Here is a 576,716-nt window from a genome sequence, read left to right as displayed (position 1 = left end):
TGCTGGGCCTATTGCTGAGATGTTTGTATCATTGATAGTCACAAGTGAGGTGCCGGAAGACTGGAGGTTGGAAACGTGGTGCACTGTTTCAGAAGGGTGGTAAGGAAAAGCCAGGGAACTATAGCCTGGTGAGCCCGATGTCGATAGTGAGCAAGTTGTTGGAGGGAATCCTGAGGGTCAGAATTTACATGTATTTGGAAAGACAAGAACTGATTAGAGATAGTCAATATGGCTTTGTCTCACAAGTTTTTTGAAGAAGTCGCAAAGATGATTGATGAGGGCAGAGTGGTGGATGTGATCTATATGCACTTCATGATGTGGAGGTGCCAGTGTGGGTTGGGGTGGACAAAGTTAAAAATCACACACAGCAGGTTATAGTCAAATAGGTTTATTTGGAAACACTAGAACCTCCAAATAAACCTGTTGGATTACAAACTGCTGTTGTGTGATTTTTAACTCAGTGCGGACTTCAGTAAGGCGTTCGACAATGTTCCCCATGGGAGACTGGTTAGCAAGCTTAGATCTCATGGAATACAGGGAGAACTAGCCATTTGGATACAGAACTGGCTCGAAGTTGGAAGACAGAAGGTGGTGGAGGGTTGCCTTTCAGATTGGAGGCCTTTGACCAGTGGAGTACCACAACGATCGGTGCTGGGTCCTCTACTTTTCATCATTTATATAGATGATTTGGATGTGAACATTAGAAGTTTAGTTAGTAAGTTTGCAGGTGACACCAAAATGGGAGGTGTAGCGGACAGCAAAGACAGTTATCTCAGTACAGTGGGATCTTGATCAGAGGGGCTAACAGGCCAAGGAGTGGTAGATGGAGTTACTTTTGATAACTGTGACGTGCTGCATTTTGGAAGGGCAAATCAGAGCAGGACTTGTACACTTAATGGTAAGGACATAGAGAGTGTTGCTGAACAAAAAGACTTAGGAGTGTAAGTTCATAGTTCCTTGAAACTAGAGTCCAGGTCAACAGGATAGTGAAGAAGGTGTTTGGTATGCTTTCTGTTATTGGTCAGAGTATTGTAGTACAGGAGTTAGAAGGTCATGTTGCAGCTTTACAGGACAGTGGGTAGGCCACTTTTTGAATATTGCATGTGATTCTGGTCTCCTTCCTATCAGAAGGATGTTGTGAAACTTGAAAGGGTTCAGAAAAAATTGACAAGGATGTAGCCAGGGTTGGAAGATTTGAGTTATAGGTAGGTATGAATAGGCTAGGGGTGTGTTCCCTGGAGCATCAGAGGCTGAAAGGTGACCTTTTAGAGGTTCATAAAATCATGAGGGGCATGGATAGGATAAATGGACGAGATCTTTACCCTGGGTTGGGGAGTCCTCAACTAGAGGGCATAGGTTTAGGGTGGGAGGTGAAAAATTTAAAAGGGACCTCAGGGGTAACTTGATCACAGAGTGAAAAAGTGCGAGTGTGGAATGGGCTGCCAGAGAAAGTGTGATTACACATTAAAAGGCATCTGGATAGGTGTCTGAATAGTAAAGGTTTGGAGAGACATTTGCCAGGTGCTGGCCAATGGGATGAGATTAATTTAGGATATCTGGTTGGCATGGACGATTAGATTAGATTCCCTACAGTGTGGAAACTGGCCCTTTGGCCCAACCAGTCCACACCAACCCTCCGAAGAGTAACTCACCCAGATCCACTTCCCTCTGACTAATGGGCATTTTAGCATGGCTAATTCACCTGACTGGCACATCTTTGGATTATGGGAGGAAACCGGAGCACCTGGAGCAAACCCACACAGACACGGGGAGAATGTGCAAACTCCACACAGAGAGTCACCCGAATTGAACGTGATGCTGTGAGGCAGCAGTGCTAACCACTGAGCCACTGTGCTGCCGAACGGTCTGTTTCCATGTTGTATTTCTGTATGACTCTATGACTCGAAAATTAGGTTGTGTGCTGTTGTTTTACATTTTCCCACATGAAACCATGGGAGAAGCTTTAAGTTTGCAGATCACTGTCAGATTGTAATATATTGACAGAGTGGCAAGGAGAGAAGGTGAGGTGAAGCAATGGCTGCTGGGAAGGATAAGTTTTCCCGCTTTAAAAGGGACTTACCTTGGGAGTCGGGCCTCCATTTTGATAGAGCGGTGAGGAGAGAAGGTGAGGTGAAGTGAGGGCTGCCGGAAAAGTAGAGGCTTAATTTATATTTGGGCAGTGGCTAAACCCGAGATACTACGCGTGTAGTATCTCCCTCCCACCCCCCTCCTCTAACTGGAAGAAAGAGATCCTGTAAGGTAAGGCTTTTATTTCTTTCTTATCTTTCTTTTTCATATATTTAATGCATTGTTTGGTTTTAATTAGTTCATATGAAGCTAAGCTTACAATGGCAGGGGACCTCAGACCCATGGCATGTGCCTCTTGCTTGATGTGGGAGCTTCGGAACGTGTCTGACATTCCGTACTCTTACACTTGCAAGATGTGTGTCCAGCTGCAGCTCTTGTTTGACGGCATGACAGCTCTGGAGCTGCGGATGGACTCACTGTGGAGCATCCACGATGCTGAGGAGGTCGTGGACAGCACATTTAGTGAACTGGTCACACAGTAGGTTAGAATTGCTGAGGGAGGCAGTGAATGGGTGACCAAAAGACAGTAAAAGAGTAGGAAGGCAGTGGTCATCTCCCTCCAAAACAGGTATATCGATTTGGATACTGGTGGGGGGATGGCTCACCAGACGAGGGCAGCAGTTGTCAAGATCATGGCACCGTGGCAGGCACTGCTGTTCAGAAGGTCGTGAAAAAGACTTGTAGGGCCATAGTCATAGAGGATTCTATTGTGAGGGGAGTGGGTAGGTGGTTCTGTGGCTGAAAACAGGACTCCCGGATGGTATGTTGCCTCACAGGTCCTCAGGTGAGGGATGTCACCAATCGGCTGCAGAGCATTCTAAAAGGGGAGGGTGAACAGCCAGTTGTCTTGATGCATATAGGCACCAAAAGTATAAATAGAAAACGAGATGAGGTCCTGAAAGAAGAATTCAGGAAGTTGGAGAGAAGTTAAAGAGGAGGACCTCCAAAGGTAGTGATTTCGGGATGATTACCAGTGCCACGTGCTAGCCAGTGTAGAAATAAAAAAATAGGCAGAATGAACGTGTGGCTTGAGAGATGGTGTAGGAGGGAGGGGTTCAGATTTGTTGGACATTGGGACCAGTTATAGAGTCATAGAGATGTACAGCATGGAAACAGACCCTTCAGTCCAACCTGTCCATGCCGACCAGATATCCCAACCAAATCTAGTCCCACCTACCAGCAGCCAGCCCATATCCCTTCAAACCCTTCCTATTCATATACCCATCCAAATGCCTCTTAAATGTTGCAATTGTACCAGCCTCCACCACATCCTCTGGCAGCTCATTCCATACACGTACCACCCTCCAACTGAAAACGTTGCCCCGTAGGTTTCTTTTATATCTTTCCCCTCAAACCTAAACCTATGCCCTCTAGTTCTGGACTCCCTGACCCCAGGGAAAAGACTTTGTCTATTTATCCTATCCATGTACCTCATAATTTTGTAAACCTCTATAAGGTCACCCTTTAGCCTCTGACACTCCAGGGAAACAGCCCCAGCCTGTTCAGCCTCTCCCTATAGCTCAGATCCTCCAACCCTGGCAACATCCTTTTAAATCTTTTCTGAACCCTTTCAAGGAGACCAGAATTGCACGCAATATTCCAACAGTGGCCTCACCAATGTCCTGTACAGCCGCGACATGACCTCCCAGTTCCTGTACTCAGTACTCTGACCAATGAATGAAAGCATACCAAACACCTTCTTCACTATCCTATCTACCTGCGACTCCACTTTCAAGGAGCTATGAACCTACACTCCAAGGTCTCTTTGTTCAGCAACACTTCCTAGGACCTGACCATTAAGTGTATAAGTCCTGCTAAGATTTGCTTTCCCAAAATGCAGCACCTCACGTTTATTTAAATTAAACTCCATCTGCCACGTCTCAGCCCATTGGCCCATCTGGTCAAGATCCTGTTGTAATCTGAGGTAACCCTCTTTGCTGTCCTCTACACCTCCAATTTTGGTGTCATCTGCAAACTTACTAACTGTACCTCTTATGCTCGCATCCAAATCATTTATGTAAATGACAAAAAGTAGAGGGCCCAGCACCGATCCTTTTGACACTCCACTGGTCACAGGCCTCCAGTCTGAAAATCACCCTCCACCACCACCCTCTGTCTTCTATCTTTGAGCCAGTTCTGTATCCAAATGGCTCGTTCTCCCTGTATTCCATGAGATCTAACCTTGCTAATCAGTCTCCCATGGGGAACCTTGTTGAACGCCTTACTGAAGTCCATATAGATCACATCTACTGCTCTGCCCTCATCAATCTTCTTTGTTACTTCTTCAAAAAACTCAATCAAGTTTGTGAGACATGATTTCTCATGCACAAAGCCATGTTGACTATCCTGAATCAGTCCTTGCCTTTCCAAATACATGTACATCCTGTCCCTCAGGATTCCCTCCAACAACTTGCCCACCACGGAGGTCAGGCTCACCGGTCTATAGTTCCCTGGTTTGTCTTTACCGCCCTTCTTAAACAGTGGCATCACGTTTGCCAACCTCCAGTCTTCTGGCACCTCACCTGTGACTATCGATGATACAAATATCTTAGCAAGAGGCCCAGCAATCACTTCTCTAGCTTCCCACAGGGTTCTCAGGTACACCTGATCAGGTCCTGGGGATTTATCCACCTTTAACCGTTTCAAGACATCCAGCATTTCCTCCCCTGTAATCTGGACATTGTACAAGATGTCACCATCTATTTCCCTGCAGTCTATATCTTCCATATCCTTTTCCACAGTAAATACTGATGCAAAATATTCATTTAGTATCTCCCCCATTTTCTGTGGATCCACACAAAGGCCGCCTTGCTGATCTTTGAGGGGCCCTATTCTCTCCCTAGTTACCCTTTTGTCCTTAATGTATTTGTAAAAACCCTTTGGATTCTCCTTAATTCTATTTGCCAAAGCTATCTCATGTCCCCGTTTTGCCCTCCTGATTTCCCTGTTAAGTATACTCCTACTTTCTTTGTACTCTTTTAAGGATTCACTCCATCCTATCCTGTCTATACCTGACATACGCTTCCTTCTTTTTCTTAACCAAACCTTCAATTTCTTTAGTCATCCAGCATTCCCTATATCTACCAGCCTTCCCTTTCACCCTGACAGGAATATACTTTCTCTGGATTCTTGTTATCTCGTTTCTGAAGGCTTCCCATTTTCCAGCCCTCCCTTTAGCTGCAAACATCTGCCTCCAATCAGCTTTCGAAAGTTTTTGCCTAATACCGTCAAAATTGGCCTTTCTCCAATTTAGAACTTCAACTTTTAGATCTGGTCTATCCTTTTCCATCACTATTTTAAAATAAATAGAATTATGGTCGCTGGCCCCAAAGTGCTCCCCCACTGACACCTCAGTCACTCTTATTTCCCAAGAGTAGGTTCTGGAGAAGGTGGGACTATTACAAAATGGATGATCTACATCTGAACCAGACAGAACCAATGTTCTTGGGTGAATTTTTGCTACTGGGGAGGTTTTAAATAATATGGCAGGGGACTGGGAACCAGAAGAGAAAGTAAGTAGACAGTAAGGTGGAGACTGGAGACTGTAAGAATTATGAAGATAGCATTAATAAAGGGAAGAGTAGGCAGGGAGCAGATGAATGCAAAAGAACTGGTGGCCTGAAATGTATCTACTTTAATGCAAGGAGTATAGTGTGAAAGGCAGATGAACTTAGGGCTTGGATTGGTGCCTGGGAGTATGACGTTATTGCAATCACAGAGACTTGGTTGAAGGAAGGGCATGATGATTGGCAACTAAATGTTCCAGGATATAGACGCTTCAGACAGGACAGGGAGGGAAGTAAAAGGGCGGGGGGGTTGGTGGTGGAGTTGCACTGTTGGTCAGGGATGATATCACGGCTGTGCTAAAGGAGGACACTATGGAGGTCTTGGGTAGTGAGGCATTATGGGTGGAGCTGAGAAATAAGGGTGCAGTCACACTTTTGGGCCTGTATTACAGGCCTCCCAACAGTGAGCATGAGGTAGGAGAACAAATAGGTAAACAGATTATGAATAGATGGAGAGGCAATAGGGTAAAAGTGATGGGGGATTTTAATTTTCCCAACATGGACTGGGATACACTTAGTGTCAGAGGTCTGGATGGGGTAGAATGTGTAAGAAGCGTCCAGGAGAGTTTTCTAGAGTAGTATGTCAATTGTCTGACAAGGGAAGGGCATGTTGGACCTGGTACCGGGGAACGAGCCAGGCCAGGTGGTAAAAAATGTGGTGGGGGATTTCTTTGGGAACAGTGACCGCAATTTTGTAAGTTTTAGAATACTCGTAGATAAAGATGAGAGTGGTCCTAAGGGAAGAGTACTACACTGGGCCAAGGCCAATTATATCAAAATTAGGCAGGAGCTTGGAAATATGGATTGGACACAGCTATTTGAAGGGAAGTCCACATTTGACATGAGGGAAGCTTTCAAAGATAGGTTAAAGATAGTGCAGGATAGGCATGTCCCATTGAAGGCAAAGGATAGGAAGGGCAAGATTCATGAACTGTGGATGACAGGAGAAATTGTACGACTCACCAAGAGGAAAAGGGAAGCATACATAAGGTCCAGGCAGTTAAGAACAGAATGGGCCCTGGGGGAATATCGGAAGAGTAGGACAAGTCTTAAATGAGGAATCAAGCGAGTTAAAAGGGGTCATGAAATAGCTTTACCAAGCAGAATTAAGGAGAATCCCAAAGCATTTTATTCTTATATAAGAAGCAAGTGGGTAACTAGAGAAACAATTGGTCCACTAAAGGATAATGAAGGAAGGCTGTGTGTCGAACCTGAGAGAATGGGTGAGATTCTGAATGATTACTTTGCATCAGTGTTCACTGAGGAGAGGAACATGATGAATCTTGAGATTAGAGATAGAAGTTTGATTAGTCTGGATCACATTGGCATAAGTAGGGAAGGTGTGTTGGGTATGCTAGAGGTTATTAAGGTAGATAAATCCCCAGGACCAGATGGGATCTATCCCAGGTTGCTGAGGGAGGCGAGAGAAGAAGTAGCTGGAGCCCTGACAGATATCTTTGTTCTGGATCAGTGGTGCTGGAAGAGCACAGCAGTTCAGGCAGCATCCAAAGTGCAGCGAAATCGGCGTTTTGGGCAAAAGCCCTTCATCAGGAATAAAAAGATATCTTTGTGGCATCCTTAAATATAAGTGAGGTGCCAGAGGACTGGAAGGTTGCTCATGTTGTCCCCCTGTACAAGAAGGGTAGTAGAGATATTCTGAGTAATTACAGACCAGTGAGCCTGACGTCGGTGGTGGGAAAGTTGCTGGAGAGGGTACTGAAGGATAGGATCTATTTATATTAAGAAAAGAATGGGCTTATCAGTGATAGGCAACATGGTTTTGTGCAGGGGAGATCGTGCCTTACCAACTTAATAGGGTTCTTCGAGGAAGTGACCAAATTGATAGATGAAGGAAGGGCTGTTGATGTCATATACATGGACTTTAGTAAGGCATTTGATAAGGTTCCCCATTATAGACTACTGGAGAAGATGAAATCACATGGTGTGCATGGTGTTCTAGCTAGGTGGATAAAGAACTGGTTGAGCAACAGGAGACAGAGAGTAATAGTTGAAGAGAGTTTCTCAAAATGGAGAAAGGTGACCAGTGGTGTTCCACAGGGGTCAGTGTTGGGGCCCCTGTTGTTTGTAATATACATAAATGATCTGGACAAGGGCACTGTTGGTATGATCAGCAAGTTTGCAGATGATACAAAGATTGGCAGAGTAGCAGAAAGCATAAGGGACTGTCAAAGAATACAGGAGAATATAGATAGACTGGAGAGTTGGGCGGAAAAATGGCAGATGGATTTCAATCCAGACAAATGGGAGGTGATGCATTTAGGCAAGTCTAATTCTAGAGTGAATTATACAATGAATGGAAGAGCCTTGGGAAAAGTTGATGTGCAGAGAGATCAGGTCCATTGTAACCTGAAGGTTGCTGCACAGGTGGATAGAGTGGTCAAGAAGGCATATAGTATGCTTGCCTTCATTGGACGGGGTATTGAATATAAGAGCTGGCAAGTCATGTTAAATTTGTACAAGACATTGGTTCGGCCGAATTTAGAATATTGTGAACAGTTCTGGTCGCCACATTACCAAAAAGATGTGGACGCTTTGGAGAGGGTGCAGAGAAGGTTTACGAGGATGTTGCCTGGTATGGAAGGTGCTAGCTATGAGTAGGTTAGGTTTGTTTTCATTAGAGAAAAGGAGTTTGAGAGGGGACCTGATTGAGTTTTACAAAATCATGAAGGGTATAGACAGGGTGGATAGAGACAAGCTTTTTTCCTAGGGTGAAGGATTCAATAACGAGAGGTTACGCTTTCAAGGTGAGAGGTGGAAAGTTTAAGGAGGACACATGCAGCAAGTACTTCACAGAGGATGGTGGATGCCTGGAACATGTTGCCAGCAGAGGTGGTAGAGGCAGGCACGGTAGGTTCATTTAAGATGCATCTGGACAGATACATGAGTAGGTGGGGAGCAGAGGGCTACAGATGCTTAGGAATTGGGCGACAGGTTTAGACAGGGGATTTGGATCGGCTCAGGCTTGAAGGGTCAAACGGCCTGTTTCTGGGCTGTAAATTTTCTTTGTTCTTTCTTCATATCTTTCAACTTGATCGTGAACATGGCTCTCTATCGGCAATCATATAAATCACTTTAAAGCATTTGTCATTGGAAAACAAGTAGATATTTAATAAGAGACCTTTTAGCTGTTTATGCTGAAATTATAACCAAGGATATGGTCACCTAAACTTGGACTGGAAATGCTGGAGATACTCAACGTATGCACTGGCACCTGAAAATAAAAACGTGTTTAATGAGCCTGTTCATCAAAGCATCTTGCACTTAAGAAAATTGGGAAGGTAAAATAAATAATTCAAATTTGAAGAACAATGACTCTGCAGATTAAGAGTTTAACCTATTCTTTCTAATATATCATAGTGATAATATAGTAGGTAAGTGCAGATTTATGTCTATCAGCAGGACTGATGCCGACTACCCTTGCCCATTATATGGGCCATTCGTAGGATTCAAAGAAAACAGGTGCAGGAGTCAGTCACTCTGTACCACCATTCAATATGATCATGGCTGATCATGCAATTTCTGCCTCCCACTGCTGCTTTCTGTCCACACCCCTTGATCCCTTTAGTCGCAAGAGCCATGTCCAATTCCCTCTTGAATGTATCTGATGAACCCCTGTGGGAGAGTTTCCTGTGGGAGAGAATTCCACGGGTTCACATCTCTCTGAGTAAAGAAGTTCTTCAGTTCTGAATGACTTACCCCTTATTCTTAGACTGTAGCTCCTAGTTCTTGACTTACCCAACATTGGGAACATTCTTCCTGCATCTCGCCTGTCTGGTAAACCTTCGCTGAGCTCCCTCAATAGCAAGAATGTCCTTCCTCAGACTCTGAGATGAAAACTGCACACAATACTCTAGGTATGGCATTGCCAAGGCCTTGTATAACACCCGTGCTCCTATGAAGGCCTCCCTCTGTGAAGGTCAGCATGCCATTAGCTTTCCTCACCACCAGCTGCACTTGTCAGCCAACCTTCAGTGACTGTTCCACCATGACCTCCAGGTCTCATTAAACTAAACTGCCACCATACTAAACTGCCTTCTTGTTTTTCCTACCAAAGTGGATATTCTCACATTTGTGCGCAGTATATTGCATTTGCCTAGTGTGTGCCCACTAAGCCAGCTGTCTGTCACTCTGCAACCTCTTAGTATCCTCCTTAAAGCACACACTGCCACCCAACTTTAGTGTTGTCTGCAAATTTGGGGATATTTCATTCAATTCCTTTGTCCAAACTGTTCATGTATATTGTGAACAGCTAGGGTCCCAGCACTGACCCCTAATACCCCACTCTGAAAAGGACCCATTTATTCCAACTCTCTGCTTGCTGTCTGCCAACTAGATCTCTGTCCACATCAATACATTACCTCCAAGGCCATGGGCTTCAATTTTTTTTTGTAATCTATTGTGTGGGACCTTGTCAAAGTCTTTTGAAAGTCTATATACACAACATCCACTAATTCACTCTTGTCCACTCTCATCCTCAAAAGATTCCAGAAGATTTATCAAGCATGATTTTCCTGTTGTGAATCCATGCTGACTTGGGCTGATCCTGTCAACATTTTCCAAATGCTCAGTTTTTACATCCTTAATAACTGACTCCAGCCCCTCACCGATGTTAGGTTAACTGGCTTATAATTCCCCCTTTTCTCTCTTCCTCCTTTATTAAAAAGTGAAATTACCCTTAGTTATCTCCAGTCCATGGGAACTCTTCCAAAATCTTTGGAATACTGCAAAATGATCACCAATGCATCTAGTAATTCCAGGGCCAGTTTCTTAAGTATACACAGCATCAGCCCTCGAGGAGTATCAGGTTTTAGTCCCATCAATTTCCCTAATGCCATTTCCTGAGTAATTAGGATGTCCTTCAGTTCCTCATCCATGCTTGACCCTCTGTCCCCTAGCATTTCCTGAAGGATATTTGGGCCCTCCTTAGTGAAGACAGATCCGAAGTATTTGTTCAACTATTCTGCCATTTCTGTGTCGTCCATTATGAATTCACCTGATTCTAACTGTAAGAGACCTACATTGGTCTTTACGAGTCTTTTTCTCTTCTCGTACCTAAAGAAGCTTTTGCAGTCAGTTTCTATGTCTTTCACAAGCTTTCTCTCCTATTCTATTTTCCCCTTCCAAATTAAACCCTTTGTTCCTATCTGCTGAGTTTTAAATTTCTCCCAGTCCTTGGGTTTGCTGTGTTTTCTAGTCAATTTATATGCCTTCTCTTTGGCTTTACCACTATTCTTGATTTCCTTTGTTAGCTATGGTTGAACCACTTTCTGAGGAAGGGTCACCAGACCCAAAATGTTAAGTCTGATTTCTCACCACAGATGCTGCCAGACCTTCTGAGATTTTCCAGCAATTTCTGTGTTGTTTCTGATTTACAGCATCTGTAGTTCTCTCAGCTTTTGTTGAGCCACCTTTCCTGTTTTACTCTTACACAAGTCAGGGATGTACAATCATTGAAGTTCACCTCGGTGTTCTTTAAGTGTCTGTGATTGCCTATCCACCATCAACCACTTAAGTATCCTTGGCCAGCTTATTCTAGTCAATGCATACCTCATACCATCAAATTAGCTTTCTTTAAGTTCAGGACCCTAGTCTCAGATTGAACTGTGCCAAAGAACTCCACCATACTATAGTCACTCTTCCCCAAAGGATCTCACACCACAAGGTTGCTAACTAATCCTCTCCCATTACACATAAATTAAATCATCTCTGAGAGAAAGAGTAAACGCAAAATACTCTGGATGTTTGAAATCTGAAAGAACAACAAAAAATGTTGGAAAAGCTCAGCAGGTCAGGCAACATTGATGGAGAGGAATGATTTTTCTTGGTTGGAACATGTTGAAGCTGGAGACAGTTGCTGAGGAAGAAAGAAATACTCTAGAAGTGCAACTTTAAAAAAAAATTCTAAAGGTTCCTGACCAAGGTTGAGAAGCTGTAGTCAAAGCAAATAAGATTGTGTTAAGAGGACTAGCCAGTTCACAACAAAATACACCATTCTGTCCTTGTACAAGACCTTGGTGAAGTTATATTTTGAATACAGCTTGATCTCTATTCTCTTTTCAGGAACTGAAGCCTTGTGAATTATATTGTTTACTTTCTGAAAGAAAGTACATAATATAAAAATGACCATTTTAGCAAACAGATGCAGAATATTAGCCCTTAAGTATGCCACTCTCATTCCTATTAAATTGTCGGTCTTGCTCAGAGGAAGCATGTGCTCACTAGTGGAAACTGAACATTGCCATGACATGATTACAAATAATTGGGAGATAGCCTGAAACAGAAATTTGTGTTAGTTCTTTTTAATCCCTGATTCAAAATTTCACTGCATAGAGTCATAGAGATGTACAGCATGGAAACAGACCCTTCGGTCCAACCTGTCCATGCCAACCAGATATCCCAACCCAATCTAGTTCCACCTGCCAGTACCCGGCCCATATCCCTCCAACCCTTCCTCTTCATATACCCATCCAAATGCCTCTTAAATGTTGCAATTGTACCAGCTTCCACCACTTCCTCTGGCAGCTCATTCCATACACATACCACCCTCCGTGTGAAAAAGTTGCCCCTTAGGTCTCTTTTATATCTTTCCCCTCTCACCCTAAACCTATGCCCTATAGTTCTGGACTCCCAAACCCCAGGGAAAAGACTTTGTCTATTTATCTTATCTATGCCCCTCATCATTTTGTAAACCTCTCCAAGGTCACCCCTCAGCCTCCGATGCTTGAGGGAAAACAGCCCCAGCCTGTTTAGCCTCTCCCTATAGCTCAAATCCTCCAACCCTGGCAACATCCAAAAAAGTTCCAGAATACACGTCCAGGCCCATGAAGCTTCCTGACGCCAGTCTTTCACCATTTTATAGTATCACTGAACCTCGAAGACACAATTAACTGTAATTGCTATGGAATTATCTTTTATTTTCTGTTTTGTAGTTAATATTCCATATTAAAGGTGGTGTGATGACTCAGTGGTTAGCACTGTTGTATTCCAGCAGCTGGGACACAATTTTGATTCCACCTTGGAATTATTTGCATGGAGTTTGTACGTTCTCCCTGTGTCTGTGTGGATTTCCTCCAGGTATTCCGGTTTCTTCCCACCATCTAAAGATGTGCAGTTTAGGTGGACTGGCCATACTAAATTGCCCATTGTGTCCAGGGATGTGCAGGCTAGGTGGACTAGCCATGGGAAATACAGGGTTAGAAGGTAGGAGGTAGATCTGGATGGGATTTTCTTTGGAGGGTTGATGTGGACTCGATGGGCTGAATGATCTGTTTCCACATGGTAGGGTTTCTATGATTAAGCCTTTTTTAATTTATACCTTTGTAGAGGTGAACTTTTGTAGGTCATGCTGACAAGATTAGCCTTGCTGCTTCTCGTATTTATTATTACTTTTTTAATTTGGGGCTTCTTTTAATAGAGGAATGAAATGGTGGCCTAAATGGGTGTTGCACTCATAAAACACATTTGGTTCACATGCAATAGATGGTAGAAATGGGGGAGTGTGTGGTAAAAGGATTGACCTATAGGGAGCAACAGGAGCTGTGCCTTGTTCCCTGTTAATACTTGCCCCATTGTCTAGATGCTAATTGGGAAATGGCTGGGACAACACTTAGGGTCAGTTTGATGTGCAAATATGCAGGATGTATGTCACGTGGATGTTAGGACATTAAAGGGGCAAATACATAAAAGGTGAGTTTGCAAACTCCAGCTACATCTCTTATTCAATAATTTCATTGCCCTATTGCAATGCATTAGGGGTCAGTTAGCTCAGTTGGCAGGATCGCTAGTTTGTGATGCAGAGTGATGCTAAATGTGTGAGTTCAATTTGTGCACTGGCTGAGCACTCCCCTTCTCAACTTTCCCCACACTTGAGGTGTGGTGACCCTCAGGTTAAACCACCACCGGTCTTCTCTTTCCAAAGAGAAAGCACGCTTCTGGTCTGGTAAGACTATGGTGACCTTTTCATGTAGGGTGAGTGAGTTAAGCAAAAGTGAGGACTGCTGATGCTGGAAACCAGAGTCTTTGAGTAGATATCTGCTGAGTAGTCTGTTGTTCCAAGAATGGCATGTAGTAAGATGGGGCTAGAATTGGTGCCATAGGTTGGTACGTTGGTATTACTGGCATCAGGAGATAGGAGTTTAATGGAGCAAAAGCTTAATTAACTTAAAATAACATTGACATTTTGCCCATCTGTCCTTTCACATGTTAAAAATTCTATCAAGGATGGAGGATTTAGGACACTAAACATATAAAAAGGATAAGTATGATACTTATAAAATATATAGGATATCATCACAACCTGTAATGAAACTGCCATTAGCAAGAGACTTCAATAAAATTATAGTATTGGGCTTGAAGATGTGGGATAAGGAAAAAAATCAATTTTGACATGGCAACTGGATTTAGTCAATCCACAATAATAACTAGTAAAGAGAAAGCAAGAATAGTTGAATTGAATTAAATTGAATTTATTGTCACCTATACCGAGGCATAGTGAAAAGCTTTGTCTTGTGAGCAATACAGGCAGATCACATAGTTAAATGGCATAGATATGTAAATAATAGGGTATTCGTCATTATGGCTGAAAATGTGTTGCTGGAAAAACGCAGCAGGTCAGGCAGCATCCAAACAGCAGGAGAATCGACGTTTCGGGCATGAGCCCTTCTTCAGGAATGAGGGCATATTTGACATTGTGCAAGATTTTCTCAGCTGCCTGAGGAAGAAGAGATGTTGTTGGTCTTTATAACCAGTGCGTCCACATGAAGAATCTAAGAAAGCTTGTTGTGGATGACCACTCCCAGGAGCTTGACACTCTCCACTCGTTCCACTTTTGTGCTAATAATGTGAGGGGGGCATGAATAACATCCTGCTGAAAGTCAGTAATGAGTTCTTTGGTTTTGCCGGCACTGGGGCTTAGTTCGAGATCACTAAGTTTAGTAATCAGTCTTGAGAGGATGATAGTTGTGAAGGCTGAACGCATTGTGTAGTCAATAAGTAGGATTCTTACGTAGATGTTCTTGGTGTTAAGATGTTTTAGGGAGGAGTGAAGGGCAAGTAATTTGGCATCTGACGTGGATCTGTTGGTTCAATAGGCAAATTAATGTGGTTCAAGAGTAGTAGGGAGGCTGGAGATGATTAATGCGATGACCAGCCTTTCAAATCAAATGAACGAATAACTGGATAGGAACTAATCTGGGGCACTGACTAAACTTGTGACTGGCAATGGGGGGGGGATATTTCCCAATGATGTATTTAGGGATTTGAGTAAAAAATGAACATTATGATAATGAACACCACAGTAGAAAATCGCTTTACTAATGGACTGTGTGAAAGAGATCACGCAGTTACGAATGAGATGCTTCGTAAAAATCCTAACAGATTGACCAAACTGTAAAATAACATCTGCCATAACCTGGACAGTCCATATAATGAACTCACTGCACATCAGTGTCCTACCTGGGATTGGACTGCAGGAATGGAGCAAGTGACTGGCAGAGCAGAGATCAGATTCATGAGAGCAGAATAGGATTGAGGAGGTGGAAGAAAAGGGATTGGATCCTGGGAATGGAAAAGCAGAGAGTGAATCCCTAGAATTGCAGTATAGGGATTGGAGAACGGATCAGATTCTTTGAATAGAAGAACAGGGATCAGATTCCTGAGATCAGTTCCAGTGGTGGGGATGACTACTTAGGAAACTGTCTGTGTGGAGTTTGCACATTCTCCCCGTGTCTGCGTGGGTTTCCTCCAGGTGCTCCAGTTTCCTCCCACAGTCCAAAGATGAGCAGGTTAGGTGAATTGGCCATGCTAAATTGCCCATAGTGTTATGTGAAGGGGTAAATGTAGGAAATGGGTCTGGGTAGGTTGCTCTTTAAGGGTCGGTATGGACTTGTTGGGCCAAAGGGCCTGTTTCCACACTAAGTAATCTAATCTAATCTTCAAGTGAGTAAGAAAGCATCTGTGACCGTGACAGTAAGATAGTAAGTTGCTTGACTAGTAAATGCTTCATGTAAAATTCAGTGTGTTATCAGCTAATTTAGCATAGAGTTAAGGATGAAGAGAACTAGGTACTTCAACTTAAATAAAATTAAAACAAAACGTAAAATGAAATAGTTAAATAAATACCTAAGACACACATCTGTGTAATTAAGAAAAGTATAATTTTATAAATGGCACTAGAACTTGATAAGCACAACAAACTCTACTAACGTAGGAATTATTCTAAATTATCTAATCAAATCCAATTTAATTCAGAAACTATTAAAGTAAATTTAAATAAGTAACATGAGTAACAATGACACGTTTTATGCTGTAGCTGTGGATCTGGGAGCTCAAGGCAATCCAGAACAAACTGGTCTGTGAAAGTGTAAGCTGTTAAAGAATTCTGGATTAGAACAACTGAGTTGGAAACAGAAGGGCATACACTGTACAAACTCAAATGGGGGGGAGAGATTCCTTGATACTTCTCCAGAAAATGGTCATAGCTCTTCAAACAGAGCATGTGTTTTCATGAGCAGTGAGGGATAGGAGAATGCATCTGTGAGTGAGCCAGGTGAACAAATGAAGCAAACCATAATGGAAGTGATTCAGACTGTGCAATTGATTTGAGGTACTGTCTGACTGCGCAGACCAAAACGAGTTCTACAAGTGGATGAACAGACATGTCATGAGACCGTGATACTGGAAGACATTCAAGGTGTATGCATAAATGGATAATTTCCTGGTTGGCAATATGTAGCAAGTGGTAAGCCACAAGGATCAGTGCTTGGACCTCAATGCTTTAACAGTTTATAACAATGGTTTGGATGAAAGGACCGAAGACTGGGTTGCTCAAATTTTGTGGATGAGGCACAGGTAGCCAGGAAAGTATGTTTAAAGAGGGCACAAGGAAGATATGAAAAGGATATATATAGATTAGGTGAGTCAGTAAAGATGAGGCAAGTGGGATACAATGTGGGAAAATGTGATATTGTTCATTTTGGCAAGAAGAATGAAAAGAAAGCATATTATCCATTTGAGAGATTGCAGAGGTCTGAGGTACAGAAAAGGTTCGGTGCTCAAATTCCAGAATATTAATACACAAGTACAACAAGTAACTAGGAAAGTATATAGAAGAGTACGGCTTATTGTGAGGACAATTGAAGACAATAGATGGGATGTTATGCTTCAGTTAGACTGTGTATTGTAAGATCGTGTCTGACACATAGTATGCAGGATTGGTCTCGCGATATAAAGAAGGACCGAAATCGATTGCAGATAGTTAAGAGAAGGTTTGTTCAATTAATCCTTGGATTGGTCTGATTGTCTTATGAGGAAAGGCTGGATGGGCTACACTTGCATTAATGAGACTTTAAAGAAATAAGAGGCGACTTGAATGAAATATAGAAAGATCCTGAGGTGTGTAGATCCTGTGGAAAGAATATTTACACTGGTGGGAAGGTCTGGTAATTTAACAAAATAGGGTCACCCCTTTAAGACAGAGATAAGAAGAAATTATTTTTCTTGGAGGGTTGAGGTTTTTTGGAACTCTGCTTCTCAAAAGATGATGGATGCAGAATCTTTAAATATTGTTCATGCGGTGGAGAGGGTACACATTCTTGATAAACAATAGAGTGAAACGTTATTGATTTAGACAGGAAGGCGAATTTGAGGTCACAGTCAGATCAGACATGAACATATTGAATGGTGAACCAGATAGAAAAAAACTGACTGACCTGCTCCTACTCTGAATTCATATGTTCAAATGTGCATTTCACAAGAAAGGTGGCATCTCCAAGCAACTGTTGGAGATCTTCAAACAGGCAGGGATGGTTGTAAGAGGACCAATAAGGACATGATGAAAAATTTGGAAGCTGTGTGTGTGATTGGATGTATTCTAATTTTTCTTAGTTTGGAGTTAGAAAGGTTATTATGAAAATTTGTATTAGATGGGATCCGAAAAAAAGGTTGGTTTGTGTATTGTATATAAGCAAGAAATAGAGCAAGGAAAAATTATTTGATTATTTTCTTCATGATTGTTTGTTTGAAGCTAAGACAGCACTACGTTAACATAGTAAATAGTTCAGCAAGTGCTTGGATTTTGTCCAGTATTTAATTGACTGGGTGTATCTAAAGAAAGATCTGTGTTTTTGCGGCAGGGTGACAGTACTCCTACCTCTTGGTCCAGGAGTCTTAAGTTGAAGAGCAACCTGTTCCAGAAGGGTGTCATAACCTCCCTGAACAGGTTGATTAAAATAACTATATCTGGGGGGCTGTCATTGTTCAGGATTGAATGCTGATGTGCAAAAACACATTCTAAAGAGGGAACAGGTGGGATTGGTGTATGGAAAGAGCTATAAGACTGAATAGTTAATAAATACTATTCACAAAGATAGGTGTCCGGTTGTCTGTCTCAGTGATTGGCTTAGATCTGAATTGACCAGAAATATTATCTTAAATAGCCTAAGGCAATTCAGTCAGAGCAGCCAACATAGAATCATATAGGCACAGCACCAATAGTTGACTGCAGCATTAGTCAAGAAGACTGGTCATTGATGGATTTTGCCTATACACCTAGGCAGCTGCCAAATAGCAAGAATTTCCCCTGGGGTTCTGTATATGATAGATAATATCTGCATGGCTCCATCCTGAATTCTTCAATAATTAGTCTGCTATCTCATTCTTGATATGATCGGAGAATGATGTTGAATGAGAGTCTCTCTCTCTCTCACACTCCCACCTAAATGCATAATTCCAAACTAAAAAATTTATAAAAGCTGGCAAGATCACTTACATCAACTGGCACAACTCCCAAAAAGCTGACAACTCAGATCAACTCAAATGCAGCCCAATGTAAAAATATTTCCTGTACTCAAAATCTATTCCCATTGTTGATTTACCCAATTAAACCCCAGCATTTCTTAAAGCTAATTTTAATAAACTCACTATTTTTCCTTAATTTTGAATAAACCTCTTAACTTCAGAAGAAATTAACCATTTTGAAATTTGAGATTTAAAGAATGGCATTCATTTTTGTCACAGTGTTTTGGAAAGAAAGAAAGAATTTGTGTTTTGAAACATGTCCTTCAATTGACCGGATGGCTTTACAGCCAATAAATTAGTTTTTGAAATGTTGTCACTGTTATTAGGTAAACAAAGGTTCAGCACAAGTTGTAACATCCAATGAGTAGCAAATGAGATTTGATCAGTTGTTCCATTTGGTGTTAATTCAGGAATGAATGTTGACAGAATAACAAGAACTCACATATGCATCCACACTTGTACAGGTATTGGGAGTCTGGTTTCATGTCTCGTCTGAAAGGCATATGCCATTCTTCTCAGGAAGTACATATTGATGCTGTGGTTCTGCAGTGTATTTAGAACTCACAATTGATTTGATCCTTCAATCAAAGGGGCAATTTAGAAAAAGGCTATTGTTACCCTAAGGCTGGTACTAATCCTTTAATTGAACCTATCCACACTAATCATTTTCCATGTTCTTTGATTTGATTTACTGTTGTCACATGGGCCTAAGTACAATGAAAAGTGTTTGTTTTACACGCAGTACAGGCAGATTGTAGCATATAAAGATCACAGGGTGATTCTACAGAGCAAGGAATATAAGTTACGTCCGCAAAGAGGTCCACAAAAAGCAATATCAATATTAGATTTGAAATTTGAAAGGTCCATTCCGAAGTCTAATAACAATGGAGAAAAGGCTGTTCTTGTGCATGTTGGTATGTGTGTTTAAGCTTTAAGTTTCTGCTTTAAAGGTTGCCAGTTGATTGTGATGACATAATATTTTCTCCTTTTCCATTTGCAATTGCTTAAAATGGAGTACCAGGAATTAAACTAGTAATGAATTGTCACTTGATGTTAGATTTAGAGAGAGCACAGGTTATAATACATGTGTAATTTCTCTGATGGTCTTATGTTTAGGATTCAGCAATTCCACTGCCATGGTCCAGGTTTGATCCAGGTATAAAGACTTATTATAGGAGTTCCAAAGAAGGGACACTGGACCTGAAGTGTTAACTCTTTGGCTTCTTTACAGAGATGCTGCCAGATGTGCTCAATTTCTCCAGGAATTTGTGTTTTTGTTGCTTACTCTAGGCATCTTGTGGTGCAGTGGTTGTGTCCGTATTCTGGGCTACAAGGCTTGTTTTCAATTCCAGCCTACTCCAGAGCTATGTTCTAGCCAGAGTTCATAATGTGTCACAAGAAGTTGATCTAAAATATATCTGATCTTTTGTGCAATACTTTCAAGAATCAAAAGCCACAGAAGTTAATGTTTTCAAATGCAAGAAAATCTTGCTTTTACCAGAAATATTTAATGTAAAGAGAACATGATCATAGTTATTATTTAATTCAGTTCAATATGCATAGACATAATTATTAGGCTGTGTACAGCAAGGTTAAGTGTGCAATATTAAACCTGCTCGTTGCATTAGATTGTTGTATTCTTTAAAATATTCATTCATTTTATTTTGTTTAACAGCAATTACCTCCTTAATTGTTAAATTACTTCCAACATTTAATGGGATATTAAATGCTCAGGAAATTATATCATTGTAATGTTGACCACAGGAGAAGTGCAGACCAAAACAGTCAAATTCACCAAATAACTCCCAAATAAAGAATTTACCAATAAAATATCGCATTTTTGTAATTTTTCCTTTAACACTAATCAAAATCAATGTCGATTATACATGAATTAACAGGTAAATCACAGTCACCATACATGATAGAATAGGAGATCCTACAAAGGCATGAGGTTTCATAAGATTTCAAATATTAATGTCACTTCCCACAATAATATGGCACCATCCTGTAATCTCCTATCCTTTCCAACTTGATCTCCATTTTATTGGATCTCTTCATTTTCTTAGTCCAATGGATGTGGTCCTCCAGGCCCCTGCAACTATAGCTTCAGTCATTGTGAGTTCCCGAGAGACAGTTGTCATTGGAATAGTACACTCCTACAGAGCCACCTTCACTAGGTTCGCAACAGTTGCACTTGCATACATGTTGCATTTCCCTTTTGAGTTCAGCTAATGCAACAGAAGAATTCAATTTCTTACTCATGTGCTTCAGAGCGCCATATATGAACTATAACAAATCCAGAGGTTCATATGTTTCTGTAAAATTTGTTCACAAAAGTCTGCACAATCACAAAGACCCTCATTGAGTGTGCTGGAGTGATGTGCCAAAATAGGCCAAATGCAGCAGCAATGCTAATTTTTGTAATTAATTGTTGATGCGTGTAAGGATAGTGAGAATCACAAATACTATATGCCTTGTATATCAGCTTACGTCTGTGTGTTTCAGAAAACCATTTTGTGTCAAATTAGCACAACCAGAAAAAACTAGTGTTCTTTTGAAAAGATTTCAACAAAATGCTTGAGAACAATAAATTGCTGAACAGTGTTCAGTTACTCCTTTACAATTGCTTTGTTGTAAGATGGCAGGGCAGCTTGGGAACTCAGGGTTGTGTTATGTGGAGGGTGTTTTCATACCTGATGATGGAAAATAAAATCAAGTTGATAGGTAATGGCCTAGAGGTAGGCCACTGGTGCTGGATCTATATACACAAGGGACCTGCACTGAGGAATATGAGGGAGAAAAATACTAGGGATCATGACCTCACCCCCCCCCCCCAATAATTTAAATTTAAAATGTTCATCCTTCATTGCAAGATCTTTCTTTGCTGTCTCCCAGACTTGCAACCTCTCAAACTCCCTGTTTATTTGACTCCAACTTTTCATTCTCCCATTGCCACACCAATGATAGCTGCACCTTTGGCTTATATCTGGAATTTCACTTCCCAATCTCTCCATTTGTTCACCTCCCACTTCAGTTTAGAGACCCTCCTTAAAATCCACCTCACTGATCAATGTTTTGAATGATAGGAATAGGAGTTGCCCATTCAGCTCTTTTACAATACTTTTTGTCTCACAATGTTTCCAAATCTCATTATGTTATTGGAATCCAGAAATCTGTCACTCTCTGTCTTAAACATGCACAATGACTGAGCTTCCACAATCCCCTGGAATAGAGAATTCCAAAGATTCTCAACCCTCGGCATCAAAAATTCTTCTCATCTTACTCTACAGTGACTTCCCCGTGATTTTGCAATTGTATCTCTTGCTTCTATATTCACCACCTATCAGGTTGCATCTACTCTATGTATTTTGTAAGCTTCAATTGGCTCATAAAGTCATACAGTGCATAAAAGGCCTTTCAGCCTATAGAATCTGCACTGCCAAAAAAAAATCACTTTGATATTCCAGAGAATACAAGCCCACTTTTCTGAGAACAATTCTGTTGCATCTTTTGCTCCACTCCTTCTTTCGCAATAATCCTAAGTTACGAGGACCAAAACTGCACAATGTATTCAAGGTGTGGTCTCACCAAGTTTCTATATAGTTGAAGCAAGACTTCACTGTTCCTGCACTCAAATCCATTTGTGATAAAGGCTAACATTCTGTTCACTTTCCTAATAGCTTACACTCTGGGTTTCAGTGACATATTATGAAGGGCATCGGGTCCCTTTGTACATCAACACTTTCAAACCTCTTACCAGATAAACAACACCCTGCAAATGTGTTCTTCCTACCAAAGTGGGGTATCTTATATTTTTCCATTTTATATTTAATTTCATCTGCCATGCTATTGCCCATCCACTAATTCTGTCCAAATCTTCAAGCCACTTTCCATCTTCCTTACAGCGTACATTCCCACCTAAATTTGAATGAACGACAAATTTAGAATTATTACATTTAAGAGAACAGCTGGGGTCCAAGTACTGATCATGGTGGTGCCCTGTTCATCACAGCATGCCAACATGAAAATGGCACATCTATTCCGAAGTTAAAAACTATTTGTTGCATGTTAGCCTGTTATCCATTCCAGTACATCACTTCCTATGGGAGATTGTCATAGATCTTCTGAAAATCCAAGTGTGCTAAGTCGCCAATTGCCCTCTATCAAATCTACCAGTAACATCCTCAAAAACATTTCAACAGGAATGTCAGATATGATTGTCCATTCACAAATCCATGCTGGCCAAACAAATCAATGTCCATCCTTTAAAACATAATGCAGTATTTTCCCTACCACTGATCTTCGGCTAACAAATCTCTAGTTTTTCTGTTTCCCGTTTGTCATCTTTCGGAAATAGTGGGGTGACATTTGCTACTTTTAATCTGCTGGAACCATGTCAGAATATAGAGAATTTTGAAAATTAATCAACAATGCATCTACTATCAACATAGTTACATCTTTCAGTACCTGATATGTAGAATATCAAATCCTTAGCTTCAGTCCCAATAATTTCTTCTTCTGCTCCAGGTACACAATCCTTTATCCAAAATTCTGAAATCTGAAAAGCTCAAATTCGAAATTTGTTTCGTGGAGTATCGTTTTGGTGTGTGAACAGGTGATCTAACTCCAAACCCACTCAGATATGACATGGTGGTGTGGCCCAGCACTGGCAGGCATTAATTGTGTCTTAGTGCTCGTACGAGTCACACATGCGTCTGCTATTAAGTAATTTTTAAAATTTCATTGTGAAAATGTCACTTATTCCAAAATACGAAAAATTCCAAATTCTGAAAAACAATTGGCCCCAAGGATTTCTGATAAAGGATTGTGTTTCTGTACTAATTTCCATCCACTCCTCTCCATAATCTCATGGATTTCTCATTCTGGGAGATTTGTTGTATCTCACAGTGAGCTATCATGGCCAAAGTCAGGGGAATTCACTTTCACTCTCGTCCCATTATTCAAGTGGTCACAATATTAAATAAAAATACTTTTTCAAGTTATCAAGGTAAACAATTAAATATCTTAACAATATCATGTTTTAAACAATTACATGTTTAATATCAAAGTGTATTCAATAAGGACACAATAATTAGTTAACATATAATCAGAAATAATGTATTTATACAAATTAATCTGTAATAATTTAAAGTATACTAAGTATATATAAGTATATATGATTATTTAAAATATAGCTATATAATGAATATATATTTGATAACTACATAATATATTAATATACTTATCAATCTAAATCTCCCCACACCCAACAAAACACACCAAGGGGCAAACAAAAACCTTTCAGAGTCAGTCACTGCTCAAACCAACCTGGGCAGTGTTTGACAGTAAAGCAAGCTGTCATCATTCAGAAGGTGATTTCTGGGAAGCCTTGTTTTAAAAGCAATTCCAAAGTCTACAATGAACTTTCAATCACTTCTTTTTTTCAAAGAAACTACTGAAGGTATGTCCACAAAACATTAACTAAATTCCTTTTTTCCACAATCCATCGAAACCTAAATCATCCAAGCAATATTAAAAACAATTTGGTTTTGTAACAGAAGATAAACAATAATCATTTAGCTTTTCTGTGACTTATTTACTCCGCATTGTAAACTCTCCTGACTCTGCCTATAACAGACCCACATTTCTCTTTGCCAATTATTTCCTTTTTATGGGCCCCATCCTTTTTACATATCCGTCAAATCTTTCACACTATACTTTTGTGCTTTTAGATTACTTACAGTGTGGAAACAGACCCTTCAGCCCAGCAAGTCCACACTGACCCCTCAAAGCGCAACCCACCCAGACTCATTCCCCTACATTCACCTTTTCACCTAACACTACGGGCAATTTAGCATGGGCAATTCACCTAATCTGCACATTTTTGGGCTGTGAGAAGAAACCAGAGCACCCGAAGGAAACCCATGCAGACATGGAGAGAATGTGCAAACTCCACACAGTCAGTCGCCTGCTAGGTTGCTAGGATTGTTTTCATATTCAACTCTCCATTACTTAGTTTATTGGTTCTCATTTATATTCTAAAATCTTCATCATCTTTGGATTTATTACTATTTCTGGCAATTTCATAGGCCTTTTGGTGTTTTGTTCAAATCTACCTCAGCCAATTTGCCACTGAGGCCTTCGTAATTTCTTTTGTTCAAATTTAACATCTTGACTCCATTTCTCCATTGGTTTGATGCACAATTTTTCCTGCATGTGCCTCAGTGCAGTATATTGGGAATCTTTATTCTTACAGCAATGCAAGCTGTTTAACTGTAATGAAAAATGTAACATTGATGCTGAATGGAATGGTAATCAGTTAAACAAATATTGCCTTTTGAATTGGTATCCATCATTAACAAGCCACAGATAATAACACTGATCATTGTATTTGATTTACTGCATTCAGAAATGCTTTCAGTTTCTGTAGAATAACATAAATTAAGCACATAGACAACAGCAACAGCAAATTTACTGCCGAGGGTTGAGAAGGGTACGTATAGCCCATTAATTTATTCCTTTTTCTTTCTGGCTCCAGTTCGAAAGGATACTGATCTCTGCCCACAATTCATAGATCAAACTGCTCAAATGAGTGTGCAAAGCAGTTTGAATTCCACAAAATGGGTTAGAAAAATAAGTAGGCATTCATTTTTATAAATACCATACGCTTTAACAAGCAGTTAAAATTAATCATCGTTGCTAATATTTCCTGAGTAATGTGAAGGAGAGCTGAGTCCTGCATGATTTGCATTGCTTTACAGCTCTCTTCAAAATGACAGAACATAAGGTAGTCTCCAGCAATTTCATCCGCGTTTTCCTCATTCACTCTGCATTGTGTAATATACAACCAGCTGTAGACAGGCATCCAGAAATGTGATCTGTCATACTGAATTAAGTCACAGATGTTAATTCCCTTGTGATTCCCAACTAGTGAAGTATGTGTTTGCACCACATTTCAACGTCATCTTAATCAGTAGACATAATTAATTTTGTCAAACTGTAAATGATACATAGAATTTAACTCCCACTTTTGATCTCTTTTAAAAGAATTTTTTCAGGCAAACATATTTGAAATAACTCACTAGATGTACACTTAACATATGGGAAGTGAGATCTGAAGAATTTTTTTTCAACATTCTACTCTATATCTTTTTAGTGATAATGAAACCAGATTCATGTTTTGTGTTTACTGAAATATGAACTGCTGCGACCTTGCATTCCTTGTCCTTTCGCTACAAGAATATCACATAGCCGCAGCCATTTAGATAAGTACAATAGATGGATGCCAGCATACTAATTATATTGAAGCATCTGTCACATAAAATTCTATATAGGTCATGACAGGATCACTAAGTGAACAGTGTTTGTCGCTGCACTACTTCAGTACATTCGTTGCTTCACAATCAATTTATTAGTGAGTTCATCCAAGGACAATTGCTGATTTAAATGCACAAACCCCATCTGGATTAACAGTTCATTTTCTGGTTAAAGGACTTACTGGAGGATTTTAGAACACGTTGATGGCATTATGCGGGAAACTACTATTTTTCTTTCGCAAAGGAATGCTATAATTCTTAGAGATAAGGCAGACTGACCCTAGATGAACTGAAGGACAGTTTGAGTAAAAGATGAATACTGTAAAATAACATCAGCAATATATGGCAGTATTGACAGAATTAATTGAGATTAATAGGTTTGAATTAACTGAGATTAATAGGAGATAGCCTTTTGGCCTACACCAACCAGCATTTAGTAATGAAGTATCTATGGCTTTGAGTACAATATGTATGTTTATCCTCTGACCTTGAGGCAAAATACCAGTGTGTAGTTTCTTTCTCGTAAGTGATTCAATGTATATAACTCAAATAATGTAACTGGTAGAAGGATACACTGATAAAGCGAAATGAAGAGATGTGGTAGAAGGTTTATATAGAATGTGATACAGGTATTTCCATGTAAATGTTTTATCATGGTACAAGTAAGCTATTTCAATATTTACTTTGATTGTGATACATACCTCCCCCCTCACCTCCATCCAAGGGCCCAAAGGGTCCTCCCACATCTAGCAGTGATTCCCTGCACATCCAAACACCTCATCTGCTGTGTCAGTTGCTCTCAATGTGCTCCTCTACACTGGGGAGACAGGACACCAACTCTCAGAATGTTATAGAGAACACCTCTGGGATACATTCACCAAACAACCCCACCGCCCTGTGGCCAACCACTTCATCTCCCCAGCCCACTCCCCCAAGGACATGCAAGTCCTGGGCCTTCCTCACCACCAAATCCAAGTCATCCAATGCCTGAAGGAGGAATGGCTCATCTTCCACCTTGGGACCCTCCAACCACATGGCACCAATGTCGATTTCACTAGTTTCCTCATTTCCCCTTCCCCACATTGTTGGTCCAGCCCTCCAACCTGGCACTGCCCTCTTGAACTGTTCTACCTTCCTTCCCTCCTATCTGCTCCACCCTCCCCTCCAACCAATCACAATCACCTTTTACCTGCATTTACGTATTGCATTCCCAGCTACCTTCTCTCAGCCCACCCCCATCCTCCTACTTATCTCTCAACTCTTCCCCCAACTCCCCATTCCTGATGAAGAGCTTCCGCCTGACACACCAATTCTCCTGCTCCTCGGATGCTGCCTGATCTGCTGTGCTTTTCCAGTGCCACCCTTTTCAACTGTGATACAAAGCAAATTAGTTAAATTTGGGAAATATGTAGGAATGCATATAATGGCAAATGCTGCATATAAAATATTTCCAAATATATGCAACATAAAAGAATTGCATTTGTATTCATAGGTAACTGTTATACAATAAATAATAAATAAAGGGTCTAATTAATTAAAGATAATGGAATAAGCCCAGAGATCAGTTTATTTTAAACCAGTGATAGGAGCATGGTAAAATCTTTTTGCAAAGAGGCCAAAGAAAAACATCTAGAAATCAAAATTACAATAAAGCGTAGTCACAGCAGATTCCAAGAGAAAAAGTCATTTTGACTAACGTCAATTACTTCTTTAAAGAAGGAACAGAAAAAAAAAGATAAATTGGTTGTAATACTTTGGATTTTTGAAAGGCTTTTGCTAAGTTAGTAAATTCAAAGCTAAGCTCAGAATTAAGAAAATCAAGAGATAATTATATCAAACTCTTTGGTCAGAAAGGCACAACAAAGCCTCTTCTTCCTCAGGCCGTTTAGAAAATTTGGCATGTCCACAAGGACCCTCACCAACTTCTACAGATGCAACATTGAAAGCATGCTGTTCGGGTGCATAATGGCCTGGTACGGCAACTGCTCTGCCCAGTACTGCAAGGAACTACAGAAAATTGTGTGCATAGCCCAGACCATCATAGAAGCCAACCTCCCATCCATGGATTCCATTTACACTTTCCATTGCCACGGAAAGGCTACCAACAGCATCAAAGACCCCTTCCACTCCGCAAAGCTCTCTTCCAACCTCTTCCGTCAGGCAGAAGATGTAGAATCTTGACCGCCAACAGGTTCAAGAACAGCTTCTTCCCTGCTGTTATTAGACTGCTGAATAGACCTCTCTAACTTCATACACTGTTGATCTTTCTAGTGTTGATCTTGCTTTGTACAACTCCTTAAATGCCTCGTTGTGTCTAAGCATCCTATGGTCTGTATGTCCTTGTTTGCTATGACCTGGTTGTACTGCTCCCGAAACAAAGCTTTTCACTGTACTTAGGTACATGTGACAAGTAACTCAAATAATATCATACATTAATGGGAACAGATACAGTTAATAGAGAGAAATTATTTTCACTGGTTGGGAAATCAAGACTTGAGTAAATAGTCAATAAATTAGAGTCAGTTCTTCAAGGAGTGAAATTAGATAACATTTCTACATGCATTGAACAACTGAAATTTAAGAGGCTTTTGCTCAGGGTATTTGACACTCCGAATCGTTAATTTAATATCTGAGATTGATAGATTTTTGTTACCTGAAATATGATGGGATACAGATGGGATATTATGAAGAGGGCCTGAGAAAATAAGTCAGCAGCACTTTTGGGGAGCAGGCAGCAGAGCAGTGGGAATCAGCAGCAGCTAGATGAGCAGAGAGTCTGAATGGCCTAATTCATATGCCCATCCGGATGCCTTTTAAATGCTGTAATTGTACTGGCCTCCACCATTTCCTCTGGCAGTTCATACCATACATGCACCATCTTTTGTGCAAAAGCCTTGCCCCTTAGGTCCCTTTTATACCTTTTCCCTCTCACCCTAAACCTATCCCCTCTAGTTCCGGACTCCACACCCAGTGAAAAGACCTTGTCTATTTATCCTATCTATGCCCATCATTATTGAACAAACCTCAATAAGGTCACCCTTCAGAATCTGATGCTCTAGGAAAGCAATCCTAGAATATTCAGCCTCTCCCTTTAGCTCAGATTCTCCAATCTCCTTGTAAATCTTTTTTGAACCTTTTGAAGTTTCACAACATTCTTCCAGTAGGAAGGAGACCAGAATTGTGTGCAATATTTCAAACGTGGCCTAACCAACACCCTGTACAGCCACAACATGATCTCCCAACCTCTGCACTCAATACGTTGACCAATAAAGGGAAGGATACCAAATACCACTTTCACTATCCAGAACAACACAGCAAAACAGAATAAAATTGGCACAAGCAATTTGCTGCATGTTTGCATTTGATGCCCATTCAATTTTCCTACATGATAGCACACTATGACGCAAAACAAGAACTGTGTTGTAATCTGTTCAGTTGTAACATGGTTGAATAGAATGATAGCTCAATTCTTGAAAAGAGGCGAATGTTCAAGTCTTCCCAAATGAGCAAACACTGTGTGGGAGATAATCTCTTATTCAATTTGATAACGTAGTGGGGGATCAAGAGATAAAAACTGTAATCAGAGACTGTTTCCAGTTGGCTGGCAATGTCACAGGCAATTCAAAGAGATAGATGCATTGCACATACGTCTAATTGCGTAACCCTAGTGACTGTGAAATGCTATTTGCTTCACACTACTCCTAAGGAGATGTGGATTAGAACCTTCCATTGCGGAGTACAGGTGGAACCTCAAGCTTGCAAATGAGTATTACTCCTAAATAGGGTCAAGTCAGCTCCTCTTGGACAAACTACATGGTGGTCAGCTGAATATACAGGTATGTGGGAGGACTACAGCAAGGCTCAGAGCAGGGGGGGATCAGGATGGCATTCACCCACGGTCTAACGTTCTTATACCATATTTCAAGCATTCATGTCCTAACACTGCAACCTTCCTTAGTGGTGATTGGAACAATGTCAGCCGGGTAGACATCATAGAATATGAATTCCCTGATTGGGGCTGTTAACTTGGTCCAATCGGGGAGCCCCGGCTGACATAAGAGCAGTAGTGTCAGACAGCGTGTTCACTCAGAGCTGGCTTTGAGGGAGATGTAACAATGTCAAAGACCGTCCACGTGTAAATAAAGGGTGAGTTGGTGACAGGGTACCAGCCTCTGTTGAGTTATTTCAGTGGTGATGAGAAAAAAGCACACTCCTGAAGAAATTTGCTCGCAACAATTGTCTTTTAGTTGGGGTAAGCATTTCTGGTATCATGCCATTATTTTGGAAGCTTGAATTATTCGATTCTCCTGTCAAAGGCTGGACTCAGTATGTGGAAAAAATGCTTTATTTTTCTGGGCAAATGAAAATCAATATTTCCACTGCTTGTGGAGTTGCAACTTTGTTGGTTATTAGGAGCCTAACTTTCCCTGTGACACCAGTTACTAAAACCTTTCAAGTATTGATGGATTTAGTTAAGGAATATTATGACCACAAGCCTTCTCTAATTCTGAGATGCTAACAGTTTTACTTGGCAATTAAAGAACTCGGGGAATCTGTTTGGGATTTTTGACTAGGTTAAGACAACTGGCAGAGGCATGTGATTTTGGTTTATCCCTTTAATGAGGTGTTGAGAGACCATTTGGTATAGGGGATTAATGATGTAATCATGCAAAAGGGTCTACTAGCTGAAGCCCAGCCAGACTTCAAACAGGCATTACAACTGGCTTTACAACTAGAAAATGCAGCAAGTAGAGCATATGAGTTGCAGGGTATTCTGATTGAAGTCTCTCTGAGTTTAGGGAACACGACTTGAGTGAAGGCAATTGTGCAGCCCCACTCAGGACATATTCTGAGTAGAGGGACTCTCGGTCAGCCCACAATCAAAATCCAAAACAAAGCCAAACCTTGGCCAAACAGTTAACATTTTCTTCAGGATCTGGGTTGGCAAGCTTCTGCCAGTGTATCAACGTGAGACAGCAAAAGAGTCACACTCTCCCTAAACTGAGTAAGAAAACTCATAGGCTGGTATCCAGGAGAATGCACACCCTGGAAAGTGCACCTACAGCTGGCTTGGAACAGTTAAATCACTGAGCAACATCCAAATCAGATCCAATAAAAATAAGCATCTGGTTAAATGGTCAACTGGTTCTAATGGAGGTTAATAAAACACAGTGACAATCATAAACTTTCTTCAAAATATGAAACAATTTACAGGCTCCATTTTTACTCCATTGTTGCCATGTTGTTTGAATAGTATGTTTATTTTACTTCCACTCAAATGTTTTATTCTGTTTATCTATTCTGTGTATGCAACATTCTGCCACTTTTTGAGTGTAAAGGTTTATCAGTAGCTATGACATTTTTGTCCTCTCATTTTGAATTTGTTGCAAAGGCACAAATAGATTTCTTCCTCTTCCAAAGCAATTGGTACAAGTTGCATAACAGCAATACCAGCCTCTATCAAATAACCATTGAAGAGATAGGGAAAATAACTTGAAGACTATTACACTTTGTTAATGTAACTAGTTTTTTTTTGTTATGGCAACTTCTCATTTAAAAATGTTAATAGTTTGTTCTTGTGTACAACACTGCAAAGGTATGAAACAGCACAGTGACATAACTTTTCAATTCTACTCTGAAGAAAACAACAAAATCTCCCTCTGTATAACTATTTATAAGTGCCATAATCATTGTTACACTTTTCCACAGCACAACACTTTGTTGCTTAGAATACTTTAGCAAACACTTTCTCTTGGATAATGAGTTGTCGAATCTTTGAATTGTTTGAATTTTGTTGTATGGAACCTGAGTGCCACAATCCATCATGTACTCCTGCCTCAAGGACCAACAGCTGAGTTCAAGCTTGGATTTATTTCTCTCTCTCTCTCTCTGGCTTTTGACAATGATTTTTTTAAAATATTAAATTACTTACAGCCAATTTGCTGTCAATTGTGCCAGTAATGTTCAGTTCTCACCTCTCTGAGTCAGAAGTGGTTCCAGGCCCACTTGAGAGACTTACACAGATCTGGGCTGTCACTTCGATGTGAAACCAAGGGAGTGGTGCTTCATTAGCAGTCTTGCTTGTTGGGGGTGATGCTAAACCAAGGTCCAAGCTGAACCCTCAGATGAACATAGAATGTCACATGGTTCTACTTGGAAGAAGAGTGGAGAGTTATCTCCAGTGTACCAGGCAACACCTCTTACCAACATCACAGGCACACACTATCTGATCAGAATTGCATCCTTAACTATGAAGTGAAATAACTCCACAGAGGCAGCTATCCCATCACCAAGTCATCCTTTACTTACCCATGGAAAGTCCTTGACAGTGATCCAGCTGTCTGAGTGAACAGAATCTCTGACATTCCTGTTTATATCTGTCAGCCACGGCTCCCTGATTGAACCAGATTAAGAGCCCCAATTAGGGAACTCATATTATATGATGACCACCACTTGGCTGACCTCATGACAATCACTACATGAAGAACTTTGGAATGTTATGAAAGGTGCTACATCATAGTGCACACTCTGAGAGTTTATTTCTGATTTCCTGTCCCAGTTGAAGATGCAGACCGACTCTGAGCAGTAACTAAAATAAAACGCAAGTAATCAAAATTGGGAAGCAGCAAAGAATATACTTTGGGACCATTGAGATTGTGCTGTCCTGCCGTGTATCTGAACCTTCTCATCACTGTTCGACTTTTATTTTGTTCACTAACCTGTTCAGCGATGTTACGATGGAGCAAGTGGAACTTGGAACCCAGGCCACCTGCCTCAGAGATAGGGTCATAGCCTCTGTGCTACCAGAGCCATACTCATCAGGTTACAATACTATGACACATTCCACCCAGTTTCTGTAGGATCTGCTAATGTTATGAATGGTGGTCAGCCTTAGCACGCCAACAGTTACAGATTGTTAACATGCTGGTTCGCATGCACGTTACTATTAGAATTTCACAGATAAAACAGATTCAGTACCTTCATGTGGCTCTGACCCCTTTGTTTCCTTCCACAATAGTCTTCCATTTCAAAGTCCAGATAAAGGAAATGCCAAAGGAAACTTAATACTGGTCTAAGTTTGCTTCGAAGACCTTGTGTATCGAGATTGTGAATATCAAATGTCAATTGGCAATTTCACCAAAGTCTTGGGAAATTTGCAGCATTTCCTGTAGCATTTTAGATAAATTTCTCTTTATATTTCCAGTACATCACAAAATCCAGTTCCTTAGCATTGCTGATGGATGGAAGCTGAGACATAGACCCTCAGCAGACTAACAGCATTGTGGGATATCGCTATCAAATGGATTACAGCAGTTTTAGGCTCTAGCTCACCACCAGTGACTGAAGGGCAACTAAGGATGGGGTGGGACAATAAATGCAGGCCCAGCTAGAGATGCTGACATCCTAAGAATGAATATCTTCTTGAAAACTATCAGCGCCAGCTGATACATTTCAGTCCACAAGCAGCAGCGTGGAATTGGCTAGCATTTCCACATTGGAAAGCTCCATATGAAAATGCCAGATTGGAAACAGGCTCCTCCATGCTCCATGACTTGTGATAAGTGGGACTCTAGATTCCTGCCAAAATACCCAGCATTTTCAGGTACGCATCCATTGACCATGTTGCCTGTGCCAGCTCTTAGGAAGGCCTATAACAATTTATATTCATATCACACATTATAAGTGCTCATAGAGTCGGTGGGGAGTTCTGCCCCACTGACCTCCGCACAACTGTTCAATGCTCCAAGGAGAGTTAATTGGTTGGTAATGTGACCTTAATCCCCTGTCTGGGAGCAGGCCTTGCCTCTGGGATCTGCTGCCAACCTGATGGGTAGTGGTGCTGTGGTGCCAGCAGCATCAGTGGCAGCAGTGGCCAGCATTGAGACCCGCCTGTGCTCCCTTGACTCTAAATCTGAAGCCACGACCAGGTTATGTGTCATGGCATGGAGGTGAAGTAAGGCCTAAGGGGAGTGTGGAGAGTCAGGTGGAGTCTTGTTGAAGAGACCAGGGGTGGAAATGGTGCACCTGCTGGAGGCAGGACCTGTGGGGGTACCCAATATAAAAAGCAGGTCAACAAAGCAGGAAACCTTACCTATGTCTTGAACAGGGTGACCTTCCAGACTTTTTCCCAGCCTGAAGGCTGAGACCAGGCATGTGGCAGCCATTCAGCAGTAACTAATTGGATGCTGAAGTCCCTTAAATGGAGCAAGTAGCAGTAGGCCAGCCAAAAGGCCTCACTCCTGACACCATCAAACTGTAGACAGGTTCGAGTGGGAGGGAGGGCAGTTTCACAACCTAAACCCCAGTGGGGTGGCTTAAAATTCACCCCAAATGGTCTGATAGAAGTATATAAAATTATGGGAGGCATTGATAGGGCAGTTGGTCAGAGCCATTTTCCCAAGGTGGAAAATGTCAAATGTCAGATACTAAGGGGTATGTTTAAGGTGTGAAGGGGAAAGTTTAAAGGAGTTGTGCAAGGCAAGTTTTTTTTATGCAGAGGGTGGTAGCTGCCTGGAGCGCACTGTCTGAGGAGGTGATAGAAGGTGATAAGATAGCAACACTTAAGAGGCATTTAGAAAGACACATTAAGAGGCAGGGAATAGAATCTTGTACAGACAGATGGAATTAGTTTAGAATGGCACCATGGTTGCCACAGGCATGGTAGGCTGAAGGGCCTGTTTAGTACTATGTTCTAAATGACCATAAGCTTGGTCAATGAGATGTATTCTAAGGAGGAATTAGGTGCAGAGAATAAACTATGACCAGGTGATGAGAGGGGAATCGCCTTTCCACTTTTCAGCCCTCTCACTCATTCACAACAAATATCTGACTTATCTTTAGCATGCAGCTCTATCACACTCCGATTAAAACATTGGAATTAAGGAGCGAATTGCAAGATTTTCTTGAGTGAAAAGAAAAATAACTTCATACTTACTAACCCTGAGAAAAACAATAAAAAACAATATTCAACACACACACAAATAGGACAATTCTAGTGCAATAGGAAGATAAAGAATCTGTAATTTAAAGAATTTTTAATTGTTATAGTTGACACGGAGACCACAGCTGTATAGTTGATGGTTTGTTTCCTCAGCAGTAGTGAAATCTGTGTGTTCTCGCTGAAGAGATGTTTCTCCAATTTATTTTATGAGAGATGCTGGCCTTCAGTTTGAAAATAAAACAGAGATTCCTCCAGTTCTTGCTTTTACCAATCCATGTTCTTTCTCTGCTATCCTGGCAAGAATCTCCTGAAATATAGTTTGATTAGATTACTTACAGTGTGGAATCAGGCACTTTGGTCCATCAAGTCCACACCGACCCTCTGAAAAGCAACCCACCCAGACCCATTCCCCTACAATTACCATTGCCCCTAACACTACAGGCAATGAAGCATGGCCAATTCACCTAACCTGCACATTTTTGGACTGTGGGAGGAAACTGGAGCACCCGGAGGAAACCCACGCAGACACTGGGAGAATGTGCAAACTCCACACAGACAGTTGCCTGAGGTGGGAATTGAACCTGGGTCTCTGGCACCGTGAGGCAGCAGTGCTAACCATTGTGCCACCATACTGCCCCATTTGTATATTTCTGAGCACAACAGCCTTATTAGGCTTGGAGAGGGATGAATATAGTAAATTTCTCCTTCCTCAAATATATATTCAATTCCATTTGAAAATTTCTATTGAATCAGCTCCCACCACCTTTTCATGTTGTACATTCTAGATAATGGACATAGAGTCAGAGAGGTCTACAACACACAAAAATGTCCTTCAGCCCATTGAATCTGTGCTAGTCAAAAATAACATCCTAACTATTTTAAACCTTTTTTCTAGCACTTGGCATGTAGTCTTGTATGTCTTGGCATCACAAGTATATATCATTTTATCATGACTTTTCGAGTAAAAGAAAATCCTCATTCCTGTCTGGATTTTTTGCCAATTATTTAAAATCAGCATTTTTCTGTTTTTATTTTGAAAAAGTCTGTTCATTAGATGTGCCTGATGCCTGCAGTGCAACCATTTATTAATAATCCTGCTAATGAAAAGAGTTTTTCTTTGTTCATTCCCACGAAAACCCTTCATGATTTCAAACTTTCTTCTCTCATCTCTGAAAATGACTGAAGTCCAGTAACTCTCCTCTGAACCCTTTCTCATCCTTCCTAAAGTGTGGTGGCTCAACTAAACACAATGCTATATATGAGGACCAATTAATATTTTATCAACATTTCCTCTATAGTCTCAATTTTCATTCCTTGCTTTGTATTTATTACTGCTTGCTTTATCTGTCTCTTGTATAATTGAATTTGTTCAATTTAACCATGGAATTTTCGACTTTTATTCTTTCAATAAATAACTGAGTGTTCTTACAAAAATGTGGATCTCTGCTGTGGTCAGAATAACAAGGATTGAGTTGTTTATATTTGTACCTTTGCTGTCAGCTGCGCCCCTTCCACTCCTAAAGTATCTGGAATGGGGTCATGTTTTTGCAGATAAAGCTGACACTCTGCATCATCCGGCACTTCTTTCCCCCCCAACCCAACACCACCCCCCCACCTCCACCCTCTCAACCCTGCCAACAGCTACATTCATAGCCAAGGAAGGAATGAATGAACACAATGTGGAGTCAACTGAGAAAGAGAATAGACAGGCAGATTTGCAGCTGAATCATTGAATAATTTGATCTGTTTGCTTCTCAAAATTTGGGCTGCCCTTCATTCTGCTGGCCAGCACAGGGATGAAAATTTGAATCAGATCATTGTAAAAAGGCATTTCTAGTGAGTTTGGATTTCAATACCATCAGGAACATGCCCTGAAGCGAGATAGCAATGTAAACCATGGGAGATCACAGCCAATTCAACTCACTGTCTCTTGGTTTTAATATTCTGTGACAGTCATAATGCTAATGTATGGAAAGTCTCTCTCTCTCTCTCTCTCTCTTCGCCCCTCACCTCTACCCAATGTCTCATACAGAGGAAGGGATTCTACCAGTTTTGACCAGAATTGTCACTTGTTATTTTTGTCACTGTGAAATAAGTAAGGGAATAATGCTTTTTGGCTGATTGTAAAATTTTGGCACAGATCAAATGTGACAGAAAGTGAACATAAAGCTTCTTTTCATCAATGAATTCCAAAAGCAACTGACTGTGTGCAGGGACTGCCTGAGAAATGAAAACATTTAAAGTGCAGCAACTCGATGTCTGGAATTCTGCTAAGTTTGCCAACTCTGAGTTAGAGTCAAAGACGTTGAGGGTTTTTGACTGATTTACTTTAATAGTTACCCAGAAAAGGTCACAAAAATTTAAACCTACTCTACTTCTGGGGTAGTAAAATAATATATCAAGCTGCCTCCCCCCAAAAACTGTCGAATACCCCTCTGACTGCCCTCTTAGACCTGACCACTGCTACAATTCCAATGTCCCCCCACCCCCTACACTCCCAGTAAGACAGAAACCCCCATAACCCCCAATCTAAGCCTCGACTCCCTCACTTCACCTGACACTTCACGGACACAGGTCCTCTCTTTTGACCCAATCATCCCATGATTTAATCTGATCTAGCCCTCCCCCTCAACCTGACTCTCAATTCCACCCCCATCCTTTGATCCTTCAAGTTCACCCTGATTTGACGCACCTCAGAAGTCTCCAAATCTGCAATGTCCCTGACCTATCCAGCCCATTTATCTGCCACACTATTCTTTGTTCTTGTTCCTTGTTCTATTCACTGACTACTTTACCTCCCTATACTCCTCTCACCCAGCTTACCACCCTTCCTGCTTTAGCCACACTATGGATCTACCACTTTACCCACAGACTATCCTATTGGTATTTCCGGGAGATGGAATCAGCCCTTGTCCTTGAGATCATTGCCATTCCTTTCTTTGGTTCCTTTCCTGTACGTGTCCCATGTCACCAAATTGTGTCCCTCTGTTTGGGAATTTCCTCCAAGTTGGTTTGTTGTAAACGATGGTCGCCCACGCATTGACATCAATGTTGCGTTTCTTGAGGGAAGCCATCAGGGAGCCTTTGAAATGTTTCCATTGTCCTCATATCCACCTTCACCCCTTGAGGTGGATGAAGATTATTTGCTTTAGCAGCTGGAACTCAGGCACCCAGCAGAGTTGGTCTCGAATGGTCATGGTCTCGATGGTGGTATTATTGACTCCTTCAAGGACAATGATGTTCGCACCTACCCACAGACCATCCTATCCACCTACCATACCTACCACATCTTACCACAAAATTCACCTGCCCTTCGACCCACCCATCCACCTACAACCCTAACCCTCTCTCCACCTGCCACCCTACTCATCTTTCACCCTTAAATGTTAAAATAGGTAAGGAAAAGTAACTACTTTTAGAATTATTCAATAATGACAGGAATAATAGAGTCATGGAGTCATACTACATGGAATCAGACCCTTAGTCCAAGTCCACATTGACTATATTCCCAAAACAAAATGGTCCCACCCACCTGTGTTTGGCCCATAGTCCTCCAAACCTTTCCTCTTCATATATTTATCCAAATATCTTTTAAAAGTTGTAACTGTATATGCATCCATCACTTCCTCTGGCAATTCATTCCACACACAAATCACTTCCTGCGTAAAAACGTTGCCTCTCATGTTCTTTTCAAACCTTTCTCCTCTCACCTTACAAATACACCCTCTGGTTTGGAACTCCCCTACCTTAGGGAAAAGACCTTTGCTGTTCACCTTATCTATGTCCCTCATGATTTTATAAGGTCACCCCTTAACTTTCTGCACTACAGTGAAAAAAAAATTCCCAGCCTATCCCAGTCTGTTGTAATAACTCAAACCCTCCATTCCTAGCAACATCCTGGTAAATCTTTTCCGAATCCTGTCCAATTTAATAATACCCTTGTAATAACAAGGTGGCCAGAACTGCACAATAATGTACTTCTTTTGAATATCTACATTGACAATTCATCAGCTAAAAATACATGAAATCTTTAATAGAAACAGAAAACCAAATAAAAGCTTCGCATTTCATTAAAAAATGCGATAGACGTTTCATGACATTTATCTTTCAGTTAAATCTCCAAGTGTTTACTGTTTGCCTTTAAGGGGCGATCCCATATCCGCAGCATCATGGCGTTGCGTGGCTTTATTGATGCCTATTCAACAGCCTTTGATGGAGGCATCCAAGACGAGCAAGGTTTAGAAGCCTGTCCACAAAAAAAAACGGTATGTGGGCATTTTAAAAGTTAGATCACCACTGGATGGATCTGTTCCCCTGGTAATTGGATATTCTAAGCAAATAAAGCGGTGATAAGAGAGTGTGCTCTTGAATTGATTTGATTTGATTTTACTGATGTCACGTGTACCGAGATACTGTGAAAAGTATTGTTTTATATGCTAACCAGACAAAAGAAAGTTACAAAGAAGTGTGAATGCAGCCCAATCCATCTCACAAACCGCCTTCCTTCCATTGACTCTGTCTATGTTTCCCACTGCCTTGGGAAAGCAGCCGTTATAATTAAAGACCCCTCCCACCCTGGTTATACTCTCTTTCAGGCAAAAGTGAGGACTGCTGATTCTGGAAACCAGTGTTTAGATCAGAGTGGCGCTGGAAAAGCACAGCAGGTCGGGCAGCATCAGAGGAGCAGGAAAATCCAAGTTTGGGGCAAAAGCCTTTCATCAGCCTGATGAAGCCATTCCTGATGAAGGGCTTTTGCCTGAAACATTGATTTTCCTGCTCCTCGGGTGCTGCCTGATCTGCTGTGTTTTTCCAGCACCACTCTGATCTAAACTATACGCTCTTCCACCCTCTTCAATTGGGCAGAAGATATAAAGGTTTGAAAACATATACAGAGAGATTTAAGATCAGCTTTATCCCTGCCATTATCAGATTTGTGAACAGACCTCTCACATATTAAAATTAATCTTTCTCTCCACCTTCTCTGTAGTTCTAACACTATGTTCTGCACTCTGTTCTATGATCCTGATGCACTTATTTAAGGTATGACTTGTCTGGTTTGCACTGCAACGTAGTACATGTGACAATAATGAATCAAATCACGATCAAGAAATTATCTGACTGAAAAAATGTAAAATGCTGAGGAGTTTTGACAGAATGGATACTGAAAGGATAATTCCTGTTATCAGAGACACAAGAACTAGGTGACATGGTTTGAAAATAAGAGTTCTCCCATTTAAGATGGAAATTAAGAAATTTTCTTCTCTGAGGATTGTTAGTCTGCAGAATTCATTTTGCCAGAGAACATTGGAAGGTGTTACATTTGAATATTTTCGAGACTGAGTTAATTGGATTCTTCATTGGCAATGAATTCAAAGGCTATACAGGACAGACAGGAAAATAGTGCTGAGACCTCAAACCAATCAGACGCAAGTGACTGTGTGGCCCATTCCTGCTCCTAATTCATATGTTTGTATTCAAAATTAAAACATTCAGGAAGAAAGGATGCAATTCTAAAGGCATGTAAGAGCAAACAGACCTGGTACATAGGTACAATTCCTGATGATGTGTTTATGCCCGAAACGTCAATTCTGCTGCATCTCAGATGCTGCCTGACCTGCTGTGGTCTTCCAACGCTACACTTTCCAATTCTGATCTTCTGCACCTGCAGTCCTCACTTTCTCCTGGTGCATGGGTACTAAGTCCTTTAGAGTGACGTGACCGGTTAAGTACATAGTTGATTAAATTCACAGCATCCTAGCTGTTGTATTTCATGGAGCAGTGCTTGATGGCACCAATCCTCGGTGTGTTAATGCCATTCAATGTAAAGGGGTAATGATTAATTCACACTTTGTTAGAGATGATTATTGCCTGACATTGTGTGGCTCGAATATTACATAACGTTTGCCATCCCTGGATATTGGGTAAAAACAATGACTGCAGATGTGGAAACCAGATTCTGGAATAGAGTGGAGCTCCTTGGATGCTGCTTGAACTGCTGTGCTTTTCCAGCACCACTCTACTCCAGATCCCTGGATATTGCCCAGGTCTTTCTATATTTGGATATGGACAACTTTAGTATTTGAGGAGTCGCAAATGGTTCTGAACATTCTGCAATGATCAGTGAACATCCTCTTCTAAGCTTACATTGGAGGGAAGGCCATTGATGAAGCAGCTGAAGATAGTTGGGCTTAGGACACTATCTTGATGAACTCCTGCAGAGATGTCTATGACCTGGGATGACTGATCTCCAACAACCACAACCCTTTTAGCTTTCCTTCTGATTTCCGTTGACTCCAATTAATCTTGGACTCCTTGATGCCACACTTGGTCAAATACAGCCTTGATCTCAAGAGCTGTCACTCCCACCTCACCTCTGGAATTCAGTTCTTTTGTCCATGTTTGATCCAAGGCTGTCATGAGGTCAGGAGCTGGGTGGCCCTGACAGAACCCAAACTGAGCAGGTGCTGCTTGGATCTAAAGTGGCTGAAGATGTTATCCATCACTTTATTGATGATTGAGAGGGGATTACATAGTGTGGAAACAAGCCCTTCGGCCCAACAAGTCCACACCGACCCACCAAAGTGCAACCCACCCATCCCCTACATTTACCCCTTACCTAACACTACAGGCAATTTAGCATGGCCAATTCACCTGACCCCGCACATCTTTGGACTGTGGGAGGAAACCGGAGCACCCGGAGGAAACCCACTCAGACATGGGGAGAACGTGAAACTCCACACAGTCAGTTGCCTGAGGCAGGAATTGAACCCGGGTCTCTAGCACTGTGAGGCAGCAGTGCTAACCACTGTGCCACCGTGCCACCCACAGGATGTTGGCCCAGTTCTATTTGTCCTGCATTTTGTGTACAAGACACATCCTCAGTCCTGTGGCTGTCAAAGACAGATGCATCTGGGGCAGGTGGATTGTTGAGGAGGTCAAGGGTGTTTTTCCTTCTTGTTGCTTCTCTCACCACCCGCTGCAGACCAAGCTGGCAACATGTGTTGAAGGACAAAACCAGCTCAATCAGTAATAGTGTTTCTGAGCCACTTTTCATGGTACCACACAGGCACACACACAAGCAGCACTCAGTGTCTCCTTCAACTGCAAGGAGTACTGCTTCATCAGCTCGAATGTGATATTTAGCTGCAAGTTTCTTTGCCCATTTTTAACATGATGCCATGAAATGGTATGGAGTCCGGAGTTGATGTTGAGGACTCTTGGGGTAAGTCCTTACTGATTGGATGCCATTGTGCCACCACCTTTGCTGGGTCTGTCCAGCCAGTGGGACAGAAAGCTGTTGGTATTGTGAGAATATTTAAGGAGTATATTTTGTTCTGGATTTTTTCATAAACAAAGTTTGAGACAGAGGCAGCGAGCAGTCTGTTCCAAGCCAGGAAGTAAACAGCTTGTGAGACCTTGGGGCTTTTTGTTTCAAGTTGCAACAACAGAAGCAGCCTGTGGGGTCAAGCTCCCACAGAATCACAATTTTAGTTTAACGCTCAATCACTGTTGGGGTTTGGAAGCTGCCTATACATCTCTCCCTGCGACAGCAAAATGCTTAAGTTTCTCTCTCTGTCAGAGTCTTAATGTTCCTTCCTCCTGGACTGGAGAACTACATGTGAGACAATCTGTTTTTCTGAATTAGTCTTTGCCAAGGATTGTTCATAGGACTTTACTATACTAGAACAATTGTTGTTTAGTAGTTAAATAATATATTATTCTGTTAAGGTTACAGAGTCAAGCTATAGAGTCAATTGGGGTAAGTTATTCTAATTTTTTATTTATTTTGTTTGTATTTTAACTATAACATAAGAATAAAGTGTGTTTTGCTTCGAGCCTTGACCAATTGAATTGCATCCAGATGGCATTTGGTCTGGTCCATAATCCAGATAATGCTGGGACTTTATCTATAAGGTGTGATTTTGATTATGTGTTGTTGGAAAAGCGCAGCAGGTCAGGCAGAATCCAAGGAGCAGGAGAATCGACGTTTCGAGCATGAGCCCTTCTTCAGGAATCATTCCTGACGAAGGGCTCATGCCCGAAACATCGATTCTCCTGGTCCTTGGATGCTGCCTGACCTGCTGCGCTTTTCCAGCAACACATTTTCAACTCTGATCTCCAGCATCTGCAGTCTTCACTTTCTCCTAGTGATTTTGATTATAACTATGTCAGACCTCTGCTTGACTAGAGTATGAGTGGACCCTTATTCTGTAATCATGTCCTGTCATACTGGACTCTTTCCCACAAGATAAAATGACTTTTCTGTATCAACCTTGTCAAGTTCCCTAAGAATCTTATGTTTCAATGAGGTTGCCTCTCATTCTTCTAAACTCCAATGAGTACAGGCTCAACTTCTCATAAGGCGGAAGTGGGTACTGTAGATGCTGGAGATCAGAGACAAAATTAGAGTGGTGCTGGAAAAGCACAGCAGGTCAGGCAGAATCCGAGGAGCAGGAAAATCAATGTTTCAGGCAAAAGCCCTTGCTTATTCCTGATGAAGGGCTTTTACCCGAAACATCAATTTTCCTGCTCTTCGGATGATGCCTGACCTGCTGTGCTTTTCCAACACCACTCTAATCTTGACTTAACTTGTCATAAAGCAGTTCTTCTATACTTGGGATGAGCCAAGTGACCCTTCTCTGGACTGTCTCCAGTGCCAGTACATTACTCCATGAATAAAACTGGTCATAGTATTCCAGATATGGTCTGAATAGTGCCTTGTCTGGTTTTAGTACATCACCTGTATTTTTACGCTCGAGTCAGGGGAGGCATACTTGGGTTATCAGAAGATGATTAGGGGAGTGAGTAGCTGGGGCTTCAGAGGTACAGTATAGCTGGAGGTCAGAGTGATATTTAGGGAGTGTAAGAGAAATGTCAGGAATGGGAATTGAGGCCAGTGTGAGACAGTGGCAATTCAGTTGTATGGTGACTCAGGAATTAGTTGACAACGTTTCTATCCAGTGTTTCCTGGGTAACCATATCTGGTTGAGTACATCAGAACCATACAAAGTATTCAGTTTTACCTCAGGGCTGCTGGAAATTTTCTTGTAGTAACAGGGTAATTGCTGTTGGAAGATCAAACTTGTCTGGCAATTCCTGTCTGGGGCAATACATTGGACATTCTGCAGGATCATGATAGGCACTTTGGATTGTTCATCTGTCTCTGGCAATCTGGGCCAGTGCCTTCAGTGTAAAATCGGCTGCAACAATCTTAGATGTAATTTTATTTTTGAGTTAAGGAAAGGATGGAAAAGATTAATTGTGCCATATCAAGAAGATTAAAGGTGAAGAAACCATAAAGTTGTCCTCTGTCTTTACATCAATGCAGTTGTTATCTAATTAAAGCTTATTCCTACTGGGTGTAATTGGATCATTAATTTAGTTCAGCTAAATAATTCAAGCCAGCGCTGTGACAGGCCAGTTATTCGATAAATGAATTGGTTGGGAACTGATAGTCTGCTTTAGATATTCTATTATTACACAACATTCAGTTTAATGAAACAATAACATTTCCATCCATTTTTAAAGCTGGAAGTAGTCAATTTTGTCTGAGATTAGATTCCCTACAGTATGGAAACAGGCTCTTTCAGCTCAACAAATCCATACCAACCCTCTGAAGAGTAACCCACTCCCTTATATTTACTCCTGACTAATACACCTCACGCTATGGGCAATGTTAGCATGGCCAATTCACCTGACCTGCACATCTTTGGATTGTGGGAATAAACTGGACTACCTGGAGGAAACCCATATAACAGAGAGAATGTGGAAACTCCACACAGTCACCCAAGGCAGGAACTGAACCTGGTCCTTGGCACTGTGAGGCAGCAATGTTAACCACTGAGCCACTTTGCCACTCTATAGTTAGTTTCCTGCTCATTTCCTCTATATCTGCAGGAACAACATAACCCTGGCGCGTTATTGTTCAACGTGAAATTGCTCGGGTGCTTTTATCACAAAGAAGGTGAACTTGTGGCAGATTTATTCAGAAAAAAACAATTGCAATTAATTATATAGTCTTTTGATAAAACTGTTGCAGTGACAACAGAATTAGTATAACTAGGTAAAAGTTAATTTCAATTTTTTTGCAATACAGCTGTTAAAATCAGATGTAGACTCATAACAACAAGCAAGCCCCATTGAATTTTCACATTTTAGTTTGAAGCATTAAATTTCTATATGAACTATGGTGTTCACTTAAATCACAGAATATTACTTCTTACCAAAGAAGTGCTCAGGCCACTCAATTTCTGTTATCCTTCAGTTATTGTTTTATCAGCAATTTATTCCTATGGGCATAATGTAGCAGAGATTTGTTTTGCAGTGAAATCTTTGGTTTCTTTGGAGTTGTTGACATTGTCATTTGAGGTTGGGACAGCAAAGATGTTCATATGTGCAATGAAACCTGAATATATAGAAGTTTGAAAAGAATATGTTGAACAGTCAACTGATTTTCATGGGATTCATTCCAATCCTGTGTTGTTTCATGTGCAGAAAATCAACAACATTTATGATTTTGAGCACCAGTAGAAGGTGATTTTGCAAAATATAAGGAAAATCAACCCACAAAGATTCATGGATAGCATCTGATCTATAATTTACTTAAATCTGAAGCATATGTCAACTTTCAAATGAGACTTCTTGAAACCAATTTTTAAATATATGGTATAATTAGCATTACTGAAAGAACTATCCTGAGGGCCAGCTTTTTAGAGGGAAAAGTGCTTTGAAGATCAAAAATAATAAATTCAGCCATTTAATTTAATGTTAATTAAAGTACTTTATCTTTTTTATGGATCGCAGAGACTGGTAGAAAGAAACATTGGCCCACAAACTCCTGGAGCCATTGAATCACTGAATAGCAGAGGACAGCAGTTGACCTTTCAATCTACAATGTCAATGCTGCCTCTTTAAAGGACTCATTTAGAGCTAGATCCTCTGTCCCAAACAGTGGGTTTCAAGACTCTGTCACTGAACTCCTATTCGGCCATATTGGAGTACTGCATACAATTTTGTCACCCCGTGATTTAAGTGAACAGCAATAGGAAAGGTTATTAAACTGGAAAGGCTGCAATAAAGATTTACAAGGATGTTACTGTGATTAGAGTGTTTGAGGCTAGAGAGGCTGGGGCAAATCTCCTTGGGACGTAGGAGGCTTAGGGGTTGCCTTATCAAGGTTTATGGGAGAAAGCGAGGACTGCAGATGCTGGAGATTAGAGTTGAAAATGTGTTGCTGGAAAAGTGCAGCAGGTCAGGCAGCATCCAAGGAGCAGGACAGTCGATGTTTCGGGCATGAGCCCAAAGAAGGGCTCATGCCCGAAACGTCGACTCTCCTGCTCCTTGGATGCTGCCTGACCTGCTGCGCTTATCAAGGTTTATAAAAACATCCACTCCCGGCACCTTCCCCTGCAACCACAAGAAATGCAAAACTTGCGCCCACAAATCCCCCCTCACTTCCCTCCAAGGCCCCAAGGGATCCTTCCATATCTGTCACAAATTCACCTGCACCTCCACACACATCATTTACTGCATCCGCTGCACCCAATGTGACCTCCTCTACATTGGGGAGACAGGCCACCTACTTGTGGAACGTTTCATAGAACACTTCTGGGACACCCGGACCAACCAGCTTTCTCATTTCCCCTCCCCCCACCTTATCTCAGTCCCAACCCTTGGACTCAGCACCGCCTTCTTGACCTGCAATCTTCTTCCCAACCTCTCCGCCCCCACCCCTCTCCAGCCTATCACCCTCACCTTAACCTCCTTCCACCTATCACATTCCCAACACCCCTCCACCAAGTCCCTCCTCCCTACCTTTTATCTTAGCCTGCTTGGCACACCCTCCTCATTCCTGAAGAAGGGCTTATGCCTGAAACGCCGACTCTCCTGCTCCTTGGATGCTGCCTGACCTGCTGCGCTTATCAAGGTTTATAAAAACATCAGGGGCATAGGTAAGGTGAATAGCCAAGATCTTTTCCCCAGGGCAGAGAACACCAAACTAGGTTTTAAGGTGAGAGGGGAAAGATTTAAAAGGAACCTGAGGGGTGACTTTTTTACATAGACGATGATGGTAAAATTACAACATTTAAAAGAATAAGTACGTTGAAGGGAAAGGTTTAGAGGGATATGGGTGAAATGCAAGAAAATGGATCTTGTTTAGTTTAGAAAACCTGGTGAGCATGGATGAATTGGGCTAAAGTGTCTGTGTCTGTGCTGCATGACCCCATGACTCTATAGTCCTGATGAAGGGCTTTTGCCCAAAATGTCGAATTTCCTGCTCCTCGGATGCTGCGTGACCGGCTGTGCTTTTCCAGCACCACTCTAATCTAGACTCTGATTTCCAGCATCTACTGTCCTCACTTTTGTCTCGATGATTCTGTCATGAAGAGTGTGGCGCTGGAAAAGTGCAGTGGGTCAGGCAGCATCCATGGAGCAGGAGAATTGACATTTCAGGCAAAAGCCCTCCAGGAATTCGTGATGAATGGCTTTTGCTCAAAGCGTCAATTGTCCTGCTCCTCGGATGCTGCCTGACCTGCTGTGCTTTTCTAGCACCACTCTCTCGACCCTAATCTCCAGCATCTGCAGTCCTCACTTTTGCCTCGATGACTCTATAACCCAGTCCATTTAGTAGCTGTTACTCCAGCCGAACTGGGATTCCATTGTTGGAAGCTCCTCCATAAATGTGATTCACCAGGTCTTCTTTGACCAGCCCAGTCTCTGCTGGTATCCATTCTCCTAACACTCAGGCAGGTGAAACACATATCCCGCCAGTCTCTGACATTTCTGCTTCACAATATAATGTGAATCATCCAGGGTAGCACTCCTTTCCTCATTATTCCAAACATTTCCTTTTGTGGTTCTGCCATATTTTGTTTTATAATGCTCCTGTGAAGCATTTTGGGTCATCTCATCATATTTGAAAAAAACTGCGTAAATATAAAATGTGATTGTTGTTAATGCATGAGTATCAGTGCGATACCACTATCTGCAGTGGTGAGGTATTCCTTCAAGCACTGTCTTCTCCTCATAGCTCAGTTTTGAAGTGGCAACTACAGCCCCCTCTCTCCACCACCCTACCACCCCCACCTGCTAGTATCTCATTCTGCATCATTTTGAATTCAGTAGCCACCACATGAGTATTGGTTGCTGTTCTAACAAAGTGAGTTTTTCTTTCAGGGGCAAGTGTGGCTCCTCCCACTCATGAAACCCTGATTTCAGCAATGTAGGTGGGAAATCAGTGATATCGTCATTTTTCCTACTTTTGCGTGGGATGTGAGCATTGCTGGCAATGCCTACATTCAGACTCATGCACAATGACCTTTGATAAAGGGTGCTGAGCTCCATTCCTGAACTGGTGCTGTTCATGTGGCCTACAAACACTCAAAGTGCTGTAAGGAAGCCAATGCAACTTGAGCATAGCCACTAACATCACAGAGGACAAACAGCAGAACCCTCCCTATGACTGAGCGCATTCCTTATTAATTTGCATGCACACATTAAGGGCTGGACTAATCCCTTTATCCTCTGTAAAAGAGGAGGTGATTATTTGATTTATAAATAAATATACTCTATGACTCTATATAAGTAAATTTGTCATACAGGTAGTCCCAATCATGGAAGCGCCCATGGCCATAGGGGTCAGAAATCAGCTAGCTGCACGACACCCACTAATACTGCAACATCAACATTCAATTTATATACTACCTTGAATATCAAAACTCCCCCCTTCGCTTCCAGTCCAGGTAACATGCTTGTGAAAACAGCAAAGCAGATAAAATAAAAACAGCATGTGCTGGAAAAGCTCAGGAGGTCAGGCATCAGTACAAACAGTAACAATTAGAATGTTTCTTGTCCAATATGACTTCTTCAGAACCAAAGATGATAAAAGCTTGGCCAAACCTTGGTGTAAGAAAGGTCTGAAAGCAGGAGAAGTGGCAAAGAGGTCGGGAATCTAGAGCGATTCTTGACTGGACACCCAATGTAAGGTGATAGAATTATCACAGCACAGAAGGTGGCCATTCTGCCTGTCAAATCCATATTAGCTCCTGTGAAAATATCCATTAGCCTCCTTCCCTTTCTCCATTTCTGTATCCACCATCATTGTCAACGGTTAGTTCCTGGTCATGACCACTCACTGCAGAAAACAGTTTCGCCTTCCATCACGTGGCATCCCTTGCTTAACATTTTAAATCTGTGTTCTCTAGTCTGGGGATTTCTGAATTATTGCTTAATCAGACAGAGAAACATTGTAGGTATGAATTTGTCAATTGTCACTGCATTATAATATTATGGCTTCATGTTTTAAACTATTTTGTGAACATTCCCTTCTGTAGAAGGATAGTATGCACCATTTTTGTGTGCACAAGCCAGAGAACATAGGACTTTACATAATCCACAAGACATTTATATATTTGCAATCATTATACTTTCTGACAGCTTTGGCCCTGCTGTAAAATGAATATGTCTGCAAAATGAACAGTATGTTACGTTGTGTGTCAGAAAGGGTTGGGACTATTTTGCCCACCATCTTAACAGGACCCTTTGAGGCAAACTCGATTATCAGCAAGTAGTTGCTGACGGGAATATTAAACTCAATCCAAGCAAGAAAAGTTGCTAAGGTCAATATTGAATTATAAGGGGTCGCTTTTGAAAGATTGACTGGCAGAATCAGGTTTGCACATTTAATTTTAGCACGCAGACCAGTTTGTAACTGCATTTTGAAGTACGTTAGGTATCCTTTAAAGGCTATTAACATCATTTAATAAGATTGGAAAGTGAATGATATGACAGAGTGTGAAGTGCCATAAATGCTGGAGCATAATTTAGTGATGAGACACTTTTGGATCAGACATGTAAACAAGCAACCATTCCATAACAGGAAGAAATCATAAACAAGTTTGTGCCTTTTGGTGGGGTTTAGCACCTAAGAGCAACAGCCATTAACAGCTACTGACTGCTAAAATCAGATACTTCAGACATTCTCAATTTCATTTGTCCCCTTGGGTTGAATTTCAAAAGTAGAAAATAAATCACCCGATTGCTGACATTTTGGTGCTTTTACAGAAAATATATTTCACACCAATTGTACTGAACATTAGTCCAGATGTGTGAAAAGATGGGGGGTGGGGGATGGTACAAAAGTAGAGAGCCCCAGAAAACAGGCGCCGGGAACATGATGTGTGAATAATGCAGGCCCTGCCTGAATGATGCAGGCAGTAGGCCAATTTTGCCATGCCTGCTGATTTGAAGCAATGCTGTGTGCAGTCAGAACTAATCCCACTGCTCATTGACTGCACAAATCAGCAGGGGCTTGAAATTCAGCTCAAGTTAGTTTGTATGGCGTAGAACTACCTTGAACCTCTGAAAAGGGTGGTGCATTGTGGCTGGAGTCCGTGCAGGAAGGGAAGTAGTGCAGAATGCAGCGTTATAAGAAAGGGCAATCTCCAGGATTTTTAACACCACAGGTCTTGTTGGAAGAGGTGGGAAGCAGATGTTCTGAGAATACAGGGAAAGAGGAAGTGTATGAACATTAAGAGCAGGACATACAGCAAATCGAGCCTGGTCCACTGTGTAATACAATTGTAGCTGATCAAACACTTCAGTGTCTTTTATCCATCATAATCTCATAACCCTTTACAGCATTGACAATCAAGTGTCATTTAATCTCTACCTCAAAAATAATCAAAAACTGAGTTTTCACAGCCCTCCGGAGTAGTAAATTCCAAGATTCACGACTTTCTAAGTAAAAAAAACAAATTACTCACCTCCGTTCTAAGTGGCACCTCTCTTTTTTTTGTTGAAATTGTGCGCCCTGGGTCTTGACTAGTGCTGTACTCAAATCCTCTTGAGATAAAGGTTAACACTCCATCAGCCTTGCTAATAGCTTGCTGTATCTGCATTTTAGTCTTCAGTGATTTATTGACGAGGACGCTAAGATTCCTTTGTACATCTACTTTTTCAAACTTCTCACTATTTAAGAGATACTCTACATCTGTTCCTCCTGCCAAGGTGGATAACCTCCCACTTTGTTCACTTTAGATTCAATCGGCCATTTTCTTACCTATTCACTAAACTTGTTCAAATCCTCCAGAAGTCATTTTACATTTTCCTCATAATGCACATTCCCACTTACTTTCACATTTGAGGATAATAGAAAGCTATTATATTTGGTTGCCTCATCCAATGATTGGTGTATATTGTGAACAGCTGGGGCGCAAATACTGATCCTTGTGGTATCCCACCAATCACAGTCTGCCAACATGAGAATGACCCACTTGTTTCCACTGTTTCCTGTCTGTTAGCCAATCATTAATCTGGTAACTTACCTCTTATCCCAAGTTGTTTAATTTTACTCAACTCCTTTGGTGGATTTTATCAAAAGCCTTCTGAAAATCTAATAAAGCATGTCTACCAATTCTTCGTTATTAATGTTGTTCGTAATCTCCCCCCAAATACTCCAAGTTGATCAAACACAATTTCCCATTCGAAAATCCATGCTGGCTATACTCAATCAGGTATCTGCGTTGACTTCAGGAATTCATACCAGCTAGTTTGAAACACATGGTAAAATACAATCCCACTAATCCCAAAAATAATCTTTTACAGTACTCATACCAGAGAGAATTCCTTCTCCATTACATCTTAGGGAAAGGGAAGGAGACAAACAGGGAGAGAGGCAAGTATTTTAAAATTTCAATAAGTGCATTTAATGAGGACCTGAAAACAGAACTCACTAAAATAAACTGTCAAATTAGGTAGAGATTAGTCACCAGGGAAGCAATGACAAACATTTAAGTGAATATTTCAGAACTCAAAGAACAGATAGACAGTATTTCAATGAGTAAGAAAAAGGCATTCAAGAAAATGAGCCACCATCTGTAGTCAACTGAAAAATGTAAAGCGCTTTGAATTAGAATTAGGTTTATTGTCACATGTACTCACATGAATGCAATGAAATGTTTACAAAGTTGCCACTTACTGCACCATCTCGGGTACAGATGTACCCAGGTACAGGATCTTAGGAATAAATTAGAAAAATAAAAAAATGAAAAGCTCAACATTACAGTCCTTTGAACATCTTAGCTACAAGGTATCAAGGTACAAAATCTTAGGAACAAATTTGCTTAAAAACAAGTAAACGTTCAGCATTTTACGCACGTCCAGATCATGCCAAACTCACCCTGGGACTACTTGCTCTTGCTAACTCTGGCTGCCTGTTCCTGCTGCTGCCTCAGGACCTCACTCCCAGCTGCATTGGGCTCGTTCATCCTGCGATGGGTGAAATCCAGTGCACAGGACTCTTGGCTGCACAAACTCACTCTGTGCTCCATCCTGAGATCTGGAAACACAGGTCCAAGGTTTGTACAGAATTCAAAGTGCAGCCTGGGATCACTAAAGTATTAATAAGGAGGGGAATGTTGGCATATGAGAGAAAGCTGACTTGAGATATAAAAACAGATACTAAAAAATTCTATAGGTATTTTAAGAGGGAAAGAATGAACAAAATGAATATTGGTCCTATAGAATGTGAGTCTGGGCAACTGATAATGGAAAATAAAATGCCAAACGAGGATATGACTAGCATTCCAGAAATAGTTATAAATCAGACATGAAACATTGGAAGGAAGTAAAAAGATTACTATTATGCAAGGTTTGGTAATGACAGCTGCATATTGACATGCACCAGGTCCTTATGGATTTCATCCTTGGGTCTTGAAAGAAATTGCTAGTGAGATAATTGATGCATAACTTCTAATTTTCTGAAGTTCCTGAGATTCAAGGAAGAATCCATTTGATTGGAAGATAGGGAATATAAGTCCTTTATGGAGGGAGACAAAACATGGGAAACTTTAAGCTGTGGTGATTGGAATGAGGTCAGCCAGCTAGACCTCACAGAATATTCCTAGGGTTGTTCATCCAGCCTAATCAAGAAGACCTGGCTGACAAAGTTAAACAGGAGTGTCAGAGAACTGACTCTGAGGGAGCAGGATCAGTGACAAGGACTGTCCACATGGAAATAACGGGTGACGTGGTGACAGGATACTGGCCTCTGTGGAGTTATTTCACAGGCCACTTGACTCAGCATCTTTCATGGGAAACATGTTATAAGCTATTATTAAAGATTGGTCACTTACAAAAATTTCAAGGCAATCAGGCATAATGTTGTGTAAAGGGAATGTATAAATGTTTGACCAATTAACTTCAATCCTTTGAAGAATTAACATGCTCTGGGTAATGGTGGATGCAAGATATTTAGACTTTCAGACGGAATTTGATATGTTGGCATTTATTGTAGAAAACAAATGCTTATGGTGCAGGGGGTAACATATTGATATGGATAGATTTTGATAGCCCCCTATGAGATTTTGAGTAGAATTCTTTGCACCTTCATTCTCTTCCTTTTGTGGGTTTCACAGAGAAGTCGTTAATTCCAGCTTCAGTGAATGTCATTCTTTCCCCAGCATCTATGCACTAATGTTGGTGGTGTGAGAAAGGAGGATCAAGTACAGAAGTACAATTAATTGTCAACGACGAAGAGATCTGAAGGAGCTAGCCAATTAATTCCACACTTTTGTCATTTCCCCACAAATTTCACCTTTTCAGTTTTTGTTATGATCGCAGCTGATGTTATTGTTGGACAAGTCTGGACATATCTCCGCCTGAAATATGGTTTGATAGATCATACTTCTTTTTCTGGTTTTAACGAGGTTGGCTTTCATTGAAACGCAAACACACAATGATGTGGATTTGTTTTAACAGTAAAACAGAAGTTTATTTGGCATAAGAAAAGGAAATCAAAATAGAATAAAACAAATCATTTACATATAACACAAATGTGAATATTTTGAAACACATGGTAAAATACAATCACATTAATCCCAAAAAATAATCTTTTACAATACTCATACCAGAGATAATTCCTTCTCTGTTACATCTATATGGTTTAATTCAACTACAGTTTCAATTCACCATCTTAAGAAACTGATGGCACTTTCCTTGAGCATTCATACAACTGACTTGGAACTTACTCAGCTTCAGGAACTGTTTCAGTGTCTTAACCAAACACTTCTGGTCTGGAACTTTTAAGCTACTCTTCTTATGCTGAGACAACCTATTTCTTAACAGTCCTGAACTATCTCCCTTTCTTGGGAGCAACTGTTTTAAATGTCCATCTTCAAATAAGACTTCAGCAAACATGCCCAAACTGAAACCCAAAAATGTTTTCTTCAAGCTATGTGTTTCTCATTTACCTGATTTGATTTATTAATTGACGTGTATCTTATTAGAACATACAGTGAAAGGTGTTGCATAATTTTGTATAATTTAATCAAAAGAAAATACAATCTCCAAACATTTAAATTGAAAATCTAATGTGCAACAATTTGCCTTTGCTTGCTTTTAAAAACTCTCCCAATGTGAACATATTCTCATTAACCTCCATGCAATACCTCTCAGGTTATTTTAAAAAAGACATCACCATGGTGACACAAATGCTCACAAATTAGTTATTAAACACTGTCAGACACAAACCAAACCACACCAATCAAATCCAAACTCTAAAATGAATATTATTAAGTAATCACACATTACATCATACCGTCTTCAATGAAGATTGAAAATGTATCTTTGAGGCATTTTCATTATTTATTAAAACTATCTTAACACTATCGTTATGTTACATGAACAGTAACATATTGGCATTCGGCACTAAACAGCCATCAGACTCATCACTGGCATCAACAGCTTTTTAGAATGGTTTCTCATTATCTGATGCAGCTAAAACTGTTGTGGTTGTCAACACAGCTTTCAAGTTTTCAACCCTGTGGTATCCATTCAAATTTTGTGCCTTCAACAAATTTGTTACAATGCAATGACAAAGCTGAAATTCCGAACAAATTTGTGATAAAATGCACCAGTGCCAATATAATGCAAAATTTCCTATTTATGCTCGGCATGACAAAGTCCAAAATTATTATACAGGTACATAATCCTTGATCCGAAATTCCGAAATCATAAAAGCTTCAAAATCCGAAATTATTTGGCATGCGAACAGGTGACCCAACTCCACACCCACTCAAACCACGTCCCTCAGATGTGACGTGACAGCGTGGCCCAGCACTGGTAGGTGTCAATTGTGTCCCATTGCTCGTACTAGTCACACATACGTCTGCTGTTAGGTAATTTTTTTTCATTTCACTGTGAAAATGTAACTTATTCCAAAATCGGAAAAATTTTGAGTTCCTAAAAACAGCAGGCTCCAAGGATTTTGAATAAAGGATTGTGTACCTGCACTTGCATTTCTCTGGGTGTTCCTTGACCTTGTCCCACAATGTGACCTAAATACATCACCTTTGCTTTAGCAAATTCACTCAGCCAGCTATAAAACCGAATTAGCTTTTTGGAGCTGATTAAGTAGTTTAGTCAAGTAGTGGAAATGTTCTTCCTGGGTTTGGAAAACCATACCATATCATCAATGTCAACAATACAATCAATGATTTTATTATTTATTCTTTGAAGTGTTTCTGATCGTCTTATATCTGTATCCTCTGGTTAATATACTTGCCTTTTGGAAGTAGTTTCTCCTGATCCACTCTATTGAAAGCAAAGAAAAAGAGCAAACAACAATACAGCACAGGAGCAGGCCATTTAACCCTTCAAGCCTGCACCAACACATTTGCCCTTCCATGCCACAACTGTCTTCACCTACAGGATCCATATCTCTCTATTCTCCTCCTATTCATGTATTCATCCAGATACTTCTTGAATGCTACTACTGTGTCAACTTCCATCACCTTCTCTGGCAATGCGTTCCAGCTGTGAAAATTTTGCCTCACACATCTCTTTCGTAGTTCCCTCCTTGCACCTTGAACCTGTGTTTCCCAGTAACTGACCCACCCGCACTCGGAAAAAGCCTCGTACTTTTTTACTCGATCCATGCCATTCACAATTTAATAAACTTCTATTAGGTCGCCTCTCAACCTCCTGTATTCCAGTGAAAACAACCTCAGTCTCTCCAGCCTTTCTTCATAGCTAAAATTCCCCCATACCAGACAACATCCTGATAAACCTTTTCTGTACTCTCTCCAAAACCTCCACACCCTTCTGGTATTATGATGACCAGAACCAAAATTCCAAGTGTAGCCTAACTAAAGTAACATAAAGCTGCAGCATAACTTGTCTATCCTTATGCTCAATGTCCCTACCAATGAAGGCAAGCATAACATAAGCCTTATTTACTATCTTATCTGTTTGCACTGTTACCTTCAGTGATCTGTGGATCGGCACACCCAGATCCCTCTGAATATCAATACTCCTAAGTGTTCTGCAATTCATGGTATGATTTTCACCTCTACTTGACCTTTCAAAATGCATCACCTCACATTTATCAGGATTAAAATACACCTGCCATTTTTCTGCCCATGTCTCCAACTGATCTATATCCTGCTGTATCCTTTGATAATCCTCCTCACTATGTATTAAATAGATCAGCTACATATTCCTCCAAATAGTTTATATAGATCATGAACAGCAGAGGCCCCAGCACTGGTCCTTGTGTAACACCACTAGTCCCAGCCCTCCATTTCAAAATGCAAACTTCCACCACTACCCTCTGTCTCCTATGACTAAGCCAGTTCTGTATCCATCTTGCCAGCTCACCCTGATACCATGTGACTTCACTTTCTGTACCAATCTGCCATGTGGGATCTTGTCAAAGGCTTTACTGAAGTCCATATAGACAACATCAACCTCATCAATCATCTTTCTCACTTCTTCATAAAACTCAATCAAGTTTGTGATGCACAACCTGCCCCACACAAAGCCATGCTGTCTATCACTAATAAATCCATTTGCTTCTAAATGCATATAGATCTTGTCCCTGAGAATCTTTTCCAATAATTTCCCTACCACTGACATGAGACTCACAAGCCTGTAATTTCCTAGATTATCCCTGCTACCTGTCTTAAACAATATGACAACATTGGCTATTCTCCAGTTCTCTGAGATCTCACCTGTGGCCAAAGAGAATGCAAAGATGTCTGTCAATGCTCCAGCAATTTGTTCTGTTTCTTCACTCAATATTCTTGGGTAGATCCCATCAGGACCTGGGGATTTATCTACCTTAATATTTTTTATGAACCACAACACCTCTTCTTTTATAATAGCAGCTTGGCTTAGAAATTTGACACTCCCTTCCCTGAGATCATCCTTCACCAATTCCTTCTCTTTGGTGAATACCGACACAAAGTATTCGTTTAGGACTTCACCTACCTTTTCTGGCTCCACATGTAGATTCCCTCCTTTGTCCTTGAGTGGGCCAATCTTTTCCATGGCTTTCTTCTTGCCTTTTATGTGTGTATAAAAAGCCTTGGGATTTTCCTTAATCTTGTTTGTTAATGACTTTTTGTGACTCCTTTTAGCCCTTCTAATTCCTTGTTTAAGTTCTTTCCTACATTCTTTATATGCTTGAAGGGATTCGTCAGTTCCCATCCTCCTCGACCTTATGTATGCTTCCTTTTTATTTTTCACCAAGGTCATAATATCCCTGGTCATCCAGGGCTCACGTAACTTGCCACACCTATCCTTCATTCTTGCAGGAACATCCCGCTTCTGAACTCTTATCAATGCTGTTTGAAGTACTTCCACATGTCCGATGTAGATTTACCATCAAAATGCCATCTCCAATCAACATTCTCCCATTCCTGCCTAATATTGTTGTTATTTGCCTTTCCCCAATTTAACACCTTCACCCGAACACTGATGTTATCCCCATCCATGAGTATCTTAAAACTCATTGTATTATGGTCACTACTCCCGAAATGCTCCCCCACAGAAACTTCACTTGCCTGGCCAGCCTCATTTCCCAAGACTGTTTACATACTGTGTCAAGAACCCCTCTTGAATGGTCCTTACAAATTCTGCCCCATCCAACCTCCTAGCACGTAGTGAGTCCCAGTCAATATAGGGGAAGTTAAAAATCACCCACCACAACAACCCTGCTGTTTTAACATCTTTTCAAAATCTGTCGACATAATCTGTCCTTTATCTCCCGCTGGCTGTTGGGAGGCCTGTAACGTACCCCTAGCATTGTGATTTCATCTTTCTTATTCCTGAGTTCTACCCATATTGCCTCACTGCATGAGTCCTCTGATCTATCCTCCCTCAATACAGCTGTGAGCTACGACTTTACCAGTAATGCAACTACCCTGTGACATTCAGCTGCCAATCCTGTCCCTGTTTGAGTCAACTCTCCATAATTGAAATAATCTCATATTTCCAAGTACTAACCAAAGCTCTAAGTTCATCTACCTTTCCTGTTATACTTGTCACATTGAAACACGTGCATTTCAGAGACCACTTATCAACAGCTTTTCCCTGCACTTAATAACATTTGCTTTGGTTTCTGCCTCCCCATCAATTTCTGAATCTACTACCCTACTCCTCTGGTTCCCATCTCTCTGCCACGCTGGTTTAAACCACTCTACCAAGTACTCTCCTCCAAGAACATCAGTCCTGGTCCTGCCCAGGTGTTATTCAGTTTGTACAGTCTGCACCTTCCCCCGAACTGGTTCCAATGCCCCTTGAATCTGAAACCCTCCCCCTCACATCACCTTCTCAGCCGCATGTTCATCCTATTTATGCTGCTATTTCTACTCTGACCAGCTTGTGGCATGGGTAGTAATCATGAGAGAACTATGTTTGAGGTCCTACATCTTCCTAGTTCTCTATATTCTTCTTTAAGGGCCGCATTCCTTTTTTTTACCTTTGTGGTTAGGATGAACGAGGACCTCGACCGTTGGCTGTTCGCTGTCCCCTCCAGAATATCCTGCAACAGCTCCAAGATATCCGGGGCTCTAGCATCAGGAAAGCAATGCACCAACCTGAACTCTCATTTGCAGTCACGGTAATGCCTATCTATTCCCCTTACGATTGGATCCACTGTAACTATAGCATTACTTTCTCTATCTCTCCCTCCTTCTGCAGCAGAGCCAACCAGAGTGCCATGAATTGGGCTGCTGCTGTTGCTCCTTGAGAGGCCATTTCCCTCAACAGTGTCCAAAACAGTATATATCTGTTTTTGCAGGGGAATAGCCACAGGAGATTAAGCCTGCTTAACCCTCCTGGTCTGCCTGGTGATCACCCATTCCCTTCCTCCCTGTGAAGTATGAGTCTGCGGTGTGACCACCTCTCTATACATACAATCCACGGCACTTCTCTGCCTCACAAATGCTCCACAGTGTTCCCAGATGCCACTCCAACTCTGAAACTTGGGCTTCCAGGACCTGGAGACACTTAGAGTCATACAGGTGTACAGCACAGAAACAGACCCTTCAGTCCAACTTGTGCATGCTGATCAGATATCCTAACATAATCTAGTCCCATTTGCCAGCACTAACCCATCTATCTCTAAACCCTGCCTATTCATATATCCAACCAGAGACCTTTTAAGCCTTGTAACTGTGCTAGCCTCCACCACTTCCTCTAGCATCTCATTCCATACACGCACCACCCTCTGCGTGAAAATGTTGCCCCTGAGATCCCTTTTATATCTTTCCCCTCTCACCCTAAACTGATGGCCTCTAGTTCTGGATTCCCCCACCCTAAAAAAAAGACTTTGTCTATTTATCTTTTCCATGCCTCTCATGATTTTATCAATCTCTATAAGGTCACCCCTCAACCTCCAACACTCCAGGTAAAACAGCCCCAGCCAGTCTGACGCTGTGACAGGAGTTGGGAAGTAGATGCTATCAGACAGGAGTTGGGAAGTATAGGCTGGGAGCAATTGTTTCACAGAAAGGGCACAGCAGACATATGGAGACTATTTAAGGAGCAGTTGTTGCGAGTGATGTACAAATTTGTTCCTCTGAGGCAGGTAAGAAGATGTAAGATTAAGAAACATTGGATGATGAGAGCAGAGGAACTTCTCATCAAAAGGAAGAAGGCAGTTTATGGAAGATGGAGGAAGCAAGGATCTAGCACAGCTTTAGAGGATTACAGGCTTACTAGAAAGGAGCTCAGAAATGGACTGAGGAGAGCCAGGAGGAAGCACGAAAAAGGCTTGGCAAGAAGGATTAGGGAGAACCCAAAGGCATTTTACTCATACATGAGGAATAAGAGAATGATCAGGGAGAAGGTAGGGCCAATCAGGAATAGCGGAGGGAGCTTGTGCATGGAATCTGACCAGATAGGGGAAGCCCTGGATGAGTTTTTTGCTTTGCTTTTCACCAAGGAAAGGGAACTTGTTATAAATGAAAACTTAGAGGAGCTGGGATATAGACTTGACCGGATCAAGATTGATGAAGTTGATGTGCTAGAAATTTTGGGAAACATTAAGATTGATAAGTCTTTAGGGCCAGACCAGATTTATCCTAGGCTGCTCCAGGAAGTGAGAAAGGAGGTTGTTAAGCCGCTGGTGAGGGTATTTGCCTCCTCATTCTCCACGGGAGTTGTACCGGTGGATTGGAAGGAGGCAAATGTTGTTCCTCTTTTCAAGAAGGATAATAGGGAAATCTCTGGCAATTACAGACCAGTCAGTCTTACATCTGTGGTCAGCAAAGTTTTTGAAAGAATTCTGAGGGATAGGATTTATGACTATTTGACAAAGCATTGTGTGATTAAAGGCAGTTAGCATGGCTTTGTGAGGGGCAGGTCATGTTTCTCCAGTTCTTTCTCTCTCCTAGTTCTTTGGAGGGGACCTACACAATCAATTATAACCCGTGTGAAAGGATCTTCAAATGCAGGAATTGGAAACAAAGGTGCTGGTTTTATTACTGCCTGTGCCTTACCTACCATTTGGCATGTATGACACGTACAGCAAAAGCTAACCATATCCTTGTACATTTCAAGCCAATAAAAATGCTTTTGTACCTTAGCCTGTGTCTTTCGTACCCCTAGATGACCTCCTACAGTTAGTTCACGTACTACCTGTAACACCTCCTGCCTGTATGCTACAGGCAACACAATCTGGTGCACTTCAGCCCATTTTGCCTCTGCACTAACCTGCCATGGTCTCCATTTCCATTTTAGGATTCTGTCTTTCAGATAATAACCCTCCGCAATATTCTCTGTCTCCTTTTCGAAGTACGCATCCACATATACATCTGTTATTGTCTTGTCTTGATGTTGCAAGTCTCTTAGCCTATCAGGACTCTCTTGTCTGTTCATGCTTTTCCTGCACCATTACGTCAAACAGGGCGTCTGCTAACTGAACCTCAACTCCTTCATCTTTTTCTTTACTTTTTGCTTCATGCTGTGACTTATGATAGTGGGATCCCTGCCTGTATTCCTGATGAAGGGCTTTTGCCCGAAATGTCGATTTTGCTGCTCCTTGGATGCTGCCTGAACTGCTGTGCTCTTCCAGCACCACTGATCCAGAATCTGGTTTCCAGCATCTGCAGTCATTGTTTTTACCTCTCTGGTCACCACACAGTCTGGAAAAATACCAGGATATTTCTGTTTTAACCCCTCAGTCTCTTGGTCTTCCTTGGGCTTCTCCACAACAAGTGGTGTCACTCCCACCTTGGATCCTGCCAAACCATTTCCAAGAACAAACTGAATTCCTGGAACTGACACTCTGTCAATCACTCCCACTGTAACTTCCCCAGTCTTGAGTTGGCACTCCAATCAGATCTTACATAGGGGAATGTTAAACTTCTGTCCATCTTTCCTGCAAATTACCACACTCTCAGGTAACAGATCAGAAAGAGTGCATATTCACCCGTCCCTTACGAGCAGTGACTGGTTAGATCGTGTGTATCTCAAAATTATAACTTCTTGTCCTTCTCCCCTTGTTCTTTCTGAGTGAACGTTACCCGCAGAGGCGAATATTTTGTAGGGATCAGGTATTAACTCTATACTCAGACCCTGCCTAGGCTGTGCACTCCCCTGCAGATCCTCAGCTCTTCTTGGGTTCTCCTTTACTACTTATACTAATGCCACTGGCTCAGCTTCTTTTACCACATCTTTTCCCACAGTGCCTTTCTTTAACAACTAGCACTGTGACTTCACACGTCCCACTTTCTGGCAGTAAAAACACCTTCTCCCAGTGCCCTTCTGAAACCACCGGCCCTGTAATTTTCAGTGTCCCCCTCCGAGACAGTGAAAACACCTAAGGCCTTTCACGTCCTGGGATTCATTAACCTGTGGTAAAATCTTACCCCCCCAGTGTTCTCTACTCCTTCTTTTGTAGTGTAGGATCTTCCTTCCTCCCAACTTCTATCCCTCACAAGATGTAATTCTGGCCAGAAACTTGTCTTATACATCTGCTAATATGTATTCATCTGCTAATTCTGCTGCCCTTCTCACTTCCTGAACAGTCTGCTCCTCCATGTGAATTCTTACCATTTCTGGAAGTGAGTTAGAGTCATAGAGATGTACAGCATGGGAACAGACCCTTATGTCCAACCCGTCCATGCCAACCAGATATCACAACCCAATCTAGTCCCACCTGCCAGCACCCGGCCTATATCCCTCCAAAACCTTCCTATTCATACACCCATCCAAATGCCTCCTAAATGTTGCAATTGTACCAGCCTCTACCACATCCTCTGGCAGCTCATTCCATACACGTGAAAATGTTACTCCTTGGTTTCTTTTATATCTTTCTCCTCTCACCCTAAACCTATGTCCTCTAATTCTGGACTTCCCCACCCCAGGGAAAAGACTTTGTCTATTTACCCTATCCATGCCCCTCATAATTTGTAAACCTCTATAAGGTCACCCCTCAGCCTCCGACGCTCCAGGGAAAACAGCCCCAGCCTGTTCAGTCTCTCCCTGTAGCTCAAATCCTCTAACCTTGGCAACATCCTTATAGATCTTTTCTGAACCCTTTCAAGTTTCACAGCATCTTTCCGATAGGAACGAGATCAGAATTGCATGCAATATTCCAACAGCGGCCAGCCGCAACATGACCTCCCAACTCCTGTACTCAATGCTCTGACCAATAAAGGACAGTATACCAAATATTTTCTTCACTATCCTATCTACCTATGACTCCACGTTCAAGGAGCTATGAATCTGCACACCAAGGTCTCTTTGTTCAACAACACTTCCTAGGACCTTACCATTAAGTTCTGCTAAGATTGCTTTCACATTTATCCGAATTAACCTCCATCTGCCACTTCTCAGCCCATTGACCCATCTGATCAAGATCCTGTTGTAATCTGAGGTAACCTTCTTCGCTGTCCACTACACCTCCAATATTGGTGCTATCAGCAAACTTACCAACCATACCTCTTATGCTCGCATCCAAATCATTTATATAAATGATGAAAAGTAGAGGACCCAGCACCGATCTTTATGGCACTCTACTGGTCACAGGCCACCAGTCTGAAAAACAACTCTCCACCATCACCCTCTATCTTCTACCTTTGAGCCAGTTCTGTATCCAAATGGCTAGTTGTCCCTGTATTTCATGAGATCTAACCTTGCTAATCAGTCTCCCATGGGGAACCTTGTTGAACGCCTTACTGAAGTCCATATAGATCACATCTACCACTCTGCCCTCATCAATCTTCTTTGTTACTTCTTCAAAAAACTTAATCATGTTTGTGGGACATGATTTCCCATGCACAAAGCCACCTTTATGCATTTCAAGACATCCAGCACTTGCTCCTCTGTAATATGGACAGTTTTCAAGATGGAGAAAGTGAGGACTGCAGATGCTGGAGACCAGAGTTGAAAAATATGGTGCTGGAAAAACACAGCAGGCCAGGCAGCATCCGAGGAGCAGGAGAATCGACGTTTTGGGCATAAGCCCTTTTGTACTTAATGTATTTGTAAAAACCCTTTGGATTCTCCTTAATTCTATTTGCCAAAGCTATAATTGTCCACTTTTTGCCCTCCTGATTTCCCTCTTAAATATATTCCTACTGCCTTTATACTCTTAAGGATTCACTCAATCTATCCTGTCTATACCTGACATATGCTTCCTTCTTTTTCTGAACCAAACCCTCAATTTCTCTAGTCATCCAGCATTCCCTATACCTACCAGCCTTCCCTTTCACCCTGACAGGAATATCCTTTCTCTGGATTCTCGTTATCTCATTTCTGAAGGCTTCCCATTTTCCAGCGTCCCTTTACTTTCAAACATCTGCCCCCAATTAGCTTTTGAAAGTTCTTGCCTAATACCGTTAAAATTGCCTATCTCCGATTTAGAACTTCAACTTTTAGATCTGGTCTATCCTTTTCCATCACTACTTTAAAACTAATAGAATTACCGTCACTGGCCCCAAAGTGCTCCCCCACTGACACCTCAGTCACCTATCCTGCCTTACTTCCCAAGAGTAGGTCAAGCTTTGCACCTTCTCTAGAAGGTGCATCCACATACTGAATCAGAAAATTTTCTTGTACACACTTAAAGAATTCCTCTCCATTTAAACCATTTACACTATGGCAGTCCCAGGCTATTTGAAAATTTAAAATCTCCGACCATAACCACCCTATTATTCTTACAGATTAGCTGAGATCTCCTTACTAATTTGTTTCTCAATTTCCCTCTGACTATTAGGGGGTCTATAATACAATCCAATAAGGTGATCATCCCTTTCTTATTTTTCAGTTCCACCCAATTAACTTCCCTGGATGTATTTCCGGGAATATCCTTCTTCAGTACAGCTGTAACGCTAACTTATCAAAAACACCACTCCCCCTCCTCTCTTGCCTCCCTTTCTATCCTTCCTGTAGCATTTGTATCCTGGAACATTAAGCTGCCAGTCCTGTCCATCCCTGAGCCATGTTTATGTAATTGCTATGATATCCCCGTCCTACGTTCCTAACCAGTCCTGAGTTCATCTGCCTTCCCTGTTAGGCCCCTTGCATTAAAATAAATGCAGTTTAATTTATTAGTCCTACCTTGTCACTGCCTGGCCTGACTGTTTTACTCGCTTCTGTTCTCAACTGAAGATCGATCTCTTTCCTCACTATCTCCATGGGTTCCCCCCACCTTACTAGTTTAAATCCTCCTAAACAGCTGTAGCGAATGTCCCTGCCAGTATATTAGTCCCCTTCAAATTTAGGTGCAACCTGTCCTTCTTGTACAGGAATTTTAAAACTCCTCCCACAGAATAATCTCTCAGAGAGCCTCAAAGGTCTTATCTATTTTTAAAGTACACACCCATGTATCAAAATAACTGGTTTAATTCTTTTGAACTCAATATAAGTCTGACCTGGTTTCTTCTTTATGTTTCTGAACTGCTGTCTCAATGCTTATGGTACCAATTCATAAGCACTTAAAATAGCATGCTTGACCTCTTCATAATCACTTGACCCCTCATCTGAAAGCATGGCAAATACCTCACCAGCTCTGCCAATCAATTTAGACTGAAATGGCATTACCTATAAATCCTCAGACCACTCATCTGCCTTGCCAATTTTTCAAATTAAGTAAAGAAGGCAACAACATCTTTCTCATCAAAATGTGGCAGTTTTGACATATTTGTATATATTACTAACTTCTCTTTTAATCTCCATCCTGTTAACTTGATTTTGCCCACTAAGTCGCAACTTCTTACATTCAAATTCTCTCTCTGTCTCTCCTTTCTTCTCTCTCTCTCTCTCCTTGCTCAGCTAGCAACCTTTTATCTCTCTTTTTCCTCTCTTTCTCTTTCTTGCTCCCTTTGTTTATCTTTGAACTCCAAGTTCCTAATTTGTAATTTACATTTTTCTACCTCTACTGCACTGGCCTGTTTCTCTGATACACCTAAGTATTTGAGGAATCCCTTTATACTTTCAGCTTTACTTGTGGCCTCGGTTAAACCCAAATCTAACTTGTTTGCTAATTCTAAAGGTATGGCCTTTTTCTTTCCTTCTAAACATTTCTGGAAAATTTGAGAATCATCTTCAAATCCCAGAACCTCTTTAGCAATTTCAAGAGCCATTTCTCTCGCTTTTAATTTAATCAACCACCCAACAACAATTTTCCAAAACTAACCTGTTACTCACCAACAAGTTTCCAGAAACTGTTTAGGCTTATGCTCCTTTACCCACTGGTACCCTCGCTGCTGACCTTCCTCTCAGAATGCTCTGTCTCCTCTCCTCTGAACTTGTCTCTCTTTTACTTTGGTTAAAGGGGATCGGAGGGATGGAAACCCTCCAGTAATGTAATGTTTAGGGCTAACTGTTCCTGAACAGCAGGTTCTTCTACAATATCCTTCACGCTCACGCTGACTGAGCTCGTACTTATTTTATTTCCATGTGACTACAGTGATGATTCTATCCTACTCCTCATACTATGACTGCAAGCAGCAGGAATCTCTACTGACGATTAAAGAAAGCATTATTAATCAGGTTACAATAGCTGGCAGAAACCGGATAATGAGTCTTCAGGCTGAAATCATATGAGCGTAATAAGCAATCAGTCATATTTTTCTCTTTTCGCCCTATCATGTAAGTTGGTCTTCCTCACTAGAATTTGTGAATAAAATTTCACAATATTGACCAAATATATTGATGTCACCATTTTAAAAGTTCTTTAATATAAGCCATAGCTTTACATTTCTTGCCTGAAAACAGTAGATAGGTTTTCTTTTTGGTGGTGATGTAAATTTATTGAAATTAATTTGATTTTTTGATTCTTAAAATAAATTTACTGAAAGCTACATTCAGTGAAGTAAGTGTGATAAAACTTGCTTGTACTTTGTTGTATAATAATGTGTACATATTGTGGATACTTTTTCTGCATCTGATTTGTACAATTGGTCCATTACTTGTTTGTGGGATTTGACAATGCAGACGGATGGTTCTTGTAATTGTCAGCTTAAAATGACCCATTCTGACTAGCAAAGGACATAGGGTTCCTTATCTTCCCTTGCTGTTGCTTGGTCTATTGCAGAGCGGATGGAGGGTGCACATTACTGTGTTCAGGAAAATGCAAATGCATAAATGTTTAAGAGAACTGTTCATTAGATTGTTTCCCTATCTGCATTAATATTTAGGATCGCATTGATGTTTATTTTAAAATTTGTTGATATTTTGCATTTGTCCTTTCGTTACATCTCTTTAGGTTTTGGTAATGACTTGTGACGTTATGTTCATGTAATCAAAGATGGAAATTAATATAATTTGAGTATTTAAGTTCAATCACTGAAGATAATCGATTGCATAATAGAATTAATATATTCATTTCCAATTTTTGATGGTAATATTATGTGGAAATTGCAGCAAAAACCATTGTACAGCAAGAATGATATATCAGACATTAATGTTTTATAAGTTGTCCATGTTAGGTTGAATGGTGCAAATAATAGGAACATTTTCACATTTAAGTAATTGCAGCCACAAGTGCTGGATGGCTATCACAGGCTCACCATCAATTGCAGTTGAAAGAGATTTAATATGTATAAGTAAGGTTCTTCAATATACACTAACAAGAGTAGCAGCATCGATTGAGCTGATCAAATCTTAAAGGGCATTGCTGCTGGTCTGGATCTGCAGCAGGGGGTGAGGGAACCAACAAAAAGGAAAAGCATACTTGACCTTATCTTTACCAATCTGCCTGCCACAGATGCAATGTATCTATGTGTGACCACCACACAGTCCATGTGGAGATGAAGCCACATCTTTGTATTAAGGATACTCTCCAGCGTGTTGTGTGGTCCTGTCTCCACGCTCAATCAGAAGCATTTCAACAATAAAATGGTCATCCATGAGCTACTGTGGGCCATCAGCAGCAGCTGAATCATACTCTAACACAATCTGCAATCTCATAGCCTGCCATATCCCCCATTCAATCATTACCATCAAGTAAGGGGCCAACCTTGATTCAATGAAGCGGGCAAGAGGGCACACAGGCAGCAGCACCAAGTATACCAAAAAGTGAGGCATCAACCTGGTGACACCACAAAGCAAGAGAAATTGCATGCCAAACAGCGTAAGCAGCAAGTGATGGATAGAGCTTAGTGATTCCACAACTACTGGATCAGATCTAAGCTCTGCAGTCACACCACATTCAATGGTGGACACTGAAACAACTCACTGGAGAAAGAGATTCTACAAATATCCCCATCCTCAATGATGGATGAGCCCAGCACATCAGTGCAAAGGATAAGGCTGAAGTATTTGTAATAATCTTCAACCAGAAGTGCTGACTGAATGATCAATCTTGGGCTCCTCCAGCCATCCACCAGTCTTTGATTCACTCCAAGTGATAGCAAAAACAATTGAAGGCAATGGATACTGGAAAGGCTATGGGCCTTAACAACATTCCAGCAATTGTACTGAACATGTGTGCTCCCAAACTTGCTACTCACCGAGACAAACTGTTCCAGAATAGCTACAAAACTGGCCTCTACTGAACCATAAGTTTAAGGTGAGGGGGGAGGGGAGATTTAAAAGGGACCTTAGGGGCAACATTATCACAGAGAAGGTGGTGCATGTATGAGATGAGCTGGCAGAGGAATTGGTGGATGTGAGTACAATTACAACATTTAAGAGGCATTTAGATGGGTATATGAATAGGACATGTTTAGATGGATATGACCAAATGGGATTGGAGTAATTTAGGATTTCTCGTTGGCAAGGATGAGTTGAACAAAAGAGTCTATTTCCGTGCTGTGCATCTCTGTAACTCTATGACTCTATGTGGAAAATGGGTTGCAATTCCTGTGCACAAAAGCAGGACAAATTTAAATACATTTAAGTCGTCATTGGGCAAGTATATGGACGTACATGAAATAATGTAGGTTAGATGGGCTTCAGATTGGTATGACAGGTTGGCGCAACATCGAGGGCTGAAGGGCCTGCACTGCACTGTAATGTTCTATGTTCTAAATCTAACCCGGCCAGTTATCTCCGTGTCAGCCTACTCTTGACCATCAGCAAAGTGATGGAAAGTATCATTGACAGTGCTATCAAGCAGCACCTGCTCAGCAATAACCTGCTCAGTGACACCCAGTTTGGGTTCTGCCAGGGCCACTCAGCTCCTGACCTCATTACAGTATTGGTTCAAACTTGAACAAAAGAGCTGAATTCCAGAGGTGAGAGTGTAGTTAGCCACATCTGTATTCCATGAATTAATAAAAGAAAACTTAACCAAGGTTCGTCTAAACTGGAATGGTAAGGAGGAAACAATCTCTTCCAGCAGGAGAAAGAAGGAAAAAACTATTTTATTTTAATAAGAAGATATCGACACAAAACGCTCAAGAAGAAGCTTTCCTGGGCTAATTTTTTGAAGCTCATTTTGTTCTGAACATTTCTCTATTTTCCAGCAATCATTAATGTTAATTTTACCCGAGAGAAAGAACAGATTGCCTCAGTGATGAAAATATGTATCTCTCTCTCTCTCTCTCTCTCTGTCTCCCCCCCATTTGTGCCACATTTACAGCCACACATTGAGCAATTGAGGCTTTGTCTCCAAACCACTTGAACTCACTGGGCAGAATTCCCAGTGCCTGAATGACGTACGCTCAGCTGAGGCAGTTGGGAAAATGAGGTAAGACTGGCAAATCGAGATTTTCCACATAGGGAACAAAACTCGGATCTCCAACAAGTTTGAACAATGAAATTAGAGTTTCATTACTGAGCGGTGAGAGGTCTTTTATCGATCATTTGCGTGCATTAGCACATCGTTATTACTTATTCTCATCTCATTGATACGTAGTTTCCCATTTTCTCACCAATGGTTAGAAACTAGACAGCGACATTCCCTGACATGAAAATTGGAGCGTGGATCTGGCTATTTCAGCTCACTGCTTGTTCCTAGGGGCCTCTGTCTCAGACAGCAGTTACCAACAGCTGAGGGCACACTCTATTGTCAGAGACTGTGTGTACCCGCATTCCGTCCACCTCCTCACAATCCTTGGATGTTGCAATGGTACCAGCCTCACCACAGCTCCATGGCATATCACTAATCCACTTCCCATGCTGTTCTACACTTTAATGTTGCACTTCTGAGTGCACCAGCCTTTACATTGAACTTGGCTGCACCTTGGGACTCCTTGCTGACTCTCTTAGCGGTCGCTCACCTTGTGTCAAACTGGATGCTGAAAGCACCCCTGCCTTGCCTTCCCTTTTTGAGCTTTGCTACCTCAGCTAGAGCTTAAAGCCGTACAGCAAATCACAGTGCTCTTGCTGTTTACTGCAGCCACAAAGCTGGGAAGCTTGGCATTGGCCTGTCAGCAATCCCCCGTCAAAGTGGCTGGACATGTTACAGTACAGTAGCCAATTGCTTCACTCTCACACCAGTGTGATGTGTCTGCCGCAGATATAACAAAAAACATGCAAGGGCTTGAAATTAAATGGCCATGTCCCAAAATCTAAGAATATAAGAAGTGGGAGCAGGAGGCAACCATTCAGCAGCTCAAGCCTGCTCTGACACTCAACAAAATCATGGCTAATCTGCACGAGGCCTCAACTCCTCTTTAGTGCCAGCCCAGCAAAACCATCAAGTCGCTGTGGTTTCAAAAATCTCTTCAAATGTTTTCAGTGATCTTGCCTTCCCAACTCGCTGCAGTAGAGAATTCCGGTCATTCACTACCCATTGGGAAAGGAAGTTCCTTCACATCTCAGTTTTAAATCAGTGTCTCCTTACCATCCAATCATGTCCCCCAGTCCAAGATTCCCTCACTATGGAAACATCTTCTCAACATCTGCCCTACCAAACTCCTTCAGAATCTTATATGTCTCATTAACATCACTGCTCACTCTTCTAAACTGTAATGAATAAAGTCAAAACATGTGACGTTGGAAAAGCACTGAAATGAATAAAGGCCAGGCCTGTTTAGCCATTCCTGATAAGTCAACCCCTTCATTTCAGGCATCAGCCCCATGGATTTCTTTTGAACAGCATCCAAAGCCTGTACATCTTTTCTTAAATTCCTTGTGAAAACTACGTACAATACTCCAGATACAGCCTCAACAACACCCTGCACAGTTGTAACAAGACTTCCCCACTCTTAAGCTCAATTTCCCACGTAATAAAGGCTAAAATTTCATTCACCTTCTCTCACACATTCCTACATTAGACTCTCTCTGCCAGGTCTTTGCCCAACCACTCAACCAATCTATATCCCCTTGCAGATTCCTTATGTCCTCAGCACAATTAGTCACTGGCTCGTTGGCCTAGGGGAAATGATTCTCACTTCAGAGTTTCTGGTCAACTAGTATGTGACAGGTCTCAGGTTCATATCCCAGAAAAACCCTGATTTCCCCATATAATTACCCATAGTGACCAGGGATGTAGAAGTTAGGTGAGTTAGCCATGGGAAATGTAAGGTTAGAGGTAAAAGGTAAGGAGATGGATCTCAGTGGGATGCTCTTCGGAGGATCACTGTGGACTTGTTGGGGCAAATGGCCTGTTTCCACACAATAGGGATTCTGTGAGCATACCCAACCACTTAATTTTTTATTGCCAGCAAATTGAGAAACATTACAGTCTCTCTCCACCAAGTCATTTAATATTGATAACAAATCATTGAGGCCCTCACGCCAATTTTTCTGGTATGTCACTAGTCATATCTTTCCAAACTGAAAAAGACCGATTAATCTCAATTCTGACTTTGTGGGTTAATCGATCCTCAGTCCATGCTAATACATTTATTGCCAAAACCACGAGCAATTAATGATCTTGTGCAATTAATTTTTATGTGGCACCTTGTTGAATGCCTTCTGAAAATCCAAAAACAATACACCTGCTAATTCAATTTTATCAATCCTGCTTGTGGTGTCCTCAAAGAACTGGAGCAAATTAGTCACACCTGATTTCCCTTTTACAAAACCTTATTGACTTTGTTTGATTATGTCTAAATGGACTAATTCTCAGTCAAGTCAAGTGAGACAACCTTCAGTCAGGAAGTACTGGTCCAGTACATCAGGGCAATATGCAGTAACAAACCAGCGGCTTGGGAGCGGTTAGTCAGCATTTTAGGGCAGTCAGTGTCGGGGGGCCGTATTATAACAGTCTGGTAATATTCAGTCTTGTAAGTCTAGGGCAATTACTCTAGGGAGTCAGAATAAGTCTCCTGGGGAGTAGGGAGAAATCAGTCAGGGGTCTGGTCACTCATCAGTCAGGGCTGTCTATCCAAGTCAGTCAAGGGGCTAAGCCACAGCCAATACTGGGAATCTGTTGATGCGATTTATGTTGGCATGATCAGAGGCCACTGTCTTGGTGGGGAAACTGGGAAACCCACTTGTTCAGATTGGGTGCATGTTGGGAAGCAGAGGGGATAACAATGGTGTAGGGGGATAGCTCAAACTCATTCCTGATGAAGGGCCTATGCTCGAAATGTCGATAATCCTGCTCCTTGGATGCTGCCTGGCCTGCTGTGCATTTCCAGCACCACGCTCTCGACTCAGATATCCCAAACTATAAGGTGAGAGGAGAAGACTGTAGACCATGGGAGGGTTTAATACGTGGGCTGATCAAAGAGGAAGATCAAAGCCAGTGGGGTTGACAGGGAAGGAAACCAAAAAAGGAATATGAAGATTTGGGGGTCACCCAGATTGAGGTACTTAATTTGAGAAGCTTGACCACTGCTTCTTTCCATGGTCATCCAAGTAGCAAGTGTACAATGGAGATTAAATGGCTGCCAACACATGTTAATGTTTCATTCTGAGAGATGGAGGGAACTCCACTTTCAAGTGATGTGAGGCTCTTCAAGGTCAACAATGTTAAACAGGCACCCACAGAGACAAGATGAAAGATACCTGTGATCACAAGATGCTGCATGTGAACCTTCAACATTGACCTACAGTGTGTACTACAAATCCTGGCCTCAAGCACACCATTTAACATTAGCAGTCAACTCTACTAATGACTGTGACACAACAGCAATGCACTGTGGCTGGAAAGCTAAACCCTGATTGTCAAAGCAGCATCACCTTCCAAGGTGCCATCGCCTGCACATAGCGCTCACTTCACACCTTGGGCCAGAAACATAGTGTGGCTCTGAGCTTGGCTGGATTTATCTGTACATCAATCTTGTGGTTGCATCTAAAGTAAGTTTTGCTCACATCGCTGATGATGGTAAATGGGGAATGTCTTGTGGGGTCCCGTCTTGGCCGCTGAGGCGATGTGCAGATTCCTCAATGCCTGGAGACAAAAGAAATAATCTATCACAAAACAGAGTTAGACATTCAGGCATGGGGAGAGTGCAATGGCAGTGATTAGACAGCAGCACTGCAATGGCCAATGCTGCTTACTTGCCACCCTCGATACAGAGCTTCTGGCATTACCACATTGATGGTCATGACCCTCAGCAACTAGAACAAAGATTCTCACCTTGTTGGGACATCCATGAAGTGTCACTGCTCTCTCTATTTAATTGTAGGCTGTTTTCTTCTACAATGAGATGGCAGTGAATAGCACAGCTATTAGTACAGGAGCAGTGAGGGAAAGGTGGCAAGGTGACCTGAATGAGGGTGTGAGTTGCAGTGTGGAAGATGTGCAGGATTAGTGGGCAAGGGGAATCGTATGGCTGAGAAAGACACTGAAGGATAATGTTGCACATATTAGTGAGAGTGGTGGACCATGAGCCCCTTGATGGGAGTACCGCAAATTGTGATTATGAGGAAGCAGGGAGAGAAAATGGTGACGCTCACCCTGGTTGGAGCGGTGAACCTCCCTGATCTTCATGCAGTCTCCAGACTTAGACATCATTCTGACTTTGCTGACAACTTTGAAATGAGTGGTGGCATGGTCTCCAAAGCTGGTCCTCCTCTATACCATCCCATCTACCAGCACCACCAGGTGTTAATTATGATCTCATTGAATGGCACAGTAGACCCAATAGCTTAGAATAGCTTACAGATATTCCTGTGTTATGGAATTAGGGCACTAAGGCCATCTCTAGGGCAAGTTCAAAGGAACCATGCGGGCTAGTTCTGACAGAGTCTGACTGGGAGCACAACTGAATTTTAAATATGGACCCAGTGCCAAGAATCCTGGGAGGTTTTGGCAGTAGTGAGTAAGTGTGCCTGTGAAAAGAGGGAAGGTGGAGTGAGCAGGACACAATTGGAGCAGATAGTTAATGAAGCATGAGAAATCTCACTTGGGCTCTCTGAGAGAAAACCACCATGAAATCCATCAACATTCACACTCAGCTGATTCCTGGTCAAATTCAATCTACTATCTCATTCTCCTTTAGGAGCCTGTATAAAACCCATCCTTCTTCACCTCTCTTAATACTTCCTTTCATTTCTGTCCTGTTGGCTTCTATAGAGCAAACTGAGATATTCTTCTGTGCGAATTTAAATTTTATGCATCGATGATAATGTAGCATTTGAGTTTTGTTCAAACAAGGTTCTTCTTGTCAACATTTTTCAGCTTCCTAATAAACTAGCAGTCTCCTCTCAAACAGTATCAATGTTGGTTTTCCCCATGAATTGGTAATTTTGAGAATTGTCCTAATGAGTGTAAGATAAGCTTCAACAAATTAGTTTTTTTCTCAGCGATGCACATTTTTTCTAGGCATGGAGAATGTATGACAGCCAGAAAGCTTGTCATTCAGTGTTGTGCCAGGCTCCTGTTTTATAGGATGCTCAATGAATACAGCGATGATTACATTAACAAATGTAAGTACATGGCAGAAAATACTTTAATGATCTGCAGTTGGTTGAGTGCTGGGCCCCTTAACAGTGAGAGATGGTGAGATGTTGTCTTTTTCTTGCATATACGATGTTCACCAGAAACGACCGATATTTATGTTGTTTCTCTGTTTGTATATTTCTGGCTCCATCATTACAAGCCTTTACAAACCTTTACAAACCAGACTGAGAGACTAACATTATTATCGAAGAAGATTTTGTGCAGTAGCCTGCTGCTCTGCAAAATAAGACTATTGAGCTCAGTAGGTCAATTTTAGATCCTCTTAAGATAGAATAGGCATGTGCTGATGGAGCTCTGTTAGTAATGTTGATTGTCAGATATTTACAAGTTACCCTTCTCATGAGGGTGGTCCCATTTAACATTAATGAACACATTTCATTCTCGTGACTCATTTTGATTGTCGGATAGAGAAGGTGGAAGGCAACTTGTAACATCAAGCGAGCATCCTGAAATAGTACTGTTTTCGTTTTAATTTAGATAAAAATTCAGAGGAAGCTCGTACAGAGAAAGAATGTGGAGATCCTGATGGGGTTGGAAGGGGAGCAGAAAGATCACTGGATTGGGAGAGGAAGTATACTATTGTACAGTGTTTGATTCGGGGGAGTTGTCAGCGGACTGACAGAATGTGGGGAGTGAGGGAGGCAGCTTCTTCCTGAGGGATGAAACCTTGAAGTACAGAATCACACAGGTAAACCTGGAAAGGCACTGCAGTACTGCACCTGACAGTTTCTGCCTCCATCAGTAGTACTCAAATTTTTTTTCTAACTCTTGATAGAGTCAGAAAACCTGGGCAGGGATCCTGAGGAAAGTGAACAAACTGTAAGGAGGAGCTGAAGGATTGAGTTAGATGCATCTTTACTGATGAATTCCCATCCTGGGACTCATTGAATTCTGCCCGTACACCCCTGGTTTTTGTTTGCCACAATCTATATTTTATTTTTAATCACAATTTAAATAATCTCCCCACCCCTTCTCTTCCTCCTGTCATCTGCAGCAGGATAGCACGGCTCAAAAAGTTAAGAAACTTGTGATTAAAGTATGTTGCCACTGAACTGGGCTGTATGAGGATCACATGTGTCACTTGAGAAAGAGACGTTTTCTCCCATTGTGTTCTGCCTGAATGCTGGGTCTCACACATGAGATTCAGGAGCCAATGGCTAGCTGAGAAGTTTCCTCAGCGACTTCCTTCATATTTTATTATCAGAGAATCTCTCCAAGGCTTCAATGAAACTTACTCACCAGGGGCTGAGTCTAAATCTTTTGTGCAATATGGTCACAGAGCTATAACCCTCAGCCTAAATGGATGCAAGGAACATGTTGGATCACCATCAAATACATAGATACCATAATTTAGTCACAGTTCACCTGAAGAGCTTCCTTGGAATGCAGTTGGAAGCCATCAGCTACGACTCTGAAACATGAATGTCACCACTTAGATAAATGTTTGCCCCTGAAATTGCAGCTAGATATTCCAGGGAAATGTATCTTTTGCTCAATTAAATATGATAACATTTGTATGCAATCATCCTCCACTGTGTTAATACAATATTTATACATTAACGCATTTCATTTCATTTCCGAAGCTTTTTATAAATATTTAATAATACAATTGCAACAGGAAACAGCAACTGGACCCTTTTCTTTAAATCTGCAAATGATTATTCATACGCCGATGGAGAACAGGTCTGACTGGTATTGCAAAAATCATATCTTGCCATAAAATCACTAATGTAACACTGCCTCAAAATGTGGAGACAAGCCAGCATAAACATAAGGACTGTTTTAAAGACATAAATAGATACTTTAAAATCACATGTTAGGAGTAAACTAGTATTCATTAGAACTGAGAAATTTAATTGAGCACTTAGAAAATCCATGTAAATTGGAATGTGCCAAATTAGAATACACCAAAGATCAAGACCATATTTATAAAGCACATGGAGTCTGGGTTGTTTCGAGAACTCCTTACTCAATTTTTCAGTTAGTTTACTTCAACTACATCTCTCCTGACATTCAGTCAAAGGAGAATCTCTTTTGTTGAAAACATCTCCAAGTCAAGGCTCATATAGAAATCATGCTCTGTTGATTGACAGACAGTCCAAGTCGAACGATGAAATTGATTCAAGGCCACAAAGGTGAACATTTGACAATTTTCTTCAAAGTTTCTGTTCAATTCATATAGCACTGACAAATATAAAGCAGCCAGCCCAATCTATAGTGACCTAGATTTTGCGGTCAGTAACTAAGGGCAATACTCTCCACTGCCTGGAAGAAAGCTGCCCACAAAGATTTAGCAGATACTGGGAAATCAATTTCTCATATTATAATGTTAACCCTATTCTTGGGTTATCCGTAAGGAATAATGATCTTATCAAGCAGACTTAGCAGCCAATCTGATTGAAGAATTCTCAAAGATTGCACACAAGGATTTTGAAAAAAATAGCTCACTGTAATTTATTTTTTAATCATTAGTTTGGTATATCTCTTGGCATTTTGATCACTGACAAGGTTTTAGAAAGGTTGTACTCATCGATTGCAGACCCACTAATGGCTGATCAGGCCTATCTGGGACTAGCAGGTACAGCCACAACAGGGCAGATGTTGGCTACCGTTGGATTGGTCGTTCAGCTTGTCCTCTCATGATGAATCTTTGTTCAGTCTGAAAGGAGGCTATAGGACTCCAAATTCGAGATTTTTCTGTTTATTGACTGCAACTTTCATTATCTGCTATGGTGGAGTTTGAACTCACATCTACCAACATTAGATTGTGCTTCTGGGTTACTGGTCCAGTGACATTATCATTACACCACTTCCTCCCAGTGTATTGTGTTGTTTATAAGACCAAAAACATTGGAGCAGAAGCAGGCCATTCAGCCCATTAGGACCGAAGGGTCTGTTTCCATGCTGTACATCTCTATGTCAGCAGTGACATTCAAAGAGATCAGGACTGATCTGATAGTCCTCAACTCCAATTTCATGACTTTCCCCCTAAGCCTCATTCCTTTACTGATTAAAAATCCAAGTCTCAGCTTTAAGATAACTTAATGACCCAGCCTCTACAGCTTTCTGTGAGAAAGAATTCCACTGTTTTTTACTACCATCTGAGTGAAGGTATTCCTCCTCATCTTCCTTTTAAATATTTAACCCCTTATTTTCAGCTCAATTTTCTCTCGATTCCTCTCTCCACCAATGCTGGCAGGCTGGCTGAATTTCTCAAGCATTTCTGTTTGTATTTCAAAGTATTTGTTAGACCTCAGATGGAATATTGTGTATAGTGCCGGTCTCCACACTTCAGGACAGTGCCGAAGAGATTTACGAGAATGATTCCAGTAATGATAAACTTCAGTCTGGAGGACAGTTTGGAGAAGTTATGACTCTTTTAATTGGGGAGGAGAAGGCTAGAGGGGGAATCTGATAAAGACTTAAAAAAATCATGGAGAGTTCGGATAGAGTAGATAGGGACAAACTGTTTCTTTCATCAAAGAATGGAGAACAAGTGGGCACAGATTTAAAGTGATTTGCAATTGTCACAAGTACACTGTGAAGAGAAAAAAATTACACTCTGGTATTGGGTCTGGAATACACTGCCTGGAAATGTGATGGAGGCAGGTTGAATTGAGACATTCAGGAGGGCACTGAATGATTATTTGAAAAGCAACAATGTTTGAGAGTATGAGAATGGTAATAAGTCATAATGCTAATTAGATAGTCAGTGAAGAGACAATGGGCTGAATGGCCTCCTTCTGTTCCATAACCAACACTGAATCATTAACAAAGTTTGTGATTCAGACAGGTTTTCTCAAAAGTTTAAAAAGAACAACTGAATGTCTATTATTCAACAATTACACCTATTGCACAGTTATTTTTTAGATTGTCCCCACAATGGTTTCCGTCGCCTCAGCTATTATCTAAGAATGGGGTCCAATTATTATCCATTCACACACCTTCCTGATAAAATGATGTTTTCTCACATCTCCTCTCTGCATTTTTATTCCAGAGTTGGAAAATCTGCAAACATTATTGTGAAGAACAGTTTCTTTTTAATTATTTAGAGAAAGGCAGACATCAAGCACTTGAAGGATTGTTTGCATTTTAATAACTTCCAAAGATAGGTCCAGAAAGGTCTTTTGCATTTTAATTATTTCATCAAGACATGAGGATTAGCTCAACAATTCCATGTATATCTGCAGGAAAGAAAATGTTATCTGACCTCTGAAGCATATTTTGTTTTAAAGCATTTATTTCCAATGTATAGTTCAAACGTCCAGATTATCAGTGTTACAGAAGTCATGAATAATACTGAACACTCTGCTATCATCAACAAACATACCACTTCTGACCTTGTGATGGAAGCAAGGTCATTAATGAGGTAATGGGCCTACAGCACTACTCTGAGGAATTGAAGTCTCTTGTGGCACAGTAGTAGTGTCCCTCTGGGTTCAAGTCCCACCTGCTCTCAAGGTTCAAAGCTGCAATACAGCTCTGAACAGGTTGATTTAAAAAAAAACGAGGAACAATGGGCTTTTGTGGCACAGGCACAGTGGTAATGTCGCTCCATTGAACCAGGAGGTATGGGTTCAGGTCCCAAATGCTCCAAAGGTGTGCCATTGGACATCTCAACAGATTATCTCAAAAATATCTTTAGAAAGATATAATCTATCTATCCTTTGAGGTGCTCCTGTGGCACAGTGGTAGTATCCCTATTTCTGAACTAGGGGGCCTGGATTCAAGTCCCATCTGCTCCAGAGATGTGTCATAGTATTTGTGGATAGGTTGATTAGAATACTTACCCTGAAGAACTCCACTCATGATGTCCTGTGGCTGAGGTAATTGAGCGAGGTATGACTCCAACCAGTGGAGAGCTTTCCCCTGACTCCTGTTGACTCCAACTTCACTTGGCCTTCTCTCTTTGACACTTGGTCAAATCCTACCATGATGTCAAACATAGTCACTCTCCCCTGACTTCTGAAATTCAGCTCTTTTGTGGATAGAGTCATAGACATATACAGCTGGCTTTCTCTCCACATTCTCCCCCACCCCCAACTTCCATCCTCAGTCACTGGAGAGCAGTTCACGTTTGAAGGCCACATTGTTGACTTTCCCTCTTCCTGAAATTCAACTTTTGATCTCAATCCTGAACCCCTCTGGTGGTTTACTTGACAAAGTACAGTGTTACAAATTTCAGAATTGAAAGTTGGCCGTGTTTCATCCCATTTCCTCAGCCAAGTCTTTCCTCACAATTGAGAATCTGCCTAAAACTATATTGGGAAGTTGTTGGGCTATTCCTTTGGGATGTTAAAAGTGTAATTTAGATGCAAGCTGGTAATAACATGGATATATTAAATCAAGTGAAGCTATGATTGGAAGATGAGTGTCCATGTTTGGACAGAGACTACAATGATTCAGAAGCTAAGTTTCCTGGTGGGCCTAAACTGAGTTTTGGTGAGTAGGTTATTGCAGTGTAAGTGCTTCTTGATAGCAGTTTCAAAATCATGAGATGTTTGGATATAGTACATAGAGAGAATCTATTCCTGTCCATAAAAGGATGGAGAACCACAGGGTGCAGATTACAGTGATTTGTAATAATAACAAATGTGATGTGAGGGAAAAATAATATTCCGACACCTTCCATGTGTTTGCTGATGATTTGGAGTAGACAAATTGATTAATTGGTTGGATTAACCTGTACTACTTCTAATGGATAAGAAAAAACTCAAAGAATTTTCCACATTGCTGGAGGTGCCACTGTTACAACAGTACTGAACATCCAGGCAATGGGAGGTGGCTACTTTACACCATAACTTTAGACACTTTAAATTTAGGTTAAAGGTATGTATTTTCAGCATGTTCTGAATTCTCCACTTTAACAAGGTTGTACCAACCAGGAGCACTTTTTCTTCAGAACATCATTCATACCTGTACAATATTAATGGTTATAACTTCATTTCCTTTGAAATGAACGACTTCAGTTTAAAAATGGCACAAGAGACAGCTGTGGAAGACTTTTGTTTGAGCATTTGCTCTTCCAATAAAAGGAATTTAGCTCAGCTGAGGCTGCTGGTGAGAATAGATCATTAAGGAGGATACAGTTACATCCCTTATATTGTCCTCGGTCTGCCACTGTGTTCTGTCACTACTCTTTTCCTCCTTTTGACGTTTTGCATGTCCATTCCATTACACACTTGCTGACCTGAAAGCCATTACTTTTGTTCGCCCAAGCTGAGCATTTCTCCCAGACTCTTTGCAAGTTGGCCTTGAGCAAGGCCTCATTGATTCGTCACCACAAATTAATCCTTTGGCCTGTTTGTCTTAAAACAGTACAATACAGGAGAAAAACTCCAATCGACAGTTAAAAATGGAAAAAAAAATGGTCTTATGCCACTTTCTCGATTGATGTTTTGATTTGCACGCATCCATTTTTCTGTTAAGCTTAGTCCCTGAGGAAATAAAAGAAAAATACAGTCCATGAAATCCAAACAAAGGAAGCTCCATCTAATATGTGGCATATTGACGGTGAATTTGGGGCAATAATGTGCAAAGGCAGCAAGTTTTGAACACATAATTTGTTGACTTCTATATTCTTTACGTTTGCAGAAAACACCAATAGCTTATGAACGTAAGACTGAAGAGCAGGATATGCCATTCAATAAACTTTTGTTGTATGTAATAATGCCACATGATGTGTATCAGAAGCATAACAGACCAAATCTTAACAAGGAGAAAGAAATAGGAATAAGAGGGAAATCCGGCTAGAAACATTACAACATAGAGTCATTGAGATGTACAGCACAGAACCAGACCCTTCGGTCCAACTCATCCATGACAACCAGATATCTTAAATTAATATAATCTTATTTGCCAGCACTTGGCCCACATTCCTCTAAACCTTTCCTATTCATATACCCATCCAGATGCCTTTTAAATGCTGCAAATGCACCAGCCTCCACCACTTCCTCTGGCAGCTTATACCATACACGCAGTACCCTCTGCTTGAAAAAGTTGCCCCTTAGGTTCCTTTTAAATCTTTCCACTCTCAACAGGCAGACTTCTATCAACATTTTAGAGAAAAAAATGAACTAAAGTGAGTGTTGGTTCAACAGAAAGTGGGGCTGAAGAATTCATACTGGGAAATAAGACAATAACAATCTTCACTATAGAGGAATCAAGTAACGTCCCAGAAACAACAATAAAACAGAAGTGCAAGGGGGTTAGAATTCAGGAAAATCAGAGGAGTGATACAGAGTAACTTGTTGCAGCCGCAGGCTAACAAGAGCCTGGGACCTGATTAACTTCATCCTAGAGGCTTAAAAGAAGTGTCCAGTGAGATAGTTAAAGCATTGCTTTTCCTTTTCCATTAGATTGGAACGTGGCAAATTTTATCCACAAATGGATGGGTGAAGAGAGAAAGCGGGAAACTACAAACCAGGTAGGTAACACCTGTCAGAGGGAAAATGTTTGAAGCTATTAAGAAGTTAGAGTAGGGTATTTGAATAAGTTCAAGTTAATCAGGAAGAGTCAACATAGTTTTGTGAAAGGAAAGTCATGTTTTACCAGTCTATGGCGTTCGTTAAGAAGGTAAAATGCTGTGGTTAAAGGAAACCCAGTGGATAACTTGAATTTAGATTTCCAGAAAACATTTGATAAGGTGCCACATCAAAGGTTATTGCAAAAAAAAATGCTCAAAGTAGAGGGGGTAACATAATGGCATGGATAGAAGATTAGTTAGCAAACAAGAAACAGAGTAGGCATTTGTGGGTCACTTCACGTAGACAGCTGAAAATGTGTTGCTGGAAAAGCGCAGCAGGTCAGGCAGCATCCAAGGAACAGGAAATTCGACGTTTCGGGCATAAGCCCTTCATCAAGAATGAGGAAAGTGTGTCCAGCAGGCTAAGATAAAAGGTAGGGAGGCTACCTTTTATCTTAGCCTGCTGGACACACTTTCCTCATTCCTGATGAAGGGCTTATGCCCAAAACGTCGAACTTCCTGTTCCTTGGATGCTGCCTGACCTGCTGCGTTTTTCCAGCAACACATTTTCAGCTCTGATCTCCAGCATCTGCAGACGTCACTTTCTCCTCGAAGACTTCACGTTGACACTCTGATATTCCAATGTGTTTTTTCCATTTCTTTTCAAATTGTTCTAACCCCACCTGCACGGTGCTATTTACACCAGTGATGTGCAGCTCTGTGACATCACAGCAATGTTGTTCCAAACTCCAAATGCTTTCACACAGCAAATGGGATTATGGAAGATCTGGCTGTGTTCTCAACTCCATCTTCCTGTAGGCTGCTCCATAACCATGACCCCCTTGTCTCCTTGTCTATCAAAAATCTATCCAAATGTGTCTTGAATAAGTTCTGAGTTGAAGAATTTGACAGACTGTCAACACTCTGCATGGAAAAATTCCTCTTCATCTTCATTTTAAAAGAGAGACCTCTTATCCTTAAGCTGTGTCCTCAAGTTCTAGTCTCTCCACAACTCCCCCCTCCCCACCCCTCCAATAGGAAACATTTCTCAGTATTCATCCTATCAAGCTCCCTTGTGATCTTCGATATAGTCTGATTAATTTCTCCATCCACCACCATGGGCGTATAAGTTGAAATTGGTCTGTGAAAAGCATGTTACACTTTCCAGCTCTCTTTGTCAGAGAAATACTTGTCAGAGTTGATGAGTCGGGCAGGAGTTATAATTTGTTTTCCCATGAGTGTTATTACTCACAATCTAATAGCCAATAATACATCTAAGAGTGCATGCATTAGAGAACGTAATACAGGCAGCTCAGAGCAAGGATGTTTACACGCTGTACTCGCACATAATCTCTCCTCTCAATGTCAAATTTCACACCCTCGGAATTGAAACGATTTTTCAGAAGGGAGCCTTTAGTGAGCATGCAGTAAAAATAGAAAATGATGGAAATACAGCACAGTTCTAACCGAATTAATGTTTTAATAGTGCTGCATACCAATAGCTCAGCAAACATCTTTGATAAATACCCAAAATGCAAATTGCTGGAGAAGTTCAGCAGGTCTGGTAGTATTTGATGAAAACAGGGTTAATGTCTTGAGTGTGGTGACTTCTTCACAACTGGACTTGAAATGTTAACTCTATTTTCTAGCTACAGATGCTGCCAGATCTGTTGTGTTTCTCCAGCAATTTCTGTTCTTGTTTCAGATCTCCAACAACGGTAGTCCTTTATTTAACATTTGATAAATACTTGAGGATAATAGATACATAACTATGGGCAGACAATGGAGCTGGGATGGTGTAGGAATATTCTTGGTAAAGAACTTGACGTAAACAAAGGGCTTTTTAACATTATTCCATGGAATCTGGGTTTTGCTGCCAAGGCAAGTATTTGCTGGCCATAAATTGATTTGCAGGAGTAAAGTGTCAACCTCATATGGACATATGAAATGGGAGTAGAAGTAAACCATTTGGCCCCCTCAAGTCTGCTCCACCATTCAATGAGATCATGGCTGATCTGTTTGTGTTCTGAATTCCACATTCCCCGCCCCCCCATCCCCCACCCCAATCCCGTGACTCCAAAAACCCTTGATTCCCTTGACAAACAAGAATTTATCCATTTCCAACTCAAAGCGTTCAACAACCCCTTTCCACTGCCATTGGAGGCAGAAAGTTTCAAAGTTTCACAATACTCTGAGAAAAATAAACATTTCTCCTCATCCCTGTTCCGAAAGGCTAACACTTATAATTAACCACCTCCTGGTCCTGGACTGACTGTAAGAGTCAGAGAATCATAGAGTTGTAAAGCATGGAAACAGATACTTTGGTCCAACTCATCCATGCCAACCAGGTTTCCCAAACTAAACTAGTCTCATCTCCCTTTAAACTTTTCTTATTCATGTACCTGTCCAAATGTCTTTTAAATTTTGCAACTGTACCTGCATCTATCACTTCCCATGGCAGCTCATTCGATATATACACCACCCTCTGTGTGAAAAAGCAGCCCCTTAGGTCCTTTTTAAATCTTTCCCCTCCCACCTTCAACTTATGCCATCTAATTTTGGACTCCCCTACCCTAATGAAAAGATCTTTACTATTCGCCTTTATCTATGTCCCTCATGATTTTATAAACCTCTATACGGTATCCCTTTGAGTGAATCTATGTGGAAAATGGATTGGCTCATTTCCTTTCTTTGGTGGATGGATATTTGCCAAATTAACAGAGGGTGCACATCCTTTATTCTTTCGTAGTTCATAGAAGTCAGGGCCAAGGTCAGTATTTGATGCCCATGACTAATTGCACTTGAACTGAATGGCTCACTAGGCTATTTCAGAGAACAGCTCAAAATCAACCAAATTGCTCTGGGTCTGGAGTCACACACAGGCCAGGCCAGCTAATGATGGTAAATTTCCTTCCCGATGAGTTTTTACAACAATTGCTGCTCTGTTATTGATACTGCCTTTATATTCTCAATCTATTAATTGAATTGACTTCACATTCCACTAGCTGCCATCGAGAGGTTGTGAACATATGTCCCCACAGGCCTTCTGGATTACTGATCTATATATTATGGTATCCCCCCCAATTAGATCCCCACTCCCTTTGCCCACCCATCTAAAGTTTAAAGGCTGCACATGAACTGGGTTAAACTTAAACTAGTGCAAGGAAGTAGCTGGGAGGGGGTAGAGGAACAATGTAGATTTGGGAGGGAAGGTGGCATGATGAAGTGTCCATTGCCTTTCCCAACTCCTGTACATGGCCAATTAATATCTCATAAAAATTTGACATACTTCCTTTACCTTTGTACTTTACTCAAGCCAGGGATCCTGTCTGTTTTTTTTTTCCACAGCCCTCTCAACTTATTCTGCTACTATCAAAGATTTGAGACTGTAGTGCTGAAACACACAGCTGGCCAGATAGCATCCAAGAAGCAGGAGAATCGACGTTTCAGGCCTTATGCCTGAAACATTGACTGTCCTGCTCCTTGGATGCTGCCTGACCGGCTGTGCTTTTCCAGCACCACACTCTCGACTCTGATCTCCAGCATCTGCAGTCCCTACTTTCTCCTACCTTCAAAGATTTGTGTGCATGAACCTCATAACATTTAAGAAGTATTTGGATATCTATTTACAATGTCAACGCAAACAAGGGCTTGGACCGAGAATTGAATTGAATTGTATTGAATTTTTTGTCACCTGTACCGAGGCACAGTGAAAAGCTTTGTCTTGAGAGAAACACAGACAGGTCACAAAGTTAAGTACAGAGAATTCGACGTTTCGAGCATAAGCCCTTCATCAGGAATAAGAGAGAGAGAGCCAAGCAGGCTGAGATAAAAGGTAGGGAGGAGGGACTAGGGGGAGGGGCGATGGAGGTGGGATAGGTGGAAGGAGGTCAAGGTGAGGGTGATAGGCCGGAGTGGGGTGGGGGCGGAGAGGTCAGGAAGAGGATTGCAGGTTAGGAGGGCGGTGCTGAGTTGAGGGAACCGACTGAGACAAGGTGGGGGGAGGGGAAATGAGGAAGCTGGAGAAATCTGAATTCATACCTTGTGGTTGGAGGGTTCCCAGGCGGAAGATGAGGCGCTCCTCCTCCAACCGTCGTGTAGTTGTGTTCTGCCGGTGGAGGAGTCCAAGGACCTGCATGTCCTCGGTGGAGTGGGAGGGGGAGTTAAAGTGTTGAGCCACGGGGTGATTGGGTTGGTTGGTTCGGGCGGCCCAGAGGTGTTCTCTGAAGCGTTCCGCAAGTAAGCGGCCTGTCTCACCAATATAGAGGAGGCCACATCGGGTGCAGCGGATGCAATAGATGATGTGTGTGGAGGTACAGGTGAACTTGTGGCGGATATGGAAGGATCCCTTGGGGCCTTGGAGGGAAGTGAGTGTGGAGGTGTGGGCGCAAGTTTTACATTTCCTGCGGTTGCAGGGGAAGGTGCCGGGGGTGGAGGTTGGGGTGGTGGGGGGTGTGGATCTGACAAGGGAGTCACGAAGGGAGTGGTCCTTGCGGAACGCTGATAGGGGAGGGGAGGGAAATATATCCTTGGTGGTGGGGTCCGTTTGGAGGTGGCGGAAATGGCGGCGGATAATACGTTGTATGCGCAGGTTGGTGGGGTGGTAGGTGAGAACCAGTGGGGTTCTGTCTTGGTGGCGGTTGGAGGAGCGGGGCTCAAGGGCGGAGGAGCGGGAAGTGGAGGAGATGCGGTGGAGGGCATCGTCGATCACGTCTGGGGGGAATCTGCGGTCCTTGAAGAAGGAGGCCATCTGGGTTGTGCGGTGTTGGAATTGGTCCTCCTGGGAGCAGATGCGGCGGAGACGAAGGAATTGGGAATATGGGATGGCGTTTTTACAGGGGGCAGGGTGGGAGGAGGTGTAGTCCAGGTAGCTGTGGGAGTCAGTCGGTTTATAATAGATGTCTGTGTTGAGTCGGTCGCCCGAGATAGAAATGGAAAGGTCTAGGAAGGGGAGGGAGGAGTCTGAGACAGTCCAGGTGAATTTCAGGTCGGGATGGAAGGTGTTAGTAAAGTTGATGAACTGTTCAACCTCCTCGTGGGAGCACGAGGCAGCGCCGATACAGTCATCGATGTAGCGGAGGAAAAGGTGGGGGGTGGTGCCAGTGTAGTTGCGGAAGATGGACTGTTCCACATATCCTACGAAGAGGCAGGCATAGCTGGGGCCCATGCGGGTGCCCATGGCAACTCCTTTAGTTTGGAGGAAGTGGGAGGATTGAAAAGAGAAGTTATTCAGGGTGAGGACCAGTTCAGTCAGTCGAAGGAGGGTGTCAGTGGAAGGGTACTGGTTAGTGCGGCGGGAAAGGAAGAAGCGGAGGGCTTTGAGTCCTTCGTGATGGGGGATGGAGGTGTACAGGGACTGGATGTCCATAGTGAAAATAAGGCGTTGGGGACCGGGGAAGCGAAAATCCTGGAGGAGGTGGAGGGCGTGGGTGGTGTCCCGAACGTTCATCAACTTTACTAACACCTTCCATCCCGACCTGAAATTCACCTGGACTGTCTCAGACTCCTCCCTCCCCTTCCTAGACCTTTCCATTTCTATCTCGGGCGACCGACTCAACACAGACATCTATTATAAACCGACTGACTCCCACAGCTACCTGGACTACACCTCCTCCCACCCTGCCCCCTGTAAAAACGCCATCCCATATTCCCAATTCCTTCGTCTCCGCCGCATCTGCTCCCAGGAGGACCAATTCCAACACCGCACAACCCAGATGGCCTCCTTCTTCAAGGACCGCAGATTCCCCCCAGACGTGATCGACGATGCCCTCCACCGCATCTCCTCCACTTCCCGCTCCTCCGCCCTTGAGCCCCGCTCCTCCAACCGCCACCAAGACAGAACCCCACTGGTTCTCACCTACCACCCCACCAACCTGCGCATACAACGTATTATCCGCCGCCATTTCCGCCACCTCCAAACGGACCCCACCACCAAGGATATATTTCCCTCCCCTCCCCTATCAGCGTTCCGCAAGGACCACTCCCTTCGTGACTCCCTTGTCAGATCCACACCCCCCACCAACCCAACCTCCACCCCCGGCACCTTCCCCTGCAACCGCAGGAAATGTAAAACTTGCGCCCACACCTCCACACTCACTTCCCTCCAAGGCCCCAAGGGATCCTTCCATATCCGCCACAAGTTCACCTGTACCTCCACACACATCATCTATTGCATCCGCTGCACCCGATGTGGCCTCCTCTATATTGGTGAGACAGGCCGCTTACTTGCGGAACGCTTCAGAGAACACCTCTGGGCCGCCCGAACCAACCAACCCAATCACCCCGTGGCTCAACACTTTAACTCCCCCTCCCACTCCACCGAGGACATGCAGGTCCTTGGACTCCTCCACCGGCAGAACACAACTACACGACGGCTGGAGGAGGAGCGCCTCATCTTCCGCCTGGGAACCCTCCAACCACAAGGTATGAATTCAGATTTCTCCAGCTTCCTCATTTCCCCTCCCCCCCCCTGGTCTCAGTCGGTTCCCTCAACTCAGCACCGCCCTCCTAACCTGCAATCCTCTTCCTGACCTCTCCGCCCCCACCCCACTCCGGCCTATCACCCTCACCTTGACCTCCTTCCACCTATCCCACCTCCATCGCCCCTCCCCCTAGTCCCTCCTCCCTACCTTTTATCTCAGCCTGCTTGGCTCTCTCTCTCTTATTCCTGATGAAGGGCTTATGCTCGAAACGTCGAATTCTCTATTCCTGAGATGCTGCCTAACCTGCTGTGCTTTGACCAGCAACACATTTGCAGCTGTGATCTCCAGCATCTGCAGACCTCATTTTTTACACAAAGTTAAGTAGCATGGATAAGTAAATAATAGGGAAACAGCAGCAAAAACAAAAATGCAGGTACAGGTGAATGTTAAGAGTCTGTGACTCCATTCAGTATTCTAACAGCAGTAGAGTAGAAAGTGTTACAAAACCGGCTGGCGCGTGTATTCAGGCCTCTGTACCTTCTCCCCAGTGGTAGAGGTTGTAGAAAAGTATTGCCAGGGTGGGATGGATCTTTGAGAATGCTGGTGGCCTTTCCTTGACAGCGGGCCTGGTACATGGATTCACTAGATGGTAAGTTGGCCTTTGTGATTGTCCGGGCTGAGTTCACCACTCTCTGTAACCGTCTCCGATCTTGAATGGTACAATTGCCCTACCAGTTAGTGATACATCCAAACAGAATGCTCTTGATGGCGTACCAATAAAAGTTGGCAAGGGTATTCGCCATCATGCCAAATTTCCTCAGCTGCCTGAGGAAGAGGAGATGTTGTTGGGCCTTTGTAACCAGTGTGGCCACATGAAGAATCCATGTGTAGGGGAGGATAAGTAACATCCCGCCAAAAGTCAATAATGAGTTCCTTGGTTTTGCCGGCATTGAGAGCTAGGTTGTTCTCAGTGCACCGTTTTTCCAGGTCTTCCACGTCCTGTCTGTAATCTGTTTCATCACCATCTGAGATTTGACTGACTATGGTGGTGTCATCAGTGAATTTGTAAATGACATTAGTCTGGTATTTCGCAAAACAGTCAGGGGTATACAGTGAGTACAGTGGGGGGGTGAGTATGCACCCCTGGGGGAATTAGAATAGGTCGGCACTTGCTTATGACCAGCACAAGCTCAATGGTCCTCTGCTGTTGATCTCTGTAATTCAATGACTTTATGACTCTTTGACTGCTAGGTCTTTCTCCTCCTACAACCCTTTAAGATAGACTCCTTACTTTTATACCAATTTTGAATAGGTTAAGAATAAAAAGAGATAAAGGATATAACTGAAAGAGAGTCTATTTTTGTTCCACTGTCTCCACTGTGACTCCTGAGCCAGCTCACAACAATCCCTTCCCCAATGCTTTTCCACCATCTTCTCTGGACCCATCAACACAGGAGTCACCACTCTTCAGACCCCATCACTTCACTGCTGGACCCACCTCACTCCCTACCAAGTCCCATGCTGAACCCACACTCGCCCTGCCACTAGGGGTCCCTGGCTCTGCTGCCACCACTGCAGCCTTGCCCATACGAAGACTCCCTGCTTTCGGCCCCACTGCAACCAAGAGACCCTGGCTCTGCTAGGCCGCATGAATCCTGCTCCGGCTGCCTTCCTCTGAGATGCTGCCTTGCTGCTGCTGCCATTGGAGGATCATTGGAGGAGCTCAGCCTCAGCCTCTGGCCCCGAATAAGGACACTCTTGCTGCTGCTGTTCCTTCCAATCGCCTGGTCCCACAGCCAGGAGGCTGCTGCCACTCTATACATGGCCTCCTCTCGTTGCTGCACCATGCTGCTGACTAACTCGCCAAAGATTAGAAAAATGAAACAATAGAATGTCAGAAAAAGAGCAGAAGCAAAAGGAAAAAACACAAGGAAGAAAGCAGATGGGAGAGGACGAGCCCCAGGTAAGAGGCCATGCACAGTTCTGCTATTCCACCACCATCTTGGAACCGTCCAAGCAACACTTGGAGTACTGTGTACACTACACTTCTGGTTACCCTGCTACAGGAAGGATACATTAAACTATAATGTATACAAAAAGGATTTGACACTTTGAGTTATAGGGAGAGGCTGGATAGGCTGGGATGTTTTTCCCTGGATCATATGGGGCTGAGGGTTGACTTTATAGAGGCTTATAAAATCATGAGGGGAATGGATTGGGTCAATAGACAAGGTCTTTTCCCCAGGGTAAAGGAGTCTAAAAGCAGAGGGCATAGGTCTATGGTGAGAGGAGAAAGATTTAAAAGCAACCTGAAGGGCAGCTTTTTCACACAGAAGATGATGCGTTTGTGGAATGAGCTGCCGGAGGAAGTGGTAGAGGCGAGTACAATTACAACATTTAAAAGAGATTTGGATAGTTACATGAATAGGAAAGGTTCAGAGGATTATGTGCCAAGTAAGTTTAGGAAACCTGGTCTGCATGGACAAATTGGGCCGAAGGGTCTTCTTCTGTGCTGTATGACTCTCCTCTTTATTCCTAGAAATTTTACACTACCCTCCATTAAATTTCATCTGCAATTTCAGTTCCAATTTAACAAATCTGGTGGTGTTCTCCTAACACCCGTTCCTCCCCACCCTGTTGTTTTCTTTGCTCCTGAGTTTTATATTACCAGCGAACCTGGAAATGATGCTGTTATATTCAAGTCCACATTATTTACTATACATGTATCAAAAATGGCAGTATACCTCCCTCCTGTCTGACAACCTGGGAGGGTTAGTGGTACACTGCTAATGTGACTGGACCAGCAATCCAGAGGCCAAAGTTAATATTGATGAAAATTATAAATGTGTTCAAGTCCCACCCTTGCAGCTGGTGGGATTTAAATTCGATGAATAAGTCTGGAATTAAAGGCTTGTTTCATAACTTATTGTTGTAAAACCCCAGCTGTTTCTCTAATGACGTTTCAGCAGGGAAATCTGCTGGGGGAAATGGCTCAACTTTTCACTGTCCTCGGAAATGGCCCAAAAAGCCCACTCAGCTCAAGAATAATAGAATATGGGCAATAAATCCTGGCCTTGCCAGTGATATCCACACCCTGCAAACAAATAAGTTTTATAAAATCATTGTTTCTTCCTTGACTATTCATTGTTTCATTGTGCTTTTAGTTATACATAAAGGTGACAAGGCAGACATGGACAGCCACATCAGTCTTTTTTACACAGCTCTGCGTACAATGATAGAATTATTTTCTTAAAAAGTCTGCATTGATCCCACACTTCCTCAAGTTATTACATTTGATTATGTGGTGCAATCTGTGGGTAAGACGTCATTTTACCAGTTCTTTCTATGCAATTTGCAAAAGCCACATGCAGAAAAGCTGGAAAAGAATAGGTATCTTGACTCACTGGAACTTTCAAAGCTTTGACCTTTGGAAGTTGGAAAATGCAAACCTGCCTCAGATGCACATGCTAGCTTAGACTTGCCACGTTGAGGCTCATCTCTCCACACTTCCTCCACAATGAGATCGAACTAAACCTCAGTGGAACATTCCCTTTGGCAGCAGCATATAATTTTCATTTCCCACACCAGCCATGCCAATGACTTTTCACTGAAAGTAGTAATTAATGCCTTAGGATGAGAGGCTGCTGCTTTGGACTGGTCTCACCAGGAATCAAGCTGGAAACATCCCGAGTAATTTCAATTCTGACCTTCAAGTGAAGATTTTCATCACGTCAATTGGATTCCAGGCCAGACTCCTGAAATGATTGGATAGTTTCCCACAAAGTATTGTGGTGCTTTGTGGTTCATATCCTTACTGGATGTTCTACACTAAGTAACCTGTATGTTACCAGATAGATTCAATTGTTCTATAAAATGATGGCATTTGTGAAAATTATGGGTCAGAAAGCTCCAAACTGTCGAGTTGCCAGTATCTCAATATTCACAAGCTCAGTAAAGATATTTTGCAGCAATATAATTATATTTTACAACAGAAACAGAATTTCTAAGAGTCTTGTGACGTTTCTCGTTTTGTTCCAGTGCAAGAATGGTTTAAGAAAACGTCTCATTGTGGTTTGGATAATTATCCCTCAGCACAAGGCTGTCGTATTGTTGATTGAGCAAACATGACAGGTCATTCTTAAACCCAGCTTGAAGAAAGGCTCACATTTTAGGATGCCTTTTATTCTTTGCTTTTTATATCTTGGAAGGCAGTAAAATTTCAGAGTGATGTAATTGCAATGGCAACACTGTGTGCTGCTTGACACATCAAGTCAGGTTTCCAAAGATCATTCAAAAAAGCACCTGCAACGCGATTGATGACAGTACGTCAGCACAGGGATTACTAACCACTTTTGAAGATCAAAGGTCTAAATATTGATAGCCCAGATTTATTTTGAAAGGCAGTTATGGCAACATTTGCTGGATGTTACATGTGACTGAGCAATAACTAGTGTTCTCAGCCTGTGCACTTAGGTAAAGAATGAAATGGATTAGCAGCAAATGGTCCAAATCCTCAGTGATCATAGTGCTATGGGCACTTAGCGTTTTGCTGTTTAGTTCCACACTCCATCTTATTTTTGGTTGTCAGAGAATAATTCAGTCAACACCCACTAGTGATAAGCTGAGATTTTCCAGAAACAAGAAGCATGACTTTAACCTTGGGTGGGAAATGAGCATGAGGTCATTCCAGTAAGTAGCAGCAAGAGATAAGGCCTGTATCACTTCCACCCCCAGGACAATGTCCTTGGACTGGATCCAGCCTAAATATGGTGACAATAACATGGAGGCTGGTGGGCTGACCAATTCTGACATTGTGCCTGATTACAAGAAACATGAGAGTTAAAATTACAACTGGTTAGGGTTTGACATCAAGACAGAGAGATAGACCTGCCTCTGATTTATCCTCCTTCTGCACTGTATCCAGTGCATCTCCCCTATCTTCCTAAGATGTGACCCTTAGCAGATATAAATCATTCATTGATAGACAAAAAAAATCCCTGCCCGACTCTCTGTCACCACCATTTGTTCCCGTTAATAAGTGTTAGCTCATCCCCAGCTCAGTTTAATACTGAAGCCTGCAGATCAGATTGTTCCCGGTCTATTAACTGATGCCTGCTGAGTGAGTAGCTGAAGCACTTCAATGGGCATCACTGCTCCTGATTTCAAGTTGAAACAGATAAATCAATTTCTCATTGTTATCAAGCATTACCTACAGGAAAATATATATGGGGATTCAGGCAGGAGAAAAACCGGTTAGAATTCACAAAGCAGTGAAGTTTGGAATACTGCAATCTTGCCTTTATGCATCCAGTATTTAAAATTCATTCTTAGTGGTAACATTGTCAAGGAGACCTGCACTTGTTTCCCATCTCTATTTGCATTTTGTGAGGGTGGATAATCCACTCAGTACCTTTAGGTGACGATGTAAAGGCCTCAGTTTTGTCTTTTATGTTGATGTGCTATGCACATCCGTCTTTGAGCATGGGAATATTTGTGGAGCTACTCTCCTCCAGTTTGTTGTTTAATTGTTCACTCCTATTGCAGGACTAGATGTGGAAAGACTGCAGAATTTTGATCCAAACTGTTGTTTGTGGCCATCATGCCTTTGCAGTTGAATGTCTTGTTGGTACAGGCTGCTGAAGAACACAGATGGAGAAGATGGACTTGAGCAAAGTAGTGGACAGTAGGAGCCATCCCCTTTGGGATTGGAGGGAGGGAGGTGAAAGTACAAGCAATGATCCCTACAGACATTGCTTTGGTCATTTCCTTTTCCCACTCTCATTGTAAATCTACTTGCTATCAAGAAGCAGATTGGGTCTTTAAATTAGTGAGGAGACTGAGGAGGGAAGGTTTTGAATGACAGGTATGTGGTGATGGATGATATTAGTAACAGTAATAAATGGATGAAGCCACAGCAAGTGTAATGGGAAAGAGATTAGGAGAAATATTGGACGCTGTTCTATCTGTCTGAATCTGCATTAATCAAATTGGTCAAGGCACTGACCCGGTACTGAATAAATTGTTCTTAGTGCCAGTTAATCCAGCTGTAAGGTTTTACCATTGAAACTGTCAGATTCTAAATCCAGTTGTCCTGCAGCATGCTTTAATCATACAATGATACTTCATACAGAATGCTTCCCCCACCCCATATTATCTGGTCTTGGGAAAGTTAGCAACTGAAGATACAAAATGAGTATTTTTTAAATAACAAATGTTAGATGCTCTGGTAAGATGAGCAGTAGTACATGTTCCAGTCATCAGTACAACTGCTAAATAATTCAAATGCTCACGAAAGAACCGAGATGGAGCTCAAGTTCCTATTTACCTCTGGGCTGTTTTTAAGTAAATACAAAAAGGAAATGGCGAAAAGAAACATCCTGCCTAAGATATCACTGCACAAAGGGAGGTTGTAACAAAAACATGGTACTAACCAAAAGCTGCTGTTGCTTAATGTTTTATATTTCATAATTTTAAAACAATTAAAATCATTTGATCATTTAACTGTTGTGGTTAAAACACTAAAGAAAACCATGTGAGAGTAAAAGGGGGGACAGTTCAACGAAAGAGACATTTCTGTGCTGTCTGTATTCTACAGTACAAATCAGATTTAATTCTCTGTTTACATTTTTACTTCTTCTATAAATCATGAAATTATCTGAGGTAATTGAACCGAAACAAACTGGTTAGAACAACATTGGTGTAGTGTCTGATCCCCAGCTCCAGGAGATGAGACAGGCAGTGCAGGTTTGTGCTTCAAAACATCCATTCTCACAGACACAAAGACAGACCCTTGGGAGTGATGAATATTCACGATGGTGCTTTTCATCTCTTGGTAATCGCACAAATTAAAGGGCATATTATTAAAATAGCTCCACATTGTAAATCTGGTTTATTTAGCTTCTCTCAGTTAGCATAGGGAAAAAGGAACAGATTCAGCAGTGAGTCATTCCCTGAACGGGGTGAGGAGAGAAATTGCAGGGGAAATTGCCCCTCTGCTTCCTGCGTTTAGTCAGGATGAACAATTTGGATTTCAGCTCCTGTCCACCTGCGACTTGAACTTAATTCCAAGTTTCAGAGAAAGGCAGATAACAGAAGTTGGGGTGTGTCAGAGAAAGTGGCTCTGATCCAAAAGGCATAAAACATTGAGCCTAACAGCACAGAATGAGGCCATTTGGGGCATCATGCCTGTGCAAGCTCTCTGAAAGAGATTTCTTATCATACCCACTGCTCTCTCGAAAGCATTTTTTTTTGTTTTTATTTTGAAATACCTTTGAAAAGGAATTGTTGAATATGCTGCTACCATCCTGTCAGGCCAGACTTTCCAAAAAGTCACAGCTTTTAAAATAAACCTTCTCATCTCTTCATTGGCTTTTTTTGTCAGTTGTTTGAAATACATGTTCCTGGTTACTCACCCTCCTGCCATTGCAAACAGTTTTTACCTATTACTCTAAATCTCCTCCAAGCTTTCATGGCTCGAAGCAGAACAATCCTTCATTACGACTGAATCATGTCTGGCACCATTTGGAGAAATCTCCCCTCAACGCTTCCCAACGCCTTGATGATATTTCAGATTGTACCAAGCTTTAGATATTAAGAAATGTCAATTCTTAGATTCAAGTTGGTTTAATCCTTTTGGGAGGTACATAATTTATTTTATCTGTATGGGTATCACTGGGAAAGAGGAAGTTCAGGCAATAGAATTAATTTCTAACCTTGGCACGATAGCTTAGTAATTAGCACTGCTGTCTCACAGCACCAGGGACCCAGGTTCCATTCTACCTGTGGGTGTGGAGTTTGCACATTCTCTCTGTGTCTGTGTGGGTTTCCTCCGGGTGCTCCGGTTTCCTCTCGCAGTCCATACTAAATTGCCCATAGTGTCCAGGGATGTACATGTTAGATGTGTTAGCCATGGGAATTACGGGGTTACACAAATAGGGTTTTGGAGATTGGAAGGGCTTCTGAATGGGGTGCTCTTCAGTGAATTAGTGTGAATCGATAGGCTAAATGGCCAGTTTCTGTACTGTACGGATTCTATGATTGTCTAAAACCTGACTCTTCCTATTCTAGCAGGTAGTGAATACATTCAGACACTTACATCTGTGCATCTTCATGAAATTTGAACACAGCCTTCCCCTACCCCCACACGGACTCCAGGAGCTCAGATGGAAAAGTTATGCCTAACCTCTCAACACCCTTCATATTGTAGCTGATACTTATGTGAATTCTAAGAGGCATGAGGCATAGCAAGAAGATGCAACTCTTTAAAATCATCCGGCTGCACCTTCTCCCTTGTGGTTCAGCGCAGCCTGATTCTGTGATGGATTTCACTGAATTCTTGAAAGTTGGTTCAGTCTGATGGAGAGTTTTAATCATTTTTAATAAGTTTAGCATCAAGTGGTGGTGCTCTGGGGCTGAAGAGCTGTCAGCCATATTTTGATTGACTCAGCAGCTCCACCAGTCAGTCCTCACCTGGAAACCATGGCTTTGAGCTTCTCAAAGAATCACGCAACATAGTGGTGGCTTCAGAGACCAGCAGACGTGGAGCTGAGCCCAATGCTCCAGCCTCTGGAATGTTAAATTCACAATCCCTGTTACAAAACCCAACTGTGAAATATAGTTGTGTACATCATTTAATGTTTATGGACAAGACAACATTGACGCTAATCTGTATTTTTAATAAATATGTTTGAATGAATCAGATACCAATTGCCGTTGAGTTGATTGAGCCCTGGTTGGACCTAATTCTGTTTCCTTCAAATTCTCATTAAAGGCACAGCATTACATGTGTTAAATTAATTACACAACAAGCTGCTGCTGAAACTTAGGCATGTGCTGTTCAGTAATCTGTGATTTATTCAGTGCATCTGCATGCTCCAGAGATTGGCACAAGTGAATCTGTGAGCCTTTAAAGCTGCCGTCTTTAAAATTGAATAAAATACATTCATATGATTTTCATCGCTTTCACATTAGTCATCCTCTACTGAAATCTGTTTGTACGGCAGTTTCCTTTGCCTAACAAGCCAACCATGCTGAAAGGAAAATGCTCAGGTTGGGAAATATTTTTCCAAAATAGAATCTTCCTCCAACTTGATTATTGTGCGTATATTGATGTCGATGGCCAGTGCTCCTGGCTGCAGGAGCTTAAGGGAAATATTGAGATCTGTAATGCTGCCCAGGATTTTGCTTCCCACTCAGAAGAGATTCCTTCAGGGACAGGAGTGAGATTCCACCCAGTCAGACTAAGCACTGAGCTTTCTGAGCAGTTCTGACTGGAAGTGTGCATGCCACTGCAAAGGACGATAGGAAGGATGTTGTGAAACTTGAGAGGGTTCAGAATAGATTTACAAGGATGTTGCCAGGTTTGGAGAGTTTGAGCTCAAGGGAGAGGCTGAACAGACTGGGGCTGTTTTCCCTGGAGTGTCGGAGGCTGAGCGTTAACCTTATAGGGGTTTATAAAATCATGAGGGGCTTGGATAGGTTGAATAGCCAAGGCTATTTCCCCAGGGTAGAGGAGTCCAAAACTAGAGGGCATAGGTGAGAGGGGAAATCTTTAAAAGGGATCTTTTTTATGCACAGGTTGATGCATGTATGGAATGAGCTGCCAGAGGAAGTGGTGGAGGCTGGTACAATTGCAACATTTAAAAGGAATCTGGATGGGTATTTGAATAGGAGTGGTTTATAGGGATATGGACCAAATATCACTAGCAAATAGGACTAGATTAATTTAGGAAAACTGGGCAGTATGGACGAGTTAGACGGAAAGGTCTGTTTCCATGCTGTCCATCTCTGACTATGACCATGAAATGAAAGGTGTAATGTAACAGAACGAGTAATCTGTGCTGTATCATTCAATGATTCCATGACATGAGTGTATTGATTTTTGGTAGATTAGAAGGAGGATGAATGCTCTTCTCTTAATCTAACAATGACCTTCAACCTCTTTGGAATTGTCCTGTGCCACCTTCCAACTCCCCCCAGCCACCCCGGATCAGTGCGTGACTGGTCAGGAGTGGCTAAGCAATCACAATCAGACAAGGATGAATCTAGAATGGGAGTGGGTAACTCACATGTGCCAACAACCGGGCAGGATTATTTTTCGATCCTTTGCCCACCCATTTTGCCCTGTATCTGAAAATCAGTCAGCAAGGTCAGAAGAGTGTGTCCTCTGGCTATTTAACTGTGAAAGCCATCATATTTCAGCTGGGTTGTCCTCTCACTTTGAACATGTTCGTTTTTAATAAATGAGTTACTGCATTGTGATTCTGATAAGCCATCATAACCTTGCAATCACTCAGGTTTGCAAATCAATTTTATCAGTGCTGGTTGCCTTCGTTCCCTCATCCTGGACCTGCCTCTCTGATTCACATCTTTTTCTATTTTTCCTTCAAAACAGGCAATAATCTTTACCTTAATAACTCCCTGTGGCCAAGGATTCCTTATGCCAGCCTCTCTCCTTACTCTGCAGGAGAATTATAAATTAATGACCTCTCTTCCCTGAATCCCCAGAGGCAGTGAGCTTTTCTTACGGAAACCCCTTCATAATTTGAAAAATCTTGATTCAATCTCCTTTTGGTCTTCTCCAGTTTAAGTAGTCTGCTTTTTATTCTTGGGATGCTGGAGGCATTTGACTTGAGCTTGAGCAGACATTACCATTGCACAGACTGGAGATTAAATCGTGGTCCGGAGTATATGAGCCAGAGAGTTCATTTAGCCCCTGAAACTTCAGATCAGCCCTAACTTCTGACAGATATTGGCAGATATGTTTACACAAAAAGCAAACATAATGTTGAAGATTTGTAGTATTTAAAATATTGAAAACAGAATTAGTGAGCAGTGCTGAAAATGTAATTCACACAAAAGCAATCTGTACTTGTGTCATTGCTTTAGTGAATCAGAATTGATTTAGGTATAAAATAGAATTAAAAATATTCTGATGAAACACAGGGATAGGTCAATATTCAAACTTCAGGAAAGAAGTAGAAATGTCACTGATTAAAAATGGGATAAAGGTGTATGGGGAGCAGGCATGAAAGTGGAGTTGAGACCAAGAGAAGATCAGCCATCATCATATTAAATGATGGAGTGGGGTCGAAGGGCTAAACTGACTTCTGCTTCTATATCTCTGTTTCTAATATAATGTCATATGTAAACCCACAACATTATAAAAACACTTCACCTAATTATATGAAACAATATTGGAGTATGACCATCAATCATTCCTCAAGCTTCATTCCATTTTCACAATTTCTAGACCATTATGTCTTCAGGATCAAAGCAACTTTAGTTGGGTCGTCTATAAACCTACTGTTACTTAATGGTGACAATTACAATATGAGACTAAGAAGAAGGAGGTGCAGACTAAAGACTGAGGGGCAGTTTTTAGATGAGATTCCCTACAGTGTGGAAACAGGCCCTTTGGCCCAACAACTCCACACCGACCCTCCGAAGAGCAACCCACCCAGACTCGTTCCCCTACATTTACCCCTGACTAATGCACCTAACACTATGGGCAATTTAGCACAGCCAATTCACCTAACCTGCACGTCTTTGGACTGTGGGAGGAAACCGGAGCACCCGGTGGAAATCCATGCAGACACGGGGAGAATGTGCAAACTCCACACAGAAGTCGCCCGAGACGGGAATTGAACCCGGGTCCCTGCCGCTGTGAGGAGCTGTGCTAACCACTAACCTACCGTGCTGCCCCTTTTCAAGGAGCTTTGCACATATCCTTGTCAGGGAGGTCGGGAGGAAGAGGATGATGGCTGATCTTCTCTTGGTCTCAACTCAACTCTGGGTTGGGAGCCACAAAGTTGTCTGTTCTTTGTAACAGGAAGATTACAGTGTCATGAGTATCACCAGTTTAAAGCACCATGACTCCTTTGAAGTGCAGGAAAAAGTTTAACAACTTCATCAAAGCAAAGAAGATAAGCTAAATGCTCTCATTATATGAACAAAGTTGAAAATCACACAACAACAGGTTATAGTCCAACAGATTTATTTGGAAGCACTAGCTTTCAGAGTGCCACTCTTTCATCACCTGTTGTGTAATTTTTAACTTTGTCCACCCCGGTCCAACACCAGCACCTCCAAATCATTATGTGGGGCACTCTTTCATTTATTTCCCCCAGCAGCAAAGGCCATGTGTGAGAGTAGGATCTGAGGATTGATAACTGATACACCTCAGATGTTAATAATTGGGTCCTGACTCAGCAGATCTCCAGGGTTCAGCCTTCAGAAAGATGATAGATGAACATTACAGTCACATGGAGGCGAGGCTGACCTTAAGGACCTGAGGGAGCGATGCAGTTATGACAAAATCCAAAGCCATTTTTACTGCCAATTAGAAAAGAAAAGCTTTCATTTATACAGGGTCTTTCACAACCACCAGCTACCTTTAAGGTGATTTATAGCCAATGAAATCCTTTTAAAATTTATATTGTAGGGAATGCAGTAGCCAATTTAGACACTGCAAGCTTCTACAAACGGTAGTGTAATAAAAAAAAATTTGCTTTTGCAATAACGTCTGAGGGATAAATATTAGCCGGGGATAGGGATAGTTTTCTTCTTTGAAATGGTCCCATGGATATTTTCCATCCACCTGATAAAACAGATGGCCTTGGTTTAATATTCATCTAAATTGCACCTCTGCCAATGCAGCTGCCAGCATTCCCTCAGCATTGTATTGGAGTGTTAGCCTTGATTCTACTATTTGTATTTTAGAGTGAGACTTAAACTCTCAGCCTTGTAACTCAAAGGCAAGAGACACTGGCCACTGAGCCACAATTCATACCTGATATTGGGAAAGGGTTAATACCATTGACACTGCCATGGATTGGCTGGTATTCCTGATGAAGGGCTTTTGCTTGAAACGTCGATTTTCCTGCTCCTCGGATGCTGTCTGAACTGCTGTGCTTTTCCAGCACCACTCAAATCCAGAACCTGGTGGGTCCACAGACAAGTGTGCGTCTCGTTGACCTCCAGATAATGCTTTGACAATCAACAAAGAAGGCTTTTTGGATTGCTTGAAGAGGATGATGGAAAAGATCTTCCCAGAGTTTTAGGATCTAGAGGTTTTGACATCAATGTTCATTCAATCTCAGGAAGCTTGTGTGATCAGGCACTCGGGCCCTCAGACATCAGTGTGGTTCAGCCCCAAGCGGGATCTCAGGAAATATCAACCCTTGCTGCACATACCCATCTGTATAGTAAAATCAACCTTTTTGTTTCAAAGTATTGATGTTCATTTATCTTTTTGTGTGAGAAGGAATTTAAAAGTTAGTTGGATGTACAGTTCTTCTTGCACTTCATTTACTGAAGTATTGCTTCTGTGAGCAAAGTGTTTTTGAGGAAGCAGACGAGTCTATAGCCTCTTGTGACTTATTCATTTCTTCTCATCGGGCACAGCCTTACCTCTCACCCTTCCAGGCCTGTTTTATTCCATTCTCCTGCTTCTCCTGTTCTGCCCATTTTAAGGTTACATGGTGAAGCCTCTGACAGTGATGGTGGGGAGTGGCAAGGGAAAAAAAGAAGCATCCTTGAAAATACTGCTTGAAGAATCCTTTCTTAGTTACACAAATTAAGAAAAGACTTTTCCCGTTGCTTTGGCCACGCTGACATTTCAGATCAAATCTTTAACTACTCAGAGTATGAAAACTCAACCACTTCCCAGTTTGGCAAATTGTACAACTTGCTCCACTTTTCTACAGACATATCGCAATTTAAATGCAATTCTGATATAAATTCTATAAAGTTTGTGACAATAACATGAATCTTGAAATGTTAGCCTTTTTTGAAAGTAAGAAACAGAGGAGTTGCAAACCTGAAACATTATTTCTCTTTCTTTTGCCACAGATGTTGCCAGACCTCCTGAGTATTTGCACGATTTTCTGTTTGTTTGTTTCAGATTTCCAGCATCTGCAGTAGTTTTGTCGCAGTACGAGGTTGTTTACTATAGTAGGAGAAAGTGAGGACTGCAGATGCTGGAGATCAGAGTCGAGAGTTTTCCAGCAGCACACTCTCGACTCTGCTTACTGTAGTACAAAGACAAATGGTTCTTTTATGTGACGCCTGTACCATGGGATTGACATGAACTCGATTAAACATTCTAATGTCAAAATCATCAAGATCTGATTCCATAGCTCACTACTTTAGAAACTGCAGGTTTGAACTACAGATCACAATTCATGCAGTTTTTTTCAGTCCACAAAGCCAATTAGGAAAGTCATAGAGTAATCGAGATGTACAGCTCTGAAATAGACCATTCGGTCCAACTTATCCATGTCGACCAGATATCCCAACCCAATCTAGTCCTACCTGCCAGCACCTGGCCCATGTCCCTCCAAACTCTTCCTATTCATGTAACCGTCCAGATGCCTTTTAAATGTTGCAGTTGTACCAGCCTCCACCACTTCCTCTAGCAACTCATTCCATACACATACCACCCTCTGCATAAAAACATTGCCCCTCAGGTCTCTTCTATATCTTTCCCCTCTCACCCTAAACCTATGCCCTCTGGTTCTGCACTCCCCCACTCCAGGGAAAAGACTTTGTTTATTTATCCTATCCATGCCCCTCATGAATTTGTAAACCTCTATAAGGTCACCCCTCAGCCTCCGACGCTCCAGGGAAAACAACCCTAAACTATTCAACCTCTCCCTATAGCTCAAATCCTCCAACCCTGGCAACACTTTCGCAAATCTTTTCTGAACCCTTTCATGTTTCACAACATCCTTCTGATATGAAGGAGACCAGAATTGCACGCAATATTCCAACAGTGGCCTAACCAACATCCTGTACAGCCGCAACATGACCTCCCAATTCCTATACTCAATAGTCTGACCAATAAAGAAAAGCGTACCAAATACCTTCTTCACTATCCTATCTACCTGTGATTCTACTTTCAAGGAGCTTTGAACCTGCACTCCAAGGTCTCTTTGTTCAGCAACACTCCCTAGGACCTTACCATTAAGTGTATAAGTCCTGCTAAGATTTCCTTTCCCAAAATGCAGCACCTCGCATTTATCTGAATTAAACTTCATCTGCCACTTCTCAGCCCATTGGTCCATCTGATCCAGATCCTGTTGCAATCTGAGGTAACCCTCTTCACTGTCCACTACACCTCCAATTTTGGTGTCATCTGCAAACTTACTAACTGTACCTCTTATGCTCACATCCAAATCATTTATATATATGACAAAAAGTAGAGGGCCCAGCACCGATCCTTGTGGCACTCCACTGGTCACAGACCTCCAGTCTGAAAAACAACCCTTCACCACTACCCTCTTTCTCCTACCTTTGAGCCAGTTCTGTATCCAAATGGCTTGTTCTCCCTGTATTCCATGAGATTTAACCTTGCTAATCAGTCTCCCTTGGGGAACCTCAAAAAAGGAGCAACCTGTTACAGCCAGAATTCTTCCCTGTCCTCCATCTTCAGTAATGGCAGTCAAACTCAGCAGTTAATTTCAGAGTTGGTGGAGTTGTTGGAGCCAAGAGATTGATTATTATAAGAGATCCAGGCATCAGGAGATTAAATCTCTCAGGAAGCTCATTTCCTCCTTTGCAATGCCAATGCAAGAAGGATCTCCTTCCTCGACTTCCTCAAGGAAGCAAGCCACAAGAACTTTCCCAGCTCTCAGTGCATTGACTTGATACAAAAGGGAAACAGCAAACCTGCAATATCTAGGTCCAGGTTTAGGAACTCAAACCATTCCAGTATTCTAGAACAAAACTGTTCAAGATTTTACAGTTTATCTGAGATCAAATTATTACCACTTCTAAGCCATTGAAAGAAGTGAAAGCAAAAATAAAACATTTCAATAGCTGCAGGTCAAGATAGTTTAAAGTAATTTTATTTTCTTCAACAGAGCTGAGAAAGTTCAGGGTCGATGCAGTATACTGAACATAGACTATGGCAAGGTAGATTATGCCTAAAAGAATTCAACGTGAGCAAATGCGAGGTCTTGCACTTTGGCAAAAAGAATAAAAGCATAGACTACTTTCTAAACGGTGAGAAAATTCGTAAAGCCAAAGTACAAAGGGATCTGGGAGTGCTAGTCGAGGATTCTCTAAAGGTAAACATGCAGGTTTTGTCTGTGATTAAGAAAGCGAATGCAATGTTGTCACTTATCTCAAGAGGGTTGGAATATAAAAGCACCGTTGTGCTACTGAGACTTTATAAAGCTCTGATTAGGCCCCATTTGGAGTACTGTGTCCAGTTTTGGTCCCCACACCTCAGGAAGGACATACTGGCACTGGAACGTGTCTAGCGGAGATTCACACGGATGATCCCTGGAATGGTTGGTCTAACATATGAGGAATGGCTGAGGATCCTGGGATTGTATTCATTGGAGTTTAGAAGATTAAGGGGAGACTTAATAGAGACGTACAAGATAATACATGGCTTTGAAAGGGTGGACACTAGGAAATTGTTTCCGTTAGGCGAGGAGACTAGGACCCGTGGACACAGCCTTAAAATTAGAGGGGGTCAATTCAGAACAGAAATGCGGAGATATTTCTTCAGCCAGAGGGTGGTGGGCCTGTGGAATTCATTGCCGCAGAGTGCAGTGGAGGCCGGGACGCTAAATGTCTTCAAGGCCGAGATTGATAGATTCTTGTTGTCTCAAGGAATTAAGGGCTACGAGGAGAATGCGGGTAAGTGGAGTTGAAATGCCCATCAGCCATGATTGAATGGTGGAGTGGACTCGATGGGCCGAATGGCCTTACTTCCACTCCTATGTCTTATGGTCTTATGGAATAATGAGAAATAAGCAATTCCTTTCCCTTCAATTTTCCTTTCTCCATTTCATTTCCCAAAAACTATATCTAATGTAAAAATGCGTTCATCTTTGTACTGGAGTGAATAGCCTCATACACAATCAAAATTACAGCATAAAATCCTGGAAACACTCAACAGGTCTGGCAGCTCTGTGGTAAAAGAAACAGAGCTAATGTTTCGGGTTTGCAACCTTGCTGTTTCTAGTACACACCCTGCTGTGTTTTTTTTAATCTAGCCCTATTGGGCTTTGATTTTTATCCAGCAAAATGTTTAAGAGTTTGAAAAAAGTATCATTGCCTTCAGCTTTTGCTGGATGCATGTACAGGCATATTTTAAATGAAATTGTTCTACAAAGGCATTGTTCAGCAAAAAAAAGTACTTTTCATTTCTGTAAAACATGCATAAAAATTCCCCTCAATATTTATCAAACCTAATATTGATAAATGGCATTTCAGTGTGTTATTAATTTCTTCATAAAGCAGTGTAATGGTGTAAATGCTCGATTTCTTCTCAGTATTTATAAAATATTTTTGAGTTGTATCTTAAATGCTGACAGGCCAATAAGAACTATCTTGCAGAAGTTGGAAGCACTAGGGTCCTTAACATTCCATTCTATTCACATACTTGCGTTACAAACCAATTTTCAACTACATGTGCTATTGTCTGTATCTCGCCATGACCATTCTGCTTTCAATATCTGTCTCAGTTCACTGCTCAACTTTAATACTTTTGACCCACACATAGTTCTCCAGTCAGGGAACTAGTCTGGTTTTCTATTAGTAAAAACATAGATTTTATTTTACACATGACAGAGCCGGACAGCTCCAAGTGGCAGGCTTGACATTCCTTCAGTAACTGGCCCTCCTATTGTTCCTGAGGTATTTCAACTGTGTCCTTCTTAGGGCATAGAATTCATAGGGATCAAATTCCAAACTCGACTGGGGAGGTTGTGACCTAGGCAGGGAAGCTGATTTCTGTTGATGTCAAGCCTCAGCTTATCTTTCTCAAGAGCTTGAGATATCCTTGCAAAATCGTACCTCCTTTAGGAAGTCGAGACCGTGTCTAATGCCTGTACCCTATGGCACTGTATAACAAATCTAATTGAACTTACACTGGTATACTGCAGATATTGCTTTTGAAACTGCGGCCTTTTTAGAGTAATTCAGACATTGGTATTGAACTATACAGCTGATGTGAACCATACTTGCTCAGGCAAAGCATATCTTTAGGTATGTAATTTTATGTTCATGTGCCAGCTTTTAACATCTGCCTTCAAATGTTACTTATATTTTTGATGTTATCAAATGGCTTTTGCTAACTCTAGAGTGCAATTAGTTTTCAAGTTGTCTAGAAATCATATTGAATGCTCATAAATTGAAGCCAGGTTAAATTCACCGAAGTTATATGCAGATTTGGTATTAAATTGCATGAGTTTGATGTTGATTTGATGTAAAGTATGCCATAAAAATGGACAAGGAAACATTCAACATTCTATCCGCATCTTCAAGCTGTAAGCTTTTGTATTGGTAACAGTCCAAAAGGAGTAATTCCAGTTAGAGTAGAATTTTCCTTCATGTAATTGTGGTAGAGGATCGACCTTGAGCCTGTTGAATGTTGAAAGGGTCACACCAGCTCATCTTATTTCCCTTCTTATGTTCTAGATATATCCCTTTGAGACTCTGGTTGAAACATAAGTCTGGAGCAATTGTTACCACATTTGCACAAGAATGGAAGAGAGGGTTTACTGTTGGTTTTGATGGTATTCAATCTAAAACTGAACACAATGCATGACAACTGATGTGTGCAAATATCCTCAAGCAGATCTCATTTGCTGGTGTGCCCATTTTCCTTCTGTACCACTGAAAGAGCTCTGAGGAATAGGTGTTCACTCAATATGTAAATGTTTTAAAACGATAAGCACTTTCAGCTGTACAAATTGTAAGTTGGGCAACATCAGCCCAGCTATAAGACAGTGAAGAATGGTCTGCATTTTAATTTACTCTTTGTTTCACAGCACACTTAGAAGGAGAAATTTGTAGGGCTGGAGAAAGAACTGGTGAGTGGGATTAATTTTGACTCCACAGTGGGAGCCTGCATTGTATAATTCCATGAGATAATGGCCTTAGGACAGAGAAGTAAATACCAGCGAACACTATCCCTTTCAAATTGTTTCATTGCAGACCATATTGTGTAATACTTAGTTCAACCATTTATCAGCAAGAGCAAATTCCAATACCATTGCTTAGCTTGTGTGTGTGAAATAAGCTTTCTGTGTTCTTTGTCCTGATTATCAGCATTTGCTACAAATGGAAATAAATTTCAGATTTTACTTCACTCAGTAAAGAGTCAATTAGATTGGTCCAAGTCTTAAATCACATGTAGATCAGATTCAAGATTGGAGTGGTGCTGGAAAAGCACAGCAGGTCAGGCAGCATCCGAAGAGCAGGAGAATCGACATTTCGGGCAAAAGCCCTTCATCAGGAATGTCAATTTTCCTGTTCCTCAGACGCTGGCCAGCACCACTCTCATCTTGACTCTGATCTCCAGCATCTGCAGTACTCACTTTTGCCCTGTAGACCAGATTGTATAGGGCTAGCAAGTTTCCTTTTCTAAACACATTTAGGAACTTGCTGGATCTTTATTACAGATTGACAGCTTTGCAATCACTTTTAGTGACATTAGCTTTTTATTTCTGGACCTTTTAAACTCAGTTGACATTCTCAAACTGATGTAGTGTGATTTGAAGTCTTGTTCTTGGGATTACTAATCTAGGTCTCTGGATAAGTATCTTAGCAAAATAACCACAGTGCCATCATGCTCAATAGCACGCACCTCAAATCCAGCAAAATACCCAGACGTAGAGATAATCTACAGAACAGAAGGGAACCTGTTAAAGCTATGTCACATTGACTCCAAAACCAACCACTACAACCTTGGTCAGAAAGATGAGTGTGCATATGTGCGCGCTCATTTAGAAACTGACCTCTGGGTCACTGCTGCTTCCTTCCCCTCAGCATAAGAACATTTCTTTAAACACTAAAACCATCCGCCAACTGGTTTCCACAGCACAACATCCCTCCCTGTTGATTAAATTGATCACAAAATCCTAGAAAATGTGGACCATTTCCCATTTCGTAAGAGACTGCTCTTGATGAAAGTGGAACATAGAGGACAACATTCATTATTACCTTCAATGTACTAGCTCAACTGTCACAGAGTCATAAAGTCATATAGCACGGAAACAGCCACTTCAGTCTAACCAGTCCATGCCAAACATAATCCTAAACTAAACTAGTCCTACTTGCCTGCTCTTGGTTCATATCCGTCCAAACCTTTCCTATTCATGTAAGGAAATGGGAAAAAAAATCTTATTTTAGTTAACTGTAATAACTGTAAAAATACTGTAATAAATCTTTAACTAAGCCTGCAAACCCAGGAGAAGCTGCAAGATCTACTCTGCTCCTGCAGGAAGAAAGGTAATTGGGGAGCAGGATCTCAATCTGAGACTAAGTAGGCAGCAGTGATCCCTACATTCTCAAATGCTTCAAAAAGGTGAGCAACCTACAACAGACAACTCAAACCACTGGAGAGGTACCACCAGCACAGCCTTCACAAGATCCTCCAAGTCTAGCCACAAGTAAGGTGGTCCCCACAGCAGTCTCCTCTCCCAAGTCAACTTGCCCAAAATCAAGATGCTAATTACTTCAGAATAACTGGAGGTAATACAGTGGCTCACAGCACCAGGGACTCGGGTTCGATTCCCGCCTCGGGCAACTGTCTGTGTGAAGTTTGCACATTCTCCCTGTGTCTGCGTGGGTTTCCTCCCGGTGCTCTGGTTTCCTCCCACAATCCAAAGATTTGCAGGTCAGGTGAATTGGCCATGCTAAGTTGTCCATAGTGTTAGGTGCATTAGTCAGGGATAAATATGGGGAATGGGTCTGAGTGGGTTACTCTTCAGAGGATCAATGTGGACTTGTAGGGCCAAGGAGCCTGTATCCATACTATAGGGAATCTAATCTAATCTAACTTTAGTGGGCAGGAAATGAGATCCACATACCCCATACCTGCCTCCCCAAAGGAGCTATTCTATGTGAAGCTCAGTCATAATAGATTACCAGAAGACAGTGGAAACACATAAGGAGGTTAACCAATTCTTACAGAAAGGTTAGATATCTTTGGGAGGCCTTGGCTTCTGACCAACTGTAATGGAGAACATTGAATGGTTTTGTTGTGAGTTCTGAAGTGATGGAGTTGAGGCACTGGAAGGAGTGCACAAACCTCATCTACCAACTCCTAAAGCACCATCTATTCTGTAAATGGCTGGGTCTGCAGACCAGTCAATCATCTCAGAATGCATTGAATTGGGGTGCCAGCAAGTCATTCCTGTCCTCAAGGGAGTGCCTGAAAGAAAGTAAACAGAAACTATATCCTTCCACTCATGGCTCATTTCCAAATGGATGATGAGGTTTTGCTCTGTCAATTTTTTCCCATACTCATTTGAAAATGTTGGCTTATTCTTGTGATGTTATGAAGGTTGTGCTTCTTTGTCGAGAGGAGAATCCCAATATGGAGGGATGGTATTACGAGGAGAGGTTGAGTAACTTAGGTGTGTATGCAATGGAGTTTCCAAGAATGCAAGGCAACCTTATTGAAATATACAATACTGTTAGAGGAGTTTAGAGGATAGATGCAGAAAGGTGTTTCCCCTTGTGGTAGAGAATCTAGGACCAGAGGACATAATCTCAGAATCGGCGAAAGCAAGGACTGCAGATTCTGGAGATCAGAGCCGAGAGTGTGGTACTGGAAAAGTACAGCAGGCCAGGCAGCATCCGAGGAGCAGGAAATTCGACATTTCGAGCAAAAGTCCTTCATCAGGAATAAGTAAGTGGCACATTTAAGACAGAGATGAGAACAAACTTCTTTGCTCACAGGGTAGTGAATCTGTGGATTCTTAATCACGGAGAGTTGTGAAGACTGGCTCATGAACTATCAGCTATATTCAAGGCAAAGATAAACAGAATTTTAATCAGGAAGGGAATCATTGGTGATGGGGAAAAGGTAGGAAAGTGGAATTTAGGATTATCAGGTCAGCCATAACCTCACTGAATGGTGGAGCAGACTCAATGGGCTGATTGGCCTACTTCTGTTCTTATATCTTGTGTTTTATGTGGTAGAGTGGTTGTTGGACTACATGGCTCAGCGCTGGACAAAGAAGGGGACTTACCAAAATATTCAAATGACATAGTTGGTAAAGCTTGAACTTAACTACACTTGGGAGTTAGGTAGAAAATTTGCTGAAGTATTGGAGTACTGTGCCCAATTCTGCACATCTTACTTTCAGAAGGATCTGAAAGTGTGAAGGGGTGTTGGAAAATTGATGAGAATCATCCCAGGGATGCAAGACTTGAGTTACAGAAATAGTTTGGAGAAAAGAAGGTTGAGAAAAAAATTGTTAGAGATGATAAAAAGATATGAGGGACAGGAACAGCGGAGACTGGGAGAAATTGTTTCCATTGGCAGAAGCTCCAGTGGAAAACAATGCGAATGAATGGCTCAGGAATCAAAAACAACAAGAGGAAATTTTATTTTACACAGCGAGTGGTTCAGATCTAGAGCACATGGCCTAAGGGTGTGGTGGAGACAGATTCAGTCATGCTTTTCAAATGGGAATTTGATCATTTTCTGAATAGTAAACAGTTGCAGGACTATGGAGAGAAGGCTAGTGAGACGAGGTGTGATGCTTTTGCAGAGATCCAGCATGGACAACTGGGTCAAATGGCTTCCGTCTGTGCTGTAACCATTCTATGGTTCTGCGACTGATACATTGTTGGAGTGGCTTTTTATGGTTCACATTTCTTAGGCTCTCACTAATTCCATTGTAGCAAATGGATAATTTCGTATAACTAAAATGGAAGAAGTGTTTTTTTTAATATGAATATGATACTTGTCAGTTAAGTAGAAATGCAATTTGCTAAAGTAATACAGCTGTGTCGTTATCTTTTTAGAATTGGATATCCTTAGAATGCTTTTGATGCCTGAAAATGAGATATTAAATTGCTGTAATTGAACATACCGCACCACTCCAGTTTAGTCGAGTATTTAAGCAAGGCTTGTAAATAAAATGGGAGGAAATGATGTGCACTATTATAATAACAATCCATTGGTATGCCAGTGGAAATTCTCCAAGAGGCAGGCGTATGCAACTATTGTCTGAATACTAACTCCTGACTGAAGCCAGGGTGGGTGGAGGGAGTCTTTGTTCAGAGAAAGATTCTTTCCCCTATACATGAGCAAGCTCCCTATTATCAACAAGGGAATGCTATAAAGAACCGTGTAGTGATGTTATAAATGCCGGAGAGATTGAGTAAACATATATTTCAGATGAAATGCTGTAAAATATCATGACTAATTGGAAATATTTATCATTGCTTAATTTATATCCGTAATTATTTGAACATTATTGTAGAGAAATACAATGTATTTGCAAAATAAAATCACAATACCTAATGTTACAATACCCGCGTTACAATCTGGTAATAAACCACACTGCAACTGCGATATTGTTTCCCTATAAGCAGTATGCAATGTATCGGGAATATTAAAGTACTTCAGAAACGGTTTGTGCTACATAATGGTGAAGGACAGTCACAAATGTAAAGTTAGCTGAGGCAGTGGATCATATGGGCAGGAATTCGCGATTAAGCCGGACTTAGGTTTAGGTATAGAGAATCTGCTATTCTATTCTTCGCATTGACCTGCACATGATCTGCCATGCCTGCAGCACAAATCTCTCTGTTACAAGTTGCCGTGGTTACAAAAAAGCTCATGGTAAACCAATGAGCTTTCTGCAGCATTGCTGAAAAGCACCAGCCATTTTGGTTATGGGTGCTCACTGGAATAATGCTCTGCTTTATCCAGCAATAAAACCAGCTATTGAAGAGAGAGTCCCGCATTCCAGATGATCTTTGTCGCTCAGAATGTCACCGAGTTGCTCGACTGTCAGACTGTTCATTGCTGCCGCTGGACTGGATTGAAAGGAAATAATCTGCAGTGCAAATGTGGGGGCAGATCAAGCAAACACAGACAGTGTGCTGTGTGGTAAAAGAGCGTTGAGCTGTCACGTTACCTCAACTGTCTAACTGTTGTCTGCTATTGGTGACCAAGTAAGCAGGGTGTAGTCCCGCACTGACACTGTTTATGTACATTTCTGCTGCTTTATTTGGACAGACTCCCACTGAAGAAGCAGGTGTGTGATTTATCTGGGCTCCACACAGGCTGCAGCCTCTCTGGTGTTACATGCTGCTTTCAGCGAGGCTGCTGCATTTGGGACATCTGCTGGACGTGGAGACCGTTAAACCTGGTCAATCGCTGCTCAGCTGGTCTTCAGGTAAGCTCAAATTACAGTGTTGATTTCCCCCTTTTGAATGGGAAACTGGCAAGAAAAGACATGAGTAAACTACAATGCAGTTCTAATGGGGCATGTGCAACAATTCACCTTTGTTAGCACAGACCTTTTATACTTCGATATTAATTGGGTGTTGTTGTGTTCATTGTAATAGATGTTTACAATTTAACAAACCTTTTGTCTCCGATCTCAATTTCCTAATTTCGGGGGTCTTCCCACATCGATGCTCACAAATGATCCCGCAGTATAAAAGACAGGAGTTTCTAGTGGTCTTATTATACAAACCGATGTGCTCTACTCGCATGCTTCTCAGCCAATTGGAGTCAGCATCTATCAGAGTGTACGGTGATAACCTTTCCTAGAGAAAGGCAAGCCTTCCTTAAACATTGAATACTGTTTATTTCAAAATTAACCAGCTTGCACACATTTAGGGGTTTCCTTTGAATTATTACCTTTTTGTGTACAAAATAACAGAATCAAATGGTTTAAGAATACAAAGGCAGCAGTATTTGTATATAGTGGTTGATGGTTCATGTAAATAATCCAATGATCAGTCCGCGATTCAACTTGTATTATGATACTACAATGCTCAATATAACCCACTGTGTGAAGAGCTGAGAAATGGCTTTGACTATTTTGTTGGCTAAAACTCAAATTATATTTATTTCTCATTGCAAGCATCATTTACTGATTAAGAAATTTTTAATATTTAATCTCAGGTAAAAATGATTTCTTCAGCTAATTCCTTCCAATTAAAACCGTTCTAGTATTAAGATCATCTTGGTTAGCAAGTGGTTGCTAGAAGCATTCAGTAAATCTCATGGTGACAAAGAAAATATAGTTCAGCATGGCTCTTGTTCTGATACTGCTAGTGTTTCAGTAGTAGCTTGTAAATGTGATCCAATGTGTTTCCTTACTCTGGCATTAGAAAATAATTGCAAGTTTAAATTCTGCAATGTGAGCGTGGGTAAAGATCAGCTTTTTGACATCCCTTTCCATAAAGTATTAAACTATCTGAGCTGGCTCTTTAAAAAAAATCCCACAATTTATAAGCTATCATCAGTGGAGTAGAATAATTGAGTGTTTTTCCAAAGAATAATTATCCTGTTTTATGCTCAGTGCCCTCACATTTTGATCTGCTCGTACCCTGTACAAGTAATTTAGGGGCCCTGTTTTGTTTTGAAAGTGCTGTTGTTGCCATCGATGTTAAATTGGATTTTTGTGGCAGCTGTATGTTATATACTTGTGCATGATCCTGGGTTTGGGAGGGTAGTGAATGTCTGAGTCACTAACTTGTAGTCAGCAAAATAGATACTGTTCCAAGAGCTATGAAGATAGCTGGAGATTGTTACTTAGGAAAGAGCTTGACTTTCATAAAGGTATTTGCTGACAATAAAATTTAAGTCTTGAAATGTTTACAGTTTCCTCCTTAATAGAAGACTTCCTTGTCTCTGCAAAATCTATTTATGTATTGCCACAAGATACAATTTTCAGAGGATTTTGTTTTTGTTTTTTTGTTGCAGTTAGAGCAAGACAAATCATTGGCTATAACTTTTTAATTTTTTGGAGGCTTATAAGAAAGAAACAGTTTGATAAATCTACCAAATTAGTTTCTTTACAGATTAGTGGAAGATCAGCTTTTCTTGTGGCCCTGTTATCTCCTTGGAATTTGTTAAATTATCGCTTTTGATGAGACCCTTCTGTCACCCTGACAGATTAGATAAAAGCCAAAAAGAAGTTGCTGCCAAAAGATTCATGACCACATTTATCATAATTTCAGTCCATCTGTCCTTAAGGAGGTTATTGTCTATGTGCTGGACAATGATCTTTTATTTCACTACAAGATTGATATTTGAGTAATCCAAAACATATTCCTGGAATCTATTGGCTGCATGTTACAAAACCCATCTAAAATCCAAAAGTCTTTTTGCTCCCCTGTTTCATGTTATTCTCACTGCTAATACATCTATGAATGATATCCTTCTTACAGTGATGAGGCAGGGCAAAACCTCTGCTGGTTTGCTGCGTGCAGTGAAATTGTAAAAAACATTTATAAATATTTACCATTTCACAAGAGGCCAGATTAAAATTTCCTAATTGTATTTCATCTGCAATGAAAAAAACGTTATCTACCATCAGTCAAAGAGCCTTTCATGTTTTTAACACGCTACATTTTTTCATGTCGCTGGATCTGAAACATTAACTCTGCTTTCTCTCCACAGGTGCTGCCAGAACTGCTATGTTTTTTCCCCAGTAGTTTCTGTTTTGTTTCTGATTTCCAGCATCTATTTACAAGCTAGCATTACAGGAAAAATAAGCAGCAAAAATCTCCACCAGCATAAAAGCTATCATGGAGAGAAAGCTGTGTGCTCCACTTAAGTTTCAAGATCAAAAATGGGACATCTGATGTTCCATCTGCTGTTTGACTGTCAATAGGAGAGCAGATTTTCACATGAATTACTGCCAGCCTAAACTGTCAGGTACTCCAAAATAGAAACTTTTGTTTTCAAACTGTTCTCAGACTGTTTAGTTGTGCTGTGAGATACCTCTGGGGAGGTGGAAGTTGACCCAAGGCTTCTAGCCCAGAGGCAGGGACAATACTGCTGTGTCCCAAAACCCCTGAAGGTCACATGATGCATACTGGTTAAGTAGTTATCAAGCACACACTCTCAGTTGGTTAACAGACAGCTCTGGCATTACACTCTTCTCTAATTAGTAAATAACACAACGGTATCGTAAAATATACTGGTTACCTCCTTTTCATATTCCCTTTCTATGGTTGTACATTTAATTGCAGCAATTGTGGAAGGGGCTATTTAAGTTTCAAGTTGAGGCCCAATGCTCTCTTAGGAGTTGAAAAAGTGATTTGCCAAAATTTCTTTCAGTCCAGGAAAGAGCTCTTGGTTTCTCAATGAAGTGAGTAGTTTCACAGTTTTAGCTGTTGCTTGTGTAATGGAATACATGGGAGCCACCCATTTATCGTTATGGGTGCTGTCCTAATTATGATAATGGTCATACATACAAACTAGGAGCAGGAATAGGCCATTTCAGTAAGATCATGGCTGATTTGTTTGTGATCTCAAATGCACATTCAAACCTACCCCCAAGAATGTTTAACTCTTGTATTGGCCAATAATCTGTCTTCTTTTGCCTTACAAATAGTCAATGATCATGTCACTGAGAGACAGGTAGAGGGGTCGTATCTCCCTTGGAGGGTGGGTGGATGTCCTGCTCAACCCAAACTGGGTAGAGATCTTAGGATCAAGCTTTTCTCTCAATGGTGGTGGCTCAAAGATATTTGACTACTTTTCCTTGCTTTTTGCTTCAGAATTCGTCAGTCTTGAATGTGTGCCAAATGAGTTTTTTTTTATTCCAGTACTTTGGTCAAGGATACAACACGGCTGAAAAGTTAAAAATTATAACTCAACATGTCCTTTCTATGCCAAAGTCAACAGTTACTATTAATTATTTCTACCTGTTACAATGCTTTGTGCATTTGATGTGGTTAAAGCTTCTTAATAAAACGGGCTTTGCTTAAATGATAATCTACACTGAGAGGACATAGCATGCTCAAAATTTAAATTTTAAAAACATTGTATTTTAATTTCTACTTCTGAAGAACTAAAATAAATTGGTTTCAACTCTACTGGAAGATTGTAGGATGTCCAAATGATGGATTGAACCCTGAAGTTCAGTTTTGACTTATAAAGGCAAGTGATTTTAAGGACTGTCACCATGGGATGAGACAGAGGATCTTTTAAAGTTGATTGACTCAACTTGTCATCCTGTTCCAGCTGCAAGTTCTCACCAGTTTTTACTGTCCCTTTTGTTGAAGTGGTTGAAATGCCTGCCAGAGACCGACAGGTGCCGCATGAATGCAGGGCATGGAAATTGGTTCCCGCAGCTATAATTGGGGCCTCGGTGTGATTTAAGCTGGTCGGATAAAAGCTGTGCAGAGTGGCCACCCTACTGAGGAAATGCTTGTGTGATTGCACTGCCTGACTCACTGGAAACACTACTTAGATTAATTGGATCTGCGTATTGTGTTTGGTGCAGTTTGAAGTGATTTATTCAGTTTTGTGTTTTGCTTTTATCTGTTTTCTACTTTAATCAGCCTCATTGAGCATTTGTAGGTTGCTGAGGGTGCTAGTTCTGCTAGGAGCAGCAGCCTCAGCTATCAGGATAAGTAGCAGGCACACTGGAGTCAGACTGCTGCGAAGAAGGAGAATATTGTAGAGGAGAATAATGAGATACGAGATATTAGACCAGGAAAGGATCAAGGTTAGTATGGAAGGGGTGTTATCAATTCTAGAAGGAGTGAAAGTAGACAAGTTCCCTGGGTCGGATGGGATTTATCAGAGGATTCTCTTGGAAGCTAGGGAGGAGGTATCGGAGCCTTTGGCTTTGATCTTTGAGTTGTCATTGTCTACAGGTTTAGTACCAGAGGACTGGAGGATTGCAAATGTTGTGTCCTTGTTCAAGAAGAGCAGTAGAAAGGACCCAGGTAATTATAAACCAGTGAGTGTTATGTCTGTTGTAAGAAAAATTTTGGAAAGGATTATAAGAATTAGGATTTATAATCATGTAGCAAGCAACAATTTGATTGCAGATAGCCAACATGGTTTTGTCAAGGACAGGTCATGTCTCACAAAGCTCATTGAGAAGGTGACCAAGCATGTGGATGATGGTGGGGCAGTTGACGTGGAGTACATGAACTTGATAACTTGGTAGGCTTTGGAGAAAATGCAGAGGCATGGGATTGAGGATGATTTAGCAATTTGGATTATATACTGACTTTCTGAAAGAAGGCAGTGAGTGATGGTTGATGGAAAATCTTCAGCCTGGAGTCCAGTTATAAGTGGTGTGCCACAAGAATCTGTTTTGGGACCACTGTTGTTTGTTATTTTTAGAAATGACTTAGTTGCAGGCATAGGTGGATGGATTATTAAGTTTGTAAATGTCACTAAAGTCAGTGGAGTAGTGGACAGTGTGGAAGAATATTGCAGGTTGCAAGGGACTTGGAGTCAGGCTGGGAGGTGACAAATGGAGTTTAATGCAGCTAAATGTGAGGTGATGCACTTTGGGAAGAGTAACCGGAAGGCAGAATACAGAGTCAAAGAAAAGATTCTTGGTAGTGTGGATGTGCAGAGGGATCTTGGAGTCCATGTATATAGATCCCTGAAAGTTGCCACCCAGGTTGATAGTGCTGTTAAGAAGGCATATGGTGTGTAAAGGTTTCATTGGTAGACGGATTGCGTTCCGGAGTCGTGATGTCATGCTGCAACTGTACAAAACGCTAGTGCAGCCTCACTTGGAACTCAGCCACATTAGGGAGATTTAAACAATCCTTGGAAAAGCACAAAGATGATGAAGGGATAGTGTAGGGGGATGAACTTATTCACAGGTTATTCACAGATTATTTCACAGTTTGGCGCAACATCGAGGGCTGAAGGGCCTGTTCTGCACTGTATTGTTCTATGTTCTGTAAGAACATTAAAAATAGGAGTAGGAGTAAGCTATCTGGCCCATTGAGCCACCCCCTCTGGAGGTGCTGCTCATTAGCATTGTCCAACTCTTAGTAAAGATTAAGGGTGACCTTTCTGGCTAGGACTGAGCATAGACTGGAATAGATAGGCACGACCCCAATACTCTATTGAGCAGCAGTAAGAGGACGCTTACTGACTCTCCATTATCTCCAAACTGGTGATACTTGTTCATTACTGCTGCTTCTAGCACTGCCTGCCTCCAGGGAATTGCTCAGCTTTGCCTAGAATAGGCAATAGGGGATGAATTCCTTCCTCGGAACTCCAGTGGAGAGTTCCCAGTCAGGGAAGCACTCAGGCCTAAAGGGATCAACAGGAATTGAGAGAAGGAATAGGCTACTGAGTTGAACGATTAGCCATGATAATATCGAATGGTGAAGCTGGCTTGAAGGGCTGAATAGCCTAATCCTGCCCTTAATTTCTATGTTCTGTAGTGCTGAAGTCTGTACTTGCACAATTGTGTAACCAGCAAAACACTGCGCGGTAGCTGGAAGCTTTTTGTTCACGGGATGGGCTATCATTTCTGGGTGTTAATCCCCATTGGAGAATCATGTAAGTTTCTGCCTGTTTTAATGGAAGCTATCATAGTGGCTTTGTCAAATGCCATTTGTGCAGGGAACCTTGAGATGACAGTAGTGGAGACTCAGCAATGATCCTACAGCGTGTTAGCTGCTGTTGGGGCTTGTCTGGCCTGGAGAGCTTTCCATATTCATCAAGGAGATGGTGAAGAAGCAGGATTTCTGTCACTTTTACAGAGAGAGAGGGAAACATGCACTGCCCCTACTGTTGCAGCCATGGGACTCTGGTTTATCATTCCCAATGATCTATAGGAGAGCAGATTACAGGAGATGAGTGACTCCTGGCACAGTGGTGATGCTGTATGAGATGACAGGACAACAAGCTGTAAGGAGACTCCTTCATATTTTCACCCTTGGTGTTGAAACTCTCTGGCTGCCTTCCAAAGCCTCATATAACAGCTCATGTGTGGCAAGCAATTTTCTTTTCATAGCTCAAGTCCACATCTCTGCTGGCCTCAGCAAAGTTGGGAGAGTGTCTTGTCCTTTAGCAAGTCGTCTCTTAGACTGCCCTTGTCACCACATCCTGCTCACTTCTGCTAAGGGGGATTGCTATGTACAAACTCCTGCCATCTCTATAGCGAGGCAAAGCATATGCTGCCCCTACTGCTGCAGTAACTCTGCCAGGGTGCCACAGTTTTAGCTGCTGCATAGAAGGGATGGGTACACATGAAAGGGTACACCTACTGTTGTTCACTTAGAATAATTACCCCACTCCCATGATGCTACCCACTTAAGACTTTGACTGCTGAGAAAGGCCTCGAGAAATGGGAGGTGCACTGACATTAATCCCATTGACTTTGTAAGCAACTGAAGAAAGGTTACCCAAATAGCTTCTTTTCCAGGCATTTCTCTCCTAGAATCTTGGAATCCCCACAATGTGCAAGCAAGCCATTCAGCCCATCAAGCCCATATTGACCTTCTGGACAGCATCTCTCCCAGACCCACTCCCCACCCTACACCTGTATCCCTGTATTTCCCATGGCCATTCCACTTAACCTGCACATTTGTGGGAGGAAACCGGAGTACCTGGAGAAAACCCATGCAGACATTGGGAGAATGTACAAACTCCACACAGTCAGTCACTTGAGGCTGGGATTGAACCTGGGTCCCTGGCACCACAAGGCAGCAGTGCTAACCACCTAGCCTCTGTGCCACCCTCACGCCTGTTAACTCCTTCTGAAGTACAGTTCAGGAGTGTTGTGCATCTTCTGATACAGTGTCAGTATTCACATATGTGTCAAAAAACAATTCAGTCATGAAAGCCATCACTTCCAGCGAATTGCAGCCTGATCCTGACCCCACTGAGTTTTGCAAGCATGTATTTCCAGCAGGGTTTGTCCAGTGCTGATCAAAAGCAGGAACTGTTTTTGAATATTTCCCATTTAAACCCAGAGAAGCTGAGGCTAATTGGACCATTGCTTCTGCCATGCAGGCTAAGGTTAGCTAAGTAAGCTCAGAACTGAGAAATCCAACCTGGTCCCTTGACTAAATTGCTCCTTGATTCACTGAGGTGCACTGGTGGTGGAAGAACCTTGGTTATTAATCAGAAAATATTGAAGAATTGTAAAAGGAAAGGACAGCATTCTCTTTATAATGGGTAGCTAAATGGAAGTTACTATTATAAATCCTGCTTTGCCAGGATTGTTCTGTTGATTAGTCCAGAAACAATTAAAATGTGGTTTTGACAGATTCTTCCTGGAGAGCTACAAATGCTATGTGGGGTTGGAGTGTCATCAGAACTGAATAGTCTCTGTTCATGACATCAAAATAAAGCAAAGTAATTCAGGTCTGGGAGGTCTGAAATAAAAACAGAAAGTTCTGGAGAAACTCAGCAGGCCTGGCAGCATCTACGGAGAGAGAAACAGAATTAACATTTCCAATCTGAAGAAGTTATATCAGACTTGAAACATTCAGACTTGAAACGTTCACTCTTCTCAGTTGCTGCCAGACCTGCTGAGTTTCTCTGTTTTTATTTCAGTTTATGAGCTCTCATTATGGTACAGTGAATATTCTATTGAAAGGCTGCCTTGTGGTGTGGTTATTGTATTAGCCAGAAATCTCTGCGACAATTTGCTGAACACAGTAATGTTAATAAAATGTTGGTTTTTGTTTCAACAGAACATTGGGAGAGTAGTAGCCATTTAGCCACTTGAACATGCTTTTCAATGGGATATTTCACATCTGACTGTTTGCTTCAACATCATATTCCTTTAATATCTTTTTGGGTAGCAAAAATTGACCAAATGTCATGTGCAAATGGGAGTGTTGAGCTTCTATCATCCTTTGTGTTTAGAAATATTTCATAACTTCACTCCTACAAAGTCTAATTTTAGACCATATCATTTCGTGAAACTCCAGTTAATCGGTCGATAGAGAGAAACAGTTTCAGAACAAGAAAAGGCTTTTTAGACATTTTGTCATTGATTTTCTTCCTGGTTGACCATGTATCTCAATGCCACACTATCATTATTTCCCCTGATGCCATTAATGTTGTGTAACGACAAGAGGACCCTAGAGGAATGTTCCCTATAAGCTTTGTAGTTATGCAGCAGCTGAGAAAACCACCTGCGAAAACTTCTGCTCTGTTTTAAATATACCACACAAGGAACAACTAAAGTTAGAGAGAGTGTTGCCCTGGAGCAACCTTGCTGTGATGTCACAGAGCTGCACATCCCTGGGTATAAATGTCACAGTGTGGGTGGAGTTAGAACTATCTGGAAGGATCACCGTATAGGATAATAAGAGTGACATTCACTGCAAGATGCACAGAGACATGAACGTCAAGAAGATAGATCAGCAACTATCTAATATAATTTAAAATCATAGCCTCGTACAGATGACCATGTATGATAGTATTTAGAATGGAAGTATGAGAAATAGTGTTTCTGTGAAGAATAAGCTTAAAGCTAGTTCATGACTTTGCCATCTCTCCAACTAGTCTGTCTTGAACCCAAAAAAACTTATTGTGTAACGCAAAAAACACATTAACAAAAGAAACCTATTGATTTGAATGGCTGACCTTCCATTGCCCTCCAGGGGAAATAACTCTAAAGATTCATCCCCTCCTCATCTCGTTCCTAAATGGCCTATCCCTTATCCTGAGATTAGATCACCTGGTTTTAAACTCAGCATCCAAGGGTAACATCTCATTTACGTCCACATTTATACATCCTCTAAGAAATCTGTACCTTCACTTGGATCACTTCTCATTCTGTGAAACTCCAGCAAAGATATTGTCCTGTTTCCTCAAAAAAGCAATCCCACTATCTCCAGAGTTAGACTGGTGTTGCACTCCTCCTCTGGCAAGTCTATCCATCCTTCAAACAAGAGACCAAAACTGTACCCACTACTCCAGGGGCAATTTCACAAAGGCATGAACACCAGGCCAAGGAGACACAACCTTGAATGTTGAGTTAGGCTACTCGGGGTGCTGCTCGGGTGGAAATCTGCAACTGTTTCCCGAAAAGCAGTTGAAAGTATTCAGTTGAAAATTTCAAAATTAGGATTGAATAATTTTTTTGTTGTTGGTGGATAGTTATTAACAATTACAGCACAAGGGCAAATCGAGATGAGCTACGGATGAATCATATTTCAGTTCAATGGCAGGACACTGTTACAATTTTTAATGCCATACCAAACAGGGTCAGCCTTACTTTAAAATGTCAGCAACAAAGATTTCCATATTGTGATACTGAAAGTAAAGCTGTATCTATTTACTGAAGTCAAACATTTTGCTTTTATGATTTTAGGGTTTATTCTGTGGCCGCATTCCACATAATGTAAGAGGCAATTCTATCATTTTGTAGTTAACCACTTAGTAATGTGTGAATTGTCTTGAGAGCCCACTGACTGGGTGACCGTGTGCCTTTAATGTAACATTCATTGATAGACGACAACTGATTTCAGGCAAACGTTCCTAATGATATCAAAGCACAGCCGAATCTCTGTTGGCCTTGTCCAGCTGGAATGACTGCAGTGCTTGTTGGTGATGGTTCCTTTTTTTTATATATTTATCCCAGAAACACCATTGTGATTGTACTCTGTTGGCAACAATAGTGAAATAACTAGCTTATGAAACCTAGCAGCAACATAACCCTATTTTTTAGGCTGTGCTGCCTGTCGACTTACCTCTGCAACCCCTTGCAGTTGTCTCTCAGATCTTTTACTTTTAACGTATTTTCAACACTAGTTTACTATAATATGCAGCTTAATTCCCTTTCTGTATTGTTGCCTTATGCCAAACAGAATGTGTCCACCTTGTGAATACCTCCGATTCCTTTCAAGTCCACATACCTATGGGATATATATAAAAGCAGAAGAGGGGACATTCAAACTTAGCCCAGGGATTGCAGGCCTTTTAAAGAACTTGGTTGCATCTGTCAATCAGTGGTTTTTAAATAAGAAGCATGTCCCTGTCAGAATGAACACGGTCAGGGTGATTATGCTGACAGCTTTGCCACTTGAAACATGCATCAGTGACGTCTTTTGGCCGGCTGCACAGTCAATCAGACAAATTCCTTGTCACATCTTCCCTGCCCACCCTCACCCCCACCCCCCCCACCCCACTATTTACTTGGCGTCATGTGATACCTGATTTATTGGCCTCTTCCTGCCCTGGTGCAGTTCTTCCTGTGGTGAGTGGGGGAGGGAGTTCAGTTTGAAGGCCACCAGATCACACTCTATCGGTGGGAAGTGGGCCTCCTTTTACACAGCCCCTAGTTCCCATTTCATTCCCTGGAGCCTCCTACTCTGGACCCAGATGATAAACCCTCAACTCTCCCTCCCCACCCCCTTCCGACTGCAGCAAAGCTGTCCAGTGACGGGCAGCACAAGGAGATGGGAGACTCCCCTCAGATCTTTGAGCTAATTCATGTCTCTCTCAGCAGTAAATAACTCTGGGGAGGCTGCTAGGGAGGGCACAGTCATTATCCACGTTTTCAATGGGTTAGGGATGGTAAGTCAGAATCTGGATAATTTGTAAAGATTTTAAAGTGTCCATAAGCTCTGTATAAAATATATTCTATACTTTCTAAAGTAAATAACTTGTATTTATTATTCAAGCTCTTTAAACTATCACAATTGTGTCCCTTTCTCTATCTAATCACTTTTGTTCATACAAAAAGAAGCCAACTTTTGAGTCTTTTGTCATGAATTATACATATTGTTAACCCGAATGGAGAGTTAGTTGTTCACGCTTTTATTAATAGGGAAGGAAACTAAGAGACAAATTCTTTTTAATTTGCCTTCTGCATGTCGCAGTGGCTTGTTAAAGTATGTGTGCAGTTGAAAAGGGTCTAAGTGTGGCAGGGTGGAGGTCCTGAAATACCAGTGTTCATTTGTGGCCTTGTTTTAAAAATCCCTATCTGTAAAAGTTAAACTCTGCTTGTTAATGAGAGCACTGACGCTCCCAGTGTTATCTTGAACTCGGCCTTACCCCCTCTGAAGGCTGCACCTGTTCCATGCTCATGACTGACAGTTTTCCAAATGCTGCCTGTTTGGAGACCTGGTGTGAACAGGATATGAAGCTAAATTGTCCCCGCTGACAGGAAGCCAGATTTCACACATGGACTGGGCGCGAAAGCAGACCGAGTGAAGAGGTAATATTGCCAAGAGCCAGTGAGAGGAGGTCATCTGAGCTATGGTGGGTCCCAGCCCATAGGACAAGACAGACCAACTGTAGAGTGTTGTAAATTTTAATGTCAGGCTGTGCAACATTATCTTAAATTACCAAGAAAATAACAGTAAGCAAGTGGACTAGCAATTGAAGAGCAAGAATCTGGTGGACGTTCCAAATAATGTGTAAAATAATCAAATCTGTCAGAAGAACATTAGATTCCCTACAATGTAGAAATGGGCCCTTCGGCCCAACAAGTCCACACCAGCCTTCTGAAGAGTAACCCACCCAGACCCATTCTCCTACATTTACCTCTGACTAATGCACCAAACACTATGGCCAATTCACCTAAATTGCACATCTTTGGACTGTGGGAGGAAACCCATGCAGACACAGGGAGAATGTCTGTGTGGAGTTTGTACAGTTGCCCACAGCTAGAATTGAACCTGGGTCCCTGGTGCTGTGAGGCAGCAGTGCTAACCACTGAGCCACCGTGCCACTCCTGAAGTTTATGTCAGTTCACCCTTTGCACTGTCTGCTCTGATGCAGGGAAGTTATTTGGGTGGAACTGAGAAATAAGAAAGGGATGATAACTTTATTGGGATTGTATTAAAGACCCCCTAATAGTCAGAGGGAAATTGAGAAACAGACTTGTGAGGAGATCTCAGCTATCTGAAAGAATAATAGGGTGATTATGGTAGGGGATTTTAACTTTCCAAACATAGACTGGGACTGCCATAGTGTTAAAGGTTTAGGTGGAGAGGAATTTCTTAAATGCGTACAATATAATTATCTGATTCAGTATGTGGATGTACCTACTCGAGAAGATGCAAAACTTGACCTACTCTTGGCAGGGCAGGTGACTGAGGTGTCAGTGGGGGAGCACTTTGGGGCCAGATACCATAATTCTATCCGTTTTAAAATTGTGATGGAAAAGGATAGATCAGATCTAAAAGTTGAAGTTCTAAATTGGAGAAAGGCCAATTTTGATGGTATGAGGCAAGAACTTTCGAAAGCTGATTGGGGGCAGGTGTTTGCAGGTAAAGGGATGGCTGGAAAATGGGAAGTCTTCAGAAATTAGCTAATGAGAATCCAAAGAAAGTATATTCCTGTCAGGGTGAAAGGAAAGGTTGGTATGTATAGGGAATGCTGGATGACAAAAGAAATTGAAGGTTTGGCTAAGAAAAAGAAAGAAGCATATGTCAGGTATAGACAAGATAGATTGAGTGAATCCTTAGAGTATAAAGAAAGTAGGAGTATACTTATAAGAAGGAAATCAGGAGGGCAAAAAGGGTATATGAGATAGTCTTAGCAAATAGAATTCAGAAGAATCCAAGGGGTTTTTACAAATACATTAAGGACAGAACGGTAACTAGGGAGAGAGTAGGGCCCCTCAAAAATCAGCAAGGTGGCCTTTGTGTGGAGCCACAGAAAATGGGGGAGATGCTAAATGAGTATTTTGCATCAGTATTTGCTGTGGAAAAGGATATTAAAGATATAGAATGTCGGGAAATATATGCTGACATCTTGCAAAATGTCCAGATTACAGAGGAGGAAGTGCTGTATGTCTTGAAATGAGTAAAGGTGGATAAATCTCCAGGACCTGATCAGATGTACTCGATAATTTTATGGGAATCTAGAGAAGTGATTGCTGGGCCTCTTGCTGAGATATTTGTATCATCGATAGTCACAGGTGAGGTGCCGGAAGGCTGGAGGTTGGCAAATGTGGTGCCACTGTTTAAGAAGGGTGGTAGGGACAAGCCAGGGAACTGTAGATCAGTGAGCCTGACCTTGGTAGTGGGCAAGTTGTTGGAAGGAATCCTGAGGGACAGAATGTACATGTATTTGGAAAGGCAAGGACTGATTAGGGATAGTCAACATGGCTTTGTCCATGGGAAATCATGTTTCACAAACATGATTGAGTTTTTTGAAGGAATAACAAAGATGATTGATGAGGGCAGAGCACTGGATGTGATCTATATGGACTTCAGTAAGGCTTTTGACAATGTTCCCCATGGGAGACTGACTAGCAAGGTTAGATCTCATGGAATACAGGGAGGACTATTGGATATAGAACTGGCTCAAAGGTAGAAGACAGAGGGTGGTGGTGGTGGAGGGTTGTTTTTCAGACTGGAGGCCTGTGACCAGTGGAGTGCCACAAAGATCGGTGCTGGGCCCTCTACTTTTTGTCATTTATATAAATGATTTGGATGTGACCATAAGAGGTACAGTTAGTAAGTTTGCAGATGACACCAAAATTGGAAGTGTAGTGGACAGCGAAGAGGGTTACCTCCGATTACAACAGGATCTTGACCAGATGGGCCAATGGGCTGAGACGTGGCAGATGGAGTTCAATTCAGATAAATGCGAGGTGCTGCATTTTGTGAAAGCATACCTTAGCAGGACTTATACACTTAATGGTAAGGTCCTAGGGAGTGTTGCTGAACAAAGAGACCTTGGAGTGCAGGTTCATAGCTCCTTGAAAGTGGAGTCACAGGTAGATAGGATAGTGAAGAAGACATTTGGTATGCTTTCTGTTATTGGCCAGAGTATTGAGTACAGGAGTTGGGAGGTCATTTTGCGGCTGTACAAGACATTGGTAAAGCCACTGTTGAAATATTGCGTGCAATTCTGGTCTCCTTCCTATCGGAAAGATGTGTGAAACTTGAAAGGATTCAGAAAAGATTTACAAGGATGTTGCCAGGATTGGAAGATTTGAGCTCAAGGGAGAGGCTGAACAGGCTGAACTGTTTTCCCTGGAACGTCGGAGGCTGAGGGGTGACCTTATCGAGGTTTACAAAATTATGAGGGGCATGGATAGGGTAAATAGGCGAAGCCTTTTACCTGGGGTTGGGGATAGGTTTACGGTGAGAGGGGGAAGATATAAAAGAGACCTGAGGGGCAATGTTTTTCACTCAGAGGGCGGTATGGAATGAACTGCCAGAGGAAGTGGTGGAGGCTGGTACAATTGCAACATTTATGAGGCATTTGAATGGGTATATGAATAGGAAGGGTTTGGAGGGATATGGGCCGGGTGCTGGCAGGTGGGACTAGATTGGGTTGGGATATCTGGTCGGCATGAACGGGTTGGATTAAGGGGTCTGTTTCCATGCTGTACATCCCTATGACTCTATGATTGTATCTACTCCTGACTTTTATTTGACAAAGCTGCTTTCTGTGGATTTATCTGCATTCCTTTGACCATTCCATTTGGTCACTGCTAGCGTAAAATGAATGTTACGCTTAATGAGCTTTTTTTAAGATGTCCATCAGATGTTATTGTTCTATGGTTGTACTGCCCTTGCATTGCAAAATCAACTGTGTCTTATACCTCTAATCCTACCAATAAGCCTGTTGGCCAATTGGATTATAATTACTGTTCATTATTATATGTTTGTTCTCGCGTGGCGCTGCACATTGGTGCAATGCACCAACAGATATTTATATTATTGCCTCCTGTTTTATGGGTATCTGTTTCACTGTTCTGGTGTTGCAATGTAGGAATAGTGAGGATATGCTAACATCTTTACAATCGTGATGCACCTATTTTATTATCATCACCTTATGCATGACTACTTACCACCTATTCTACTTTTTGGCTTTTACAGTTTATTTTTTTCTGCGTGTGTATATAATGTGTGTAAAAACCCCAGCTTGAGGTTCTGTGCACATTGCGACTCACTTTGTTGTCACTGCATTCATTAGCTGCATTAGCAAGGAGAACTCCTTTCTGTATATCCAGTTTCAGAACCCAGCTTGCTGAAACATACAGAAGGGTGCATCCTCCCAGGTTTTGATGCCATCGCTGGGCGAGGGTGTCATGAAGCATCTTATGTTGATGCAAACAAACCTTTACTGCCACTAGTTAATCACAATCATCAGTCAAATCATGACCTGCAGAAAGTGCAGTGGTGTACACTGGGATGTCCATTCTATGAATAAATCACTGAAGCTATAATCCATTATCACTCCAATTATTTAGTCGGACAATTTGATGTGTGCTTGACAGGATACACAAAAGAAAATCCTTTTTACCAAGTCCTGCGGCAATGATCAGCGGATGGATTTGTAACAGATACGAGAATTAGTACAATAATGAGTATTCTATTTATATCTATGATGTATGAAGGCAACGAAGATCGCTAGTGGGAAATAGGTGATAAATTAATTGTTTTATTTGCTGAGGGAGTGGGAGTATCCCTGGCGACACCAGTGTTGTACCTATCCCTGAGTGCCCTTGAAGTTGCTAATAGTGAGGCACTTTCTTGAATCCTGGCAGCTTCCGTGGTGATGGTGCCTGTGTTCATGGATTCTGAGTTTGCAATGATGAATAAAATGGAGATAAAAACCACAAGAACTTCAGATGCTGGAAATCAGAAACAGGAACAGAAATTGCTGGAAAAGCTCAGCAGGTCTGGCAGCATCTGTGGAGAGAGATCAGAATTAACGTTTCAGGCCCAGTGACCCTTCTTCAGACCTGAGACCCTTCCAAGAGCTTTTCCAAGAAATGGAGATGTATTTCCACGTCAGGATATGTGATTTTGTACATATTTGTATAATTATTTAACATTTTACTTTGTGAAAGCAGTAGAGTTGTTTGTGGTTTTAGAAAATATGCATTGCTAACACAAACTAATGCAATGGACTTGTTCTAAATCTAATGAGCACATGCAACAGCAAACCCAATGTTTGAATGATGAATTGCACATTCACCTTTATATCCGAGGAAGCTTGGAATTTTGAACATAACAAATAGGAGCAGGAGTAGGTAATTCAACCCCTCAAACTTGCTCCACCATTCAGTACCGTCAAGACTGATCTTATCTTAGCCTGAACTCCACTCTCCTGTCGACTCTCCATAACCCTTCAACCCATTACTAATTAAAAATCTGTCTATCTTCTCCGTAAATTTACTCACTGTCCCAGCGTCCACCACACTGTGGGTAGTGAATTTCAGAGATTCATGACCCTTCGTGAGAAGCAATTTTTCCTCATCTCTGTTTTAATCTACAACCCATAATGCTACCTCTCATTCTTGATTGACCCATAAGGAGAAACATCCTGCCTATGTCTACTATTTTTCTTATCTTCCTTGGGTTTATCCTCTCTAGCCTGACTGTGTGATAGCTGAATGAATCTTTGGCCTTTCCAGACAGTTATTCTCTGTGTGAGGATGGAGAGCTGTACCACTGTGCTGTTCAACTGCAGAGATCATTATAAACAAGTCATAGGGACAGGAGTAGACCATTCAGTCCCTCCAGTCTGTTTTGCCATTCAGTGAGATCGTGGCTGATCTGTGGCCTAACTCCACATGGCCCCTAGCCCTTATAAGCTTCACTTGCAAAAAAATTATCCATCTCCAATTTAAAATTCACAAGTGATCCTGCATGCTGTGCCATTTGTGAAAGAGAGTTCCAAACTTCTGTCAGCCTTTGTTTGCTAAAGTGTTCAATTCTGGTTTCCCTCGTATAGGAAGGATGTTGTGAAAATTGAAAGGGTTCAGAAAAGATTTACAAGGATGTTGCCAGGGTTGGAGGATTTGAGCTACAGGGAGAGGCTGAATAGATTGGACTGCTTTCCCTGGAGCATTGAAAGCTGAGGGATGATCTTTATAGAGATTATTAAAATCATAAGGGGCATGAATAGGGTGAATAGCCAAGGTATTTTTCCCAGAGTAAGGGTGTCCAAAACGAGAGGACATAGGTTTAAAGTGAGAGGGAAAAGATTTAAAAGGGACCTAAGAGGCAACTTTTTCATACAGTGGGTGGTGCATTCATGGAGGTGGGTACAATTATAACATTTAAAAGGCACCTGGATGGATACATGAATACAGAGGGTTCAGAGGAATATGGGCCAAATGCTGACAAATGGGATTAGATTAATTTAGGATATCTGATCAGCATGGATGAGTTGGAACGAAGGGCCTGTTTCCTTGCTGTATGACGATAAGGAACTGGCATAGGCCATTCAGCCCCTCAAACCTGTTTTTGCCATTCAGATTGTGGCTGATCTGTGGCCTAACTCCACATGCCTGCCTTTGGCCCAAGGCCCTTAATACTTTCACTTAACAAAAATGTATCTATCTCAGATTTAAAATTCACAACTGAACTGCCATTTGTGGACAAGAGTTCCAAACACCTACCACCTTTTGTTTATGGAAGTGCTTCCTAACTATCTCTCCTGTCCCCAGTTCTCGAATCTCCAACCAGTGGAAATAGTTTATCTTTAACTACCTTTGTCTTTTCCTGTTAGTATCTTGATGGTTTGGATAAGATCACCCATTGACCTTTAAATTGTGGATAAAATAAGCTTAATTTATATAATCTCTCCTCATAACTAACCTCTGAAATCCAGGTATGAGTCAGTGCTGGCTTCACATGATGTACAAAATCCAGAAAGTCACTCTTTATACTGTTCAGCAGTGGACGTTTGATAGCAGTCAGCAGTAAAATGGTGGACAATTTTTAATCTTCCCATCTCCTGGCTCACTAAGTCTGACTGTGCCTCTCCACCACCAACCCCCACCCACACCCCCACTACTTCAGAGAATAGTTGAATATGCACACACCAGCAGCGAATCAGCAACCTTTCTGATCTTTGTGCAACCCCTCACTGTACAACTATGCCCCCCCCACCAAACCATCGCATTTCATACCAAAACTAATCCCTGAAACATCTGAGAACGATTATTATCAGTCATGCCAGCAAAGTTGTGCATAATCGAACCTATGCACGAACATTTTTGCAATAGGGGAAGAAAAGATCTTCTTTTGACATGGCAAAATGAGTTTCAGAAATAATTCATTTCCAAATATTGAATGAATATGAAAAGCTGGAAAATCAAAGCACTACTATCACATGACTAGCAAGAGCTTCTTGGCAGGACTCTTTTGAAGTTAAGTCCTGTTCACTCTAGTACAAGTAGTAGTGCTGTACAAAGGAATACATCAAAATTTTTTCAAACTCAGCACACTCCATTTATCTCCCTCCCTGGACACCAAAAATAGAAGTTTGTGCTGAAGTTAGATCCCTGACTTTCAGGAATAATCTATTAATTTGAATCCATATGGAGTTTAATGAATTGACTTTATTCTGGGCTAAGTTGGTTGAAAATCACAACTTGGGAACTCCAGTTACATGAGTGACTGAAATAGGAATATGGAGAATACTCTCACTTAACAAGACAGTGATAGAATCTTTGCCTAATAAATAGAGGTCATGTCATCAGTTGTTCTCTGCTAGGATGGGTGCTTTCAATTCAAGATCAGTTGGGACTCTGTGAAAGCTGATGGCCAATTCTCTGGGTGCATTTAAGCTCTTGGCTTCCATATGGACAATTGTGGGTGAACAGGAGCCACACTGGCCTCAGGTCATGGTGATGGACTGAGAGTAGAAATACACTGTTATCTCTTTCTCAAAATGGGGTAGATGTTTGTCTTTTGCACAGGTGGACTCCCAAGATGTGTCCTGTAGTTTGGTAGCTTATGAGCTTCGCTTCCAATACCCTTTTGACCCTGCAAGAGTCAAACCTGCAGGCCACCAACTGCCCTAGTCCCATCATGTGTCTTGAAGAATTTTGGTTCCTTATTCCTCTAAGAACAGTTTAAATATTGAATACAGGAGTTGGGAATTCATGTTGAAGGTGTAGAGGACATTGGTGAGGCCTCTTCTGGAGTACTGTCTCCAGTTCTGGTCACCCAGTTATAGGATGGATTTTATTAAGCTGGAGAGGGTTCAGAAAAGTTTAACTAGGATGTTGCTGGGAATGGAGGTTTGAGTTATAGGAAGAGGCTGGGACTTTTTTTCACAGGAGCATAGGAGGTTAAGGAGTGACCGTATTGAGCTTTATAAAATCATAAGGGGTAGGGATGAGGTTAATGGCAGGTGTCTTTTCCCTATGGTGGAGGATTTCAAGACTGAGGGCATTTTTTAAGGTGAGAGGAGAAAGATTTAAAAAGGACACGAGGGGCAACGTTTTTACACAGAGAATGGTTCATGTATGGAATGAACTTCCAGAGAAAGTATTGGATGTGGGTATGGTTACAATGATAAAAAGGCATTTGGATGTATATATGAATAGGAAAGATTTGGAAGGTTATGGGCCAAGCACAGGCAGCTGGGACTAATTTATAGTCAGCATGGACTGGCTGGGCTGAAGGTTTCTGTGCTATATGATTCTATGACGGTCTAAATCAGACCAATAGCCAGAAGAAGTTGTTCAATATGAATTTATCCATGATAATTATTCTGGAAGGAAGGAACAAGAAAGAGGAATGTTTATTTAATGGAATATTAATGTGTCTTGAGACATATATTGCTCTAACAAAAATTGTGGAAATTGAATAATCTTAACTCATATTTAAACTATAAAATACATTATTGATGCACTTAATGACACCTGTCATTCTTCTATTGATCCTTTTCTTGGTGTAAACCTGTTGGACACGGGTCTTGTGTAAAATCTCCTTTGGCTGAACATTCTGAAGCCCTGTTACAGTAAATTGACCTGGCATGAAATCAAATGGGCTGAATGGCTTCAGTCTACAGAACAACTTCAGTTATCCGAATATCAATTATCCAAATTTCAGATTATCCAGTTGAGATCTCAAGGTCCCGATGCTTTGGTAAACTGTGTTATCTGAACGTTTGCTTATCTGAACAAGGTACTCCCCACCTATGGCATTGGGGTAATTGTGGTTACCCTTTATATTGTAATGACTGTCACAACTGACATTAGAGGGTTGGAGGCATCGAGCTCATTCACCAGCCACTACACAAACAGGAGGTCTTTGGCAGCATGTGGAGAGAGTTAGCATTTTGTGTCCATTATAATCTTTCACTCGAACTAGAAAATCTTTGATTTTAAAAGCAGTTTTAAGCCAACACAGAGGCAGGTAATGTGGGAAACAAAGAAGAGAGGGAAGGCCTGTGATAGCATGCAAAAGAGATGATGGTAGAAAGGAAAATGAGTAATGTTAGCAAATTCAGAATAAGATACCGAGTACTGTATGGATCTTTGTAATGTTAGACCTTTTGTGGTTCAATGGAGTCTTAATTATCCTGCATTCCCATTACTCCTAATCCTTACACCTATCTCTTTGGCCATTTAATCTGTTTTTCTCCAGGGATGCTGCTTGCCATGCTGTGTGTCACTTGTAACTTCTGTTTTGATTTCAGATTTCCAGAACCTGCACTTTTGTACTTTGCTTTAAATACTGTGAAGGAAGTTGTACGTATGATGCTCGTTCCAGAGATTTCTCTGACTAGTTTTAGAAACAAAACAAAGCCTCAGAGAGGAGAAAGTGAGGACTGCAGATGCTGGAGATCAGAGCTGAAAATGTGTTGCTGGAAAAGTGCAGCAGCTCAGGCAGCATCCATCAGGAAGAGCGCCTCATCTTCCGCCTGGGAACCCTCCAACCACAAGGGATGAACTCAGATTTCTCCAGTTTCCTCATTTCCCCTCCCCCCACCTTGTCTCAGTCAAATCCCTCGAACTCAGCACCGCCTTCCTGACCTGCAATCTTCTTCCTGACCTCTCCGTCCCCACCCCACTCCGGCCTATCACCCTCACCTTGACCTCCTTCCACCTATCACATCTCCATCGCCCCTCCCCCAAGTCCCTCCTCCCTACCTTTTATCTTAGCCTGCTGGACAGATTTTCCTCATTCCTGAAGAAGGGCTTATGCCCGAAACATTGAATCTCCTGTTCCTTGGATGCTGCCTGACCTGCTGCGCTTTTCCAGCAACACATTTAAAGGCTCAGAGACACTTGTCATTTCCAAACGAAGCCCAGGTTATTGAATTCTCTGTGAAGACAGTCATTTGTAAACACCTGAAAGTGAAGAAGAATTTCTGCTGCCAAGATGTCCAATGTGTAGGAAGGAATTGAACTGCATGAAGCCTTTGCAATTCATCTTTGAAAAATCCCACACATTACTCCATTTCCAATGCAATTTAGACTGTTTCTCTGCAGAATATTGTTCCGGTTTCTTTGTGAATTTGCTGATGCTGAGCCTCCTGCATTTTCTTGCTGTGTAATTATTCTTCCATATAATCATGTAAAGCAGTTTCATTAAGATTCTAGTTGCATCATCAATGTATGAACAACAAAGATTTGCGAATGTAACCTTTGATGATATCTGCCTTTAAGAGGGAGGTGTCTGTCATGTTTCTCTCAAAGGGAGGTGTTGTCAAATTGGTGGTGAGGTAATTGCGCCATGGAAAGCAGAGTAATTAGCTTTGGGTTTTCTTTAAAAGGACCCAAATGAAGTATGAGTCTGGAGTCAGACTCAGGGTTTTGGGTTTTGTGCTCAGTTGCTGAAGTTCGGTTTTGAGGTTGAAGCTGCTAGATACAACTCTCTCTCTGTTGCTGCAAAAAATCTGAATTATCTCTCTGCTGCTAGATTCATTCAGCTGGTGTTCCTTCTCCTGTACTGGAGGAGATAGCAAGTAAGAGAAACTGTTTTGTAGCATGTACCTTTACAAAGGGTATGATTGTGGAATGCTGCTATATTGGAACAGTTGATAAGTAATAGTTAAATAATATTTTATTTTGTTAAGTATTTTGATGGAGTCAAAGTTATGCTGAATCTTCTTTTTTTTTTGTTTGCATTTCAACTGGTGTAAGAATTAAGTGTGTTTTGCTTCCTGCCATGGTAGATGGTGGAATTTGAATTCAATATAAAGAAAATCTGGAATTAAGAGTCTAACGATGTCCATGAATCCACTGTCAATTGTGGGAAAAACCCATCTGGTTCACTAATGGGAAGGAAGCTGCCATCCTTACCTGGTCTGGCCTACTTGCGACTCCTGACCCAACAATATGGTTGACTCTTAACTGCCCTTTGGGCAATTAGTGATGGGCAATAAATGCTGCCTAGCCAGCAATGCCCTCATTCTGTTAATGAATAAAGAAAGAAAGTTTTATTTTCTCTGTGATCTCTGTTGGTCCCTTGCACATGAGGATGACTCTCTTCCACTCTCAGGGTGAGTCTGTAGGGGGTTGTACAGACTGATTGTAGCTTTCACAGACTCTGCCACACTTGGGCAGAAGGTGGTTGTGGGAAGGGGTGGGTGGGGCATTGGTGTAGCAGTGCACTCCTTTTGCTGTTTTCGCCTGGCTTCCGCTTTTTCTCTGCAGCAAATCTCGAGGTGTTTGACACCTTCCCAGATACTCCTCCTCCACCTTGGACGGTCCTGGGTCAGTGATTCCCAGGTGTCTGTGGGAATGCCGCACTTCACCAGTGAGGCCTTAAGGGTATCACTGAAGTGCTTCTTCTGTTCACCTGGGACTTGCTGTGATCAACAAGGAGTCAATTAGCAAGGTCTTACTGAGTCGAAGAAAGAGAAAATTTTTAACTACTAAACTTGAGTAAAATAATAAAAACATGATGTCAAGTATACAGCCTTTGTACAGTCACTTGTACACACACCCATTGAAAAATAAAGGGGAATAGTATCCAATGTGAAGGAAGATAAAGGAATATACAATTTAGAGTTGTTTTGTTTGCCTTTGAGGCATAAGGTTTAAATCTGTGATCAATGGTGATGAACTGGTGTCTTGGATGCAGTCAGTCACATTGAATGTTCAGGTTATTGAAAATTCTTGGTTCATTGATTTTATTCTTTTCTCTGTAAATGTTTCTGTGGGAAAAAGGAGATACAGGTTCTTTCAATTATCTGCAAACATGCCTCAGAACCTCCCTTGAAAATATTCTTAGGCTGGGTCTGTCTGTGACAACGATTGTGTCAATGTCCAGTACTTTGCATTTGTTAATATGTTCCTGAGACCATGATATGTTTCACTGGGTGTAAACCTGGTTGGGGGTTAGTAGGTACTGAGTAGTTAGTTGGCCCATAATGGGGACAATTCATTTTGTGAAGAGGTTTGATGGTTCACTGTCAGAGTTCCCTGTTATTCTTTGATGGAAATAGGAGGAATTTCAATCCTCTTCGCTTTATGAGTTTTGGATTTAAATCTTTGTTCCAGTAATATCTGTAGTCATGACATGGTGGACATAATAGGGCAATAGGGGAGCAAATTTCAGCTGTTATTTGATGAGATTTTAAAGATCAATAGTCTGTATTTTATCAGCATGGCAATGCGATTTGATTTTCAAATTTGATACAAATGTGCGCAAGTACTACCCCCAATGTACTGAACGTCAGGCTATCATCATATTGTCAAGTGGTTGAACATCATCATGTAAATCATGCACCCCCCACAGTCTAGGTCCATCCAGAAATCCTAAAAGTAATGATGTGACAGCACAAACAGCAAGCAACCTCAAGGCAGAGTACTTGATGTACTGCCATGAGGCTCATTTTAGCTGCAAGGTTCTATTTCCATGGTCCTATAAGATCATACTCTTCCGAGTGTAATCCATGCTCACTTAATTAGCCAACATCAGGGGCTCCTGGTGTTAGTGTGACAAAGCAGATTCTCCGCGTTAATGATTGTGCGAGGGATGCAATGACACATTTCCAGAGGCGACCATAAACCATGTTTTCCTTCAAGAGCTTTTTCAGGCCAGAGAGGTTGTTTAGTGTCTGTGTGCATATGTACGTACTATGTACTCTGGCTAATGTGCTCCACTGTTAATCATTGTACTTTCCACTATCATCCTCTTACCAGCTTCTTGTTTGTACTTAAATCATGCTTGGGAGAATGCATGGCAAATTATATGATTTTTAAAATATTCTGTTATCTTGATTCCTACATTATTTTCCTGGGTTGGCTTTAGTTTATAAGTTACTTTGAATGTTTTTTTTGCCATGTGTACCTCAGATGGCTATTTTGGGTGTGCAGTGAGTCGCAATATCATGGAGAATGATTTCATTGCTCAGATATCTTGCTACTTCTGTCGTGTGTACAGGAAACAAATAAATAACAAGCTTCTTTATTTCAGTGGTCATGTGGTGTGATGTGGCCTGCCTTGTCTTTGGAAAAGAGCATTGATGTGGGATTTCACTTCAAAACCTGTTCATTAGATGGAAAAAGAGCAAGTGACAGTTAGAACAGCTTGTATTTAGTGACGAGATGGGATGATCAGGGTGTAGACATTTGACAGCTGGTGTAAAGACTACTAATGCTGGCATGGAATAAATTGGTAGGAGAAAGTGAGGACTGCAGGTACTGGAGATCAGAGCTGAAAATGTGTTGCTGGAAAAGCGCAGCAGGTCAGGCAACATCCAAGGAGCAGGAGAATCGACGTTTCGGGCATGAGCCCTTCTTCAGGAAGAAGGGCTCATGCCCGAAACGTCGATTCTCCTGCTCCTTGGATGCTGCCTGACCTGCTGCGCTTTTCCAGCAACACATTTTCAGCGATGAAATAAATTGGTGGTGTGCAAGAGTGGAGCATAATTTATTGAATCAGTGATTTAAGTTTAGTATCTTCACCAGTAGGTATGGTGTAATAAATACCATGTGATTGCTGAGTACAATGATTATCATGCTCCTAAGTTACCTTTTTTTTTGAAACTTGCCCATGGAAGTCTATGGTCTGCCGATAGGTCACCCTTTGATCTGTATGTTCTCACTGGCTATGATCTGCTTGTACTGCTCACAAAACAAAGCTTTTCATTGTACTTTGGTACATGTAACTACAATAAACCAAATCAACATCTCCCTCTGAGGGCTTCAGCAGATTCTTCTCTAACTGTACTCTGCTAGGAAACAAAACACATAATTGCCTGCTTCATTTTTGATTCAAATTCAATTTGAAATTAAAGTTTAAACAAAATGGTCTGAAAGTCTGGCAGTTTCCGACCTGTGAAGGAGGAGTGAGGGGCTGGAATGTGAAAAGGCAAGAGGTAGCTGCCTTCTGCAACTTTTAATGTATAACCCAGCAACATGTATAGGGGGAATGGAAATCTAGAACTCATTCTCCTGAAATGATCAGGTTTGACCTGGATAGAGGGCTAGGGAACTAAAGGTGAGGAAATTGAGTTGAAGTGGTGATCAGGCATTATCTAATACGTTAGTGGAACAGACTTTCAGGACTGAATGGCTTCCTCCTATTCCTCTGTTCCTAGCCAATAGTGAGTGAGCCAAAGTTGATTTAAGCACACAGGATTAGGTGGTCACAGAGGCAGACAGTTTCTGCTGAGAATCCATGTGGTGAGAATTTTGTACAATATGAACATCGTAACCGTAGGCTGCGTTGATCTCTTAAGTAGTGGCTAAATCTAACGTGAACCCAAGTAATTATCTCTGGCCAGGATGGTCAAAATTAATTGTAGCCAAGCAGTCTATTTCAAATTGCAGATGTTATTAATGTGTAATATTTTAAAAAATATTAATTTGTTCAGTACTGGTAGGAGGAGGACTGACCACTAACTGCTGATCGAAGGAGATTGGCCAGTGAATCACTTCAATACTTTTAACATTTCACAATTGTCAATGAATACTGCAGCATTTCCGTGCATTCATTAGAACACATTCACATTCAATGCATTTTTACTGGCAGCAAACATTTAATTGTTTACAATGAAAGTATCAAAATGATTTGGTTGGCTTCATAGAATTGTTATGGCACAGAGGAGACCATTCAGCCATTGTGCCTGCACCAACTCTTCGAATGAGCATTGTTACCAAGTGCTAATCTCTTTTTAATTTTCATTTAAAATTTATTTTGATAAAAACATCCTTTGTTCAAATCAAAAGTCAGTAAAATATGGTAACAGCTTGAAGTTTTTGGTGTTTTCCTTCTTTGTTTGATATCTGTTTCATGCAGTGTGCTTGACTGCAAAGGTTTGTCAGTAATGTATCTTCCTGCAGTCTCACTAGGTCTTCTCAGTGTCGCTCGGTCTCCTTTTCTCCCCATTCCTTTGCATATTGTTTTTACTCAAATAATCATCCAATGCCCTCTTGAATGTCTCAATTGAACCAGCCTCTATCACACTGCCAGGCAGTGCATTGCATTCTCAAACTGGCCATTGAGTGAAAAGGACTTCCTCACTTCACCTTTGCTTCTTTTTCACATCACTTTAACACATGCCTCATGTTCTTGTTCCTTTTATGAGCATGGATAGTTCTCCCTCTCTACTCTATCCAGCCCGCTAATGATTTTGGAAACTTTATCAGATCTCCTCTTAGCCACCTTCTCTCCAGAAGAACAGTTTCAGATTTTTAAAAATCTGTCCTCATGACTGAAGCTTCTCATCCCTGGAACCATGTTTTTGTAACTGCTTCTTCACTCTCTGGCATGTTGACATCCTTCCTATAATGTGGCATCCAGAACTGTACACACTACTCCAGCTGAACTCTAACAAGTGTCTTATACCTGTATATGTTTAATATCATCTCCCTGCTCTTGTATGCTATGCCCCTGTTAATGAAGCCATGGATACTGTATGCTTTACTTACCTCTCTCCACCTGAGCTGCCATTTTCAATGACCTACATACACACTTTTACACCCAGGTCCCTGTGCTTCACTTTTTTATTCACTCACAGGATGTGGGCAGCTCCGGCTATTTATTGCTCATCCCTAATTACCCAGAGGGCAGTTAAAGGGCAACTACATTGCTGTGGATCTAGAGTCACATGTAGGATGCCAGTTTACTTCCTCAAGGACATTAGTGAACCAGATGGGTTTTTCCAACAGTTGGCAATAGATTTGTGGTTATTATTAGACTCTTAATTTCAGACTTTTATTGAATTCATATTTCACCATTTGCCATGGCAGGATTTGAACCCAGGTTCCCAGAATATGCTGAGTTTTTGGATTAATAGACCAGCAGTAAGACCACCAGGCCTTTACCTCCTGCACCTCTTTTTGAATTGATTCCCCTGATTTTATATTGTCTTCTAATGTTCTTTGTACCAAAATACATCACTTCAACTTTGCACTGAACTTCAACTGTCCCCTAACAATCCACTACACCAACTTGTCACTGTCCTTCTGGAATACTACACTATCCTCCTTAGTTTACAATTCTTCCATGTTTAGTGTCTTCTACTAATTTTTAAGATTGCCTTCTCCATAACAACATATATATATCGAGCAAAGCATGGGTCCCAATACTGACGCCATGGAGAAGTCCACTCCAAACCTTCCTCCAACCTGAAAAATATCCACTAACCTGTCTGTTTCCCATTACTCAGCTAATTTTGTGGTCTATTTTGGTATTGACCCTTTTATACTGTGATCTGTAACTTTATACATTTGATCTATAACTTACTTCATAAGTCTGCTGTGAGGCTGTATATCAGATGCTTTCTGAAAATCTACGTATACTGCATCAACTATTCTGTTACCTCTTCAGAAAGCTCTAGTAAGTTAGTTCGACATCATTTCCCTTTTAGAAAGTCATGCTGACTCTTCCTAATCAACCTCCATTTGCTGTGTGACTTCCAATTTTATCCCTAACAATTACGTCCACTCTGAAGTTAAGCTAACAGGTCTGCAATTGCTGGGCTTACACTTGAAGCCTTTCTTGAAGACCATAATGTTTCAAATTTTTAGCCTACTCACACCTCTCCCATGTCCAAGAAAGACTGAAGATTGTGATCTTGGCTGTGCAATTTTACTGTCACTCTCTTCAAAATCCTTGGATGCATCTCATCCAATCCTGGTGCCTTGTCAACTTTGTCAACTTGCTGTTCTTTGTAAATGAATTTTAGTTCATCAACAGATATTACCACTTTCTCCTACACTAATTTAAACAGACTAATAAACTGAAATGGATCATTAGTAGTATTGCATGCCATATTTATCATCAAGCTCGTTCTTGGGGTGTGTCTAATGACTAATGCTGACATTTATTGCACAGCTAAGGTAGTGCTAGGCCCACCTGGATCTGCTGCCATCTAATGAAGTGGAGGTTCTGCCACAATGGCATTGGGGTACTGCCAGAGTTAACCCAATGATGGCAATGAAATGTTGATTATATCTCCCAGTCTGGATAGTGTTTAATTTGGAATAGAGGAATTAGTGGTCCATGCACTTTTTTAAAAAATTCAGTCATGGGATGTGGATCTTGTTGGCTAGGCCAACATTTATTGCCCATCCCTAGTTATCGTTGAGAAGATGGTGGTGAACTGCCATCTTGAACCGCTGTAGTCCATGTGCTGTTGGAAACCCCTAATGCTGTTTGGCACCAGTGGCAAGCCTATGTCATTCCAAGCATTGAAGGTTGTTAGGATTTGCTCCCAGTGCAGCCTTGATGAATTACTGCAGTGCACCCCATAGTCATGATAAGAAGGTATGCAGGTTTCGATTAGTTGGATATTTACTCAGTTTCATCCTGGATGCTATTCAGTTACTTTTATATTGCTACAGCAAAACCTCATTGGGCAAATAGAAAGAATTCTAACACACTCCTGACTTGCCATTGCTGGTAAGTGTTGTGAGTAAGGAATTGAGGCTGTCATCAGAAAATACCCAGTAGCAATGATGTTAGATGGCTGCTCCAGTTGGATTTTCTGTCAATGGAGACCTCCTTCTAAATGTGAATGATGGCATTTGATGACAATAATGCTGTTGAACATCACTGGGAGATGATTGGACTCTTTGTGAATGATAGCCATTTTTTGGTATGGTGTGAATGTTACATGCTACTTATCTGTTTGAGCCTGAATATAGCTGTACTGCCTTGTTATCTGAGGAATGATGAGTGATTATTGTGTACTTAACAGTGAGCTCTGTTCTTGACAATACTAAAGCCTAGGACATTATCACAATGAACCCATCCTATATCTCATGGCTGAGATGATTGGCTCTTCCATTTGTCAAGCATATGTCAGTTAACTTACATTTTGTAAAGGTTTCACACTTTGGTGTCACACTTTGCCCTGTGCTATCCTGATGTTGAGGGAAGTAACTCTTACCTCACTGTTTGGAATTCAGTTCTGTGTGAATGAAGATTATGCTAAGGTCCAATGGTGAACATTAATGGTGTCACCCTTGCTTTCAAATCTCACACCCCTCTCTGTCATTGTACCTCCAGCCCCTCCAAGATATTTGCACTCATTCTGGCCTTTTACAAATCCCCAATTTGTAAACATCAAGAAGGAAAAACATACTTGAACTCATCCTTTCCAATCTGCCAGTTGCAGATTCATCCGTCCACGATAGTATCAGTAAGAGTGTTCACTGCACAGTCCTTGTGGAGCCAAACTCCTGCCTTCACATTGAGAATATCTTCTGTTGTGTTATGTATCACTATTACAATGTGAAACGGGACAGACTTCAAACAGGTCTGGCAATCGAAGACTAGGCATCTAGAGATGCTGTGGATTGTCAATAGCAGCAAAATATTTATTCCAGCACAGTCTGCAACCTTATGGTCTGGCATATCCCCCACTCAACCATTACTATCAAGTCAGGGATCAACCCTAGTTCAATCAGGAGGCAATGGTCTCATGGTATAATGGTTGGACTCTCAATTCAGAGCCCAGGTAATGTTGTGAGGAACTGGGTTGAATTCCAACAACAGCAAAAGATGGAATTTGAATTTGAGTTGAAAAACAAATCTGGAATTAAGGATCTAATGATGACCACGAATCTGTTGGAAAAACCCATCTAGTTCACTAATGTCCTTTCGGGAAGGAAACTTCCATCCTTACCTGGTCAGGCCTACATGTGACTCCAGACCCACAGCAATGTGGTTGATTCTTAACTGCCTTCTGAACAATTAGGGATGGGCAATAAATGCTGACCCTAGAAAGTGATGCCCTTATCCTGTGAATGATTAAAAAAGAGAGGTGGTGAGTGTAGGAGGGCATGTTAGGAGCAGCACCAGACATACCTAAAAATAAGGTGTGAACCTGCTTTAGCTTCCAAACAGGATTACTTGTGCACCAAACAGTGTAAGTAGCAAGTGATAGACAGAGCTAAGTGATCCAACAGCTGACAGATCAGATCCAAGCTCTGCAGTCCTGCCACATCCAGTCGGTGGTGGTATACAATGAAACAACTCATGAGAGGAGGAGGTTGCACAAACTCAATGGTGAAAGAACTCAGATATTCCCAATAAGCTTTGGCCAGACATGCTGAGTGGATGGTCTGTCTCAGCTACCTGCAGAGGTCCCCCGCATAATCAGTTCAATTCACTTGATATGACATCGAGAAACAGTTGGAGGCATTGCAAAGGCGTTGGACCCTGACAACATAAAGCAGGGCAAATCCAACCTAGCCAACCACCAACCCATCAGTATACTCTCAATCATCACTAAAGTGACGGAAGGTGTAATCAGCCGTGCTATCAAGCAGCATCTGCTCAGCAATAATCTGCTCAGTGTTGCCCAGTTTGGGTTCTGCCAGGGCCACTCGGCTCCTGACCTCATTACAGACATCTTTACAGAATGGACAAAAGAGCTTGTTGAAGTTATACCTGGCACAAAGATATACAGTTCTGTTTGTTAAAGGTCTGTCATCTCAGCTCCAAGATGTCTGTGTAGGAGTTCCTCTGGGTAGTGTCCTAGGCCCAACCATCTTCAGCTGCTTCATCAATGACCTTCTCTCTATCTTAAGGTCAGAAATACTTAAGCCATGTTCAGTACCATTTGTGACTCCTCAGATACTGAAGCAGTCTACGTTGAAACTCAACAAGATCCAGACAATATTCAGGCCTAGGCTGGCAAGTTATAAGTAACGTTCATGTCACAAAAATGCCAAGTAATGTCAATCTCTGACAAGAGAAAATCTAACCATTGTCCCTTGTCTTACAATGACATTGCCATTACTGAATCTTCCACTCGCAATATCCTGGGATTTCCATTGACCACAAAGTGAACTGGACTACCATTTAAGTACAAAGTTACAACAGCAGGCTAGAGGCTCGGAATCCTGCAGCAAGTAACTTATTTCCTGACTGCCCAATCATGTTCACCAAGTATAAGACTCATGTCAGGAGTGTGATGCAATACTCCACATTTACCTGGATGAGTGCAGCTCCAACAACACTCCAGAAGCTTGACACTATCTAGGACAAAGAAGCCCATTTGATTAGCATGCATCCATTCCCTCAACCACCGATGCTTAGTATCAGCTGTGTATACCATCTACGAGGTGCACAAATTCACCAAAGGTCCTCAAAACAGCACCTACCAAACTCACGACCACTTTCACCTTGAAAGACAGGGCAGCAGATATATGGGAACACCACTGCCTACAAGTTCTCCTTCAAGCCACTCACTATCCTGATATTGAAGTATATCACTATTCCTTCATTGTTGCTGGTTCAAAATTCTGCAACTTGCTCCTAAACACCTTGTGGGTCAACCTATATCACATGGGCTGCAGCAATTCAAGAAGGCAGCTCACCACTCCTTCTCAAGAGCAGCTAGGGATGTGCAGTAAATTTTGGGCAGCCAGTAACACCCACATTCCATGAGTTATTGGTCCCATAACCAAGAAGTTCTAAAGTGGGCTTTGAACCCACTATCACTGCACCACAAGACTTCCATGTACACAACCATATTTTACAAAATAATAAGTGAGAGTCAGTGGAAAATTTACGACTGATTAGCAGCTATTGACTTTCTCTGTGCAGTAGAAAAATTATCAACTTAAATGAAAAACAAATACTGCACAATGACTGGTTTGTTTCAGTCAAGGGCATTGCACTGGAACACAAATACCTTTTCAGATTTAATTCTGTCAACATGTAGTGACAGAAATCAGTATCCATCAAACAGAGTTTGATTACATATTTGAGGACGAAACAATTTACAAACCCATGCTTACATATTTGTAATGCCGACATGACTAGGTCTGTGCAGCCCTGACTGATTGACAATGGTGTTTTTCATTCACTCTTGGTAAGTAGGGCAAATTGTTCATCAGAGGAATTGGGCACAGTTATATTTGGACTTAAAGGAACATCAAAAGGTTTACAAAAATTGCCGAGCTGATGGTGACATTTATGTCCAGTAAATAATGACCATATACCTTCAGTATTTGCTCCTTTGCATAGTTGTATTGTTAAATTGGGAACTTCTGCTTAGCTTGGCTGATGTTGATGGGTCAAAATTTGCAATACCAAAAGCTTTAAGCTATACACATTAAAAGTCATTTTTAATAGAATTAAAAAATCATATGCAATCCCAAATTAACTGCCACAAATCTGAGCAGAGCCTGTGCTGTAACAGGTCACCTGACAACTGGTATCTGAAGTATTTGTTTGTTATTACTTGTTCAAGTCTGCTGCAAAGATTGATTTTTATGTTGCAGTAAGGATGATGGGTTATGGTTAGCTTGCTCTTGAACCAGCGAAGTGAAGTGCTCGATTTTTAGGTTAAGCTTGGCCCACTGGTGAACTTCCTGGTTTATGTGTAATGCCCCATCCTCTCAGTGTGACTTAACTGTGTCGATTGACTGACTGATTCAATTTGAACTCGGTTGACTCCAGTTTTTACGAAATCCTTCAGTGGGATGTGGGTGTTGCTGGCAAAATTAGTAGTTATTGCTCATGCCTTGTTGTCCTTGGAATGGGTGGTTTGCTTGAACAGTTCAGAGGGAGGTAGAGAGTGAACCATCTTGCTTTGGGTCTGGACTCTCGCGTAAACCAGACAAGGAAAGTGTGGCAGACTACTTTCCCTAAAGGACATAAGTGAATGAGATGGGTTGTTACAACAATCAATAATAGAAATAGTCACTTGGCAGAACAGAACTTGAATAGATTCCATTTCTAACTTGCAGCTGTATGTAAGCATTTCCTTACACATCTTAATAGGCTCCATCCTGTGGTTAAATTCACCTTTTGACATGGAGCAGCCAAAATGACCCCCATTTTCTTGAATTCCTAGTTGAGAAATCAGTCAGGGTTCTCTAATACTGTCTACAACAAACATACCTTCATAAATGTTGGAATTTCTACAGTTCCATGGGCCATATGATGAGCTTTATTGGCAATCTTATAACTAGGTCCTAGACCATTGATTCACAGTATAAATTCAGTGCTGAAATAGGACACTCAAAAAGCCATCCTGTGGGATAGTGTCTACTCTGATCAAATTTCTCATTATGCCACATTAAAGCAAGAATGGGCCCTGGTGTGTTTTGCCAAAATGCATGAACTGAAAACTACATATATATTATACAGGGCCTATGCTTTACAGACAGAAAGAAAATATACACACACCACACATGTCACAATTCTGCATAATAGATAGCAGCATTTCTCTGATTCACTTCTCAGGACAATGACTCTGATTGATCAAGGCAACCTTCTGGTTAAAATTTACAAGTGTACAAGATGATTAGGGGTTTAGATAGGGTTGACAGTGAGAACCTTTTTCCGCTAATGGAGTCAGCTGTTACTAGGGGACACAGCTTTAAATTAAGGGGTGGTAGGTATAGGACAGATGTTAGGGGTAGATTCTTTACTCAGCAGGTTGTGAGTTCATGGAATGCCCTGCCAGTAGCAGTGGTGGACTCTCCCTCTTTATGGTCATTTAAACGGGCATTGGATAAGCACATGGAGGTTATTGGGCTAGTGTAGGTTAGGTAGGCTTCGTTCAGCGCAACATCGAGGGCCGAAGGGCCTGTACTGCGCTGTATTTTTCTCTGTTCTATGTTTTCTATGTTCTAAAACTCAGCCATTAAGGGTCACATCTGTTATGGCATTGGTAGATGCAATCAGAATCCACTTTTTAAACCAATCAGCACTCTCCTCTCATACAGTACAAATATATATAGTATAAATTCCTTTTATTTGTGTTATTTCTCATGAAATGTCCTGATGGCTGCAATTGAAATTTTCAAAAAAAATGCCTTTTGTTTTTCAGCAATATTTAAACTGCTGATAGCTATACAGTCATCATTTCCGAGACCTATCTTTTTATTAATTGAGTTTAAATTGCACCAGCTGCTGAAGTAGGATTTGAACCCATGTCCCCACCACATTAGTCTGGATCATTGGATTACCCAGTCCAGTGATGTCACTGGTAAGCTACTCCCTTTTCAACAGCATAGCTTGAATGGAGTATGCTTCATCTTGTCCATGAGTCAGAAAGTTGTTGGTTGAATCTCTACTGCAAACTAAATCATCAGGCTTTCACATCAATGGGTTAATGAGAGAGAGCATGAAATGTTGAGATAAGGTGCCAAAGGTTTCTTTAGGTGGGCATAAGGAGCCCAAGATAGTCTATGCCATCCTGTGGCCTGGTCAACATTTACAGATACCCTGCTTTCTACAGGGCAAGTGTTTACACTTTAGGTATGATTATTGGTGGTGATGCACTTTGAGGTATTCTAAATGCTATATAATCTGCACTAACTAAATAAACTTCTACAAGACTGGGACTGTTGACTTTCACCCAGCGTATCTGTCAATTATCACATTCTTGAGAAATTCTCATGTCAGTTCGAGCTTGAACATCTAAGTGGAATAAGAAATATGATGTGGTTTAAAATAGAAACATCAGCCTGCCCACTATTCTGATCGCCAGTTTAGCTGGTATTTTGGCAGCATCTCCACCCCTGACTGCCTCAGACAATCCCCCAAATACTTCAACCTTACAGTTGGGGATCATTCCCTTGGATCTGTTTAGTCGCTAGACAAGTGCTGACTACCATGCAGTCTGACTGCAGCACTCACTGTAGAGGTGGATATGAACCATGGAATTTCACGTGGTCGAAGCCTCAATACAGCAGGTTGAGGTCCCATTTTCTTACTGACCCTTGTGTATTTTTTCACAGTTCCACTTACTCAATGATAAAGAAATCACGAAAACTGAAAATCATCACTGGCAACAGTTAGTGGACAGCATCACTTCAAGCATAAATCAGAAATATGTTGCTATCTTTGCATATAATCCAGTGGGACTACTGGGAGAGGCAATGGTATGGTTTTAATGTCAATGGATTTGCAATTCCAAACCCAGACTACTATTCTGTGTCTTGTGGAGCAATGTAGAAGTTCTGACTTCATGTCCCACTTGCCCTGGAGATGTCTCATGTCCTATCTGGACAAGTTGATTAAAATAGCTATAATTTAATAGGAAGAGTTCATTACAACAACATGAAATGTTTGCCATGCATAAATATTGTAGGAACGCTGAACAACTTTGAAGAACAAAGTCCTTTCTGTCGATGAGTATTCAGTGATTAGAGTTATTTTGCTTGGTGATTATATCTTAATGGGAAAGATCCAATTTGTTTTCTAAAAAGAAAGGTAGATGCAGCCTTTTTCTATTTTCACCTAAATCGTACTGAAAGAGTCCTCCCGAAGGAGTTGTGGAATTCAGGGCCACTCTCAAATGTTGCTCTGTGTTCCTGAAGAACAAACAGTAATGGCATGTACAGCTCTGGCCAAGGTAACAGTGCGTCTTTGTCATTGCTCTGAATATAGTGTTAGATTTTGGTCGACAAGAAACAAACCCTGCAACCTTTGTTTACATAATTAGATTCTGAGAACCCAGTGAAAAATCTGTTTCTTTTTCCATGGGCGGGTGGCTTACATGGAACTTGATTCACTAAAAAGTATTACAAGGTGATGATATTATGCAAAAAGTACAGAATGTGCTTCTAAGCAAGTTTGAAGAGATCACATACTTTGCGACTTTAATGCTTTCTTGCAGAAATGCTTAATGAATCCACTTATCGGTCCTACTGTACAGCCAGCCTAAGCCCAATAATTAGCAGCAGCTGCAAGTAAGTTACAAAGCAAAAGCAGAATTGGTGCCCATTTGCGATGTGGTTTAATTGTGCATTCTTTCCATCATTTTCCTTTCCTTTTTGCCTGTGTTTTCCTGTTTCCACTTTCTGGTGTTTTTTTTTGTTGGAATTTTCACTTCCATTCTGTACAGCTGCGGTTTATACTGTGTTCTCCACTGCTGTTTTAGGAGTTTCAGTCTGATGCTAACCTGGTTACATTGCTTCGCTAGAATCCTTCGTGTTCCTGCTGCAGACAACCCCTGAGTATTTTTTTAAAAAGGTACCTGACATTACTTAATATGCTTTTCATCCATAAACTCAGAGACTATGTGGTGGGTCAGAATTGGACCCTGACTTTCAGTTTACACAATTTTAATGTTGCTGTGAAGTGGGAACTTTATTTTTGGTGATTATCGTAAATTTGGGGAACAATATCTTCACCAAAGAGTAGTGGGTACCTGGAACACGATGACTAGGAAGGTGGTAGTCTTGTGTTTTCATGTTCTATCATCACTATGTTTTCTGTTGTTGTCTGTTTTGTTTTCCTCTAACTGTCTTGATCTTTAGTTTTCTGTCCTTCCTATTTCCTTATCCCTGGCTTTTTTCAAAAACTGGAAGAGATTCACAAAACGTGTGTTAACAATTTAGAATCATTATTGTAATAAGGCTTCTTTTAGAAGACAGTATTTCTATTTATTTTTTCAACAAAGATTTCATCAGAATCAAAATTTCTCGCTATGAAAAACTTTCATGTATTTTTAAAAAAAGAGGCCCAGGCCTACAATATAAATTTCATCAAGAGTCTGGCTTTGTGACTTATTTCAAGCTAGAAGTCTAATTGGCAAGTACTTTCCCTGAGTTGAAAAAGGTAAGTTTACATCTGATGGGCTCAATGATCACAGGAATAAGTGCTGTGTTTGCTTAAAATCTCCCATTTTCATAATTTTCATAAAATGTCAGCATCTAACATTGCAGAGAGCCATCTCCTCACAACCAATCCTTTGTTCCATGACAAAGCTGTGCTACGAAACTTGAAAAATGAATTCAATGTTATTTCTACTTCTTGCTGGAGTCTATTAATTTTATACAAGGGCTTCCTGATCTGTGGGTCACATGTGAGACCAAATTCTGGGATAGGGAGCTCTGAGCTAGGAATGGCTGCGGTGGAACTCTGTCTGTCTTAACACTGATGAATGCCCTTTTATGACCATGTGATTTTTTTTAAAATGGTGGTCTTGGCCTAACAAAAAGGGATGTGCTGAGCCCTGATTCTTATTCCAAAGAAGTGAAAAGCTGGGTTGTTCAAACCCCCGAGATGGTAAACATATTTTACGATCTTCTCCTGCCCACACAGAACCGCTGCATCCCCCAGCTTCCCAGTTCTTGCTGCTCTCTCTATCCCTGTTCTTACAGCCCTATGACCCAATCCCACAGTTCTCACTAAAGGTCATAGCAAACTCCAGTGCAGTTCAGTGGGTAAGCCTTTTAGGAATCATTGTTTTATACAGCGACATGCCCACAGGAGTTAAACCCTGGAGGGTACAGACTACCATTATTTTCCTTGTTATAGCAACAATGCTGATGTATTCTTATAATTTGCCTGGCAGTATTTCTAAAAGGTTTCCACTCAGGTGCATCTTCAATCTTTTAGCAGAAAAATAGTTTTGGAATAAATTTGTATATAATTGTCCCCACCGTTTTGCCACAGCTGATTCCATAATTTCTCCAAAGTTCCCATGCCCTCTCCTCCCTCTCAATACCATGCCCATCCCATTCCTTCCATCTCTCCCTGTCATCCTCATGCCAGCCTTAGTAGAAATGCTGGCTTTATATTGTAAAATGACACTGAAGGTGTGCATCTAACATGCAGTGATATCCAGGAAGGCTCCCAGAAACCTCTCTACCTTTTTGGAGCAGCACCAATATAACAAAGAAATGGTTTAGTGGAAATAGCAATCCTCCTGTTCAGAGGAAGAAGCCAGGAAGAGGCCTTCCCTATGGAGTGTGAATTATGTGGGTGATTTCTCTCTGGAGCTGATTCCAGGTAACCCACTCAGAATATGGGATCTCCCCTTGAAATCAGACCTTCCTCACACAAATAGTTGGTTCAGCCCAAATACACATGGATTCAAATTTGACGTGAATAATAAATGTAGGTATAACACATGAAACAAAGCAGTCTAGTGTTTGACAGCAGTCAGCTGCTCTTGGCAAATGTTATGTGGGCAGACTGCTTTACAGTATATCTGTCTTTAATAAAGTTAGACAATGAGAATAACTGGGATTTAAATTAAAAAAATGAGAAGGAAGTATTTGCCAGTCTGGGGATTGGTGCTACACAGTGCATTTCTGTTGTATCTAATCACTGCCTATGTTATAACCTTTATTTGGTACGTACCAACATTCCATAGATAGATAACTGTGTTGTCTCAAGTGCTGGTTTATGATAAGAATAGCGAGGTGACTCTCAAACAGAGGAGTGCTGACAGTCCTAATGTTTTCTGTATTTGTACTCAGCAGTGTGGTGTAACATAGACGGATTAGTGAATGGTCTAAATTTGTTTAGCAACATTTTAGAATAGCCTGGATAGCAGTAATAATAATACTGGTACTAGGAGAATCTGATTGTCTTGGTTCACTCAAGCTGTGTATAGTGTAAAGTTGTGATTCACTGTGGTGTTGTTCGCAGAGATCCAGAGGCATTGGTTAGACAATAGGTCCATGGACAGGCTATAGATTGAGGGCTAGGAAGCTCCATCTTCATCCCAGTTAAAAACAACACTGAACAGTGAATATATGTTCCTCCATAAGGATATGTGCCTTGTACCCCATGGGCCACATTGGTTTAAAGTGACACCACTTTCATGAAGTTATTGTCCTCTGTGCTTAAACACTCATTTTCACGATGTGACTTAGTGGAGTTATTAATCTTGTGTCTGAGTAAGGAGTTCTGAGAAATGGCAGAGAAGCTATTGATCTTCAGGCACAAAGAGAGTTCTCTGAGGAGATAGATGCTTACTGGGAAGGTGAGAATAATTGGATACAATAATTTCAGGAGCTGCAAGACACAGAAGCTCAGTGTCTGGCCAAGTAAATTTAGAACTGATGACTAGCAGTATTTCTTCAGATAGTTTGTGAAGAATGTTTGGAGTAAGCGGTCAGAAAGGGTGTTTGGCTAGGACTCAATTATTTACAAAATATTTAGGAAGTGAGGATTGTTAAGCTGGAAGAGTAGGGCCTTCTTCATTTTGAGATCATATCCTGTCAAAACACGTTGGGTGAGAAATTCAGCTCCAATGTTTGGGCACTCTGTGCATGTCTTTTATATTTTCTTGTTGTCACCAAGAAAAGGAAAAAATAGCTTCCACTTCTTTTCGATCCCAACAGCAACTGCTGAAAGCTAAAACTGAAAATCCTGGTTCTGTGGTGATTGGTGACAATGTTGCAAACCATGTTCCATTTAAGAATGAACTTGGTTAGAGACAAATAACTGAAGATTCTGGAATCCAAATTAAAAGGGTTATACCTGAAATGTTGACTTCTGCACCTTTTGATGCTGCCTGGCTTGCTCTGTTCTTCCAGCCTCCTGCCTGTCCATTTAAGAATGAGCCAGGACATGTTTGACAGACAATATAGAGCTCCTGGTGTTCAATGGGAGCGTATGTTTAAGAACAGTGTTTCTGCAGTGCTCTCACGGATATGTTGGATTTTGATGGTTGTTTCCATTTTTTAGTTACTTGAAAAATGATGGTTCTTTTGGTTGCACATCAGGCCAATACTCCTGATCATTCTACGCCCAGTTCAAGGGGCATGGGAAAATCGGAGGGCTTGCTCCTGGCTAAAGCAGGTCTAGGCAATGGGCCATAGAGCATGACATAGTTCACAACTGTCTACCTCTCAATGCTGACTGTTGTATCTTGAAACATCCATTGAAAGACCTATGTATTTCTGGATTGGAACAAAAAAAAGCAACAAAACTTGACTAATTAGCCTGTCAACAGTTGATGATCCTTTTTAAGAAAAACACTAGGGAAGGGTCATTTCCACATGTGTTCTGCTTGGCAAGGTTCAATAGCTAGAGCATTGTAGTCACAATCAGCTTCCTCTGCGTACATCTAGTGGATGTTCAATGCAGAAATGCTAATGCCCTCAGCATCATGGAATGCATCACAATGTACCTCCCAATGTATGCATACACCACATCTTACATCATGTGACAAACTGTGACTTTGAAAGATGTATTTTGTCTATTTTTTTGAAGAGGGATTTTAAGACAGAGGTAGTGAATAGTCTACCAGAGCCACTACAGTAAACAGTTTGCGAAGCCTTGGGGAGGTTTTTTTTACTGGAACAATAGAAGCAGCCTGAATGGGTGTCGTCAAACTCCCAAAGAACCAGAATTTTTAGTTTTAGCTTTCAGCGGTTGCTGTTGGGATCTAAAAGAAGTGGAAGCTTTTTTTTCCCCCTTTTCTTGGTGACAGCAAAATGCTGGTGTTCACTTCCTGCTGTGGGATTGCATGTGAGACAATCTGTTTTCGATTGCCAAGGATGTGTTTATGGGATGTTACTGTATTGGAACCGGTAATTAGTAATAGTTACTGTTAGCTATTTATTATGTTAAGTTTTCCAATAGAGTTGAGTTATTACAATTTCTTCTTTCTTTTATTGTATTTTAACCATAATGGCTTAATACAATGAGTTTTGCTTGAAGTCTGGTAGTTTTAACAATTGAATTGCATTGGATTAACAACACCTTACATTTACCTTTAAAATAACAAAAAGGTGAGGTCTAGGCTATCTTCTTAATATATTCTAAAGGGGTTTGGTCTGGTCCATAACAATTATTAATTATCATTTTCAAGATTACCTATTTTCCACAGCTGTTTATTTCCACTTCTTACTTCAATGGAAAGATCAGATTATGCTTTCTCCTTCCTGAGCAACTGCAGAAAAGCCTTTGAATGATCTGCTGAAGAGGACATACCCATGAAAACCTTAATAAGCAATGGCATAGTGGTTAGCACTGTTGTCTCACAGCGCCAGAGACCCGGGTTCAATTCCCGCCTCAGGCGACTCTCTGTGTGGACTTTGCACATTCTCCCCGTGTTTATGTGGGTTTCCTCCGGTTTCCTCCCACAATCCAAAAATGTGCAGGTTAGGTAAATTGGCCATGCTAAATTGTCTGTAGTGTTAGGTGAAGGGGTAAATGTAGGGGAATGGGTCTGGGTGGGTTGCGCTTTGGCGGATTGGTGTGGACTTGTTGTGCCGAAGGGCCTGTTTCCACGCTGTAAGTAATCTAATGTAACGTCTGTCCATGACCTGGAAACAGCCCGAGTCTACTTGGATCTGTTCAATGTGTGAGATATCTGTGCTTCACAAAGAGCAATCTTACTAAATTCTGCCACCTCACAGCAGGACAGACAGCACATTTGCCAGTGACCTTGTTGATGAACTTCTTATGCATCTTGGTCCTTCAGGTATGGAGCATATGATATTTGTGACCCTTGGCCACATGATGGCAGAGCAAATGTGCAAGGAAGGCACATGAACTGGACCAAGCAGAGCATTGGTGTGCTGAAGCAATACTGCATGAGCAACTTTGGAAGTACTGTAGAAGCCCAGCAGAGTGAGTGCCAAGATTCACTGTGGTTGGCTGTCTGTTGGATGACCTCGCCAGCTTTTGCCAGTGACCAACTGAGGAGAAGGAGGAACAGGGACTGAAGAGGCAACCTGGAGAGCCCTGTTCTGCGTGTCCTGTCCATGAAGAACTCTTTGAGTATAATAATATTTAAAACCCATCCAACTACCTACTTCCTTCATAGTGCTGCACCTTCTCTTTATCACTACCCATCTTCCCATCCACTTGGTCACATTAAAGCAAACAAAGTAACTCTCCAAGCCACATTTACAACTGAAGTCATGAATTATTGTATACAGATGTCACTTTTGCCAGTTCTGTTTTGGTGCAGCATTTCCCTTTGCCTTTATATGTATTTGTGCAACCCAGTGGCTTCAGCATGGCTTCTGGGTGGTAGCTGACTACTGATGGTGCTGCTGGACATGCATCACTGTGGTATGGATGGCAACATGTCCTGAGGAAGGGTTACACCCCAAACATTGACTTCTGCACCTCCTGACGGCTCGCTGTGTTCTTCCAGCCTCCTGCCTGTCTACTTTGGATTCCAGCATCTGCAGTCTTTTGTCTAACTGGTAGCTGGCACTTTCTCATAGTGTCGCAGCAATCTGAGCAACATGTTGGAGGACAGATTGGTGGACATCTGTGATGCACTTTAAGCCCCGTAGCACACTAACTCACAGCTGTAAGACAGTGATTTGACTTAAATAGTTCGTGCCTATACTGCAGCACAGAGACATTTGGATGAAAGCTGATTATTATGCTAATTCAATAAGGTTATCACTGATCTGCTTCAAGCTTCATTAACACTTCCCTGCCTCCCCCTGACCTATGTCCCCATATAGCCATTGACTTCCTTGTAAATCCAGTATCTGTGTAAATTGGCCTTGTGTATATTCAGGCTCCACTACTCTCTAAGAATGAGAATCCCAAAGATTCCCATGTCCAATAAGTCTAGGCTCAAAATTTCTATACAAGACAACTCCTTCATCCAAGGGATAAACCTGATTGTTGTTGAACTCCTCCATACCCCCTGACCCTGGCCACCATACTTCACAATGCACAAAGATTTTTTTCTTGTTCTAATCCATCAAACGTCTTCAGTAATAAAAACAGAATGTGCAGGAGTAAAGGATCTGAATTCCAGAGATTCCACTGCATTATAGGAATTCCAGTTCCTCACTGTAGTATCCTAGGCTCAACCTTCTGCTGCTTCTTCAATGATCCTCCCTGCATCTTAAGGTCAAAATTGAGGATGGTCACCGATGATTGAGTGTGCAATTTCAGCACCATTCCCAACCTCTCAGAAACTGAAACAGTCCATATTTAAATGCAGCAAGACCAGAACAATATCCAGACTTCGGACTGACAAATAGCAAGCAACACTTGTACCACACAAGTGGAAGTGAATGACCATCTATAATAATGGAGAATCTAACCATCACTCCTTGACATTCAATGCCATTACCATAACAGACTCTCAGGCTGTCAACATCTTGGGGATTACCACAGACCAGAAACTGAACTGGACTTGTCATATAAAGAAGGTGACAGTAAGAGCAGAGCTAGGCCTCCTGCTTTGAGTGACACACTGCCTGACTTCCCAAAGCCTGGCCACCATCTAGGCACAAGTCAGGAATGTGATGGAATACTCCCCACTTGGCTGGATGAGTTTGGCTCCAACAATACTTGACACCATCTAAGATAATGTATTGATACCAGAACAACAAACCATCATTCTCTCCACCGCCAAGAGTCAGTTGCAGCAGCGTGCACCATCTCCAAGAGATATTGCAGAAATTCTTTAAGACTCATTAGGCAGCACCTTCCAAAACCTGCTATCATTATCATATTAAAGGACAAGAGCTATAGATACATAGGGACACCACGATCTTTAGGTTCCTCTCTGAGCCACTCATCACCCTGACTTGAAAATGCGGAGGTGGTAGCCTATTGTTATTATTGCCAAAACATTAATCCAGGGACTCAGGTAATGTTCTTGGCACCTGAATTTGAATCTTGTCATATGGCAGATGGCGGAATGTGAGTTCAATGAAAATGTGGAATTAAGAGTCTAATGATGACCATGAAACCATTGCCGATTGTCAGGACAAATCCATCTGGTTTAGATTAGATTAGATTAGATTTACAGTGTGGAAACAGGCCCTTCGGCCCAACAAGTCCACACCGACCCGCCGAAGCGAAGCCCACCCATACCCCTACATTTACCCCTTACCTAACACTGGGCAATTTAGCATGGCCAATTCACCTGACCCGCACATCTTTGGACTGTGGGAGGAAACCGGAGCACCCGGAGGAAACCCACGCTGACACGGGGAGAACGTGCAAACTCCACACTGTCAGTCGCCTGAGTCGGGAATTGAACCCGGGTCTCAGGCGCTGTGAGGCAACAGTGCTAACCACTGTTCTTTAGGGAAGATAATGCTGTCCTTACCTGGTCTGCCATATGTGTGATTTCAGACCCACAGAGATGTTGTGGACCCTTAATTGTCTCTGCGCAGTTAACGATGGGAAATAAATGCTGGTTCATCCACCAATGCCCATTGACCATATCTCAGTAAAGAATAAGAAGTACAAAGAGGAGAGCAATGATTAGTTGTGTTTTGTAGCTGTCTCATCTGTTCTGAGGGGCTATCCGATTTACTCAATCATTTTTATTATCTTCGCGTGACATCACAGTAAGAATTCCATATAGATTTCTTTACATTTGTTTGTGGGATATTGACATTTTTGGCAAAATCCACATTAGTTCCCATTTCAATTAATACTTAATAATCGAAGCACAAACAAAATTTCATGGCAAAACTTATAAACATATATTACTTGGGAGAAGAGTATTTTTTTATTACATTTGGATTTGAACTAGAAATCTGTTCTGCAGCCTAACATGGTAATATAGGAAACTTCAAAGGAATTAGTCAGTGATGGTACGTAAATGGAGAGCTGTTTGTCTTGCTTTGCTGAAATAATGTTGAAAATGCTTCTGATGGTCTTAATTTAAAGAGAACGCTTTGTTGTGTGTACTGTGCATTTTTAGGCTGTTCTAAATCATTTTAAATACGACTGTAATCTGTTATTTCAGGCTCCCATTTATTTTTGGATGGCACACAGAAAATAATGTTGATACACACAGCAAAGTGGGAAATGGTAGAGTGAAATGAAACCTGTATTTATCTTATTAAGATGTGGCAAAGGTAGCTTACTCTTGCATTTCACTGACTGTCGTATTTGAGCAGCTACCAGTGAATATTTGCTATAGAGAGAATCTATCATGTTCCACTTGTGATGATTTATGCCACTTGAACAAATGAAGGAGCTTCTGACCGATTTTAGACTTTAATACATGGACATCATAAAGCTTTCTCTTTTTCTAGTGTAACACATCCTCAGAACAGGGATTGTTGAGCATGGCCTTGCAGGAAAAACTTCCCCGTGAATGGTCTTGTATTTTTAGTAAATTGAGTTGTCAATAAACAGTTGGTGCTGTTGCATGACCCTGACACATGCAGTCATTAAGTATTGGCTTATTTACCTTGTTAAAGGTACTCGAGCAAAGGTGGGAGATTGCTATGTGTCTTGCATAGAGCATGTGCAGGCTTATTTGGCTTAACTGTGCAGACAAGAACTTGAAGCAAATACAACAAAACAGTATAAATTGGACAGCCGGTGGTCATGCTTTTCTGGAAGCCAGCATACATTAGTAGAGTTTAACTCCAGTCCTTGAACTGTACGTAAATGATCCAGGGGCCCTGGATATACTTTCCTGTAAATCTTTAAAGAAGATTTTAAAAAGCATTAGTCTAGACTGTAAAAGCTGGTGGCTGGATACCAGGCGTACTGAGTCCAGAATTAGCTATGACCTATTGCCTGTGACAACTCTGTAAAGGCTAATCACAGGTCAGAGGACTGGACTGGACAAAATTGTATTTTTTAAAAAAAGCAAAGAGTGGTGAGAAGAGTTCAAGGAGGAAGAAATTAGTGTACAAGAGAACCAGAAATGTAAAACAAATTGTACTAGTTTCTGAGGGTATTTTAAAAAGCAAAAGCATTAGTAAAGTATGCCTTTAGTGAGTGAGTCTGGGTAATTATAGAATCCCTACAGTGTGGAAACAGGCCTTCGGCCCAAGAAGTCCACACCAACCCCCCCGAAGAGTAACCCACCCAAGACACATTCTCCTAACCTATCATCTGATATTTACCCCTGACTAAATGCACCTAATCGCTGAACACTGAGCAGTTTAGCATCGCCAATTCACCTAACCTGCACATCTTTTGGATTGTGAGAGGAAACCAGGCCACCCAAAAGAAATCCACGTAGACACACGGAGAATATGCAAACTCCACACAGACAGTTGTCCCAGGTTGGATTGAATTTGGGTCCCTGACTCTGTGAGGTAGCAATGCTAACCACTGAGCCACCATGCTGCCCCCAATTAATAATGAATAATGAAATGCCAGATGAAGCAATTATTTTGCAACTATCTTTTCTATCCCAGAAACACTTGATTTTCCAAGCGTGAAAGGGAAAGAGGGAGGAACAAGGGGAAGGAAACTAAAAAATTATTAAAACTACAAGTTGACAATTCTCCACGTCCAGGTGCACCTCATCCTAGGATCTTCAAAGAAGTTCCTGCAGAATAATTTTTTGGGTTCTGGATAAGGTAGATTAGAATTTGATTCAGGAAAGGTCCAATCAGATTAGAAAACTAGTGAACATATCAAGAAAGAAGGGAGATCGAGCAGGAAACAACAAACTAGTTATTTTAACATTATCTGTCATTGAGAAAATGCTGGGATCTATTATTAAGGTGACATCAAGTCACTTAGAATCTCAAAATCTCTACAGTGTGGAACCAAACCCATCAAGTCTACACCAACCCTCTGAAGAGCACCCTACCTGGACCCATCCCATCCCTGTAACTCTGCATTTCCCATGGTTAATCTACCAAGACTGCACTTACTTGGAGTCCGTGGGCAATTTAGCATGGCCAATCCCCCTAACCTGCACATTAGATTAGATTAGATTCTCTACAGTGTGGAAACAGGCTCTTCGGTCCAACAAGTCCACACCGACTCTCCGAACAGCAACCCACCCAGACACATTCCCCTACATTCACCCCTGACTAATGCACCTAACACTAGGGGCAATTTAGCATGGCCAGTTCACCTAATCTGCACATCTTTGGACTGTGGGAGGATACTGGAGCACTCGGAGGAAATCCACGCAGACATGGGGAGAATGTGCAAACTCCACACAGACAGCTGCCTGAGGCTGGAATCGAACCTGGGTCCCTGCCATTGTGAGGCAGCGGTGCTAACCACTGAGCCACTGTGCCACCCATCTTTGGACTGTAGAAGGAAATCGGAGGTCTCAGAGGAAACCCATGCTGACAAACTCAGGGGAGAATGTGCAACCGGAGGAAACCTATGCAGACAAACCCAGGGGAGACTGTGCAAATTCCACACCTACAGTCGCCTGAGGCTGGAATTGAACCCAGGTTCTTGGCACTGTGAAGCAGCAGTGCAATTTAAGAGAATTATATGGTTTTGAGAAAGGAAAATGGTGCTTAATTTATTTCAATTGTTTGAAGAAGTAACAAGCAACATGGATAAAAAGAAACCATGGGACGTGTTGTATTTGGGTTTCCAGAAGGCACTTGTTGAGATTACCACATCAAAGGTATCCTTAAAAGTAGCTGATGGTGTAGGGGGCAACATGTCAGAATAGATAGAGGATTGGTTAGCTGACAGGCCACATAGCGAAGACATAAATGGGTCTCTTTCAGAGTGCAAGATGTCATGGGAATCAGTGCTAGGGCTTCAACTATTTATGATCTGTTTCTATTACTTCGAAGAAGGGATTGAATGTGTGGATGCTAAATTTGCTGATGGAGAAAAACGTAAGTAAGAAATTAAGTTGCTAAGAGGGCACCAGGAGTCTGCAAAGGTAGCTTCAGTTAATGTGGAAAATGTAGGCTTGTCAACTTTGGCAGAAAGATGAGACAAATCAAATTTTATTTAAATTGAAAGAGATTTCAGAACTGAGATACAAAGTGATTTGGGTGTGTAGATAGATGAATCGCAAAATATTAGAGTGTAGGGTCAGCAAGTGATGAAGAAGAGAAAGCTAATGTTATTGCACTTGAAATGGAATGTAACTGCAAGGATTTTTGCTACAGTTATGCAGTGCCTTGGTGACACCACACCTGGATACAGTGTACAGTTTTGGTTGTTTTTTTTAAAGAAAGGACATAATTATAGCAATGCAATGAATAGTGATACAACTGATTCATGGAATCAGGGAGTTATCTTTTGAGGAAAGCTTCAGCCGGGTCAGTCCAGAGCCATTGAAGTTTGGACAAAAGTGAGATAATCTTATTGAAACATGATAGATCCTGGAGGACTTTACATAGCAGGTACTGAAAGGCTGCTTCCTCTTATTGGGGAATTCAGAACTAGGGAATTAAAACTAAGGGGCCTCTGACGTAAGAGTGACATGAGGAGAAATGCTTTCTCTCAGAGAGTCTGAATCTGCAGAGCTCTCTTCTCCAGAGACTGAAGGAAGCTGAGTTATTGAGTATCTTAGGCATATAGATACTTGGCTTACAAGGGACTTGAGCTGGGCAAAATGGTACAGCAGTAATGGGGCATTTTAATATTCATATCGACTGGAAAGGACAGACAAATGAACAAACTAGCTGAAGGATTATTGGGACGTTTCTATTGGGATATTTGCTTAGAACTGCATTTCCTAGATCCTATCAAAAAGCATATTATGTGGCCCTGCTAATGGGCAATACGATGGAGTTAGGTATTGACCTGCTTAGCCAGGTGCCCCAAAGTTACAGCAATGATAATATATTGGAATTTTATATTTGAGGGAAAGAAGAGTGGGTCCAAGACCTTTTCTAAACTTAAATAAGTGGAATTTTGATGGCATGCAAACCGAGCTAGCTAAAGTGAATCAGCAAATCAGGTTAGGAGTTGGGTCAATGGAGAGAAAGACAAAGATATTTAAGGAGGTATTTGCAAACACACAGAATGGAGGCATTATAACTAGAAAGAAAAATTCCAAGCAGAGGGCTCACATATGTGATGAACCCCATTGTTTCTCAGGGAGCTATCCAGCGTTGCCTTAACATATTCAAGGATTCTACTTCCACCACTTTTTTCTGGTAAAGATAGTTCTAGTCACAAGGATAAATTGAAGCATTTCGGTCTGTTCTCCTTGGGGAGAAAAAGGCAAAGAGGAGACCTGAGAGAGGTTTTCAAAGTCATGAGCAGGCTGGATGGATTGGATAGGAAGAAAGTAGCCCAGTTTCTCAAAGAAACAAGAATGAGAAGACATAGATTTAAATTGATTTGCAAAAGTTTAAAATTCTGTGAGAAATTTCATTTGCACACTGAGTGGTTTAGATCTGGAATGCACTCCCTGAGGTTCAATTGAGACACTCAAGGGGGTATTAGATGGACATTTGGATAGAAATAATGTGCAAGAATATGGGAAAATGGATTGGACTAGGTAATAATGTGGAGAACCTGTGCAGACACAATGAGTCACAGTCTGCTCCCTAATGTGTCTGTGATTCAATATTGATCACTTTATTTAAGGAAGGCTGTTCACTACCTGGACAGAGCAGGTTGACCAGTGAGGGATGTTTGGATAGTCTAGGCTTGTTGTGAGAAAAGTTATAATATTTAGACAGAAATGTACTGAGCATATTAAGAGCGGGATATTTAATTTGCATATTTTGATTTTTTTTTTCCTTCTCTGATTGGATCCGCTTAAGTTTAAAGTTAGAAACAATTTGTTTAAAATGCACACGGCACAAAGAGCTCTTTACAGCCTGGATCTGAAGAGGATGCTTCTTCTTGTCTGGAATCTGTTTAAAAATAAAAGTTGCCTATTTAAGACAAAGATGGGGAGATATTATTTCTCATGGAGAGTCATGGCTCTTTGGAATTCTCTTCCAGAAAAAAGTGGTAGAAGTAGAATCCTTGAATATGTTAAGGCAGCGCTTGATAGCTCCCTGAGAAACAATGGGGTAGTGAAAGGTTGGGGGGGGTGGGTTGGTGGGGAAGGTGGGGGAAGGTGAAATTTGGAGTAATCATATCAGTCATGAGTAGGATTGAGGGCCTAAATGGCCTAATCCTAATTTATATGTTCGCATTTCATTATACTTTGTTCATTTTGAAGTCTGAAACAGGTTCAATTGTGAAATGAATCACATTTAAGCTAAGCAGAAGGATGCAGGATTCTCCAAGAGAGAACAGTGTTCCCGGATAACTTAAGAAATAAATCATCAGAATGTGTGATACAGACTTTTATTTAGTGCGAGTCTAGAATAACTACATCAATTAGCTCAAAAATGCCCACTCCCACTCCATTGACCCAGATATCCCCATACCCTCTTCAACTCTACAGTGATGACTTCACTGGGAGTTGATTTTGTATCAAAGCAATTTGCACATTTCCAATGAAGTTTGATTAAATATCTGCTTCCTTTAGACATAGTGAAAGTGACATTTTCTAATATCTCCTGACCTACATTTGTATTCTAGACTTGAGGGTAGGATTAAAACTGACATATATATGTTTATGGTCCACATCACCTGGCCACGTGCATGTTTATTATAGATTCTGTTGCAAGGAGGAGTCAGGCTTGCAAACATAACCACAGCTGCTCTGTTATGTTAAGAATCTGGCTGGAGACAAGGGTTTTTGGCATTGGATTCTTACACAACTGGTTACCAGCTTTATGTAAGCTGTAGCAAACACCAAGAATGCGAGAGAAACTCAGCGAGTCTGGTAGCATCTGGGGAGAGAGAGAAACAGAGTGAATGTTTCGAGTCTGGTATGACTTGTTCAGAGCTTCTTCCTTTGTTAAATGTAAGCAGTTCTGGATTGACTGAAACTAACAGCAGAAATATCAGTTTTTTCCAATCTGTCAGTCTTGGCGAATCCTGGCAAGTTTAGTTTCTAGCTGGTGGCTAGATGTGCAGAACTGTTGGAACTTTGAATGTGGGCCTTACACATTATAAAAACAGGCGAAAGTGAGGACTACAGATGTTGGAGGTCAGAGTTGATAGTGTGGTGCTGGAAAAGCACAGCAGGTCAGGCAGCATCAGGCTTCTGCCCGAAATGTTGATTCTCCTGCTCCTAGGATGCTGCCTGACTTGCTATGTTTTTTCAGCACCACACTCTCGACATTATAAAAACAGCTTATAATGTCGAATTCATTCCACATTCCGAATACACAGTCACATCCCTGCTGTACATGAGTCTGAGAAGAAATGTAACAATTGTTACCATATACTTTGCTTTGATAAAATTTCTTTCAGGCACAAGTTATTTTACAGCCAATGAAATTTCTTTGATGTTGTAATGAAAGGAAGACCACTAAGTATGTAGCTAATTTGTATGCAGCAATTCCCACTTACAGCACTGTGATAATGGGCAGGTAATCTGGTCAATTTTGATTGAAAAATAATTATTGGCACAATGCAATGAGAACATCCCTGTTGGCAGACAGGACCTCCAGAATCCCTCTTGTTTTAGTCATTCATGGGATGTAGATATTACTGCTAGACTAGCACTTATTGTCCGTCCCTAATTACCTTTTGAGAAGGTGGTATGAGATGGCTTCTTCAACTGCTTATGCTCTAAGGCAGGGATTTTGACCCACTGATAATGAAGGAAGAATATTTCTAAGTCAGGATGGTGAGTGGCTTGGATGGAAACACGCACGTGGTAGTGTTTCTATTGTATCTGCTGATTTGGGCTTGAGAATGAACTGGTGTGGGCTTGGGAGGTGCTGTCTAAGGATCCCTGGTGAATTTCTGCTGTGCATCTTGTAGATAGTACACACTGTTGCTGAATGGTGGAGGAAGTGGATGCAGTACTAATCAAGTGGGCTAATTTATCATAATTGGTATCAATTGGTATCAAGCTGACTGACTGACTGAAAATAAGGATAAATGGGTCATACACTCAATGGTGAACTGTAACTAGTGGGGTGCCACAGGATTCAGTTCTCTACCTCAATCGTGAAAGCAGGAACAGAGTGTAACATAGCAAAATTTGCAGATGATACGAAAATAGGTAGGAAAGCAGGCAGTGATGAATAAATGAAGAATTTACAGATAGATATTGAGAGACTAGGAAATTGGATCAGAATCTAGCTGATGGAGTTTAATGCAGATAAGTGCAATGTTACCCATTTTGGCTGGAAAATAAAAGGGCAAATTATTATTTAAATGGGAAGCAGATTCACAGTGCAGAGGGATCTGGGTGTCTTTGTGCATGATCACAGAAAGTGGGTATGCAGGTGCAGCAGGTAATAAGAAAGGTAAGAATCCTGACTTGAAAGTATATTGCCGTTCCTTCACTGTCGCTGGATCAAAATTCTGGACTTCCCTTCCTCAGAGCACTGTGGATCTCCCTTTAGTACGTGGTCTGCAGTGGTTCAAGAAGGCAACTTAGCAGCACCTTCTTAAGGGCAACTAAAGATGAGTAACAAATACTGACCAGCCAGCAGTGCCCATATTCTATGCGTGAAAAAAGATCACTATTAAATACATAATAATATGGAGCAAAATTTTAAATTCCCCATTTCTACTTTAATTTCCAAACTCAATTTATATTCTATTCATGAGCTGGTGACATATTTTGGAATAATTTCTTTCTAATTATTCTGTAAAACATACATGATTGGACTTTCACCAGTACTCCCTCCTGACCTAGATCATAGACAGATGTGGTGTTGAATCATATTGGGATAGAGATTTTATCCTTCTTGTATGGACCTCAGTCCTTTTCAATTTTACCTTGCAAATTGTCACATCTAACTTGGACCAGAATCATGCTGAACACAATATTAAATTACTTGTCTGGTTAAAAACAGATCATTTAACCTGTGTACTTCACAAGTCTGTTCTCCTTTTGATTGAAAGTGTCCACCCAATACTCTTCCCTTCTGAACTTGCCTATTTGATCAACTTTGATCAACACCTTGCATTTTGGGAAATTCAAAATAATGTTGACATTATCCAGAAAAACATTCCGATTTTCTGTAATCTTACCTAATAACTTCAATTCCTGATGCTCAGAATTATCTTTGCAGTATTCCTCTCCGTTCTCTAAGACCATCCAAACCATTCTGTAGAATTGGTGATTTCAACTGTATGCAACTTTCAGGTTTGTACAAACACCTCGTACATCAACATTCTAGCCTCTAAAGAGGTATGCATCAGTCCTCTGTTACTGCAATCTAATACTTCATTCAACTTTAGAATATCACAAATGATTTCACGCTAATCCTGTCTTGACTATTGTCGGACTAATGTTTTATTGCACAGTTAGGAGCATGTTCCAGTGAGAACATCAATATGAAGGGAGTCATGGTCAACAATGTAGTACAGTTTGGTTTGGTTTCCTTGTTTGTATACTTATTATTATTTAGTGTTCAATGTTTCTCTTAATCTGACAGAAATCTTACCTGAGTCTAAAGATCATGGCTTGGTAATGGGATGATGTTGGGAGACCCATCATTACTAATGTGACTTGGACAAGTAACAGTAGATGATTGTGTTCCTCTGACCTTGCTCCTTTTACTTTTGGTGATAGAGCTTGTGGCTTTCGGAGATGCTATGTTAGTGAGCTTGGACAAAGCTACCATACATATTGCACCAATCTGCTGCTGATGGAGAGAATGGCAGTGGTTTCTGGCAATGGACTATTCTGCGTTGTGTTGAGATGCTTGAGTGTCCATCCAGGTCAGTGGCGCATATTTGTTCCCACTGCTCACTCAAGTCCAGTTTCTGCTCTGTTGTCGTAGCTGCACTGTTGGTATTGTTAGTCCTGTTAAACTCCTTGTTATCCCCCTGAGATATTGATGATGGATGAACTATTCTATGTTGGGGGTACTTTTAAGTGTCATGGGGAGATGGCTGATCTTTCACATATGCAATATCAACAGCATCTGGTGCTATTGAGTAAAATGTCACTCGTTAGTGGAAATCCAACTGTTAGCTCCATGTTTCTGTGGACTACTCATTCTCAGAATAATGACCTGATTATATGGCCCTGAGTACTGTAGAATCATCCATTTGGAGGGTCTTCCCACAAATCTACTTTGGCTTCAGTTTTGCTGGAATATCTCCATGCCATACTCCACTGAATTCTGCCTTGAGGCCAAAGACAAATGCCCTAATTCTTTCAGACATTCCATTCTTGTATTGATAGAGTATCAGTGGGTTGTAACAGGTTATTAATTTAGGTGAAGTTAATGCTGATGCTATGATAGCATTGATTTGCCAAGGTATACTTGATCTCTTTTCTGTATTGTCAAACAAAATGTGACGGCTGCACCCCAATGATTTGACTAAGGAGCAGGTTCCACATCACTTCTTGACAAAGTTGCTACCATGACTGAATCACTCACTATCAACACATTGGTGTTATCACTGACCAGAACCTGAACTAAATTCACAATATAAATACAGATGCAGGTCAGAGGTTAGGAATACTGTAGGGAGCAACTCACCTCATGACTCCCTACAATCTGTCCACTATTTACATACACAAGTCAAGATTGTGATGGAACACTCTTCTCTTGCTTGAATGAGTGCAGCTCCAACAACAATCAAGTAGTTTGATAACTTCCAGGACAAAGCAGCCCACTTGATTGACATCATAAGTACCGCCTTAAACATTTTCTTCCTCACTACTGTGATAGAAGTGTGTATCATCTATGTGATGCACTGCAGCAAGTCACCAAGGCTCCTTCAACAGCGACCTACAAACTCGCTACCATCCAGAAGCACATGGGCAGCAGCTGCATGGGAACATCAACACCTTCAAGTTCCCCTCCAAGCCACATACCACCCTGACTTGGAAATACGTTTACCTATAGCACCTGAACAGCAGCGTTCAAGACAGAAGCTCCCCATCCACTTCTCCAGGATAATCGGGGATAGTAATAAATGTTGTCAGGCAGTGATGGTCTCATCCAGTGAACAAATAAACCAAAATAAAGCCACTTTATCATTACATTGCAGTCTGAACTGCAATCCTCAGCGTTAACACTTTCAGAACCAAATACCTTATTCACCTTTTGTGCATTTCCAATTATAACTTCTGCATCATTGGTGGTCATACCTTCAGTTGCCTTGGCCCCAATCTACAGAATTTCTCCTTCCACTATTGGCCTGTCTGCTATGCTTTAGTTCTTTAAAGCCACTGCTTGAAGCCTTTCACCAAGCTGTTGGTCACTAGACTCGATCGTCTCATGTGGCTCTGCTTTGTTTCATTAATCTCCTGCGTTGCACACTGTGGGGTTTCATTATATTAAAGGTGCTATACAAATATAAGTTGTTGATAAAACGACAGATGGTTAAATAGAAGACATCATGTGAATCTGGGTCTAACTTAAATGATGAAAGGAACTGACTATGTATCACATCATAAGCACAGGAGCAAATATTGTGTCTGCATAGATTCATTTGCATTGCACTAATGACAGAAAGTGAGAGATGGGAGAGGTGAGAGCAGCAAAGATGGATCATTTCAAATTGAAATTAAATAATAGTGGATAAAATTACTTAAGGAAGATTTCTTAATCAGTATTGTGGACTGTTTCAGCATTAATGATTGGACTAAAAAATTTTAATTAAAAGAAAACCAATAATTGCTGGCTCTAGGAGCTTGGAATGCCTGTTGAGCAGTCTGAAGGTTAATATGATAGTCTAAATGCATTAAAAATAAACGATACGGTAAAAGATTAATAGCGTAGCTGTAGTATGGTGGCTCTTTGCTTTTGAATTCTTGCTTTCATGAAACAAACTTTTTGACCAGTTGGCCTCCATTGATATTCACAGCCTCATTCATATGTTCGTTATGAGTAATTTTGAACCGTAGGTGTCATTGTTCTAAATTAGCCCATGGATATATTGATCTGTAGAACAAAATTCTACTCAGCAAGGGGTGACTTAGGAATCTTAAAATTGATGCTGCATCAACCAAAACAAAATTCTGGAAATAGATGGCAGATCTGAAAAGTGATGAGGCAGATTGTTGTTTTGAATGATCTTTGATTGGATCTCAGTTCTTACCTGCAACTATTTCCAGCTCTTTCAGAATTATTTCAGATTTCCAACATTTGCAGCTGCTGTCTACTTCTATTGGTGAATTTTCTTTTGACAGTGACTTTGAATTAATTCCTATATGTTTATATTGTTATTTTACAGATTTTTAAAATATTACATGAGTTTGGGCATGCTTTTGTCAAATTAATATCAATAATATAAATGTATCTTGATATCTGAAATTAAAATCAATGATGTAAATGTGTCTAAGTATTCAATTTAGAGCAATATTATCTTTCATTTATTATCATTTTATTTATAAACTAATATTAAATTGTGTTTTGAAATGCTGTAAACCACATGCCAGTGCTAAATTCTTTGCAACTTGCAAATATGTGCTTTCATCTCCTACGTTATAGCATAAGAAAAAGTGTTGCGATAAATTCATTATCTCCAATTAGACTCAAATGTTTCTTGGCTTGTCGCTGACTGGAATGCAGGCTCATGTGAGGGGAATTGTTTTCGGGGAATGCACTGGCACTGCAAATGTGGAGCACATACGCATGGTTGGTTAAACCTGTACATCGATTTCATTTCTGTGGAATGTCTTTTGCTCCTTCATTCAGTGACTCACTGGTCCCATTTCCTTCTATTATATCCTGCTGTGGAATAGGCTTCATTTGTAGTCATGCAGTAGTTCAGAAAATAAGCTGAAAAATTCTACAAGGTATTAAACCTTAGAAATATACTGTTAATACAGATATTTAATGAAAAGCATGAGCTTTTCAGACTCAATCATTCTGCAGTGTATAAGGGAAGAAATTTTGAGAACACACCAAGAGATTTTCACTGGTTTATTTTCTTTCATTAGCATTTCATAAATTGTGTCCATAACAATGGTAATATATATATATCTTTTTATTATTTAACTTATCTACCTTATTCCCTGCCTCAAATGTTCTCCTTTATTGTACTATAAAAGCCTTTGCATTTTTTATCTGTCCCTTTCTCAACGACACTGCTTGCTAATAACTTGTGACTAAAGATTTATTATAAATGCAAACAGTAGGAAAGCAGACCCTACAATGAGTGCAAATGTGTTCATTGTATTTTGTGTTCACAAATAGACAGGTTAAACCAAAAAGGAATTTATTTCCTGGCAGTGAAATGATAAGCAGCAATAAATTCAAATGCATTGACGTGTAGATGTTAAGAAATGCTAGCTTTTCAACTTTGTAGAAAAGCGTAACAATGATTGCATCAAATTGTATTCCACTTTTATCTAGCCTTCTTTATGATGATGTCCTTATTATTTAACTGTCATTTTAAAGTATTAATGTGCAAAACAGATGCATTTCTTTGCTAAAGAAGCAAGACTAGAAACCCCTTGTCACATTCCTCTTATGTGTTTGGCAAAAAGCTCACATTGGTTGAACAATTAAGATTCAAAGGATAGAGTAATTATTTCAGGGTAATTACCAAAAGAAAGAATGAGACCAGAGAGTACAAATGTTGCAATGTAGCCAGTGGCGAGGATCCGAAATGCACTACCTGTGACTTTGGTGGAGGCATGTTCAATCATCATTTTCAAAAGAGAGTTGGATAATTATCTGAATGGAAAAGATTTCCAAGGTTGCAGGGCAAACGAGAAGAAATGGTATGAGACGAATTGTTGCAGTGAGCTGACATGGACACAACAGATCAAATGGCCTCCCCTTTCTGTGCAGTAACCATCCTGTGATGCTACGAGCTGGTCCAGAAGTGAGGGATGATGCTTACTGTTTACTTTGAAGAAAGCTACCCACATAGATTTTTGGTGATTTTTCCAGAGCATAAATTCCCATGTTATGACACCATTTTGAATTTGGCATCTTCTGCAGGAATTCTGTAGCATCTATGAACTGGATATATAGCCAAAGCCACTGATCAGCCAGTCAAATTGATGTTTCTAATCTGAAACTGGTTTTCGTTAAGAGCTAGTTTGAAATGAAAAAGGCCCATAACCCCCTTAATTTCTTCCTAATGTCATCTATTCACTGGAAGGCATCCCCATAATGATGAGTGGTTAGTTTAAAAATAATAGATACAAGCTTAGGTTTCATATCTGAATATCTTAAGGTAAGGGCAGCATTAGCACACTGAACTCTGGAATGCATTTTAATCAAATCCATGCTGGAGGTGTTTAGATTACTTACAGTGTGGAAACAGGCCCTTCGGCCCAACAAGTCCACAACGACCCGCCGAAGCGCAACCCACCCATACCCGTACATTTACCCCTTACCTAACACTACGGGCAATTTAGCATGGCCAATTCACCTGACCCGCACATCTTTGGACTGTGGGAGGAAACCCACGCAGACACAGGGAGAACGTGCAAATTCCACACAGTCAGTCGCCTGAGTCAGGAATTGAAGCCGGATCTCAGGCGCTGTGAGACAGCAGTGCTAACCACTGTGCCACCGTGCTGCCCACGAGATCTGGGTGTTAAGGAACCGCCGACAATTCTGACTGGTCCTATTTTTGTCAGTGGGGGAAAACAACACAACTCATGCTGGTCGGGCTAATTCGCTCAGTTGGCTGGATTGCTGGTTTGTGATGCAGAGTGATGTCAATAACATAGATTCAATTTGCACTGAGGTTATCCTGAATGATTCTTCTTCTTAACCTCTCCCCTCACCTGAGGTGTGGTGACCCTCAGGTTAAACACCACAGGTTGTCTCTCTATCTTATGAGAGAGCTGCCCTATGATCTGATAGGACAATGATGACTTTACCATATAAGTGGGAAAAGTTCATACACACCATATGGGATGGACTCTGTCAAAACGGAGTTGGTGTGGGAGGTAAGAACTCAGCCTTTTTATTTAAGAACCTACTGCCTAATCATCAAATTAAATAACTAACTAGCACTGCCCATCAGGGGCAGTATGATAACTCAAAAAAAACAAAATCATGAGGAAAACAAATGGTGTTTGGAGCAGGGGTGATACATTCTAGTTCTCAGTGCCCTCCTCCCTCTGAAGGATTCAAGGGTGTTGGTGGACACTGCATTCTCCCTTTCAAAGGACACCCAGGCATGAACATAGACACAGAAGAGGAGCAGGCAGTTGGGAATTACACTTCCCTCCATGGCCTGTTGCCTGAACCCATTGGTGGCTACTTTAGCCAGGGCCAGGAGTAGCGCCACAGGAAGGCCCACTAACTTTCCCACCCCCTTTCACATCGGATGTCCAATGATCAGGAGCACAGAGCTCAAGTGCAATGAAAAAAACAGAAAATTTTCTGAAGACGTCCCAATATGTGGCCACTCAGGTGCCTGGTTGCTTACAAAAACCAGGTGTCTTTCCCATTAGCAGGGGGCAAGGGTGTCATGTATTATGACACTCACCAACAGTCCTTCAAGAAAAGCGTCTGGTCCTGACTTTTGAACTTGTACCGAAAATAAGAAACTCCACATAAAACTATCAAATCTGTTCAACTGCATCGGGAAAGAAGAGGACTGGGGCATTCATATTATTTGCAACTGTTCCATGTGCCTCCCGTTCTCATTGACGATGCTGACTGAGGTTTCCTGCTTGTTTTTCTCTTCTATTGTGTGTTACATGTTTCTAATGAATTTTGTGATCATCCTGAGGCATATGCTTTACACTTCCATGTGGGCATCATTGGCGGGGCCAGCATTTGTTGCTCATTCCTAAGTGCAATTTGAATGCTTTGTTAGGCCATTTCACAGGGAGGTTAAGAGTCAACCTGGAGTTTTCCATGTAGCTTTCGCCAGGTAAGGTTGGCAACTTTTCCAAAAGCATATTGGTGAACCAGATAGGGTTTATGACAATTGATAATAATGTTCATGGTCACCATTACTGAGACTAGCTCTATATCCAGATTTATTCATTAAATTCAAATTCTACTTATTTATTCATTGAATTCAAATTCTACTAACTGCTGTGATGGGATTTAAGTCCATGTCTCCACGGCGACAGCCTCAGCTTCTGTTTACTAGTCCAGTGGCACCAGCTTCACCAACCTCCTGACAAGGTGCATTTGATTATTTTTTGTGAGGCCAACTGGGAAGTGAAATGGCTGCTCATCTGTTTGGCCTGCCTCTGTTGATAAAGTGGCCAGATGGCCTTATTATGGATGGTTGGCTGAATGCAACCAGGACCAAAGCATTTAGCCCTGTAAGGAATGTTTACACAGCTGTGAAGGTCATGTGCTAGCCTTTTCTGTTTGACACTTTAATGAGTTGAAATAAGTTTGTATTTCCTTGAACTTTTTGGTCAATGCCTGTTTATTTATTTGGATAAATTCAGAGATTTTAAGGTGACTGTGGGTTTTCTTGTTGATATTGTGAATGGCTGTGTTTTACTGAAATTTGTATGAGGTTGTCAGAGGAGTAGCCTTTTGTAAATGAGATTTTCACTGCTTGAGTTGTCAGTTTCAGGAACATTTCAAAGACTTGCCCATTTATTATATGCTGATTTGTTTCTGCACAAATTGAGCTTTGAAAAAATGGGTGAAGTAGCTGTTTGGAGGGGGAGGGGTGTAATTCTAAGGACATTTAGGTATCATAAATGGCATATCTGATTGAGAATAGGTGGCCAAACTATCGTGTGCTGGACAAAAACAATGTCCCAGTAAGCTGGGATAGACCTAACCAGTCAGCATGTCCATCCACACACTCCTTCACTGTCTTGGCCTGCATCTGGACAGTAGCACTCACAGCTCAAGCTTGAACCCTGACTTCTGGAGAACTTTGAGTTCGCCAATTTTAAAAGTTGGGAGCACGATGTTGGCAAATGGCTGGAGTTGTGGCTTTTGACTCTGAGGGGAAAGTCTAGCCCAATGTCTTGGCTTTGGCAGAGGTATCCTCAGTGTTGTAGCTGAGCAGTGGAAAAGTGAACTAGAAACGTTTGGTCACTGTTTGATAATAAGACGAACCACTATCTGCACAATGGAAGGGATTGATTTGAGAGGAAAGGCTGTAGGTTGCTTCATCCAAGATTAACTGTTTCATTAATATTTCAAAAACATTTAGATTATACATCATAATGTCCTAATGAATTGAATGACTAAATACCTTACAACAATGACCATTTTTCACCACTAAAACCTGAGATAGAAGCAATGTATACAGATAGAGAAAGGAATGTGATACACTGTCAGTTATGAGCATTCCTGTGGAACTAACCTATTTTTTAATTTGTCAACATTGAGTGACTGTTGAAAGTCTGACTTGGAGAGGGCCAAGGGTACAAAAAGCATTGAATTCATTGGACTGGAAAAATGACAATGTTGCAGTATGGAAACAAGGTCAAAGTATTTTGTTAGGCAACATAGCCTTGCACTAAATTTGACCTATACTGTACCTGGCCTTTGAATGCTTCTGTGATGCAGTCACTAAATACCGTGTAGAAAAAATGTTCCAGTCTAAAAGACTGTGATGTTCCCTCCATTGTAAAAATAGTCTCTACATATGCTATTAAAAAAGAATCTTAATATGCATTAGTTTTGCAAATTGTCAAACAGAACAAAGATTCTATTCTAGTTCTTAAATGTAGTCATTATTTGGCAAATGAGAACTATTACTTTCTATTTATGTTAAATTTTCCCTGTTAAGGTAATGCAGAGAACTACATCTATATTTCTGTGTGATCTATAAATATTCCAGCCATTACTGGAGTTGTTTTATTGTAGGCCTGATGTATATATAGTCCCAGTCATACAGCAGTCCAACCAGTCCATGCTGACCATAATCCTGACTAAACTAGTCCTACCTGCCTGCACCTGGCCCATTTCCCTCCAAACATTTCTTACTTGTGTACTTCCTCTGGAAGTTCATTCCATACACAAACCATTCTCTGTGTAAAAAAAAATCACCCCAATGTCTTTTTTAAACCTTTCTGCCTCACCTTAAAAATATGCCTCTTAGAAATCCCACACCCTAGGGAAACAATACCTGCTATTGAGCTTATCTATACCACCCATGATTTGATAAACCTCTGTAAGGTCACCCCTCAACCCCCTACACTCCAGTGAAAAAGGTCATAGCCTATCCAGCTTCTCCATGTAACTCAAACTCTCCAGTCCCAGCAATATCCTAGTAAATCTTTTCTGAACCCTCTCCAGTTTAATTATTTGCTTCCTATAATAGGGTGACCAGACCTGGACACCATCCTCCAGAAGAGGCTCTTCACATTGCTCTTTCAAGAGCTTTTGAAAGATCTCTCGGGTATATAATAGCATAGAAACAAAAAAAGCAGCCCTCCCTAGTTCCTTTTTTTTTGATGACTTGTGGTCAGCACATTTGCTTCACATTTGCAAAGAGAGTTTCTTTAGATGAGGTGATCATTAACTGGCTAGCATTAACAATAACCGAGGTGAGTTGTGTTTGAATAAAAATGCCTGTCAGTTCTGTTCCCATTCCAGCAGCGTTGCCTAGAAACCAATTGCTCAGTAGCAATAGAATGTCAGTTGGTTTTCAGTACATTAAATTCACTTGTGAATTAAATAGTGATGAGTTTATTAGCATGAAGATCATTATGTTTCCATCTGGTGGAATGTATCTGGACCACTGCAGGCTTGCTCAATAGTTCAGGAGCCATAGAATGGTCATGAATGCTTCTGAGAGAAGGTATGTATAATACTGTAGTTACCACCCATTTCACAACAAAAACGGGCCATACCGCAGCTTTGTTATGTGAAGTCCAGCTAATTGATTATGAACAGAAGAACCATTGCAATAAATCAGTATTGTAGCTGCAGAGTAGATATAATACAAAGCAATACAATGGGCTATAAACAGTGATTGACCTCATTGCAGGGCACCAGACTGTGTTGTTCCCTTCAAGAAAATTGAATGTTTTTCAATGGTTTCCTCCTCTAATTTTCACGAAGACCTTTTATTCTAATTGACAAGATCTTTATACTCCTGTTAATTTGTGGATGGCTTCACTGTAAAAGGATCATTTTTTCTGCATCTCTTCTGTTCGCTGAAGCAAATTCTCTGACACACTAAGGTGACTCATCAGATTTATCTTGGTTCACAAGATGTCCAATTGCAAGGAATAAATCCAGTGATTTGTTTCTGCTGTCAGCTGAAATCCTTAACTAAATTAAGTTCCCCTTTGCGCTGTGGGGACTGAACAAGATCAATAATGCAACATTTTGATTATTCACATCAATCGTTATAAAAACGGATTCTTGCTAAATTTGTTAGAAATATTTGATATTTTCTGGTTGGCTGAAGGTTTGAAAGGCTGAATCAAGTTGCACTTTTTAATATAATATTTTGGATAAAGGCCATTCAGCCCATTGAGTCTGCATTGACCCTCTCAAGAACATCCCACCCTATCCCCATAACCCTGCATTTACTATGGTTCATCTACCTAGCCTGCACATCCCTAGATACCATGGGGAAATTTATCATGGCCAATTCACCTAACCTGCACATCTTTGGCCTGTGGGAGGAAACAAGATCACCCGGAGGAAACCCACGCAGACACGGGGAGGATGTGCAAGTTCCACACAATATTGTGAACAGCTATTGTGAATCACATTTTTATCGCAAATCAAAAGCTTTTTAAATGTATATGTTTGGTAAAAGAAGATATTACATTTCATCGGTGTCATTCACCCTGTCCCATTGTAATAGCATTTACTGCACTATGGATTTCTATGTTTGGCAGCAAATAGCAAGGGAAAATAGATTCACATACACTTCAGGATGGTGCTATTCATTGCGATCAGCTTACAGTGGCTCTATTAACTCATTTTAAAATTTATGATAAAATCATGCAGGCAGACTAGCATTTAAATGTTAACACAGTACTTTATTACAGTAAGTGTTTGCTAATGTTACACAATGGGCAATTTTACTATGATTTGACTGAAATCCTTGCCTCTCACTCACTGAAATGAAAATATTGTTGCCAACAATGAGGAGACTGAATTGTCAATAATGCAATGACAGACTATCTAAAATGTGCATGCCTCTGTTTGATACTGTGTGTTATCAATATGAGTGTGTGGTGGTAAAGAACTTTCAAGTACATCTTTAATTTTTCCTGTCATGATTCATGGGACTGAGTTCTGAAATGTATATGCATTCAACCCTTTTCCTCATTGCAACTTCTCATTCAAATATTATCTTGCCTTTGAACTTATCTGGAAATGCATTTAACATTTTGGATCCAATTCAATGATTTTATACTTTCGTAATTATGCAGTTGGTTTGCTGATGAGGCTTTGAACAATGGCGTTGGCGATTATTGTGCAAGCTTTTGAATTGGGTGGTTTAAAAACCTCCTAAAAGTTTCTCACTTCTCACAGTTTTATTATCCAAGATCAAAACTAAGAATCACTTAATTCCCATTAATCACCATAAAAAAATGTTTTAGAACTGGGTGTGTAAAAAGGATGGAAAGGAAACAAATGATCTTTATCGCATTTTAGCAAACATTGCTGGGAAGCTTTTTGCGGTTGAACCCTGTAAGGAATGTGTAATCCTTTTCTGTCACTTAAAGAGTTGCCTCAGTTGCCTTGTGCATGAAATAGGGCAGTGAAAGTACTGCAATCATTGGACCAATTATACAAGTCTTTAACAGATAAAAATTGGATGTAAGGTAAAAGTACCAGTTAGATCATACAACTATGTGTGAGTTCCTATGGTTTGGCTGAAGAAATTTGTCCCTTTCAATTCTCATTTCCTTCATAAATGAATACTCCACTGATATCTTAATAGATCAATTCAGCAATTGATTCATTACATCCTCCAAATGCACACAGTAAGTACAAGAAGCAATGTTTGGAAAATAAAGTTGCAACTCTGCATTCACCACCTAGATAGAAGCAGTGTTAAGCTGCTGTTAATAGCATAGTGTTTCTGTTGATATATACAAGTCCTGATGTCAAAGCGCATGCATGGTGTTTGTGGCCTGGAGCTTTCACGCTATCAATGTACCAACCAAGGGAAATCTCCAATCAGTGAAATATGTATTACATATGCTGTGAACGAGCCTGGCTGTGAATGCTAGTGCCATACCAGTCAGCTGTTGTGTCGCCTCAGGTCTGGTGCCTTGTAACACAATATTATAATCTGCCTTTCATTACAAGCATAATTTATGAACACATATTTTGTGTAACTCAGTAATTCTGCTTATGTGACAAAGATTTATCAGGACTTTAGATGTCGGACTTATTTACAAACTGCATTCTAACAGAGTATCACAGTTTTTTTTTAAATGTGCTAGCAAGACAGCTCTGTATTCATTTCTTTTTTAACCCACAGCGCACAAACTCTTCACACAGACAGAACATAAAAATCCCTTTGCCATGATGTTTCAAACATTGTGAAAGACAACAGAGATGTATAACACCTGCAGTATACCCCATAGTTTTCTGCAGTATCATGCCTCCATTCATCATGGACCAGCCAACATAGAGTCATAGTGACTACAGCATGGAAACAAATTTTTCAGTCCAACTCGCCTATGCTGACCAGAAACCCTAAATTAATCTAGTTCCCATTTGCCAACATTTGGCCCATATCCCTATGAACCCTTCCTATTCATATACTGAACCAGATGCCTTTTAGATGTTATAATTGTACCAGCCTCCACCACTTCTTCTGGAAGTTCATTCCATTTAGGCACCACCCTCTGCATGAAAACGTTGCCCCTAAGGTCCCTTCTAAGTCTTTCCTCACTCACCTTAAACCTACACCCCCTAGTTTGAGACTCCCCTATCCTGGGTAAGCGACCTTTGCTATTCACCCTATCTATGCCCCCCATGATATTATAAACCTCTATAAGGTCACCCGTCAGCCTCCAGTGCTCCTGGGAAAATACCCCCAACTATTCAGCCTCTTCCTATAGCTCAAACCCTCGAACCCTGGCAACATCTTTGTAAATTAAACTGACTACAAAAGGGTAACCTGACTTCTTTTTGGATTGAAAATGCTTCCTGGCTCAAGGAGCATTTTAGACTGATTTGAATCCTCAAGGATCCTTTCAAATTGAATGAATCATTTAAAAATAAAGTTATTGGCTGCCTCAAGGTCATTCAACCAGAATACATGATGTTGGAGTCACCCTTGGTTTGGGAAAAGGAATTTGAATTTTTGTCAGTCACATGTTGAAGTGGCCATTTTGTTGTCCACACTTATAATCAGCAAGCTATTGAAATAGCTGCAAGCTATTCAAGGAGCCAGGGTAATTAAAAGCAATGTCTTGCAAGCTGGAGATCCCAATAGAGAAGAGAATTTTCCCATTCTGTTCTAATTTCCAAGTTGACCTGAGAACCATCTTCCTGAAAATGTAACTGATACACCTCAAATCCTGCTATGAAGCCTTCTCATTATGAGACTATCATTTCAACCTCAAAGCGTCAAAACTACCTAAGAAACTGCAGGCCAGCCATGAAGGGAGTTTGAAATTTAAGCCAAAAACTGACAATAAACCAAATTTTAATTCTAAAACTGACTTAAACATGGGTTATAACACAAACAAATAATCTTTACTTTTAAACTTTCGGAGGTTTGCTGCTGGGTTATTTACTTAGGTCCCACCCTTTGAGGGTATGGAAAAATATATTTTCTTTCATCATTAAACATACTGATCATCAAAACGCATGCATTCAGTTCATGACAACAGCTAATGAAGATCTTTTTGAAGGAGATGTAGGAGATGTGGTCACCAATTTGTAGATAACAGACAACAAGACGTTAATTTGAGGGATAAAACATTGACCAGGACACCAGGGTTAAATTCCCTGCTCTTCTTCCAGACCTTTTGCAGCCATTTTAGAGAGCAGTCAGAACCTTGTTTGACTTCTCAATAAAAGATGGCAGTTTTGACTGTGTAGGACACCCACAGTGTAGCATTCAAATATCAATCCAAGACTCTGAGCTCAAATCACTGGTTTGCCATTAAGGCCAAAACCTTATGTCTCAGGAATGATAATAAACTGAGCCACTGTTAGCAATAATCTAAAAGCAATGAAGAGAGGGTTGAGTCAGATTGGATTATAACAATCTCAAGAGTTATGTGATATATCAGCATCGAATGTGATTCTCCCAGGAGAAGATGCCCACAAGTGACTCTGGTGGGTGAGGTAGGCATGGAGGGGGCTAAAAGATCAGCTTCCTCTGGCTCCATTAGTGTCAGTCCTGGGTTTAATGCAGAGCTGCTAGGCATGGTTCCTGACACCTGTACATGATATAAGATATAGACAATAAGCTGTAGGAACAGAATTACGTCATTTGGCCCATCATGTCTGCTCCACCATATTTGATAATGGCTATATGTGGAGGCTACGGAACAGGAGGCCTGTCCATCTTAATTAAAATAAAATTGAATGATATGATAGAGCTTAAGGAAAAGAGAGAAGGAAAAATAAGTATTGTGTACATAGAAATAATTTGTGTTTGTGGTTGGGAATTTGAGCTCATCTGGCTGCTTGATGATACAAAAAACAAATGTCCATAACCACATGATTGATTTTACTTTGCCACATGCTCAAGTAGAATACAATAGACAAAGCTATTTGCATGCTGTTTAAGCCGCAGAAAAAATGCATGGGAAGCAAATGGAATAGCATCACACACTAGCCTTGTAAAGAGTCGTCCAACGGCAATTAAAGGTGCTCATCAGGGGTTCTCCAGTTCATTTCCAAGTCCCTGCCGATGACAGGAGTCCGTTTACTCTCTGGAAGAAGCATCCCAAGATCAGTCCTGGGGACCAGCTCTACAAGGTCGCAACCCTTTCAGTAACACAGCACACTTCTGAAATAACTCCACAGGCTGGTACCCCACCACCAAGTCACCCTTTATTTTTTCTTGCATAGTACTTGACACTGATCCAGTTCCTCAGAGCCCAGCTGTCAGAGTGTCTGACAGTCCTGTTTATCTCTGTCAGTCAGGACTCCCTAATTAGATCAGGTAAACAGCCCCAATTAGGGAAGGTGGATTCTGAGTTCCACCTGGCTGACCTCATTACAATCACTGCAACTTCAATGAGACAAAATATTCCACTGCACACCCACTTTTTTTTCGGCCGAATTGATTGCTTATAAATGTCGCATTTATAATAGTTATAGACTTATTGGTGAAGTTTGCAACATAGTGCATATGTCAAGTTAAAGAAGGATCAAAAGCTTGATGTTTTATTCTCTCAAGCTCTTGGAAGTACTGAATGTGTTTGTTCACAAGAGATGGATCTTTCAACAGTAAGTAGTACCATCGCAGTGTTTACTGACTTCTCTCTGCAAGCGAGGTATTCAGATAAGAGCCAAGTGGTATTTCATAATTCATGATCTTCTAAAGGCCAGGCAGTTCTCGTTGAACTGTCTTGGACCAGTTCCTTCTTTTTTTTATCCCTTTGGGCTCATGCGCTTCACGAATTAGTAGAAAAATTGCTTCTTTTGACAAGAAACTTTACCACTCCTTCTTCAAGGATCAGTGGCTTAACTAAAATAAATTCCAAAAAAAATTCACTTCAAAATCCCTGCTAATATGGGAATGTTTCCAGCCAGGTTGATCAGTCCAACAGCTGTGTCAATTGTCCCCCCTCTTCTCATCCTGGAAATATGCAATCATTACGCATTCTTGTACTGAATGTCTTGGTCCTGCACATGTGCAAGGGGACTGTGTAACTGACAATACTGGACACCAAGGTGTGCGGACATGCTCGGTGCCCAAGTATCTCATGACCCAATTGTCCACCTGTCACAGGTGAAAACCAGTGGCTGAGAGGACCTCCCTGGCTGCCTATGCACAGCAACAGTCCCCCTAACCTGCTCCCAATGCCCCTTCTGTGACAACCTGGTCACAAAAGCTGCTTTATTATTTATCCTCTTAAAATATTACAGACAGGGCACCTCCATTATAAACCTGTGTCTTCCTGACTTACCTAATGTGCTCTCCTGCTGCTGATTTCAAGCTGGGAGCTGGAAGGACATACTCTTGAGTTGGAGTGCTGTTGTTCATCTTTGAACAGTGAGCCCACCCTCCAGTTTTAATGGGTTCACTCCAGGGACAATAATGACAAATGACTGACTGTGTTTCCCACATTGTGTGGGCTTCTGACCCACATGTGAGGGTTAGAACCCCACAAGAGAAATCCTGCCCCTCATCTCCAGACATAGCAACATTTAACGGATCGATACGTGATTCATGTGTTACGGATACTGTCAAGCTTTAACCTACATTTGAAACTTACAGATAAAATGAGTGCTCAATGCAACTTTCACATTGTCGGAAAAGGTCACGATGGAGCTTCCATTCTTGCAGGAATCTCAGTCTTTTTTTTGTTTAAAATATTCCTTAGTCTATTAAAGTATATACATGACAATTAAATCACCCAAACCTTGTCATAACAATGCTTTTGTCTTTGTTGATGTCTGGATGTTGACTGTTAGAGAATCTGTTCAGAAACAAATAGCTCCCCCTCACACTATATTCTTGGCTAGTTATTTCTGTGCCTTATCGATGATTGTCATAAGAACTAAAGACTTCAGCCATGAATTGGCTGACCATAGCCAATTTTAAATCGCATTGCCTTGTCTAAATATGATGATACTGAGCACCTGAAGATATATACTCTATTTTGTCATTCTACCCTCTTCCCAGGGAGAAGTGTTAGCTATTGGTGCCTTTGTTATTGCTGGTTAGAAGATCCACACATTGTCTGGTTTTGAAAGCGTGGTTGACAGGTTAAAGAAGCATTCCATGGGATAGGTTTTCCACTACGCGGGTTCCTCTTACGCATATCACTTAATCTTGCAGTTTATACTTATGGGATATGGTGTACTAGAGACACAAGATTCACGTTCTCGCACACATTGTAAAAACATTTCTTTGAACTGCTGCTGTGATGTTTGCGATGATGTAGCTCTGACCTCTGCTCTTTGAGTATAGTAAGTCTTGTGGGATTCTCCCTTGTATGACGTAGATGATACAAAAACAAATATTGCTGGAAAGTCTCAGCAGGTCTGGCAGCATCTGTGGAGAGAAAGCTGAATGACTTGGGTCCAGTGGCCCTTCCTCAGAACTGATGGTAGTTCGGAAAAACTGTTTTTTATGTAGAAGATGGGGTAAGGAGTAAACAATAGGTGGAGTTAGAGCCCAAAGAAAGAGAAGAACCGTTGGACAGACAAAAGAGTGAACAATGGTCAGCTGAGGAGATTTACTAGCTGCTAATGGGGACAACTAGTGGCTAACAATGGGTTGTGTATAATAGCAGACCATGTGATAACAAGACCTGGTATGTGGGAGTTGGGGTAGCGTCATGGGAGAAGATACCTCAAGCGCTAAAGTTTTTGAACTCAATATTTCGTCTAGAAGGCTGCAGAGTTTCCCAGCAGAAAATGAGATGCTCATCTTCCAGTTTGCACTGAGCTTCACTGGAGCACTGCAGCAAGCCTGAGACAGAGATGTTGGCCAAGGAACAGGGTGGTGTGTTGAAGTGGCAGGCAACTGGAAGCTCAGGAATAGCACCTCATGTTCTGCTTCCCAAATTAGACTCCATAATACTTGGTGTATATTTAAAAATTAACTAAGTGAGAAACCAAATTTAATAAAGGTTATTGTCCTTTGTGGTTCTTGATCCTGTATAACTGGAAGCTGTGCAAAATAAAAATTATTGTATAATTGTGTCATATGTTAAAATGCTTATATTGTGGATATTATCCTGATTTATCATGCTGTAATGTAGATTCAGAATTGTTATCTCTTGGGGCCAGTTACCTCAGGTTTAGTTCTGAAGAAGAATCATACTGAACTTGAAAAACTAAATCATTTCTTTCTCCAGAAATGCTGTCAGATCTGATGAGTTTCTCCAGCACATATTGTTCTTATTAACAATGCACTGGTCATTTGTTGAACGGCTTTCTCAATTCAACATTGGTAGGATGAGGGCCACTTTGGATGTCAACCCTGAAATTGCTTGGGGTTTTCCTGTTTTCTCTTGCACTATTTCATTCAATGAGTGAAATGCCCAGGAAAATAGTGCGTAGGTGCAGATTTACAGCAAGAAACCGACAGAATCTCTGTGGAATTTCAGAGTTGTCATGTTCAGTGATTTGATTCAAATTGTTTTGTGTTCCTTCCTGCAACCAATAATAGTGAAAACATTTTACATTATTTTTGAGATAATCAAATTTGATATTTCATCCATGAGATATGCCCAAATGCTCAGTGCCTTCCTGGCAGCATAATGACATGAACTAGCAGTTTCACTGTCTCAGTGTATAATGCTCTATATTTATTTCAATCATGTCTAAGATAGCGCTGCTGAGACCGACTGTGACCTACTTGTAATTGCTGGTGCAAGTTGAAAATCATAATGATATCACAAAACCTTCAAGCCAATATTTCTACCAACACAAACTAGCTTCCTATTTTCTTTAAGAAAAATGCACTTCAGGGCCAGAGCCATGATACATTTTACTTAACAAATATAGTTAACCATTTAGCACTGTAACTGAAGAATTCCCAGAAACGCATGATTCTTGAATCTGTATTTTCCTTACCAATACTGAGATAAACAGGGTATGTCTGTAATACAGAATTACTCAATGAAGAGCTTTTTAACAGGGATGAATACAACACAAATACAGTATTGCAGTAAGACTAACACACGGTTAAGCGTGCACTATCTCTACTTATACCACCAACAAAGCAGGCAGCAGGAAAAACAATGCAGCAAAGATAGTCCTGCAGCTGAGGGAAAGTTTGTGTAAAAACCCTGCCTTTTTTACACTCATGCTTTTTAAACTGTTTTAAAGCCTATGTTTTAGAGGATTGCTGCATGTTTTGAAAATCAAGTAATCTGATACGTGTGGCAAGCAGAAGGTGAAGTCTGGGGGGTCATGGATAAACTGGAAGTGAGAGCTTGTGTACAGATGTAGCTGGATGGAAAGAAGAAGTGTACTGATCTATGGACTAGTGACTAAATATCAATCGCAGATGTCTTTTGCCTGCCAACAGCCATATGATTGGTTCTCAGCTAACTGGACATCTTTGGGCTGGAAAGTAAATACGAGAGAAATGATTTGATCTCTGCCAGTCTCTCTGCAGTTAAAACTCATTTAAAGCCTTAAGAAAACTAGCTTATCTCACCTTCAGTTATTGTTTTAACTGATAAGCCAGAGATCTTTTATAAGCAAAAAGCCACTTTATCTCTTGCAAATCAGTGGAAGCATCTAGAGAAAGATGACTGTAAAGTGACATCTGACCAGTAAGAGGTCATCTTAGCAACCATGAATACGAACCGTGAACTGCCTTTGAATACTCCTCAGCCAAAATCTGTAGCTGGAGTCTAATTACCTGTAATAAGTTGTGATTCTTGTCAATTACATTATCCTAGTTCATGCTTTCTGTCAACCTGGGTCTGAAAACCCAGTAAATTGGAAAATTTTGTGTACTTCTATTAAAATCTTTAACTTCTGTGATGACTATGGAGAGAGGGGAGCTTGATTTCCTGTGTGTTGCCCCATTTGAGCTCCAATACGTGACATAGTAAGCTCCCTTGCCAATTTAAAAAGAAACAACATGACATGCATATAAATTCTTGGAATTATATGATTATACCAATGTTAATAGTACCTGCAAATCTTACAGGTATCAATATATATTTTGCTGCAATTCCAACAAACATATATGATCAATCTTGCCAAGTAATTTAATTCTTAAAAAATAAGTTTTCTCTTTAATATCAGTATGTCTTTGACAAAAATCATCACTTGACAAAAAGTTTTTAAAAAAGTACTTTGACTCTGCTTCTTCCTCCATTATTTCAATTAACGTATCTCACTTATTTCCCTTTACTGTTTGACTATCTCTTTTCAATTCCTTGAGCTTGATTCTGCTGTGAACATCTCTGACTGTATCAAACCTGAAATCTGACTTTGACTACAAAATCCACCTCATGGTTCATACATTGACATTGATTGTTTATTCTTAACATTTGCCTCTGAATTCACTTTGTTAAACTGATAGATTTCATGATACTGGGAAAATTCCAGTTTGATTTTGATTTTCACTTTCTTTCCAACGTTTGCTTTGGCCTGGAAGACAGATTTGGACAATGGAGTTGTTAAAATGGTCTCCTTTTTGTCATGATTCCTCTTTTAAACATCTACATGAAACTAATAGAGTCTCTCCTAATCTTTACTAAATATAAATATCTTGCTTCAAGTGTGGTTCCATCAAAGCTCTGTACAGCTGTAGTAAAATTTCCCTGTTTACATATTCCATGCCTCCTTCAAAACCAAAGCATTAAAATTTGCCTTCCTCATTACTTGCTATATCTACACATCAACTTTCTATGATCCAGGTACCAGGATAAACAAATCTTTTACAACAATTCTGCAAACTCACTGTATAATATTGATATCCCAGTCTTCTTTTTGCCAAAGTGAACAACTTCATATTATCCCACATTATATTCTGTCTTCAAATTCTTGCTCACTCACTTAATACTGTATATCTATTTCCCTCTGTAGGTTCAATATGTCCTGTTCACAACCAGCATTCATACCTATATTTGTGTTATTAGTGAATTAAGCAACTGTACATTTAGCCCCACATCTAATCATTTAGGGAGGTTGTAAATAATTGAGGCCCCAAAACTGATCCCTGTGGCACACGTTTTGCTAATCAGAAAGACTATGCCTATTTTCTGTTTCCTATTAGGTGGCTGATTTTCTACACATATAAATATGCCACCTCCTAAACCATCAACTTTTAATTTTTGCAATAACCTTTTGATGTGGCACTTTATCAAATACTTTCTGAAGATCTAAATATAATGCATCCATTGGATCCTCTTTAGCCCTAATATATGATTACTCCTTCAAAGAGTTCCAGTAAATTGGTTAAGTGTGATTTCCCTTTCACAAACCATGTTGACTCTGTCTGATTACCTTGAACCTTTCTAAACCTTGGTATGACAGGTCGGCGCAACATCGAGGGCTGAAGGGCCTGTAATGCGCTGTAATGTTCTATGTTAAATGCCCTGCTACAATGTCTTTCCCTATAGAAGACTGAATGCTAACTGGCATGTAGTTTTCTACTTTCTGACTTCCTCCTATATTAACTAAAGCAGCTACATTCATTTTAACAGCCTAATGGGACCTTCCCCGAATCTGGGGAGTCTTAGAAAATTAGATCTGGCAGACCAGCTATCACACTAGCCACTTATTTTAAAATCCCAGGACCTGTCTTCTTGTCAGTTTTCAGCTTCAGCAGTGTGCACAATACTGGTCCTCTGGTAACTGTAATTTTCTTGAGTTTCCCACTGCATTCCATTTCTTGATTTTCAGCAAAATTTGGGATGTTAATTAGAACCATAGAATCCCAGCAGTCAGATACAGGCTGAATGGTCTTTTGAGAAGGGAACCAAACCTCTGAAGAGCATCCCACCCAGCTCTACTCCTGTCACCCATCCCTCCTCCAATCACTCCAACCCCACATTTCCCTTGGTTAATCCACCTGGCCTACACATCCCTGGACACTATGGGCAATTTAACATGGCCAATCCACCAAACCTGTATGTCTTTGGATTGTGGGAGGAATCAGAGCACCTGGAGGAAACCCATGCAGCCACAGGGAGAACGTGTAAACTCCGCAGTAACCCAAAGCTTGATTCGAACCCGGCTGTGTGAGGCAGCAATACTAACTATTGAGCCACCATGCTGCCCCTACTTGTGTGACCTGTATTCTCTATAGTGAAAACCAATTCAAAGTATCTATTTAATTCATTTACTGTTTGCTTATTTTCCTTATAAGTTCCTGGATTTATATCCTATAAGATCAACACATACTTTATTAGCTAATTTTAAAATATCTATTGAAACTCTTATTATCTGTGTTTATATTTCTAGCTAGTTTTCTCTCATATTCTAATTTTTCCCTCATGGTTAATTTTTTTAGCCATTCTTTGATTTGTTTTTCTTATATTCTGTCCAACTATCTGACCTGCTACCAATCTTTACATTTAGTATTAGTTTTAACTTTTATTACTTAACCACATATGCTACATCCTCCCCTTAGTAGATTTATTTCTTGTTGGAAAGTATCTATGCTGTAATATGCCTGTAAATGTCTACCATTTTGTATGTATTGACTTATCCCTTTACTTAATATGCCAGTTCACTTCAGCTGGATCTGCTTTACCGCCCAGATTATCGGCCCTATTTTGACACACTCTTCTGTCTTCAGACTGAGTGTAGAATTCAGTCATATTATGATCATGGCTACATTGACTATCTGCACAATACCAGGTTTGTTATAGGAGCAAATTACTGCAGATGGTGGAACCTATACTCAAAGCAAAGGTGTGGGAAACTTCCTTGAAGGTCCTACTCACATCCAAACAGGCCGAAAGAACTTCAAACCTGTTTGACAATGACAGAGGCTGAGGCCTGTGTACTCCTTGAGGTTCCCTTACGTGCCTCAGCTGCAGCAACACTCCCCTGTCGCTTGCACTAATCCAATTGGATGGCCCTCCCCAATGGTGGGTGATTGTCTCCTAGTATAAAATATCCTGGTAACTTTGCCCTTCGCTGATGTGTCATAATGTCTGCAGCTTGACCTCCTGCTCAATGACTCTTCGACAAAGCACCTTGAGCTGCAGACACAAACCACAAGACCCAATTATCCTTCTTCCCTATTCCATGTTAGCCAACCAATCCATAATTCCCTGAGTTTTTAATTTTGTTCCGTAACCTTTGATTCCAGCGCTTTGAGAAATCCTTTCTCAAATTCTAAGTTTCCTTAATCCATGCCATGTGTTACTTTCTCAGAGAAGTCTCATAAAGTAGTCAAGAAGATTTCCCTTGCTTAAAACCATGTTGACCCTGCCTGATTACGCTGAGTTTATTAGTGCTTTGCGATTCCATCCCCCAAATAATAGATTACAGTATTTTCTCTGTGACAGCTGTTTGGTTAACTAGCCTGTAGTTTGTATCTTTTTGTCTCCTTCTTTTGAATTGATGCATTGCATTTGCTGTTTTCCAATAGAGCACAAAGCAGCACAGTACAGGAGCAGGCCCTTCAGCATACCATGTCTGTGCCAAATGTGGTGCCATTCTAAACTAATCCCATTTGTACATGAGTTCATATCCCTCTATTCCCTGCCTGTTCACGAGTCTGTCTAAATCCCCTTTTAAACATTCCTATTGTACCTGCTTTTGCCATCTCACCAGGTAACAATGTTCTAGCCTTCTACCACCCTCTGTGTAAAAAAAAACTCGCCTCACATATCTCCTTTAAACGTTTCCCCTTTCACCTTAAACCTGTGGCCCTTAATATTTGACAGTTCCACCCTGTGACAGACTGTGACTCTCCACCCTATCCATGCCTAGGCAAAAGTGAGGACTGCAGATGCTGGAAACCAGAGTTTAGATCAGAGTGGTGCTGGAAAAGTACAGCAGGTCAGGCAGCATCCGAGGAGCAAAAGCTCTCCATGCCTGTCAATTTTATATACTTCGATCAGCCCCTTTCTTAAACAGCATTAGTGAAACAGGTGTTTTTTGCTGACAATTGACAATGTATTCATGCTTATCACTGGACTCTCAATTCAGTTTTTTAAACTCTAATTCAAATTCCACCACGTGCCATGGGGGGATTTGAACTCTGGGCCCAGGGACATTATCTCGGTCTCTGGATTTGCAGTCCAGTAATAATACCATAAGGCCATCACCATCCCCAGCATCATTGGGGTGCTGTTTCACTCAGCTCCAATCCATCCCAAGTCATTTTCCTGGAGATGTGATTGACAAGTGGCAGGTACAACTGGAGGTGGCCAACTATCCTTGTGAAAGCAATCCTCAGAGGCAGACTGGGATTTACAGATCTGCCAGGAGGCTGGGGATAGAACAACTAGCTGCTGATGACCAGCCAGCAGTAAACTGGAGTGAGGTGGGCCCAGCACTCCAGGCAGATTGATGAGACTTTGCTGTCCACTTGGGTTCAGTTCCAGCTCAGGTTTGCACTGTCATGCATTCTGCTCAGTTTTCAGCTGCTCTCTTACTTGACATTGCTGCTATTTTCACAGTACATTGGCACTTCATTTTCAAAGAAGCGTGACTGCCATCTTTATTTAGACTAACTAATCGGCCAATTTGAGGAAAATCGCAAGCAACTGTTTCCTCACACGTGAACAGGTTCCTGGCTTTAACTTGAGACTGCCAGCAGGGTCTTGAAGCCGACAGGGGAGTCCTGCCGAGACCCATAGACGTACATTTTAAATCGAAAGATCCTGCTCACTGCTTTGCATACTTTATGTGAATTTTCCTTTCCCTGTGAGTTACTGTAATAAAGCCCTGTTTCTCCCCCATGAGTTCTGATAGCAGATTGATTAATAAAGAGACTGTTAAACAGCACAGTTGAGATCTATAAAGGGAAATGAGAGGGCAAAGAGAATATGTGAGAATAGATTAGCAGATAACATCAAAAGGAACACAAAGGCCTTTTATAATGCAATAAATAGTAAAAAGTTAGCTGAGGGAAGGGTGGAGATCATATGGTGTACAAAGGAGTTACTGTATTTATGTGTAGGCAGAAGGCATGGCTAAGTAGTTTATAGCTGTCTTCCTGGATGTAGGAGGTGGTAATGATATTAGATTGGATAACATACCTCAAAATAGAATAATCAAGTCTGGATGGGGTGGATCTGAACTTGCCGCAGGAAATAAGGGTCGAAATCAAATGCTCTGACTACAATCTAGAAGCTTCCAGTCCTTCTTGGGTATGAGGGGGTGTTGGATGTGAGTGCTCGAGGACCCAGCATTGCCAATGTCACACTCTTTAAGAAGAGAAACTGCTCTCGATCCAAAAGGCACACTTTGTGAGGAATCACCAGTTTTCATGTCCGTCTGGACTCTCTAATCCTTTGGAATATCATGCAGCAACAGACCATTTTTATATCCGTCATCCAAACAGGGTTGGAGAGCTCAAGTTAAACTTGTTAATTGAAGTGTTCCACTTTTTCAGTGTCAGATGGATGGACACCAACGTATCAACTGTCAGCATAAAGGCAGTGGGTGTGTAAGCAGAATGTTAGGAACGTTTTCTCCTTTTTAAAGAAAACTGACATTGACATCTGATATTTGCCAGCCTCTGAGGATACTCATGGCACATTTTCTCTGATCCACTTGTGGGACACAGAGGCAGCATAAACCTGCATCGCAGGACATTACTGGGAACCAGCACTGAAAGGCTGCTGCAGGGACACTTGTTTTGTTTGCAGCGATAGACACCAAATTCACAGATTGAACCAAGTCTGCTTGCCTGCTCTTTTAGCATTCACTCAGTTGGCGTCCACCTGTATGCACATGGCATCCTGAGTCCACATCCCCTCCCCAGCTGATGAGCAGCACTCCACCATGTTGAAAAATGCTTAGAGGAAACACTGAGGTTGCCAAGGGCACAGAAAGTCTTTTGGATGGAGGACTTCGATGCCTACCACCAAGAATGGCTATGGCAGCAGCACCACTGACCACTAAAGGACAGAGCTGCTATAGTGGACCTGCAGCAGGTGGTGAGGAGGCCAGAAAGTAGGGGAAAAAAAAGTTCTTGACCTCTCCTTGTTAACGTACCATCATGACCATCATACGGTCCTTACTGAGACGAAGTCCTAGCTTCACATTAAGGATATCCACTATCGTGTTATGCGTCCTGCTAAATGGGATAGAATCTGAACAGATCCAGCAACTTAAAACCCTTGTGATGAGGTGCTGTGGATCATTATCAGCAGAACTGTACTCCACCTCAACCTCCATCAGCAATCTCATGGCCTGGCATATTTCATATGATTATATTACCTTCGATCCAGGGAATCAACCCTGATCCATCCTTGATCCTGGACAGAGTAAATGCAGGAAAGATGACCCTGATGACCAGGGAATCCAGAAGCAGAGATCTTATTTTAAGGATGTAGCTTAGGCCATGAAGGACTGTGTTGAGGGAACATTCCTTCACCCAGAGAGTGGTAAGCCTGTACAATTCTCTGCCACAGAAAGTGGTTGACACCACTTGAAACTTTAATTTTAAGACTAAATGGATCAAGGGTATAAGGAGAAAGCGAGAACAGGTTACAAGGCCTTCATCCCCGGGATCATTCTTGTAAACCTCCTCTGGAAACCCTCCAAAATCTCTGGAGTTGGGACATGTCTGGGGAATGGTTGGGGTGGGCAGAGAATCCTTGTTGGTGATCTAACACTGAATGGAGGTGTTCACTGAAAATCAGCAGCTCAAGCTTATAAATATTCAGATTCCTGACCGCATGGGAGATTGACCACAAGTTGTTGTTGGTACCCTTCTAAATTTGGCTTGTGCACCACAACAGCCAGGGTCAAAGACTGGATGCAGTCCTCTGCTTTTATGTTCAAGGCATGGTATTTCAGCAAAGCCCCTGATAGTTGAATCAGCAGCTTTATCTCCTCCATCGTTCTAAGTATCCAAACTCCCCTGGATGATGTAGGGTAAACCTTCTACTAAAGCAAAGCACTGGGAATCTGAAATAAGAAAAGCAAATATTGGAAGTTTGCAGCAATTCTCTCAGCAGCTGTGGTGAAAGAAATATGTTTAATATTTTGGCTATGTGATCTTTTCAGCAGAACCAAATGTTTCCAGAACTTTCTATTTTTATTTAAGTATGACTCTCCGCCAGCATTGATTCAATCAGTGTGCTTATCTTAATGATTTCTAATTTTATTCAGGCATTTATTGTGAAGATTTGATGTCCTGTGAATAGCACCAAACTGGTTTGCATGCAATAATTTTGACAATACTTAAACCTTTCTTTGGTGTTCTAGGTGGTTAGATTTTATGATCTTGCTGTAGAATGCTGAATAAGGTTGAGAATTTAACTTGATTAGTACTTGAGGTTATGACTGGATAATGTCAGCTTGGCTCCTTCAGTAGCTGTCTTGCCTCTGGTTTTAGATTGAAGCACCACTGCAGAATTTGAACACGTTTTGAATTGGCACAGTATTGAGAGAGTGTTCAGTCATTGGATGGATGATCCTTTTGGATAGGATGTTAAAATGCCCCTGTATTGGCCAGAAATGAAACATGGAGGGCGCTGAAGGCAAATCAAGCAGCATCTGGAGAGATGTTTCTTCTTCTTGACTTTTCATTGGAAGAGTTCAGGAAAAGATGCTTTAAGCAAGTACTGCAAAGAAACATTGAGGGGGATCTGGAGAATACAGGTCTGTGATACAGGAGAATACTGAAGAGATTAAAAGACAAGACGGATGAATCAGGCAAAGGTGGGTGGTTATAGGACAAGTGGTGAAACACAAGATGATTTCAAAGGTACCCATGAATGTTAACAGCAGAATAATTATCATTAGTTACTATCTGGGTGATAAAATAGGAGTGGTTATGACCTGAAATGGTACAACTCCATGTTGAGTTCAGAAGTTCGACTCAAAAGCTGTCCCCTGAGCTCCCACTGAGTTTCACTGGGACACAGTTATAGACAGTTGACGGTGTGGACAGAACAGCACAGAGCATGAAAATAACAAATGATGAGAAGTTCAGAGTTACACTTTAGGCATGGAATGGGCACTGCTGGTTCTATTCATTCAGACATGGTAGACGCTGTGGCCCTGAGAATGAGAGGACCATTCTCCCAATATTTCAGCTTTCATTCATCTACCACTTTCACGGAAGGATGTTGTGAAACTTGAAAAAGTTCACAAAAGATTTACAAGATTGAGCTGAACGAAGAGGCTGATTAGGCGGGGGCAGTTTTCCCTGAAGCATCGGAGGCTGAGGGGTGACCTTAGAGGTTAATAAATTCATGAGGGGTATACGGATAGGGTAAATAGACAATGTCTTTTCCCTAGGGTGGGGGAGTCCAGAAATAGAGGGCAAAGGTTTAGGGTGAGAGGAGAAAGATATAAAAGGAACCTAAGGGGCAATGTTTTCACCCAGAGGGTAGTATGTGTTTGGAATGAGCTGCCAGAGGAAGTGGTGGAGGCTGGTACGATTACAGCATTTAAAAGGCATCTGGATGGGTATATGAATAGGAAGGGTTTGGAGGGATATGGGCCAAATGTTAGCAAATGGAACTAGATTTGGTTGGGATATCTCGTTGACATGGACGAGTTGGACTGAAAGGTCTGTTTCCGTGCTGAACTTCTCTATGGCTATGATTCTATTTCTCCTATTGTGTAAGATCCCAGAACACCAATGTGCAATAGCTGTGTTTGCTTATATCATCAGACTAACTATTTAGAGTATTGATAATTTTTAGATGCATTAATGTACTGAATAAAGTACTCACTTGTGTGGATGAGTGCATTTCCAACAACACTGAAGATGGATAAAGAACATCCAGGCCAAAGTAGTCTGCTTGATTGGCACCATATCCACAAACATCCACTCCCTCCATCACTGATACTCCGTACCAGCAGTGTTTAGTATCTCCAAGATGCCCTGCAAAAATTCACCAAGGCTCATGAGTCATCATTATCCAAATACATTACCGCTTCAATCTAGAAGGACAAGGGTAGCAGATACATGGGAGAACCACCACATGCAAGTTCCCCTCCAACCCACACACCATCCTGACTTGGAAATATATCGCCATTGTTTCAGTGTTGCTATGTAAAAATCCTGGAACTCCTTCCTTAGCAGCACTGTGGGTCTACCTGCAGCACATGGACTGCAGCAATTCAAAAAGGCAGAGTTCACGACTACCTTCTCAAGGTAAAAAAGGATGTGCAATAAATGCTAGCCTAACCAGCTTTGCCCACATCTCATGAATGAATAAAAAAAAGCACTAAGATGAAGTCTTCCATTATTTCTTGTTTCTATGTTTAGATTTTTTATTGTAGATCACAACTGGTGAACATTTCCAGAATGTTTTGCCAAACCCTGCTCACTTAAATTAAATCTATTTTATAAAAAAGTATTGTCTCTAATTTTTTTGGTTGATATCTTTTTGCATTGCACATTAGAATGTACCAAAGGGTGTTAAATCAAGGTGAAGCATATTGGTGAGAAATATCTAACTGTTCAGAGATAGTATTACACACCTTTGGAGCAGGTGGGACTTGAACTTGGGCCTCTTGCTCCGGAGGCAGGGACTTTACCATAAGAGTGCTCCAGGTGAAGCATATATACTTAAACTTATAGCACATTTTAATTGGACCCTCTTCGAACACAGTGGTACTGTCCTTAACCCTAGACTGAGAGACCCAGGTTTAAGTCCCAACTGCTCCAGTGATGTGCAATGACATCTATGAACCAGTTGATTAAGAAAATAGGTTAAATAAAAAATATATATTTTATTTGGGCCCTGTTGTGGCACACTGATAGTGTTCCTAGGCCCAAACAGGGAGGCCAGGGTTAAGTCCCACTGCTCCAGAGGTGTTTAATAACATCTCTGAACAGGTTGATTCGAAAAGTAGGCTTAAAAATAAAAAAAACATTTTAACTGAGTCTCACAAACCTCTCAATACTTCATGATGATGGATTACTTTGAAGCACAGCAACATGATAGACCATGCTAGTGTACATGATACGGTATAAGTTCAGAGAAAGAGTCAGTATTTGGCCTGTGCAACCATTTGATAAAATCAGGCTGTTGTCTTAACTCTACACTGGAGCAGGAGCAGACCACTCAGCCTGTTGTGCTCACCCTGCCATTCTTTTGGATCATGGTTGATCTTCTACCTCAATGCCACTTTCCCACATAGTCTCTTATCTCTTTATAAGACCATAACTTCATAAGAAATAGGAACAGGAGTAAGCTGCTCAGCAACTTGAGCCTGCTCCGCCATTCAATAGGGTCATGGCTGACTCCTCACACCCACTTTCCTGCCATTTTCCTGAAACCCTCGATTCCCCTGATATAGAATCTCAGCCTTAAATGTACATAAGAACTCTGCGCCCTTCAGCCTTGTTATTAAACTATGTCATTTGGCTCCAGAAATCTATTGATTTCTGCCTTAAACATGCTCAATGATTGAGCCTCTACAGCCTTCCATATTGAAAATCTACCCTCACCTCCTCTACCTCTCTGAATTCCCATCCACTTATTGTGTATTTCCTTGCTTTGTTTTCCCTCCTCTAACACATGACCTGACACTTCTGTGGGTTAAATTCCATTGTTACTATTCCACCCAACTCAACCAAACCACTGAAATCATCCTGCAGTCAACAACTGTCCTCTTCACTATCAACTCTATCCAATTTTTTGTGCCATTTGCAAATTTCCTAATCATGCCTCCCACAATTAAGTCTAAATCATTAATATACACCACAAACAGGAAGGGACCCAACACTCAGCCGTGTGGCACACCATCTGGATTTACATTCCCAAAAACAGTAATTGACTGTTATCTTCTGTTTCTATTCATTGAGTCAGTTTTTGATTGATCACACCATATTCCCTGTATCCCATGGACTTTAATTTTTCTAACCAGTCTGCCATGTAGGCCTGTGCCAAATACCTTATTAAAATCCATGTTGACAACATAGACACTAACCTCATCAATTCCCCTTGTTATTTCACCCAAAAATTCTATTAATTTAGACAGAAAGCTTGCCTCAGTGAAACCATCCTGTTTGTGCTGATTAATCCATGCATCTTGAAGTAACACATAATCCTATGTCTCTGTTTGGATCTAGTAATTTTCCCACCATTCAGGTCACACTGATTGGCTCATAGATATTTAGCCTGTCTCTCACACCCATTTTGAATAATGGTACAAATTTCACCAGCCTCGAGACCAGGTATCCAGTGAGAATTAGAAAATGAGCCTCAGAGCATCTGTGGTATTCTCTCTGATTTCATTTAACTGCTCAGGATCCAACCGTCCAGTCCTGGTGATTTACTTACCTATGAGAATGTCAGTTCCTTCAAACACTTCCTTTCTCATCCCTATTTTATCTAATCTTCCACACTCTCTTCTTTAAATTAAATCCCTGCATCATCTTCCTTCTTTGTGAGGACATACAAAAAGCTCATTAATAATTCTGACCACAACTTCTGCATTCGCATGCAAGTTACCACACACACCCTGGGTAGCCTTTCTCAGTCGTCTTCAATGTTTCCTGTATTCTTCTCGCACTTTATGTTCTCATCCATGTCATTAGCAATTTTGGAAATATTGCAGTTGGTTCTGATATCCAAATCATTTATGGGATGGTGAACAGTTGTGGACCTAGCACTCAGCCTTACTTTCCTGTCTATCTCTTTACCTTTTGATTCCCTTGTCAATCAAGAATCCATCTAACTCTGCCTTTAAAATATACAATTGCCATGCTCCCACTGCTCTCTGGGGAGGAGAACGCCACAGAATAATGACCCTCAGAGAAAATTGTTTCATACTCTTATCTTTCAATGTTTTTCCGAACAAAGTGCACAACCTCGCACTGAACTTCATTTGCCCCATATCTGCTCATTCCACCAATTGTCAGTGTTCTTTTGGACTTCCACACTGTTCTTTTATGATTTACAATCCCTTCAGGTTACCCATAAGGTGAAATATCCTTTTAGCATCAATCACATCAAGTCCCATCAGATCTTGTACATTTCAATAAAATCACCGCACTTTCTTCTAAGGTCCAATGGATGCAAGGCTGACTTGTTTCCTCACAAGACAATCCCTCTATCCCAAGAATCATTTGGGTGAACCTTCTCTGAACTGATTCCTTCCTTTCAATGAAAGCTAAACTGTACAGACTACTTCAGACCTGGTCTCACCAGTGCTTTGTACAACTTTGATAGAGGTAACCAACTTTTATATTCCATTCTTGCTTTATAAATGATAACTATACACTTGCCTTCCTAATCTTTTCATTGGTTTGAGGAATGTGGGTATTGCTGGCTTGCTGTACCTGCATAGTTTTTAGTTCACACACCACAACATCCAGATCCCTCTGTACTACAGACTTCTGAAACCTCTCTTCACTTTTATAATATTTTGCTTCTTTTAAGTTTCTCTTGCCAAATTTGGACAGTTTCACAGTTTCTCATATTAATGTCGATCTGCAAAATTATTGTTCATGTACATGTAGAAGGAATATGGCCATGAAAGAAAAATTGGGAAATCTCTTCATTAAGTTCTTAGTTGATCAATTAAGCACTTTATGATTAGTTCAATGTTTTTGGATGGGCTGCACAATGCTTAATTTAAAATCTGATTCAGTATCCTGTACACTGTTTTATATCCTGCAGACACCATGAACTAGATGGAAACCATTACATAGATAAATGTTGCATAAATGACAATAATAAATAAATTTGGCATTTAATATTTTGCAAAAAAAACCCAATGATACATTTTTATTGTTCAATCACAATTGAAGTTTCATCAAAAAAACACATTGTTGCAACTGTGAAATCATTATGTATTTACAAGTTGATTTTGTAATATTGTATTTTGATAAAGCATCACCTAACTTTAGCATTCCCTTTCTGGTGGCAGTTTCGATTCACAACCAGTGAACCAATGATTCATCAATCTATTTATAATAATGAAAGCCTCATAGATAGGAATTTACTATTCTTATGACCAGCTTGTGTAGTTATCTCGGTCTCTTCACATTTGCACGATCTAACCTGACATTTACTTCAAGTGCTGCAGCATTTGACTGTGACCTCATGATTGGCTCTAGTTTATCTTATCAGGATACTCACAGAATAAATTCTAGAGCTATTTAAAGTGCCTGAAGTCAGAGTAATCTGCTCTGCTGCACGCAACGAAAGGCCCTAATCTTAAAATATTACCAATAGGGGATAGCTTTTCATCTTGTTGCCTCTTGGGGAGCTCAGATGTCACCTATAAAACTGTAAATATATGAAGTGAAACTGACAATCACTGCCCTAAGAAGCTTAAAAGAAAAATGTATGGACAGGACCTCACACTGTTCAGTGATATCTTCAAATGTGCCCTGCCATTCTCAATTAGAGGAGCAAGAATACCTTCGGCGTGAGAAAGTGATGAAGTTGCTTCACATCCACAGATATTGCCCACCCCCTCTTTTGTCTTCTTCACTATCCTCCTCCGAAAGCTCACCTTTGATGAAGCTGAAGTTTTATCTCCAACTTCCCAGTCGGGAATACACCAAATCTGTGCCCATCTTCCATACAACTTCATGTTTAAATCACCGTAATCTGATTTCCACCACCATCATGAGACTGAAATGGCCCTAATTTAAGTTACAAAAAAAACATTTTATGATTCTGATGGATAGACAATAAAGGATTGCCTCCTTAAGCCGTACAGCTGCTTATTTTTAAAAGCTGTCTTTTATTAATACATTAAGGCCATCTTTAAATTTTTCAGTTTAAATAACTGAATGTAGTCCAAGAGGGAAAAAAATGCTCCCAAGCCCCTTTTTCTATTACCTTAGTTAACTGTTTAGATTAGATTACTTACAGATTAGATTAGATTACTTACAGTGTAGAAACAGGCCCTTCAGCCCAACAAGTCCACACCGACCCACCGAAGCGCAACCCACCCATACCCCTATTTTCACCCCTTACCTAACACTACGGGCAATTTAGCATGGCCAATTCACCTAGCCTGCACATCTTTGTATTGTGGGCGGAAACCGGAGCAAACCCACACAGACACGGGGAGAAAGTGCAAACTCCACACAGTCAGTCGCCTGAGGCGGGAATTGAACCCAGGTCTCTGGCGCTGTGAGGCAGCAGCGCTAACCACTGTGCCACCGTGACGCCCACAAGTTATTAAGTTGTATTAAGTTGAGCTGAACAAGTTTTCCTTGGAAACTTATTCAGTGAGTAGAGCTTTGTGTTTTCAATACAAAAAACTGTAGTATCATAAAAGTGGCATTGAGAAATAAGCATGCAAAAATCTGACCTTGGCACCTAAATACCGAAACATGTATTAATCAAAAATGGTATCTTCCTGCAGTAAATCATAGTGTTGGCTCTGCTAATTGGGATTGCTGAATGTTAATGATTGAAACACTGACCCGTATAACTTGTATCTTGTGAGAAATCGGTTTCCAAGCCTGGGCTAAATTGTAGTCGTTGCCTTTGGTAATCTGGCTTTCCTCCTGAGGAGGAAATACTGTTGTGGATTGTTAAATTGCCCTGAAAACCAGAATTGCTGGACATATTGAAATGCTGGAGGTATTCTTCTTTATTCCCTCCTCTGAGTGACATTCTTCTTTAAATTATTGATAGGCATCACAGTTCGTTAGACAAGCATCAACCGATTCTGTATTCAGCAGAGAGTACAGGAATATTGTGACCTATTCTGGAAAGCATAAGGTAGAACTGAAGCCAATCTTTGTACACTTTTCTATTTACTTATATAGTTGCACATCTCAAGACATGCCTCCTAAACCAACTACTGCACCTTTGGTCTGTGTCTACGTAGATTGGTTAGTTCACTTGAATCAATGTCCATACAATTACATACAACTAAAATTTTAGCACTAAGGCTGCAGAGGTAAGTTTGTGTGATTTATGTGCTAGCCAGGTTGATAGGCTAAATAGATTTGCTTTTCTTCCTGTCTTTGTATTCTACAAAAAAAATAAAATTTCGTGAAATCCTGTTTTGTTACATCCTTGGCTGAAATTTTTAGAGCTCAGATTGTCTCACCTGATTTTAGGTAAAAACAATGACTGCAGATGCTGAAAACCAGAGTCTAGATTAGAGTGGTGCTGGAAAAGCACAGCAGTTCAGGCAGCATCCGAGGAGCAGGAAAATCGATGTTTTGGGCAAAAACCCTTCATCAGGAATAGAGCCTTTTGCGTGAAACGTCAACTTTCCTGCTCCTCGGATGCTGCCTGAACTGCTGTGCTTTTCCAGCACCACTCTAATCTAGAATCTCACCTGATTTTGTAAACTCAGATATGCCTTTGCCAAACAATCCAATGTGAAATAATTATGGGTGATAATGCATGATGTTTGTTGCAACCATGAATGAGCCATCTCTGTCCTTTGCCACAGAATGTATTTGTTGTGTTTAATGGTGGAGAGTTCCAAAATCTAAAAGAGACTATTTTGAGTATTGCGTTGCATTTTATATTTATAATCAAATTAATTTTCCATATGTTCTATCCGGGAGGTGATAGCCTGGTGGCATTATCGCTAGATTATTAATCTGGGGGTCCAGGTTCAAATACTGCCTTAGCAGCTAAAAGTCTGGAATGATTGCTAGAAAAAATCCATTTGGTTCACTGATTCCTTTAGGAAAGATGTCTGCCATAGTTATCTGTTTCATATGTGACTCTAGGCCCACAGGAACTGTCCTCTTGTCAATTAGGGATGGGTTTGACAGCAATACATATATCCTGTGAATGAGTAAAAATAAGTTTGCAGATTTAGGTTATAGTGCCTCTACTCAACAAGCATACCCTAAAGCACTCCACAAACCACAGGAATGGACATTAAGCAAAAGAAGGTGAGGTTCGGAAAAGAAACAGTCAAAGTGGTGATTCTTAAAGGGCGAGAGTAAAGTGGAGAAAATTAGAAAATCAAACCTATTATTTTTAGATTAGAGGATCACACTAGAACGTACAGTTTCCATTTAATTACTTGTTCTGTTTAGCTAAAGGTGTGGCTGGATGATTTTGCTCTCTGTATATTTGATATGGGATACATTATCTTAATGCCTATGTGCACTTACTTGTTACTTTGAGGAAAGGCAGCTCAAACTCTGCCTACTTTTAAACTGGAGCGACCCTGTTTGTAAGTGTTCAAAATGCATTCATGTTTAGATCCGAGACCAGGTGTCTTTGTATTACTGCTTGCTGAATGTAATTAGTGAATATTTAGTAAACTTTTCAACAACAGTTCGTACTTTAATATTCATTGAGTTTGAGTTTGGTGACAGGTTTGATCTGAACATCAGTTTTTCTCAAGAACATTTCCATTAAACAAACAAGACTAGCAACTCAATGAATTAAATATCTGGAACTAGTCGTCTAATGTAATGCAAAATATATCAGCTTACCAAGGCTAGAGTGAAGATAGAATTACGCATGTAACTGTAAATGAATTACTTCATTTTTAAGTTCAAGATCCTGTCCAAGGTTAAAATGCTTCATGCATTGTGTAAGCGCTATTTAATATTCCAGGAAAACGATGCATTGTGACACCTCGGAAAAGTTGATGCATAAGTGAACATGTTTCCTTAATTAGCTTATCAGACACTAGTGTGGGTATTTTGTCTGAGTTTTGAGGAGAAGGTAAATGGAACTGAGTGCCATTGAAAGCCGGCATTTGCTGGACAAGCTTTATAAACCTCCATTGCCTTCCTGTAACTTCATAGACAAAAACTACATTTCAGTTCATTTGGAGTCTTTGGAAGAAGAAGGTACTAAATTGAAAAGGACATTTTTATGGTAAGTATTTCAGTTTGCTATTAGCTTAGCCTGTCTTTTTGTTTGCCACTTGTGCACAAGAAACTACTTGCCTTAATGTTAAGCTTTATGAGTTTCATTGAATTTATGCAGCAATAGTTCAGTTAAATGGACCAGATGTTCAATATCTGATTGGTACTGAGCTGACTAATCCTGCTAGCAGCGGTGGTAGTTTACCAAATTGACCCTCAATGTTCTGAGGCGAAGGAAGGATGAGTCCGGCAAGCTTGGAGGTTTCCATGTATTGTCAGCTGGTGAGGTCAAGCTCATCTGTGAAATGCTCATAGTTAAAACTGGCACTGTTGAGGCTTCCTCATTGTCAACACTCATCTTCAGTTGAGGTATACAGAAGTTCTCCTGACTGACTGGCTGTAGAAACTTCAATTGTAGATCTGCATAAAATTCAGAGAAAATGTGCAATCTCTACCATTTCTCTGGGGTTCGAGGTGGTCACTTAGGACACCTTCCCCACCAATTTTAATTCCAATATTTCTTAACTATATGTGACAAACATTTTAGACTCACTTTGTTGAATAACCCCTACCTTTATTTATGTGTAACATTTTTACCTGCTTACCCAGATCTTGTTGGAGCTTGGCTAAATTCGCAGCATCTTTCATGGAGTCCTATAGCACAGAAACGGACCCTTTGGCCCAATCCATCCATGCTGACCAGGTTTCTCAAACTAAACCCATCCCTTTGCCTGCGTTTGGCCCATACCCCTCTAAACCTTTCCCATCCATGTTCCTATCCAAATGTCTTTTAAATATTGTAATTGTACTTGCCTGTACCACTCCCTCTGGCAGCTTGTTCCATATATGTATGAAAAAGTTGCCCTCCAGTCCCTTTTAAATCTTTCCCTTCTCACCTTAAACCCATGCCCTCTAATTTTGGGTGCCCCCTACTCTAGAGAAAGACTTTGGCCATTTACCCTTCCATGCCCCTCATGATTTTGTAGACCTCTAAAAGATCACCCTTCAGCCTCCAATAGTCCAGGGAAAAAAATACACAAGGAAGTATTATAATGTGGTTTTGCTCTCATGACTAAGAAATACTGTAATCCCGTCTGCTGGTTCAAATGGACTGGTAAGATTCCATGGCAGTATTTGGAAATAAAACAGGTACATCTTCCAATGATTGAAGACTCATTGAGATAGGAATGTTGATCAATTACATGTTGCTTGTGGACATAGCTGCCATGCTTGTTAGATTAAATAAACCAAGAATGTAAAGGGTATGGATAAAATGAACTTAAAGCAAATCTTTGGCACATCCATAATTTAACTAGAGTCATGAACTTAAACTTTAAAAAGGAAGGCTGAACAGAGAGCGTAGTTTAATTATTTCTTCGAGGAGTTGGTGAATGCCTAGGGAGATAATGGTGGTATCAAATTTGGAAGCAAGAAGAATTTTGTTTTTGCAAAAGAAATAATTGAGAGAGATGAGACATATCCTGCTTTGCTTCAGACTTTCAGAAGGAGAGGGAGACCAACGTCTTTATCTACTACTATTTATAAATTCCTATGCAACCATTGGTGTTTTTAACAAACTGAGTACATTTGTAAGTTGAAGGAGCTATATTTATCCAATTCCATTCAATGGCTCCAACAATATAATGTGCCTTATTTTGAAGTTATTTGAAATATATCTTCCCATATGTATATGAGAAAATTCCTCTAGACTTTGAGCATGATAGAACTGTATCATACTCCCATCCATAAAAATATAGTTTTCATATCTTACATTATTCAATAGGGGTTGATATCTTGGTTGGCTGGAAATCTGGTCTGTAATGTCATGTAGTAGCAACAGCATTGGTTCAATTCCCATTCCAGGTAAGTTACAATGAAGGACTATCTTTCTCAATCTCTCACCTTGCCTAGGTGTGGTAATCCTTGGGTTAAACCACCACCAGTCGTCTCTCTCTAATGAGCAAGCAGACCTAGTCTGATAGATAACTTTACCTTTAACTTATTTATTCCTTTTAACATTATAAACCACAGCTTGTGCTCTTTATCTTCGAAAGACTACCCATATAACTTAAAAAATCCCATTCAGCCTTGTCAATCTTTTTTAAATTTCCTGTAGTGTTTCAATGACTTGTTGAGCATGGGCTTTTTGAAAGAATATTTCATAAAAGTGTACGAACCTAAAACAAATGGCATTGTCATTTAATGAAATGTCCTTGAAATGCAAGTCACACAACTTGGCATTTACTGGTTTTATAATCATAATCAAGTCCTTACGTGGTTTTCGAAGGACTTCCATTAGTAAGGTGTAGTCTATAACAATAACTTTCAAAGGCTCTAAATTATTTATTCATCCATTTAACTTTGTATACAGCCTTGTCAAAGCCATCCATCGTACCAATCATTGAGCCACATTATTTTATGCCAGCAGGTAATTTGAGATTAATACATAGACCCTGCTTGATGATTTTGAATAGTGTGAACAATAAATGAACCAAAATGAGCCCCTTGAGTGCTAAGTCAATATCTAATTCAGTTATTTTACTGATTTTCCACAATGCAAGTCAAGTTATTCTGTCAATTTGCCACAAAGTTTCAGTTACAGAAATTTAATTTCAAAGTCTATCTAAAAATTCAGGTAAATTCAATCCAATAGACAAGCTTCCTCCAGTTATATTCTCAATGAACTTCAGTAGATGAATATGGCACAACTTATTGATTCTAAAAGCTTGCTGACTGCACTTTCTAAAGCTCCTTCCATTCTGAAAATTGTTAATCATAGAGATATACAGCATGAAACAGGCTCTTTGATCCAACTCATCTATGCCGACCACATATCTTTAGCTATTCAAATCCCATTTGCCAGCACCTGGCCCATATCCCTCTAAACCCTTCCTAATCATATACCCATCCAGATGCGTTTTAAATGCTGTAATTGTACCAGCCTCCACCACTTCATCTGGCAGCTCATTCCATACAAGCACTGCCCTGTGTGTGAAAAAATTGCCTCTTGGGTCCCTTTTATATCTTTGCCCTCTCACCCTAACCCTATGCCTTCTAGTTCTGACTCCCCCACCCAAGAGAAAAACCACATTACAGATAGACATAATCTAAGTGTAAGTTAGGAAAATAAGAAATAAAGCTAAAAAATTAGACATTATCATCTTTCTGGATTAGAGTGGTGCTGGAAAAGCACAGCAGGTCAGGCAGCATCCGAGGAGCAGGAAAATCGACGTTTCAGGCAAAAGTCCTTCATCAGGAATAGAGGCAGGGTGCCTGCAGAGTGCAGAAATAAATGAGAGGAGGGTGGGGATGGGGAGAAAGTAGCATAGAGTACAATAGGTGAATAGGGGTGGGGATGGAGGTGATAGGTCAGGGAGGAGGGTGAGGGAAGGTAGCAAAGAGTACAATGTGTGAATGGGGGTGGGGATGGAGGTGATAGGTCAGAGAGGAAGGTGGAGTGGATAGGTGGAACGGAAGATAGACAGGTAGGACAGGTCATTAGGGTGGTGCTGAGCTAGAAGTTTGGAGCTGGGGTGAGGTGGGGGGAAGGGGAAATGAGGAAACTTGTGAGATCCACATTGATGCCATGGGGTTGAAGTGTTCCGAGGAGGAAGATGAGGTGTTATTCCTCCAGGCACTGGGTGGCGAGGGAGTGGCGGTGGCGGAGGCCCAGGACCTGCATGTCCTCGGCAGAGTGGGAGGGGGAGTTTAAATGTTGGGCCACAGGCCGTTCCCTCACCACTCTACGCCTGGAGGAAGAACACCACATCTTCCACCTCGGAACACTTCAACCTCATGGCATCAATGTGTATTTCACCAGTTTCCTCATTTCCACTTCCCCCACCTCACCCCAGCTCCAACCTTCCAGCTCAGCACCACTCTCATGACCTGTCCTACTTGCCTATCTTCCTTCCCACCTATCCACTCCACCCTCCTCTCTGACCTATCCCCTTCATCCCCAACCCCATTCACCCATTGTACTCTTTGCTACCTTCCCCCACCCTCTTCCCTGACCTATCACCTCCAAGCCCACCCCCATTCACCTATTGTACTCTATGCTACTTTCTCCCCACCCCCACCCCCCTCTCATTTATCTCTTCACCCTGCAGGCACCCTGCCTCTATTCCTGGTGAAGAGCTTTTGCCCGAAACATCGATTTTCCTGCTCCTCGGATGCTGCCTGACCTGCTGTGTTTTTCCAGCACCATTCTAATCTAAACTCTGGTTTCCAGCATCTGCAGCCCTTGTTTTTACCTTATTATAATCTTTCTGTAAGAGTTTCCACATGGTCTAACTGGGCTCCACTGGTTCCTATGGTCCTTTATGGGGAAGCGATAGCCTAGTGGTATTAACAGCTGGACTGTTAATCCAGAGACCTAGGTAATGTTCTGGGGCACGGGTTCAAATCCTGCCATGGCATATGGTGAAATTTGAACTCAATAAAAGTCTGGAATGAAGAGTCTGATGATGACCATGAAACCATTGCTGATTGTCAAGAAAAGCCCACCTGGTTCACTGATGTCTAATAGGGAAGGAAACTGCCATCCTTGCTGGTCTGGCCTACATGTGACTCCAGACCCACAGCTATGTTATTGATTCCTAACTTCCATTTGGGCAATTAGACATGGACAATAATGCTACCCAGCCAGCAATGCTGACATCCCGTGAATGAATTTTTTAAAAATCCTATTGCCAACAAGAATTCTGATGAGGATTCAGTGAACTTGAAACATTACATCTGTTTTTAACTTTACAGATATTGCCACACCTGCTGAGTTTCTCCAGCATTTTCTGTTTTTGGTTCAGGTTTCTTTGTATTTACCAAAAAGAGTACAAGGGTCTAGTGGTATTTTGGTAGTGTCCCTATATTTGAGCTAGGAGGCCTGGGTTCAAGTTCTACTTGTTTCAGAGGTGTATGTTAAAATGTCTGAACAGGCTGATTGATAAAATGTCTCCCTGCAAGAGTCTAGGAGTAGGGCTCATGAGGTGCAGTGGTAGTGTCCATTACTCTGAGTCAGGAGACTTGAGTTCAAGTCTGACCTGCTCCAGAAGTGTGTAATGACATCTCTAAAAAACCTAATTAGAAAGTATCCAGACAACAAGAATACAAGGTGATTGTAGTGTTGTTACCGCTGTGCTAAAAGGTCTGGGTTCAACTCCCACTCGCCCCAGATGTGTATCATAACATGTTTGAATGGGTTGATTAAAAATACCTGGCCAACAAGAGTGCCTAATGCTCACTGTTCATTTAATAACAAGAAATATAATTAGCTGTATCACAATTTCCAATTAGTTGCATGTGTTTTGTGGTTAATGTACTGGATAGCAGATGTTTAATATGTTTCTCCATCACTCAGTGCTAAAACTCATGAAGATTCACTTACATTAGCTAAGGATTTACATGCAGAACTTCACAGAGCAATCACTGCATTTTCTCAGACAGTATGGTGGCTAGCTCCTTTATAAGGAAGCCCGGGACAAATCTGTTCACAGGTATTTTAACTGCATCTGTCACTTGCCTGATATGATACATAGTGCTGTTATAATTCACAAAATGAATGCACTTCTGAGTAATTCATTGGCTTTGCAGTTTGGGACATTATGAGAGCACATGTCAGTATTTCCCTTTGTTAGGAATACAAAAAAATGGAGCAGCTTAGCTACTTCATGACCTTTTTCCTTCCCTGCTTTAGAATAACCTGGAGAAGAAGTATTAAAATAAGGGTAGAATCTACCGAGCTTATAACACAGAGGAAATTTGTATTTATTTAGATCACTTCTGCAGAGGCAGTTTGTGACCAGTGAGCATGAAAGGCCAAGACTAGGTTAATTGGTTATGAACATTGAGACTGGATTTATTTTCCAACTATAGTGACTCTGAAAAGGCCGAAGAGAATAATCCCCTTGAAGCAACGTGATCTGTACGGCAACTGTGCAGCAACGATGGTGTGGGGAATTTGTTGCATTTCACTCTGAGTTTCTCTTGTGTTTTTTTTCTCTGATGATATTAATAACTTTAATTTCCTTGGTCTTATTAGTTTATCTTGTTGTAAATATTTAGTTCATTGTTTATATTAATATTTTAAAGATAACATGTAGCACTGAGAAGATTAGTATCACAAAGATCATGACACTAAATGCTTTACTTTAATAATTGCAGGAATACTTGAAGATATTGAAGTTCTGGAGATAACTCAATCTGTTTAATAGTCTCAGAATAGAAGAGTTGGAGCTACAAAACAACAGGTAGACATATTTAGCTGGATACATTATAAATTAGGGATGGCTAAGTTAAGAGCTCAGCTTGAGGATGGTTCCAAAGCAAGCTATGTTGTCATGGCAATAGGTGGAGGTTAGGAGAGCTCTCTGATTTAAATTTATCTATGTTTGTCAGGAGAGATTTTCAGGTGTAATTTGTCCCTCTAATGGTTTTGCAGCTCACAGACAGTAGTTATGTAAAATTATTGACAGGCAAACTTGCATTGTGAACAGAAAGTAAAACCTAGATTTCATCATTGACTGCATGGAAGGTACATGAGGTTTAATCTTAATTTGAATTTGCTGAGGAACAAGGTTGTTTAGCTTGAGTGTCACGGAAGAATCTGCAGTATCATAATGCGAAACAAAGTAAATGGCAGAGGAGTTTGGAAATGTTGGAAATGTAATCAGATAAAGACTCTCCAGTCACAGTGGGTTATGTTTTACCTCCTGAAAATAGCTGGATCTGAGTCGAATTATCTTCGTCCTGGTGGCATACTTATAGGTGGTCACTACAGAAGTATGTAACTTTATAAGCTTGCTGTTTCTTTTAAGAAAATTCTTGGGAAAAGTGGGAAGTAAACCTGATTTTACTACATATAGTAACAAACCATGTTGTTAAGTCAGCAGTGCTTGTTTTTATTTCATCTTCTTATTTAAAATTTATTGCTGAAAAAGTAAATTTTGTCAAATCTTTTCATTTTGCAGTCATCAGGACAATTCCCAAGAAATACCAGCCCATGAAAAACATGTGTACTGCATGACAGGAGAATGCTAACTAGTTGCTAAGTGAAGTCTAATCAGTAGAGGTGTTGCCATGGAGAATGCACCAGACAATGATGATGGGCAGTTAACTATGACAAGCTTTTAAATTTCGTTTGTCTCTGATTGGTCAATGCATTGCCCCGAGAAATGAACTAAAGAATGGCTGTCACTTATTTTGTTACATTGAAACAGACGCATCGTGCACACATGTTCTTTCTGTCTGTGGAGTGCACTATATATTAATATATAGTTTCACATTGATACAAGAGTATATAGCAAGTCTAATGGACAATCCTAAGTTGACATCAACATAATTCTTTGCATACTCAGGATTATAAAGTAAATGTTATTCTATTGCCCATTCACATTCAGTGTTAAGACTTTGAGATGCTGGTGTTGGACTGGGCTGTACTAAGTTAAAAATCACTCAACACCAGATTATAGTCCAACAGGTTTATTTGGAAGCACCTGATGAAGGAACGGCGCTCTGAAAGATAGTGTTTCCAAATAAACCTGTTGGACTATAACCCGATGTTGTATGATTTTTAACTTTGTACACCTAATGTTGTAATCTATATTGTGGGGTTTACAAGTGATGTCTGTTTGGACAGTCAGTACCTTGCTTGTTTCAAAAGAACTAAAGACATATCCTGCCACCCAATCAGCACACTTCTCTCAGACAGGATGAATATAATTTTCCCTTTGGTTTGGTACTTGTGAATTGTCTTGTTGAGTGTATAAAATCGTGAGAGACATGGATAGGGTGAATAGCCAAGGTCTTTATTCCAGGAGAAAAGAGTCCAAAACCAGCAGGCATAGGTTTAAGATGAGAGGAGAAAGATATAAAATGGACCTAAGGGCAACATTTTCATGCAGAGGGTGGTGCGTGTATGGAATGAGGTGCCATACACGCACCATTAAAATTAAAAGACATCTGGATGATTACATGAATAGGAAAGGTATAGAGGGATATGAGCTAAATCCTGGTAAATGGGACTAGATTAACTTAGAATGTCTGTTCGTCATGGACTGGTTGGAGCAAAGGGTCTATATCTGTGCTGTGCACCTCTGTGATTCTGAGTGTGAGACAATAAGCTGAGACAAAAAGTGTCTTTCTTCAGAAACACTCAATTGGTGGACGCGTTTAATTTGTTCAAAAAGAAATTGAAATCTTGTGGCAGAGCTCTATTTGGTAAACACAATATTTCCTTTAGAATATTAACGCTAGTTCGAATGCAGAGATTTTCAGTACTGTTGTCAGCAGCTACAGTCTGTGCAATGTTCAGTGCCTTCAGTGGTTTCTTGACTATCACATGGAATGAATCAAACTGGTCAAATTCTGGGCTTTGGGCTGCTCATGAGCTCAAGGGGCAGCCAAGTATATCCGCCACGTGGCATTTCCAGCTGGAGGGGGATGAAAATACTTCAGCCTTGTTTTTTTGCACTGATAATCATTTGAGAATGGAGAATGTGGAGCCCTCACCTCCTGTTAGCTGTTCAATTGTCCACCAGCATTGGCAAATGGATGTAGCAGGATTGCAGATTTATTTATTCAAGCCTAGCCAGCTGCCCCCTTATACTCTATTCCTGATGAAGGACTTCTGCCCGAAACGTCGATTTTCCTGCTCCTCGGATACTGCCTGAACTGTTGTGCTTTTCCAACACCACTCTAATCAAGAATCTGGTTTCCAGCATCTGCAGTCCTTGTTTTTACCCTTGTACATATGTGACTAGTTTGAAGAATTTTGCTTGTAATTGGACAATGTCACTTTCAAACTTAACATGAAATTCAAATGTTTTATGATCACTACTCCCAAGTGGAGTTTTTGTTATGTCACCACTAATTCATATTGCTAGGTTTAAAATAACTTTATCCTATGTTTGTTCAACAAATACTGCTCCAGGTTAATGTTGCAAATCATTCTAAAAATGCATCTTGTAGAAAAACTTTGCCAATTTGATCTGTCCATTATATGTGAAGAAAGAAGTTCCACATAATAATTACATTATCATTGTTACACAATCTTCATGTTTAACACCGTCAAATAGTATATACTAATCAAACTGCATTTTCTCCTACTCCTATTCTGCATCCTGCATTTGCTTTTAGTTTTTGAGTCAAGACCATTTCTCACAAATCTATTTTCGTCATGCATTGCTATTAGAGACACTAGCTGAAAATGTGTTGCTGGTCAAAGCAGAGCAGGCCAGGCAGCAAGACACTACTCTTCCTTTGCTATTCAGCCTGTCACTTTGAAGTATTGTGCACCCTGGAATATTTATTTCTCAACTTTGGCCATTTTCTAACTTTTTTTTCTAACATAGCAGTTATTCTTAAAACATTTATGAAATGAGTCAATCCATCTTATTGAGGGTGATTGATGCATTCAGATGAAATTATTTCACTTTTAATTTTACTGCTGTTCCCTAAATGGATTTTATTTTCTGTAATATTACTTTGAAATTATCCCAATCTATCCATCTTGTTCCACACTGCTTGTGTTTATATATGTCAGTACATTGCCTCAACATTTATTTATGGATTTCTAAAGCGCCCGTCACGTAAATTTCCCTCTCAACTAGATTAAATCAAATTTTCTCCACTCATTCTTATGTTTGTACACATGGTCTCTTTCAGCCAGTATCATCACCTTTTATTCCTACCCTGCAGTATTACTTTGTCCTTTTCCCCCACAATTTAAAATGAAGTTATCTCTACAGCTCTAGTTATATAGTATGCCGGAACACTGACTTCAGCACTCTTCAGATGAAGATGCCCCAACAGCACAGGTTTCCTTATGTATCTTGCTATAACTGCAGAAGAATGGACCTTTTAAACTAAATAGTGGGAGTTCTTCAGTTGCATGGAAAGTTATCAAAAATGGTGGGGAGACCTCAGCAGAGGTTATTAAATTTTACAGAAGAAGTAATGGGTCAGATAGCGTGGAAAGGCTCAGTATTATAGACCAGTTCAGACCCCCTCAAAACTTTTCAAGGAAGTAGCCCAGACTGTAACTTTGCTAATAAGCAGGTGTAAGGCGGATATTCCAGGAGCGATGCAGCTGGTCAAACCACTTGTCTTCAAACAAAACAGAATTTGTTGACAAAATTACCAAATGAAACACAAACAAAAGACAACAGAATACCAAAAAACAATGTATCCAAAACCCCAACAGATGATGCCAACTTAATGATGCAGTTCCAAATACTTGCAACAATCCCCATAAACACCCCTTGGCACAAAAGGTAAAATCAAATCCAAAGTCATACAGGAGAGAAGCCTGAGGGACAGCAGGATCAATCTAGACCTGCTGCTTTGGTGGACAGCAGCTTTTTCAACTCCAGTGCTAAAACCAAACCAAACCAGAGAAAAGCTGAACTGGGAGAAAGGGACATTCCCCTTTCATCAAAGAAGTGTTTCTTTTAAACATAAAAGCCTTTTGCCTGAGGCACATCTGTTAGCTATAATCAAACTGGCCTAAAACCCTTTGACTTAGACCTTTTAGAGTCTGTGTCTGTTATGACCTCTCTGAAAAAATCAGCCAAAGACAACAGAACCTTGTTAAAGGAGCAGTATTGCCACATCCGCAATCTAATTTCAGGTTGAGCAGATAAGGGGACGACTATGAGAAGAGGGGCAGTAAACACAAGATGAGGGTGTTTCACTTAAATGTACTCAGTATACAAAACAACATAAATGGTGTTGTAGCACAGATTTGAAATTGGCAGGTACAATGTTGTGGGTATTACCGAGATATAGCTGCAAGGGGATTAGGATTTGGAACTGAATATCTAAGGACACGTTTCCTATCCTACACTAAAGGATCAGGCAGGTGGGGACAGAGGCAGGTTTAAATCAATAACATGAAGGAATATAGAGTAAGAAGGCAGAGAATTTATGTGGGTAGAATTGTGAAATTGCAAAGCAACAAAAAGACCCTGATGAGAGTTACATGCGGGCCCCCAGCAGTAAAAACCGAAAAAACTGCGGATGCTGTAAATCAAAGGCAAAAACAGAAATTGCTGGAAAACTTCAGGAGCTCTGGCAGCATCTGTGGAGAAAAGTCAGAATTCTGAGGAAGGGTCACACAACATGAAACATGAACTCAGAATTCTTTCCACAAATGCTGAGAGACCTGCTGAGCTTTTCCAGCAATTTCTGTTTTTGCCACCTGGCAGTAGTCAGAATGTGTGGCAGAAAATAAATCAGGATGGAAAAGGCATGTGAGAATAGAATAAAATAGCAATTTCTTGCCATGTGTATATAAAAAAATGCAAAAACTTGTTATGAGCCACCATTACACAGTACCTCAATTAATGATGGAAGTCATAGATAAGAACAAAAATAAGTCAAAGTTCATCAAAGTTCAATCAATGGCTCCTGGGTTTTCGGAAAACCAGGCCAAAGGTGCCATGCACAGCTTGTCTGAGACTGCCCCACCAAGATGAGATGGCCATACCAGGACTAGACCTCCACGCTGCTCGTTGGATGCTGCCTGAACTGCTGTGCTCTTCCAGCACCACTGATCCAGAACCAGGTCTGTACCTCCATTCCGGACTACTGGAAGCCACCTTGTCGCTGCACCTAGGCTAGGAGAAGATCCTTCTGCCAAAGTTGTTAAAAAAAGGTGAAGGTACCATAATAAATGGAAATATTTAAGTAAAGCATAGGAAAAAAAATGAAAGTTGATGGAATAGATGAGCTCCAGGCTCCTGGGCTGAGAAGTCAGCACATTATGCTGTTTCTCCACCATCATCTTGTAATTACAGTAATCATGGGGGACTTCAGTATTCAGGTGGACTGGGCAAATCAGGTAATAGGCGGATCCCAAGAAAAGGAATTTGCGGAATATCTACAAGATGGTTTTCTGGAGCATTATGTAGTGGAGCTCACTAGAGAGCAGGCAATTCTGGATTTGGTGATGTGTAATGAGGCAGCCTTGATTAGGGAGCTTAAGGTGAAGGAGCACCTAGGAGACAGTGACCACAATATGATGGAATTCACCCTGCAGGTGAATTCACCCTTGAGAGGGAGAAGCTGGAATCGGAGTAAAGGTAACTAGTGACATGAGGGAGGAGCTAGCAAGAGTTGATTGAAAGGGGAGTCTAACAGGGAAGATGGATAGGCAGCAATAACAAGAGTATCTGGGGGTAATTCAGGCGGCACAGCAGAAATTCAACCCAAGAAAGAAGAAACAGATTAAGTGGAGGACGAGGCAACCATGGTAGACAAGGAAGTCAGGGACAGCATAAAAGTGGAAGAAAAAGCATGCAATTTGGTGAAGAGTAGTGGGAAGCCAGAGGATTGTCTCTAGCTTTCAAAACCAACAGAGGACTGCTAAAGAAGAAATAAGGGGGCAGAAGTTGAAATAGGAAGGAAAGATAGCTTGTAATATAAATGAAGAATGCAAGAAATGTTTTAGGTATATAAAAGATAAAATAGGGGCATGAATGGACATTAGATCACTGAATAATGAGGCTGGAGATGTAGTAATGGGGAAAAAAGAAATGGCAGAGGAGTTGAATAGGTATTTTGCATCAGTTTTCACAGTAGCCGACATCAGTAGCAGACCAGAACTTCAAGAGAGTCAGGGAGCAGAGGTGGGTGTGTTGGTCATCACTAAGGAGAAGGTGAAAGGTCTGCAGATGGATAAATCACCTGAATCAAGTGGACTGCAACACAGAGTTCTGAAGGAGATAGCTGAGGAGATTGTAGAGGCATTGGTGGTGATCTTTCAGGAATCCCTGGAGTTAGGAGGATCCCAGAGGATTGGAAAATGGCCAATGTAACATCCCTGTTTAAAAAAAATGGACGGTGGCATTACAGACCAGCTAGCTTAACCTCAGTCATTGGTGAGATTTTAGAGTCAATTCTTAAAGAATGAGATTGTGGAGTTCTTAGAAGTACATGTCAAATTGGGCTGAGCCAGCATGGCTTCGGCAAGGGGAGGTCAGGTCTGTCCAATCTGTTAGAATTCTTTGAGCAAGTAATGAGCAAGTTTGGCAAAGGAGAGCCAGTGGATGTGGTCTATTTGTATTTCCAGAAGGCTTTTGACAAGGTGCTGCGGTGGTGGGTGGAGGAGGAGCTGCTAAGTAAGATAAGAGTCGTGTTAGGGGCAAGGTATTGGTATGGATTGAGCATTAGCTGACTGGCAAAAGGCAATGAGTTGGGATAAAGTGGTCTGTTTCAGGATGGTAGCTGGTGACTAGTCAAGTTCCGCAGGGGCCAGTTTTGGGACCACAACTGTTCACATTAAACATAGAAACATAGAAAATGGGTTCAGGAGTAGGCCATTCAGCCCTTGGAGGCCACACTACCATTTAATATGATCATGGCTAATCATGCAGTCTCAGTATCCCATTCCCAGTTTCTCCACACACCCCTTGATACCTTCAGTTGCAAGGGCCATTGTCCAGCTCCAACTCGAATATGTCTAATGAATTGGTCCCAACAGCTTCCTGTGGAAGAGAATTCCACACATTATAGATTAATGATCTGGGCAAAGGAACTATTGGTATCGTTGCTATGTTTTCAGATGACACAGAGATAGGTGGAGGGACAGGTAGTGTTGAGGAGGTTGGGAGGCTGCAGAGGACTTTGACAGGCTCGGAAAGAGGGCAAAATTCAGCAGATAGAATACAATGTGGGAAATGCGCAAAGTTACTCACTTTGACTGGAAGAACAGAGGTATAGACTACTTATAAATGGGGTAATAGCTTTAGAAATCTGAAGCACACTTTGGAGTCCTAGTTTAGGATTCTCTTAAGGTTAACATGCAGGTTCATTTGGCAGTTAGGAAGGCAATTGCATTGTGAGCATTCATTTCAAGAATGTGAGAATTACAAGTTTGGGGATGTCCTGCTGAATTGTATAAGGTTCTGGTCAGACAACATTTGAGCCTTGTATGTGAGGAAGCATTGGAGGGGTTCCAGAGGAAGTTTACAAGAATGATCCCAGGTATGGATGACTTGGTCTTATGAGGAGCAGCTGAGGGCTCTGGGTCTGTACTCGATGGAGTTGAGAAAGGTGAGGGGGGAAACTGATTGAAATTCACAGAAGACTGAAAGGCTTGGTTAGAGTGGACATGGAGAGCATCTTTCCACTAGTCAGAGAGACTATGACCCGAGGCACAGCCTCAGAATGAAGGAACAACCTTTAGAACTGAGATGAGGAGGAATTTCTCCAGCCAGAGTATGGTTAATCTGTGGACCACAGCCTTCTGTGGTAATAAGTAACTGAATGTATTTAAGACAAAGATAGGTTCTTGACTGGTAAGGGGATCAAGGGATACTGGGAGAAGGTGGGAGAATGGTGTTAAGAAACATATCAGCCATGATTAAATGACAGGACAGACCCGATGGGCCAAATGGCCCAATTTTGCAAAATTGGATCTCGCTGGCAGAAATAAAAATACTTAACCAGTTAAAAAATTTACGAGTCTGAAAATTTCAACAAGATAATGACTAAAGGACATTGCCCATGGAGACAGTTCTGAGATAGAAAAAGGTATCTCATACATAACCAAAACAATGCAGTCAGTGGGGTTTGGTTGGGTGTGAGGGATTCAGAATATGAAGAAAGCATTGGATTAAAAAGTGGGTATTTTAACAAAGCAACTGAAAACAATAACCATCAGTCCTATCATTTGGATTTGATCACAAGGAAAAGAGAACAAAACATTTTGTTGTAATAATGAAAGGTAGTCATCGTAATCAATTAAAATAATTTCACAATCCATTAAGTGAGAAACAAAAGCAGATGCAAGTCTAAATTCAGACATATTTCTAGAACAGGGTTTGTAATATATGCATTTCAGAAAAATGGCAACCAAAAAAAAATTCCCAAGACAAAAAAGGTATTTTCTAGAGTGGTAACGATCAACAGAAGTTCCACCAATTGCTGACTTAGGCACTGATAAGGCTCTCATCCCTGGGGACTCCCAAAATGGAGTGTGAACAATGATTTCCATGTAATTAGAACCTTAAATTACTGCTGTTGTGTCCATTAATCATTGTTATGGTGAACCTGCCTTAGACATCAGTCCTCATTGTTCAGCCAGTTTTGCCACTGCCTCCTTCATGTGGTTCTGACATTGATTTAAGTCCGTCCAAGTTAGGAAAAAGTCAAGTCTAGTTCCTCTCCTTTGGCAGAGGGAAATATTTGAAGAATGCTGGCAGTCTGCAGTTTAGGTATGTTCTCCAGTCTCTGAAAACATTCAAATTTTAAAATTGTACTGAGGCTTTATAGACGCCGATAAGTAGTAGAGAACTTGTCTAATTATAAATTAAGCATTAGTAGAAATAGCTTCTCGTTCCATGCCTTTTTCTAAAAAAAGGTAATCAACTGAGGTTTGGAAAAACGAAGAAGCAAGATATGTTTCAGCATTTTTCAATTAAGATACTGTAAATGGCCTCTCAGTGACGATATCTAAATTGCTTTGCATAATTGGAGTTCATTTTTGGAATGCAACTCTGTTAGTTCTTATAGTTCCTGCTTTATTACCATAGGTATAACGTGCTTATTATTAGGATGGAATCTTCTGGGTCTGCCTGCAGCAATTAGAAGGCTGGGCAGCAAAAAAAAACACTTGCCTGACATTAGGTTTAAAATTTTGCAAATTAAGTTTTCTGAACGCTTCAGGCAGGTCAACTTTCTCAACCTTCGTGGTTGGGAATCTGTTTTGCATTCATCAGCATGTCATGAGCAGTCATTAACCTCCCCCCGGTCCAGGGGAATTACATTCACATGCGCAATCTTGTGAACCTGTCTGTTCGCAAACACAATCATAAATGCTTGCCACATAGGGGGCGGCATGGTGGCTCGGTGGTTAGTACTGCTGCCTCACAGCACCAGGGTCCCAGGTTTGATTCCAGCCTCTGGTGACTGTCCGTGGCGTTTGCACATTCTCCCCGTGTCTGCGTGGGTTTCCTCCAGGTGCTCCAGTTTCCTCCCACAGTCCAAAGATGTGCAGGTCTGGTGAATTGGCCATGCTAAATTGCCCACAGTGTTAGATGCATTAGTCCACGGGAAATGGGTCTGGGTGGGTTACTCTTCGGAATGTCAGTGTGGACTGCTTGTACTGCAGGGCCTGTTTCCACACTGTAGGGAATCTAATCTCATCATACCTGGCAGAGAAGAGTTCTCCCTCCAAACTTTGGTGAGTACGACCTGGTCTATCTAAAAGTTGAAGTCCTAACTTTGAACTTATGGGACATTGGAAAGATCCTGGGAAATGGAGAGAGTCAGGTGGGATGTATTGGGGAAAGGAACACTAATAAGGGCAATAGAACAAGCAAGGTTGGAACCTGGGTATTAAGTATGAGCACACAGTTGGGTAATGAGGTGAGATAGGGAGGGAGGGTGAATGAGTGCATCTATAACTATGGAGTGAAGTGGATAGGAAAGGTTTAGAGGGCTATGGAACAAATGCAGGCAAATGGGACAAGTTCAGTTTCGGAAACCTGGTCTGCACGGGTGATTTGGGCCAAAGAATCTGTTTCTGTCCTGTATGACTGTATGGTTCCATGTGTATCCAGCAGATAATACGGGGTCCTCTGTTGGAACTGGCTTTCTGTGATGGCAGTCACCCTGTTTCTCGCACTAGTGTATTAGAAAGTGAGCAGACTCTTCTTCCCTTCACTCCAGTCTGTGCGTGAACTGTGACTCATAGGTGACTTAGGTTTAAATTACTGTTTGCAAATGTGTTGCTGGTCAAAGCACAGCAGGCCAGGCAGCATCTCAGGAATAGAGAATTCGACGTTTCGAGCATAAGCCCTTCATCAGGAATAAGAGAGAGAGAGCCAAGCAGGCTAAGATAAAAGGTAGGGAGGAGGGACTAGGGGGAGGGGCGATGGAGGTGGGATAGGTGGAAGGAGGTCAAGGTGAGGGTGATAGGCCGGAGTGGGGTGGGGGCGGAGAGGTCAGGAAGAGGATTGCAGGTTAGGAGGGCGGTGCTGAGTTGAGGGAACCGACTGAGACAAGGTGGGGGGAGGGGAAATGAGGAAGCTGGAGAAATCTGAATTCATACCTTGTGGTTGGAGGGTTCCCAGGCGGAAGATGAGGCGCTCCTCCTCCAGCCGTCGTGTAGTTGTGTTCTGCCGGTGGAGGAGTCCAAGGACCTGCATGTCCTCGGTGGAGTGGGAGGGGGAGTTAAAGTGTTGAGCCACGGGGTGATTGGGTTGGTTGGTTCGGGCGGCCCGGAAGTGTTCTCTGAAGCGTTCCGCAAGTAAGCGGCCTGTCTCACCAATATAGAGGAGGCCACATCGGGTGCAGCGGATGCAATAGATGATGTGTGTGGAGGTACAGGTGAACTTGTGGCGGATATGGAAGGATCCCTTGGGGCCTTGGAGGGAAGTGAGTGTGGAGGTGTGGGCGCAAGTTTTACATTTCCTGCGGTTGCAGGGGAAGGTGCCGGGGGTGGAGGTTGGGTTGGTGGGGGGTGTGGATCTGACGAGGGAGTCACGAAGGGAGTGGTCCTTGCGGAACGCTGATAGGGGAGGGGAGGGAAATATATCCTTGGTGGTGGGGTCCGTTTGGAGGTGGCGGAAATGGCGGCGGATGATACGTTGTATGCGGAGGTTGGTGGGGTGGTAGGTGAGAACCAGTGGGGTTCTGTCTTGGTGGCGGTTGGAGGAGCGGGGCTCAAGGGCGGAGGAGCGGGAAGTGGAGGAGATGCGGTGGAGGGCATCGTCGATCACGTCTGGGGGGAATCTGCGGTCCTTGAAGAAGGAGGCCATCTGGGCTGTGCGGTGTTGGAATTGATCCTCCTGGGAGCAGATGCGGCGGAGACGAAGGAATTGGGAATATGGGATGGCGTTTTTACAGGGGGCAGGGTGGGAGGAGGTGTAGTCCAGGTAGCTGTGGGAGTCAGTCGGTTTATAATAGATGTCTGTGTTGAGTCGGTCGCCCGAGATAGAAATGGAAAGGTCTAGGAAGGGGAGGGAGGAGTCTGAGACAGTCCAGGTGAATTTCAGGTCGGGATGGAAGGTGTTAGTAAAGTTGATGAACTGTTCAACCTCCTCGTGGGAGCACGAGGCAGCGCCGATACAGTCATCGATGTAGCGGAGGAAAAGGTGGGGGGTGGTGCCAGTGTAGTTGCGGAAGATGGACTGTTCCACATATCCTACGAAGAGGCAGGCATAGCTGGGGCCCATGCGGGTGCCCATGGCAACTCCTTTAGTTTGGAGGAAGTGTGAGGATTGAAAAGAGAAGTTATTCAAGGTGAGGACCAGTTCAGTCAGTCGAAGGAGGGTGTCAGTGGAAGGGTACTGGTTGGTGCGGCGGGAAAGGAAGAAGCGGAGGGCTTTGAGTCCTTCGTGATGGGGGATGGAGGTGTACAGGGACTGGATGTCCATAGTGAAAATAAGGCGTTGGGGACCGGGGAAGCGAAAATCCTGGAGGAGGTGGAGGGCGTGGGTGGTGTCCCGAACGTAGGTGGGGAGTTCTTGGACTAAAGGGGACAGGACCGTGTCGAGGTATTGGGAGATGAGTTCGGTGGGGCAGGAGCAGGCTGAGACAATGGGTCGGCCGGGGCAGGCAGGTTTGTGGATTTTGGGCAGGAGGTAGAAACGGGCGGTGCGGGGTTGTGGGACTATGAGGTTGGAGGCGGTGGATGGGAGATCCCCTGAGGTGATGAGGTCCTGGATGGTCTGGGAGATGATGGTTTGGTGGTGGGAGGTGGGGTCGTGGTCAAGGGGGCGATAAGAGGAGGCGTCCGCGAGCTGGCGTTTGGCTTCAGCGGTGTACAGGTCAGTGCGCCAAACTACCACCGCGCCTCCCTTGTCTGCGGGTTTGATGGTGAGGTTGGGATTGAAGATTTTAAATTACTGTTTGTCTGTTTTTTTAATGAGCCTTGACTATGGCTGACTCACGCTGCTCATGACCCTGTACTCCTATCGGACGAGCCCCATGACTGATTAACTGAGGTTCGACCGTGCTTAACTGAGGGCTACTGCCTTTTGGCTTTGAGACATGGCCATGTAGTTGATATACAGCGCTTTAGGTGTGACATTGAGAGAGGACAGTGCATTACAGCATATTGTTCGACCCTTTGACAGGTGACTGCTGACAATCACGTCAAGCTACCTTCACGTCAAGCTACCTGTCTGACTGTTTGCACTGTACAGCAAGGGAAGATCTGAGTGCCACAAGCCTTTAAGCTGAGACTGAGGAGGCATAGAGTGAAAAGGACAAACATGGATGCTGTGAGCATCATGGTGGGTGCAAAGTGAATGTGCACTAAGAGTGAGCAATCAACTTTGAGATAGGCCCTAGCCTAGTCCGTGAGCTGGGTGGCTGTCCCTGTGTACAAAATATCTTTGCAGTAGTGTTGCAATTAAAGGGAACGGGGCTGAGGCTTTCCATAGTGCTGAACTGAAGTGCAGAATCATATTGTAAGTGGATCGGAGATGGGCCATGAGGATGTGGTGAAGCTAGTGTGTGTCAGATGCCAATATCTTTAGATATGGGGGTGCATGTGATCATTGCCCATGGAACATGCCCTGCAATGTTGGCTTTGGCTATCCAAGAATGTAAAAACATAGGAATTAGGAGCAGGAGTAGGCCACCTGGCCCTTCGAGCCTGCTCCGCCATTCTATAAGATCATGACTGATCCTTTCATGGACTCAGCTCCACTTACCTGCCCATTCACCGTCTCCTTTAATTTCTTTATTGTTCAAAAAAAAACTACCTAGCTTTAAAAACGTTTACTGAAGTAGTGTCAACTACTTCACTGGGCAGGGAATTCCATAGATTCACAATCCTCTGGGCGAAGAAGTTTCTTTCCAATTCAATCCTAGATCTGCTCCCCCTAATTTTGAGGCAATGCCCTCTTGTTCCAGCTTCACCTTCCAGTGGAAACATATTCTCTACCTCTATCTTATCTATTCCCTTCGTAATTTTATATGTTTTTATACGACTCCCCCCCACCCCAGTTCTTCTAAATTCCAAAGAATATAGTCCCAGTCTATCAGTTTGCTCTCATAAGCCAACCCCCTCAAGGTCTGGAATCGACCTCATGAACCACATCTGCACCACCTCTAGTACCAGTACATCCTTTCTCAAGTAAGGAGACCAAAACTGCACACAGACCCCAGGTGTGGCTGCAACATAACATCTCTGCTCTTAAACTCAAGATGGATGTTGAGAAGAGCAAGCAATGAGCTGCAGATGTTAGGTCCCTGCTCAGATTTTCATACTATGAATTCTTGGTGTTTAGTCTCTATGCAGTAATTGGGAAAATGAGAGTCTGCATATTAAGATTAAGTAATGATGATATGTTAGTGAGCACTAATTGCCATTAATAGGCCTATTGTTGCACTTGTGAAAATCTCCTTTTGCCATCTGGGTGTTGGTTGGAAAATCAAACCTTTTGGTCTTGACATAGGGAAAGGCTTCACTTGACATACTCATCGTAATTATCCCAAATTTCCCATTGAAACATTTGTCATTCAGGACCTAAGAAGATTCTGCTCATGAAGGTGTGTTCATGCCGTGAGTCGCCACACTTGCCCAAGGTTTTATTGGACAAAGTCAGAAGTCACACGACACCAGGTTTGGTCCAACAGGTTGATTTGAAATCACAATCACCTGACGAAGGAACGAAGCTCTGAAAGCTGTGATTTCAAATAAACCTGTTGGACTATAACCTGGTGTGTCATGTGACTTCTGACTTTGTCCACCCTAGTCTAACACCTTGCACCTTCCAATCCAGGTTTATTGAGCTGTAGCTGCTTGAACGCTTTCTCAATAGATGACTGTAGCTGGCGGACCATCCTTCAGCTCAGGCACAGTCCCATTATTTGACAGTCAGCTCAACAGCCTGTCCCTGGAAGGGATGAAGACCCTTATTCCATGCATCTCCTTCCTGATGAAGGGCTTATGCTCGAAACGTTGAATTCCTTATTCCTGAGATGCTGCCTGGCCTGCTGTGCTTTGACCAGCAACACATTTTCATCCATGCATTAAGCACAATATTGTTGTTTGTGTACATTCTACTTCCACAGAAGGAGATAAGCACAAAGAGACATCAACATAGGGACATTAACTGCTTCCATGGATACTGATAGAGATGTCAATCCCTACAGCTCTGATTGTGTATTGCTTTTCAGAATTTCATGATGCAGGGGAAATTAGGAGTTAAATGATTTTGATTGAAAGATGGTTCAGTGTTTTGAAAGAGCTCGTGTTGCTGGAAATTAGCAAAGCATCATATGGTCTGTGTGTCTGATGATCCTGAGTGGTATTTATCCCAAAGCCTTAGTGGCAGTATCTTGTCTCATGCTAACCTTTGGTGAAAAGTTGCAGGTTCTCCTAATTGTAATGAGGGGTCAGTGAGCTGTCAGTGAATGAGCCACTAAGTGCTGTATCTCCTTTTTAGGTATGAGCTCTGGCAGGTGAGAGGCAGCGCCAATGTGGGGCCAGTCATTCTGTATCAGTAGCTGTAATGAAGTCTCAGATACTGATTGTTTGTGAGGTAACTGATGGAGATGCCTGGTGCACAGTTTCTGTGTAACAGTTCTCTGCAGTGGCACCCTTACAATGATAAACCTCACTCAAAGAGGCACAAAAGTTTGGGTAGGCTGTGGTACATAGCCTGGCACAACACTTCATCCTTTTTCAGTACTGGGTTTTCATGAGCTGGCCATGGATATTGATCTCCAAAGCTCCCCCTGTCTGCATCATTTGAGATGGCCTGTTGTCACCATCCTTGTGAAAAAGCACTTCCCTTTTCTGGTGTTCAGCATTCACAGGAACCTTCAGGAAATTATGGCATTTCCTTTTTTTTAACCAGGTCTGTGACAGCCCAAGGGTAGGCAGTGCAGCATGAGTGATGCTCCTGGCTTCCGACAGAGTGAAACGCTGCTTGGGCATCTTTTAATTGGAAGGTGAAGCCCAGAAGGTCCCAGTAGGGGACACAATTTCCTGCTTGATGACCACTGGTAGTTTACCTGTGTAGGCAAACACATTGAGATGAGAGGAAGTCTCTCTGACTGATGCTGAACAAGCCAGTCTGCTCCCGAGGGGAAGTACCTTGCGCTTCAGGCCTGCCTCCACGTTTATTCTCCAGAAAATAAGATTCTGTCCTCCATGTCAGATTTTCAAACTAGTTTTTAAACAACCAAGTTTAAATAGCATGCTTTTGCCTATCTGGAATTCAAGCACTTGACACAGAATCCAGTGATAACAACATTTCCCTTTTAATAATATGAAAGGACTGGATGGAAGGGAGAAACATTGTGAAGGATCACCATTTAAAATGTGAAGGCTGCAATATATTTCAGCTATTTATTATCTACTGTAATATATTCAAATGCAAGATAACATATATGAAGTATTGAGGTTTATTTAAATTGTTGTGTCTGTGGCCCCATTGAACTATGGATACCCCCTGGTGTTTCTCTTTTCTGTCTGATTGCTATTCATGGACTGAAGTGTAACAGACAGTATTTTTATTGGTGGCGCTAGAAATATAACGTTGATAAATGCTGAGCAAAAGTTGCTTGTACGTGGTTCTGCAAATTATCACTGGCCATTTGTATCATGACTTTCTGATTTTGAAACATTCTGCTCCTGACATACAAGAGCCATATAACTATAGTGGCTACCAGAGCTTGGTCAGAGACTAGGAATACAGTGGTGAGCAACTCATCTCCTGACAACCATCCAAAAGGCACAAATCAGGAGTGTGATGGAATATTCCCCACTTGCTTGGATGGATGCAGATCCAACAACACTCAAGCTTGACACCATCCAGGACAAAACAACCCACTTCATTGGCACCAAATCCACAAGCATCCACTCTGTCCATCACCGATGCTCAGTAGCAACAGTGTGTACTATCTACAAGAAAGCTTCTGAGTTAGCTTCCAACCTTCCAAACCTACAAATTTACCATGAGAACAAGTTCACCTCCAAACCACTGACCATCCTGACTTGGAACCATATCACCGTTCCTTCACTGTTGCTGGGTCGAAATCTTGGAATTCCCTCCCTAAGGGCATCGTGGGACCATCTACAACACGTGGACTGCTGCAGGTCTAGAAGGCAGCTCACCACCACCTTCTCAAGGGCAGCTATGAATGGCCACGAAGTGGTGGTACAGCCAGCAACATCCACATCCCATAAACAGATCTAAAAAGGCCTTTTTCAGCTTTGTGAATAACTTCACTTTAAAAAAAAAGCGAGACTCCAAAAAAAACTTGTAACTAATTTACAATTATTGCAGAAACAGCAAACTGGCTAAACATCCTGGGGTGAAAAACAGGATAAACTACTGCATGGATTTACGATTGTTTTTCCATTTGTCTCATCCAAAGACGAACCTTGAGTATTTGTACATTTCTTTTGTCTGTGTAAAGCAACGCATTAACAGCAATATCCCTCAACACTGATGCCCACTCCATACAATGAACGTGCCCTGTCACACTCTCTATTTGCTTCACTTGTTTCTCTGCTTTATTAAGCTTATTTCCTACCTCTGCCCAAGACCCCCTCTTGTTGCTTCCTCCCCGTTGCTTCTCTCCATCATGGCTGACCCCACCCAGTTCCAGTCACTCATCATCTTCTGTTTCTAGTCGCCATTGACCAATCCTAAAGGACCCCAATTGCATCCTCCAGCTTTCCTGCCCAGAATCAGTCTGTCAATTAAGAAATAGAAGAAAACAATTCAAATTTGTATTGTTACACCCAGCAGATTCTCAGCTTTAGCATGTTCCCCAACCTTTTTTATTTCCTGCCTTCTACTTCTGTCCTCATGTTTCTTGGGGGCATAGTGTACTTTATCAAGTTATGTGATTTATTTTCTTTCCATAGCCACACACACATTATGGAACGAGGCACACTTGCTGTGCTTAGTTGATATGTTAGTGGCAAATACCTTGGAGTTTGGAAGTACATTATAGTGTTATTGTTTCACAGTCTTGAGAAGCTGCTTCATCTCGTAATGTGTGGGATTTCACTTGACTGGTATGAGATTTATAATAAGCATTTATACTAACAGAGATAAAGACTTCTTTTATATGATAATGTGGAGTAATTGAACACCAGTCATATTTATAAACATGCCTTTGCAGATACATAGCATCAATATGAGGACAGCAGTATCACCGTTAAATAACATAAATTCCAATTGTTCTGATAAATAAGACAGGAGCCCGTCAAGTAGGAGGGTTTTCGGAATGAACGATCTAACGATTTGCAAATCACTGAAGGATTCTTGCATTGTTTTACATTGCCATTTTTGGTCTGGACTGCAGTAAAGCAGCTGAATTCTATTTATTTTTCAGGGGTAAACTGAATTCTCTGGAGTAGAACAGCTGGTCCTCTTATCACCATGAATACAGGTATGTACAGATCTCTTAAGAAGGTTTAATGTGTTACTTGCAGTAACCTAGACTTGGGATTGTTATACATGCCAAAGGAAATGTATCAAGTTGTATTTGAAGAGCAAGTGAAGGTAAGGTAATTTACACTTCTGAAAAATTTAGGAATCAGTTATTTGCAATATATAAGAGCTGCTATGCTTGAAACACAAAGTGATGAACTAAATGCTGAGATGTACGTTCTGAAATGGCTGTTGAATAGCAGATTTCAGAAGCAATATGTTCTGGTCAGTCTTTTTGTCTGAACTTCAAGTTTTAGGCAAGATTCCTGTGGATCAAACGATCTAGAAAATAGTCTTATTTGAAATGTTCCTAGCATTTTCCTGCTAAAGTCATGGATTTGTTTTCTTTATTTTCTATTTTCCCTGCTTGCTTTCCCCTCTCCCGAACCATATGTGCACTGAATGCCTAACTAATTGGCCATTTGTCATTTGTGAGCTTGACAGTAGCAAACTACTCAGCTGCAGCAAACATCATGACTGAAGCCACTGTTTTATTCACTTGGTGCCCACTGGTAGATTTCTAGCATAGCTCACACCCTCATCGGCAGTCAAGGCCCTGATTTTTCTCTCGGGACACTTTGGATGTTCTGAACGTTACTGGACAGTGTTCAATTCATGCTGGCTTTGTCCAGCTTTGATTCAGCAGCTCTTTTACTGGCTTCATTTTGAAAGGAGCAATTGCTGACTGCTTCTCAGCTGATTGAGGTGCCTGCCTGGCTTCCGGATCTTTCTTAACAGTTTTCACGTGCAGCAGCATTTTTAAGAATTAGAGAGAAATCTCTTGAATTTAAAAAAAAGACCAAACAAAAAGAAAAAAATCAACGGAAAGTAAGAATAACTGAACAAAAATAGAAAGATTCAAAAGTAGTAGGGGGTGTTAACCTGGAGCAGAGATAAAGAAAAGATTGTGGAAATTAACTACAATGTGAGAGCTAAGTCTTTTGTTTCAGATCTGTCACTGTCAATATTGTTTTTGGAAGACTGCAAGATTTTAATGTATCTGATTTGACAAAGTTTGAGAATGGCTGAATCAGACATTTGATTCAATGTGTAATGGATAATGACGACTGAGTCAAGCAAGACTTTATGGCAGAATGTGTATGCACAAGCTTTTGATGTTCCTTACTGCGTTTTGTCATTAGCTGTGCCAATAGAGCTAGGGATTTTGATATTTGGAAGGGCTTGACTGCTATTTGATTAACTTTACCTTTAATTGATTCCACCCCTCCCCACCCTGCAGCCCTTGCACAGTATGTGTGTTTAGATGAGCACTAATATTGTGCTAATAGCTTTACAGGATTATTTTCTCTGAGAATTGTTGTTAAGTGTATTGCTTGCACACCATTATCAAAACAGCAGGAGTCCCAGCAGGGCAGTAACACAAAATGAAGAGGGAGCATGGTCTCCCTGCTTTGTCAAGTATGAGATTGTGATGGCTGGTCAAACGGTCCATTTAATCAGCTCCTTAAACTGGCGAAATTGAGGAGAAGCAGACAGATACATTTTTCAATTAGCTTTAGCTTTGTGAATCACATTTAATTTTTTAAAACAAAATCATATGAGCCAGCAACAGGCTATTGGCTGAAAAATGAATTAAAATGTTCAGGCTAACATTACTTTTGTATGTTGTACATAAGGGTTTATTGTTTTATTAATTTATTCAAGCAATGCACAATTTGTAAATAATTATCACCTTTTCACAGATCTGGATTTTTCCACTAGCTCCCTTTATATGCAAATCCCTTAACGTATTATTTTCGAGATATCAATAAAGCTGTTTCTGTTACTATTGATTTATAAGTTTTGAGGCATCAGACAACCTAGCTGGACTATTAAAAATATGATGTCTTTAAATGTTCACACATCATGTGGGGAGTTAATTTTAAGTATTTTGGACAGGTATTTATTTCTAGAATTTCAGAGGATTTTAGTGACCTAACTGCAAATTGTTTGAAAAGTACATGTTACTGAAATCTAAATGTAGTGTGGTATTCTTCACACTATCTCAGATATTAAAATTTCAATGAGATTGACACACTGAGTATATTTACAAGCTTTCACTAAAATCTTTATATCAAAGAATATTTTTGTCAATTGATGCAACAGAAACTTCAGATGAACTTAAATTGGGATCCACTATATTTTTAAGTATTTTTAATCAACTTGTTTGATTACGGATGGTGGATATTATGACTCATCTCTGGAATAGGTGGGACATGAGTCCAGGCCTTCTGGCTCTGAGTTAAAGACACTGCTCGAGAGGTTAAAATGATCCTCTTTAATGTTAGTAAGAACCTTTAGCTGGTGGAAGCACCTAAATAGCATTCAGACACCTGAGCTGTTACACACGAGTCTCCACACTCAGGAATGTGAAGTCTTATAATGATCTGTCACTTGTCAGACTCTGCCAAAAAACATTGTTCTGCATCTCAGAGTTTGACTGCCATTTTCAAACCCCATCATTCCCTACTTGAATAATTATTTCCACGATGCATGCAAATTTTTATATATTCCCTCAAACGTCAGTTTCCCATTCATTTTGATTTTTCACACAGTGTCCTTTCTACACCCTAATTAAAGAAACGCTGATATCATGTATTAGACAAAGACTTCTTTGTAAACTCTTAAGTAAAACAAAACAAAATAAATAGACATGAATGCTGTATCTGTTAGTTCATTCATAGTACAGCTGAGATTGTGCGGGCTAACCCTACAATGGTAATCTGAATAACTCAGTTGGCTGGATGGCTGGTTTGTGATGCTAACAGTGTGGGTTCAATTCCCACACTGACTGAGGTTATCTAGAATGTCTCACCTTCTCAACCTCTCCCTCGCCTGAAGTGTTAAACCGCCACCAGTCATTTCCCTCTAATGAGAAGGCAGCCCTCGTAAGCCAAGAATGACCTTTACCGTCCAGTGTTTATACAGCTTAAATCTCAAAGTGGGGTCTGGTCTGGCACCAGGGTAAATCCTATGGAGGTGAGAGTTCTGTTCTGCTTTGCTTTGGAGTTTCGTACTTCATTTATTGCACGAATGTAGTATCAGTACAAAAGCTAAAATGCTTCACATTGACATTAAATTCCTAAGATAATAATGAAGGTTTTAATCAAATGTATTGCCAATCTGAGGTCCCAAACTTCATACGGTTCAGTGCCTCCAAGCTCACAATCCCACCAATATAAAATCCAACCATATTTGAAAGTGTCCTTATGATGAGTTTGTCAACCGAATAATAATCTACAGCAATACTTAAAGTATTTAATGTAATTTGACCTTCTAAAGCCCAGTAGACCGGTTGGAAGGGAGTATGTATCCTCAAGCTTGATAATTGTGCTTATTGCTGGGAACATTGTGAGGAGATTACGGACGGTGGTGAGTTTTTCTACCAATCACCCTAGATGACTAAAAGAAAAAAAATGAATTCAGTGACTGATTATCCACATCCATGTAAGCATTCTTTTGTGGCCAAAAAAAATCTATTTCTTTCCTGTAATAATTGGGTAATAATTCAGTATTGAATTTTGATTCCAAGCACTGCAGATTTTAGGCCATTTTAAAATGTAATTCAAAGCTGAAACTGTTTCAGACTTTCAAAGCCCCCCTTGGAGAAGAATTCTATCTGCTGAGTTCAAAATCGAATTGTGACTTTTTTAATGTTATCTTGCAGCACTGTTTTTAATCTTTATATTTAAGCTTTCTCAAAGATCACTTTTTGTTTTCAGTCTCCTGGGTTTTTTTGTGGATGTGAAACAAGCTGGCCAGAGGGAAAACTGACTTCCCTGTCTGAAGTATTGTGTGGTAATGATTAATTCATACCCATGTCCACAGGCTAGACCATTGCAATCTTCCTTCCCACTGAGCATCCCTTTCAAATGCACAGGGCCATGTTCCTTGGAAAATAGGATAAGTGAAAGCTAGAGGCTTAGAATGGCAGCAAACCTCTACATTTGTCTGCACCTTCTTAACCCATTTCCATCCAGTAACATTTCCTCTTTTGCCATAATGTGACAAAGTAGCTATTACATGTCCTTACACATGCTCCAATCCATTTACTGGATTCCTAGTGAGTCAAATATTTTACAGCTATGTTATTTTGCAATAATGTGTAACTGATTTTTAAGGATGTTTTTCCTCAGTTATTAATCTTTAAATGGGTAAAAACAAATGACCAAACGGTTCTTGTAAACTGAGTCAAATATTGTTTTGCCTGGTTTCTCTGCAGCCGTTTGACTTTTTAATTTCAAGTGATAGTCCTTTGGTTAAGACTCTCTGTGAGAAACTTTGTTTCCTTTATTCATCCTGAGTTCAATGCAACATTGTGGAAGAATGCAACTACAACACTGAAGTGAAGCAATTTAATAACTCTATATTGTTTTTGACTACCCGAAGAGAACCCTAGGGACTGAATGTATGTAGTTGAAATTTGTAAAAGAAATTTAATGTGATAAATAGGCTGCTAACTATTTCTTTTTTAAGAAATAAAATTTTGCTTCAAAGTATTTTAAAAATTAAGAGCTTCAGAGAATTTGAATGTTTTCTTGACTTTGATTTATTTAAAATGCCAGTAATTCAAATGTATTTATGAACATGTACAGAATTCAGAACTAAAACAACGTCGCCTAACTAAGCTCACCCTCAAGCAAATGTTTGGGAGGAACATGTGCTGAGGAGAAAGTGAGGACTGCAGATGCTGGCGATCAGAGCTGAAAAACATGTTGCTGGAAAAGCGCAGCAGGTCAGGCAGCATCAAAGGAGCAGGAGAATCGACGTTTCGGGCATAAGCCCTTCAGGAATTCCTGAAGAAGGGCTTATGCCAGGAACATGTGCTGAACAAAGTTTAAAACTGTTAGTTTCTTTTACCTCTGGACTGCTCGCTGCAGCCTGTTATGACATCGGAAAACAGTTAATATTTATTATTGATAAGTTAATAAACAATCTTATCCTAGAATGAACTGTAAGTTTCCATTTTCTTGTAATTTTCTCCCATTTTGCTATAATTACTTTAGCGATACCTTCTGGAGACATTTAAGAAAACATATTACTGTGCACACTTGCAGCTTGGTTACTAATGATTAATAAGAAATAGCAGTGAGTGGAAAGTTTTATAAATTGTGATGATTAATGTAGCATAACTATAAAAATATTTGCAACTGTTTCAAAGAGCTTCTTTCACAAAACGTTACCGAAGGCTTTTGTGCTCTTGTACCTTGTTAATGCTGTACTCTGCATGAAATAAATGGTTTAGTCATGATGCTCACTGAGATTAAAATGGATTATAGATAATTGAAGAAATAGTTGAGAAAAGTTCAGCTGGTTCTTATACTGAAAAAATGATTGTTATTTGAAACAGCATTTGTATAGAAATGCAATGCATGTACTAATACTAACCAAGGACTCTATTCAAGAAAAAGTTGGATTTCCTGGCAATTCTAATAGTTTATTGTAAGACAAAAGGAGAAGAATTAAGCCATTTGTATGATCAAATCAGCTTCATTTAATTATGGCTGATATGTTTTGCAACTACATTCTCCTGTTTTCTCCCTGTAACTCTTGATCCCTTTACCAATCAAGAACCTATCTATCTCTGTCTTAAATACACTCAATGATTTGGCCTCCACAGCCCTCTGCGGCAGTGAGTTCCACAAATTAATCACACGCTAGCTGAAGAAATTCCTCTTTATTTCAGCTCTCAAGGGTTGTCCCTTCACTCTGAGGTTCTGCCCTTGGGTTCTATTCTCCCTGACATTTTCTCCTTATCCACCCCATCCAGGCCTCTCAGTAATTTAGGAAGTTTCAATGAGATCCACCCTCACCTTCTATCCTCCATCAAGTACAGACTCAGTGTCCTCAACTGCTTCTCATACGATGAGTTTTTCATTCCTTGATTCACTCTTGTAAACCTCATCTGGACCCTCTCCAATGCCAGCTCATCCTTTCTTACATTTGGGGCTCAGAACTGTTTACAATATTCCAAATGCAGTCTGACCAGAGCCTTGGCCAGCATTAGCAGTATATCCCTGCTCTGGTATTTTAGCCCTCTTCAAATGAATGCTAATGTTGTGTTTGTCTTTCTAACAGCCAACTGAACCTGCATATTAACCTTAAGGGAATTGTGAACTAGGACTCCTATATCCCTTTGTGCTTCACATTTTTGAAGCCATTCTATATTTAGAAAATAAACTCAAGTTACTATAGTCTTACCAGAAAATAGACTATGATTCTATTCTTCATACCAAACTGCATAACCTCACACTTTCCCACATTGTATTCCATCTGCCAGTTTTTTGTCCACTCTCCCCTGCAGCATCCCCACTTCCTCAACATTACCTGTCCCTCCACCTATCTTTGTGTCATTTGCCAACACAGCAACAATGCCCTTAGTTCCTCGTCCAGATTGTTAATGTATAACGTGAATAGTTGTTGTCCCAACATGAACCCAGCAGAACTCCATAAGTCACCTCCTGCCATTCTGAAAAGGATCCCTTTATCCCTGCTCTGTGCCTTCTGCCAGTCAGCTAATATTCTATTCATGGCAGTACCTTGTCCCTAATACCATCATTCTTATCAACTCCCCTTCCACCATGGGGCCTTGTCAAAGGCCTTCTGGAAATCCAAATAGATCACATCCATTGGCTCTCCTTTCTCTAACTTTCTCATTACCGCCTCAAAAAATTCTAACAAATTTGTTAGGCCTCACCTAGATGAAGTCATGCTGACTCAGCCCTATTTTACCATGCACTTCCAGTCTCATAGCTAATAATGAGGGTCTAGATTAGAATGCTGCTGGAAAAGCACAGCAGGTCAGGCAGCATCCGAGGAGCAGGAAAATCAATGTTTCGGGCAAAAGCCCTTCCTCAGGAATGAGCTCTTCTTCATAAAGGGCTTTTGCCAAAATGTCGATTTTCCTGCTCCTCGGATGCTGCCTGACCTGCTCTGCTTGTCCAGCACCACATTAATCTAGACGTTGATTTCCAGAATCCACAGTCCACACTTTTGCCTCATAATGGCCTATAAGCTGACCGGCCTATAATTTTCCAACCACTGCCGCCCTCCCTTCTTAAAGAGGGGTGTTACATTAGCCATTTTCCCATCCTCTGAGACCATTCCTGACTCCAGTGTTTCCTGAAAGAACACCACCCATGCCTCTACAATTGTCTCCGCTACCTCCATCAGAATCCTGGGTATAGTCCATCCAGCCAGCTGGTTTATCAGCCTTCATATCTTTCACATTCTCCAGCACCTTCTCCTTAGTGATGGCCACTACTTACATCTCTGCCCCAGCTTTTCTTGAAGTTCTGGTATGTTACTTGTATCTTTCAGTTTGAAAACTATTGTAAAGTAGCTATTCAGTTTATACACCACTTTCTTGTTCCCCATTTCTACTTCTCTAGTTTCATTTTCCAGGGGTCCAATGTCAACTCTTGTGTCTCTCTCACCTTTAATGTATTTAAAATTCTTACAATCTTCTTTTATGTTGCTAGCTAGCTGACCCTCATATTTCATCCTCTCCCCTCCTATTACTTTTTCAGATATCTCCTGCTGGTTTTTAAAGACTGACCAATCATCTGGCTTCTGACTAATCATCACCATTCTTTTGCTTTTATGTTGTCCCTGACTTCCCTTGACAACCATGGTTGCCTCATCCTCCCCTTAGTATGTTTCTTCTTCCTTGGGATGAATATCTGCTGTGCCTCCCAACTTATCCCCAGAAAAGCCTGCCATTGCGGCTTCACCATCTTCACTGATAGGTTCTTGTTGCAGTCACCTCTGGCCAGCTCTTCCCTCATGTCTTTGCAGTTATCTTTACTCTACTGCTTTTCCTCCTGAACTGCAGGGTGAATTCTATCATATTCTGGTCTCCCTCATCCAATTCCTTTACCTTAATCTCCCTAATCCGGTCTGCCTCATTACAAATCACCAAGTCCAGAAGTGCCTGTTTCTTGGTAGGCTCTACCTCAGACCATTCCAAAGAAAGTCTGATAGATGATCCACAAAATCCTGTTCTTGCTGATTTTCCCAATCCACGTTTATATTGAAGTCCATCATGATTATTGTCATAGTACCTTCCTTAAGTGCTTGTTCCATCTCCTGATTTATTTTCTTCCCCACATTCTGACTACTGCTAGGGGGCCTATACATAACTCCCAACATGGTCTTTTCTCCCTTTGCAATTCCTCAACTTGACCAATTCTATGCCTTCTGACTCAATATTGCTGCTTGCAAGCGATTTAATTTCATGTCTTACTTACAAGGCAACTCCACCCCCCCCCCCCCCCCCCCGGCCATCCTTTTGAGAAGCTGTGAATCCTCGAATATTTAAAAGCCCTACAGTGCGGAAAGAAGCTGTTCAGCCCATCGAATCAGCACCGACCCTCCAAACAGCATCCCACCACATTCTGGATTAGTGGTGTTGGAACAGCACAGCAGTTCAGGCAGCATCTGAGTTTTACCTAGCACCCCACCAAAGCCAAGCCCCCATCCTATTGCCATAACTCAACATTTCCCATAGCTAATCCATCTAGCTTGCACAGGATACAATGGACAACTTAGGCATGGCCGATTCATGTAACCTACATATTTTTGGGAGGAAACTGGAGCACCTGGCAGAAACACACCTCGACATGGGGATAACATTGCAAACTCCACACAAACAGTTACCGAGGTTGGAATCGAACCCGGGTACCTGGTGCTGTGAGGCAGCAGTGCTAACCACCACTCTCAGCCCTGTTCCCCTTGCAGCCATATCTCTGTGATGCCTACAACATCGTACCTGCGAATTTCAATCTGCTGTACAAGTTCATTTACCTTGTTTTGCATACTGTGTGCATTTAAGTACAACACCCTCAGTGCTATATTGATTACCCCTTTTCTCATAACTGTCCTTTTACCTGCTATGCCTGAAGTTAGATTCCTGAGCCTTATCATTCCCCATCTTATTATTTGTTCTACAAATTTTAATGAACTCTGCAGAGCCCTCATCCCCCTTTGATATTTCCCACAACTTTCCTTGCCTATGTACTGACCCTCCAGCCCCGACTTGAAGCCCTGTCCATGACCCTAGACCAACAACAAGGTAGCTGCATCTTGATGATCCTCTCTGATTGCTTAGTAAGCCACTCAAATTCATGTGCAATTTGAGGGATGTTCAACAAAAACTGGCTTTGCCAGTAGCATACACATCGATTGAAAGAACAAAGAAAATACATCAACATAGAATGAGCTGTTTGGCCCTATTGTGCCAACTCCACGTGAGGCCTATGTATTGTAATACCATTTCTCCTTATTCTTTAATATTTTTTATCTCAGGTATTTGTATAATTTGATTCTAAATTTCATGACTGAAATAACTATTTGTACAAATACATTCTGCAGCTGTGTTATTTTAAATGAAGCTTTTTTTCTAAACTCACTTTTGATGGATTGAATGCAAATCCTACCACGTTGCTACTGTCACCTGAAAGGGAAGAGGTAACTTGAATTAGTGCATAAATGTTGATGGAGCTAACAAGGGTCCACTGGGAGATATGCATATTCAACAATTTGAGGACCTTGCAATGTGACAGCAAATTTGCAGAGGGAAGGTGACTTCCATGTTTTGTGACTGTACTTTTAAAACAAAACGTGAACGTTTCCAAATGTAGGTTTGGGATGAGCATCTTTCGATCTTGTTGGTCTGCAGGATCCAATGTAACAGCATCTTCTCTATCGAAAGCAGCAAATTCCTTAAACCTGCTGATGTGATATCCCTTTCCTCCAGCCTGCATCTGAAGTGATTAAAGCAACGAACTTAATTAAAGCTGATTTTTTTTTTGGCTACTCAAACATGTCTAGGCTTTCCTCCCGATCTCACAAATTTCATTAACGGAGCTGTATACTTATTTCATATTTCTGCTGATCTATTGTGTACTTGCTTTCGCAATCAGAACTTCAATCATCAATGCCTATGGTATCCCTATGTCCTCCATATCAGCTCTGAAAGGACCAAATTGTTAGAATTGTAATTGGCAGCAGTGCTGTGTGACTTTTATAGTGGTTGAACTTCATTTAAAAATCTTAAAATTCAAATGTCTGCTCAATTCTGTTAAGCAGACCATAGAATCCATACAGTGTGGAAAAGCCCAATTTGGCCCACACTGACCTTCGGAAGAGTAACCCACCCAGACCTATTCCCTACATTCCCCCTGACTCATCCCCCTAGCCATTTTCTGATGTGAACAGTGAACTACATGGCTTAATTCTTTGATAAATACTTTGGTTTTCAGATTCTAAACTAAATGATCACTTTGCCTCTACCAAGATCATCATAGTTCTAAATTAACCTGTTCCTTCCAAGCACACACTACTTCCCAAGTTCTATCTCAAATTGCTGGGCAAAGTGAGTTCCATAGTCAAAATGACTCCGAAAATGTCACATTCTCCTGATTCAGTAATGGGGACAGGGAGGAGTTTCCTGCATTTGTTTATCTTGTTGATCTCGGATCTTTATTTACATTCTTCTTCTCCTAGGCCATTTGAATAGGAGTTTGGTTTAAAGTATAAACATCTGATTCATTGAGCTTTTAATATCTTTAATATTGTGGCTTCTTAATATTTTTGGTTTGCATGTTCTTTGCTTTTTATATCATAGAAATGTTTTGATGTGAACAGTGAACGACATGGCTTAATTCTTTGATACATCTGGTTTTCAGATTCTAAACTAAATAACTGCTTTGCAGGTCTCTACCAAGATCATCATAATGAGCGTATTAATTAATTTACATCTGGAATTTCCTAAATAGATATCTTGGTTATAGTGCTATGATTTTCTCAGATTGAGCTTTTTAATCCCTCGCCAGGTCGTGTAGCCGATGTGCATTGTCACTCTGTCAGCAGCTACAGGCTCTCTGATGATTTCCCCCTTAGCTCTCCCAAGGAGGCTTTAAAATCCAGGCTGGGAGCTCACTGTGACAGTAGCACGGCGGAGCTCAGCTGAGAGCAGATCATGGATCTGAGCAGTTTACTGCAACATGCCATCAACCCGTCCTGAGGGCTCAAGTTCTGGTCATTTTCGGGGAATACTGACCTCATGCACCTATCCTAGCTCCCCTTTCTCCCCTTCACTCAGCCATCCCATGTGCTTTGCATGCACCCAGGTTTTCCTCATACCTGCTGGTTTTAAAATGATGGCATGTCTAACATCAGGAATTGAAGAAAGTCTGCTTCTCTGAAATATGCATTGCTGTTTATTTTTGCGTACTTAAAAATAAAAGACAGTATTAAAAGCTGACAGCTTCCTTGCATGTGTGAATAATATGCTTGGTTTGGCTGAGAGTTGAGTTGAGATGTTCTCCTACTGAACGTTGTGCCTGATTACTCACAATTTGCTTTGCCTGATATGCATCCTCTGCATCTGTGTGGTTCTGTATTTTCAGACAGCGGTGGCTATGCTCGCAAACGTGCTGCTACATCCGTTAAATTAGCCTCCGTGAAGAGAGTGCAAAGCTCACCCAACTTGTTGCTGGTTGCAGGTATTAACATTAACACTTACGCTGTAACGAAAATGCTTGAGTGCTCCTGCTTGGTTTGTAAAAATATGATATATTTGACTCTTCCTATAATGTTGTCAACTGCAAGGATGAGAAGTGGGATTTATTCCTCTGTCTCTTCCCGTCTCCAGAATTCTATCGTTTAAAGTGTTGGGTGATTTCATTTAAATCTTTTTTGGATTTGCAAAGTGTCAGAATGCGAACCCTTAAAATATAAGTTGACGACGTAAATTAATTCTCCGGACAGCTCACTCCATCTAAGGAAGAGCAGCCCTGAGCATTGTAGCTGGCGCATAGAGGTTACATAAACCCCTTTCCAAATTACAGGCGTGGGATCACTAATATACTTTTAGAGTCTGCAGTTGGTTAGCTCAGTTGGCTGGATGGCAGACTGATGCCAGTAGCATGGGTTCAGTTCCCTTACTGGCTGAGGTTACCATGACAAGCCTGCCTTCTCAATCTTGCCCCTCGCTTGAGGTATGTGTGGTGACCCTCATGTTAGACTAGCCATCAGTCATTTCTCTCTAATGAGAGAGCAGATCCCCTTGGACAATAGTTTTACTATGTTGAGGATGGACCTCAGCACTTGGAAGTATGTGCTGTCGGAATCTGCCCGAGTAGAGTTTTCTTTGTCATAGAGCAGCCTGACTCTGTAACTCCCAATAGGGCTATCTCTGGTGGGTGATCAATCTGTTTTGTTGCCTCATGCATGTTGGATCTTTTGGAAAAAGTCTCATAGAGTCTAGGCCTCCCCTAACTTCGGTGCACTTGGGCCTAAAAGGAGGTGGAGTGGGTGGAACATTTTCAGGAAGCCTGTTAATGTCATAGAAACATAGAATATCGGAGTAGGAATATATTTTTAACTTTTGCATCGCTATTCAGAATAATCATAGCTGACCATCCAGCTTAATACCTTGTTTCTCCTTTCTTCCCTTACACATTGATTCCTTTAGCTCTAAGAACTATATTAATCTTCTTCTCGAAAGCATACAATGTTTTGGCTCAATAGTTTCCTGTGACAGAGAATTCTTCAAGCTCACCACTCTCTGGGTAAAGAAATTCCTCCTCATCTCCATCTTCACTGATCTACTCTTCATCCTTTGACTCACTGGTCATTAGGAACATTCTTCCTGTGTTTCCTGTCTCTAGTTTTGTTTGAATTTTATAGCTTTCTGAAACCCCCCACCCTAATTCTTCTAAACTCCAGTGAATATAATCCTAACCAATCCAGTCTCTCCAGCCAGGCCCTCTGTTGCATGGTCCAGATCTTGGTCTCTGGAGATGTTTATGTGGACAGCACTTTGAACGTATTCCAAGATTTTCAGGCCCACACCACCACCTACTGGGCCCAATAAAATTAGCAGCGAGCAGAAGACTTGTGCGTTTGCCTGCCCCACGGGTACATTGGTAAACCTTGCACAAGATTTACACTCAAACTTTTCTCCTGTGTGCTTTCATCACCTCGTTTATACACTTAAGTATAGTAATTCTAAAAACATTAGTGTTTCAAGGCTGGTTGATGATCCCAATAATTATGTAATGTAGTGGCCAGGGATACATTTGACTGATTTAGCAATCTGGACATGGTACAAAAATGTACATGCACAAACGGATATTCTGCCTTTTAACAACCATATACTTTATTTTAAATAAGGAAAATGTCCTCCAAATCTGAAATTGATTCAACCCAATGTTCTTCTGAACAGAATCAACAGACCCAGTAGTGGATAATATTGAACTTAGTTGAGTGCTTCTTCACATCAAAACAAATTACAATCGAGCCTTAATGCAAAACTCACAGGATAAATCCGCCGCTCGAGTAGCTAGCTGCTTTGTTGTCTTAGGCAACTTGGTTGAGTGTGGCTAAATTCTAAGACACCCTGAACTATTTTTCAATTTATTGTATGCTTGGATCAGAAGAGCAATAAAAGTTTATAAAGAGAAAAATGATTGTAGAATACTTTTAATTAAAACACCAAAGGGGCAACTGAATCTACTGAGGTACTTTAACAACTCTAAACAAAATGTAGGCTTTGACAATATACAAGGGATTGGGAGCAAAGGCTTCACAAAAGAAACAGCATGCTGAGCATTGAAAACGAGTAATTAGGAAAGGTTTTATGTCTGGACCACGCTTGTACAGTTCTACTGGATCAGGAATTCTCTGTCGCTGTGCTGAGATCAGAAATATGTTTACTTACAGACATCTGTATTTCAGGAATTCTCACAGAGTGACATTAATGTCACTTACAGTTGGAAATGGAAGTAGCTGACAATTTGAGAATTGAGGATGTGATAGTAGTAGAACATTATAACTTGGGTCAAGGATGTAGCTTACCTTTGGAAACATATGGGTTTCAATATGGAGCTTGGAACCATGCTATCTTATTAATGAAAGTTTGATTTACAAGAAAGTAATGCCAGAAAGTGTACTGCAATGTTCCACTGCCTGTAATATATGTAGGCCATTGAAAATTCAAAATGATTTGTCTGCATTATGGGCCAGATAACCACGAACTACCTACTAACCCCCAACCAAATTTACATCCAATGAAACATATCATAGTGTCAGGAACATATTAACAAATGCAAAGGTTTCACAGACAGACCCAGCCAAAGAATGTTTTGGAAATATAGAGGAAACACTATTTCAATGGATGTTCTGAGGCATGTTTGCAGGTAATTGAAAGAATCTGTATTTCCAATTTTATTAACTGAAGAGGATGGCACCTTGTTCCCACAGAAACATTTACAGAGAAAAGAATAAAATCAATGAACCAAGAATTTTCAATAACCTGAACATTCAATGTGACTGACTGCATGCAAGACACCAGTTCATCACCATTGATCACAGATTTAAACCTTATGCCTCAAAGGCAAACAAAACAACTCTAAATTGTATATTCCTTTATCTTCCTTCACATTGGATACTATTCCCCTTTTATTTTTCAATGGGTGTGTGTACAAGTGACTGTACAAAGGCTGTATACTTGACATCATGTTTTTACTATTTTACTCAGGTTTAGTAGTTAAAAATTTTCTCTTTCTTTGACTCAGTAAGACCTTGCCAATTGACTCCTTGTTGACCACAGCAAGTCCCAGGTGGACAGAGGAAGAGCTTCAGTGATACCCTGAAGGCCTCACTGGCGAAGTGTGGCATTCCCACAGACACCTGGGAATCACTGACCCAGGACCGTCCAAGGTGGAGGAGGAGTATCTGGGAAGGTGTCAAACACCCCGAGATTTGCTGCAGAGAAAAAGCGGAAGCCAGGTGAAAACAGCGAAAGGAGTGCACTGCTCCACCAATACCCCACCCACCCCTTCCCACAACTACCTTGTGCCCAAGTGTGGCAGAGTCTGTGAAAGCTACAATCGGTCTGTACAACCCCCCTACAGACTCACCCTGAGAGTGGAAGAGAGTCATCCTCATGTGCAAGGGACCAACAGAGAAGATAAGACTTTCTTTCTTTATTCATTAACAGGATGAGGCCATTGCTGACAAGACAGCATTTATTGCCCAGAGGGCAGTTAAGAGTCAACCACATTATTGTGGGTCAGGAGTTACAAGTAGGCCAGACCAGATAAGGATGGCAGCTTCCTTCCCTAAAGGACATTCGTGAACCAGATGGGTTTTGCCCACAATCAACAGTGGATTTATGGTCATCATTAGACTCTTAATTCCAGATTTTCTTTATATTGAATTCAAGTTCCATTATCTACCATGGCAGGATTCAAACAGTTCCCCAAATCAATATTTGGGTCTCTGGATTAACAATTCAGTGATAATACCATTAGGCTATTGCCTCCCTTAACTGCATTTGTAATTGGACAGAGAGAGGTAAAGCCTTCTTCAAACAAGAATTTAAAAATGGCAAAATACCATGGATGCTGAAAATCAGAAACAAACACAGAAAATGCTGGACAAATTCAGCAGATCTAGCAACATGGAGAAAGAAACAGGATATAATACAAGTCTTGTCAGAACTCGGAGATGAAGTGAACGAGTTCACCCCCTCTCACCTGGTTGGAATAAAATGTGGAACACTTGAAATGGAATCACCATCTCACCTAACACCTTCTTAAGCCAGGAGTTACATTTTAAATGGTGAGGAATAGCCATTCTTCCACTAAGAAACTGTATTAAAACATCTAAACTATCACTTTAGTCAAATCCACCTGAAAGCAAAGTAAACTGAAGAATGAAGTTGGGGCTGTGAACTGTTCTACTCAATCTACAATAAACACATGGTAGTAACCGAGAAGCACTGTTTTCATGAGAATTGTTATGGACCAGACGAAACACTCTTAAAACATATCAAGGAGATAGCTTAGACCCTACTTTTATCTTATTTAAAGGATGTGTAAAGCACCGTGTTCCAGGTGTGATGCGATTGGTTAAATTACTAAGCTTTAAGCAAAACACACTGAATTCTTACACCAGTTGAAACGCAAACAAAAAAAAGAAGATTCGGCATAACTTTAACTCCATCAAAATACTTAACAAAATAAAATATTATTTAACTATTACTTATCAATTGTTCCAATATAACAGCATTCCATAATCCTACCCTTGGTAAAGGTACATGCTACACAACAGATTTCTCTTACTTGCTATCTCCTCCAGTACAGCAGCAGAGAGACAACTCAGGTTTTTTGCAGCAACAGCAGCAGAGAGAGAGCTGTATCTAGCAGCTTCAACCTCAAAACTGAACTTCAGCAACTGAGCACAAAACCCAAAACCCTGGTCTGACTCCAGACTCATACTTCATTTGTGTCCTTTTAAAGAAAACCCAAAGCTAATTACTCTGCTTTCCATGGAGCAATTACCTCAGCACCAATTTGACAACACCCCCCTTTTGAGAGAAACATGATAGACACCTCCCTCTTAAAGGCACATATCATCAAAGGTTACATTCGCAAATCTTTATTGTTCGTAAATTGATGACACAATGAGGTGAATCTTAATGTAAGAATAATTACACAGCAAGAAAATGCAGGAGGGACAGCATCAGCAAATTCACAAAGAAACCAGAACAATATTCTGCAGAGAAACAGTCTAAATTGCATTGGAAATGGAGTAATGTGTGGGATTTTTCAAAGCTGAATCGCAAAGGCTTCATGCAGTTCAATTCCTCCCTACACATTGGACATCTTGGCAGCAGAAATTCTTCTTCACTTTCAGGTGTTTACAAATGACTGTCTTCACAGAGAATTCAATAACCTGGGCTTCGTTTGGAAATGACAAGTGTCTCTGAGCCTTTGTTTTGTTTCTAAAACTAGTCAGAGAAATCTCTGGAACGAGCATCATACGTACAACTTCCTTCACAGTATTTAAAGCCAAGTACAAAAATGCAGGTTCTGGAAATCTGAAATCAAAACAGAAGTTACAAGTGACACACAGCATGGCAAGCAGCATCCCTGGAGAAAAACAGATGGCTAAAGAGATAGGTGTAAGGATTAGGAGTAATGGGAATGCAGGATAATTAAGACTCCATTGAACCACAAAAGGTCTCCTCGGATGCTGCCTGACCTGCTGTGCATTTCCAGTACCACTTTAATCTAGACTCTGATCTCCAGCATCTTCTGTCCTCACTTTTGCCTAGCATTATAAAAACCCATACAGTACGCGGTATTTCATACCTTCAGCTTCTGAATTTGCTGACATTATCATTTTCCTTTCTACCATCATCTCCTTTGCATGCTATCACAGGCCTTCCCTCTCTTCTTTGTTTCCCACACTACCTGCCTCTGTGTTGGCTTAAAACTGCTTTTAAGACTGAAGATTTTCTAGTTCAAGTGAAAGATTATAATGGACACAAAATGTTAACTCTCTCCACATGCTGCCAAAGACCTCCTGTGAATGAGCTCGATGCCTCCAGCCCTCTAATGTCAGTTGTGATAGTCATTACAATATAAAGGGTAACCATGATTATCCCAACGCCATGGGCGAGGAATATCGTGTTCGGATAACACCGTTTACCCAAGCATTGGGACCTTGATCTTACTTGGATAATCCAAAATTCAGATAATTGATGTCTGGATAACTGAGGTTGCTCTGTAGACTGAAGCCATTGAGCGCATCAGGTTTCATGTCGGATCAGTTTAGTGTAACAAGACTTCAGAATGATGCCAAAGGAGATTCAACACAAAACCCCTGTCCAACAGGTTTACATCAAAAAAGTCAATTGACTGCTTAGAAGAAGTATTAGATGTGTGGGTTTGAATAATCACTTGTTCACTTTACATGCTTATACTGCAAAATTCCGACGGGCTTAGCATTCATTACCCTAGTCTTCCCTTCCCATACTGCAGTAGTCAGTCTCTCATGTACTGGCTTGATTCACCGAAATATACTTTCTATTTGTTCTGCAACACATCAATTATCCATCCATCTAGCAAGTTTTGTCAGTTCTGATACGTTTCATTTTATATACCTGAATAAATTATAGGTTCAAGAGGCTGTTATAGCCTTGCTGTGCTGGCAATTAGTTGGGAGTTTTGGCTAAAAGAGTCACAGAGATATACAGCACAGAAACAGACCCTTCGGTCCAACTTGTTCATGCCAATCAAATACCCTAAACTGATCCAGTCTCATTTGCCAACATTTGGCCCATAACTCTCTAAACCCTTCCTATTCATTTATTGAATTGTTTGAGGATGTGACAAAACACATTGATGGCTCATTCAAAAAATAAGAAGGCATGGGATACAGGGAAATCTGCCTTTTAAATGATGTAATTGTACTCACCTCCATCACTTACTCTGGCAGTCATTCCATACATGCACCACCCTCTGCATGAAAACGTTGCCCCCTCTAGCCTATACCCTCTAGTTTTGGACTCCCCTGGGAAAAAAAGACCTTGGGTATTTACCCTATCCATGCCCCTTATGATTTTATAAAGTCACCCCTCAGCCTCTGATGCTCCAGGGAAAATAACTCCAGACTATCCAGCCTCTCCCTATAGCTCCAATCCTCCAATCCTCATCCCTCAGCGTCCGATCCTTCAGGGGAAAAAAGCCAAACCTATTCAGCCTTTCCCTCGCTCAAATCCTCCAATTCCTATAGCAGGGAGACCAGAGTTAAATGCAGTGTTCTAAAAGTGGCCTCACCAATGTCTTGTCCAACCACAACATGATGTCCCAACTCCTGCACTGACTATTGAGAGTGTGTACCAAATGCCTTCTTCACCACCTTACCTACCTGCTAATCCAGCTTCAAGGAACTGTGCACCTGCACCCCTACGTCTCTTTGTTTGACAATATTGATCGAAATCGATCACCACACTGTGACAAGGAAATGTTTCAAACGAGCTATTTCTTGTGCCTCCCTCCATATACCACAATTACAAAGTGGGTAGCTGCCAAAAAATACTGACCCTCGTTACTAAGACTGCTGCACTGTTAGCTGTGCTCCTGTGTGAATGGTTTAAATGTATGATATCACAATTTCATGACAGTAAATTTCATGATTAAGCTTTGGTTACATTTCCATATGACCACATGATGTCTTTTCCCTATAATTGGGGGAATCTTTCCTTTATCTTTCAATATTTGGAGGTTTTTATAGACTTCCAGAATGTTATTTCTGTTTCACTTTCTTCCATCTGCTTGGTCAGCATTTTCTCTGAAAATGTCGCAGAAATGACAAAGAAGAATTCATCCAAGTAACTGCACTTCCCAGACATATTTTCCACCCCATTTATTTCTCTCCATTAGCCATACAGCCAAGTAGTTGAACTCAATTAAATTGTCCAGCAGTGAATGCAATTTGAATGCTGAACTTTCTAATTCCTGGCAACTCTAACTTGAGTAAACTCATGGAAGATATTTCACAAATCTTGGAGTGCAGCATGGGTCTCCTGCTTCATGCTGTTTCCAATGTTCAGAAGCCAACAATGGCACCAAGTTAAATCTTTCCTTCGAAAAGCTCCTCCTATTCCCAGCAATTCTGAAGGAGCTGGCACCACTGAAACACTTTTTCTGAAGGAATTACTTCACATGTGCGTTCTGGCAGTGAGTGCCGAACATTGAAAAGCCCTGTTCTTTCACGTCCAGGATCCACAAACATGTACTTTGCAGCGGCAGCCTTGAACATGGTCTATCTCCGGGCTGTGTAGTTTCTACCCCAGCCTGTAGTTCCGGGATCTATTCTATCCTCCTGAATGCTGCTCTCTCTGAGCTCAGCTAACTTTGGTATGACCAAGTTGACATGCCATCTCTTATTATTCACTCGAACAGCGATTATTGCTACATTTGTGAAAAATAATTGCATGTACCCACAGTGGCACAGTATTTCGAGAATATTTTCTGGAGAGTTCAAGCCCATCACAAGAAATATTGGACAAGTTTATATGAAGGCAGACTGCATTTGTTGGGACCTTATTTATCTCAAAAAATATGGGGTAATCTCATAGAAACCATAAAATTCTAACAGGACAACGCAGGGTAAACACAGAAAGGATGTTCCTGATGACCAGGGAGTCCAGAACCAGGGGTCATAGTCTAAGGATACTGGGTAGGCCATTTAGGACTAAAGTGAAATGAAATTTCTTCACCCTGAACGTGGTGAGCCAGGGAAATTCTCATCCCAGAAAGAGGTTAGGGCTAAAACACTGAATGTTTTCAAGCTGGAATTGGATATAGTTCTTAGGGCTAAAGAAATCAAAGGGTATGGGGAGGAAGTGGGAACACGATGTTCAATTGGATAACCAACCTTGATCTTGTTGAATGCTGGAGCAGGCTCAAAGCACAAATGGCCTACCCCTGCACCTATTGTCTATGTTTCTATATGTTAAATAGTGGAAGATGTTAATGTGTGCTTGTGGACTGTGTTTCCATTTCAGGATGTCAAACCATCTCAGGAGTTGTCTTCTGAGGAAATGTTTAATTGAGAGCCTGTGTGAGTCTCAGATTCAAAAAGTCCCCATTTAGTGAAGAGTAGTGGAATTCTCCTAGTCTCCTGGCCCATGTTTCGCTTCAAGCCATCATCACTAAAATTGATTATCTGATCATCAAGCTCATTAATTGTTTGTGGAAACTTGCTCAAAGACCTTGATTTCATCTATTGTCTGTCTGGAATTAATTGATATAAGTTAGGCTGGATCAATTGATGACAGCACTCAATTCAGGCCTTCCACTTAGAGTCATAGAGGTGTACAGCATGGAAACAGACCCTTCGGTCCAACCCATCCATGCCAACCAGATATCCCAACCCAATCTAATCCCACCCGCCAGCACCTGGCCCATATCCCTCCAAACCCTTCCTATTCATATACTCATCCAAATGCCTCTTAAATGTTGCAATTGTACCAGCCTCCATCATATCCTCTGGCAGCTCATTCCATACACGTACCACCCTCTGTGTGAAAAAGTTGCCCCACAGGTGTCTTTTATATCTTTCCCCTCTCACCCTAAACCCATGCCCTCTAGTTCTGGACTCCCTGACCCCAGGGAAAAGGCTTTGCCTATTTACCCTATCCATGCCCCTCATAATTTTCGATGAAGGGCTTATGCTCGAAACGTCGAATTCTCTATTCCTGAGATGCTGCCTAACCTGCTGTGCTTTGACCAGCAACACATTTGCAGCCCTCATAATTTTGTAAACCTCTATAAGGTCACCCCTCAGCCTCCGACACTCCACTACACCAAGAGTCATGTTGTGGAATGCACATAATCCATTAAGGTGATCAGACACAACTGCGATGATCTGTGCTAATGGAAGCTTGCATTTGAAAGATTGTCATTTGTGAAATGTCCATGAGGATATTTGCTGCTTTGAAACTGTACTCCTGCCAAACCATCTGCTTGCTCAGCATGCAAGGCTGAAAATTGGATGATAGAAGTATTTTGAAAGGTAACAATAAAATAAGCAAATAGAAGAAAATGTAATGGAGCTTTTATGCTGAAGTGTCCACTCTAATGTATTAGATTTGCAAATTATCCTGCTGGGCTATCATTGATATAATTTGGTATTAATGGACTCATTACTTCTAATATCACAGAATGTGTTTAATACAAAATATCAAACAATTGGTGCCATTTTCCCTGCTACCACTGTGTCTGGTCCCTAAAATCTACCAATGTGCCAGCCAGTACAAATTACAGACAAATAATGACTTGGGCATGGTTTTGGCTCCATTCCACAGAACAGTCTGAAATGTTTAGCTATTCACCTACTCTGACTGGGGTGCAAAGGGCTCAGCGACAAGGAAAGGCTCTATAACGAAGAGCACAGGAGTAGATCTTTCTATACATCTCTAAAAAAATGAATTCAAAAGCAAAATCAGTAAAACCCTGGTATTGTTCACTTTCTTGATCTTTCAAATGTTGTTTAGTAGCTGACTCAACACTTAACCACAATGGTGGGAAATAAATATGGAAATAGATTTCTGAAACTGTGTTCCAAAGTACTATTCCCACCCGCCAGCACATCAGTATCACTTTTCCCCAAAAAACTTCATTTGAATTTCACTTTAAGACATCAGTGACTTTGTGATTCAACTGCTGGTACTTCTTAATTCCACCATAAAAATTTATTTGGTTACAAACTTCTGAAGGTCCAAGTGTTCTGTGGGCTTTGGACAGATTAATGACTTGATTCTGCTTTTGGATTGAGAATGTAGTTGATGTAAGTGATGTGGATATGAATTGTCAATAGCAATAAATAGTTTATTAGCTAATTGTTTTCATTAAGGGCCTATAGTGACTTGTAGTTTTGATTTGTTAATGTCATCCTTTAAGGCCTCATTCACGTTTTTTTAAATTATTAACTAAAACAATAACTATTTTATAGTCATCCTCAGGGGATGGTTGCACTGAACTATAATGAAATGTTTTGTTAAATAAATCACTGTCCATTACACAATGTAGAAAATTTAATTTGCTTTGAAAAGCATTGTACTTTCAGTGTTTTTGACATCAATGTGAAATACAATCTTTAATGCAATAATGTTTCTCTGGACAAAAAAAAACTATGTTCAAAATGTTTTATAGTGAAAATAGTGATGCTTTGGACTTGTGAACTGTTTGAATTCCTGAATTTGGACAAAATCTTGTGTCACTCTTCTAGTGAGTTTGCTGGCGGTACAAAGTTAAAAATCACACAACACCAGGTTATAGTCCAACAGGTTTAATTGGAAGCACTAGCTTTCGGAGTGCTGCTTCTTCATCAGGTGGTTAATGAAGAAGCTGTGCTCCAAAAGCTAGTGCTTCCAATTAAACCTGTTGGACTATAACCTGGTGTTGTGTGATTTTTAACTTTGTACACCCCAGTCCCAACACCAGTATCTCCACATCATTGCTGGTGGTAGGTCATTTAATCAAGCAAGAGGTAGAGAGATCCCTCACCTTCCGACTGGAACCCGGATTAAGTCCATCAATCTGGATGGAAACCTCATGGATGGCTTTCCTGCCATCTCTCAGAGAACTTACTGCTGTTTTGGCAGATCCAACTCCAACAGCCAGACTGAGGTAAATCAAAGAACTGAAGATGCTGGAAATCTAAAACAAAATCAGAAATTGCTGGAGAAACTCTGTAGGTCTGACAGAGTCTGTGGAGAAAAAAAACAGAGTTAACATTTCAAGCCCAGTGGCCTTTCCTCAATACAGTTCTCCACTGATGCTGCCAGACCTGCTGTGTTTCTTCAGCAACTTTTATTTTTGAGCCAGACTGAGGCATTTTGCAAGGAAATCTCCAGCTGATTGCCATCTACTGCCCCTCCATCTCCACCTTGGCCAATGAATCAATACCCCCTATGTGAAGAACAGCAGTTGTGGAAAGCACTGGGGGGGTGGCAAAGGCATGGAATGTACACTGGATAGGGAACTCCAATGTCCATCACCAAGGTTGGATCTGCAACCCTCTTACTGATGGGGCTGATTGAATCCTAAATGACATAGCTGTTGGACATGCATCTGAGTGGTGAGAAAACTAACAAGGGGAAAAAAACACACCTGATCTTGTCTTCACCAGTCTACTTGTCACAGATATGTTCATCACAGTTTTCACAGCAGTGACAGTTACACAATCATGGTGAAGACAAACATAGTACTATCACTGTGGCAAATGAAATAGACTTCACACAGATCTAACAACTTTAAACTCATGGACATCCATGAAGCAATGGGGCATTCAGCAGCAGAACTGTACTATTCCCATCAAGCCTGGTTCAAGGAAGAGTTCAGGAGACCATGCCAGGAGCAATACCAGACATACCTGAAAGTGAAAATTCAACTTAGTGAAGTTACAAAGCAGGGAAGTTTGCATGTTAAACAGCAGAAGCAGTATGCAATAGATTGAGCTAAGCAATGCCACAACCAACAGATCAGATTCAAATTCTGCAGCCCTTCTGCAGTGAAGGACAACTGCACACCTAACAGGAGGAGCAGGATGTTCCACAAATAACCCCATCGCATCAGTGCATAAAACAAGGCTTTTTATCCATTTTCAGCCAGAAGTGCTGAAAATCCATCTCAGCCCACTCCAGTGACCACCAGTATCATAGATGCCAATCTTCAGCCAATTTGATTCACTCTATGTGATAGCAAGAAATGGCTGGAGTCACTGGATTCTGCACGTCTATTGACCCTGACAACATTCCAGCAATAGTTTTGAAGACATCCGCTCCAGAGCTTGCTATATCCCTGGCCGAACTGTTCCAGTACAACAACAACACTGACATCTACCCAGCAATGTGGAAATTCCCATCATGTTGTGATCATTAATTCCTAGAAGATCCTTAACTATGAAATCTCTTGTTAATCCTACTGGATTACACATTACTGTATCTAAATTGACCTATTCCTGGGTAGTCTTTGAAATGTGTTCCTCTAAGAAACAACTCTGCATGCACTCTACTAATTTGTTTTCCAAGTTATTTTTGCCCACCTGCTTTTTCCGGTCAATTTGTAGATTAAAGACGTTTGTTATAATTGTATGTCCTTCTTACAACCTCCATTCTTTCCAAGTTTATACTTTGTCCGCCAGGAAGGCACCTCCGAGGGGGCCTACAGAGCACACTCCCACCTGTGATTTTTTTCTCTTGCTATTCATTAGCTTCTCCCCACCCCAGATGGATTTCGTGTCATGATCTTTTGCACACAGATCACTACTCATCATGACACTGTTCATCTTTTGCTAAGAATGCTACCCAGCTCCCTTTCCTTTTTGCCTATTCACTTGGAATATTGAATACCCTTGAATATTCAGTTCTGAGGCTTGGTCACCCTGCACCTTTGTCTCGACAATAGCTAGGCAAAAGTGAGGACTGCAGATGCTGGAAACCAGAGTTTAGATCAGAGTGGTGCTGGAAAAGCTGGTCAGGCAGCATCCGAGGAGAAGGAAAATCAACGTTTCGGGCAAAAGCCCTTCATCAGGAATGGGGGCGATAATGGACAGCTGTAATAGTTATCAAGTCATATTCATTTATTTATATTTGTGCCATCAACTCATCTATCTTGTTTTAAATGCGGGCATTCAGCTCAAGAACTTAAGTTTTACCTTTTTGCCATTACTACTTCCTCTGATTGTAATTCCCCCAGCACTCATTTGTGTATATTCTACCAAACCTGCTGCACTTCAATATTTATTTACCTTTTTACTATCCTGCATCTCTACCCCTTTGTTTCTTTTTGACTTTAGAAAACATTTTCTTTCAATTGAAGATTGTTGAAAATAAATCATGTCAGCCTCAGGACATCAGGGCAAGAAATCCTCAGGAGCCTGTCCAAAGCCCAGACATCTTCAGTTGCTTCATCAATGGTCTTCCCTCCATCTGTGGTTAGAGGTGGGGATGTTCGCTGATGATTGCACCATCTGCCACACATCAGACACCTAAAGCAGAGTGTGTGCATGACCTGGACAACATCCAGGTTTAGGTTTATAGGTGACAAGTAACATTCTTGCCACACATGTATCAATTAGTGGTCATCTCCAATGACAGAAAATCTAACCAACACCTCTTAACTTTTGATGCCATTACCATCCACTACAAAGTCCTCCACTACAAACATCCTTACATTGACTAGAAAGTGAATTGAATCAGTCATATAAATGCAGATCATAAAAGCAGGTCAGAAACTAGGAATCCTTCAGGGAGTAACTCACCTTCTGTCTCCCCAATGCTTGTCCACCATTTACAAGGCACATGTCAGGACTCTGTTGGTGTACACCCCACTAGCCTAGATGGGTGCAGCTCCAATAACATTGAAGAAATTGACCACGTCCAGCTCAAAACAAGTTAAGACCTGTGACCAATTTCTTTATATCCTCATAGATTTGAGAATATGTTAAATAGATTTGAGAATATGTTAAATAATTATATTTCTGTGAACTTCTTTTTGTCTGTGAGTTATCCAGATTATGTCTTCATGTAATGTCTTGCTGACTGCTTGCTTATTATGCTATTTATCTTTTTTAAAGGTCCTGAAGCACAGACACCAGACTCAGGTAAGGATGGTTACATGCTCTGGGGAAAAAGGAACTGCGACTGCAGTTCATTTTGAGTCTTTCTGGTTACTTCATAGAAACGTAATGTAGCAGCAAGCATATGTAGAAGCTTTTCTGTTTGACACTGCATTTCCCTCATTAATCTGTTCACTTTATATTTCCAGAGAAAGGACATTTATTAAAAAAAAACTATTTTGCCAGTTTTACTGATAAAGTCATAAACTGACATTAAAGGAGCCCAATGATAAGATCCACTGAAAGCAGTCACAAGTTGAAGTTTTATCTTGCTGTTCAAAGCCATCCTGGAATAACCTGATTTCACTTCTTGGATTGTGAGAGAAGATCAATGTGTTGTTTATCTTTAAGCTGCTGTGTCCTCAGTCTTCCTAAGTGCAAGCCATGATAGAACAAATGACTGAAGGTTGCTCTTCAGCTTGTAATTCTCTTTCCATTTTGTTTGGATTCCATGTGCCAGGTGCAGCTTTGTACTTGTGGTCAGCTTTCCCTTGCCTCTGTCCCTATTCTCCTCCACCTTGTTCAGTGAGAATGGGATAATTCCAATTCCTTCATGTTCTGGTTTACACTAGCTGCCAATGTTGGGTACTATAGAGTCCCCACCTTATGATTGCCACACTGTCAAACGGGTGAACCATTTGTCATTTTAATCTGTCTGAAGGGGTTCTTTAATTGTCTTCTGCAGATGTTTGGACATCATTTAACATTAATGACAGCTTCAAAGGCACACTAAATGGAGAAACACACAGCTCGTCACTGGCAGCCAAAGGATTCCGGAGTGTCAGACCGAATCTTTCATTTCCAGAAAGAAAAACCCCTCCACAGCAGGTGAATGGAAGCCATCTTTCTGAATGTAACAGTGTGCTTACAGCTAGAGATGTGTTTATACATGTTCCAGAAAGAAAGGCTGCTTTTTGACTCATTAAAACATATTGCTTGCCAACCTTCTGCCCATTGTCAGATAGTTGGAATAAAAATGTGATGATATGATTGTCAGATTCACACTTGTTCTTTTCCAGGCACTGTCTGAAGCTTGGAAATGTGTCATTCTGACAGAAGTGCAGGCATAGTAATATCTCATTACAAGGAAACATTGTAAAATGCTAATTGCTTTGTTGCAAATTTAATCTTGCTTGTTAATGAATTTACTCAACAAATATTGTACTATCTATTAAAATGTACAAATGGTAATCAGAATTAATGTGATGTGCACCATCAAGATTATAAACCTTGTTTGTCATCATATTAGGTTGATATTTGTTTCTGAAAATCAAAGGCTTAAAATCACAGAGGCTTACGCTTATTTCTGAGCATAACATCTTGAATTTTAAATTGCTGTGTTGTTTTAATATAACTTTGTTGTTTTGATTTGCAGCATGAGAGACATTAAATTAAGTTGTCTTTTTGCATTTCAGATATATTAATAATAAGGGGTTCCCTACATGCCACTCACTTTCATATGAGTCAGAGCTGTGTCTTCCAGCGACTGAAGTCAATTAGGAGCATTTTATAAAGCAGTAAATCATCAGCTTCACATCTCCATTAGTCCAATGTCTTGTTTACTTGCTCAAGTGCTCACTTTAACATGCCATTGGTACTGACAGAACCTTCTAATCTTACCAGTTTTTTTTAACAGTTGGGGAGGAATCCAGATGCAATTGTCAATTTAAAGGTACCTATTTATGTACCTGAAGAGTTCCTGACACAGAAATGTCAACACGCCTATTCCCTGCTTTGAGGCTGTGTTGTGTTAATGAGCAGCAATAATTGTTCAGATACTATATAAGGCTCAATTACCGTAGGCTAATGAGTGAAGGAAACACTCCAAATTCCTGATTTTAAACTCTGTTCTGTCGACAACGAATGAATGGGTGGATAGCAATTTTTGTTGATGGTCCTTTAATTTGATTTAAGACACAAACTATCTGGGAAAGTCTGTACATGCTTGCTAAGTCTAATTAAATGGGAGACCTTTGCAGATTACTCAGGTTCAGTATTGACACTCAAAAAAATAAGTTAATATATATACTAATAGATCACATTCAATGTATTCGCTAAGTAATGCTCAGTGTTGTAATTGAAATGAATTCTCCATGCTGATGTTTTCCATTTTTATTTTCCTTCCTCCCTGTATGGTTTGTGTCTTTCCTGCTGTGTGGTCATCTCTGACAGGTTCCTTCACCACCACCGAGAAAGGAAAGCTTTCATTGGGGTCCACTAATAGATCCTGACAGCCACCATGTAACACTTAGCTCAACCCAAGGCCTTATACATGGCAGTTGGCCATCAGTCCCAGAATCCAGCTTGCCAATAGCTTCCAGTATTACCCGCTTGACTAATAAGGAAGAGTACTCACACAATTCATTGCAATTGTTTCAACACTCTAGCGCAACTTCCTCTCCCGTACAGCAGCCAGCAGTTGCCCAGAACTTAACTCACAAAGTAGACGATAGTAGCACTGCTGACTCTTCCCTTCAGAAAAGTCAGGGCAGCTTCCAAGAGCGTAAAATCACCGCCATCAAGCTAACCTTGCCCGAGGATCAGCTCATTGCTAATACCCACAATGTGAGACAGCCTGACAGCTCTGTGAAACCCTCACTTCATTCACTTCCACTCGGCGATAGGACAGAGCCTGAGAGACACACAGCCTCTCTTTCCATTCAGATAGCTCCAGCAAGTCTGCATACAACAGAGCCTGGGCTCGACACACAAGGATTCCCAACCATATCTGCATCAAACAGTGGAAGGAATCTTCACAAGGACACGTTTGAAGTGCAGTCTTGTACACGCTCCTCAGGGCATCATCTGGTATATACCTTTTTTTGTAATTGCCAGCAATTTTCAACGTACTTAACATTTTATTCCTACTTGCAGAGTTTTCAAAGATTAACCAGTTAGCTCTCAATTGCAATTTGCTGTGGGATACGTAGGATCAATAGCTTCAATTATTTTTTGAGAAGCATTATTACAGCTGCAGGAGCAAATTGCTGTAGATGCTGAAATTTGTACTGAAAACAAAAAATGCTGGAAATCACAGTGTGTCAAGCAGCAGGTCTGAGGAACAGTCATCTAGACTGGAAACGTTAGCCTGCTTTCTCTCCATGGATGCTGCCTGACCCGCTGTGTTTTCTAGCACTTTTTTGTTTTTATTACAGTTGTCGTAGTTGTACTGAAGTAGTTTTCATGTTTTCTGAGCTGGCAGCTTACAGTGTCTGTGACTTCATCAGGACAGCTCCCAAAGCTAAGGGGACAGTGAAAGAGTAGTAAGAGCATTTGGTTTGCTGCAAGACAACTGACACTGCATCATAAACTGTGGATAGTCTCAAACGGCTGCAATTTTAGTTTTGAGAAACATCCATCCTGGTTACGTCTGTTTCACTGATAAGTGAATGCATTTGGCACCTGATGATAAGTGTAGGGTTTAATGTTGGGCAGGAATACTCAGGTCTAGAGATATGGTGTCAAAGAATGCGCTGACCAGTTCGTTCCATGCAATTTGTTCACTCATCACCTCAGGCATGTGAAATGATAGGGCAGGGAGAAAGTGAGGACTGCAGATGCTGAGATCAGAGTCAAAAAGTGTGGCGCTGGTAAAGCACAGCCGGTCAGGCAGCATCTGAGGAGCAGGAGAGTCGACATTTCAGGCATAACCCCTCCATCAGGAATATGAGGGCTTTCGTGCTTTTCCGGCACCACACCTTTTGACACTGATAATGATAGGGCAGGTCAGCCTGGTGTTTCTGGTCACTTGGATGTAACAGTGAAGGAAGCAGCAGAGGCTGGACCAGAGCCAGGCAGGAGCAGGAACCAGAATAGCAACAGGCAGCAGAGTTGCAGAGAGTCAAACAGCGCAGGACACTTTGGAACTCTAGTTTATAAAAAGGTGGTGGAAGCAGAGTCTTTGAATAGTTTTAAAGTAGAGGTGGATAGGTTCTTGATAAGTCAGGGACTGAAAGACTGGACACATTTTCAGAAGGTGCACACAATAGCTAGCCTTGTGTGTCACATTTTACCTGAAAGACCTGCAGTTTAAAGGTGGAGAAGTTGCCAAATCTGCTTACAATGGACAGATTTAGCCTTTTCAGCTCTGATCCATTTTCAAGGGTCAGGTACTTGGCAAACTTTAATGTGTTCTAAACGAGCAATTTGTATCATTGCAAGGGATCATGAACCAAAAGGATTTCTCCACTGCAACCTTTGTTCATTCAGCCCCCACTGTATGTGGTAGAATCTTTCCTGTCATGTTCCTGCAGCCTGGAGTTGTCTATCTATTAGGTCTCCTTCAGGTTTTGAAAATGTCCCTCAAATCCTTTTCTTTGATGGTAAGTTTTGTCACCTCTTCATGACTCCTTCTCCTCTTTCCGTTTTTGTGCTTACCTTGAAGGAACTAAGATTAAGGTATTATATAAATTCTTCTTCTAATTTTGTGCCATCAAGTGACAGAAGGCGAAATATATTTTTCTTTTTGGCAATTTAAAAATAAGTCTTTTTTATTTAATTGTGACTTTCTAGGTTCCACTTAGTCAATTTAAAAGTGAGATTCTGTGTTTGTTTTGAAAAAATACTTGTTAGCTTCAATGGTGTAATCAGAACTTGCCAGTCAGGTTCGTGTTGTTGAAGTGGTGTTGGGTTGTTATAGCTGATATTGTGGTAAAAAATACGTTAAAAAAAACTGAGTTGGACTTAATTGGAGTGTTGGGAAATTGAGCATTTTTTGCTGTAAACAGGAAGTTCACTCTGACTGCACACTGGAGACAATGCTTGTAAACACAGAAATGGCTTGGAAGTGGGCCTCCAGACTTTTCCATGTTACTGTGGAAGTTCTGGTTAAGGCAGTGGACTGGTTACTCCAACCCACCTTCTGACTCCCTAAAGCCTGTAATCATCTGCAAGGCACAGATCAGGTGTGTGATGGACTACTCCCCACTTGCCAGGATGGGTGTAGCTCCAACAACACTCAAAAAACACGATACTGTCCTGGACCAAGCAGGCCACTTGATTGGCACCAAATTCACAAACATCCACTCCCTCCATCACTGATGCTCAGTCGCAGCAGTGCAAGCCATCTGCAAAATTCACCAAAGGTCCTTCAACAATGCCTTCTGAACCCATGCCCACTACCATCTGGAAAGACATGAACACAACAGCAGATAGATGGGAACACCACCACCTGCAAATCCATCTCTAAACCACTCACCATCCTGACTTTGAATGATATCATAGTTAATTGGGTCAAAATCCTGGATCCCCACAAGCAGCATTATGGGTATATCTGTACCAAATGGACTGTAGCAGTTCAAGAAGGCAGCTCAATTATCATTTTCTCAAGGGCAGTTAGAGATGGACAAAAAATGCTGACCTCTCTCCCATGAATGAATTTTAAGAATCACTGCACCATTCTTCAATCGACTTCCATAGCCACAATACTCTGTACTGCATTGTGTCACCACTATTCAACCATCTCATCCCCGTGCCTTGCATTTTCCACACAGCATCTGGAATATTCTCCATGATAGGTACTTCTTTAACTCATCATCACATTTATGCCCTGTTCTTCTACTGAGATCCTTGTTCTAATACGGTAGTCTTGGAGTGAATGTAGCATGCTACCTCTCATGTAGTCTCTTCATCTCACTTCGTAGTTTTATAAAATGGCTGTGGTGCAACTGAATTGAAAGATGTTAGCAAGTGAATGGAAAAATATAGAAATCCATTGACCTTGCAGACAGACACCAGTTTGAAAAGCTGCATTCAGATGTCAACATGGCAGGGTTTTCAGTTCTTTTCTTATTTATTACCTTTTAGAAATAACCGAAAGGTCACAATCTAATCATTAATAATGTTTGGCTGATCTCAATGGCTCATTGAATGGAGTATGTTCCTTGCATGGATGGGTGGATATATTTCATGTGGTGTAGTACCATGTCAAACTATTGTTTTCATATTTCGAGGTAAACAAATTATTGTTTCAGTTGTTCAATCTATGTGTGACATTTTCTTTACATTGTCTATAGGAGCCTTAAAGGAACAAATAATAGCTGGAGATCAGATTGCTAATATTGTGAGTTAAGCACAAACGTAGTTTATGGATATTGTTGAAGATTGCTCTGCTCCTTGGGATTTGTGAGTTAGAAGTTTGCCAGAAGATTTTGTTGTTAGAAATGTCATATGGTTTGGAAACCTCAAAGGGATCTGGAGAAATTTCATTTACTCTGATATCAGCAAAGCTTCAGTTTTGATTCTAAGTCACGCTAGATCTGTGCCTGTTGATCTCTCTGTGAGATTCATTACCGCAAAAGGCTGTGGAGGCCAAGTGACTGAGTTTATTGAAGATAAGGATATCTAGATTCTTGATTAGTAAGGGGATTATTGGTAATGGGGTGAAGACAGAGAGAGGAGTTGAGAAACATATTAGCTATGATCAAATGATGGAGATACCAGAGGAGCCGAATAGCCTAATGTTATTCCTATATCATAAGGTCAAGTGAAGGACTAAATAGCTTGATCAGCTTTCACCTACCAAATTTATCTAGGGAGTGCTATTAAGGTCAAGAGAGAATTGAGGTAAAAGCAGAAAGTGCTGGAGAAGCCTAGCAGTTCTGGCAGTATCTGTGAAAGGAGGAGCAGAGTTAGTATTTTAAGTTTGATCAGACTCTTTCTCAAGCCTTCAGAATTGAGGGCTTGTTCAAGGCTATAAACCAGTGGTCACCCCAGGCTCTGCATTTACAGCAACAATCTGCATTTAATAAAATGATACATCCCAAGGCACTAGAAAGGTTCGTGTAAAAAAATTGAAATATTATTTTTCGATTTGATTTATTGTAGTAAAATGTACTAAGTACAGTGAAAAGCTTTATTTTGTAAGAGGTACAGGCAGATCATAGCAAACAAGAACATACAGATCGTAGGGTGCTTAGACAGAACCCAGTGTTGGCCATACTAGACCAGGCAGATCCCAGAATAAAACTTGACTTTTAGCTAATGAGCTTTATAAGTGTGGCCCATTATCATGGTAGTCTGTCTCTGAACATAATCACTCAATTTTGCCAATTTTCTTTAGCTAAATAACACAAATTTACTTTACAAAAGAAAAGTAAACAAGCAAAGCTATATATATAGCTATGTATATGTTAGTCAATTCTAAAAGATTGTAACATGAACAGCAAAAACACAGGCTCAACCTGTTTACCAGCAATATGTCTTTCAGCAACTCAATCCCAGAGAAATATCACCCTTACCTTATCTCTTTAATTTCTTATTTAACTGACTCTTTCCAGTTTTCTTTCATGTGCTGCCTAAAAGGTTTTAAGATTTTTGTCTTAGCCTGAGTATCCTATGTGAGGGTCTGGATTCCTTTTAAGTTCTGACAGCCCAGACACTTGTATAAGTTCTACAACCTGGAGATAGGTTTAGTTTGTTAGCTATCAAACACTAAAGTCTTGTCAACATTGTGGAGGAAAGAAACCTCACAGGCATGGACAGTCCCCAGCTAGTAAAACTGTAGGCTTTCTTTGCAAGCAAATAGTTCACTTTCAGAAAATATGCTGAAGTAGGAGACAGCCACAGAAAAACAAAAGACCAAATAACTGCCCACACAAAGACATAAATCAGGTATAGCATAATCCAATAAACCCATAGTTTTCCAATAGCAAATCAGTGACCCAGACCAAACATTTTGAAACAGAAAGATTTATGTCAATGGGCATCTCATAAAATTCAAGTCAGATGTTGGAGCAAGTTGCACAATACTGTCAGGTAGTGAGCCTCGATTTTTAAACAAGTTACTATTTTAAAGTATTAGCCCCATTGATCCTGCCGCAGTGAAACCTGTTTTGATAGAATTTGATAGAAGGGAGGTCTCTTAGTGTCCTGCCCAGCATTCATAACCAGTATCATCAAACAAAGCTATTTGGTCATTTATCTAGGTCCTTTGCTGTGTGTAGGTACATGCTGTAACGGTGGCTATATTTCAGAAGATATATAATTATTTGTGAAGCACTTTCAGACCTTCTTGGGACTTTTAGAATGCTATCCTTAGTGTCGCTGCACTGGCTCATTCAGAAGTTTGCTTCCTCCATCCATCTCATCAGCAGTTCCAATTGAGCGTTGCCATTGTCCCATAAGTCTCCCCAGGCTTCCTTTCCCTTAGTCTATTAATTGCATACCTGCTGACTTCTGCCAAATTTGATGATCTTACTGCATTCTACCTTCACATCATGCTTCAGTGGTATTTCCCAGCTTGCCTCCACTGACCTCCTATAATATCTAGAAACAATGATAAAAACTTCTCTGCCCTGCCAAATCTTTCAGTTTTTACCTTTCCAAAACCTTTCCCTTTTGGCTTTTCTGACTGTGGCAAAGGGACAGCATCATTAGGCAAGTAACTTAAAGGCTTGGACGCATGGTCTGTGGTCACAGGTTCAAATTTTACCTGGTGGAATTTAAAATCACTTAATAAATCTGGAATATAAAACTAGTTTCAGTGGTGGCATCATGGAATGGCCATTGATTGATTCACTAACGTTTTTCAGTGAAGGAAATCTGCCATTCATACCTATTCTGATACCTGTGGAAAAGCACAGCAGGTCAGGCAGCATTTGAGGAGCAGGAGAGTCGACGCTTTGGGCAGAAACCCTTCATCAGGAATGCAATGCCCAAAACATTGACTCTCCTGTTCCTTGGATGCTGCCTGACCAGCTGTGCTTTTCTAGCACCACACTCAAGAATAGGTATGAATGGCAGATTTCCTTCACTGAAAAATATTAGTGAATCTCCAGCATCTGCAGCCCTCACTTTCTCCTAGATCCTTACCTATTCTGGCCTACGTGTGGCTCCAGATCCACTGCAATGTGGCTGACTCTGAAATTGTCCCCTGAAATGGCCTAGCAAGCTACTCCATAGCAGGGCAATTAGGCATCGTGAAGAGTTCCTGGCCTGACCTAAAACTGGATAAAGAATAAAACAGTGCTCTGGAAATTGTTGCTTGACCTTCTGCACTTTTTACTTTTGCCTTTGACTTGTTTTAATTTTAAACTCCTTTATTTAATTAAAATTTCCCAGGTTGAGCAATTTTAAAGTGAGATTCTGTATTTTTATTTGAAGGAGCTTTCTGGCATTGGTGATGTAAGTTAAATTTCTCACTTTAGTACTAGTTATTACATCAGCAGTAGTTATGGTGATGGAAAAAAATCTCTAAAAGGAATAAGTTTTAAATCAATCTTTCAAAGCTATATGACTTTGAAATGTCCCTTTATTTTTAGAGACTGCTGTAATGAGTCTGAAAAACAACAATTTGTCTAAATTTTGTTCAACTTTGACAAGTTAGACACAACTATATTCACAAATTATTATATTTTCACAAGTATTGGCACTGGCACAGAATCTGCTGCTGATCTCAAAGAACTCATTCACTGAAGTTGAATGAAGATCTGTGGATGCTGGAGATCTGAAACAAATAGAACAGAAATTGCTGGAGAAACTCAGCAGGTCTGGCAGCGCCTGCAGAGGGAAAACACAGTTCACATTTCAGGTCCAACACCCATCTTCAGAACTGGAGAATTTTCACTGGACTCAAAATGCTAACTCTCCACATTCACTCCACCAGTCTTAAAAATAGGTTTTAATTTCATTGTGGAGAAGAAATTTTATCCTTGCAAGAAACTACACTTTTCTGGTAAAAATGTATTCCAGTTATTTGGTTGAATAAGTTTTCAATTTTCTATGGTATGAATGTTAATAGATTTTATAAAATTAGAGTTATTGAGGCTTGCAGTAAAATTCTTAGCTTTAATACCTTGGAAGTTCTAATCATATATTCGGCAAAAGCAAAATTTGATTTAATTAAGTATTTTTGAACTGAATGGAAAAAGTCACTTTTTGTCTAAGTGTTTTTGTCTTGGAGAAGCAGTAGCATGATGGTTATGTCTCTGCACTAATTGTCCCGAACCACAGGCTCTAATGTTCTGGGACCTCTGTTCCACCATTGCAAAGAAATCTAAAATCAGTAAAAATCTTGAATCAAATGCTCGGCTAACACTGATCAGGTAACCACAGTAATTGTTGTAAAACTAATGCCCTCTACTGAAGGAAATCCACCAGCCTTCCCTGGCCTGGCTTATGTGTGACTCCTGAATTAAACTAATGTGCTCTTAACTGCCCTCAGAACTACGAACATAAGAACATAGAAACCAGGAGCAGCAGTAGGCAATTCAGCCCCTCGAGCCTGCTCCACCATTTAATACGATCATGGCTGATCTCACCTCAGCCTCAATTCCACTTTCCTGCCCCCTCTCCATTACTCTTCAACCCATTAGGAATTAGAAATCTGTGACTCATCTCCTTGAAGTTACTGAATGTTCCAGCACCCACCATACTCTGGGCGAGTGAATTCCACAGATCTACATGCCTTTTAGAGAAGAGTTCTGGAAGCAGAAGCCTAACAAGTCACTTAGTTTGAGAGCAATTAGGGATGGGCAGTGGCCAACGATGTCCATAAGCTCTGAATAAAAGGCAATTAATCACGAAGGGAAAACAGCGTTTATACTGAATGAGGAGAGTGCTGATTGGTTAGTTAGAAGACTCTGATTGATAGAGGTGTTGCCATGGAAAGTACATTGATTTGCGAACTTGCATTTTTGTTTTAATTTTCACTGCATCAAGTGTCTGCTTTAACACACGGGAAATATGTTGGTGCATACTTTAATGGGTTTGTGGCCTGTTCCCTGTCTGTGCTGAACTGTGATGTTAACATGTGAAGAAGAAGCTTGAGAGTGGTCCCCAGTGAGGAGCTGCTGACTACTAGTCTGAATCAAACCTTTAATTAGCAGTACAGTGTGAGGAGCTCAATTATTAGTTCCTTTGTGATTTGGAGATGCAGGTGCTGGACTGAGGTGTACAAACTTTAAAATCTCACGACACCAGGTTATAGACAAACAGGTTTATTTGGAAGTACTAGCTTTCGGAGCACTGCTCCCTCATCAGGTGGTTGCCTAATGAATCACCTGATGAAGGAGCGTCGCTCCGAAAGCTAGTGCTTCCAAATAAACCTGTTGAACTATAACCTGGTGTTGAGATTTTTAACCTAGTTCTTTTGTACTTTGGAAACAGCTTAGAAGTCTGTTATCAAATTTAAATGCAAATTCTGTGATAATCACCATTAACAACATAATTGAGGCACAGAGGGAAGCAATGTTCTTACTTTGTTTTACTACATCCTACATTCAATGGGAATTTGAGAATTAACTGAAGATGTTGTTTGGAAAACTGTTTGCTTAATTGTCCCCAACATTTAATAACCTGTTTTATGTTTACCCCTATAATATTCTCCCTCCTTCAGCCTGAAAGTCAGTCAGAAGAGAAAATGGCATCCAAGATTAATACATCACAAGGATGCCGGCAAATCTCACCAGACGTTGCTTCACCTTTTCCTCTGCTACCTACTAACAGGACTCTTCTCTCGCCTTGCTATGGTGTGGAGCAAGAGCCAGCTACCTTGCCAACCTTCGATGACTTCATCCCTTCCCACCTCCTGAAAGCCCGTTACCCTACCCTGTCATCTTACAATCTTCTTTCCCTGAGCTCGAATCTTTTCACAAACCCGAATGAAGCATCTTCGTTTGTTACTGACTCCACTCTGAGTGAATATTCGTCTTGCAACCTGAGTGAGTCCTCCACGGCCATTCTAGATGAGCTGCAAACCTGTGGCTACGAAACCACGGATCATTCTGACACTCCATCCCCAACCCTGAGTCGGATGTCTGCAATAACTGATGATACAACTACCACCACTACTGCTCCCGCTCATGTAATTACCCTTCCTGTTAACCCACCTTGCTGAAAGAGGTGGCAGAATTCAAGTAGGGAATAGCATAACAAGAATCCCTTATTCAAGGTGTCCGCATGTTCTGTATCGTGTCTTGTTATTTGCCACATAATTTACTTAATTCCCACTTGTGCCAGTTGCAACCACTGCTACCTACTAACAGTTTGTCAATTAGCAAATATGGATGTCTCTTTTTTTGTTGTTGGTCTGGTTTATTCACTTGACTGTGTTGCATCAGTCTTCCCAGTGATTCCAAATTAGGAACAAAGTGGACCAATTAAAATATTTGCCAATGTTAGGAATTTGCCAAGTTCTTTTGAATTTATATCATGTAACTTTTGTCCATTTCTGATGCTTTGGGCACATGATTAAAGATATTAAAAATCCAATTCAAATTAAGACTGAAAGAGTCACTATGAATAGTTAGAATATGCGTGATAACCATTATTTTCCATCAGGACCTTTAAAATAGCCGTGATCAGCATGAGAAGGGCAACTATAATCAATTTATCAAGACCTTTTCAAACTATGAACTTACAATGAAAGGTTGCAATATTAGTTAATATAAATCAAAAAATGTTGGATCTTTTGCCTGTTATCAAAATCTGTTCTTGTAAGTGCTTTAAGCGCAAGCAGAATTGCTGTGGAAGGTGTATATTTCCATTTGCTCAATGATTTGTTGAGTGGAATAAATTAGAATTGAACTAACCTTTCCTCTTCTCATCTTATTTTCACTCCATCAATTTCATAATTCTCTTTCTATTGTATGTTTGAAACTAACACCTTCTGGAATGTATTCAGGGAACTGAAAATCCTCCCTTGGTTTATCTTGCTACAAAGGAAATGCATTTTAAAAATAAGTTTAACAATATCTGTGCTAATTGCAAAGTTCTTATGGTCAGTAACATGGCCGAGAGCTCTATTGAGTCATATTGCAATACAACCTACAATTTACCACAATTACATTGCATTTGAAGATCTTTTGAACACACGGCTGTGTGTAAATTCACATTGCTTATATAGGTGCAGGAAAAATTCAAAAGACATCCAGATACAGGTTCATTGCTTCAACCATCCTGCAGATAGTTGGCCTCAGAATTTTTCTCTTAAACCTTAATTTCATAGCATTGCAAAATCCTTACTGGGAACTATAATTTTGCATTTGTTAGAGATTCTGTGCTGATATTAATGAAGCTAATTCCTTTTTCTTAAAATCCATGTGATTTCTTAATGAACAAAAGGAAATGAAACGTGAAGGAGTCACATAGTTTAATAATGTTAGGGACTGTTGGTGGCAGGACTGCTGAAGGTTCATGTGCTTTAATATAGAATCAGGAGAGAGAGTGTTTAGCAAATGTGGGCACATGCTCCAACACCTTTTCCAAAAATGGATCAAACCCCAGACATTATTAGCAAAACCAGATCCCCAAGAAAATAACAATGTGTTTTACCAAATTCTTGTCACTTTCATCATTGATCCTATTCTAACTCATGTTTTGTTTTGTAGATATTGAAGCACTGACTGCATGAGGTGACAAAAAATACATTTAGTTTTATTTTCATTGGAACTAATATTCCCTCATTTGGGGATAACCATTGTGTAGCATTGTCAGAATTCACAATGCAGTGAAACTAAACTAATGTGGGGTTGGGGGTATTGGATGATAGGAGCGGTATCCCTGCCTGTAAGATTGCAGTAGTGTGTGAAAGCATTTGTCTGGAAAGTTGGAATGCTTTGGAAGAAAGCTCACTGTAAATTCACGTTAGCAATCTTGATATCAGATGGCACTCTACTCTCACACTCGTGACCTGTGTATGTTTCTGTACGTACTAATCACATCACCACTGTTCCCTCTCGTGGGTGACGAAATCTTGCATCCTCCCACCTTAATAAAGTGGTATCAGTTCATTACTGGGTACTGATAATGGTCTGCTTTGTTCTTGATGTATACAGATGGTGGTGAATGGAAATTCTCGCACTGATAGCAGCAGTCCAATGAGTTATTTGCAAAGGCCCTTCTCACCATCATCAGCTTATTCTTCATCACCTTCAGTAAATCCAAACATTGTTACAATGCAACACAGCAGAACCATGGGTAAGCTGTTTCTGTGCAATGTTTACTTTGTGCAGTTGTGTTATAGGCTTTGAATTAATAATTTGGCAATGAACATTTGTTTAATCTGTAACAATGACCTATGTTGTGCAGTGACATTTGGTTTGCATATCTTAATGCAACCAATTAGTTATCTTTGTACATTTGAAAATTTAAAATGCACAACTGTTTGTAATTTTTTTAGAATTTGTCTAATAAATAAGAAACCGTGCCGGTTAATACGAAATGCTTAAAAACTCAAACTGCTTAAAGTTCTAAGTATTTAAAGGACAGTTGTTGAAATATGTTGTTAAATCATGACCTTTGTGTTCTATGGGTATTAATTTCATGGTTAGATAGTGAAAATGAAAATGTTATAATTTTAGCATTATGAAGTATCTCAATTGGCCAATAAATGTTTTACTGTTTTGAAGAAAAATCCTCATTTCGCAACTTTGTAAAATCCCCTCTGAGAACAGTAATTTAAAGTTTGTTATTCTCTCTGCACTGGTACTGGTGAAACAAAGTCCTTTATTGTTTTAACTCTCTGTGATTTCTTGGAAAAGTTTGTGAAGAATATGAAAAAGTTGGATGATTTAATGGCATTAATGAATGATGGAGGTGGCCATGTGCTTTGTTATAAAACAAGGAGAGAGAGTGTTGGATAAATGAAAATTCAGTGGATGCATAGGCAAACATCGCATTCCAAAATGGTGAATCCCCACCCCCCAACATTTTACTCATTCAGTATTCATTCAACCAGATCTGCACAAAAATGACCAAGACTGTGTTTACAAAATTTCAGGCTGCTTTATTTATCCTAATCTAATCCAGATTGATTTCCATATTGACAGTTTAGCAAGCAATAATTTTTCTTTTGAAGACCTTAAACATCTAACCTTTAACACCGTAAAGATCTAATAGGCAGGTTTCTTAAATGCCTTGAAGTCATGACACCTCAATTTGACAATTATTCTTGACAGTTTCTCTTGACATTTTTGAAAGTGCTTTTAACAGTTTATTTTGAGACTTTTGACAGTTCCGCTTGAAAGGTCCTTTCGATACTTACTTTTGACAATTTTAAAGTTAAAAATCACACAACACCAAGTTATAGTCCAACAGGTTTATTTGGAAGCATGAGCTGAGGGTTACAGTGTCATGGGGTTGTAATGATATATTAAACAACTTTAGTTAAAAAAAATCACACAACACCCGATTATAATTCTTAAACAAATTTAAATTCAGTCTTTCATCTTTTAGAATGGGATATGGTGGTTTAGGTTCTTTAATAGGTTCTTTAAATTCCAGACTCACATTCTCAAGGTGGCATCAGTTTATCTAATAATCGGTGTCATCTCAGCTCAGACAATGTATTCAATGTGTGAAGGTGAAGGTACATTTTGACACTTTGGCAGTTCCAATACAGTAAAAACAAGGACTGCAGATTCTGGAAACCAGAGCCTAGATTAGAGTGGTGCTGGAAAAGCACAGCAGGTCAGGCAGCATCCGGGGAGCAGGAAAATTGACATTTCGGGCAAAAGCCCTTCATCAGGAATAAAGGCAGAGTGCCTGCAGAGTGGAGAGATAAATGAGAGGGGGAGGGGGTAGGGAGAAAGTGGCATAGAGTACAGTAGGTGAATGGGGGTGGGGATGAAGGTGATAGGTCAGAGAGGAATGTAGAATGGATAGGTGGGAAGGAAGATAGGCAGGTAGGACAGGTCATGAGGGCGGTGCTAAGATGGAAAGTTGGAGCTGGGGTGAGGTGGGGGAAGGGGAAATGTGGAAACTGGTGAAATCTACATTGATGCCATGGGATTGAAGTGTTCTGAGGTGGAAGATGACGCGTTCCAATAAAGTTCCAATGAGGTGACAACTTTTTAATGTACTTTTACAGGGAGTCATGCCTACTTTTGGTGATTCCAAAGGGCACCTTACCTCTTTCAAAGATATACTGGCACCAGATCTGAAGGGATACCTCAACTCTACACAATAAAGTTCAGATCTGTTCCTACCAGGTTTAATTTGTACACTAGTATGAGGTGAGGACTGCAGATGCTGGAGATCAGAGACGAGAGTGAGGTGCTGGAAAAGCACAGCAGGTCAGGCAGCATCTGAGGAGCAGGAGAATCACCGTTTTGAGCATAAGCCCTTCATCAGGAATGAGGCCTGATTCATGATGAAGAGCTTATTTCTTAAACATCGATTCTCCTGCTCCTTGGATGCTACCTGACCTGCTGTGGTTTTCCAGCACCACACTCTCAACCCTTAATTCATACACACCATGTTTCCATCATTCCTTGCTACCCAGGACACCAATGACACAGGAGAGGAGATAGCTGCTAATTAATATGGGCTCAGAAGAGGCCCATGGGATGACTGTTACCAGAGCAATCCAATCCAGTGTAGAAATTTAGGAATAGGAGTAGATCATGACTGACTATCTCCTCAATGCTACTTTCCCGCATCAACTCTATATAATTTGATGTAATTAACCTTCTTTCCTTATCTTTATTCCTCCATTGCCCACTTTCATAAAGTTTATATTTTTTTCCCAAGGCACAGTGAATGCCATTAAAGTTTGCAGTTTCTCAACTAGTTTCCAGTTTATCTCCTCAAACAGTCTGCCCTCACCGATAAGTGTAGCCAAATTCAATATTATTCTAATTCCAATGACGCTTTGATTTATTCCCACAGGGCAGATGCTATGGAAGCATGTAAACATAAACTGGAAATATGTCTTTAATATTGCACCACTAAGTCAGATAGACCTGTCTCTGAATGTCCCACATAATACCAAGTAACGTCAGCAACTGTTTAACGTGGATGTAAAATCTAGTCCTGTTTAAATTGGTGTTGCTTACCATTTCTCACCACTTACTTTCATTAAAAATTGAACTTCACTATTGCTGCAGTTTAGTTCTAGTGATCAGACGATACTGAATGACACTTTTTTTTTGTCATTGAGCCATATTTAATTTGGCATGTTCTCATTGAAGTTCTGGTACACAATCAGAGTTTTCACCTAAATTTACCTTTGTGTACATTTATGTCAAAGTGCTGAGTCATTATTTATCTCATCACACAAACCGTTTCCATGAAGTAATTGCAGACTTGGTGCAGAATTTTCAAGAGCTCAAGGAGGTAGGTTTTTTTTGTTGGAGAACAGGAATGAAATCTAATCAGGCCAAATCCATACCATATTCTTGCCTCCACAAGATTCTACTTGTGGAGATATGGTGTTGCCAGTACTGGTTATCTGATCAATTATTCTCTTCAAATACCATGAGGTTTTGATTAAAGGCACTGTTCTGACACCATCTAGATTTTCTGGTGGTGCATTTGGTACTCATCAAGTCAGGAGCTGTCCATGAAACAGTCATGGCGTCCCAGTGCCATACTGAGTAATTGTCGGAATCTGGAGCTCTATCCAACGGGGTAAACGCCACACCAATGAATGGCAGCAAGGACCGCCTATTGCTAAATGAGGCTTCACCAGCGGCTGATTCTGAACCATTTTAATTGTTATTTGTGTCCAGTGATGGGGACTGGAGGCACCCTCACATCTCATATTATACTTCAGCAGTGCCCACCACTGATGGTGAGACTGTTAGCCCCCTGTAGGCCCTCAAGAGTAGGGTTCCAGTCGCCATCTTTAACTGGATGGGAATCCTAGCGGCTGCTACTTAAGTAGCCATTTTCTCCAAAACCGCCATTGGAATCTCACCAGCTATAGTGCACCCAGGTGTTGGGATCAAGATATTGGAATTAAAACTGTCCATTGTTCTTAGTTCCTGTGACACTTCACCATTAACAATTTGGCAGTCTTCTATGGTACAAAGACTCCAGGTACAGCATCAGATAGCCAAATAGATGGGTGGCTGCATCGAATCCCTACAGTGTGGAAATGGGCCCTTCAACCCAACAAGTCCATACCGATCCTCTGAAGATTAACCCACCCAGACTCATTCTTCCTACTCTATATTTACCCCTCACTAATGCACCTAAGCTATACATCCCTGAACACTATGGACAGTTTAGCACAGCCAATTCACCTAACCTGCACATCTTTGGACTGTGGGAGGAAACCCACGCAGACATGGGGAGAATGTGCAAACTCCACACAAACAGTCGCTCAAGGCTGAAATCAAGCCCGGGTCCTTGGTGCTGTGAGGCAGCAATGCTAACCACTGAGCCACTGTGCATCTTATTGAGTAATCATGTTACGGAGTACATTTGCAGTTCAAGGTTTATTTCTTATCTTCCTGTGATGGGCTTTGTATTTTGGAAACATTGTGGGTATACATCTCTGTGATTTGTGTCCTTTTTATGTATAAGCTCATTACATAATTTTGTCAGAAATGACTAAATGTCATGTGTGTGTTTGAAGACTCTGTTGGATAACTAATGGGTCTTCTAATCCATATTTTAAAGTACTTTTATGAAGTGAACTCTTCCTTTCATGAAGCCTGAACTTAAATTTGAGTGAGAAATATGAAATGATTCAATTTGTACCAGTTGAGTTAAAATATAATCTAGGCAAAAGTAAGGACTGCAGATGCTGGAAACCAGAGTCTAGATTAGAGTGGTGCTGGAAAAGTACAGTAGGTCAGGCAGCATCTGAGGAGCAGGAAACCCAATGCTTCGGGCAAAAGCCATTCATCAAAATATAATCTATTCCCTAATTCTGATTGTAATGTGCCATTTAATTTATTTTGTTATCTAAGTGTGGGAATGGACAGGGGAGTGATTATTTAAGTGAACGGATTCTTCCTACATAACTTGATATTCAAGCTGGAATACCGCAGTCAAAACACACTCAATACTAAAGACATTTTCACATGGGAGTAATGTGGAAGAATTATTTTGGTAATTTTGAGTTGAGGAACCCAAAGTGCCTTCAATCTGCCAATCCTCACAATATGCTTAGAACTGGTGTCATTCAAGGCACTGAAGGACATGATTTATTCATTTTGATTTGGTTCCTACATGACATCAATTTCTTTCCTTGCAGAGAACCTAAGTACATCACAGCAGAGCAAATCACCTGGTGCAGACATAATGAGCATTGACCCGGTTTACAGGACATCAGAGGAGGAGAAGAAAGTCACGGTAATTAAAGCGCCGCATTATGCAGGAATTGGCCCTGTTGATGAATCTGGAATACCTATAGCCATAAGGACGGTAGGAATATATTTCTTTTTCTCACTTTATTTTTGCTCTCTCAATTTTTTTTTGCAGAGCAGACACTATTTCCAAAATTTCCTCATCCATTTGCATCCTGGTTAGAGCTTGAGGACAAGAAATAATGATTGGAGAAGGCTTGTATTTGAATTTCAAATTGTACATACTCCAAAAAATTTCAAAACTATTTCTTACTGGATTTCCTTGTGATTATATCATGATTATCTCCTCTCATTTCCAATGGCCTTGAGGCAGGAACATTTTCACCCTGTCAAATTCATCTTTGTCTGAGGATTTATATCAAGTTACCTTGGCCTTCCTTTTATTTTTAAGAGATAAGAGTCACAGTTTCTGTTCCACATTCCCTGCCAAGTTTGCCTGCCCAGTTCCAAAATCATCCTTGTACATTTTTCTCACCCCTTCATCAAAGCCCCTTTATCCTTTTCATACTATGGAGATCAGAATGGTGCACAATACTTGAAATGTTGTTAAACCATCTGATACTTTAATAAAGGTTTCACATTACTTGTCTACTTTCCAATCCTATCCCTCCATAAGGAAATTCCAATGATGTGGTTTTGTCAATGACCTTAGTAGAATATATAATTACATTCAGTCATTTATGTTTTTGTAGCCAAGCCTTTTGCATTCAGCCTCCGATTGCCCAAGTAGTGTTTGGCCTCCCTCTTCTTTCCTACCAAACTGCATCATCTCACAGTTGGCAACATTGAAATAGACCTATCTACTGCACATGAGTTATTTGAGCTTACTAATGTTTTCCTGCATTTTTCCACACTCTTCCTGAGTATTAACTGCAACTTCTAAGTCAGTATTAACTGCGAATTTTTGAAATTTTGCTTCTAATTCCTGAGGTGAAATCAATAATTAGATTGCAACAGTCTGGGTGCCATATCACTTCCCAACCTTTTGAAATCTTAATCGTGACCTTTAAACATCACTCTCTACTTTCTCTCTTGCATCTGCCTTGTTATCCATTCTGTAATCTGTCCCCAGACTCCAGACGCTCTGATCTTAAATCATGAGCTTGATTTCTATCGGCCTGATGTTTGAGTGGCTGTTATGGTAAACCATGTTTGTTATTCACTGTACCATCTTTTAATTAGTGAAACATCTATTTAACAGTGAAGTGTTTGCTTTTGTGATTAAACTTATAATTTTAATGGAATTGAATAAGAGTTGAAGAAGAGTGTTGCAGTGAATTTTGATTTCCTTATATGTTGTCCCTATGGATCCAACACTTAATTATATAATTACATCATTAGCTCTAATCTTCACTGCAATATTGGCATAGACAGCTTCAAAAATTGGAAAAAAAAGTCATTTTCAATTGTCTCAATTGCTTAAGAAAAATTACATTTTGGTATCAAAGCAGCTGTCTCAGATTATAATATGACATGCATTATATTTGCTGTTGAAGAGTGTGATGCTGGAAAAGCACAGCTGGTCAGGCAGCATCCGGGGGCAGGAGAATCGACGTTTCTACCATAAACTCTTCATCAGGAATGAAGGGCAGGTCCAAGGGAGCTGAGAGATAACTGGGAGGGGATGAGGCTGGGGAACGGTAGCTGGGAATGCGATAGGTAGACAAAATAGGGGGTGAAGGTGATAAGTTGGTGATAGGTCAGTGTTCTAGATTAGTGGTGCTGGAAGAGCACAGCTGTTCAGGCAGCATCCAAGGAGCAGTAAAATCGACGTTTTGGGCAAAAGCCCTTCATCAGGAATAAAGGCAGAGAGCCTGAAGAGTGGAGAGATAAGCTACAGGAGGGTGGGGGTGGGGAGAATGTAGCATAGAGTACAATGGGTGAGTGGGGGAGGGGATGAAGGTCAGGGAGGAGGGTGGAGTGGATAGGTGGAAAAGAAGATAGGCAGGTCGGACAAGTCCAGACAAGTCATGGGGACAGTGCTGAGCTGGAAGTTTGGAACTAGGGTGAGATGGGGGAAGGGGAAATGAGGAAACTGTTGAAGTCCACATTGATACCCTGGGGTTGTAGTGTTCCAAGGTGGAAGATGAGGCGTTCTTCCTCCAGGCGTCTGGGGGTGAGGGAGCAGCGGTGAAGGAGGCCCAGGACCTCCATGTCCTCGGTAGAGTGGGAGGGGGAGTTGAAATGTTGGGCCACAAGGCGGTGTGGTTGATTGGTGTGGGTGTCTCGGAGATGTTCCCTGAAGTGCTCTGCAAGGAGGCGCCCAGTCTCCCCAATATAGAGGAGACCGCATCGGGAGCAGCGGATACAATAAATGATATTAGTGGATGTGCAGGTAAAACTTTGATGGATGTGGAAGGCTCCTTTAGGGCCTTGGATGGAGGTGAGTGAGGAGGTGTGGGCGCAGGTTTTGCAGTTCCTGCGGTAGCAGGGGAAGGTGCCAGGATGGGAGGATGGGTTTTAGGGGGGGGCGTGGACCTGACCAGGTAGTCATGGAGGGAACGGTCTTTGCGGAAGGCAGAAAGGGGTGGGGAGGGAAATATATCCCTGGTGGTGGGGTCTTTTTGGAGGTGGCGGAATTGTCGGCGGATGATTTGGTTTATGCGAAGGTTGGTAGGGTGGAAGGTGAGCACCAGGGACGTTCTGTCCTTGTTACGGTTGGAGGGATGGGGTCTGAGGGCGGAGGTGCGGGATGTGGACGAGATGCGTTGGAGGGCATCTTTAACCACGTGGGAAGGGAAATTGCGGTCTCTAAAGAAGGAGGCCATCTGGTATGTTCTGTGGTGGAACTGGTCCTCCTGGGAGCAGATATGGCGGAGGCGGAGGAATTAGGAATACGGGGTGGCATTTTTGCAAGAAGTAGGGTGGGAAGAGGTGTAATCCAGGTAGCTGTGGGAGTCGGTGGGTTTGTAAAAAATGTCAGTGTCAAGTCGGGCGTCATTAATAGAGATGAAGAGGTCCAGGAAGGGGAGGGAGGTGTCAGAGATGGTCCAGGTAAATTTAAGGTCAGGGTGGAATGTGTTGGTGAAGTTGATGAATTGCTCAACCTCCTCGCGGGAGCACGAGGTGGCGCCAATGCAGTCATCAATGTAGCGGAGGAAGAGGTGGGGAGTGGTGCTGGTGTAATTACGGAAGATCAACTGTTCTACGTAGCCAACAAAGAGACAGGCATAGCTGGGGCCCCTACGTGTGCCCATGGCTACCCCTTTGGTCTGGAGGAAGTGGGAGGATTCGAAGGAGAAATTGTTAAGGGTGAGGACTTGAGGTGGTTAATGTCGCGGTGGCAGTTGGCTATGAAGAGATTGAGGGCGGGTGAGAGGCCAGCATGGGGTATCCAGGTGGATGGGGTGTGTTGGAGGCGGGAGAAAGGGTCGTCAGAGGGTGGGCGAGAATCCTGGTTGAAGAAGTAAGCACGGAGCCGAAGGCAGCGGAAGAATTGTTCGATGTCTCGCCGCGTGTTAAACTCGTTAATCCGAGAGCGTAGGGGAATGAAGGTGAGGCCTCTGCCGAGGACTGATCTTTCATCCTCAGAGAGGGATAGTTCTGGAGGGATGGTGAAAATACGGCAGGGCTGGGAGCTAGGACCTGGTGTGGGCGGGGTTAGGCGTGGGGGCGGGAATCGAGGCGGGGATGGAGATCGGAGCGGGAGTGGGGTTCGGCGTGGGGACAGAGATCAGCGTGGGGGAGTCAGTGTTTCCTACTGAAGAAATAATACTATTGATTGATAGGAAATACTATAAATGATCTGTGTAGGCACTTATTTAATGTACAAAACGAGGACAGAGTTAAAGAAATGTCAGAAATCCTAATTTGATCAACTTCTCCATTACCATATCCATTTGATCTAATTCAATATCTCCCATCTTCTACCCTTTCACAAACGTTTCTTTCCTCCTTGCCCCGTCAATTCATATTCTAAACATGATCTCTGACTTGTCTTAGGTCAATGACCTTTCGTCCAAACTATGCTGTCACTTGTTTCTCTGCCCACAGGTGCTACTTTATCTGTGAAATATTTCCAGCATTTTCTATTTTTTTTCTCAGTTTGCCAGCTTCTGGAGTTTTTTTTTTGGTTTGCATTGCTCTGAAAGTTGGTACCTGCTCCCCCAGTTCCCACTGCAAGACTTAAATTACATTTGATTCATTGAGGAACACATTGTTTTTCATAAAGGGATTTCTAGATTTTTTTTTCAAGAAAAAGAAATCTTGACCCAATTTTTTCCTCATCGGTACATTATTATTATACAGTGAGAACATTTTCCAAAAGCTGAAAATATTTGAGGTCTCCTTAACCACGACAGACAGAATATCTGCAAAATATTATTGTTGAAACTGGTGTGCACTTGTTCCTAAAATCACTGGCATCTCTTGACTCCAGTCACACTTGAGGATGTGTAACAAAATAATAACATAGTGAATGTCTGAAGTATTTGGTATCTTGACCCAAACACCCCTGCCATACTGTATTGACCACTTAGGTATTTATGTTTAAAGGGAGTAATTTGCCCTTTCTTAGCTGCCTATATGTTGTAAGTTTCATTTTTGAGGATTTCTTTTAAATGAGAAATTGGGTGCAAGTAAGTCAACAATGTCACCTCATTAAATATGCCATGTGAAGATCTGTCATGGGCTTAGAGCAAAACTCTTGACCACAAGTGCTCTACATATAAAATGATGAAAAAAATATTTTTGACTATCTTCCTTAGAGTTGTCACTTCCAATTTAAAATTGAAGTGTCCTATTTTGAATATCCTGACTCATCTCACCAACACGCCCTTTCATTTTATTTTTGCTGCATGCATTTTATTCCATTAAGCGCATAGGCCACTGATTTTTTTTTTAAATTGTGCAGCCACATACTCATACTTATTAAAGGGACCGACATGTGTTCTGCCTTTGCTAGAGCATTGTTGCATAGCAACAACACTCAGAGGAAATGTTGCACTTCTCCGGCTTTCTCTCCCAGCTTGATCAGGTGTACCCGAGAACTCTGTGGGAAGCTAGAGAAGTGATTGCTGGGCCTCTTGCTGAGATATTTGTATCATCAATAGTTTCAGGTGAGGTGCCGGAAGACTGGAGGTTGGCTAACGTGGTGCCACTGTTTAAGAAGGGCGGCAAAGACAAGCCAGGGAACTATAGACCAGTGAGCCTGGAGGGAATCCTGAGGGACAGGATGTACATGCATTTGGAAAGGCAAGGACTGATTAGGGATAGTCAACATGGCTTTGTGCATGGGAAATCATGTCTCACAAACTTGATTGAGTTTTTTGAAGAAGTAACAAAGAAGATTGGTGAGGGCAGAGCAGTAGATGTGATCTATATGGACTTCAGTAAGGTGTTCGACAAGGTTCCCCATGGAAGACTAATTTGCAAGGTTAGATCTCATGGAATACAGGGAGAACTAGCCATTTGGATACAGAACTGGCTCAAAGGTAGAAGACAGAGGGTGGTGGTGGAGAGTTGTTATCCAGACTGGAGCCCTGTGACCAGTGGAGTGCCACAAGGATCAGTGCTGGGCCCTCTACTTTTGGTCACTTATATAAATGATTTGGATGCGAGCATAACAGGTACAGTTAGTAAGTTTGCAGATGACACCAAAATTGGAGGTTTAGTGGACAGCAAAGAGGGTTACGTGGGATTGCAATAGGATCTGGATCAGATGGGCCAATGGGCTGAGAAGTGGCAGATGGAGTTTAATTCAGATAAATGCGAGGTTTTTTAGATTAGATTAGATTACTTACAGTGTGGAAACAGGCCCTTCGGCCCAACAAATCCACACCGACCTGCCAAAGTGCAACCCACCCAGACCCATTCCCCTACATTTACCCCTGCACCTAACACTACAGGCAATTTAGCATGGCCAATTCACCTAACCTGCACATTTTTGGACTGTGGGAGGAAACCCACGCAGACACAGGGAGAATGTGCAAACTCCACACAGTCAGTCACCTGAGGCGGGAATTGAACCCTGGCACTGTGAGGCAGCAGTGCTAACCACTGTGCCACCGTGTCGCCCATATGTGCTGCATTTTGGGAAAGCGAATCTTAGCAGGACTTATGCACTTAATGATACGGTCCTATGCAGTGTTGCTGAACAAAGAGACCTTGGAGTGCAGGTTCATAGCTCCTTCAAAGTGGAGTTGCAGGTAGATAGGATAGTGAAGAAGGCGTTTGGTATGCTTTCCTTTATTGGTCAGAGTATTGAGTACAGGAGTTGGGAGGTCATGTTGCAGCTGTACAGGACATTGGTTAGGCCACTGTTGGAATATTGCATGCAATTCTGGTCTCCTTCCTATCGGAAAGATGTTGTAAACTTGAAAGGGTTCAGGAAAGATTTACAAGGATGTTGCCAGGGTTGGAGGATTTGAGCTATAGGGAGAGGCTGAACAGGCTGGGGCTGTTTTCCCTGGAGTGTTGGAGGCTGAGGGGTGACCTTATAGAGGTTTACAAAATTATGAGGGGCATGGATAGGATAAATAGACAAAGTCTTTTCCCTGGGATCGGGGAGTCCAGAACTAGAGGGCATAGATTTTGGGTGAGATGGGAAAGACATAAAAGAGACCTAAGGGGCAACTTTTTCACGCAGAGGGTGGTACATTTATGGAATGAGCTGCCAAAGGATATGGTGGAGGCTGGTACAATTACAACATTTAAGTGGCATTTGGACGGGCATATGAATGGGAATGGTTTAGAGGGATATGGACCGGGTGCTGGCAGGTGGGAGTAGATTGGGTTAGGATATCAGGTCGGCATGGAGGGGTTGGACCGAAGGATCTGTTTCCATGCTGTATATCTCTATGATTCAATAACTCTTGATGTAAATCATCAACCTAGTTTGGACTTCTAATGTTCGTGTATATCTTTCTTCTCTAGCTGAGGTAAATTTTTAAGCTTGAGGCACTAGTAACGCATCATCTCTTTCAATCCTTTTGATTCTTTGCCATTTGTTCATTTTGGTTACTCGGTTTTCTCATTCCCAAATGTACCTCCTCACCCCATCTCTGACCCAATGCAACTAAGATCTGTGTTCCCAGACCCATCGATTATTGTCACAATACAGCTGGAGATGGCAATTCTTTCTACACTTCTCGTTAACCATCATTCCCTCAGCCCATAACAGTACAGTTGAGATTGGAGGTTTGCTATGGAGGGATTTGGGATTGCGGATGTCTGTCTTGACATTCTCCCATTTCAAGCTGTTGTATTCACCAACACTGATTTCTTTCCCGTTCCAATTGGAACAATGCAATGGCCTGCAACTCTAAATGTTTCTGTGGTAACTAATGTACATCCTACTCTGTTAGGATTGTTGAGTGTTGAGATTTCTACTCAAGTCCTGTTAATGCAGTCCTGATCTCTACCGTTGATCACATCCAACCCATGATGGGAAATGCTCAGGATGATTTAGGATATTGATACTGCGACAAGGAACTGCTTCCATACCAAGCAGCCAATCAGCTTCAACCACAGTGCGGTCTTTCTTGAGGAGATTGAATGGGAGACATTACCGTGTCAGTGACCCATGTTCACACGGAGTTGGATTATGACTAGCGATTTTCATCCAACTGGATCCTATAACAAAGAAGCCCTCCATTGTAGCAGCTTAGGCAGTTACATATATAACACCTCCTTATTTAAATTTCTACATTTCCATTTTAACAATGTTATTAATTTATTATTCTATTCTGATGTAGCTCTTGATTTAACCAATCTGGATCTATTGTATCCTGAATAACACTCTGCTATTTCTTCATGTAGCTGGGGAAAGACAGTTCACACTGAGTTCATTCTCTTTATTAATTTGATGGCTAACACACTAGACTATCTTACTATTTCATACTCAGAATTGCCATTTACTCACAAAAGGGTTTCTTCAAAAAATATTTGAGAGACGCATAGTTTCCAGACAGAAACTTTCACAGGCCATGATACTAATTCCTCAAAATTAGTTGTTTCCTGGGGGTTTACACATTTTTTATAGTAAAATACAACTTGTATTCAGTGGAATTGTTTTCCTCTTACCTTATTTGCTTTCCATTGCTCAAACTCAATTTGAGTTACTATTGTCCTTTCCTCCGGTTCTTCACCGCGTTCACATGTCTGAAAGGTGAGCCGTAATTGACCAACTTTACAGAATTCTCTGGAGCAAAAGTGGAGGAAGGTAGTATCAGGAAGAGGTCATTTAGCTCCTCAAATCCATGCTGCTTGTATAAATATCATCAGCAGATTCTGGAACCTATAGATAGAGGATGGTCCACCACTCTAGTGTGAACCAATAAGCATTTACTAACTATTTACATCATCAGCACAGTTCAACAGCACTTCACTCGAACCTTCTTCACACAGGCCTCAGTTCCATGTGATCTGACAATACTGCGGATGCAGCACGGCTCTTAACAAAAAGCTATTGACCCCTATACTATACCTTAAGCAGAGATAGATAGGTTACTGATTGGTAAGGAGATCAAAGGCTACGGGGAGAAGGCAGGAGAATGGGGTTGGGAAACTTATCAGCCATGATTGAATGATGGAGCAGACGTAATAAGCCAAATGGTTCAATTCTGCTCCTTTTTCTTGTGGTGTTCCCCAAATTTACTGATAAACCACTTACATTTCTATCTTGCTCTTTTTACCCCTCCTCCTGTCATCTCTTGTGTTGATGGCCTCAATCTCCGGCAGTGTTCTTGGCTCTCTAGAGGGTATGTAGGATCATGTTTCTGTGCAGACATCTCCTGGGAAGGCACTGAGCTCAGCATGTTGCGAGTTCTGCTTTTTAATTGGTAGCACTCTGGAGAAAGGTTAAGCTTTTAGTTGCTTCTGCTCGATCTCTTACCTTGCCTGAGATGTTGCGAGCTGTCATTTCTCTCTCTCTCTCTCAATGAGATAGCAACCCAATGGCCTGGTAGGGATGTGATGACTTTATTAGTTGTTCCTGTTAGTTGCTCCTGCTTTAATGAATGAACTTCAATCAGCTCCTGGGAAAAACTGTGTCATCTACTGCAAGAGATGAAGATTAAAATCATAGCTAATCCATAACTGAATCACGTAGAAGAGTCTGAATGAGAAATGATGTTCCTGCTCCTCCTGTGAGAAATCTTCTGGTGGTGGTGATGCTTCTCCGACAGTTTCCTCAGCTTGAGGCTGCCAGAGGCACTGTGGAGAATCATATCTCAGGAACTCCAGCAGTGAGTAGGAGTTTGCTCTCATCAACAATACAATGAACTTGAAGGTTCAGTGAAATTAGACCCTGTTGAACATTTAGACCAGCACTGGGATTTGGAGGAAGCTCTTCTGTAGCATCTGCCAACTTTGCTTAAAACAGATTCACAAAATCATTACACGACAGATAGAGGCCATTCATCCCATCATATTTGTTCTCCCTGTCTTCTCCTCGTAACCATACACAATGTTCCTTTCTAAAAATGCAGTCCAACTCCGATTTGAATCCACAATTGATGCTGCCTCTACCACACTCTAAGGCACTGCATCCAGATCTAATTATAGCTTGTGAAAAAGACTGTCACCTAACATTTACTTTTTTTGCCTAATACTTTTAAAAGAAAACCCAAACAATTCAAGACTAGGTAATTTCTCTACAACAGCTATGATGGTATTAGGAAGGACATCTAATTTCAATCCTTCTTAACACAAAGCAGTTTCTGTGTTTCTTTTTCTCGCGAGACATGGGTGTCCCTGGCTGGCCAGCATTTATTGCCTGTCCCTAGTTGCTCTTAAACTGAGTGACTTACAAGATCACTTCAGAGAGCAGTTGAGAGTCAGCCACATTGTTGTGAGTTGTATGCTAGACCAGGTAAGAACAGCAGATTTCCTTCTCTGAAGGAATCAGATGGTTTTTCTGACAATCAGCAATGGTTTCGTGGTCATCAGTAGGTACTTAATTCAATAATTATTTTTAATTGAAATTAAATTCTAGGTTTGAACCTGGGTCCCAGGAATGTTAGCTGATTTTCTAGTTTAACTGCCTCTTTGTAATACCACTATGCCATTGCCTCACTCATTAGATTGTGATTGATGCTGCATCGAGTCTTCAGTGCAACGAAGCAGTCATTTGACCAGATTAGAGCGGTGCTGGAAAAGCACAGCAGGTCAGGCAGCATCTGAGGGGCAGGAAAGTCGTTGATTTTCCTGCCTTTTGGGTGCTGCCTGACCTGCTGTGCTTTTCTAGCGCTACTCTAATCTTGACTCTAATCTCCAGCATTTTCAGTACCCACTTTCGCCCAGTCAGTTGACTAGTCAATGACTGTCAGTATTTCTAAGATCTGAGTAGGTATTAAGTCCAAATGTTGACATTTTCTAACCAAATGATTGGAAAAAGTAATGTTTACTTCCACTTTGGGAGAATAATAAATTCCTAAGTTCTGTAAGTCGAATAAACAAAGAGAGAGTGTGTGTGTGTTTTACGTATTGGTGACTAATTTAAGCTTGCATTTGTAATCTAGACAGTGGATCGACCCAAAGACTGGTATAAGACGATGTTCAAGCAAATACATATGGTCCATAAGCCAGGTATGTTTGAGACTGATGTTTGAGATAAATGATTAACATTTTGAAATTAAACTGTGAACCTCTGAGTTTTAATTTTCATGCTGTGTTATACAACAACAGCTTGTGTTTATCTTATCTCCCACTTAATGTAGAAAAACATCTCAAGGTGCTTCACTGGAGTACAGCGGAAAAATATGGGTAACCAAAGACTTCACCAGAGCATTTAAGGAGGAAGGAATGGTTTAGGGAGAGCATTCCAAAACAAAGCACCTATAAGGATAAAGACATCATCATTGAAGGAAAAAGAAGGGGAAGGGATTATCTTAATAATATTGTAGCAAAGGAATATTCTGGAATATTTCTCTGGTGGAGGGATGGTTACAGATACGATCGGCTGAGGCTACGGGGAAGGATGTCAGCAAAGGACAGAAACGTTAGGCAAATATAACTTGGTGCAGAGCAGTTTTTGCATGAGCTGAGTGTTTCAGAGTGTGGAGGCTGATTTGACTATTGTAGTGGCTGAGATTCGAACTTCATGGTGAGGGTTGCCAGCAACGGATGAGGTGAGGCAGGGATGGAGGTTGGAGATGTTCCAGAGGTGGAGGACAGCCTCGGGTGACTGTCCAGGTGGAGTTTGCACATTCTCCCCATGTCTGTATAGGTTTCTTCCAGGTGCTCTACTTTCCTCCCACAGTCCAAAGATGTGCAGGTTAGGTGAATTGGCTGTGCTAAATTACCCATAGTGTTCAGGGATGTTTAGGTTAGATGCATTAGTCAGGGGTATATGTAGAGTAATAGGGTGGGGTAATGGGTCTGGGTGAGTTACTCTTCGGAGGGTCAGTGTGGACCTGTTGGGCCAAATGGCCTGTTTCCACACTCTAGGGATTCTCTGATTCAAAAGAAGTAGGTGTAATGGACACACTTCACAATTTCCCCATTGATGATCATGAAAACAGGACTTAGGAAGATATGTAACTACCCAGGAGCAATTGTATGCGTTACACCTGATGATAAAAGGTACAATTACTTCAGGTGTTCCCAAACTGTGGCTGGTTAATCTAAACATTCACCTCCAAGACACCATTAATTTGTTGATAACCAGTTTTTAATGATAAGCCAGTGAAAACAAAACATATAAACAAACTTACTGAGGAATCTACACAGGAAAAACTTTCTTCTGTCTCATTGTGAAAAAATTTTAAACCTGAGGGAAGACTCCACTTACTTTATTTTAAATGTACACCTGGCAGCTAGGTTTTTGGGAATGATGAAGTGTTCAAAACTGAGTACACATCCTATGTTCAGCATTGCCAGTGGACATGAACTAAACCTTGACAACTTGCATTCAGAGGACAGCTTGCAATGTACCAACTGGCTTGGTGTTCCAACAGGCCACTTAAAAGGCTGCAGATACCAATGTGTTTGGCATAGCCTGCTGAATCTAAATCTTAATCTGATGTTCTTTATTAAAGAGATGTTCTTACATGCAGCCGATGTCCTCCTGAAATATACTGGACATCAGGCAAACTTTTAATCAACCTCTATTTTAGAAGCTGATACAATACTATCCAAGTTGTTACAGTCCAAAAGCCACTTGGTGACAGATGGCACTGGAGCTCACCTCTACTCGGAATAATTTATTTTCAAGTAAAACTTTACCTGTGTGTCCTTTGTGCTGCAAACCATTTTAGAAGTTGCTCTGGGATTCCGAGGTTGGCTAGAGTAAGCCCTTCATTTATAATGTCCAGGGCTGTTAGTGGAGACCTGCTTGAACATGTAACTGTTACAAAAATGATCCTCAAGTGTTCCTGTTACCAGAAAAGAAACATTTTGTATCTTGTTCTCTGTGCCATGCACATTTATGGACTGATTGCCTAGGGAACACATGCTGACTTTCAAATGGCTTTGAAAGCGAATCCATTTATTTAGAAAGGCTGAGATTTTTTTTATCCATCCCTATGCACAAGGCAGTTGTAATAGCTGTACCCGACCACAAATCCTGCACCCAGCTGCTTTAAACGTTGCATTTATTTTATTGTATTGTCTTTTTATGTGCTTTATACAAATCTGCAATGTTCCATTTTTCTAGTAGAACTTATGCTTTCAACATGTTCCTTTTGTTTTGTAAAACGGTTGGCTTCTAACTGACATTATGAACCAATCATTTGAGAGCTTTGGTTGCCTTAATGCCACACTGGCAAGCAAATAATGAAGGGTGGGCAGTTGACGTAGTGAAATGTCAAAATTAGAGTTGAGTGGATTTATTCACTAGGGATTTAGGGAATTAGGGGGATACCTATCCTGTGATACAAAGGTAAATTAAATGTATTGCAGTCTGAAGTAGTTAGGGTCAGTTTAGTAAGGATCCACTTCGATGCAAGTGGTTCACAATATATAAGATTGGAAATAAAACTATTAGTCCAATTCCATTATTACCACAGCTGGCAGTAAACCACTTTCAACATGACTTTTTATTTTTTAACAGATGATGATACAGATGCATTCAATGCTACATATGCATATGTTTATCCTGGTAAGAAATTTATATTGTTTTGTTTTAGATCTCAAACTAAACTGGGAAGCAGCTTTTCCTGATTGAGCAAAATCCATGTAAATGTACCATCGCTGACCTCCATTCTCAATCTTCACCCAGCAGGCCCTCTTTGTAAATTCCCATCTCATTGACTGTCTCTGGGCCATAACCCCATTAATGACCCAGACCCACCAATTGATGGTTAACTGGTGGTCCCATTATTGTCAATCCCAACACCACAACATGATGAAATAAATTCACTTAATTCCCATTCTCCACTTTGGAAAGACCTTTACTTCCCTTTTCCTTGAGCCTGTCACTCAAACTTACTTCTGTCAGATATCCTCAGGGTCTCTGCATTAAATTAAGTAATCTAACTAATAAAAGAAGAACAGATTTCTTTCTTAATTTCAAATCCAAAGCACTAGACAAACTTTAATTCAACCTCTATTTCAGAAGCTAATACAATACTTTCCAAATTGTTACAGTCCAAAAGCTACTTGATGACAGACCATGCTGGAACTCATCTTTACTCAGAATAATTTGTTCTCAAGAGAAATGTTACAAGCATACATCTTCTAACTCAGCTATCCACCTTTTCAGTATTGTCTTTTTCGAATTTTGTTTTAGTCAATGTGTTTGGACATGTTTTGACACATTTACATTGCTAGCACAACCCAAAGCAAGACATTACCTCTGTGCTATGAAATCCTAGTGTCTTTTTACTTTATCGATTTTTTTCTATTGTTTTCAGGGATGCTATTACATACATATGGGCATTGTTTTTACCACTATCAAATCAGCTGTATTATCAATTAAAAGAACAATGATCCTTACCCACCAGGGCTAGTGCAACAATAATAAATAAAGCAGAGGGAAAGAGGAGAGAAAGTGACTGTTTGTATTTTTCTGTAGTGTCTCTTTATAATTGTTCATGTATTTTATCTAATCGACCTGTTCAGAGATGTTGCTGGACACCTCTAGAGCTGATGAGACTTGAACCCTGGTCACTTGGTTCAGGAATAGGAACTCTGCCTCTGCACCACCCGCTATAATTGCTCAAATGAAACTCCAATTAATACCTTCCACCTGCAGATAATTTAACACACAGATTTACAATTAACAAAGAACTCATGTGGTGTCGCGGTAGTGTCCCAACCTCTGAGCCAGGAGACCTGGGTTCAAGTCCCACCTGCTCCAGAGACGTGTAATAAAATCTCTGAACAGGTTGATTCATAAAACAAAGTTAGCACAAGGTAAACCATTCTTAAATGTTATCTATAACAATGCAGTCATTACCTACGTTCATCAGTTGTACTTGCTGTCTGATGATTTTTTTTCCGCATAGTCTTTTGATTTTGTGATTTCTGTTTTTCTCCCCACTACCCCATTTCCCCCCCAAAATTAAAAAAATTAAAAAATTGCCCAAGAATTAAAAATGTTGCAAATGCCCATGGTCTGGTGTAGGAACTGAAATAACTGGAAGGACACAGCAACCCAGTCAGATCCTGGATAGAGATTATACAGGTTAGAGATTTGCACGCTGGAACCAACAAGGTTGTTTCACTGTTGACAAACTTGGAACTACGAAAGATTGAACTTAATATGTTTTACATCAGCTGTTTATCTAAATTTTATCAAAAAATTTAGACAGGGATAGGGTGAGTGGGGGAATGTGTCGTTATTTTTAAAGGGTAATGTTACTACATCAAAATGCCCAGTGGATCATTTTAACCTGCATGTGCAATGAATAATTCCAGCAGCAATGAATGGTGCCGTATTAATTGTTTATCATTGGAAATGGTTCAATCTTCATTTTGATGAAAGCTCAGTTAAAATAGCAATATAAAAGGTTCCTCCACCAGACTTGGAGGTTGAGAGAAGAGTTGGCAATGAAGGTGAGATATTAATAGCCTCTAATTCTTGTTCAGGTAGAAACCTGACCTGCCCAATATGCCAAAACATTTTCTTCAGATATTAAATTTCATTGCTCATCCAAGCATGAAAAGCTTACAGAAAACAAAAGATGTTTCAACTGGATGCATTTTACTCATTTTATGAAACGCCTTTTCATCTTCAACTTTTCTTTCATGTTTTAATTACTTTAAATTGGGAATGCAATAAGATTGGGTTCTCAGTCATTTCATACACTGGCCTTTTCAGTTTCAGGACCTGCATTCAAATCTAGTGTAGACAGACGAGATGAGAGTCTCTTTGTGCTGACTAGAAAGAGCTTATGTGAAATCAGATTGAGCAGTTCCTCACCAATGGGTGTGTATATTCAGCGCAAAGCTATAATCTCTGGCTTACACAGATTATGAGGCAGTTGCGACAAGTGGAAAAGTCATACTGACCTTCATGCTCGAAAATATTAGTGACCAACATATACTACTGTGACAGAGTAGAAGAGAATTTAAAGTACAGTATAGCATTCCAATATCCAAGTTGATAAATGCCACATATGGAGTGATAGTTCTGGTGTGTTCTTTTCTGCAAAAAATGGTCCCTTACTTTGAAACCGAGCTCTTGCACTTCCTTCCGGGTACCTGCACATGGTTCCACAGAGGCTGGCATTTTCCAGGGTATCAAACAAAAATATCCACTCTGCAGTTTTGCCTGGAGAGTGAGTGATCCTAATCTACCCAAACATGGAGAGCAGAATCACCAAGTATAATAGAAATGAAACACTGTGAAGGTTGGAAATCTGAAGGAAAGACAGGGACTGCTGGAGAAGCCTGGCAGCATCTGTGAAGAGAGTTACAGAGTTAGGGTTTCACATCTCATGTGACTCCTCTTCATCTCTCTCCACAGATTTGGCCTGACCTACTGAATTTCTCCAGCACTTCCTGTTTCTGTCACCAAGTACAAATTACCTTGGCCTGGTTTGCATTTACAGCAGTAATGAACGATAGTCAGAAACATACCTCCCGTTCTTTTTTTGCCTTCTAACCTCTGCCAGCCCAGTGACACAAGCCAAGATATTCCCTTTGCTTCAACACCTGCTAACTTGAGCCACAGGGATCAGTGCTGTGGTCACAATTATTCCCAATATAATAATAACGTGGATGAGACAAGTGAATGTACTATTGTTCAGTTTATGGAAGCCACTAAAATAGATGGGAAGGCTAGTGATGAGGATGACATAGAGTTCAGAGAAGGGTATAGACAGGCTAAGTGCCAAAAATTTGGCAACTGGAATTTAATGTGGACAAATGTGAGATTATGTGAGAATAAAGGAACTGAATTTGTTTATATGGGAAAAGACTGCAGAAAACTGCGGCACAGAGGGATTTGGAGGTCCTTGTGCATCACAACAAGCTAGCATTCAAATTCAGTGGATAATAGGAAAGGTGTATGGATGTAGGCTTTGATTTAAAAATGGAATGGAGTATAAAAGATAGGGAGGTCTTGCTAAAACTATGTCAGACACTGGACAGATTGGAGCTGGAATATTGTGGTCAGTTTTGAGGCCCTTATCTCAGGGTTCACAAGGTTAATTCCAAATATGAAGGAATTTTCTGATGAGTTGAATAGTTAGAAAAATGAGAGGTAACTTCATTGAAACATGTAAAATTCAGAGCAGATGTTGAGAGGTTGTTTCTCCATGTGGGAGAGTCTAGGACCAGAGGACATGATTGTAATAAGGACTCACCCATTTAAGACAGGTATGAGGTTGAATTTCCTCTCTCAAAGGGTAATGATTCTGTGGACCTCATTACTGTAAAGATTGCCAAGGTTGGATTGTTAAGTGTATTCAAAGCTGAGATGGACAGGTTTTTATGTAGTAAAGCAGTCAGAGTTATGGAGAAAAGGCAGTAAAGTGGAGTTGAGGATTATTAGATTAACCAGGGACTCATTGAATAGTAGAACAGACTGAATGTGCTGAATGGCCAACTTCTGTTCCTGTGTCTCATGGTTTTATCAGCCAATACAGCACAGATTCTGAACAAACTTGGGAACATCCCAGTCTTTCGGTTTGTCATGCCATCATGATGCATTTCAACAGTGGAAAATGAGTTGGGGATCAATACAAATATCTGTGACAGACCACATCTGCACAATTTGTATTGAACAAATGAATTAACTTTATTTCTGATATCCAATGAGAAAATATTTAGTATTGAGACTTAGGTACAAGCCCAGATCCATATCTGTCCAGCATTGGTGGAGACTACTAAATATTTTGGAATTTTGACAGTGCTCTTTGACAGAATTACTGAAATCCCAGAAGTGAAGCTTTTTTTAACTATGATCGATGCAGTTTAGGAACCTCAACTTTGTTCATGAGACAGAAAAAATAAAGATTCCTACATTTCTGTACATGGCATTCGGATTAGTCTGGTCCTCCTCCCACTCTTTTGCAGTAATTTCTGCAAAAAAAGTAAAATTAAGGGATTTACATCTTACTTCTATTGAAGGTTATATTTGGAGGCTGTGCCAAGAAGGATGAAGGAGCGTCGCTCCGAAAGCTAGTGTGCTTCCAATTAAACCTGTTGGACTATAACCTGGTGTTGTGTGATTTTTAACTTCAGCCGCTAAGTTTGAGATGGACCTGCAGAGAAAAGTGAACATTGTTTTGCTTGTATATAACATTTAGAAAGCCACACATGTTCTCTTCTACTGAAGATTAAAAAAATCTTTCATTGTTTTGTACTAGATAATTACAGCTCATTCACCTCTGTTCAGGCGCACCCACCTCCCAAGACACATACTTATCGGCCTTTATCAAAAAGTACCTCAGACAATGGTGTTGAATTCTACAAGGAATCTGCTCCATTACCACCACCTCCACCTGTTCCACCACTTTCACAACCAAGACTGAGAGAAACAGATTCCACCGAAAAGTAAGTGCTGAGTAAAGATGTTGTGCGGCAAGAATGGTAAAATAGTTGAGGTTTGTATAATTAATTATCCAAGGACTTGTCAAATTCAAAAGTTAAATGAGAGTGTTATTATTTGATGAGGCACATTACGTCTCTTATTGGCTGAGTTGAATTTTCAGTACTAAAGAGATTTGCCAGCTTTAAAATGATCTGAGTGCAGTAGATTTAAAGTTGAGTGTATACATACTTAACATTTTTGTTGGAGAAGAGATAGGAATGAGGGCTCATGCTAAGTATTTACATGCCAAAACAAATCTGCTTGCAGCACTGTAGAGCATCTATATATTTCCCTCCCTCACTCTGCTTTTTGGTTTTTACTGGGGGGGGGGCATGAAAACGTTGCACAGGAGTCCCATAAAGGGGCAGTGCATAGGGGGAATCAGAGTACATAGGCTGGTGTGTAATCCAGCATCCCTTAGGTCCTGCGGCCAGATTCAATTATGGGTCAGTGTGGGCAAATGCCTGATCCATACCCTGGGTTTCTCCAGTCGCCAATGCAGAGACTGTATTGGGAATATCTATACACTAAGGATGATGACCTTCTTCTCCTACCTGCTATCCCAATCTGAGGCCCACCAGCAGTTTGGCAGCATCACCAGCACCACAGACAGAGGTGACCAATACTGAGGCTGTGAGGTGTAGGGGTGGGGAAGGATTGCTGAGTCTGCATTGAGGTGGTGCAATGAGCTGCGTACATTTGTTGGTTTTGTTATTGGCCAGGCCCATTCAGTCAAGCCTGGGCACCAGACGGGTGAATCCTTTAGTGAATGTAACAATGTCAAAACCACGGAGGTGGTCATTAGCGTTGGGTTAGGGACTCTCTATGGGTCACTAAGCTTTGATTGAGAATCTTGCCTCTCACCAACTTCAGGTAGCTGCTCAGAGGAGTTCCAAATTTGATGATTGATCTCCATGCAGTGGAAGGAGCATCCTGATCCAGTAACACTTCCAATATAGCAATTTAATTATTTTGACTGGCTGCCCACCTCCAGTCTGTGGGCAGCTGAGCTGCTGCCAGTCTTGCCCTGGCGCCATCCTGTGGCAGCAGGAAGACATCAGGCTTGTCTGCTCAGCACCAGGGCAGAGTCAATAGCTAACTAACACAGGGGAGTGAGATTTGTTAAAAAGCAAAATACCATGGATGCTGGAAATCTGCAACAAACACAAAGAATGCAAGAGAAACTCAGCAGGTCTTGCAGCATCTGTGGAGAGAGAAACATAGAAAAAAGAGACAAACCAGATTCAAAATGTAAACTCTGTTTATGTCTCTACACATGCTGCCAGATCTGCTGAGTTTCTCCAGTGTTCTTTCTGTTTGCTTCCAGGACGTTAATATATTGCTGATTAATAGATTGTAGTGGATGTGGCAATGGCAGGGGAGGTGGGCACAATGATGTGTCTTTGTGATTGTGAACTTCTCAGCCTGCACTGGGGTAAAGTTGCAGCCCTCGCAAGTTTATCTATTCCAAGCAGCATTAGCAACATCAGCCACACTGCCTACTCGATTTAAGAATAGACTGTTCTCAATGCATTTGAAAACGCACTGTTTGACATTTCCATCCAAAATGCTAAAGTGAAAATGGGGAATACGTTGACAAACCATTTACAATACTACTTGCTCAATATATGGGAAGCAAGAATAGGACAATGCTGACTGGCTAAAGATCGTCATTACTATGATGGAACTTGAAAGGGACATGCTCTGATTTATTATGAGTGTGACCCTGAGAATCCATTGTCGATTGTCAGAAAAGCTCATTTGGTCCTTTAAGAAGGAAACTTCCGTCCTTACCTGGTCTGGCCTACATGTGACTCCAGACCCACAGCAGTGTGTTTGACTGTTAACTGCCTTCTAGAATGGACAATAAATGCTGGCCTGGACAGTGACCTGTGAATGATTTTAAAAATAACTATCTGCGTTAAAAGCTGCTTACTCAAGTTTCATGAGATGTGAGGGAGCATGCCTCACTACTGGCTACCGGAATATTCAGATATCCATTGTAAATGCCAGGAGCAAGTCTGCAGGGATCAAAGAGGCAACAGACCCACCTTCCAGAGAAACACCTTGAGCAAAGGGAGTCAGTATGTGTCACCTTCATTGGTCTCACCAAGACAACTGACCATGTGAGCATTCAAACTTCTGGTGATAAGTGACTGCCAACTGACTCTGCTCGTTCTGATCTCCCTTTGCATGAAAGGATAATGCCCCAGATCAGCCCCATGGGCATCATGGGAACTGTGGGAGATCCACTGTGCGGTCAAACAGGGCAATGGTTCTAACGCTGATGTTCCGCCATATTCTTACTGCTGTCATTTGTCCTCAGGTCATCTACAGAGGGAGTCTACTTATTGACCAGAACTGACAGAAAGCTGCTTAGCCTTGCCCACCTGATATGCAAAATAAAGATAGTCACCTCTAAGGAACTTTGTCAGAGGGTTCCAGACATAAGATCATTAGCCCAGTGGAATTTGAACATCCCCAGTAATTCATGTGGAGTCGGCTGCATTGGGATTTCAAGCTTGACACAGCTCCTCTCCAACTTGTATGAATAGTTACCTGGTCCTAAGAATTTCTGGATACCATCAGGCTATGACTCAAAGAGATCCCTCCCCCCCGCCTTCTTTAACATTTGCTTTGTTCAAGGCCTGAATGATGAACATTGATATTATCACAGCTAGGAATGTCGCAGGTCAGAGATAGAATTTTGATTTTAACCCCTTCAAATCTTTGCCTTTCGATGTACAGGTGAGCTGAGGCAGGTCTCTCTCCTGTCTCTCTGGGTGCTATTGGAGTCCTGATGTTGGAACTGTACATGTAACACTGGTCCTTCATTTAATATATCTTTACTGTGGGGCTAATATAAGTTTCATCATTTTTTACCATGAAAATGGAAAAATATTTCAATTCCAACCATTCCCAATTGAAAACAAACATGAAAATTAAAGTATATGTCTCTCATAAATACATTGCTATTAATCAGATAATAATTTGAGTCATTCAATATTATTTTTGGAAATGATTTTTTTTTTCTTTTTAAACCCATTAAAGTATATTGCTACAGCCCATGTGCCATCTTTGTAATTTAACCCAGCATGACATCACATCAGCATTATGATGAGAGCGGGATGTCACTAGAGCTATTTTATTTTTCAAAAAGCGAAAATTACTCTGAAATTATTTTTCTTCATTGCAGGTTACAATGCAATACTTCAACAATTTTGACTAACTATCATCATGTCACTTAAAGCAGTTTGTACCTCTTCCCCAATGTATCTGTTATGCCTCCTTTTCTCCTTATAATGTCCACTGTATACTAATTTACGATTTGGATAAGTGGATTTCTGTCACCGGGAGCATTGTTATTTGTGTTCTTTATCACAGCTAGTGTGTATACTAACTAGGTTGACAGTCCATTTTTACTACCTAAAGGTAACCATATGAGTACCTTGTGCATTTGTTAAAGATTTAATTTGTGCACTGTCTCTGCGTGTTGTGGTCTGAGAGTCCCAGACTATTTCATATTCATGTAAATTGTTGACTGTGATGCTGATGATGCAGTACACGTAACAAATGCGATGGCTTTCACTATCATTTACTAGGAATGACTGGGATCCTCCTGACAGAAAAGTTGATACTCGGAGATATCGGGCTGAACCTAGAAGCATATTTGAATATGAACCAGGAAAGTCATCAATCCTAGAGCATGAGCGACCGGTAAGAAACTTGTTATGATCTGACTTCCTTTTGTGATATGAAATGAACCAAGAAATTCTGAATTAATAAATTTATTTTTGCCAAGGTGAGATAAAGTAGTTGTGAAGACCAGTCAAATTGGTTTTGGACTCATACCTGGCTGTTAGAAATGATTTATTTTTTTAATGTACTCAGTGTGGGAGAAGACTGAGTTGGCATTCCCTGGACTTCGTAAAGCTTCCTCATTTTCAGCGATCATTCATCATTACACAAAGATTGTGAGCATTCCAGTTTAGTAGCTGAGACAAGGGAACAAATTGCAGTCGAGTGTATGACGGACCCTGAGGTGAAAATGTTCAGACTTTGCAAAATCGTTGACCAAAGGACTTTGCCATTGTTCTAAATTTGGATGTTGGGCTCAAAGTCTACCAGCAGTGAGGCCATTGGGAGAGATTGTGAAATTGGACCACTTGTTTCTACAGATGTTGTGGGCAGCATTGGAGGTAAAGAACCAAGATGGGACACCAAAAGGAAGCACTGTGTGAGTAGGAAGATAGATGGGGATGGAATCAGTTGAGGAACATAATGGAAAGATGTTGAGGGAGAAAAGCATGGTTGACCATATAAAAGATGGCAGATACATCACAGTGGTTCAGTGGTTAGCACTGCTGCCTCACAATGCCAGCAACCTGGGTTTAATTCCAGCCTTGAGCAGTTGTCTGTGTGGAGTTTGCACATTCTTCCTGTGTCTGCTTGGGTTTCTAACAGGTGCTCCAGTTTCTTCCCACAGTCCAAAGATGTACAGGTTAGGTCGATAGGCCCGTAGAGGGCTGAATCTGGGAGAGATGTTCTGCGGAGGGACCTGTTGGGTCAAATGGCCTGTTTCCACACTTGAGGGATTCTGTGATGAAGGAGGAGGGGGTAACATTTTCATAATCTGAGAAGATATAATTTGCAATTTTTATTTAGGTCATTTCTTTCTTTCTTTCCTTTTACCCACTGAGTCAAAGCTTCCCCCAGCCCCAGGTGTCATTCTCACGTCGACCAGGATAAAACCAGTGGATCCCAATTGGAATAACATAAAATTTTGGTTGGGCAGAAACTGAAGATTTTGAGTTGCTAGCCCAATATTTCTTTCCAGTAACTTTGGTGGAAATTATTGGAGTAGTCAATTGCCAAGATTTAGCCAATCAGTTGAAGATTGCATGATGTCAAATAAATTAACTTGAAGGAACCTGATTTGAAATGTCATAACATTCAAGACTTTGGGCTAAGTGTTAGAAAGTGGGACTTGTGTAGATGTAGAGTAGTTTTGTCAGTGCAGGTTGATGGGCCGAATACCCTAATCTGTACTGTTTAATTCTATGAGTCAATGGATATTCAAAGTGTATGATGAAGGAAATAATATTTGAAGAAAAAAAACAGTGGTTTTAGTGTCTGTTTCATATGGTAACAAACTAACATAAAATCTTGTATTAGAAGCAAGAGTAGGTCATAGGTCAGGTTGAAGCTGCTTCACCATTCAGTTAATCTGATTACTCCACATCTCTGATAATATTTCAGCTCCTTGCACATCAGGAATAACGACCCAGAAAGATATTTTCTGCCCTCAGTTCAGAATCTGCCCTAAACTTTCTGATCTGTACTGGAATAGTATTGGGGCTGCAATAGTAAGTCACATTTTCTCCAGTTTCCAATAGGTGATCACTGTTTATTGACTTCCGTAGGACATCCATATGTGGAATGCAGATCAGAGCAGGGTTACATTTTGCTTAGATGTCCCATCATTGACAGTCTTCAAAGTCTTGCTGACCAGGCTCAAGTCTGAAGGATGGCCAACAGTTTGAATCAATCATTATCAATATAGCTCTACCCTAAAATAAACTATCATTTTCTAAAGAAAGTAGGTAACAGATGGATAGAGGAAGAAGATTTTTTTTACTTTATTTGATCCCGGGATGTGGAGTCCTAAACTTCACTGATGATGTTGAGTACTACCACATAGCTGCTTGGGGCTAACATCAGAGAGCAATTAAGAATCAAGCACATTGGTGTGGGGCTGCAGTCACATCGAGGTCAGATCAAGGAAGCAAGGCAGGCAATTGGATAACATCATGTCATTCTTACTGAAACCAGTTTGTCAGATGATTTTAAACATCAAATTCTCAACCTGCCATTGTGGAACGTGTTTGATCTTTTAAAAAAAACGTTCTGCAGCATCATCTAACTGTTGAAGTTCTAAATTGGAGAAAGGCCAATTTTGACCGTATTAGGTAAGAACTTTCGAAAGCTGATTGGGGGCAGATGTTTGCAGGTAAAGGGACGGCTGGAAAATGGGAAGCCTTCAGAAATGAGATAACAAGAATCCAGAGAAAGTATATTCCTGTTAGGGTGAAAGGAAAGGTTGGTAGGTATAGAGAATGCTGGATGACTAAAGAAATTGAGGGTTTGGTTAAGAAAAAGAAGGAAGCATTGATAAGGTATAGACAGGATAAATCGAGTGAATACTTAGAAGAGTATAAAGGCAGTAGGAGTATACCTAAGAGGGAAATCAAGAGGACAAAAAGGGGACATGAGATAGCTTTGGCAAATAGAGTTAAGGAGAATCCAAAGGATTTTTACAAATACATTAAGGACAAAAGGGTAATTAGGGAGAGAATAGGTCCCCTCAAAGATCAGCAAGGCAGCCTTTGTGTGGAGCCACAGAAAATGGGGGAGATACTAAATGAATATTTTGCATCAGTATTTACTGTGGAAAAGGATATGGAAGATATAGACTGCAGGGAAATAGATGGTGACATCTTGCAAAACGTCCATATTACAGAGGGGGAAGTGTTGGATATCTTGAAACGTGTAAAGGTGGATAAATACCCAGGACCTGATCTGGTGTCCCTGAAAACTCTGTGGGAAGCTAGAGAAGTGATTGCTGGGCCTCTTGCTGAGATATTTGTATCATCAATAGTCACAGGTGAGGTGCCGGAAGACTGGAAGTTGGCTAACGTGGTGCCACTGTTTTAAGAAGGTGGTAAGGACAAGCCAGGGAACTATAAACCAGTGAGCCTGACATCAGGATGTGGGCAAGTTGTTGGAGGGAATCCTGAGGGACAGAATGGCTTTGTGCATGGGAAATCATGTCTCACAAACTTGACTGAGTTTTTTGAAGAAGTAACAAAGAGGATTGATGAGAAACAAAGAGGATTGAGTAGCAAGGTTAGATCTCATGGAATACAGGGAGAACTAGCCATTTGGATACAGAACTGGCTCAAAGGTAGAAGACATAGGGTGCTGGTGGAGAGTTGTTTTTCAGACTGGAGGCTTGTGACCAGTGGAGTGCAACAAGGATTGGTGCTGGATCCTCTACCATTTGTCATTTACATAAATGATTTGGAAGCGAGCATAAGAGGTACAGTTAGTAAGTTTGCAGATGACACCAAAATTGGAGGTGTAGTGGACAGCGAAGAGGGTTACCTCAGATTACAACAGGATCTTGACCAGATGGGCCAATGGGCTGAGAAGTGGCAGCTGGGATTTAATTCCGATAAATGCGAGGTGCTGCATTTTGGGAAAGCAAATCTCAGCAGGACTTATACACTTAATGGTAAGGGCTGAAAATGTGTTGCTGGAAAAGCGCAGCAAGTCAGGCAGCATCCGAGGAGCAGGAGAATCGACATTTCGAGTATGAGCCCTTCTTCAGGAATGAGGAAAGTGTGCCAAGCGGGATAAGATAAAAGGTAGGGAGGAGGGACTTGGGGGAGGGGCGTTGGAAATGTGATAGGTGGAAGGAGGTTAAGGTGAGGATGATAGGCTGGAGTGGGGGTGGGGGCGGAGAGGTCAGGAAGAATATTGCAGGTTAGGAAGGTGGTGCTGAGTTTGAGGGTTGGGACTGAGACAAGGTGGGGGGAGGGGAAATAAGGAAACTGGAGAAATCTGAGTTCATCCCTTGTGGTTGGAGGGTTCCTAGGCGGAAGATGAGGCGCTCTTCCTCCAGCCGTCGTGTTGCTATGGTCTGGCGATGGAGGAGTCCAAGGACCTGCATGTCCTTGGTGGAGTGGGAGGGGGAGTTGAAGTTTTGAGCCACGGGGTGGTTGGGTTGGTTGGTCTGGGTGTCCCAGAGGAGTTCTCTGAAACGTTCCGCAAGTAGGCGGCCTGTCTCCCCAATATAGAGGAGGCCACATCAGGTGCAGCGGATACAGTAAATGATGTGTGTGGAGGTGCAGGTGAATTTGTGACGGATATGGAAGGATCCTTTGGGGCCTTGGAGGGAAGTGAGGGGGGAGGTGTGGGTGCAAGATTTGCATTTCTTGTGGTTGCAGGGGAAGGTGCCGGGAGTGGAGGTTGGGTTGGTGGGGGGTGTGGACCTGACGAGGGAGTCAAGGAGAGAGTGGTCTTTTTGGAATGCTGATAGGGGAGGGGAGGGAAATATATCCCTGGTGGTGGGGTCCATTTGGAGGTGGCAGAAATGACGACGGATGAGACGATGTATATGGAGGTTGGACCCGGGATGAACTCAGATTTCTCCAGTTTCCTCATTTCCCCTCCCCCCACCTTGTCTCAGTCCCAATCCTCAAACTCAGCACCACCTTCTTAACTTGCAATCTTCTTCCTGACCTCTCCGCCCCCATCCCCACTCCGGCCTATCACCCTCACCTTAACATTCTTCCACCTAACGCATTTCCAACACCCCTCCCCCAAGTCCTCCTCCCTACCTTTTATCTTAGCCCGCTTGGCACACTTTCCTTATTCCTGAAGAAGGGCCCATGACCGAAATGTCGATTCTCCTGTTCCTTGGATGCTGCCTGACCTACTGCGCTTTTCCAGCAACACATTTTCAGCTCTGATCTCCAGCATCTGCAGTCCTCACTTTCTCCTACTTAATGGTAAGGTCCTAGGGAGTGTTGTTGAACAAAGAGACCTTGGAGTACAGGTTCCTAGCTCCTTCAAAGTGGAGTTGCAGATAGATAGGTTAGTGAAGAAGGTGTTTGGTATGCTTTCTTTTATTTGTCAGAGTATTGAGTACAGGAGTTGGGAGGTCACGTTGCGGCTGTACAGGATATTGGTTAGGCCACTGTTGGAATATTGCGTGCAATTCTGTTCTCCCTCCTATAGGAAAGATGTTGTGAAACTTGAAAGGGCTCAGAAAAGACTTACAAAAATGTTGCCAGGTTGGAGGATTTGTGCTATAGGGAGAGGCTGACAGGCTGGGGCTGTTTTCCCTGGAGCATTGGAGGCTGAGGGGTGACCTTATTGAGATTTACAAAATTATGAGGGGCATGGATAGGGTAACTAGACAAAGTCTTTTCCCTGGGCTCGGGGAGTCCAGAACTAGAGGGCAGTGCATAGACCTAGGGTGAGAGGGAAAGATATAAAAGAGACCCAAGGGGCAACTTTTTCACACCGAGGGTGGTACGTGTACGGAATGAGCTGCCAGAGGAAATGGTGGAAACTGGTACAATTGCAACGTTTAAGAGGCATTTGGATGGGTATATGAATAGGAAGGATTTGGAGGGATATGGGCCGGGTGCTGGCAGGTGGGACTAGATTGGGTTGAAATGGACCGAAGGGTTGGACCAAAGGGTCTGTTTCCATGCTGTACATCTCTATGACTCTATGACACTCCCACAATTGTAATATTTTAACTCAGTTACAAGAAAGGAATGTCGCTATATAGCCAAGGTAGAATGGTGTATGACTTGGAGGGGAGACAGTGTATTCATTTGCATCTGGAGATGGAGGTGGATGGTTTGGGAAGAAGCCATGGAGAATGGCTGCAGTGGACCCTGTAGATAGTTAGATGGTCTGGATTGCTGCTGCAGTGCACACATGGTGGGGAAAAGTGAATATTTAAGTTATTGAAAGGTATTCAGTTTCTTGTGTTCATGCAGCTCCATCTATCCAGACAAATAGTGAGCGTTCCCTCAAACCTGTGCCTTGTAAAGTGGACATGTTTTATAGAGTCAGGAGTCAGTTTAAAAAGAACCAGGTATTGGGGGGGGTGTTGTCCAAGTAAACCATTTTTTTCATTCACATTTGACTTTTTTCAATAACTTGAAGTACTGTGTTCAAACTCAACGACTGCATAATGTAATGGCATCTTACAATCAATCCTTACGTTATTTTCCGCACATTTTTTGCATCATCCTTAAAGTCCATTTGATGACAGGGAATCAGGTGAAGAGGTGGCCGTGATGACGGTTGCTTGGTTGGTATAGATACATCAGGTACGATTCACTTCTTTCATTGTGTGACAAAGAACATGTTGACATTTTTCATTCAGAGTGACATTCAGTACCTGAAATGTTAGCTTCAAACAATGGTCTGTGCCACTGTTCTGAAAAGCTCATTCACCCCAGGAGTCAATATAGATGAAAATCTTCCAAACATTTTGTGACTTGAATTGTTTCTTTCAATTTATTTAATAGTATCTTCCACAAATAACACTACATTTTATTGTAAAAGAGGCCCCAAAACAAATCTCAAATTGAGATAAGCACCAAGTGCATAGATGATCCTTTCACTGAAGACATAAGCATTAGAATCTCACCAACATATTACACTAGCATGAAGGGCAGGAGTGGGTTGTAAGTGGTAACATTATCTCATGTTTATACTAAGGACTCTCCCTTTCATTGAAGTTCCATACTGGAAGATCCTTGAAGCAGAGACCCTCTGTAAATATGCAAACATTTTAAATTTTAACATGGAAATGAATATGTATAAATCATGGAAAGTGTTTCTGCAGAAGTACCCATATATTTTAACTTAAAGGAGTATGCTGGTCAATTACAATATCAAGTCGCTGAGAGTTGTAAGTATTTGTTTAAAGCTACTGGGGTCTTGCTAATGCTCTGTACAGTTCTTAGCATTTGCCAAAAATAACAGAGGCATCAAAAGAGATCTATGAAAGTGCCAGAAGTCTAATAAAAGTGAACTAACTTCAGTGATGTTGATAGATTAGAGACAATAATGTTTTCCTTGGAGAGAAGAAGGGAGAGAGAGGTTTTATAAATTGATGGATCTGGACAGAGTAGAAGGGAAAACTCGCTCCTACTCACAGATGGACATGAGACCGAGGTTACAGGTTTAAGATAATCATGATGAGATTGTTCAAGGTTATTAAAGTTTGGAATGTGCTGTCTGAGACGGTGGAGGAGGCAGGATCAATAAAGGCAATTGAAGACTGAATTGGATTATTACCTGGAAAGGAAGCACTTACAGGGCTACAGGGTGAAGTTGGGGGATTTATGACATGAGGTGAATTTCTCATTTGAAGAGCTGGTGCAGACATAAACTGAATCACTGTGCTATAATAATTTGATGTTCTGTGATTCTGCAAAATATGTGTAATGTTATGTATGTATCTAGCAGTGCCACCAATAACCAGCGCAAGAACAAAGGATGTTGTTATGCCTTTGTCAGTAATCATTGTTTGGTAATGCGGTAATCATATCACAATTGTTTTTTCCCTAATTTCTCTGTGCAAACCTCTCTTGATGATTTTCAATGCTTTTATCAAATTTCCTGTGCTTTTATTGTAATCAAAATATGATCATTTCTAGTGCTTAAATTTTGTGTTTTCTTATTAAGGAAAATTATCTCTAATTTATTATTTTTAAGATCATCTAGGATAAACATTCTCAAATGACAATAATTCTGAAACAAGAATGAGTGCTCTGAATGGAAAGGCCATAGAACATTTTAGAAATCCTCACAATAATCACGTTCTCAAATTCAATCCCAACTTCTTCATCAATCACCACTAGCGATGTATAGTAGCAGAAACTGCTCACCAATGCCTATTGAATAATGCATATCATAATTTCCCTTTACTGCATTTTCAGCTAACTCCATCACATTGTAATTCCATACCTTTGGCACAGGTTCAAGTTTACTGAGCCAGCATATGAATCTTGAAGAAGGACATGTATCTAATGTTTTTGACTGTCTTTTCTTTTCATTCAGGCATTTTGTTCATGTTGATTTGGTGAAGTTGATGTAGTTTGTAATTACTATCTCACCTTGATAGTCATAAGAATAATTACATAATATTTCACCAGAGATTCAATTGCAGTCTTTCTATTTAAAACTAACATGACAAAGTGTTTTAAGTTGACTGCACTGATGGTCAAATTCTACCTGTGACTATTTTGCTCCTAGATGCGTTAGAAGATTGTGTTATTATGTTGTTACAATTAAGAAATGTTCACAAGTCATTGCCTGCTCCATTTCTTTAATTATCCTCATAGTCTAGTGCTGCAAAAGCACAGCTTTCTAAAGACAGGAGATTCAGAAAACCTCAGTATGAGGTTCACAAAGAAAAAATACCCCAGAGAAAGAAGACTGCAGAAAGTAAGATGCCGTCAATCCAAAGTGCGCGGGAATTTGGTCTCAGACACCAGGAAGAGCAGAAGTGGGTTGTAAGTGGCACACAAACTGGATGCAGCGACTAACCATGCATGTTGCATCAGTGTTCATCAGAGCGATGCACTTAAGGAGGTGAAAAGTCCAGTGATCCAGGACCTGCTTATTTTTTGTTAAAATTACATGAAACTATTAGCCAACAGTTTGATGAACCAGTGGTAACTGTTCCAATGAATCTAGCCAAGTTAATTCAAAATCACTAAAATAATTATCAGCCAAATTAAGTGAACTGTCTTAAGTAAGGCTGAGAGATGGTCCTGGAACAATGTGGGTTCTGCATTTGCTGTCCCATTTGTTACATTTCTTCTTGGTAAGACCTAACTTAAAGGTGTCATTCAGTGGTTTCACGGGACAAGTAATAAATTATTGAGATTGGTGTAGAAAAAATTATTTTTAGTAGTCTCCAGACATTGATGTTATTTGATTAAATTATTTATTTTTGAAGTTAAAATGATCACTTTAGAATGCTCAGTCATTTCTCTAGATGCTTATGTGTTTAGTTTTATGTCCCAAAGTTTTAATAATGGTATTAAATACAGACCCTGTAGTATTGCTAAGTTAAACAACAGCTGCATGTGTCTGTCTTGCTCTGTCTGTCTGTGGGTGTATCTGTTAGTTATCAATACAACATTAAATGTTTTCCAGCCAAGGAGACAATGATTTACCTAGCTGACCCAGGTCCCAGTTGAATGTTTACAGAGAATCTCTGTTCTCTGCATGTTCTGGCCTGGGCTCAGGTTGTAACCTATTTCTCTGCGTTTGCAAGTTACGCTCATGCCAATATCACCAGCCTAGATGAGGCCATTAAATTGTTATGACAGGCTGCAGAGAAAAGCAGCGAACTGGCCAAAGCATAGTAATCCTGAGTGCCATTTCAGTGAGGAGAGAAAAGAGAAATGATGTAGTAATAGACTATAGTATTGCTAAGGGAATAGATAATGTTCTTGACAATAATGAGAGAGTCTCAGGGATTGGGTTGCCCACCTGTTGCCAAGATTTAGGACATTGCTTCTGGCCTGAAAAGACCTTGGTGTGGGAGTAGAAGGATCAGTTGTTGTGGTCCATATAGATACCAATGAAATAGATACAATTAGGAAAGACATTCTGTTAAAGGATTACAAGCAGCTTGAGGTTAAATTTAAAGAGAGTGCAAAGGATTGCTACCTGAGCCAAGTACAGATTGTTCTGCTCTAATACGCATTTCATCAACGCGATTTCGCTGTAACTTGATTGACGAATTGGGGATGCTGTTTCTAAAGTGCGATTTTTCTATAATGCAGGGTTGTACAAGAACACAACCATCATATATAGAAGAACTGATGATACAAATTGGTACAGGGTTAATAAGAATTGAGGGGTGAATGCTTGGAAGGTGGGCACAACAGTTGTCCAGGGTATCTGCATATTGACAGGACAAAACGGATGGGTAAGGGTGAATTGTAGAGTGCATCAAGGATTTCCTAGAGCAATATGTTGCACAAGCTACCTAGGAATAGGCTATTTTACATGTAGTAATGTGTAATGAAGTAGGATTAATAAGAATCCTCTAGGGGTTATGAGCACAATTTTGTAGAATTTCAAATGCGGATGAGGGATAGCAATGAGACCTCAAACCAGTGTCATCGACTTAAATAAGGACAATTTCAGAGGTATGAAAAAAGCGTTGCCATAAGTCAGCTGATAAAATACACTAAGAGGCAAGTCATTGGTTGAAGTAGTGCTTGTCATTTAGGCAGGCATGTTATATTGGTCAACAACAATTTATTTCTGTCAAAAAGGATTTAATGAGAAGGATGAATCACCCATCGTAAACAAAGCTAGTCAAGAAGAGCAGCCCATCAAAAACCAGCGTGTACAAAGCAACAAAAACTTATGGTAGATCAGATGATTGGGAGTTTATTTTGGAACCAGGAGTGGATGAGTAAAAAGCGAATAAAAAGAAAACTGATTCTTAAAGTAAATTGGCAAGCAATATAAAACAAACAGCAAGAGTTTCTACAGAAAGGGTCATAGAGTCATAGAGATGTACAGCATGGAAACAGACCCTTCGGTCCAACCCGTCCGTGCTGACCAGATATCCCAACCCAATCTAGTCCCACCTGCCAGCACCCGGCCCATATTCCTCCAAACCCTTCCTATTCATATACCCATCCAAATGCCTTTTAAATGTTGCAATTGTACCACCCTCCACCACTTCCTCTGGCAGCTCATTCCATACACGTACCACCCTCTGCGTGAAAAAGTTGCCCCTTAGGTCTCTTTTATAGCTTTCCCCTCTCACTCTAAACCCATGCCCTCTAGTTCTGGACCTCCCGACCCCAGGTAAAAGGCTTTGTCTATTTACCATATCCATGCCCCTCATAATTTTGTAAACCTCTATAAGGTCACCTCTCAACCTCCGATGCTCCAGGGAAAACAGCCCCAGCCTGTTCAGCCTCTCCCTATAGCTCAAATCCTCCAACCCTGGCAACATCCTTGTAAATCTTTTCTGAGCCCTTTCAGGTTTCACAACATCTTTCCGATAGGAAGGAGACCAGAATTGCATGCAATATTCCAACAGTAGCCTAACCAATGTGCTGTTCAGCTGCAAAATGATGTCCCAACACCTGTACTCAATACTCTGACCAATAAAAGATAGTATACCAAACATCTTCTTCACTATCCTATCTACCTGTGACTCCACTTTCAAGGAGCTATGAACTTGCACTCCAAGGTCTCTTTGTTCAGGAACACTCTCTAGGACCTTACCATTAAGTGTTTAAGTCCTGCTAAGATTTGCTTTCCCAAAATGCAGCACCTCGCATTTATCTGAACTAAACTCCATCTGCCATTTCTCGGCCCATTGCCCCATCTGATCAAGATCCTGTTGTAATCTAAGGTAACCTTCTTTGCTGTCCACTACACCTCCAATTTTGGTGTCATCTGCAAACGTACTAATTATGCTTCTTATGCTGGCATCCAAATCATTTATATAAATGACAAAAAGTAGAGGACCCAGAGTAGCTAAACTAAGTGTGTGATCCTTGGAGGAAGCAACTGGAGAATTGATAACAGGAAATGGAGAAATGGCAGAAAATTTAAACAGTATTTTTTATTGGTCTTCAAGGTACAGGAACTATCACCATCCTGAAGATAACATAAACAAGGTGTAATGGGAGAAAGGATCCTGTAATAGTCTCTACCATAAGGGACAAAGTGTTTTACAAACTGATAGAACTAAAGGCAGACACATTGTCAGGACTTGATGGCCTGTATCCAAGGTTTTTTAGCAGAGATAGTCGAGGCTCTAGTCAAAATTTTCCAGAATTCACTGAAGGGGGTGGGGATTGGGGGAACAGAAAGCAGGAAACTATAATCAGTTAGCCTAATATCTGTTGTTGGCAAAATGCTGAAAGTAGGAAATAACAAGCAAGGCATTTAGAAAATCTGAATGCATTCCACATGGTGTGTTTTTTTTTAAAAGGGAAATCATATTTGACAGATTTGTGAGAATTCTTTAGGATACAGCAAGCAGAATTGATAGAGGGGAACCAGTCAATGCAGTGCATTTGGATTTTCAGAAGCTATTCAATATGGTGCCACATAAAAGGTTATTGTACAAGATAGGACCTCATTGAATTGGTGGTTGATTGAAGATCAGTTAACATTGAAGAGAAAGAGTCAGGATTAATCTGTGCTTTACAGGTTAGAAAGCTGTATAACTAGTGGAATTCCACAAGGATCAGTCCTAAGGCCTCAATTATAAATACTTGTATTAATGATTAAGAGGTGGGAGTGCAGTGTAATGTTGCCAAATTTATTGATGATGCACAAATAGATAGGTGGTATGTTGTAATGAGGACAAAAGGAATCTGCAAAAGGATGTAGATAGGTTGAGTGAATGGGCAAAAAACTGGTTGATAGAATTAATGTGGAAAAGGTAGAAAAATGTGAGGTTATGCACTTTGGTTGGAAGAATTCAAAAACCAGACTATAATTTACAAGGAGAGATTCCCTAAGTGTGCTCAGCAAAGGAATCTGGATGTTCTTAGTGCATGGAGCACAAAGATCTTAGCACGCAGATTAGCAAGTAATTAAAGTAAATGAAATTTTGGCCTTCTATTGCTAAGGGATTGGAATTTACAAACAGAGAAGTCTCATTAAAACTATCCAGGGTGTTGGTGAGGCCATGCTTGGAATACTGTGTATGGTTTTGATCCTGTATTTATAAAAGGGTATATTGGCATTGGAGGCAGTTCAAAAGAAATTCACTAGGCTGATTCTAGGATGAAGGCATTGACTTTAACAGGAACAACTACATATGCTCCACAGTCCTCAGTCCTTTCTTTATTCATTAGAATTTAGAAGAATGAGGGATCTTATTGAAACATCCAAGATTTTTAGTGAGCCGGACATGGTAGATATTGAGAAGACATGTCCAGTTTTGGGGTAATCTCAAAAAAGCGGATCTAGTTACGGAGGATGGAGACTTTCATTTAAACTGAGATACAAAGTAATTTATTCTCACAGAGAATAGAGAGTATCTGGAATTCTCTGCCATTGAGAGGCTAGATCACTGAAAATATTTAAAGAGGAGGTAGGTTTTTGAAATAGCAGGCTGTGGAGTGATATGATGAGCTGACAGGTCAGAGAAGTTCAAATCGAGGGCATATCAACAGTGATCTGAGTGTCGGGGCAGCTATAGGTCACTGAATGACAAGGTCTGCTCCTATTACATATGGTGTGTTATGTCACTCAAGACCCTGCTTGCTCCCCATGCTCCTGATCCTATAATTCACTCTCTCCCTATGCTTCTGATGCCTTGTTCTGCTCTCTTTCTATTCTTGTTCTCTCTTTGTTTCCCATGGCCCTTGCTCCTTCTCTCCCACGCCTCCTTCATGTCCAGATATTACTAAGCAGCTGTTTCTCCTGGCTCTGGCTGTCTCTGTGAAGGCTTACAGTGTGAAGCATACATTGATCATGAACTAAATAGTATATCTTATTTTTACCCAGAAAGCAGCACTTTCGTACTGATATTGTTCGATAGAATTGTAATTCAGATAGGGTGATTACTAATGCATTTGTAAAGAGCTCCACACCAAATCATAAAAACCAAGCTGCTCCAGATACTGGAAATCAGACTGCTGGAAAAGCTCAGCAGGTCTGGCAGTTTCTTTGGACAGAAAACAGAGTTAACATTTCGATTTTAACATTCCAGTGACACTCTTTCAGAACTAATTCAGGAAGTCAGAATCATGTATTGCTGGAAAAGCTCAGCAGGTCTGGCAGAATCTGTGAAGAGAAATAAAAATTAACGTTTCGGGTCCAATGAAATGGACCCAGAATGTTAACTTTGCTTTTTCTTCACAAATGCTGCCAGACCTGCTGAGTTTTTCTAGCAACTTCTGTTGTTGCTTCTGATTTACAGCATCTGCAGTTCTTTCATTTCCTCCAAATGATGTTTGATTTAGACCTTTGACTCAGATTGTGTTCGATAATGACCTTGCTGGTACACTTCTGTAGTCTACTTTTGGTTTATCTGATAACCTTTGTTGCCATCAGCTACTTTTAACCCTGGTTTCTCAACAGTTTTTGTCCTTAATTTTGCTAAAAGACTTAATTTCTGAACATGACCAATAAGCCCATTTGGTTATGTTTTGACAAGTGGCCCTCTAATTTAACTCTAACCTGAAGGATGTGCAAGGCATGTGCATGTTTGTGTTCACATGATTTTAAAATAATTCCCGCCCTTCAGTATTGCAGTATTGCCACCTAGTAAGATAGGAAATAACTCTTCTTAAGTGAACTGCCATCTTTGCAAATTTAGCTCTCGCAATATCTGTTATGCGTGGCTGTCTCGGTTTGTCTGATCAAGGTAAAATTTGTGCACAGTGGCAGCATAGTGATTGTATCACTGGATGAGTAATCCAGATACCCAGGCTAATGCAATGAGAAGAGGGTTCAAATCCCATCATGGCAGGCAGAATTCTGACTCAAAGCCTGTTTAATGTTGACCATGAAACTATTCCTGTTTATCGTAAAAATGCATCTAGTTCAGTATTGTCCTTCAGGGAAGGAAATCTGCTATCCTTACACTTACACATGCCACAATACCTGGAGAAAGCATTGTGGATCACACTGGCACAAAATGTACTTTAAGACTTCAGTGCCCCGCTCCAAGAATACTCAGTAGCATTACTGATCGAGCTGGTCGTGTCCTACAGGACATTGTGTCTAGACTGGGCCTGTGGCAGGTAATGAGGGAACCAGCAAGAGGATAAACTTAACATGACTTCATGCACAGCAATCTACCTGTTGAAGTTGTAAGCGTCAATGATGCCATTGGTAGTGTTGACCACTCCACAGTCCTTGTGGAAACAACGTCCCATCTTTACACTAAGGATAACCCTAATATGTAGTGAGGCACTAGACCATAATCTGATCAAGCAACTCAAAACTGGATTTCCAGTGAGGCATAGTAGGCCACTAGCAGCACAACTGTATGCAACTCATGTCCTGGCACATAACATACTCTACTGTTACCATCAAGCGAGGGGCTAACCATGCTTTAAAGAAGAATGCAAAGGGAGGCCAGGACCAGCAGTCATACCAAAAAATGAGGTGTCAGTCTGGTGAAGCTACAAAATAGGACTGCTTCCACAACAGAAACAGCAATTGAAAGAACCAAGCTTTTCCATACTTATTGGGTCAGATCTGAGCTTGCAGCTTCAAGAGAGTTTAAATTAGTTTGGCAGGGGGGTGGGATTCAGAGCCACATGTCTGAGAGGGGGTCAGTTGCAGATGAGGCAGTGACAGGATGTATTGAATCTATCAGGAAGGTTTCTCACGCGATGAAACAAAGGGATCGGTTAAAGTGAGTTTGCTTTACTGCAAGGAGTGTCCGAAATAAGAGTGATGAACTTAGAGCATGGATCAGTACTTGGGACTACGATGTTGTGGCTATAACAGAGACGTGGGTTTCACAGGGGCAGGAATGGTTGCTTGATGTTCTAGGGTTTGAACATTTAAAAAGAACAGGGAGGGTTGACAAAGAGGAGGGGGTGTAGAATTGCTATCAGAGAGTGCATGACTGCTGCAGAAACGAAGATTGCTGAGGAAGGTTTGTCTAGGTGGAAGTTAGGAACAGCAAGGGGACAGCCACTGCATTAGGGGTTTTCTGCAGACCACCTAATAGCAGTAGAGAGATTGAAGAACTCATAGGCAGGCAGATTCTGGAAAAATACAGAGGTAGCAGGGTTGTTATTATGGGTGATTTCAACTTTCCCAATATTGACTGGAACCTCCTTCGAGCAGGTGGTTTCGATGGAGCCATTTTTGTCAGGTGTGTTCAGGAGGGTTTCCTTACTCAGTATGTAAACAGACCGATGAGGGGGGAGGCCATTTTGGATTTGGTGCTCGGCAACGAGCCAGGACAGGTGTCAGATCTCGCGTTGGGAGAGCACTTTGGTGACAGTGATCACAATTGCCTCACATTTAGCATAGCCTTGGAGAGTGAAAGGAGCAGTTACTGAGGGAAGATATTTAATTGGGGAAAAGGAAATTATGATGCTATCAGACAGGAGTTGGAAAGTACAGACTGGGAGCAATTGTTCCACAGAAAGGGCACAAGTGGAGACAATTTAAGGAGCAGTTGTTGTGAGTGATGCACAAATTTGTTCCTCTGAGAAAGGTAAGAAGGGGTAACATTAAGGAACCTTGGATGATGAAAACAGAGGAACTTCTCCGTCGAAAGGAAGAAGGCAGCTTAAGTAGGGTGGAGAAAGTAAGGATCTAGCACAACTTTAGAGGATTACAGGCTTGCTAGAAAGGAGCTCAGAATTGGATTGAGGAGAGCCAGGAGGGAACATGAAAAAGGCTTGGCAAGAAGGATTAGGGAGAACCCAAAGGCCTTTTACTCATACATGAGGAATAAGAGAATGATTAGGGAGAAGGTAGGGCCGATCAGGGGTAGCAGAGGGAACTTGTGTATGGAGCCTGAGCAGATAGGGGAAGCGCTAAATGAGTTTTTTTCTTCGGTTTTCACGAAGGAAAGGGAACTTGGTGTAAATGAAAACTTTGAGGAGCTGGGATATAGTCTTGACCAGATCAAGATTGATAGAATTGATGTGCTGGAAAATTTGGAAAATATTAAGATTGATAAGTCCCAGGGCCAGACCAGATTTATCCTAGGCTGCTCCAGGAAGCAAGAAATGAAGTTGCTAAGCCGCTGGCGAGAATATTTGCCTCCTCACTCTCCATGGGAGTTGTACCGGAGGATTGGAAGGAGGCGAATGTTGTTCCTCTTTTCAAGAAGGATAATAGGGAAATCCCTGGCAATTACAGACCAGTCAGTCTTAGGTCTGTGGTCAGCAAAGTTTTGGAAGGAATTCTGGGGGATTGGATTTATAACTATTTGGCAAAGCATAGTGTGATTAAAGGCAGTCAGCATGGCTTTGTGAGGGGCAGGTCATGAGTTCTTTGAGGAGGTGACAAGACAGGTCAATGAAGGTTGAGCAGTGGATGTGGTGTATATGGACTTCAACAAGGCATTTGATAGGGTTCCCATGGTAGGCTCATTCATAAAGTAGGAAGTATGGGATACAGGGAGATTTGGCTATCTGGATTCTTAATTGGCTGGCTGACAGAAGGCTGGAAAGTATTCTGCCAGGAGGTCAGTGTTGAATGAGGTCCTGCAGGGCTCTGTACTTGGGCCTCTGCTCTTTGTAGTTTGGATGAGGAGATTGAGAGGTGGGTTAGTAAGATGACACAAAGGTTGGAGGTGTCATCAATAGTATAGAGGGCTACTGCAGGCTGCAGTGCAACATAGACAGGATGCAGAGCTGGGCTGAGAAATGGCAGATGGAGTTCAACCTGGATAAATGTGAAGTGATGCATTTTGGAAGGTCGAACACGAATGCTGAATATAGGATTAAAGACAGGATTCTTGGCAGTCTGGAGGAACAGAGGGATCTGGGTGTGTAAGTACATAGATCCCTCAAAGTTGCCACCCAAGTGGATAGGGTTGTTAAGAAAGCATATGGTGTTTTGGCTTTCATTAACATGGGTATAGAGTATAAGAGCCGCGAGGTTTTGCTACAGCTCTACAAGTCCCTGGTGAGACCACATTTGGAATATTGTGCCCAGTTCTGGTCGCCCTACTATAGGAAAGAAACAGAGCCTTTGGAGAAGGTATAAAGAAGGTTTAACAGGATGCTGCCTGGACTGGAGGGCTTACCTTATGAAGAAAGGTTGAATAAGCTCGGACCTTTCTCTCTGGAGAGAAGGAGGAAGAGAGAAGACCTGATCGTGGTATAAAAGATAATGTGTGGAATAGATAGATTCAATAGCCAGAGACATGTCCCCAGGGCAGGATTGACTGGTACAAGGAGTCATAGTTTGAAGATATTAGGAGGAAGATATAAAGGAGACGTTGGAGGTATGTTCTTTACACAGAGAGTTGTGAATGCATGGAATGCATTGCCAGCTGTCGTGGTGGAAGCAAAGTCATTGGGGGCACTTAAGCAACTGCCGGACAAGCACATGGAAAGCAATGAGTTGAGGGGTGCGTAGGTTAAGTTACTATATTTCATATTAGGATTAAACCTTGGCACAACATCATGGACCAAAAGGCCTGTTCTGTGCTGTATTTTTCTATGTTCTGTGTTCTATGCCTGGTCATGAATGGTGATGGACAATGAAATAACTAACAGGGAGGGGAGATTTCATAATAATTTCCTTCCACAATGATACGGAAACCTAGCACATCAATGAACAAAGTTGACGCCTGAAACACTTGCAACCATCTTTAGCCTGATTATTGAATGGATTCTACATCTTAGAACATAGAACAGTACAGCACAGAATAGGCCCTTCAGCCCACGATGTTGTGCCAACCACTGATCCTCATGTATGCACCCTCAAATTTCTGTGACCATATGTATGTCCAGTAGTCTCTTAAATGTCCCCAGTGACCTTGCTTCCACAACTGCTGCTGGCAACGCATTCCAAGCTCTCACAACTCTCCATCTGAGGCCCTCAGCATCACAGCTGCCAGTTTTCAGCCAGTTTCTCTGTTTGGAGTCATACCTGGTAGAAAGGAAGATATTTGTGATTGTTGGAAGTCAGTTATCGCAGCTCCAGGAAATCTCTGCAGGAGTTCCTCGGGGTAGTTTTCCAGGGTTCAAATACCTTTAGCTACTTCATCAATGACTGTCCTTCCATCTTAAAGTCAGAAGTAGAAGTGTTCTCTGATTATTGTATCACGTTCAGCCCTATTCACAATGCCTTAGATACTACAACAGTCCATGTCCAAATGCAACTAAACCGGGACAACATTTAGGCTTGAGTTGCAAGTACCATCCATCCCACACAAGTGCCAGGCAGTGACTTTCTCCAGTAAGGGACATCCCAAGGTGTTGCTATTGCCAAAACCCTCACAATCAACATCCTGGAGAATTACCACTGACCAGAAGCTGAACTGAACCAGTCCTATATTGTGGCTACAAGAGCAGGCCAGAGTCTAGGAATCCTGCAATATTTAACTCTGCCCCTGACTTTCCAAAGCCTGTCCAACATCTACAAGACACAGGTCAGGAGTGCAATGCAGTACTCCTCACTTGCCTGGATGACTGCACCTCTACCAACACTCAAGATGTTTTGTACTATCCAGGACATAGGAGTACACTTGATTGGCATCACATCCATTATCTCCTACCTTCACTTTCTCCAACACCAACACACATTAGCAGCAGTGTGTACTGTTTTCAAGATGCGCTGCAGTTTACCCACCAAGATTCCTCAGACATCTTCCAAACTTGTAACCTCTACCACGTAGAAGGACAAGGACAGCAGATTAATAAGAGCAGATTCTCCTGCAAGTCACATCCATCCTGACTTAGGACTATGTCAGCATTCTTTCTCTGTCACTAGGTCAAAATCCTAGAATGCCTTTCTAACAGGACTGTGGATGGCCCTTCATCAGAGAACTGCAGTGGTTCAAGAAGGCAGCTCACCACCACCGTCAGGTCATTCGGGATAAGTAATAAATGCTGGCCCAGCAGTAATGACCATATCCAAGAAATAATGCACCAAAGTGAAAAACATTAACATTCACAAAAAAATTGGAAATGTACAAAATTGTTAAAGGAATGTATGATTAGAAAGTATAAACTTTTGACAAAATTTCCATCAGTTTAATTCCTTTTATGTAAATCAACTGTTAGAAAAATGTTTGTACAGTTCTATGTTTATTCATTCCAATCCCATATCAAACATTTTATAAACATGCAATTTTAGTGATTGTCATTCTTGAGCCAGCAATTCAGTGGAAAGACGAAGGAAGTTGACTCTTAGGCAGAAGGAATTGTTGGCTAATTGCTTTTTTTTAAGCTGACTGGCATGTACTCAAATAGGTATCCATTGGTTGTTCAATCTGTCGATGTTGTTTTGCTAATCCCACTGCGACGTGAAAGTTGTAGTTTTAATTTTACTTTTCCTCTCATGTCAGACTTTTTCTCACATTCCTGGGAGAGGATAATACAGGCTTTGCTTAGAAAGAAATGTGAAAATGTATTTGGGAAGTGATTTTTCTTGCAATGCTTTATCAGGAGTTATTCATGTCTGCAAAAAAAATGAGAAGCATTAAAAGCATGAAGGATATACAACAATGCAGGAAAAAGATTCACTGTGCTCAACTACTCATACATCACTCTGCACAATGGAACATCTTGGATTTGGCAGCCATTAAGAATTATTTGTATGTTGGCTCCTTAAACCTGTGCTTTTCTGTGACTCACTGAGATGTGTTGATTGCACATAGCCTCATGTATAAATTGCACTCCTTATGCACTGGAGTTCTATAGGACCAGAAATAGTTCTCAGCTATGAATCTAGGTGATTAAAAAATGTGGGATCATGACATTACTGCAAACCACCAAAATGACACCACGGTGCATTACCTTTTGTACATTTTCTATTTCTTGCTGAATGCTGTATTTTTTTTTAAACATTTGGGAATGTACATAAATATCCTACAGTAGATACCTCAATAGGTACTCAACTGGTACCTTTCAAATCTTGAAACAGCAATGCGAATGTTTTTGAAAGAGCAAATGTTAATATTTTTATCATTTTTCATCACGAAGATTTGTTTGCAGATTGATGAGGAATAAATGTGGGTGGCACGGTGGCACAGTGGTTAGCACTGCTGCCTCACAGCGCCTGTAGACCCGGGTTCAATTCCCGACTCAGGCGACTGACTGTGTGGAGTTTGCACGTTCTCCCCGTGTCTGCGTGGGTTTCCTCCGGGTGCTCTGGTTTCCTCCCACAGTCCAAAGATGTGCGGGTCAGGTGAATTGGCCAAGCTAAATTGCCCGTAGTGTTAGGTAAGGGGTAAATGTAGGGGTATGGGTGGGTTGCGCTTCGGCGGGTCGGTGTGGACTTGTTGGGCCGAAGGGCCTGTTTCCACACTGTAAGTCTAATCTAAAAATGTATGCTGTGGAAACCTTCCCCAGCAGGTGATGTGGTAATATTGCTTTCATATGCAATGAGTTACCAAATGCTGGAGATCTGAAACAAAAACAGAAATTGCTGATGAAACTCTGTAGGTCTGAGACTACCTATGGGAAGAAAGCAGAGTTAATGCTCAGTGACACTTCAGCAAAAAGGATCACTTGTAATGCTTGAATAGAATGCTGAGCATGTGTATTATGCTTTTAATGCTGGACATCAACCATTCCTAAGTTATTGACATTAGTAGCACAGTCTAAACCTCAAAATGACAGTTTACTCCAGATGATGTCTACACTGCATCCTGAAATTCTTGGCTGACCATGTAATTCAGTCTGTTATTTGTAGAGAATTATGCACTGCATACCTTCATGGTCAAAAGTTGGAAGTCTGAATGCCATTAATATGAACAGGAAATCCTTCATTAATCACTGATGCGTGAATGTTTCGAAGTGATTGCCCTGTTGATGCATTAGAATTTCTCCTGCTAAAGATTGCAACCATTATCTTTCTTCTAAACCTTTGAACATTGTAGATGCACTTTTTTCGAGTGACTAAAATCTGGAATCATTCTGTCCAATTTGCAAATAAATATATTAAACACTAATGAGTAGAGAATTGGATCCTGAGCAGGAAAAAGTGAGTGAGAATAAGGTTCTTTCTCAGTTTGGTGACCCATGGAATCAGGACTGTGACTGTTTAGAATGCATATCAGTGACATAAAGGAAGTGAATGTAATCTCGCCAAATTTGCAGATGACACTAAAATAAGGGAAAGATCATTTGTGAGAGGGATACAAACAGTTTAGGGGGAGATATTGAAAGGTTAAGTGAAACATAATGTCAGAAAATGTGACATTCATGTTGGAGAGCAGAGCAAGAGAACTGAATATTGTTGAATATTATTTAAGGAGAGAGAAAACTGTGGAAAGCTGCACAAAGGGACTTGAGGCTACTCATACGTGAAGCACAAATTAAAAGGCAGAGGGTGGTGCTAGAGGATTGTTGTTCAGATTGGAGGCCTGTGACCAGCAGTGTGCCACAAGGATCAGTTCTGTGTTCACTCTTGTTTGACATTTCTATCAACAATTTGGATGGGAATATGGGAGGTATGGTTAGTAACTTTACGGATGACTCCAAATTTGGTGGTATGGTGCACTGTGAAGAAGGTTATCTAAGAGCACAATCTAATCTTGATCAGATAGGCCAGTGGGCTGAGAATTGGTAGATGGAGTTTAAATTAAATAAATGTAAAGTGTTGCATTTTGGTAAGGCAAACCAGGGGAGGATTTATACGTGGTAGGATAGAGGGACCTAGGGATGTTAATTCATAGTTTCTAGAAAGTAGCGTTGCAGGTAGGCAGGGTAGTGAAGAAGATGTTTGGTAGCTTACCTTCATTGGTCATTGAGTACATTCCACTTTCAAACTCTTTTCATTGTTGTGGCTATTTGCAATTCACCGTTGCAGAATGAGATACATATATCATTTCTAAGATCAATATACAATGCTATCCTTAAACCTTAAAGAGCTTGTTCAGCACAGTTCTACTTCAGATTTCCTGCATAATCTTATTTGCTTAAAGGTCTGTTTCGATTTTGTTAAATTGTTTTCCGAGATCCTATTAACTTTTTATTTGGATGTTGTGTTTAACCCCTTGATCACTATTCATGCAATTCAGAAGTTCTTATGTGGATACAACACCTTTTTGCCTTTCAGTCCACCATTTCCATTTCCACCAGCTAATTTGATGGGCATTCTCCATCTTAAAACGTCAGTTCTTTTCTGATACCTTTACTTTGTAATGATTGCCATTATACTGTCAGATATTGTAATTTGTTGCTGGTCTGGTGCTTTACAATCAAGATTATTAGTGATAAAAGTCAACTATTAATTTTTAATTTCTATCATCTGATTTTTTTTTAAAAAGAAAAGCACAGCTTTGAGATGCCTCAGTGATTATTAGATTAATTAACAAGACCTAGTCTGAACTGAAACTAACAGGTCATCCAAATGATTGCACAATATGCGATGACAGTTACCTGCAAATTATCCAACATGGGGAAAAAGCAATGAAAGCAGTCAAAGGAATACACAAAGGAACTTTATGTCAGGCAACTGCCTTTGAGGCAGAGGAGAGAGAAGAAAATGCATTCATAACAGTAGAAAAGCAGCCTGCTCTCTTTTTCACCATTTCACCCAGTTTTTCAAAAGAACAGTACCCTGTAATAAAGAAAATTGGAGAAACATGCATTTATTGAAAGTTCAAGGATATCTACAGCTTTCACTACTGATGAGGACCAAGACATCAATGAGCCAACCATGGTATCAGGTCAAAACCTAAAACCTCAAGAAAGCTGGAGATATTCTTTAAAACTGCATTTTCTTGACCTGCTTGCAATTGACACTTTTCCTTTTACAAACACACACAAAAATGCAAGTATGATGTAAACACTTGTCATCTTTATCATAACCATGTTATTATTTACACAGTGGCTCAGTGGTTAGCACTGCTGCCTCAGCACCAGGGACCCAGTTTCAATTCCAGCCTCAGGCAACTGTCTGCCTGGAGTTTGCACATTCTCCCTATGTCTGTGTGGGTTTCCTCCGGGTGCTCTGGTTTCCTCCCACAGTCCAAAGATGTGCAGGTTAGGTGAATTGGCCATGCTAAATTGCCCATGGTGTCAGGTGCATTAGTCAGAGGGAAATGGGTTTGGGTGGGTTACTTTTCGAAGGGTCAGTGTGGACTTGTTGGGCCAAAGGGCCTGTTTCCACACTGTAGGGAATCTAATCTAAAAAATCTAATCAAAAAGTTACTTTCATTCGAGTAAACCTTGTAATTGGCTCCTTGTTTTAGACTCATGCAGCACGAATTGTGCTAGGGTCTGAACAAATACAAAACCACTCCGCGTGTGTTTAGAAAAGATACACAACTTAAGCGATCAAAATAAGTGCAGCAGAAATGACAATTAATGAGGCAGTGAATTTGACTGATTCACAATGGAATACAGGTCCTTGGTTAACTGGAGTACTGTCTTCTCTGTTTTCTCTTTCTGCACAATACAACTGAAAAAACCAAACATGTTAACCCTTTACAAATCACAACCACAGTTAACCAATGATTGCCATAAACTGGTCTAAGGCAGTGTGATTAGATTCTGATTGACGAGGTGAGCATGTACTATGCATGGTCCCCTCCTGATATTCATTCTTCCAGGAGGGGAAGTACATGTTAGTTCATTGCCTTGAATTTAGCTTATTTATCATGAATCCCAATTAAATCAGACACTTTCCTGACAGTGTCTGTGAGAGATGTCGATCAGATCAGTTTCTCTTAAATGAATGTCTTTCTGCTGTTTAGGAGTCTCCTCTGGGTAATGTGTTTTATTGTGACTGCTGTGTTTGGCTATGTTAGTAAACTGAGCTGCTAACTCCTGAACCGCATTCTGGATTAGTGGTGCTGGAAGAGCACAGCAGTTCAGGCAGCATCCAAAGTGCAGTGAAAGCAGTGCTGCACTTTGGATGCTGCCTGAACTGCTGTGCTCTTCCAACACCACTAATCCAGAATCTGGTTTCCAGCATCTGCAGTCATTGTTTTTACCTCGTTTTTAACTTCTGAACCACAGTTAACTTGAAGTGTGATGCAGCTGGAGTGAATTAAAAGTCTTCACAGCCAGCTGAAGAGGTTAAGGAATGTGGTTGGGAATGGGGCATTTCACTGAGGGAGTTGATTTCACCCACCTCACTGCGTTTTAGCATTCTGCAGAGAACACTGATACAGTTTTAATCCCTTCTCTGAAATCAAATGAAAATTTAAAAATTGTGTCATCCAGCATAGAAAACAAATGGCTGCAAATTGGGTTGTACATGGTAATTAATGTTCATTTAAATAGACTCCAGAGTATTTTTTATACTCTTGGGGAAGATGGAAGATTCAGTCTATTTTTTTGTAAGCAACAGTGAATGTATCCATCATCTGCCAGATTTTTATTAATTTACAAAAAACTTGGCTGAAGCTTTGATGCTTTGAACAGACAGCTGTTCCATTGAATATTTGAGACAGATTTCTCCCTGTAAGCTTTATGTGCATCCTTTGAGGTTAATCAGAGATCTTGTAATGATTGTCTCATGTGTTACCTATTGTGTCTTTTGCAAACAAAGTAAAACATTTAATCTTGATCAATGTAGAATGATCCAATCATCATTTGTATAAAGCATTCTATTTCTGCCATTTTTTTCTGTTGAGAAATTCTTCAAAAGCAACATCACAACATATTAGTAGGGCAGTTGTTGTGATGCTAAAGGTTGAAAATTAACATGATGGGAATTCATAGTTCCACTGAATGTGTTTGGCTGTTCCATAATTTAGACCTATTGTGACGTTAATGAGCAATAAATTGGAATGTGACACAGCTTAACCTCTGTGCATGGTTTTCAAAGAGCTAGAGAGTGACTGAGCTATAAAAACCAGACTAACTTTTGGAGTCCTAGAAACATAGGAAACAGGAGCATGAGTAGGCTATTTGGCCCTTTAGTCTCTTCCAATATCCAATATGACCATGGCTGATCATCCAATTCCTGCTTTCATCCCATACACTTTGATCCCTTTAGCCCTAAGAACTATATCTAACTCATTCTTGAAAACATTCAATGTTTTGGCCTTAACTGATTTTCTGTGGCAGAGAATTCCACAGGCTCACCAGTCTCTGAGTTAAGAAATTTCTCCTAAACGGTTTACCCCATGTCCTTGAGCTGTGACTCTTGGTTCTGGACTCCCTGGGCATTGGGAACATACATTCCTACATTTACCCTGTCTAGTTCAAATTATAGATTTCTACCAGATCCTGTCACATTCTCTGAACTCCAATGTCTATAGTCTTAACCGATCCAATCTGTCTTCTGTCACTCCTGCCATCCAGAAATCAGCCCAGTAAACCTTCGCACTCCCTCCATAGCCAGAATATCCTTCCTGAGATAAGGAGACCAAAACTGTGCACAGTATTCCAGGTGTGGTCTCACCAATGCCCTGTATAATTGTAGAAAAACATCCCTGGTCCTGCACTTGAATCATCTCGCTGTGAAAACCAACATATCATTTGCCTTCTTTACTGCCTGCTACACCTGTGTGCTTACTTACAGCGACTGGTTATAAGGACACCCAGGTCTTGTTGTATCGCCCTATCCCAATCTATCTCCATTCAGATAATAATCTGCTGTTTTTGCTACCAAAGTGAATAACCTCAAATTTACCCACATTATACTTTACCTGTAATTCATTTGCCCACTCACTCAACTTGATAAAATCGTATACTCTTCAAACTTTACCCTCCACCCAGCTTTGTGTCATCTGCAAACTTGGAGACATTACATTTAGTTTCCTCCTCAAAATCAATAATATGTATAGAACAACCTCGATTATCTGAACAGGACAGGCAGAGAGTGTTTTGTTCGGATTACTGATTGGTCGGATAATCTTTTAATGGGACCTTGAGACCTTGTTCAGATAATCGACTTTCGGATAACCGAGGTTGTTCTGTATTGTGAATTTTAAAAAAAAGCTGGGGTCCCTTTGATTCCCAAAGCATCTTGTTCATTATCCAGTTGTATTGGCTGGACATTGAGTGAAGACGGAAGCAGGTTTTATTGATGCTGTGCTTGATCAAGATAGACTGTTGTTGCTCACTGTCTGAACTCTCGAAAGAAGGGAGGCCACTGGAGTTGGATACAAGGTGACTCCCATGAAGAAGGGTTAGACACTCAAGAAATGATTCAAACTTGCTACAAAAAGACATGTTTTGAATCATTGGCTATGCTACCAAGGATTCAAAAAATGCATTAATCTAAAATATGCTGAGCTCTAATCGTAGGATTTTTCCTGTTTTGTGCCTTATTAAACAGCCAATGGCACCAAAAAAAGGCAAATTCACCATCTCTCAATCTGATTATAAACACCAGAAGGTCGAAATGATTAGAGTTAACTGTAGCAGTCCTATGTGTGTACATTTTATCTAGTTATATGCATTCTAGTTCAAAGCCCTTTGCAGATGATCAAGTCAATATTTAATTAGAGATTTGTGGGACAAATAAGCTCATAAAGATAACTATTTTAAACAAAAAAATTTTTAAACTGAGTTGCACACAAAAACAAAATTGCTTACATACCATCCACATCCATGACAGTTTACCTCCTAGCTCTTCGTTTTATCAGTGCACTGATTCCTTCTTTAATTAACTCTCCATGTTCCTTGAAAGGTGCCTCCCCTTACCATCCTCCTACAAATTACCACAAACTAAGTTTTTTTTGAAGTACTAATTAATTTATCTTGTCTTTCCCAGCATGTATGTACCCCACTCCCCCTCTTTAGAAATCTGACATTCAGCAAGGTTTTACAATTTCAAAGGATAAGTTTTCAACAAATCAGAATAGAGGAAAATATACGGATCTGACACTGCTGCCAGCACATACCCCTGAGTTCCTCTGTAACCATGTTCCTGTGGATCAAACCGTCCTGTTGGTTGGTTGGATTGGGAGAAAGAGAATAAAACCAGTGTGTTTTAAAATGCAATTTAAATTGCAAAACAATTCACTTAGAAATGTTTACAGTTCATTCTGCTACTAATTTTTAAAAAATCAAATCGAGAAATCGGAGCAGGGAAAAAAAATAAGGTTCATCCTGGTGTTCAGCTAAAACAGCAGAATAAAAGTTCCTATCAGAACAATCCTGTGTATGCCACATGCCAACCCAAGAATTCCCCTCTCTCTTTCCCCTAGAAGCCAGCAGTGGAATTCTTAGGAGTAACCATGAAGAGGTGGGAAAGTAAATTAGAGGAGTGCTCATCTTCCGTCTTTCATAGCCTTTTATGGATGATAGTACCTACAATGCAGTGAAGTATTGATAGTAATGAATCGTGAGATATGTTTGCTACCACCCAGCACGCTGGTCATGAGATTGGCTGAATGATTATAATCACATATTACCTTTCACTGTCTGTAAATAATGAACTCATTGCTGACCAATTCTTAAGGAAAGCAGAGTCACTGCAGTTATTTCAAATATCTTTCATTTGGGATTTGCCAATGAAAAAAATTCTTGGATTTGCAGTCAATGCACTTGAAACTCAATGCTCTCCCTCGAACTATAGAGTTATTGATGTAGGCATGGGTAAATATCTTTACTTTCTCCAAAAACGTCCTTTCAATATCTAATTTCCTCAGTTTCTTGGTTAGGAAGAACTAGTGTGAGCTAGATGTGTGCCAGTGAGAGTCTTTCTGATGTATTTCTAAAAGTGAGATTTAACCTAAGCACAGCTACTCTCACGTTGCCTTTATATTGACACATTAATTTACTAATATTTGTTCTGGTGCATTTACCAAGAAAAAAATCTCTTCAAAACTGACCTCAAACAGAAACTTTTTGACGGCATTAATCTGGATTTCAATTTGTTTTATATTCTTACATTAAGTACTTAAGTTTTCTTTAAAGGCATCTCTAAGTTGAACAACTTTAATGGGGAAATTGTTGAATTCAGACAATTTCAAAACAATTGTTGCAAAGCTGTCAGTCAGTTGTTTATAACTTGCTTGTTGATGATCTGTTTGCTGTACATTTGATCGTTCTGTTTGTGCTTGTGAAAGAAAGCAGCACCTCTCATATCACCTGTGCTGTCAGGAATGGCTTGGGTATTTGCTGCCCTCTGCTGCTTGTGCTTGAGAGAAATCCTATTAACTCCCAGAACATTAGATGCAAGTTGGCTGCTTTTTAAATAAATAAAGGTGCTCAACATAAACAAGAAGCGCTGAATGATACCTTTACAGTGTAAGATGAGTAACCACTTAAAAAGAAAAGTCTCCCTTTGATACTTCAGTTCGATATAGCATTCTTTATCCCTTATTATTTTTAACTGTAATTTAGTTTTTGCTTTTTTAAAATCTTGTTTCAGTAAGTGGAGTTTTGAGGTGATGTGATTTAACATTCCCATTTTGTTTAGTTTGCCTCTTTCCTCTCCCTTTTTTACTTTCACTTCTGCTTCAGGGTGGGCGAATAACCCCAGATGAAATAGATTTAGAAAACGAACCCTGGTATAAATTCTTTTCAGAACTGGAATTTGGACACCCGGTAAGTGAGGCCAGTGTGATGTGGTTTGAACAGTATGAGTTATCTAGATAGTCATAATTGCAGTACATTGCAGTGAACAGTGAGTATTCAGTGTGAAAAAAATGATTGTCATGGCAGTGCCGATCACTAATTTGTAGTACTTCCCAAATAAAGTAAATTAACAGCCTGTATTTTGTAGACAGCAGGTTGTAGATTTGGAGTCAGGTTTTTTTAGGCTTGAATTGTTGCTTCCAGTTGATTTGTCTAGATCCAATGAATAACAGTTTGGAATAGTCAAGGGTGAATTTATTAAAATGGTAAATTATAGCACTATCCACACTGTCACTACAAGACCCAATATTGAATTTGCTGTTTATCTTAAAAACTTTGCACATTTGTTATCATAGCCAAATAGTCTGTCAGCCTAGTATTAATTAATGTGCTTTTTCAACCAATTACTTTAATCACAATTTGACTTATTTGCATCATTTGGCCAATTGATAGCCGACATTTGCAAATATATTTGCCAAGTGGCAACTTTATTTAGGCCAGGACCTTCTGTAGAAAGACATGTTATCATGTCGGCTTTGCTTCATCATTTTCACTCTGTTGGTGTATTTCTGTGTTTATTTGATGCCAAGTGTCGCATTTGGCTCCTGAGCTTTTTAACCATGTCACATTTTTCATCTGTGTGTCCCATTTGACTGTCCTCTGCACATCTCTCCACCTCTGCCTGCGTTGCCATCAGCCTCCCAAAAAGCTTTTGGATTATCTGCCAGAAAATTCTGCCCGTGTTTCAGCTGAGAATATAAAGGTAACTACTGATTCTTTACACGGTACTATGCTATCAAATCTTTCTCATCTTCACCCTGATCATTATCGCCCTGAGCAACAGCATGTGTGGATCTTCACTTCATTAAGCTATTACAATCGCACAATGGTGGAGGCCCGTTTGTCACTTCTATCTGGTGTGTGGTTGCTGATACATTTCGGGAAATGCTGAGGGTATGTGCATAACAATCATCTGTCTACAATTTTAACTAAAGTGTAAACTTTCTCATGATAATTCAGCACATGCTATTTATTAAATAATGGGCTGAAGAGTGCTATGCAGATCTTTTAACCATCCATAACCACATAATCATGGCAACTGGCCTTTTGATTTTGAAGGCTGTGATTCAAGCTTTGGTTCAGGAATCAAGCATGGAACAGCAGCAATGCAGTGATTAAGTTGCTGGGCCAATAGCCTAGAGAGCACAGCCTGGATTTTTATCGGACAAACTGACAAATTCAGGAATATGAAGGCCCTTCCAATATTCATGATAAGATAACGTTTAAATAAATCCATTCAAACTCCCGTCTGATAATTGACCTGCCTGAACGATGGGGAAGCAACGATTGTTATTTGCGGACCTGTGTGAGCAGCCCCTTATGTTCATTAAGTGGGCTGGAGTTTCAGTGACAGCAAGTGTAGCAAGCCTCTGGTAGGCTTCAGCAAGTAGGAAGTGTCTCGAGTGTTACAAGGCAGAAAGCAGAAGAGGAAAGATCAGTAATAGGTGCAGACCTGTGCAGTGGAGCTCACTTTAAAAGCTCCTTTTTGTACCTTTCCTACTTGGGAATTCAACTCTCAACAGGATTACTTGACTCAAGAAGGTTGACCTGATAGTGGGGCCTACGCTACTTTTGCTTCCAGGCCTCAGGTTGTTAATATTGCAAAGGCTATGAATCCTGACAATATTCCAGCAACAGGCCTTGTGCTCCAGAGCTTGCCACTACCTGGCCAAGCTATTTCAGTATAGCACCAATTCTGAGATCTACCCAACAATGTGAGAAATTGCTCAGGTAAAATTGCCCTGTGACTCAGCAGTGCCCTCCTTACCTATCCATCTTACTTCCTATCTATCCACTCATCCTTCCCCACAGACCTATTACAATCACCTCCCTCCTGCATCCACCTATTGCCACCCCACCTACCTTCTCTCCCAAGCCTCATCCCCACCCCCTACTTATATCTCAGCCCCTTTCCCCCTCCCCAGTCCTGATGAATGGCTTATGGCCGAAACGTCAATTCTCCTGTTCTTCAGTTGCTGCCTGACCTGCTGTGCTTTTCCAGCACCGCACTTTTAAACTCTCAGTTCCGAGCACCTGCAGATATTCTGTAGTCTTGCCTCATTGAATCGCAAACAAGTGGTGTACAAATAAGCAACTCACTGAAAGAGGAGGCTCTTACATATGTCTCATCCTCAATGATGGAAGAGCAAAAGATGAGGCTGAAGCATTTGCAACAATTAAATGGATGATCCACTTCAGCCTCCTCCAGCAATTCCCACTATCACAGAATCAAGTCTTCAGCCAATTTATTAGGAAATGCCTGAAGTCACTAGAAACTGCAAAGGCTATGGGCCATGTCAACATTCTAAGCAAAAGTGATGACTGCAGATACTGGAGATCAGAGTCTAGATTAGAGTGGTGCTGGAAAAGCACAGCAGGTCAGGCAGCATCCAAGGAGCAGGAAAATTGGCATTTCAGGCAAAAGCCCTTCATCAGGAATGTCAACATTCTGGCAATTGTACTGGAGTCCTCTGTTCCAAAACTTACCATGTCCTGAACCATAGCTACAACACTGGCATCTACCTGACAATGTGAAAAATTGTCCTGTCCACTAAAAGCAGGACAAATCCAACCTGGCCGATAAAGAAAATTTACAGCCCAGGAAGAGGCCCTTTGGCCCTCCATTACTGCCCCATCAGTCTACTCTCAATCATCAGTAAAGTGATGGAAGGTGTCATCAACAGTGCTATCAAGCAGCATCTGCTCAGCAATAACCTGCTCAGCAACGCCCAGTTTGGGTTCCGCCAGGGCCACTCAGCTCCTGATCTCATTACCCTGACCTCTTGACGTTGGTTCAAACATGGACAAAACAGCTGAATTCCAGAGGTGAGGTGAGAATGACAGCCCTTTACATCAAGGCTGCATTCAACAGTGTATAACATTGACAAACCCTCACAAAACTGGAGTCAATTGAAGCTGGGGCCTAACTCTCTGATAGTTGGAGCAATACCCAGCACAAAAGCTGCACACTAACCTGACTTGGAACAATATCAATGTCACTCGGTTGAAATCCTAGAACAACATTCCTAACAGCTGTGTAGGTATCTATAGCCCGGGGACTGCATGGTTCAAGGAAACAGATCAAAACAATATATTCAAGGGCAGTTAGGGATGGGCAATAAGTGCTGGGCTAACCAGTGACTCCCCATCCCAGAAAAGAATAAGAAAAGTGTGTTTATTCCTCCTTGCCCTCCCTTGGTCAAAGTTTTTTGCAGAGTGGCTGTTCTTTGCCAGGTTTCTTGCGATATCTCAAAACTCAAAATAGTGCTAGGTCAGTTTTGAAGAATCAGGAGTTCCTGATGAAGGGCTTTTGCCTGAAACACCGATTGTCCTGCCCCTCGGATGCTGCTTGACCTGCTGTGCTTTTCCAGCACCACTCTGATCCAAAGATATCAATCATGCTGTGTCCCTTTGAAATTCTTCTTCGATCCCCTCTGTTTCTACATCAAGCTAGAATTTTCATGCTTCCATATTCTGTTTACAAACTCCTGGGTCTTCACAAGCTTGTTGTCACTTATATAAATGATTCAGATATGAATACAGGAGGAATGGTTAATAAATTTGCAGATGACACCAAAATTAGTAGTGTAGTAGATAGTGAAGAAGGCTATCTCAGAATCCAACTTGATCTTGAACAGATGGACCAATGGGCCGAGAAGTTGCAGGTGGAGTTTAATTTAGATAAATGTGGGGTGTTCCATTTGGTAGGACAAATCAGGGCAAGACTTGTACACCTCCATCCGCCATGACCAGGGCCTCCAAGCCCTCCGTTTTTCCCTCTCCAGATGTCCCCAACAGTACCCTTCCACCAACACTCTCATTCGTCTGGCCGAACTGGTCCTCACTCTTAACAATTTCTCCTTTGAATCCTCCCACTTCCTCCAGACTAAAGGGGTAGCCATGGGCACATGTATGGGCCCCAGCTATGCCTGTCTCTTTGTTGGCTACGTAGAACAGTTGATCTTCCGTAATTACACTGGCACCACTCCCCACCTCTTCCTCCGCTACATTGATAACTGCATTGGCACCACCTCGTGCTCCCGCGAGGAGGTTGAGCAATTCATCAACTTCACCAACACATTCCACCCTGACCATCTCTGACACCTCCCTCCCCTTCCTGGACACCTCCATCTCCATTAATGATGACCGACTTGACACTGACATTTTTTACAAACCCACCGACTCCCATAGCTACCTGGATTACACCTCTTCCCACCCTATCTCTTGCAAAAATGCCATCCTGTATTCCCAATTCCTCCGCCTCCGCCGTATCTGCTCCCAGGAGGACCAGTTCCACCATAGAACACACCAGATGGCCTCCTTCTTTAGAGACCGCAATTTCCCTTCCCACGTGGTTGAAGATGCCCTCCAACGCATCTTGTCCACATCCTGCACCTCCGCCCTCAGACCACACCCCTCCAACTGTAACAAGGACAGAACGCCCCTGGTGCTCACCTTCCACCCTACAAACCTTCGCATAAACCAGATCATCCGCCGACATTTCTGCCACCTCCAAAAGGACCCCACCACCAGGGATATATTTCCCTCCCCACCCCTTTCCGCCTTCCGCAAAGACCGTTCCCTCCGTGACTACCTGGTCAGGTCCACGCCCCCCCCTACGACCCACCCTCCCATCCTGGCACTTTCCCCTGCCACCGCAAGAACTGTAAGACCTGTGCCCACACCTTCTCCCTCACCTCTATCCAAGGCCCTAAAGGAGCCTTCCCCATCCATCAAAGTTTTACCTGCACATCCACTAATTTCATTTATTGTATCCGTTGCTCCCGATGCATTCTCTTCTACATTGGGGAGACTGGGCGCCTCCTAGCAGAGCGCTTTAGGGAACATCTCCGGGACACCCGCACCAATCAACCATACTGCCCCGTGGCCCAACATTTCAACTCCCCATCCCACTCTGCCGAGGACATGGAGGTCCTGGGCCTCCTTCACTGCCACTCCCTCACCACCAGACGCCTGGAGGAAGAACGCCTCATCTTCCGCCTCGGAAAACTTCAACCCCAGGGCATCAATGTGGACTTCAGTAGCTTCCTCATTTCCTCTTCCCCCACCTCATTCTAGTTTCAAACTTCCAGCTCAGCACTGTCCCCATGACTTGTCCGAACTTGTCCGACCTGCCTAGCTCCTTTTCCACCTATCCACTCCACCCTCTCCTCCCTGACCTATCACCTTCATCTCCTCCCCCACTCACCCATTATACTCTATGCTACTCTCTCCCCACACCACCCCGCTCTAGCTTATCTCTCCATGCTTCCAGCTCACTGCCTTTATTCCTGATGAAGGGCTTTTGCCCGAAATGTTGATTTCGCTGCTCATTGGATGCTGCCTGAACTGCTGTGCTCTTCCAGCACCACCGATCCAGAATCCACTGAATGGTAGTGTCCTGGGGAGTGTTGCAGTTCAAAGCAACCTTTGAGTGCAGATTCATAGCTCCCTGAAGGTGAAGTCACAGGTAGACAAGATTGTGAAGAAGGTGTTTGGTATGCTTGCCTTTATTGGTCAGTACGTTGAGTATAGGAGTTGGGCGGTCATGTTCAAGCTGTACAGGACATTGGTTAGGCCACTTTGGAAAACTGCATTCAATTCTTGTTTCCCTGCTTTTGGAAAGTGTGCAGAAAAGATTTACAACAATGTTGCTGGGATTAGAGGGTTTGAGCTATTGGGAGAGGCTGAATAGGCTGGGGCTGTTTTCACTGGAGTGTCAGAGGTTGAAGGGTGACATTATAGAGGTTTATAAGGTTTAGAGGGGCATGGATAGGATAAATAGCCAAGATTTTTATCCCGGGTAATGGAGTCCAAAACTAGAGGGCATAAGTTTAAGGTGAGAGGTGAAAGTTTTAAAAGTTGACCTGAGGGTCAACTTCTTCATGTAAAGGGTGGAGCTGCCAGAGGAAGTGGTGGAGCTGGTACAGTTACAACATTTAAAAGGCAAGTGGATGGGTATGTGAATAGGCAGGGTTTAGAGGGAAATGTGCTAAATGCTGGCAAATGGAACTAGATTAATTCGGGACATCTGGTCAGCATGGATGAGTTGGACGGAAGGGTCTGTTTTCGTGTTGTTGATCTCTTTGACTCTATGTCCACTTAGAGCTGGGGGCTGTACAGTTAGGTGATTTTTGGCAGCCATTTTTTGAACATTTTATGTTCAGTTCCAGTCCGTTTAGTTTTTTTACACAAGTCTACACTGAGGTAATTCCTTTGTCCATGATATCGATCTTTAACATATCTGATGATGTTGCATCCACAGCCTCCTGGGGAGAGAGTTTTACAAATTCCTTGATGAAGAAATGTCTTCTCATATGTTGTCAGCAAATTTGTGAATGGTCTGTATGTGATATTCTGCTTCTCTGTTTGCCATTTAAGATATGAAATAGTGGAGGATATGAGTCTGAAGGGAGGTGCCAAGCCTATTGGCGTTTGTGTTTGGTGTTAACTGTCAGGTACTGGTGGCTTAAAGAAGCCCCCCTCAACGTAACCCCTTCCTTTCTGTTGGTTCCTTTCCTCATGATGCTTCTTTCCCATTCTGACTGGAAATTATTGTTCTAGAAAAATATGGGAAACTATTCATGCCTGCAGTTATAGAACTGTCTGAATTAAGGAACCAAAGCCTTTTAAACCTATCCTATCCTGGTGTTTATTCAAACAGTTGGAAGCTGTGAAGAAAGTCTGCCTTTTCTTCTCCTCCGCACACACTGGCCCTTGTATCATGTTGTTCTTATGAGAGTCAGATCAGAAACCAGGAAGAATGGACAGTTCCTCCACTAAATCATGCTGCCCACTGGGCCGTCAGTTTATATCTTCAGGGAGCTGCGTGTTACACTGAAAAGGGCAGGTGGCCTATAAACTTAAATATATGGTAAGTTGGGACAGTGGGTTTTGGACCTGGTGACTTTTTTTCCTGTTCCTGATAAGTGATTTATTCCCTGACTGTCACAAACTGCAGACTCTCATGTGGTATTCCAATTCTGTGAATCACTGCTAACCACATGTTGCAGCGTTCCGTGTAGTTGCAGGGTTTGTAGAGAAGGGATCCCATCCCATTTTGTTTTTCCCTTTTCAATTCACTGCCTGTCTACCCTCTTCCCCACTTCTGAGTGTAAAAGTTTTCAATTGCTAATTCCAGAAGGGTTTTATGTATGCAGATTGTTGTTAAACTGCAGTATTGTAATACATGGCTCATTCTCTCTGCACAGATTGCCAGAGTAAATTAAGAATCCAGAACCCAGTGACGCTAATTTATTTTCATTGGGACAATAATAGAGTGCTCAGTTTTGGGTTAATTAGACTCTTCATGGTAAATTGAGATCTAATTAATTTTCTTCCTGTACTGTACACTGAAGTAAGCCATGCTGATTTGTAGACAAGTGATGTTCAAATTTACTAATTGTACAAAATTGCTAAATGTTAGATTAAACAAAAGCTGCCTGGAACAATTTGTCACAAATAGGCCGTGGGGAACATTGAACTAATAAACCCAAATGGAAGTGGCATCACAAACTTCTTCTATGGAAGACCTTCACTATTTAATATGGAATTTCGCTCGTCGTGTTTCACAACTAGAGAATAGAATGTTTATTTTACTCGGTCTGTCAGCGTCCTGCTGCTGTTTGTGCGTCAGTCCTGTTCTGTTTCTCTGTCTCAGTGTGTTTTAGTTTTCTGCGCTTTTGTTTGGTCTCTGTGATGTTCTGTTTCTCTCTTTATGGAGGTCTTTTCCCTAGGATGAGGGAGTTCAAAACAAGGGGCATATTTCTAAGGTGACAGATTTAAAAGAGACGTAAAGAGCAACTTTTTCACACAGTATGTGGTCATGTGTGGAATGAACTGCCACAGAAAGTGGTGGATGCAGTTACAACTTGTAAAAAACATTTGGATAAGTACATCAATAGGAAAGGTTTGAAGGGACATGATCCAAAGACAGGCAAGTGGAACTAATTTAGTTTGGGAACATGGTCAGTGTGGACTTGTTAGATCAAAGGGTCAGTTTCCACGGAGGAACTAGATTGGGATTGGATATTTGGTTGGCATGGACAAGTTGGACTGAAGGGTCTGTTTCTGTGCTGTATGTCTCTATGACTGTATGACTCTGTAAGTTGTATAGTAGAAAAGGAACTGTTAACCACATACTGGAGCTTTCAGTATAGCTACTTAGTTTGTAGGGAAGGAATCCCATCACTAGGTGTCTTTTCCTTTTCAACTCACTGCTTCTCCACCCTCTTTCTTTACCAGCCTGTATTTGGCACACTTGGCTATAAAGTTTCCAACTGCTAATTCCAGAGGGGTCTATGTACAAATTATTGCCTGGGAGAGATATATAAAAAAACAAGAGGAACATTTGCTTTTGGCTCATAAGGTTGTGCACTGTGGCCACAACCTATGCATTTATTTAATATGACATGTCAATGCAGTACTAAAGGAGTGCCACAGTGCTAGACATACCAGCTTTCAGTGAGATGGTAAATATAAAATCCATCCACTGCCCTGGCATGGCCAAAAAAGTTTCCAGGGTACGATGTGAAAAAGGCTGAAGAAGTTTTCCCAATGTTCTCACAAGTATTTGTCCCTCAGTCAACACATAAAACAGATTATCTGCTCATTTATCTCATTGTCATTTGTAGAATGTTGCTGAGTGCAAATTGATGTTGTCCATTTGTCCCAGATAATAATGCTCTTGCCCCAGGGTGTCTTTCACTTCTAGAGTCAATGAGACTGGTGTGTCTGTGGAGGCTGACTTGAGTGGCAATGTCTTCTACAAATAGCCCACATGAAGTATTGGCCCGAAATCAACTGATGCTTTTCCCTTCCAGCAGTCTCTCTTTTTCACTGTATGTCCACCTCTTTTGTCATTTGCTTTATCCATGTCTGTCCTGATTGCTTGTCTCCAGACACCTGATCATTAGCAAGAACTTCTCTATCAACTTGGAGTTTCTTGAAGATCAAAGACATGGCTGACCTGTTGTTCTCATGCCAGTAGCAAACTTGTAGTAGAGTATGTCTTAAGTTGGTGGTGACTCCACTGGCTGGATCATGTGAACTGAATGGATAATGGTCACATCCGCTAAGGCATGCTCAATGTGTGCAATTTAGCATCAGCATCTTTCTACAAACCATAACCAACTGGGGTGCCCTCGGGACAAATAAGGTTTCCATTTTTAGATTAAATTCCCTACAGTGCGGATACAGGCTCTTCAGCCCAACCAGTCCACACCGACCCTCCGAATAGTAACCCACCCAGACCCATCTCCCTCCAATCAATGCACTCAGCACCATGGGCAATTCAGCATGGCCAATTCACCTAACCCGCACATCTTCGTACTGTGGGAGGAAACCGGAGCACCCAGAGGAAACCTACGCAGACACGGAGAGAATGTTCAAACTCCACACAGATAGTCGCCTGAGACTGCAATTGAACCTGACACCCTGGCACTGTGAGGCAGCAGTGCTAACCACTGAGCCACCATGCTGCCCCTCCTTGCATCCCCACAAACAATTTTGTACCCAGAAATGACAGATATAAAGAGCCAAATGTTGGTTGTGGGATAAATTTTGGAATGGTTAACCTTGCCTATCTTCATGCGTCCTAAAATAAGACACCAAGCAAAAACATAATCCTCTACCTACAGCTGCACTCTGAAATAATTTCTCTCTGCCCTTCTCTCCAGCTGATGGTACTTGTCCTTTCACTGCACTCACTCTGAAAATAAATTATCATTGAGGTTAAAAATACATGAGCCTACTCACTTCCACATCAATTGAAAAACACTGTACTAGTGAGTTCTGATTAAAATAACAATGGTCTTGCTCTTTGCTGACCCAACTCTGCTGTGCTTTCATTTGACAACTTAAGTGGTCATTTGATAAAACTAGCATAGGACCATTCATTCCAAAGAGCAACTGTGAGGGAAGAGTCTGGAATTCTTCATCTGGAGAGAAGGGCATAGAGAAATTCTGTCAGATCACAGCTGATGTTTACAGTAGGTTGCTCGGTGTCTTATTTTGGGACCCATGCAAGTAGGCAAGATTAAACAATCCAAGCTTTATCCCACAATCAACTTTCATCTGATCTTTTGCAGAGTTGCTTTCTTCCAGGAGCTCAGATTAGCAGCCAAGTTTCCTACATTAGTGATTATACTTTGTGACTGAAGTGTTTCCAGATGTCCCAAGATCTCAGAAGGTGGTGAGGCTTTATTTCCTGTCCTCTCCTTTAATTCGACAGCGGAGAAGACTTTTAAGAAAGGTCACCTTAATCTTCAGCTCAACTTGTACCTTCCTGCTCACTCATGGAAGGTGCACTGCATGTCCAAGACCTGCTCCTATCATTTTAGTGACTCTGCCTTGAAGCCAAAATGAATGGAGTCACTACAGCCACAGATGAGCACATTGAGACCCAGGCATCAAGAATAAACTGTGAGAAATTCTTCAACATGGAGAAATATCTCAAAGGGAAACCTGTGGAAGTTCTGCTTTGAAATTAAAAGCATAGAGATAGTGAAGTTCGGAAATGATTTTGTTATGTTACAATCACCAGACGTGTTTGCAGCATGGTCAGTGATCTATGAACATGTTTTAGTCATTTTGCCCAATTTTAATTTTCTAAATCTTCCAATTTTGAAATAAGCTCTGGCAAAACTTTAGTTTTATACAAGATCAAGGGTTAGTTTGTTACGCAACTAAGTAAAATTGTGATACAATTATTAGATAAATACAGATAAAGAGATTAAAAGAGGATACAGATGCAAGGTACTTTTAAAGGTATAAATCAGATCAGTCCATTATTAGTGCAATAATTTGTTTTTAGATTTTGTTTTCAAAGCTCAAGGGTTCAAAGCTTCAAGTCAGAATTTAAAAGTTATGATAGATTCTGTGGTTGAGTAGATGGAATTTGCATTTATAGGTGGACTCAGTAGCTGGAGCAGCCTGTAATGGAGATGTTTGCTGTCCTTGCTAATCCTGCAGTCGTTACACTTGTAGATTTTGCCCAGATTCTTTCAGCAGAAGTGTGCTCGATGAGTTTTGAGAAGATTTGTAGCTCAGGTTAAGGTTCTGGATGTAGCTTTGCTCACAGAGCTGCAAGGTTCATTTCCAGACGTTTTGTCACCCTACTGGGTAACATCTTCAGTGGGCCTCCAGGTGAAGCACTGCTGAAAATTCCTGCTTTCTATTTATATGTTTGGGTTTCTTTATGTTGGTGGAGTCATTTCCTGTAGTGACATAATTTCCTGAGGTGTGCTTGATTTCTCAAAGCCTTTCTCTGTTTGACGAAGAACTCTCTCTGATGTTGTCTTCCTGGGTCGTTTTATTTTAAAAAGTTCTATTACTACTTCTTATACAAATCAAACCTAAGGCAGTCACTGTGTTAATGCTCATTACCAGTGAAGTGAACTAAATTATGATAGAATTCTTTATGTGGGTCCTTCTAGTTTCCCAAAATTTTGTCATGAAAGCTTTGAATTCTCACATCTTCAAAGGGGCCATATGTTGTCTGAGGATTATTTGAATTCTAAACTGCTCGCTTAGAGATTGGTGTTGCAATCGCTTATCAGTCTGTCCTTTTTGACTGAAGTGATTCAACAGGCGCAGTCATGTGGCTTCTGGCAGCCATTTTTAACTGCTGTGTCTATTTTTAAAAGGTCAGATTAGCCTTCCTTATTTTATATATGTATAAATAAAATGTTATAATTAAACAGTCATGACAGATGTCCCAAAGCAACGGGATAAGGAGGCACAGGTTTATTTTTTACCAGTATATGTTTAGTTGTCATGATGTATTTTGCAGTAATTGATGTTTTTAATATTGGGAAGGTGGATTAAACCAAGGCTTTGGATCCTTTCGGGAACAGCAAGATACTACACAGGCTTAGTGATTGGATTACTGTCCTGGAATGAAATAAAAGGAGGTGTTCTGTTCTATCCATGTCACAGTCTGTAACAGTGCTGTGTTTAACCCTTTGACTGAGTATGCTATGCCACTGAAATTAAAATTGATCTGAAGTGATTAGGTGGAATACAAAATGATGAAATTATTATCAATAAGGAAAGAGCAGTTGCTTTACATTAGGCTATTGCTGATCAATGTGACCTAACACATCCCCTGGAATTGAAGATATGCTTGAAAAGGAAACATTTGCAGGGCTATGGGGAGAGGAGAGGAGGTGTTCTACTTGGTTAATTACCTCAAAGAGATTGACTTGCACTTCCATAGTCCTTCTGAGGACTTTTGACCAGAAAGTTCCTTTCAGCAAACTATCCAAAAAAAAATCTGCAGATCAGATGGGACCTGTACATAGGGTGTAAGGTCCAACTCAGCAAATCAGTGTGAAGTATAAATGAGCAGTACAGTATCAGAATATGAAGTATAAGTTAGTTTACTAATTCAATCATTCAGTCCAGAAAATAAAATAAATAGAGAGAAAGAAAGACTGCGTAGAGAGAGAAAAAGAAAGAAAGAGTGCATAGAGAGAGAAAATGAAAGCACATGAAAAAAAGGTAAATGATAAAAACCTTTACTCAATAATAATTAGAGCCTGAAAGAATGAAAATCTACATGTATAGAAGTTGGTTTTCACCGCCATCGAAGCGGTTTGTCATTATTTAAGGTACACTTACACATCAGTTTTTCTCATGTGCGTTTAGTGTGTATGTGTTTGGGAATTATTTCAGGCCATTCAATGCATCTTTACTGGGGAGTCTGTCAGTGAGATGCCAAGCTCAGATAGCTCCAGGCAGAGCAGACATCTTGGACAGCAACTTTCTGATTTCAAATTTATCTGTGAATGTGTGATTACTGGCAATTAGTGTCCAATTTTAATTGAAATAGCCATTGTTTCAGTTATAAAATGTAGCTTGAGAATCCATGCTTTTGTATTATGAATATGTATTCTCTTTTGCTTTGTTTGTAACTGGTGGTTTATGTAGTTATGTTGTTTAATATATGCAAATGAACAACAGCTGCAAAGTTGAGTTTGCATTCTAAAACTGATTTGGAGATGAATTCCTTGGAGGATGTGGGACCGATACAAGGACCTTTCTGTTAAAAGGGAGGTGGCAAGGCCATGGGGAAGGCGGAAAACAACCAGAAAACCAAATGAGACTCAAATTGCAAAGATCCTATTGACTTTAATGCAGAACTCAATAGCCCCATTCCTTCCTGTCTGCCAGTCAAATGACCTTCCCAACTCATGGGTGTGAAGCAATACCATGGCAGGAGGACCCTTGTCAATCGTTGCTGGCAAATGGATGATCAAGGCAGATTAGCAGTCAGAGCAGGGACGGAGGAAGCATTGGTTCACAATTTGTAACAGGTGAGGGGACATGGACCACTAGGAGGGTTATGAAGGTTATGTCCCACACTTCAGGCTGTTCCAGTGCAGCTACAATATTGACATCGACCCAACAACATGGAAAATTGCACAGGTATGTCTAATACACTAAAGCAGGACAAATCTAACTCACTCAAAATCTCTTTCTGTATTTTGCACCAAGAGATAGGCACTCAAATACTTCATCACTAATGTAGTTCATTGGAAGCTGCCACAATGTATTAAATTCATGTCATTGTTGGTAGAAAAATACAATTATTTGTTTTCCAACTTGACAGATAATTTCTACAGCTCTGAATTGGTCATTATTAATTTGGAACTGTCTCACGATGAGACAATATTTGTAATGGCTCACAGCACAGGATAAATCAGCTACAGAACAACATAAATGGAATCATGTCCTGCAGAGCATCTTACTGTCAAAGGAATATTCATACCCGTAGAATGGAATAATTAAGATAAATCTAAAATATACTTTCTAAGACCTTGTAATTATGCAGGAATAACCCCATCCACTTGAAAGGCCAGTGCTAAGTTAATGAGTGACTATATATTTGACTTTAGCTTAAAGCACGAGCTTGCAGTGCAATTTGCATGAAAACTAACTGAACACGTGTTAATTCTGATGTAAAAGTATCTTCATTGATACAACAGCAAATAAATGGAATGATTAGTAGGTGTTCAGAACAGTGATAAGTACCTGGCCTTCTCTCTCACTCATACAGTCTAGTACAAGATACAAAGTACTTTTCATTGACCGCAGCTCAAAAGAAAAGATTGGAGGCAAGAGAAAATTATGCATTTTGAAGTGTTCTTAAAGGCGTAATATCATGCAAAAGAAGTTAAGGTTTAACAAACGTTGAGGTGAGAAACCTCACAACTTTTAAATGTACTTGGATGGACACTTGAAGTCTCATCACATTCAAGTTAATGTGCAAAAAAGTGGGACTGGTGTTGGCAGATGTGTTTTTTTTATCAGTACAGACTCAAAGGATTAAAGTATCTGTTCAGTACTCTTGCGCCTGCATTATCCAAATAGTCTCTCTAGCCTGCTCCTTTTCCAGAGCCCTGAAAAAATGCTTTACTTCAAATGTTTATCCAGTTCCCTTTTGAAATTTACCACTGAGTATATTTCTGACCCACTTACTGATCACACTAGCCTGGCCGCATATGCAACAATAATGAATAAAGAAACTATGTCTTGGTTCACACTGCCCCAGTCATGTTGCATTTTGTCCTCCTAATTAAGTACTCTCCTCCATGGTTCCAAGTTATGTGATGTGCGCTCAAGTGCAGTTCATTGATACTTGTATTTTAAATATAGAGTTTTTTTAATCAATGTTTTACCTTTCCTGCAACTTCCTGTCATCGAAATATATTAATAAAACTGATTGTAAGACTGATGGTTGTGTATCATCTCTTGTAGGATTATCCAGTTTCTTCTCTTTAACTTCATTTCACTTTTTTTTGCCTTCGCCCTTAACATGCCTGTATTGGTCTGTCAGTTTGCTCATAATTCTATACTTCCATCATAAATCAAAGTCCTCACTTGGAGAACTTTGCTGCAATTCCTCAAATCAGTTCTTTCATCAGGAGTGCTGTGAAAATGACTCCCTGTCCTATTGTTAAACAGTTCCATAATTTCAAACATTATCTCACATGGTTTGAGTATCTTTATAGGGCATGATTTTTCCCGTCCCTGCAAGAGGCAAAAAAGGTGGCAAGAAGGGCAACTAATTGGGCAAGTTAACCTTTTAAAGAATATCACATGATTCTCACCACCTCTGTCTTTAAGTTCTGGGCAGTAATGTCCAAGGGCACATTTCTAAACCTGTCAGTAATTAAGACCGGATTGGTCAATTAGTGAAACTGAAAGGACCTCAACTTGCCACCTCTTTGATCCCTGCAACCCCACTGGGTAAGAGAAGTGGCATTTCCAGACGGGAAAACCATGGCAACCTGCCGGCTGAGGTTAGAGGCTCCTCTGATTGCCCCAGTCAGACTGACAGATGGAGGGGATGGAATCTGAAGTCATCCTCCTGCCCCAACATCCCTGACTGCCCTCTCACCGTGATGCCCACCCCTCAACAGAAAGGAGAGATAACGAGACTTAGTTTCACACTGCTGGATCCCCTGAGGATTCAGGTTTGTACGGTGAACCTTAGGGACCCAGGTGCAGCCAGTTTTTGATTGGCTGGCAGCTTTTGGCAAGGCAGGTTGTGGATTTCAAGGACCGTGATAGGGCGAGATTTTTGCCCTTAAGTCACCTACCCGCATTAAATGAGTGGATGATCTGGTGAATTGGTGGGGGTAATAGATTAGCCTCCACCAAGTACCCTCACCCCCACATTCAGAAAAAAGCAAAATCCCACCAATTGTGTTTCTCAGGCAAGATATTTTGTCCATTAGGATTTGTCGAGTTTAAATTAGTAATTGATAATGGAATCTGGATGTTCTTGCCAATCAGGAAAATGGATTTATTTTGTGGTTATATTAATATGTAAATAGTTTAGCAGTTATTTGATAGCGGCACGAGTATGAGACAGTCCTTCCAAACAGTTTGAGGAAATATGTAAGCATTATGATGTGACAACCAGCTTTCGCATCTCCATTTGTTGTTAATGCTTTGGGTAATGTATATAATGGATCCTTCTGTAGATCCAGCTATTTCTACATTGCACTGGGGGTGACAAACATGAAAGATATATGCAAAGAAACACTAAACATGGAGCTGCAGATAGAGATTCCTGCTCCTTCAGTAGTAATCCTAATCCTCACTTTTCAACTACTTTTGCAGACCTCTTTTTATAATCCTTCGATAGACAGACCGTTGGAGAGACCTTCTAGGTAAGTCTTAATTGATAATGCTATATAGATCCTTTAGTTTGATTTTGGTTTTGAATAGATATTGAGTATGAATTGGACATCTGTCCCTGGTTTCAATTTTTGTCGCTACTTACATGAAATTTTGCAAATTTTGCAATATTTCATGCCAGCGGTCAACTTTGTCTATTCATTGAATTAGACCACACAGGAGAAAACCTTCAAAGAAAACTTTAATTCATTTGGTTGGAGAGTTGGTTGATTTGATCGGTGCAAAGTATGGTTTGCTGTTTGAAAATAAGGAGATTGTTCAACCTGAGCATGCAAAATTAGATATGCAGGTTTATTGTTTCTGAATAGAATATAATTTTATTTGTTGAATTCTTTAACATGATCCAAATTTTAAAAATAAATAAACAATTTTATTTGTTAGCTAAAGTGGGTTTGGGGTATTGTTACTTTCTTTGTTGGAAACAAAGGCAGGCAGCTTCCTTCAAGGAGTAAAACCTTGATTGTTGCTGGTTTCTCTACCAGAGAGTTTCAATATTAATGGATATGATAACAAAGATTTACTTTAACTTTTATAGGCAGGGCACTTAAATGTGACACCGTTCCATAATTGCAAATATCCTTTAGTAAGCTTTACCAAATTTCGGCATACTTGATGCCTGAGTTAAAGTCCTAGAGATTCTAGATACAGTTGTAACAGGTTCCTGATGAAAGGCTTTTGCCTGAAACATCAATTCTCCTACTCCTCGGATGCTGCCTGACCTGCTGTGCTTTTCTGGAACCACACTCTTGACTGCAGTTGCAACAATCAATGATTCTTTAATTTTTCTCTTTGATGAACTTTGAAAAAAAAGTTATAACTTTTATAGGATTCTACTCTCTCACAGTGATCTACCATTCAAGTCTTGATGACTCATCATTACATGAAAACTGTTCTTTTTTACTTTGCTAAACAGAACTGTTGGTTGTTCTTATCTATCTTTTATGATTGAGCTGACCTTGTATCCAAAGACTCTTTGGCTAATCATCATCCTCACAAATGAAAACTAAAGCTGCTTGCTGACACAGTTTGCTCGAATCACCGATACCATGTGCTTTCTCAAATTGATCAAATCTCCCATTTTATTATTTATAGCCACCATAGAAACCCGCAAGCTATTTATTTGTAAAAGAAAGCAAGATCTTTAATCATATGAGATTAAACTAAATCCCTGCCCTTTGTATACATTTTCATTGAGTTTCCAGCTCCCAAGATCAATATTACACAGCGTGGTAAAGGTAAAATGCTGCAGATGCTGGAAATATGAAATAAAAACAAAATAGCTGAACAAATTCAGTTAATATGGCAGCCTCCTTAGAGATAACAAAAGTGAATGTTTCTAGACCAATTCTGGACTAGACTGAGATTTATTTTTGACCACCAAAGTTTTTTTTCCCCCATCTCATAACAAGTTATATTTATCAGTTAACAACCTCCTCTGAAGAAGGGTTATGTTAACTCTTTCTCGAGAGAGAGATGCTGTCAGACTTGGTGAATTTTTCAGCATCTTTTGTTGTTATTACAGAATGTAGCACACATTTGGGCAATTAACTCTTAACCTTATTTACAGACAATATTAGACTAAAGTCGAATAGATAATTGTGATTGATCTTTTAATTGGTTTACTAGTGAATGCAAGCAGTTTAATAATTACCAAGGATAATCATCATGGCTCCCAAGAACTCTGTCCCTTTTAATTCACTCTTGCAATGTTCATTTACTTTTGCTAATTCTTTTGTTTAAAACAAGCGCTGCCTATAATAATCACTTTGTCAGGGAAACCACAAAAATGTTTTTTTTCAACTTATCACTATTTCTGAATGGATGTCTGTGTTTAACCACCTTAGAAATTGATCAGAAGTTTTAAAAGGGCATTTTATATGTGATAGCTTTGAAGTGGCTGCTGATTTAATGTGATTACTGCAGGAACTTGTCAGTATTCTGTGTCCCTGTAGGTTGTCAGATCAATGTCCCTACTGCCATTATTCATTCTAGTCTCTGAGATTGAAATATCCTCATTACGTAGATTGCTCCTGGCTTTTATGGACAGAAGATTAACTGTCTTCACTCTGAAGATTTGCGATACAGCAGGTTTAATTCTGGAAAACAAATAGCAGTACTGCTGCTAGACATTGCTTACAAGTAATATTTGTCTTGCTGTTTTTGTTGAAAGTAGATACAATGTCTTTTTTTTTCCATTTCAACTGTATCTTCCCCAATATTCATAAACTCCTTCACAATTCCAGTCAGGATTTTACAATCTTCCTAGCCTCACTTACCAGCTGCCCATGGAACCAAAGGGATATAAAAGCAGGGAAGAAAACCATCCACTCACTAAGGCATCTCCTTATTGCTAGGGCGAAGTAATGCCAAACCCCACAGCCTTTCCTTGCTGACAGTCAATAGTGTTATATTTTCATCTGCCTCAAATGTTTATCAGTTGTCCTTAAAAGCTATGCAGTTCTCTACCTCAATCTTTGGCAAAGCAATGTAGACTTATATAAAAATGGGAAAAAGAATCTTCTCCCTACATCTTTATAGTCCTCATTTTGAACTGAGAACTGCCTCCCTAACCAGATGAAATATTTCTTCCTGAGTCACTTGATCAAAACCTTCATAATTTTATAATTTCTGTCAAATCTGTCCTATCAGTTTTCTCTGCTTCAGTGAAAGTAGCCCCTGCATCTTAAGCCTATCCTCAGAACTGTGATGTCTCATCTATGGTATCTTTCTGATCAACCCTGAATTCTCCCTTCAAGGCACTGCTTACAACCCACCTCCACTGAGTAAACATTTTGTCTCAAGCCTGACAATACCTCCCAAGTGGCTTTATGTCACATATCTGTCTGAGGAGACCCCTATGAAATGTATTGAGATGCTTTAAGTGAACTGTACAAAAACACAAGATGCACAAACATTTGATTGTTCAATAATTGAACCACTAGGGGTCACATTTCATCCATCTTTCAGGGTCTTTCAAATTGTGTTTTTAAATTTTTTTTTAAAAATTAACCTATTTAACCTGTTCAGAGATGTTATTACACACCTGTGGGGCAGTTCGGACCTGAACTCTGGCCTCCCAGTCCAGAGATAGGGATCTTACATCTGTGCCGCAAGAAGGCCATAAATTGCCAGCCATCTGAATTTCATGCTACCCTCCCAACAGGAAGTTTAAAGATAGGGTGGACACTAATTGGATGGGCGGGGGCAGCATGAAGACCCTGCCATTTTCCCATCTCAGCCAAATCAGGTCAGGGGGAGGTCGACTTGCATAATGCCAATTGAGGCCTTAAACTGGGCAATAAATATTCACTGAAGGACCTCATCCTACAACCTCTGATATTGAATCAGCGTTGGACAAGAAAACCAAAGCAAAAATGCATCCAAAAAGGAAATCCTGCACATCCTCTCCTGCTCTCACTCTTCTGGCCCTTTGTCCCCTTTGAGGTAAAACAGTGGCAGTGAGGGTGTTGGATGCAGTCACATCCACTAATGCCCAGGGTCTTATCTCGACCTATCAGCACTTCTCAGCTCATTGACAATGTCAGTGAGATGTTGCATGGAGCAACTCGGCAAATGATACGGCAAATGATACGGCCCAGGAGTTCTCGCCACGATCTAGACCTCCTGGGCTCAGAGGCTCTTGTGCCATACCTAAAGGCCACTTACTGCAAATCATGCCTACAAATCCAGCCATGGGACCCAAGAAGGACAAACAAACTTCCAAGTTCTCTGAAGCTGCACTCCAGATGCTGCTGGACAGGGTAATGGAGAGAAGGCCCATCCTCTCTCTGGCTGACCAGGCAAGAAAGGGTATCCCATCAGACCCATCCAGTCTGAGCAAAGGTCTCAGCCTGGGTCAGTGCTGTGTCCTTAGGGACAGGCAGCAATGCCTCAAGAGGTTTGATGATTTATAACAAAAGCTAAATAGTGTAGATGCCGGAAATCTAAAGTAAAAACAGAAGGTGCTGGAGACATTCAGTGGGTCTGGCAGCATTTGTGGAGACAAACACTGAGTCCGCGATGACTCTTATGCAGAATCCATTTGAACACAATGAGTTCATACTGGCCTCGAAACATTATTGTTCTTTCTGTCTCCGTGGGTTCTGTCGGACCTGCTGAGTTTCTCTAGCACTTTCTGTTTTGAAGCTCAATGGCCTTCTGTTCTTGGCAAGAGTAAATAGCAACATCTTTTGTTTTCTGCTACCTCATACTCAGAGGGCCAGCATGAAATTAGAAAGCAACTGGAGACCTCTGTGACATATCACAGACATTCCTCATAGGTGCTTCCAGGGTGTCACTGATTCAGTGTTCACCAGATCCCACCTTCCCATTTCTTTTGAGCTCAGTGTGGCTGTCCACCCAGCCAGAGCATTAGGTTTCTCCGCCATTGCTGCCTACTCATAGTTGCTTTTAGTTGTACCCCACGTAGCTTTGACAGCATCCTATCGCCAATCAGCAATATTCATGAGAAAAGAGAATTCAACTCCCTTAACCGATTTATGATTTAACAGCCAGGTTTTGGAGGTCTGCACTTGTTATCCATAGTACTGCCTCAACCGAAGCATTCAAAGGTGCTGACCTCTTGAGCCAAAGGTCGGGACACTACCACTGTGTCACAATTACTAAGATCCTTGGTCTATACAAGGATAGTTGTTGGGAGACAAAAGGTTAGCCCTCTGTCACAATTGACTCATTTGGGATTAGTGCACCAATAATCAAGCCCAACTATTCTATAAACCATCACAAATGTGTAACTACCCAATTACAGATGATCAATTTGTCTAATCTACTACTATTCAGAGCAAAAGTAATTCACTCCAGGTCTCACCATTAAAAATAAATTATCAGTTATTGTTAAATAAATCATCTTTTAGTAAATGGTGAAGATAAAGGATTACTAATTTACTATTTTACAACTTTAAAACCCCAAGTGCACACACATACTCACTAACAAATAAGATGAAAAAAAAACACAGTTTAACACTGAATACAAAAACATAACTATGGAGAAATAAACTTTTGGATCAAAGTCCAAACTAACAACGTAAGCTCATTTGTTTCTCTTAGTTCTTTTCCTGTAATGGTGATGTTCTTGTTATTAGGTCCTTCACCTGATGAAGGGGCCATGGTCCGAAAGCTTGTAATTTCAAATAAACTTTTGGACTATAACCTGGTGTCCTGTGACTTCTGACCCCAGTCCAATATCGGCACCTCCACATCTTGTTAGTCCATAGAGAGATGACCGGTCTTCGATTCAATAGCTGATCAGTTTTTTCATGTGTTACGTCACAACTGACTGCAGTAGTGCACTAGAAATCAAGTGATGCTATTCCCAGAGTTATCACAGATGTGAAAACTTGATTAAACCACTGAGTTGTCCAATTTTACCTAGCTGTCTAACTCCGGTTAAAGGAATATGATTACTATCGTTTTCATAAACATAAACTGTAATTATTTATTGCAGTTAAATTGTTTTAACAAAGACCAAAGAAAAAACCTGAATTGTAAACATGTAAGTTAAGCTTTATTGACACACACACACACACGTACAAGGCAAAAATATTATGAACAGAGGCACAGTTTTGTACCAATTTAGATCACAGATATTGATCAGTTGTGTTCTTTTGACTGCTTAGAACACTTAGCTAATGACTGAAAGTAGTAAATACCTTGACTTTTCCTTTCAATAAAGGGATTTGCCAAGAGAACACTTTACAGGAAGGGCTTTTGGCCGAAACGTCAATTCTCCTGCTCCTCAGATGCTGCCTGACCTACTGTGCTTTTCCAGCACCACTCTCGACTCTAATCTCCAGCATCTTCAGTCCTCACTTTTACCTAGTTTATAGGAAACAATGAGTGAAAGCAGCTGCTAGGAAATTTCTACCATTGTAGTGTGCAGCGGAAATTCCCAGCACCTAAGCCTCTTTCTCTCTCCGTCCTCTGTAGCAAAGTAATTGAGCGTGGAGAGAATTTTTTGTTTACAATCTTCTGGATGTCTCTTAGTGCACTGTACTCACAGGTCTGTCCTAAACTGCAGCTTGACCAATTCTAAGGCTCTCATTAGGTAAATTTTTCTTACTTAAAGACTCCTAGGGCTGGCCTCTCTGATAAAATATCCTCATTATTGCGAGTAACAGACTGGCAGAGGGTGGAATCTTCCCAAGCATGGAACAATATGGGCATCAGTGAGGACGTTGGGAGAATCATATGACATTGGTAGTGAGGAGCTTCCTAATGTCAAGAGCAAAAGGTCCTATTTTCCAACCAAGTGTTGGATGGCTAAATGACATACTTACAAATGAGCAGCAAGATGCCTATTTGCTTGTATTTGCATGCATTAACATCCTCATTATTCTGTCACCTCACCTCATTGATGTGCAGTTTCCCATTCTCCCTCCCAATGGAGAGAAACCGGACAGTGACAGTTCCTGACTTGAAAGTCTGGGAGGGTACCTGGTGACTCCATTCAACCTCTGGACTTCAGTCAGTCACCAATATCTCAAGGCACACATGCACAGGAGATCTGTAGTCTCAAATTGCCATTTGGCACTGTGACCATTCCCTCAGAAACCCCATACGATGAGGACGGACCTTAGACTTGAGGTGCTTGGAGCCTCAACAACATCATGGACTAACCCCCGAAAAGACCTGTGACAATATGCCACCTACCCCAGTCTCACCATACCCCTCCCTGGGCTGACTTGGCATGACAGTTCCAACTGGCCATGGCAGATTCTGGCAATAGTATTGTCATTGGTAGCAAATTAGAGGTAGGTTTTTAGCTCGTGAATTACTTAGAGTCATAGAGATGTAGAGCATGGAAACAGAGCCTTCGGTCCAACCCGTCCATGCCAAGCAGATATCCCAACCCAATCTAGTCCCACCTGCCAGCACCCGGTCATATCCCTCCAAACCCTTCCTATTCATATACCCATCCAAATGCCTCTTGAATGTTGCAATTGTACCACTTCCACCACTTCCTCTGGCAGCTCATTCCATACACTCTCTGTGTGAAAAAGTTGCTCCGTAGGTCTCTTTTATATCTTGCCCCACTCACCCTAAACCTATGCCCTCTAGTTCTGGACTCCCCCACCCCAGGGAAAAGACTTTGCCTATTTACCCTATCTGTGCCCCTCATAATTTTGTAAACCTCTATAAGGGCACCCCTCAGCTTCTGACACTCCAGGGAAAACAGCCCCAGCCTGTTCAGCCTCTCCCTATAGCTCAAATCCTCTAACCCTGGCAACATCCATGTAAATCTTTTCTGAACCATTTCATGTAATGAGTGAGATTGAGATGTAACTTGATAGAAAATCCTCTTATAGTTTGAAATGATGGTGCATCCTCCTGAGACAGCAGTCATCAGCAGATGTCTTATATTTGGATTCCATTCTAAACTAGCAGCCAAACAACACGCTACAGCTTAAGAAATGAGGCTCTCAATATGTCAAAGATACAAGGTGCAGGTACCAGATGGACAGTAATTAAAGGATTAAATATCTCCCTGTGGCAGGTTAGATTGCCTCACTCTGTGCGCACTATGATGTTTCATTCAGCAGAAAAATGATGTATCTAGATTAGGCCTGAAGAAGGGCTCATGCCCGAAACGTTGATTCTCCTGCTCCTTGGATGCTGCCTGGCCTACTGCGCTTTTCCAGCAGCACATTTTCAGTTTCGTATCTAGATTAGGCTTCAAGTTACCCTTTTCTGCTTTTTTTAAAAACATTTTTTTTAAAAAAATCAACATGGTAATTAATTAGATTAGATTAGACTTACAGTGTGGAAACAGGCCCTTCGGCCCAACAAGTGCACACCGACCCGCCGAAGCGCAACCCACCCATACCCCTACATTTACCCCTTACCTAACACTACGGGCAATTTAGCTTGGCCAATTCACCTGACCCGCACATCTTTGGACTGTGGGAGGAAACCGGAGCACCCGGAGGAAACCCACGCAGACACGGGGAGAACGTGCAAACTCCACACAGTCAGTCGCCTGAGTCGGGAAATGAACCCGGGTCTACAGGCGCTGTGAGGCAGCAGTGCTAACCACTGTGCCACCGTGCCGCCACTGGTCTGATAATAACTCAGTGAGTCTGGCAACATATTCCAAGCCTGCAATGGCTGCTTGGTGTAATTTAAATTCCATGCGTAGATCTCAAATTTATTTTATAAAAGCAACCATCAATAATGCTTGCTGTGAAACTATCACTATTGTAAAAATCCATCTGATTCTCTATTATCTTTGAGGGAAGGAATTCCTTTCTGCTCTAGTCTACATGTAACTCCCAGACCCACAGCAATATGGTTGACTCTGAACTGCCCTCTGAGATGACCTTGCAAGCCACTCAGCTCAAGGGTCATGTTGTGCCCAGTTCTAGTCACCATGTCCTAGGAAGGATATTATTAAACTGGAAAGGTTTCAGAAGAGATTCACCGGGATACTGCGGGGAACGGAGGGTTTGAGTTATCTGGAGAGGCTGGGAGTTTTTTCACTGTAGAGTAGAAGGTTGAGACATGATCTTATAGAGATTTATAATGAGATAAGGTGAATGGCAGGTGTCTTTTCCTTGGGGTGGGGAATTTAAAGACTAGCAGGCGTATTTTTAAAGTGAAAGGAGGAGTATTTAAAAAAAGACATGGGGGCAATATTTTATATAGAAAGTGGTTCCAGAGGAAGTGGTGGATGCAAGTACAGTTACAATGTTTAAGAGACGTTTAGATACGTACAAGAATAACAAATGTTTGAAGGGCCAAGTGCAGGCAGGTGAGACTAGTTTGTTTGCAATTATGGTCAGTGTGAACTAGTTAGATAGAAGGGTCTGTTTCCATGCTATATGCCCCTGTGACTCTATAAATGCTGGTTTTGCCAATGATGCTTACATTCCATGAAGGAATAGTGATAAAATAAATCAATGCTCAGGTTACATTTCTTTGAACTGGTGTTATCTGCCTAATTAAACAATATAATGCCAACATGTCCAAACATTTCACTCACAGTATACTGGAGAAGTTCTGTTTTCCTGCACATAAAGGCAGTAAAATAAGTTGGGCAGTAATGCCATTAATCTGATTCAATCTGTTAGTGCCACAAGTCCTACAAGTGACTACAGAAAGAGGCGGAAGTCTGAACCGTCAGTGAACCATCAGAGAGCGCAGAGTGACCACACAATGCAGAAGAGCAGTGCTGACCTCCATGGAATATCCAGGAGGTCATTAACCAATTCTTCACCATCTTCACCATCCAGAGTTAAAGGTAAGATATCAAATTACCCGCTGTGGTAAACTGGAGCCAGGAGAGATAAAGGTCTTTGTTTCAATAAACATAAGTTCAAACGTTTGTGTTAAAATTTGGTGTTCCAATAAATGAAGTGCTTCTAATTACTGTAAAGTTTGGATGACAATACATGCTGTGTGAAAATAAAGAGTTTGTAATGAGAATTTGGCAAAGGATTTGATTTTCACCAGTCAGTCCATGATAACCATTGTTGTTTCAGAAAGACAATGTGTTTTGCAATCATTGGTGAAGATTCCTTTTTGTGCTTGTCAGAAAGCTAAAATCCAAAGTGCATTGACACCTTTTCTTGATTTCACTACAACCCTTCTGCCCCTCAGTAAATCCATCGGCAAGTTGAGGATCAGCGTCCTGACTTCCAAGAGCTGTGTCAGGCCAAGATCTCACTTGCAGCTGTAATGAGAAAATTGGTTTCTAGTCAATGAACTGATCATGGGTTGCAACATTTCTGACAACAGTGATGTTTTAAAATGGTGAAATGATTACATTGTCACCCATGTAGGAGATCATGGCTTGGAGACGCTGACGTGTACAAAGTTAAAAATCTCACAACACCAGGTTATAGTCCAACAGGTTTATTTGGAAGCACTAGCTTTCGGAGCGCTGCTCCACAATCACCTGATGAAGGAGCGGCACTCTGAAAGCTAGTTCTTCCAAATAAACCTGTTGGACTATAACCTGTTGTTGTGTGATTTTTAACTATGTAAGAGATGGCTATGTAGCTCAACTCATTTTTGTTTGTCAAACATTCATAGCTAACTTTGGAACGATCACTTCAAATTCAAGAAAATAAATGGCTGGGAATATGAATTAGTCAAATACAGTACTTTTACTGTGCCTTTTAGCCAAACCTTTAGCACTTCCAGCAGGTTTGATGCCAAAGCAGCATGCAGCCTCCCATTCATCCAGTTCAGAGAGCCAGTTCATACAAATGAATGACTAAGCTTAATCAGTCCGAAGAAGATATTTCTTTATATTTAAATTTATCAAATAATCCTTGTGTGTGCTAAGACTATAATGCTCAATAAATTTTAGTATTGATGCATTGGCTTTCTGAAGATTTTTCTGAAAAACTTTTTAAAAATATCTATTTTTGGCTGCATTAGAGTTATTTGTCAGACAAGTTATGTTATCAAAGTAGTGTTGCTGATAATTCTGAATTTATTGAAGAAAATATTGATACTCTGTCAGATTAGAAATGATGAACCTTACTTGCAAAGAGTTGCCACTCTTATGTTATTCAGTTTATTACTTCACTACCTAAGCTCACCTACCTATTGTTCCACTCTTTTTATCATGCTTTATTAATGCACAAAGCTGTAGATTCATGGATTGCTAAAAATCAATATGAATGCCTATGTAAAATAGAATGTTTAAATGAGAAGTTTGAGCAATGGCTGATGGGTCACTCAATCTGAGTTGATATCTGGCTTTGAGCTTGAAGTTTTAAAGGTTCAGTGGCATTTTTTAAAGATGGGAAGTCTTGTATTCCAGTCAGCGTTTGTGTCCAGGCCAATCCTGAGCAGATGGAAGCTGTGTTATTTGTGCTACACCAGTGACTAGACTTCAAAACTACTTTGTTATCAAAAATATTTTGCTGGCTGTGGTGTACTGTGAACTGTCTTTCAGTTATGAAAAGTTACTTTATAATATGGTTAATACAATTTAGATTAGACCTGTGTTTGTAGAGTAAGGCATCATGCTGCATCCACATGTATGCTTCGAAGCCCCAATCTCATTTAGTATCTGGCATAGCATGTTTCCCAGCCCGCGTCCTCAATGAGACCCACAAAGTTACCCAGTAACTCTTTGGCAATAACAACTGGACCTAGTTACCCCTAGTCATTTCTTCCTGGCAGCTGATTTCCCATTTTGTTCCCAGCCTGAATTCAAGCTCATTTTGCAGACACATCAAGAACCCTCATCCCTGCCTGATCCCAGTCCCAACAGTGCCAGTCAAGAGCAGTGGCCACCGCTGGGACTGCAGGCAGTTCTAATGTGTGCGAAGTCCAGGTAAGTCTGGGGTCTTATTCGGGGAGCGGGGATCAGGTTCAAAAGCTGGAGGAGGAAGGATGTTTAAATGGGGGGGGGTGGCATTGGGAGAGAATTCCAGCAATGGCCCCAGGGGAGCTACAAGTATGGTCCTCTTCTCCCTTGCCTGACAACCAGCCCAAGCAGCTAAACCTGCTGGTCTTCCCCCATTGTGTGAGTGAGTCCCTGTTATAGCAGTGCACTAGGGCGCTAAATAGCCATTAATTGGCTACTCAGGGGCTCACTAGACCCAAGGATGGGTGACAACATGACATTTGCCTATCTGCTCCCAACCCTGAAAATTTCTGATAAGCTGAGGGCAGGCAGGTAATAGCAAGAAGCTCATCTGATGAGTTTTAGATTTCCCTCACACTGTCGCTGTCCCCAGACTTAAGAGCCAACGGTTGAGGGGGCATAATATCCAGTCTCATGTCGTATCCTGGAATAGGTGAAGAAAGAAAGAAAGACTTGCAGTTATATAGGACTCTTCATGACCACTGGACGATGTACAGTATATAACTGGCAATCAAATGTTCTTGAAGTGTAGTCACTGCTGTAATGTAGGGAACTCTGTAGCAAACTCTCCCAAACAATATTGGGATAATAACTGGAAAACCTGTTAATTGTACATGATGTTGATTGTGGGATAGATGTTGGGCAGATCATAAAAACATTAAGAAGCATGACTAGGCCATTTGGCCCCTCAAGTCTGCCCCACCATGCAACAAACTCTTGGCTGATTTGCCCTAGGCCTCAACTTGTTTTTCGTGCCAGCTCTTAAAGCCCTCAATCCCTTGATATTTCCAAAACCTATTGTTCTCCTCTTTAAAGCTTGCAGTGATTTAGCCTCCACAACACTCTGGGTGGAAAATTCCAGACATTCACTATTCTCCTTCCCCTCTCAGTTTTAAGTGAGTGTCCCCTTATTCTGTAACTTTATCTCCTAGTTTGAGAGTTCCTCATGGCTGGAAACATCTTCTCAACATCTACCCTGTCCAAACCTCTCAGAATCTTGTCTGCTTCAATAAAATCACTCCTCAATTGCATTCTCATATCCTACCTGTAGAGGAATTGAGAATTTAGGGCATCAGAAAAATTAGCACGTGACCTGCCAAAAACAAATTCTGCTCCCACTTGATGAATTTCAGCAAATCAATGTCTGCATTGTCGATGACAGTCTTATCCAGAAGTCCCCTATTCTCAGGAACCCAAGCACCTCCTGACCCCTAACCTACATCTGACTATCTGCACCCTAAAACAGAGGCTTTTGACGATCCCTATTCTAGTTATTGGAGCAAACTTTCAATTGGCACATAATCAATTCATTTCATTATCTCACAATCTCAGTCACTCTGTGCTGCAGTCAAGGGTAGAATATGACCTCTTTTAGCCTATCTTGCTAATTAAGTGAGAAATTGTTGTACTGGGATCTTCTCTGCACCCTTTCCAAAACCAGAAAAAAGACTGAACTGATATGAAAGCCATATGAAATAATTACACCTGTTACAAAGAGAGGAAACATAATGGAAAAAAAGTAAAGATGCAGCAAAAGCATGGAAAAGGAATGAATTCGCCGCAAAATAAGAAAAGTGCCTAACTCCCATAAAGGAGAGAGAAAAAAAGGATGGGAATCCAACACAGAGAAATTAGACAGTTGACTATCCACAGAATAACTTATTCGCAGAATATGCAAATCTTATATTCTGTGTTTTTCTGTTGCTGAATTGTTCTATTGTGTTAATTTTTCACTTTGCTTAAATATTTCAATTTTTGCATATCTTTTATGGTAATCTGTCTTAGCTGATGTAGACCAATTGTCTGAACATCTGATTACTTTGTAATACACCAAAACTAAAAAAAAGCAATTATTTTCAAAAAACTAATTCCACAGAAAATTTAACCCTTTATTGAATGAAAATGTTAGTAATAATGTGACTATATAAATGATTGCCATCATAATTACCACAGCATGCCTTTTGCAATGGTAGTTGTAAAAGTTAATTGAAGCTGACCAATGAAAGATAGACTGATGAGGAAGAAATTGTCATTCTTATTACTTTCAATATACATGCCTAATACTTAGGGAATTTATCAAATTCTTAATTTTTAAGCAATAGTTTGAAGCCTCATAAAAATATTGAGTGAAGGCTGAGAGCAAGTTTGGCAATGTGATTTGATTAAACCCATAGAGTTTTGGGCCTATGGTTATAAAACAAAGCTATAATTAAGCAAAGTAGCCATTCAACCATCACACTTTGTTAACTGATTGTGATATTTGTGGGAGTGGGGATTAAATGGGAGAATGCTCCTAGATTATAGCTCCTTTCTTTGATTTTGCTCACAAGAAGTAAAACTAAAGATTTGTACCAGGTCTCGTGTCCTCTAAAAGCAGCCATCAATTCTAATGGAGCAAATTCTTTTTAAAACATGAGTATTATTTGAGGAACTCCATTCCAAAGTAAATATTATAGTAATCTCAAGAGTGGCATTTTATCAAACTTGGTTAAGTACAGTATCTGATGTTCATGCACTCTCCTTACTTCTTTGCTATTCTTATTGGTTTTCTGCCACTGAAATGCTGTCTTTTAATGTCTGTTAATTCTGGAATTGTCTCTCTTTTAACCATGCTGCTCTATGGATTTGAAAGGTGGGGATATTAGCAGATCATACCCACCCCTGCTTAGCTGTGTGCTTCAAAACCAGAATGCTTCTCTTAAGTTAGGTCACAGTAGTCGCCATAGCCAGCCCCTGGTTGTAATCACTCCCAGTCCAAAAAGGTCTGTCCTGTTCAAGAATGGCTGGCATCTGAACCGACAAAATGCCGAAACTTGGAGCAGCACGGACGAAGGCGCTTCTCCAAAGCAGAAGTCTCGCAGCTGTGACGATCTGTTGCAAAATGACTACGTTGACGCTCAGGAGGAGCAGACAAAGTCTGAGAGCATGGTGACATTACTTTGCGAAGAGCAACCCAAAGGGGAATATTCCAGAAGTTGGCTCTCGCCTCACGGGACTGGGAATGGGAAGCCCCACCGATCACGAGTTCGCTGCAAGTCAGCTCGCGGTGGCAAAGGCTTCCTGAAGTTGTACAAAAAAATGCATCATATAAACCGCAAGGAATTAATCAATCCAGAAGTAATCTGTACTGTGAAATCCAGGGTGTTACAATATGAACAGGAGCAGCACAGAGGTATCTTTACAGGATGGAAAGAATTTTCCAATGAGGTGCCTAGGGACATGGTACCAACCAGAATTTCTGAATTTGAAAAACTAATCAAGTCAAAATCTATGCCCAATCTGGATAACGTGATGTTATCTGAATCTGCCTATCCGGCTGCAAATAGGACAGTCCTCCCAAAACGTCGATTATCTATTGAATCATTATTGGATGAGGAAAATCAAGGCAGGAAGGTTTCTATGATGCAGCAACATTGCATCACTAAAGCTGTGATGCCGATTCATATTAAAGTGACAAACGAAAACCAACAAAGAATAGCATCGCGGTTTGAAAGCTTGGAAATGGACAGTGACCATGACGCAATGGTGTCAGACTTCAGTGATTGCATCCCAGTTGAAGGCTCATCCTTTTGTAGTGAAAGTGACTTTGACCATTACTCGTTCACCTCTTCAGAAAGCTTTTATGGCTCAGGCCACCACGCCCATCACCATAAGCATCTTCTCAGCTCCTGCAAAGGCAGGTGCCCAGCCTCTTACACGAGATTCACCACCATGCTAAAACATGAAAGGGCCAACCAAGATAAAAAGGCAGCCCCCAGGAAACCCGAAGCCGAGTCCAACCTCTCAAAGTTGGCATTCCTTGTCAGTCCCGTGCCTTTCAGAAGGAAAAAGGGCTTACCTCCTCAAAGAAAAGCTGAGAAACCAAAATCTAAATCCGTGTTTGAAGCGCTGGATTCTGCATTGAAAGACATCTACGATCATATCAAAGCAGAAAAGAGGCGTGGCAGTTTACCTGATAACAGCATATTGCACAAACTGATATCCGAACTGCTTCCAGATATTCCTGAAAGAAATTCTTCCCTCAAGGTTCTGAGGAAAAAGGAAAGTCCACTGCCTGCTGAGCGGCAAGAGGAGGAGGTTAATTTTCCTTTGTACCAGTGTGATTATGAAAAACATCCCTTTAGTGCCTCTTATCAGGACATGGACACCAACAACAACCCAGAGAATGATTACACATACTACCAAGGTGGCATATAAACCATTACCTTCAATGTGTGTCTGGCAATTGTGTGACCATCAATCATTCATTCTTCATCCATTTTTCCATCTATGCTAAAAATTTAAAAGGGAGACAAATATTATGTTTAGAGAACTGCTAAAGTCAGGGTGGATGGCCCCTTATTTAAGACTGAGAAGTAATACCCAGAGGAACGGCCAGTGCATGTTAAAACATTTAATGATAATTGGCAGGGGGAAGGGGGCAGAAACATTTTTTTAAAAGGTGTAAGATAAACCAAATGGTTAGACCTATGAGACGCTCACTTCTTGTCCATCACAATCATTGGTTGAGAGTTAGTGAAATACGTAAATGCTTTAAAATTCTTCAAATGGTCCAACATTTAAAAAGTTGATATATATCAATACATGCAATTTGAAATAAGTAATACTAACGAAAACATGACCAGAATGAGTTGCACAAACTAATCAATTCTCTGTACTTTCCCTTATTGTTCATTCCCAGGCCTCTTTAAGGCTCTCATTCCTATTTGTCCAATTAGGTTAATATGCATTTTTTTCAGTACAATCATTAATACTGCAACTGAAAAAAAGATTATGATGTGGAAAGCTTAAAATGTACAAATTATTTATATTTGTGCTTTCATTTTTTAAGACAAGATGAAAATCATCATGTTTTCTTAGGTTGATTAAAAATGGTAAGTGGGTTTCTAGAAACTTTAGTGTGGAAGGATAACCACTCAGACCACTGCACTTGTGTCAGAATTAACCCTTTCAACAAGAAATAACTTCTAAAATCCTACCTCCATCCTCCCCACCGCCAAACACTTGCAATTGCTCAGATTCTGTGGTCAGCAGCTAAGTAAACCTTTACTTTTAACTATACTTGCAGACACCGTTTTGTTGCTGCCAACTTTACATAATCAGAAGAGGCCCTTCAGCCCAACAGGTCTATACCACTAAAACGACACTAAATTTACACCAGTTTCACCTATAGCGTTAGACCTATAGCTTTGCATGTTTCAAGTGTGAGGCAAGTACTTTTTAAAGGTTGTGAGGTGACCCACTTCAACTACCTCCTAGGCAGTGCATTCCAGGTTCTCACTGTCATCTGGTTGAAAATGCTTCTCTTTAAAACTTCTGCCTTTCACTTTAAATGAATGCCCTTGTTCTTGTCTCAACTATTGCTCTCAACTCTCCTGTGTCTTTAGAATCTTGGTCTGCCTTAAATGATCCAGATCCACACAGTGTTTAAATTGGCGATAGCTGCACCAGACTAACATCAGATAGAAATTCAGCGCAACATGTACCCAGTCATTTCTGGGTATCCTCCATGCACTTGGAACTTTATGCAGAGGACACAATGTATAAATTTTTAATTGGTCTTTTCTCGGTTACTTCCTCTGGTATCAATTTCCTGGGGACATGCTGACATATTCTATTTTAAAAAATTTGAAAAATAGATTTTGGAAGAGATCCTGATTCTATTAAAAGAGGTGATGAGACCATCCATCCATAACCTCCATATTGTTGAACTGTTAGAGCTAAAATATAATTAAATCAAGCGTAATAATAGTTCAGAAACAGTAGTATATAGAATGGGGGGGGGGGGGGGGGGGTGGAATTAATGTGAACTAGTCTAAATATGTGCTACTTTACCAGTCATTTTTATTTTCTCATTTGAATTCATGGATATCAAATGTGTAGACTTTTAACAACAATATGTTTCTTTTGTTCTGTTTGGTCTTAATTCGTGTCTTCACAGAACAAATTGTTTACAAATGAGATGGGACTGAACATATACTGTTTTGAAGCACAAAACATTAATGCATGACACAGAATAGAAATCCAGGACTGCCAATTATCTATCAGGGAGGCAATGGCCTAGCGATATGATCGCTACACTATTAATCCAGCAACTTAACCCATGTTCTGGCGATCTGGGTTCAAATTCTGGCTGGTAGAATTTGAATTCAATAAAGATTCTGGAATTAAGGGTCTAATGATGACCATTAACCTATTGTTGATTGTCAGAAAAACCCATTTGGGAAAGGAAATCTGTAATCCTTTCCTGGTCTAGCCTCCACATGACTCGAGAACCAAAGCAATGTGGGTGACTCTCTACCCGCTGACAGTGAGGGATGGACAATAAATTCTGGCTAAGCCAGAGTCGGCAACGTTCCATACATAAATAAAAAAAATATTTCCATGTGAACAAATAATCTGGTCATGTATGTCGTGACCTTTTCTCAATAATTGTCCAAGTCATTGTGCTGTTTCTGAGCACAGAGAAAACTGATTTCAACTTTAAGTGTTTTGTGGATTAGATTAAGTTCATCTAAACCAAGGAGAGTCAGGAAAAAAATTTGAAGAATGTGATAGCTTTCCTGTTGTCACTATAAATGCCTGCACTCTGCTGTAAACTGTATTACCAGGGAGATGTATAGAGAGAGAGGGAAGGTGGAAAGAAAGAATACAGTTTTGATTTCAGAGTTCCTGAGGGATTTTTCGTGGCACAGAGAGGTAAAGTGGCAGAGGAATTTGGATAAGAACTGTGAAAGTAGAATTAAGACAATAATGACCCACCCAGTCCGTGATGGAGATTCACCAAAAAATAGTGGGTTGCTAATAATCATATACTGAAAGATGCAATAATTGCATAAATGACCTTGGTTTTAGAAATCCACTTTTTGGTTGTGAAAATCCGCTGATGACTGATGGAACACACTTTGCAAATTAAGAAAAATCTCAAAATTCCTACAGGCTCCTAACCTGGGATGATGCCAGTCTGCTGCTGCTGCTATCAGTAAAACCTCACCAATACAGTGATGCTGTCCCAGAAATTCACAATGTCCCTTTCCTGATTGGCTGGTTCTTGTCCCAGTTGATTCCGTCATTTTCTCAGTATGTGCTCTGTGTCAACTAAACTGCTGCTTCTGCTGGGCCAGGTCTGGTGTAAGTTATCTGACTTAGTTGAGTACAAATCAGTCCAGACTGTAGGGTAAGTAGTGCTCCTGAACACCCGTAGCTGTTGCCTCTGGGTGTACCAAGTTATTAAATTGCTATATATTAAACTCAGAATAGCCGTGAGCAATGTGATGTAATTTTGTAATAGATCTGGATATTGATGTGGCTTTCCCCAATTATGAACTGTTGACTAAAGATGTGACAAACAGTGAGTATTAAATAGCAATCAGTTACCGATAAAAGCTAGTGAAATCATCCTGCCTTAAATAAATGATTAATAAATCTGGAATAGAAATTTAGCAATAAAGTGTTGCATATTGTATTTTTAGCTTTTAGATCTCAACATTAGCATAGAGTTTTTGAATGACGGAAAACAAGGAAACGTACAAGATGCTTTTAATCTATTTCTACGTGTTTATTTATTTTTTTTAAAACGTTTTGAGTTCTGATATTGGCAGCTGTTTTAGAGATCAGTCCCAGAAATAAAATGATGGAACATGTACAGGCAGGAATTTAACCAGCCATTCCACTCTACAAATATAGCAGTCAATCTGGAGTGCTCGAAATAATGTGAAATAAGCTTGATACTAAAACTGAGGACAGTTACAAGAGTTGAAATACATCGTTTCATAAAATTTCAAAATAATTCTGGAGCATTTATTTTTAAATCAGAGAGTGCAGTTGCCTATTGTGCCTTAATCTGTTTTGATTTTATTGAGGAGCCTTGGCAGCACTTAGCTATATTCTAGTATTCCACAGCCTTCAACTCTGATCATGGAACTTGATGCCTTTAACACCGTGCCCCTTCATCTGCAGAAACCCATATGAGATTTATTCTTTACTCACCGGATGTTAATGTGATTTAAACTTAGTCATGGAAAAAATTAAAGCCACCCTGTAGATTCACTGTGCTCAGAAATCTGGCCATCTTTGAGAAATGATAATTATTCCAGAGCCTGCATTTTCCTACAATTACTGTGTAACATTTAAGAATATAATTGAAAACCATTCCAGTCCATTCTTAAAGCTGAATATAGGCACATCTTTTGACCAAACAGTCAAAAAAAACTCCACCTGGTCCATGGTGTGGACAGCAATGTCTGAACTTTATGCTTATTCTCTTACATTTTATTTCAAATAGATCAGGATTCTCATAGGATTGTCTCAGAAATGGGCCGAGCAACATTAAAAGACCGTAGAGGACTGACAGATGAACCTCGTAGGAAACCAGAAGATAAAGAGGTAACTGGAAAAAGACAACACCACAGTACTATGAATGATTTTTAGATTGCTTTTATATGTGTGATCGCAGGACTTTGCTGAGTTCCCTGCAAAAATATCCTGTGGACCCGATATGCTCCTGCATGTTGCTCCATGTGGTTATATTAAATTTGCAATGTTGTACTGATGTTCTTTAGATCTCAGGAGCAACTGTTAATGGTGCGCTGTCATATTCAGCAATGTAACATCTGTAGTTTGACCCATTAGGGGAGGAAATTTGAAATTTTCAACTCAGTTGAAAAGAATCAAATGTAAGCATCATTTTGATCATTGGGTACTGCAGTGTACTTTATAGTCAGTAAAGCACAATTAGAAATGTAATTATAGATTCCCTAAATGTGGAAGGAGGCCATTCAGTCCGTCAAGTCCACACTGACCCTCCGAAGAGCATCCCATCCAGACTCACTCCCCTGACATTAAACCTATAACCATGCATTTCCCATGGCCAATCCACCTAGCCTGCACCTTCCTGGACACTAAGGGCAGTTTAGCATGGCCAATCCACCTAACCTGCACATCTTTGGACTGTGGGAAGGAACCGGAGCACCCAGAGGAAAGCCACACAGTCACAGAGAAAATGTGCAAACTCAACTCAGTCACCCAAACCTGGAATTGACGCTGGGTCCTTGGCACTGTGAGGTAATAGTGCTAACCACTGAGCCACTGTTACAATGAGCCCATAACAATGTCTCTGTTGTATTCCCGCGGCTATCGGGAATAACAGGGTTTCTTTCGTCGCCACAGCCACTTCCGCCCCTAGGGTTGCCGTCGCCGCAGCCACTTCCGCCCCAGTGACATCACTAACCTGCATGACCACAATGCCTCATGTGTCTCCGCCCCCACACCGATCTCCGTCACCACACGTAACCCCGCCCCCATGCCGATCTCTGTCACCACGCCGATCTCCGACACCACGCCTAACCCCGCCCCCACGCCGATCTCCGTCACCACACCTAACCCCGCCCACACGCTGATCTCCGTCCCCGCCCCTGCACCTAACCCCGCCCCCACTCCCATCTCCCGTCCCCAGCAGGTCCTAGCTCCCAGCCCTGCCGTGTTTTCACCATCCCTCCAGACCTCCCCCTCTCTGAGGATGAAAGACCAGTCCTCAGCAGAGGCTTCACCTTCATTCCCCTACGCTCTCGGATTAACGAGTTCAATACGCGGCGAGACATTGAACAACTCTTCTGCCGCCTTCGCCTCCGTGCCGACTTCTTTAACCAAGATTCTTGCCCACCCTCTGACAACCCCTTCTCCCGCCTCCAACACCATCCTGCCCATCCACCTGGTCGCCCCGTGCTGGCCTCTTATCCGCCCTCGATCTCTTTATAGCCAACTGCCGCCGCGACATTAACTGCCTCAACCTGTCCACCCCTGTCACCCACTCCAACCTCTCACCCACGGAACGTGCAGCCCTCCACTCCCTCCGCTCCAACCCCAACCTCACCATCAAACCGACAGACAAGGGAGGCGCGGTAGTAGTTTGGCGCACCGATCTTTACACCGCCGAGGCCAAACGGACACCTCCTCCGACTGCCCCCTTGACCATGACCCCACCTCCCACCACCAAACCATCATCTCCCAGACCATCCATAACCTCATCACCTCAGGGGATCTCCCATCCACCTCCTCCAACCTCATAGTCCCACAACCCTGCACCACCCATTTCTACCACCTGCCCAAAATCCACAAACCTGACTGCCCCAGACGATCCATTGTCTCAGCCTGCTCCTGCCCCACCGAACTCATCTCTGCATACCTCGACACGGTCCTGTCCCCCTTAGTCCAAGAACTCCCCACCTACGTTCGGGACACCACCCACGCCCTCCACCTCCTCCAGGATTTTCGCTTCCCCGGTCCCCAACGCCTTATCTTCACCATGGACATCCAGTCCCTGTACACCTCCATCCCCCATCACAAAGGACTCAAAGCCCTCCGCTTCTTCCTTTCCCGCTGCACCAACCAGTACCCTTCCACTGACACCCTCCTTCGACTGACTGAACTGGTCCTCACCCTGAACACCTTCTCTTTCCAATCCTCCCACTTCCTCCAAACCAAAGGAGTTGCCATGGGCACCCGCATGGACCCCAGCTATGCCTGTCTCTTCGTAGGATATGTGGAACAGTCCATCTTCCACAACTACACTGGCACTACCCACCACCTTTTCCTCCGCTACATCGATGACTGTATCGGCGCTGCCTCGTGCTCCCACGAGGAGGTTGAACAGTTCATCCACTTTACCAGCACCTTCCACCCCGACCTCAAAATCACCTGGACCGTCTCAGACTCCTCCCTCCCCTTCCTAGACCTTTCCATTTCTATCTCGGGCGACCGAATCAACACAGACATCTACTATAAATCGACTGACTCCCACAGCTACCTAGACTACACCTCCTCCCACCCTGCCCCCTGTAAAAACGCCTTCCCATATTCCCAATTCCTTCGTCTCTGCTTCCAGGAGGACCAGTTCCAATACCGTACAGCCCAGATGGCCTCCTTCTTCAAGGACCGCAGACTCCCCCCAGACGTGATCGACAATGCCCTCCACCGCATCTCCTCCACTTCCCGCTCCTCCGCCCTTGAGCCCCGCCCCTCCAACCGCCACCAGGACAGAACCCCATGGTTTTCACCTACCACCCCACCAACCTCCAAATACAGCGTATCATCCTTCGTCATTTCCACCAGCTCCAAACGGACCCCACCACCAGGGATATATTTCCCTCCCCTCCCCTATCAGCGTTCCGGAAAGACCACTCCCTCCGTGACTCCCTCATCAGGTCCACACCCCCACCAACCCTTTCCTCCACTCCCGGCACCTTCCCCTGCAACCGCAGGAAATGTAAAACTTGCGCCCATACCTCCTCCCTTACTTCTCTCCAAGGCCCCAAGGGATCCTTCCATATCCGCCACAAATTCACCTGCACCTCCACACACATCATCTATTGTATCCGCTGCACCCGATGTGGCCTCCTCTATATTGGGGAGACAGGCCGCCTACTTGCGGAATGTTTCAGAGAACACCTCTGGGACACCTGGACCAACCAACCCAACCACCCCGTGGCTCAACACTTTAACTCCCCCTCCAACTCCACCAAGGACATGCCGGTCCTTGGACTCCTCCATCGCCAACCCTCCGACTACAAGGGATGAACTCAGATTTCTCCAGTTTCCTCATTTCCCCTCCCCCCATCTTGTCTCAGTCGAATCCCTCGAACTCAGCACCGCTTTCCTAACCTGTAATCTTCTTCCTGACCTCTCCGCCCCCACCCCACTCCGGCCTATCACCCTCACCTTGACCTCCTTCCACCTATCACATCTCCATCGCCCCTCCCCCAAGTCCCTCCTCCCTACCTTTTGTCTTAGCCTGCTGGACACACTTTCCTCATTCCTGAAGAAGGGCTTATGCCCGAAACGTTGAATTTCCTGTTCCTTGGATGCTGCCTGACCTGCTGCGCTTTTCCAGCAACACATTTTCATCTCTGTTGTGTTGTATGGAAAGTAGCAACTAGTTTGTCTGCAGCAAGCTTCCACAACCATCAATATAAAAATAACCAGACTTCAAAGAATCATAGAGTTATAGATTAGATTAGATTAGATAAAATTAGATTAGATTACTTACAGTGTGGAAACAGGCCCTTCGGTCCAACAAGTCCACACCGACCCGCCAAAGCCTACAACACAGAAAAGGTCTATTAGCCATTGAATCTGCAAAAAGAAGCATCAGTCAAAAAGAAGCATCCAACAATCCAAGGCAGTTACACCCTCATCCCATGAATGAATAAACAAAAATAGAATACTATTAGATACATAGTATGTAAAATTAATAAAAGAGGACAGTTCAGTCATAGTTCTAATTTCGATTATACTTTTTTTTGCAGTGATTATACTGAGAAAAATTAAAAAATTTACAACATTGTTTGAATGAATTGCTTTCATTTTTATTTTGAAAAATTGGGACTTCATGTTGAAATTAGATTGGTTTAACACTGAAGGGCCTAACTTCTGTTTGACTCAATATTTAAAGCAGATAGTCATCTAGTCAATCTTTATAATTAGCACACAACTTAGGTCAAGGAACCAAATTAGTTTTACATCTTGAGTTCTGGTCATGTTTTTCAAAACTCCAAAAATGTTAAAGTCACATGTCACCAGTTAATGGTCCAACAAGTTTATTTAGGACACAAGCTTTCAGAGCGCTTCTCCTTCATCTGGTAAAGAAACAGTGCTCTGAAAACTTGTAATTCTAAATAAACCCTGTGACATGTGACTTCTGACTTTGTCCACCCCAATCTGAAACTGGCACCTCCACATCATGGTAACCAATGAAAAATTTATTCATGGAGAAGTGCCATTGTTGTGATATTAATGACATCAAATTTACAAAGCAAATCCTCAATCCATACTACAGTATTTACTCTGTCTTGAAACATATTTTCTCTTTTCAGAGACAGCCTGCTAAAGCAATTTATGATTTTAAGGCTCAAACAGCTAAGTAAGTATTGTTGATATGTTTATTACACTGGCTTTATTTTGCAAATGCTAGATTTTCAAAATTAGAATCTGATTCTGAAGGGGGTCTATGAGTATGTCTCTAACTAGCTGGGAGGACGTCGTGCAATCAAATTTCTGTTCACCAAAAACTGTGAATGTTAATTTCAGTACTATTGGTGTCATAAAGTAATGTCCTAGGCCCATTCGTCATAAGTCAGAAGTAGGGATGTTCGCCTATGATTGCACAATGTTCAGCACATTTGTGATTCCTCCGATATTGAAGCAGACCATGTCCAAATATCCAGGTGGCAAGCACCTCCAACAACACAGAATCAACTATCCCCTTTGATGCTGAATGGCATTCCAATCACTGAATCTCTCACCATCAACATCCTAGGGGTTATAATTGATCAGGAACTGAACTGGACCAGCCATATAAATATTGTTACTTTAACTGTTGTCATTTACCTCAAGAATGTAAAAGCAGTGATGTGCTATTGAGAGCTTATAAAGCCCTGGTTAGGCCCCATTTAGAGTACTGTGTCCAGTTTTGGGCCCACACCTCAGGAAGGACATACTAGCACTGGAGTGTGTCCAGCGGAGATTCCTGGAATGGTAGATCTAACATACGATGATGGCTGAGGATCCTAGGATTGTATTCTTTAGAGTTTAGAAGGTTGAAACTTACAAGATAACGCATGGCTTAGAAAGGATGGGCACTGGGAATTTGTTTCTTTCAGGTAGGGATACTAGGACCCATGGGCACAGCCTCAGAATTAGAGGGGGTCAGTTTAGAATGAAAATGAGAGACTTTTCTTCAGCTAGAGAGTGTGAGCCTTTGGAATTCATTGCCACAGAGTGCAGTGGAGGCCAGGACATTAAATGCCTTCAAGGCAGAGATTGATAAATTCTTAACCTTGCAAGGAATTAAGGGATACGGGGAGAGTGTGGTTAAATGGCCATCAGCCATGATTGATGGGCTTAATGACCTTACTTCCACTCCTATGTCTTATGGTATTATTCTAGATCAGAGACTAGGGATTCTACTGCGAGTAACTACAAAGTAACTCCTGATACTTTAAAACCTGCTAGAAGAAAGTCAGGAGAATGATGGAATACTCTCCATGGCCTGGATGAGCGCAGCTCCAACAAAACTCAAGAAGGTTGACATCATTCCTGGACAAAGTAACCAGCTTGAATGGCACTCCTTCAGCATTCACTCCCTCCATCAGCGACACTTAGAAGAAGCATAGTGAGCCAAATACACAATGTATTGCAAACATTTGTGAAGACTCCTCTGACAGCACCTTCCAAAGCCACTATCTAAAAGGACAAGGGCAGCAGATACCTGCAAGTGCCCTCTAAGACACTCACCATCCTGACTTGGAAATATCATGCTGTCCCTTCAATGTGATGGGATCAACTCAGAGATGCCGAGGTTCTAGAAAGCATCTCACTTCCACCCCCAAATTAGGGATGGACAACAATTGCTAAACTAGTCAGTGACAACCACATCCATAAACTCATTTTTACAAAGTAATAGCAGCAGTAATCACCAATCAGTCTTCTGAGTCTGCTCTGCCATTCGTTATGACTGTGACTGATCTCCTACCCTGATTCTTCACCTCCCCTCAATTCTTTTTCCATCCAATGTTCCTCCAAGTCTCCCTGAATTTGTTGAGTGACTGCTCATCTTGAGTTCCCTGGGGTAGAGAGATTTAAAGATCCACAGCCCTTTGAATCAAGAAACTTTTGCTGCATTACCAAATCCTTGTCTGTCACTGTGAGTGCAAGTTCCCCCTCCCTCAAGGTGTTGAGAAGGAGAAAGAATTGAACTAGTTTGCCCTGGTCAGGCGTTCATCCCATCTCACCACCCCTGCAGTTAAGTGTAGGACAAAAATATCCATGGGTGACATTTTCCACTTACCCTTAAATCAGTTTATGGCTATTTAAGAACCTCAACTCACTGTCTCCCTTATTACCTGCTTCCCTGAGAAAGGTGGCTCGACTCCCAAGTGGGGAATTCTGATGACCTGAACCCCAATCTATTGCAGCATTCAGGGATCAACTACCCCAGTCTTCAGGCAGTCAGAGACATAGGCGGCAGGTGAAGGTGTGGCCTCCAAGCCACCCCACTGTAATTCTCTCCAACCCCTCATCTCCACACCACCCACTCCACCCCACGAAGAAGAAGAAAATATAAACGTACCTCCTCGCTGCCAGACTCTGCAAGGTTTAGAGATATTTGGAGCCAGCAGCTGCCACCCTCTGATTGGTAAGGCCTCTGATAGGATGAGATACTCATCGTTATGCTTGCCTGTCAGTTCTTGATGAGCAGATTGGAGGGGCCCGTGTGTTAGTTGCCACCTCACACACATACCCTCACTCCCTTTCTTTCAGTAAAGGAAAATCGAGTCCTGTGTAATCTTTATGTCCCAGACTCCGCAGCTATTTCCATTGGAATTTTTAATGTTGTTACCAGTGAAAATGTTACAAGCTAGGAACAGGACTAGACCATTTAACTCATGAGGGGAAAGTGAGTACTGCAGATACTGGAGAGGTCTCCTCTACACTGGGGAGATAGGACACCTACTCGCTGAGCGCTTCAGAGAACATCTCCAGAACACCCTCACCAACCAATCCCAACTCTTTAACTCTCCCACCCACCTCCACTCAGCTGAAGACATGCGGGTCCTGAGCCGCCTCCATCGCTACTCTCTTACCACTCAACGCCTGGAGGAAGAATACCTCATTGTCTGCCTCGGGACCCTCCAACCCCACAGCATCAATGTGGATTTCATCAGTTTCCTCATTTCCCCTCCTCCCCACCTTATGCCAGTTCCAACCTTCCAGCTCAACACCATCCTCCTGACCCGTTCAATCTGTCGATCTTCCTTCCCACCTATCCGCTCCACAGTCCCGGTGACCTATCACCCTTACCCCTACATCCATCCACCTAACGTACTGTCAGCTACCTTCTCCCCAGCCCCACCCCCCCTCCCATTTATCTCTCCACCCCCAACGCTGCCAGCCTCATTCCGATGAAGGGCTTTTGCCTGAAACATTGATTTTCCTGCTCCTTGAATGCTGGCTGATCTGCTGTGCTTTTCCAGCATCACACTCTTGACATTCAACTAGTGAAGCCAGCCTCACCATTCAATACAATTGTAGCTGATCAAATGCTTTAACGCTTTATACTCATTCCATCCCAATAATGCTATACACCATTGGTGACCAGAAATCTATCAATCTCTACCTTATACTCTTAGACTGAGTGTGGCACTGGAAAAGCACAACAGGTCAGGCAGCATCTGAGGAGCTGGTGAGTGGACATTTGGGCATAAGTCCTTCATCAGGAATGTGGAGGGGGGGGAAGGGAGATGAGAGATAAATGTAGGGGTGAGGCTGGGGTCTTTCATTCCCCCTTCCCTCTCCATATTCCTGATGAAGGGCTTATGCCCAAAACATCAACCCTCCCGCTCCTCGGCTGCTACCTGACCTGCTGTGCTTTTTCAGCACCAGAGTTTTTAACTCTGACTCTCCAGCAGCTGCAGTCACCCATGGACTGAGCTGCAGCAGGCCTTTGTGGTAGAGAATTTCAAAGGGTCACAACCCTCTGAGGAAAATAAATTCTCCTCACCTTGAAGCTAAATGACATCCGCCTTATTTTTAAATTGTGCTCCCTGATTGTAGACTCTTCATGAAGGGAAAACATCTTACTTGCATCAACCCTATCTATCCCTTTTACTATTTTATATATTTCAATAAGATTGCCTCTCATTCTGCAGAATACAAGAGAACCCACATTCGGTTTGCCCAATTTCTCTTTGTAGGGCAGTCCTGCCAGCCCAAGGACAATTCTGGGTGGCCCTTCATTGTAATCCCTGTACAGCAATAATATCCTTCCTGAGATGAGGAAACTAAAACTGCACACGGTACCCCAGGTGCAGTCCAACTGAGCTCCAAGACAATTGAAGCAAGTCTTCACTACTCCTGAACTGAAATCTTCTCGCAATAGAAGCAAAAATTCCAATAGCGTTTCTAGTTGCTTGTGGTACCTGCATGTTAGCTTTCAATGACCTGTTGAAGAAATATTCTGCAGCGTATCAGGTCTTTGTTCTATAAATCTCCCAAACTTCAGAATTATTGTTCCTCCTGGCAACATAGTAGGCCTTTTCTTTTATTCTTATGCAATCCTGAATTTTGTTTGTTAGCAATGATTGACTGATCTTCTTTAAGTTTTGCACCTTGAAGAAATATATAGTTGCTGTAAGCCATATAATAGGTCTTTAAACACCATCCATTGCCTACACATAGTTATGAGTAAAAAGTGAGGTCTGCAGATGCTGGAGATCAGAGCTGAAAATGTGTTGCTGGTTAAAGCACAGCAGGTCAGGCAGCATCCAAGGAACAGGAAATTCGACGTTTCGGGCCAGAGCTCTTCATCAGGAATGAGGAGAGTGTGCCAGGCAGGCTAAGATAAAAGGTAGGGAGGAGGGACTTGGGGGAGGGGCGATGGAGATGTGATAGGTGGAAGGAGGTCAAGGTGAGGGTGATAGGTCGGAGTGGGGTGGGGACGGAGAGGTCAGGAAGAAGATTGCAGGTTAGGAGGGCGGTGCTGAGTTGAGGGAACCGACTGAGACAAGGTGGGGCGAGGGGAAATGAGGAAACTGGAGAAATTTGAGTTCATTCCTTGTGGTTGGAGGGTTCCCAGGCGGAAGATGAGGCGCTCTTCCTCCAACCATCGTGTTGTTATGTTCTGGCGATGGAGGAGTCCAAGGACCTGCATGTCCTTGGTGGAGTGGGAGGGAGAGTTAAAGAGTTGAGCCACGGGGTGGTTGGGTTGGTTGGTCCGGGCGTCCCAGAGGTGTTCCCTGAAGCGTTCCGCAAGTAGGCGGCCTGTCTCCCCAATATAGAGGAGGCCACATCGGGTGCAGCGGATGCAATAGATGATGTGTGTGGAGGTGCAGGTGAATACACATAGTTATGCCTTTGAACGTATCTTTCCAATCCATCTCAATTAATTTGTGCCTCATGCATTTATAATTTCCCTTATTTATACTTAATACTCTTGCTTTACATTGAACTACCTCACATTTAAGCATAATGTAAAACTCTATCATATCATGGTCATTCTTAAAGGTTCTTTTACAACAAGGCTGTTAATTAGTTTTCTTTGTTACATAATATTGCTCCATAAAATCATCCCTAATACATTCCAAAAAACTGTCCTCCACAGTTTTATTGTTAAATTGATTTGCCCAGTCTACATGTAGACTGAAGTCACCCTTGATAGCTGTGTTGTCCCGTTACAAGCTTCTCTCATCCCCTGATTAATACCGTGCCCCACTCTGTCACTACTTTTTGGTAGCCTATAAATAACTGAAACCAATGTCTGCTGCCCCTTGCTCTTCAGCACTGACAGCAAATATTGTTCCTTGGGTAGTTGACTCAGTCTTTTAGAAGTTTGGAGAGGGCATTCCCAATAGTTTCCCAGTATTTATAAGAGTGCATAAGCATGTGGCAAAGCAAGAGTTCAAGGATGTGAAGGAGTGGATTCCCACACACAGGAAATTGGAAACCACTGTTTGAGGTGCTAATGTTTGAAACGCCTAAAGGCAACTCAATTTTTGATATAAAATTTTACTTCAGGCCTGTTTGTAGAAGTTGCTTGAAATGTAAAGTCTGATTTGCTTCTCTGTTAAACAGGGGCACTAGGTGTCAGTCTTAGCTCAGTGGTAATATTTTTGCCTTTGAGTCAGAAGCTGTTTGTATTGAAGTGCAATCATGTCCAGGTATCCTTCCTGGTCTGATGCAGTCATGTGACCTCTGCCATAAGGGGAGTTCCAGGAGTTTGACCAACAGTGAAGACATGGCATTATAGATCAGGATAGTGTATGGTTAGGAAAGGAACTTGCAGATGGTGATGTTCTCGCATATCTGCTGGTGACAAAAAAATGTACTTTGGAAGGTGCTGTCTTAGGATCTTTGGTGTGTGACTGAAGTACATCCTGTAGATGGTACATAATGCTGCTCTTGAGCATCAGTGGTGAATGACTTGAATTTTGAAGATAGTGGCTGGGCTGTGGAATGTATTCAATCACACTCCTGGCTTTCTTCTTGCAGCTAGTGGATAGGCTTTGGAGAGTCAGGAGATGAACTACTCCCTTTAGAAATCCTAACCTCAGATGTTAGGATGTTTACAGATGTTAGGGGTAGATTCTTCACACAGCGGGTTGTGAGTTCATGGAATGCCCTGCCCGTATCAGTGGTGAACTCTCCTTCTTTATGGTCATTTAAGCGGGCATTGGATAGGCATTTGGAAGTTATTGGGCTAGTATAGGTTAGGTAGGATTCGGTCGGCGCAACATCGAGGGCCGAAGGGCCTGTACTGTGCTGTATCCTTCTATGTTCTATGTTCTATGTAGATCTGCTCTTGTCATTGTAGTCTGTATATAGCTGGCCCATTTTAGTTTCTGGTGTAAAGCAACCCCCAGGATGCTGACAGGGGATCATTCAGTGATGGTAAAGCCATTGAAAATCCAAGAGCAATCATTAGATGATGGTCGTTATCGTGTACCAGTTCTGTGGCATAAATGTTACTTGCCACTTATCAGCTTGAGTCTCAGGTCTTGCTGCATGTGCACAGTGACTGATTCAGTATCTGGGGAATCACGAATGGTGCTGAACATTGTGCAATCATCAGTGAACCTCCCCACCTCTGACATATCTTAGTAAGTGCTGACTAAAAAGAAAGAAAGAATTGAATTTATTTTGCACAACCACCATCATCTCAAAGTGTCTTGCAATCAGTGCAATTTTCAAAGTGTAGCTCTTTTCTGAAATAAAGCCATGGGATCATTTACATCCACTTGATTAGAATGGTATGGTCTCAGCGTAACAGATCCTGTGAAAGACACTATTTCCAGTGCTCCCTCAGCACAACACTAGGCTGTCAGGATATATTTTAATCTCGAACCTTGGAGTTTGCCTTGAACCTAGAACCTTGTTACTCAGAGTCAAGAGTGTTACCAACTGAGCCATGTTGATGCATGTTATTTTAGGAATGTGAAGAAAATTGTTCAGGATGTTATATGACAGACTATTGTAGTATGGTTTGTGACCATTATATAATATGTATATTAAAATGTTTACCTACAGGGAATTGCCATTCAAGAAAGGGAGCATTGTCTATATTATTAGACAAATAGATCAAAATTGGTTTGAAGGCGAACACCATGGAGCAGTTGGCATATTCCCCATTTCGTATGTTCAGGTCTGTAACTTTCCATCTGTTGTGTTGGTGTATTATGCCGAACGTTTATGTTGTATTTCTTGTAAACACGTTTAAATTGGTGAAGAAAGTTTAATTTTTTTTTGCAGAAGTTGCCCCCAACTGAAAAGACACAGCCAGTGAGACCACCTCCCCCAGCTGAGGCCCGAGATTTTGGGGAAGCTATTGCGAAATATAATTTTAACGCAGATACCAATGTGGAGCTCTCACTAAAAAAGGTAATTTTATGCATTTTCAGACTCCAAAGTTGGGAAGTTGCGGTGAATCAAAGAGTGGGAAAAAAGCAATGGAAGGAGTTAATGAGTGAAATGATAAACTGACAATGACTGTTGCAGATAAGATGAGGTTATGAGAATAATAAAAGATGGAAGGTTACAAGAGTGATAAAAGGACAAAACTTATGACTCTATATTTGAATGCAACACAAAATAAATGAGCTAACAATACAAAATGAGATAAGTAATTACGGTCTAGTGGCCATTACTGAGACATAGCTTCAAGATGACCCAGATTGGGACAGAATATTGAAGGATATGTGATGTGTAGGAATGACAAGAAGTTAGGAATGGGCGGAGGAATGACTCTGAATTAAAGCTGATATCAGCACAATAGAATGGAATGACCTAAATTCAAGACACCAGGGTTTAGAAGCAGTATGATTCGTGATGACGATTGATAAAAGCATGAGCCCAGTTGTGTACATGCCTCAAACAGTAAACACATGGTAGGACAGAGTATCAAGGAAGAAATAATGGGAGCCTTTCAAAACAGTACAGCAATTATCATGGGGGGATTTTGACCTACCTACAGACTGGAGAAATCAGATGGGAAGTCCTCTCAATAACAAATTTATTGTATGTTTTCAGGATAGTTTCTTGGACCAGCATGTTATTGTACCAATGAGAGAGCAGGCATTACTATACCTGATTTTGACTGGTGATTTAGTATTAATTACTGGCCTCATTGTGTAAGGGGTAACAGTGACACCATTTTTATTTTAAATTTTGCATACAGTTTATGAGAGCAGTGTCTATCCAAGGCAACCATTTTTGAGTTTACAAACAAGGGCAGTTATGAGGACATGAAAGCAGAGGTAGCATAAGTGAACTGGCAATTTAGGCTAAGGGATAAGTCAATAGAGATGCAATAGAAAGCATTTAAGAAGATATCCCAGAATGCACAGAACAGATACATTCCAACAAATAATGAAAATTGTAAGGGATGGGCCCTCCATCCATGGTTAATTTTCAAAGTCAAAGATAGTATCAAAGAAAAGGTATATAATGGTGAAAAGGTAGGTAGCAGGTAAAAAGATTGGACAGTATACAACACCAGCAAATAATTACACAAAGATTAATAAGGAGAAAAAATTTACAGTATGAAGGGCAGTTAACCAAAAATATAAAAATAGATAGAACATAGAACAATACTGTGCAGAAGAGGCCCTTTGGCCCTCAATGTTGCGCCGACCTATGAACTACTCTAAGCTCATCCCCCTACACTATCCCATCATCATCCAGGTGCTTATCCAAGGATTGTTTAAGTCTCCCTCGTGTGGCTGAGTTAACTACATTGGCAGGCATGGCATTCCACACCCCTACCACTCTCTGTGTAAAAAGCCTGCCTCTGACATCTGTCTTAAATCTATCATCCCTCAATTTGTAGTTATGCCCCCTCGGACACGCTGACATCATCATCCTAGGAAAAAGACTTTCACTACCTACCCTATCTAATCCTCTGATCATCTTGTATGTCTTTATCAAATCCCCTCTTGGCCTTCTTCTTTTCAACAAGAACAGACCCAAGTCTCTCAGTCTTTCCTCACAAGAGCTTCCCTCCAGACCAGGCAAATCTCCTCTGCACCTTTTCCAATGCTTCCACGTCCTTCCTGGAATGGGGTGATCAGAACTGTACTCAATATTCCAAGTGTGGCTGCACCATCGTTTTGTATATTTGCAGCATGACATGACAGATCCGGAACTCAAACCCTGTACCAATAAAACCTAACACACTGTACGCCTTCTTAACAGCACTATCAACCTCGGCAACTTTCAGAGACCTATGTACATGGACTTCAAGGTCCACCTGCACATCCACACTACCAAGAATCTTTCCAATGACCCAGTATTCTGCCTTCCTGTCATTCTTCCCAAAGTGAATCACATCACATTTAGCGCATTGAACTCCATTTGCCACCTCTCAGCCCAATTCTGCAGTTTATCCAAGTCCCCCTGCAACCTGTAACATTCTTCCAAACTGTCCACTACTCCACCAACTTTAGTGTCATTTGTCAACTTACTAACCTATCCACCTATGCGTGCATCTAAGTTATTTATAAAAATGACAAACAGCAGTGGTCCCAAAACAGATCCTTGTGGCACACCATTAGTAACCGGACTCCAGGCTCAATATTTTCCATCAACCACCACTCACTGCCTTCTTTCAGAAAGCCAGTTTCTAATCCAAACTGCTAAATCACCCTCAATTCCATGCATTTGTATTTTCTCCAACAGCCTACCATGTGGAACCTTATCCAAAGCTTTACTGATGTCCATGTGCACTATGTCAACTGTCCTACCCTCATCTACATGCTAGGTCACCTTCTCAAAAACTTCAATGAGGTTTGTGAGACACGAGCTGTCCTTGACGAAACCATGTTGACTATCTGAAATAAAATTGTTGCTTGCTAGATGACTATAAATCCTATCTCTTATAATCATTTCCAAAACTTTTCCTACAACAGACGTAAGGCTCACTGGTCTCTAATTACCTGGGTCAGATCTACTGCCCTTCTTGAACAATGGTACAACAATTACAATCCTCCAGTCCTCTGGTACTAAACTGTAGACGATGACGACTCAAAGATCAAAGCCAAAGGCTCCGCCATCTCCTCCCCTAGTTTCCCAGAGGATCCTTGGATAAATCCCATCCAACCCAGACGACTTGTCTACTTCCACTCCTTCTAGAATTGATAGCAACTTTTCCTTACTAACCTTGATCCTTTCTAGTCCAATATCTCTTATCTCATTCTTCTCCTCCATAATATTCTCCTTTTCCTGAGTGAAAACCGATCAGAAATATTCATTTAGCACCACCCTGACCTCCACAGAGCCCACACACAACTTCCCACGTCTGTCTTTGACTGGCCTATTCCTCCACAGTCATCCTTTTATTACTCACATACCTATAGGAAGCTTTAGGGTTCTCCTTTGTTCTATCTGCTAAAGACTGCTCATGTCCCCTCTTTGCTCTTCTTAACTCTTTCTTTAAATTCCTCCTAGCTGATCCATAACTCTCCATTGCCTCATCTGAACCATCTTGCCTCATCATCACATAAGCCTCCTTCTTCCGCTTAACAAGAGATGCAATTTCTGAGTAAACCACAGTTCCCTTATCTTATCACTTCCACCTGCCTGACAGGGACATACGTATCAAGGACACAAAATATCTGTTCCTTAAACCAGCTCCACATTTCGATTATCTCCATCCCCTGCATTTTGCTACCCCATTCTATGCATCCTAGGTCTTGCCTAATTGCATTATAATTGCCCTTGCTCCATCGATAACTCTTGACCTGTACCTATCCCTTTCCATCACTAAACTAAATGTAACTGAATTATGGTCACTCTCTCCAAAGTACTCATCTACAACTAAATCAAACACCTGGTTTATTACCAAGCACAAGATCCAGTGTGGTCTCCCTATTTGTCGGCCCTTTGACATACTGTGTCAGGAAACCCACCTGTACACATTGGATAAAACTGATCCATCTGACCTACTAGAGTTATAGCGATTCCAGTCATTGTTGGGGAAGTTAACGTCCCTCATAATGACCACCCTGTTCCTTTCACTCCTACCCAGAATCATTTTGCTAATTCACTCCTCCACATCCCTGGAACTCTGCGGAGGCCTATAAAAATCTCCCTCTCCTGTCCTGTTTCTAACCTCAGCCTATGCTACCTCAGTAGATGAGTTGTCGTCAAACATTTCAGCCATTGTTATACTATCCTTGATTAACAAGGCCACACCTCCCCCTCTTTTACCACCTTGCCTATTCTTAATGAAAGATCTAAACCCTGGTACCTGCAACATCCATTCCTGACCCTGCTCTATCCATGTTTCCGAAATGGCCACAACATTGAAGTCCCAGGTACCTATCCATGCTGCAAGCTCACCTACTTTATTTTGGATACATGTGGCGTTGAAGTAGACACACTTCAAACCAGCTTGCTGTCTGCCAACACATTCCTGTGACTGTGAAATCTTGTCCATACCCTCCCTACTGTCATCCTCATGTGTATTGGAGCTACACCTCAGGTTCCCATCCCCCAGCTGAGCTAGTTTAAACCCACCCAAATAGCACTAGCAAATTTTTCCACCCAGAATATTAGTACCCTTCTGGTTCAAGTGAAGATCATCCTGTTTGTAGAGGTCCCACCTTCCCCAGAATGAGCCCCAATTATCCAAGTACCTGAAACCCTCCCTCCTGTACCATCCCTGCAGCCACGTGTTCAGCAGATATCTCTCCCTATTCCTTGCCTCGCTATCACGTGGCACAGGTAACAAACCAGAGATAACAGCTCTGTTTGTTTTAACTCTCAGCTTCCACCTTAGCTCCCTGAAATCCTGCCTTGCATCCCTATCCCTCTTTCTACCTATATCTTTGGTGCCTGCGACTTGAGGCTGGTCACCGTCTCTCTTCAGACCCCAAAGACACGTTCCAAGACATCATGGATCCTGTCACCTGGGAGACAACACACCAAATGTGAGTATCGTTTGTTCCCAACAAACCTTCTATCTGACCCTCTAACTATTGAGTCCCCTATGACTAACACTCTCCTCCTTTCCTTCCTTTCCTTCTGTGCAACAGGGACAGGCTCTGTGCCAGAGACCTGCACCCCACTGCATATCCCTGGTAAGTAGTTCCCCCAACAGTATCCAAAACTGTAGAGTTGTTTTTCAGGGGAATAACCACAGGGCACCCCCGCATTGACATTTTTCCCCTTCGAACAGTTACCCAGCTTTCTTCCTGCCTAGGAGGAACTACTTCCCTGGAACTCTTATCTATCATAGCCTCTGCCTCCCAAATGATCCGAAGTTCATCCAGCTCCCACTTCAGTTCCTTAACACTGTCTTGGAGGAGCAAGAGTTGGGTGCACTTCTTGCAGATGTACTTGGTTGGGACACTAATGGCATCTCTTACCTCAAACATCAGGCAGGAGGAACATTCCTCTTCCTGCACTGCCGTCCCTGCTAGTCCCCTTATCACAAAGTGAAAAAAGAAGAGAAGCTTACCTGATGTGTCCCTGGTGTTTTAGAGGAAGTGGTTGGGTGGGAAGCCCTACAAAGGTAGGGTCTCGGTTTTAGAAAGCACTCACTTATGTAGCTGGAGGGAAATAAAAAAAGTCCCTCCTTTCCCAGAAACCTCTGCTCTCTGATGCCAAATGTAAAAGCTCAAATCAGTGACTCACCACCCCAGACAGGCCCCACCCCTTCAAGCTGCTGAAGCTGCTGCTGAAAAACAAATGATCACAAAAGGTTCTTCAGAAATTTAAAAAAGAAAAGAGTTAACAAAGTTTTAATGAGTTAACACCTCAGCATTTCTCCTCTCCACTTCCTAGCCATTGACTTGGACAAAGGGACTGAAGGTATGGTGGTTTAAATTGCTGATAATGGTTGGAAAATGTGTTGTGGAGAGAATGCAACAAGCCTAGGAAGGGGTATGTTAGGTGAGTGGGTGAAGATCTGGAAAACAGAGTATCATGTGAAAAAGTGTGTAGTTGCCCATTTGGCAGAGTGAATTTAAAAAAAAGATATTGTCCAAATCATAGAGTCCCTTCCATGTGGAAGCAGACCATTCAGCCCACTGAGTCCACACTGACCCAAAGAGCTTCTCACCCAGATCCAGCACCCTAGTCTAATAACCCCACATCTCCCATGGCCAATCCACCTAGCCTGCACTCTATGGGCAAATTTAGCATGGCCAATTCAGCTAATCTGCACATATTTGAACTGTGGGAGGAAACTGGAGCATCCAGAGGAAACCCACCCAAGGAAGGGGAGAATGTGCAAACTCCACATAGACAGTCACCCGAGGCTGGATTCAAACCCGAATCCCTGGTGCTACGATGCAGCAGTGCTGACCAGTGAGTCTCCATGCTGCCCCAGTGAGATGTTGTCGAGTTCTGAGATTAGGAGAGAGAATTGGATTGGCTACCCTAATATATAAATGACAGAAGTTTAGTATGCAGGTACAGCAAGAAATCAGGAAAGTTAATGGAATGTAATTCTTAAATGTGAAGTGAACTGAATGCATGAGTAGGGAGGCTATGCTTCAGTTACACAGGGCTTTAGTGAGACCACATCTGGTGTATTGTGTACGGTACTGTCACTGAACTCACATAAGGAAGTTAATGCAGTTCTGAGAAGATTTGTTATTCTAGTCCCCAGAATGAGTAGATTATCTCATGAGAAAAGACAAGTCAGGTTAGCTCAGTATCCTCTGGGGTTTAGAAGAGTCAGAGATAACTTAATTGAAGCATAGAAGATCCTGACAGACTTGGCTGGGTGGATGCCAAAAGGATGTTTCCTCTTGTTGCAGAATCTGGAACTAGGAAACATGTTTCCGCTGATGGGTGAGTGCCGAACCAGAGGGCACAGCTTAAAAATACGGGGTGGACCATTTAGGACAGAGATGAGGAGAAACTTCTTCACCCAGAGAGTGGTGGCTGTGTGGAATGCTCTGCCCCAGAGGACAGTGGAGGCCCAGTCTCTGGATTCATTTAAGAAAGAGTTGGATAGAGCTCTCAAAGATATTGAATCAAGGGTTATGGAGATAAGGCAGGAAGTGGATACTGATTAGGAATGATCAGCCATGATCATATTGAATGGCGGTGCAGGCTCGAAGGGCTGAATGGCCTACTCCTGCACCTATTGTCTAATATCATTTAAAACTAAGGGGTTGCTAATTTAAAATAGAGATAAGTGGGAGAAAAAAGTTCACTTAGAAGGTTGTGAGTCTTTGGAATTCTCTTCATCAAAAGGCAGTGAATACAGAATCGTTAAATATTTTTAAAGTAGAAGTAGATGGATTCTTGTTTACAAAGGAGATGAACATTTATCGGAGATATGCTGGAATTTAGAGTTAAAATCCAGATCAGCCATGATCTTACTGAACAGTTGAGTAGGCTCAAAGGGCCAAGTGGTGCTGGAAGAGCACAGCAGTTCAGGCAGCATCCAAAGTGCAACCCCTGAAGGGCTTTTGCCCGAACTGTCAATTTCACTGCACTTTGGAAACTGCCTGAACTGCTGTGCTCTTCCAGCACCACTGATCCAGAATCTGGTTTCCAGCATCTGCAGTCATTGTTTTCACCTGAAAGGGCCAAGTGGCCTAATCTTGTTCCTTTGTCTTCAGTTTGTATGTTCTTAGCTCCTCAGGACACATTGCTTTGATAGAAACCAACTGACAGGAAGAATAGCTGCCTCTGCCAACTGAACTTCATTGTCATTCCCCATTTTTCTTGTGAACGTTGTAATTTTCCATCTGAAAACACAATTCATAACTGTGCTAAATGAGCTTGCTTTCTAGTTAGTTATCCACAACACGCGGCGAGATATTGAACAATTCTTCCGCCGCCTTCGTCTCCGTGCCTACTTTCACAACCAAGACTCCCGCCCACCCTCTGACGACCCCTTCTCCCGCCTCCAACACACCCCATCCACCTGGACACCCCGTACTGGCCTCTTACCCGCCCTCGATCTATTTATAGCCAACTGCCGCCGCGACATTAACCGACTCAACCTGTCCACCCCTGTTACCCACTCCAACCTCTCACCCTCAGAACGTGCAGCCCTCCACTCCAATCCCAACCTCACCATCAAACCGGCAGACAAGGGAGGTGCGGTAGTAGTTTGGCGCACCGACCTCTATACCGCTGAGGCCAAATGCCAACTCGCGGACGCCTCCTCTTATCGCTCGGGGGATCTCCCATCCACCGCCTCCAACCTCATAGTCCCACAACCTCGCACCGCCCGTTTCTACCTCCTGCCCAAAATCCACAAACCTGAATGTACCGGCCGACCCATTGTCTCAGCCTGCTCCTGCCCCACCGAACTCATCTCCGCATACCTGGACACAGTTCTGTCCCCTTTAGTCCAAGAACTCCCCACCTACGTTCGGGACACCACCCACGCCCTCCACCTCCTCCATGATTTTTGCTTCCCCGGTCCCCAACGCCTTATCTTCACGATGGACATCCAGTCCCTGTACACCTCCATCCCCAATCACAAAGGACTCAAAGCCCTCCGCTTCTTCCTTTCCCGCCGCACCAACCGGTACCCTTCCACTGACACCCTCCTTCGACTGACTGAACTGGTCCTCACCCTGAATAACATCTCTTTTCAATCCTCCCACTTCCTCGAAACTAAAAGAGTTGCCATGGGCACCCGCATGGGCCCCAGCTATGCCTGTCTCTTCGTAGGATATGTGGAACAGTCCATCTTCCGCAACTACACTGGCACCACCCCCCACCTTTTCCTCCGCTACATCGATGACTGTATCGGCGCTGCCTTGTGCTCCCACGAGGAGGTTGAACAGTTCATCAACTTTACTAACACCTTCCATCCCGACCTCAAATTCACCTGGACTGTCTCAGACTCCTCCCTCCCCTTCCTAGACCTTTCCATTTCTATCTCAGGCGACCGACTCAACACAGACATCTACTATAAACCGACTGACTCCCACAGCTATCTGGACTACACCTCCTCCCACCCTGCCCCCTGTAAAAACTCCATCCCATATTCCCAATTCCTTCATCTCCGCCGCATCTGCTCCCAGGAGGACCAGTTCCAACACCGCACAGCCCAGATGGCCTCCTTCTTCAAGGACCGCAGATTCCCCCCAAACGTGATCGACGATGCCCCCCACCGCATCTCCTCCACTTCCCGCTCCTCTGCCCTTGAGCCCCGCCCCTCCAACCGCCACCAAGACAGAACCCCACTGGTTCTCACCTACCACCCCACCAACCTCCGTATACAGCGTATCATCCGCCGTCATTTCCGCCACCTCCAAACGGACCCCACCACCAGGGATATATTTCCCTCCCCTCCCCTATCAGTGTTCCGCAAAGACCACTCCCTTCGTCACTCCCTCGTCAGGTCCACACCCCCCACCAGCCCAACCTCCACTCCCGGCACCTTCCCCTGCAACCGCAGGAAATGTAAAACTTGCGCCCACACCTCCTCCCTCACTTCCCTCCAAGGCTCCAAGGGATCCTTCCATATCCACCACAAGTTCACCTGTACCTCCACACACATCATCTATTGCATCCGCTGCACCCGATGTGGCCTCCTCTACATTGGGGAGACGGGCCGCTTAGTTGCGGAACGCTTCAGAGAACACCTCAGGGACGCCCGGACCAACCAACCCAACCACCCCGTGGCTCAACACTTTAACTCCCCCTCCCACTCCACCAAGGACATGCAGGTCCTTGGACTCCTCCACCGGCAAAACGTAACAACACGACGGTTGGAGGAAGAACGCCTCATCTTCCGCCTGGGAACCCTCCAACCACAAGGGATGAACTCGGATTTCTCCAGTTTCCTCATTTCCCCTCCCCCCACCTTGTCTCAGTCGGTTCCCTCAACTCAGCACCGCCCTCCCAACCTGCAATCTTCTTCCTAACCTCTCCGCCCCCACCCCACTCTGGCCTATCACCCTCACCTTGACCTCCTTCCACCTATCACATCTCCATCGCCCCTCCCCCAAGTCCCTCCTCCCTACCTTTTATCTTAGCCTGCCTGGCACTCTCTCCTCATTCCTGATGAAGGGCTAATGCCCGAAACGTCGAGTTTCCTGTTCCTTGGATGCTACCTGACCTGCTGCGCTTTAACCAGCAACACATTTTCAACAGTTATCCACAATTGTTAAGAACTGTTAGGTGCTGTTACAGTCCTGAATGCTTTCATGTAATTGTTGAACACATCTCTGTCATTCTCATAGAGAGAGTCTGAGAGAGGTGTTTACCTCTCAGTTGCTATGTTGTATGTTTCTCGATATTCATGTTGATTGATTGTTCTCCTGTTGTATGTAGCTTGTAAATAAACTAAAAAAGGAGGGAATGAGGAATCCAGTTGGGAAAGGATCCAATAACTCTGGGAATCAATGAATATGATCTCTTACAGTTTCAATTTCTTTCAACAAGTTTATGTCACTGTAATATAACATTACATGCTTTATTGCATTGATTAGATCTGATTCCTAGCGAGTTGCTGGGATAGGAATGCACACGATGAGGTTATGTGCCCTGGTGGGGTTTTACCTTGACAGTCTCTGGGTAGGTAGGCAGTAATATGCATGTAAGCTTTTAATAATGCAAGCTTGTGTGGAAGAGATATACCAATACAGCTACTGACCTCATTACAGCCTTGACTGAGACATGGACAAAAGAGCAAAATTCAACAATGACTGCACAATGTTACTCAGATGCTGAAGCGGTCCAGATTCAAATGCAGCAAGACCTGGATAATATCCAGGCCTGGGCTGAAAAGTGGCAAGTAATATTCACACCACACAAGTGTCGAGCAATGAACATTTTCAACAAAAAAATGTACCATCTCCCCCTTGATATACAATGTCATCACCATCACTGAATCTCCCACTGTCAACATCCTGGGGGTTACCATTGTCCAGAACCTGAAGTGGACTAGCCTTTGGAATACAGTGACTACGGGAGCAAGTCAGAGATTAGGAATTTTGCAGTGAGTAACTCCCCCCTCCTGACTCCCCAGAGCCTGTCCACCGTCTTCAAGACATAAGTCAGGAATATGATGGAATATTCTCCACTTGCATGCTTGAGTGCAACCCTAATAACACTCGAGAAGCTTATTACCATCCAGGACAAAGCAGCCCTCATGAATGGCACCACATCCACAAATATCCACTTCATTCACCACTGGCACTGGCATCTGTGCGTACCATCTACAAGAAGCACTGCAGAAATTCAGCTGCTAAGGCAGTACCTTCCAAATCCACGACCACTTCCATTTAGAAGGACAAGGGCAGCAGATGCATGGGAACGCCACTATCTGTAAGTTCCCCTCCAAGCCCCACACCATCCCGACTTGAAATGTATCACTGTTCTTTCACTGGTACTGGGTCAAAATCCTGGAACTGCCTCCCTGATGCTATTATGAGTCTACCTATACAAAATGGACTGCAGTAGTTCAGGATGACAGCTCCACATCATCTTCTCTTGTGTAACTACAGTTGGTCAATACATGCAGGTCCAGCCAATGACTCCCACGTCTCATTATGCTAACTGTAGAGACAAGGAGATTAAAAAATAGTTGACCTCTCTTTCGGCAAGCAGTCTTTCTATGAGTTAGACATCTGAGCACAGTGCAGTGTTGTGCTAATTATTGGGCTGGATTTTAGCATCAGTAACATTTTATCTGAAACGTGAATCAAATGGAATGAGCAGGTTCTGTGGGAATATGAACAGAAATCTGTCAAGATTTTCTATAAATGGGCAAAAAGTCAAACATTAACATGAATGCAGTGCAATCATAGACTTGTCTTAATTTGGACTTGACAATGGTTGGTTTGTGTTGTATCATGAGCCAGGAAATGTCTAGTTTAAAAGTTAAACTGAAAAGTTTGTCAAAATAAAGCATAAGAAGTCTTTTCTCAGTGGTGTAGCACTGTGTGCTAGTGACTGTACAACTGAAATATTTGCTTTCCTCAGGGTGAGAGGGTCATTCTTGTCAGGCGGGTCGATCAAAACTGGTATGAAGGAAGGATTCCTGGGACAAATCGACAGGGTATCTTCCCAATTACATACGTGGACGTTCTCAAGAAACTTCAGCCGAAGAACACCGCAGAGTACCCCAGGCATTCTCTGCCCCTGAGCTTTTCCAGTGATAGAATTCACTGTTTGGGATCTACAAAGGTAGGCAGACCTGTGCATTATTGATCATTTAGCAATTTTACACAAAGGTTATGTAAAATCACTTGGGTTTTCTCTGTTACTGACCTGCTAAAAGAACCATCTCAACAAATAATGGACAAAAAAACACCCAAAAGTATCTGAAAGGAAGAAAATTCGTACTCTGAATCTTTTCATCTTTTAATTATCTATATTTGGACATAGAAACCTCACTATTGAAGATAAGCACTATATAGTTATCTACATGTGCTTCGATTAACAAGTTTGAGAAAAATGGCCATGAAATGACTATGTAAGGAATGTGTTATCATTCATATTGCAGGGCATTTTGAACTTTGAAATAACAGTGAACTTTAGAAATTTGATTTTGTTTAGTTGATAAAGTAAATTATTGATTTTTGATTTGCTTTTCAAGCCATTTGACCAAATGGATTAGGATCCTGTTATTTGATGAACTGGCATTAATACAGTTTCACCCAATGGAATGCAGAACTCTTAGTGCGAGCTTTAGTGACACAAACTGTCTGTAGTTTGGCACCAATGGATTGGCCATATGCAGACAGGCTCTGAGAATGATTGAAACAAGCTGCATTGTCACCTTGATGCATTAGAGGTGGGGTGGGGTGGTAATAGCTCTATGAGATTAGACTAATGTGGAGCTGGATTTAACACAGCAGCCTGACCCAGGTTAAAATGCTTGGAGGAGCCCAGCAGTGGGCTCCACTACTATTAACATTGGGACCACATTAAGGAGCAATACTTCTAACATTCTCCTAGGCGAAAGTCCCACCTTTGAGAGCATCGATAGGTAAGTGAGAGGCGTTCTGGCTACATGACAGACATATTTAGCTGTGTCTACCTCAGTATACAATGTCAACTGAGTGCTTGTCAACTGAGCACTTCAGAATTTCATAGTTTGGCCTGCAATCTGATCTTCTGAAGGTCCAAGTCACATATTTCTAGAGCAAAGTTGGCAGGGCTTTTGCACTGTGGTTGGCAGTTTGATAGGCATACTTACTACTCTTCATTTCCAGACTGATATTGGAGTCTGTCAAATGCTATAGTTGCCCTTACAATTATTGAATGTGTGTTGTCATCAATAATATTAGGGTTAGGTTAGACAGCTCGAAAGACTATGCTGCAGAGATAAGTGAACTTATCCACTAGTGATACTGCTCTCTTCTGCTCATAAAATGTGGGGCTCTCCTGCAGCAGGCTTGTATTTAACTTCAGTGTTCCTCATGTTGATCATGAGGCTGAGTTGTTGCATGCATTGGAGAACGTGTCCGTGATAGGTTGAATGTCCAACTCTGACTGAGTGGCCAATGCATTGTCATTAGCAAGCAGGAAATGGTGAACAATGATCTTAGAGACCTTGATATTTTCCTGAAGTCATTCTCAGATTGAGCACCTTCCCATCCATGGGATATCTGATGTTGATGCCAGGGTCGCCATTACAGAAGGCATCAGCAAAGATAAAAGGGTTAGTACTATCATACAGCCCTAATTAACTCCATTAATAACTAGGACTAGGTCTGAAATCTCACTATCATCCACAAAATGTGTGAGTCTGGCACAAAAGGGAAACCATAGACAGTATCAGAGAGATGTAGCTACTAAGACTAAACTAAGATGTCTTGGTGATCTCCACTGATAGAGTATCAAAATAAGTAGGATTATACCTTGTACATTGGTTATTACTTCAGTCCATTCTGAGTTCAAGAATCGTGTTCAAGATTGTAAATGTCACTCTGTTACTTAAGAAGGGATTGTGGGAGAAACTGAGTCACTGCAGATCTGCCAGTTTAACATCAACTGTGGGGAAGTTGCTGGACAATTTCTAGCAGAACCTCAAACTGTCATCTAGCCAGTACAATCTCAAGCACATTTTAGGCTCAAACCATAAACTCTACCCCAAGATCTTCAGCAGGTTTGAACTATTTTTCTAATCAACCTATTTTCAATGATGTTATCACACACCTCTGGACCTGGTGGGACTTGTACCCAGACCTCTCAATCCAGCGGTAGGAGACTACCACTGGACCACAAGAGAGTTTGATTAAGGACCATGGCATGTGTATTAATGACTTACAAATGCAAAAAAGATGTGATCTGGCATCTTCTCCATAGTTCCACGTGTATATTTTGCTCAGAAATAATGTTTTACACAGACACCATGTTAAGGAGCTGATGTTAAATAATCCCCAGTTGTGTGTCATCCATCTGCAGCTATCTACTTAAGTTGTTTCTTCTCTCCAGGTAATCAATTTTTTATGTTTTTTCAAAAAAACTCACATAAATACTGCATATATAACTCACAAGAGTTATCTTTAGACCAATCAGACCATGAGACATGGTAACAGAAGTAGACCATTCAGCCATCGAGCCTCCTCACCATCCAGTGAGATCATGGCTGATCTGATAGTCCTCAATTCTACTTAGCTGCCTTTTTCCAAAACTCTTGACTCCCTCACTGATTGATAATCTTTCTACTTAATGAGCCAGCCTCTATAGCCCTCTGTGGCAAGAATTCTACACATTCTCTATCTGTTGTGATTGAAACCAGGGTCAGGTGACTCTCATTAACCAAGAGATCCTTGATTGGGCTTGTTGCCCTTGGTCAATCAGGGAGCCATGACTGACAGATATACAAAGAAGACAAGACAGGTCTCCTCAGTCTAGGGACTGGTTTTGAGCTGGCTGGTCAGAGCCCAAATACTGTGCACTTGTAAATAAATGTTGACTTGGTAACAGGATATCAACCTCTGTGCACTTATTTCACTATCCTTTGACAAAAGAAATTCCTTCTCATCTCTCATAAATGTGCAAACACTTATTCCAAGATTATACCCTCTGAATCTAGACTGTCCAATTTCATGGCTGTGCATAATTATTGTGATATACAAACAAAACTTCAGTGACAGTGCATAGTTTCACATGTTTGCTTCATATCTTTCCTACATATCAGAGATTTACAGTTGAGGCAACATACCTAGAGGAGGTGATTTTTTTCTTCTTTGCAATCATTTCCATTTCATTGTCTTAGACTTAGGAATTTCCTTCTGCATAAAATTTCAACTGAACATATTGTTGTATATTATACAGATCACTGATCGAGCAAAGTAAGTTTAGTATTTTGAGCGTAAAAGTAATTTGGGCCAAATGCTCAATCAATAGTTAATGCATGTACTGTGCTATCAAAGTGCTCTTTGTCTCACAAGTGTGCATTTTTACATATAAATCCTTCCTCGATTTGCTGTTTGTATTCTTGTGAAAATGTAGTTTTTATGGGCAAGAAGTTTTGTATTTAACTAGCACAGGTAACTGAACAAACTGATGAATGCAATGGCATCCTATTAGGTGGTTTGAGTCAGTGCTTGTCACTACCTTGGAAGTCTGTCATTGAAAACTGCTTTCCATTGTCATTGTTTTGTGTTCTTTATAAGTTTATTTTCTAAACTTTTCCTGTTTCCTTTCTAAGTTGACTTCTTGTCAAAGACTCAATACAACAACCTTCAGGCATCATCATTCACCCTGTCCAAATAAATCTGCAGTCAACTCAACTACCAATGAATGGATATCACGGACTGTTGGACTGTCCCCAGTCAACACCACAGCCCCTACAACACCTCCTTTTCCTGATAACCAGGTGTCTGATTTAGTTACTAGTTTGTCAGTCACCTCCTATCAATCTGACCCAACACCCTCTACAAATATTGCCTCCTGTGAAAAATGGAGTAATTTCATTCCAGTCACATCTGCCAACAGCCTTCCCAGTTCACCTAAAAGTCTGCACCATCCAGTTTGTCAACCATCATCCCATTCCGTCTTGTCTTCACCCATGTTTTCATTTCACACGATGCCCCATGGATATAATGCAAACATGAAGCAGAATGCAGAAAAACGTCAGGAATTCCCTCAGAGACTCAAAACTCTTTCCTCTATCAATGGTAAAGCAACCGACACAATGGAAGTTTCTTTAGTTATTACAGAGCCATTTGAATGTAGCTCTGCAGAGAAATTGCTCCAGGTCAGGGATGAACAGGAACAGGAACTCTGTGAAGAATTGCAGTTAATCATCGATGGAAGCCTGTCAAAGAGTAATGGAATTAAACACACATGTTTCTATGTGCATAATTCGGATCCAAACAAGGAACTTCCAGCACTTTTTATAGAGGAAGATCCTAGTGAGGTCTGTAAGGCACCAGAGGCACAGAGAGAGAAGCCAGTTTTACCTGATGATCAGAAAGCAGCACGTATTGAAAATGAGGTACAAGTACCACGGAGAAAGAAACTAGTTTTGAAATAATTTACTTTTTATTGACTAAATCTGGAAAGAAAATCTATGTTTTAACTTTTTAAAATATGTTTTAACTTAAACATGGAGCTAGCTCGTATTGTCTCAAAAGTAGCATGCTATTGTTGTCTTAAGGGACTTCATCTTTAAGAATAGGAATGAATACATGCCAGTGTGTTTATATATAATGATTGGTGTGTGTTAATAACTGATATCAGGAAATATTCAAACATCTGTCTATTTATATATTGCATGTGTAATGTTGACTACCACAATGGCATTTCTGAAATATAATTGTAATTAGAAACATGTATTCAAAGTCAGTAGGCAAGTAAGAAATGGTGCACCATTTTCAGTTTGAATAGTTTGTCATAGTTGGTCCTTTTTTGTTATTTTCTCTTTCAACTCTTCTCTTTTTCTATAGACTGTAACATCTGGAAGTGACAAAACTCTTGCTTCTCCTTCCTCACTTTTGCCTGCTGCATATCCATCCCCACTGCCAAAGATCTCCTCCACTATATCTTTCTCTGCACCTTCACAACTCCCTCAACGACCCATATTCTGCACCAAATCCTCTTCCAGTCAGGAAGTTAGGTCTCCGAAGTTGAAGGTAACGTGGATCACATCAAGCACATATAGCTGAAAGTGAACTGCACAACGTGTTGTGGTTATTAAGGTTGTATCTTTGTTGTAAGGTGGTAACCAGTTTATAAAAGCTGGAATAATAACCAGTATGACTCCATGGAGAGGTGTAGGGTTTGCTTTTGGTCACACTATCCCGGGCATCTGCAAGCAGAGGTCAAGCTATTCCAACAGGGATGAAAAAAACTGCCTACGATTCACCATCAGATATTTGGAGTTTAAATTGGTGGGAGCTAAAACATTAGAAAAGGTGATAAAACAGATAAGTAAATTTAATTATTAAGAATTTGCTTAAAAAAGACATAATTTATTAAATATTTTCATAAAAGACATAGAAAATAGGAAACAGAATAGATTATGTGGCTCTGCTCCTCCATTCAGTATGATCATGGCTGATCATCCAACTCAGTACCTAGCCCGCAATCACCCTTTCATTCTTTAGACTTTAAATCTATGTCTCTCCTTCTTGAAAACATTAAAAGTTTTGGCCTCCACACTTCCCGTGACAGACAATTCCGCAGGCTCACCACTGTCTGGTTGAAGAAATTTCTCCTTATCTCAGTCCTAAATGCCCTCCCCTATATCCTCAGCCAATTAACTCTGGTTCTGGACTCCCCAGTCATTGGGAACATTCTTCCTGCATCTGCCCTATCTAGTCCTGTTAGAATTTTGTATATTTATATGAGATTCCCCCCTCGTTCTTATGAATTACAGCGAATATTGTCCTCACTGCACATGTCAGTTCTTCCAACCTAGGAATCAGTCTGGTAATTCTTTGTTGTACTTCCTCCATAGCCAGAATATTATTCCTCAAGTAAGGAGACTAAACTGCACATGGTATTCCAGATTTGCTCCTGCTCCCAAATCCTCCCAGTATGAAGGCCAGCATACCATTTACCTGCTTCACTGCCTCCTGCACCTGCATGCTGACTTTTTGTAATGAGATCTTGTTGCACCTCCCCCTTTCTCCAACCCATCACGATGCAGATAATAATCTGGCTTCCTGTTACCAAATTGGGCAACTTCACAATGCTTCATCTGCCATGCATTTGCCCACTCGCTCAACTTGTATACTATATGTATAATTAAAGCATCTCTGCATCATCCTCACAGTTCACCCTGCCACTCAACTTTGTGTAATCTGAAAACTTGAAGGTAGTATATTTAGTTCCCTAAATGTATATATATATATTCTCTATCTATGTCAATGCAATACCCGCACACCAATGATCCCATGTACTTTAATTTCAACTTGAAAACATCAGGACAATTCACGAAAATATTACTACGAGGGAAACAAGCATCTATACTGCATGAGAGAAGAGTTCTGAATGACAGACACCTTGCCATGAAAAATGCACCCATTAATTCCTGCAGACAGTTAACTGCTAGCTTTTAAATTCAACAGATTTACTCTTGACAGGTTTAAACTTTAAACAAAACCTGTCAGCTAACAGTAAATTGATACTAATGGATGCATTCTCCATGGTAATTCCCTTGCCAAACAATCAGCACTCTCTTCTGATGTGGTATAAGCATTCATTTTTCTCCTGGACTTGGTATTTCTTGCAATTATCTTGATGAGTGCAAGACAAAGCAGTATAATAAAATGTCTGTCAGCAGTATTCAAATTTTGCATTCCCAAGTGACTGTTTATTAAGGAATAAGGAGGAATTCATGAGATCAAGATAGCTCAAAACACTAACACAGGGTGCTATTAAAAATGAATAAAAAGCACTTTATATAAAAATAAATGAACAGCTTTCTTATCTCTAACATTGACATTTTTTTCTGCATCACTTTAAAATAACAGATAAGATTAGGTGTTAAGTGATATCTATCAACCTAATAATGTCATATTTGCTGACAGTTCCAGAAAAGATGATTTTCTATTTATTAGATTTGAATTACCTAACTTAGAAAACAATGGCAGAAATCAGATTTGAAGCTGTTTGTATTTTGACTGGTATTTCCGAAATCAAAATCACAATCAAAAGTTCAAGTTTACAGAATAATGACAATAGTTTAGGCAGTGTGCCAATATGTTGCCAATAGGATTTCACACATAGAGAGCTCTTATGCTCAATATAGCAAACATACATATGATTGGAAACAAGGTGAAAAACCAATAAGTTAGTGTTAACTAGAATCTTCAACCAATTTGGGTTACTCATAATAACCAGGGAGATTATAATGTGGTCCTCAATTTATTTTTTATTTAGATACACCACTAGGGTTTTAGGACCACCACTGAAAACAGCCATGATCTTTAGATTAAATGAGGGTTTATGAACAACCATTGAAAGAAGAAAGTGACTATACTATCTGTGAAAACTGCATCTTTATATACTGTGCCTACCGTATGCATTCCTGTAAACCATTTTACTCTCCTTAAAGGATATTAATCTGATTTCACCATATTCCTTTCAGTTTTCCAAAGTGTTTTGAGCTCCCACTTAAATGCCAGCATGTACTTTGTGCATTACTTGGAAAAATCATTTTGCATACAAAGGTTGGGAGACCTCATACTTTTACTTGTAGTTTAGGGACGGTGCTGTCGTTTCACCTGCAAGATCTGGGTATTAAATTGGGATTTTCTTATAGTAGGAAGCTCTGCATTGCCAGTAACAGAAATATGTTTGGGCCATTTTAATCCAACTGCCCTTGAGGCTGCAGTATAACACACCACAGATTAATTCCATAACATAAAGGCTAGGGAAGTCCCAAATTCATTCTCTGTTCTTTACTGAGTTCATTGATATCAATGGCTGAGACAGTTAGCTGGTTACCTTTGTTTATGGGACTGCTGGATTAGGGTGGATTGAATCAACCAGGGTTTCTATTCCTGATCATTGACTATTGGAAGTATTAACACGTGAACATCGGGTGAGAATAGAATGGTGTGTCCAACCAGGTAGCACGTTTAGACTAATTTTCAAGTTTGGCACATCATTAATGGCCATTTGATTGAAACAGTAAAGCGACCATAAACCATGGAATCATACTTGAGAAATTTCTTGAGGAGGAGAGAATAGGCAAAGTAGACAATCAAAAACTGGTGATATAAATTACTTAAAGCATAAAGCCCAGATAGTGTGTGCTTTTGAATAAGGCGAGGATACGACTTACTTTGGTTCAAAGACACTATAGTTTTTGTGCGAAGTAATTTTGTTTTACATCTGTAATTAAAAGGTTTCTGATGCTTTTAACCAGAGTCTAATCCACTCTAGCATCAGTGTAATGAGGATTGGGAATTTCTGGAGCAGGTGCACTCACTCATATTCGCTTTGCCATTATCTTTTGGCCTCTTGACACTTTTATCTATGCTCAGTGTGATAGGCTATCTTTTGGAAGCCAAAACTATTTTGCAACAATCTTATTTGATTTAGATGAAGAAATTCCAGACATACTTTGTGTTTCCAGCATTTCTGTGCCATAATATTTGTGCCTGCATATTTCTAATACTTTTCCTAAGTGGTTTGCTCTTTTGAAATAACTTTAACTCTAGGCAGTCAGATTGCAATTTTGTGGCTCTTGCAGACTGGATTGAAGACTGATGTAGCTATTGTTGGTAAGCCTCCTCGCAGCCCTGTGATGTCTAAGCGATCCTGTGGTTCACCTGTCAGGAGTAGCTTTTTACCATCTCATCGGGTAGGGGAATTGGGAAAGTGTATGCCAGACATGTGAAATTGTTTCCCTTTCTCTCTGATGTGTATCTGTGTGCATTGAACTAACAGTACTTTCTTTGGACTTATTTTCTTTGTTGCTTATTGGTGTGTTTTTATATTTTAGGGTGCCCTATTATGACTCATCCCCTTCCTGCTCCCACCCTAACACCCCACCATGTTGTGGTGTGCTCTGACAATATATGACAATGCAGGTTACAGCAAGGATTATATGTTAAATCAGACAATTTTCAGAAAACTGATCGCTGTAATTGTGAAAGAACATTAGACTTCTCAAAAATTGATCAGAGTATGAATCCGCCATCTGCTTATTTGCATGTTAATTGCTATCAGTATCGAGTTAATTTTAAAATGATTTTGGCTCACAGTCCTTTTGTGAAACTGCTATGTCTTTAAACTGTGCAGAATGTCAGTTGTCCATGCATTGAAAGCTATACTGTACCTGTTTTGAAATCACAAATCTAACTCTTGACCATGATTAAGTTATTCTCTTTTCACATTAAAACCATTAATATGTTTCCATTTAAAAAGGAGTGAGAAAAGACAGACTGGGGCCAGGAATTAATGGGGCTTCAAGGAGCAAGCTGGGAATTGGGAGTCCTGGGGGTCAGCAAAATCCAATGGGATGGTCAGGATTGCTTGCTCATTTTAGCAGCTGGAGGAAAGACTCTAGATAATCCCCTGGCCGTATTTTCACTTCTTTGTCACATGCCGAGATAAGGGGGCAGTGCTCCATCTGTGGTTAAGCACATGTCAGGCAACAGATATAGTGGCCACAATGCCATATTCCAGTAATAATCAGAAGGCACCGTATAGAAGTTTATAAAATCATGAGGGATAGTAGATAGGGTTAATGATAGGTGTCGTTTCGCTAGCGTGAGGGATTTCAAGACCGGGGGCGTATTTTTATGGTGAGAGTAGAGAGATTTTAAAAAAGACATGGGGGCAATTTTCTTTTATAGAGGGTGGTTCGCACGCGGACAGAACTTCCTGAGGAAGTGGTGGATGCGGACACAGTCACAACATTTAAAAGACACTTAGATAAGTACATGAATAGGAAAGGCTTGGAGGGATATGGGCCAGGACCAAGCAGATGGGACTAACTTAGTTTGGATATATGTTCAGCTTGGATTGATTGGACCAAAGGGTCTGTTTCTGTGCTGTATGACTCTATGACTGTTGTTATGAAACCAATAAATCAGCAAATTAACAGCAAAGGTTAGAATTATTCATTTCCTGCCAGAATGATGGGCCTCTCACCCAAAGAATCAAAGAGTCTATCTAGCTAGCCTTAATTACAGACAAGTACTCTTCCTCCATGTCTTATGATGTTGGAAACAAGATTTCTTTCTTAGAAGAAGGATACATCGCTGACTAAAAGTGCATTGGTCTGCTGTGACAGCACCTAGTCAGACTATTTTCTTCCTTTATTCTTCTGCGGGATGTGGGTGTCTCTCTGAAGGCCAGCATTTGTTCAGAGGACAGTAAAGGATCCCATTGCTCTAGAGTCATCGATTGTTGCAGAAATCTTGCTGACTTGCTGGACAGCATTTGGTAAATGGTACATACTCCTGCACTGTGGGCTGGGTGCTGGGGAATTGAATATTAAGATGGTGGATGACCAATCAAATGTACTGCCTTATCTTAAATGATATTAAACTTCTTAATTGATGTTGGAGATACACTTATCCAGACAACTGGAGAGTATCCAATCATACTCCTAACTTGTCCTTTATAGATGGTGCAGAGGCTTTAGGGAGTCAAGAGATGAGTCAAGACTCGCAACAGAGTTCCCAGCCTCTGACCTGCTCTTACAGAGCCAAGACTGTGCTGGAAAAACACAGCAGGTCAGGCAGCATCTGAGGAGCAGGGGAATTGACGTTTTGGGCAAAAGCCGTTCATCAGGAAGCCCCATTCCTGGTGAAATGCTTTGCCTGAAATGTCAATTCTCCTGCTCCTCGGATTCTGCCTGACCTGCCGTGCTTTTCCAGCACCACACTCTCGACTCTACTGTCTAGTATCTGCAGTCCTCACCTTCACCTGCCCTTATGGACACATGATTTAAATCGATCATCTGGTACAGTGAGATGGGGTTGGCCAGCTAGGTTTGAGCTCAGGAAAAATGTGGAGGCCCAGTCACTGAATATATTCAAGAAAGAGAGATAAATTTTTAGATTTGAAATGCATCGAGGGGCATGGGGGGAAGTGGAAATATGGCATTGAGATAGAGGATCAGCCATGATAATTTTGAATAGTAGAGCAGACTCAAGGGGCTGAATGGCCTACTCCTGCTTCTAGTTTCTTTGTTTCTATGTAATGCTATTGAACGTAAAGAAGAGATGGATTCTTGCATGTTGGAGATGGATGTTTTCAGTAATTAACATGCATGTTATTTTAAGGTTCGGGATTCACAGATTTCCCAAAATAAGCAGAGGAGAATTTAAGTATTCTGAAGGCAGTTTGTAAGATTATTGTGAAGCACCAATTTAAATGTAATGCATAAGCTAAATAAACAAAAGGTACATAATCCATGAGAGGTGAGAATAGAATACCGAAACCCAGGGTAAAGCAGTGTAGTACGCCTGTAGCTTGTGTTGGAAACATTCTGCTCTCAAACATAAGAATTCAGAAACTGAAGAAGGCAGCTTCTTGATGAGGGACTATCGCTGTCTCCAAGCATCCATTAATAACATTTATTTCTAGAAGTTGGCTGTTTATCATATGTCTGCTATTTGTTTGAATCCTTCTAAACAATTCATACAGGACAGATACCCAGAATGCTGATGATGGGGTGGGATGGGGGTGGGGGGAGTACACTGCTCTCTTGTCTATCACCTCAGCACAACTTTGTTTTCATTTACCTTGTGCTGGGAGCTATTTATTCGCCTTTATTTGACACTTATATAGATAAGAGGGTACAAACCACTGCTGATTTATGAATCGCAACATTTGAATCTGGTGACTTTGATATTTCTAGTGACTGTGATTTCCAGAGGGGTAAAAGATGGTCTCACACAATGTCTGTTAACTCCATAATAATTTAATAATAGATTGAAAAATACAGTTTCTAACATCCTGAGCTGGAATGTCATGCCAGTCTAGCTGCACGAAGGCCGATTCATTACCTGAACTGAGCCATGCACTTCTGACGCTGTGGCAAAGCATTACATGTTTATGCTGCTCCGATGGACTTCTGAACTAGTGTCCTAGGCCTGAGATGATTGATCACCAACGACCCTTTCCCATTTTGGAAGAGAAAGTTGGAGGAAAGACAGCGATCATAACATCATCATTGCAACATTTTGTTGCTGATTGTTGAAATTCTAATTTTCAACATTCACTTAGGAACATAAGTCAACTTTTCTGTGCTTTTTGGTCTTAATGAATTAGAAATTTTAGTCATGATTTGGAGATGCTGGTGTTGGACTGGGGTATACAAAGTTAAAAATCACACAACACCAGGTTATAGTCCAACAAGTTTAATTGGAAGCGCACTAGCTTTCGGAACGACTATCACCTGATGAAGGAGCGTCGCTCCGAAAGCTAGTATGCTTCCAATTAAACCTGTTGGACTATAACCTGGTGTTGTGTGATTTTTAACTTAAAAATTTTAGAGTTTTGTGTGTTTTATTACCTTGGTGATCATCATAGCACAAAGGAAAGACTGAGTCCTAAAATTAATAGTAACAACATGGTTTTGTGAAAGAGAAATCATGTTTATCCAGTTTATTGGAGTTCTTTAAAGTTGTAATACAGACTGTGGATAAATGGGAGCCGTAGATATATTGTACTTCAATTTCCAGAATTTAACAAGATGCATCTTAAAAAAAAATTGTACAAAGACAATTGTAGGGAATAGCAAATTGGCTTTGAAGAGAAGATTGGACAGGTGATCAGCAGAAAACAGAGTAAGCATAAATGGATTGTTTTTGATTGACCAATGTGATTCTGTTGGAGTATGGGTTTGTGCCTCAACTTTTCAAAATTTATAGCAGTGATGTAGATGAGGGTAGCGAAGGCCTGGTAAATTTGCAGGTGACACAAAGATATATAGCAAAGTATAGGTTACAGACTAATAGGTAGGTTGAGTAAGTGAGCAAAGTCTGAGCAGTTGGAGTTTGATGTTGGGCAATATAAGGTTGTTCACTTTGGAGAGAGGTATATTACTTGAAGAGGGAACGACTGCAGAATTCTGAGGTGCTAAGGAATCTAGATGTTCCAGTACATGAATCACAAACATTGATACATCAAGTACAGCAATTAATTAAGAAAACTAATGCAATGATACCATTTATTAAGGGAGGAATTGAACATAAAGGGAAGGATGTTATGCCTCAGTTAATACAGGGTATTGGTGAGACCACATCTCAACTTCTATGTGTAGTTTTGATCTTATTTCGGGAAGAATATAATTAGGTTAGTAGCTGTTCAGAGGTGATTTACTGGATTGATTTCTAGAATGAATGAGTTCGGTTATGAGGAAAGTGTGGGCTTATTTCTACTGGAAATGCCAGGTGACTTTTCTCCAGTATCCTGAATGGTCTGGACAAGGTGGATGTGGAAGGATCTTTCCTCTTGTAGGTGAGACCAGAACTAAGGGGCATTGTTTCATAATTAGAGGCCACCATTATATGTTGAAACACTCTGCCCCAGAAGGTGTGTGTGTGTGTGTGTGTGCGTGCGTGTGCGCGCGCGCGCGCACGCGTTGTTGTGTGTGTATTAAATATTTTAAAATGGGGTTGATAGATTTGATAGATTCTTGTTAGGCTAAGGGTCGATGGGAATGTGGAAATGGAATTGGTTTATCTCTTTTTTTTAAGCCTCTGATTCTTCTTGATTTAATTGAGGAATAAAAACTGAAAAGGCTGAGTATTTTGTATTGAAAAGTACTATTCCATCCAAAAAGATAGCTGTTAAGGAATAAAGTGCTTATTGAAATACTATGGAGTTTGTTGCCATTTTGAGTCTTCTTTCTTAGTGATGTAAATTAAGGAGGATTATCGCAGATGTAGAGAGTACCTATTGGACTAGAGAATGGAATAAGTTGTGTGCTTTGCAGAAGCTATTTGAACCAAGAATACATATTGCTAGTTATTGGATTTTATTGCTTGTATTCAAGAGTCAACTACTGGTTTAACACAATTTTTAACACAGAAGGGAGGAATTAATTGTGTATGGCAAAACATCTCTGGCTTGGGCTTCTGTTTTTCCACTTTAAAAACTTTGCTCTTCATACTGCTCAATACTAAATGGTTAATGAGGAGAGACAAAAATACATTTGTTTGGTCAGATAGGTCCTGAATATTGCTGAGAACAATGATGCTGTCGAAGCTTTTCTTCTTAAGTACTTAAAGACAAACACAATAATGCCAAATTTCAAGCGATCACACCACGTTAAACCACATGAGAAAAATGTACAGGTTGGTTGGCAGGTCGACTGTGATAGTCCAAAGCATTGCCATGGAAAATGCAGAAGGAAATATAAAATTTGGCATTCTTCCATTTATGCTGAATTGGACGAAAACCTTGGCAACATTTCTCTTCTCAGCAAAACGACTTCAACCATTGTTCTCTTTCCACGCTAACCTTTAATTTCAGACATCCGTGTCATGTTTTATAAAAAGTACAGAATGAGTTTTGTTTGGAAGTTATCGGTGATGTATCATTGAAACAGATGCACACGCACCAGCATTGTGGGATAAACCAGGCTCATTGTTCTTGACTGATTGTAAAGTGTTTAACTTTTTTTAAAGGATTTTAATTATTTTGCAGAGCAATATTATGTCTTCTCTCTCTTTCTCTCTCTCTCTGTATGTGAAAATATGGCATGCATGAGAAGTGATAGCATAAGCCCCCATTGCAGTGTGTAAACAAAGTGATCCGGTCTGAGGTTTGACTTTGCAGTGTTGCAATCTGCTCAGGGCTGTGCATGTGTTACGCATGATGCTACGTGTACAAAAGGCTCTTTGCTGCGGTTTTATTTTGGATTCCCCCCCCTCTACAGCTTCCCTTTTACTCATGTTTCATTTCAATTAGGAATGTCCCTTTTGTTTCCAGATGGGAAAGATTTCACAATCTTACTGAATACTGTAAGCTTGTCATTTAATAACAATAACAAGATAAATATATGTTTCTCCCATAGAATCAACAACCTTCCCTTGTTCATGAACGCTCACAGATTGGAGAGCCGTGAGTACACTTCTATTTTGTTCTGAATAAAATGCAGTTTTGAAATTAAAATTGAAGAGCCTATTAGAATTTTATATCCTGAACTTGCCACTGAGGTCCTGAGTTCAACAGTTGGGCAATGTTGACGTGTAAAAGGTCAGTTTGTTTTGATGTAGTAACACAAAGGTGTATAATGCTGAACTGCAAGGACCATACAGCACCAGAAACTATTCAATTAATACTCGGTATTCTGTAGGCAAACCTCCAATCACAAAACTTAAGCCAGATAGGTACTGTAGCCCCTTAAGCATAGTAAAATATACCAAAGCACTGAAGATTGATACCTGACTGACCGAACAGTGACTAAACGAAGAGAAAGGGTTGGAGAAGCAAAGAGATGTGCGTCTGGAATTCAGAGCTCGGAATTTAAAGTGACAAAAACGTGGCCAGCAATAGTGGGATTTTGGGAGTGAGGGATGCACAAGAGACTGGGGGTAGAGTAGGCATGAAATAGGGAGATGTCATGTTTGGAGTAATTTGAACATGGGATAAGAAATTGAGACAGCGGTATACCAGAGTTCGGTTTAGATCAATAATTTCAGGATTTCTGAGTGAATGGGATTTGCTCTGAGTCAGAATTTGGGAATAGCTCAAATTAATGGAAAATAATGGGGTTGAGGGAGAGGGGAGGGTTGAGAGAATGATTTGGAGTCACGTGAAAACCAGACCAGATAAGGATGGCAGTTGCCTTTCCTAAAGGACTTTGAGACTTGATCAGCTCAGTCAGCAATAGTACTGTTTTTAGGTGAGTGTTAGACTACTTGAGTCTGGATGTAGGAAGGTGATGCTTGAGGACAGGCTTTGTGCAGGAGGAATGGAAGAAATTGTAAGTTCACCCAAAACTGGCTTTGAGAGAGGTGGTAGTGAGGTAGAGATAGGTAACATCAGTATAAATGAAAATATTCACTTTTTGTCTTCAAATTATTTTATAATTGGTGGGGCCAAGGATACTCCATTGGGCGATTCAGGAGATAAAGGTGAGGGATGGGAAGCAAATCAATTATAACAATTGACAAAAGTAACAAGTACTTTCTAATCAACCTGTTCAGAGAGAGATATAGGGATCTGGGACTTGAACCCAGAATCTGGTCCTGAATTCGGCACACTATCACCACAAGAGCCCTTAGGAAGGCTATTAGTACTCAGCAGTTCAATGGAGGACAGATGTTGATGAGAATGGTGTAGCTAACTGCCTCAAGGACTGCAAAAGGATCACATGCATCTGTGACTTTCATGACTTGAATTTCAGCGTTGAGGCTAAGTCAGAATTCAGATCAGAGAGATTCAAACATGGAATTATGGGAAAAATGATCATGGATACAGACGTCAAATAAATTTTTGTTCCGAGGAGGATTGTGTGATGACTCCAAATTTGAAAAGAAGTGAACAGCACCGCACTATTTGCGGCATCGGCTAGCATGGGACAGTCAACATTGAGGCTTAAGGGAGGTGATGGCTTCGTGGCATTGTCACTGGACTTGTATTCTGGAGATCCCAGGTAACATTCTGGGGAGCTGAGTTCAATTTCCACAATGCCAAATAGTGTAATTTGAATTTAGTAATAAGTCTATTGAGGACCATGAAACCATTCTCAATTGTCATAAAAACAGCACTACTACTGACTGAGCTGATCAAGTTTCAAATTCCGTTAGGGAAGGAAACTGACATCCTTGTCCGGTCTGGTTTTCATGCAACTCTAAATCCACAACAATGTAGTTCACTCTTAACTGCCCTCTGAAGTGACCCAACAAGTGAAACTGCTCGGAAGTTTTAAAAAGGAATGAAACTGGGTTGATCACCTAATATCAATTGGAGACACGGTTTTTAACCCCATCGTGAACACTTTGTATCTGGCCTTACCTATGAGGCAGATGCTGATTGGGCAATGGTGACAAAGCAAAACACACAGTGAGTAGATGGTTTTGAAATTAATGAGGAAGTGCTATTGGATAAGCTGATTGTGCTCAAAATTGTTAAGGCTCCAGGATGGGATGCATCTAAGCATATTAAATGAAGTGAGAGTAGAAATTGTAGAAGACTGGAGATAACCTTCCTCAGGGTGGCACGGTGACTCAGAGGTTAGCACTGCTGCCTCACAACGCCATGGACTTGGGTTTGATTCCAGCCTCAGGTAACTGACTGTGTGGAATTTACGCATTCTCCCCACGTCTGCATAGGTTTCCTCCGGGTGCTCCGATTTCCTCCCCCAATCCAAAGATGCACAGGTCAGGTGGATTGGCCATGCTAAATTGCCCGTAGTGTTAGGTGTATTAGACAGAGGGAAATGAGTCTGGGTGGGTTACTCTTCAGAGGGTCAGTGTGGACTTGTTGGGCCAAATAGCCTGTTTCCACAATATAGGGAATCAAATCCAATTCAGGAATAGTGCCACAATCCAAAATAAAGAAAACTAAAAAGATGTGATCCTTACAGGAAGCCACGGATTTCATGCTTTAAAACAGATAAGCATTTACTGCAAAGGAGGAAGACAAAACAAACACTGAATTACCTGTAACCAGAATCACCGTACATTAAACAAGCATGAGCAGACAAATTGTGGTTGATTACAAACTAGAAATTACATATTGAATGGCAGGAATGGATGAAGAAATTTCTCCACATCTCTGTCGTAAATGGCCTACCCTGTGTCCTTAGATAGTGACCCCTTGTTCTGGACTCCCCGGTTATTGGGATCATTCTTCCTGCATTTACACTGTCTAGTCTTTTTAGAATTTTGTACATTTCCAGGTAGACAGGGTGGTTAAGAAGGCGTTTAGCATGCTTGCCTTCATTGCTCAGACCATTGAGTATAGGAGTTGGGACATCATGTTGAGTTTGGTGGGGTCACTTTTAGAGTACTGTGTACAGTTCCGGTTGCCCTGCTATGGAAAATATATTATTAAATTGGAGAGGATGCAGAAAAGATTTATCAGGGTGTTGCCAAAACCAGAGGGTTTGAGTTATAAGGATGGGCTGGGACATCTTTCACTAGTGTGTAGGAGGTTCAGGGGTGATCTCATCGAGGTTTATAACATCCCGATAGGCACAGATAAGGTGAATAACAAAGGTCTTTTCCCTAAGGAGGGGGAATTAAAAATTGGGGACATACTTTTAAGGAGAAAGAATTACAAGGGACCCTTTTCATACAGAGGGTGGCTCTTATATGGAATAATCTGCCAGAGGAAGTGGTTGATTCAGGTACAATTACAAAATTTAAAAGACATTTGGATAAGTACGTGAATAGGAAAAGCTTAGAGATATCGGCCAAATGCAGCAAGTGGGACAAGTTTAGTTCGGGAAACTTGGTCGGCATGGACAAGTTGGACCGAAGAGTCTGTTTCCATGCTGAATTACTCTACAGATGGTGAAATTTAACTTTATCTAAAATCTGAAATTCAGAAGTCTAGTTGAATGGTAGCTGTTGATGGCAGCATCATCGATAGCTATAAACACCCATCTTGTTCACTGATGTCCTTTTGTAAAAGAAATCTGTCGACCTTACCTAGTCTAGCCTACATAAGCCTCCAAATCTACAGAAACACAAAAAAGGGGCAAGAGTATTCCATTTGGCTCTTCAAGCCTGCTCCACCATTCAATAGCAGTATTGCTGATTATCCAACTCAGTACCCTGTTCCTGCTTTCACCCCATACCTTTGATCCTTTTAGCCCTAAGCTATTTGAAGGGAAGTCCATATTTGATATGTGGGAGGCTTTCAAAGATAGGTTAACGGTAGTGCAGGATAGGCATGTCCCGTTGAAGGCAAAGGATAGGAAGGGCAAGAATCATGAACTGTGGATGACAGGAGAAATTGTACGACTAGCCAAGAGGAAAAGGGAAGCGTACATAAGGTCTAGGCAGCTAAGAACAGAACGGGCCCTGGAGGAATATCGGAAGAGTAGGATAAACCTTAAACAAGGAATCAAGCGGGCTAAAAGGGGTCATGAAATAGCTTTAGCAAGCAAAATTAAAGAAAATCCCAAAGCATTTTATTCTTATATAAGAAGCAAGCGGGTAACTCGAGAAAGGATTGGTCCACTAAAAGATAATGAAGGAAGGCTGTGTGTCGAACCTGAGAGAATGGGTGAGATTCTGAATGATTACTTTGCATCAGTGTTCACTGAGGAGAGGAACATGATGAATCTTGAGATCCGAGATAGAAGTTTGATTAGTCTGGATCACGTTGGCATAAGAAGGCACTGTTGCTATGATCAGCAAGTTTGCAGATGAGACAAAGATTGGTGGAGTAGCAGAAAGCAAAAGGGACTGTCAGAGAATACAGGAGGATATACATAGACTGGAGAGTTGGGCGGAAAAGTGGCAGATGGCTTCCAATCCAGACAAATGTGAGGTGATGCATTTAGGCAAGTCTAATTCCAGAGCGAATTATATAATGAATGGAAGAGCCGTGGGAAAAGATGATGGGCAGAGAGGTCCAGGAGTGCAGGTCCCTGATAGTTGCTGCACAGGTGGATAGAGTGGTCAAGAAAACATATAGTATGCTTGCCTTCATTGGACGGGGTATTGAGTACTATGTACAGTTCTGGTCGCCACATTGCCAAAAGGATATGGATGCTTTGGAGAGATGCAGAGAAGGTTTACAAGGATGTTGCCCAGTATGGAAGGTGCTAGCTATGAAGAACGGTTGAGTAGGTTAGGTTTATTTTCACAAGAAAAAAGGAGATTGAGGGGAGGCCTGATTGAGCTTTACAAAATCATGAAGGGTATAGACAGGGTAGATAGAGACAAGCTTTTTCCCAGGGTGAAGGATTCAATAACGAGAGGTCATGCTTTCAAGGTGAGAGGTGGAAAGTTTAAGGGGGATACACATGGCAAGTACATCACACAGAGGGTGGTGGGCATTTGGAACATGTTGCCAGCAGAGGTGGTAGAGGCAAGCATGGTAGATTCATTTAAGATGCGTCTGGATAGATGTATGAGTAGGTGGGAAGCAGAGGGATGCAGATGCTTAGGAATTGACCAACAGGTTTAGACAGTACATTTGAATCAGCTCAGGCTTGGAGGGCCGAAGCGCCTGTTTCTGGGCTGTAAATTTTCTTTGTTCTTTGTTCTAAGGTATATAATACCTTGAAAATTTTAATGTTTTGGCCTCTACTGCTTTCACCCATGGCTCAGCACTCCCTTGGTAAAGAAGTTTCTCCTCATCTCGATTCTCAATGGCCTACTCGAATGATTTTGGACTACAAGATCATCAGGAACATTCATCCTGCATTTACCTTTTTTACCACGTCTGCCCTGAAATGTGGATGGCACTTCGCTATGAAAGGGCAAGCAAACAATCAATTCAAGAGTAGTTAGGATTGGACAATAAATGCTGGCCTAGCTGACGAGACTCACATCTTGTGAATATATTTTTAAAAAATCAATCTGTCCCTAGGGTCTTCATACCAGAGCAAGGCCTACTTCTGGCCTGGGCCCTGCCTGATTGGTATGTGGTTGATCAGGCCTTCTTGTGAAGAGGCTGTGCAAGCCAAGTGCAAGTCTGCAGGCATACCTCAACAAGACTCTACCCTGTGAGCATAAACCCAGAATTGACTAGTTTAGGGGATAATGCATGATCTTGGACAGATGTGAAAACATCATCATATTGTGTCATTCTGGTTACTTTTATCCAAGTTCGGGGAAGCAACAGTGACCCAATTATTATGAAATAAAAAGCAGTATAGCACAGATAAACAACAGCACAAATTATTTAATTAAATGTGAGCCTTCAGTATATATTTCGGTATAAGGACAAAAACAAAATATAAATAGCTTCCAGTAGTTCAATACAGTTAGGCGTTAAAATCTTGCTCTGTTGACCAGATTGAAAGACCTAGTGGAATGTACCATACATAGGATGGCTAATGTGTGATGGCTAATAAGATGTTGAACGTTATCCTTCTTGCCCACAATCTGTTAAAGCTTTAAACAATGTACATTTTAAACTTGTTTGAAATGAAGTCACTTTAAAATGTCCAACAACCAGATCTGTCTGGCCTACCCTCTCACAAAATAATTACACATTAATTAATTGTAGATGATATACATCTTGGGTTATCGTGAGAGCTGCAAGTGATTAGATAAATGCAAGTTGCTTCATTCATAATGTAACCTCGGTGGTAGACAATTTGGAACATATGTCGCTTTTAATAAGAAAATGAGAGTGGTTAAACAACTAGTGGGTGAAAGAGTCTTCAAAAGCATCCCTATCCTCAATAATGGGGGAATCTGGCCATTTGATTCAAAAGATAAGCCTGAAACATTTGGAACAATCCGCAGCCAGAAGTGCTGAGTGGATGACCCACCTTGTACTCCTTCTTAGCTCCCCACTGTCAGGGATGCTGAGCTTCAGACAATTTGATTCACTCAAAATGACAGCAAGAGACTGCTGTCAGCACTGCATGCTGTAAAGGCTATGGATACTGACACATGCCAGGGGTAACACTGAAAATGAGTACTCAAGAACTAGCAATGCCCTTAGCCATGCTGTTCCAATCCATCTACAACACAAGCATCTATTGACAATGTGGAAAGTTGCCCAGCTAGATCCTGTCCACAAAAAGTGAAGCAATCTAATCCAGTCAATCATCGTTTCATCAGCTTTCACTCAACCATCAACAAAGTGATGAAAGATGGTGTTGACATTGCTATCAAGTGGCTTTTGCTGAACAATGACCTGCTCACTGACACCTAGTTTTGATTTTATCATGGACACTCAGCTCCTGACCTCATTACAGCTTGGTTCAAACATGGAGGAAAATGTTGAACTTTAGAGCTGTAGCGAGACTGATATCTAAGGTAAACAAGCAGGAGGCTGGAAGAAGCATCAGGAGGTGGAGAAGTCCATGTTTTGAGTGCAACCCTTTTTCAGGACTAGGTGTGGGTGTAAGGGAAGCTGCAGATAAAGGAGGCTGAGGGAGGCTCTTCCAGCCTCCTGCTTGTCTACTTTGGATTCCAGCATCTGCAGTTTTTTTTTATCTCTAACTAAGAGTGATATCTTGGCAGTATTTGACTGAGTATAGTACGAAGGAACCATAGTGAAGCTCAAGTCAATGGAAAAACTCTCCACTAGTTCCAGTCATACCTAGCATAAAGGAAGAAAGTGGTGATTATTTAAGACCAATCATCTCAGCTCCAGGGAAGCATCAGTATCTGATGAATTGTCCTGGAGCTGAGATGACTGACCTCCAGCAGCCACAACCATCTGCCTTTGTGCCAGTATGGCTCTGCCCAATTCCCAATGAATCCGTACTTAGTCAAGTGGCACCGTGATGTCAAGGCTATGACTTCCCCTGAGTTCAGTTCATCTGTCCATGTTTGAATCAAAGATATATTGGGCCAGGAAATGAGTGTGCCATGTGAAATCCAGTCTGAGCGTTAGTGAGCAGCTTATTGCTGAGCAAGTGTCACTTGATAGAACTGTTGACAATCCGTTTCATTACTTTACTGATGATGGAGAGTCGACTGCTAGGGCACTAATAAGCTGGGTTGGATTTGTCCTTCTTTTGGTCCAGTCTTCATTACATTTGCTGGAATACTTTCAGGGCCCACGGTCTCAGTGTCTTCAACTGTTTCTTAATGTCATGTGAACTGACTTGAATTGGCTGAAGGATGGCATCTGTGTTGCTGGGGAACTTCAGGAAAATGCCAAGATAAACATCCACTCGGCACATCTGGCTGAAGATTGTTGCTATTGCTTCAGCCCCACCATTTGCACTAATATGCTGAGATCCCCCATCATTGAGGAACAGCTATTTGTGGAATCTGGTCCTCCTATTGGTAGTTTAAATGTCCACAGTCCTGTTTGCGAACTTCATCAGGTTGATACCTCAGTTTTACAAATGCCTGGTACTGATCAGGGCATGCCCTCCTACACTCTTCACGGTCAAACCCCTGATTTGATGTTAATAGCAGAGTGAGATAATTTCGGGCTATGAGACTACAACTTGTGGCTGGTTACAATTCTGCTGTCTTTGATGACTCACATGGATGCCCAGTTTTTAGTTGCTAGATCTGTTCAAAATCTAGCCCATTTAGTACAGTACCATATAGCTCAGTTGACGATATCCTCAGTGTGAAAGCAGGACTGCATCATCAAAAGGACTTGAAGGAGTCACTCCTGCTGGTACTGGGGAGCTCTGCCCTGACTGCATAGCACTGTTCTGCCATCTCTGATGGTTTGTCCCGCTGATTAGATAGGACATAACCAGGAATGTGAGGATGGTATCAGACACATTGTCTGTAAGGCATAACACCATTAGTATTATGTCAAGCTGTTGCTTGATTAGTCTGTGATTCAGCTCTCCTAGGTATGGCATAAGTCCCCAGATGTTAGGAAGGAGGATTTTGCATGTTTGTCAGTTGGAGTCTGACATTGTCATTTCCAGTGCTTTGGTGATATGGTGTGGTTTGTTTAGATTCATTCTTTTCTCAGTTTGACAGAGCTGTGTAGTTTATTGGACCATTACAGGATATTAATTTGCTATGGATATGGAGTCATACATAAGCCAGGCCAGGTACGGACAGAGGTGTCCTTCACTGAAAGGACGCTATGAACCAGATGGGTTTTTACAATATTCATTTTTCTTTTCAAAGGTTCCAATAATTCCAAATAGTCTCTGTCAATTGGCTGTTGTGTACTGTTGGCTGTACTTAATTTCATATACTAGCTAACCTTCTATCTTAAACTATTTCAGTGGTAGTCCTAAAATGAAAACCCATTATCAATTTATGAACATGTATGAACAACTTTTCATGACCTACCAAATCAAAGCTGCACAATTTTGTAAACCACAGTTAGAGCCCTCTTATCATCCATGTTCCAGTGAATTAGAACCCTTTCTGCAAGCCTATCTCCATAAAATAATTTAAGTAAGTATTAGCAGTATCTCTCCTACATTCGCATTGTCCTATTCACAGTGGAGTTCACAGATGTCCACACAATTGCAGTTTAATCTTGTACAAATCAATATCATTAATTGTGTTTCTACTCTGTGTCCCATGTGGAAAAGAGTCCTAATGTTAAAACTAGAGGTCATAGTTTTAAGCGAGAGGGGAGAGATACAAAAGGGTTCAAAGGGGCAATTTTTTCACACAGAGGGTGCTGAGCATCTGAAACAGGCTGTCAGATGTGGTGGTGGAAGTGAGTATAATTTAATCATTTTAGAAACATTTGTAAAGGTGCATGGATGAGTTAGGGATGGAGGGATATGGACCAAATGCTGGCAAATGGGACTAGTTTAATTGTGAAAACTGGGTGGCATGGCCAAGTTGAGCCAAAGAGCTGATTTCCATGCTCTATGACTCTATTGGCTTTTTTTAAAATGGTATTTTCCATCTGCACCCAGATGTCTATGAATCCATAATGCGGTTTAGTTTAATCAGTACTAATTCTCAGTTTGATTTCTATATAAACATTTGCGTTGAATTTTAGTCAAACGAAAGCTATGAGAAGGCTAACTTTAAATGTTACGTTTTCTCATAGATACCAAGCTATGTACAACTACAACCCGAGAAATGAAGATGAGCTGGAACTGAAGGAGGGAGATATTGTTGATGTCATGGAGAAGTGTGATGATGGCTGGTTTGTTGGTATGTGTCTTTTAAAGTATCTCTGTTATCAGAGTAGATGTGAACTCAGAGATTTTGTTCATTTCTGAATCCAAAACCCGTGGAAGGAAACCGGTATTAGTAGGGATAAAAAAAAAAGACAGGTAAACATTTCCAATAATCAAGGGAGAAAAAGTAACTGTTGAGGCCCTTTCAAAAAGAAACCTAGAAACAGCAGCTCACAATAACTTGACAAATTTGAGGTTATCAACATCAGACAAATAGTTTAAGATTAGAAGAAGTGAAATAGTTGACAAACTCAAGTAAAGGGTATGTGGTAAATTAATTAATCTTGATCTCCCCTCCCCACCCTTCACTAGCAAGGGCACATAGTCAAAAGGAGCAGAGGCCAGAGGTGTGTATTACTGCTCTGTAGTGATTATGTACAACCTGTATTCATTTAGTCTGGTTCCCTGATGAAGAGGGATATTGAGGAAGTTACCCCATCAGGATGCCTTTTTACTTTTACTCGTAAACTTCCAAATGTGTTACAAGCAGATTTTCCATCGATACAGTGAAAATTGTGGGAAGTCAAAATAAGCATATGCCAGAGCGTCATTCTCTTCTAATTACTAACATGGAAAAAGCCGATGAAATTTGCTGTGAACTTTAATGTAACATTGTGTTTTCTCCACGTAAACCTGCAAACCAGTGCAGATTTTAATGATGGGCTTTCAGTCACTGCTCATCCCTACTCTTCTGTAAGCTAATGTATCGATTCACTTCTAGAAATGTAAAGCATTATTTTCAAAGGGAGGAAGGCTTTCATTTTTCTCTTATGATTCCATTTATTTCCACTTACTTACTTTAAAAATAGCAAGTGGGTGGTAACTACGGCAAATTTGTTAACTGATTTTCTACACATTTGATCCGTTTTGGCCAAGAGGAATTTTTCGACCACACTGCTGGAAATTAAAGTATACACAGTAATTGGAACTATCAACAATGAGTAGACTTTTAATGTCGGTCAGCTGGACTGTTCATGCTCAGGTAGGCAGTGAGACCTGTCGATCAGACACTCCAGTTCCCTTCCCTTGACTGCTTATACCATCCCTGAGTGGGATGGGTATGCTCCCGTTAGATAGAACATAGAACATTACAGCGCAGTACAGGCCCTTCAGCCCTCGATGTTGCGCCGACCTGTAGAACCAATCCAAAGCCCATCTAACCTACATTATTCTATTATCATCCATATATTTATCCAATGATGATTTAAATGCCCTTAAAGTTGCCCCTTTGTTGCAGGCAGGGCATTCCATGCCTTTACTACTCTCTGAGTAAAGAACTACATCTGTCCTATATCTACCAGCCCTCAACTTAAAGCTGTGTCCCCTCATGCTAGCCAACACCATCCAAGGAAAAAGACTCTCACTGTCCACCCTATCTAATCCTCTGATCATCTTGTATGTCTCTATTAAGTCACCTTCTAACCTTCTTCTTTCTAATGAAAACAGTCTCAAGTCCCTCAGCTTTTCCTGCTGAGATCTCCCCTTCATACCAGGCAATATCCTGGTAAATCTCCTCTGTACTATTTCAATGCTTCCACATCCTTCCTATAATGCAGCGACCAGAACTACACGTAATACTCCAGGTGTAGCCACACCAAGGTTTTGTACAGCTGCAACATGACCTCATGGCGCCGAAACATAATCCCTCTACCAATACACACCCTACTCCTTCTTAACAACCCTATCAACCTGGGTATTAACTTTCAGGGATCCATGCACATGGACACCGAGGTCTCTCTGCTCATCCACACTACCAAGAATCTTAACAATAGTCCAGTACTCTGTATTCCTGTTACTCCTTCCAAAGTGAATCACTTCACACTTTTCTGCATTAAACTCCATTTGCCACCTCTCAGCCCAGCTGTGCAGCTTTTCTATGTCTCTCTGTAATCTGCAACATCCTTTGTCACTAACCGACGACTTTACCGACCTTACTGTCATCCGCAAATTTACGAACCCATCCTTCTATACCGTCATCCAGGTCATTTATAAAAATGACAAACAGCAATGGCCCCAAAACAGATCCTTGTGGTACACTACTAGTAACTGAACTCCAGGAAGAACATTTCCCATCAACCACCACCCTCTGTTTTCTTTCAGTTAGCCATTTTCTGATTCAAACCATTAAATCACCTTCAATCCCATGCCTCCATATTTTCTGCTGTGGGGTACCTTATCAAATGCTTTACTGAAATCCATATACATCACATCAACTGTTTTACCCTCATCCACCTGTTGGGTCACCTTCTCAAAGAACTCAATAAGTTTTGTGAGGCACGACTTATCTTTCACAAAACCAAATCAAATCCTTAATCAAATTATACCTTTCTAGGTGATTAATAATCCAATCTCTTAGAATCCTTCCCAACACTTTACCCATAACCGAAGTAAGGAACACTGGTGTATAATTACAGGGTTGTCACTACAACCCTTCTTGAACAAGGGGACAACATTTGCTATTCTCCAGTCTTCTGGCACTACTCCTTAGACAATGATGACATAAAGATCAAAGCCAAAGGCTTTACAATCTTCTTGCTAGCTTCCTAGAAAATCCTAGGATAAATCCCACCCAGCCCAGAGGACTTAAATTTTCACAATTTCCAGAATTGCTAACACCTCCTCCTTATGAACCTCAATCCCTTCTAGTCTACTAGCCTATATCTCAGTATTCTCCTCAACAATATTTTTTTTTTGTGTGAATACTGACAAAAATATTCATTTAGCACTTCTATTCAGACTCCATGCACAACTTCCCACTAATGTCCTTGACCGGCTTTAATCTTACTCTAGGCATTCTTTAATTCCTGACATACCTATCGAAAGCTTTAGGGTTTTCCTTGATTGTACCTGTCAAAAACTTGTCATGTCCCCTCCTGTCTCTTCTTAGCTCTCTCTTTAGATCCTCCCTGACTAACTTGTAACTCTCAAGCGCCCTAACTGAACCTTCATGTCTTTTCTTTAGATAAGCCTCCTTCTTCCTCTTGACAAGAGATTCAACTTCTTTACTAAAACACGGTTCCCTCGCTCAACCACTTCCTCCCTGCCTGTTATTACATATAAATGTTGAAAGTTGATAACATGACTTTGATCATTGTGCAGAAGACTGGGATCTAAGCTGCAAACATATTTGCAGTGGTATAGGAAGTAGGTGTACAGATGCCATTTATTTAACCTCTGTCAGCTTGGTTATAAAGGGAATCAAACCATGGGGTAGTATATAAAAATTGCTATTGAAATTCTGTCCCAGTGTTTCCCCTATCCAAAACTAGTGACTATTCCAATGATGTTTAGAAATGGAGATGTCCACAGTGTATATAACTCGGCCATGTATTAATTTGTGATGTACCGTGGCATATAATAGATGAATCCTTAATGGTAGGAGAAAGTGAGGACTGCAGATGCTGGAGATCAGAGCTGAAAATATGTTGCTGGAAAAGCACAGCAGGTCAGGCAGCATCCAAGGACCAGGAGAATCGACGTTCCGGGCATGAGCCCTTCTTCAGGAATGAGAAGAGTGTGCCAAGCAGGCTAAGATAAAAGGTAGGGAGGAGGGACTTGGGGGAGGGGCGTTGGAAGTGCGATAGGTGGAAGGAGGTTAAGGTGAGGGTGATAGGCCAGAGTGGGGGTGGGGGCACTAGGTGGAAGGAGGTTAAGGTGAGGGTGATAGGCCGGAGTGGGGGTGGGCGCGGATAGGTGGAAGGAGGTTAAGGTGAGGGTGATAGGCCGCCACCACCAGGGATATATTTCCCTCCCCTCCACTATCAGCATTCCAAAAAGACCATTCCCTCTGTGACTCCCACGTCAGGTCCACACCCCCCACCAACCCAGCCTCCACTCTCGGTACCTTCCCCTGCAACCACAAGAAATGCAAAACTTGTGCCCACACCTCTCCCCTTACTTCCCTCCAAGGCCCCAAGGGATCCTTCCTTATCCACCACAAATTCACCGGCACCTCCACACATATCATTTACTGCATCCGCTGCACCCGATGTGGCCTTCTCTATATTGGGGAGACAGGCCGCCTACTTGTGGAACATTTCAGAGAACACCTCTAGGACACCCGGACCACCCAACCTAACCACCCCGTGGCTCAACACTTCAACTCCCTCTCCCACATCACCAAGGACATGCAGGTCCTTGGACTCTTCCATCGCCAGACCATAGCAACACGATGGCTGGAGGAGGAGCGCCTCATCTTCCGCCTAGGAACCCACCAACCACAAGGGATGAACTCAGATTTCTCCAGTTTCCTCATTTCCCCGCCCCCCACCTTGTCTCAGTCCCAACCCTCAAACTCAGCACCACCTTCCTAACCTGCAATCTTCTTCCTGACCTCTCCGTCCCCACCCCCACTCTGGCCTATCACCCTCACCTTAACCTCCTTCCACCTATCGCACTTCCAACACCCCTCCCCCAAATCCCTCCTCCCTACCTTTTATCTTAGCCTGCTTGGCACACTCTCCTCATTCCTGAAGGGCTCATGCCCAAAACGTCGATTCTCCTGCTCCTTGGATGCAGCTTGACCTGCTGCGCTTTTCCAGCAACACATTTTCAAATCCTTAATGGTAACTTGTAGAATTTTGACATTTCAGGACTAATTTTTAATGATGTCTTGAGGTTGCCTAATAGGCCATGTGTCCACAGAATAAGCAAAGATTCAAGAATTTTCTAGATCCTTTTTGTTTTGAAGTTTTTATTTGATCGGCAACAACTTTTTAAAAAAAATTGTGATACCTAGTAAGTTCTAGATCCCTTTATCTTGTAGACTTGTGTGCACTGCAATCTGGATTGAATTGGCCAAATAACAAAAGTTGGCTAGTTGAGTCTCAGCTGTTCTTTTAGAGAGATGAAACTATCATATGATTCTATTAGAGATGGGAAAGTGCAATGTAACACACTATACCAGCCAGGAAAATTAGAAACTATAACTCGCTCCTAATGGGGGTGATAAACTGACCGTAGACATTTGAAACCATTTGCCTAAGCATAAGTTGAGCCATCTTCACCATAAATTGATGTGGGATTGAGACACCAATGCAGAGCTAGTTCAATCAGTTTGATTCACAATCCTGATAAGCCCCTGTATGTTTCATGATACATCCAAATAAAGCAAAATGGAGTTCAGAAGGAGATGACAGCAGCTGCATTTGCCCCAAGTTTGGGAGCGAATTTTATTGTGAAATAATTTGCCAAACATCAAGATACTTTCCTAGGAACAATGACATTGCTACCAGCTCCAGAACAAAGGACAAAATGCCCACACTTTCTACTACTTCACAAAACTGTTGGGAAAAAAAATCTACAGCTTGCAGAGAAAATAAAAGAGGCTGCTATTCAAAAGACTGTGACATTGGAATCTATCTCTAAGGACGAGTCCATATTGACAGAAGGAGCTGACTGCAAAATCAAACTTCAACTGTACCTGAAATCAAAACATCATCTATCCTGGAATCCCATGAATCTGGTAAGTTTACCTTATAGTTTCTCCTTCCATGCATTCTCCCTGTAAAGTAAAAATAATAAACAAACATATATTTAACATAATATAGAATGCTAAGAATGCTTTAACATCCCCAATATGCATGTAAGTCATCCTGTGTACAGTGGTCCATTTTTGCTCTTCACCTGCTTTTAGAAGTTTCATCTAAACGACATCTACCTTTGTCTGCCGGCAGTTCCACTCAATATGTCCAGATAACTAAGGTTTTGTGCCTTGTCCCTATTTTGTCTTCCCAGATAGTCAGCCAACCTCCAGCTTAAACACTTGCAATGGAAAGAGTGCAGAAAAGACACCAATTGCCCAGAAATACGTTGACAAAAAGTTGCCATCCTCAGCAACTCTGAAAACTAATGTACATAAAGAGGGAAATGTACAGTCTCTTGTGGACGAACACAAAAACCAATCACCTGTCAGCACATCCCCTGAAGGAATGTCCTGGGCATACCCACAATGTTTGAGTGGAGCTGAATTGAAAGACGAGGCAACGAGTCAGCAAGAAGAGGAGGAAAGCAGCCAAGACTCTTGCTCAACATCTGAATCTTCGGCTACACCTCCATCAGCATCCCAGGATCTTAATGTAGTCCAATGTTTTCCTTCAATTCCCTCACAATTACAGAGCTCTAGCACATCTTCCTTAAAACTTGAGCATCTTGACGTGTGTCCCTCACCAACACAAAGCCCAGTAAAAGGATCAGATCAGCCAGAGCAGGTTACTGACAGCAAGTCAGTGGACAGGACAGATTGTGAGCTGCAAGTGGAAATCACCAACTTCCTCACCCCATCGGCTGATTTCCTGGAACAGATTATGGACAGTGTTCCCACTGGTGTGAAGGCCAACACGACAAATGAGAACACCCATCAACAACAAGAGTCAGACGCCAGTCTCCTCGCACTCTCTGCGACATTTGGGATGCTTGTAGATGAGGGTATGCACTTGCTCAGGAAGACCATGGACAATGTTCATTCCAGTGTGCAGTCTGGTAACAAACAGATGCATATGGACATGATTCACCTTCACCATATTATCCACATGGGCTGGGTGCAGTTAGCTGATCAAATGAGCTCTCTGATCAAAGTGCTCACCACACTCGTACATAACCAGCAATCCTCTTCCACCTTGTTGCATAATATAGCACTTCAGCGTACCATAGCAATATCTGAAGGCCATTTTCCAGACTACCTCAGGTGTGAAACCACTTCAAAGGTAGCTGAAGAAACAATGCCTACGACGTGTTACATTACAGAGGAAACTTTAACCAATGCTTCTGAAAACCCAGCTGTCAGTTCTTCAAATTCTGGAATGTATAAATGAAATGGAATATGTTAGCATTTTCTGGAAATACACATATTCTGCACAATGATGTGTGTCAATATTGCTTCTGAATAGTTCTTTACTTGATAGGCTGAAAGATAAAAAGCTCGTAATAGTATAATGCTTTCCATGGCCACCAATATCTCAAAACATTTTAGATTCATTGAAATACTTTATGAAGTGATGGTCACTATGTAATGTAGGAAATGTGGCAACCAAGTTGCATTCCGCAAACTCTGAGTAACAGCAAATTGGTAATGAGCGGTTAATCAGTTTTTGTGATATTGATTGAAGAATACATATTTTGGGCAGGTTTGCAATGATAATTCCCCTTTCCTTGTTTGAAAGAGAACCATGGGAGATTTTAATACAGATGGCACCTCAGTTTAACGTCTCATTTGAAAGATACCATCTCAGACAGTGCAATGCTGTCTGAGTACTGTATGTGTGTGTCAATTTTTATTTCTATTCTTGAGCCTTGACTGGGGCTTGAACCCAGAATCCGGTAACTCAAAGACAAGAATGTTAACAACTGAGTCCACAGCTGTCACAGGTGTAGAGTATAAAAGCTGAATTTGCATTGATTTATTCTGGCCATCTCACTGATTTCATTGAGCAAAATACTTGAAGAAAATAGAGGTAACTCTAATCATGTGGTTTCGTTTTTACAGAGTTCCAATTTTTTATTTGAGATGTTCTAGTTGTCAAGTAAAAACATTTATTCTTCCTTGTGTCTCCATTATTATCTTTTCCTTCTACATTCTATTCATCCATTAGCTTTGTACATAGAGTGAGCCCTTGAACATGGTGGCAGTCCACTCCAGGATGAATCTCTATCTATCTTTAAATTTTTGGGTTAGGTTTTGGTTCCCAGTCAAAAAAACAGCAAATTGAAGCTAAATGCCTGTTGGAGTTGGCAGCATGATGACTCTGCCAGGTCCAATTGCCAGTCTAGTTGGTGTGCCACACCTTGACTTCCCACCATAAGGACTGGTGAAGTTGGCAGGAACTGGCTATGTGATCCTTAGAATTGTATGACTCGGATAGTTCCAACATTTTAAGCACAAGGTAAGTCTATCAGAGATTGGTCATGTTATCCAGGGCTTTTGATAAACAGGACAATTTAGTTAGTGCTTTAAAATTCTTGGAAAGTGACTGTGATTGACAAAGCCAAGATTTCCAATCCATTCTTGATTGATTTGTGATTACGAAGGTAATTAAACATTATTGTGGATGTGCAGGAATGTAGAGTTTAAGTTAAAATCAAATCAGCCATAATCTTATCGAAAGGTGGAGCAGGCTTGAGGGGCCAAATGGCCTACTCTCAGTCATATGTTTGTATCCCTAATTACCCTTGAAAGGGTCTTGGTGAGTTGATGCCTTGAACCACTCCAGTCCATGTAGTGCAGGAACTCCAGCAGTGTTTTAACGAATTCCAGGATATTGACCCAGTGACAGTGAAGGAACAGTACCATATTTCCAAGTCAGGATGGTGTGTGGCTTGGAAGGGAACTTGCAGATGGTGGTGTTCTGTTCATGTGCAGCACCTGACCTTCTGGGTGGTAAAGGTCCCACGTTTATTTTATTTTTCTGTACGATCTGAGCATTGCTGACTGGGCCAGTCTTTATTGCTCATCCCTAATCACCCTTGAGGCAATGGTAAGCCAACTTTATCAACAATTGCAGCCCATTGGGGGTGGGCACATCTACAGTGCTGATAGGAAGGGAGTTCCAGGAGTTTAGCCCATTGACAGCAGAGATACAGCATTGTAGTTCCAAGACAGGGTGATTTGTGACTTGGAGAGGAAGTTGATTTGGAAGGAACCTTGGTGAGTATGCGCATGATACACATACTGCTGCCTCTGTGCATAGATAGCAGGGGGAATAAATATTGATGGCAGGGATAGAGAGCCACACGAGCAAGCTAATGTCTCCAGGTTGTCCAGTTTTTGGAGTGCAATTAAAGGTGCACTCATCCAGGTCAGTGAAGGGTACTCTGTTTGATTTGTGTCTTGTAAATAGTAGATCAGCTTTTGGGAATCAGTAGGTGAGTCACAAACACAGAATTCTCAGCTACTAACCTGTTTTTTTGCCACAGTATGTATATGGCTTGTCCAGGTCAGATTTTGGTTAAAAGTAAACCTCAGCATGTTGATAATTCAGGAATCGGCATTAGCAATGCTGTTGAATATCAAGGGAAGATAGTCCCATTCTCTGTGGTTGGAGATGGCAATCGCCCAGCATGAATATTATTTCCTATTTACAGAACTGAGCTTAACCATTGTCTAGGTATTCCTGTATGTCAGCACACATTGGCTCATTGAGTCTGGTTTAGCACACTTTATCTATGGGGGACATTTTGTTTTGCATGTGTAAAAAGACCTTCCACACACAGATGCATTACTATATACTATATCCATTCAGTAAATACACTTTCTGAAAAACATGCTCTTATAATATGTGAAGTAAAAGCTTGCTACTTAAAGTACTGGCCAATAATTGTGTTTATTTCTATATTGATGCTTGGCACTTTTTGTACATCCATGCAGCAGGGTAAACTCTTTTCATAGTCATTGCTGACCACTGCTTTATGTCAAATGTAAGACCTGATTTGAGCGAAGGTTTAAAGAAAGGTAGTAGTGATTGAGTGTCATTAATTGGATCATTTTCTTTATTATCCCACCCAAAAATTTCCTTATTATGTTTAGAGGTATTTATATTCCACGAGTAGCTATAATTGTGTGTCTAACTCAGTGAAGTTATAATTGTGCCCTGAAATACAAAAATAAATCATTAGTTAATAATGAGTCACAGAAGTTGAGAAAGATATCATCCATATGATATTAATTTTACTGAAAGGTAGATTATTGCCCCCTCCACATCTGCAAGTTGAACCTGATTTCAGTACCTGATTATAATTCGAAATTTGATTAATGAACACACAAGAATCCTCAGAAATTATAATCAAGGCATGGCTTATCATGAGTCTGTTCAATTAAAACGTTGAATGAAGAATGATCAATAAAGTGGTACACTAGGGAAAATGAATCAATGAAGACTAAGAGGCTGGAATATAATGAAGTTTGCTTTTTCTCTTTAATCACAGGAACATCTCGACGATCCAAGTTCTTTGGTACCTTTCCAGGAAACTATGTGAAGCGACTATAAACATTTATACATATTTGTACACATTTTGAGTTTAGCACAATAACCTTCTGCAGCTCTCATTAAAGGAAGTTTCAGTCTGTAGACACTCAAAGACACCTTTGTGATAGTTGTGTGATTGACTACAGCTAACTTCAGAAGCATCATTTAACCACATCTTCAGTCAAGGAATAAGGATATTTTGAAACATGTCATCTGGAGGTTGTTCTACGTTCCTTTCAGGATATTTCAAGAACAATTGGTTTTTATTATTAAGGTGCACTTACTTGATAAATCCTTTATTCCCCTATATAAGCAAACGTAGTGAATGCTTATTTATTCTTCCTGGTACAGGAGCTTACAGTGATCTGTCACTAACATTTATTATTGATGATTTTGTCACAGAGTAGAGAAAACACATAACACAATTAACAAGTATTACACTCGTAACTCATACAGCTATGATAATTGCCACTTCTCTAAATAAGAGCTGAAGTCCTGTAGTCTGTTCTATTTTTCCTCCAGTTAATTTGCCCGGTTTGTTTTGCTGTTGAATGATGAGGTGCAGAAGCAATAATGTCACATTTTGTACAGGTTGTTTGAAAATTGTTTGAAGGTATGTTTCTCACTTCCACACAAATCTTTTAGTAGTGATGGCTTAGAATGTATAGTAAAAATAGGGTTTCATGATAGAATATTGAGTTGATCAGGCGTGAGACCATTTTTTTCGGGTAAGCTATATTCAGATTTCCAAATCCAAATTGTCATATTTAATAGTTTGTGACTGCTTGGACTCAGCACCTACTAAGGAATGCAGATGTCCAAGTGTCATATAAGATTTCAGTTTGAAGCTGGATTCAGGTTACAATTACAGCAGCATGAAGCAATTTATTTTGACACTGTGTGCTCCAGTCCGGCTGACGAAGTTTTTAAAAAGAGTGATGGTGCACATTTTAAAATCCACTTGTCTGATATTAGTTGTGTTATTTAACGTAACTCCATTATTAACATGGAAATGACTCTGCCATGCTTTCATGTACTTTTAAAGCTCCAAAAGAATTCCCTATTGACAGTTTGTTTATATGGTTGAAAAACTGAGTAGCTTCTTTCTGATAACATACAATTTCCACTCTAGACATTTCAGACACATTTTTAGAAATTACTCAATATTTGACCGAAATGAAAGGTTCTTTTTATTTAAGAATCTGAGTAACATGCTCCCTGAAATCAAACGATAAACTAAACTGCCATGGTTGGGTATCAAAACACACAAGCAGAAGGGGAACGAATCGTTTGCGCTGCAGCACCTTAGTTCAAAATAAGCATGTGTGATTGTCTTTCTAATTTCTTTCATAAATGCTTGAGTTTACCGTAGTATATGTTGTCCACACAGTTTGTGTATATATATATATGTCTGCTTTATTTTGTACAGATGTTTTAGTTGTTGCATTTTTTAAAAAAAAGTCACTACTTTTCAGAAACTTTTATAAGTCTCTGTCATTTCCCTTACCCCTTTTTACTAACCGCCTCTCCCATTGCCCTGGTTGCAAGCACATTTAGATGGTGCAAGTGTGTACAATAGTATTTTATTGCAGAATTTTGCAAATTGTATTTCAACAAATATAGTGTTACCAGCAAAAAAAAACTAACTGTACATATATCTTTATAGTTATTAACAGGAAATGAGAATAAGGGGTCTGAATAGATTCACTGATACTCTTTTACAGTATATCTTTATTACACCAAAACTCCAGCCTAAGAGCTGTATAATCTTGAAGCTTCAAATTTTGAATCTGTTGAACTGCATGCAGGACAGCTGTGAAATCAACACCTTTACTGTTGTTTTATGATGAAAATGACCATATTTGTTGCCTGTAAAATGAGAACTCTTTATATTCTCTGTAACTGATTTTAAAAGATTTCTTTTCGTAATTGAACATCAAATGATTCATTTTGATGCAGTACGATTCTTATGGAGAAAATAACTCGACTTTTTCTGTGTTTTTTGTGAATTTCAATCCCTAATAAATTTTGCCTGAATTGAATTTCTCTCTCCTCTGTATTTGTTTGATTTAAAGTTTTTTTGAACAGGATACTGAAGCACTGAAAGTAAGATTTCACAGAATGGGCACAAATGTCCAGTCAGGTAGGTAAAAACAAAGACAGCAGATGCTGGAAAGCAGAGTCTAGATTAGAGTGGTGCTGGATGGAAAAGCACAGCAGGTCAGGCAGCATCTGAGGAGCAGGAAAATCAACATTTCGGGCAAAAGCCCTTCATCAGGAATAGGGGCAGGATGCCTGCAGAGTGGAGAGATCTCCACTCTGCAGGCATCCTGCCCCTATTCCTGATGAAGGGCTTTTGCACGAAATGTTGATTTCCCTGCTCCTTGGATGCTGCCTGACCTGTTGTGCTTTTCCAGCACCACTCTAATCCACAAATGTCCAATCAGCTGGTGGATTTGCATACATCTGCAGGAGAATTTAAAATGTTTCAAGTGACATAAAATAACATGGAGCATAGAATTTCCTCAAAGAAACCGTAGCACTGTCTGATATCTTCACATTTTCATTGGTTAAATACCACTAGCTTAGGTGTGTGAAATTCATGACTTAACTTCATCCCAAAGTATTTAAAGTGAGCAATTATGTAGACATTATTTTGTTGCAGGAAAATGTAGGAAATGGAGCCAAGCAAGCTCCCAAAAATAGCACTGAGTTAAGTGACTAGATAACTTGTCTTTAGAAAAGATACAGTGGCATGATGGCTCAGTGGTAAGCACTGCTGCCTCACAGTGCTAGGGACCCAGGTTTGATTCCAACCTTAGGCCGCTGTCTGTGTGGAGTTTTCACATTCTCTCTGTGTCTGCGTGGGTTTCCTCCGAATGTTCTGGTTTTCTCCCACAATCCGAAGATGCAGGTTAGGTGAATTGGCCATGTTCAGGGATGTGTAGGATAGGTGCATTAGTCAGGGGTAAATAGAGGATAATTGGGTGTGACAATGGGTCTGGGTGGGTTACTCTTCAGAGGGTCACTGTGGATTTGTTGGGCTGAAGGGCCTATTTCCACACTATAGCAATTCTATGATATGAATCTGCTGCAATTAGGGTCATTCATATTTAGATCCTAGTTACTAAGAACTCTTTCTTCAGGATTACCTACTTACTGGACTACAAGAGAGACCTATCTTGCTCCTGTTTAAAATATTGCATACATATTAGGAACAGGCATAGACAACCAGACCCTTCAAGTCTTCTCAGCCATTCAATAAGATTATGGCTGATCTGATTCCTCCACATTCTCTAAAGATGTTTCATGCTTTGCTCATCAAAAATCTATCTACCTCTTCCTTAAAACTATTCAAAGACTCTGCTTTCAAAGAGACTTCCAAAGACTCATAGAGAATAATTATTCTCATTTCTGTCTTAAGTGGTGACCACTTATTTTTTGAACAGTGACTTCTAGTTTTTAGATTCTCCAACAAGAGGAAGCATCCATTCCACACCCACCTGTTCAGTTCCCCGCAGGACCTTCAATCAAATCAATGCTTACTGTTCTAAACTCTAATGGATACAAGCCTCGACCTGAAAATTCTCTGCTGGTTGGAGTCAAACCTGACAAATAGGAAGATGATTGTGATTGTTGGAGGTCAGTCATCTCAAGCTCCACAATATCTCTGAGGAAGTTCCTCAGGGTGGTGTCCTAGGTCCAACCACTTCAGCTGTTTCATCAATGAACTTCCCTCCATCGTAAGATCAGAAGTGGGATATTCACTGAAGATTGCAAATTGTTCAGCACTATTTGTGACTCCTCAGATACTGAAGCAGTCCAAGCCCAAATGTAACAAGATCTGGACAATATCCAGGTTTGGTCTGAAATTGGCAAGTAACATACGCACCATACAAATGTTAGGCTATGATCATCACCAATAAGAGAATATCTAGCAATTACCCCTTAACATTCAATGGCATTATCATCACTCAATCCTCCACTAACAACACCCTAATGGTTACCATTGATCAGAAACTGAACTGGATTTGCCATATAAATACTGTCATTTGGAAAAAATAACTTATCCCATTCTTTTCCTTTGTGAATTGCAATCCCTAATAAATTTTGCCTGAATTGAGTTTCTCCTTCCTCTGTATTTGTTTGTTTTAAAGTTAAATTGAAAGGTAGTTGAAGCACTGAAGAGGGGTGTTCAACAAGTGTTAAGGTCTCAGGGCACAAACAACCCTTTAGTTGGCAGATTGGCATACACCTCCCGGAGAATTTTAAATGTTTCCAGTGGCATAAAATAACATGGAGCGTTGAACTCCCTAAAATAAACTATAGCACTGTCTGAGGTCTTATTTCATTGCTTGAATGCCAATGGCATGGGTACCATGAAAAGAAAAAAATATGTAATTCGTGACTTCACTTCGTCTCAAAGTGCTTACAGCTGGGAATCAAGGAGGCTGGAAAATGAGGAAACCCTGTGAAAAGGTGGGAGATAGGTGACATTCGATAACCAAAGGGTTTGTGGTGCAAAGTCAAAGGGAGTGCTAATGTAACAAGTAAAACGTGTCTGAAGGAGGTGTGAATGGCAGATTCTGATCAGCTGTTCTTTAACTTTCATAAAGAGATCAATCAAAATTGAATCTGCTTCCAACATCCTTTTTGTCAGTACAACAATGTTTCAGAGCACAACAATGTTTTTCTCTCATGTCTCATCAGATTCTTTTGTCAATTGCCTTTAATCTTTTACTTTCTGACCCTTTTGTCCCTTGAAACAATTTCTTCTTAAATACTCTATCAAAACCATTTTCAAATCTCCTGTTACCTTCTCTGTCCTCTAACTTTTTTTATATAGCACCTTTAATGCAGTAAAACTTTGCAAGTGTATTAAAAAAAACCAAGTAAACATATAATGTTCCCAATGACCAGGGAGCCCAGAATCAGGGATCACGATCAAGGATATTAGGGTAAGCCATTTAGGATTGCGATAAGGGGAAACTTCTTCACCCAGAGACTGATGAGCCTATGGCATTCTCTGCCACAGAAAATGATTTAGGCCAAAACATTGAATGTTTTCAAGAAGGATTTAGGTATAGTTTTTAGGGAATCAAAAGATATCGGGAGAAAGTGATTAACAAACAGAAATTGCTGGACAAACTGCCAGACCTGCTGAGCATCTGTGAAGCAAAAAGGTTAAAGTTTTGGGTCAAGTGACTCTTCTTCCAAACACTGGGCCCAAAATATTAAATCTGCTTCCTCTCCACAGACTTATGTTTTTATGTTTTTGTTTTAGATTTCCAATGTCTGCAGTTCTTTGTGACTTTTAGGAAGAACGTGGGAATAGTACTGAGTTGGGTAATCAGCCATGATCATGTTGAATGGTGCAACATACTTGAAAGGTGGATAGGACCTCCTCCTGGTCCTATTTTCTATATTTCTATCAAAGTTGCAGCAAGTAACTCCCAAAGCCTGTCCACCATTTCCAAGGCAAAACATGGAATATTGCCCACTTGATTGGATAAGTGCAGTTCCTTTCAAACCTATGACTATATGATCTAGAAGGACAAGGGCAACAGAATTCTGGGACACTCCCACCTCAAAGTTACCGAGCAAGTCACTCACCATCTTGACTTGAAATATATCACCTTTCTTTCAGAGTTGTTCTGTCAAAATACTTAATAGATTGTATCTCAATGGGCCGAATGGCCTTACTTCCACTCCTATGTCTTATGGTCTTCTGGTCTACTTACAAATGGACTGCAGCTCACCACATTTTCTGAAGGGCATCTAGAGATGGGCAATAAATGCTGGCCCAGCCAATGATGCCCCCATCTCATAAATGAATATTAAAAAGCCTTTCCTCATATGACTTGCAGTTGCAGCAATTTTGCAAAGAATTTAAAAAAAACTTTTGACATGCATAAATAAATCTCACAAGACTGTCAGTGAAGATACCTCAGGGCTCATGTATTTTTATCCAAACATCCACTTCACAGCAATGCAAAATTGCTTGCAAAGCTGCCACCTTAACACTTCTGATTGGTTTTGGTTTCCAAATGCTGAAGAGCCCAATCAAGAGAGTTATGTAATATAGGCCATACAGTAAAATGCAGATTGTCCCAAATAAAGTACAAGATCCATAATCACGTTACTGAAAGAATCACAGCTGCAGAAAAGAGTCACACCAGGCTCGAAAAGTTAACTGTGATTCTCTTTCTACAGATGCTACCAGATTTGCTGAGTTTCTCCAGCATTCTCTGTGTTTGTTTTGGATTTCCAGCATCTGCAGTATTTTGCTTTTCTTAAAATTAAGTTGAAAAATTTGGATTGCAGGCCTACATTCTTTAATCTCCCTTGTGTAATAGTTTCTTGGCTGCAGCAAGCAATTCAAGTGCACCAGCTGCCGAATTTATGTTAAGCTTGTTGTTTTGTTCCGTTTTGCTTGAGTTCTCTACAAAGAAATTAACAGTTAAAGGTCAAATTAAGTGGCAGTTTTAATTAGCACCAGCACTGGGGTATTAAGAGCAAGCAGGAAAGTTGGATCAGACTTAATGGCTCCTGACAATAAACATTACTCTTCTGAGTACGGAAAATAATGAAGTGCAGCCATTTGCTAATATTTTTACTCATGCTAGAACTCAGATAGTTACTCTTGATTAAGTTCTCTGTCTGTTCTCCCAAAGAGCATCCTGTCTTTTTCCTGATCTATGAAGAATTGGAAGATTGTCTGATTTATACGTGCTGCTGTGAATGAAATAAATGAAAGTTATCTCTCAAATTGGATCAAGCTGCCCAGTAACCTTGAGGTTTAAAACACGGAAGATGATTGTTGACTGAGAATATACCACTTCTGTTTAAAAGCTGGAATATAGAAAAATCCATGAATCCTAACTGCATAGAATCATAGAGATGTACAGCAGGGAAACAGACCCCTCAATCCAACTTGTTTGTGCCGACCAGATATCCTAAAATAATCTTAGACCATTTGGCAACATTTGGCCCATATCTCTCTAAGTCCTTTCTATTCATGTACCCATCCAGATGCCTGTTAAATGTTGTAATTGTATCCTTTTCCACCACCTCCTCTAGCTGCTTATTCCACATATGCACCACCCTCTGCATGCAAAAGTTACCCCTTAGGTCCCTTTTAAATCTTTCCTCTCTCATCTTAAACCTAAGCCCTCTAGCCTCGGACTCCCCCCACTCTGGGGAAAATATCTTTTCTATTTACCATATCCATGTCCCTTTTGATTTCATAAACCACTATTAGGTTATCCCTTAGCCTCCGATGTTCCAGAGAAAATAGCCCCAGTCTATTCAGCCTCTCCTGTAGCTCAAATTCTCCAATTTTGCCAACATCTTTGTGAATCTTTTCTGAACCCTTTCAGGTTTTACAGCATCTTTCCTACAGCAAGGTTTTTTTCAACTCCATGAATACCTCAACTAAACATACCAATAGTAATGGATAGTATGTACAGATATTTCTTGCTTGTCCAAATCAGCAGATTTATAAATGTCACTGATCTCTTTGGCAGGCCTGTTTTTTTCATAAAAACCTTACTAAAAACTAACTGCATGTTACATTTGAGAAGTTTACCTTTTGAAATGCATGTCAATATACTTCAAAGCAGATTTACATTATGAAATGAAGAGAGAGTGTGGGCTACAACATGACCTATTTCACCCGTGTTCATTTTAAACATATTGCTCCCTACTCCAAGCACAACGTTGGAGAACTCAATGTAACCAGCACACAAAAGAAGACAGTCATAAAACTAAAAGCTTGAAATTAGCTGAGGATATTGGCATACAAGTTTTCAACACCTATCAAATTATTCTCTTTACTACTCTAAGAGAGGTTATCTCCTGTTAAAATACATGTGCACTTTGTGAACTTTGTATGAATGATTTGTGTTTGCACAATAAAAATTTTCCAGGCTCACTTGTTCCATTGCCAACAGCTTATGTCACTTAGTGTTCCTATTCAAATGTAGCATAAGCATTAAATATGAAATGGAGTGGGAACTGCAAAGTCTTTTTTTCCATAAAAGCTATGTTTAAATGTAAATGATATATGCAATAACACAACCCATGAAGCCAGATTGGTTTTCAATTGACTGGTTTGCAGATCAGCTTCACTGAAAAGGTGGGAGTTGGATGATTTAGTAGCTACAGAGCAGACATCTCCAATTTAGTCTACATGTTTTCTGTGCTGCACGGACAGTTATTGCTGACATGATGAGACATGGTTTTGCCATCTTGTGAATACTTTTAATCTAGTCCTGGCAGCACAAATAGCATGGCTCATAATTGGACTCTACAACCACTGCAGTCAATAAAAGCAAGACAGTGTCTGTTAATCTATACGCAGTACAATTTCCTGACGCTTTGATGCACATCAGCACAAAAAAGAATTGAGGTCTGGAAATTTTTCAATAGTTTTTTTTCACATTCTCAGAATTATATTATACTCCCCTTCTTTGCGTTTTCACTTTCTCATTCTAAGTCAAACCTTTGCTACTCAACCTGTAAACAGAGTTACATTTCTGCCCATATATGTCAGTTATGAGCACAGCAAATGTTATTAAGGTAAGAATCCCTGAAATTGTGGAGAAATCATATCACAAATATAAAATGACATAATGAATGAAGATAAATTAGTGCTTTCTCTTCCGTCACCAAAATTTCATATTTTACTCAATTTGTTATGTAAACAGTTTTTCCATGATTAATGATTTTTCAGACCACAGCACAGAAATCACTAAAATCTCTCTACTCCTATTTGTAACCTTGGATAAGTAATTTGGACAATATGGGTGATGGTAATGATACAGACCAAACAGTAGCTTTCCAACCAGCTGGCTAGAGATGTGTGATTTTGACTGTCACTTTGCCAGTGTCCATTATTATGGTTTCATACTTCCGAAGAGTTAGCCCATGGACAACTTGATGTCTGGAACAAACTGGATACTCAGTTCACAACAATCACCAGCATTTACACCAGACAATTAACAGGAAACTCCACAAGAGCATTGTCGAACCAATGTCAACACTGAACTTGGTAAGGAGCTAAAATAAAACAAAGAACTGTGGGTGCTGACAATCTGAAACAAACCAGAAATCACCAGCCATTCAGCCGGTTTGGCAGCATCCAATTCGAGCCCAGAATCCCTTCTTCAGACCATTCTCTGCTTTCTCTCCACAGATGCTGTCAGACCTGCTGAGTTTCTCCAGCACTTTCTGTTAAGGTTAGGAACTATCGGGTGACTAAAACCCTATTGAAAGAAGTAGATATCGAAGAGTGTATTAACAGAAGAGAGTCAAGCAGGAAAGTTTTAGGGAGGGAATGAGAGTTGTAGTGGCTAAATGCGTTAGCTCCAGTGGTGGAGCATGTAAACTGGGGATGTGCAAGGAGGAGTACAGATAATCTCAGAACTGTAGGTCACAGAAATGCCAAAAGGTGATTCAGAAGAAAAGTTGTATTGAACTCAAAATGTTAACTTTGCTTTTCTGTTCACAGATGCTGCCAGAGCGGCTGAGTTTCTCCAGCACTTTCTGTTTTTGTGCCAAAAGTTGAGTCCATGGAAATATTTAGAATGAAGGATGCCTGGACTATAGAGTAATGAATGGCAAGAATGGATAAACTAAGGTCGTAATGCCTCTCACATCCAAGATAAAATTGAGAGGCAATAAGTTCAGCTGGGAAAGGGAGGGTTAGAGTCATGATGGTTTTCAGCCAAACATAAATTTGCCAATAATTATGATGACAAATGTATCTGATGATATCTATGAAAAAGAAGATTTTCAATGTTTCTTCCAAAGCAATAGAGGATTTTCTGACTGCAAGATGACATCATTTCCCTCTGAAACGTGCCTGTAGTTAAAAGAATCAATAGCCGACAGTGTGATACGAACTTGAAAGAAAATCAGCTGTTCCTACAAAGTGGTAGCGCATGTTGGAGCAACGTGTAATAGTAGATCAAAGATTTAATTCCCTAATAGAAGCAAGTTTGCAGTCTTAATGCTGAGCTGAGCGAAGTTTGGGATGAAACAAAAGAAACATTCAGTTACCCTTCTCAGAAGCAGGGAAATTACAGAAATCACCTTGCTACCACCCGAGGAGTTCTAAAAGCGCAATTGTAAAGCGGGTGAGAAAAGCCATGGTTTTTGCTTACAGCTGATGAAAGCTTGGGCCACTAACAGGGGGCACTAGCATACGGAAAGAACCTCAAAACAGTTGAGCCAATTGAAAATTATCAAGAATAGTGCAACAATACATATAAAAAGAAACTTACATTAAGATAACACCTTTCACCAGATATCAACTTTCAGTTGCTTGGCAGATGGGTAAGATGCCAGGTAGGTGATACATCAGGTGGGTTGAGATCCCTGGTGGGTTGGTGACCATGTCAATGAGATGAGAGGTGGGCTGGGTGGCAGATAGGTGAGATGCCAGGTGGTTTGAGTGCCAGGTGGGTCAGGTGACAGATAGGTGAGATGCCAAGTGACGTGAGTGCCAGGCGGGTTGGATGGCAGGTGGGTGAGATGTCAGGTGGATTGGGTGGGAGGTGGTTGAGCTGCTAGGTGGGTTGGTGACCAGGAGGGTGAGATGAGAGGTGGGTTGGGTGGCAGATGGGTGAGATACCAGGTAGGTTAGGTGGCAATTGATTAGGATGGACGGTCGGTGAAAGGGTCAGTGGGTGAGGTGGGAGGAGAATAGCATGACTGCTGAGTGGAGTGAGGGGATAGTTGTGTCTGAGGACATAGGCATGGGTCAAAGAGAGGGAATCAGTGTGACTGATAGAGATAACTAACAGTTAGACTGGGTTTTCTCTGTCTAACATTTCTGAGTAATTATACAGGTCAGTTTCACAGAACTGTACAAATTCTAGCTCAGAGTCTGGCTTCCAAGGAGGGTCCCAGTGAAAGGGCAAATTCCCCATCAGCTGTTGAAGCTTTCCAGAAAATTCTCACATAGGTCAGAATGTCAGGACTTCCGCAGGGTCCTGTTGGCTGCACGTTCTTGCAAAGTAGACTGAGGGATCAATATTGACCAAGACATCAAGGATACCTTCCCTGTTCCTCTGCAAAAAGCTTTCTCAAGGCAGTAATCGGTATTGCACTGAGACAACAGCCTTGATTTTTGTCCTCAAACCCTAATGCAGGGCTAACCCTTGTGACACAAAAGCAGGAGTGCAACCAACTGAGCCACAACTGACACTTAGCCATAGGCCCCATTAAACAAGGCTGGAGAATTAATAATGAGGAGCCAGAAAATGACAGAAGAGTCATAGAGATGTATAGCACGGAAACAGACCCTTCAGTCCAACTCGTCCATGCCGACCAGATATCCCATCCTAATCTAGTCCCATTTGCCAGCACTTGGCCCATATTCCTCCAAACTCTTCCTATTCATATACCCATCCAGATGCCTTTTAATTGTTGCAATTGTACCAACCTCCACCATTTCTTCTGGTAGCTCATTCCACAAACATACCACCCTCTGCATGAAAACGTTGCTCCTTAGGTCCCTTTTATATCTTTCCCCTCTCACCCTAAACCTATGCGCTCTAGTTCTGAACTCCCCCATCCCAAGGAAAAGACTTCGTCTATTTATCCTATCCATGACCCTCATGATTTTACAAACCACTATGAGGTTACCCTCAGTCTTCGACACTCCAGGGAAAATAGCCCCAGTCTATTCAGCCTCTCCCTATAGCTCAAATCCTCCAACTCTGGCAACATCCTTGTAAATTTTTCCTGAACCCTTTCAAGTTTCACAACATCCTTCTGATAGGAAGGAGACCAGAAATGCAAGCAATATTCCAACAGTGGCCTAACCAACGTCTTGTACAGCCGTAACATGACCTCCCAACTCCTATACTCAATATTCTGACCGATAAAGGAAACATACCAAATGCCTTCTTCACTATCCTATCTACCTGTGACTCTACTTTCAAGGACCTATGAACTTGGACTCCAAGGTCTCTTTGTTCAGCAACACTCCCGAATACCTTACCATTAAGTGTATAAGTCGTGCTAAGATTTGCTTTCTCAAAATGCAGCACCTCGCATTTATCTAACTTAAACTCCATCTGCCACTCCTTAGCCCATTGGCCCATCTGATCAAGATCCCATTGTAATCTGAGGTAACCTTCTTCACTGTCCACTACACCTCCAATTTTGGTGTCATCAGCAAATTTACTAACTATACCTCGTAGGTTCATATCCAAATCATTGAAAAATACTTTGCATCAATCCTCATGGTCAAGAACACTAGTATATCAAAGTTATCAAATAATCAAGGAGTTAAAAGGAGGGTAAAAATAAATGCAATAACTACCACTGGAGAAAAAGTACTAGCAAAACTAATGAGGCAACAGGCTGACAAAACCCCTGGGCTTCGTGGATTGCATCCTAGGATTTGAAGGAATAACTGCAGAAGCATTGGATGCAGTCGTAGTAATGTTTGAGAATATATTTGGGAAGGTCCTAGAAGGTTGAAAACTGCCAATGTAACACTTAACGAAAGAGCAGTGCTCTGAAAGCTAATGCTTCCAAGTAAACCTGTTGGACTATAACCTGGTGTTGTGTGATTTTTAACAACGCAACACTCCTATTCAAAAAGGGAGGGAGATATTAAACAGGTAACAATAGACAGTTAGCTTAACGTATGGTGCTGGGAACATGTTAGCATCTATTATAAAGGATGTAACAGGAGAACATTTAGAAATACATGATATAACCAAAGTCAGCATGGCTTCATGAAGAAGAAATCATGCTAGACAGATCTATTGAAGTTCTTTGAGGAGGTAACAGACAAGATAGATAAAGAGGAATCAGTAGATGTAATACATGTGGATTTCAGAAAGGCCTGTGATAAGGTACCACACATCAGGCCCCTTAAGATATAATCTCATGGTGGCGAGGCATGGGTAGAGGATTTGCAAATTAATAGAAGACAGAGTGTTTGGGTAAAAAGGGCATTTTCAGGATGACAACTGTAACTAGTGCGAAAGTGAGGACTGCAGATGCTGGATATCGGAGTCAAGGCTAGAGTGGTACTGAAAAAGCACAGCAGGTCAGGCAACATCCAAGGAGCAGGAAAATAAACGTTTCAGGCAAAAGCCCTTCATCAAGAATGAGGCAGGGAGTCTCCGGGGTGGAGAGATGAATGGGAGGGGGGTGGGGCTGGGGAGAAGGTAGCAAAGAGTGCAATAGGTGGATGGAGGTGGGGATAAAGGTGATAGGTTGGAGAGGAGGATGGAGCGGATTGGTGGGAAGGAAGATTGGCAGGTAGGACAGGTCATGAGGATGATGCTGAGCTGTCAGGTTGGAAGGTGTCAAGGTGGGGGGAGGAGAATTGAGGAAACTGGTGAAGTCCACATTGATGCCATGGAGTTGAAGTGTTCCGAGGCAGAAGATGAGAGAGGTTCAGTGTCTGCGAATGCTGCAAGCATGGAGTGGAGCATCCTGAAGGAGAACCGTTGCTGGCGGATTTGAATTTGTAGTCTTACTGGTTGTCCCGTTTGGATCCAAATTAGATTAGATTACTTACAGTGTGGAAACAGGCCCTTCAGCCCAACAAGTCTATGCCGACCCGCCGAAGCGCAACCCACCCACACCCCTACCTAACACTACGGGCAATTTAGCATGGCCCACTCACCTGACCCGCACATCTTTGGACTGTGGGAGGAAACCGGAGCACCCGGAGGAAACCCACACGAACATGGGGAGAATGTGCAAACTCCACACAGTCAGTCGCCTGAGTCAGGAATTGAACCCGGGTCTCTGGCGCTGTGAGGCAGCAGTGCTAACCACTGTGCCACCGTGCCGCCCACCAATGATGCTGGTTTGAATGTAGTCCAGAGTCCGAGTGAAATGCCATCAGTGGGGAATCAGTGCTGGAGCCACAGTTATTTACAATATACATTGATGATATGAATTGATTGACAATAAACCATTTCTGAACTTGCAAATAATACAAACATAGATGGGAAGACAAGAGTCCAAAGAGAGCTATAGACAGGCCAAGTAAGTGTCAAAAATGTAGAGGGAATTTAAAGTTGGAAATGTGAGAGGTTATGCTCTTTGACAGGATGAATCATAGAATCCCTAGAGTGTGGAAGCCAGCCATTCAGCCCATCAAATCCATACCAATCTTCCAAAGAACATTCAGTCCAAACCCATCCCTCTACCCTATCCCAGTAAACCTGTATTTCTCACGGCTAATCCATCTGGCCCGAACATCCATGGACACTATGGGCAATTTAACATAGCCAATCCAATTAACCTGCATATCTTTGGACTGTGGGGAGAAACTGGAGCACACAGAGGCAACCCACAAAGACATGGGGAGAAAGTGTAAATTCCATAGAGTCTCCTGAGAGTGAAATCAAATGGGATCCTGGGTGTGTGAGGGAACACTGAGCCATCATGCCCCCCTAAGGAATAGAAGTGTTGAATATTATTTAAATGTGGAAAGACTGCAGAAAGTTAAGGAACAGAGGGATTTGAGAATCTGCATCCATAATTCACAAATAGCGAGCATCCAAGTTCTGCAGTTAATGGGGAGGGCGAACGGAATTTTAGCCTTTATGTCAAATGGAATGGAATATATTGGGAAGACAATGGTATTATGGGTGGACTGTTAATCCAGAGATCCAGGTTATGTTCTGGGGTACCAGGTTTGAATCCTGCCATGGCAGATGGTGGAATTTGAATTCAATAAAAAGTCTGGAATTAAGACTCTAATGATAACTATAAATCCATTGTCGGTTATTGGGAAAACCCACCTGGTTCACTAATGTCCTTTTAGGAAGGGAAATGGCATCCTTACTTGGTCTGGCCTACATGTGATTGTAGACCCACAGCAATGTGTTTGACTCTTAACTGTCCTCCGGGCAATTAGGGATGAACATTAAATGCTGGCCCAGTAATCAACGTCGTAATCCTGTTAATGTATAAAAAACATTAAGAAGGTTTTGCTAAAACTATTTAAGGCAGATCACAGCTGGAGTAATGTGAATAGTTTTATCCCCTTATCTAAGGAAAGATATGTTGGAATTGGAGGCAGTCTAAAGAAATTAAAGAGGGTCTTTCTTATGAGGAGAAGTTGAGCAGGCTGAGTTTGTACTCATTGAAGATTGTAAGCATAAGAGATGACCTTATTGAAACATGTAAAGATTCTTAGGGGACTTGACAAGGTAGATGGAGAAAGATTGCTTTCATCCATGGGAGAGTCTAAGGCCAAACGGACTAATCTCAGTGATAGTGGACATCCATTTAGGACAAGAATGAAGATGACTTATTTCTCTCAGAGGGTAGTGAATTGTCAAATTCTGCATAGGGTTGTTGAGGCTGGGTCATTAAATACATTCAGGGCTGAGATAAATAGATTTATAATCATGAGGGGAATCAAGGGGAGAAAGCAGGGAAGTGAACTTGAAGATGATCAGATCACACATGATCTCATTGAATGACGGAGCAGACTTGAAGGGCTGAATGGCCTACTTCTGCTCCAATGACGCATGATCCTATGGTCTTACTGCTATTTGCCACTGCTGGTTTGACCTGGCTTCCAATAATATCATCAATAATAAGAATGCCTCAGGGAGCTGCATAGACACAAGATTTTCTAAGTTTTTCTCCTCCAGTCCGTCTTAACAAATCTGTCTTCATGGGATCAGAAAGAATCCACTCCAGTCTATGTAATCTGGCATCATAACTTAACCCTTCCAACATTAGACCATAGAACATAGAACATAGGACATAGAACATTACAGCACAGTACAGGCCCTTTGGCCCTCAATGTTGCGCTGACCTGTGAAAATAAACTGATGCCAATCTAACCTACACTGTTCCATTATTATCCACATGTATGTCCAATGCCCATTTAAATGTCCTTAACTTCGGCGAGTCTACCACTGTTGCAGGCAGGCCATTCCATGCCCCTACTACTCTCTGAGTGAAGAAACTACCCGATATCTGTCCTAAATCTATCACCCCTCAATTTAAAGCAATGTCCCCTTGTGTTAGCCTTCACTATCCAAGGAAAAAGGCTCTCACTGTCCATCCTATCTAACCCCCGATTATCTTATATGTCTCGATTAAGTCACCTCTCAACCTTCTTCTCTCCAACAAAAAACAGCCTCAGTTCTCTCAGCCTTTCATCATAAGACCTTCCTTCCAGACCAGACAACATCCTACTAAATGTCCTTTGAATCCTTTCTAAATCTTCCACATTCTTCCTCTAATGCGTTGACGAGAACTGCACGCAATACTCCAGGTGCAGCCTTACCAGTGTCTTGTACAACTGAAGCATGACCTTGTGGCTCCAAAACTCAATCCCCCTACCAATAAACTCCAAAACACCACATGCCTTCTTAACAACTCTATCAACCTGTGTGGTAACTTTCAGGGTTTTATGCACTAGGACACCAAGATCTCTCTGCTCATCTACACTGCCAAGAATTTTACCATAAGCCCAGTACTCTGCATTCCTGTTACTTCTTCCGAAGTGAACTACCTCACACTTTTTTGCATTAAACTCCATTTGACAGTCCGGCTCTGCATCTTATCTATGTCCCTCTGTAAACCACAACATCCTTCTGCACTATCTACAAATCTGTTTACCTTAGTGTCATCTGCAAATTTACTTACCCATCCTTCTACACCCATATCCAGATCATTTATAAAAATGACGAACAGCAGTAACCCCAACACAGATCCTTGCAGCACACCACTGGTAACTGAGCTCCAGGATGAACATTTCCCATCAACCACCACCCTCTGTCTTCTTTCACCTAGCCAATTTCTGATCCAAACTGCTAAATCACCTTCAATTCCGAAATTCCATATTTTGTGCAATAGCCTACCATGTGGAACCTTATCAAATGGTTTATTGAAGTCCATATACACTATATCAACTGCTTTACCTGCATCCACCTGTTTTGTCACTTTCTCGAAGAACTCAGTCAGGTTAGTGAAGCACAACCTACCCTTCACAAAACCGTGTTGACTATCCCTAATCAAATTATTCGTTTCCAGATGATTATAAATCCTATCTCTTATAGCCTTTTCCAACACCTTACCCATAGCTGAAGTAAATGTAACTGGTTTATATTTACCAGGGCTGTCCCAACTCCCCTTCTTAAACAAGGGAACAACATTTGCTATTGTCTACTCTTCTGGCACTACTCTTGTCAACAAAATGACATAAAGATCGAAACCAAAGGCTCTGCAATCTCCTCCCTCGCTTTCCAGAGAATCCAAAGATAATTCCCATCTGGACCAGGGGTCTTATTTATTTTCAGATCTTCCAAAATTGCTAAAAGCTCCTCTTTCTAGATTAGAGTGGTGCTGGAAAAGCACAGCAGTTCAGGCAGCATCCGAGGAGCATCTGCCTGAACTGCTGTGCTTTTCCAGCACCACTCTAATCTAGAATCTGGCTTCCAGTGTCTGCGGTCCTTGTTTTTACCTAAAACCTCCTCTTTGTCAATCTCAATCCCATCAAATCTTGTAGCCTGTATTTCCGTATTCTCACTAACATTGCCCTTGTCCAATGTGAATTCTGATGAAAAGTATTCATTAAGCGCTTCCCCTATGTCCTCAGATTCCACACACAACTTTCTACCACTATCTTTGATTGGCTCTAATCTTACTCTAGTCATTCTTTTATTCCTGATATATGTATAGGAGGCCTTAAGGTTTTCCTTGATCCTATCAGCCAACAACTTCTCATGTCCCCTCCTGGCTCTTCTTAGCCCTCTCTTTAAATCGTTTCTGGCTAACGTATAACTCTCAAGCCCCCTAATTGAGCTTTCATGCCTCATTCTCACATAAGCCTTTTTTTTCCTCTTGACAAGAGCTTCAACATCTTTAGTAAACCATAGCTCCCTCTCTCAACAACTCACTCCCTGCCTGATGTATATATACTTATCAAGGACTCGCAGTAGCTGTTCCTTGAATGAGCTCCACATTTCAAGTATTTCCATCCCCTGCAGTTTCCTTCCCCATCCTATGCATCCTAAATCTTGCCTAATCACATCATAATTGCCTTTCCCTGAGTTATACCTCTTTTCCTGCGGTATATAACCCTGCCCATTGCTATTGTAGACCTAACTGAATTATGGTCACTCTCCCCAAAGTACTCACCTACCTCCAAATCTAACACCTGGCTGGGCTCATTACCCAGTACCAAATCCAATATGGCATCGCCCCTTGTTGGTCTGTCTACATACTGTGTCAGAAAACCCTCCTGCACACATTGAACAAAAACTGATCCATCTAAACTACTTGAACTATAGTATTCCCAGTCAATATTGGGGAAGTTAAAGTCCCCTTAACAACTACCCTGTTACTCTCGCTCCTATCGAGAATCAACTTTGCTATCCTTTCTTCTATATCACTGGAACAATTCAGTGGCCTATACAAAACTCCCAACAGGGTGACCTCCTTTTCTGTTTCTAACTTCAGTCCAAACTATCTCAGTGGATGAGTCCTCAAACGTTCTCCCAGCTGCTGTAGTACTACCTTTGATTAATAATGCCACACCCCCTCCTCTTTTACCATTATTTCTATTCTTGTTGAAACATCTAAATCCCAGAATCTGCAACAACCATTCTTGTTGCTTCTCTAGCCATGTCTCTGAAATGGCCACACCTCAAAATCCCAGGTACCAACCCATGCTGCAAGTTCACCCAAGTTTTAGACATTGCTATTATTCTAGTGAATTATATGGCACATTCGTGAAGGCAATACATCCCTTTCAACATGTCGTGCCCAAAACTAAACATGGTTCTCCAAGTGGAGTCTAAGTAGTTATAATCCTACTGGACTTTCGGGCTCCTCTTTCATTAGACAGAGGGATGATTGGTGGTGGTTTAACTTGAGGATCACCACACCTCAGGAAAGGGGAGAGGTTGAGAAGGAGAGTCTTTCATGGTAACCACAGGCAGTGCAGGAGTAGAACCCATGCTAATGGCACCACTTTGCATTGCAAACGAGCCTTTCAGGCAACTGAGCTAATTGATCACCTCCAACTGAAGGTTACAGTACTGTAGCATAATCTCCATTAGTTTATATCTGAATGAAACCTGACCAGTAAGCATTATAATTGTTGAAATACATGACCACTATTTTGTTATATTATCTCTATGTTGTCTTCTAAACTTCTCTGGTCCTCTACCATTCCTAAGTTCTCACCATGTAGAATACACTCTGAGAGAAGGAGTGCTGAGACCATGTATTGATTTTTAAACAAGGCTGAGAGTCTTAAAATCAAGTAAAACTAAAGTACTGCAGATGCTGGAAATCTGAATGAAACACAGAGAATACTAGAGAAACTCAGCAGGTCAGGCAGCATCCGTAGAAAGAGAATCAGAACATTGAGTCCGACATGACTTCTTCAGATCTGTTTGAAGATGTCACACTAGACTTAAAATATTAACTCTGTTCCATCTCAACAGATGCTACCAGACCAGCTGAACTGGGCACCATTCTCTGTTCTAAAATCGAGGTTTTGCTTGACCATGAATCAAGATTGATCACTGAGCAGAGGACTGAGAAGGGAACAGGACTTCTTAGCAGGGTTTTGCATGATCTCAACTTTACAGATGGTAGATTATGAAAGACCCATCAGGAATATGTCAAAATAATCAAGCCTACAAATAATAAAGGCGGGAATAAGCATTTTGGCTACAGATGAGCTGAGAAGGGGACTAAGTTGGGCAATGATTTATAGGTAGAAACAGGTAGTCTTAATATTGGCACCAATGTGAGGTCAGAGGTTCATCTTAGGATCAGATGTGACACCAAGGTTTGCAAACAGATTGGGCCATCTTAGGCTATCACCAAAGAGGCAGATGGAGTCAACAGGTAGGATCCAGATTTTGGAAAATGTCAATGTTATAAAGATTAGTGTCTTATAACGTTGCATCTTCCTCTCTTATGGCAGTGGTGTGTACACTCACTTAACGTACAGAAGTCAAATACACTGGCATATCAATTGCTATATATTCTAATATACTCCCTAGAAAAGTTAATCTCCCTGCTGACATCTCTTTACAGATGAAGATTTTAGGAAGGCCGTGCACATAGGTTGCTAGCCCGTTGTTGGCTAGTCAGGTCTCTCTATGACTGGCAGTTTCCGCGCAGTGGGTGCAAGGAAAAGTGAAATTGCTGCTGTGAACAATTCAATCTTTCTCCTCCTTTTCTCTTCGCTAAATCTCAAATATTTCTGTCGCAATCTGATGCCAAAACTCCAGCCATTTACAGTCTATGGCCTGCAGTGGCAGTGGTCAATGTGACATACCGAGTGAGACTTCTTCAGGGACAATATGCAACATTTCGGAGGTTGTCTATGAAGGTAGTTCTCCAACACTGTAGCAACAATTAGACATCCTGGGCATGGACATGCTCATTCATCATCGGAACAGGTGGGCTACATTTCAGCATCACAAATATGAACTTGAAGTGTGCATAGCTGAATGCGTACACCTAGCATCTTTCTTTCACTTTTAGCTTTCACTTCCGTTATCCAAACAGGGATGTTAAAGAACTAGACACACTTTATACATGTTCGTGAAGGCAGCTGGGGAAAATAAATCGGTAGGGGGGGGAAACGTCGAAACAGCCCGAAGTTTCACTGAAAGACCAACCATGGAAGATGCTCAACTGATATCCCCTAGTTCATCAGCAGCTTTTCAACACGACCTCAGCTGAAGTGGCTCACTGTTGTCTCCTCGCCACTTCTTGTTTGCCAGTCGCTGTGGAAACCCTGCGGAGAGTTAGTTGTGGGGAGGTCAGAGCCAGAATGGATTTTAACTTGAAACCAAATAAGGGCACACGCCTGAGCGCTGAGGGTTGATGTCAGTGCTGGGGATTGAGTGCCGGCCTGCAGAGGGGAGCGCTCAGACTGCTCTCGGTGTTCTTCCCGCTGTCCCTTCACAGCGGGCTCCCGGGGGGGGGCGGAGATACTGTCCCGGGAGCGAATGGGCGGAGGGCTGGGCGGACCCGGGCCGGCAAGACAAGTTCATTTAAAGGAGCTTTTGGCAGAACAGTGTGAGCTGAGAGGGCAGGGGAAGGGGTTCACAGTCTCTTCAATATAGGATTCAAAAAGGTGTGATCTATTCGAGTTGACTAGTAACCAGCGCGGATAATAATAAGAGACAATATGCCGCAAAACGTGGTTTTGGCAGGACCAGGGCCGTGGGGTTTTCGACTGACCGGTGGGGCGGATTTTAACCAGTCTCTGACCGTCTCCCGGGTGAGTTACATTTCTGTGTGTCCCTCTACACTTGCGGGCTCCGAGGTGACTGTATTTGCATTGCTGAGGAGGGGATGGTGATGCACATTATTTTACACAGAAATCTCCACACTACGCCGTGTCTTCATGGTGTAAGATCTGAGCTGAGAGTTTGTCACAAGCTGATTCCCCCTACTCCAGTGGAGGCATCATTGAGGAGGGGGGCACATGAGCAAGACTCCTGTCATGTTGCTTCGCCTGCCCTCGCCACACAGTCCCCCGGACACATTAGAAGCAACGTTCATTGTAAACGTCGAGGTGTTTTTTTTCATGTAAACGATAAACGCTAACAGAGAGGCACCTCGCTCAGCACCTGGTATGGTGTTGCTGAGCTTCCTTTTAATCGCCAACGTTGTTGAACATCTCTCACAAGCACAAATGGTGGAAATCTGAGCGAGAATACAGTAACTATTCAGCAGAGCTGAGAGCAGTCTTTGGAGAAAAACGCTGCAGCTTTTTTCCCCCCAGTTTTGAAGCGTTCCCCCTCTCCACAGCTGCAGCTTGACCTGAATCTTTCCAACATGAACCCGTATTTTTATCATGAATGCCAGCATTAACCACTCTCATTGTTCATGCCTGACTTGGTGATGAGAGAGAAATTGAATGACAGTAGTAGCAGTTTTCCCTAAACGTTTGCCTTTCATTTGTGAATTTTGTTTGTTAGACATTATCCACCACTTAACAGGTGATTGGGAGCAATGTGGTGGGATAGTAATTAGATTGATCTGCCTCTTGAGGGCAAGACATACCTGGACATTTATGCTGTAAAACAGAAAGTTCTGGATAAAACACACCAGATTTGGCAGCATCTATGCAGAGACCGAGCAGAGTGAATATTTTGAGTCCGGTATGACTTCTTCAGCACTCCGTTCCTCTCTCCACAGATGCTGCCAGACCTGCTGAGTTTTTCTCGCCTCCGCTTTACTTGTGGTTCTGCACAATGTTGTGTAGACGCCAGTGCTGTTGCTGCTCTGGGAAAGTTGCGCTGTTTGGATCCAGCTGTTTCTTGATATCAGGTGAACTGAATGGACTGAAGAACTCTATGATTTGGGGCTGAGGCTTCAGGAGGAGAACAAAGTGGGTCCTCCATTAGATTTTCTGGTGAAATCAGTTGAAAATACTTCAACTTTGTCCTTAGCTTTGACATGTTTGACTCTACCATCATTAATGGAGCACTGTTTCCCTCCCAATTGTTTACTAGTGTTCCTGACTAAGCAGAATTGATCTGTTGTTTGTGGGATCACTTAGCTCTGTACAGAGCATAGTGCTTCTGCTGTCCAGCATGTGTGTATTGGAGTTTCATGAAGTCGCCATCTCATTTTTCTAGGGGCTGTTCTTGGTGTGCCCTGTGCACTCCTCATTGAATGGCCATCTGGCTTGATGCTAATGGTAGAATGGGGGATATGCTGATTATTATGACCATTCTGTTGCTTGTTTACATTGACTCATCAATGTCCAATTTTCAACTGCTGGATCTGTTCAGGATCTATTACATTTTGCACAATAATATGGATGTCACCCGTAGTATGAAGGCAAATAGTAATATACAATTACATAGTAATATACATAGCAATATACAATTCTCCCAGGATTTCAACTCCCTCCTACTTTTGATGGCGGGGTCCAGATTTCACTCAAGCACCCTACACAAAGGAAAGATGACAGTGGTTATTGAAGAGAAGGAAGTGAGGTCTGCAGATGCTGGAGATCAGAGCTGAAAATGTGTTGCTGGAAAAGTGCAGCAGGTCAGGCAGCATCCAAGGAACAGGAAATTCGACGTTTCGAGCATAAGCCCTTCATCAGGAACATAAGCCTTCGTAAGCCTTCAAATTCCTGATGAAGGGCTTATGCCTGAAACGTTGAATTTCCTGTTCCTTGGATGCTGCCTGACCTGCTGCGCTTTTCCAGCAACACATTTTCAGCAGTGGTTATTGAAGGTCCATCGTCTCAGCCCCAGGTTATCACTATAGGAGTTCCTCAGAATACTATTCTACACCAACCATCTTCAATTGCTTCTTCAAAGACCTTTTGAAGGCCAAAGCGGACTGGTTCATTGATGGATTGCACAATGTTCAGCATCATTTGCTGATGATCAGATACCAGGGCAGTCTCTACCTTTTAGCAGAATGAGCTGGACAACCTTTAGCTTGTTACATTTATGCCACACGGTGCCAGACAATGACCATTTTTTTCAAGAAAGAACAAAGTAAATAACAAAGGACAAAGTACGATATAGCACAAGAACAGGCCCTTTGGCCCTCCAAGCCTGCGCCAACACATTTTGCCCTTCTATACTGAAACTGTCTTCAATTACAGGATCCATGTCCCTCTGTTCCCTTCCTATTCATGTACCTGTCCAGGTGTTTCTTGAATAATGCTATTGTGTCAGCTTTCACCTTCTCCTCTGGTATCACATTCCAGGCACTCACTACCCTTTGTGTGAAAAACTTGCCTCATACATCTCTTTTAAATCCCTTGCCTTGCACCTTGAACCTGTGCTTTCTAGTAATTGACCCCTTTACCCTGGGGGAAATAAGCCTCATACTTTCCACTCTATCCATGCCATTCACAATCTTTTAAATATCTATCAGGCTGCCTCTCAACCTCTCTCCTTGATAAGCAAGTAGTTCGGTTATCAGAGGCAGTCACAAATGTGAATTTGTGATCACAATCAGATCCACCACAATCTTTTTTAAATGGTGGGCAGCCAAATTGCTACTTCTGCATTTTCTCCAGATGTTATCACCACTGAATACTCCATTATCAATTTCTCAGGGCTTACTGTTAACTAGGGACTGAACTAAACCAGCCATCTGTGTGGCTCAATAGTTATGAGTACTGACTCAGAGTGACAGGGACCCAGGCTTAATTCAGACTTTGGATGACTGTATTTGCTGAAAATGTGTTGCTGGTTAAAGCACAGCAGGTTAGGCAGCATCCAAGGAATAGGAAATTCGACGTTTCGGGCATAAGCCCTTCATCAGGACTGTCTTTGTGCAATTTGTATGTTCTACCCATGTCTGCATGGGTTTCTTCCTACAGTCCAAAGATGTCCAGATTAGATGGATTGGCCATGCTAAAATGCCCATAGTTTTCAAGGGTGTACAGGTTAGGTGCAATAGCCATGGTAGAAATTGGGTGGGTCTGGGTGGGGTGCTCTTTGGACAGTTGATGCAGACTCGATGGGCCAAATGACCTCTTTCTATACTGTAGGAACGCTATGGTTCTATGTAACTCATTTCCATCAGTTAACTTCATGGAAGCTTTCAAGACAATCCAACTGCTCAGGCCAAATTGTAATCGTTTGAAACAATAATCAGATAATAGAACAAAAATATGTGGTGTTATTTGGTATATATTTCATTGCTGTCAGTTTTCCTTCATTTGTAACGGGACTCATTGTTATGTCTTGGATGGAAGGAGTGTGCTGGTAATAAATTCAATACTCCACAAGACTGATGGGAGACTGACCCATGGGAGACTGATTAGCAAGGTTAGATCTCATGGAATACAGGGAGAACTAGCCATTTAAATACAGAACTGGCTCAAAGGGAGAAGACAGAGGGTGGTGGTGGAGGGTTGTTTTTCAGACTGGAGGCCTGTGACCAGAGGAGTGCCATAAGGTGCTGGGTCCTCTACTTTTTGTCATTTACATAAACAATTTGAATGTGAGCATAAGAGGTATAGTTAGTAAGTTTGCAGCTGACACCAAAATTGGAGGTGTAGTGGACAGCGAAGAGGGTTACCTCAGATTACAATAGGATCTGGACCAGATGGGCCAATAGGCTGAGAAGTGGCAGATGGAGTTTCAGATAAATGCGAGGTGCTGCATTTTGGGAAAGCAAATCTTAGCAGGACTTATACACTTAATGGTAAGGTCCTAGGGAGAGTTGCTGAACAAAGAGACCTTGGAGTGCAGGTTCATAGCTCCTTGAAAGTGGAGTCACAGGTAGATAGGATAGTGAAGAATGCGTTTGGTATGCTTTCCTTTATAGGTCAGAGTATTGAGTACAGGAGTTGGGAGGTCATGTTGCAGCTGTACAGGACATTGGTTAGGCCACTGTTGAAATATTGCGTGCAATTCTGGTCTCCTTCCTATCGGAAAGATGTTGTGAAACTTGAAAGGATTCAGAAAAGATTTACAAGGATGTTGCCAGGGTTGGAGGATCTGAGCTACAGGGAGAGGCTGAACAGGCTGAACTGTTTTCCCTGGAGCGCCAGAGGCTGAGGGGTAACCTAATAGAGGTTGACAACATGATGAGGGGCATGGATAGGATAAATAGACAAAGTCTTTTCCCTGGGGTCAGGGAGTCCAGAACTAGAAGGCATAGGTTGAGGGTGAGAAGGGAAAGATATAAAAGAGACCTAACGGGCAACTTTTTCACGCAGAGAGTGGTACGTGTATGGAATGAGCTGCCAGAGGTTGTGGTGGAGGCTGGTACAATTGCAACATTTAAGAGGCATTTGGATGGGTATGTGAATAGGAAGGGTTTGGAGGGTTATGGGCCGGGTGCTGGCAGGTGGGACTAGATTGGGTTGGGACATCTGGTCAGCGTGGACAGGTTGGACCGAAGGGTCTGTTTCCATGCTGTACATCTCTATGACTCTAAGGCATACTAAAAGTGCAAATGTTTTAAAGAATCACCAAAATGGTCCATTTGTCTCTCATGCTTGCTGCTATCCAGAGTAAAATAGATGTCCACTGGGTTATTTGATGAACCCTAAAATAACTTTTATTATAAGCAAGATGCATTCTTAAAACAGGTGACAAAAATGGTTAACAATGGAGGGAGTATTCATAATTAAACAATGTCCCCTTCATTCCAACTGCACAGGCAAATCAGGACTGGTGACCTCTGAAAGATAGTATGGGTTTGAAAAAGCTCAGCAAAAAATGAACAACACCTTTGTGGGGCAAATGTATGAATTCAGAAGACAGAAGGCTTTCAGTTCTCACAGCTTCTTTGATTTCTTGCTAACAAGATCAAATTATTAAAAGTCACAGAATGATGTAGGATCTTCAAACTAGACCTTGGATTCAGATTGGAAACAGTTCGTCTAATATTTGAAACTTTATCAGATTTCACCAATCACTTCACTGAAATTCGTTCAGATAGTTTTACCTTGTCTGTTACTGGTTGAGAGAGACAGAGAGCTTTACTTTCCCTGCAGGTTTCTCCAACTGCCCAAGTCTAGGCCTATGAAAACACTCAACACTCAAACATTGCTGCTGGGAATGAACTGCACAGATCCTAGGAATTTTCCAAATCTGGTTGTGCAAGAATTAACAGCTATAAAATCCACCTCTTAGCTCGCTTAAGAGCTTTACTGGGTTCTATTTCCCAAATTGCATATTTTCTTCAGTAAAAATCAGATAATCACAGTGCTCATTGACTTTGCATTTTGAAGAAATTAAATGATAAAACAGTTCAATTTTCCAATTTCTCATAGTCCATAGTCACACACCATTTTTTGTGTGTGAAGTGATCTGTTCTGAATTCTAATGTTACTCTGGACTGACTGAAGATGTATAAAATTTTCTACAGTGCAGATGAAGCAAGTTGTCTAATTTTCTAACTTGCCCGTATTCTTTGCCATTCAAAGGAAACAGCACCATTACTTAAGAATGCTCCCTGCTTAATTCTTGCATATTTTCTTCCAGATGGTACATTTCCTGAGATTTATCTTCAAGGAATCCCCATCCCTTAATCTCAGTAGACAGTGCCCAAGTTTAAGTTCGAGATACAGAAACATTGTCAGAACTTTTTCATCAGATATATGCACTATACATGTGTTACATCTGAGCTGGGCATCGATGATGAGTTCTCCTATTCCTTGCGAGTAGGGATATGATTACTTTGTCAACTTTCACAATGTACTGTCCAATTATCATGTGTGGACCTGTCTAGAAGCTTGTTTTTTGCTGTTCTATTTAAGATTGATGGGAAAATAAGGACATCTTTACCATGATCAGTCCAGCAGTCTTAGCTAACTGTCCTGTACATCTGTCAATTCTGAGAACAGGGAGACAGTGAGGTCTGCAGATGCTGGAGAGTAGAGTTGAGAGTGTGTTGCTGGAAAAGCACAATGGGTCAGGCAGCATCTGAGGAGCAGGAAAATCAACGTTTCAGGCCGGAACCCTTCATCAGGAATCATGATGAAGGGATCTGGCCCGAAACGTCGATTTTCCTGCTCCTGGGATCCTGCCTGACCTGCTGTGCTTTTCCAGCAACACATCTCAATTCTGAGAAAGGTCTGTGGTCACATGTGCATGGACCGTACACTGTTTTCAGAGCTTTATAGAATTGCCTTAAATTGTACTGATCGGTATTGACTTAAAGCTCTAGTTTGAGAAGTCCATTTGTGAAGTCCACTTCGTGTCTTCTGTCCCTCTGGGACAGATTCCTTTTGGTCTATTAAAGTGATTTCTTAGCAGCTGGTGCATCTTTATTTCCCTGCCATGTTGTATTTGCTGCATTTTTCTTCTGGGCAGTTCCTTAACTTAATCAGTGGTTCAATTGAAACAATCTCAGTGCGGTTTTTTCCTGTGTTCTTAGGACAACATTTACAACTTGCAGAACTCTTAACTTGAAAGTGGGCTATGGCACCTTCAGCAACATCACTTGGACTTTCAGTTTATCATGCAGTAATCACGAAGATTTTAAAAACCGTGCTAGCAGATTTAATTTCAAGCATTTAGTATTCCAAGGCAGTGATCTGACAGTTGACCGCTCTCAGATGGGTGTACAAGACTCTGTGATGAAATTTCAAAGAGGAGCAGTGATACTTTCCCTGTGTTCTTACCAATAATTATTCTTTCATCTGCATCAATGAAAAAACAGATTATTGACTATAAAATGTTTTGGGATCTGCTGACATTGTGAAATTAAATGTGAATAATTCCTGCGTTTGGCCTTACATTTCAATTGCTCTGGCTAAATGTAATTAATTTGTAATATTCTCCCTTTAATTTCCTTGCCATTCTCATCTGCCTCACATTTCTCATCTCAGGCTGCGTAATGTAATAAAGTAATCACTTCACTTCATAATACTTTATTATAGGTTACTCAACAGGACTCATTTAATGAGTCAATTTTGCTGATGTCCATTAGCCTAATATACTTTACTATATACTTGACACTATACATTTTTATGAACTTTGAATTCAAATAGTAACATGAAAGTCTATCTCCATGTATAACTACATAATTATAGCACACATTAATTAGTGTTTCTGTCACTTCTAGAAATAGCCATGGCTGTTGTATGTGATTTAGTGTTCACTCCGGAGTCAGGCTGATGATAAAGTCTGTGAGCAATACTCTGTCTATTTGTTCTCAGGATGAGACATCCCTTGTCTTGATACAATAGAATAGCTTGTTAGGCCACTTCAGGATTAAGTCAGGTGAGACTGGAGTGTCATATAGAACAGATTGGGAATGGATAGCAGGCTTCCTCCCCAAACAACATGTTTGATATCTTCACATATACTTTTTCCCAATTTGGAGTTGGAAGCACAAGCAACCTATTTGAAACATAACACAAACATTAATTCCACAGTCAATGTGTCTGAAGTGGGACTTTTACCCAGAGCTTCAGATTCACAAAAAGTAGCATACACACTGATCATCTCGAAAATGACATTTAGCAAACAAGTTGTTACAAGTTTGACAATGGACAGCTCTGACAGCTTTATGGTCAGCTCTTGTATGAATATCAGATTTTTTTTTCAGATCTTTTATAAATAAGAACTCAATTAATTGCCATCGTGGGATTTTCAATTTGTCACACAATCAGAATCTCAGAATTCTTATAGTGCCATAGGAGGCTATTCAGCCCATCGTGCCTAAGCCAGCTCTTCAGTTGAGCAATGTAACTTCATACCTTTCTCTATATCCATGCACACTACTGCTATCCAAATAGCCATCCAATGCTGTCTTGAATGGCTTAATTGTCCCCACCTTCCCCACATTCCTAGGGCATGCATTCCATTCTCACTGTGTGAAAAAGGTTTTTCTCACATCACCCTTCTTTTGTGTTTCACTTTAAATTATTCTCTCTCGTTCTTGTACATGTCTGATTATGAATGCCTTCTCCTTACTTCCTCTATCCAGCCTGCTCATGGTTTTTAAAACTTCGATCAGATCTCCTCTCAGCCTTCTTGTCTCCAACGAGAACAATCTCAACTTCTTCAATCTATCCTCATAATTGAAGTTACTCATTCCTGGAACCATTCTTGTATATTACTTCTGCACCTCCTACTGTGCCACCACACCTTTCCCATAATGTGGTGCCCACAACTGTACACAGTGCTCCAATTGAGATCTAATAAGTGTCTTGTATGAGTTCAACATTGTCACCCTGCTTTCAGACTTTATGACTTAATTATTAAAGTTGAGAACACTGTACACTTTATTAAGTGTTCTCTGCAGCTTTTCTACTACCTTCAATGATCTGTGCATATATGTACCTGGATCCCTCTGCTCCTGCACCTCCTTTAGCATTGTACCTATTGTACCTGCTGTGTTATGTTGTCTTCCAATGTGCTTCCTATCCACGTGCACAACAAATTGTCTTCCAGTCTGAAAAGTATCTATTTACCACTATTCTGTTTCCTACCACTGAGCCAATGTTGTAACCACATAGCTACTGTCACTGTTATAATGGAATCTATAACTTTCCTCACGAGGCTATTGTGTAGCACTATGTCAAGCATGTTCTGGAAATCTATACATACCACATTGAGGGCATCGAGCCGTTCCGTTACTGCTTCAGAAAACTCCAGCAAGTCAGTTGAATGCAATGTCCCTTTTAAAAATCCATACTGACTTTTCCTAATCTACTCGCCCTTTCCCTTGGTACTAGTAATTCTATCTCAATTGTTTCCTGAAGTTTCTTCACAACTGAAATTAAACTAGCTGGTTTGTCACTGCTGGGATTATCCTTACAACCTTTCTTGAACAAGACTGCAATGTTTGCAATTCTCCAATCTTCTCGCACCTTCTCGTGTCCAGGGAAGATTGAAAGATTTTTGTCAATGTGCCTACAATTTCTATCCTCATTTCCTTCAAAATTTTGGTTGCATCCCATCCAGTCCCAGTGCTTTGTCAACTTTGCATTAGATTAGATTAGATTCCCTACAGTGTGGAAACAGGCCCTTCGGCTCAACAACTCCACACCGACCCTCCGAAAAGCAACCTACCCAGACCCATTCCCTACATCACATTTAAGTATCACATTTTCTGAATGATTAATCCAGGCCTTTAAATTATTCATCCAGAAACATAACTACCATAACCACAATACCCCTTGGTTACTGAACTTGCAAGCCAAGGCTGTTTCACAGCCTATGATTTGTTTAGTCCAGCTTACCTCATGAGTCATTGGATTTTAGGAAAATGAGAGATAATCTTATGAAACATACAAGATTCTTAGGGGACTTGGCAGCATAGATACAGAAAGGTTGCTTTCCCACGTGGGAGAGTTTGGGACCAGAGGGTATCATCTCAGAATAAGGGTTTGCCCATTTAGATTAGATTCCCTACAGTATGGAAACAGACCCTTCAGCCCAACAAGTCCACACTGACCCTCCGAAGAGTAACCTACCCAGACGCATTCCCCTACTCTATATTCCCCCATGATTAATGCACCAATTCACCTGAATTGCACATTTTTGGATTGCGGGAGGAAGCCGCAGCACCCGGAGGAAACTGACACAAACACAAGGAGAATGTGCAAACTCCACACAGACAGTCACCCAAGGCAGGAATTGAACCCAGGTTCCTGGTGCTGTGAGGCAACTGTGAGGCAGCAGTGCTAACCACTGAGCCACCATGGTGGCCATAAGACAGAGATGAAGTGGAATTTTGTTTCTCAGCGGGTGGTGAATCTATGGAATTCTTTACTGCAGAGTGCTGTCAAGGCTGGGGCATTAAGTATATTCAGATTGTTAATCATGAAGGGAATCAAGGGTTATGCGGAAAAGGTAGGAAAGTGGAGTTGAGAATAATCAGATCCACCATTGAATAACAACAGCCTCAAGGGTATGCTTCTTCTTCTGCATCTTATGATCCTCGGGACCCTATCTCCACTTCTTTCTGTTGTTTCAACTCCAATTCACCTGAGTGGGGTTACTCCAACTGAGGATATAAAAATTGGTTCTGAGGATAGAGAAGGGCTCATTGGTCCTGTTTGTTGTCAATTATTTAAAACAAGTGGTGTTTCAAAACTAGCCACAAAAAGCTTTTGACTGATGCTTGTATTGCTGAATGATCAAGGGCGTATGATCATTTCACTGACCTGACTCCCAGTGTGCTGGATTCTCCCAAGCTACATCAGAGGGTCACCTAGTGGTTGATTCCAATCTCTCTGCAAGATTGACTAACCCTAATCACGCAGTCACTTGGTGAGCAGAGCCCACATTAGAGCAGAATTGATATTGCTTGTTGTGTGCTTGATGACAGCCTTCATCTTGGATGTCCAGTTCTCCGCAGTAAACTACACTGGAACTATTGTCCAAATTTGAGATGATTATCGAGGTGGGATGTCACATGGAATCAATGAGTCCCTGATCCATCATTCTTGACCAGCAATTAAAACTGCTTTAGCCTTATTTCACTGTCCTCTATCGAAACGTATAACTGAATATTTTGCCATCCATTTCCTCCATTGATCTTTGGATCTATAAATTATCTCCAATTGTCGCCTTGACAGTAAAAGGGCTGTATTTGAATTGGCTTCATTTCATTATCATAGCATCACAGAATTGTTCCAGTGCAGAAAGAGACCATTAAACCCATCTGCATAGACATTTGGTGCTAGGTTCATTTAGTGCCAATCTCCTGCCATTTGCCCATAACATGTTGTTGCTATGTAAAAAATCATTGAGAGCCCTCTTGAATGCCTCAGTTGAACCTGCCTCCACCACACTCTAGGAAGTTCATTCCATACCTTAATTACTTGCAATGTGAAAAAACTTTTTTCTCACCATTCACTTGCTTCCTTTGAAAACCCTTTGCGTGGGATCTTCCCAATCCATGATCAATGCCAGCAGAATCTCATGAGCTGGAAAACGAGGAGCTTCCTGCCATCAAGAATTTAAAAAATCCCATTTTCCAAACAAGATTCCTGCTGGTGAGCGGCGATGATGTACCATTTCCCATTCTCCTATCCACCGGATAGAAACTAGTCGGTGACAATTCCGGGTGTGAAAATCCACTCCTCCGGCCCTCCATCCATCACCAGCATCTCAGGTGTGCTCCAAGAGTAATAAATAAAACTAAAGGCAAAATCCATGAACCAAAGTGCCTTTCTGAATCCCTTGCCTGTAGTCTTTTTCAGATGTGTTTACACCATCTATTTTAAACCTCAATTATAATCTCAGGAAGAGAAATTCAGGTTCATGTGTCTAACAGGGGAAATTCAAAATAATTCTAAAAATCAATAGGACAAAGGAATGCATGATCTTTTTAAGATCTCCTTTGTTTGGGTAAAAAAATACACAATATGGGGTAGAGCTTAGCTTTGTGCACTTGATGAATACTCAATGGAAATGATGTTGTTGTAAAGTGAAATTCACAGGGCATGATCACCATCATCCCAGTTCCGAAGAAAGCACATGCAATGTGCCGTAGTGACTACCACCCAGTGGCTCTGACCTCAATAATTATGAAGTGCTTCAAGAGGCTGGTCATGGCCCACATCAACTCCAGTTTCCCAGACTGCCTAGATCTGCTACAATTTGCCTACTGACGTAGTAGTCCCACAGCGGATGCCATATCCCGAGCCCTGCACCCATCCCTGGAGCATCTGGACAACAAGGACACCTACGTCAGACTCCTACTCATTGGCTACAGCTCTGCCTTCAACACCATTATCCCTTCCTAACTGATCTCAAAACTCTGTGAACTTGTTCTCAGCTCTACCCTCTGCAACTAAATTCTCAACTTTCTGACCCACAGACAGCAATCTGTGAAGATCAGTAACTGCACCTCCTCCACAGTAACACCCAACACTGGAGACCCCCAAGGATGTGTTCTCAGCTGCCTGCTGTACTCCCTGTATACCCCGACTGTGTAGCCAAATTCCAAACGAATGCCATATACAAGTTTGCTGATTACAAATGAGAGGGACCGTATTGTTGAGGAGGAGAGTATGAAACGGACTAGTAAGCTAGAGGAGATACTTGTTAGGAAGGAAGATGTGTTGGGCATTTTGAAAAACTTGAGGACAGACAAGTCCCCCGGGCCTGACGGATATATCCTAGGATTATGTGGGAAGCAAGAGAGTAAATTGCAGAACCATTGGCAATGATCTTTTTGTCTTCACTGTCAATGGGTGCGGTGCCAGGGGACTGGAGAGTGGCGAATATTGTGCCCCTGTTCAAAAAAGGGAATTGAGATAACCCTGGGAATTACAGGCCAATTAGTCTTACTTTGGTGTAGGCAAAGTAATGGAAAGGGTATTGAAGGAAAGGAATTATGAGTATCTGGAAAAACACTGCTTGATTAGGGACAGCCAGCACTGATTTGTGAGGGGTAGGTCTTGCCTTACAAGTCTTACTAAATTCTTTGAGGAGGTGACCAAGCATGAGGATGAGGGTAGAGCAGTGGATGTAGTGTACATGGATTTTAGTAAGGCATTTGATAAGGTTCCCCATGGTAGGCTTATGCGGAAAGTCAGGAGGCATGGGATAGTGGGAAGTTTGGCCAGTTGGATAGGGAACTGGCTAACCAGTTGAAGTCAGAGAGTGGTGGTAGATGGTAAATATTCAGCCTGGAGCCCAGTTACAAGTGGAGTTCAGCAGGGATCAGTTCTGGGTCCTCTGCTGTTTGTAATTTTTATTAATGACTTGGAAGAAGGAGTCGAAGGGTGGGTCAGTAAATTTGCAGACGATACAAAGATTGGTGGAGTTGTGGATAGTGAGGAGGGCTGTTGTCGGCTGCAAATGGTCTTAGATATGATGCAGAGCTGGGCTGAAGAGTGGCAGATGGAGTTCAACCCTGTCAAGTGTGAGGTTGTCCATTTAGAAAGGACAAATAAGAATGCGGAATACAGAGTTAATGGTAGGGTTCTTAGTAAGGTGGAGGAGCAGAGGGAACTTTGGGGTCTACGTTCATAGCTCTTTGAAAGTTGCCACTCAGGTGGATAGAGCTTGTAAGAAGGCCTATGGTGTATTAGCGTTCATTAGCAGAGGGATTGAATTCAAGAGTCGGGAGGTGATGTTGCAGCTGTATAGGACCTTGGTAAGGCCACATTTGGAGTACTGTGTGCAGTTCTGGTCGCCTCATTTTAGGAAAGATGTGGAAGCTTTGGAGAGGGTGCAGAGGAGATTGACCATGATGTTGCCTGGAATGGAGAATAGGTCGTTTGAGGATAAGTTGAGAGTGCTAGGTCTTTTCTCATTGGAACGGTAAAGGATGAGGGGTGACTTGATAGACGTTTATAAGATGATCAGGGGAATAGATAGAGTAGACAGTCAGATACTTTTTCCCTGGGTACAACAGAGTGTTACAAGGGGACATAAATTTAAGGTGAAGGGTGGAAGGTAGAGGGGGAATGTCAGGGGTAGGTTCTTTACTCAGAGAGTGGTGGGGGCATGGAATGCGCTGCCTATGGAAGTGGTAGAGTCAGAATCATTGGTGACCTTTAAGCGGCAATTGGATAGGTACATGGATAGGTGCTTAAGCTAGGACAAATGTTCGGCACAACATCGTGGGCTGAAGGGCCTGTTCTGTGCTGTATTGTTTTATGTTCTATGACACCACGGTGGTAGGACGGATATCTAGCAAAGACGCAGCAGAATACAGAAAGGAGATAGAGGGCTTGGTGATGTGGTGCAATGAGAACAACCTCTCTCTCAACATCAGCAAAACTAAAGAACTGATAATTGACTTCAGAAAGAAAGAAGGAGAACATGTCCGCACCTACATCAATGGAGCTGAGGTTGAGAGGGGGGAGAGTGTCAAGTTGCTCAGAGTGACTGGACCTCCCACGTGGCTGTGATGGTCAGAAAGGCACAACAACACCTCTTCTTTCTCAGGCGGCTCAGGAAATTTGGCATGTCCATAAGGACCCTCACCAACTTTTGCACATGCACCATTGAGGCCATTGTGTCTGGGTACATAGCAGCCTGGTATGGCAACTGCTCTGCCCAGGACCATAAGAGCCTACAGAAATTGGTGTGCACAGCCCAGACCATCATGGAAGTCAACCTTCCATCCATAGACTCCATTTACATGGCTCGCTGCCACAGAAAGGCTGTCAACATCATCAAAGACCCATTGCATCCCAGTTATAATTTTTTACAACCTCTTCCATACAGGCAGAAGATCCAGAAGCCTGAACACACGCACCAGCAAGTTCAGGAACAGCTTCTTCCCGGCCAATACTAGACTAGTGAATGGATTCACTCGCCTCAAATAATGCCGATCTTGCTAACATTGATCTCACCTACCGCACACTCTGTGTAACGTAACCTGTATGCTTCCAACTAAGTCGTTTTACAACCTCTGATCTGTACATCCTTGTACATCCTATGATCTGCCTGCACTGCTCATAAACAAAGCTTTTCCCTGTACTTTGGTACATGCGACAATCAATCAATCAATCAATCACAACCTGTCATGGATTACACCATAAAAAGAAGGTATATTTGGCAATGAAATGGAGGTGCGGAGATCCCGTACTCATGAGGAAAGTGCCACTTTGAGCCAAGAAGAACAGGATTGTTTGCCCTTTCAGGGAAGCCACTTCGAGCCCTCCCAAAACCGATTACCTTTCACACTATCCCTATAAAAAGACCATTTCTCTCACGGGATCTTACTATTACTTCTCTTAAAAACTTGCTAATTGAATCCAGAAAACGTATGTGTGCATGTTGTGGAATGCAATTTTGGCTCATCCACTATTGAGAAGCTGCTCCCATTTTCCATTGAAAGAGGCAATTTCACCACCTCTGTTGCTGCCGTGGAAACCAAACCATCCGAGGGATAATAATAAGAAGACCCATAAAAAGATCAAAGTTGTTCATCAGATGAGTAGCTTGGAGAAACATGTGGAACATTTAAGTGAACTTTAGATTATTCACTCTGTTTAGAGACTATCTTAGTGCAATGGTATTTTCCACTAGCTATATTAAACAAAGCCCTGGTGTATAATTCATTGAGCCAGCTGTTAGCAGTCCAGTCAAATTACAGCCAGGAACAAATTCTGAAACATGCATTAATGTATTGTAATTGACAAACAAATTGACTCATCCCAAGCACTGGGATATACTAAAACAGAATGTTAAAGCCCTATATAGCATTGCCATTTCAAGTTGGCAAGTGATGTGAGAAAATTTGAGATTTTTATTTTCATTGGAATAACAATATTTAAACTAAGACGTGTTTAAGCCCAATAAATGCCTACCATCCTGACACACTTGCTGTCAGTGTCTTAACATTCCAATTGCCTTTCTGGAAGGATTACTTTAAAACTGCAATTCTCAATCTGTCTTTCTCCCTTGTCATCCATGTCTTTATTAGTCCAATACAAATTCTTTAATTTGTGACATGAGTTTAAATTATTCCTCCTATTTAGGACCCTGACCTATGAGAAGAACAGCTGGCAATATGCCCCAGTCTGATGCTGATCTGACAAAGCATGCTGGGAGTTAGTGGAATTGAAGAACACAGGGTTCAAGTCATTCTGTCAAATGATATTTCTGCTGCAGGTCCAGTCCAGGGAAACATTGTGCTTGAGATGATTGGGAGGAAGGAAACTGTAGCTATTAACAGAACCCGAAGAGACTTTTAGTCCCAAAAGTGATATATTGTATCTGAGGGGGTTCATAAAAAAATTGTTAAATCTTTAAATTGTTAATTAAAGAATTTGTATTGGACTAATAAAGACAGAATAATAAAGACATGGATGACTTGGGAGAAAGACAGATTGAGAATTGCAATTTTAAAGTAATCCTTCCAGAAAAAGGCAACTGGAATGTTAGGACACACTGACAGTAAGTGTGTCAGGATGGTAGGCATTTATTGGGCTTAAACACGTCTTAGTTTAAATATTGTTATTACAATGAAAATAAAAATTTCAAATTTTCTCACATCACCTGCTACCCTCCACTTTTAAACATCAAATCTGAGCTGCACTGAGACCATTCCTCCAAGGAACTGTCTCACATTGTCACACATTTATACCATCTGCTGAAGTAATGCCTTTCATGTGATTATCCCAATTTTTCTGCACTGCCTAAAGAAGTGATGAGTACAGACTCACAAGACTGCAACATCATCTTTATCTTGTGTTGACATTTTGTTGTTCTCAGCTCATTGAATGCTCCTTTAAAAATACCAATGATATTTCAACCCAGTGGTCGTGAAACCACTTGGTTAAAAACAATCACAACAGTCTAATAGGCCTGCAATAACATATTTTGAAAGTACTGTCCATTTCGTTTTGCATGAGAAGCTATTGAGGTATCATGGGAAAACAGTGCTACTGACATTTAGAGGAAGGCAATTAAATGTGAAAAAAGATTCTAATTCAGAGTTCAAAGCCATCAACCCACCTCCCACCGCCAGATCAATCAAAATGAATGACTGTTCACTAATGACAATGGCTTGTGAAATTCACTGACCTTTGAACATAACTTCTTAATTCCTCCATGTATGTGTTACATTATTCAAAAATAAAAGTCAGTTTTAAAGCTTATCATCAAGTCAAATATGTCAAAGATGATGCTGTGATTCAAATACTTACAATGGGTAGTTCCAGTGGTGTAAGACACAACAATTATTGTGCCCTTTGTGGTATTCTGTTCATACCATGGAATTGTGAATTGGAGTTTACTTATCCTCTCCAGGACAGGCTGGGTGATGGGTGGCAGTAGGGTAGATGGCATAATGGTGACAGAAGGCGGTATTTCCATCATTTTCCTGCCATGATGCCTATTGTGGGGAAAGTGGAAGACTTCTCCCACTCAGAAGTCAACTGAGCTGCTAGAGGGACTAAAGGAGACCAAGATGTTAATTCTAGCTGCCTTTCAAGGGGCCTCAAGGGGCGGAGAGGGAATGCCTCTATTTTGAGCACTCTATGGATCATACAGGAGCTTCTTGGCACCATCTACCTTCACGAACTACCTCCGTCACCCCAACCCCACTTATCTCGTTGTGAGGTCACGTATCTGTTGTTGCTCCCTCTCCTCCAGGTGCAGCTCTAGCAATTGTCACCACCTGCTGGTAGCATTGCTGAGCTGCTGGCCTCTTTAATTGGCTATCAGCTCCTTGGGGGCAGACCCTCCTTCCTAACAGGTACATCTGCCCCAGTGGCAGCCACTTAACTGTTTGCCATTGACAATATGCGTCTCTAAGCCCCACTGAGCACCAAAGCTGCATTGGACCCTGTTCCCTTCACTTTCTGACTTGACAGCAGGATCCCACTACCAACATTAAATGAAGTCAGAAGTCACCCAACAACACTAGGTTACAGACCAATAGGTTTATTTAAAATCCCAAGCTTTTGAAGCACTGTTGCTTCATTAGGTGACCTCAACTGGCGAAGGAGCAGCGCTCTGAAAGCTTGTGATTTTAAATAAACCTATTGGGTTATAACCTGGTGTCGTGGACTTCAGACTTTGTCTACTCCAATCCAAAACTGGCACCTCCACGTTCGCAGCATGAAATAAATTTCAAAAAATAACATTGTAAATGTAAGAAATTAATAATCTTTCACATAGGTGGGGTCGGCTCAATGCCTCACTGAGCCACTAGATCTCTGTCTGTGCAGTTGATTTCTAATATCAAAAGGTATTCATATAATTCAAATACAGTGGACATACCTTACTGATGTACCTCATAAGATATAGTATCCCACCCTTTGAAATCTGAGAAAATTCCTATTCGGATCAATAAATTTAACAACGTACATTTGGGAAGAGCTGTGTGTCACTTTGGCTGCATAAAGGTTACTGATAGAGTGTGTCAGAAATTATTTTAAATATCAGTGAACATTTTAACAATAACAAACAGTGAGAGACAAGAACTCTGAAAGGGAATAAAGGATAAGAACACTATCCTGTAGAACACACTGTGAAGTTAATTATCCTGAGAAACTGGGCTTACCTGCTGGTTCAGCTAAGTCTTCTAATCTATGTCAGAAAGGGGAATAAAGCAGAACATCTTACAAACCTGAAGGTTCAGATGATCAAATGACAAAGATGTGGGGCAAAGGTGGGTGCTGGGTCTTGTTTGAGATATTCTTATTTTTCAACTATACACTTGAGGAAAATCTTATTCCACTGTAGCTTTGGCAGACATGGGCTTTTACAGAATAGAGACTTTTTAAAATCTATGTATTAACATGCACTCATGAACATACAAATAGGAGCAGGAACCAGCCCCTCAGTCCCTCAAATCTGCTCTGCCCTTCAGTAAGATCATAGCCAATCTGACTATTCCCCAATCCTGCCTGCCCCGGGAGATTTTACCCTCTTTGCTTATCAAGAATTAATCCACCTTTGCCTTAAAGTTTCACCATCTTTTGAGAAAGAGTTCCAAAGGCTCATGACCCTTAGTGAGAGAAAAAAAATATTTTTATCTCTGTTTTAAATGGGTGATCCACTATTTTTAAGCAGTGAACCCCAGTTCTAGATTCTCCATGAGGAAATATCCTTTCCACATGCACTGCATCAAGATCCTGAGGGATCTTTCATATTTCAATCAAGTTTTGCTCTTCAAACATTCAGTGATTGTAAAGGCTAGGCTTGGTTTCATTCATTGTAAGACAACCTACCTAATCCAGGTGTTGGTCCAGTCAAGGGTCTATACCTATATATATATATATCGCAGGTGGAGCTACTTAATAAGATAAGAAACCATCATTTTGGGGGTGGTAGATTAGCTTAGATAAAGGATTGACCATATGATGGAAAGCAAGAGTCTGGATAAAAAGGAGATTTTTAAAATGTCAACTTGTGGAATGCTGTAGGGATTAGCGCTGTTTATTTACACTAAATATCAATGACTTGGACAATGGAAATTAATGTACTATTGCCAAGTTTGCAAATGATATAAAAATAGGTGGGAAGGCAAATAGTGAGGATGACACAAGGAGTCCACAGAGAGATACAGACAGATTAAGCGAGTGCACAAAAACTTGGCAGATTGACTACAATGTGGTTACGATGTGGGATATAGCATTTTGGCAGAGAGATTGGAAAAACCAAATATAATTTAAATGGGAGCAATGCCAGAAAGAGAGATTTGGTAATCCAAATGGATTCCAAAAAGCTACCACTCAAGTTCAGTGGCTAACAAGGAAGACACCTTTACTTGAAGGTGAATGGACTTTAAAAATTGGGAAGTCTTACTAAATTTATACAAGACACCACTCAAACTGCACCTGGAATACTGTGAACAGTTCGGGGCCCCTTATCTAAAGTAACATGTACTTGTACAAAAACCGAAAAAGCTCGAGAAATTCAGCAGGTCTGGCAGCATCTGTGGAGAAAAAGCAGAGAAGGGTCTGAAGAAGGGTGACTGGACCCAAAATGTTGACTCTGCTTTCTCTCCACATATGCTGCCAGACTTGGTGAGTTTCTCCAACTACTTATGTTTTTGTTTCAGATTTCAGACATGTGCTGTTCTTTTTTTTTGTTTAAAGACATACTGACATTGGAAGCAGTACACAAGAAGTTCACAAGTTGTTCCAAGGTGTAAGAGAGACTTTTCTATGACATAAAAAAGTGTAGGTTGGGCATTACAGTTTATAAGAATGAGAGGTGACCTGTTGAAACATGCAAGCTTCTTGATAGGGAAGTTTATGCTTGTTGGAGGGTCCAGGATTGAGGATGTAATCTCAGAGTAAGCAGTACACAATGAAGATAGAGGTGAGGGGGGTTTCTTCACTCAGAGGGTAATGAATCTGGAATTCTTTACTGTAGAGAGCTGTCAAGGCTGTATCATTAAGTCCAAGTCTGGCAGATTTTTAATCAGTAAGGGAACAAAGATTATGAGGGAAAGGCAGAAAGTGCTGAGGATTTTCTGATTTTCCATAATGTCATTGAATGGCAGAATTGACCTGATTAGCTGAATGGCCTACTTCTGCTCCTACATCTTATGGTCCTATTATCTTCCCCTTTCTTGAATGAGGAGACCAGGACTGAACATAGTACTCCAGACGTGGCCTCACCCATGCCCTGTTCAACTAAAGCAATTTTTAGTTCTTCATGATGCGGATGTTGGGCTTCACTGGCTAGGCCAAAATTGTCGATGTGTTGCAGGAAAAGCGCAGCAGGTCAGGCAGCATCCAAGGAGTAGGAGAATCGACGTTTCGGGCATGAGCCCTTCTTTCCTGAAGAAGGGCTCATGCCCAAAACGTCGATTCTCCTGCTCCTTGGATGCTGCCTGACCTGCTGCGCTTTTCCAGCAACACATTTTCAGCTCTGATCTCCAGCATCTGCAGTCCTCACTTTCTCCCCCAAAATTGTCTATCTCAAATAGTCCACGTGAAGGTAGTGGTGACCTGATGTCTTGAACCACTGCAGTGCATTTGATGTAATGACACCCACAAAGGTTTTATAGAGGGATTTCCTAGACTTTGTCCCTGTAACAGTGAAGGAATATTTTTCCAAATCAGGATGTTGAATGACATGGCAGTGATCTTGCAGGTGGTGGTGTTCCCTTGTGTCTGCTGTGCTTATCCTTCTGGAAGGCAATGGTTGTAGATGCTTTTTAAGGAGCCTTTACAGATCTTTGCTGTTTATCTTGTAGATGGCATATGCTGCTGCTATTGAGTTTCAGTGGTGGAGAGGCTGAATGTTTGCGGATGTCGTAACAATGAAGCAGCCGCTTTATCTTGGATGGTATCAGGCTTCTTTAGTGTTGTTGGAGATGTACTCATCCAGGCAAGTGGAGAGTATTCTTCCACATTTCTGACTTGCCGATGGTGGACAGGCTTTGGGGTTAAGTGGTTGTTTACTTACCCATTGGGCATCATTCACCAAAACCTCAAAAAGAAATCAAAAGCCAAGTACTTCAAAATGACATTTTATGTAATTGAAAGTGGAAAAACTCCTGAGTTAGTGACAAGTTTCTATCTATAAGTTTGATAAATTATCAAGAGAAATTGCTTCATTCTATGATTGATTGTTATCAAAGCATTTCTAGATGCATTTATAAGAAAATAACCTGTGAAGACTGATTTGAAGAAGTTTTATACAATCACGATGAAATCTGAACCTTGAATCATTATTGATTTATCATTTTGTGATTTCCTGGTTATGAAGTTATGTATTTTATGCCCTTTGACCTTACAGTCTTCAAGAAACCATTCAATGCAGTGATGGTAGTGACACTACAAACATGCGACATGAAACGTTTAGTTCAGTGGATCAGGGAATTTGATACATAAACCCATAGCAATTACATGCACCTGTTACCAGAACAGATGTCCTCTGGAAATCTGTTAACAGGACTGTCAAGGGTGCCCAGAACCAAAACCTAGGAAGATACTATGGCATTTCGTTAAGACCTGTCTATTTTCAGAAGGTCAGATCATTGAGGTACGCCGTAAGTGGCACTATTGAATTACATGTTTATGTGTAATGAAAGCATTGATTGATTGGGACAGAGCAGCATACTCCGTACTAATTCAGGAAATCTAGGTATAGCTGACATATGCATTCAGGCTTCCCCATGGGCAAATTGCCAAAATTAATCAACGTATCACACCTAAGGGTGAATCCAGGAGAATTCGACGTTTCGAGCATAAGCCCTTCATCAGGAATAAGAGAGAGAGCCAAGCAGGCTGAGATAAAAGGTAGAGAGGAGGGACTAGGGGGAGGGGCGATGGAGGTGGGATAGGTGGAAGGAGGTCAAGGTGAGGGTGATAGGCCGGAGTGGGGTGGGGGCGGAGAGGTCAGGAAGAGGATTGCAGGTTAGGAGGGCGGTGCTGAGTTGAGGGAACCGACTGAGACAAGGTGGGGGGAGGGGAAATGAGGAAGCTGGAGAAATCTGAATTCATACCTTGTGGTTGGAGGGTTCCCAGGCGGAAGATGAGGCGCTCCTCCTCCAGCTGTCGTGTAGTTGTGTTCTGCCGGTGGAGGAGTCCAAGGACCTGCATGTCCTCGGTGGAGTGGGAGGGGGAGTTAAAGTGTTGAGCCACGGGGTGATTGGGTTGGTTGGTTCGGGCGGCCCAGAGGTGTTCTCTGAAGCGTTCCGCAAGTAAGCGGCCTGTCTCACCAATATAGAGGAGGCCACATCGGGTGCAGCGGATGTTTCGGGCGGCCCAGAGGTGTTCTCTGAAACTCCTCCACCGGCAAGCAGGTCCTTGGACTCCTCCACCGGCAAGCAGGTCCTTGGACTCCTCCACCGGCAGCAGGTCCTTGGACTCCTCCACCGGCAGAACACAACTACACGACAGCTGGAGGAGGAGCGCCTCATCTTCCGCCTGGGAACCCTCCAACCACAAGGTATGAATTCAGATTTCTCCAGCTTCCTCATTTCCCCTCCCCCCACCTTGTCTCAGTCGGTTCCCTCAACTCAGCACCGCCCTCCTAACCTGCAATCCTCTTCCTGACCTCTCCGCCCCCACCCCACTCCGGCCTATCACCCTCACCTTGACCTCCTTCCACCTATCCCACCTCCATCGCCCCTCCCCCTAGTCCCTCCTCCCTACCTTTTATCTCAGCCTGCTTGGCTCTCTCTCTTATTCCTGATGAAGGGCTTATGCTCGAAACGTCGAATTCTCTATTCCTGAGATGCTGCCTGGCCTGCTGTGCTTTGACCAGCAACACATTTGCAGCTGTGATCTCCAGCATCTGCAGACCTCATTTTTTACTCGAATCCAGGAGAATGTCTTAACCAATAGAGAGGACTGGAAAATTGACAGCTGTTTCCACCACATTCGGCATCCTTTATCCAATGGCTAGAGAGAGAGAGCTGGGCAGCAAGTGTGGGTTAGGGTCACTCTGTTTAACTTGCACAAGTTTGGGCTGTACTTGTGCAAGTTAAAGTTTGAGGCCTGGAAGAACTTATATCAAAAGCAATGTAAGAAAATGTTGTGGAGTAAATACATTTCTTTTTCAAAAATGATGCAAAATGTACTCTTTACACTTGCAGTCATCAAGGGGTTTTCTTTATAGGTAATCTAGAAAATTCAGAACTTCTTCAGGCTGCTGTATGAACACTGTTTAATCAGTCTGCGTGGTTTCATAGGCAGGATCAGAGAAGGGACAGCAAGAGCTACTTCTATTTGTATCATGCTATTAATGTCCCAGAGCACTTTATATACATTTTTAAACTTTGAACCATACCATGTGCCAGCAAGCATGATTAAAAAGGTAGTTTGAAACAAGCATCTTTAAAAAGGAGCAATAGATGGAGGGATTTCTGGAGCTTATGCAGCATAAGGCACAACCATTTTAAAAATTTCATTCATGGTTCATAGATTCACACAGTACAGAAAAGGCCCTTCTTCCCATTGAGTCTGCACAGACATAACTACCACTAAAAGTGCGTTAATCTCAATTTCCTGCACTTGAACATTATGATATTTGAACTGCTCATCCAAATAATTTTTAAAGCTTGTAAGATTTCCGGCCTCCACTTTCTTCCCAGGCAGTGCATTCCAGATTCCCAACAGCCAAAAGAAAGCTTTTCTCAAATCCTCTGCCCCTTACCTTAAAACTGTGCCCTCTTGTCATTGACCCCTCAGCCAAGGGAACAGCTGCTCTCTATTCACATTGTCCATACCCCTCATAATCATATACACATCAATCATTTCTCCCCTCAGTCTTCTTTGCTTTAAAGAAAACGATCCAAGCCTATCAAATCTCTCCTTATAGCTTAATTTCTCCAAGCCAAGTGATATCCTGTACTTTCTCTGTACTTCTTCTTCCTGTAGTGAGATGACCAGAATTGCACTCCAGTTGTGGCTTGACCAATGCCTTGTACAACTTCAACACTACCTCCTTGCTCTTATACTCTATGCCACGAATAATGAAAGTAAGGATGTCAATGGGTGTCACGTGGGTGTCAGTGGATCAGACATCATTTATTGCCCAGAGGCAGAGAAGAGTCACCCACATTGCTAGGATTCTCAATTAGAGTGGTGCTGGAAAAGCACAGCACATCAGGCAGCATCCGAGGAGCAGGAAAATCGATGTTTTGGGCAAAAGCCCTTCATCAGGAATAGAGGCGGAATGCCTGCAAGGTGGAGCAGACGTTTGAACCTGAAGATACAAATTTTAAATCAAGGCATTAATGGAATAGAAGTGAACTGAGGTCAGTGAGGAAAGGAGTGATTAATGAATGGGAGTTAGTGCAAGTCAGGAAAAAGGAGGGAGATGTAGATATGTTCAAGATTGCAGAGTCAAGACAAAGTTAATGTTCTGTCAAAAATCAGTTTATATTATCCCTTGGACCATTTCTAGTTAAACTATTTTAAATTATTTTCTTTATTTCTTCATGTCAGAGGCCCCTGCTATGCCTGCCGCTTCGTAGGATATGTGGTGACTGCCCTGGCTGACCCATTGTCTCAGCCTGCTCCTGCCCCACAGAACTCATCTCTGCATACCTCGACACGGTCCTGTCCCCCTTAGTCCAAGAACTCCCCATCTACGTTCGGGACACCACCCACACTCTCCACCTCCTCCATGATTTTCACTTCCCCGGTCCCCAACGCCTTATCTTCACCATGGACACCCAGTCCCTGTACACCTCCATTCCCCATCACAAAGGACTCAAAGCCCTCCGCTTCATCCTTTCCCACCGAACCAACCAGTAGCCTTCCACTGACACCCTCCTTCGACTGACTGAACTGGTCCTCACCCTGAACAACTTTTCTTTCCAATCCTCCCACTTCCTCCAAACCAAAGGAGTAGCCATGGGCACCCACATGGGCCTCAGCTATGCCTGCCTCTTCATAGGATATGTGGAACAGTCCATCTTCCGCAGCTACACTGGCACCACCACCCACCTTCTCCTCCGCTACATCGATGACTGTATTGGCGCTGCTCGTGCTCCCACGAGGAGGTTGAACAGTTCATCCACTTTACCAACACCTTCCACCCCGACCTCAAATTTACCTGGACCGTCTCAGATTCCTCCCTCCCCTTCCTAGACCTTTCCATTTCTATCTCGGGTGACCGAATCAACACTGACATTTACTACAAACTGACCGACTCCCACAGCTACCTAGACTACACCTCCTCCCACCCTGCCCCCTGTAAAAATGCCATCCCATATTCCCAATTCCTTCGTCTCCACCGCATATGCTCCCAGGAGGACCAGTTCCAACACCGTACAACCCAAATGGCCTCCTTCTTCAAAGACTGAAATTTCCCTCCAGACGTGATCGACGATGCCCTCCACCGCATCTCATCCACTTCCCGCTCCTCCGCCCTTGAGCCCCGTCCCTCCAATCGCCACCAGGACAGAACCCCACAGGTTCTCACCTACCACCCCACCAACATCCAGATGCATCGTATCATCTGTCGTCATTTCCACCACCTCCAAACAGACCCCACCGCCAGAGATATATTTCCCTCCCCTCCCCTATCAGCGTTCCGAAAAGACCACTCCCTCCGTGACTCCCTCATCAGGTCCACACCCCCCACCAACCCAACCTCCACTCCCGGCACCTTCCCCTGCAACCACAAGAAATGCAAAACTTGCGCCCACACCTCCCCCCTTACTTCCCTCCAAGGTCCCAAGGGATCCTTCCATATCTGCCACAAATTCACCTGCACCTCCACACACGTCATTTACTGGATCCGCTGCACCCTATGTGGCCTCCTCTACATTGGGGAGACAGGCCGCCTACTTGCGGAACGTTTCAGGGAACACCTCTGGGACACCCGGACCAACCAACCCAACCACCCCGTGGCTCAACACTTCAACTCCCCCTCCCACTCCACCAAGGACATGCAGGTCCTTGGACTCCTCCATCGCCAGATCATAGCAACACAATGGCTGGAGGAAGAGCACCCCATCTTCCACCTAGGAACCCTCCAACCACAAGGGATGAACCTAGATTTCTCCAGTTTCCTCATTTCCCCTCCCCCCACCTTGTCTCAGTTAAATCCCTCGAACTCAGCACCACCCTCCTAACCTGCAATCTTATTCCTGACCTCTCCGCTCCCACCCCCACTCTGGCCTATCACCCTTACCTTGACCTCCTTCCACCTATCGCATTTCCAACACCCCTCCCACAAGTCCCTCCTCCCTACCTTTTATCTTAGCCTGCTTGGCACACTCTCCTCATTCCTGAAGAAGGGCTCATGCCCGAAACGTCGACTCTCCTCCTCCTTGGATGCTGCCTGACCTGCTGCACTTTTCCAGCAACACATTTTCAGGTCACTGATGAGGCCAGCATTTGTTCCCCATTCATAATTGCCCATAAATTTGAGGCTTGCTGGGCTATTGCAGATGGCAGATAGCAGCTGATCACATTACTCTGTTTCTGGAGTCACATGGACATCAGACCAGGTAAAGATGGCACATTTCATTCCCTAAAGAAAACAAGTAAACCTGATGGACTTTTAACAATAGTTAATCATAGTTTCATGGTCAGCATTACTGAGGCTTGTTCTACATAGGGATGTATTAATTGAATGCAAGTTCCACCAGCAGCTAAAGTGGGATTTGAAACCATTTTGGGCATTTACCTGGGCCTCTGGAGCACAAACCCAAACGTATTACCATGCAGCAATGACTCAGTTCAATATGTTTTAATACTGTAGCCACATGGATTAGATAACAGGAAGTTAAATACTTCTAACAACTTTTCTGTGTCCTGATAACTTTAATCTTACGTGTCTCACTGAGGCTGACCATTTCAGATGTTTAAAGATTAGCATGACATCAGCTTCAAAGCTGCTCCTTATAGTCAGCCATGGTCTTATTGAATGGCAAAGCAAGCTTTTCATGGCACGTGGCACACTCCTTCTGCTACTTCATATGTTCTTATGTAATATAGTTTGATTGTGGTCAAGAGCTTCAATCACTGACTTTACTCACGGAAATGACCAATATGGTCTCAGTACCTAATACTGAATCTATGCTTTATATATCACTTAGAAAAGGAGAGCTTGTGGTAGGTGGACCAGGGTCTCCTAGGAATTATATTTTCAGAATTGGAATACGAATTAGATTGTATTGTCATGTGTATGAATACATGAGTGTAGTGAAAAGTGTACAAAGTCAGAATTCACCATCTTGGTTACAACATCATAATTAAAAAAGGCAGCAAAACAACAATAACTTTAAAAAAGCAACAGCGTAAATAAAAGAAAACAAACCAAAAGGAAAGGAAAATGCCTTCAAATCTTAAAAGAAAATCTAGGTCTTAAACTCCTTGACCTGGAATTGCAGACAGCCTGCGATTCTCAAATCGATGGTCGAGAGGAGCTGCATTCTGCTGCCACCTCAGATTGCCGGGGTTTGCCACTGCTGCCTGTGATCACCAGGAGGCTGCCATTATTCCATCATGGCCTGCTTTCGTTGCCATGCCAATGCTGCTTCTGATCGCCAGGAGGCTACCGCCATTCTGCACACAGCCTGCTCTTGTTGCCATGCCAATGCTGCCAAATCATCACAAAAGACTTAGAGAAAAGGCAGACAAATGTTTTAAAAAAGAGCAAAAGTTAAATGAAGAAGAAGAGAAAAGAAAGCGGACGGAAGCAGACGAGTCCCAGACTCAGCCGTGCTACTCTGCCGCCATTTTGGACAAATGGTTTGGACAGCCAGTGATTATTGAACTTCTAAATAAATCTTGTGCATCTGATTTTGAACAACTGAGTACATGAGACTTATGAGGATGTGTCACTTTGGAGCTTGTGCTCTGCCTTTTCCGAATGTGCAGTGGAACTGATATTTTCCTGTCAAGTTTACCACTATTTAATGATGAAACATGGATGAGTTCAACCTTGCTTCTTGACCTAGTAGTTTGGGACAAGATAAACAGCTGCTTCTTGAATAAGAGGTGTCTTTTTTCAAAGGAGAAGCTTTTGAGTTGATATCATGCTAACCTTTAAACACCCTGCAGTGTCAACCCCAGTTAGAAATGTCAGAAGAGGTATCAGATAATGTAACAATGAGATCAGCCTGTAAGAAGAACTCCATACTTCTTTAGAACATGACACAGTAATTTAAGATTACACACTGATGCTTTTAAAGCAATGCCTTCCAGCTATATGTCAAGAATGAGTTGTACATGAAGAAAATACATAATTTTCACACACTTCTCCCTTGCTCATATGTTGTAACGCATGTCATTTTGTTCTATTTCATAAAATTGATCCAGTAATCAGTTTTAGCGCATTCTGGTCAATACTTATCTGCCAAATAGCAACATGAAAAAGGATCGTTGTCATATTACTGTATCTGACTCCTTGCCGTCTGCAAATTCTTAAGTTTCTGATCATGGCAGTGACTCCACTTAAAAACAACAACATGATTTTCAAAAGGCAGCCTGATGCTGTGAATGATGCCAAGTAAATTCACGCCTTTGCAGGTTTTTTCCTTTTCTTACTTTTTCTTTTCTATATGCCTGTCGTTTTGTCACTCTACGGGGCATCAGGTAGGTGATGTGATTTGTCAAATTTCTGCCACACTTTCTTGGCTTCTAAACAAAACTTTCAAAATGAAGTGACAATGTGGCATTTCACTCAACTTCAGCATTCAGCTGAATAGCATTCAGATATTTGCATGCATGTCACAGAAGGCAGGAAGTGTATCTGCTTAACAGTACACTGGTGCAGTACACAGGTTGTGATAATTAGAACTTTTGGAGAATACTACATAAGTTCCATTTGGTTGATCTTAAGTGCCTGTACCAGATGAGCAGCATGTCAGGAAGAGAGAAAGAAATTGAACTGATTAGCAGAAGGGTTGTGAAACATTTCTGCAAAGGAAGAAGTGATGTTAGGTCATAGCTACTGTTCACTGATGGTGACTTCACACTTAGCACATATTGTGAGTTAAAATGAACCAAAATTATTTTATATGTCTCTCCCAGTATAAACTGTGCTACGCCCAGCCAAATTACTATATGCAACATTCATAATAACAACCGGCATTATCACTGGCTTATATATTGAAAATGAGATAGAGAGTTTTTGGCATAGAAGAGACCATTTGGCACTTAGAACCTGCTTAGAAGATTGTAGGATGGCATGCCGTGAACATCACCAGGCATACCTAAAAATGAGTTGGCAACTTGGTGAAGCTACCAAACAGGACTACTTGCATACCAAAAAGCATAAGCAATAAGTAAGAGACAGGCTGAGTGATTCCACAAATGATGGACCAGATCCAAGCTCAAATATGGGTCTGAAATGCAAACTACATGACTTTCCTGGCAGGTCAGCCTCATGATTCTCACTGTTTGCCAGTCAGCCCATCTGTGGCCTCCTGTAATGCTTCTGCCTCACCACTCTCCCCCTCACCAGCCATTGCCACTTTCCGCTGCATTCAGACAAACAACTGACTAGTGGCAGACAGTACAGTCTCCAGGGGCTACACACTGCCAAAGTCAGGCCCCCTTGTCACCCACCTTGACCACATCCCATCACCACCACCTGACAGATTCCCGTCCAAGTTAGAGTCGGGACAGTACATGCACACACATGCATATCTGACAAGCGAGAGGCAAATTTATAGTTTTTTTCTGTCAGTGATGCAATATAATAAAGCTACAAAACTCTCTGCTTATATGTGCCTTTCCTGTTCTGTAAGTGTACAAGCATCTATAAGCCTTCCTGCCTGGGTCGAAAAAGGCACAAAAGGGAAGGCATTGGAGTCTCCACCCTGCACCCTGTTGCCCAGGGCTTCTGCACCCAAACCTGCCAATGTGGAGGCACAGAATCCCACCCATTTTTTTACAATCCCTGCTGGGATTAGAACAAGATTGTGTAAATCATGATGCTGAAACACATAACAGGACTCTGAAATCAGTAAGGGAGTAAATGCCAGTCTAGAAAGAGCATGTGAACACAGGTCTTAGACATTATACTGGAGAGCTATATTTGATAACCTACTATGTACAGATGTAAATAAAGGAGTATTACATTACATAAGGAGTTGAAGAATCTTACTTAGTTACAAGGAACAAGCAGTCTCAAAGAACGTGCAGACACCTACATACCAGTGATACGCAAAACAAATTGCAGTAAATTTAATTCCTTAGCCACCAACTCTATCTCTTGGTTCCCAAATTGTTTTCAATGTTGGTGATATAGTTGGCCTAACATCAAATTCTTATTAGGTATCCAAGCTCTTACTTAGTTCCACCTGTCTATCATTGCTAGTCTGTGTCCTGCCTCAACTCATCTGCTGCTGAAACTCTCCTCCATACCTTTGCTGCCTTTTGTCTTAACTATTCTCACATGCTCCAGACCAGCCTCTGTCATTTTGCAGTCTGTAAACTTGAGCTGATCTAAAACAGTTCCTTATTCACATGAAGCCCTGTTCAACCAATGCTCCTGTGCTCACAGACTTAGATATACTTCTGGATTAAGCAATGCCTCAATTCTAAAATTCTCACACTTGTTTTCAAATTCTTCTATAGTGTCATCCCTCCTTACCTCCTTTGGACTCATAACCTTCCAAGTTATTTGCATACCTTTAACTTTAGCCTCTTGGATGTTGCTGATTTTAATTTGCCAATGGCCATGCCTTTAACATCCAAGACTCTTAAGCAAGGGAATTTCCTCCTTAAACCTCTCTCCCCTCCTTTAAAATGTTCCTTATATCCACATCTTCCACAAAAATTCTAGTCACCTTGTCAAATGTCTCCTTACATGTCTCTATATAAACATTTACTTTTCTCTTGTGAATAATCATATTAAAGATAATGTCTAAATAAAAGTATTTTATTTGTCGTTTGAGGTCCCGGATCATGTTGAAATAAAATACTTTCACTTGTAAATCCTTCCAATTTAATTGACAATAGAGTTCCATGTAAGGTATGGTTTATATTTTAATGAAGAGAAAGAAATACTGTCCTAAACTCTTTGGAAACACTTTTAATAGAAAGTTTTATGACATCTCATGGGAAATAACAAATGAAGTGTTTTAATTCATACGTAGATTCTTTTATGAGCTGTGAACCGTAAGTGATTAAATGTTTCTGGTCTCCATTTTGACTGAATAAGATTTGACACTGGTAAGCTCAATTTAAATAAATCCACTGAACGAAAACATGGGTTTAAATTTCTGTATGAATCTGTGCTATTTTAAGTTATGAACTTTAAAATGGTGCATAATTGGCTTTGGGAACGTAATAGTTATAATGCAGTTCACTAAATAGCTGGCTGGCACAAATTCCTGTTTTGCTGAATAACCTTTCCAAAAGTCTAAGTATACACGAGAAGCAAGCTATGAAAGTCTCATTGCAGTGAAGTTTCTCATGCCATTGACATGAATAAGCAGCAGTATTATTGGTTTCAGTGCACTAGTCTCAACTGCAAATATATCCATATAACGTTTCAGCAGACTGAGTCACTTGCTTTCTTTAAATAAAAGGTAAAGAAATGGTACCTTTTCTCAGAGGCATAACATAATTTGATATGGTTTTCTTGGCTGGAATGAATGATAATGTAATAAACTATAAAAAGCTATTAATTTGTTTTTGATAGATTATTGCCCATATATGGTAACTACTAGTATCTTAACCTGGTTTTCTTTTGAAAATAGTTTATCTTGCTAGTTAAGATGAACTATGGAATGATCAGATCAGATAGGGTTCAGGATGGCAAACCACCAGAGCCATGGAGCTGCACTAAATCCAATCAGTTGGAACCAATCAATCAGACTTTACTTTCTCTCATTTGCCACTTGCAAACCTGAGACACCGAAATGAAAAATGATCTGTTGCTTCTAAGAGTCAAAGAATTTTCTGGTGTCTAAATCAAATATTTACAATAAAAAAAACATTTGTAATGACTTTATTAAAAAAGAAACTTTACATTTTTCTTGAGAATTTTTCGGGACATATCATCGATAGCCTTGTGTAAAACCTTAATCTTTCATCCTGAGGGCATCTTCTATTTTTAGATAAAGAGATAGCCCAAGAAAGTAAGACATTAATTGGCATTACTCCAACTTGCTATAGAAGCTGGAAATGAAACAGGGTTAGAGTGCTTTTTTTTTCAAAAGATTCAAACTTAGGATTACCAAAGGAATCAAATACCAAAACTGTGAAATTTCATATTAATAGAGACTTTCAAAGATAAATCTCATGGCTTTAATGATTTTTAATTCCATCCCTCCTGTTATGTATTGTTGGACGTATCTGGATGATATTGATCAGATGACAGCAGCGGAATAGTAGTGTTGTGTACAAGCTCCTGGTCTAGGACTTATTCTCCTCCATCTGCTTCCTTTGTTTTCTTTCTTTTTTCTTTTGCTCTTCTTTTCTCTTTTTCTCTTTCAAGGCCTTTTACAGCCTTTTCAGCCTGACAGAAATGGACCCAGCAGTGCACAGCATGTGACGACAGAAGTAACAGGAGAAAGCAAGTCCTGCCTCACAGAAGAGAGAGCGGGCCTAGCTATTCAAGATGGTGTCACTGGTATGGTAGGCTCATCTGCTCAAGACCAGCCATATCCTTCTTATCCCTCTCTCCTTTTCGTCTTTTTCTCTTTTCTTCATTTATGGCACTGCCAGTGATTGGAGTGAGTATCCCTGGCTTTGTAGGCCTGATGCATGGATTCCTGGCATTGGCAGTGAGATGTTGGCTGCAGTGATGAAGGAACGGGTGGCAGTGGGCCCAGAGCATTGACCTTGCAAAAGTCCTGGAACCATATTGGGAACACAGGCAGATGAAGCTGAACTCTATTTAAGTCTTTCTTCTCACTCTTTTTACCTCAAAATGGCACTGGATTGTTGCAACAGAACACTATTCACTGTATCTACCTAGATATACGCAACAATAACTCATTAATTCATTCATTCATTTTCATTTATTCATATGTCATAGAACATAATATTTAGTTTTAGCAATTAAAGCTTTAACTGTAGACAAATGGATGTATTTGCCAGAGAAATTGAGTAAATACAAACTTTTTTCAACTTGGAGTTAATACTTGGAGTCAGTTTCTAACTTATACTTATGTTCAAAATTAGAGTTAAAAGTATAAACACTGAATATGGGTAATCCATTTCTGGATTGTGGCAGAGTCAGGGTGTCTATCGTTATATCCATAGAAGCATCTAAAAGCTAGCTATTCTATGATAAGAAGTTTTATAACTTACTTAGAAATTATTCATATTGGTTACAGAATCAGAGAGTTGTGTTGAATGTAAAATAAATGATTGCATTTCTGTTTGAGAACACCACAAAGCATTCAGTGGAGTTGGACTGTGGGAGTTAGAAGATGCGTTTGTTTAATTTGCGTAGATATGTGTGTTGCTCACAGAATCAATAGCTTGGAACAGGCAAAGAGGAAATCAGTCAGGATCTGGGTATTGCTTACAGAAGGCTGTGGCCATTTTGCTTTGGTGTAGTCGGCATCTCACTGGGTTGAGTAAGCCATCAGAAGTTGTTTCTTAGTTGGGCCTGCACCTTAAGCAGAGAAAATACACAGCTTTGATTTTATGATGAATAAAGCGACTACATTCGCTAGTTTGAAGCTAGAGAAAAAAATACAATGGCTCTCACAATGAAATCCATTTGGACAGTTAGAAAACTTGGAATATATGAAATGGAGTATGATAGAAGTTGAAGAACCCTGAAGATTTTGTCTAGCTTAGAGCTAGAAAAAGCAACGACAGTGATGCTCATAGTGAAAATCAGCAGTAAGTCCAGATAATACAGTGAAATCTAAATTTGAGTTGTGAAGTCATAAGGTTTTAAAAGGAATTTGAAGAATTATTTGGCCAAAAACAAATGGAAGAACAGCTGCATCACCAGGGGAGAAATTAAAGTAACTTCTGGTGGGGTCCTGTTGTATACCTTTGTGTTGTTCCCAAGAAAACTGAATGAATGTTCAAGCTTCTTCTAATGTACAAGAAAATTCTTGGAGGGAAGTAAAACATAGAACTGAGTTTATATCATTAGTAATTTTAGACTATAGTATTAACTAAATGGAGCTTGCTATGTTTCATTCTTGTATACAGTAATTGTGCTTTTTGTTTAAACATGTGGCATTGTGTGGAGTCAATCTGTTGGTTAAATGCTGGACATTTAGATTTCTCTTTAAGTGCCATGGTAGTCTAATATTCCCGAAATGCCAACTCTCTTGTTCCTCGGATGCTGCCTGACCTGCTGAGCTTTTCCAGTGCCATGCTTTTCGACTCTAATCTCCAGTGTCTGCAGTCCTCACTTTCTCCATTGTACTCTGACGGGATGGTGACTGTATACACTGCTGTAAACAGGGCACTAACAAAATGGATAAATCTGTAGGTGCTGGTTTTGATGATCTGCGCCCTTCTGTACTTTCAGTCTAACTTCTTGGGCTTTATTTTGTGGAAAGAAGCATGTTGATTGTCCCACTCCAGTAGATGATTGATCAGTTAAAGACTGCCCCATGGTAGTGAGATGGTGAGAGTGACCTTATGAGATAAATATGGAACTTCTACCTCCAGGGCTGGCAGCTGAATAGTCCCAGCAGAACCAGAAGGAAATTGTGGACGCTGCTGGGATTATAAGAGAGGACGATCTGTCACGGATGTCAGACTAAGGTAAGTTGGGGATTTTTGACAGGGAGAAATCAGGGGACTCTACGGAAAGGAATTTAAGTGTTTGAATTTTGGAGGCTGTGTCGATGCACAAAATTGGGAAGTAGGCATTGAGATACCTCAATGTGCACAAGGCATCCCTTGAAGGAGATGCCACTCAATGTTCTTACCTCAAATTCTGAAGGAAATGACAAGGCCACTTTTCCTATTGCAGTATTTTGTTTTGGTCATTCATGGGATATGGATGTCATTAGTTGGGCCAGCATTTATTACCAGCCCTCACTGCATCCTGAACTGAGTGCCATCTCAGAGGGCATTTAAGATATAACCACATTGCTGTGGGTCTGGGGTCACATGTAGATCAGACCAGGTGAGAATGGCTGATATTATTCCCAAAAGGATATTCTTGAACCAGATGGATTTTTACAAAAATCTACAATGGCTACTGTTAGGTTAACATCTTTGTAGTGATTGTAATGAAGTCAGCCAGGTAGATCTCATAGAATATGAGTTCCCTGATTGGGACTGTTAGTCTGGTCCAATCAGGGAGCCCTGGCTGACATACATACACAGGACTGTGAGAGGCACTGTTCACTCTGAGAGCTGGCTCTGAGAAAGCTGCATCAGTGTCACAGACTGTCCATAAGTAAATAAAAGGTGACTTGGTGACAGGATAACTGCCTCTGTAGGGTTACTTCTATTGAATTCTAGCTCTTCCTTTCTGATTCAAATTTCACTATGGCAGGATTTGAATCATTTTCCTGAGAGTATTAGCCTGGGTATTAAGATTCATAATCCAGTGCCAACACCCACTACACGACTGTTACCCCACCACATTATGTTAACAGAGTCAGAATCAAGCTCTATACTGCTTCTTGGTCCTCCGACAGATATTCAGATCTGTTTCTGGACAGTCGTGTTTCTGAAAGAAATATTATTTTTTTTATCAAAGCTAATCTTTGCTAATTTTCAAGGTCCACAAGGATATTTCACCTTCCCTCAGTGGATCCCATCATCTCCTCAGTTTCTCCAGGGTGAGACCTCAGCCTAACCATCTTGAACTTCTTCATCAATGATCTTTCCTCAGGAGTGGAGGTGTTGATGGTTGCACAATGTTCAGCATCATACATAATTCCTCAGATAAGGAAGACTGTCCGTATGCAGCAAAACCTGGGCAACTTCAGATCAGTAGAATTCATTCTACTCAAATGCCAGGCAATGACTACCTCCAACAAGAGAGAAGCTAAACTTCTTCTGTAGACATTTAGTAGCACTGACATTGCTGAATCCCCCCACTCCCACTATCCTAAAGCCACCATTGTGCAGAAAATGAACTGGACAAGCCATATAAATACTATAGTGACAAGAGCAGGCCAGAGGCTGGGAATTTGATGGCAAATAATTCATCTTCGGATTCACCTATACCATGCACCATCTTCAGGATACAATTCACAAATGTGATGGAATACTCTCCACTTGTCTGGATGAGTGCAGCTCCATTATTCAAGAAGCTTGGCATGATCCAGAGCAGAGCAGGTTACTCAATTAGCATCTCATCCAGCACTTTCATTATTCATTCCCGTCCTCACTACTGCACAAGGTGACCCATATGTTAAATATGCTATGAGGACTAATTAATGCTTCTCAGACAGCACCTTCCAAACCCACAATCACTTCCATCTAGAAGGATAAAGGCAGCAGATACATGGGAATACTACCATGAATGAGTTCCCCTCCAAGCCACTCACTATCCTGATTTGGAAATATGTTGGCGTTCCTTCACTGTCCCTAGATCAAATTATTTAGAATTTCCTCCTTAACAGCATTACAGGTCAACCTATAAAACATGGACTTTTGTGGTTCAAGAAGGCAGCTCACCACCACCTTCTCAAAAGTAATTAGGGATGGCCTAACCAAGGAAGAAAGGAAACATATCTCCTCCCAAAACAATTAGGTCATTTTCTTTTGTATATACTCTCAGCTGTTCTCTTAATTGGTAATTAATTCCACAAGTCCCTTTGGATTAAAAAGATGAATATCTCCAGAGATCTCTTCTTTCATTAATTCCCAGTTTTAATCAAAATGTCCTGGTATTTAAATATTTTACTAAACTCCTTGTTCAACTGTTTTTAATTTGCTTCAAAGCTATGAAAAGAATAAATAAGGGCTGCATTCTCAGCCCTCTACTGTACTCCTTGTACACTCACAATTGTGGGGCCAAATTCCACCCCAACTCCATTTACAACTTTTCAGACAACATCAATGTTGTTGTTGGATCTCAGACAATGATGAGACAGAATACAGGAAAGAGAATAGTGGCTTAGCAACATGGTGTACAGACAGCAATCTCTCCATCAACATCAGGAAAACGAAGGAGTTCGTCATTGACTTCAGGAAGCAGAGTGTAAGACATGCCCCTGTCTGCATCAATGCTGCTGAGGTGGCGATGGTCAAAAACATCAATTTCCTGGGAGTAAATATCACCAACAATCTGTCCTGGTTCATTCACATCAATGCAATGGTAAAAAAAGTACAACAACATCTACTTCCTCAGAAGGCAAAGCAAATTCTGCCTGTCCACAAGGCAGGCATTTTTGGTTTTATAGCAATGGTCAAGGATGTTTGGATCCGGGGTGGGACAGAAAATGTGTTGATGGTGTGTTGGTAGCACGTTCTTGAGTTTGGCCTGGATGAAGTCATCAGCTATGATGAATAAGGCTTTGGTGTATTCTGTCTCACGACTGTTTGAGGCGTTGTATATTACATTCAGTGTACTCTTCACCTCCACATGGGGTGAGATGAAGACCACTGTCAGATAGCAGAGGTAAACTTGTGCAGCAAATAATAGGGACGCCACTTTACTGTAAAATATTCGAGGTCTGAGGAGCAGTAATTCATCAGAGTCACCATGTCTGAGCACCAGGAGGTGTTGATTAGGAGACAAACCGCATTGCCCCTGGCTTTGCCCTGGCAGTCCATTTAGTGAACTGAGAAACCCTCAGGCTGTAAGGTACAGTCAGTCATGTCTCTGTAAAACAGAGCAAACAGTAATCTCTCAATTCTGTTTGGAAAGTGAGTCGAGATTTGAGTTCATCCATTTTGTTCTCAATGGTTCAGACATTTGCCAGAAGTATGGGGCTGGGGGAGTTGAAACCCAGCCATTAGTGAAGGAGGTCAGCTGCTCCGAGTGGTATGTGTGTGATCATAGTGGGGAACTGGGCTCCTTGAGCATTCCAGGGAGAGTTTTTTTTAGATTAGATTACTTACAGTATGGAAACAGGCCCTTCGGCCCAACAAGTCCACACTGACCCGCCAAAGCGCAACCCACCCATTCCCCTACATTTACCTCTTTACCTAACACTACGGGCAATTTAGCATGGCCAATTCACCTAACCCGCACATCTTTGGACTGTGGGAGAAAACCGGAGCACCCGGAGGAAACCCACGCAGACACGGGGAGAATGTGCAAACTCCACACAGTCAGTCGCCTGAGTCGGGAATTGAACCCGGGTCTCTGGCGCTGTGAGGCAACAGTGCTAACCACTGTGCCACCATGCCGCCCACTGGTGGCTGGTTTGGTTGGGCCTTTGAAATTCTGGTTACCGTGGGGTCAGGTCTTGTTCCCGCACTGGTCAGGCCTCAGTATTGGTTTCCACAAGGTAGTCAGGCTTGCAGGAAGCTGGTAGGTCTTTGGTTGCTCTGAGGTTGTGATTCCAGTGTCACTAGTCGAGTCTTGCCAGTCATAGAATCATTAAACCTGAAAGTAGATTTAAGAGAACATAGTAATTCTGATAGACTTAGAATTGAGGTTTAGAAGAGCAGAATGATTATAAGATATAGATTATAAGAATGAGGTCTGTTTGCAAAATGTTGCCACCCTCTGGTGCCATCTTGAAACATAAAAAAATTCATACAAAAATAAAACCCTGAAATTTCATTCATCAATTCCTTAAATACCAAAACATCTTTGTTGATCACTGTGAGGGACATTGCCAGATTGCCTGTGATTTGTGACCAGAAATGTATACAACTATAAATGAACTCTATCCAATCCTTTGGCTAACTAGAGTTAACCAAAAGTAAGTAACACTCTTGATATGACAAAGGCAGTCATTAGGCTGTGGGGCCAGGGGTAGAATGCAATGTTAATGATGGCTAATATAGACTTCAGTCTTGTTTTTTGTTCTTTCAGTATATCTTCAAATTAGTCAATGCCGACATGGAATGTTTAGTTAGTCATGTCATACTAACTTTAGGTTAGCAAAGAACATGATATCATTTCTTTAATCTACATGCAGCTTGTGATGGAGCACTTTTAGTTGTTTAGAAATTGGCCTGGAATCTAAAATCCTAGCATTTTTCCATTGCTCTTTTCAAATTCCCTTCTGCTTCCTCTGATAAGGATTTTAGTCTTTTAAGAAAGAATGTATGGTTTTCTTTCCTGAGTCACAATATAACAAAACTTTGAGCTTGCACATCTACATATCTTTATAAACCTATTTTTTTGCCAAGAACCCTCTCCTTTATTTCAGTTGGGGGGGAGGGGTGATACATAAATTTATTAATATTAATATGTTACCTTTCAGTTGCTGTTTCAGAATTCTGATGCTGTTCTAGTTTCATAGACATGGCTCAGAAACAGTTCTATATCTAATAGCTGAGTTTCCTGTTCAGTGAGACCCCTCCATATAGATTTATTACTAAGCATTTAATTAAAATCTGGGTTCATAAATAAATTCTTCAAAAATTCAGTTGGATGTGAATTATTCTATTGAACAGTGAGCCCATTATTGGGAAATTAGTTATTTTCCATCTTTCATAATCCAAGGGTTTTAACTTCAGTAGTGTTTTTTTACACAGTGTGATTTTTATTTTTTACCCTACATGAACTGCATTGATAGTACAAAAGCTTACTTCTTAGAGAAACCTTAAAGCTCATGTGCTGATTTTCATCCATTTGTACAAAATGGCTCTAAATCCAGATTTCCGGAAATAAAAGGATAATGCAATAGTGCTGATGTGCTGCAGTGAAAAGTGCCAAATTCTTGCCTATTTAGCAATGTTGCAGCTACTATATTGGGCATGTGTCTTTTGCAAAATGTACAGTAAAAGAAAGCAACAGTCATACCATCAATATTTCATCAATATAGCATCATTGCAGCAGGTCATATGATCTCCTCTGACTACTATTTTCTTTGCTTTGATATAAAACCATTTATCTTTAAATAGTAACATCGCTTGTATTTTACTTCCCAATATTTAGAAGCAACCTGGGTGAAAATCTTTTTCCATAATTTAGTTTAGATCCAAAAATATGGTTTCGTTTGTGAAAAATATGCACCAGTATAATATTTTAAATTAACAATCCAATTTTATCAATTTACTGCTCATTCTCCTTTCCCGTCCTTGGCCTGTTACTGAGTATGCATCAGTGGTAACCAAATGACCATAGTTTATGTGTGATCCTTAATATGGTGTGTTCACAGACAGTTCAATATTGTAGGGGGTTCATGCTGGTGGATTGCTTGGCCATGCAGGGTATCAGTCTAACCTTGACATCGCCCAGTGGCCTTTATCACAATAGTGATCTAAAAATATAAATTCTTGGTTTTCAACTTCCATCATCTGCTTTTAATATCTGTGAATGGGTGGAAATGATTTTTAAAATGGTTTAAAATTGACCACAGTAATCAGCTGACCATACAGATTAGCTAAGCTTTGTGAAGCCAATGTGGAATAAATGAAAGCATCTGAACTGAAATTAATATTTTAATTAGGAGATTCTGAAACTAGATCACTCAGTCAGCAAGAAGAAACTCTCAGCTTTTTTGATTTCCACCTGACTGACAGATGAAAGCCATTAGCTGCAATTATCAAGAGTGAAAGCAATGAACAATGAATACTGAAATACACAAACCAGCTGTACTTCAGGAGACTACCACTTTTGTCAGAACTGGGAGAGAATTATTTTTGCCTGGAACCAGATGAGTGAAGTGTTCACTATCACCTGGTGACAATGCAAACAACGAAACATCCAGAGATCAAGAGCTTAAAGAGATCTAACTTTCCACCATCATTGAGAATACCAGACATCCAAACAACCAGGGTATCCGATTAATATTCTAATGCCCACTCAAGAATACCATAAGGGCATTAAATTGTATATCTTCTTTTTATACTGGAGACCATCCCTTTTCAATTTTGTTCGTGTGTATGTATAGTTGGTATCACATCTTTATTATTTTTTTAAAGAGTAGTAGGTAATCAAATTGCTCTTTCTTTCAATCAAGAAAACCTTGTAATTGACTCCTTACATTGGGTAACTACACTTTTATTAGACAGAGCTATGGATCAAACTGAAAAAGAACTAAGTCTTTATAAAGGTCAGTGAGCAAACTTGAAAAGGGAGGAGCCAAGTTATGCCTCCCCATATTGAGCGGTAGTAGATAGTGACTGGGAATAGGAACCCCCTCATAGAGGGAATGTGATCTATCATTACAATTCTACTCCATTTAATAGTTATGCAACACATTACAATCAATACTCTGATTTTCTAATGACCTTATAGCGGTAATAATTTAATTGAATAGCCTTTATACCTCACAGGACTAACAAGAAGTAAATTAGTCAGAATCATTTTCCAATGAACTATGTTACTTGTTGCTCACAGAGGAATGATCAGGCTCACATGTGAGGCTCATATGTTGTTGGATATCACATATGAATGCCCTGTTGATCAAGCAAGTAAAAATCACCTGAAATTAGTAGAGCCATTGTATAGCAGTGCTAAGCACTTTCAAGAGAACCAAGAGAAGGTGAAGTGGATAAAATAGACAAGAAGAACTCTTTATGCAGAGTATGTTTTACATCTAATGTGTGGGCGATTTGGGTTATTTAAGGGAACTACATTTGTACCATGCACTTTTCTGGAAAAACATAAGATAATTGAATTTTCAAGAGATGTTCATCCCACTGTTGGTACCTTGCACTTTACTGTTCTGCAATCAATGGGAATACAACCAACTTTGTCCCTATATTTAGCTGGTATCAACTCTTGTACAATTAAGTTTACAATCATGATCTATATTGTCCACTAATACTAAACAAAATTCTGATGTGGTTTAAATCTCTAGGTAACACCTGGAAGCAAGGCATCACTAGCTAATCTCTCCCCTGGTGATGTTATCCTAGCCATTGATGGAATAAGTACTGATGCTATGACACATGTTGATGCTCAGAATAGGATCAAGGCTGCTACCAGTCAATTAAGCCTCAAGATCAACCGGTTAGTATGGCTGTAGTACAATATTATACCATCAATAAATTAAAACAGATTTACAGGGAACATTGACTCCTTATAGAAGAACTGTTCCAGCGTTGCATGTGCAGCAAAGGACTAGACAGCACAATAAAGAAAAGAACTGCTCATTGTGATTGTCATTGAGAGTTACTCTTTTTAACACAAATCAAATGCTTCCTCCAGCAGAAGTACTGTCGTCATTTTTTATCCTAATATCTCTTGTGTTTGCTAATCTGTGTATTTTCCGTAAATGATTTGAGTGCATTAACAATGAAAAGCGAAAATGCAGTTGTTGAGGTTTTGTTTGCTTGTGTCCCAGGCCTGAAACTAAGCTTTGGTCTCCTCAAGTCACTGAAGATGGCAAGGCAAATCCCTTCAAGATTAATTTAGAGGCAGAACCACAGGTAAATAGTACAGGAAAAAAACTTAAATGTTTCAAGTGTTTAACTGTCTATTATTATTATTGGAGGTTGTTGGAAGAAAGCCAAGTTAAAATTGATCATTCTTTAATTTGTGTTCTTAAAATTTAATTCTGTCACTGCATGGTTAATTCATACGTTTTTCAAAAACAATATTTATCCTTTTGCGGATAATGTGATAGATGTAACACTTCAAGATAAATAATTGATAGGGCTGATAGTTTACATTTCTTTATGCATAACAACTTACTTGTTAGGTAATAAACTTGGGAGGAATTCATGCTCATTAAACAAGGATGAAAGGACCAAACAGACTAGCTATTAACAAAAATGGAAATTGGTCTGGCACCATCTGTGGAGAGAAAACAGAATCAATATTTCGGGTCCAGTGACCTTTCTTCAGATTAGCCATTAATATTTGATACTAGATGCAAAGTTATTCCAGAAGGAGTACTAATGAATAATTGTATATTTTTTTTAATGTAGGAAGGTAGAAAAAGAAGAAGCCTCTTAGGACTCGTTCACTACCTGATTTATTCATGACTGATCTATGCTCCAGAGATCTACCGTTGCTCCATAAGTAACAATTTATTGGATAACAAAAACTATTGATCTTAGCTAGAAAATTATCTATTGATCTAGCCCCAATCTCCAGTAGCAGAATTTCAAATTCTAATACCCTTTGTACATAGAAATGTTTCTTAAAATCATTCATGAATAGTCTAGATTTGATTTTTAGACTATCTAGTCCTATATTCCTTCACCAGTAGGTTAGTTTCTCTCTAACCTACCTATTCCCATTAATATCTTGATAAATTCAATGAAATAATTATTTAAACTCATGAAATTCAGGGAAAAAATCTTTTAATTTGTGTTACCTCTCTTCTCATACTTTGACCTTGAAGATGTATATCTGATAAATATACATAACACTCCCTCCAAAGGGAAGGAAACGACATAATGGTAATATCAATGGGCTGTTAATCCAGAGACCCAGGTAATATTCTTGGGATCCAGGTTCAAATCCCACCATGGCAGATGGTGGAATTTGAATTCAATAAAAATCTGGAACTAAGTGCCTAATGATGACCATAAATTGATTGTTGTGGGAAAAAACCCATCTGGTTCATTAATGGCCTTCAGGGAAGGAAACTGCCATCCTTACCTGTACTGTCCTATAAGAAAATCTACTAGGAGAAAGTGAGACTGCAGATGCTGGAGATCAGAGCTGAAAATGTGTTGCTGGAAAAGCGCAGCAGGTCAGGCAGCATCCAAGGAGCAGGAGAATCGATGTTTCGTGCATGAGCCCTTCTTTAGGAATGGCTCATGCCCGAAACGTCAATTCTCCTGCTCTTTGGATGCTGCCTGACCTGCTGCGCTTTTCCAGCAACACATTTTCAGCTCGTATAAGAAAATCTACATCCACTCCAATGTGATTGACTCTTAAATACCTTCTGGGTAGTTAGGAAGGGTCAGTCAATGCTGACCTAGGTAGTGACACCCTCATCCTGTGAATGCGGATTTTAAAAACTCCTTCCTTGAGATTAATACCCAGAACTGCTTTCTGTATTTCAGGTGTGGGCTAAACTTTTAATAACTGAAGCATGATTTTTATTATTTTATTCCTGTGGCTCTAAAAACCAGCATTTCATTAGCATTTAAAAAAATGGTTACCTATTCATGACAATTTAATTGTGTACAGATATGAACATCCACCCCTGACACTCACTCACTCCCCACCCCTCCACCTCAAACCCCACCACTGCCTCAAGTCCCTTTGGACTTGCACCATTTCCATAGGATTGATAGTGCACAGTAGGAGACCATTCGAATCATTTTATCTCTGTGGGATTTCCGAGTAATTCACAATGCCATTCTTCCATCTTCTCCCCATAGCTTACTTCTCAGATATCAGTCTAATTTTTTTCTGGATGTTTCATTTGAACTTGCCTCCACTACACACTCGGACAGTGCATCCCAGAGTTTAATCACATTCCACAGGAAAATGTTTTTTTTCTCTCATATCTCTTTTGTTTCTTTTCCCAATAATTTCAAATTTTGCCCTCACAATTTTGATGCTTTCACTATCTACTCTGCCCAGACCTCTCAGGATTTTGAATATCTCTGTCAAATGTCCTCTCAGCTTACTCCAAGGAAAGTAGTTATAATTACCCAATGTATCTTCATAACTGAAGATCTTCATCCAAGAACCATTCTCATTAATCTTTTCTCCACTTTCTTCAATGCCTCTCATTCTTTAAAAAATGGTATGCCTGGAAGTAGATACGATGCACCAGCTGAGAACAAATTAGTGTTTTATACAGGTTCAACATAACCCCCTTCTTCTACTCTATGCTCCATATTAATAAAGTCTGTAGTACAGTTTGCTTTATTACCTACTCTCTCAACCTATATTGCTACCTTCAAAACTTATGAACGTGTAAATCCACCTTCTTCTGATCCTGCACCCACTTTAATGTTGTGTCCTTTAGTTTATATTGTCTCTTCATGTTCTTCCCTCTAAAATTAATAACTACACATTTCTTTTTATTGAGCTTCATCTGCTACTTATCCATCCATTCTACCAACCTTTATATGTCCTTTTGAATGTCTACACTAATTTGGTCACTGTTCAAAATGTATCCAGGTTTTTATATCATCTACAAACTTTGAAATTGTTTGCTATATACCAGTATCTAGGTTGTTGACATATTTTAGATTAGATTAGATTAGACTTACAGTGTGGAAACAGGCCCTTCGGCCCAACAAGTCCACACCGACCCACCGAAGCGCAACCCACCCATACCCCTACATTTTACCCCTTACCTAACACTACGGGCAATTTAGCTTGGCCAATTCACCTGACCCGCACATCTTTGTGACTGTGGGAGGAAACCGGAGCACCCGGAGGAAACCCACGCAGACACGGGGAGAACGTGCAAACTCCACACAGTCAGTCGCCTGAGTCGGGAATTGAACCCGGGTCTACAGGCGCTGTGAGGCAGCAATGCTAACCACTGTGCCACCGTGCCGCCCACTGCCACCGTGCCGCCCATATATCAGGAGGTTCTCACTGTGCGCATGTTGACTATCACTGATTAACTGAAAAATTTCAATGAATTCAGTTGACCCTTAACTATGGCTCTGATAGTTTTCCAACAACAGATATTAGGCAAAGTGAAGTATAATTCTTTGTTTTTTTTCTCTCTGGTTTCTTAAATATCAGAATGATAAGTGCAACTTTCCAATTTAACAGAACAGTTCCTACATTGAAATAATTTTGGAATGTTATAATCCAATTTATCTTGCCCAAGCACCTTAAATCCCTGGATTGGAAACCATCTGGTCCTGGTTGTTTATCATTCTTTAACGCCATTACTTTCTTCACCACTATTACTTTAGTTACCTGTTTTGGTGAGCCTCTGCTGCTGATTTAAAGTTAGTTTTCCTGTGATGTTCAACATATTGGCCTCTTTCTCTGCTGTATTCCTCTACTCTAAAGCGGAAACAAAGTAATTATTTTGCCTATTCAATGTTTTCACTCACAATATCATCATCATCATCAGTTTTTTTTCTATTTCTGACATAACTGTAAATTGTTTGTATAAATTTCAATCATGCTTTCTTTTCATAATGTTTTAAACTCCAGTTATCTGTCTTGTCATCCTTTGTTGTTCTTTCCTAGTCACCAGAATGTGTGCTTTTTAAAAAAAATGTTTTATTTTGTTTAGTTTTACATTACCTGTTACCTCTTCAGCAGATTATAACTGTCTTCGTTGGAAAGCCCTTGAAGCTGTTACAAAGCTAGTCCTTTATTTTTCTTAAAGCTGTTCCTTGGCTCAAGGAGACTCTGTACTTGATTGGGGTAACAAACCAGGCCAGGCTCCATTCAGACTAGTTTGGTGCAGAGATGGATTTTGAAAGGCCTTTTGTTTATATGTAAACAAATGAGACTTCAGGCCAAAGTAGTCATGTTGAAGAAGTGACCTGTAGAATGAAAGGGGAGTGGTCAGCTCTCTAGATGAGCAGTTTAGTTCAGTCCAGAACTGGTTGGGAGTTCAACAGTGAGCTGTGTGGAAACTCATTCTGCTCTCCATTCTAAGTTCAACGTGGAAGCATCTGATTCTTTTTTGGACTGTGTTTAAAGGGGTTTGCTTATTGGGACTGTTGTGTGTATTCGGAACAGCATACTTAAGTCTAGTTTGGATAGTCTGAGTTCTCTAGGAGTTCTTTATTCTGTTCTTCATGTTTCATTGTGTAATTTTGTGAATAAAATGTTTGTCTGTTTTAAACCTGGTAGTCAAACTCGCTAACTTAATCATGGTAATTTTCACTGTACATTCACTGCAATAAAATGCAAAGTTATAGTCTGGGCTGCCTGCTCTAGAATGTTTTGAGTGGTCTTGCCTAGTCGATAACAGAAGTATAAATTGGCTTGGTATCACATTAAATTGCATTTTGAACATCTCCTACTGATCATCTATCATTTTACCAATTATCACTTTGTACAGATCCCTGTGTGTATCTTATTTTCCCACTGAAGATGAACCTATTAAAGCTAAAATGTGTGGTACTGGAAAAGCGCAGCAGTTCAGGCAGCATCCGAGGAGCAGGAGAATAGATGTTTCCGGCAGGAATTATTCTGATTAGGAACTGTCCTGCTCCTCAGATGCTGCCTGATCTGCTACGCTTTTCCAGTGCAACACTTTTTGTATCTGATCTCCAGCATCTGCAGTCTTCACTTTCTCCTGCTTAAAGTTAGACATCAAGCAATTGTTTTGTGTTTCTCTCTTGCAGATATTATGCAGAATTTGATCATATTGGATAAATATTCATGTATGTACAGGCCACTAATGATATCTGGCTCACTACCTTTTTTCATTATTCTTTCATGGGATATGGGCAGCAGCCTTTATTAGCCATCCCTGATGTCCTTGAACTGAGTGACTTGTTCAGAGAGCTGTTAAGAGTCAACCACATAGCTGTGATTCTGGAGTCACATGTAAGGTAGACTGGATAAAGGTGGCAGATTTGTTTCTTGAAACAGACATTCATGAATCAAATAGTTTTTACAATGATCAGTTACAGTTTCATGGTTGCTATTACTGAGACTAGCTTTACATTCCAGATTAATTCATTGGATTTAAACTCCATTTAAATGCCTCACTTGAATCTCACTCTTTGCCTTTGGATTACTAAGCCAGTGGCATTACTACTATGCCACCATTTCCCGATCATTTCCCTATAATTACACAATTAGACATAGGAACCACTGTAGTCCAGTCAGTCCAACATGTCTGCTCCATCATTCAATGAGGTCATGGCTGCTCTCATAATCCTCAACTCACTTTCCTGCCTTTTTCCCCATAACCATTGATTTCCTTCCTGATTAAAAATATGTTTATCTCAGCCTTTAATACACTTAATGACCCAACCTTGATAACTCTCTATGGTAAAGAACTTCACAGGTTCACTACAGAAATAATTATTTCTCATTTCTATCTCAAATCCCTTGCTTTGAGATTCTTGCCTCTGGTTCTAGATTGGGCCACAAGCAGAAACAATGTCTCCTTAATTATCCTGTTAATGCCTGTTTCTACTCTGATTCATCTAAACTCCAATGAGTACAGGGCCAGCCTGTCCTCATAAGAAAATCCCTTCACACCCAAGACTAGCCATGTGAAGCTTCTGTGGACTGACTCCAATCCACCTATATTTTTTCTCAGATAAGGAAAGCAAAACTGTTCACAGTTATCTAGATATGATCAAACTAGTGCCTTGTATAATCTTAGCAAGGCATCTCTAGTTTTTGACTGCTGGATGCTGTGGTGCTGGAAAAGCAGAGCAGGTCAGGCAGCAGCCGATGAACAGGAGCGTCGATATTTCGGGCAAAAGCCCTTCATCAGGAATCCAATTATCTCTACTTTTCTACTCAATTCTGTGTTAATAAGATGACAATATTCCATTCACCACCATCTTCTCAAGGAAACTAGGGACAGGCAATAAATGCTGGACATCCAGCGACACCCAGATCCCACAAAAAATGAATAAATAAAAATAGGTAAAATGTAACCTTGCTGATTACCCACGAAACCTGGATCTTTTGTTTGTAATTCATGCATGAAGGCCCCCAAATACTCATGCTGCTGCTTTCTACAATATTTGTCCACTTAAATGATATCCAGCACCTCTCCTCTTCTCGCCAATGTGCATAATTCCACGTCTTCCAACATTATATTCCATATGCCTTTTTGTTGCCCACTCACTTAACCAGTCTATATCCTGCTGCAGACTCATTGCATTATCCTCACCACTTGCCTTCTGTATTTTTCTGTTATTCACAAATTTGGCTGCACTATATTGACTTATATCATCCACATCATTAATATATCTTCTAAATAACCATGACCTGAATAGTGATCTCTGTGGCAGCTACAGGTTGTCATCCTGAAAATTCACTCTTCATCTTAACTCTCTGTTTTCTATTAGTTAGCCAATCCTCTATCCATGCTAATATTGTAACCCTAACACCATGAGCTCATATCTTATATGCATTATCTTTTGGAAATCAAAATACATTATATCTATTGTTTCCCATTTATCGATCCCATTTGTTACCTCCTCAAGTAATTGCAGCATGATTTTCTCTTCATGAAGCCATCCTGACTCTGCTCGATCGTATTGTATGGTTCTAAATGTTCTACAATTCCATCCTTTATAATAGACTCTAACATTTTCCCAATGAAAGGTATTAAGCTACCTACCATGTGCCTGGTTAAATCTGTGATATATTGGATCTGTGAAATATCATTGTGAAAACTATACATGGCACACGGTTAAAATCTCCCATTAGAAGTATCCTACGTTTATAACATATATGTCTAATCACAGCATTAATATAACCTACTGTTCGACAGCTGTTACCGGGGGTTTTGAACAACTCAATGTCAGGTCAAAATTCCTGTTCTATTTCTTAATTCTGTCCATAAAGTCTCCTTAACCTGCTTCCCTTTTGTTATATCCTCTCTCACCATTGAAGTGATTTTACCTTTATTATTTTCCTTATCTTTCCGTAAACCTCATAAGATGATATGTGTAGTTCCTGGTCTGATCATCTTGAAGCCAACTCTAGATAATGGCTACCATGTCATATACTCACATCAAATTTGCATCTCCAATTCCTTCAATCAGTTCCTTATAAAAGGTAAAATTGCTATAGTCCTATGCTATAGCAACCATGGGGCTGCTCTTTCATGAGAGAGATGACTGGTGGTGGTTTAACCTGAGGGCTGCCACACCTCAGGCCAGGGGAGAGGTTGAGAAGGAAAGTGAGCCTCAACTGATGGTAACCTCAGCCAATGCATGAACTGAACCCACACTGTTGGCAGCTGATTTACAAATCACTGTCCAGTCAGCTGAGCTATAACAAAGGCTTATGTAGATCATATATCTTAGCCTTTCCTTATGGCCCCTGTTTTCATCTTCTATTACTTATTTTTCTCTCTTGGTTTCTGCTTTACATCTTTTAGTCTTTCCTTATCCTTTAGTTGCAGAAGTACTATTTCTGATTTTTATTCTAATCTCACCCCTTTTTGTTTGTTTTTGAATGAACTTGAAAACAAATGGTTTAAATACAACTCTTTGCACTGAGCCTTGCCCCAGTTTTCTGCTTTAAAGTCTTGTTAAAAAAAATTAAGGTGAAGCTTTTTGCCTTACAGCTATCAGAACCAGGATACAAGAAACAGACTTGAATAAAGAGACACTATCTTATACAGCTTTTTCTTTTCAGTTTGTTTCTTGAGTCCTAGCTCTGGCAATAAATTTAATTAAACAAGAGTGAAAGATGGAAAGCTTCAACTTCTTGTCTTTTTAAAATCATTTTTATAACCTGTCCTGACAAGGATTTATTTAGTTTAAAGTCCTTGTCAGTCCCCAATTTTAACTTTCCATTAGGACCCTGTTTATAGTCCAATTCAGGCAAAGGCTGTGGTATGTGTTCCTTGCCTTTAAGAGATATCACCGTTAAGAATCCCGCATGTTGTGTGAATGCAGGGTTGTAATTCTGCAAGTCTGGCTGTCAGTGTGAACACTGCACACACAAAAATTAGCTATTGTGCTGTGATGTTTGTTTTATAACTAATAATGTGTTCGACTGCTTTAAAAGCAATAAGCTACAGAGTTAATAAATCCCCGATTAGCAATTATCATTGAAATATCATGGCCACCAGTGGTGGATATTGTTGTTTTAAGCTTTGAGACAGCTGACCGTGCGAAGAATTCATGAAATGTTGAAGGAGAAATTTGTCCAGAGCAGTGAGTATAGCTTTTATGGAACACTCCTTTAAGAATCAGGCAGATCTCTCCTGAAGCAAAGATTGTTGAAACTGAAGGCAGCAGTCAGCACAGACTTAACAACAAGACTAACAGCTGAAGAACTAAAACATCCTCAGAGTGAACCACATTGGAAGAGTCAGATTACATTTTTGTATTTGTCACTGGAATCCATGCCATTTAAATAGAAGTCTACAGAATTCATTGAGTACTTTGTGAGCAGATATAGAAAGTAGGACTTATTCTGGATTTTGTTTTCCAGATGGGGAGCCAGTAGACATTATTGTTGAGTGTTTCCCCTTGTAAACTTTCCAGAAAGATTATAGTGGCAAAAGACTACAAAATGGCCACATGTAAGAATAAAGCAATTCTCGCAGGTCAACAGAATTTACAGGTCCCAAGTACCACCTCAGTGTTTGATACAATCAGCAGAACACCTAAACATAGCACAACATGTAGAATGTGTAGCCTTCTACCTCCACAAAGGAAATGCCCAGCTTTCGCAGCAAAGCCCATCGGCAGACGCAGTCCACTACAATAGAGGCTAATACAGCTACAAAGAGCCAGGTACTAACCCAAATGGACCACGACCAAGGAGTATCTTACTTTGCAAGCTACAATACAGATCATCAGGTCTCCTGCTAGAGGGCTGTACATACAAATCAGAGTCTGATGATTACACAACAAGACATTGAGTCTTGAACATATATCAATCTCATGGAAAATATCAATGACATCTGACTGACCAAAGAGCTTGCAAAATGTCAATCTATATGTCCTCACAAAACTGGTGACTTATAAGCTTGACACAGGGGTAAGCATATTATCCCAGTGATTTCTACAAGACATGCACTCCAAGTCACAATGAAATCCAGGAATGTATTACCTACAGCATACGGCAGTTCAACAATTCCATGAGCTTGATCAGTAGTGCTGGAGTCAGATGCTGTCTGATGTTCTCCATTGTGGTAACTGCTGAATAAACTAGCCAGCCACACCTCAGAATCTGTGGAATCAGTCAGACGTCAGAGACACAATAGAAACCACAGCAGACTATTCATGAAACACGTGCAGAACTGAATAAAAAGAAACAGAATACATGACTTTCTTCCGAATTTCTACAAAATTGGTGGAGATGCACAATGTTTCAAACAAGGAGCTGTATGTAGCTCATGGGACAGTCCTTCCAGAAATAAATGTCAGTCGTGGTGCTCCAGTGAAATAATTCAAGCTGGAAATGAAACAACTAATAAAACAACAGATGGAAGAGGGAAGAAAGAACAAAGAGGCTGGTCAGTTAGAAAAGGAGAAAAATACACTGGACCAACAGAAGACCACAACCCATGTAGGATTCACTTGTGCAAAACCACAAGCTTCAGAATGAGCTGGAGGCTCTTAAGGAACAATTCAATAAATCCCAAGAAGATTTGAACCACTTGAAACAGCTTGAGCAATGAGACCAGTCAGTGGTAAATCTGTTGCAAACTTTGGATGCATTGTCATCAAGATAAGCAGATTCTGGTATAGCAACTTCAACCGATAAAAGTCAAACTTGACAACACAAACAGGAATGACAAACCACATTGATGATGTCTATAGAAGTCAGCAGGACCTCCAGCCAAAATCCCCATCATGGGATCTTGGTGCATTAAGAATCTACCCATTAGTTATTGAGTCAGATAAGCTCACTTGCTATTGGAAATAGTTAAACTTTCTCTCTCTCTATATATATTATATGTATACTTTGTCTTTATACACTACACCTTTAAGAATTCAATGTGCTGTTTTTATACAAAGTTGTGACTCCAGCTACTAGTTAGCCTGGCTGTGGGTTTACAAACTGCTCACACACAAATCAATTGCTCAGCTGTAATGTCTGTTTTATAACTGATTATGTCCTTTAATGTCTAAAAGACCTAACTCTCATTAATTAATGAGGGTTGGAACATTAGACTATTAACATTACCATGACAGAGTCCCACAATAGTATTGTTTCTTCTTGTCTCAATGGAGGTGTCAGTGTCTCAAGAAACAGAGCCCCTCTTTCACATATTCCTCCTTTATGCAAGCATTTACATCCTTAATCTACCTATTGCAGATTAGTAGGATGCATGTCCATTGGATAATAATCAATAAATTGTCACAATTGGGATATATCTGGATTTACTTTAGAGATCCAAGTACTCTCCCCACAAAATATCTTGTCTATTTTTCCCAACATCGTTGGTCTCAACATGAATGACAATGATTAGATCATCATTCTTCTTTTCTTCAATACTCTTTCAAATTGATTAAAGATGTCCCTCACTCTGGCACCAGGAAGACAAGATACCACATGAGACTCTTAATCCTGATTACAAAAGATGTTATCTGTCTTCTTAATTTTTGATAGACCTACATTTGACCCATGATCTCATTGAATGATAGAGCAGACATGATAGGCTGAATGGCCTAATTCTGCTTATTTGTCTAATGGTCTTTATGGTTCTTGAGACCAAGGTTATATTTATCAGAGAGCAGCAATGCTCAGGCACCTATATCCTTCAAAGACTTGGTCAACCTACAACATGCATCTCAAAATTCTGGAGATGTACCACCAGCAGTTCCTCCTACAGATTCCACAATGACAGCACAATAACAGCATCCTTTCTTAAGCCAATTGACCCAGCATCAAGGTGCTAATAACTCAAAACCAACTTTACAAGGAGGAATATATCATCCATATGATGGATGATATGCCTGAGAAGAGACACCAGAATTTGAATTAGAGTCCCTACAGTCTGGAAACAGGCCCTTCAGCCCAACAAGTCCACACCAATCCTTTGAAGAGTGACCCATTCCCCAGCCTGTTTTTACTCCTGACTAATATACCTAATTACATTAGGTAATTAGATGAATCCCTGAACACTATGGGCAATTTAGTGTGGCCAATCTACCCTAACCTGCACGTCTTTGAAATGTGGGAGGAAACCGGAGCACCCGGAGGAAACCCACGCAGACATGGCGAGAATGTGCAAACTCCACACAGACAGTCGCCTGAGGCTGGAATCGAACCTGCGTCCCTGGTGCTGTGAGGCAGCAGTGCTAACCACTGAGCCATTGTGCCATTACTTTACTCAAACCCTGTCATGATAGGGAACTCCTGGAGTACATAGGAAATACTTTAGGGATATCCTCAAAGGACTCTTGAAGAGGTTAAACATTCCCGACAACTCAGGGGGTCCCAGCCTACTGACCTTCAAAAGTGGAAAAGCTTCATTCTGGACGTCACTGAACACAGTGGTAGAAATGTGCAGAGGCAAAAACCAAGGCGTCAGAGGGGCACACAAGCCTCCAAACAACCCAGTGACTAACCTGTCTGACAAGTGGGATCCATCTGCAGATCACTCATTACACTTATCAGCTATCTCAGAGCCATCAAACAAGTGGAAGCAACTCATCCACAATCCTAAAGGACTGTCTCAGAAGATGAAGGACACCTCTCCCTTCATAATCCACCACAATTTGGTCTCCAAGGTACCATGATCAATATTCTGATTGTCCTTCTGACAGTTTTTATGCACAGAGGTCTTTATCTTTTTTTTAGATTAGATTACTTGCAGTGTGGAAACAGGCCCTTCGGCCCAACAAGTCCACACCGACCCGCCAAAGTGCAACCCACCCAGACCCATTCCCCTACATTTAACACTATGGGCAATTTAGCATGGCCAATTCACCTAACCTGCGTTGTGGAAGGAAACCGGACCACCCGGAGGACACCCACGTAGACACTGGGAGAATGTGCAAACTCCACACAATTTTTTTCGCCTGAGGCAGGAACTGAACCTGGGTCTCTGGCGCTGTGAGGCAGCAGTGCTAACCACTGTGCCACCGTGTTGCCCAGCAGCTACAGCAGCTTTTCAAAACTGAGGATGAACTTTTTCCAGTAACCAGCCCAGTGCTGGTCTCACACATTTTGCCTCAGGTAGAGCAGGCAGTGATTGAAGAGATGGTTGGGTGCAATGCTTGGGTTTTCCCATTCACTTGGTGTTTGCACATGGCCTCCACCAGGACCTGTTAGAGACACTCTAGATCGTTGGCACTTTGCAGATATTTCTTTGACAACATTGGGTAGTCTTTGGCAAGAGGTTCCCACCAGTTCATGGAGACATTACAATTTTTCAAGCAATTTTTGAAGACATCCTTGAAGTGTTTCCTGCGCCCTTTTGATAACCACGTTCTTTGATGGAGATTCTAATAGGAAGCCTATTTTGGTAGTTTTGTATCAGGCATGCAAACATGTGGCCCACTCAATGTAGCTAATCAACAGAAACCAGTACCTTGATGCTGGCGATGTTGGCTTGAGAGATATTGGATTGTGTATCCTGCTAGTGGACTTGCAGGCTTTCATGGGAGTTGGTAATGCTTCTCTAGAGGTTTGAGATGTCTGCTGTACATTGTCCATGTCTTTACACGCATACTTAAAGGGCAGGCAAGGGTATTCCCTGTAGACTAGGAGCTTGATGTTAAGACATCAGGCATGTGTTCCTAAGATGGCTAAAAGCTACACAAGTGCACTTGAGTCAATGTGGAATATCATTATCAAAACACTTACGATTAAAAAAGTACATACAAATAACTTAAACCAAGATATAGCAAAGAAGTTTGTCATGTGCCTGTAGGATGTGTGAGTTTGTTATCAAAGTCTCCCCTTCTTCAGTGAGGCTACCAATTGATTTACATTGTCCAGTGGCTTTCTGTGGATCTTTGATAGTGGGTGAACAGTGTTGTATAAGCTGGTAGAGGACCTTCATCTTGTGGATTCTGGATTAGAGTGGTGCTGGAAAAGCACAGCAGTTCAGGCAGCATCCGAGGAGCAGGAAAATTGACGTTTCGGGCAAAAGACCTTCATCAGGAATACAGGCAGAGTGCCTGAAGAGTGGAGAGATAAATGAGAGGAGGCTGGGGATGGGGAGAAAGTAGCATAGAGTACAATAGGTGAATGGGGGTGGAGATGAAGGTGATAGGTCGGGGAGGAGGGTGGGGAAAGGTAGCAAAGAGTACAATGGGTGGTTGGGGGTGGGATGAAGGTGATAGGTGAGGGGAGAGGGTGGAGTGGATAGGTGGAAAGGAAGATAGGCAGTTAGGACAAGTCATGGAGACAGTGCTGAGCTGGAAGTTTGGAACTGGGGTGAGGTGGGGGAAGGGGAAATGAGGAAACTAGTGAAGTCCACATTGATGCCCTGGGGTTGAAGTGTTCCGAGTCGGAAGATAAGGCGTTCTTCCTCCAGGCATCGGGTGGTGAGGGAATGGCGGTGAAGGAGGCCCAGGACCTCCATGTCCTCGGCTGAGTGGGAGGGGGATTTGAAATGTTGGGCCACAGGGCGGTGTGGTTGATTGGCGCAGGTGTCCCAGAGATGTTCCCTAAAGCACTCTGCAAGGAGGCGTCCAGTCTCCCCAGTGTAGAGGAGACCGCACTGGGAGCAACGGAAACAACAAATTATATTGGTGGATGTTCAGGTAAAACTTTGATGGATGCGGAATGCTCCTTTGGGGCCTTGGATGGAGGTGAGGGAGGAGATGTGGGCGCAAGTTTTGTAATTCCTGCGGTGGCAGGGGAGGGTGGGTTGCTGGGGGGTGTAGACCTGACCAGGTAGTCACGGAGGGAATGGTCTATGTGGAAAGTGGAAAGGGGTGGGGAGGGAAATACATCCCTGGTGGAGGGGTCTTTTTGGAGGTGGCGGAAATGTCGATGGATGATTTGGTTTATGCAAAGGTTGGTAGGGTGGAAGGTGAGCACCAGGGGTGTTCTGTCCTTGTTATGGTTGGAAGGGTGGGGTTTGAGGGTGGAGGGGCGGGATGTGGACGAGATAAGTTGGAGGGCATCTTCAACCATGTGGGAAGAGAAATTGCGGACTCTAAAGAAGGAGGCCATCTGGTGTGTTCTATGGTGGAACTGGTCCTCCTGGGAGCAGATACGGCAGAGGCAGAGGAATTGGGAATACGGGATGGCATTTTTGCAGTAGGTAGGGTGGGAAGAGGTGTAATTCAGATAGCTGTGGGAGTCAGTGGGTTTGTACAAAATGTCAGTGTCAAGTTGGTCGTCATTAATGGAGACGGAGAGGTCCAGGAAGTGGAGGGGGGTGTCAGAAACGGTCCAGGTAAACTTAAGGTCAGGGTGGAATGTGTTGGTGAAGTTGATGAATTGCTCAACCTCCTCACGGGAGCACGAGGTGGCGCCAGTGCAGTCATCAATGTAGCGGAGAAAGAGGTGGGAAGTGGCGCCTGTGTAATTACGGAAGATCAACTGTTCTACGTAGCCAACAAAGAGACAGGCATAGCTGGGGCCCATACATGTGCCCATGGCTACCCCTTTAGTCTGGAGGAAGTGGGAGGATTCAAAGGAGAAATTGTTAAGGGTGAGGACCAGTTCGGCCAGACGAATGAGAGTGTTGGTGGAAGGGTACTGTTGGGGAAGTCTGGAGAGGAAAAAACGGAGGGCTTAGAGGCCCTGGTCATGGCGGATGGAGGTTGGATATCCATGGTGAAGATGAGGCGTTGTGGGATGGGGAAACGGAAGTCTTGGAGGAGGTGGAGGCGTGGGTGGTGTCTTGAACGTATGTGGGGAGTTCCTAGACTAGGGGGATAGGACAGTGTCGAGGTAGATAGAGATGAGTTCAGTGGGACAGGAGCATACTGAGACAATGGGTCGGCCAGTGTGGTCAGGCTTGTGGATCTTGGGAAGGAAGTAGAACCGGGCAGTGCGGGGTTCCCGGACTATGAGGTTGGAAGCTGTGGGTGGGAGATCTCCTGAGGTGATGAGGTTCTGTATGGTCTGGGAGATGGGGGGGTGGGGTCATGGTCGAGGGGGCGGTAGGAGGAGGTGTCTTCGAGTTGGCGTCTGGCTTCAGCAGTGTAGAGGTCATTGCGCCAGACTACCACTGCACCCCCTTTATCTGCTGGCTTGGGATTGGAGCAGAGGTTGGAGGGGGGTAGACAGGTTGAGGCGGTTAATATCCCGGCAGCAGTTGGAAATGAAGAGGTCGAGGGCACCTATCCACTCCACCCTCCTCTCTGATCTATCACCTTCATCCCACCCCCATCCACCCATTGTACTCTTTGCTACCTTCCCCCACCCTCCTCCCCGACCCATCACCTCCATCCCCACTCCAATTCACCTATTGTAATCTATGATTTCTCCCCACCCCCACCCTCCTCTCATTTATCTCTCCACCCTTCAGGCACTCTGCCTGTATTCCTGATGAAGGGCTTTTGCCCGAAACATCGATTTTCCTGCTCCTCGGATGCTGCCTGAATTGCTGTGCTTTTCCAGCACCACTCTAATCCAGAACCTGGTTTCCAGCATCTGCAGTTATTGTTTTTATGAAACTTTATCTTCTGGATGTTTACCCACAGCACATTCTTTTGTACACTTCTGTGAATGTGTCTACAATGGTTTGGACCTTGGCCTCTGAGTGTGTGCACATGCAAGCACCATCTGTGTAGTGCATTTCAATGAGAGGTTGGGATTGTTTTGGTTCTGCACTGGGAGTGGTGCAGATTAAACAATTTCCCTATTGCCCTGTAGGAAAGGTCTTTCTAGCCAGAATCTTCATTGATATGAAGAGTGCTGTAGCTGCCAGGAAGAGCATCGGTGTGATGACACAGCCTTGTGTGACTTGTCTCTACATGCATATTGGACTTGTGGTGCATCCACTTCATGTTGCATAATCCTAGTGGAGCCAGGTCTATGTCCAATGGCTGATATAGCTGAAACGATTGGAGACCAGGCCCCACTGCATGGATAAGTAGCAAGTACATTGTAGCTGTTAGGATCTGGCTTTTACATTTTTATTTCCTGTCGTTTTCACCTGTGTTCCCTTTACTCTGCATTCCATCCTGAACCTACACCTCTCTGTGGTGTGACTAAAGTCCGAAGCAATTATCCAGAGAGTGTTACACTTGCTTCACATAAGAAAGTGCAGCAGCAGTATATATTCTTCCCTCAATCTTGCTCCTCCATTCACTCTGATCAAGGCTGAGTTTCTGATTTAAATCCTCTTTCCCATGCATTCACTAGTTCAATGATTCAAGCCTTTGAGATTTGAAATAAACATCTACTGCAGATGTGTTCACTCAGGACAACCTCACAGACATCAGTCCAAGCACATGGAAACCATCTCTGCTATACTTTAGTCAAAATTATTCATATCTACTTTTTTTGTCTTATGTTTTCTTTTCCCACAAATTAACTTGCACTAAATGCCATTTCCCTGGAAAACATTCTAAGTGTGTTTTAAAAGCAAAGTCCTGCAAGCAGCAAATGCTGAAGAAACTGAGGGGATTGGGTGGCACAGTGGCTCAGTAGTTGGCACTGCTGCCTCACAGTGCCAGGGACCTGGGTCCAATTCCACCCTTGGGCGATATCTATGTGGACTTGACATGCTCTACCCGTCAACTCCTCCGGGCACTCTGGTTTACTCCCACAGTCCAAAGATGTGCAGGTTAGGTGGATTGGTCATGGGAAATGCAGGGATGGGGGTTTGGGGGAGTGGGTCTGGATGGGATGCTCTTTTGAGGATTGCTGTGGACTTGATGGGCTTAATGGTCTGTTTCCACATGGTAGGGATTCCAAGGATTTGGGAGCATTGTTCTGAAGAAGTCATTTTGGACTCAAATTGTTAATTCTGTTTCTCACTCCACAGATACCGTCAGACCTGATGAGTTTCTCCCGCACTTTTTATTCTTATTTTAAATGTTTTTATTTATTAGACCATTATCTCAGCTTACCTGAAATAAATTTAGTATTTCTCTCTGATTTGATCTAAAAGTAAAATATGCATCAGTACTGACCCATCATCTCTCATCCTTCTGCTGCTATCACTGTTTTTACTTCTTCCCCTGACATTTTTGTTTCCTAAGAGCATGGGGTGACACAGTGGCTCAGTGGTTAGCACTGCTGCCTCACAGTACCAGAGACCTGGGTTCGATTCCCACCTTGGGTGATTGTCTGTGTGGAGTTTGCACATTCTCCTTGTGTCTGCATGGGTTTCCTCCCACAATCCAAAAATGTGCAGGTTAGGTGAATTGGCCATGCTAAATTGCCCACCATGTTAGGTATGTTAGTCAAGGGTAAATGGGCCTGGGTCAGTTGCTCTTCAGAGGTTTGGTGTGGATTTGTTGGGCTGAAGGACTTGTTTCCACGCTGTAGGGAATCTAATCTCATTTAATCCAATCATAGACCATTCAGCCTCTTAAGCCAACTTGTCAATTCAATATGATCATGGCTAATCTTCTGCCTCACATTTACTTCCCCACCTCTCTCCATTGATTCATTCGAGTTCAAAAATCAATCTATTTAAACCCGAAATCTGTTCAACTTTGGAACATTCACAACCCTATCATGTAGATATTTTTAAAGATTTACAACTCCAAGTGAAGAAATCTTTCTGCATCTCAGTCCTAGACATGAACATTTGAATCAGGAGGAAAAATAGGCCATTCAATCCCTTGTGCTTGTTCCACCTCTCAGTAAGATTATAATTAGCCTCTGATCTTATGGAATGGTGGGACAGGCTTAAGGAGCTGAATAGCCTACTCCTGCTGTTATTTCTTGTATTCTAATTATCCCTTATAATATAACAAACATATCAACTTACATACTATACACATCAATCTGTGCTGTGAAACTACCTTGAGATATGAAGAACCAAGGAGTTTTGTTTCCCCCTAGGGTTAGTCTGTAATGCTGATTGATGGAGGGAGATTTACTTTCAGGGTTGTAGAAAGATAAGTGCTGAGATTGTGGCTGGACCTTACCGTCAGTAATAATAGCAGATCAAAACTTTACATGTTCTTGCAACATTCCTGCATCCATTATTTTAACAGGAGTATTATATGTGTTTAAATAATGAATCCCTCATTAAAGTAAGAGAGTTGGGAGTATCATATGAATGTATTCACCGTTTTTTCGCTGCTGTCACCAACAGTAATTTCTGAGCTTGTGACCAGGGGCAAGTGCAAGAGCTGGAGGAACTATGTGTTTGTTTGCTTGTTGCTTTGTTTCATGCTTATAAAAATATTACTAACAAGTATCAATGTCAAAACGTCAATCAACATGAAAAAAATTGTTTGCTTTGCAGTTTTATAATCTTGCTGTGAAATTGTGAATGAGCTTAAACAGTATTACTGCAAGTTGAAAAAAGCCCACATGCATTTACTGACATCAGCTGATTTATCTTGATTACTGAACAATAACGTAGATGAAAAAGGAACTTAAAACTAGCAATTAGCATTCCCTTCTGTGACATTATAATCTTTGTATAGGCCAGAGATTGCTGTTGTGTTGTTTGAGGATTAACTGTGGGTTCTTATGGAATTTAGGCAGAACTTGCTCATTCTGGTTTGCAAACTTTTTTTTCAGTCTGCAAATAATGGGATTTGCCTTCCAAACGGCTAGCCAACCAATGGAAAGAGAGCACTAATCCAGTATATCAGCTGAGAAACAGTAGGGTTTGGGGCCCAGCTTTGCTGCTCTTTTCTCTTGTAAAATTGCTGTCTCTTGTGTACAGTTGTAGATGCTTTTTGTAAACTGTTTTGTAATTTGTTTAATAAAATAAAAAATATATATCAGCTGAGAACTCCAATTAAGAGACATTAAAGCACCTCAAATTGCAATTACAAAGAAAAAAAATTCGGCTAATCATAAACTTGCCTTGGACTATGCCCATCAATATTAGCATTATGTAAAGCAAGATGTCCTCAGCCCTTTTGTAGAGAATATAAGTAAACATATAATTTAAAACAGGCAGAAATTCTAGGTTACCAAGTTGGAGCAATAGAATCAAACACAGATACCAGTGAGTCGTTATAATCTTAGATGGAATAGAATTAACCAAAAAGTCTTTTGTAAAATGTTTTAGAAAAGCAAATTCACAAAAGTCATAAACCCCCATCCAAATATGAAGCATCAATAGACCCAAAGCTCTCCAAACTCTCTGTCAGGTAATAAGCCTGAGGCCAGTTTTAAAAATATTTGAGAATTCTTTTTGATGGCCAAAGTTAATTTGATCAGCTCTAGGAGATTGCATGAGCTCATGAGTAATGAGCACCGACACATTGATGGATTAATAGTGTGTACTCAATGGGCTGCATGGCCTCTTTCAACACTGTAAAGATTCTATGATTCTATGAGTAATTAATACTAAACCAAGTGACCTTCCAGCCATCTCCTGCAAATGATTCAACTGTCTTTTGAACAGTCATGAGAAATTCATAGTTAGCTCATGCCACATGTCAGAAGAAACACTGGTATCTACCTTAACTTTTTATTGTGCTCCCTTGTTATCAATCCCTTTCTATCACGGGCAACCCAGAACCTATTTCCCTAGGATATACAATCAATCCTAAGAGATAAGAGGACAAAATGTATCTTAACCTGGAGGATATCTATCATTCATGACCTCATTCCACAACATACCTAATCTGGCCTGTTCATTATTTATTTGAACTAATTCCAGAGCATTTCTTGTTTATTAAAAACAGATGTAGATTGAATATATTCCAACGTTGGGCATTAACTGAAGGCTCATGTAAATCAAAGCAGGGCTGCAAGTGGTGCTGTTGGTGGGAAATGTCTTTCTAAATAAACACTTATTATGTCAATAAAAGGATAGGCTTGAGTGGTCTATCATTCACCATCTATCTGAATTGTAACATGTCTTTGTATCACCAGAATACTGAAGTCATTTATGAAAATGGTGATATGTGACTTTATCGGAGAACTCAATGCAATCAGCAAGAAAGGAGCTGTGTTTCAAGGACACTAGATCAAAAGAAATAGAAGCAGGACTAGCTTCTTAAGCCAGCTCTGCCATTCATGATGATTGGGCTGATTCCGTGCCACAATCCTGTTAAGAACATAGAACATAGAATGTTTCTTGCAGTACAAGCCCTTCAGCCCTCGATATGAAAATAATCTGATGCCCATCCAACCTACACTGTTCCATTATTATCCACATGTATGTCCAATGCCCATTTAAATGCCCTTAACATCGGCGAGTCTACTACTTTTGCAGGCAGGACGTTCCACGCCCCTACTACTCTCTGAATGAAGAAACTATCCCTGATATCTGCGCTGATATCTGTCCTAAGTCTATCACCTCTCAATTTAAAGCAATGTCCCCTTGTGTTAGCCTTCACCATTCGAGTAAAAAGGCTCTCACTGTCCACCCTATCTAACCCTCTGATTATCTTATATATCTCGATTAAGTCACCTCTCAACCTTCATCTCTCCAATGAAAACAGCCTCAGTTCCTTCAGCCTTTCCTTGTAAGACCTTCCTTCCATACTTGGCAACATCCTAGTAAACCTCCTTTCTAACCTTTCCAAAGCTTCCACCAGAACTGCATGCAATACTCCAGGTGTGGCCTTACCAGTGGCTTGTACAACTGAAGCATGACCTCATGGCTCTGAAACTCAATCTGCCTACCAACAAACGGCAACACACCGTATGCCTTCTTAGCAATCCTATCAACCTGGGTGGCAACTTCCAGGGATTTATGCTCCTGGACAGCGAGATTTCTGTTTATCTACACTGCCAAGAATTTTACCATTAATCCAGTACTCTGCATTCCTGTTATATCTTCCAAAGCAAACTACCTCACATTTTTCCACATTAAACTCCATTTGCTGCTTCTCAGTCCAGCTCAGTATCTTATCAATGTCACTCTGTAACCCACAACATCCTTTGGCATTATCCACAACTCTGCCTACCTTATTCATCCACAAATTTACTAATCCATCCTTCTACACTCACATCCAGGCCATTTATGAAAATGATAAACAGCAGTGGTGCCAAACAGATCCTTGCGGCACACCAATGGTAACTGAGCTCCAGGATGAACATTTCTCATCAACCAACACCCTCTGTCTTCTTCCAGCTAGTCAATTTCTGATCCAAATAGTGACATCACTTTCAATCCCAAAACTCCATATTTTGTGCAATAGCCTACCATGTGGAACCTCATCAAACACCTTACTGAAGTCCAGATGCACCACATCAATTGCTTTATCTTCATCCACCTGTTTTGTCAGCTTCTTGAATAACTCAATAAGGTAAGTGAGGCATGACCTACCCTTCACAAAACCGTATTGACAATCCATAATCAAATTATTCCTTTCCAAATGACTATAAATCCTATCTCTTATAGCCTTTTCCAATACCTTACCCATAACTGAAGTAAGACTCACTGGCCTGTATTTACCAGGCTGTCCCAACTCCCCTACTTAAACAAGGGAACATTTGCTATCTTCTAGTCTTCTGGCACTATTCCTGTCGACAATGATGACATAAAGATCGAAGCCAAAGGCTCTGCAATCTCCTCCCTGGCTTCCTAGAGAATCTGAGGATAAATGTCATCTGGTCCAGAGGTCTTATCTATCTTCAGATCTTCCAAAATTGCTAAAACCTCCTCTTTGTCAACCTCAATCCCATCTAATCTTGTAGCCTGTATCTCCGTATTCTCACTAACATTGCCCTTTTCCAATGCGAATACTGACGAAAAGTATTCATTAAGCGCTTCCCCTATGTCCTCAGATTCCACACACAACTTTCCACTACTACCTTTGGCCCTAATTTTACAGTAGTCATTCTTTTATTCCTGATATACCAATAGAAGGCCTTAAGGTTTTCCTTGATCCTATCAGCCAACAACTTCTCATGTCTGCTCATGGCTCTCCTTAGCCCTCTCTTTAGATCTTTTCTGGCTAAGTTATAACACTCAAGCCCATGAACTGAGCCTTCATGCCTCATCCTCACATAAGCCTTCTTCTTCCTCTTGAGCTTCCTCGAGGACCTTAGGCTCATCCAAGAGAATGAGATCTTTCTGCTACATTCAAACTAAGTAGCGGGGGGAAGGGATGAACTGGATGTTTAAGAAGGAAATTGAAGGGAAAGTTAGAACAAGGGAAGTCAAGAAAGACAACCGTATCAATGAAGCAGAAAACTCAAAAAGGGATCATGCTGTAAGGTTGAGTGAAGTAGGAGTTGATGGGAAGGGTGAGGGCAGTAACAAATTAAAAATACTATATATGAATGCACGATGCATTAGAAGTAAGCTGGATGAGCTTGAGGCTCTTTTGGAAATTGGCAGATATGATATTGTGGGGATAACTGAGACGTGGCTTCAACTGGACATGGCCTGGGAAATGAATATTCAAGGCTACATGTGCTATCATAAGGACAGACTGACGGGCAGAGGGGGTCGGGTGGCCATGTTGGTAAGGGATGATATTCAGTCCCTTGCGCGGGGGGACCTAGAATCAGGGGATGTAGAGTCAGTGTGGATAGAGCTGAGAAATTCTAAGGGTAAAAAGACCCTCTTGGGGAGTTATCTACAGGCCCCCAAACAGTAGTCTGGATGTCGGATGTAAGTTGAATCAGGAACTGAAATTGGCCAGTCGCAAAGATGTTACTACAGTTGTTATGGGGGATTTCAACATGCAGGTAGACTGGGAGAATCAGGATAGTATTGGTCCTTAAGAAAGACACTTTGTGGAGTGCCTCCGAGATGGATTCTTAGAACAGCTTGTGCTGGAGCCTACCGGGGAGAAGGCAATTCTGGATCTGGTATTGTGCAACGAACCAGGATTGATCAGGGACCCCGAAGTGAAGGAGCCATTGGGAAGTAGTGACCATAATACAATAAGCTTCAATCTGCAATTTGAGAGGGAGAGGGTACAATCGGAAGTGACAATATTTCTGTTGAATAATGGGAATTATGGAGCTATGAGGGAGGAGCTGGCCAAAGTTCAATGGTGCAATACCTTAGCAGGGATGACAGTAGAGGAACAATGGCAGATATTTCTGTGTACAATGCAGAAGATGCAGGATCAGTTCATTCCAAAAAGGAAGAAAGATCCTAGGAGGAGGCATGGGTGGCCGTGGCTAACAAGGGAAGTTAAGAAACATATAAAGTTAAAAGAGAAAAAGTATAACATAGCAAAGATAAGTGGGAAAACAGAGCACTGGGAAGCTTTTAAAGAACAACAGAGGATTACTAAGAAGGAAATACGCAGAGAAAAAATGAGGTACTAAGGTAAACTGGCCAAAAATATAAGGGAGGATAGTAAAAGCTTTTTTAGGTATGTGAAAGGGAAAAAAATAGTTAAGACTAAAATTGGGCCCTTGAAGACAGAAACAGGAATATATTACAGGGAACAAAGAAATGGCAGAAGAATTGAATTGGTACTTCAGATCTGTGTTCACTGGGGAAGACACAAGCAATCTCCCCGAGTTAACAGTGGCTGAAGGACCTGAACTTAAGGGAATTTATATTTGCCAGGAATTGGTGTTGGAGAGACTGTTAGGTCTGAAGGTTGATAAGTCCCCGGGGCCTGATGGTCTACATCCCAGGGTACTGAAGGAAGTGGCTCGAGAAATCGTGGATGCGTTGGTGATTATTTTCCTGAGATCAATAGATTTGGGATCAGTTCCTGCGGATTGGAGGGTGGCTAATGTTGTACCACTTTTTAAGAAAGGCGGGAGAGAGAAAGCAGGAAATTATAGACCAGTTAGTCTGACCTCAGTGGTGGGTAAGATGCTGGAGTCTATTATAAAGGATGAAATTACGACACATCTGGATAGTAGTAACAGAATAAGTCAGAGTCAGCATGGACTTATGAAGGGGAAATCATGCTTGACTAATCTTCTGGAATTTTTTGAGGATGTAACTCTGAAGATGGACGAGGGAGATCCAGTAGATATAGTGTATCTGGACTTTCAGAAAGCTTTTGATACAGTCCCACATAGGAGGTTAGTGAGCAAAGTTAGGGCGCATGATATTGGGGGCAAAGTACTAACTTGGATTGAAAGTTGGTTGGCTGACAGGAAACAGAGAGTTGTGATAACCAGCTCCATTTCGGAATGGCAGGCAGCGACCAGTGGGGTACGGCAGGGATCAGTGCTGGGACTGCAGCTTTTTACAATATATATATTAATGATATGGAAGATGGTATTAGTAATAACATTAGCAAATTTGCTGATGATACTAAGCTGGTTGGCAGGGTGAAATGTGATGAGGATGTTAGGAGATTACAGGGTGACCTGGACAGGTTAGGTGAGTATTCAGATGCATGGCAGATGCAGTTTAATGTGGATAAATGTATGTTTATCCACTTTGGTGGCAAGAACAGAAAGGCAGATTACTACCTAAATGAAATCAATTCAGGTAAAGGGGCTGTACAAAGAGATCTGGGTGTTCTTGTACACCAGTCAATGAAGGTAAACATGCAGGTACAGCAGAAAGTGAAGAAGGCTAATAACATGCTGGCCTTCATAACAAGAGGGATTGAGTATAGAAGCAAAGAGGTTCTTCTGCAGCTGTACAGGGCCCTGGTGAGACCACACCTGGAGTACTGTGTGCAGTTCTGGTCTCCATATTTGAGGAAAGACATTCTGGCTATTGAGGGAGTGCAGCGTAGGTTCACGAGGTCAATTCCTGGAATGGCAGGACTACCTTACACTGAAAGACTGGAGCGACTGGGCTTGTATACCCTTGAGTTTAGAAGACTGAGAGGGGATCTGATTGAGACATATAAGATTATTAAAGGATTGGACACTCTGGAGGCAGGAAACATGTTTCCGCTGATGGGTGAGTGCCGAACCAGAGGACACAGATTAAAAATACGGGGTAGACCATTTAGGACAGAGATGAGGAGAAACTTCTTCACCCAGAGAGTGGTGGCTGTATGGAATGCTCTGTCCCAGAGGGAGTGGAGGCCCAGTCTCTGGATTCATTTAAGAAAGAGTTGGATAGAGCTCTAAGGGTTATGGAGATAAGGCAGGAACAGGATACTGATTAAGGATGATCAGCCATGATCATATTGAATGGTGGTGCAGGCTTGAAGGGCAGAATGGCCTACTCCTGCACCTATTGTCTATTGTCTATTGACAAGAGCTTCAAATTCTTTAGTAAGCCATGGCTCCCCCTCCCGACAACTACCTCCCTGCCTGACAGGTATATACGTATCAAGGACCTGCAGTATCTGTTCCTTGAATGAGCTCCACATTTCAAGTGTGTCTATCCCCTGCAGTTTCTTTCCCATCCTATGCATCCTAAATTTGCCTAGTCGCATCATAATTTTCCTTTACCCCAATTATACATCTTTCCCTGTGGTATATAACTATCCCTGCCCATTGCTACTGTAAACATAACCAAATTATGGTCACTATCGCCACCTACCTCCAAATCTAACACCTGGCTGGGTTCATTCCCCAGTACCGAATCCAATATGGCATTGCCCCTTGTTGCCCTGTCTACATACTATGTCAGAAAACCATCCTGCACACATTGAACAAAAACTGACCTATCTAAATTACTTGAATTATAATATTCCCAGTCAATATTGGGGCTGATAATGTCCACCACATCAACTACCCTGTTACTGTCGCTCCTCTCGAGAATCATCTTTGCTATCTTTTCCTCTACATCTCCGAAACAATTCGGAGGCCGATAAAAAACCTCCAACAGGGTGACCTCTCCTTTCCTGTTTCTAACTTCAGTCCAAACTACTTCATTGGATGAGTCCTCAAACATGCTATCAGCTGCTATAATACTACGCTTGATTAACAATGCAACATGCACCCCCCCCTTCTTTTACCATCTTTGTTCTTGTTGAAACATCTAAATCCCAAAATCTGCAACAATCATTCCTGTCCCTCCTCCAGCCATGACTCTGAAATGGCCACAACACTGAAATCCCAGATACCAACCCATGCTGCAAGTTCACCCACCTTATTCCAGATGCTCCTGGTATTGAAGTAAATACATTTCAAACCAACAACCTGATTGCTGGTGCCCTGTCGTGACCTTGTAAACCTATCCCTGACCTCACTGTCCTCAATCTCCTGTACACTGGAGCTACAATTCAGGTTCCCATCCCCATGCTGCATTTGTATAAACACCCCCCAAAGAGCATTAGCAAATTTCCCCCTCAGGATATTCATACCTCTCTGGTTGAGGTGAAGACCATCCTGTTTGTGGAGGTCCTACCTTCCCCAGAAAGAGCTTCAATTACCTAAGAATCCAAAACCCCCCCTCCTGCACCATCTCTGCAGCCTGAAATCCCCACCTTTTTTTCTACCTATGTCATCGGTGCCTATGTGGACCATGACTTAGGGCTGCCCCCTCAAGAATCCTAAAAACATGAATAAAGACATCACAAACCTGGCACATGGGAGGCAACAAACCAATCATGAGTCTCTCTCATTCCACACAAAACCTCTTATCTGTCCCGCTAACGACAGAGTCCCCAGTGACTAATGCTCTGCTCCTCTTCCCCATCTCTTCTGAGCACTGGGGACAGAGTCTGTGCCCCTTTGCTTATCCCTGGTAGGTCACTCCCCCCGCCAACATTATCCAAAACAGTATACTTGTTGTTGAGGGGAACCACCACAGGAAGTCCCTACACTGCCTGCCAATTCCCTTTTCTACCCTTGACGGTGACCCATTTACCTTGTCACGTGGTTGTGGAGTAACTACCTCCCCGTAACTTATGTTCACACCTAATATCCCTTCATTCCCTGACAGAATCCTCAAGCCATGTTGAGACTCTCTTTTGATGCCCATATAGCCCACCTCTGATGATTTCAAGACCACTAGGTTTCTTGTGCACTATCATTCAGATATTGTAGACAGCCAGCAAACCTTTGTTTACCCCACTAACAAATCATGAACAATGGTAGGTTAGTTGACACAGAACTGAGGGAGAGCACAAGTAACAAGAGAAAGTTCTGTCGATGATTGCACAGGCGTCAGTTACAAATGAATTACAAATAAAATAATTCTGATGCATTTTAATTATGCATTTTTCTGAGATTGACTCCAGAGTTTCTATGTGTTGCTGGAAAAGTGCAGCAGGTGAGGCAGCATCCAAGGAGCAGGAGAATCGACGTTTCAGGCATGAGCTCTTCTTCGGGAAGGGCCCATGCCCGAAACATCGATTCTCCTGCACCTTGGATGCTGCCTGACCTGCTACGCTTTTCCAGCAACACTTTTTCAGCTCTGATCTCCAGCATCTGCAGTCCTCACTTTCTTCCAGAGTTTCTATGTGTACCTGACTTGAACATGGTTATCAGTTGAGAGGTAAGCATGTCTGGGGGTCACTCTCTACATCAGGAAACCATGGGATTTAACATGTAGTTGACAATGTGATGTCCTTTCCGACCAAGTCTCACTTTCTCATCAGGAGCTTAAGGGAGGCCAAGCAAAGCTTCTCGACCAGAATTGGGGCCCGGATACTCAAACATCTACTTTAAACTATGAATAATTTGATTAGTGTCCCATTATATAAAAGGATGCCCGTTAGTTTCCAGTGAGCTTCCCACATGCAATAAAATGTCAGTCAGAGAGAGGGTGCTTCAAGATGGAGGGACACCCACTCTGCCATTTTCAAATATGAAATCAAAAAACTTGGTTTCCTGACGGTGGAGGTTGGGGGATGGACGCCCTCTGCTGGATGTTCTGTCATTCTCTTACCCAGGCATGTCTCTCAGGGCAGAGGGCTGGCCCCACTTCCTGCAGAAACCAGGAGGTGACTGGAAAATCCAAGTTGGCCTCCATTAATTGGCCTCAACTGGCTCTTAGTGAGTGTGATTGAGCACCCATTGTGCACAGGCACATATCCCTGGCACCCTCCATTCACACCTCTGAGAAAAGAACATGGATGGGGCCCCAAAACTGGCAGCCAACCTCAGAGAATGTTAGTTTCTGCCTACCTTAACCTCCAGGCCCAGAATGCTATAGAACCAGCTGATTACTTCTAACAGTTTTCCGACTCTGTTTCTTTGATATATTTGGTAAGCTCTCACATTCTGTAATTTCCTCCCTCAAGTCTTTTTGAATCACAACTTCTCTCTCACCTCTTCACAAACCTTCCAAAAGACCAGCTTTTCAATGAATATCTCTCCTCAATAGATTAGATTCCCTACAGTGTGGAAACAGGCCCTTTGGCCCAACATGTCCATACTGACCCTCTGAAAAGTAACCCACCCAGGCCCATTTTCCTCTAACTAATGCACCTAACACTATGGGCAATTTAGCATGGCCATTCACCTGGCCTGCACATCTTTGGACTGTGGGAGGAAACCCACACAGACATGGGGAGAATGTGCAAACTCCACATATACAATCATCCATGGCTGGAATCAAACCTGGGTCCCAGGTGCTGTGAGGCATCAGTGCTAACCACTGAGTCACCATGTTGCCCATTTGTCATTTCCTCATACTCATGTCATTTCCTTTATTCCCTTGCTGTGTATGCTCACTGTGGCATGATGGGCTAGGAATTATGCCAAAAACACAAAAGATACAAAAAAAATGTATTGAATTGAATTAGGTTTCTTGTTACATGTGCTCACATGAGTACAGTGAAAGGTTTACAAGTTGCCCCTCATGGCACATCTTGGATACAAAGGTACCTAGGTAGGAATCTTAGGTACAAAAATAAAGAAAACTAAGTCAAAATGTTAAACAGTCCTTCTTAATAAAAAGTGAAAAAAAAACAGTTAACACAGGTCATGCTGGGCTCGCATTCCTCTTCAGGTCTGGAACCCTTCCCTACTCCAGGCTTGACCTCACCCGAGGCTGCTGCCTTGCACTGCCTACTCCTGTTGACCACCCTGGGCTGCCCACTCACACTCACACCACTGACCGCTCTGGGCTGCCCACTCCCACTCACACCACTGACCACTCTGGGCTGCCTGCTCCCACTCACACCACTGACCACCCTGGGGTGCCTGCTCCCACTCACACCACTGACCGCTCTTGGCTGCCCGATCCCGTTCACACCACTGACCACTCTGGGCTGCCCATTCCTGCTCACACCACTGATCACTCTGGGCTGCCCACTCACACTCACACCACTGACCGCTCTGGGCTACCCACTCACACTCACACGACTGATCACTATGGACTGCCCACTCCTGCTCACACAACTGACCATTCTGGGCTGCCCACTCACACTCACACCACTGACCGCTCTGGGCTACCCACTCACACTCACACGACTGATCACTATGGACTGCCCACTCCTGCTCACACAACTGACCACTCTGGGCTGCCTGCTCCCACTCACACCACTGACCGCTCTGGGCTGCCCACTTCCCCTCACACCACTGACCACTCTGGGCTGCCCACTCCCCCTCACACCACTGATCACTCTGGGCTGCCCAATCACACTCACAGCACTGACCACTCTGAGCTGCCCACTCCCCCTCACACCACTGACCACAATGGGCTGCCCGCTCCCCCTCACACCACTGACCACTCTCGGCTGCCCACTCCCCCTCACACCACTGACCGCTCTGGGCTGCCCGCTCCCCGTCACACCACTGACCGCTCTGGGCTGCCCGTTCCCCGTCACACCACTGACCGCTCTGGGCTGCCCAGCCCTGCTCTCACTGCCTTGCAGCCTGTTGCTGTTCCCCCTGATTGTCCTGGCTGCCTGATTCCATTCTCACTGCCTGATGTCTCGGGTTGCCTGCTTCCACTGTTGCCGCTCTGTTGAAAGCCTTGCAGATTCCAAACCTAAGAATTCCAGAGAGATTTAGAAAATAAATTACACTTATACACACAAGCAACAGACAAATTGTTAAGTGATAGATTTGCATGGAATTGACCAGTGGGCAAATATATCTTCTTGAAGTCTGCAAAAGAAACATGTCTGTGATATTGGCCAAGGCATTCTCAGATGTTTGAAATGTTGCAATATTAATTATTCAGATCCTTGGTTCATAAAGACAGCTAATTTAATTTGAACAAGCTAGTTCCAAAGGTGGTTTGAAAATATGGAACAGTGGGATCCCTCAGTAAAAGTTGCTCTGATTTCAAAATAAGCAAAATGCAGCAGATGCTGAAAGACTGAAAGAAAACCAAAAAAATGCTGGTAATACTCAGCAAGTCAGGCAGCATTCGTAGAGGGAGAAACAGAGTTTCTGGTCATAATACATCTTCAGAAAAATATCAGGTCCATGTTGGTCCTGCTAATAACATCTATAATGTCTACATTTGCCCCAGTGATAGTTTCCTTTGGAACATTTTAAGTTAACTTACCCCTCGCTTTTTGACTTTTGCTTTTCAACCACTTCAGAATTCAAATTCCACACCATTTGGAGAATTTGGATGTACACTAAGATTATGACTCATGCGACACTGAGGAAATTGCTGGAGTTCAAGCTAAATTTACATTTCCAACAAGGAATGCAAAAGTTCCTGCTGTTCCAATGGGTCCAGTAGAATAATGATTATCCGCCTGGATAAGTCATTTAAAGGCTCAAAACCAAAAAGGCTGGAAATGCTGCAGGGTGGTGCAATGGCTCAGTGGTTAGCGCTGTTGCCTCACAGCACCAGAGGCCTGGGTTTGATTCTCATTCTCTGACAACTGTGTGTTCTCCCCATGTTTGTGAGGGCTTCCTTCAACAGTCCAACAAATACATCCATCAGATCTCTCAGCCTTCTCATCTCTCAGGGGAAACGGTCCCAGCTTTTCAAATCCATCTTCAAAATGAAAATTCCTCATCCTGGAAATACTCACAAAGCTTTTCTGCTCTTTCTTCAATACGTTCATATCCTTCCTAACATGCAGTCCAGAACTAGACTCAACAAACTTGTTGCTCTGTACCCCTATTAACAGAGTCTGTATACTTTTTTAACTGCTCTTTCAATCTGTTAGTTGACAACCACCTGATGAAGGAGCGTCGCTCCGAAAGCTAAGTGTGCTTCCAATTAAACCTGTTGGACTATAACCTGGTGTTATGTGATTTTTAACATTTTGGGTGTAACCCTTCCTGCCAGGTACAATGATGTATATACATATTCAGGAGGAGAAAGTGAGGACTGCAGATGCTGGAAATCAGAGCTGACAAATGTGTTGCTGGAAAAGCGCAGCAGGTCAGACAGCATCCAAGGAGCAGGAGAATTGATGCTTCGGGCATAAGCTCTTCTTCAGGAATGAAGAGGGTGTGCCAAGCAGGCTAAGATAAAAGGTAGGGAGGAGGGGCGTTGGGACTGTGATAGGTGGAAGGAGATTAAGGTGAGGGTGATAGGCCGGAGAGGGGGTGGGGGCGGAGAGGTGGAGAAGAAGATTGCAGGTCAAGAAGGCGGTGCTGAGTCTGAGGGTTGGGACTGAGAAAAGGTGGGGGGGAGGGGAAATGAAGAAGCTGGAGAAATCTGCATTCATCCCTTGTGGTTGGAGGGTTCCCAGGCGGAAGATGAGGCGCTCTTCCTCCAGGCATCATGTTGCCATGGTCTGGCGATGGAGGAGGCCAAGGACCTGCATGACCTTGGCAGAGTGGGAGGGGGTGTTAAAGTGTTCAGCCACAGGATGGTTGGGTTGGTTGGTGCGGGTGTCCCAGAGGTGTTCTCTGAATTGTTCCGCAAGTAGGCGGCCTGTCTCCCAAATGTATAGGAGGCCACATCGGGTGCAGCGGATGCAGTAAATGATGTGTGTGGATGTGCAGGTGAATTTGTGACAGACACGGAAGGATCCCTTGGGGCCTTGGAGGGAAGTGAGGGGGGAGGTGTGGGTGCAAGTTTTGCATTTCTTGCGGTTGCAGGGGAAGTTGCCGGGAATGGAGGTTGGGTTGACGAGGGAGTCGCAGAGGGAGCGGTCTTTTTGGAACGCTGATAGGGGAGGAGAGGGGAGGGGTGGTGGGGTCTGTTTGGAGGTGGTGGAAATGACGAAGGATAATACGATGTATCTGGAGGTTAGTGGGATGGTAGGTGAGGACCAATGGGGTTCTGTCCTGGTGGCGATTGGAGGGGCGGGGCTCAAGGGCGGAGGAGCGGGAAGTGGAGGAGATGCGGTGGAGAGCATCGTCGATCACGTCTGAGGGGAAATTGCGGTCTTTGAAGAAGAAGGCCATCTGGGTTGTTCGGTATTGGAATTGGTCCTCCTGGGAGCAGATGCGGCGGAGCTGAAGGAATTGGGAATATGGGATAGCGTTTTTACAGGGGGCAGGGTGAGAGAAGGTGTAATCTAGGTAGCTGTGGGAGTCGGTCGGTTTATAGTAAATGTCCATGTTGAGTCGACCGTCCGAGATAGAAATGGAGAGGTCTAGGAAGGGGAGGGAGGAGTCTGAGACAGTCCAGGTAAATTTGAGGTCAGCGTGGAGGGGGTTAGTAAAGTGGATGAACTGTTCAACCTCCTTGTGGGAGCACGAAGTAGCGCCGATACAGTCATCGATGTAGTGGAGGAAAAGGTGAGTTTGGTGCCAGTGTAGCTGCGGAAGATGGACTGTTCCACATATCCGATGAAGTGGCAGGCATAGCTGGGGCCCATGCGGGTGCCCATGGCTCCTCCTTTGGTTTGGAGGAAGTGGGAGGATTGGAAAGAGAAGTAGTTCAGAGTGAGGACCAATTCAGTCAGTCGAAGGAGGGTGTCAGTGGAACCCAACCCAACCTCCACTCTTGGCACCTTCTCCTGCAACCGCAAGATATGCAAAACTTGCGCCCACACCTCCCCCCTTACTCCCCTTCAAGGCCCGAAGGGATCCTTCCATATCTGTCACAAATTCACCTGCATCTCCACACACATCATTTACTGCATCCACTGCACCCGATGTGGCCTCCTCTACATTGGGGAGACAGGCCGTCTACTTGTGGAATGTTTCAGAGAACACCTCTGGGACACCCGCACCAACCAACCCAACCGCCCCGTGGCTGAACACTTTAACTCCCCCTCCCACTCTGCCAAGGACATGCAGGTCTTTGGCCTCCTCCATCGCCAGATCATGGCAACACGACGCCTGGAGGAAGAGCGCCTCATCTTCCGCCTAGGAATCCTCCAACCACAAGGGATGAATGCAGATTTCTCCAGCTTCCTCATTTCCCCTCCCCCCACCTTATCTTAGTCCCAACCCTCGGACTCAGCACCGCCTTCTTGACCTGCAATCTTCTTTCCGACCTCTCCACCCCCACCCCTCCAACACCCTCACCGTAACTTCCTTCCACCTATCACATTCCCAATGTCCCTCCCCTAAGTCCCTCCTCCCTACCTTTTATCTTAGCCTGCTTGGCACACCTTCCTCATTCCTGAAGAAGGGCTTATGCCCGACATGCCGATTCTCCTGATCCTTGGATGCTGCCTGACCTGCTGCGCTTTTCCAGCAACACATTTTTCAGCTCTGATCTCCAGCATCTGCTGTCCTCACTTTCTCCTGAAAATCAACCCTCCATCACCACCCTCTGTCTTCTACCTTTTTGCCAGTTTTGTATCCAAATGGCTAGTTTTCCCTGTTTTCTGTGAGATCTAACCTTGCTCACCAGTGTCCCATGGGGAACCTTGTCGAACGCCTTACTGAAGTCCATATTGATCATATCTACCGCTCTGCCCTCATCAATCCTCCTTGTTACTCCTTCAAAAATCTAAAATCAAGTTTGTGAGACATGATTTCCCACGCACAAAGCCACGTTGACGATCCCTAATCAGCCCTTGCCTTTCCAAATACATGTACATCCTGTCCCTCAGGATTCTCTCCAACAACATGCCCACAACTTATTAGGCTCACTGGTCTATCATTCCCTGGCTTGTCTTTACCACCCTTCTTTAACAGAGGCACCACGTTTGCCAACCTCCTGTCTTCCGGCACCTCACCTGTTATGACTAATGATACAAATATCTCAGCAAGATGGGCTTTTGCCCGAAACGTCGATCTCGCTGCTCGTTGGATGCTGCCTGAACTGCTGTGTTTTTCCAATACCACTGATCCAGAGCCCAGCAATCACTTCTCTAGCTTCCCACAGAGTTCTAGGGTACACCTGATCAGGTCCTGGGGATTTATCCACCTTCATGCGTTTCTAAACATCCATCACTTCCTCCTCTGTAATATGGACATTTTTCAAAATGTCACCATTTATTTCTCTATATTCTATATCTTCCATGTCATTTTCCACGTTTAGTATCTCCCCCATTTTCTGTGGCTCCACACAGTCCCATGTTCCTAAACATGCTCTGAGTTCATCTGCCTTCCCTGTTAGGCCCCTTGCATTGAAATAAATGCAGTTTAATTTATTAGTTGACGCCTAGACCACCTTTCCTGTTGCTAGCATATAGCACTCCGTCAGCGGTATCCGGTGGTAGGTGTAGGAAGTCTTTGGTGGTGTTATGGATTATTTGGTCCAGTTTTATTAGAGTTGCCTGCGATGCTTCTGTCAGGATCAGGTGGAAGTACAATCTGGGGATGACATGTATCTTTAGGATCTCCAGCCGTTGTCGTTGTCGGAGAGGTGCTGCCTGTATTCCTCTAACCCAGGCCAAGCTGGAATTTTTTATCAGACAATTGAAGCATATCAAAAGCTTGAAGCAACAGTTCAGAACAGTTCATAAGCCATTGATAAAATCTTAAGATAGCTAATTGCCAAAATTGTGCTCCAACACCTGAAGGTTATATATATTTTGTAAATCAAAACTATGGTTCGAAATCACTAGACAATTATTTTTCTGTCTCTTGAGCTTAAGAAAGTTGGCCATGTCTGTTACAGGATTCCTGGCAGCTGTAGGTAATAAAATAAAAACACCACATAAGAACACAAGTAGGCATAGAATGAAAAAGATTAACTGACGCATTAAGCCAACAATCTATACTGATTTATACCTGCCCAAATCATGTGATTCATCAATCTCCTGAGGGAATGAGAATGAGCTAATGAAGTTAAAAAGGGAGATTGCATTTGCATTTAGACTAAAGCAAAAGCATTCACATGAAGCACCACAATGTGAGTCTGGTGTCAGTAATTGCCCTGTCTCTAGATTGAAGTGTAGTGAACCCCTTCTCTCTGGAATCTCATTGATCTTCACACCCAGAGGCAAATCAAGTTGGGACTTCATATTTACAAAAAACTGGCATCAGCATCAGAAAACAAAATCTTCTTTACTCTACAATTTAGATCTATGCTGTAATGGGTCTCATCACTAATGCTGAAAAGGCTCTTGTATCAAATTAATTTGGGTGGCCAAATTTGGAATAAACTGGTTCCCAAGGGATCTAGAGTCACAGCACAAACTATTCACAATTCATCACCAAATGCCCCTTCACTGTGAGGTTATAAAGAAGGTAAATGTAGGAAGTGAAGATGTTTACATTGCCTCAGTAGGAATGACAAAGATGATTGATGTGGGCAGGGCAGTAGATGTTGTTGACATGGACTTTAGCAAGACCTTTAACAAGGTTCCTCGTGGTAGGCTGATACAAAGGCGAAGTGACATATGATCTGTGGTGAGCTGGTGATATGGATACAGAACTGACTTGGTCATAGAAGACAGAGAATAGCAATAAAAGAGTGTTTTTCTGACTGGACATCTGTGACCAGTGGTGTTCTGCCGGGATCAGTGCCAGGGCCCCTGTTGTTTAGTAATATATAAATGATTCTGAGGAGAACATAATTGACCTGATTATAAATTTGTGATGACACAAAGATTGAGGAGCTGGGGATAGTGAGGAGATACTAGAAGATACAGCAGGATATGGATAGACTGGAGACTTGGAGAGAGAAATGTCAGATGAAGTTTAATCCAGGCAAATGTGCGGTGATGCATTTTGGAAGATCTAAAGCAAGAGAGAAGTATACAGTAAATAGCAGAACCCTTAGTACAGAGGGATCTAGATGCACAGGTTCACAGTTCCCTGAAAGTGGCAACACAAGTGGATAAGGTGGTCAAGAAAGCATATGGCATGCCTGGAGGCATAGAGCATAAATATTGGCAAGTCATGTTGCAGCTATGTAGAACTTTAGTTTGGCCACATTTCAGATATTTTGTGCAATTCTGGTCACCACACTACCAGAAAGATGTGGAGACTTTGAAGAGAGTACAGAAATGACTGACCAGGATGAAGCCTGGTTTGCAGGGTATTAGCTATGAGGAGAGATTGAATAAATTTGGTTTGTTTTCATTTGAATGTGACAGAATGAGGGGCAACCTAATAGAAATTTACAAAATTATGAGAGACATGGATTGAATGGATAGTCAAAGTCTTTTTTCCAGGGTAGAAATGTCAAATATTAGGTGACATAGGTTTAAGATAAAATGGGATTTTAAAAGAGATGTGAAAGGCAAGGTTTTTACACAAAGGGTGGTATAAACCTGGAATACACTGCCAGAGGAGATAGTGGAGGCCGGTACAATAACAATGTTTAAAAGGCATCCTAATAGATATATGAATAGGCAGGGAGTAGAGGGATATAGACTGTATAGAGGCAAAAGGTTTTCAATTTTGAAAGACGTCATAATGATAGCCTTAAGGGCCTGATTCTGTGCTGGTCTGTTCTTTGTGCTTTTATCACAAGTTGTATTAACTTATTCACTTATACCTTAGTTACAGAAATTCCTGGCAATGCATAGCAATCCTCAAATTTAATGAATAATTTTAATGAGCTTATGGTACTCATGAAAATGACTGGGAAAGGAGTAGTATTGAGCTAGTATCTAGAAGTAAGGTGCTGGACTGTATTCTCAAAACACGAATTCCCACTGAATTTGTGCAATGTTCTGGCCTGACTCTGCATCCAGTTCTGCTCAAAACGCATTCAAGCACTGGGACTAGTTCAGAGGAGGCCCATAAGCCAGTTCCCGAATTACAGAAAAGCTTTGCATTTTCATCTTTTAAAGCAGCCTATTTGAAAGATTGTAGCATTGACATACACTGTGAAGGGAAAATCTTTGGCTGCTCAGTTAACTGAATGATCCTTATCACCTTTACTGATCCAGCAGTCACTAATTAATCAAATTGCTAATTAATGAAAGTACAGGCATGCAATGAACATTGCACAGTTGGGATGGTATACTCAAACGGTGTAGAAACAATTGCTGATGAATAAAGTTCCTTTTATCATTTCCTCAAAATCCCTTCGTAATGCTTCAAATAAAAACTGATGTCACTAACAACAATTATCCTGTTTTGAATTCGGGTCATTTTTGGCTTAGATCAGATTTAGCACATATAAGTTACTTTTAACATGAGCTATTTGTCATGGTATCCTTAGTAAGCTAATTATGGTTTGGAAAGAGATACTGATACATTACCTTAATTCCAGCAACTTTCAAACCAAAGCTGAAAGAACTGCGGATACAGTAAATCAGAAACAAAATCAGAAATCGCTGGAAAAGCTCAGCAGATTTGGCAGCATCTGTGGAGATAAATCAGAGTTAACGTTTGGGTTGAATTGTGAGGAAGGGTCACTTGAAATGTTAACTCTGATTTCTCTCCACAGATGCTGCCAAAGCTGCTGAGCTTTTCCAGCAATTTCTGTTCTTGAACCTTGGAACCAAGGTTAATTTTAGTTCAGGTGGCTTGGGCTGCTGGGAGTAGAGGTCAAGCCAGGTCAGATAGGTCAAGGGTTACCTGAAGTGCAGGAAAGTGTGTGCTATGTGAAGTGGACAGCCAATAACTAGATTAGACCTTCCAGGGCCTAACTGAATTGTCCAGGTAAGTTATTTTATTGAAGCATTTTACTCATCTTAAAATGCATGGAACACTCTTAAAAACAATCTGGTTTTTGGACAACGCTGTTTTTCGTACAGCCAGTTTTAAAGTACTCCTCCTGTTGCATAATTAAAAGTTGAACATTGTTGTGGAGAATGAAGGAAAGTTATTTGTGGTAATCCGATGCATGATGTGGCTGCTGGTGCCTATGAGCTTCAGCATGAACTGTAGCCTTGAGTATTTTTGTGCCCTTTTGTATGCAGGAATTCAAATCTATTGGAGAGTCCCATAACAGAAAGGCCCAGCCATTTCTTGCTGCAGGAAACATTGATGACAAAAGACAGGTAGTGAGTGCCACCTATAACACTCCAATTGGCCTATATTCTGCTGACAACATACAAGATGCCATCCAGGGACAACTGCATGGCGTGGCCATTGACCCACAGGAGAAGTGAGTATAGGGTTTGAATTCTGCCAAGTCTCTGTCTTCAACTGGTCTGTCTTTGTTCTGTCCAGCTCTTGCTATTTGTACCTTCTCTGTATAACAAAGTATATTCTCCAATAAGCATGCGCTTTGTGGATTAAACATTTCAGAAACAATGAAGCATTTTCATATATAGAATGACAGTGGTGAATTAAATCAAGGAATAATAATTTACTACATTAAATGTTCTGGTTGACAAAATCAAGCAATTCAAGGGTTTGAAAGTTTTTTTATGGTTATGTCCTCTTTTTGACATGAAAATAAATAATAATGTTGCAGCAACAGGTAGGTTTGAGATTGAAGTGAATAAAATGAGTAAAGGTCCTATTTTTGTGATGGTTGAGAACATTATGGAAACCTTGAAATGATCTCTTTATTCAGAAGCTTAGAAGTTCAACATGATTTTGTCCAATTTCTATGAAGCGAGACTTTGTTTCAGGTAATTGTATTATCTTTAATCATTTTTCCATTACAGGAACTAGGCTACTTTGAACACAAGTTCAATGCCAGGCCAAAACCCTTCTCAGTAGTTTCCACACAAAGCAGGTTTTATGCTTTATCTTTGATAGACTGCATGCATTTCTGGCTTGATTTTTCTTTCTGACAAATGCAAAGGAAGTGCACATGGTTCAATATACAAACATCCCGATCAAAACCTGTTTAATTAAGACAGTTCAACAACCTTGCATGAAAATGGAGTTTCAAATTCTGACATTTACCTCATTGAGCATAACATACATAACAACTGCTTTTTCCAATTATATTCAAGTCATTTTGGTACAATTTGAATGTTATTCATTTATTTGTCCATTTATTACTTTTGTGCGCTGCATGTTTTCATGAAACCTAATAACAAAGTTCAAAAATTAATTCACAAAGCATTTGAGGTTTTCAAAGGAAAATGTACTTTAATCCCTTGATCTTCTCACGTTAAAAATAAAGTGCACACTTGGATTGACTATTACGTATTCATATGTATTGGATACAAAGTGTTGATTTATTGTTGTTTATAAGCTCTATGACAGCATGTTGTACAAAGCTTGGTTAATGCTTGAACCTGTGGTATTGCATGTCAAGTAGTTTGTGTTTTTGTTCAACAAGCCGCCTAAAAATGAAAAAACTAAAAGTAAAACTCAGAGCCATGCCAAATTTCATTTGAACTGTTAAATTGCCTTGCTTTTTCTGATGCTGATCTATCTGCTATGTATTCACTATGTTTGATGCAAGACTAATTTTAATTCATTACATAGCATGACGAGACTAAGGCTACGTAAATAGAAAGGATTACAAATAAATCTCTTTATTTGGAGCCGCATATTTATCATTGTGGTAGCTGAGCCATTTATTTTTATGCAATGTTAATAATATTTGACATTAATGCAATTACAGCTGACTTGTGTATAAACATCCTTGCATTGGCAATGGATCCATTTTCTGGAGACTATCCAAAAAGAAATGGTGCTGGATTTAACAGTATCCCTCAGGAATTTTATCCAATCCTGCTGGACTTCATAAAGAACAATTGAAAGTTCTATAAGATAGAACTGCGTTTGAACATAATATTATTTATTGGCGATGATTCAAGATTTCATCCTAAAATTTCTCTCATATTAAATCTTAAGAATGATAAGCACCAATACAGTATTAACATAACATTTAAAATTATACTCTTGGTCATGATATCTACAATCAAGGAACAATACAAATCTTTCTCAGTACATCATAATCTATTACGTCATAACCTGATACACTCATACATTTCCTGTATCGAAAGATGCATTCATAAACCTGTTTCCTACTACTTAATTATAGGGTGTATTCATTAGCTTATACAATTAATATGGTTCATGATAAAATTTTATCATTGCTACAGACTCTTGCATTAATGCAGTATATCCATAAACTGACCATAACAACAATTTGTAATTATGTTTCTCTAACATTGAAAATGAACAAAGGCATTTTACTGAGGCATATTCAGACAAGTATGCATAGTGAGACAAAAGAAAGGGTTTTAGGAAGGGTCATATAATTGCAATATAAAGTTAATTTTTAAGTAGGAAAACAGAAACTTTCAGCTATAAATTTCAGAGCAAAGGACCTGTATGGACTAATTATGCTACTGTATTATTGCAGGAAAATACTAAATGTCCTCCAATATTATTATAATAATAGTGTTATCCTAACATTAAGATTAGTAGATCTCTGAGTCCATGCAGTGCAATGGATTCCAGAACTGTAAGTTAATTTATCCACATATTGATCAGTATGTGCAGAGCCTCTGAGTGGCTGTGCATCTTAGAGGGAACATTAAACAGAGCAGATGTGTTCTGCAGAACTTGCCTAGCCAAGCCATTCCAGTATAACTACAACACTGGCATACACCTGACAATATGGAAAATTGCCCAAATGCATCCTGTCTACAAAAAGCAAGACAAATCCAACCTGGCCGATTGCCACCCCATCAGTTCAATCTCAATCATCAGTAAAGTGATGGAAGGTGTCATCAACAGTGCTATCCAACAGCACCTGCTCAGCAATAACCTGCTCAGTGACGCCCAGTTTGGGTTCTGCCAGGGCCACTCAGCTTCTGACCTCATTACAGCCTTGGTTCAAACAGACAAAAGAGCTGAATTCCAGAGGTGAGGTGAGAATGAAATCCTTTGACATCAGACTTGCATTTGACTCAGTGGGGCAACAAGAAGTCATAGCAAAACAGTAGTCAATGAGAGTCAGGGGGAAAACTCTCCACTGGTTGAAGTCATACCTGGCAAAATGAGAATGGTTGTACTTGTCGGAAGTCAGTAATCACAGTTCCAGGACATCTCTGTAGGAGTTCCATGGATTTGCAACCTAGGCCCAACCATCTTCAGCTGCTTCATCAAAGACCTTCCCTCCATCATAAAGTCAGAAATGGAGGTGTTAACCGATGTTCACAATGTTCAGCACCTTCATGACTCCTCGGACGCTGAAGCAGTCTATATAAAAATGTAGCAAGATCTGGACAATATGCATGTTTGGGCTGACATTAGAATAGGAAGTAGAATTTCTAGAATTGCTATTTTACATCAGAATTCGAACTGGGGTAATTGTTACAGCACTCAAGTACAGGGGTGCATGAGTACAGTGAAAAGTGTACAAAGTTGCCACTTCTGGTGCCACCTGAGATAGGAACATGCCTAGGTAAAAATGTAAGGTAAATTAGAAAAATAAAGAAATAAAGTAAAAGTTTAGCAGTACAGTCCTTCTAAAGCAGGGAGTCTGTACTGAACTTCACCCTGAAGCTGGGGTCCACACTGGAATTCATCCCGAGGCTGGGAGTCCACACTGAGATTCACCCCGAGGCTGGGGGTCCGCACCGAGCTTCACCTTGAGGCTGGGAATCTGACTGGAATTCACCTCAAGGCTGGGGGTCTGAACTGGGATTCACCTCGAGGCTGGGAGTCTGCACTGGGATTCACCTCGAGGCTGGGAGTCTGCACTGGGATTCACCTCGAGGCTGGGAGTCTGCACTGGGATTCACCTCGAGGCTGGGAGTCCGCACTGGGATTCACCCCGAGGCTGGGAGTCTGCACTGGGATTCACCTCGAGGCTGTGAGTCTGCACTGGGATTCACCTCGAGGCTGTGAGTCTGCACTGGGATTCACCTCGAGGCTGGGAGTCTGCACTGGGATTCACCCCGAGGCTGGGAGTCTGCACTGGGATTCACCCCGAGGCTGGGGGTCTGCTCTGGGATTCACCCCGAGGCTGGGAGTCCACACTGGGATTCACCTCGAGGCTGGGGGTCCGCACTGGAATTCACCCCAAGGCTGGGGGTTCCTCGGGTCCACACTGAACTCTCCACCACTGATGCTGCCCAAGGAATGGAGGTTAGGAGACAGAAAGAAAATACAGAAAGAAAAGAAAACTTGGAAAGAGGGAAAAGAAGAAAAGAAATGGATAGAGTGGGTGATCTCCAGTTTGAGAGCCCTACTCCTTCGCCATCTTAGCCTTGACTAAGTAACATTCGCGCATGGACCTGACAGGAAATGACCATTTACAGCAGGAAGGAATCTAACCATTGCTCCTTGAATGTGAATGTGAATGGCATCGCCATGATAAATCCCCTCCTAGCAACATCCTGTTTGTTACCAGAAACTCAATTGCATTGGTCAAATAAGTACAGTGGCTCCAAAAATAGATCAGAGGCTAGGAATCCTTGTAGCAAGTAACTCACCTCCTGACTTCTCAAAGCTTGTCCACCATCTTCAAGACACAACTCAGGAGTGTAATAGAATACTCTGCACTTGTCTGAGTGAGTGCAGCTCGAGCAACAGTCAAGAAGATTGACACTATCCAGGACAAAGCAAGCCATTTGATTGTTACCACATCCACAAAAATCCACTTCCTCCGCCACTGATGTTCAATAGCAGTGCACCATCTACAAGATGCACTGCAGAAATTCATCAAAGCTTCTTACTTTCCACCCATACAACAGTACCATGTAGGAGGATATGGGCAGCAGTTACGTGAAGACCACCATCTACGAGATTCACCCCAAGCCATTTACCATCTTGATTTGGAATTATATAGCTGTTCCTTCAGTGCCGCTGGGTCAAAATCCTGGAAAACCCTACCTTATGGGCCTATCTAAACCAAATGAACTGCAGCAGTTCAAAAAGGTAGCTCAGCATAACCTTCTCAAGGGAAATTAGGAATGGCCAATAAATGCTGGCCCCAGTCATTGATTCCTACTTTCCATGAATGAATAAAAATGTATGAAGATAAATTAAAAACCTGTGATTACATTAATATTGTACCTATAAAATGTCTGAAAAATTATATAGTGCGTTTGTAAGCCTACATTTGCAAAAATGCATGCAGAAAGTTATTGCACCAATATAGAACACTAACCTACTGTACAAAATAAACAGTACATCTAAATACTTACATACAACCATAAATTTGCCAAAGCACTAATTATACAGTATATTCATTAATGTTCTGTAAATTAAATAGTGCCTTCATTAACTTGCTATTGCGTTAATTGCACAATATGCTCATTCATTTACTGTAAATTAATCACACAGTGCACTCATTGACTTACCACCTTACTAACATAATTGGAAAACATATTGTACAAATGTTAGTTAAATATTAACTTCAAATAAGTAAAAAGATAAGCATTTTAAAAATCTTTCACTTTACAAGCTTTCAAAAATGTATAGTGACTCAATAAAACTCAAAAAGATTTCCTTACACATTGAATCAACATATTTTCCCCACAAATAGGATAAACAGTGATTGCTTAAATCATTACGATAGAAACCTTGGAAAACATGTATATTTTTCTATAACCTGCACACCTTTGGAAATCACTAAGTAAAATCTATGCATGTAGGGTAGCAATATGTTTTGCATTGAATCCTTAAGCTGCTGCACTGATATGTAGTTGATAAGAAAAATGGATTATTGCATTGTGTACAATCCTATCTTAATCGCTGAAGAAATATTATTGGACTCTAATAATGTTTGAACTTTTGCTATACTGTTTCAGAGGTCTTAATTGTCTGGAAATGTCATGGTTTTGTTGTAGAGGAGACAATTGCACAATTTAACGAAAGCCTAATCTTTAAAGCTCCATTATTTCATTTCCACTGTTCAAAATTAATCTACTTCAAAACTAAACATTTCACATAGCAGGAGGATTTGAGAACTGTCTATGCCAACTGGATGTTATTGGGTTGTCATCATCAGGTGCATTTCATTGAATGGTTTGTTTAGTTAAAAGTTTTCCCCAATTATGAGAGACAGGGATTCTGCAAGTTCAATTTTTTGTGATTCTACAATATGCAACTTTATGAGACCATTGCAATTCTGCAGTTTGATGCTACATATAAAAATAATGCATTTAATCATCATAGGAACAATTGTTGGCCATTTGGTCCATCAAGTTCATTCCACCATTTAATGATATTATAGCCGATCTGATAACTCTCGACTACATTTTCTTGCTTTATTCCCTTAACCCTTGATTCTCTTACTCATTAAAAATCTGTCTATTTCAGTCTTGAACATATTGAATGACCCAAGTTCTACAGCACTTTATGGTAACAAATTTTAAAGATTGACTATCCTTTGAGAGATGAAATTCCTCCTCTTCTCTGCCTTACATTAGTGCTGTTTAATCTAACATGATGTCCTTTTGTCTTAGGCTCTCCTACAAGAGAAAACAACCTTTCTGCTTCAACCCTGAGTATAAGCCCAACTACCCATTCCTTCCTCATAAGAAAATCCTTCCAAACCCAGAATCGTGAGCCTTTTCTGGATTGCCTTCAATGCCAATGTATCTTACATTAGATTAGTATTCCAGATGTGCCCTGACAAGTGCCTTGTATAATTTTAGTAAGATCCCCTTTTGTTATGCACCATGCTCTTTGCAAGAAAGGTTGACAGTTCATTTGCCGTTCTTAATACATGCTGAACTTGTATAATTGGTTTTGTGATTCTTACACGAGGGCTCCCAAATCCCTCTCTGCTGCAGCTTTTTGCAGTCTTTCTGTATTTAAATAATATCCAGTTGTTTTATTTTTTCTCCCAAAATGTGTAACCTCACATTTTTTCCACATTATGTTCCATCTGTCATTCACTTGACCTGTGTATATCACTTCTACTTCTATAATTCACTTCCATCATCCAAGTCATGGATATATATTGTAAATAATTGCGGCGCCAGCACTGATCCCTGTAGCACAGCACTTGTAATAGATTGCCATCCTGATAATGTTCCCCAATCACAAGTCTCAGTCTTCTATTAGTTACCAATCCTCAATCCATGCTAATGTACTAACCTGACACCATGTGCGCTTCCATTATTAAGTACTTTAATGTGTGGTACCTTAACAAAGCCTTTTGGAATTCCAAGTATATCACATCAATTGGCTCCCGCCACACCAACCAGTACCCTTCCACTGACACCCTCCTTCGACTGACTGAACTGGTCCTCACCCTGAATAACTTCTCTTTTCAATCCTCCCACTTCCTCCAAACTAAAGGAGTTGCCATGGGCACCCGCATGGGCCCCAGCTATGCCTGTCTCTTCGTAGGATATGTGGAACAGTCCAACTTCCGCAACTACACTGGCACCACCCCCCACCTTTTCCTCCGCTACATCGATGACTGTTTCGGCGCTGCCTCGTGCTCCCACGAGGAGGTTGAACAGTTCATCAACTTTACCAACACCTTCCATCCCGACCTCAAATTCACCTGGACCGTCTCAGACTCCTCCCTCCCCTTCCTAGACCTTTCCATTTCTATCTCGGGCGACCGACTCAACACAGACATCTACTATAAACCGACTGACTCCCACAGCTACCTGGACTACACCTCCTCCCACCCTGCCCCCTGTAAAAACTCCATCCCATATTCCCAATTCCTTCGTCTCTGCCGCATCTGCTCCCAGGAGGACCAGTTCCAATACCGTACAGCCCAGATGGCCTCCTTCTTCAAGGACCGCAGATTCCCCCCAGACATGATCGACGATGCCCTCCACCGCATCTCCTCCACTTCCCGCTCCTCCGCCCTTGAGCCCCGCTCCTCCAACCTCCACCAAGACAGAACCCCACTGGTTCTCACCTACCACCCCACCAACCTCCGTACATAGTGTATCATCCGCCGTCATTTCCGCCACCTCCAAACGGACCCCACCACCAGGGATATATTTCCCTCCCCTCCCCTATCAGCGTTCCGCAAAGACCACTCCCTTCGTGACTCCCTCGTCAGGTCCACACCCCCCAACAACCCAACCTCCACTCCCGGCACCTTCCCCTGCAACCACGGGAAATGTAAAACTTGCGCCCACACCTCCTCCCTTACTTCTCTCCAAGGCCCCAAGGGATCCTTCCATATCCGCCACAAATTCACCTGCACCTCCACACACATCATCAATTGCATCCGCTGCACCCGATGTGGCCTCCTCTATATTGGGGAGACGGGCCGCCTACTTGCTGAACGCTTCAAGGAACACCTCTGGGACGCCCGGACCAACCAACCCAACCACCCCGTGGCTCAACACTTTAACTCTCCCTCCCACTCCACCGAGGACATGCAGGTCCTTGGACTCCTCCATCGGCAGAACATAACAACACGACGGTTGGAGGAAGAGTGCCTCATTTTCCGCCTGGGAACCCTCCAACCACAAGGAATGAACTCAGATTTCTCCAGTTTCCTCATTTCCCCTCCCCCCACCTTGTCTCAGTCGGTTCCCTCAACTCAGCACCACCCTCCTAACCTGCAATCTTCTTCCTGACCTCTCCGCCCCCACCCCACTCCGGCCTATCACCCTCACCTTGACCTCCTTCCACCTATCACATCTCCATCGCCCCTCCCCCAAGTCCCTCCTCCATACCTTTTATCTTAGCCTGCCTGGCACACTCTCCTCATTCCTGATGAAGGGCTCTGGCCCGAAACGTCGCATTTCCTGTTCCTTGGATGCTGCCTGACCTGCTGTGCTTTAACCAGCAACACATTTTCAGCTCCCTTTTATCTGTCCTGCTTAGTCTCTCCTCAAAGAATTCTAACTCAGAGAGACCTTTTGGGTGGAAGAGTGGAGAATTTTAACGCCAAAAAAGGCAGATTTCAGTCCGATGAGGTGGTGAAATATTAAGATTTTGAATCCTGGCCTGATCCACTTCCAACCTGCCCACTTCTGATTTTACCAGATGTAGACAGAACTGGACAGGAAACAAATCTCCCCCAGAGTATGGGATGGAACACTTTATAACGAGGCAAAGTGCCTCATTTTTATTCACAGTTTGAAACATAGGTTGGGCCTTGGGACCACTGTCAGCTGATTAAAGATGAGGGGCTTGCTGGATCAGGAGGTAAGTCCCTTTCCACTCACCTGTTGGATTCAGCCAGTCCCCAGACAACCCAATCCCGAAAACTGTTCCAGTCTTTCTCCACTATGTTTGCAGTTCCACCACCTCACCCCGAAGAGATTTCAGATGTTCTCCGCTAAAGTGTTGACCCCGTTCACCAAGGATCTCCCAGTTCCTTCCCATTTCTCAGGCTTCTGATCTTCCCTCTTTGCAGGAATTCCCCATCCACCTCCATCGCCTTGTTGACTGGGACAATGCATGCTGAGAATCAATTCCAGATTCATCACCATGGATTAGCTCTCCCATTTCTTGAATTTGGCCACCATCCCACACCCAGCTGTGTGCTGCAGCCTCAGCCAGGCTGCCTCCTACCAAATAGATTTAAGGCACAGAATCTATCGGGGCCTCACACATATGTTGAAACTGTGGAGTTAAAATATTAAGGGAAGCTCCGATTTCCTGCATCTAGAGAACCAAGGAAGTTAACAATCCCTCTCCCCCTTAGCTATCTAAAATAATCACACATGTATCTGTGTATATTAAAACAAGAACTGTGTAACAGTCTACTTTGGCATATTTTAAGTAACGTGTTGAAAGATCAACATGAGGTTTTAAGTTCACATTTGGGGAAAGAGTGTTGGACAAATCTGCTGTTCAATTATTGCAGGTAGCAAACTTAAAAGACAGTTTTACTTCCTTCAGCAATCCAAATGGTGAGACAGGTCTTCAGAGTTAGACTTCTGCAGTTGGAAAAATAGTGTATGTTTTTACAGGACCATAACAGCACCAATTTGAGACATATAAAAACAGAGATGGTTGTGTAGGGTAAAAGGTTCATCACTTCATTAACTGGAGTCCATTGGGATATCCTGTCCCACGACAGGGATTGTTGTTCTGGGAGTCGCGAATGCCATTAGAGGTTTCCTTTCCACATTGGAGAGGAGCAATAACTGCTACTTGCTCAGAAATACTCCTCCCTAGCAAAATGGAATTTCAGTGCATGATTAGATTTGATTTGATTCCCTACAGTGCGGAAACAGGTCCTTCTGCCCAACAAGTCCACACCGACCCTCTGAAGGGTAACCCACTCAGACCCATTTCCCTCTGACTAACACTAGGTTAGTGTGTAACACTATGGACAATTTAGCATGGCCAATTCACCTGACCTGCACATCTATGGAGTGTGGGCGGAAACTGGAGCACCCAGAAGAAACCCACACAGACACGGGGGAGAATGTGCAAGCTCCATACAGTCACCGAGGTTGGAATCAAACCTGGGATCCTGGTGCTGTGAGGCAGCAGTGCTAACCATTGAGCCACCCTGCTGCCCCACATGCCATGCATGTGAAAACAGATTTAAAATGTATACATTTTACCTTATGTAACTATTTATTGCTATCCAATTTATATTACATAAAAACAAAAACTTAATTGGCTTTTGAAATAGTAACGGCAGCATTCCTCATTGTGATGCAACAATTTTGGGAGTCTGCACATGTGCAGAAACGCTGAAGCCCTGCAGTTGCTGACAGTGATTCTCCACTCCTCCATAGATGCGCTCTTTAGGTCCCACTGGATTGCATTTTCAGAGCCATTAGGGAACTGACAAAATACCCACATACAGACTGTTAATCTTTCTGTAAAAAATCTATTTTAAATACTATTTTTAGCTTTGGTTTATAATATTTTGGCTTTGATTTTAATCTAAACTATGTAATTTAAATTCTGAAATTGTGTATGATATTATGAAATTGTGTATGAAATGTTTTAAATTTCCTGGTTTGCTGTCTATGTGAATACTGTAATATGATTGGCTGCTCTACCCTGCTTCTGACATCACAGATGTTAGACAGCTGTAGGTGACCTTGATGTGATACAGATTTAAATTGCCATAGGGGAAAGGAAATCCACTCTGCAGAGATCATTGAACCATTCTGGATTCAAGGTTATTTCACCGGTAACCACAGAATCTAATACAATACAGAGGAACCTCGATTATCCGAACAAGATGGACGGGCAGTATTTCATTCGGATAATTGATTATTCAGATAGTCGATTTGACCATGAACATATATTGATCTAATGCTGTGCTCTACTGGAGAGTTGTTTTTATATCTATAATTTTGATGAGTCTGCTATTTAAATAAACTAGTCTTTGCATTCTGCAAATTGCAGGTAAAACTGAGAAGGACCAAACCCTTACCATCACATAAATATATGAAATCCTAGTATTAAACAAGGTCCCAAACAGCTTCTACAATTACAAGAGCATTTGTCAGTTTCTGCTGAACTTAGTACTGCTATAGAAAGACAGAAGCATTGCCTCATGCATGTGTTAACTTTCTCAGCCAGTCTTTTCACGAACGGCCCAGTTAAGTGATGGGAATAAAGCACTTACGTTTGTAAAGGACGGTGTAACTAACCTTTACGTCAAAAATATCCAGTCGCTGTTGCTTGTGGTGCTTGTGTTTCTTTGTTTTTGCCAGTGTTTTCACATGTTTTTCAATACAGGTAGTCCGAATTCACTTACCTCTTTGATGTAACATTTTTACTGAACCTTGAGACCTTGTTCGAAAAATTGAAAATTCAGATAATTGATATTCGGATAATTGATATTCGGGTAATTGAGGTTCTACTGTATTTGCACCCAAATGTATGATTAGTGATAATGTAGAAAGTGATGATATTTCCCCTTTCAGTTCTCATTTAACTGTGATGTAGTTTGTAAATTTGATAAGTACTATTATTATATCTGCTCTGGAGTCTGGAGTCCCACTGGAGAGAAGTGCAGTGTTATCTGATACAGGGAAGTAGAAGGTAAGAAACACTGGCTGAAGTTCAAATTGGTGGATAATTGGAACACAATTGGAAAAATGCATTTTGGTATGAACCTGCACACACCTGGATTGAGTGCTTCATAACATCCATGGATGCTTTCATCAACAAAAAATGTTCCCTCTTAAGAATTTGCTAATTTCACCATTGTAGGGGAATACTTGTGTTTGAAATAATGACACAGGCATTTCTGTAACATCACCTGATAAATAAGATACATTTTCTTGCTTGTTCTTCTTCAATAATATTACTGTTGTTCTGTTCTCCTCACCATACAGTATCCTTTGTAATTTGGTTTATTTATGTGATCCTCAGTAGATGATCAAGCTTCCATTATAGCTGGGAAGACAACAGTGTAGCTCTCCTTCTGAGGCTGGTACAATTGACCCATGTATGTTGACAGCCTCATATAATTTGGCCTCAATATCACTGTCATGTTGAATGTTTCAATTCAGGATTAGGCATTCTCAGTTTGTCTTGCCCATGCAGCTGAAGGTAATGCTGCTGTAACACTGTGTGCCAGGTTACTGCTGTTGGTATGACAAGTTGCTTTCCTCGTGGAAGGTAATTGAAGTTAAACTGTGAAATGTACAATTTGGAAGTTCATTTTCTCTTCCATAACTGCCCTCAAAACACTTTACTGGGATCTTATGAAGGTAACAGGAGTGTTAACTGCCAGATTTTTTCTGTGTCCCCATCTTCAAACCTCAATGTGGTAGCAATAAGTTTAGCCCTGTGTCAGAGTTACATTGCTGAAAATGCCAGATCATTTTTTGTTAACTGTAAGTTTACTTCCATTTTACATAATTTAAGCTGGAAGCATATGTAAACATTCATTTTCCAAGAAATCTTCTACACCTGGAAAGCAAGATGATTAATACAGCTATTATACCCTGCACTAAAATTTCTTGGTTAGCATACAGAAAACCACATACTTCACACAAGCAACCCTTGTGTACCAATTCTTTGTTTTTTCTCCCTATCATGCAGCATCATTCAATCCAGGTTCTGCTTCCTGGTCTCTTACACAAGCAAATTCTCACAATTAAAATCTTAATTCTGTTACAGTGCTCTATCTCCCCAACTCTTCACTTACAACTTGGGCTCTGAGCAATACCTTCATCACTGTTTTAATTGCAGTAAAACATAGTTCATTCCTAGACGTGACAGTTCAACATACAGTTAAACAAAGAGCTTCAAACCAGCGTCTACAGAAAAACAACAAATACTTAACTTCAGAAGCAATCACCTCAACACCCACAAACGGAGCTGCATCAAGACATTATTTCAATGAGCTACTTCACACTGCAGCACCCAAGAACTACAAAAAGCAGAAAACAAATCTATACAACGTTGTCAAGAAAAATGGATATCCAATAAACATAATCTGCCGCTTCCTCAGGAGAAAACCCAAACAAGCAGACACACGCAACCAAAAACTATAGCCCCATTACCTTACATCAAAGACATATAAGAAAGATCTTCCAGACTACTCAGACTCCTTGGCATCACGGTAGCCCTCAAACCTACCAACACACTTAAATAGCGAATAATGAACCTAAAGGATCCATTAGATACTAACAGCAAAACTAATGTCATTTACAAGATACCATGCAAGAACTGTTAAAAAAAACACTACATTAGACAAACTACAAGGAAACTTGCCACCAGGATACATGAACACCAACTGGCCACCAAAAGACATGATCCACCCTCACTAGTTTCTATATATACAGACAAAAAAGGACATCACCTTGACAGGGATAACACATACATCCTAGGACAGGCGAAACAAAGACAATCACGATAATTCTTAGAGGCATGCCATTCCAACCAGAATTCCATCAATAAACACATCGACTTAGATCCTATCTACCTTCCCTTGAAACAAAAACGGAAATGACATCACCCACCTTAAGAAACCAAGACCTATAAACAGAGAGGCGGACCATACCACCAGCACTTCACCAGGGAATCTCACTGATGATGTTACCTAGTCATGGTGATGAAATATCTGAAAACAAACCTTCAATCTCAGCAAGCTAACTTACAGACTTATCATCGACCTGAGCTACAATTTCAATCACCTGGACCAAGAAATTTCAAAACTAAAATGTTGTGTTATTTTAAGTTTTCACATTGTTGTGTAGTTCAGCAATGAGATAATGGTGAACCCTTGAAGAACCGTGGGGCGGCATGGTGGCTCAGTGGTTAGCACAGCACCAGGGATCCGGGTTTGATTCCCACCTCGGGCGACTGTCTGTGTGGAGTTTGCCCATTCTCCCAGTGTCTGTGTGGGTTTCCTCCGGGTGTTCCGGTTTCCTCCCACAGTCCAAGGATGTGCAGGTCAGGTGAATTGACCATGCTAAATTGCCCATAGTGTCAGGTGCACTGGTCAGGGATAAACATAGGATAGGGGAATGGGTCTTGGTGGGTTGCTCTTTTGGAGGATCGGTGTGGACTTGTTGGGTCGAAGGGCCTGTTTCCACACTTTCGGGAAACTAATCTAATCTAAAAAAAACCCTAAATAATAAGTCTGTTGGAGCAGTCTGTCCACTATTGGGATCCACGTTACAGAAAATACATCAAAACCTGAGGAAGGATAGAGGACAAGTGAAGTAGGCTGCTGCCTATTATACAAAGAGGATAATGCAGAGTATGGGTGATATAATATCATTATTTTATATTTATAAAGAATGGGACAGCTTAGAGAAGGTTGTTTTTAATATTAAAGGGACAAAGTATGAGGGCCAGTAGATAGAAGATCAAATGTAAGTTATTTACAAACAAGACAGGAAAAAATGTCTTCACAGAGAGAATTGTGAGATTGGAGAATTCACTTCAGCCTTGCTGGTTGAGGCAGAGATTATGCCATCATTCAAGGTTACTTTCGATAGCCTGGATAAATGACACAACACCAGGTTATAGTTCCAATTAAACCTGTTGGACTATAGCCTGGTGTTATGATTTTTAACTTTGTACACCCCAGTCCAACACTGGCATCTCCAAATCCTGGATAAAGGAATAAGTGTTGGGGGATAAGGGAGTAATTGTATTTGGAACTGTTTGCTCATCTACAGGTTAAAACCTGATATAAATTGGTTGGGCTTAGTAAAGCTTTTTTCCTGTTGTAGCTGATGAGCTATGAGAACCTGTTAGTGTGTTCTAAAATGACTGCAGTAGCAGACACTCTGTATGTTGCAAATTTCCACACTCCAAGAAGAATGTACTTTTCTCCTCTCTGGCAAAATCCTTCACATAAAGCAAATGTTTCAGAAATGTGTGCAAGCCAGTGAAGTCTCCATCCAGAGAACGCAGTTAGTGATATCAGGCAATCTTCTATCAACCTTATATCAAAAAATATTCTTGCAGTATTAATAGTTTTCTGTTCCTTCTCTAAGTACCATCATAACTTAGCAATGCTGAGAGAATAAATGACAACTTGATAATAGTTGGTACGAATGCTGTACAATTAAGGGCATTGGAATAGAGTATGTGTTTGAGAGGGCAGTTGATCCACCACTACTGATAATTGTGCTTTTGAACAGGCATCATGAGTTCAGCTAAGCTACAGGTTCCCCTTAGCACATTGACTCAGTCATAGCTGACTTTCATTCTCTTCATATGCGTTTCAAATGACAGAGTCACTCCTTTAATGGTTCAAGCACTTTTGTCACTATGGCTATAGGAACTGAACTCTCAAGCACATCTTACGTTAAGAAATAATATCATAGAGTCACAGAATTCCTACAGTTATGGAAGCAGGCCATTTGGCCCATCAAATCCAAGGCAACCCTCCGAAGACTATCCCACCCAGTAACACACCCCTACCGCATACCTGTGTTTCCCATTGCCAATCCACCTAGCCTGCACATCCCTGGACATTTTAACAGGCCAATCTACCTAACCTGAACATCTTTGGATTGTGGGAGGAAACCCACGCAGTCACAGGGAGAATATACACAGACAGTTACTTGAGGGTGGAATCAACACAGGTCCCTGGCACTATGAGGCAGTAGTGCTAACCACTGAGCCACCGTGCCACCCTAATAATCTGAGCTTGCTACATCACTGATATGCTACGAGCAGTAAATAGTGTGCAAGAAATTGGGCATGAGGCTTGTGAGTGATTGAAATAACTTTATAATGGTAAGAAGAAGTGTAATTATTGAGGACTTTAATTGCGCTAAGGTTATATGGCAGTACTCTTCCACCTACACCCGCATCTGACTGGCTGAACTGGTCCTCAACCTCAACAACTTCTCCTTCCAATCCTCCCACTTCCTCCAAACCAAAGGGGTAGCCATGGGCATCCACATGGGACCCAGCTATGCCTGCCTGTTTGTCGGAAACGTGGAACAGTCTATCTTCCGCAGTTACACTGGCATCACCCCACACCTGTTCCTCCGCTACATCGATGACTGTATCGGTGCTGCCTCATCCTCCCACGAGTTGAATAGTTCATGAACTTTACCAACACATTCCACCCCAGCTTCAAATTCACCTAGACCATCTCGGACACCTCCCTCCCCTTTTTGGACCTCTCCATCACCATCTCCAGTGACTGACTAACCACAGACATCTACCACAAGCCCACCAAATCCCACAGCTACCTAGATTACACCTCCACCCACCCTACTTGCTGCAAAAATGCCACTTCTTATTCCCAATTCCTCTGCCTCCGCGACATCTGTTCCCAGGATGACCAATTCCACCTCAGAAAGTCACAGATGGCCTCCTTCTTCCATGATCATGACTTCCCTTCCCACATAGTTGATGATGCCCTCCAACACATCTCCTCCACTTCATGCACCACCGCAGTTGAACCCAACCCCTCCCAAAGCAACAAGGACAGAACCCCCCATCCTCACCTTGCACCCCACCAATCTTGCATAAATCGCATCATCCTCCGCCACATCCGCCACCTCCAAATGAATCCCACTATCAAAGATACATTTCCCTCCCCACCCCTATGGACCATTCACTCCATGACTCCCTCATCATGTCCATGCGCCCCCACCAGCCTACTCCCCACTCCTGGCACCTTTGCCTGCCACCATATGAAATGCAAAACCTGTGCCAACAACATTCCCCTCACCTCTGTTCGAGGCCCCAAGGGATCCTTTCACATCCATCAGAAATTTACCTGTTTCCCTACCGATGTCATCAACTGCATTCGTTGCACCTGGTGTGGTCTCCTCTACATTGTGGAGACAGGACATCTTCTTGCAGATCATTTCAGAAAACATCTCTGGGACACCCACACCCACCAACCCTACCACCCCGTGGCTGAACACTTCAACTCCCCCTCCATCAAGGACATGCAGTCCTGGGCCTCCTCAAATGCCAAACCGTTACCACCTGATGCCTGGAGGAAGACGGCCTCAAATTCCACTTTGGGACCCTGCAACCACACGGGATAAATGTGGATTTCAACAGCTTCCTCATTTTCCCTCCCCCACATTATCCCAGTCTCAAGCCTCCAACTCGGCACCGCCCTCCGGACCTGTCCATCACTCCCCCCATGACCTATCACCTTCTCCTTCACCTTCATCCACCTATCGCTTTTCTGCTACCTTCCCCCCAATCCCCCCCTCCCATTTATCACTCGGCCCCGGCCCACAAGCCTCATTCCTGATGACAGGCTTATGCCCGAAACATCGAATCTCCTGCTCCTTAGATGCTGCCTGACCTATTGTGCTTTCCCAGCAACACAATCTCAACTCTGATCTCCAGCATCTGCAGTCCTCACCTTCTCCTTATATAGCAAATGCTTGTCATCAAAATGTGGAGCCCATCTCAAGGTGCAAGGAGAACTGTTCCACAGTGAGTCATATCTCCAACAAGAAAGAATGTCAAAGCAGAATACTGTAGATGCTGGATATCTGAAAATAATTCAAAAAGTCATGGAAATACCCAACAGATCTAGTAGCCTCTGATATATAAAAAAACAAAGTGAACAATTGAAGTCTGTGGCCTTCCATCATAACTGCGAGAAGGTTTCGAGAACTTGGAAGGAAGGCTGGATGGGAAGAACAACAAATATGAAAGTCTGTGACAGGGTGGAGGGCTCCGGATAGGAAATGTCTGAAGCTTAAATCAACTAAATGCCATGAGGCCCAGTGCTGTCATCCCAAACTTGAGTCATTACCTGTCACCAGACCAGTGCCATCCTTGAAGCTCAGTCATGCACCTGATCAATTGTTTGTAATCTAGAGCTGCCCTTTACTGTGCACTCAGATGGTTCCATCCTGAAATTCCATAGACCAAAGATTATTTAAATAACGAATTCCATGATAAATATGTATGAAGTCATACAAAGTAAAACTCTGAAAAATAATTAAATGTATATGAAGTTTGAAAGGATAGAATCATCGAAGATTGGAAGGACAGCAAAAAGATTCAAATATTGAGGGAGGATTATGTTCAGTGTTTGGCATCTTACTGTATGAATTTCAGCAGCAACTGCATGTTGTGTCTGCTCTGGCATTCCTCTCTGGCCTTTCAGACAGATGGAATTGGGCTTTGGTCTTAGCGCAAGCCTGACAATAGTTAATCAACTGTTCGTTCAATGCACCACACTCTTTATCCAACTGCCATTAGTAGCAAAGTGTTAAACTGACTATTCATCTCTGTCCTATCACCTCCATCCCCACCCCCATTCACCTATTGTACTCTATACTACTTTCTCCCCACCCCCACCTCCCTCTCATTTATCTCTCCACCCTAAAGGCACCCTGCCTCTATTCCTGGTGAAGGCTTTTGCCTGAAGTGTCGGTTTTCCTGCTGCTTGGATGCTGCCTGACCTACTGTGCTTTTCCAGCACCACTCTAATCTAGAATCTGGTTTCCAGCATCTGCAGTCCTTGTTTTTACCTATTCATTTTTGTCACCCCGCTAGTATGTCTCAATGTGCACACATTATCAATTTGCATTAACTGGCTGAAAACAATTGTTTGTTCAACCATTAAGATTTGTAAAGTGTAAAATTCGTTATGTGCATACGTTCACTGAAGTCAGAGCACCAATTTCACATTGGAATTGGAAAAAGTAAAACTTAGGTTGTGAAGATTAAGAGTAGAACGTAACACCTTCCCCGAGGCTCATATAGTTGTATCGAGCTCACTTAACTGAATGGGAGTGGGGATCTTCTGAATTCTCACTCAATTAGTCTGGGACAGGAAGGCTTAAGAACATTGTTTCTATCCTAACACTAACCAAGGCCCTTAATTGGACAATCATTGTCAACATTAGAGACTCATTAGACTGGCATTGATATTCACCTGGCAGTAGAAGGTAGCATGTGAGAAGCTCAACATGAAATCTGTGCCAGGGTTCCTTGTGCACTTCCAGAAAGGTCACTTCTTCAAACAAGTGCCTCTGATGATGTGGCAGCTTTGGGGGCTGGGATTTCTGTTCCTGGGTTTCATAATCACTTGGGAGGCTTGTGACACAGGGCTCTCACTGGCTCACTAGTGGGTGAGCAAGATATCAGTCGACTCCATCTAATGCTGCCCTACGCAACTGCCAAGTATTATTAGAGTCTGGAATATTATCTGTATTACTTTGGGATTAGAAGTTACTGCATGCATCTTCAAAAAGAAAATTTCATCAGCTTACTGTAAGCTACTATGTCCATACAGAGTTGAACCAGCACCAGGAGTTGAAAACTCGGCAGTCTACAAGATGCTACACAGCAACCAGGAGGAAAAGAGTGAGCCGAGGCAATCTGGGTCCTTCCGTGCAATCCAGGATTACCTGGAAGCAGATGAAAGTGGTGAGGATCACTGGCTTTCTGTCTTTACCAGTGGGAAGCAAAATAAACCATTTAGACACTTGTCAGATCCAATTGTGAAAAGTCATTGCATGATATTATACATGTTTAATTACAAGATTTGGGAACGTGTTCCAGTGTTGAGTACTGATTTATTTGTGACATCGGTGGATTAAAGGATACTCGGGTTGAAGGGGTGAATCAGTGCTGTAGAGTGGGGAAATGGTTGTTCCTGCTTAGGTTTAATGAAACTAGAGGGAATGGTGGCAGTAACTCATAGGATAAACCTGGAGGTAGACTGCAGTGGTTCAAGAAGGCAGCTCAGCATCACCTTGTCATGGGAAACTAGGGACACACAATGCTGGTCAATTACAGATAGATTACAACCCATCACTTTGTTTATATACCAAGCAAAGGCACCAGGCAGATTAGACAATGGTATTTGCTGAATTTCCCGCTGATAACAGATAGGTCAACGCTGACTATTTCAAATTCGAAGTCATTTTTAACAACCGTTTATCTTCCTGCAAAATGTCCAAGGTACCCGGCCCGTGGTGACTCGAAGTGTGAGGGCTCCAGTGACAAAAGTCGGTGCTTCCACAGGAAGTGTTCAGAAGCTGCCACTCTGTGACAAGTGTGGAAATGGAATAGTGTAAGTTTAAACACAATGGGGTGATTGCAATCTCGGCTCGATGAATCCTGTCAGAAAACAGGGTTTAAGATCTTTTTACTTGGTCAGTGTGACTATTTCTGACTAATGCAGAAGTTGAAACTCAGATGAAATGTTTTCAGCTGTTAGCATCATAGCTGAGGACCATGGGTAGGGGCAGGGGTGGGGATGGGGGGGTAATGGTTGGGAACAGGACTGTGTATCCATCCTGTCTCTTTTTAATTTAATAATATTCTTTTTTCTAACAATCTGGTTTTATGAACAATACTACCATGGTGCTGTGAATTAACCCACTGCCCTTTCCACTCCGAGACCCCACGCTAATTCCATCTCAGCCTGATGGGATGACTGTCAGTTTTAGGCAAACCTCCTTTACAAGGATTGAGATTTGAATGTTGGTTTGCATTTCTGGAGAGAGGCTCAATTAACTTAATATTCGCGGTGTCCACTGACACACTCACACGCAAATTAAGTCATTCAACCTAAAGGAAGGCACATTTTTCAGTTCCTTGGATTATTATAAAGCAGTCATGTGATGGTGCAGATTTCTACACTATAAAGTATTCAGCACTATTAGTCTTAATAGAGACTAACCTCCACATAAGAAGGGAAGCTTACCTTTCTGTGGTTTAACACACAGACTGTGGGGGTAGGTGGGAGAGCAGAGGAAATCTTCCTCTGCCTGCTGTGTCTAATAAATGTATAAACCTATTTAGGCCAAAAAAGTTGCAATTTTATTACATATTGTGCAAATGGCGAATTCTTCTCTGTGACTGGAGCTTCAAAAATGAACACAGTATCGGTTTACTTGTGAGGTGCTGTTCCAGATATGTCAATAGCTAAAAAAAAAAGCAAGCAATGGCCCACCTTCTTCAAAGGGGCATCAGCAATTGTTTTGTAAACTGATCTTGGGACATAAATAAAACATGAACGCTTTGGTTCTTCCCTCTTCTCCCCAGTGAAGACAATGTCTTGGAAATGCTGGTCAGTGGTTCGGAGGAGTGGTGTGGAAGAGGCCATAGGGAATGATAGTCCGACATGACAGGGTCTGGGACTGTTCCTGGAGCAGCAGATATCATTTCAGCCCATTCCTGTAATGTTCTGGTTGAACATTAAGGTGTCTACTGTTGGTATGACTGGGTTATTCTGGAAATTTCACCTTGCTTAACTTCCGAACGCCCAGTGAATCCAATGTTGGCGAAGACCAGGCACCAGATTCAATCTAAGTTTCTTAGGTCCCTAAAGGTAATCAACCCTAAGAAGTCCTGTCAGAATTCGCCTGTGAGGAATGAAGATATTCTTCCTTTTTATAAGCCAGGTGCCTACTACTGGGAGGCAGGGCGCTACTCCCAAATCTTCATCCGAATAAGTGTCTCTGCTGCACAAGGTTGGATTTCACAGGGTTGGTGGAGAAGGAAGGGGCGGGGGGGGGGGGGGGGGGGGGGGGGGGGGGGGGGGGGAGTCAGAAGGGGTCCTCTTTAAAGGTCAAAAAGATAAACGTCAAAGAAAATTTCAGTACATATTTGAATATATCTGATCCTCAAAACCCTACCCCTCTTCTCCTTCATTAAATATTTAAAAGGATAACAGGCTACCATAGTCCTGCTCATATTCCAACTCCAATGACCAAGTCTTTAGACCCTGATTATTTTAAGTAGCCATTTTCACTCCAGCATCCTGACTGACTGAATGTCAGCTGATTTGATGGTAAGTGAGCCACACTTTCTGACTGAATGTGGGACCTGATTTCAGGTTCCAATCTATCCATATCACCCCTGCTTGCATTGCTTTCAGTGTTGAAATCATAAAACAGTCCACAAGCTTGCACTCTAACTGAATTATTGTAAAATATCTCTCACACACAGTGGCACTGTGGTGAAGGCCCGGGACAAGTATCGACACCCAGAATGCTTTGTTTGTTCCGACTGTGGCATGAACCTCAAGCAGAAAGGTTACTTTTTCATAGAGGGACAACTGTACTGTGAAGCCCACGCAAGAGCAAGAACAAAGCCACCAGAGGGATGTGATGCTGTCCCCGTTTATCAGAATATGAAGGCTTAACTTTCCTGTGGAGATTTGAAAGAAAATAACAGATCGGATCCATTTATATGAGAAGCCTGCCTTGTCACTGTTATGCTGCATCTCAAAATCTGGTTAATCTTTAAAAGTACAAGCAGTTTCCCATTGCAAGATATATTTAGAGAAACGCACTTGTTCAGTTATCCATGTTAGCAGACTGCTACGTGTAAACCTTGCAGAAAGCCACATAACTCTATGCACTGGCACAATGATGCAACTAATTATTTAAACAGTGTAGTTTATATAATCATGTTTGTAAGAGCAGTAAAATCAATGCATTGTTAAAACACATTGTACTATGACTGCTAATGTAAGATCCCGAGTAACCAGGCCTCTAGCTATTTGAAATATATATTAAACTAATGTTGTGGCAGACATGCATCACATTTTAATGATAATTATGAAACCTTGGGTCGTATTTTTACTGGCTTGGTCCACAGGAAATGATTCAATCAGAGAGGTGTGGTGAACCTACTATCTGGGATTATCTCAAAGGCTCTGGAGCTCTGATATCACTGATCAGTTCCCCCACCTGGAAGCATTTGTGTTCAGTCGCCCTGTTTTTGGTTATGTCAGTCTGTTCACTATTGATGTTCTCTGTGCGTGTTTAGTTATATCTGGGCATGTACTCGAAGCAAAAGCAATATAGAAAGTAGGCACAGGAGTAGGCCATTCAGCCCTTCAAGCCTGCACCACCATTCAATATAACCATGGCTGATCATGCTATTTCAGTATCCCACTCCCACTTTCTCTCCATACCCTTTGATCCCTTTAGCTGCAAAGGCCCTCTTGAATTTATCTAACAAACTGACCCCAATAGCTTTCTAGTAGAGAATTCCACAGAAGGTCACTACTCTCTGAGTGAAGAAATTCTTCCTCATCTCAGTCCTGACTGACTTATCCCTTATTCTTAGACAATGACCCCTCATTCTGGATTTCCCCAACATCATGAACATTCTTCCCACAGCCAAGCTGTCTGGTCCATCAGGATGTTATATGTTCCTATGAGATCCCTGTAAACAATCTGTAGTAAGAGCTGAAAGCTGGAATGAGAAATATGTCTTCCATGTTTTAAAGTCACTGTGAATAAAACCTGCCACACCTGAGATACAAGTTTGATCTCTGTATGGGTCGAAATCTAAGATATACATCAGAAGCCAGAGCTGACTGATAGCTGAGTGTCCAGTCAGGCTAAAAAGCTATTCACTGACACCAGCGATGTGGGGCGATGGGTGGAGTCAGTTGGAGAGAGGAAGCACAATCTGGGGGATAGCTGACAGAAAGTGAGTAGGGGTCATTTGGGATGGATGAGGGTTGAAGATCTGGGAGGTTATGGGGAAGGGAGGAAGAAAACAGGACCTATGCTAATGCAAAATACTGCAGATACTGGAAATCTGAAAAAGGGTCATGGGATGCAAAACATAAATTCTGTTTCTCTCTCCATATGTGCCACCTGACCTGCTGAGTTTCTCCAACAATATCTGTTTTTATTTCAGGTATTAGGGTCTGATTGCCGAGTGGTGAAATTGGAGATGAGTGTAGTAGATTGGAGAGACTCCTCAGCCAGAGATCTGAGTCAGAAATCCCTCGCCAACTGATTCCTCACCTCAATGAAGCTGCCAGGTTCCTCATTCATTCAGGAAAACCTGGCCAAAGGAAATTTTAAAAGATGCTCACCGGTCTTATTATGAAACTCAAAGCACCAACTCGGATTCACAGAGTAGGTCACTTCCCAACTTCTGGCCCCAGTTCAAGCTGCCTCAGTTTTTTAATCTAAAGTTCAAATCAGTTCACACAAATCCACATGCCAATACCTTTGTGGGCATGTTCTCACAAATGCACTTTAGGACAATTCTATCATGTTAGCTGACGTTACCCAGATTTAAGAAATCGCCAAATGTTATTGTATTACTTTTATTAGCAGTAACATCTATTGACTCAAGCATAAAAGGTGGCTGAGAAACACCCTCCCATCTCAGATGAGATGTCACCCCTTTCGAAGGCGTTAGTGTAATCACTGAGCTTGCTGAACAGTTGATATTGGAAGAACAAGATAAAGGTAAGTACAATCTTCACTGTGCACAAGCTTCTTTGAGAGTCCTGCAGCCTTATCACAAAGCTAAACCTGAAATGGCTAAGCCTCAGGGAGACATTGCTTTAAGTACAGGGTATTGGACACATTGCTCTTTTGCAGAAGCTGAATTTAAAGACCATGGCATTAGCTCTAACCAGCAGCCACAGGGACAGAGGCATCACCACCAACCACTGCCATTTCCAGAAGCCCTATCCAATTGGATGTCCATCATGCAAACAGTTCATTTTCTTGGCACTGGGACATCCATCACATTGAGAGATGGGATTCTGCGTCTGCCAGCTGCAGCCAATCCAAGGGCCAGCAGCTCCTCAACCTCAGCAGTGCCTCCAGCAGCAGTGGGCATTGTTGGTTCTGCAGCCAGTCCTGAACGGCAAAAGTGAAGGAGGACTTGAACTGGAGCTAATTGTATGGGGATCGCCAGCGCAGTCAGATTACTAGAGGAATCATGGGCTTCTCATTGAGGACAGGAGGGAATATGTTTCAGCAGGGGTGGAAGTCCATTCATGAGCCACATGGTGCCCGAGCAGAGGCCCACAAACATTTCCTCCACGCCACCTCCCCACACACCAACTCCACACAATGCCAGCCAGTTGTTACCATGCAGCCTCCCCATGAGGCATGGGTGGACCCCCATCTCATTAGTAAAACATTATAGGAGGCCCTTTAGTGTACGGGAATGAAGCAGTATGATACATCATTGGTGCAAGGGGGGGCATTACTTGGACAGCTGGAATGAATCAGATTGGCGCCTACAGCACAATCCATCTGGCATGGATTTCCACTTTTGCATACCTATGCTGGACCTGCCTTTGATGGGGAAATCATAAAATTCTGACAGTGCAGAAAGAGGTCACTTACCCATCAAGTCCACACCAACTCTCTGAGAGCATCCCACCCAGACCCATCACATTCCTGTAACCCCACATTTCCCACGGCCAATCCACCTAACCTGTACATCTGTGGACCCCATGGGCAATTTAACATGGTCAATCCACCTAACCTGCACATTGTTAGGCTTTATGAGGAAACCGGAGCACCTGGCGAAAATGTACGCGGACATGAGGAGGACATGCACACTCCATACAGACAGTCATTCAAAGCTGGACTCAAACCCAGGTCTCTGGTGCTATGAGGCAGCAGTGCTAACCACTGAACCACCTGAAGAACTGCACAAGATGAGATCACTTCTCAGCTTTCTTTATCCAAGAGAACAGAGAACCAGGTGATATCCTGATTTGGAAACCCACACACTTCTGGTATCATTATTGTAAATCTTCACTGTTCCCTTTATCCTTTATATCCTTTGGTGACCAGAACTGCACGCAGTCCTCTAGCCCACATTAGGTTTAAAGAGAATTTCCCCACTTCTCAATTCTTTCCCTTTTTAATAATGTCTGGAGCCTGGTTTGCATTTTTTCACCCTTGCTAAGTGGAATAACTTTAAAAATACAAGGGTTTCACTTAGGATTGAGATAGGAAGAAATTTTTGTTTGCTCTGAGGGAGCTGAGGTTTTTGAAACCTCTGTTCCAGGGGGCTATGGAAGCTCAGTCTTTGAGTAAATTTAAAGCAGAAATTGATACATTTTTGCTGTTGATGAATGATGTAAAGGATTATGGGAATAGTGTGGGTAAAAGTCAGTGAGGTGTCCTCTAAAAGAGGGGGTAGATAGGTTTGGAAGGATAAGGGAGTTGGCAGTGGTGCTGAGCTGGTACAAATGGAGGAGTTGGGCCTTGAGAGAAGGTCAGCCTATTCAATGATGGAGCAAGCTGGATGGGCTGAATACCTTACTCTAGGTTCAGTGTTCCTACATTCCCGGGATTTTTAATGTGATTTGCTGAAACTTTGCACTGAAGGCCATTGAACCAGAAGAAGGAACTATGTCGATTTCCAAGTCTCCTTTACCATGCAAAGTTTCAAAAAGAGAGTTTGCCAGTTCAGATGTCTTATTTCATTGGCTCCCAATTATGACATTCAGACTTAGCTCCTCCTCCAACTTCCCCAGCATTCTGGCCTCCCCTCGTCCCCCACCCAACCATAGCCCATCTATTGTAATTGGTTCTTCTTGTGCTGCAGAACCTTATTTAAAAATGCATTCTAAACTGGCACAGGATGCAATGTTCAACTTCAAAACTGAAGGTAGGTTCTCAGCTAGTTTTTCTGAAGACATCTAACTGCCAGTATTCTGAGCTGGTGATCAAAGGAAGTCACAGAAGATATAATATGACTTATCGCCCTTGAGGAGCTATATACAGAATACGATGTTCAAGTGTGACTACCATACCCTAAAAATATAGGCAATGAGAATACAAGGGAAGGCAACAATATGACCATCAAATTAGAACAATAGGTGTGTATAAGCATAAACTGATTCTTATTAGAATTAGAAGTGGGAAAGGATGTGATTCAAGCTTTATTGTATCTTTCACCAGAAGGTTCACATCAAACCAACATGGACTAGTAATTTGAGTGGTTGTCAAAAGCAAAGTCATTGTAATCCTAGAGCATTTTAAAAAACGAATTCAGGGGATGAAGGTGTTACTGGCTGGGCCAACAAATGTTACCGGTTCCAAATTACCCTTGAGAAGGTTGTGGCCAGTTGCATTCTTGAACGGCTGAGGTCTTGTTATATGAGTAGACTCTTGGTGCCTTTGGGAGAGAGTTCCAGACTTTGACCCAGCAACACTAAAGAAATGGTGATATACTCCACAATAATATGGAAGATTGATGCTTGGAACATGCTGCTTCCCCAGCCAAGCTCTTTCAGTACAGCTACAATACTGGCATCTATTCGACAATGTGGAAAATTACCTAGGTCTGTCCTACACGCAAAAAGCAGGACAATTCCAAGTCAGCTAATTACTGCCCATTTGTCTCTTCTTGATCATCAGCAAAGTGATGGAAGGTGTCACCAATAGTGCTATCAAGCAGCCTCTGCTCAGTGATAATGTACCCAGAGTGGGTTCTGCCAGGGCCACCTAGCTCCTGACCTCATTACAGCTTTGGTTCAAACACGGACAAAAAGGCCTGAGTTCCAGAGTTGAGGTCAGACTGACTGCCTTTGAAATTAAGGCCACATTCAACCAAGTGTGGCATCAAGGAGCCCAAGCAAAACTGGAATCAGTGGGAAACAAGGGGCAAACTCTCCCCTGGTTGGAGTCATACCTGGCACACAGGATGATGGTTGTGATTGTTGAATCTCAGTCATCTCAATTCCAGAGCATCTCTGCAGGAGTTCCTTAAAGTAGTGTCTTAGGCCCAACCACCTTCAATTGGTCCATCAATGACCTTCCCTTCATCATTAGGTCAGAAGGGCAGATGTTCCCTGATCATTGCATAATGTTCAGCACCATTCATGACTCCTCAGATACTGAAGTAGTCCGTGTTCAAATGCAACAAGATCTGGACAATATCCAAGCATAGGCAAGTAACATTTGTGTCTTGCAAGTGCAAGGGTCACTTCCAAAAAGGCAGAATGCAAACATTACCTTTTGACATTCAGTGGTTTCACCATTATTGAATGTCCCGCTATCAACACCCTTAGGGGTTACATTGACCAGAAACTCAACTAGACTTATATATAAACACGATGGCTACAAGAGCAGGTTAGAGGCTAGGAATACTACAGTGAGTAACTCACCTTCTGACTCCCCAAAGCCTATACACTATCTACAAAGCACAGGTTAGGAATGTGATGGAATATGCCTCCACTTGCCTGGGTTCAGCTCCAATAACACTCAAGAATCTTAGCGCCATCAAGGACAAAGCAGCCCACTTGAATGGCAATACATCCACAAGCACCCATTGCCTTCACCACTGATAGAATCATAGAATCATAGAGATATACAGCATGGAAACAGACCCTTCGGTCCAACCCGTCCATGCCGACCAGATATCCCAACCCAATCTAGCCCCACCTGCCAGCACCCGGCCCATATCCCTCCAAACCCTTCCTATTCATATATCCATCCAAATGCCTCTTAAATGTTGCAATTGTACCAGCCTCCACCACATCCTCTGGCAGCTCATTCCATACACGTACTACTCTCTGTGTGAAAAAGTTGTCCCTGACGTCTCTTTTATATCTTTGCCCTCTCACCCTAAACTTATGCCCTCTAGTTCTGGACTCCCTGACCCCAGGGAAAAGACTTTGTCTATTTATCCTATCCATGCCCCTCATCATTTTGTAAACCTCTATAAGGTTACCCCTCAGCCTCCAACGCTCCATGGAAAACAGCCCCAGCCTGTTCAGTCTCTCCCTGTAGCTCAGAAACACCAACCCTGGCAACATCCTTGTAAATCTTTTCTGAACCCTTTCAAGTTTTACAACATCTTTCCGATAGGAAGGAGACCAGAATTGCACGCAATATTCCAACAGTGGCCTAACCAATGTCCTGTACAGCTACAACATGACCTCCCAACTCCTGTACTCAATACTCTGACCAATAAAGGAAAGCATACCAAATGCCTCTTTCACTATCCTATCTACCTGCAACTCCACTTTCAAGGAGCTATGAATCTGCACTCCAAGGTCTCTTTGTTCAGCAACTCTCCCTAGGATCTTACAATTAAGTGTATAAGTCCTGCTAAGATTTGCTTTCCCAAAATGCAACACCTTGCATTTATCTGAATTAAACTCCATCTGTCACTTCTCAGCCCATTGGCCCATCTGCTCCAGATCCTGTTGTAATCTGAGGTAACCCTCTTTGCTGTCCTCTACACCTCCAATTTTGGTGTCATCTGCAAACTTACTAACTGTACCTCTTATGCTCGCATCCAAATCATTTATGGAAATGACAAAAGGTAGAGGGCCCAGCACCGATCCTTGTGGCACTCCACTGGTCACAGGCCTCCAATTTGAAAAACAACCCTCCACCACCACTCTCTGTCTTCTACCTTTGAGCCAGTTCTATATCCAAATGGCTAGTTCCCCCTGGATTCCATGAGATCTAACCTCACTAATCAGTCTCCCATGGGGAACCTTGTCGAACGCCTTACTGAAGTCCATATATATCACAACTACTGCTCTGCCCTCATCAATCTTCTTTATTACTTCTTCAAAAAACTCAATTAGTTTTGTGAGACATGATTTCCCACGCACAAAGCCATGTTGACTATCCCAAATCAGTCCTTGCCTTTCCATATACATGTACATCCTATCCCCCAGGATTCCCTCCAACAACTTGCCCACCACCAAGGTCAGGCTCACTGGTCTGTAGTTCCCTGGCTTGTCTTTACCGCCCTTCTTAATCAGTGTCACCACGTTTACCAACGTCCAGTCTTCCGGCATCTCACCTGTGACTATCGATGATACAAATACCTCAGCAAGAGGTAAATGCTGATCAGCCAATGTGCCCATGTTCCACGAATGAATTTTTTAAAATTCCAGGTCGAGATGATGTGTGGCTTGGACAGGAACTGGCAGTTTGCGTTTTTCCCATGTATCTGTTGCTCTTGTCCTTGCAGAGGGTAGTGATTTTGGGTTTGAAAGATGCAGTCTAAGGAGTTTTGGTGAATTACTACAGTGACCCTTGTAGATAGTACAGACATGTTCTAAGTTCAACCACTTCAGTTTTTTTTTAACAGTGACCCACTCTCTACTCAACAGTGGCATGGGGCTGCTTGTTAGCCATTCACAACTCCTCCATCAGTGAAGTAGCCGTTTAAGCCTACACCAGACTTATTTTTTACTGACCAACATGTTTACGGAAGGTTATTATAATTTATTTTGACCATTAAACAGAAATTGCTTTCCCTGTGATGAATTCAATTGACCATCTTCCTCCAGTTTCCTTTGCCATGACAACAACATTGACCCTTTTCATCTGTCTTCACAAGGATACTTATATATATTATTTCAATTGATAACACATGCTGAGCTATTGCTTCAACTACAACAGGAGATTAGTTCTATCGGACTTCTTGTGGTGAGTGAGGATCTACATTGTTTTCAGTCACCTCAAGTACTAATAAGTGAGTGTCAAATGTCACATTACACAAGTGGTCTCAAAGGAGCTTTTCTCATTCTCAAAATGGGCTTGTTGCTTCAGTGCACCAACTGCTGAACAAATAAAAAGGTTTATTTCAAGTTTGAGGTTAAAGCTTTATAAAGGCCTGTCACCAGCCAACTTGAGGACCATGTCACTGCGAGGGGAATTATATGCAACAGGACTAAGTGTTGTCCTTTAATCCTCATTTATTGTACCAAAGACCAACTGGGATGTTCAACAGGTTCCAAATGAGATGAGAAATTTCTTCAGAGAGTGGTGAACCAGCAGAATTTTCTGCCACACAAAACAGTTGAGAACAAAACATTGAATATTTTTAAGAAGTAGTTAGTGGATCTTAAGGCTAAAGAGATCAAAGGGTACGGGGAGAAAGAAGGAACATGTACTGACCGGATGATCAGTTTGGTCATATTGAATAGCAGAACAGGCTCAAATGGTGAAATAGTCTACTCCTGCTCTTATTTTCTATGTTTTTATGTTAAAGGAGCATATAAGCATAGACTATAGTTAATGACTAGATAATTGCTCAGAAATGCTGGCACATCATTAAGATGTGAGAAGACAGGAACGTTGATGAATTTGCCACTAATAGTAACTTTTATTTGACAGGAACTGAGTCTTGGCCAATCTTAAACTGAAGACAATTCTGCTTTGTCCATGATTTGGTTGGTCTCCAGCTACAAAGCACGCTACCACCCAATGGATTAAATGCCATTGAACAAAGTGATGGAAAGGGAATGAATCATTTGATTTGTGGCAAGAACCAAAAAGAAAATTTGGATCAAAGAAACAAGTTCAGGTGCTGAAAATGAAGCAAAATAACTGAGCAGCATCATACTTTGTTTGGCCAGTTCTTGCTACTATTCTACTATTTTCTGTATTCTATATTTAGTTTTGAGAATTGGAGCAAGTGATGAGCTTAAACAGTTATTTTCAAAACTTTCAAAATAGAAAGAAGAGCTGGGCTTGGGGTGTGGGATTTGTGGCTTAAGATCAAGATATGAGCCAGGTAAGAATAATAGACTATTGCTGTAAACTAGGAAATGGCAAATGGATTCTCCTTCCTGATGAAGGACTTTTGCCTGAAATATCGATTTTCCTGTTCCTCAGATGCTGCCTGACCTGCTGTGTTTTTCCAGCACCACTCAAATCTAGACTCTGATTTCCAGCATCTGCAGTCCTCACTTTCACCTGAATAGATTTTCCAATCCACCTTTCAAAAATAAAAACTGAACAAATAGTGAAACCAATGAGTTCAGCAGAGAAACCCACACCATAAAGGAAGATGTTTGTATTTGCAGATGGTCAATAACATCAGTCACAGGACATCTCTGCAGGAGATGCTCAGGGAAACATGCAAGACTGAGCCAGCATAAACTGCATTATAAGATCCAAATGAGAATGTTCACTGATGATTGCACAATGTTCATCACCATTAATGACTCTGAAGTAGTTGATGTCCACACGCAGCCTGTCTTCAGTACAATTGCCAGAATGTTGTCGGACCCCATAGCCTTTGCAGTATCCAACCTTCAGCCATTTTTGGACATCACGTGGAGTGGATCAAATTGGCTGAAGATTGACATCAGTGATGCTGGGAACCTTTGGAGGAGGCCGAGATGGACCATCCACTCTGGCTGAAGAAGCTGCCATAAGTTTCAGCCTCATCTTTTGCACGGATGTGCTGAGTTACCTCATCATTAAGAACGGGGATATTTTGGGGCCTCTTCCTCCATCGACTCATTCAATTGTCCACTGCCATTCCCAATTGATGTGGTAAGATGGCCGAGCTTAGATCTGATCCATTGGTTGTGGAATCACTTAAGTCTGCCTATCACTTGCTGATAAGGCTGTTTGGCATGCAAGTAGTCCTGTTTGGCAGCTTCACCAGGCTGACACCTCATTGTTAGGAATGCCTGATGCTGCACATGGCACAGGTTTGATCTGCTGTCTTGATGGTAATGGATAGAGCAGGAAAAGTGCTGGGCTATGAGAATGCAAATGACATTTCAGTACTGTTCTGCAGATGGCCAGTGGTGCATCAATAAATGCCCAGTCTTGATCTGCTCAATCTGTTCAAAAGCTATCGCATTTAGCACAGTGGTACTGCCACACAACATGACGGATGGTATCTTAATGTGAAGACAGGAATTTGTCACCACAAGAACAGTGCAAATAGATATGGACAAATGCATCCATAGCAGGCAGATTGGTGAAGGTGAAGTCAAGTATATTTTTACCTGCCTAATTCCTTCAACACCTGGCAGAGACCAACTCTGCAGTTATGTTCTGTAGGGCTTGAGCAACTTCTGATGCTGCCAAGCGTTTTTGGAAATGGAGATGGAAGATTCCCTCACCCATGGTATCAGTGCAGATACATTGGAAGTAACATTCATGGCATAGAGGTGCCAGACAATGACCATCTCCAACAAGGCAGAATACAATCTCATCCCTTGATACTGTCAACATCCGAGAAATTGCTATTCACTAGAAATGGAACTTGACTAGCTATATAAGTCCAGTGGCTGCAAAAGCATATCAAAGGCTAGGAATCCTGAAATGAGTAATTCATCTACTGTCTCTCTAAAGCCTGTCCACCAATTTGACATCATCCAGGACAAAGCAGCCCACTTGACTGGCACCCAGAGGGGCTGGGTAAAAAAAGTCGGCAGGTGCAAGCTCTTGTAAATGGGTTGGGGATGACCTGGAGAAATATCAACTTATGTGGTTGACAAAGGGGCTATCAGGAAGGGGATCTGGATGTCCAGGACATCCATAAAGGTAGAGGCTGGAAGCGACTGGCCGAAAAGTGCTCCTTGCCACCGTATATCATAGTGCAAATCAAAATGTGCAATGAGAAAGAAAATGGATCACACCCAGAATTAGGTACAGTAAATATCTTGACCTGTGAAGAAAGGAACTGCAGAAACTACAATATGAGGACCTTTAGAGACCAAGACCATTACATACAGATCTATGCAGTGTACATGACAGAGGCCTGTAGGGTCCCTAATCGCTGGGTGATGCTAATATGTTGGCTCCCTTGTGTGCTCTACATCTCCTTGCTCCAGACATCTTTGATCAAATTATTAACACCAACACTTTTGGACACAGAGGCCAGAGAAAGAATAGAGATGGTTTAGCACCAATTGCTCATTGCCCTGTATAGATCCTTTTTCATCTTAGTTCTGCATGCTGCAGCAGACTCTTATTGCTTCATGGCATATCCTGTCTCATGAAGTTAGGTATCATGCTGATCTAGTTACATACAGTTAAACAGAGACTCAGATGATCAGATATAGTGTTAAACCAGTGAAGTTTATAGAAATGTTTTGCTTCACATATATTGCAATTTCACCCATGTCACCAAAGTGGCTTCAATATACTTTCTTCTTTCTCTATCCCACTTTGTCTCAGTGTAGTCCCTGGTTCCACAGCCAGGGGGCAAGGTTGGTGGACGGGGGTGGGGGTGGGGGGGGGGGGGGGGGTGGGGGGGGGTATGTTAAGCGGGAGCCTGCTTAGCAGTGGCGATGATTGGTTTTGGAAATTTGGTCACGGGAAGAGGTTGGGGGGCAGGGATGGTGGTGGAAGGTCTTGTGTTTAGATAGCCGTGGCATGTGTCAGAGGAGCAAGGACCTTCCTTGACTCTACTTCCAAATATGGAACTGGGGTGGAGGACCTGACCATCGCTGGAGTGTCCTGAGAGGAGATATTTGAGGGCCTGGGTATGAAATCTTTTCTGGCTTGGTACCTCCTGGCATCACCCTGTCTCCTGGTGAGAGATGGGCGACTGGTATCAGGACCAATGGCTGGAACAATGAAGTGCAAGATTATACAACTAGTGAACCTTGGGAGAGCTGGATCGGCCATGAGAGCTGCTGAACTCTATCATCAAGGAGAGATTGAGTGTTTGAACAAAGATGAGCTGATCAAGGAGTGTCAAGATGAATATGTGAAGACAAGGCTTTGCCTGAGTTTTTATTGGCCGATATAGACCTTCAGGAGGTACTTGGTGAGACACTTCACAAGGGCTTAAAACAAAAATCAGAATATGTAAAACAGGAGGTGATATTGTGATGTGGGTTTGAAATTAATTGCGAAAGAGGATTAAAAATAGGGAGTGTACTCAGAAGTGGCGTTTGGAGGGATGGCAGTATGAAATGGTTTAGAGGCCAGGGGTCTATACCAAGGATTCAGCTTATTCCCAAATACATAAAGGAATAGAGAGTTGAGAATCCAAGATTTCAGGTGACATTAGGGCAGGAGGTACAGTAAGTGCTGTAGAGGGCAATTTCAAAGAGAAATTGGCAGATTAAGTGGATAATTCTGAATAAAGGTTTTAGTACTAGGCAGTATATGTAAGAGTCATAAGAGTTTTGAATAGTGTCACATATTATAAAAGTAATTATATTTTTCATGTCCCATCCTGCAGATTTTGAACCTGATCTGGGTAGCTCTAAATTCTGAGATGTTTAGGAAATAATGAATTATAATAATAAGGCTGTACCTGTGGAGAAACTGAGGAATCAGACAAATTGGTTTGGTATATCTAAGTAATTGGTTCTTCACTATGAGTTAAGTTCTATCTCTGCACTAGCTGAGCACAGTTGAGACTGGGGTACCTCAATGCCCTGGGTGCCAAAGTGCCTACTCAGGCAACTGACTTGCCCCTCTCCCTGCTTTATGATGGGGAATTGCCAATCAGCCCAATCACTGAAGATCCTATGACAGCACCTACTGTTTCGCACAGTAAGTGGAGGCCAGCTCCAAGTTATGAAGCCCAATAACTTTCACAGTTTGGGCTGTTGGTGGGAAAGGGAGTGATGCTTTCTTTATAAGAGCACGTGTAGGCCATTCAGCCCCTCCAGCTTGTCCTGCCTTGGCTCCCACATTTCACCTTTCCTCTGTGCCTAGCTCCAGAGGCAATCGGCATTGTGGACTGATGGCAGTCCCAGCAGTGGCACTGCTTGCACCAGAAAACAGCCAGCCATATGTCTGACTGATTGGGACTCCTTTCCCTGAATGGAACGGAGGTTTGACTTTGACACTTTATGGCCCACCAACTGCTAAATAGTTGTTGGACAAGCCAGCAGAGCAATAATGAGAGCACTTTAGCATCTATGTGAGGGATGTGTGACACCATAAGGTCATGGCCTACAGACAGTTCTTCTATAACATGATGGTTGGGTTCTTGAGCACCCTGCATTATAGCAAAAATCGCACTTTAGAAAAAGCACTTAAAATGTGGGTGATGTAATCGCTTTGCAGCCAACTCACATCTTAAAAGTTTGTGCTGTGGAAACAGTGTCCCCAATTCATCAATCATGTTACAGCAAATTTGTTCTATAACAGACCAACCCAATACCATACAGATGTTCATTTGTAACTTGGCCGACTCTTCTCAAACAGTGCCTACTGGTAACATATTTCTGATATCTTTGTATTGCAGAAAGCTCCTCAGAAGTAATGGAAAAGCAGTTTAATCCAGAGACAGCTTTAAAAGTAAGTTACAAGTCAGAGAGTCATAGAGTTATTTTGACATAGAAGGAAGCCATTCAGTCCATTAGATCCATGCTAGTTTTCTGCAGAGTAATCCAGTGAGTCCCATTCACTCGCAATATCCCTGGAGCCCTCCAGGTTTATCTCTCTTAAGCCCCTATCCAATTTCTTTAATGAAATCATTCATCACCTCTGCAACTCCCACCCCCATTGGCAGTGAGATCCATGTTTTTGCCACTCATTGCATTAGTAACAGTTCTCCCTCACATCTCCTCGTTTATCTCCTGCCCAAAACCCTAACTCTGTCCCTCCTTTCACATTTCATTCTCCACTGTTTTACCTAGGGGAAAGTGAGGACTGCAGAAGCTGGAGATCAGAGCTGAAAATGTGTTGCTGAAAAGCGCAGCAGGTCAGGCAGCATCCAAGGAGCAGAAGAATCGACGTTTCAGGCATGAGCCCTTCTTCAGGAGGGCTCATTCCCGAAACGTCGACTCTCCTGGTCGTTGGATGCTGCCTGACCTGCTGCGCTTTTCCAGCAACACATTTTCACCACTGTTTTACCTGCCTAACACACATAAGCAAATGATCATTTTCCAAAGAGAAAATACTGTATAGTATAATACAGCATGTAACAATATAACCTTCTTTTCAATGAGTTACCTTCTTCCAATTTTTGGTGTGCTAAACATAGAACTTAAACAACAGCGAACGCGGAAGCAATCAACATTAACTGTTATCAGCTTTCCAATAAGGAAAATAAAGGGTATTTCACTAAGTACCTTTAAGGAAAATGTCAGTAAAACTGGTGGATGAGACATGCTGACCTGTCTCATCTTGCATAAGTCAAAGCAGAGTTCCAGTACAACCACACTGTTTATTCCCAAATATGACTGATCCTTAAATTTATATTACCCTTTGGGTTTCATCAATCAGAGGTCGGAGAGTCAGCCAGGGACCTAACAGAGAAAGATCCTGCTGAAGGGCTTATGCCCGAAACAGTGATTCTCCTGCTCCTCGGATGATGCCTGACCTGCTGTGCTTTTCCAGCACCACACTTTCGACTCTGACCTCCAGCATCTGCAGTCCTCACTTTCTCCTAGCTGAAGAACCAGTTGAAGAAGGATCCGGAAAGAAGAGCATGAACAGCCAGGCTAGAAGTAACTGAGCATCAGTTAGTAGAGTTGGTGAGACAAAGATAAGAATGTGATTATTGTCAACTGTAAACCACTGCCAGAACTCTAAAGCATTATAAGGAACAGTATAACATTACAGTACAGAAACTGATCATTGAGCCTAACCACTATATTCTGTTATTTATGCTTCCACATGAGTTACCTTCAGACCCTTTTTCATATAATTCTATTGAAAAAGAAAATTTTAAGCAATCTGCTGAAAAGTACCATTGATGGTATGTGTATCTAATAGAATGTTTTGTGACTCCAATATTAAAAATATTATTATAATAATGGAATACTTCTTTTAAAAAATACTTTAGGTGCTGCAACAGCATCTTGTATCATTTGATGCTCTCCGCCAGCAGACTTTGCAGAAAGCCAGCTCGGTAAGTAATCTCCATTCTTGCAAATCATTGACAAAGTTGTTAGCTTCATTTTCATAAGATTAAAAGATCTGAAAAATTTAGACCTGGATTTGTGCTCCTCGGTTGGGAATGAAGACATGGGACACTCCTTGGCTCTGACCTGGGATAAAGAGGCCTGGAAGCCTGGGTTTTCATTCCTGAGTGGCAGGCTGGGAAATCCTGGAATGATCACATAGACTGCTGGGTGTGAAAACATGCTGCTCCATACTGTTATGAAGGTGTATGTGTGTACTGTACCTTTAAGAGAGAGTGAAAGCTGGCAAGGACTGACTGAAGCACAGGATGTGCTGAACAATTTAAAAATGTAACATTTGGTTGTGAAACAAATAGCTGGAGATGAGTTGCCATGGTACACAACAAATTCCAATTTGGCTAATCAGTTTAAATTATGCCCCAAGATTCCAAAATCCAATCAAATTTGAATTTTAAGGTTTTAATGACCTCAAATCAATAAGATGATCCAATGTTTTGGGGTATAAAAATTGGGTATTTTGAACAGTTAGCCAGAGTGGCAAAGAGCACCAACAAATATCAATAACCTGCAGAACTGCTCTCTAAAAAGTACTGGTTCATATGAAATCTGTGAAGCAAAAGACCTAAGAAAAGAAGACAGGGACATCTACAGAGGGAATTACAAAGGGAATACTGAGAGCTGACTGGTTTTGAAATTTGAATTTCTTGTTAAAACTTAATCAGGGGGTTTTGAACGAATCAGTATATCATTGTAGAGTGGGGGGTAGATAATTGATCAGACAATGAAGGTTCACAAGTGTAGATAAATGTTGTTTAATGTTTTTTCTTTTACTAGGAGTTAAAGAATAAATTGTTAATTTGTTCTTTAAATAGTGGGATTTGGTAATGACAAATGTTTCACTTTGGTAGTGACAGATTACGGCATTAGATGAGATTAGATTGCTTGTAATTTGGAAATTGGCCATTCGGCCCAACAAGTCCACACCAACCCTCCAAAGAGCAACCCAACCAGACCCATTCCCCTACATTTACCCCTTCATCTAACACTACGGGCAATTTAACATGGCCAATTCACCTAACCTGCACATCTTTGGTCTGTGGGAGCTTTTCTGTGTGCCTGCCTTAAATTGGCAGAAGGTTTTACCCTGTGTCATAACACTACCCACCCCAGCCCTTCATAATTTACATGCCAACTTACGCCCCAGTTCAACTCTTCCCCAGACCTTTAAAGCCCTTCTACCAATTTAGTGCCCAGTCATGCCAATGTATGCCCCTCTATCCATCACCCTTTGTCATTGCTTATCCATGCCAATTTCAACAGTATCAAAAGACAGGCAGACCTCACGTAGCACACTGATGTAAAATAAAAAAGTTCCTGTGATAGTGTCACTGTTAAAAACTTTCATTCATTGAAATAAATCTTTTAATATATTAGAATTCCTTCATCCAATCGCTGATAAAAACAAATGTTTCACACGAATAAAACTAATTTTTATTTCCATGGATACATGGAGCTATCAATCATTCTGTTCACTTAACAGGTATCCCACTATGAAAGGCTTGAAAATCAGTCATGCAGTGCAAATCCTATAATGACAATTGTCAGGCATATGTCTGAAATACCTGGCACAGATTTTTTTAAATACCACATGTACATTTAAAAAATATTAAGACTAAAAAAGTTAAATTCTTTGACCACTTTAACAGCTCTTTGGCAGCTTTGTCAATTCTTGGACAATTTTGATAGTTCTTTGTCAGTTTGACAGTTCTTTCTAAAGGATACCTGGTCTTTCCTCAAAGAATTCTATCACGCTGACAATGAGTACCTTACTTCCACCAAAGGGCAGCTTATCTTTTGAAAGGTCTCTCCAAACCAGTTCCAAAGAGTTAGCTTGCCACTCTAAAAGGAGTAAATTGCATAACCAAGAAACAATAGACCTGTACTGACCTATTCTGTTTTGCGCAGGTTAGGTTCCACACGACAGGCATGCCAAAACAAGACTTGACTGGTGGCAGCTTATCTTTTAAGTAGCTAGATGCCTCTGAACTGTACCTCCCTCTCAATGGTGACATATATTTCTGCCACAGTGTAGATTTGAACTGGATCTGACAATAATGATGTTTCATATCCCATAACAGCATAGTTCAAAGCAATTGAATAATTGGCATTTAAAAATTCAAAGGTGCCAATGACTTGTCAATTCTCTGCCTCCCAAATAGGGATGACCTTTATCCCACTGAACTTTTAAAAAGAGCTTAAATCATTTCTTTTTCCCTTTCACTTTGCATTTTAATTGAGCCAATTCCCAGCATTTAAACAAAACCTACCATCACCCCTACATCCTCTAATGTTCCACACACAAAAAAAATTACAATACAGACATCTCAATAGGCACCACTGCTCTCCTGACTGCAGGGTCATTCAACTTAAATTTGACTGTTCCATCTCATCACAGAGAGGAAAAATAGACACAGTCTGAGAGGAGAAGTCTATCATGAACCAGAGAGATAGCAGTTGGATAAAAGAGATAGTGCTGGAAATGCGCAGCAGCATGGGGAGAGAAACAAAGTTAGCGTTTTTAGTTGAATATGACTCCTTTCTTACTAAAATAAAACAGAAATGTAATGATTTTATGCAGGTTGAAAATGGGCAAGGGAATAGTACACGGATATTAAGGAATGTGGTTGATGGAAAAATTAAATGACAGAGATGTCATAAAATAAAAAAAATCAAAGGGAGTGATTATCATTGTAGTAAAGAAACAAAGTATTTGTCTACACCAAGTATGAATGGCTGAACGATGAACATTTCTGTATAAAAACAAGGTGGTGTGACATAACTGCATAGAGTCTAGTATTCTGTCACCAAATCACCCTTTATTTATTACTGCACAAAGCACTGACTGTGGCCAGTCAGCTTGGAGTCAATCCCCCTGAACTAAGGAGGTTTTCATCTCCTGGTTATATATTTTTTAACAACATTTTACAAATTGACATACATATAACAGTTGGCAGTAAAAAAAACTACACAGAAACAGGGACCCAAAAACAAATGCCTCAAGCCCCCTGATAGCCAACATTATTTTAGGGAAAAAAACCCAACATAGAACAATAAAGAAACCAAAAGAACAAATGTCTTCCCTAAACAAGAGGAAAGAAAAATAAAACTCTCCTCCTCCAAAACACAGGAATCAACCATAGCCCCAGCCAGCACAAAGTCAGTCCCTTAAACTGAGAAGACCAAAAGAGAAAATGCTGGAAAATCTCAGCAGGTCTGACAGGATCTGTAAGGAGAGAAAAGAGCTGACATTTCGAATCTAACTGACCCTTTGTCAAAGCTCACACTTAAACTCAAGCTTAAACTGAGGAGATCCTGGTTACATCTTTTTTTCTTTTTCTTTTTTTCTTTTTTTTAACTCCCACACTACCGCCTAACTGTGGTAGTGCTTATACTTTCCCCAGAACCCGTGATGTATGTGTGCAGGTGTGAGACACAGTGAAAGACACAAGGTGTACAAATCTTTATTCAATTTCCACCACCAGGAAGAAAGGAGACACCAGAGTGGCCAGTGACAAGCAGTGCCCTTCTCATCAAAAGGCAATGCTGCGTGATCAAAAAAAGTGAAGGGGAGGGCAGGGATTAAATCAAAATAGAGTTGGGGGAGGAAATAAAACACTCCACTCCCTGCAGTAAGATCCTAGTTACATTAGTCAGCAAGGGTTTTCCTGATTGGCCCAGGTTAACAACTCCAATCAATGACCTCATAGTCAACAAGGTCCTGGTTCCAATCACTCCATAGTGAATTAAAACGACAAGCAATCAGAAGGTTGGGATCATTTTTACAGTGTTATGCACCAGGCCAGACCCCGTTAAAACATTTCAAAAAGGCAACCCAGACCCTAACTTTTCTAGTTGTTTTGAGCAGGTGTAGAGTGGATATTCCAGGAGGGATGCAGTTGGTCAAAATCCCTTTATTTACAGAATTTATTTACAGAGTACCAAATGAAACACAAGCAAAAGAGAACAGAATACATAATAACTAATCTATCTGAAAACCCACCAGACTATCCCAACTTAATGATGCTGTTCCAAATTCCTGTAACAATTCCCATAAACACTCTTTGGCAAAGAAGGTAAAATCAAACACAGGGTCTGACAGGAGAGAGAGAGAGATGGCAGAGGGACTCAGCATGGAACATCTTCTTGCATGTAGCTGTTTCTTTTGGATTCCCAATGTGCAGAGCATTTCAGGGATCACCTCTGGGACATACGTACCCAACACCCCCACTACCCTGTGGCCGGCCACTTCAACACCCCATCCCGCTCCCCTAAGGACACGCAAATCCTGGGCCTCTTCCACCACTAAAGCCAAGCCACCCAATGACTGAAAGAAGAATGCATTATCTTCCGCTTGGGGACACTTCAATGACACGGCATCAATGTCGACTTCATCAGTTTCCTTATCTCCCTCCACCACCTCATCCTAGATCCAAACATCCAACTTGGCACCACCCTCTTGACCTGTCCCATGGGTCCATCTTCCTTCCAACCTATCTGCTCCACCCGGCCCACCAACCTATCACAATGACCCCCTACCCGCATTCACATATCAAAGAGCAGGAGAATTGACATTTTGGGCAAGAGCCCTTCATCAGGAATGGAGCCCTTCCTGATGAAGGGCTCCTGTCTGAAACAACAATTCTTCTGCTCCTCAGATGTTGCATGTCCTGCTGTGCTTTTCCAGCACCACACACTCTCGATTCTGATCTCCAGCATCTGCAGCCCTTAATTTTTCCTAGTTGCATTCACATATTGCCTTCACAGCTGCATTCCCCCTAGCCCTACTCCCAACCTCCTATTTATCTCTCAGCTCCCTTCCACTTCCTGATGAAAGGCTTATGCCCAAAAGGTAGACTCTCCTGCTCCTCGGATGCTGCCTGACCTGCTGTGCTGTTCCAGAGTCACACTTTTTGACTCTGCTAAAATCCAAATGAAACCAAGCCAGAGAAAAGCTGAGCTGGGAGAACTGGCCACTCCCTTTTCATTGCACAAAACTTAGAAACTTCTTGAAGTAGATAAACACAAACAATGTCAGAATCTATGCATTTACAATCCCTCTGAAAAAAAAACAAAGATAACCTAACCCTGCCTTTCACATCCACTCTGGATAAATTGGACTTCTTTTATCTCTAAGGTTCTATGATTCTATTTATTGCCCTTTCTTAGCTTTAGTTCCTCTTTGATTTCACACGAAATTACGAACAATCCCTGCGAAAACGTGCTTACAGATAAGTAAGCAGTCTATTTTCCCATTAGTTATTTTAATTCCTGAAAGCTCAGTGACAATTTGCACTTATTTGGCGATTTTAACACAGTGAAACATCCCAAGATGCGACATGGGAAAACAATGAGACAAAAATCGTGACAAGTCAAAGAGGAGATATTATGGTAAGTGATCAAGTAATCAGTCAAAGAGGTAGGTTTTAGTGAGTCCCTTTAAAGGAGGTGGAGTGTTAGTATTGCCATAGTCATGACCCATGGCTGAGGTAAAGGCAAACCTGCCATAGTCCTGCTGGACCATACTCTCTCATTAGAGAGAGAGAGACAACCAGTGGTGGTTTAACCTGAGGGTCTCTATGCCTCAGGCAAGGGAAGAAGTGAGAAGGAAGAAGCAACCTCAGCCAGTGAACTCTGCATTGCAAACCAGCCACCCAGCCAAGTGAGCAAACCAACCACCCCACCCCCACCCCTCACTACTGAACTAACTGACCCCAATGGATCAGGCACATTTCTTACAGGGTACGAGAGGAAATGGTTCGAGTCTCTACCAGTCAATACTCAGCAGTGACATCGAACAACTCACAAAAATTAGCTCCAGTGGACATTCATTCTATGGAGCAGATTACTGTAATACTTCCCACTATGCAACATTGCTGAATCAGCTCAGTTGCACAAATAGGACCATTCATTGATTATAAAAAAAGATGCTATGTATGAAGATGCATTTCCATCACAGAAGAATTTGGTAAGCACTTAACAGAGATTGCAGACGTAGAATGACCAAATGTATTATATATGGATTTGCATAATATTACAAAAGCACTCTTGATTAACATAATGCATATGGAAGTTAATATCAGGTAAAGACATTCCCAAATATAGTAGTGGTACTTAGCACATTCTCTAGATTAGCCTCAGTCAAATGTTACCCAAAATATGCAGAAGAGCAGAAGGTGGGATTTCTGATTTGAGACTCACGGAGTTACACAGCAACATCCCAGCATCCCAAGAAAGTTGGTTTGAAAAATCAGTCACATTGAGGAGGTGATTTCTGTACTGTCAGGGAAATAGAATTTGCCGAACAGTGGACAAGTCAATGCTGTAGAGATAAAATGAGTACATCGTATTTGAAGTTATGGATGAATGGAGAGACCACTGGATAAAGGAGCTAAACTTAAGGACATCAAACATTCTCTATGTTTGGAACTTAACTGGAAGAAAAAGGGACAGTTCAGCCTCAAACACCAATTACTGAGTATTTACTATCATCAAAACATACAAAATATTAAGTGACATTGATACAGTTAATCTAAAACATAATGTCAAAACATCAGACCAAGGTGAAAACTGGTGAAAGGGATATTTAGGATAGGTGGCAGGAGGAGTGTGTTTGTTAAAGTAGAGTAATGGATAAGCAACCTTTTGCTTATTCAAGAGTCAGCTGTGACACAATGTTGAGTTAAAGTCACAATTCATCTGCTGTCTGAACTAAATTGGTCTCTTCATCTATAAATATTATGTCTATGGTGATTTATAAAAATTTTACATTAACTGCTTTGTACTTCAGGTTCAGTCAGAGATAAATGAGATATTCAACAGAAGGGAATTGGATGCAAACAGTCATCAGTCCAGGCCATTTCAACAGTCTCCCACCTTTAATCATGAAGATGCTCAGCTGTCGAAGGTGCAGTGTTTAGACAAAATTCCATTCACAATTTCTTTGGTAATTGGACAGAATTCTGTTTAGTGTGTAACCCTGCACAATGGTGCTTTGTAAACGATAAATCCTTCCTCTAAGACAATCACTAACCATGGCACATATATGTCCTTTTTTCATCATTTGTTGTCCTAATCCTCAACATTTGACAATGGTTGAGAAAAACCTTGACGTAAAACGTTCACCCTTTGGGTCAATACCTTGTCCAAAATAGCTATTAATAACATGTTACCCTAATGAGGGATACTTATCTGAGTGTCTTTACAGTTCAGTTATTTCTTATACAACAGTAAAATGCTGCTAATGCTGGAATTCTATAATAAAAATACTAAGATGCGAGTCAAGCAACATCTGCAGAGAGAGAGAAAAACAGAGCAAACAAGTCACATTTCCCCACTTTGAGACATGACTAATGCCTCCAGAACCACCTATCTCCTTGTGAGTGGTAGGTTCCCTATCTTCTTGTCACCTTCTGGACAATGAGGGCCATTGTGTCCTACAAGCCATAGTTATCAGCTGCTCCTGTTCCTTCCCTTGCTATTGGACAAAGTCCCCAGTTATCAACTCCACATGACCCTCTGTCCTGCCTGGGGCTGAACAGGGACTTGGTCTTTGGCAGTCCTCCATCTGCTAGTGGTTTTGGGTCTGTCTTTCCCAGCCATCGTAGACTCGTCACAGTGAGGTAATCAACAAATTTGTTTTAGCTGAGGAAGTGTCTTCTGGTGCAACAATCTATTTCTCTGCAGACATTGTTGTGGTGATACTACGGCTTGAAGAAGTGTATTTTGTCCTGGCTTTTTTTTAAGAAGAAAGGTTGAGACAGAGGCATCAAGCCATCTGTTCAAAGCTAATCAAGTAAACAGCTTGTGAGGCCTTGGGTGTTTTTAAAAGTTGGAACAATAAAAGCAGCCTGAATGGGTGGGGTCAAGCTCCCACAGAACCAGGAGTTTAGGTTTTAGCTTTCTGCACTTTATGAGTATTGTTGAACGAACATACATTTAGTCCAAGTAGGCAGTGCCTTGAACAATCAGTCAGCCTATCAGGTGCAAAATTTAAACAGCGCATGGTATTTAACTGTCAATTATTATTAATTGGTGTATTGCCCTTGACAATGCCTTTGCAAACAATGTTCATGCAATTAACATGATGGTTTTACTTTGTATTCTTGCAAATTGTCCTGATGAGTGCTGGAGGAAAGATTTTGACAAAATGCTTTTTTTTTTAGCAATACTTATTTACATTCTATTCCAACCAGAAATTACTTAAATCATATTTTCTGTAGTTTAATAATCAGAAGGCTCTTTCTCCAAAGTTTTTCCACTTCATTTAAAAATAACTATTGCTGAGCGTTACCTCAGTGATTTTATTTTACTATATTTTAGGGCTGGGGCAGTCCAGGAGTTTCTTCTCAAAGTTCCAGTATAGAACATAGTACATCTATTGATAAGACTGATCTGATGGATGGAATTCATGTTAATAAGCTGAATGAAGGCTTAATTCAAAATGACAACTCACTTCTCTTATCTTCGGAAGATAATTCAGCGTCTCTGCAGACAGTAAGCTTACTTGAAGAACACCCAATAGAAAACAAAACCTTTCAGCACATGAGCAATCAAACTGTTTATAAAACATCTTTTCCAGTCTGTGGTTCATGTTTCCCATGTCATTCTGCAGCACTGTCAACCAACTCAAATTTAAACTCCTCTCTGACCTCAAAAGCTGTGGATGGCCACAACAGAAGCGAGGTACATTTACTGCAATATAACAATGAAAGTCGGGCAATATTAGAGAAAATCTGTATTGCCAGTGAACAGATGAAGCTGCACCCAGAAAGATCACAGAATTGGAAGTTGATCCTTAATTGTGAACTTAAGCGCCTTCAAAGTATTGCTCAGCTTATAGATAAAGAAACTGCTGAAAAGTCTACTCAAACCCCTCAAGAGCTATCGCTTTTCCTTGGAAGTTTAAAACTGCAAATCAAAGTAGACAATAAAGAGAAGACCTTGGAACTGGAAACTCTAGTAACTAGGTTACAGAGTGTGATGGAGGGTTGCAAGGTAGATCTTTACAGGCAACTGGAGAAAGGAAATAATTTCAATGGCCCACACTATGGAAACCACTGGACCCAAACTGAAAATAATGCAGTGATTTATGACAACCAAATGGAAGAGAGAATAAATGAATTTATTTTTCTTCAGGAAACACCTGAGAGTATTTCAAGTCATGAATCAACTTTAGAAAGGGCCAGCCTTGTTTGTCAAATGGAGAAGCAAAAGGGTTATTCAAATAAGATGGTAGTGGAAAAGATGGATGAGATTAGTGCTCCTGCAGATGGATATGCCTCCTGGCTTCCTTTATCAGAATATCGCAATCGTTTGATAAATGGATTGAAGCTAAAGGATGAGAAATCAGATATTCAGTCAGTAACTGGCAAACTCCCAACTTTCGATTCTGTCCTGCAGGAAAATGCAGAATATAAGAGCTTGGTTTCTAAGCTGGCAGAAGAAAAAAGAACACTCCAGGCTCAATTTAATGAAATGGAGGGGAAAAGGAAGATTTGCATTGAAGAGTTCAACTCATTATTTAGGAAGCATGAGGATCTCCAGAGGCAAAACAGAGAACTTGAAGCAGAAAGACAGCAACTAATCACTGAAAAGGAAAGCTTTATAAGATTGGTAGATAAGATGACGGAGGAAAAAGAAGACCTACTCACTGTCATTGATGCAAAAGAAACAGTTTTGCAATTAGAGAAGACAAAGGAAGCAGTTCAGGCTGTTAATGCAAATGCATTGCAGTTTGAGAATCTGCAAATGAATCAAAGTTTAAATGAATTAAAAAAAGAGACAATTTTCTTGAGAAATGAATTGGAAAAGACTAGTTGTGAAATGCAATGTACAAAAGCAAAGTATGCAGTCATGAGGACAAAGAATCTGATGCTTTTCCAACTTGTTCAGGAAGTTAAAAACAAGAATTACAAACTGGAAAAGTCCTTACAAGATTCAGTTCCTACAAACAAGTATCTGCAGAAAGATGTCGATGAAGTAAAAATGGAAAAGTCAACTATGAAGGACGGATCCCTGAATGAGATGGAACAAGTAAATCATGGGAAGAAGTTGACTGAAAGTTGCTCAAATGATCTTGTCAAGAAATGTGAAATGATGTCAAAGGTTGTGGAGATACTTACTGAGGAGAATCAGATTCTCAACCAGGATCTTGAAAAATACATAAAAGCCAACTTACAGCTGGAGTGCATTGTGAGAATGCTGAATGAAGAATGGCGACTGTGGGGAAAACAGTCATGGAGCATGGAGCAGGAAATGAATTTCTTGCATCCAGAAATGGGGAAAGTACATACGTCTTATCTAAGCGATGTTGACAATGCTGTTCAATTTTCTCACCAAAGAAAGGAAGATGAGATGTCAGGCAATCAGCTCAATCGTTCAGAGAAATCCTTAAATGCAGCAGAACTTTCAGTTGGTGAAAGCTCCTGGATTGCATTATGCAGCAATCCTAAAGGTACGTCACATACAAAACCATTACATTTTATCAAAGTTTTTTTCATTTTATCCCATAGAATAAACAGTATAGACAGTAATTGTATTCCAATTGCACAGTGTGCTAAACACCTACAGTAAAGTCCAGTATGCCACAGATTCATATTTGTATTTCTTACATTTTTGAAGGAAATGAGACTATAATTGAAAATTGGCAATTAACTAAATTTAGACGCTGCACAGTGGACAATGTTTAATGCCTTTTGACTGAGGAGCATTGAGGACTGCAGGTGCTGGAGATCAGAGTCAAGAGTGTGATGCTGGAAAAGCACAGCAGGTCAGGCAGCATCCGAGGAGCAGGAAAATCAATGTTTCACCTGAATCTCTTTTGATGCTTTCTAAACTGTTGTGCTTTTCCAGCAACACACTCTCAACTGCCTTTTCATTTAGGCTTTAACTGAATTGAACAGAAATGACTTTATTCTCGCAGATTTGTTATTGCTATTTACTCTTAAACTACTTAAAGAATAAATTGGGACAAACAACATAGGTCAAACTAGGAAAGAGGTTCTGTACTGAGAATATGAGAACTTATGTGCTAAATTAAAAAGCAGAAAACCAAAACTTGTAACATCTGCACTATTAACTGAACTAAATGCAAAATGGCATAATGTATTTAAAATTAGAGAGACGATCACGTGTCTCAAAGTCTGGTGTGGTGCACATGAGTTCCAGTCAGTAGGTCACTGGCATCAGTACAGGGCAAAATAAATGCTGTAACATTGGACCAGTCCACAGCCAAACCATGTAGTGGCCAGTATCCTTGTGAACTAGGGGAACAGAGATGACTTTAAACTAAATATGGGCGGCACGGTGGCACAGTGGTTAGCACTGCTGCCTCACAGCGCCAGAGACCCGCATTCAATTCCCACCTCAGGCGACTGACTGTGTGGAGTTTGCACATTCTCCCTGTGTCTCTGGGTGCTCCGGTTTCCTCTCACAGTCCAAAAATGTGCAGGTAAGGTGAATTGGCCATGCTAAATTGAAGGGGTAAATGTAGGGGAATGGGTCTGGGTGGGTTGCGCTTTGGCAGATTGGTGTGTACTTGTTGGGCCAAAGGGCCTGTTTCCACACTGTAAGTAATCTAATCTAAATAGTGTGTGCAATGGATCATCTGTGGAAAGATGTGGTATCTCACAAGGTAGGGACAAGGTAAAAGAGAAAAACAGGAAGGGGCAGAGAGGAATAAAAGCCAGGAAACAACTGAAAGACAAAACTAAAGGCTCTTTATCTGAATGTGCATAGCATTAAATAATTTAAGAGTGCAGATTGAAGGAAGCAGATACAATCTGATAGCTACATTAGAAACAAGGATTACAAGGATTTGGTCTCTCATATTGAGGGCCAAGGACATAGAAAATAGGAAGTGACGTAAAGTTGGGTGAATCCATAATATTGTTAATCAAGGACCGCATTTGTGCAATAGTTAGAATGATTCAGAGAACCTTGATGTAGAATCAATTTGGATGGAGATAAGAAATAGGCAAAAAAAAAGTGGGGTGGTTTACAGGCTTCCGAACAGTCACCACAATATGGGATAAAGTACATAGGAATAAATATTGGGCACATATTTTAGTAGCCTTGATGAATGGTTCATTGAATTCATAAGCTTCCCAAAGCAGCATATTTTGGGACTGACCACCGAGTGGGTAATATTAAATTTGGTATTGTGTGTAATATGACTGGATTCATCAATGACCTCAGAGTTAAGTGTCTCTTGGGTAGCAGAAACCACAATATGATTAAATTTTACATCTAGTTTGAAAGGGAAAAATGAGGGTCTACGGCTAATCTTTTAAACCTGTATTAGGGCAAGTATATAGGGAATTTAGCTGAGCTAGCTAAAATAAACTGGCATACTAGGCTTGGGAATAAATCAATAGAGAAACAGAGTGGCAGACAGTTAAGGGGATATTTCAAAATACACAGAATAAATATATTCCTCATGATAAAGAAAACTTCTAAAGAGAGGATGTATCATCTGTGATTAATGAAAAAAAAATTAAGGGAAATATCAAACTTAAGGAAAAGCATATAACTGCACAGAGACATGCGGCGTGTCAAATAACTGGTCAGGATATGAAGAATGGCAGAGAACATAAGAACAGTGAGTGAAGGATTCTACAAGTATTTAAGAGGAAATGTCACTACATAAAGTAAGTATTGGTCCTCCAGAGATTGGAAATGAAGAGTTAGTAAACAAGAACAAGGAAATGCAAGATGAAATGAAGAAATGTTTTCAGAATCACAGAATTCCAGAATTGCTATGGTGTAGAATGATTCCCTGATTTTATTCTCTTGTGCTAATCTCCTGCTTTTTCCTTATATCCCTGCATACCATTTCTATCTAAATAATTATCTAATACACTCTAACTACTCACTGAGTGAAAAAGATTTTTTGTACATTGCCAAGGCTTCAATTACGTATCATTTTATGCCTCTCATTCTTTTCTCTTTTACAAGAACAAACAGTTTCTCTATATCTACTCTATCCAGCCCCCTAATGATTTTGAAAATCTCTATCAAATCTCCTCTCTGAGTTCTCTCCAAGAAGAACAATCCTAAATTCAATCTGTTATGGACCAGGCCAGATCCCCTCAAACATATTTTGAGAAAGTAGCCAAAGCCCTAACCTTTTCTTATTTTAAAGGCAGATATGAGTGGATATTCCAGGTGTGATGCAGCTGCTAAAACCACTCAGCTTTAAGCAAAACAAAATGTATTTAAACATGACCGCTGAAACATGAACAAAAGAAAACAGAATTTAGAATAACTTAACTATTGGAAAATTTAACCAACACAATACAGCAACGTAACTGTTCCAATCCAGTGACATCCTGCAAACACACCCCTTGACAAAAGGTAAATTGAAACAGATTAATACAGGTAGGAGGGAACAACATCCAAAGAGAATTCAAAGAGAAAGTCAGTCTGGAATCATCTGCTGAAGCTTGCAACCTTCCTGGACTCCAGTATCTTGTGACTGCCACAGCGAAACCAAACTAGAAAAAACCTGAACTGGGAGAACTGGCCACTCCCCTACTATCGTTAAACTCGACCCTTCCTAGACCCCTGAGCAACTCTGTCGTTACGACCTCTCTTAAAAAAAATCCCAAGGACAAAATAACCTTGCTAAAGTGACAGCATCATCAGAAATCTATCTTCATGACTGAAGTTTCTCATTCCTGGAACCATTGTTGTAAAGCACTTCTGTGCCCTCTCTAATGCATTCATGTCTTTCCTATTGTGTGGCGTCCACAATAATACACAATATTCCAGCTGAGGTCTAACTAATGTCTTGTACAAGTTCAACGTCACCTTCTTGCTTTTCTACTCTGTGCCTCTATTAATAAAACTGAGAACTGTAAGCTCATTAACTGCTTTCTCCACCTGACCGGCTCCTTTAAGTGATTTGTGTGCATATTCACCCAGGTGCCTCTGCCCTTGCACCCTCTTTAGAATTGCACCCCTTATTTTCAATTGTCTTTTGATCCACTTACAATTAAAGTGTATCACCTCACACTTCTCTGCACCGAACCTCATTTGGCATCACTCCACCAACTTGTCAGCATCCTTTTGAAGTTCCAAACTGTCCTCCTCACCATATACACAATTAAATTCTTCCAAGTTTAGTGTTATCTATAAACTTTGAAATTGTAGCCCACACACCTAGATCCAGATCATTCACAACCAGATTGTTTATCCAGGTCATTAATACCACCCATAATGGATCCGTCAGAAATTCTGTTACAGACCTTCCTCCAGCCTGAAAAGGATCTATTGACCATTACGTTATGTTCCTCATGACTCAGCCAATTTTGTTTCTAAATTTTATATTTTGCCCCTGTCTTCACTGTGGAGGATACAGAAAACAGAACATGCCACTAAATCAGGAGGTGAAAGGGAAAGAGGGTGGAATTTCACCCAAGGGTCTTGAAAATGATTGCTCATGAGGTAGGTTTGTCTTAATTTTCTAAAATTAGATACATTCAATAAATGTTCAGACTGAAAAGGCACAAACATAACCCTTCTATTCAAAAAGGAAGGGCAACAGAAAATAAGAGACTACAGTTTGAAAGGTGTTCAAATCAACCATTAAAAAGATTGTAGCTGTACACTTAGAAAAACTCAAATCCATCAGGAAGAGTCAGCATAGCTTAAGGACTAACATATGCTGGGGATAAAGGACAACTTGTAGATACACTGTATAATTCTTAGATTTCCGCAAGTCATTTGATAAGATGACACATCGAAGATTATTGTGGAAAATAGAAGGTCAAGGTGTAAGGGAAGCATATTGATAAAGATAGATATTGATAAAGATTGTGTGCAGTTTTGGTCGCCATACTATGGATGTGGAGGCACTGGAACGGGTGCAGAGGAGGTTTACCAGGATGTTGCCTGGTATGGAAGGAAGATCGTATGAGGAAAGGCTGAGGCACTTGGGGCTCTTTTCATTGGAGAAAAGAAGGTTTAGGGGTGACTTGATAGAGGTGTACAAGATGATTAGGGGTTTAGATAGGGTTGACTATGAGAACCTTTTTCCACGTATGGAGTTAGCTATTACGAGGGGGCATAGCTTTAAGTTAAGGGGTGGTAGGTATAGGACAGACGTTAGGGGTAGATTCTTTACTCAGTGAATCGTGAGTTCATGGAATGCCCTGCCAGTAGCCGTGGTGGACTCTCCCTCTTTATGGGCATTTAAATGGGCATTGGATAGGCATATGGAGGATAGTGGGCTACTGTAGGTTAGGTGGGCTTGGATCGCGCAACATCGAGAACCAAAGGGCCTGTACTGCGCCGTATTTTTCTATGTTCTATGTTCTAATATTGGCTGGCTGGTAGAACACAGACAGTATGCACAAATGGGTCATTGTGTGATTGTGATTTTAATCTTCCTGCCAAAATGATAATTCATCTCCATATTTTGCCCAGTCATAGAATCAGTACAGTGTGGAAACTGTATTGACCTTCAGCCCAACAAGTCCACACTGGCTCTCTGAACAGTAACCCACCCAGACCCATTCCCTATATTTACACCTGACTTATGCACCTACCTACACATCCCTGAACACCATGGGAAAGTTGACATGACCAATTCACCTGACCTGCACATCTTCGGATTTATGGGAGGAAACGCACACAGACAGGGAGAGAATGTGCAAACTCCACACAGACAGTCACCTGAGGTTGGAGTTGGACCCAGATCCCTGGCACTATGAGACAGCAGTGCTAACCACTGAACCACTGTGCTAAGTTCCTTAGCATGTCTTAGTAACTTCAAGATTATACAGGATTGAATGTGGGAGACAAACCAGGAATGTATTGGACTAGTCAGGTCTAGTGTTAATTGTCAAATGAATGAGAAATCCAGCAGTAGATGAGCTCAGGCAGCATGAAGTTGCATGACATTATACAGACAGAAACAGGCATCTTAGTGATGGCACAAATGTGGTTCAAAGTTGGTCACAGAATCAATATGACACCAAGGCTGCAAACAGTCTGTTCAGATGATGAAGAATAGAATCAGTGGCTGGGAATGAAATTTGAGACAGGAACAAAGGCACTGACTTTTGTCTTCCCAATCTTGCGTTACTTGGAGTAAATCTCTACTCATCCAATATTGGATGCCAGATGGAGGGATGTTGTGGCTTAGTGGTGGTGTTCCCACTTCTGAGCCAGGAGGCATGGGTTCAAATCCCACATGCTCCAGAGGTGTGTAATAATAGCTCTGATTAAAAATATTCACTACATGCTAGAAAGCAATTAAGCAAACTGAAGACAGTGGTGGGTGGAGGTTACAACTGGGTGCTATCAATGTATATGTGGGGCAGAAAATTACAGATGGACATTCCCCCCTTCTCATCCTTAGAACATAAGTCACCAAGGAACTAACAAACAGACATGCACGTGTGTAGCCATAAATCAGTGCAGTTAGATGGGCTACATTGGTGCAAGTGGCTCTTCTTGATTGGTTGGCAAACGAACATTCCTGACTGCACCAGAGTTTTGTCGTGGGTGCTGCCAGGATTCACAAAGATCCATAAAGGAGATTGGCTAGAACCCCAGCCAGGTAGGCCAGAAAGCATTGGGTGGGGTATGTTTTCCCACCTTTAGGAGGGTGGTGAGCAGGAATGTACGATGGGTGGGTTTTGAAGCACAGATAGCTGGAGGGTAAATGGATGCAACTGTCTCAGAGGAGGTTGTCTGAAAGGCAAAGGACACTCTCAAAAACAGCTCCCTCCCCACTACTTTTAAAACTTTGTTAACACACTTCAACTCCCACTCCGCCAAAGACATGCAAGTCCCAGGCCTCCTTCACCACCAAGTCCTATCCACCCAACGACTGGAGGAAGAACATTTCATCTTCCAGCTTGGGACCTCCAACACAGAATCAATGTCAACTTCACCAGTTTCCTCATCTTCCCTCCCACCACCTTGTACCCAGATCCAATTCTCCAACTCTGCACCACCCTCTTGAACTATCCTACCTGTCCATCTTCCTTCCTGCCATTCCGCTCCACTATTAACATCATACCCCCACCTTCATCCACCTATCACATTCCTAGCTACTTTCCCCTCAGTCCCACCCACCTCCCATTTATCCCTCAGCCCCCTTGGGCACCCCCCCCCCCCACAACATTCCTGATGGAGACCTTATGATTGAAACAGCGACTCTCTTGCTCTTCGGATGCTGCCTGACCAGCTGTGCTTTTCCAGCACCACACTTTTTGACTCTGATTTCCAGCATCAGCAGTCCTCACTTTCTCCTTGCAAATACTCATCTGCCTGACCATGCCTGTGGACACAGTAATACTGAGATCAGTTGAGCTTTTACCAAGTTAAATTGATCTTTATTTATTTCTAAACAGTAAGTGGTTGTTGATTTTCAGCATCTACTTATCATCTTACAAAGGTGACCTCCGAAGGCAGTCATCTAACCAACCAAACTGACCTATCGACCCCTTTGCCTCACCCAAAAAAAAAATCCTGCTCTTGGAAACCTCTCAGATGACAAATTGGAAAGATCCAGGAATAGGTCTTGGGAGGAGGGGGTACCCAGGAGAAATACTGAAGGAGGAGTGGGTGGGCTGAGGAATAAAAAAAACCTTTTCAGACAATCCTGTGGCTTTTGTGTGTTTTAGTAGAGAACAATAGCCTTAATCAGGAAACAATTCACAGAAAATGCTGAAACCATTCACAGCAAGTCAAGGAACAATCTAATGCTCATTAGGGAAGACTACAATGAGTGAGCCCTGTCCTGCAACACGACTGCGAGATTTCCAAAAACAAATGCAAATAGAGATGAGATTCGGATGCAGAAACCAGTTGGGTTCGAATTGTTCAGGAATGAGGAATTACAAAATGAGATGCGACTGGAGGAGGGTGGGGGAGCAAAACAAATAAAATCATAAGTGGGGCGAATAAAGAGTTATGGTAAACCCAGCCCCCATTCCCATCCCTGACACAGACAAATGCTGAGTGTATGCTGACCATCTGGGAGGTGCTGCAATTTGACTGTGGCCGCTCCGGGCCTGGGAAGTGGGGGAGATTATGTTTCTCCTGTTTCTACTCCCGTCAGGTGATCCAAGTGACAGAAACGATGGGAGGCAAGAATAACGAAACACCAGCAGACCGCGCACGCCCACCCCAACCCAACAGTGAGGTGTGCTTGATGGACAGACAGAGTAGCACCAAACAGCAAAACTAGCACCGCCCACATGCCGAGTGGCCTCCTGGCGTTTGAACAAATTATGATTGGCACCCTTATGTCCTCTACACAAAATAATTTCCTACCTACCTGTATGTCATTCACAAAGTTAGCTATCATACCTTCATTCTCACAATCAGTGGCTCAGTGGTTAGCACTGCTGCATCACAGCACCAGGGACCTGGGTTCATTTCCCGCCTCAGGTGACTGTGTGGAGTTTGCACATTCTCTCTGTCTCTGCTTGGGTTTCCTCCGGGTGCTCTGGTTTCCTCCCACATTCCAAAGATGTACAGGTCAGTTGACTTGGCCATCCTAAGTTGCCCATGGTGTTATGGGCATTATTCAGCGATAAATGTAAAAGGGTGGGTTACTCTTCAGAGGATCGGTGTGGACTTGTTGGACCAAATGGCCTATTTCCACACCGTAGGAAATCTAATCTAAATCTAAGTTGTTAACGGAAGTTGTAAAAATCTGAGGCCTGCAGAACTTCACCTGTCACATCCTACCACCCTTAAAAAACAGCATGCTGTTTGTTTTCTGCTAGCCAGCCAAACTATTATCCACGCTGGTATGTTTTACTCTTTACCATGAATTCCTAGTTTGTGCAATATTGTATATGCCTCCCTCCCCGGTGAAATGGCCTACACCTGCACCTAATTCATATGTTTCTACATTAAATTCAAATACAAATATTGTATTCAATCTCTTATTTAATATTCATGATGTGGAGGTGCTAGTGCTGGACTGGGGTGGACAAGGTCAGAAGCAAGGTATCATGCGATTTCTGATCTTATCTAATATTCTAACACTCAGTGGCCAAACATCTCCAATTTTGAACCATATCTGATCTACTCTGTTGAGCGATGTGATGGCAATCCTCTGAAAAAGTAATCAGCCAATTAAAAGTGTCCACAGTCATGAGAGACAGCAAATTTGAGAAACACAGGAGAAGTCATTAAAAAACAATGTGCATATTGGTCACTAGCATTTGTTTGTCATCTATGAACCAATTAGATTTTGATAGCCATGCCATCAGAATCCCTGAAATAATCTATATTATAATCTGAGAGCGAATCTGGACATTTTAGGGGATTTTCAATACTAAATTTAATTGTTTCTTCTGTCTATTATTCTGCAGATCAAAGAAGTGTTGATGAGATTGGACGGAATTTTAAGGAACTGCATGGAGAGCGAGGATATGAAGCCACAATCCAACAAGGTGGGACGGTCTCACCATCGCACAGCACAACAACCACAGATTGGTGAGTGGACTGAGTTCCAAAATGTTAGCTTATCATCACTGAAGGATGATGAAAACCTTTAAGATGCACAGATACTGATAGAAATGAACAATGGGATGGCAGACATGGGTCAGAAAAGATATGTATAAATCAAGAATTGATTAGACTTTGCACATGGTATGTCGATGATAAGTAGGCTGCTATTTTGACTCACGTGATTTTTGACTGAAGTGAATTACCAGAAAAGATTGGTTTTGAATTTGCTGCAATTTGTTTCCACCTTAGACTGCAATTATGTTTGAAACTGTTGGAATGCTGTAAAAGTCCTTGGGAGTATACGCAGGAGATTTACAGAATGTAAATGGGGATGGACATGTTTTAATTGCAAGGTTAGATTGGAGAAGCTGGTTTGGAGCAAAGAAGATTATGGGGTGTTTAATGAAGGTGTACAAGATTATGCCAGGCTTAGGTGAAAGACTAAATGACATGAATGTAAGACTTTGGGCAGGAAATGTAAGGGCATGTCAGGAGGAATCTTTTTACACAGCGAGTGGTAATGACTTGGAACTCATTGCATGCATGATAGTGGAAGTAGAAACAATCAGTGTTCTCAAAAATACATTAGATGAGAATTTGAAGGAAATGCATTTGCAAAGCCACAGGATTTGACTGGATTGCTCCAAGAGGAGTTGGCACTGACTTAATGGGCCAAATAGACTCTTTTCATACAGTATATAACTTTACATTTATGACTCCACTATATCTCAGGATAGCAGTTCAATTTTAACCTCGCTAAATCAGGCATTTACAAAGCACTAATAACCAGAGGGCCTAAAGTGAACACCACTGCAATGGCCGTAGATATTTCAAAAGAGGCATTTCCTAGATGGCTGAATGACCCACTATGGGACCTTTCAATATCCAGCCGGTGTGCCATGGAGTACCTGGCTATCCTTATGTTGATAATTTCAGATAGATTTGAACAATTATACTGGTGATGCAGCACAAGAGGATCAAAAAAAGTTACATTCTGAAAATTAGTTTTGTGGAGCCAGCAGCACAGCTACTTTTCTGAGCCCATTGCAGTCACTACAGTTGTTACTTGAGCTCACTCTGCTACACTGCTAAGGTGCCAACCCCTTCTCCCCTCATTTACCTTGCTGCTGGCCAGGCTGTCTTTGCCCTAACAAAAACAGAAAACACCAAGAATACCCAGCAGGTCCAGGAACAGCCATGGGGAGGAAACAAAGTCAATGCATCAGGTGAGTGACCTTTAATAGATGATCAAAGACCTGAAGTATTAATTCTTGCTTCTCTCCCCAGACACTGTCAAGCCAAGTGAGAGCTTCTAGCATTTTCTGTTCTTGTTGCAGATTTCCAGCTTTTTGGACAGCCTTTGGGCTTCCAGTCTTTATGTTAGCTCAAATTTAGAGTATTGCATGGGGCACCCACTAGTCACTTGCAATCAATGGCATTTGTTATATTGTGCTTCCTGTCAAAGTGAATAGATGCCTTATTTACAACATTGAATGGAGAATAGGCATAGAAATGAACTAAAAGCTGCAGGTAGCTAATCTGAATAAGTATTCATATTTAGGAACATTATGTTTAAAAAATAAATTACATATCAGTTTTATAAGTATCATCACATGTTTGAAAGTTTAACGGCAAATAATCAAATAGGTTTCTTACGTTATATTCTTTAATTTTAGGAAAACATGGAACACTGTTGGTGGATCAGGGGATGCATCAGAGATGATGAATGATCCAAACCTACCTTTACTCTGTATCAAGCAGCATTACCACGGATTCGATGGGAAAAGCACTCCC

General features: G+C 41.5%; 2 protein-coding genes across 3 annotated transcripts; both read left to right on the top strand.

The window, feature by feature from the left end:
- The first annotated feature begins 111,806 nt into the window (after window positions 1-111,806).
- On the top strand, window positions 111,807-418,049 carry LOC132822257 (sorbin and SH3 domain-containing protein 2-like). Its single transcript, XM_060835395.1, has 26 exons — window positions 111,807-112,313; window positions 226,057-226,113; window positions 237,566-237,661; window positions 252,099-252,125; window positions 252,826-252,968; window positions 254,313-254,948; window positions 263,476-263,943; window positions 265,916-266,057; window positions 271,066-271,235; window positions 281,638-281,704; window positions 284,169-284,216; window positions 288,874-289,060; window positions 292,700-292,814; window positions 321,728-321,811; window positions 322,539-322,581; window positions 332,360-332,373; window positions 338,033-338,082; window positions 347,206-347,366; window positions 357,736-357,836; window positions 362,321-362,367; window positions 369,528-369,642; window positions 369,750-369,878; window positions 381,405-381,608; window positions 396,373-396,419; window positions 405,942-406,048; window positions 415,993-418,049. The coding sequence occupies exons 2-26, from the start codon at window positions 226,104-226,106 to the stop codon at window positions 416,052-416,054; spliced, it is 3,273 nt and encodes a 1,090-aa protein (XP_060691378.1). The 5' UTR covers window positions 111,807-112,313; window positions 226,057-226,103; the 3' UTR covers window positions 416,055-418,049.
- An 18,854-nt stretch (window positions 418,050-436,903) lies between these two features.
- Window positions 436,904-541,303, top strand: LOC132822262 (PDZ and LIM domain protein 3-like). 2 transcript variants are annotated; one of them, XM_060835418.1, is made up of 7 exons: window positions 436,904-437,292; window positions 479,136-479,287; window positions 479,622-479,706; window positions 518,470-518,540; window positions 537,330-537,463; window positions 538,001-538,112; window positions 539,996-541,303. In XM_060835418.1, exons 1-7 carry the CDS (start codon window positions 437,200-437,202, stop codon window positions 540,189-540,191), a joined length of 843 nt encoding a protein of 280 aa, XP_060691401.1. In that variant the 5' UTR covers window positions 436,904-437,199; the 3' UTR covers window positions 540,192-541,303. The 2 variants fall into 2 exon arrangements, with proteins under 2 accessions (XP_060691401.1, XP_060691392.1); XM_060835409.1 differs by lacking the exon at window positions 518,470-518,540 and adding an exon at window positions 517,774-517,961 and having other exon boundaries at window positions 436,907-437,292.
- The last annotated feature ends 35,413 nt before the right edge of the window (window positions 541,304-576,716 follow it).

This window comes from Hemiscyllium ocellatum, chromosome 2, assembly GCF_020745735.1.
Source record: "Hemiscyllium ocellatum isolate sHemOce1 chromosome 2, sHemOce1.pat.X.cur, whole genome shotgun sequence".
Lineage (NCBI taxonomy): Eukaryota > Metazoa > Chordata > Chondrichthyes > Orectolobiformes > Hemiscylliidae > Hemiscyllium > Hemiscyllium ocellatum.
The sequence above is the reverse complement of the archived record's forward strand: the minus strand, read 5'-3'. Positions and strand labels throughout refer to the sequence as shown.

What these genes read in the sequence shown, in the direction of transcription:
- LOC132822262 (XM_060835409.1), top strand. Translation starts at nt 437,200, where the DNA reads ATGCCGCAAAACGTGGTTTTGGCAGGACCAGGGCCGTGGGGTTTTCGA. An exon ending in AGTCTCTGACCGTCTCCCGG is followed by an intron (nt 437,293 to 479,135) that starts GTGAGTTACATT and finishes TTAAATCTCTAG; the next exon opens with GTAACACCTGGAAGCAAGGC. An exon ending in TTAAGCCTCAAGATCAACCG is followed by an intron (nt 479,288 to 479,621) that starts GTTAGTATGGCT and finishes CTTGTGTCCCAG; the next exon opens with GCCTGAAACTAAGCTTTGGT.
- LOC132822257 (XM_060835395.1), top strand. An exon ending in TACCTATAGCCATAAGGACG is followed by an intron (nt 271,236 to 281,637) that starts GTAGGAATATAT and finishes TTTGTAATCTAG; the next exon opens with ACAGTGGATCGACCCAAAGA. An exon ending in TTCACCATCCAGAGTTAAAG is followed by an intron (nt 347,367 to 357,735) that starts GTAAGATATCAA and finishes TATTTCAAATAG; the next exon opens with ATCAGGATTCTCATAGGATT.